This window comes from Podarcis filfolensis (genome assembly GCF_964270895.1).
Source record: "Podarcis filfolensis genome assembly, chromosome: 17".
NCBI lineage: Eukaryota > Metazoa > Chordata > Lepidosauria > Squamata > Lacertidae > Podarcis > Podarcis filfolensis.
In genome coordinates this window covers 19881582-20458297 of record NC_139621.1, presented here as the reverse complement: position 1 = coordinate 20458297, position 576716 = coordinate 19881582, and the positions used below count along the sequence as shown (strand labels likewise).

The following is a 576716-nucleotide window of genomic DNA, read 5'->3' as shown; positions in this document are numbered from 1 at the left end:
CGTGCTCTACCAACTAAGTTATCCCAGGTTGTTGTCATGCATTCAATAGTAGACACAATGCTTTTTTTGTGCAAGATTGGGCACTTTCAGCTTTGCTATGAATCCTGCCCATCCTCTTGCTGAAACCTGAAAAGGCATTATTGGGACTAAAGGCACGGCTTGGCTTCATTTTCTATAAGTACCACGTTGCAATTAAATGCATTACCACCAGTGCTTTTCTTCTAGAAAAAAAGGGTGCCAGTAGTCACCATGAAGTTGTTCAGGAACGTGCCACACTTTTAACCAGTACTTTTCTACTAGAAAAAAAAAATTATGCCGGTACTGCAGAAAAAAGCACAGATTACCACAAAATGTCCATGGATGGAGACCTAGTGTGAAGCCACAGTGTGGAAAGGGGAATTCAAAACTTGGGGCTATAATAGTTTGTGCAGGGGGGAGGGAACAGAAAGAAAAAGAAATACCAACGAAATAAATATTGCCGAATAAATTGACAGAATATACAGAATTAGCAGTTGTGACCGCAAAAATAAGAAAGAAAGATGAAACACAGATAAGAGAGGAGTGGAAGGTGTGTGTGGTTTTTTTATAGAATATCTCAGGAGATATAATACTCAATTAAACTTGCAAGTAGGGGTAACCATATGAGCAGCAGTCAGTATTAAATAAGGAGAACACGTGAGATAAAATTGGAGGGTATAACAGGATGTGCAGCAGAATAAGGGTTGCATAGAATGCCATGGAGAGATGAACTAGGAAGTCCTAAAGGAAGTGATAAGTGATGGACAATGTATGATGTATGTAAAAAAAAATTTTGTGGGAAATGCACAAAAAAGGGAATGAAGAACTTGGAGTCTGAGGCTGGAGGATGTGGACTACACATGGAAGTGTGGCACAATTGGACAAAAAAACCCCCCTTGTTCTACTGTTGTTACATGGCTATGGTTTCCACATGTTGTGTCACCTGGAAAAATGATTTTTTTGAAGGTATGTGCAGGTCTCAGCTAATAAAAGCTTCCTCTGGAGATCACATAGAAGCCAGAAGCCAGAAGTTTCCCATTTCTGATGAACATGGCTGTCCAGTTGATGCGAAGGGTGTGTTTTATGATGCCTGGAATTGTCGGGCTTCCTAGTACAAACTCTTCAATGAAATACTATCCTATTGTGATCCAGTAATTACTTGCAGTCACAGGGTATCATCAGCCACAAAGATTTTCTCATTCACTTTAATGAATTCAAAAACCTGTGCATTCACAAGGACACTGGAATATATATGAAGTCCGGGGGGATGGGGTGGGGAATTGAATAAATGATTGCAGCTTCAAGCAAGGATAAACTCTAAAATAAATATGTTCTTAATCCTATTAATTAATGCTTACCAACCGAGGATAGCTCCATAATAAGTATATAATTTTATTACATCAGTCTCGTCTTAATATTTGGTTTAGATTCCAGTGAATTTCACCCCTTAGCAAGCGTTTATTCCTATTAGATTTGGCACATGCCTGAAATGAACTGTGAAGGCCACTCATACAACTGAATATGAGGGGCAATGAGAACATCCGGGAATGTGTGTGCCTTTTCCTTTCACCTAAAAGGAAACATTTATTTTAATTTGAAAACGATTTACCAACCACTGAATTATGAAATGAATTCATTAATAGAGCACTAATAATTGAGTTGAATTAAGTGGTAGTGGCTCCCACAAACGTTGTACACCAGATGAACATCATTTAATTCAATTAATTGGAGATGCTTCTGATTTGCACCACTGTGGGAGCTAAATGTAGACCAAGCATATAGTGTGCCTTTTGGGTTTCTCATCTGCAAGTACCATATGTATTTGTAAAGCCTGGGGGTTGGGGAGACTTCTGTGTAAAATACAGATTTGCAAGAATTTGAATCAAGGGGAAATTAGGCCCCACATCCTTACCAAATGTGAACTCTGCGGGACTTCTAGAAGCCTTGAAGGGCTTTTCTGCTTAGTTAGCCATTTAATTCAAGCACTTTCCTACACTGGGTCATTTGAAGGAGCCGCACTCCAAGGGCAGGAGGGACACAGGTAGTGCTGTGGTCTAAACCACCGAGCCTCTTGGGCTTGCCAATCGCAAGGTTGGCTGTTCAAACCCACACCACGGGATGAGCTCCTGTTGCTCTGTCCCAGCTCCTGCCAACGTAGCAGTTCGAAAGCACACCAGTGCAAGTAGATGAATAGGTACCGCTGTGGCAGGAAGGTATAGGGTTTTTCCATGTGCTCTGGCACTCATCATGGTGTCAGAAGTGGTTTAGTCATGCTGGCCATATGACCTGGAAAGCTGTCTGCGGGCAAACGCTGGCTTCCTCAGCCTTGAGCGCCACAACCCAAAGTCAAATTTGACTGGACTTAACCATCCAGGGGTCCTTTACTTTACCAAAGGCACATTTCTGAGAGGCAGCAAGCAACAGAGAATAATTTATGCCTCACCTTTCTGTGGTCAAAATCCTTATCTCTTACATGGAGGACCATGACCTAAAGCAAAAAGTCATTCGCAATCTTCAGCATGAAGAGGAAAGATTATGGACTCCATGTTCTACCTTTTACTGGCTTGGGTCACTCCTGGACTGGGAAAACTGGACCACAATAGCCCAGGCAATGTATTCTATGTGGAGTTTCCCTTGTGGTTGGCCCAGAAACTGCAGTTAATGCAGAATGCTGCAGCATGATTTCTTGCCAGGAGTGAGAGAACCTGTTAACCAAGAAGTGCCTATGTCATTGTATGTTGCTAGTGTCCTGTGGTCTGTCAGAAAGAGCATACAGCTGATGAACTAAAATAAATATTCTTACATTGTAAGTTTTGCTTGTAGGTTCGTTGCTTGAAAACTCAATTATCTCCTTCAGCTCAATATGTATGTGCAAGTTTGTGCATATAGATAGAATGCTGGGACTAATAAAAGCAAATTCAGATACTCAACAGAGTTTTCAGAAAGGCCTTTTAGTAAAACAAATCATACTTTGTTAGTCTCGTTCTCATATTCATATTTCAGGATTTCTGAATACCGCTACACAGTAATTAAGTATGGGTATGATTTTCTTGAGCAGAACACTATAATTAGAAAAGTCTTCACATACCCCAACTGTGCCAAAATATACCATCAATGGGCGGTATAATAATTCCACTTACCCCATTCCCCCGCTAAAGGCTTGTTTTCAGAAGGTCAGAATGCAGCGAAGCACTGCCAGTAGAAATTAGAAACATCTATTCAAATGTCCTTTACGAGCGCAGACCAACTGTTGGTGTTCCATAATACTGCACAAATCAGCAAGGATGTGGAATAAAGCAGCTGTGGCTTATTGGGCTGCTCTATTCAGCTAACATTGTTCCTGGCTGTAATGCAGACAAAAATCCAAGTACAGGCAATTTGCATATTTCTTGTGTTATTCACACATTTCCTCTTCTTTGTGCATGTGCGTGTGTTTGTGATTGGGAGGGAGAGAAAGAGAGATTATCGCTGTTTATTTTTATGCTGCTTTGTAAACCACGCTTAAAAGTGGCTCGCAGCATTGAAAGGTTTACATGATAATTCCATTAACTATTGCAAGACATTAAAAAAAAAAAAACAGTCCTATAAGCAACAGGGTGATGAAAACATCTCAGTAGGTTTGCGTTAAAATTATCCAATCGACAGATAACCATCTTGGGCTGGGATATTGCTTAGGGTGTTTGGGGTTTTTTTTGGGGGGGAGTTGTTGTTATTGATATTAATTTTTGTATCTTTCTAAAGATTTTATTATAATTTATGTGGAAATGGTTCGATTTGGTTGTGCGTTTTGGACGCTTTGTTTATGACAACTTTGGCTGTGTTGTAATTATGCATTTTTTTTCATGTCGTAAGCCACCATGACCATGGTTTGAACTGTGGAAAAGCAGTATACAAGTAAAATCTCCATATGATCCTATCCAGACTCATCCTCTGAGGGAAATTGCCAGATTCAGCTGCCCTACACTTCAGTATTTAAATTTAATCCAATAATAATAATAATAATAATAATAATAATTTTTTATTTATACCCCGCCCATCTGGCTGGGCCTCCCCAGCCACTCTGGGCGGCTTCCATAGAAACCAAAAATACAGTAAAATATCACACGTTAAAAACTTCCCTGAACAGGGCTGCCTTAAGATGTCTTCTGAATGTCAGGTAGTTGTTTATCGCTTTGACATCTGCTGGAAGGGCGTTCCACAGGGAGGGCGCCACTACCGAGAAGGCCCTCTGCCTGGTTCCCTGTAGCTTTGCTTCTCGCAATGAGGGAACCGCCAGAAGGCCCTCGGCGCTGGACCTCAGCGTCCGGGCAGAATGATGGGGGTGGAGACGCTCCTTCAGGTCTACTGGACCGAGGCCGTTTAGGGCTTTAAAGGTCAGCACCAACACTTTGAATTGTGCTCGGAAACGTACTGGGAGCCAATGTAGGTCTTTCAATGTTATATGGTCTTGGCGGCCGCCCCCAGTCACCAGTCCAGCTGCCAATTAAATTAATCCAATTTTTCAACGGTACTGTGACTCTTGCTCAGGTTGGGGGCTGATAGTTTTAGGGTGGGTGGGTGTTGCTGGTTCTTTCATTGCTGCCCAAGAAGGTGGCCTGGAAATATTTCCCAAAAAAACAAATAAGCCAGTTGCTCTTCTCCAGTGAATTGTATCAGATATCTCATGGACTGGCTTGGTTTTGAAGAGGTCTGCGCTATCAGACTCCTGTTTGCTTCGTGTCCCAGTGAAACATCCGATTAAAATGGGGTGCTAAAATGAGGGGAGTTTCATACTCTACAAATCCATTGGAGGCCAAGCAAAACAGAAGGGAACAATAAAAAAACCAGTAAACAGAGACCTGAATCTTAAGGTGTCTGGTGAGCCTCTTCAGAAATACATTCCCTGTGTACAAAGTGTCACTGGAGAGAACCACTCAGGCAAAGCTGGCCTTGCACCATCCCAGCTGTTAATGAGAGAGAGAGAGAGAGAGAGAGAGAGAGAGAGAGAGAGAGAGAGAGATTGCTGATCATGTTGCACAGAGGGAAGTCCTGAAATTCAGAATTAAACACATTTCCCCTTCCTTGCTGCTGACAGTCTTCCAGCTATAAGACCTTATTACACACTAATTTCTGCCCAGCGGCAAATGCTTTACGTAGCATCTTGAAATTAAAATTAGGGTGCCTAACAAACCAAGAAATGCACTGGCATAGCAATGACCTGCTGGAAAGCATGACGGGGCATTAACTGCTTCCTTGCTGAGAGATTCGTAGGCAGCTCTCCTTGTGTTGAAAAGGCTGTGCAGAGAGCAGCAAACAGATTGCACAGCTGGACGGAGACCTTTCAGGCGACATTGACAGTGACTGCACCCTTTTGGGAACCAACAAATACTGTTGACCAGCGCTTAAGGGGGAAGTACCACCCCTGGGGAGTGGTAGGTTCAAGTTTATTGCTTTGTTGAACTTATTAAATGGTTTTAATTGGATTTTGGATGAATGTGCTATTAATCGTTACATAAAAGAATTGTTTTTTATGTTATTACCTTTCTTAGAGAGTCATGCAAACCGCCATTTGGAATAATGCTTTTTATAGGGTAGGAGGAACTTGGGGTGCTTTCATGGACTCAAGGGGGGTGGCTCCCTAAAGTTTGGGAGGCACTGACATGCAAACAAGCCACACTGCAGTTAACTGAACACAACCAACCAAGCTCTGGAACCCCTAACCTCTCACAATGTCAATAAAAATAAAGATATAACTATATAACACTGGTCTTGAAAGACATACATTGGCTCCCAGTATGTTTCTGAGCACAATTCAAAGTGTTGGTGCTGAGCTTTAAAGCCCTAAATGGTCTCGGCCCAGTAGACCTGAAGGAGCATCTCCACCCCCATCGTTCTGCCCGGACACTGAGGTCCAGCGCCGAGGGCCTTCTGGTGGTTCCCTCACTACGAGAAGCCAAGTTACAGGGAACCAGGCAGGGGGCCTTCTCAGTAGTGGCTCCCTCCCTGTGGAATGCCCTCCCATCAGATGTCAAAGAAATAAACAACTATCTGACTTTTAGAACACATCTGAAGGCAACCCTGTTTAGGGAAGCTTTTAATATTTGATGAATTATTGTATTTTAATTCTTCTTCTTCTTCTTTGGCGACTACTCGTAGCCGAGTGAGATTGTCTTCCATAAACACGGTTTTAACAATGAGTCCATAAATGATTGGGAGGGCGAATTCTGGATCCACACAGGGGACAAAGCCGCCCAGAGTGGCTGGGGAAACCCAGTCAGATGGGCGGAGTATAAATAATAAATTAGTAGTAGTAGTAGTACAAAAAAGCAATGGTGTGATCTAGGGCTGGCAAGGGGTGTGGCCTAAGGAGAAAGATTGGGGAGCAGTTGTGATGGGGAGAGAGGCTCAGGGGGCCACATTTTGCATGTGGGTCTGAAGTTGCCCACTTACAGCGAAATAGCTAATGAGAATCAGACTCTAGAATGGACTTTACTTTTCCAGCAAGCTCTTCAGTATCGAGAGTAATGGACAAGAAGGTCACATATAAACACTCAATCCAATCTGTCTATTAGGTCAAAGATTAGGGAGGAAATCACCTCTTGTAACTGTAGGTATATTTTAGCCTTATTGGTTTCACCAAGACCGCAGTGGAATAAATCTCGTTACTCTTGAGTTCTCTGATTGCCTTCACTGGACATTTGAATCGATATGAAGTTAATGTAACGTAATGTACCCGAGTCCTATTAGTGCGCTAATTTGAAGGTATATTTTTATTCCAAACCCTCTTAACCTCTGCCGTATACAAATGGTTTCATTTGTCCCAGAGCAGCCCTTGTCACATAGCAAGCATGTCGGCATTTTTTATGTAAATGGAAATTATTTTAAAACGAAAAACAATACAAAAACCAACCTGTATCCCTGCTGATAGCTGAAAGAAATGGATGCTGTCAAGGGGCTCAGATCCATTAGCAAGTCCATCACAAGCTCCAATGCAGATCACCAAAGTTCAAGTTCATGGCTATGCAGAGTTTTATTTTGTGGTCTCGGTAGCAATTTAAGTTCAGTGGTACAGTGGTACCTCTGGTTACAAACTTAATTCGTTCCGGAGATCCGTTCTTAACCTGAAACCGTTTTTAACCTGAGGTACCACTTTAGCTAATGGGGCCTCCCGCTGCCACCGTGCCACCACTGCGCAATTTCTATTCTCATCCTGGGACAAAGTTCTTAACCCGAGGTACTACTTCTGGATTAGCGGAGTCTGTAACCTGAAGTGTTTATAACCCAAGGTGTTTGTAACCCAAGGTACCACTGGACTTTATTAACATATTATCACAAAAGTTGGGTGCCACCCCTACTCTCTGCTGAGCTGCAGCAAGATTCCATGGGGTTCCAGGATCACCCAAGGTCTGTGTTCCTTTGGAGACACGGCAGAGAATGTCATGGCTTTAAGAAATGTGGTTTATTCGCCTATTTACACCTTCAGTGTGCATGGAGGGAGTCCAGATCTTACAGCATGAGGGGTTTGTCCCCCACAACAGTGCAGCCCTGGAGTCCAAGGCATCTCTCCCAGCCAGCCTTCAGCCAACCTGCCCAAGATGGAGACCAGTTTTTCTTCTTCCTCCTTCTTCTTCCCAGAACACCTTCTCTTTTCCTGTCACTTCACACATACACACACCACCCCCTTGGCTGTATCTGTCTCCCCAGGCCAAAATATTCCTCTCAGGTGGCCCATCAGCCCCTTTTGCCATGTTAACAGATCTGTTCTACATTAGGCCAGCCAGACTGGTTTGCTAAGCCAGCCCAGGGATTCCTTGTCTGGCGCAGTTCTGCAGCTTGTACTTTCATCCATATCCTAATTACAGTAATCAAAATCCTGCCATTTATTAATTTTGGGGTTTATTAATTTAGGGGTTTGGGGCGGTTCCCCAAATCTATACCAATACAATGGAACCCTCCAATATAACAAGGGGGAAAGAAGCAAAGAAGGGGAGTTGGGTAAGAGTGCTTTTAAAAAAGGTAAAGGACCCCTGACAGTTAAGTCCAGTCATGAACGACTCTGGGGTTGCGGCGCTCATCGTGCTTTACTGGCCGAGGGTGCCAACATTTATCCACAGACAGTTTTTCTGGGTCATGTGGCCAGCATGACTAAGCCGCTTCTGGCGAACCACAGCAGCGCACGGAAACGCCATTTACCTTCCCGCTGGAGTGGTATCTATTTATCTACTTGCACTTTGAAGTTCTTTCAAACTGCTAGGTTGGCAGGAGCTGGGACCAAGCAATGGGATCTCACCCCATCATGGGGATTCGAACCACCAACCTTCCGATTGGCAAGCCCTATGCTCAATGGTTTAGACGACAGCATCACCCGCTGTTATTTCCCCATCCAACCTATCCCCATCCATCCTATCCCAACATTATTTTTTCCTCTGTGATTTCAAATACAGTGGTACCTCGGGTTACATACGCTTCAGGTTACATACACGTCAGGTTACACTCTGCTAACCCAGAAATAGTACCTCGGGTTAAGAACTTTGCTTCAGAATGAGAACAGAGATCGGCGGCGCGACAGCAGCGGGAAGCCCCATTAGCTAAAGTGGTGCTTCAGGTTAGGAACCGTTTCAGGTTAAGAACAGACCTCCAGAATGAATTAAGTACTTAACCCGAGGTACCACTGTACATGTTTCACCTCGAAACAAGCCTCAAGTGGAGGTGGGGGGGGGGGATAAGAAATTTGTAGGGTTATTTAAAGTGGAAGAAATAGTGAGTAAGGAATCACTTAAGTCTGCTGCCACCCAATTGGCTCCACTTGGAAGTGGCTTTTTCCTAGTTTTGAAAGGGACCATTGGGCTACCTTTGCAAGTGTTTGTACACAACATGTGATATAGGCCCTAGAGGAGCTTTTGCAGTTCAGGCTGAAAGCCAGCTCGATTTAACAGAGGTTGCCAATAATTTCAAACTAGACATCTCAAAGCCCGTTAATTATTCCAAGTAAATCAAGCTTGGTTCCTGGGCAATTTGTCGTCCATCCCCACCCCCAACCAGCTTTTAAAGGCTAAATTTTAATGAATTCGATTCATAACGCAGAAAACAGTTTCTATCAGGAGACGCTTACTGGTTGAAATTAACCCCGGTTTCATTACCTTACAGGAATTGCTTTGCCAATATGGCAATTACCGGAGACTTAAACTGAGCCTTCTGGGCTGCTTTTTTTAAAAATAAAGAAAAAAAACAAAAGAAAAACAAAAGAAAACAAAACCTACATTTCTCATATACCATTACCTACGGTATCTTTACTTCGCTGCAGATTTACATTCCCATAAAATTGCAGGATATTTGAAACATGGTAGCCAATTTTTACGAGCGTAATTTTGCGCTTTGCCACTTTAGCACCGGAAACAATAAAACAATACAAAGTGGTGGTAAATTTTATCGGCTGTTGGAAAACTCTGTCTGCATCAGAAAATGGTAAAATTAATGTTCCCCACTCAGGAAGGAAAGTATTATGTCACACACTGTCAAATGCAAGAGTGATACCTGTTTCAATTTATAGGTGTATTTGAGCAAATTGTGCTGCGTGCCCAGTGCAACGTAAATTGTATGCCTAATTCAAAAGAGGTCACTTCCTGCAAATGTTTTCAGTGGCATAAAAAGGCACACACCCTTTAATCGTTTTTTTTCAAAGGCTGCATCAAAAGAGAGTGAAAGGATTTACCCAGGCAAAGTGAGGACTACGAATAATCTGATTGGCTGTGATCACCCCATGTGACCCAGTCCACTCAACTTTGACTTCAGTGATGTCTTCTCATAGCCAAATGTGATGCACTATGTGACGTAATCATTTTCAAGATGTGATTCCTGGTCTTCTGGGATCATTCTAGGAAGGAGAGAGGAACCATAATGAGAAGGGGAAGGACAATGATTCTGAATGAGGGAAAGAGGGAAACGAAGAGCAGAAAATTGCTTAAGAAAATGTGACCTGATCAAGGAGTGTGTTTTAAATGAAATATCCCCCCCAACCATATTTTTGGTCTGAATATCTAAACAGCCAAAGACTCAGCACCACTGTAGTAAATAGTTCTCCAGTTGTTGGATGAAAGGATCTACATCTTACTAATAATGCCTGAAAAAAACATAGCTGAAGCAACAATGCTGAAACAACAATACAAAGGAAATACATGCAATCCTCAGAAAGAACAAGTACCACCCTTAAGGGTCATTCTCACTCTATTTTATCAAGATGTATTCATCCTTGTTGTACTTTATGTAATGGTAAGTAATGGTTGTACTTAACCATTATGCAAATGCAGATAATGGAGTCCTATGATGAAGCTATGCAACTCTGGTCCTATTTGATGCCTGGGGACTATACATAAATCTGAGATCTTTGAAAGATCAGCAGGGTGACAGATGATAGATAGATGATAGATAGATAGATAGATATAGATAGATAGATAGATAGATAGATAGATAGATAGATAGATAGACAGACAGACAGACAGACAGACAGACAGATAGATAGATAGATATATGATAGATATAGACAGACAGACAGACAGACAGACGTGATAGATCTGCCAAAAAAAGGGTGGGTTAAATCACTGAGAAAAAACACCTTAGAAGCCAATACATGCTTTAACAGACTAGGCGGCTTGTTCTCCTGTCCCCCAGTACTTGAGGCTGAACCTTTATCCAGTTGCTTTTCAACCATATCTTGCTCTGGCACCGGCCTTCTTCCAGCGAAGGGCAATTCTCAAGAGATCAGATAGAAAGCTAAATTCCAATCATAATCTTAAACAGCCCAACTGAACTTTGCTTTAGCTGACTTTGGCCGAACTAGACATGCCTATCAACTGGATTAATGCCCTGGCTTTGAGATGTCCTTCGTTCTCAGCATGGAACAAGCAAGGCTATCAACACAACTCCAATCTGTCCCTTACCTTTATTGGATTCCTTACCTCTGAGCTGAACTTCCTGGTTTGCTCATAGCCCTTAATCTTTCTCCTGACATTATCCATCTCCGGGACAACTTAAAACCAGATGGCGTGACACCAGAGTCTGTAGACAGTGGTGCTCTGTGAAACTCACTGGCCAGTTTGACAGAGCATTATGTTTAGCCATTCAAAATATCGTAGGGGAAGAGCTATGCAGCAGTACAAAGACCATTGAGGCTTCCAAGGGGGGGGGGGATTCCGTTTATGCCATCTCCATGGCGTACAGTTAGCAGACGACATTCCAGGCAGCAAATTGCAACCCATTGACACATCTTCAGCAAGCACACCATCAAGAAACCAAAAGAGTGGGGGTGAGGGGGAAAGGCAACATTTGCAGAAAGTTAATGAAGTGAGTTCACTAATCCCCTCTTAGATTAGAAGCTTCTTGGTTTCTGGAGTCTTTGGAGACAACGAAGCAATCGTTATATAGTACACTGAGCCCCAACAAATTTTCAAACCCTGTCCCCATTATAATAACTAGTAAAGCCCCTTCTACAGTCGGCATCTGTTCCAATGTGCAGTTCACTACCACACAGGCTGCCTCAGGAGATCAATCTCATAAGCCGGAAGCAGCTGCTCTTGCTCCTCTCACTCTCCCCATCCAGTTCTTTGGAGCTCTGTCACTAAATTCCAAACAATAAGTTTGCATTATTACTTTATTTTGAGAGACTGGCTTTCAACTGTAATGGCGACGGCGATAGCGCCAAAGCCGGCGATCTTCCCTCAGACCAAAGAATTGTTTCGCTAATAACATTAATTTGCCTGTTTAAAGAATTTCCTTTTCCTCCCCCCCCCCTTTTCCCCAAGGGTGTGAGGAAGAGAGACAAGATCTTTTGATTTTTAAATAAAATGAGCTGGCAGTAAATGAAGGGAAGTTATTTGTATGCTGATGGGGCTGGTGCCAAGCCAAAGAGGAAAATAGTTTGGCAGGAAGCCAAGCTGAGTTTTAGCCTGTGACTTCCCTTTGCTCTCTGAACTAACGGTGGCCTTTCAAGTTCAATATTAAGATGTCGGGGTGACCAGAAGCATCACCAGAAGTCAGGAACAGGGGTGTGGATCTTACCTGCAGTCGGAAAAGGGCAAACGCCTAGAAAATAAATGCAATCAGTGTTGCTTGGCATTTAGTAAATTTTGTGTTGCTCCCAAAACTGTAATAATTTAGCCATTTTATTAACAAGCAACAGTAAACTGTGAGCCAGAAAATACACACTCTCACACAATGTGTGACTTAAAAAGGGTAAAGGGACCCCTGACCATTAGGTCCAGTCGTGGCCGACTCTGGGGTTGCAGCACTCATCTTGCTTTATTGGCCGAGGGAACTGGCGTACAGCTTCCGGGTCATGTGGCCAGCATGACTAAGCCACTTCTGGCGAACCAGAGCAGCACACGGAAATGCTGTTTACCTTCCCACTGGCGTGGTACCTATTTATCTACTTGCACTTTGATGTGCTTTAGAACTGCTAGGTTGGCAGGAGCAGGGACTGAGCAACGGGAGCTCACCCCATCGCGGGGATTTGAACCGCCGACCTTCTGATCGGCAAGTCCTAGGCTCTGTGGTTTAACCCACAGCACCACCCGCGTCCCTTATGTGTGACTTATGTTATAATAATACCTTGAATTATTGTTTTCTCTCTGAGCAGACAGCCCTATCCTCTGCCACATCCAGGGGGAAAGATATAAACCATAAAATTATTTAAAAGGTGGTCTGGCAGCAGGGTAATATTAACACTGTTTGGCCAATAAGAAAACAAAGATGCAGAGTCCATACATACATCATTACAAACACAAACACACAGCTCTGATTGGTGGGATGTTGTGACCGCAAAGTGATCCTGCAGCATACCTTGGATTCCCGATGACCTTGAAGACTGATGAGAAAAACTTGCCTGCTTATCCTGAAGGGTAAAGGGACATTTGCTGTGTGCTCTGTAGAGCTAATGATCCTGGCTGTTGCCAAGACAGAAAGCTTGCTATTAAAATACAGAGGAAGAAGAAGGCATCATCCCTGGTGTGCCAGAGAAGTAGACAGCTTCCTTCGGTGCCAGAGCACACATTGCATTCACCTGCTGCTGTATCCTCAGGAACTGTACTCTCTTGGCTAGCCGACACTACATACCAATGAAAAAGGAAAAGCAGGTGCTTGTGACAGATGGAAGGAAGATGGAGAGGGTGGGGCAAGGCATATCCATGACACATGTACAGGACAGCCCAAATAACATTGCCTGCTTTGTCCTTCATCCTGGGCGCACAATAAAATGGCATGCGGCGTTAGCGCTTGCGTGTCTTCTGCTGAGTCTCCAATTGCTTTATTGCATCTGGGGAAGCTTTTAGTCTGGAAGGACTGTACCACTTTAGATTGTAAGTGGGAGCAATCAGATCTTTGAATACTTTCCTGCATAAACCAGGGCTTTTTTCCCCCACCCAGAACTCAGTTCCAGCACCTCTCTGGTGGGCGCCCTTGCCATTATAAGTGAACAAGGGAGGCGTTCATAGTAAGTTCCAGCACCTCTTTTTCCGCTTAATAATAATAATAATAATAATAATAATAATAATTTATTTATACCCCGCCCATCTGGCCGGGCTTCCCCAGCCACTCTGGGTGGCTTCCAAAAAAAATCAAAATACTGCAATACACCAAACATTAAAAGCTTCCCTAAACAGGGCTGCCTTCAGATGTCTTCTAAAAGTCTGGTAGTTGTTGTTTTCTTTAACATCTGGTGGGAGGGCGTTCCACAGGGAGGGCGCCACTACCGAGAAGGCCCTCTGCCTGGTTCCCTGTAACTTGGCTTCTCGCAGTGAGGGAACTGCCAAAAGGCCCTCGGTGCTGGACCTCAGTGTCTGGGTAGAATGATGGGGGTGGAGACGCTCCTTCAGACATACTGGACCGAGGCCGTTTAGGGCTTTAAAGGTCAGCACCAACACTTTGAATTGTGCTTGGAAACGTACTGGGAGCCAATATAGGTGTTTCAGACCAGTGTTATGTGGTCTCGGCGGCTGCTCCCAATCACCAGTCTAGCTGCCGCATTCTGGATTAGTTGTAGTTTCCGGGTCACCTTCAAAGGTAGCCCCACGTAGAGTGCATTGCAGTAGTCCAAGCGGGAGATAACTAGAGCATGCAGCACTCTGGCGAGACAGTCCGCAGGCAGATGGGGTCTCAGCCTGCGTACCAGATGAAGCTGGTAAACAGCTGACCTGGACACAGATTTGACCTGTGCCTCCATGGACAGCTGCGAGTCTAAAATGACTCCCAGGCTGCACACCTGGTCCTTCAGGGGCATAGTTACCCCTTTCAGGACCAATGAATCCTCCACATCTGCCCGCCTCCTGTCCCCCCAAAACAGTACTTCTGGGTTTTTTTTCCTGTTTTTGTTTTTGTTTAGCACTGCATGAAACACTACCTGTATTGGAATGGTGGCCCATTTCTGGAAGCACCCGTGGTGATTTGTAAAAATGAAGTGTTTATCTAAAATGAAGTGTTTACCTAAACGGAGGCAGTGAAAAGTCAGCAAGCAGAGTGTTGGATCAATCCATCAACCTCTGATGGATGATTTAAAAGGATTGGGTCCGGCATCACTTTTGCTGAACGTGTGTACCAGTATCCATACTCAGCAGAGTTACATCTCAATGCAGCTCCTTCCTTGGAAGCATCCTCGGGGTTGAGGGAACACACAGGAGGCAATAAACACTCATAAAGATTCAGTCAAGTTTAGAAGTTTACTTGACAGGCATGAAAGCATATTGGTAGCAAATACATACAGACATGCACTGCCATGGTCAAGGCATGCTTAGAGTCCAGTCAGAGTTCCAGACTCTCTCTCTGATCTCACCACATGTCATGAATGAGACAGCTCCCCGTGAAGGTTTGCAGCCGGCTCCCATTGAAGAAAGCAGCTGGGAACAGAGAGAGTTAACTGTCATGCAGGATGAACATCTGCTAGTGCCAACTCCCCCGCCCCTTGGAATGCCGGCTGATAAGGGATTAGTGGAGAGCAAGCTAGAACGCAGTCAAAGCTCACTGGAAGCACAAACAGGTGGGAAAGAGTTAAGAGACAGCCTCTCAGAGAATGGGGAAGAGGTGGGAGCTGACCCACTAAGTCCGGGGTCTCGGCGAATGGGAGGTTTGCAAGACAGGATGCAAAACAAAAGACGTAAGAAGCGAAAGTTCAATATCTTCTGTTGACGTCAAAGGGAATCTTCAGAAGGGTCATCTTGATTGATGAGGCTGGGGGCTGTGGTAGAGCCGTCCGGAGCTATCTGTTTGTTTTGACAATAAATCATCCTTCTTAATTAATTACACTTACTGTGTGATCAAGCCGGGAACTAGATGCCTGACACTGCAAGGCACAAGCAGGAGACTTACAAGTTACACAGAACCCTTATCACTTTAAAGACCTTTAATTGAGAGCTAGGTGGATCTCCAAGGACAAGGAATTACACAACCTAGCCAATGTTACAGGTGGGGCCTCGTCTCACATTCTCCTTTAGTGTGGCAAGTACAAAAGAGCATCCCTAACTGGCCTCAAGGGGTGCACAAGATCATAGGGGAGGAGGTGTTCCTATAAACTGTCTGCTTACATACTGCTCTCTGCTTACATACCCTCCAACATTTTTCTGATGAAAATAGGGATGTCCTATTCCATTCTTCTTCTTCTCCTCCTCCTCCTCCTCCTCCTCCTCCTCCTCCTCCTCCTCCTCCTCCTCCCTTCTCCTTCTGCTTCTCCTTCTCCTCCTCCTTCTCCTCCTCATCATTAATACATCACCCATCTGGTTGGGTTCCCCATTCTGGGCAGCTTCCAACATACAGTGGTACCTCAGGTTACAGACGCTTCAGGTTACAGACTCCACTAACCCAGAAATAGTACCTCGGGTTAAGAACTTTGCTTCAGGATGAGAACAGAAATCGTGCTCTGGCGGCGCAGCGGCAGCAGGAGGCCCCACTAGCTCAAGTGGTGCTTCAGGTTAAGAACAGTTTCAGGTTAAGAACGGACCTCCAGAACAAATTAAGTTCTTAACCCGAGGTACCACTGTATATGAAAACATAATAAAACATTAAACGTTAAAAAAGATTTCCCTATACAGGGCTGCCTTCAGATGTTTTCTAAAGATTGTATAGTTGTTTATCTCCTTGGCTCAGGGGTCACAACTGATCCAGAGATCCACTGCATCCTACACTGCTCATCCAGGCAGAGCTTCCCAAAGATTGCCTGCTTAGAGAGTGTCTGTTGATCTCTCATATCCTGCATTTCTTTTCCTTTTCTTTTTTTAAAGAAAAGGTTTACTGAACATTGCAATGTGCAAATACATGTAATAAAACATTGCAAAATCAAAACCTTAAAGCTGCTAGAAACTTAAAATTACAGCACTACAAATTACTTAATATCCATTGAGTAATTGCCACATTTCCAGTAATTTTAATGGCCAAGTCAATGAAGCAACTGTATTTAAAATGAAAGATAATATGTATATGCGTGTGTGCGCATGCTCTATACAGGAGATAAAATGGTATTTAATTACCATCAGTTGCTATAATTTATTCTCTAGTACTAATCAGTGCTACACATTTCTAGTAAGATGGGCAAATTTTTATGCAGCTTTAGATAACCCCAATTGCTAACTATAACCCATAACTTCAATTACTGGCTTTGCACAACTATAACCCATGGAGGAGAAATGCCCCACAATTCATTTATACAACAAGCCCAGGCAATAGCAGAAGTGTAAAATAATGCTAAAATTAATTAATACATGAAGTGACAGCAAAGTTCACATCAAGTAAATTATAATGTGGTTCCTATTGCACCAGCATCAGGACAGTGGGGGGGGGGTGATGGGCTGCGGAACGTAGTTTTGATTTATAATTTCTGTTCTGCTCCCAAAAGTCCATTAAGAAAAGAATCCAGCTATTCTCAAAGCTTCTCTGGGTCTCCTGACATATTTGACCACAGCTCCTTTGAGTTCAAATAACTAAGTCATCTTTCACTTATGACGTACATCTGCTGTGCTGCTGGAAATACTAAATAAGGCCGTCCAGAAGCTACCCTGGGAGAGACAGGAATTGGAAGAAATATTTCGTCCAATTCAGCAAGCTGCCTATTATAAAATTCCCAGCTGGTAATTACTTCATTAGCTAGGGTATTGCATCACTCAGAGAATGATGCGGTTGTACGTGCATCTCTCCAGCATGTGCTCTGCCCGTTATCCATTACACACAGCCAGTGGAAAACAACTGGGACATTCTGCTCAAGGAATCAGATCACATTACTGGAAAAACGACACTATTATAGAGAGAGACTTTGCTGGGAGATATTGCACATGACAGATTGATACAAAGAGTGTGAAAAAACAGGAACTCGCTGGTTAATGAAATTGCAATTGGGATATGAAGCCTTTTCCCTCCAGGTCAAAGGCAGCGGAGGCCATTGTTCATCATAACGACAGATTTAAAAGAAAGAATTGTTCGTGTTGCATATGCTAACCAATAGGTGCCATACAAGAAGTGAGATAGTAGATCCAGAATCTAAACTATGTTAGCACCATCATCTTGTGCAATTACTTTAAAGGCGAATTATCAGACCGAATGCCGTCTCCACTAAGTCATGACAGATTGATAAGGGGAAAGAACTAGGTAGAAATCAACCATTTCATGAGAAACCAAGAGTCATTGCTGCTGTCCATAAAGCTGATTTCTATGCTCAAGTTATGATTGGCTATGGTGATGAACCATACGAGTTTCAACCAATGGAAAACATAAGGCTTCAGTCTTTATTGACTCAGAGTGTTTTGGGATTAGACTGCCGTACATCTGAAGGGGACACAATCCAGGGTGGAAAAAACAGTGCACGGTCTCAGTGAGCTCCGTCTCACTGAGAACAATTTGTATCAAACCCAGTTGGTGTGATAATTTAGGTATATGCAATTGAAGTGCTCTGCATGGCTAGAGCAGGGATGGGGAGCCTTTCCTGGCCAGTATGTCAGATTTTTATCCCCCACCCCTAGCGGGTCAAATTTGGCAGATGATGTCAGGTGATGCTGCGCTTTGAAGCTCCAGTCATTGGGACTTCAAAGTGCACTACTGGACTTTTGCAAAGGACTTCCAAGCAGTCATGCCCTTTTATTTGAAAATCCATTGTTTTATCCCAATTCCAAAGCAAGCCTCTTCCTTTTAGCAGGCATTTCCATGTAAACTTCTTTAGGGAAGTTTTTAATGTCTGATGCTGTACTGTTTTTAATATTCAGTTGGAAGCCGCCCAGAGTGGCTGGGGAAACCCAGCCAGATGGGCGGGGTATAAATAATAAATTATTATTATTATTATTATTATTATTATTATTATTATTATTATTAAACAGCTTCCTGAATCAGAACAGAATCAGCACAGAATCCTGCCAAGCTGAACAGGTTTCAGCCCCTGATCGGTAGCTGAGGAGCAGAGGTTAAACGTTGCTGCCTTGGCTGCATGGAAACACTGCTGACTGTGTGGAACAGGGGATGGGGTGGAAATTGCTACCTGCTAACATCCCTTCTTCTGATCGCCGAAGAATTGATGCTTTTGAATTCTGGTGCTGGAGGAGACTCTTGAGAGTCCCATGGACTGCAAGAAGATCAAACCTATCCATTCTTAAGGAAATCAGCCCTGAGTGCTCACTGGAAGGACAGATCGTGAAGCTGAGGCTCCAATACTTTGGCCACCTCATGAGAAGAGAAGATTCCCTGGAAAAGACCCTGATGTTGGGAAAGATGGAGGGCACAAGGAGAAGGGGGCGATAGACGACGAGATGGTTGGACAGTGTTCTCGAAGCTACGAACATGAGTTTGACCAAACTGCGGGAGGCAGTGGAAGACAGGAGTGCCTGGTGTGCTCTGGTCCATGGGGTCACGAAGAGTCGGACATGACTAAACGACTAAACAACAACAACAACATCCCTTCTTCAGAGTAGATCTTATAGGACTGTCCTGTTAAAGGGATTCCCTCACACACATAGTGTTGCTTGTTCCCTGTAAAAAAAAATATTTTAAAAATTTAATCCTGTAAATGAGTCTTAAATGCAGACAGTACTATATTTGTATCTTGGATTTCATACAAAACTATCACTTGTTCATTGCTTTTTATATAACATAGATTTGCTCTCTGACAATAATTAGGCAGTAATCACATCCTTTGGACTGACATCATAAAAAATAATAAAAACCTTCTAGCAAACCAAGATTCACATTTGCATTTGTAGGTTACCCAGCGGATGCCTCATTATCTAATCAAATGGTAGGAGAGACAGAAAGAAAACATCTCGGTCACAAACACACAGATTCATTCTCAGCCAGAGATTTGAAAAAGGCAAAGGTCGTGTCACCTTTCCCGGCCCTCATCTGCTCCTTGTCACTCGCCACTTGAAAAAGTAGAAGTGGCGGGGGGGGGGGAATGCTCAACTGAATCTACCCTATGCTTCTAGATTCAGGTAGGTAGCCGTGTTGGTCTGACGCAGTCGAAATAAATTAAAAAATCATATTAAAAAATTGTCCAGTAGCCCCTTAGAGACCAACTAAGTTTGTTATTGGTATGAGCTTTCGTGTGCATGCACACCTCTTCAGATACACTGAAACAGAAGTCACCAGACCCTTATATATAGTGGGAGGGTGGGGTGAGCTTTTTCTAAGAAGGGTAGTAGGAGATGGGCGATTGACTCAAAGGGTATGGTAAACCTGTGCTTGCCACAGAATCTGTCATCCTGACAACACAGCTCTTTGCATTATGGGAAGCTCCTGACGCCACACAGATTGTGCTATTTCTCATCTAACCTGGGGGGTGGGAGCTCCAGACTGTCACTGTTTTGTGAGACTAATTCAAGCTCGCACCCGGGCTCATCCATACTTCCTGCTGCTCCCCCACCCCACCCCGCAGGGAAAACCGCTCTGAGTAAACGGCAGTTCAGGTTTTCTCTGATTTAGCACTAAAGAGTGAGTTTTCCCTGGGGAAGGAGTGGGGCAAACAGAAGTGCAGGTGCACCCTTTGTTTCGTACAGCGGAATTAAAGCACTCTGTTTATCTTCATTTATTTATTACATTTATATACCTCCTTTATCTACGTGGTTCTCCTCTCAGGTTCATCCTCACAACAACCCTGTGAGGTAGGTTAAGCGATGGTGACTAAGCAAGGTCACCCGGTGAGCTTCAGTGGGGATTCGAACTCTGCTCCCCCAGGTTCCTAGTCCAACACTCTAACCATTATGCCACACTGGCTCTGTTGTCCTAAGTGCGACAAACCTGAGCCTCAAGTGACAGCAAAGGATCTAGAAGAACCCCAAGCTTACATGCCTCCTCCTTCACAGGGAGTGTAATTCTATCAGAAGCCAAGTTACCTCCCATCCATCTGGTCTAGGGAACTACCCTCAGCCTTATCCTGATTTGAAGTGTAATGTGATGTGAAGTGCAATCTTATGCAAGTCTACTCAGAAGTAAGTCCCACTGAACTCATTGAAACTTCTCACAGGGATGTTGGTGAAGTGATACATTATCAGTGCCCGTGCTTTCCATTCCCCCCGCCCCCCCAATTCACCCCACATATAATACAAACTATTACCAGTATTTCTGTTATGTACTGAGCTAGAACAATAGGATCCAGAATGCAGCAGTCTGATTGGTCCGCAGGAGCTACCCAATCCAGCTCCAGGTGGAAGTGAATCAGCGACCTGATTGGCCTGCAGGAGCAGCCAATCAGGCTTCTGGAGGAGGTTAATCCGCAACCTGATTGGCCCTCAGGAGCAGCCCGGAATTAGCCAATCACGCGGGGCCCATTGTGTAAATAATGTATATATAGCTAGACGTTTTGGGGAAAGTTTCGTTCATTGCTACTATGAGCTGAATAAAGTGCATGAAATTCACACTCGACTCCAAGTATATTTCAGTTTCTGTCCTGACTCTGCCCCTTGCCATGATGATTGGCTGTTTCTCAGCTTCTCCTCAAAAAGAACACACAGCATAAACTCTCAAACTAAATCTTCAGTCGAGACAAGTTTCATTAATTTACTTACTGTCTAGCAAACACAGACTCTCTAATACAAGCAGAATGAATTCCCTAGCTGACCTCGGCAGGCAACCAGATTCTGTAACCAAGAAAGAAAGGAACTAATCCAACAGCTAGTCAGTGTCCCTGGCTGCTAAGTAATCATTTTAGTTTGGCAGGGCCCGCAAGCTGAAGACAGAGGTGAGCCAAGGTTTTGCAAGTGACTTTGGTAACCCTGGAGGCTTACCACTGAGCATTCTGGCTAATGAATAACAGTGCAATGGGTAAACTCACCCCAGTAGTGCTGTCAAGGCAGGACTTTGTGGCTGAAGTACAGGGCTCAACAGTTGCCCCAGCTACTCTGGGAGGCTTCTAGCAAATTAAAACATCAAACACAGTAGAACATCAAACCTTAAAAGCTTCCCTATACAGGGCTGCCTTCAGATGTCTTCTAAAAGTCGGATAGTTGTTTATTTCCTTGACATCTGATGGGAGGGTATTCCACAGGGCGGGTGCCACTACCGAGAAGGCCCTCTGCCTGGTTCCCTGTAACCTCACTTCTTATGGGAGCTGGACCTCAGTGTCTGGGCTAGATGATGTTGAAGTAAGTGGAGTGATATAAAAAAAGGTAAGGACCCCAGGATGGTTAAGTCCAGTCAAAGGTGGCTATGGGGTTGCGGTGCTCATCTCGCTTTCAGGTCGAGGGAGCCGGTGTTTGTCCACAGACAGCTTCCTGGGTCATGTGGCTGGCATCACTAAAGCGCTTCTGGCACAATGGGACACTGTGACGGAAGCTAGAGTGCATGGAAACACCGTTTACCTTCCTGCCACAGTGGTATCTATTTATCTACTTGCACAGGCGTGCTTTTGAACTGCTACATTGGCAGGAGCTGGGACAGAGCAATGGGAGCTCACCCCATCGTGGGGACTCGAACCACCAACCTTCTGATCAGCAAGTCCAAGAGGCTCAGTGGTTTAGACCACAGCGCTACCCACCTCCTGGTGGAGTGATATACATTACCTTCAAAAGAGAGTCCACGAAGAGTTCACGAAATAGCGTCAATAGCAAAGTTTGCAACAACCTTGTCCCCCCCTCCACCACCAAAGCTCAAAAACTTTCCCCAAAAAAAGTTCAACAACCTTTGTGTCCACCAAATATTTGTAACGCCTAATAAAGGTTTGGTGAAGTAAGTAGTTTTGCGTCCAGATTTTCGCTTTTTGAAATGTGGCAACCATAATGAAGAGGAAATTGTGCCTATTTTCCAGTCAATACACATAATCCCAACAAGCCTCTTAATGCAAAGGGAAGGTAAACAGGCAGCTCTCTCCACAGAAGCACACCTAGATATTGACAATACTGTGGACCTCCCTGTTCAGCAGGGACATCAGCATATCCTAAAACTAGCCCAATTCAGTACATGCTATAATTGTCCTCAAAAGCTGCACCCCTGTGCCTGCAGGAACATTTACTGCAAACATTCGTTTCCAGGGAAAACCATTTTAGGTTTACATATCACATCACTGGCAATTTCACAAGGAAATTTGAGCCATCAGAATTTCCATCTTGCAATCCAGACCAGCGAGGTTTGGAGAGCTTTCACTAATTCTCAGAAATGAATCAAGCCTGTGATGTTGTTTACCTCACTGAAACTAGCACTGAAAAGGTCAAAGTCATATTTTTATCGCTTTATCGGAGCTAATTTGAGTATGGGAGCACACAAGCAATTATCTGGGAGATTTTAAGTACACGGATTCATACTGCAGTGCCTTCCTTCTCTAAGCAAAGTCATTTAAAAATCACCTCCAAACCTGGAACTGTACCTAAAGAAGCAAGCATCATTTGTGTGGGGTGATGATTCGGTTATTTCCCACTTTCAGCATTTATACCCAACCTTCATGACAGATGTCTGAATAATAGCAATAAAACCATGTTGAAAATGATAATTAGCAAACTCAAAGAAATAAGTGGGCCTTTGCTTGGTACCATAGAAACACAGGGAGCTGCCTTACACTGAGTCAGACCATTTGTCTATCTAGCCCAGTAATGTCTACTTTGACTGGCAGCTCCTGTAAGTTCTGCCATTTCAGCATAGTCCATTAATTTAGTCTCCCATTCCTCCTTGGTTGGTTGTTGTTGCTGTTGTTTAGTCGTTTAGTCATGTCCGACTCTTCGTGACCCCATGGACCAGAGCACGCCAGGCACTCCTGTCTTCCACTGCCTCCCGCAGTTTGGTCAAACTCATGCTGGTAGCTTCGAGAACACTGTCCAACCATCTCGTCCTCTGTTGTCCCCTTCTCATTGTGCCCTCCATCTTTCCCAACATCAGGGTCTTTTCCAGGGAGTCTTCTCTTCTCATGAGGTGGCCAAAGTATTGGAGCCTCAGCTTCACGATCTGTCCTTCCAGTGAGCACTCAGGGCTGATTTCCTTAAGAATGGATGGGTTTGATCTTCTTGCAGTCCATGGGACTCTCAAGAGTCTCCTCCAGCACCATAATTCAAAAGCATCAATTCTTCGGCAATCAGCCTTCTTTATGGTCCAGCTCTCACTTCCATATATCACTACTGGGAAAACCATAGCTTTAACTGTATGGACCTTTGTCGGCAAGGTGATGTCTCTACTTTTTAAGATGCTGTCTAGGTTTTTCATTGCTTTTCTCCCAAGAAGCAGGCGTCTTTTAATTTCGTGGCTGCTGTCACCATCTGCAGTGATCATGGAGCCCAAGAAAGTAAAATCTCTCACTGCCTCCATTTCTTCCCCTTCTATTTGCCAGGAGGTGATGGGACCTACAAAATCTTATTTCCATTTCTGAGCATAAATCATTCTAGGAAGGGCTTTGTATGCCGGCTTCACTGTTTCCTTCGTTTGGTGCAGGCATTTTATTTTCAGTATAAACAGGACTCCATTTTTGCACCTACACACCTACCCATTTTTAATTGTTCTCCAAGGCATGGCGGGGAGGAAAAATGAAAACAGGGACATTCCAGGATCAAATCAGAAACCGGAACAGCTTCTGTGATTCCGGGACTGTCCCTGGAAGTAGGGAAACTTGGAAGGTATGCACTAAAGTTACCTAAATGAGTGGGAGGTCTCCTAGGAAGTCATCTCTCAGGTACTCTGGGTCCAGGCCATGTTGGGTTTTAGTAACAGCAGGACACTTTGAATTGCACTCAGAAATCCAGAAGCTGTATCTATCAACACTGTCCGTAATAAAGCACAGTAGATTGTTGTGAATATCACTGCTGACAAAAAATGGAAACGTTTAAAAATTAAAGCAGACAATTTGTGTCGCTTGGAAAAAATTAACCGTACATAACATGAAACATTTCCACCATGTAAAGTCTATCTTTGATAGTTTCTGGGGGGAAACAAAGGGGGAAAATGTAGCTTGGGAATTCCGAACCCCTAAGTATATGTCATGTAAACTGACACAATTGTATGACTTTAACCAGAAACCGTTCTCGCACTCTGATTCATACTCAGCTCATTTGCTGATAATGTATATTTGGGTACCTCCATCTTTCTCCTTTCAAGGCATTTGGGACCTCTGCGACGGGAAGCTTTTAAGTTGCAATTTGTGTTAGTCCAACAGTATCTATCTTCTCTAAGCTGCCTCATCCCCGATATTTATTTTACACTAGGCATTTTATGTGAACAGAAACAAAAATAAAGATCTCAATTCCTCAGTGGCATCTGTATGTCTGTTAGAATTTTTCTGATGCTGGAATAATATTGAATGTGCCCATAAGCCTCGTGAGCTTGTGTAAGGAATAATCTACTTTCTCTTGGGGCTGGAGCGAGCGTTACTCATTCCATGTGCACGGAAGCCCACAGTCATGACATGTGGGATTGTAGCATTCAGTGGTATGGTGTGGTCATTTTATGCTCTGAAATTAATTGTCCCTCATGCTCTTTATGCAGTAATATGCATTACTAGTCCAAAATGTTTCAAAGCCCTGGAACAACTCCAGCAGAGTGGGACCCTAGACTTTCCCCCAAAAGTCTTGCTTTTACAGTACAGTGGTACCTCAGGTTACATACACTTCAGGTTACAGACTCCACTAACCCAGAAATAGTGCTTCAGATTAAGAACTTTGCTTCAGGATGAGAACAGAAATCGGGCTCCGGCGGCCTGGTGGCAGCAGGAGACCCCGTTAGCTAAAGTGGTGCTTCAGGTTAAGAACAGTTTCAGGTTAAGAATGGACCTCTGGAATGAATTAGGTTCTTAACCTGAGGTACCACTGTACAATCTATCCTCCTTAACACACAAAGAACTTCCAGAAAATGCAACACCTGAACACCAACACAATAGCCAGGTATTAAGGACACACAAAACTATCAGGCAGTTCCTACATGTTGGTTTTGAGTACATTTGATTTATTAGATTTGTGTACAGTGGTACCTCGGGTTACGTACTTAATTCGTTCCGGAGGTCTGTTCTTAACCTGAAACTGTTCTTAACCTGAAGAACCACTTTAGCTAATGGGGCCTCCCGCTGCTGCCGCACCGCCGCTGCACGGTTTCTGTTCTCATTCTGAAGCAAAGTTCTTAACCCAAGGTACAATTTCTGGGTTAGGGGAGTCTGTAACCTGAAGCGTATGTAACCCGAGGAACCACTGTATCTATATACTTAAAAAAAAAGGTCTCAAACTGATTTACAATAGATAGATGATAGATGGATAGATGATAGATAGATAGATAGATAGATGATAGATAGATAGATAGATAGATAGATGATAGATGATAGATAGATAGATAGATAGATAGATAGATAGATAGATGATAGATAGATAGATAGATAGATAGATAGATAGATAGATGATAGATAGATAGATAGATAGATAGATAGATGATAGATAGATAGATGATAGATGATAGATGATAGATGATAGATGATAGATAGATAGATAGATAGAAGCTTTCCCCTTCTTATCCTTCTTCCTGAAGCCCCTTGTGCACCCTCAAAATCTGCTCCAGGGCCCTGGGGAACCCTTTGGGTCAGATTTTGAGGCTGCACAGGAGAGGACAGACATGGGAAGTTCAATTGCACAAGCAGGAATGGCAGTGTTAGATACAACCTGATAAAAACATATTACACATTGCAATAAAAAACCCCAGTAAAGTCTGGATTGAGTAACTGTAACAATGGATGGATCTATACACAGGGAGGAAAGCACTATAGATAAGTCAGAAAATAAATCGTTATAACAATAGGGGGGACTCTATGTTAAAATCACATAGAATTATTATTATTTTGCTCTCCGCTGCCATCTGGTTTGCAGGTTTATAACACCTCCAAAACGTGGTTTATTGACTAATGTAGCTGAGCCCACAATCACTAAAGCTGCCCATATGTCCAATAGAATTAAAAAAAAAAGTATTTACCTGGCACTCAAATGATAGTTAAGTTGATACCAGGCATGCATCACTGGGGAGTGTTCCAAAGGCAGCAGCTCTGCATTGTTGCATGCAAGAATCAGATGCAACACAAACCAGCCTGATAAGGACTGAGCATGCTCAGTGTCCACATGCTCAGTGTCTGCTGGGCTAGGGAAATGGGAGTGGGGAACAGTGTGGGGGGTAGGGGTGGAATGGAGTATGCTGTAAAAAGGCATGACTGGCTGGAACACAGTACATTGCAACATTCTGTTGCAAGTCCCACTTGAGTTTATTTCATTGGCATCGCCTTGCAGCCAGGGCCAGATTTAGGTTTGATGAGGTCCTAAACTACTGAAGGTAATGCCCAGCTGTCCTTTGTCAACAACAAATTGCCGCTGTCTTTTTGTGTTGAATATATGCTATATGGTAATTTATGGACCTAACAGGTATCTAAAGCCATTTGCGCATGTTGCCATGCAACCAGCCCATGCAGAATGTAGGCACCCTATATATAGAAAGGAGCAAACCAGTGATATTTTAGGGAGCAGGCTAGCAGGCGGGGCCCATTCCTTACATCATAGGAGCCTACACAACACAAAACACTGCTGCTGTATGTAGGTTTTATTTTATTTGTTTTTAATCTTATATTTTGGAAATGTACATCCAGGTTTTTTTCTTTAATTTTTTTGGGGCGCCCCAGGACGGTGAGGCCCTAAGCTATAGCTTGTTTAGCTTATATGTAAATCCAGCACTGCCTGCAGTGTGCATGCACACACACACACACACTTGCAAACCCTTCCCTAATATGAACTAGTTACCCAAAATAACAGGCCTTCCTGTCCGTCATCATATGGCTGGCGCTGTCACTCGAAAATCTGGATTGCCGCCGTCACCCTAGAAGCCCATTCCCGCTTACTCATTAGCTGTGCTCTGTATGGAAAACTACTAAAGATCATTAGCAGAGGAGTCTGAAGCCGATGTGCCAGTATAATGAAAAACAATTCAGCAGTTCCGTATGGTCCACTAGTTGTGTTTGTCATAAATGAGTTGTGGAGATTTGGAATGAATGATCCATATCATATTGAACTGTCCTTTTTATTGCTGACAACTGAAGGTTACTGAGAAGCTGGTTCAGTCTCAGACTGTATCTAATTGGAAACCTTTCCCCATTAATGTCTGGTGTTGACTTGTATAAGTTGATGAAATTACGAGCACAGAGGAATAGATTTTATTACACAGAGTAAACGGGCTAAGCTCTGGCCCACTGCAGTGTTATTTTAACACTACCCTTGCCCTCGTTCTGTCGGTGAAGACTCCCAGCCGTGGGGTTGACGTTGAGTGAAGCCAGATTAAGAGGATTGAGAACGTTGAAAACATCAACATACCTCAGGAAATTGAAACCATCTGCATATTCGTGCCACATTCATTTCAATAAATCTTCTTCTTCTTTTTTTGTGTAGAAAATATTCCTTATAGCTCATTTGGGGTTATTTTGTGGGTTTGGGTTACAAAGGAAGCAAAAACGCTTCCCAGGTTAAAAAAAAAAAAGAATAGTTAAGAGGAAATGGCAGTTCTGCCCTCATCCTGCGTTTCGCAAGTTTGGTGGAAAAGTTGCAACATTTAAAATAATTATACAAATAAGAGGTTAGTTGACATGAAAAGGGAAGGGAAATGGAGACTGAGGGCAGAGAGAAGGAAAAATATTCTCCATGTTCACTCCGTTTTATTGCTTTTACAATTGTTTTCATCTGTTTTAGACCTCAGAAAATCAGATTATCTCACATGTATATAAAAGAGAATGCAATGAAAGGTTGTGGGAATAGCTTCAACAGCAATACCATGGGAGTGAGTTACATACCAAACTACGTACAATGATAAACATAGGGTTTTTTCTGGTGGTGGGCTTAAAAAGGGTTTCTTAAACTTGCCAGTTATATGTTGAAGGGGGGGGGTGAAGTGGCAATGGGCCTTGACCCTGCTGAAATACACCCCCTTGACTGATATTTGCCCTCCGAGACGCCATTTGAGGTAATCAAAGATTGCAGGGGCAAAGAGAAGCTGAGGGGAAAGGTTTTCTGCAAGGAAGTGATGTGGGCATGCAGTCAGGGACCAAGATTCACCTAATAAATCGTGTCGGCAGCAGAAGCCCATTTCTGTTTGTGTAACGAGGCTTTCCCCACTCTCTTCTTCCCTCCACCCCAAAATTGGCTCTGTGGGGCTTGTGAGGACCCTTAGAACAGTGCAGTGGGGAGGAAGAGGAAAATAGTTCCATCTGGCAAGCTGTAATTCCACCCAGAAACAGGGGCACATTTTTAACTGGGCCCCCTTGTGCCTGCTTTTCCTTCAAGTTAGAAGCGGCCATTTTAAGGGAAGGCATACTTATCACGGCCCGAAGTTTGGCCCCAAATAAATATCTCTTGTGTCAGAGGTCAGAAGCCTAATAAATCACATCATCCACTGACTTGGACGTCCTTAAGGATTTAGCAATGGTGGGAGGGAGGTCATAAATCTTGGGACACCAAGAAGCAGCCTCTGAGAAGCTGGGAATCTATGAACAGGATGACACCTCAAGTCATTTCACATTACATCTGTCTCATGTAACTCTTCCATTCCTCTTGCAATATACAGAACAGCGGAAGACTGGCGGCTCACCTGTATGCAGATGGCTCCAGCTGCTTTAATTAGACGAAGAGACATGTGCAGTTAACAGGACTCACAAATATAAATGATAGCGCTTGTGGATGACAGATACCCTGACAAATACAAAGTCTATGATTTATGCTCAACGATACAAGATCTGCTGGTAATTCATATGAGTATATATCTCCCTCGATGATCTGTAACCCATGTTATGTTCCTCTCTAACTACAATATCTGTCTTCCATGCTTTTAAACTACTGGTAATGATGTGTGAGCCACAAAAGATACAGGATCAAGCCTAGGGTCCAAATGCTTACAGGGAATCTCATGCAAACTCTCTGACTCACAAGGAGGCCCTGAAATGTGGGTCACAGAGTTCTTCCTACACAGTTCCAGGGGGATACCTGGACCATCATTGATTCCCCTCACCATCAGCAGCAACAAATTGTACAATGAGGTGGCACAGAAGACGCAGTTTCACTGTGTTCTTCTCCTGATATGTTTTACCCCTCCTGAAAAAGCTGGGAGCTGGCGTACAACTTCCGAGTCATGTGGCCAGCATGACTAAGCCGCTTCTGGCGAACCAGAGCAGCGCACGGAAATGCCGTTTACCTTCCCGCCAGAGTGGTACCTATTTATCTACTTGCACTTTGACGTGCTTTCGAACTGCTAGGTTGGCAGGAGCAGAGACCGAGCAACGGGAGCTCACCCCGTCGCGGGGATTCAAACCGCCAACCTTCTGATCAGCAAGCCCTAGGCTCAGTGGTTTAACCCACAGCGCCACCCGCATCCCAGCCTACAGCACCCGGTATTCCCAGGCGGTCTCCCATCCAAGTACTAACCAGGTCTAACCCTGCTTAGCTTCCGAGATCAGACGAGATCAGCCGTGTTCAGGGTAGTATGGCTGTAGATAAGGGAATAAGGGCAGATTTTTGTTTATTACACAAGCATTGCTTTAAGGAAACAGCTCAGCTTGTCTAGCATGCTAACCACTACCACACCATACTAGAAACATCACAGAAACCATTGTTCCACTGCACCAAACAGAGAGTTATCAGTGTTTGCCCCACAGGAACACAGCTGCTAATCACGAAACATGTACGGCCCATCTCACAATGAGCTTCAAATCAAGTAGCTGAATCCGAGCAGGGGATATTGCTGGTTAAGTACAGCACTGCTTTTATTCCAAGTCGTCATTAGGTGACCTTCGCTGTGCTGTTTCAGCTGCTGCACAAAAAAAGTTGCAGACATTTTGTTGGCACTGGACTTGAGATACATAATGGGCACATTATTTGGCCATGTTATAAAACAGCATCATCCATCTGACAAATGAAAACCTTTTAATGGGTGCTCTCTTAATTATAATAATTTGAAAGAGAACATCAGCTGAAATCATAGCGAGAAGGTCACTCAATGAGATTTTTGCCTTTGTAGTCCCATCTCTTGTTAATAACACTCAGCGCTGCTCAACACCTTTGCAGAAGTTTATATGGTTTAATGCAGTTTTTGCACGTTACCTTAATTTATTAAAATGTACAATCTTACTCTGTCCCAAAGTTTCACGGTTGATTAAATTTTGTATTAGAAAACAAACACCTTTGTGCTATTGCATTAAATTCAAATTAAGCTGCTGGAAAACACAACAGTTCTACCCTCTCTTACCCTGTCGACTAATATAACCATGACCTGGAAATTCTATTTCAAGGAGCAGCCCTTATGAAAAGAATGTGGTAGTCAAGTTTTATCGAGTTACAGAGGCAACAGAGTAGTATGATTGCAACAAAACCACTAATAACACTTCTCTGTATGGTATTGCTTGTCCAGACATGGTACATAGCAAAGACTTACTGACTGCTATCCTATCCATATTTATCTGGGAGTAAGTCCCATTTGAGAGTCCCATGGACTGCAAGAAGATCAAACCCATCCATTCTTAAGGAAATCAGCCCTGAGTGCTCACTGGAAGGACAGATCCTGAAGCTGAGGCTCCAGTACTTTGGCCACTTCATGAGAAGAGAAGACACCCTGGAAAAGACCCTGATGTTAGGAAAGATGGAGGGCACAAGGAGAAGGGGCCAACAGAGGACAAGATGGTTGGACAGTGTTCTCGAAGATACAAACATGAGTTTGACCAAAATGCGGGAGGCAGTGGAAGACAGGAGTGCCTGGCGTGCTCTGGTCCATGGGGTCACGAAGAGTCGGACACGACTAAATGACTAAACAACAACAACAAAGTCCCATTGAACTCAGTAGCACTGATTATGTGAAGGATACAGCAGGTCATTGAGAAGGAGGCAAACTTGCAGGCAGATTGGAAGCAAGGTATTTTAGAATTTAAATGTCTTATTTTGGGGGAGAAAACCTTATTGAAGTTTTCACAATACAATTAAAAGTACAAACTAAACTATAAGAAATAAATAAAAGAAAGAAACTAAAGAAAGAAGAAACAGAAAGTACAAAATCCTCTCTCACCACTATGTCTTAACTTTTATCCTCTTCCGGGGGCATCATAAGAGACAACTCCAGATAAAGTGCATTACAGTGGCCTAGACTAGAACTTAATTACAAACTCATCAGGGGCCAACATTAAGAAGGCATTACAAGAAAGAAGCTGGTGAGCAGAGAATATTTTTCGCCATGTACAATGGTGAAAGGCAATTGTCAAACATAAGAGCTGCAGAATCATATATAGACTGTGGTGTCCATATCTATGTCGCAAAATTAAAAATAAAGGATGTTTTTTGACGTATATGGTGTTCAGGCATCCAATTTCAATGTTGCCTGGATGCTTCCAGGCTCGGCCCAAAAAATACATCCAGTACTGTTGTTTTATTAATGTGGAGATGAGGAACTTGGTTCACCCAGATGCTGGATTCCAGCTCTCAACATTTTTAACCATTGGCCTAACTGGCTGAGTCTGATGGGAGTCAGAATCCAATACCATTTGGGGGTGGAGGGACCTTTTCTGCACCCCTAGCTTACACAAAATTTTCTCCTTTTTGCAGTGGAATATTGGCTGCCTTGCATTTATGCAGCAGTATCACTTGAAACTGTAAGATCTGCTGGTTCCATGCAGTATTCTTCATCCATAGACCTTGAGATCGCAAGCACCATCTGTTTGACAACAACAACAAAAAGATTGAGTAGTTGAAGGTGCTTAAATCAACAGTGGCAAACGTTTTATTTACAAAGCAGCATGTGTAATTGCCACAGGTAAAGAGTTGACCAGCCCCCGCCCCATCCCACCCTCACCTCTAAGGTACATACATCCATAAATACCCTTTTCTTTCATCGGGATATTTCCACTTCAAACTAATGTAGCAGGTATCCGTGCAGATCTTCTTTGATCAGTATGCTTTAGACAGTGATGCTGTTTTAGCAACGGAGTCCTATCGGCTGATAGCTGCTCATGAGCAAAGATAAGAGAAGATAATTGTTCCGCGTGTAAGCAAAGATCTCTTTATCAGGGATTAGTCAATTATATCCACAAAAGGGGATGACCTGAAGATAAAATACAAGGGGAGAGAAATAAAACAAAGACCTTGTGTCATAGGCAGAAGACAGCCTATAAAAGGAGTACCCACTTCATCCTGCAAAAAAACGTTGGCTTGAGTTTTGCCAAAACAAAATAAGATACATGATATCTTTTACTGCTACAAAACTGAGACCACGGCCAAATTACTAGATGGAGAACTGTGGTTTTTTGTTTGTTTGTTTACTGAACCTTTAGAGTTTTAAACAGATTGTTCTTCAAACAGACAGACTAGTGATTTAATAAAATATTTAAAGACAAGCTTTTATTTTCTTTCAGGTTCCGCTCTCACCATGGTTCTCTTTAAGTGGACACTTTGCTGTGTATTTACTATGGTAGCTGCCAGAGGAAATGCCATTCCATCATTCACTCCTCATCTCCTTAGTGGTACAGGCAGCCTGGCTTAAACATGTGTAATGAAAAGGCAAAAACAACCCACCCATTTAGGTTAGGTTAGAGAGGAAATACTACTTATTAGTATTTGATGTAAAAAATAAAAAGCTCCAAAGGATTGTTACGGACCGTTCTGTGATGCAATTGATAAAATACTTGAAATCTCATTTAACTTTTTCCTTATGACCCAGCATGATGGTACCTAGGAGGGCAAACGCCACAGGAAGTTTTTTTTAAAAAAATGTTTTATTATGTTTTTATATATGTTGGCTGGGGCAACCCAGGAAGAAGTGTGGGGTATAAATAGTAAAACTATCAGTATGGAATGGGACTTCCTTCTTTTCATCGGAGAAATGTTGGACGGTATGCAGAGGCAGCAAGACTCATGGATCAATGTGGAACCATTTCATGACTTGACAAAACATTTAGATCTGTAAAACGTGAGTGGGGTGTATGTTTTCCTCAGGTCCGGTTGCCTCAATTCTGCACTTTGCATATTTCCCCGCCTCAGGAACTCAGATCAACCCTTCATTTGCTTTTCACAGGAAGCTGGAGTCTATCTGTAGGGCCCTTTTGCAGCTCATAAAGGCACAGCTGCTATAAATCAAACAAGTGGTGGCATTACTGAAGGGAGAAAGGGCTGCACGTAGCATTTTCCCTGACCTCTTTGAGAAAGAGTCAAGTCTAGAGTTTAATGAAATGAAATCTCTTTCCAAGGGAATATGAATGAGGCTGCCTCCAGAGCACTGTTCTGAGGAAATGATTTCAGCCAGCCCCTGAGAAGATTTACACTTGGGTCTCCTGTGTCAGAGGAGTTAAAGGCAGGCTGCATTCACTACCTAGAGACCTTTGAAGGGAGTTGCACCTTATCTTCAAGCCAATAGCTGCCTGGAAAATTGCTTAAAGCGAGAAGAAAAAAAATTCAGACATAACCCAATAGAAAGAAATGAAACAAATGCCCTGAAAGGCAGAACTTTCCCTGTAAATAAGAAAGTTGTCCCAAATAGACATCTCCTGATGCAAAGGTGGACCGAATGGAGGAGAAAGATATTGGAAATGGTGAATTTCTCTAATATGCTACAGCAGGAGTTAGGGGTGGGGGGGGGGAAGCTATTTACTCCAGGATTTGTTTTTGGGTTTCTTTGTTCTGAATATTGCTACCAGAGCTGGTTATGTGGCACAAAAAGCAGTTCAATTTTTGCAACAGCTATAGTAAATCCATTCAGGAAAAAAATTTAATGAAAAATGTATTCAACACGACGTTCATTCATTCATTCATTCATTCATTTGAACTCAGTTCCACACATCTTGGTAGAAACCAGATAGTCAAGCAGGAAGAAAGAGCGTGGGCTAGGGAAAGATGATGACCACAGTTGGTGGAAGGCTAGGGGAACTTAGTAATAATAATAATAATAATAATAATAATAATAATTTATTATTTGTACCCCGCCCATCTGGCTGGGTTTCCCCAGCCACTCTGGGCGGCTTCCACAAAGACCAAAAATACACTAATATGTCATACATTAAAAACTTCCCTGAACAGGGCTGCCTTAAGATGTCTTCTAAATGTCAGGTAGTTGTTTATCTCTTTGACATCTGATGGGCATCTGAGCAATGACAGGATTTCCTGGGCCCCGTCTTCCATTCGTCTTCCATTATTCCCCCTACTTCTCTTTGGGGCACATTCAGGCATGCTAGCAAGGCATGGCAAGTTGTTAGAGAAATCCAACAACAGCACTAGGGGGGAAACGAAGATGTGGATTATAACAAGCCTTAGATTGAAAGATACAAATTCACCTCAGGCCTCTCTGATTTGAACCTTCAGTTCTGAGTGTATGGATAGTGGTGGATCCAGGCAGTAGCCTTAGCCCTGCTGCTCCCCACATGCAATGGTAGTCATGTAACGTTTTTATAAAACAATTAGGACTGTGTAAGAGAACCAACCTGTGCTTTAATTATGCACATCAGGGTGAGGAACTTCCTTTCAGCCTGAGGGTCCCATTCCCTTCTTGGCAGCAGTCGAAGGGCTTCATGGCGGCGGTAGGTGTAGCCAGAGGCGAAAGAAGGTGGAACAACAGATGCCAATTTTACCTTTGACCAGGAGGCTATATACATCGCCACACATCCCATTCCATCCTCCATCCAGATAAGCAAGTTCAGGGAACTAGTTCAATGACATATGACCTCAGTACTGACCCAGCACACTGAGTCACCAAGGATCTAGGGAAGAAGGTTCCAGAATACAGACTTTGCTCCTTTCAAGCAGATTGGGCTTCTGTGCTTGGTTTAATTGCGATCTTTTGTCTGAAGCCGAGCCAAATTTCAGTGATTTTTCTTATTTCTTTACAACAGTCTAATATCACTTTTCATTAAAACCACAAAGTGATGTACACCATAAAAGCAAAATTACAGTGAAAACTAGCACATATACAATCATAATCGTAAAAAAAATCAAAAGAAATCCAGCAAACCGCTACAAGAAATTAAGAACAAACTGGCATTAACTGCCAGCAAAGGCTTGGGAAAACAAATGAGTTTTCAGCAAGCGCTGAAATACTATCAATTAAATAAGAAAGTTGCTCAATACTGCTCAGTAGGAGAGACTAAAATGGCATAAAGTAAGGCCCTAACTCGATGAAAATACACAAAGGGGGGGGGGGGATTTTGCTGCTATTTGTAGGGCTTGTTTTCACTGTAGTTAAATGGGTGGGCAAATGAGCCAGTAGTAAATTATGTGTAATGCTGTTCAATTTGTGACAAGGGGTTGGACTGGGGATGAACTGAGTTACGGATACAGTAGCTGGGAATGACTGAGAGTGAGGGATGTGTTTTGGAAATGTTACTGTGGAGGGAAGCCATAGGCACCAACTCCTAGGGGCTGAGGCACTTTGGCCTCTGGTAGGACATGTCAATGAGTGTGGGCCCCTGCTAATGCCCCAATATGCCAAGCAGGGGCAGAGGAAGGGGGTGCGGTGGGTGCGGTCTGCCCCAGGTGTCACCACTGAGGGGGGTGACAAAATGCCAGGCAGTACTCACTGCGAGGCTTGCAGTGCGCCCGAGCCACGCGTCTTTCCTGGGAGAGACACAGTGGCTTGGGCGTGCGCAGGCTGCGTACTGCCCAAATGGTCCACCCGCTGCCTCTCCACTCCCCAGCTGTAGGGGGGCTGAGTGGGAGGAGGCAGGCAGACCCTGGAGGTCCTGTGGTGTGCCCTGCCCCTATGGGCGACTCGCCCTGCCCTCACCCTGCCCTTATGGGTGGCTCGCCCCTGGACATGCTGCCCCAGGCGCCTGAGCAGCCTCCTCCATCACTGATGCCAAGCTCCAGGCCCTCCAAGAACACGGCTTCGGTTCTACAGCAGATGACATGCCATAGAAGCATCTCCTCACTAGCTTCCAAGAATCTCATCACCAGTGGTCCAGCAGCTCAGAGATGACTCAGGGGGGGGACTGTGGTTCAGCACTTCTTTCTTGAAAAAACAAAAAAGCCCACTACCTGCACTTTCAAATCCTGGAGTTTTGCCAGAACTGAGTAATTGTTTTCATGTTATCAGGCCACACTAGGAAAACCTGGAGCATGATGGTTTTCACACCTTTGTTGGGGCTCCACACCACAATAATAATATTAATTTATTAATTATACCCCGCCCATCTGGCTGAGTTTCCCCAGCCACTCTGGGTGGCTCCCAATCAAGTGTTAAAAACAATACAGCATTAAATATTAAAAACTTCCCTAAACAGGGCTGCCTTCAGATGTCTTTTAAAGAAAAGATAGCTGCTTATTTCCTTCACATTTGATGGGAGGGCGTTCCACAGGGCGGGCGCCACTACCAAGGAGGCCCTCTGTCTGGTTCCCTGTAACCTCACACCAGCTCCTAAAACTCTGGCACATCACCAGTTCTTCTGTTTCTTTCTAAAAACATCTTACCCCAAGACAACCAATAACTTTGTTCCTGATTTTGACCCGGAAACTCTTCACTGTATGCTCAGCATAGAAAAGAATCCTAGGTCACTTCCAGATGGACACATTCTACTGCAATGGGCAGTGCTATTTTTCTAGAAAAAGAAGTGCCGAAATTCACCATGGATGCCTCTCTTGTTCTCTTATAATGGCAATGGTGCCCGGCTGAGAGGTGCTAGAACGGAGTTTCAGAAAGTTCCAGCTGGGAAAAAAGCCCTGGTTGATGGCCCATATCACAAATGGGGCGTTGACAACAGGTCATTGACAATAGGGAAAATTCAGATTAAATGGGAAAATGTAGGCTGGCATCATGATGCAGAGGCTTTCACAATAAACGCCCATTGGGAAGCACCTCTAGAGTAAGCAGAAGGGATTATATGTCTAAGTAGGGATGCGCATGGCGCTGTGGTTTAAACCACTGAGCCTCTTGGGCTTGCTGATCAGAAGCTCAGCGGTTCGAATCCCTGCGGGGGAGTGAGCTCCTGTTGCTCTGTCCCAGCTCCTGCCAACCTAGCAGTTCAGAAGCATGCCAGTGAAGGAGACAAACTGTGGCAGGAATGTAAACAGTGTTTCTGTGCACTCTGGTTTCCGTCACAGTATTCCATTGCACCTGAAGTGATTAAGTCATGCTGGCCACATGACCAGGAAAAGCTGTCTGTGGACAAACGCTGGCTCCCTTAGCCTGAAAGAGAGATGAGCGCCGCAACCCCATAGTCGCCTTTGACTGGACTTAGACACATAGGTAAAAAAAGGTAAAGGACCCCTGGACGTTTAAGTAAAAAGGTGTAAGCTATCAACACTGTAACAGTCTTATTCACACAAAATAACCATCATTATCTTATTTGTTTACAGTGGTACCTAAGTTTATGAACTTAATCCGTTCCTGAAGTGCGTTCTTAAACCGAAACCGTTCTTAAACCGAGGCGCGCTTTCCCTAATGAGGCCTCCTGCCGCCGGTGCCCTTCCACTGTTCGGCTTCCATTCATAGAGGTAAAGTTTGCAAACTGGAACACTACTTCTGGTTTTGTGGAGATCATAAACCGAATAGTTCATAAACAGGGCTGTTCTTAAACCGAGGTACCACTGTACTTCCAATATTACCGACAACCTTTTTGTGAAATAAAAATTAACGTCCCACAGCAGTTTACACAAAAATTAAATTATAAGACAAATCCAGCTAAAACAGTACGAACCATCAAAACTAAAACTACGTAAAAAGCCACCGTAAAAATCGCCAAATGCTTAGCAAACTTAACATGTTTTCACCAGCGTCCAAAAAGAGACCAAGGCAGATGGGAAGTTTCTTGGGATATTCCATATGTCCCACATGCAATGGGGGAGGGCAACAAGTTTTAAACCTGATATGATCATACATTTTCTACAAATAATGTATCAGATTGATTCCGCCCCTCACACACTAATATTTATTCCTTAACAAATATTTTCATGTCAGCCTGTTCCACAGATGGTCAAATAACAATTAGCAAATACTAGTTAATTAGGTTTAATGTTTAACCACCATTGGCATTAAATAATTCATAAATATTTCCCTCATTATTTGTACAGAGGGAGTCACATGGCAGATGTTTCCCATTACTCCTCCCTCCCTCTAATACGTACCGTACATGGAAGCACAGACAAAACTAGGATTCATCTGAATGGATCTCAGAGTTTTAAAGATTGCTCTGTAACCCAAACATTTTTTTATTTTTTTTAAGGACTAGGCTATGTAAACTTGAGCAGCAGATTGACTGCAAATGAAAAAACACTGGCAAGATTCTGGACCATAACAGAAAATAATGGCATGAGATTACCTATCCTTTTGCAGCGTATTGAGTTTACTGAATTTCTCACTGAAGAGTCCAAGCAGAAAGGTCAGTAATTATGCAAAGTGAATAATGGGTTTAAACCAATCTTTACATCCAGCTGCTGCAAGATATTCTCCATTGATATGCACCAGGTGTCTTCCTGTTTCCCCTGTGGACAGAGTCTAGCTTTTCCAACAAAGAATGCAATAAATAATATTTCTAGCTATCCAGTAGGGTGGGGGTGGGGTGGGCAATAGTTAGCTTCATTGCTGAAACTTGAGTACCTCCAGAAAACACATAAAAGAATATAGATAGCTTTGTTGGTTGGATTTTCATCTAGTTAGTAAGGACAGACAAATCAGTCCATTTCTGGTCCGTGTCATTTTTGTACGTTTCATGCATAAATCAGTCCTGTTTTCCCATTTATATGCACATTTTAAAAATAGTGTACATGAAAATTCACATTTAATTACTACTTTCTAGACATATTTCTTTAGAGTCTCAAATAGAGGGTATTTAACGAAGGTTTACTCAGAGGAGGCTTACTGAAATTAAGGAACATGACTTGGGATCCATTCAGATGTGGGGGTTATTAGATTCATTTTCCTGGTTACAATATTAGCACTTCAGTCCTGGTTTTTAATGTTCCTTTTCCATTGCATTCCTTTTCCATTGCATTATGGTTTTTAATTGTTTACTAGATGTCTAGGTTTGTATTAATTTTGGCCTTAATTTTAGACGAATTTAATCTCTTCCAGGTCAGGAGTTTCCCCTGGGTTAACAACCTAACCATTGACTCCAACTTCAACTAATCATCTTAACTTTGTGCTTCAAAATGTGGAGCAGTATTTTTCCAAGGACAGAGAACAAAGAAAGGATAACGTATTACCTTTATAAAAATAACAAAGCGTGTTTTAAAATCACTACAAATATAACGGAAAACAAGCTTGGAAGTGACATTTTGGCTCTGTGGCTTTTCCTTCTTGCTTCACGACAACGAGAAAACGGCTCGTTCTATTTTTTTCCCCATAGCCAGAAAAAAAGGTCTCCTAGCTAAAATGTCACAACGACTCTTATTTTCAATTTCTACTATGTATTCAAAAGCCGGAGGTGACATTTTGTCCTGAACTCTCATTCTGGTGTGAAACAACAATGACAATGCACAAAGGTATATGGAACCACGGGGACGCAGATTTACCTCATAACTCCCAGATTTTGTTTGGTCATGACTATTACTCTGCCTTGCACCCCTCAGGTCTTTATGACCTTTGTTGCCCCAACAGAATACAGTGTGCTTCTTAGTGTCAGGCCTTGAAAATCTGTTAGCTTAAGTCTCTGCTGAAGTGTGAGGCATGTTTTGCACTCTCCCTGTGGCCCTCCTCTCTGAGTTGTTGTTTTTTTTTTTGCCATTTGGAAGGGGGGGGAATCATTGAAGCAGACCTTTGAGCTCTTTTCTCGCAAGACTTCAGAGCTGTTGGACACCTGTGACCAGAAGAATTGGAAATCATCTAATTCTTGTGTTTCATAGCACTGGCCCAAGCTTTTTGCCATGAAGTAGCATAACCTCAGACGTTCTTTCCCGCTTACACTCTCCGTTATTAACAGTTTGACAGCTTAAAATCTGAATCCTGTTTGTAATTTGGATATTAAATACTCCCAGTCTGTAATTTGTCATGTGGTTTAGAGGTCTGGGTTTCTGGTCGAAATTTGGATGCAATATATTTGCTTTGTGGTTTATGAGAATGAGTACGGTGAGATCACTGTAATGAAACCTTGTTCAAACAGCCAATATTTAAAATATAGCCTTGCACACCCTTTTCATTTCATTTCTAATACCAGAGAATGGCAGTTCTGGAATACATCCAGTTACACCTAGGAAATAATGCTTTTCTTACAGCTCGTGAAAACCAAGCTTGGCTTAGATATAATCTAATTTGGAGGTTCAGGGAAGAAACATTCCACCACAATTTCAGATTCCAACATGGCTTTTCTCCCATGAAAGTCTATGGACAAGAGTTTCAACATTTAAATTTACCAGTGCCTTCCAAGCCTTTTTCAAATTTTCAGATGGTCTCATTAGCCTTGTAGATAGTCACCAACTGCCACCATCTGGTGGATGGAGATACACAGCCACATTTGGGCCCACAACTCATTCATGACAGGTAGAGCTAGCTCATGGTTCAGATGTTTTAATGCAAACTTACTCCTTGGTTAATGTAATTTTAATTATTTTGAGATTTACTAGTTTGAGGGCCAATTAAGATGTGGTGCTCAGAAATGTGTGATTAGGATCTCCTGCAATTTTCGCTTTTCTGATTAGCACCCTCATGGGTCTATTTTGAAGATTCGGACATGATGCTCTAGAAGAGAACGATTTAACACTTTCCTCCCCTATCCATTTCCTAAAGTAAATATCCCCGCCCCCCTGGTGAATTTCAGAAAAGGAAGATGAGAACTTGTCTTGCCTCACATTTTCTCTCCTCTTTTTGTGTAGCTAACAGCAGGTGTGTGTGTGTGTGTGTGTGTGTGTGTGTGTGTGTGTGTGTGTGTGTGTAATCTACACTTGGGGAAAGTGCATGTTGCAGAAAGTGTTAGAAACCCTTCCCCAGAGTAAGACCACATCCCCCATCTTCAAGTTAGGAAAACCAAAACCACAGAAGATGCTAATAATGAATCTTCCATGTGAGATCTTGATTGGCTCTAATATTATCCCAACCTTGGATGTTACTTTCTCCCTTCTGAAAAAAACAGGAGGCAGCCACCCTCTGGCTTCAACTACCAAACACCTTGTCAAACACCTTGTTACCTGAATCTAATAGGAAAGTTGAATGTCAATATTTGTAAGAAGTGGTCAAAACCCATCAGGTTACAATTCTACTACTGTATAATAAAATCTTAGATGCTGTAGACAGCTCTGAATCAAGTGAGCAAGAAAGTAGAATAAAAGAATAGGCATATATACACCCCATCAGCATTAACCAGAATCTATTCTAATATTCTTGGGAGACTGTGGTGTTCAGATTATGTCCAGATTTAGAGCTGTGCCAATCAACCCACCCTTCACTAGGCAATAATGCATCCTGGATTATCAATACATATTGATAATGTCACCAGCCTGTGTCATTTCTTGAGTTTTCAAAGCACTTTCTTGTTTTATAAATTGAATAGCTATGAAATGTTTTATGAAAAAGTGGATTGTGAAATGTTGTCTTTTAGAATGAAGAACAAAATGTTCAAGGTGTTTGTGTATTTGCTCCACAAAATTATTTCTAAAACAGGAAGACTTTTGTAAGACTATGTACAGGTTGGACTGTGTACAGGTTGAGGGACAGCTCAGTCGGTAGATCATGAGATTATTCTTCTCAGGATTGTTGGATTGAGCCACACGTTGAGCGAGAGATTCCTGCATTGTAGAGAGTCCCTTCCAACTCCACAAATCTGTGGTTCTATGTGCAGTATCACATCATTACAATTCCTGTACACTGAGGACAAGGAAGTCCTGGTTTGCACACTGGTTTGTACAACCCTTAAATACATTCCTGCCTCTTGGAGGGCACTGCCCTTGTCACAGGAGAAGAAAGATGGATTCAATGCCTTCTTTGTTTGTGGCCTTCTTGTTTGCATTGTTGTTTCTTGTCCTCTTGGCTACGCCTCCAAGGACTGGGAATGGGAGAAAGAACAGAGGAACACAATTTTATTGCCATCCAATTAATGCTCTGCAAATCTATTGGAACCAAGATTCGACCTGTAACTGATGATAGCACTGCTTCTGCATATGACTGGATTACAAAACAAGCAACACACTTAGGGCTCGATTTTGGAATTGTACTTTCAAATGTTGCAGAGTATAAAACATCTGCAGATATTTTTCCAAGTCTGCCATTTTGTCATGTATATCTCTCCTGCAAAGGCCTTTTTACAACAGGACTCCGATTTCTCTTGCCCCTTACCTTCCACAGATTCCTCCATCTTCTGTAGCATATGAAATAAACTTCTCTACGTTTGGAAATACATCAAATCAAGAAATAAACTGATACGTGAAAAGATAGAGGTTTCTTTTCATCTGGGCATACGTTCAGTCTTTAGAAGTCTATGACAGAAGAAACAGAAACTGATGATTATAATCACTAAGAAGAAGACATTAAATTCCATAGTGTTCACTGTGTTTTGTTTACCCTTCCCTCTTTTCTCAGCTCTTTTTATGTCTGCTTGACACAGTGGAGGACTGGAGAAGACATAATAATTTTCAGAATAAAAAATAATTTGTTTTAGTGTAATGTCAATGCTTCCTATTTTTATTGCGGTTCTTTTGCCTGGCAAAGCCAAGGAGATGCTAGGTTTATTTAAAAAATAAATTCAATTTGTGATTATTGTCTGAATAAACTGTGCTATTAATATACTAGACATAAAACGGTGAACCAAGTTATACATAATGCATTTCATGTCCTAGAGTGGGAAAGTGACTTTCAAAACTTAAGTTTTTTCTGCCTACCCCCTAAAAGTACAGCCCACCACGACCACATGGTTTAAAAATTCCCAGAAATTTCCCATCTTTAGCAAGGACCAAACAATATCTGGCCATCTGTACCACTGCCTATGAACCGCTAGAAAAGCAAGTTTAATGCATATAATCAGTGCTTTTTTCCTGGGGGTACGCAGGGGTACGCATACCCCTAAACATTTTGTGAATCTTTGTACTTTTGTCCATTTACCGTATTTGTTTTTCCTGATTTGAACTCTAAAATGGTGGTTTTCTTGAGTCAAAATGAGAGTACCCCTAAACATTTTTTAAAGAAAAAAAGCATTGCATATAATAATGTACTCTACTTGTTTGTCCTGATGTTGAGCAAACAGTCACATTTAGGCATGAGGTATGGCAAAACCTACACTTAAAAACTGCTTTTTGTCAAGCTCATTTAATGTATCCCAAATGTGCTGCATTTTAGAGATTTTGTCCATGGGAGTAAACTATTGTATTATGAAAAGAATTAAAATATAACAGGCGCATTCCTTAGATTATATCAAGGGAATATGAATAAAGATTCCAGAATCTTGATAGATCCTAGTCAGCCAAAAGCACCCTTAGGAACAATCCTTCCTCAGATATCCATCTTCAGCTAATTCAGCAGAAAATCTCTTATGCACTCCTGTATGATTCGTAGTCACAACAGCTACAGACTTAGATAGCAAACAGCCCCATCTGAAGTAAAAAGCTATCTAGATAATTCTTCCTGTGTGACTGTTCCAGGGTTTGATGTATGGCAGCAGCCTGTTCCACTTTCTCAGCTACAACAGCGCTTGTCTCTGGCACAAATTCACTAGGCCAGCAATGCATTTTAAAAGTAATTGTCTACAGATCTACAACCAGAATAACAAGCTCAACTCCAACAATTCGAAGAGCCGTATATACAAAACAAAAAGGGGAAAACAACAAAGAACAAAATGATATGGGTAGCACCTTGTACAATTTATCAATTTATTTCATAAAAATTTATACACTGCTTGATTGTATGTAGATATAAAAAAGCAGCCTCAAAGCAGTTTGCAAAAGAAGAAACGGCGAAACCAAGAAAAATTTACAACCTTACAAAATACAAAAGTTAAAATACTAGAAAAGATTACTTCAACTTACTAAGAATCTAGGTAGGCTTGTCTAAACAGGGATGGTTTTAACAGGTGCCAAAAAGAGTACAGTGAAGGTGCTTGATTTCAATAAGCAGGGAGTTCCGAAGTGTAGACGCTGCCACACTAAACGACTGAGTTCATACGACTGCTGAACGGGGATTGCTGGGCACCTGTAGTAATGCCAATTCCGCCAACTGAGGCGGCTGAATGGGCACATTTTCTTAAAAAATGTTTAGGGGTACTCTGATTTTCCTACTCATATTGAAATACTGCCCCTCAATGAGCATAGCTGTCAACCGTCCCTTATTTGGCGGAAAAGTCCCTTATCCCAGCGCCGTGTCCCACTGCTGTCCCTTATTGATGATGTCCCTTAAATTTCCCGGGTTTCAAAGGAAGCAGTTACTCTCCCTCCCTCCCTGCTGGCCAGGGAGGAGGGAGGCTCCAACTGTGTTGCTTGGCTGCGTTGCTCACCCAATAAGGAGTCTAAGAACGACTGGGGGGTGGAGCTTGCATGCCTTGTGCCGATCAAATTGGCCGCGTTGCCTGGGGACTTGCCTTTGCTCAGCGCTTCCCAGCGGAGAGGTGACGGTGGTTTTCCTTGCTGCATCCCCTTTGCCGGGTTGCTATGCTGTGGGAACCACCGCTTGAGGCTTCGTTTGGCTGCTGGCTGGGCTTTCTGCCTTTGGCTTGGAGGGGCTCAGAAGTTGCACATACCTGTGCTCGCAAAATCCCTTATTTTGGCTGCTGATCCCTTATTTTCGAGGCTGCTGGTCCCTTATTTTCAAATCTGTAAGTTGACAGCTATGTCAATGAGGCCAAACCTAGATTCACAAAACGTTTAGGGGTCCCCCCCCCAGAAAAAGAGCACTGGGTATGGACTTCTGGTAGCTCCTTGAGCTTCATTCAAGTGGTCCATGGCAAATCTGTGGAGAAGGAGCAATGGCGACTGCAGCAGCTGCTGTGTTGTTCTTAGGATTCACTCATTCATTTATATGCTGCCCAACTGACTGTGTTTCCCCAGCCACTCTGTGCGGCTTCCAACAAATTAAAACACAGTAAAACATCAAACTTTTTTTAAAAAAAAACAAAACAAAAAACCCTCCCTATACGGAGCTGCCTTCAGATGTCTTCTAAAAGTCAGATCATTGTTTATTTCCCTGTGGCGTTCCACAGGGCAGGCACCACTACCAAGAAGGCCCTCTTCCTGGTTCCCTGTGTGCCCATAAGTTGATTTGGATGGATCAGAAGTGATGGCAAGGGGGATGGGGTACCTGAAAAGAGTGAGTAGGCATCATGTCTTATCCAGTAAAGTCTTCTATAAAATACTTCCAATCATTCTCATTATACTTTTTCTATTGTCTTGATTTTATTGCAGAGTTTATTTTATAACTTTTTCCATATATTCCTCTAAGATGTTTATTCAATTTATTTATTGTACACAAGTATCATTCAATTCTGCTAGGATGATATCATTTTTCAAATATAGTCTTATATATTCCTTAAATAATTTCCATTCTCCATGATGTTGTATAAAGATTTGGTTTCTTTTTTTAATTGACATTTTCTTGCTACTGTTAAACTCTTTTTTATCCTTTTTTCTTTTCTTTTCTTTTCTTCTTTCTTATATTTTGTGCTTAATTCTGTTGTACTTACCTTTATTGTATGATTGTATTTTAAATTAATAAAGATGTTATTTAAAAAAATGAAAAGAGTGAGTAGGCTTAGCAGCAAAATCAATGGGAAAACCACAAGATGTAGCAATGGTCGCCAACTTAGATGGCTTTAAAGGGGTTTTTTGACAAAACTATGTAGGATGAGGCTATTGATGTCTGCTACCCACAATGGCTGTGTACTATCCCCAAATATCAGAGGCAATTTGCCTCTAAATACTCATGTCTTGTTTGCAGGCTTCCCATAAGCATCTGGTCGGCCCACATAAGAGCAGGATGGTAGACTGGAAGGGCCTTTGGCCGATTCCAGCATGGATCAACTTATGTTCTTGTTGTTGTTGTTTAGTCATTTAGTCGTGCCCGACTCTTCGTGATCCCATGGACCAGAGCATGCCAGGCACTTCTGTCTTCCACTGCCTCCCGCAGTTTAGTCAAACTCATGCTGGTAGCTTCGAGAACACTGTCCAACCATCTCGTCCTCTGTCGTCCCCTTCTCCTTGTGCCCTCCATCTTTCCCAACATCAGGGTCTTTTCCAGGGAGTCTTCTCTTCTCATGAGGTGGCCAAAGTATTGGAGCCTCAGCTTCATGATCTGTCCTTCCAGTGAGCACTCAGGGCTGATTTCCTTCAGAATGGATAGGTTTGATCTTCTTGCAGTCCATGGGACTCTCAAGAGTCTCCTCCAGCACCATAATTCAAAAGCATCAATTCTTCAGTGATCAGCCTTCTTTATGGTCCAGCTCTCACTTCCATACATCACTACTGGGAAAACCATAGCTTTTACTATATGGACCTTTGTTGGCAAGGTGATGTCTCTGCTTTTTAAGATGCTGTCTATGTTTGTCATTGCTTTTCTCCCAAGAAGCAGGCATCTTATGTTCTTATGCTGCTGCCATGCCTCTCCTTGTATCTGCCTACAGCTCCGTTTAAATGACAGAATTTCCATGCCATCACCATTATCCTTTGCCAAGGACAATCATGACTGGTCAACCATTAGAGAAAGTGACTGTGCAAAGTGGCCATCAGACAAAACAGTTTTATGGGAGACCGAGGTCAGAAGTGGGAAGACAGTGAAACGATTTTCAAATAAACCGTGGTGTTCAACATTGACCTCCCTGCCTCCGGTATTCCCTTTTTGCTCTTCTGATTATGCGTTAAGGCACTGAACAGGGAGAAGGGGAAGCGTCAGCGTGCCCTTAGTTTTGTAAACACTGAACAAAAAGAAGGCAGTTTAACTAGGTCGTTCAAAGGGACTTAATGTGCAATGCAATAGTCTCTTTATCCATCGTGGTTTGGACAGTATATCAAAACTAGAGAAAGGCCGGATGTAAACAGAATTAATTAATGGTTGGTTTTCTGAAACTAAGGTGGTAATTAATTAATTAATTAATTAATTAATTTTATTTTTTAAAGTTTTTACTTATACTTTTCAAATTTATAAGGTAAAGGTAAAGGGACCCCTGACCATTAGGTCCAGTCGTGAGTGACTCTGGGGTTGCAGCACTCATCTCGCTTTATTGGCCGAGGGAGCCGGTGTCCAGCTTCCAGAGCAGCACACGGAGCGATACCTATTTATCTACTTGCACTTTGACGTGCTTTTGAACTGCTAGGTTGGCAGGAGCAGGGACCGAGCAACGGGAGCTCACCCCGTTGCAGGGATTCGAACCGCCGACCTTCTGATCAGCAAGTTCTAGGCTCTGTGGTTTAACCCACAGCGTCACCCACGTCCCTTTCAAATCTATACATTTCATTAATTTTACAATCATTTTAACATAGCAAAGTTTGACTTCCTTCCCCCTTTTTCTGCAATTCCTTAATTTTTTTAATATCTTCTGCATATCCAAATTCATTTAATTTTCTCCTTTAATTATCTACTTTAAGTATAAACTCTTATGAAACTGCAGGTTATTACAATAATCCTGCCAATCCTTTTATCTGTTTACAATTTATCTGGAAATACTCAATAAACTATTTTCATTCTTTTATAAAAAGTTTGTTATCTTGATTTCTTATTCTTCTGGTAAGTTTCACCATTTCTGCATATGCCATAAGTTTTTGCCTCCATTCTTCCTTTACTGGGACTTCTGCTTCTTTCCATTTTGGGGCAAGTAGCATTCTTGCTGCTGTAGTAGCATATATAAATAAATTTCTATACAGTTTAGGTAGTTCTGCCCCTATAATTCCCAAAAGAAAAGCTTTTCTTTCTTTTTTACAAATGTTATTTTGAACATCCTTTTCAATTCATTATATATCATTAATTAAACTTCTATACCACTCTTCAGCCAAGGATCATAGGGCGGTTTACAATATAAACTGTATAAAATACAGTATATATAGCATGGGAGATGGCTTTCAACAGGAAAGGTTGCCTAGAATGTTCATTGAGACTCTTTGGTAGGGTAGGTAGAGAAGTATGAAGGAAGAACTATCAGGAAAAAACAGGTAAGTGATTAACTATACCTTGATCACAAATAAACAAGTCAATCCCATTTGTTCTGTGTGGCCACAGCAGATGAATATTGCTTATTTGAATGGAAAAACAAGCATGATCTTCCCATTTCCCCCATCTTCTTTTTTTGTAATGGATGACACCAGCAAGTTGGTTATCCCATTTGTTTGCCCTTCCTTCTATTATGATTTTAGAACGGGAGTTATTTCGCAAGCAACCGAGTTGTCAGAGAAGATGGCTCCCATTTCCTTGCTTGCCTTCTTACTTCTCCCTGTTTCTCAAAAAAAAAAAAAAAAGGCGGGAGGAGAAGGGATGGAGAAAAACCTAATGAAATCTTTTCTGCAGTCAGCCAAAAAAACTGTTTGAAGAACTGTGAACCAATCCATTCATCTCACTAATGGCAGTTGGCAGCCCGATTTCATAGTCATAGAAAGTGGGTCCTTTCCAGGATATTAAGAAATTTAGATTAATAACCTGGCCTATCTCCAAAACTTTACATTTTAAAAAAGGTTATAGTGAAAAAGATGTAGATCTTTGTCTCTAAAATGCTTATAATCTTATTCAGCATCTACATGAGGGGTGGATTGAGTGAATTTGAATTATCTTAGCAGAAACGGGGTATAGTGAATGAGGCCTACTTGAATCCTACAGCCTTTCTCAACCTTGGGTCCCCAGATGTTATTGGACTACAACTCCCATCATCCCTGACCACTGGTCCTGCTAGGCTGGGATGATGGGAGCTGTAGTCTAACAACATCTGGGGACCCAAGGTTGAGAAAGGCTGAATCTGGTCTAGTTTTCAGGGAACCTGATGTCCTAAATAAAATCTGGACTCGAAAGTATGCTAGAACTACTTTGAAAAATATTCTTATGAGTATGTGGGTGCCAGACCCCTCAGATCCCTGGATCTAGCAAGTGTTGAAATCTAAACAAGGCTTCTAGTAGCCAGGCTAGCCTCCTGCTGAGGTGAAAGGAAAACAAAGAAAGGAACTCTATGGGAGACAGCAAATTCAACTCACAGATAGTGAAAAGGACAAAAGTAAGAGCTGAGAGTTGATGGTGATAAGACCTAGAAGCAAAGCAGTGGAGAAAGAGAGAGAGAGAGAGAGCCATGCCAGATCTCTGCTTGGATCCAAGGCTGTAACTAAGGGAGAAATAAAACCTGCTCTTTAATGATAAATCGGAACAAACAGCAATGTGCAGAAGACTCTATTGCTGTTTGTTCAGATTGAAAAAAGCTGTGAGGCAATTGGAAATTATCCAGGGGCACATTAATATTATTATTATTTTGCTTATATCCCACCCATCTGGCCGGGTCTCCCCAGCCACTCTGGGCGTCATCCAACAGGATATTAAAAACAAAACATCAAACATTAAAAACTTCCCTAAACAGGGCTGCCTTCAGATGTCTTCTAAAAGTCAGATAGTTGTTTATTTCCTTGACATCTGATGGGAGGGCGTTCCACAGGGTGGGCGCCACTACTGAGAAGGCCCTGTGCCTGGTTCCCTGTAACTTGGCTTCTCGCAGTGAGGGAACCGCCAGAAGGCCCTCGGCACTGGACCTCAGTGTCCAGGCAGAATGATGGGGGCAGAGATGCTCCTTCAGGTATACTGAGATATATTCAATTTAGGGTGTAAAAATTTATTTCTAACCAGTACTCCATGCTGCATCATTTTAAGTTATGGAATTTTTGATGTCAAACAGGTACGCCATTGTTTGTTTCTGTATCTCTCAAACATTGTATTGTTATATGTAATATATATGTAATAAAACATATGTAATAAAATTAAATTTAGGGGGTATTGCTGAATGCAAAGATATTAAGGCTTGAAAGAACTATTCTTTCGTTCACTTTGGTTATATATATATATATATATATATATATATATATATATATATGGAGACTGGCATTTGTATAACTCTCCATTTGGCAAATAGACTCATGGCCTTTAGATTCTCTTGTTATGGAAGTGATGTAATGAAATGGGGGTATATTGGAAATGGAAAGGTGTCAGAGTTATATTGTCTAGCGAAATGACCTTTGGGTTTATAACTCTCCATCAGGAGTAGTTGAAGAGCCAAACCCTGCTCTTTATGAATAAACCACAGTGAAAGAAAATATATGACCCTCTCAGTAGGAAGCCATGCTTCAGTTCTGTTTTGGATCCAATGTGTGTAGGCTGGCCTCACACCTAGAAAATAGAAATTTGAAAACAACCCTGTCTGTAAAGCTGAAATAGTTCAAAAGAATCCTTTGGAGAATATTTATAGGGATGCACATATTTGAAGAACTGGTGTGACATGATTTGTTTTCCTTTCTCAGTAATGAAAAATAAGGTGCAGAAAAGAGCAGCTAAATCAGAATTTCCCAAACTTGGGTCTTCAGCTGTTTTTGCACTATTGTCCCCACCATTCCTGACTAGCTAGGGATGATGGGAGTTGTGATCGAAAAACAGCTGGAGACCCAAGTTTGAGAAACACTGAGCTAAAATGACCAAGGGGTTGGAGCAACTCCCCTTTGAGGAAAGCTTACAATATTTGGGTTTTCTTAATTTAGGAGAAAAGGCAAGGAGAGGCATGAGAGATGTGCATAGAGAGAAGTTTCTCTGATAATACAGTGGTACCTCAGTTTACAAACTTAATCCGTTCCCGAAGTCCGTTCTTAAACCAAGGCACACTTTACCTAATGAGGCCTCCCACCACCGGTGCCCTTCCACCGTTCGGCTTCTGTTCTTAGACCAAGGTAAAGTTTGTAAACCGGGACACTGCTTCCAGTTTTGCGGTGTTCGTAAACTGAATCATTCATAAACAGGGCTGTTCTTAAACCGAGGTACCACTGTACTAGAACCTTCAAAGAACCTGGATGTTGGACAATTCGGGGCAGACAAAAATAAGTACTTATTCACACAGCTCATACTTAAACTATGGGATTTGCTACCCGAAAAGGTAGTGGTTGCCCCAAACATGGAAGGGTTAAAAGGGGATTAGCCAAATGATGGAGGAAGAGGCCACCAATAGCTAGCAGCAATGATGGCTGCATCCTTTTTCCATTATTGAAGGTGGTATGCATCTGAATACTAGTTGCTAGGGAGTACAAGTGGGGAGACTGCTGCTCTGCTCATGCCCTGTTTATAGGCTTCACACAGGTATCTTGGTCGCTACAGTGATAACAGGATATTGTACTAAGTGGCTCACACCCAGAAGGGCTGGGTGGAGAATATAGAGGTGCCATTTAAATATAGCTCTTCAACCTATCATCGCAGGTGCTTTATTTTCAAGCTATAATTACCAGCTATGATGATTTTATGAAGCACTAATAAACTTTAAGCACTCTGACAGGAAAGCAAAGGCTGCAGAGGGGAGAAGCTGGGAAATATTGGGGGAGCAGCAGGAAGAAGAAGCACCAGGGGAGAGATAGCTGACAGGCTCAGTGTCTCTTGAAAGCATTCCTGACACACACACCACTCCCAGGACCGGGTGTGCCTTGAGAATAGTAGAACAGTAAGCTCAGAAGCAGAAAGCACAGATCAGCCGGCACAGGGATGACATAGAATAGGAGGGACTGAGCAGGTGGGACTTTCCTTGGAGCAAACTCCAGTATCTAAGAGAGATCACATTCCCTTGTCTCTCTGTGTGAATATTGAATAAACTACAGTGGTACCTCGGGTTACGAACTTAATTCGTTCCGGTGGTCCATTCTTAACCCAAAACTGTTCTTAACCTGAGGCGCGCTTTCGCTAATGGGGCCTCCCGCTGCCACCGGCGTGCAATTTCTATTCTCATCCTGGGGCAAAGTTCGTAAGCTCAGGTACTACTTCCAGGTTAGCGGAGTTTGTAACCCGAAGCGTTTGTAACCAGGGGTACCACTGTACTTCGTAAGAACTCTTCCTGCTTCTTGGCATCCCACCGTGGGGGGGTTAGGCTTCTGCCATCAACACCCACTCGTCTGTTGGAAAGGCTCCTGTGGGGCTTTTTTGGAGCACCTGCCCCATCCCTGTACTTCCCTTTCCTAGGAACAGAGCTTTTCCTCGGAGCAAGGCCCTTGCAAGCAACTTTGCTAGAAATTCTGTTTAAAATGAGTTAAAAGGTTAACGTTGCCATTTTAAAACAAAACGTCCAGCCACTGCAACAAAGTAGAGGCAGTGCCATCACTTTTCGGGCCTCCTCATCCGCAGTGTCTCACTCTGAGGAAGGACCTCTGTTGTCAGAGAAGGACCTCTCCAGAGCCTGAGAAAGCATCACTGCTAGGCTGCAGTTCTGACGTGTGGGGCAACTGCACTCATAACCACAAGTTCCTGGTAGTTCCCGACAGTTCCAAGCCATCTCTTAAAAAATTAAAACCAGAAGTTGAGAGAAACAAAGGGGGGAAAGATATCTAAAACCATGGGTAGGCAAACTAAGGTCTGGGGTCCGGATCCAGCCCAATCTCCTTCTAAATCTGGTCCATGGACGGTCCAGGAATCAGCGTGTTTTTACATGAGTGGAATGTGTCCTTTTATTTAAAATGCATCTCTGGGTTATTTATGGGACCTGCCTGGTGTTTTTACACAAGTAGAATGTGTGCTTTTATTTGAAATGCATCTCTGGGTTATTTGTGGGGCATAGGAATTTGTTCATTTTATTATTATTTTTCAGAATATAGTCTGGCCCCCCACAAGGTCTGAGGGACAGTGGACTGGCCCTCTGCTGAAAAAGTTTGCTGACCCCTGCCGAAAATGGAAGGTTGTTGTTGTTGTTGTTGTTTATTAATGGTAATAAAAACCAGAGCTAACAAGAAGCACCATTTATTTAGTATGCAGTTCTCTGTAAAATGCATTCTAATGAGTGCAAAGGTCCTCACATCTACTGACAACAGTGAAAATTATAAAACCATTTTGCATCGTTTCGGCTCTAACGCCACTCCCTCGTGGGCGAATTTTGCAAATTACCGTTCCTCTGCTTTATAACCACATAAACCTCTGCCTTCTTTCCATCTTCTTTCTCATCCGTCACCTCTGATAAATAAGAGTGATGTGGGGCTGTGTTATCAGGTTATAGATGTGTTTGATTTCAAGCCTCCTCTCGGGAAAAGTAGTTACAGCCAAGTTAACAAGCAGAATGTCATTAAGAACTGCAGGAAATGTGAGTGGGTGTGAGCAGATAGGAAAAGCAGGAATGCCTAAAAGCCGAGGTACTTAAGGGCAGAGGTCACTGGGGAGCAACCTGTGCAATTGATCCATTTTCATGATCTTTGCCAGTTTTCTGAGAGTGTCCTGACTTCTTTTTAAGATGGAACTCAAACATTGTTGGATATTTTTAACTAGCAAAATGCATGTCCTCATGATGCAGAAGGGAGTGGCTATGCTGGCACCACTGGCCTTCACCCAACAGCTTTCAGCCATAGAAGTGATGGGCACCCGGACTTCCGCTTGAGGCGCCATGGAAGATGGCCGACAGTACCATCGCTCCAGCTCCCACAAGGTAATTAGAGGCTGAGATGGGAGTAATCACCCTCCCAAATTCTTCCCGGTGTAAGGGAAGATGCAGTCTCATCCGCGGATGCCCAATAAACCACCCCCAAGTTCGTAAAGAAGGAGGGGTGGGGGCACTGGATGGAAAGCCCCCATGGAGTTCGGATCTCCTGGATGCTGTCCCCGCAAGCGCACCAAGTTCCATTTCTTAAGATGAAAAATTGGATTTAAGTTTTGGACATGCTTCAAGTGAGGAGGAGAAAATTAATCTGCCAGTTAAGCCAGCCACTGAGGTGCCAAGAGTGACGGAGAGGAAGAAAGAATAACATCTAAGAATAACATCTAAGTCAGTATGTTGGAACGGAATGGAAAAGGAGGAGGGGTAAAGCTTTTTTTTTTAACTATGATTTATTACAATACCTGACAAACCGCCCCCCCCCCAAGAACCGTTTACATTATTTACAGCAAGTGAGATGGGAAAATATAAACTGTGTGGAAATAATAATACTCTATAACTAAAGCTTTTGTTTTTTGAAGTGCATGGAAGAAGATAAAAGACCCTCCAAATATTGATATTAGAAAGAAGTAGGATCTCGTTAGCCGCTGGAGAGACTTCAAAAAACTTTGGAAAGACCGAGCTGCAGAGATAAATAGTCATAGGGGGAGGTGAGCTCTTAATTTGTTATTATATCTGTACTTCAAGTCCGATTTGGCAAATCTCCCCTGGAAAGGCTAATGTTTGATGCAACCGGTCTGGGAAAATTAATGAGCAAATACCTAGATTTGATTTCATCAGAACTGAGAGAAGATGGCGTCTGCCAGCAGCAAAATGACTTTTGGATTGATTTTGGCATAAACACCAGCGTGTGAGGATATACTGCAACAATAGGCTTATAAGCTGCAACAATAGGAGAGTCAAACATACAAAATTCACACAGAAGCACATCATTGCTTACTCAGTAAGAAAAAAAATGAGTGAAAGTACAGGCATAATGCTTCTATTGAAACAGACTGTGCTGGTCCTGTGGGTTACCTGAGAGGCGAGGTCAAAGTCCGGTCCGTGGTCAAAGGTGCAATGTGGAGGCAGTCCGTAGTAGCTGAAGCTAGGTGCAGGGCAGGGAGTCGGGTGAGGTCAGGAACTCTAGCAGAAGAGCAGGACAGGGTCAGGCAGGAACAGGCTACAAACAATGTTGCTCCAGCAACTTGGGACTGGGGCTGGCTGGCTTTTATCTGCCCCGAGGCATAGGGCGGCCCCGATCCTCTGGTGACTTGCCTCTCCTGGCCTGGAGGCGAGCACTCCTCCTGCAGAAACTTAGTTCCCTCCGCCTCTCTGCCCTGAGCCTCTGTAGCTCAGGAGAGGCTGGAGGGTTACCGGACCCAGAGTCAACCTCAGCTTCCTCTGATGGGGCTGAGAGTGGAGCACCTGCAGGCAATGGGTTCTCGATCACCTCCGGAGCCAGAGTGGATTCAGCTGGTGTCTGCTCCTGAGGATCCGGCACAGGTGAGAACCCTTCAGGCTCATGCCCAAGCCCTGGCTCAGCTGGTTCTGAAGGCGGGGAATCCTTTGCAGGCTGGGATCCCTCAGGTTCAGCATCGGAATCGGAATCCCAGGCCATCACACAGACATAATATCTGGAAACACAAAACTCCCAGGTCTCTGCTGGACAGCTCAGGAGTTTTAGTTCAGTCAAGAGTTCTATATTTTCAAAAAGTCTCAGAACAGAAATTAGTTTTGGATTCAGAGTGTTTTCTGTATTAACTGTGAATATCAGCTGACAGAGTACATATAAACAGAGTTAAGAAGCCTAAGAAGGTACAAATAATAAAATTATTATTATTAAGAAGGAATTGAAACCTACCCCAAATAGGTTTTTCATCTCCTACTGAAAGAGAGAAGAGAAACTTGCCAGTAGACCATTCAAACATTCTTTCCTCAATTTTAAGTCCTACGTTTTATTTTCTGGCATATAACGATCTTGGTAACAGTTGCATCCTTGCCAACTAATAAAGAAAACATAACTTCATAATACCCATGATAGCTACTGCAGGGGGATTTTACTGGGCCTGACTTGAAAAGTTGAAGAAGTCCAGCTGGAGGCGAACGGGCAAATACCGAAAATCAGGCAGGAATGGGAACCCGAAAGTTTGCACAGCTGTGGCTTCTCTAGTAGCTTATAACATGTCTGCTAAATTTTAAGATCCAACATATGGGCCTTATTTGAAAGTTTCAATTAGGACATGACACATGAAATGAATGGCTAAGGAACCAAAAGGGTGGGCACCCAGAGCTGCCCTTCTGAAATCCAAAATGTATCTTTTAGATTTCTCTCAGACCAATGCAACATCATTTAACCACTTCCTCTCTCTCTCTCTCTCTCACTCTCACACACACACACACACAAAGAGAGAGAGAGAGCCCATGAGTTTTTGTGGGGAGGGGGTTGCTATTATTGATGTTAATTTTGTGGAAATTGTTCAATTTGGTTCCCTAATTTTAAAGTTTTATTTATTGTTTTTGACTACATTGGTTATGTTTGTAATTATGTGATATTTTTTTTCATGTTTAAAGCCGCACTGAGCATGGTTTTGGCTATGGAAAGGTGGGATACTGACAAAAATTTTTATATATATGCATGTGTGTGTGTGTGTGTGTGTGGACACAGAGCTATGCACAGCTATAGACGTGGGTGGCGCTGTGGGTTAAACCATAGAGCCTAGGACTTGCTGATCGGAAGGTCGGCGGTTCGAAGCCCCTCGACGGGGTGAGCTCCCGTTGCTCAGTCCCTGCTCCTGCCAACCTAGCAGTTCGAAAGCACGTCAAAGTGCAAGTAGATAAATAGGTACCACTCTGGCGGGAAGGTAAACAGTGTTTCCGTGCGCTGCTGTGGTTCGCCAGAAGGGGCTTAGTCATGCTGGCCACATGACCCGGAAAAACTGTCTGCGGGAGCGGACAATCGCCAGCTCCCTTGGCCAGTAAAGCGAGATGAGCACCGCAACTCCAGAGTCGGTCACGGCTGAACCTAACGGTCAGTGTTCCCTTTACCTTTTATAGACGTGGTATATTTGTTCTCATCTTCCCCCTTGAAATTCTGTGTTGCCATTTCTTTTTAGGTATCACTCTTTCTAACACCAAGATCACCAGGAGTGTCAACAAGATTGGAACTAAGGAAACAAGAGGGAGGTACCAGGGTGCATGGGAGGTTTGCAGAAGCACAAAATATTTTTTACACAAAGACCCAAGGGAGCAGCCACTTCCCAGAAGACCCCATAAAGGCTGAACATCTTGGCAGCCACACAGTGTTGAGTGCTGGGCAGAGAAAACAGAAAACCGTTGGAGGGGAGGAACAACGAAAATGCACCACCCAGTGTCATTGTGACGTCAGGTGATTGGTACATGGGCGACACCACTCATGGGTCAACCTTAGCCCATGGACTGTGTGGCAGAGATTGGGATCCATTTTTAAATCACTTTCTTCGCCCTTGAAGTAGGAGGGATGACAGCCTTTCAAAACAGAGGACTGTGTTATGAAGATGGCATGCAGTGCGAAGAAGGAAGGAAGGAAGGAAGGAAGGAAGGTGTGTCTCCTATATGTGGAAAGGTGGTAAATAGTTCTTTATAAATAAAATAAAAAATAGTTTCAGCAATTTGTTGCAGCTATAGGTAATTGAGAATGATGACAGTACAGTTTCCTAAGGTTCCCTAGGGTTTTTCTCTTGTCCCTCCCCACTTTTTCTCCCTGTTCTCTTACGCCTCTTCTCCATGGGTTATTTGTAGTTTTGTTGGGAAAGGAACCTTCATTACAGCATGCAGGATGATTTTTCAAGATGTCTGTGCAAAGTCTGTGCTCTCCCTTTGCTTTTCTCCCCTCTTCTACACACAGCACCATCTCCTGAATGATAAATGTGCTTGTGATCATCTTGGGCTAACTAGCAACGGCTTTCTCTTTATTGCAATATTTATGAAAGCTTTTAAAAACATGATTAAGTGAAAGCCTTCCAGTGGTTGTGGTCATTATTTCTTCAGATATTAAAAAGCTACCTAATATTTTGTCTACATAACTTGCCATTTCCTCTCTTTCTTTCCTTTTGCTGTGCTGTGCTGAGTCTGATCCATTCCTAATTCTGGAAAAGCCACCGTTGCATTACTTATTCTATCAATTGTCTTTTGAGTATGTTGCTCACTTCATGCACACCGGACCAGTTGTACGTGTTAGAATTCCTGCTCCATGATTGCAGTCATGGGTTTGTTGTCTAGCACATGACCGTATATGTTTTGACTCGACAGAGTGGGAAGTGACAAAGACAGGATGTTTGTGTTACTGTGTTCCATGAAGTGGGACTATTGTCCTTTGTTCTTTTTCTCTTTGCTGTCTGATGCCATGTTGCAGTGCTCTGTGTATGTTTATATGAAAATAAAGTAGATTAGCCAAAATGCTGAGTTGCTGAGGTCTGTTATGCAAGATGTGCAAACTCTGCGGATCCCCAAGTGTGCCAGTGTCGGTTGGCATCGGTCGCTGTGCTGTTCGGGCTGACGAAAGCTTTTGAAGCTCCCAAACAATTGACCAGGAGGGAGAGAACCTGCCAGTTGGGCATGTGTCTCTACCAGGGTCCTACCCGAGTGTAAGCTGAGCTCCTGACAGTACGTCCATTGAGTCTTCTTGTCCTCTTCTGTCGGTTCTGGATTGTGGAACCTCTTCACCAATGAATTTTCCAGGGATGTTTTGCTAGCTCTGGAGGCTTATGCAGGTCCTGCCACTGTTTCATAGAGGTCTTCTGCATTGATGTGGCCTGATGTCTCACTTCAAGACATGTGAACGCCACAGAATTACCAGACCTGTGGCAGAATGACAACATATCTCAATATGTTCCCATTCTACTCACACCAGAAGCATAGATTTGCCACCAAATTCACAAGCAATGCAGAATGGTGACTGCCAACCACAGATGAAACAATCTATCTTTTTGCCACAACCTTGGTGATGAATCCTTCATGAAAACATGAGAAGAACTCTTCTGGATCAGGCCACAGGTCCATCTAGGCCAGAATCAACCAGATACCTATGGGATGTTCACAAGCTCTAGGATGCTCCTCCCAGCTTGGGACTCCCTGTAAGTGGAACACCGAACATTTTTACACATCACATGGGAAGACAGGCGAACTAATGCCAGTGCACTGGAAGAAGCAAAAATCACCAGTGTCGAAGTGATGATTTTTCAACATCAACTTCGTTGGACTGGTCATGTTGTGTGGATGCCTGATGCTCGTCTTCCAAAGCAACTACTCTATTCCAAACTTTAAAGTTGGAAGCGTAATGCTGGTGGTCAACAAAAGAGGTTCAAAGACTCTCTCAAAGCAAATCTTTAAAAATGTACTATAAACACCAACAACTGGGAAACATTGGCCTGAGAGCGCTCCAGTTGGAGAACAGCCTTTACCAAAGGTTTCTTGGGTTCAGAGCCATAGCTATGTGATCTTGCACCCCCGGCAGAACCGTCCAGATTGCACCGCCTAGCCACAAATTGGCTCTTCTTTCCACCTCTCCTCCAAACGTCCCCATTCAATTCACCCTCTATTTTTTAAAATAATTTTTATTACATTTTACACTTTGATATTCAACACATTTTGATATTCAACACATTTATCATATACTAAAAAATAAGGGGGGGAATTAAAACAACACACACCCCACCTCAAGTTGACTTCCCTCAACTTCCACTTCTGGTTTTTTAATAATTTGCTACTTCTGCTTAATTTTTTATCTTACTTTTCATCTTTTCGCTAAATGCTCTTATATTCTTATCATTTTTATACCAGATTTTCTTCATATCACATCTTACATTTCATTAATTTTAATATTGTTATCTCTTAACCTTTACTCTTGTTCCCCTAGTTATAAGTGTTCCCTCAAACCCTGCTAGTGAGTCCATTTCTTTACAGTGTTTCTGTAAATTCACCCTCTATTTAAAACCATTTCTTATGAGGCAATAATCAATATTTATATTTATGGACATATTTTTTTATCCGATTTTGCACCCTTCCCCCATCATCTGTGCCCCTGGCGGCGCACCCCCTAGCTACAGTCCTGCTTGGGTTTTGAAGATACTCGAGCTCAGGACAAAAGGGAGAAACGTACTAAGAGGAAGTCATGCTTGGCAAACCCTCACCGTGATCAACTCCCTCCCAGAAACCAATGTCCCCACTGTGGAAGGACGTGTGGATCCAGAATTGGCCTCCACAGTCACTTATGGACACACTTTTAAAACCGAGTTTGTGGAAGACAATCTTACTCGGCTACGAGTGATCACCAAAGAAGAAGAAGAAGTGGAACACCTATAATGTTTGGCCAATACCTGAGGCTTATCCTATCTGCATTTGCCATCGCTTTCACCTCTATAAAAGAATCCCTAGCTGTAGGGAAAGGGGGCATAGGAGCTATGCTTGCTCTCTTTTTATGTGTTTTGCATTTGACTGTAAAAGATAAACAATCAGGCAAAGGAGCAGGGCCAAGAAACCTGAGTCACAACAATAATTATCATTTCCAGACTGCTGTTATGTGTTTCCCATTAAATCTGTATAGCAGTTATTAGGAGTGTTTTACAATGGCTGCGAGAATTGCTATTTGACCCTGTCTAATTGCCATTCTGACTCTTTTAAAAACTAGTTTGTAAACATTTTCAGTCATGAAAAATTGGTTTGTGGTTGCCGTAGGAGGACTATTTTGAAAGGCTTTATTCTCTTGACAGAAAGTGGCCGTGGGAAATATGCCTTCTCATGGAGGGCGTGAGGAGGACAGCAGGGGGTTGAAAAAATTACTGAAACGGCAACAATGCCTATTTTAAAATAATGATTTAAATATATATTTTTAAAGTTAAATGGTTGAATTTCTGGTTAAATGTCAAGCGCTCTACAAAGGCTAGTTTAATAAATGCTCTCAGTACTAGGATGAAGTTAATTGAGTCTCAGTCTTAATGCTGACTCTGATTGATCTCCTTTGGTGCTGGATTCACACATTCTGGAACAGCTGCAGAACATGCTCTGAAAGTTCACAATTAATATAATTTTAATTAAATTTTCTGTTTTACAATTTCAAATAAACATTTTACATGCTTAAGCTATCAATGACTTCCCTTCTTCCCTTTCCATGGTTTGTTTTACATATCCCTGCACATTTTACCAAAAAACACCTATATCAATCGGTTTTCCATTATTGCATCCATCAAAACTTATTTTCACTGTTAAATTTATCTTAAAACTGCCAGCATTTTCAGCTGTAAACAATTATTTTCCAAATATTCAGTAAACTTTTTCCAATCTTCTTTTAAACGTATGTTCTTCTTGTTCTCTTATTCCAGGCACAACCAACTCCCAAGAGACTGGGATCTACTCCCAGTATTAAAAAAGCAGGCAGTTATCTACCCACAGTCAGAGTGGTTGAGCTTTCCTTGGGGAGGATTGCCCAAAGTTATTGAGCTTTTTTGAGGGGAATTGCCAGAAATGTTGAGCTTTATTTAGGGGGGGGGGCTGGCAGAAGTAATTGAGCTTTGGGGGGGAGAATGGCAAGAGTTGTTGAGTTTTTCTGGGGGACGGTTGCCAAAAAACACACATCAGTCCAGCTGTGCTGGTCCCGAGGGTTAACCATGCGGCAAGGTCCGAGTCCAGTCCAGTCAAGGGTGCAGTATGGAGGCTGTCCGTCAAAGCTGAAGCTGGGTCCAAGGCAGGGAGTCGGATGAGGTCAGGAACTCTAGCAGAAGAGCAAGACAGGGTCAGGCAGGAACAGGCTACAAACAATGTTGCTCCCGTAACTTGGGACTGGGGCTGGCTGGCTTTTATCTGCCCCAAGGCATAGGGCGGCCCCGGTCCACAGGTGACTCGCCTCTCCTGGCCTGGAGGTGAGCACTCCTCCTGCAGGAACTTAGTTCCCTCCGCCTCTCTGCCCTGAGCCTCTGCAGGTCAGGAGAGGCTGGAGGGTTACCGGACCCAGAGGCAACCTCAGCTTCCCCTGACGGGGCTGAGAGTGGAGCACCTGCAGGCAATGGGTTCTCGATCACCTCAGGAGCCAGAGCAGACTCAGCTGATGCCTGCAGCTGAGGACCCAGCACAGGTGAGGACCCTTCAGGCTCAAGCCCCAGCCCCGGCTCAGCTGGTTCTGGAGGCGGGGACTCCTGTGCAGGCTGGGATTCCTCAGGTTCAGCCTCCAAGTCTGAATCCCAGGCCATCACACCAGCGCTGACAATAGCACTCAGTGATAAAGCAAACGAACATGTGCAGAATCACTAACAACATCCGTCTAACAACTGCCCACTTGACGCTGCAGGAAAATAAGGGTCTGGCAACATTAATTGTGCTTACCGCCAGCTGGAACTTTCAATGCAGCGACGGCAATAAAGGAAGGACACAGCACTGGGGAAGGGGGGCAACAACTAGCATGCGATCAACCACGAACCCCCCCCCCCCAGCGATCTACTTGTAGACCTGAAGGAGCGTCTCCACCCCCATCATTCTGCCCAGACACTGAGCTCCAGCGCCGAGGGCCTTCTGGCAGTTCCCTCACTGCGAGAAGCAAAGCTACAGGGAACCAGACAGAGGGCCTTCTTGGTAGTGGCACCCGCCCTGTGGAACACCTTCCCATCAGATGTCAAAGAGATAAACAACTACCTGACATTCAGAAGACATCTGAAGGCAGCCCTGTTTAGGGAATTTTTTAATGTGTGACATTTTAATGTATTTTTAATCTTTGTTGGAAGCTGCCCAGAGTGGCTGGGGAAACCCAGCCAGATAGGCGGGGTACAAATAAGAAATTATTATTATTATTATTATTATTATTATTATTATTATTATTAGATCCAGCGGTTGGGCATGTCTGTCTTATTTTATGTGTTAAGTCTGCAAGTTATGCATATTCTGTCAACTTAAGTTGCCAATTAAGTCATACAGGACGGCCATGGGCATGAGAAGACACTTCAGCATCATTTATGGTGCATCTCTGAGACAGCTTTCCTCATGATATTAATTAATTACTCAGTTGATATCCTGCCCTTAGTCCTGAAGGAACTCAGGGCGGCATGCAAACTGTATGCCCTCCCATATGTATTTCTCCTAATACATATACTTTTTGTACACAAATTTACCTAATAGTCAGGTTTTGCGAGCAATTTCCCCACGTATGATGTATTTTTGGACATGGTTTTCGCTACTATGTCCATTTTTGTGCAGGTCTTTGGGTTGTGGAACCACATCGCACAATTCGGAGAAGTGTGAATTTTAAAGGATGGCTGCATTTTGTTTCACTTACCCATTCGGGAATTATGAATAAGGATAGGTTCTCATTAGAATGCAAAGTGAGCGCATTTCTCTCCCATCCCTGAATGTAGGTTCTCTGCTTGCATGCACAACATTGCAGCACGCTTGGAAAATGGCATGAAAGTAGTAGTAAAAAGTATGTTGTGGATTACGATGAAATAAAAAGATATGCAGTTGGGGAAGATGGATCTATTTTAATGCCCAATGAAATCATTGAAAATGCAAGTGATAATTCAAATATTATATTACTGATATGAGTAAAGAATGAGATAACTGGACTGCTGAAAAAGATAGGAACTAGCTCATATTCTGAGGATATTACAAAGCCGACCTCTCTCTCTCTCTCTCTCTCTCTCTCTCTCTCTCTCTCTCTCTCTCTCCCTCTCCCTCTTTCCCAAAGGGATGTAGAAAGTGAAACCAACCAACCAACTCATGAGGTTAAGAACCTCAGAAAAGTAACTCAAATGGCCGTTCATAACATCTCCCTGGTGTGGTGATTAAAATGGCTTTGTTTCTCTTGGCAATAGACGTAGGGGATTTCTAAATGCAACCCTAACAGAAATAGCTGTCGGCCATTATCGATCACCCCTGATCAGGTACTTTAACCCTGTCGTAAGGACCTGCCATTTTAAGGAAGGCTGTCTTAGCATCAAAGGCTATGCTTTAACTACAGCATCTCATCAGTCCCCTGAGTGCCCTTCCCATCCACAGTTCCCATCCACTTAATTAATATAAATAAAAGGCGGGAGGCAAGGTAAGTCTGAAAGAATCAAACACCTTGTTAGTAAAACAGCGATTTCCAGAACCAGTGGCTTCAGGCTGCTTGTTGAATTACATTACGTTGCGTTACAGCACACTGGAGCCCACTTAAGCAGCACCTGTTGAAGAAACAGTCCCAGTTAAAGAATTAATTTCTCCAATTCGCACCAAAGAGCAATGAAAACCACAGTCAGGCCTTTTCTTGTGACTGAATGGCTATCAAAGGAATAACCATGTTGAAAGAGCCGACGGCCAATGGATCAAAAGCTAAAAGCAAGAGAGGAAACCAAGTCGCTGAACGAGTGCACCTTTGTTTGTTGCCCAGACACCAGGCTGCATAATTCATCGCCAAAACACATCCAGTTCTGCTAAATATTTTATAGGGAAACATAATTGTCAGAACATGCTTTTTTAATGGGCATTAAGGTTAGGCATTTAACATTTGCGCATAATGCTGGAATGCAGAGCAAACAGCTTTGGTTCAGGTCATTGCACATGGAGTTCTACAGAAAAGACCAATAAAAGACAACAGAGGATATGGTTGCAATTATTGGAATTATGAGTAAGATTTAGACTCCAGGGCAATGGAGGTTGTTTGTCTCTAGCCTGATAGCGATGTTGGGAGATATTTTATATGTTGTATTATTTCTGCACTGAATTGCATCACCGGGCTATGGGAAAGAGACTCGTAGCAGTTACCCTTTCTGTCCTATCCTTCCATCATTGTACATGGGAGGTGTGAAGACATCACTGCCAGATGTGATTTCATAAGGCAAAAGAAACATGGCTCTTTCCCTCAGTAGACCCATCTCATCTGTGCAGGAACCTGGGCAATACGTGATTTATACATTATTTTGAATTTGCTTGTGAGCTACTTTGAATTTATTTTTGGAGAAAAGTGTCAGGAGCTCACCCTACACTCAAGTAGGACCCTGGCAGAGACACATGCCGGACTGGCATGTTCTCTCCCTCCTGGTCGATCATTCAGAAGCTTCAAAAGCTTTCTTCAGTCCGAACATCACAGCGACCGATGCCAACAGACATCAGCACACTTAGGGATCCGCAGAGTTTTCGCAGATTGCGTAACAGACCTCAGCAACTCAGCATTTTGGCTAATCTACTTTATTTACATATAAACACACTCAGAGCACTGCAACACGGCTCCCTCTCTCTCTAGCATCAGACAGCAAAAAGAGAAAGAACAAAGGACAATAGTCCCACTTCACGGAACACAGTAACACAAACATCCTGTCTCCATCACTTCCCACTCTGTGGAGTCAAAACATACACCGTCATGTGATAGACAACAATCCCATGACTGCAATCATGGAGTAGGAATTCTAACATTATTTACTGAAAATAAAACAAAAAGCAAAATACATGGAGCAAGCCTCCCTTGCAAGGATAGCTTTCTCCACTTAAATGTGTGCATCCCTTCCCATAACTAACACTGCCCTTCCCAGGCTGAAGTGAATGAGGAGATTCACTGATGAAGAAGCTCAGTATGTGCATCAGAGTGAACCCAGATCATTGTGTTGTAGCCCAGTAAGACAGGTATGTGGCTCTAAGTGCACATAAAGGTTGTTGGCATCCTTGCGTCTCAAGAGACAATGGCGTGCACCTCCGAGGGTGTAGTCCAGTTGCTGCGTTTAGTGGCACTAAAGTGGCCTTCCATGGTGAGCAAGTCTGGGCAGTGTGTATGGGGGTCCTGGGCTTCCCAGATAGCATCACTCCCCTGTTGACCTCACTGAGGTGGTCCAAAGGAAAGCAGAGCAAGACTTTTGGCACCACGTTTGCTGCAGGAGTTTCTGGATGCAGGCATACAAGGCACCACCCAACTGTCTTGGGGACTCCGGATTTGGGTTTACTGCTTAATCTTTTCTTCTCCCAAAGATATCCCACAAGGCAGCGGAGGTTTAGGATCAGAGGTTTCCTAGATGGGCTACCTTCCCAGGTTGGCAAGTCCCATCTGCCCCTACGGCACATGAAGAAATCACCTTCTTGACTATTGGATCTTGGGTCTCATCTGCTCAACCTATATGATAAAGAAAACATGAAGAACTGAAGAAATGTCTTGGCTACAGCAGAAGGAAGAACATCTGAGCCTTTTTATCATCATAGTCCTTTTCTGAAAAAACAAAAAATAGCATTTTAGAATAAAATAGCATTATTCCAGTCAGACATTGTAATGTTTAAATTATACTAGAGGCTAGTCATTTTAGGACAAACAGCTTTGATCATAATATGTACTTATTCATGGCCTGCCATGTCGTATTGATAAAGTAGGTTATTTCCCCCTTGTTAGAATGAAATTGTAGTTCAAAGATTGGGAGGGGGGATCTATTGTAGGAAAGCGGAAACACCCAGTGCGCAGTGCATTTCAACATCTAGACAGTGATCCCTCTTTCATGTTCCAGAAGAGGAACGGTGTTATGAAAATGAATGCAAAATTGCTTGGAGTCTTGTAGAACATGCACAAATATCTGGGAGGAAACACATAACTGGGGACCAAATGGGAGTCTATGATTCTCACCCAATATCTCACAGCAATGGCACAGACTTGGCTCCTCACTCCTGTATCACATTACTGTAGAAGACCAGCCAGGGCTTGGAAACCTGTGGCCCTCCAGACATTGAAGGTGTATAATTCCCATCATCCATGAGGCTGATGGAGACAAACAACATTGGGAGGCCTGCATGTTTCCTCACCCCTGCTGTAAATAGTTGGTACCGAGTTTATCCAAAAGAATGAGAGAAAGTTGAGACTCTGTTTCCAGGGCCATCTCCAACTTTGTGTAGAGGTGAGCTATGAAATCATTTAAGGTACAGTATCCTTTCATACAGGAATGTGGGTGGTGCTGTGGTCTAAACCACAGAGCCTAGGACTTGCCGATCAGAAGGTCGGCAGTTCGAATCCCCACGACGGGGTGAGTTCAAAAACACGTCAAAGTGCAAGTAGATAAATAGGTACCGCTCCGGCGGGAAGGTAAACGGCATTTCCGTGCGCTGCTCTGGTTCGCCAGAAGTGGCTTAGGCCACATGACTCGGAAGCTGTACGCCGGCTCCCTCAGCCAATAAAGCGAGTTGAGTGCTGCAACCTCAGAGTCGGTCACAACTGGACCTAATGGTCAGGGGTCCCTTTACCTTTACCTTATCCTTTCATACGGCAAACTAGAGAGATGGCGCAAGTCCAACTGATAGTGTCTCATAGTGTCTGTGGTCTGAGCTGCCATGAAGGAAGGGGAGAGAATGAAGATTTCCCCACCCAATGTCCCATAGCTGTGAAGGATCCATTACAAGCTCAGGAAAGAATATACTGTTATAGACTTGAGCTGTGTCAGGCACTTCTGATTTAGTTTGGAGCCTGGTTCAGTGCTCTTGATTTCTCACCTTCATCATTTCCTCCCCACCCCTCCCCCTACACTTTTAATCATAGTTTTAAAACCTAATTAAATATGTGGTCGGCAATGGGAGGGGGAAGGAGGAGAAATGTAGGCAGAGACTCTTGCCTGCATCATCTTCTTTTCCCCTTATCCTGCTCACCACCAGACTGCTCCCCTTTCGACTGCTCTGGATTACCCCATGTGGGCCCTTTCACATGTCCCACTAGTGAGCCAGATGTCCCCCCCATCTGATATTTGTGCATCTGGTTAGCTTGGAACCAGTTATCCAATCTGTTAAGGTCATTCTGAATTCCATCTTCTGCAGCATCAGCTACCCTTCCCAGGTTGGTGTCATCTGCAAATTTGATGAGCATCCCCTCAATTCCTTCATCCAATTCATTTACATATATACAGACATATATACAGGTATGATCACCTGGTGCAGAATACCAAGAGAGGGAGTAGAAAAACGCCTAAGTGCAGCTGTTGTATATAAAGATAGCCAGTCTGGGTTGATGTTGTTGCTCTGCATTTGTTGCTGTTGATTTTTCCATCTGTCTTTTGTCCTGGAAGCATAACGCAGTCTTTTCTTGCTCCAGCTCACAGCAGAGAAAGCTTTTTGAGAAGGTGAGTGGTACTCAGTCCCTGACATCCATTGCAGTCCCTGACATCCACTGATAAACCTCATGCAAATTATTTTGCTCAAAAAAATAGAGTTCCCATGCTTGTTTTTACGAATAAAGGGAAGTTAAAACTCCTTCTTGGCCTGCGTAAAAGATGGATAGTGGATGTTTTATACAAAAGACTACTGTATATTTTTAACGACTGCTTTCATCCAAAAGATCTAGAGAGAGCAATTGAGATTGTGCTAGGTGTTAAAATAGTAATGTCAGCTGCACATTCCAAAGAAAAGATCTCACCACCTACTGAAAATATGAATACTCTATTCTTAGACTGCCAAGCTCATAACAAAACTTTTCCAGTTCACAAGAAGTGGTCCCAATGTGAGCTCTGCTCCTTGACCACATAGTTAATAGCCCATCCTTCTGCAACACACAGCAGATTTCAAGGACAATTGTCTTGTGCATAGCCTTTCCATACTTTCAGGTATTGCATGAAGGGGAACATGCACAAGTCTGCCGCTCAGAGGTGTGTGGGTTTTGTATGATGTGAGTGCGCCTACAGGGAGGAAACAAAAGCAACTCATGTGCTTGATACCTGTAAATGTGGAACAAGGGTGCATGAGTCATGCACGCATCTGGGATCACTGCTTTTCCCCAAAGTGCAACGTGCTGTGGTTCTTCAGTTTCTCATAGCAGCCAGCAGGGCTGAACTTAGAAATAAGAGAATACGAATCACTGGTTGTTACTGGCTTAACTTCAAACCACATTTTCACCTGTGCACCCCAAGACAGCTCATGTGTTAATCATGTGCTGCTAGGGGGCCTGATATGTGCCAATGCACATGTGTGTGTTGGTAATGTAGACCCCGGGGCGGCAGGTGCTCTTCCTTCCTACCAAGTGATGGATTGATTCCCTTTACTTATATGCCACTTTCCCACAATGAGCTGTACCCAAAGCAGCTTACAGCGAACACCCAAAAATAAAAAAATAAAAAAATAAAATATTGTAATTGCAAATGTACAAGATGCAGAGCATGTCAGTACATTCAAAATGACAATAATCAACCATTTAGAAAACACAGAATAAATTCAATATTTTTTAAAAAAAATACCAACCTTGGCTTATGTGCATAAATGCAAAGCAAAAATGAAAGTTAACCGACAATAACATTTCTGGTACTGGTCAGTGAGCTTCTGGAGGAAGGATGGGTAGTTCTTGCCAGAAATCTGAACCAATTGCTTGCAGAGGGCTTTCCTCCATGCCCCCACATCGTCTTGTCAGAAAAAGACAAAAATGAACCCCACCCCATTACACTGCAGTCTCTGTAAAACAGGGAAAGGATTCTGAATGAATCACTTCCATTTCAGAAATAGGTCCAGGTAACTGAGAACTACAACATTCAGAGGAGAATTTTCAGAAGAATCCATTCTCTCTCTCTCTCTCTCTCTCTCTCTCTCTCCTCTCTCTCTCACCCAACAGACATATAATATTTCAGTCAAGTGTGCTACATGATTGATTGAAAACAGACTCACAGTCATGAAAGAGAAGCTCGGAAGAGATGAGCTATGCTGACATTTTATAGCAGGAGCTGAAGAGTGACTGTTAAACTGTCTCATATTCAAATCAAAATGAATCCCTTCACTCCAATGATGAAATGATGTTGGTATTGAAAATAGTAAAGTATCATTTCCTCCATACTTACTTTCATGCATACCGGAAAAGGAAGAACTAAAACCAATTTGTAGAAGAAGATAAGCTATCAAGTGCCTAATTTGGAGTTATGAGTTTGCTTAATATTCAGACTGACTTAGGTCTTTCAGTTGCAAATGCAGAATCCAAACTGGGCAAACTGACATTTAATTGTTGGGGGGCGGGGACCTGTTTTCGTTGGGTGGATGCTGCATGTTTAGACACAACCTTGAGTTTCACTAAGATCTCGAAATTAGGAAATCTCTTCAGTCTTCCATTCCAAGCCTCTTTGGCCCTAACCCTAGGCATACCTAGGAGATATTCTGGGTTTGATTCCAGACCACCACAATAAAGTGAATAATTCAATAAAGCAAGTCAAACAATTATTTTGGTTTACCAGTGTGTATAAAAGTAATGTTTACACTATTCCTTCCCCTGGAAGTGGCTGGGTTGTCTGCAGCGGTAAAGGTAAAGGGACCCCTGACCATTACGTCCAGGCGCTCATCTCGCTTTACTGATTGAGGGAGCCGGCATACAGCTTCCGGGTCATGTGGCCAGCATGACTAAGCCGCTTCTGGAAAGCACACGGAAATGCAGTTTACCTTCCCGCTGGAGCGGTACCTATTTATCTACTTGCACTTTGACGTGCTTTCGAACTGCTTGGTTGGCAGGAGCAGGGACCGAACAATGGGAGATCACCCCGTCACAGGGATTCAAACTGCTGACCTTCTGATCAGCAAGCCCTAGGCTCTGTGGTTTAGACCACAGCGCCACCTGCATCCGTACCTGTGTCCTATTAAGGAGCAATATCTATGAATCGCAAAAAAAAGAGAGGTAGGCCTGTAGTTAGTTGGGTTTCCAATGCAATACAAATTGAGTTAATACTCCTGATTAACTTGTCAGTTTCAATGGGGCTTAGGCCAAAAATACATGTTAAGCGCAGTTCCGTGATTCTTGCTAGGGCCCTTCAGATATCTCATTGCATTTTCACCAGCAAAGAGAGGTACACGTAACAGTGAGCATTCTGTCAGAAGTGAGCCAGCAGTAAATCACACTAAGCAAGTTGGAGTTACTATAACTCTTTATTAGCAAAAACATGGTGGGCACAGCCTAAGAGCACAGCAGCTCATCTCTCGTAGGTCTTGCCCCACATGAAGGCATTGCTGAGACTGAAGGCCTTCCCAATTAATGAACTTTGAAAGATGCTGGATTGAATGTATGTGGTCTCTAGCTGTTATGATAAAAAGAACTGGGATAAATATTGTTTAAGTTATAAAATTTAAAAAGTTGATTGGAAAATAAGGTGTTAGTTAAAAGGAATGTTAAGAGATTAGGATTTGCTGGATAATCAATTTGAACTAGAAAACAAGAAGGGGAGGTATGAGGAAGTCAAAGAAACATGTTATTGAAAATTGATACTGAAATTGATTTGTTTTTAATTTTTTTTCTTTTTCTTTTTTGTCTGTATAAAATTGAAAACTCGAATAAATATTTATATAATAAAAAAAGAGACTGAAGGCCTTCCCACAGCTGCCTAAGCCCCTCCTCTCTGGGGCTTTTTCTAAGCAATTGGAGAATCTATCTGCATGTCTGTCTTTGTTCCTTCTGCTGGGTTGCCATACGTCCAGAATTTCCTGGACATAACCGTAAACGGTGTCTGTGCAGAAATCACTGAAATGTCTGTGGAGCCCATCAGAAGTGTAGTCTTGGCAAATTTCATTAAAAATAGCTAAAAACTCATTTATTTGTCTCCGCCAACCCTCCTACTTCAGCTTCTGCCTCCGATTCTGGACTTCTCTCTGCTATAGACTCTCCCAGCTCACTAAGCCCTGTCCCCCCTTCACCTTCTCCCTCTAGCCACTCATCATTGTCCCACCACCACTCCCCTGGCTCTGAGGCTTTTCCCCTTGCTGGTTCCCCTGCTGGTTCTTCCCACCGTTCCTCGGCATCCAACCAGTCCAAGACACATTCCCCCACAGGACGGTGGATGTGTGACCTGGTGATCATGCCCAAGGTAGTTGTTGTGCCAGACTGTGCCTCTCTACAAATCTCACAGCCAAGACCTTCATTCTGATGGTTGCATCGCAATTCTATGTCCTATATAAGACATGTCACATCAGAGAGCTATGTTTGCTTCCTGGATTAGTATCATTATTCCCCAAGCGCTGGCAACTACAAATGCCACAGGAAGCACATAATATACAATTGTTTTAAAGACAGGATACAGGTAGTCAGATATGCACATTAGTGTATCATAATGAGACCACCAAAAAGCAGATTTTAATTTTTGCTTTCAAGCACAGAAGCACACACAAAGAGAAACACACACACACACAGAGAGAGAGAGAGTTATGTATTTTTGTCACTAATTGAAAGGCAAGGAAATCAAAAGATGTTTGGAAGAAAGGAAGATAGCAGCTAATTCAAGGATCTGATCGGGATTGTTCTACAACAATCCCTCTTGTTTTTATCATAATAGAATGTATTATTCTCTCCATCTCCAGCCTGAACTACAACATGCCAGGAGATTCTTGTCCCTCTCAGCCCTGCTTAGAGGTAAGAGTGCCACCTACAGTGTCCCTAGAACCATTCATCATTCTCTAGCGAAGCTTAGGGACACGGGGGAAATTTCCTTATGAAAAGTACCACAGACGGCAACATTTCTAGAAAACCAAAAATGGCTAAGTAAATAGAGGCAAAGAGGAACCCAAAATGCTCTCTGGCTTGGCAATAAACGGTTTGCTTTTGTAAAAGGTCAAACTCCCACGAAGAGCCAGCCCTGCAATTCAAACAGCATTTGTTTAAGACAAAATGAGAAATCAGTTCACTTAGAGTTCAGTATATGTGGAGGGTTTTTTTTAACCCCCCCCCTTTCCCTGACCTGACCCATAAAGAGGTTTCTTTTCTTTCATTCATTCTTTTCCCCTCTCCCCTTTCCACCCATCATCTTGGCTGCCCATTAGACTAATTAAAGACTTTGCTGTGCCAGGGTGTGCTGGATGTCACCTTGGAACCACTTCAGACAGCGCGAAGGAATGTGAAAGCAAAATATAAGGCAGCCACATTATGGGGTCATATTACTGAGTGAACCAGCTTTTCAATTTTTGGCAGGGAAATTGCGACGACGGTGCATATTTTTATGAAACGCTGGAGTCTCTCGAAAGGAAAAAGAAACAAAAAAAGAGAGAGGAGCTGTTATAAAAAGTAATGATGCTTTCTCCCATTTTTATTACACTTGGGTAAAGAGTGCATCTCCCCCCCTGTCATCCGAAGCAATGGCAACCTATTAGATGTAGGAAAATTCTTTTAGTACCAGCAGTATGATTGTTGATCTGCGGCATATACCATTTAATAATCTGAAGTCCAGCCCAGGATCTATAGCTCAACAACACATATTTGCTAGGCAAACAGTCATTTCCTGAAATGTGCAGTAAAAGAATTGGACAAGAGAATTATCCGACATTCCATCCTAGTGCATATAAACGATTTCCTCACCCCAGGGAATGAATGAGCTCGTGTCCCATTTTATATTGCTCTGTATTTGCTCTTGTGTTTTTTCCCCCTCTTTTCTGAGCCACAACATTGTTTTATTTACAGTTGCCCCTCTCTGGTGATGATGTATGCTGCTTGAGCTAGTGCTTGTGCCAAAATCTGTCCTGCTATTTGCCTCCACACCCGGAATGGAGACTCGAGAGACCGAGTTGGTATAGTGTTTATGTTTGCTAAATATAGCTTAAGTATCTGTGTCAATAGCACAACTTAACAAGTGTGTGCAGGCAGGTATGAGCAATACAGATGCAGTGCGGGGAAATCTCTTCCCCGCCGCCCAAGGGCAAAGCCTTCCTAGGTGTTTTCCATCATGCAAAATGGCATATTCAGGGCTGTCTTAAGCATATGCGGCGCTGGGGTGCAAAGAACCGCCTGGCGGCTCCCCCCTCCAGGTTGCCCAGAATTGTCAACCTTTTTTTAGGGGGGAACCCCAAAGTTGTCGACCTTTTTTAAGGAAAGGTTCCCTAGAGTTGTTGGCTGCCTGATTGACAAAAAGAGGTGAAGCCGCTGGCTTTGTTTCTCTCAGGGAGCTGCCGCCGGGAAGCTTTGAGTCCCAAAGTTGAACTGAAGTGGAGAAACGCGTGGGAAAGGCGAGCAGTGGCAACTATTTGGCCCACCTGTCCCTTCCGCCTGTTTCTGTTCTTATCACTGTGCAGCTGCTTGGAGTCACAGGACTGTGTTTACTTTACAGAGACAGTCCATATGGGAGTCAAAGACGTCCGGGGGTCCGGCACACTTCCCTTGCGCAGCTCTGGTCTTCCCCCCTGGGACCTTTGACTCAGCAGAGCGTAAAACACAGCGGAACAGAAGCAGGAACGTTCTTCGTGCGAAGGCAATAATTCAGGCTGAATGCAGCAGACTCTTTATCTTAAAGTCTTTATTCCTTAGCAAAACACAATAGCAATAAATCTCCTGCCTGGCGACAGTTCGCACATGGCTGCTGCTCTCTCAGAGCAAACACGCACACAGTGTGTCTCTCTCTCTCTCAGAGATACTGGCCACTCCCACTTCCGTGTTCTAAACACACCTCTCGGAATGTGAAGCGTCACTCAGAACTTCTTAACCCTGTAAGTTCTGACTCTCTCAACAGTCCAGGCTATTGGAAGTCTCACAGGAGACTAGAGACGGATGTGACGGTACTGGTTTCCTGTTTCCTTTGTTCCTTTGTTCTGTTGCTCTCTGCTTCCATAGAGAGAGGATGTCTTTTCTGTTCTGCGTAGCTAGAAAATAAAACTCTTTTACAATGTAGCTCATACGGTCTCATCCTTCCCTGTGCTGGGAACTCTGCTGATTGAAGAATGTGCCTTCGAGCCTTATCAAAGGCTCGAGGTCATTAAATACGTCGGAGGCTATTTCAAAGGCTTTGTCGAATGGAGATCCCGACACCGCCACCCTGGGCAGCATGAGGAGGGGCTGCTTGCCTGCTGCTGCCGCTGCTGCTGCTGCTGCTTCCACCATCAGAGAAGGAGCAAAGGGACACTGCCGAAGCCAAAGGAGAGGCAGGGAAGGTGCGCAGAGGAGGCAGCTTGCTTGTGGCCCTGCCGCGCTCTGAGAGGACGCCGCTCGCTGCCTTTTCTGCTCGCTGCTGTTGCCACCGCCTCTTGTCCTCCTCCTCCTCACTGGGCGCGTGTCTGTCTGTCTGCCCACCCACACGCTCGCTTGCTCTCCGGCTCCAGCAATTCCTTACTTCCAAGGGGGGCACCGGCTGCTGCTCTTTGCCACCGCTGCACTGCATGGGGCATGAGCCATTGGCGCTTTCCAGATATGCTCAAGGCGGCGACAGAGGTGGAGGTGGTGCTGCCGGCTGTGGCAGGCTGTCTGTAATCACTGGCACCCGAGGAGGGGGGCCCAGTGGCCTTCCCCGGGCTCAATGCGCAGGCCCCAGACTCTCGGCCTGGCGCCCCTGAGAGCCTGGGTGCCCTGCACCCCTAGCGCCTATGGGTAAGACGGCCCTGGGAATAATTGAAAGACAAAAATTCAGTATTCCCCTTGTGATGGACGCCTTCCAACCACGAGGTTTGAGGAAAAGGAGTTCCCACCTAACACAGAGTCTACTCCTCTGCTATCCCGCCCTTCCAAGCAGATTGGCTGAAGCAGATAGTATGAATTTCTCCCCTTGCCTTCAAAAGGGAGTACCTTGAAAATTCTTCCCTCATGAGATGAGGTACTTTTCCCGTGTCAGAGTGCCAAACATGACATTCTCAAACAATAATAATAAAAAATTCTCCCCTGTGAAAGAAGCTTCCACTTGTCTGCTCCATTCTATCCTTCTTTTTTTGAAATAATTTTTATATGATGTTAAAAGTATAACATTACAACCATACAACCATACACATTAGGAGATTCCTCTGAATCTCTGGACTTCCCATCTTCCCTCCATAGGTCCTATTATTAAACCTTTTCTACTGCATCTTTTCCAATAGTCTATATTTTATATAAATCCATTGTCTCCATAGTACTTGCTACATTACGAGTTCTATTGCAATCCTGTTAATATTTTCATCTGCTTAACGTGGTCTCCAAGATAAATTATAAATTTCCCCCATTCTTTGTTAAAGTTTTGGTCTTCTTGGTTCCTGAGCTTTCCGGTCAGTTTTGCCATTTCCAACAATTTTATTTGCCATTCTTCTCTGGTAGGGACTTTATCTTCTTTCCATCTCTGGGCCAAAAGCATCCGTGCAGCTGTCGTCACATACATAAAAAGTATTTTCTGCTCCTTTGGAATAGCAGTACCTACAATTCCTAAAAGAAAAGCTTTTGTGTTGTGATATATATATATATATATATATATATATATATATATATATATATACATACATACATACACACACACACACACACACACACACACACACACATTTTTTTAATTCATTATGTATCATTTCCCATAATGTTTTTATTACCTTACACATCCACCACATATGATAAATGGTACCTTCTTTTTCTTTACATTTCCAGCAGATATTTGTACCTTTCTTATACAGTTTTGCTAATTTACTGGGGGTCAAATACCACCGGTGCATCATTTTCATATAATTTTCTTTCAGCGTACAGCATGCCGTGAATTTCCAATCGGTTTTCCATAACCTTTTCCAATCTGCTTCATTCTCAGAGCACTTCAGAACGTCTTTCTGAGCTTATTCTGAGGTGGCGGCAGGTGGTGTCCCCGTGTGTGTTTTCATCCCACTAAACATTTCTTCAGTATTCTGCAGCCTCCCCAGTTGTCTATACTACCTGATCTAAAGAGTCCCATGGAAGGACTTACCTCATGATGTCTTCCCCTGGGCTTTAACCAAAGCACAGGAAGCCTGGAAGGCTGCAGAGGGCAGATGACGGGTGAGATGATTTGCAAAATGAAGGAAAGCACACTTACAAACATCCCACAGCCACATCATAAGTAAGGTAAGGGTTTTTAAAAAATAAAAATTAAAAAAATCATGCACGTGCTTAAGAAAGTTTTGTATTTCTCTCTCCTCTTTGATAATTTTGGAATGTGATTTCTGATCTCATTAATTGATGGAGAACAGGGTTTTTTTTAACGCAGTCGACATTTTTAATAATAGTGCTAGTCTCAGTACATCCAAAATGAAGCAGGAATATCATGCCAGATACACCACCAGGAGAAGCAGTCAAATTCTTGACTTCTCTTTTCAGGATCCCTCTCTCTGTGCGTTTATGGATAGTTAATAGTCTTTACAGCTGAAAAATAAACATGAAATCCAGCAAGCACTGTGGTAACTACACAATAAACAGATACTGGAGAGGAAAGCTTTCGAGGGAGCAGGAAGAGGCTGGGATAGTTGTACATCTAATTACTGCACCCAAATGACTGCAGCATTGATTTGATTGCTCTGCAGTAAGCAAGCGAAATATAATGGCTGTCGTGGAATTCCAAGCCTGAAATATCAGGATGGAGATGCACATTTTCTCTTACATCTACAAGAGGGGGTGGGGAGGAATGCTTGTTTGTTTTCATACTTAGTACCTAACCCCAGCCTCGTATTTGCCCCGGATTGAGTTAAAGCAGCTTAAGACTTGTGGTAATTGAAATCATGGGCCAGAATGTTTTAAACAGATATATACAAAGCACAAAAAGACAGTGTGTTGTGAGAAATGATTGTAAGGAAAGAGGGGGGAATGGGGGTGTTATATCGTTAGGGTTTTCAGACACCTATTAATATACCCAAGTTTATTATTTGCAGATTGTAAAGCTGGAATTTCTAAGATGACACAGATGTGCCAGCAATATACCCAAATGCACAGACCCCATCCATCACCACCTTCCAGAATCCTTATACATTATCAGCAGAAAACCAGACTGGACACCCCAATGTTTGTGTTGCTGTTGATTCTTTCAGTGAGGAACAAAGGGAAAAATCAGTGCCACTAATACTACTACTATTAGTACTTTGATGATACAAACTTTCTGCTTCATCTGATTGTAAATTTAAAGTGAGCTCTGTCCCGGCTTAGCCCCTATTTCATCTCCCATCTATTATTACAGGCTGGGGACCACTTTGTCCATTGCAAGCATAAACAAACAAAACCAAACAAATATATATATATATATAACAATAAATGCTAGTGGGAGCCAGATCAAGACTGTGGTGTGACTGGAATGACCACTCCCACATTAAATGGGGGGCGCCCTTTGCGTGCTCATACACAGCCCCCTGGACCCTATGCGGTGCCATTAGCACAAGCTTGGCTTCACCTCCCCCCAGGTGGGATACCTGGAGGTCTCCGCCTACCTCAGTCAGCTACCCAATCCCACCTGGGGAGGCATTGCCAAGGTGGTCAGGCCAGGTGGGGGGGGGACTACCTGCCCACACAAAAGAGGGAGGATCTTACCATCAGTTGGCTCCAGAGCTTATCCCACTCTGCCCTCCCTTAGTTAAGCCTTCTTTTGCAGGTTAACCTTTTCTCCACAGGTACGCGGGCGCTGCTACGTCAAGGTCGCTGTTGAAGGGCTGGAAAGGAATTCTCCTGTATTGGCAGGTTTGCCTTTCCCATAGCAAAACATCACAACTTTGGCGGTATCAGGCCTTGGGCGGATTCCTTTAGTCTGTCTTCCCTAAATGGGGGGGGCATGCAGTGGTGACCCACGCCCCCCTCCTCTTTGCGGCAGCGATACCAGGGTTCCCTGTTAAAGGGGTTGTTTGAGGGGAGGTGTTGGCTGTATGCCTAGAGGTCGTCATTGCTCTCTCCTGCGACAACAGCGTAACAGGGATGGGCTCTCTCTGCTTGAACATATGTTCTCCAGAGCCAGTCCATTCCCCCCCCACACACACACACTGGATAACCCTGATGTTCCCCAGATCCCTGGCAGGGGACTGGGAGGGATAAACGCCCAATGCCTGAGCCAAGGTCTACCCACATCTGAAACATAATAAAGTTGTGGCCAATTTTAATCCCATAGCATGTTGTCTTGAGTCATTATTCCACACGGGGGCCGCCCAGGGTTTGGGGGACTCTGCCTGTCCATGCAAATAACAGGTATGTATGCGTTTATAGCTCCTTTCCTGCCATGCTATTGTCCTGATCTAACTCGAGAACACACGTGCACGAGGAATTTTTTAATTTTTAAACAGCTAGGAGAAATCATGCAACGAATGTCACATATAGTTTGGCCCTAAATTTTCTTTAAAAACCAGATGGATAGTTTTGCAAGATGATGGGAAAAGAAATCCAGTCTATTCAACTTGTATTGGACCAAAGCAAACACCATGTATCCCAGCTTCCCAAGTGTTTGGCAACCCCCTCTGCTTTTGCAGTCACAGTGAAAAGAGAAACAAGGTGTGTCAGTGCTGAGCTGCCATATGTGGCTGGTGGGATGCATGTGATTTGGTGCATCATAAGTTATGTAGGCCTGAAACAAATATTACCTAGGTAGGAAATGGGTGAGGGGGTCACAAATGGGACCAAAAGACAGAAGTAAAAGGTGCAAATATATATAGAATAAATCATTTTAAATGCTGGTTTAGTATTGAGAGTAAAATCATGGGGTTGTTGTTGTTTGTTTTTAAAAAAGGGTTTTTTGTTTTCCTTACTGCCGCTGATGTTAGCAATGTCCTCATAGGCAAGGCCAGTCTCAGGATGTTGCAAGTGTTGGTTCTGACTCTCTCTGTCACTATCAATTTCCACAATCATTAATAGCCCTTGTAAAGATGTAGAGGGATAGCCACAGCGTCCATATCATTAGCCCCGTTCAGAGAGGAAATTGATTCTCCCAGTTCCTTCGAATATAGTATCTGAAGAGATGGAGAGAAGCGAAACCTACAATGGCACTGTTCAGGGGACATTTATTGCTGCTTCTTTACAAGAAAAAAAAGTGGTATTTCGTACAGGCTGCAGGCATTCATATAATATTCTCTTCAGTGCATGGGGTGGCCAAGGCGATTCCTTCCAGATGTTGTTGGACTACAGCTCCCATCATCCTTGACCATTGGCCAAACTGACTGAGTCTGATGGGAGTTGTGGTTCACAACTTTTGAAAGGCACCACATTGACTATCCCTGCTTTAGCCTACTGTCTTTCTGGAACCACTATCCTCATCCCAAGGCAGAGCTGAACTTTTCCCTTACAGAAATCCAGGGAAGCTTGTAGAGAAACAGAAGGGAGTCTAAGAAGGGCAACGCCAACTCCAATTTACCTACTTGCATGACTATGACCAGGCTCCTTGCTGCCCCAGAGATTGGTGGAGCCCATACAGCACACACTTGGGGGTACCCTGGTCATCAGCTTCCTCACAGCTTCCTCCCAGCTCCAGAAGGAGCTGTTTCCAAGACCAGTGGAAGGGAAGTTTCAGCTGGGAAGAGGAAGTATGACCACAGAAGAGTCCCAAGATCCAAATGCAGCAGACCAGAAGTCCACATTTGTCCTGCGGACTGAAGGCTTCCCATTCCTGATTTAAGGGGACAGCTTATCACAAAACTGGGGAGGGAAGAGTGTGACAAATCGAAAAAGGGGCTGCTGTTCTAGGAATTGTCTGTAAAGAGCATGGCAGCAGAAATCTAAGTCCGGTAAGGGAGCAAATATGAATGTTTGTTACTGGATACAGTGGTACCTCAGGTTACATACGCTTCAGGTTACATACGCTTCGGGTTACAGACTCCACTAACCCAGAAATAGTGCTTCAGGTTAAGAACTTTGCTTCAGGACGAGAACAGAAATCGTGCTCCGGCGGCACAGCGGCAGCAGGAGGCCCCATTAGCTAAAGTGGTGCTTCAGGTTAAAAACAGTTTCAGGTTAAGTACGGACCTCCGGAACGAATTAAGTACTTCACCTGAGGTACCACTGTATTTGAGCACGGTTTTCCGGTTATCCAAAAGATTATGTTATGATAGCAGGCTTTGCAGGTTTTCTAACATAATGTCCTGTACAACCCCTATTTCTGTCAATCAACATCATTACAGTGTGCTGAGGATTTGGAGGGGAGAGCATTAATGGGGCCAGAATGACCGCCTATGCTCTTTGATAGTCCATGGCAAAGTAGCAAGGTGCATTTCTTGTTAAGGAAACTACAGTCAATGTGTCTCCATGGGAACTAATTGCTATATGATCTTCTTTAACTCTTCTGAATAGGGCAACGGTTCTCACACCCAACTAAAGATGATGCCATTGAGGTGACTATGAAGGGAACGAAGGGAACAGACTCAGAGAAACTGAACTTAGGCTCTGTAAACTAACAGCATTTGGGGGGCTCTGGCTGCCCCTTTTTGGAGATCCAACATGGGAGCAATGAACTTTGGCTATCCATTGGAATGGGCTGCCACCTAGTCTTAACCTGTATATTTGTAAATAAGCTCAGATATAACAAGACCTGGAGAAGCATCGCACCCCTCCAGGACAGAGAAGCGGGTTGAGCTAAACAGGGCTTCTAATAGGACCATCATATCCTGTACACCTGGGATGTCGAATAGGCCTATCGCGATCTACCAGTTGATCGTGAGTCATCCCTGATCGATTGTGTTATCTTTACCGATTGGCCAAAAGCAAAAAAAAAAAAAAAAAACCAGCAAGCTCAACAACTTTGGGACTCCCTTCCCAAAAAAAGCACAACTTGACTGCAATTATTAGAGGCCACTCAAATCAGAGAATAATTAGAGGGTGGGATGGAATGAAGGAATACATGAAAAAATATGGTTCCGGAATTGAAACATTAATAGAGAATGCAGGGGTAAGCAAGAAAATAATAATAGAATCACTTGAATAATTATTAAATTATAACAACAACACAACAAGATGGAAGAAGTAAAATATTGAGATCGCACATGGGTGAAGGGGAGTGGGGGGTATATGTGAACCTATAATATCATTTATAATATAATTTGTTAATTGCGTTGTATTTACATATAGCAAAGAGAAGCCAAGAGCAATTAGATATATTTTAATTTAGGTCATAGATCTAATAGGCTTATGTTAGAAAATGAATATGGATTTTGAATTTGATGTTTGTAATTTTTTTTTTTTTTTTTGGTTTTGAAATAATTTTTTTAAAAAAAACACACAACTTTGGGTCTTCCTGCCCCCCAAAAGCTCAAGAACTTGGTCAATACAATGGGTAGATCACTGCCAGGTTTTTTTTAGTGGGAGTAGATCGCAGTCTGTTGGACATCCCTGCTGTACACCATGTATCATAGGGATTGCTCTTTTTTCCAAAGGGAGAAGATCGGAGTTCCATACATGGTTAACAACTTGCTTTGAAATAAAATGCAGTTGGGTTAAGAAAATGAAACGGGGGGGGGGGGGTTGGCCTTGCTGGAGGTGACTGAGGACCGGCAGATGCTCCTCAAAATGTCCCCTACAGCTGAGCATCTGGCTTCAACATAGAGTCCTCTTCCAATAAACAAGCAAATGTTCCCAAATCTGAAGCATATGTTCAAGCAGACCTCGGGCTACTTCAAATTAAGCTGCCCTAATGTAACAAATACTATATGTAGCTGGAAGCTTTCCTTGTTTGGTGACCGAAAGTCGGCAGACCATCCATGAGTCTTGCACATCCATCTACTCGTTTTATCTTACATGTTTATGCCCTTAGCAGTGACACGGGAAATACTAAGTTATGTTAAAACGACAGCCAAGAAGAATCTGATGTGCCACGAGATGAACGCATCTTGTAGTAACAGTTACCTCTGAGCTCTCGTTCTGAGGTGTAGGGAGAACTTTTCAGCATGGTTAATAACAGGACGAATCGATTGTACTGTGATGGCAGCAGCACTGTGTGTTTAAATATAGAACTAAGTCGATCACATAGAAAGAGGGGACTGGCAGTGAGTGAATTAAAGGGGGCAGCCCCTTAACAATTGTTTGAGAAGGTTAAGGGACAGAAGAAGAGAAGAAGAAGAAGAAGAAGAAGAAGAAGAGGAGTTTGGATTTGATATCCCACCTTTCACTCCCTTTAAGGAGTCTCAAAGCGGCTAACATTCTCCTTTCCCTTCCTCCCCCACAACAAACACTCTGTGAGGTGAGTGGGGCTGAGAGACTTCAGAGAAGTGTGACTGGCCCAAGGTCACCCAGCAGCTGCATGTGGAGGAGCGGGGACGCGAACCTGGTTCCCCAGATTACAAGACTACCGCTCTTAACCACTACACCACACTGGCTCACACTGACTCACACTGACAGCATGGTTTGGCTTAAATGGGAGGATTAGAGGGATGGGCTTCTAGGCTTCGTCGCCAGCAGGATGAATGTCAGACTAATATTGGGAAACTCAGATTCAAAAAACTCTGCTTAGCCACAAGACTCAATAGGTAACCTTGGCTCTCTCTCAGCCTGACCCACCTCAGAAGGTTGTTGTGTAGATAAAATAGGAGGGGAAGACACTATGTATGGTGTCCTGAGTTCCTTGGAGCAAAGGCAGGCATTTATATCCCCAGAGAGGCTCCTTTGACCACCATGTTGATGTCTTCCAGGCATCAGGCAAGCACATAAAAAAAAATTAGAAATCCCCAGGCTTCTAGGCTGCAACCCACTTACCTGGAACTAAGTCCTATTGGACTTAACGGGACTTATTTTTGAGCTGATGTGTCTAGGGTTGCATTATTAATCTCTGCTTTTGAGAAGATTAACGTCTGCCACGGTTGTTTCTAGCACTTCCTTTTGCAAGCTGCTTTTATTGTTTGTGCGTGTGTGTTTATTAGCCGTTGCAGAACTGCATTAAATAAGTAAAATAAATATGAGGGGGTGTGGCGAGAGTTGCCTATTCATATAATTTCGAAAGCCCCAAGCCAACCTTCGTGCCAATGCTTTAGCCATTGGAAACTTGCCACTATCTTCAAAGTACCAGGGCAAGAAACCCTATTCTGAAAGCAATCCTGTGCCTTTCAGGCAGCCTTCTGTGGTTTGATTTCAGGCTCATTTTACTGAGAGAGAGAAAATACGGAGGGTGGTGGCAGAGAGAGAGAGAGAGAGAGAGAGAGAGAGAGAGAGAACATTTGAATGAGTTTGGTGACATTTGCTGCACACGCACATCGGAGCGTTTCCAGCCACTGATTCAGTGCTCTAAATATCTGCCCAACCTTGTTAGCTCCCCTTTCCCTCGCTGCAGTATCCCTGATGCTCAGTAAAAATGACTGCCTTCCGTCGCTCGCCTTGACAACTGAGCCCTATAAGCCGGCTGCCAGCAAAACTCAAGTTGAATCAAGGGGCTGCTTGAATAATTTATACGATTGTTACTTTTACAACTTCAACACATTTAGGTCTAAATACAAGACACGGGGAGCTGCTGCGCCAACCGTCGAGTCTCCACGAATAGGACCCCCCAAAAGGAACCTTACACATTTCTGGGAGGATATTATATCCAGAAAGGGCAGCGATTCAATTACATTGGGGCTTGTTCTACAATACATGCTGGAGTGCCTTGCAGGTGGGAAATAATAGAAAAGTCTTGTCAGTACAGCATAGGCTCTGCCTAAATCAAGGAGGTCATGTTCAAGCCTTCCTAGATTTGGAGATCTGGCTCTTTAAAAAAAAAGAGCAGAGGCTGGCAAGGAGTGAACTTCCAGCCCCCACTGCTTGCCCTAAGCAATGCCCTTCCAGGCTCCACCCTTTACCAGCCCAGTCCAGTGCCCTCCAATTCTTTTGCCTGGCATATGACTTTCTGCTGTAATGATGATGATGATGTTGATGAATTAAATGTCTAACTTGGCCTTCATCCGAGAATCACAGTGCAGCTTATAATACATGTAACTCCCCATTTGTGCTCGTTCAAGGCGCACGTGACCGTGCGCATTGCCGCGAACCCAGAAGTGGCATGGAAAGGGGCGGAAATGGCCCTAAAAGCAAGCGAAAAGTGTCAAAAATGGCATGAAAACAGTGCCTAGGAATCCCAGGAGCCTTTGCAGGTGCAATCCCAGGAGCCCTTGCACCGACCTTCAAAGCCTGTGGAGAGTTGGAGTTTGAGCAAAGAGGTTTGGAGGGAGCGATTGTGGTGGAGTTTGGTGGATTTTTGTTTTTTTAAAAAAAGAGTTTATCAAGGGTTTCCACAGGTTTAGAGGGCATTTGCAGGCTTTTCCATTGGCATTCCCATTATATGCAATTTCACTTAAACACGCGGCGTCTCAGATTGTAACACCCACGTAAATTGAGAGTTGTCTGTATAAAAACACAAAATATGTAACATAGTTGCAAATAAAAAGAACAATGCAATCCCTCCCCCCACCATTTAAAAAGCCATAGATAAATAATAATAATAATAAATAAATAAATGGCACGTTTCCCTGTGTGTCGCAGTGCCTCTTGCTTGCCCGGCTGAAAAGACGTGTTTCCGGAAACCTCTGACTTATGCATGGCTGAAATCTAGTCTATTTGACAAATAATAAAAGAGGCACATCTGTTGCTCCGCCCACTTTTGTATCAGGCTCCACCCACCATCGGAATGTGGCCCCTGGAAAGTTTCCTAGGAAGCAATGTGGACCCCACTGCTGCTCTGCAAGGAAGGATTCCTGTTTGGAATTCAGCAGTTTACCATTTTCAAAACTGGGCCAGAAAGAGGCCCATAACTCTCATAACTCTCTCTCTCTAACATTTAAAATTCTTAATATCCAAAATATAAGAAAAAATAGGAACGAGGGATGCTCTTTTATTAGAACAGCCCTTGTCAGTCCTCCTCTTCCTTTTTTTGCTGCTGCTTCTCCTCCCACCCCAAGCCAGCACCAACCCTGTTGGCGCACAGCTGCTGCCATCACAGCTCCCAAGAAAGCCTCCAGCTGCCCCGCTGCTCCCTGCTGGAAACAAAAAGAAGAGCAAAATAAAATTTGAGAATCACAGATGCCCACACACGCAGCAGGAATCCTGGATTTTTTAGCAGGCAGTGCTGTGGGGTGGATGTGATCTGCAGACGACGAGCCTCCTACCCCAGATCTACCTTGAGCAAGAGTGGATCTCCAAGCAGGTCCTATTCATCACCACCATCGTTTTTAATTTGTATACCGTCTTTCTATCTTACAATACTCAAGGCGGTTCACAAGCTGAAGAAACAAAAAATGTACATCTTATAGCAATCTAACGCAATACAAAAATGTGAAAATAAAACATAACTTTAAAATAGGAAACCTACATCAAAAAGTAACATTCAACAATCATTAGTAAAGGTAAAGGGACCCCTAACCATTAGATCCAGTTGTGACTGGCTCTAGGATTGCGGCGCTCATCTCGCTTTATTGGCCGAGGGAGCCAGCGTGCAGCTTCTGGGTCATGTCGCCAGCATGACAAAGCCGCTTCTGGCGAACCAGAGCAGCACACAGAAACGCCATTTACCTTCCTGCCGGAGCGGTACCTATTTATCTACTTGCACTTTGACGTGCTTTCAAACTGCTAGGTTGTTGTCTCCCATTAGATGTCAAGGAGATAAACAACTATCTGATGTTTAGAAGACATCTGAAGGCAGCCCTGTTTAGGGAAGTTTTTAATGTTTGATGTTTTATCATGCTGTTAATATTCTGCCCAGAGTGGCTGGGCGGCAGACGCAGAGCTAGCTGCTCTGGTACCCGAAGCAGTGACCATGTTGTGCACCCAGGGGTGGGGGCAGGGCGATCCATCCATGGGGTGGGGCGAGCATCCCCAGGGGTGCTGTGGCGAGCATCCCAGGGGGGATGACACCTGGGGCAGACCTCACACCCCCTTCCTACGCCACTGCTGGGCGGAGTATAAATAATAAATTATTATAAATTATCATTATGTTGTAGGGTTGAGCCCTGCCATGGGCAAGGAGGGTGGGAATATGCCAGGGCTTCACAGCATACAGAATGTCAAGCAACCGGATCCCAAATATCCCGTAAATTGTTATTCTCAGCAACCTTACTTACCTACTGTCGCCTGGAGTTGAATAAGAAATGAGAAGGGATGCTAACTTCCCATATTGCATCAAAATCCTGGCATTTCAGACTTGCCTTTCCACAGCTGCTGTCACACAGCAGGAAGAGGGAAGACTGTAACTTTCTGTAGTGCTTATGATAGATATGGATACCCGATTAGATGCAGGCAGGTCCATCTGAAGTCTTGCAATGGGCTAGAATACAAGGGCACGTTGGGAAGGAGGACAAGGAACTAGAAATATATAGAGATGATAAGAGTGAATAAACGCTCCAGCCTGTGTCAGCTTCCTTAAAGCGTCGAGACTCTGCGACAGTTATTTCGAAGGTTCCTAGCATACAGGGACACAGCACATTAGACACAAATCTTGCGGTTGCTTTTATTTCTCTCCCGCTGCCCCTCAAACAATTCCTCCGGCTAATTCTGCAACATGGTGGCCGAATAGCGAATTCTTCCCCCTAAATGATTCTATTCCCTACATAACCAACCTCATTTCTGTACTTGCTATTGTTATTGTTCAACGGGAGGGAGACACCGCTATTCCGTAATGAGACCATTCAGCAAACACAGTAGCCTCTTTCTGTCGTAGCTGGTTGCATGCCAGCCATCCATCACCAGTCACGAGTTTCCATTGTGCACTCTCCGTTGCGGCGTTGTGGGAATAGAAGAGCAAAACAGTTTGGGGGCTAATGTGATACAATATTCATGGCTGTGTAGCGAACAAGCAGCATTCTGGTTTATCACTTGGCTATAAAATGTCCGGCATTCAATTCTTCCACATGCATTCATTCCGCTTGAAAAGGTGCACTCTGTAGCATCACTCCAGAAAGGTGTGGAGTCTAAGAGCAGAGCAAGCCCTCTGCCACACAGCTAGGCAAGAGACTCCAAAGGGGAAAAGAAAAAACAAGCTAGTCTGTGCTCCAGCACCCCAGAAGCATTGGTTTGTTCTCAGAATGGTCGAAGATACAATTGTTTAATAAATAATAATAATAATAATAATAATAATAATAATAATAATAATAATAATATATTTATATCCCACCCATCTGGCTGGGTTTCCCAGCCACTCTGGGCGGCTTCCAACCAAAACAATACAGCGTCAGACATTAAAAACTTCCCTAAACCTTCAGTTGCCTTTTAAAAGTAAAATAGTTGTTTATTGCCTTGACATCTGCTGGGAGGGCATTCCACAGGGCAGGCACCACTACCGAGAAGGCCCTCTGCCTGGTTCCCTGTAAGCTCACTTCTCACAGCGAGGAAACTGCCAGAAGGCCCTTGGTGCTGGACTTCAGTGTCCGGGCTGGATGATGGAGGTAGACACGCTCCTTCAGGTATACAAGACCGAGTATTAAGTACTACTGTACTTACGAGAACCTAATGCACCATCGAGTCTAATGCGCACCTCAATTTTCAAAACCTTGAAACCCAAAAAAGTATTTGCTATGTCAGCGGTGTTTTTCAAGCTTGCAATCGAATCGAACGCACCATCGAATCATTTTTGCAACATAATTTGGCCAAAAAAGGTGTGCATTACATCTGAGTAAATATGGTACATATGTGAGTTGAAAAACAGCAAGGCAGTTACCGATGTGTAAATGAGCAACATCTAGTAACCACTTACATTTAGAATTCCACTGTCCGCAAGCTATCATATCATGTTGGTATTTTTAAAGAAATGGCACCAAGTATTTTGCCTGGTTGATATATTACAAATCAGCATGCTATTGCAGATGGAGCGAAGGAACTATGCTTACCAAGGGCAGTTCTGCACATTGCCCATTTCTGCTGGAAACACTATTGTTTCTTCATTAGAAATGCAAAATGAGGGCTTTACGATTGTATGGACGACATCCTTTTACATCTGGGGACACATGCCCAATCAGAAATCTTAATGTATAGAGTGATCCTAATGTCCCATGAATCGAACAGTAATGAAAAATATCCATGGCATGCACTTTGGTAGTGTAAAAGGTAAAAAGGTAAAGGAGCCCTGGAAGGTTACGGTAAGTCCAGTCATCTCACTTTCAGGCTGAGGGAGCCGGTGTTTGTCTACAGACTAGTCACTCAAAGGCAGTCAAATGTTGTAGTGGAATAATACTGTATCCCCATTAGGGAAAGGGAAGAAAAGTCCCACCCATTTGCCTCTATCGCAACAGAGCTCTCTGTTTAAGATGCTGATGATGGATACTTAGCTGAACTGCTAAGCAAAGGAACTGATTTGATTGGTTCAGCGGGTTTTCTCTTATAGTTTCTAACCAGAGGCAGATTTAAGGGAGCATAACAGTCACACTGTTCTATGAGCCCGAGGAATGTCATAATGATGTTATAGACTGGAAGGTGAGAGGTGGAGGGGGACAATGAATTTTGGTGTTGCACAGGGCGCTGCATAAATTTGAGACCCCCAAGGTGGGCTACTGTTCTAACTTCACAGATGCAGGACCACAGGCATGGAAAAGACCCACGGGTATCATCTAGGGCAGGGGTTGTCACCCTGGTCCCTACCACCCACTAGTGGGCGTTTCAGGATTCTAGGTGGGCGGTAGGGGGTTCTACGGCACAAGCTGAATGCTCCTTTCATTGAGCTCTGGTGGGCGGTAAGGAAATTTTACCATCAAGAAAGATGCATTAGTGAGCAGTAGGTATAAAAAGGTTGACCACCCCTGATCTAGAGTGACCCTGCAAATCTATAACAATACAAACTACTGGCTGGGTTTCCCTAGTCACTCAAAGGCAGTCAAATGTTGTAGCAGAATAATACTGTATCCCCATTAGGGAAAGGGAAGAAATTCAATTTGGTTCCGATTTAAAGGTGACTTTCACTTTCCAAAACAATACATTGACCAAAACATAGTTATCCTTTGAAACCTGCACTTCTCTGAATTTGGAAATGCAATTAGTTCACCAGCCAAATAATGTGGACAAATACAAATGCACTAAGGGGGAAATATGCACCAGACATGTTTAATGGCCATTCAGAATACAATTCAAGGTATATTCTGAACCCTCTATGAATCTACTTCAAAACATTCTTATAGCTCAGAATATGGTGACTAAATATGGATCTCGAGAGAGTGTTCGATCAAGCACTGAACAAGATGGCAGGTAGTTGGCTGAAGTCAAGCTAGATATTTCTGGAGCAAACAGCCATCATCCCCACGATTAGTGCTCAGTGATTTTACACATCATAAAATTGGTCCTGCAGAAAACGTCCAGATGGACTGATTCCATTTGACCTTCTTAAATGATCATAGTTTCTTTTAAAGGCAAAGTGTGCATTTAGTCTAGCTGGCAGCACTCACTGGCATCAGGTGCAATTTGGCCAGTGTAGTATATATTTTACTATAATAGGTGTATGTCAATTTAACCTGGTCTTTTGCTTTCAGACATGCTTGCCAACCTGTTATCTGCTTGCGGCTGGCGGTAATTGGAAGTACACACTGACCTAGTTAGAGCTAGCTGGCATTAAAATTGTACCTGTGGATTGGCTGCAAGGCATCCTTCTATTCCCAGTGCCCCAGGGCCTCAGAGGTTTGTCTAAGGTAGAGAACAGATATTGCGAAATGGATGAGTTATTATCATGAGGGTGGCAAACTTGTGGCCCTTCCGATGTTTTATTTTCATTTCTTTATTCAAAAACAACAACTTGTCCACCACAATTTTCATAGAAAATAGCAAAGTGGTTCCCAACAATTATACATATACAATAAAAACCAGAGAATTTTTTTATATTAAAAAAAAAAATCGGAACTAGTACAGATGTCTTCTTGATTTTCTGCATAAGCCTGGTGGCATAGAAACACTTTCAGCAAATGTTCAGAGGTTAAAATAGAAGTCTGGAATCTCCATTGGAAGAGCACTCCATAAGACCTATGGCGCTAATGGACCAATGGTGCTAAAGGCTTAGAATCACAGAATTGTAAAGTTGGAAGGGACCACAAGGGCAGGGGCGGAGGAAGGGGGTACGGTGGGGGCGGACCGCCCCAGGTGTCACCACTGAGGGGGGTGACAAAATGCTGGGCGGCACTCACCGTGGGGCCTGCAGCGTGCCTGAGGCACAAGTATCTCATGGGAGTGATGCGGTGGCTTGGATGCCTGCAGGCTCCACGCTGCCCCAAACGGTCCGCCGCCGCCTCCCCCTCAGCTGTAGGGCAGCTGAGTGGGAGGAGGCAGGCAGACTCCTCGGAGGTCCGGTGCAGCATCCTTCCCCAGCTCATCCTGCCCCACGGGCAGCTGGCCCCACCCCTGGGCATGGCCGTCTTAAGCATATGCGGCACTGGCGTGCAAAGATCTGCCCAGCGCTCCTAGGTTGCCCAGAGTTGTCAGCCTTTTGGGGGGGACCCCAAAGCTGTTGACCTTTTCGTAAGGAAATAGTTGTTTACCTTTAGAACGGTTATGGGATGCAGGGACTCACAGCGCCAACCAACGGGGGTGCCAGCGCCCGCACACACAGGGGCATATGAAGGTGGGTGCGGGTTCCATGCTGGGGGAGGAATAAAATGTTGGGCAGCACAGTCGCCACCCAACGTAGGGTGCCAGCGCAGAATGACAAAATGCAAGCAGCAGCGGAGGGAAGATTTCCGGATGGGATCCGTGCGCTCCTATTCATCAGGATTTGTTGCTGCCGTCGGTGCACAGTGGATCCCGTCCAGAGATGTTTCCTCCGCTGCCGCTTGCATTCCCCGTCGTTCTGCACTGGCACCCCACATTGGGCGGCACTGGGAGCATGCGCCCACAGCAGAAAAGCCAGCAAAGGAACCTGCAGCTCGGCGCATGCAACAGGATGTGTCGCGCAGCACCCACAACATTACACAGTGCTCTGGGCATGGTTCCAAAACAGCCACCATGCAGCTGGGGCAAGAGCCAACAGTCAAGTGGAGCAGAGCCCATCGGAGTGCTGCAGGCTCTTCTGCTGTGGGCAGCTCTTCCCCGGACTCCAACGCTCCCCCCGAACTCACGTCGAGCTGCCCACAGCGCTCTGATGGGCACTGCTCCGCTCAGCTGTCAGCGGCTCTTCCATGGACTCCAACGTTCAGCCCCAGACTCTTGGCCTGGCGCCCCTGAGAGCCTGGCGCCCAGGTGCCGTGCACCCCTAGCGCCAACAGTTAAGGCGGCCCTGCCCCAGGGCACGTGCCCCACCCCAGGCACCCGATCAGCTTGCTCCGCCACTGCCCAAGGGTCATTTAATCCAATCCCCTGCAATGTAAGAGTTTTAAAGCATTGTTGACAGATGGCCACTCAACCTTGAAACTTCTTAAAGATCAGACTTCACATACCTTTCCAAAGAGAAACTTGGACACTAAGGAGCTAAATGGCATGAGTCGGCTTTTCTGGCATATTGCTGGGCTTCAGTACCACCTGAGCCATCAGCAAGGCTGGCGGTACGTACGCAGCAGTAGAGCATATGGGGATAGCAGATGTTCTTCCCTGAGCTGCAGCTGCGGAAACCATGGAGGTTGACAAGCAGCGCATCAGGTTTCAAAAGCCACAGCTGCATTTTAGCAGAAAAGGGGGCGCTTCCCTGTACTTAGATGTTTATGAGAGAGAGAAAGAAAGAAAGAGAATGGGTGAAGGAATGAATAAACAAATAACATAGAAAACATGAGAAAAGAAAAGCTTGTATAACCCTCATTTCTAAACAAACTAATGAGGTTTGGATCTTGTCTATAACAAAAGAAGCACTGATCCTGAGTCTAGAATGCAGTGTTTCTCTTCTGTGCTGGGGGGGTAGGGAGTGGGGGAATCAAACAGCCCTGCATTGTTAAAAAGGCAACTAGATAACTGGGATTTTGGGGAGGGGAGGCGCTTCCTTTTAAATCCATGGGGGGGGGATGCGAACTAGGAAGGCTGGACAGTAAACTTACTAGCTCTGTCGAGTTGACTGGCACTCTCGTTCTAAATATGTACACAGCCAGATCTGTCTGGGATGGCAGCATAATATAATGTTTAGAGATGTGCTGAAGCAGCAGACAGGTGGTTGAAATGTTTATCTACTAGGATAGCACATCTGAAAATTAAGGTTGCCAGTATTTATTATTATTTTGTATTGCCTGTCTTTAATTCCACCAGCTATTTTCCAAAGGCAGACCTATTCCCAAGAAGAGCCCAGAGGAATCTGCGTATTGCTTTTGTCTTCTTCTTTGTCTCACAGCATTTCAGTAGCCTGTGCCCCGAAGTCCTGACATCAACATCTTCATTTATGGGGACTTGGAGCGGGAGGAGTGTTTAGCCACCCTCTTCTCCCCAGATGTTCAAGCGTGACAGCCATGCTGATCTCAAAACATAGGAGAGGCTGGCTGTGGTGTGGCCCATTGCGACACGCTTGCTGAGGCAAATTAAACAGACTTAGCTTTGTTACAGACATTTGTCGTATGAATTATCCGTAGGCATGACCTATGCAGCAGTTATTCAAATTACTCAAACATGAAATGTAATATCCCAGCTGGAGTTTTGTTTCTGTCTGAAGAAACCATTTGTTCGAAGAAGTGGAAGGTGTTTATTTTCTTTAGGAGGAATACACACACATACACACACATATTTCTACTCTAGACATTTTGTATTATGTTCAAATTAACCAGACAACATGACCTAGCATGTCAGTAATTTGGGAGAAAATAAAATCTGCTCAATTGGACACCCGGTAGCAATTCAGAACGTACAGATCTCATCCAGATTTATTGCCATTGCCGTGTAAAAGAGCTGATGACTGAGCACAGTCAGGATACACCTAGGGCAGCGTTTTAATATGTGCCTGGGCAATTTAATTTGCCACTGCTTAAGAAAATACCAGTCTACAGGCAGAGATGTATTTGCACAAAGAAAGACATGGGCATTTTAAAAGCAATTAATTAAGTATGCAATTTATATGAAAACAATTTACCCTTGGACATTATCTCAGCACCCAAAATGCACACACAATTTTCCACGCCTTCCAATTTGTGGCCATAATTTATTTTGATTGTGCAATTAGAGAAGAAGTGTCTTATTAATTTCAATCTCCTAAAGAGAAGCAGGACGAATTCAGCCGCCAAGATGTCAAGCCGGTAGGAAAACAGAAGAGTGGATCTTTCTGCATTGGAGGGGAAAAAAGCAACAGACAATGCTTACCTCAGGCTAACCATAAAAAAATAAAGATTGTGAGCTAATCTAGCTAGCGCTAAACCAGGAAATGCTGCTCAGAGCCTTCCTTAGTAGCAGAAAATACACAAAGTGACAAACACCTTGGAGACTCAACAATGACACTTTTGGTTTCCTCTGGAAATTCCTGAGGTGTTTTGCCTGAGGAGAATCTTCCGCATTTGCTCCCTAATCTACTGAATAAGTATTCTCAGAATTCCCCATACATTTTCCCTATGGGGAAGAAAACTCTCAACATTCACTTCAAATTTTGTTTTAAGCAAAATTTGGCAGTAATTCTGGAGGGCATGGCACCTGGTCCTATGAAAGCTGCGTAGATGGTGTGAAATTGGTGTTTCCTGCCTTCTAGCACAGCCCATGTTTCAAGGCTTTTGGGATATCGTGTGCTTTGGATGTGCTTTCATGGTGTCATTCTACCCAGAGTTTCTGGGAATAGCTTGCTGTGTGGAAGCCATTTTGCCCATATGGCCCATTCCTGAGAAGTGGAAAGAAGGGCCCCTGGTTGCATGGAGACTTTTACATGCGGTCAAGTGAATGTAGTTAAAAGCCCACTTCAGAACTTCCTCACTCAACATGGGGAGATCAGAAGCCTTGGGAGCAGAGCCATTATCTGCGATCTCATGCCTTCTGCATGGGAGATTTCCTATGCAGGGGTAAGAAGAGCTGCTTTTTAATATAACGTTGTTGTTGTTGTTTGTTGTTTAGTCATTTAGTCATGTCCGACTCTTCGTGACCCCATGGACCAGAGCACGCCAGGCACTCCTGTCTTCCACTGCCTCCCGCAGTTTGGTCAGACTCATGCTGGTATCTTCGAGAACACTATCCAACCATCTCATCCTCTGTCGTCCCCTTCTTGTGCCCTCCATCTTTCCCAACATCAGGGTCTTTTCCAGGGAGTCTTCTCTTATCATGAGGTAGCCAAAGTATTGGAGTCTCAGCTTCAGGATCTGTCCTTCCATGAGCACTCAGGGCTGATTTCCTTAAGAATGGATAGGTTTGTTCTTCTTGCAGTCCATGGGACTCTCAAGAGTCTCCTCCTGCACCATAATTCAAAAGCATCAATTCTTCATCGATCAGCCTTCTTTATGGTCCAGCTCTCACTTCCATACATCACTACTGGGAAAACCATAGCTTTTACTATTCGGACCTTTGTTGGCAAGGTGATGTCTCTACTTTTTAAGATTAAAGCAGATTATTTCCTTTCAAGGGAAGATCTAATAGTGTTGCAACCCCAGTAATATAGTGGCAGTTCAATTGATTTCTGCTGACCCCCTTATTTAAAGCCAATAGTCGAGAGCCCAGCCCCTATATATTATTGTTGTATATTACTCTATAGCAAGCATTCTATACTGTGCTTCAGGTTTCTCTCTGTGCATAAAGGGAAGCTGATTTCCATCCAGGTACTGACCACCATTTTAATTTCTATCCAATAGTTCAAAAAAATTAGCATAGTGGTTTTGATAATTTAATTGAATGACATTGAAAAACGGTAACTCAAAATTCGAATATCATTTATTAAGAAGAAAAAAGAAAGGTCTCTTTCACAGTTTTACTATGGCTAAATGAATTTTTTTCCAATTGTTGGGTGCCTTTTGAAATGAATGGCCTCTTAGAGGGGAGAAATCACATACTAAGAATAAAATTGCTCGCCTTGAGGCCACTGCATTTTGAATCAAAACACATTCCGGAGATAATGCAAAAGAGAAAATGTAATCTGGTAAGTGCCTGAGCTGGAGAATCTTCTGACAAAAATGCAGCATTCCAAAAGGCAGAACTGGGTGTGTTCTCCGATTCTGCAGAGCCGTGACAAAAGCCATCATTTGTATCAGGCACAATATTGAGGAGTCTGAGAATTCCAGCCTTTGTGTTTGAATGAAAGATGTGTTTCCATAAACCACAAGACTGCACAGATAGGCATGATAGGCGTGTGAGCAGTATCTTCTGAAATCTAAATGCCAAAGCAGACACGAAAACAGGAGGTCCACAAATAGAACTGTCAGCCTTTGTTGTTTAAGCGTTAATAGCAGTTTGGATGGGCATCATAGTGCTGGGACAACAATTAACCTTTCCCCTTAACTATTTCCCCCGATTAAAATCACAACCCCCCCAAGTTGATGTTTGTTCTGCAAAATTAACTTCGCCTCCCTCAGCACTGCATAGGAACTCTTACATATTCGGACCTTCAGCCTATCTAGGCCACTATTGTCCATACAGACAGGCAATTTTTCCAGGATTTGAAACAGGTACTTCCTCTCAGCCCCACCTGGAGATGCTGGCGGTCGAACCTGACACTTCCTGCATGGAAAACAGGTGCTCTACCGCTGACCTTGTGGGATGTAATCCACTGGGAGCAGTCAAATACAACATTCCTTGTTTTCCTAGAGTGGACATGCAAGGGAATGTATGGTCCAGCCAGTAGAAACTTCCTGCTCCTCCTGGCCTGGAGCATCCTTCCTTGCATGTGACTAGTGGGTGGACGTGACCTTTCCAGACCTGGTAAAAGGACAAGGCACGCTGCCACTCTCCCTCTTTCTTCCATCTTCCTTTCATCCTGCGAACTTCCCAGACTGCTAACTGCAGTCACTAGGTCAGCCCACATGTGGGGTAAACCTGTTTGTAAATGCTTGTACAGTGATACCTCTGGTTAAGAACTTAATTCTTTCTGGAGGTCCATTCTTAACCTGAAACTGTTCTTAACCTGAGGTACCATTTTAGCTAATGGGGCCTCCCACTGCCACTGCGCCTTCGCCACACAATTTCTGTTCTCAACCTGAAGCAAAGTTCTTAACCCGAGGTACTATTTCTGGGTTAGTGGAGTCTGTAACCTGAAGCGTTTGTAACCTGAAGCATCTGTAACCCAAGGTACCACTGTAACTTTAAGCCTGAAGCCTGCCTTCAGGGATCACACTGTGCTCTCTGCCTGATCATGAGTAAACCTTCTTTTTATTGCTTATGAATAAGACTGTGGTGACTTTATTCTTTTAGTAGGGGTTTAAAAAGAGGATCTTACCAGGAACATACAATTCAATCTGAGGAAGATTGAACATTCCCACAGACCTATGGTCCAACTCAAACTGGGGGGAGGGCACAACTGCCATTAAAAGCCACCAAAGGAGGCCCCTTGAACAGCTTTCCCTACATCTCATCAAGGTTTGGGCCTCAGAAGCCAAGGGAAGGATTGAGCTTCATGGCTTTAAGCACTTAGGTGGCACACCCTTCTGCTCTTCCTGGCAGAAATAGGAGCATGTAATTCAGAACTACAAAATTCAGGAAGATATTCCTTTCAGGAGATCTGAAAGCGGCCCTAGATGTAATATTTCATCCCTGGAAGACACGTCTCATGTGCAAGGTAAATTTGAAACATGCAGGAAGATTTCAAAGCAGGCTATCTTTCCTGGGATGCTGGATGAAACATGATTCATGTTGTGCCTGCACATCTAGATTAAAGTGGATAACCTGTGAATAAACCAGAAAATAATAATCTCCTGAGGTTTAGCCTTTTGTGATTATATCACTGGGACTTTCAGAGAATGATGTCATTTTTCTGCTCCCCACTATTGCAAGTAGTGGGCACTTCCATGGACATTTTCCTTGGGAGAGGAGAGCAATGAAGATGCAGAGTGCCTTTTGTATTAAAATGCATAGAATGATCAGGTGCAGAACAAGCACTCACACCAAAGCAGCATCAGCTGAATGTTCCACAATCACAGGAAATCTCCAGGTAAGCTTCTCGTAGTGAGCTCCAGACTGAGCCTCTCTTCCACCCATAGTCACAGCGTGAAAATGGTTTCCTTCAATTCTCTTTGCCACATTGATCGCAGTTCAAGCCTGTTGTGCATTACAGAGCCTCCAAACATCAATGGACTATTAGTGCCCATTAAGTATACTTCTTAAGGCATACAGAAGTCTAAAGCAGGGATGAGTAACTGTAGACCTCCAGATCTTGATGGACTGCAGCTCTGATCATCCCTGGCCATTGGGCATGCTGGCTGAGGCTGATGAAAGATGGAGCCCATCAACATCTGGAGGGCCACTGGTTCTCCATCCCTGGACCAAACTCAACCATCTGCTCGCTTTCTGGAACCAGCTCTTGCTCCACGGCTGTACTTATGGAAGGAAGAGAAGGGAATCGATGCCTATGGATAATAGAATCCATGCTTGTATGAAACAGAAGAGAACTTGTCTAAAGAGGAAAATTCCATTTTAGTGCATTAAAAAAAATGAAAAGTCTTTTACTGCAGCAGCGGGAAAAGAGGGAGGAGTGAAGGTGAATAAGCACAGGAAGCAGAAAACATGGCATAGCACAGCCATGAAATCAGTGCTGGAGGCAAAGATAGGAACAAAGAGGATCTGAAGAAGTGCTGATAAGAGTTGAGCAGAGGAGCTATAATAAAATGGTGGGGGAGGAGGGGGCAAAGGAAATTGCACCAATGCAGGAATGAGAGGATACAGAAACTGGGACAAGCCACTGAGCGGCATTTTGTAGCAGTGAGAAATGGTCAAATGTAGGGTGGGTTGCATCATGTTCACATATTAAAGTTTTCCAGATCCCGGGTGTAGAATGCAGCAATGGGGGGTGAAAATCACACACGTGCATAACTAGGTAAAAGTTGTTGTAGTTTAGTCGTTTAGCTGTGTCCGACTCTTCGTGACCCCATGGACCAAAGCACTCCAGGCACTCCTGTTTTCCCCTGCCTCCCACAGTTTGGTCAAACTCATGTTGGTAGCTTCGAGAACACTGTCCAACCATCTTGTCCTCTGTTGTCCCCAGGGAGTCTTCTCTTCTCATGAGGTGGCCAAAGTATTGGAGCCTCAGCTTCAGGATCTGTCCTTCCAGTGAGCACTCAGGGGTGATTTCCTGAAAACTCCATGGACAAAAACTACAGATAAAAGTGTTGTTGTTGTTTAGTCATTTAGTCGTGTCCGACTCTTTGTGACCCCATGGACCAGAGCACGCCAGGCACTCCTGTCTTCCACTGCTCCCACAGTTTGGTCAGACTCATGTTTATAGCTTTGAGAACACCGTCCAACCATCTCGTCCTCTGTCGTCCCCTTCTCCTTGTGCCCTCAATCTTTCCCAACATCAGGGCCTTTTCCAGGGAGTCTTCTCTTCTCATGAGGTGGCCAAAGTACTGGAGTCTCAGCTTCAGGATCTGTCCTTCCAGTGAGCACTCAGAGCTGATTTCCTTAAGAATGGATAGGTTTGATCTTCTCACAGTCCATGGGTCTCTCAAGAGTCTCCTCCAGCACCATAATTCAAAAGCATCAATTCTTTGGCGATCAGCCTTCTTTATGGTCCAGCTCTCACTTCCATACATCACTACTGGGAAAACCATAGCTTTAACAGATAAAAGTAGCAAGCCCTAAAAACACTGTAGAGATGCAGGTGGTCAGGCAATTGGAATGTGCAGCGACGATTGAGATGCAACACTGCAGTTTTTATTGCCATTCTCCCCTTTCGTATAGATGAGGCCCTGATGAAAATAGGCCCAGAAAGGAATAGGTTGTAAATTATTTTGCCTTCTGTGCATTAGCCTATTACCCTTAATATCATTTATGTTAAATGAGGAACAAAGGCTAGCCTAAGTGTGGAACAAAAAGTAATCAAGAATATTATTATGGCCTATTTTTCTCTGCAGAAAGAAATCAAAAGAAATTAAAGCCTTTGCATGAGCTAGGGCAGTCTCACTATACAAATGTTATATCCTAATATTTCTAATAATATTTCTAATATTTCTAGTAGTAGTCGGTTCACCTTTCTTGCTGAAGTAAAAAAATAAAAGACAGCCCAAAACAAGCTTCTTTTAGAAGGCTTGCAATACTCTAAAGACTTACATGAACTTCTGGAATTCTAGCTGGCGAATAATTTTGCCCCAAGGTAATGAGAATATGAGATGCATAAAATGCAGGATATCTTATAAGTTAGCCTGGATAGCTCAGCTGGAGGGTTGCAGGTTCGATACCCATACGGGAAAGCTGCATATTCCTGTATTGCAAGGGGTTTGACTAGATGCTGTATTGTTTTTAACACTCAATTGTGAGCCGCCCGGAGTGGCTGGGGAAACTCAGCCAGGTGGGCAGGGTATAAATAATAAATTATTATTATTATAGATGTTTCTCAGGGTCCCTTCTAACTCTATGATTCTCTGAAAATAAAATTCATTTTGGTTTATGCCCAGCTAAACTTGCTTAGATAGGGTTGCCATATCCCCAAAGATGAAAATCTGGACAAAGTTGTTGAGCTCGAATCCTCCTCTAAATGTTTCAGAGCCAAAGACCCATTACTAAGCTCACGATACTTATTGCTCACTCTTTCAATAATGAACACCCTCTAAGTGTCCCTATTTTCCAGGGATAGTCTAGAATTTACAGAAGCTGTCTCGGTTTCTGATTTGATCCCGCAATGTCCCACTTTTTCTTAGGATGTCCCTATTTTCATTGGATAAATGTTGGAGGGTATGGAGTTATGTGACCCTTGAGTCAAGAAGATAAGTGACTATACAACCATTAGCAGACATCTGAAGGCAGCCCTGTATAGGGAAGCTTTTTTAATGTTTAATTTTTTACATATGTTGGAAGCCGCCAAGAGTGGCTGGTGCAAACCAATCAGATGGGTGAGGTATGATGGTGATGATGGGAATAAGAATAAGAAATGTTGGAGCGTATGCATAATGGCTTGAAATCACAGGCAACAAACTTCTCTTCCAGTTAGGTACCAATTCCAATCTGACCAGACCAGAATAAATGATAAAGATTGAGGATCTACTTTCTAACTGGATGAGGTGCTGAAGTGCAATTGTCTTCCAAACATCAAGGATTTATGAAATACTATGCTTCATTATTTCAAGGCTTAATGTTGACACCTGATCAGCCTTTTGCCTGCTGTGTATTGATCCCTCCCTCAGTTTTTATGTAATATATTTATTGTTCTCAAATCTTACTAAGAAAATAAATTATTTTGCCTAATCAATAGCCAGTTAATAGCTACAGTCTCATACTTAAGAAACTGATACTGTTGTCTGTAACTGATAATTGATGCTGCCTTTAAGTAGTATACTGTGCACCCAGCATTTTAGGGTTTTCTCTTTTTACTTGTTCAATTATTTATCATACAAAATACAATATATTGTGCATGTCAATTAGAAACAATTTCAGCCATTTGAGATGCTCTTAAACTGAACAGCTACAAATATCCATATTGGAAAATGTAAATGCTAATGTACAAAGGCAACCATTTATGTAGTTCTCTGATAAATGCTTTTTTATATTTTGTTTTTGGGGGCTGCTATTCTGCTAAAGTATCAGTCTTCACAATACACCATAGTAATCTGGAGATCAGAGGAGCTGGCAACCTAGTTTTAATAAAGGACAAATTGTATAACATAATCAAATTTTACAGATGAGACACTGATGTACAACATCAGATTAAGGGACTTGCTGTAAACCAAGCAGAAGTCTTCTGCTAGCGCAATAGAAAATTGTGATTTGGGGTATGTGAAATTTAAGGTCAAACCGTTCCCAAAAACTGGGATACGGATTGACTGGTGTTCACATTGCTTTCACCAGGTTCTGGCTGAACCCTTGAAAATACTACCACGTGGGTTTCCTTGGGCACGTGATTTAGAGGCCTTAGATACTTTTGTGCACGGACCACTTATAAACGCCATCTCCAACTCCTCAAAAGATTCCATCAACAGTGTCTCCCAAAATGTTTACACATCACTTGGGAAGGCAGGCGAACTAATGTCAGTGTACTAGAAGAAGCAAAGATCACCAGTGTGAAAGCAATGATTCTTCAACATCAGCTTCGTTGGACTGGTCATGTTGTACGGATGCCTGATTATCGTCTTCCATAGCAACTACTCTATTTTGAATTTAAAAATGGAAAGCATAAAAGAGGTTTAAAGACTCTCTCAAGGCAAATCTTAAAAAATGTAGTATAAACACCAACAACTGGGAAACACTGGCCTGTGAGCACTCCAACTAGAGAACAGCCTTTGCCAAAGGTGTCATGGGCTTTGAAGACACTCGAACTCAGGACGAAAGGAAGAAATGTGCTAAGAGGAAGGCACATTTGGCAAACCCTCACCTTCATCAACTCCCGCCCGGAAACCTATGTCCCCACTGTGGAAGGACGTGTGGATCCAGAATTGGCCTCCACAGTCACTTACGGACCCACTGTTAAAACTGTGTTTATGGAAGACAATCTTACTCGGCTATGAGTGATGGTCAAAGAAGAAAAAGACTTTCCTCACTGTGACACTGCATCATGGGTTATGTAGTGTACAGCTAATGCATAAGAACAGTTTGTTCAGCAACTGCAGACTACAAGACATGATGCAGTGTACACTGAACCATGTTCTTGTGCACAGAAAATTCTAGGACCTGTGCATTGCAATATTAAATGTAGACGGTATGGCACCGCAAAAGAGACCAGATGGAATCCAGCAGGCCAGATGGATTTTCTGCAGAAATATGTGCCACTGGCAAAAAGTGAGTGGACTTCAGAGCAGATGACTGCCTGGGGACGCTACACATCTCTATTTATTATTGCTACTCCATCTTTTCAGTATTTTTTGTCATTCATCATACCTCTTTCTGGATTAAGAATTCATGCAGAGTTTTGACATCATATAAAACCATTGTCATCATGCATTTTCTTTCAGGGATACGGGCCACTTAAGATCAGTTAGAATTCCTTTGTTTTTCCTTGTTATTATTACGCCTTTGCACTCACAAATCTGTAACATGGTCACACGCTCACCTTATGGTCAATTAATCCCTGCTCTCTTTTAAAAAAAATAAATAAATAAATCTTGGTGAGGTGGCTAAGATCAATTATGTATAGAATATACCTATTTTGGGCAATGAGAGGCATTAAAGCTTTTCTAAACAACATGTAAAATTAAATTCCCAAAGGCACATAGCCTGGTGAAGTCAAAACTAAATGTCACCAAATCACTTAAATGATGCTTTGCCAAATGTCATGTTCCAACCTCTTTCCACTTAGCTTGAAAAGCGGCTCAAAATGTTTTGCGATGAATTGTATATGATGAAGCTGGCCGTTGTTTAGGCTTTCCGTTAATATACTGAAACACTTTCACTCACGTTTTTGAAATGAAAGCCGCATATAAGCCATGGACAAACAGACATTTAAAGTCAATATTTATTACTTGGAATACTATGCTAATGAGCAATTTCTTTCGTATATACCTGTAGGCTTAACTACCTGTTTTAACTTACCACATTTGTTTCCACCCTACCCAGAGCTGCTTCTTTCTGTAGCGTGATTTTTTAAAAATCCCACTTGAGATGCCCACCGTGCAGAAAGCCAGGACAACCATCCTGGGAAGTGAGGGGCAGTAACTGAGGGATGCGGGTGGCGCTGTGGTCTAAACCACAGAGCCTAGGGCTTGCCAATCAGGAAGTCACGGTTCGAATCCCTGTGACGGGGTGAGCTCCGTTGCTCAGTCCCAGCTCCTGCCAACCTAGCAGTTCGAAAGCACGTCAAAGTGCAAGTAGATAAATAGGTACCACTCCGGCAGGAAGGTAAACGGCATTTCTGTGCACTGCTCTGGTTCACCAGAAGCGGCTTAGTCATGCTGGCCACATGACCCGGAAGCTGTCGCCGGACAAACGCCAGCTCCCTCGATCTATAGAGTGAGATGAGCGCCGCAACCCCAGAATCGTCCGTGACTGGACCTAATGGTCAGGGGCCCCTTTACCTTTACCTTTTAACTGAGGGGCAGGGGTACCATCTAGGGGAGGGATGAGCCCTTTCACCCACTCACCCCCCAGTAATTATTTGGCCAGGGCAGAGCCCCCGTCCCCTGTCCCCGCCAATGTTCAGGGGTCAAAGGCATCCAAACGGGAGCTGCAATTTCTGCAATTGTCTTCTATTCCTCCTGTAGCTGCTGGGAAAGAGGTCCTGGCCAGTGGCGGAGCTTCATGCTCCAGCACCGGGGGGGGGGGGAGAGAGCAGGCGGGGGTGTGGCTGGCACCCATCCCAGGGGCGTGGCACACATCTGGGGGCATGACACGCTGCCTGCGGAGGCGTGGTGCGCGTCCTAGGGGCGTGGTGCACTGCCTGCGGGGTGTGATGCCCAGCGCTGGGGGGCAGCCGCGATGGCACCCCACCAGGATTGTGGTGCTGGGGGCTGTGTGCTCCCCCCGCCCCCTCTTCCTCCGCCAGTGGTCCTGGCTCCTCTCAACATTGCACAAAGGAGACAGACATCTCTCCACTTGCTTCAGCATCGGGCGCATGTGTGAAGATGTTTTTGCTGTAAACACAAGTATTTTACCTGCATTTATTTTTACTAATGTTGCTGCTAAGGATGAATGGCTTGACTATGAGTAAACCGTAAGTTTTCAGCTTACTTTACTGTCTGTAGCCTGTCTCTTTGAAAACCGGGGTAACAAAGGAGGAGATCAGCCTAATGGCTAATTCTCATGCTTAAGACGGGATTTAAACTCTGCTCAGCCCCACACTTTTAAACGCAAGCAGCAAGCTGATCCTTTTGCCCGTTAACCCGCAAACATGGGTCTGTAAAGGTAAAGGTAAAGGGACCCCTGACCATTAGGTCCAGTCGTGACCGACTCTGGGGTTGCGGTGCTCATCTCGCTTTACTGGCTGAGGGAGCTGGCATTTGTCCACAGACAGCTTCTGGGTCATGTGGCCAGCATGACTAAGCCGCTTATGGCGAACCAGAGCAGCACATGGAAACGTCATTTACCTTCCCGCCGGAGTGGTACCTATTTATCTATTTGCACATTGACGTGCTTTCGAACTGCTAGGTTGGCAGGAGCAGGGACCGAACAATGGGAGCTCACCCCGTCACGGGGATTCGAACCGCCGACCTTCTGATTGGCAAGTCCTAGGCTCTGTGGTTTAACCCACAGCGCCACCCGCGTCCTCAAGATGGGATTTTAACTCTGCTCATTCCCACACTTTTAAACGCAAGCAGCAAGCTGATCCTTTTGTCCGTTAACCCACAAAAATGGGTCTGTAGGGGGATAAAATATAGTCAATTATATTCCCTCGCCCACATAATAAAACCCATCAAAAACAGGCACTCATAATGCATCAAATTTGCTTTAAATCATATGTACACAGCCCTGGAGGGGCATAGGATTTCCATTCTAGTGCTAGAACCATAAGCTGTGTTCAGGTATCCACCTGAACATTCAAACTTTAATCCTTGCCTGAACACAGCTACAGTGAATACCAATAGTTCCTAAAGGCGGAAGGGGTGCCTTTATTGAAGGTTTCAAAGGGTTATTTCGAATCCCTAAGAGTGATTTGCTGAAAGCCAGGTGTTCTGTGCTTTAGGCACTTATGTGACCTGTTTTATTTTGAGACACAGGGAGTTGTCTGAATATCACGGCTGTTCGTTAAACTTATCTTGACAGACAACAGTAGCTGAAGATAGATTTATTTATTTGTTTGAAAGTCTGTTTGCTATGTATAGCAAACTTTATCGCCAAATGAGCTATAAAAGATCTTCCTCAATTAAAATAATTAACATGGTCTCTGTTGCCTTTATGGGAGCTGTGTAATAAAGAACAGATTGCAAATGGGCATAAGCAGGCGTTTGGGACTGGGATATGAAATCTGAAATCTAGAAAGTTGGCCATCCTTAGTATACCAGTGGAAACTTCACATTGTAAGGCAGAAGAACGACTAGTGCTAATGCAGCCTTTTAGTTTCCATACCGCATCAGCTACAGTCAATTCTAAAGTAGAAAAAAGGAAGGATGAGCTATTTGCCTCTACAGACATGCAGTTTACATTCTTAGCCAATAAGAAGATAAGGAAAGAGCCATCAAATATTTATGTGCTGACTCACTTAGGTGGAAATAAGCAGGAATAAAGGAATTTCTCAATGGACCCATCAAGGTCAGTCAAGATCACTTGCTCAAGGAGGTAAATGCTACTCTACATTGAAAATTAGGTTGTTGTTTTTTTAGGTTCCTCCCTTTAACCCACCACTATTAGTAAGTGGTGACAGGCGAACTAATACCAGTATACAGGAATAAGCAAAGATCACCAGTGTCAAAGCAATGATTCTTCAGCATCAACTTCGTTGGACTGGTCACATTGTGCAGATGCCCGATTATCCTCTTCCAAAGCAACTACTCTACTCCAAACTTAAAAATGGTAAGCATAATGCTGGTGATCGACAAAAGAGGGTCAGAGACTCTCTCAAGGCAAATCTTTAAAAAATGTAGTATAAACACCAACAACTGGGAAACACTGGCCTGCGAGAGCTCCAGCTGGAGAACAGCCTTTGCCAAAGGTGTCATGGGCCCTGAAGACACTCCAACTCAGGACGCAAGGGAGAAACGTGCTAAGAGGAAGGCACACTTGGCAAATCCACACCGTGATCAACTTCTGCCCGGAAACCAATGTCCCCACTGTGAAAGGATGTGTGGATCCAGAATTGGCCTCCACAGTTACTTACAGACCCACTGTTAAAACCGTGCTTATGGAAGACAATCTTACTCGACTATGAGTGATCACCAAAGAAGAAAGAAGAAGGTTAGTAAGGAGGAAGGTCAGAGTTTTTCCTGGACCATTGCCATGCAATGTGCATTCAGAACAAGAAAAGTGATAACATTCAATATCCATATCAATGCACTGAGAATGGGGTCCCAAGGGATCACCCAGTTTGATAGGCATGAATGCATTTCCCGGGACTGCCAGATCAATTCATGTGCACAGGAAATGTAAGAAGTGAATCTACATTTTGCAACTGCAGTCAGCTCCCATTCACACCATATATTTCTAAACCCACTAGTGCTTTAAGAAGGGTAGGGTTGCCATATGTCCTCTTTTTCCAGGGCACATCCTCTTTTTCATGGCTATACATAATGATAGTTGTCATTGCGATACATAGTTAAAAGTAGAAGTCAGCAAATGTGTCCTCTTTTTTGCTCTTCAGAATATGGCAACCCTAGTTAAGGATTCTGAATTGATACTTCGGGAGAAGCCATGACCGCAGGGTCATGTAGTAATCTTCAGGTGTTATTGGACTACAATACCTATCATCCCTGACTGTTGGTCTGAAGTTGATGAAGTCGGAGACAAACAATGTCTGAAGAAAACCCTGTTGGTTAGCCTTGCAGCATAGAAATATAAACTGGCCATCCAATAGTTCTTAAATTGTCGCTTTTTTTCCTTTCTTTTAATGTGTGCTATACTATGTAAATAAAAGTAGAAAATAGGACAATGAACTCGTGCCCAAATGTATTTTCAAGACAGTCGGGTTTTTGTTTGAGGGGAAGGTTAAAGAAAAGCTTGATCACAACATTAAGACAGCCTCAGGCATTAGATCTATGCCTCTGGCTAAAAGGAAACATCAACCTGCCTCTTGTGTTTGGCAACTTGCATTCAAAACTAGCCTCTCTCTTGGTCTTATTGTTCTGCACAACTGTAACCCAATGCAGCTTGCGCAAGACAAAAGGATAGGTCTGCATGGGAATTTCACTTTGACAATGATAACAGAGGCGGCCATCAGTAGTGGAGTGAAAGAGAGCAGCATTGCAAACCAGATGCAGTATTGTGTCGACTGAGAGCTTTCTACCTCAGAAATATGTTAATATGCTCTTGTATTAGGGCTGTAATGCTCAGTGTAATGTCATGCTCACCAGGCCGGATGGCAGATGTCTACAAAAGTGACATGACAGCTGGCCGCATCAACCCCGCCATGTGGGAATCCCTTGCAGATGACCGCAGTGCCTGGAGACAGACAAACAGGTCATGCATCTATAGCAGTGACCAGAGGAGGAATGACTGCTGGGAGGAGCAGAGAGGAGGAGCCCCATGGTACATCTGCAGCAGCACAACCAGATGCCTTCATCTGCCCTAGCTGCAACAAAACATCTCTCCCATATCAGTCTCTACAGCCACAGCAGGCGCTGTAACCTTCCGACAGTTTGACTTCACCCCCAAAGGCACATTCCTCCATTGTCTTCCGAGGCAGACAGATGCATATTTTTAATCCCCCCATTTTCTTAAATTGGAGTCCCCAAAAACAGGGGATGTCTTATGCATGGGGGTGTACATATTTGGTATGGATGGCCTACATTTGTATAATTGAATAAGCAAAATATGTGGACTTTCTCATTCCTAATTTTTTTATTTTAAAAAATCCTCGCATTTGGTCAATGGATGGTTTATTTCTTTTTTAGTTTGGATATGTTGCTTTGAGGTTTACAGGTAAAAATAATCACAAATTAATTAGAATGCCTTATTTGTTTGAGGTGATTAATAATACACAAGGAAATCGGGTTTTACATCATTCATCAATCTGACACAAGCCAGCACTCTCTAGTTCCACTGAATAGAAACCTAGTTATTTCATGACACTTGAAAAACAACCAGCATTCATCCAGTGAATTCTCTGAAAAGTGGCCTCAGAGTCACACTAATTCGGTTTGCAATTTGCTAGCCACGTTTCCAGGAGAAAAGAAGTAACAATCTAAACAAATATAGGCTTATAAATCATTAATTTAGAAGAGAGTCTCTGATGTGCCTAGCAATGAAATATGCATCAGATCTAATATAATGGACTAGCTTGCAATGCATGCAATATGTTAATTTAAGTATATTATTATTATTATTATTAGGTAAATCCCACTTTTCTCCAGAAGGAACTAAAAAGCAGATTACAAGGTTTATTTACAGTGCAATCCTAATAGTGTCTACTTAGAAGCAAGTCCTGTTGAATTCAATGGGACTTGCTCTCAGATACGTGGGGTTAGGATTCTAGCTTCAGTTATTCTGTTAACCACTCCTTTTTCAAAGGAGCCTAGGGTAGAGCGCATGAGTTATCCCCACCCCCCAGCAACCTCACAACAATTGTTTTATTGTATTTTAATATAATATTATTATATGGCTGTAAAGGTAAAGGAGGGACGCGGGTGGCACTGTGGTCTAAATCACATAGCCTATGGCTTGCCGATCAGAAGGTTGGGGGTTTGAATCCCCGTGATGGAGTGAGCTCCCGTTGTTCGGTCCCTGCTCCTGCCCACCTAGCAGTTCGAAAGCACGTCAAAGTACAAGGGTGTTATGTACTGAGTTGAACAGGATCCAAACTGCAGCAGTCTGATTGGTCCTAGAACAATAGGATCCAAATTGCAGCAGTCTGATTGGTCCTAGAACAATAGGATTCAGAATGCAGCAGTCTAATTGGTCCTAGAACAATGCAGCGGTATGATTGGTTGGCAGGAACCACCCAATCATGCTCCAGATAGAAGTGAATCCACAACCTGATTGGCTTACAGTAGAATTCCGGAATTAGCCAATCATGTGCAGCCCATTGTGTAAATAATGTATATAAAGCGGATACCTTGAGGGGACTTTCATTCATTCCTCCTCACCACTATGAGCTGAATAAAGAGCATGAAATCACTTTGCGACTCTGAGTATATTTCAAAGTAGATAAATAGGTACCACTCCGGCAGGAAGGTAAACAGCGTTTCCGTGCGCTGCTCTGGTTCACCAGAAGTGGCTTAGTCATGCTGGCCACATGACCCGGAAGCTGTCTGCGGGACAAACGCCGGCTCCCTCAGCCTACAGAGGGAGATGAGCACCGCAACCCCAGAGTCGTACGCGACTGGACCTAACAGTCAGGGGTACCTTTACCCTTTACTTTAAAGGTAAAGGACCCCTGGATGGTTAAGTCCAGTCGAGTTCGACTATGGGATTGTGGCACTCATTTCTGCTTTCAGGCTGAGGGACCTGCAATTGTCTGCAGACAGCTTTCCGGGTCATGTGGCCAGCAGGACTAAACAGCTTCTGGCGCAACGGAACACTGTGATGGAAGCCAGAGCTCACGGAAATGCCATTTACCTTCCCGCCCCAGCGGAACCTATTTATCTACTTGCACTGGTGTGCTTTCGAACTGCTAGGTTGGCAGGAGCTGGGACAGAGCAACAGGAGCTCACTCTGTCGCGGGGATTTGAACTGTCAACCTTCTGATCGGCAAGCCCAAGAGGCCCAGTGGTTTAGACCACAAGGCCACCCACGTGTTGTATGTTATATGGCTGTAACTTGCCCTGAGACCTTGTGAAAATGGGTGGATGAGGAATTTCATGAATAAATAAATGAAACATTTTTAAAATGCTTTCTCTGAACTGTGTAGTTCACCACATACACACATAAATTGTCCCCCAGCAAATTTCTTTGGGGCATTTATTCTCACCAAATCTAGGGCTCTCTGTCTCCTGACCTTTGTTAGTTGTTTTGGCTCCTGGTAAAATGTTCTCAATTTGCTGCTGTTGTTTTGCCTATTCAGATCTTCCCGTAGCTGAATCCGCAAAAACCAAGCAAACTCGCAATCTTTTGGCTAGTAATCAGTAGGGATTGTTGCTGTGGCAAAGCATAGTTTGTTTCTAGATTGCTTTTAATTCTAGTGCTTAGGTCTTTTGCACAGAGCTTTTTCTAATTCCCCTATCGAATCCTAACTTCTGAAGGTAAGTTGTCAGTCTTCATTTAAGTCTTTACATAGCAAATGATCAATATTTGCCCTGAGGAAAACCTGAGGCAGTTCAGAGGGAGAGAGAGGAGAGAGAGAGAGAGAGAGAGAGAGAGAGAGAGAGAGAGAGAGAGAGAAGTAGCCGTTCTCATAAATCTCACATTTTCAGGAAAAACAAATGCTCAGTCGGGGCAGCTTCAGATGTTCAATTACCACACCTTAGTCTGTTGATTTGGTAGAGCTACAATTTGCAGAGTTCCTTAGGAAAAAGTATTGTTTGATATATGATCAAACCAGTCTGGGCATTCTAGCTCTTTAAGGGAAATAGGTGTCTCCCAACAACTCCCAGCAACATTAACAAACTGTAGTTCTGTTATGTACTGAGTTGAAAAGGCAGCAGTCTGATTGGTCCTAGAACAATAGGATCCAAAAGGCAGCAGTCTGATTGGTCCTAGAACAATAGGATCCAAAAGGCAGCAGTCTGATTGGTCCTAGAACAATAGGATCCAAAAGGCAGCAGTCTGATTGGTCCTAGAACAATAGGATCCAAAAGGCAGAAGTCTGATTGGTCCTAGAACAATAGGATCCAAAAGGCAGCAGTCTGATTGGTCCTAGAACAATAGGATCCAAAAGGCAGAAGTCTGATTGGTCCTAGAACAATAGGATCCAAAAGGCAGAAGTCTGATTGGTCCTAGAACAATGCAGCAGTATGATTGGTTGGCAGGAACCACCCAATCATGCTCCAGATAGAAGTGAATCCACAACCTGATTGGCTTACAGTAGAATTCCGGAATTAGCCAATCATGTGCAGCCCATTGTGTAAATAATGTATATAAAGCAGATGCTTTGAGGGGACTTTCATTCATTCCTCCTCACCACTATGAGCTGAATAAAGAGCATGAAATCACTTTGCGACTCTGAGTATATTTCAAGTTCCCAGGATTATTTACAGGAAGCTGTGTCTGTTTTAAGTGGTATGGTTTTCTTTAAATGTGTAGTACATTTAAATATCTAGTACATAAAATGTATAGTACTGTTATTCTCAATGCAGACTGCACACATTACCCTCTGAACATTTGCAGTTTCTGTAACTCATATTCCAATCTCTTTCCTCAAGCCCCGTCTTGGTTTTGTTTCTAAGCAGAACTTCTGCACAAAGTATTTTGCAAGAAAAGGAAAAAAACAGGAAGGAGGTGGCTTGTATTCTTTTCTCCCTTATTTTCAGGGGAAGAAGTGGGGGGGGTCACCGAAGCCCTTTAACTGGGACCTTTAAAGCCCTATACGGCCTAGGACCCTCGTAGCTACAGGACCGCCTCTCCTGGTATGTCCCACGGAGGACCTTACGGTCTTCAAACAAAAACATATTGGAGGTTAGGCTGGCCTCAACCAGAGCCAGGGCTTTTTCGACTGTGGCCCCGATCTGGTGGAACGCACTGTCACAAGAGTCTAGGGCCCTGCGGGACTTGACATCTTTCCACAGGGCCTGCAAGACAGAGCTGTTCCACCAGGCCTTTGGCCAGGGCACAGTCCTTTGGTAATCCTCACAGAACACTAGCCCAATAGTTGCCATTAATTTGATTTTAGAATGCTGTGTTACTTTTATTGTTGTTAGCCGCTCTGAGCCCGGCTTCGGCTGGGGAGGGCGGGATATTAAATATATATATATTATTATTATTATCAGAGCCTCCACTGGTACCTTCACTGGTCCCCTGCTCCTATGCAAATTTTCTGATGTTGCCGTCATATGAATGTAAAGGAGAGAGTGCTGAATCAGGCCAGTGGTCCATTTCATCCAGTATCTTGTTCTCACCGTGACCACCCAGTTGTCTGTGGGAAACTCAGAAGTGGGATTTGAGAGCACAATAACATTTTCCTCTTTGTTCGTCTCCAACAACTGGCATTCATAAGCACTACAGCCTCAACAAAGGATCTCTTGTGTGCAATCCAGACTCCATATTTTGTCCATTGTCAACCTTCCTAGCCATTGCCTTCCTTCTCTTCTTTGGCTGGGCCAACCCTGTTAATCTTCTCCCCATTTCTTTGCCATAACTGCTTGGAAGCCTTTCTTGAAATTAACCTCCCCAAGTTCACCCCCATCCCATTCCTTGCTTGGAAAGATGCCTGCAAGCTCCATCACCTATCCAGCAGCCTGCTCAGCTGATACTTAGGGAAAGTGCTGGCCCCCTCCATAGAGTGCCGATGGATCCACCATATTATGCCAACCTAGCTCATTTTATATATTTCAAAGTTAATATAAATCGGGACTCAATTAAAGTTTTATGGTTCAGATTTCACTCCTCAGCTTTTTCCTTTGGTACAAGGATCCTGCTTCTGATATCCTAAAAATTCATGGGGTGTGTTTTTTGGTGTATTTTTTTTTAAGTTAAAAGACCACCCAGAGCAAAGGAACAGCCTGTTATAAAAATGCTTCAGTAACTTCATCTGACACTTACTAATAGCTTGCTTTCTTGCTCTCCCTTTTTGATCCAGCTCCTGCAGTATAGTTGCAGACTGTCTTGGAATACAGAGTGGGGAGCTCAGTTCTTTTCTTAGGTTAGAGTGGCAGAAACTACCTCTAATCCTCCATCATCCTCAAATTGACTCATGTCTGACACTGTCAGACTTGAGAACCAAAGGTACTTGCCAACACCACAAGCTGAAAACTATTTCATTCTAATCCTAAATAAATGTAACTGCAGCATTACACACACTGACTATCTTTTTTTTTTTCTTGCTAGGAAATGGGGTGGGTGCAGGGGGGAGAAAGAATGTTATCAGAAGATGTGTACATGATTGAAAATGGAAGAAGTTTGCAGACTTTATTGATGTGCTGTGCATTTTACAGCTTAACTTTCAGGCACTGAGAAGGATTCCATTGACTCTGCAATAGTGTAGAGTTCACTCACTCCAGGAATTAGCAAAAATATATATATTCATTCACAGGTATGTCCAGTGGAACCGTAAGAGATGATTAATATTACAAGGGCCAGATTTAACCCCTGCCAGTTCTGGTGAAAGCATCCAAGCGAACAGTGGGGTCCTTTATGTGAGATCGTACAACTAATTGTCAAAGAAGGTTATAAAGGATGGGTAAGTCCAGTCAAAGGTGACTATGGGGTTGAGGCATTCATTTCGCTTCAGGCCAAGGGAGACAGCGTTTGTCCACAGATAGCTTTCTGGGTCATGTGGCCAGCAGGACTAAAGCACTTCTGGTGCAACGGAACACCGTAATGGAAACCAGAGCGCACAGAAACATTGTTTACCTTCCCATCACAGCAATACCTATTTATCTACTCACGCTGGTGTGCTTTTGAACTCCTAGGTTGGCAGGAGCTGGGACAGGGGTGTGGCCTGAAGAGGACACTAAGGGCCAGGTAGAGAGGTTTGATGGGCCACATTCAGACACCAAACCTGAGGTTCCCCATTGGTGCCTTGGCATGTGAGCTCTTGCTAAACAGCTGCATGGCTCCACCTTCTTGTTTCAATGACAAGGTTTGAAATAAAGCCATGGGGCACCACACATGTTTGTTTTTAGAACGATACGCAGTGTGCTGTATATTGCCAAGGAGCTAGGACATCTACTTGCATGTGACTTTTCTTTTTGCCTATGCCCAGTGGAAAGGTGAATGAGAAATAAGAAGAAATGCAGGTTAGAGTAGTTCAGTGTTGTTCATAAATCACCTGGCACTACACTGACGTAACTTAAAATGGAATCCTAAAGTGAAACAAGGAAAGAAAGTGCCACCACCCATCTTCAGCCTAACAGGTTTGTATGTGCAGCACTCTGCTACTATAACAGAGCCTATAATCACAGCAATGCTTTCAGGAAGCCATGTCTTGAATCCACCCTTTCCCAAATGGCCACACTCTTTAGTTTCTGTATTTCGTCTCCTAGTTGCCTTTATATTTGGCCCTTTCGCATTTGAGGAGTTCGTCTTCCCATGCTTGAATTTTCTCCCCCTGCAGTTGTAAGGCTAATCCAGCTTTCATTTCTGAGCAGAAAACATCTCCAAATGCTTCTATTGCAATTTTGTCCAGGTCAAACTGTATTTTTCTAGACTGCTTCATTACAAAGGGACGGAGTAATGTTTTATGATTGTACCAGCAGCTAGCTAAATGCCACTTATGCTATAATGGAATAAAACACTTTGACATCCTTGGAAGGAAGAGTCTCAATTTCTATAATAGGTATTGAACTCACCCTTGAACCCAGCACTAAAATCACAATGAGACAGATTCAATATCGAATGAAACAATCTTACAAAATGGACCAAAATGCTTTAAAACTTTTTTTTAAAAAAAATCACACTTACATTCTGTTCTAGGAAGCATTCTATCACTGCTTGAGCCGATAGGTCAAGGAAGGAAGGAAGTTTAAAGGCAGGTAGGCACCAGGTTTGAATTTGACCTTGCATCTCTCTATACACACAAAAACACACAGAGAGAGCTAGTCCACTTCCGCTAAACATAAGATGTTAATACACACAGCAAGGCTTCTATGACTGTAGAAGATTAGCAGTGCTCCATTAGCTTAGATTTAAGAATGGCATTTTTTACAACAAAGGTCTGTATAGTAAAAGCTATGGTTTTCCCAGTAGTGATGTATGGAAGTGAAAGTTGGACCATAAAGAAGGCTGAGTGCCGAAGAATTGATGCTTTTGAATTATGGTGCTGGAGGAGACTCTTGAGAGTCCCACGGACTGCAAGAAGATCAAACCTATCCATTCTTAAGGAAATCAGCCCTGAATGCTCACTGGAAGGACAGATCTCAAGCTGAGGCTCCAGTACTTTGGCCACCTCATGAGAAGAGAAGACTCCCTGGAAAAGACCCTGATGTTGGGAAAGATTGAGGGGACAGGGAGAAGGGGACGACAGAGGACGAGATGGTTGGATAGTGTTCTTGAAGCTACCAGCATGAGTTTGACTAAACTGCGGGAGGCAGTGGAAGACAGGAGTGCCTGGCGTGCTCTGGTCCATGGGGTCATGAAGAGTCGGACATGACTAAACGACTAAACAACAACAAGAATGGCATCCTAAACTCATTTTCAAAGAAGTGCAAAACTCTGGAGATGCCTAGAAAATGGGGGGGTGGGGGGGCCAGATCAGAGGCAGAGCAAGGTGGGTGCGGTGGGTACAAAAAGCTACATGATACAAAATACCACTCCAATTACAATGTGTGGTAAGCCATAAAAATTAGAAAATATCAGTCTCATACTATATCTTACCCAATCATACAAAATGATTTGCTCAGGATAAAGAAGGTATTCACAGGCACAGCGAGTGTTCAGACTCATAACAAGCAGTTAAATACAATACAGGTGTATAGAATCACTGTCACCAGATTAGATACGTTGTGTGTATATATTACACAAGATATCACAGCCACAGAGATAAGAAAAAAAGAATCATTCCGTTGTCTGGAAAGGTCACTTCCTGGTTCGCATGGAGAAGCCGTTTTCAACAGAGCCCAGCAATGGAAGAGTGCAGCTGTACTGAGGCAGCACCAGGTGTTGAAATTTTGCACCCCCTAATAATTTTGCATTTGGGGCAACCATCCCTGTGGTCCTCTCCACAATGATACATGACTAAACGGCCTCTGCAGTCCCAATATACCTGAAGGCCCAGTATACCTGAAGGAGCATCTCCACCCCTGCTGTTCAGCCCAGACACTGAGGTCCAGCTCCGAGGGCCTTCTGATGTTTGATGTTTTATCGCTTTTTATTATTATTGAGAATAATAATAATATTCTGTTGGGAGTCACCCAGAGTGGCTGGGGAAACCCAGCCAGATGGACGGGGTATAAATACATTATTATTATTATTATTATTATTATTATTATTATTATTATTATTATCACACCTGAAGCAGGTGCTTCATCCTGCCTCATCAGTAGGGGGGGGGGCCTCTGGCAACTCTAGTTCCACATTCACTGCTCCTCTCTACCCACCACTCTAAGTCTGTAGCCTTATCCAGCAATTTTATATTCACTGGGAAGCATTGGGTCATCCCTTCAGAGGTCAGAGAGACAGCTCTGAACTTGGAGAGGGAGATCCTATGTCAGAGCCCCCTTCTCTTTGGCCACAGAAATCTCCACAATCCTTGTCCCACGATCATCAGGAAATGCCTGGCTGCTTTCACCTCCGTGGCACTCAGAAATGGCACATTGGAACTGATCACAGAATGAAAACAACAACAAGAAAAGCATTGCAAAAATATGAAAAAAGAATAATACATGTGCTTGCAACAAAAGCCTTGAAAAAGAATCCACAATACTACAAATCCAGCCAGCCGGCATCGTTGTTGTTTTCACAAGTGCAAGCAAGAACCGTCATCGAATACCTTGCTGCTTTGGTATTAATTCACACACTGGCTGCACAATATTCACATGCTAGCTCTTTCATATCTTTCTTTGCCTAGCAATTGCCCAGGGACTAGCCCCTCGGAAAATGCAGGTTTGTCGAGCATCTGAAGGTTACAAGCAGCCCGAGTAAGCCTTGAGTTTGCTACCAGAGTCACATGAAATCAAGCTGTCCAAATGTTCACTAAGTAAACAGAAGAGATATTGTAGCCTGATAAGCAGTGTTTCTGCTCTAGTCCTTCCGTCAATATATCTGTACTTCACTGAAAGCCCATGGAGGCTTTTCATCGAGGATCAGCCAGCCCTTATTGATCAGCCAGGAAAAGCAATTAAGCAAGGGATGAGTTAGTTCCACAGCTCTCTCTCCCAAAAGCTTTTAACTGTTTGAAAGCTTCCAGGAACACCATTCCTACTTGTCTACACTACGGGCTTAAACCGGTTTAACAATTATCCCGCTTCCCTGGAAACTAGGAGCCAGAAGATTCTCCACAGCCTCATGGAACTAGATGTTCCTGGGATTGTTGTGGGAGGAAGGGGAGTTAAGAATGGCATATTATATGGCAACCTGCTGCCCACAGACCACATTCTGCTTGCCAGTATGGTGCCCATGTAACTATCTCCTCAAAGATTCACAATGCACAAGGCTTTTTGCCCTTCTTGCTAAGATCCTGTTTGCACTGGTAAGTATCTCTTACGCTGCCATTAAACATGCCCACATTTCACTGGATACCAGGATTAGATACCCATCCTGCCATCCATTCTGAGCAGAGGAGAGTTGCATGGACTGGTGACTGGTGTATGTATGTATGTATGTATGTATGTATGTATTTATACATACATACATACATACCCCACCCATCTGGCTGGGTTTTCCCAGACACTCTGGGCGGCTCCCAACAGAATATTAAAAACACGATAAAAGATCAAACATTAAAAACTTCCCTAAACAGGACTGCCTTCAGGTGTCTTCTAAAAGTCAGATAGTTGTTTATTTCCTTGACATCTGATGTGCGGGCGTTCCACAGGGCAGGCACCACTACCAAGAAGGTCCTCTGCCTGGTTCCCTGTAACCTCACTTCTCGCAGTGAGGGAACCGTCAGAAGGCCCTCGGAGCTGGACCTCAGTGTCCGGGCTGAATGGTGGGGGTGGAAATGCTCCTTCAGGTATACTGGGCCTTTTAAAAGCCACCCCTTTATCTTCCTACCTCAAGATATTGTCATTCTGGGGCATTGTGGGAAATCCAAAGGGTGGCTTGCAACTCTTCCTCCACAGCCAGAGAAGCCCACTAGGGCCCAGTGACAGAAGAGGAGAAGAAGAAGAAGCATTTGGATTTGATATCCCGCTTTATCACTACCCCAAGGAGTCTCAAAGCAGCTAACATTCTCCTTTCCCTTCCTCTCCCAAAACAAACACTCTGTGAGGTGAGTGGGGCTGAGAGACTTCAGAGAAGTGTGACTAGCCCAAGGTCACCCAGCAGCTGCATGTGGAGGAATGGAGACCCGAACCCTGTTCACCAGATTACGAGTCTACCGCTCTTAACCACTACACCACACTGACTCTCCAGTGGAGGCCTACCCAAGGACACACTGCCCAGCAAGTCCCCTTCAGGAAGTAAGAGCCGCTGAGATCTGTGAAGCTTACTGTCAAGGAAGTGTCCTTGGGATCATCAAGATCAAGAGAGCCCAAATGCAGCTGACAATGGAGGGCTTTAGGTTCGGAATTTACTAGTCAGGTGTTGGCCTGCAGGCCTTTAGTAGGTTCATAGTCCAGATGTGGATTTTCTTAGGCAACCTTGGATGCTTTCCAGTATCTAGCAGCTGGTAAGACATTTCAGAAATCAATAGAATGTTATAGCTCCAGCTAACCCACCATGATTCTCACAACACATTTTCCGAGGAGAGCACAGAACAAGGACTTCTTGAACTAGCACCGCTGTTCCCAGAGGCACACTGCGGAGTAGAAAGAGGAAAATAACTTTTAAGAACAAATTGCCTCGTAAAAATCTATAGTAATAGTATAGCGCCGTATGATTACAGTTAGAAGATTGGGAAAGATTGTGGAAAGACGGAATAAATTTTACTGCATGGAGTTTGCTTAAAGAGAATGTAATGAAAATGATGTATAGATGGTATATAACACCAGTGAACTAGCAAAAATGTATAGAACAAATAATCAATGTTGGAAATGTAGAGAAAAATATGGTACCTTTTCTCATATGTGGTGGGTATGCAAGGAGGTGAATGCTTTTTGGGAAATGATATATAATGAACTTTTAAAAATTTTGAAATACACATTCATTAAAAAAAACCAGAAGCCTTCTTATTGGGTATTGTAGATAGAGAAATACATAAGCAAGATAAAACATTCTTTTTATATGCAATAACTGCAGCAAGAATATTATTAGCCCAAAGATAGAAACAAGAAGAAATACCAACGAAAGAAGAGTGGCAGATGAAACGATTGGATGATGCTGAACTGGCGAAATTGACAGGGGAAATTCGGAACCAGCAGGACCAGACATTCCTGAAAGATTGGAATAAATTCATTTTATATTTGAAAGATAACTGTAAACAATTGACATCGCTTGTAGGGTTACAAGAAGTTTTGTAAGGTTAAGATGAATATTTATTATTTGATAAAGCATTGATAAAAATTAGGATTTAAATAAAAATTTAAGAAAATGCAATATTTGAGATGAGGTTGGAAAACCATTAGCCGGGGAGGAGGGAAGTCTCAGGCTTCTGTAGCCAAATGTATATATAAAAATGATGTTATGTTTGAAAATATTTGTAAAAACCAATACAAATTATCGGGGGGATAAAGGTATAGTGCCCAGTGGCATAGCGTGGGGGGTGCAGGGGGGGCGGCCGCACCGGGTGCAACATCTGGGGGGGCGCGCTCGCCGCCTCCAGAGTCGCTGAAGAGCCTCGGGCGCAGGCTGTAGCAGAGCCCCATGTCTCGCAGAACCGATGAGCTGTGCGCGCGTCCGGGCTGAAGGCGTCCAGTAGGCAGCGGCTCTCAGCGCTCGCCGCGGTCCCCGCACGACAGGGTCGTGGAGGGCACGCCAGGCAGCCCCTCCTCACAGCCCCCGCCGCCACTGCTGCAGCTGCTGGGCCATGTTGCATTTTCCTCACCTCTCTGCCCTCCTCCTCCTCTGGGCAAGCGGCGTCGTTTGGGCGGCAGCGCCAGCGGCAAGTCGCCTCAGATCACCTGACACGGACCCGCCGCCGTGGCTACCTTACCGTAAATACCCCAGCCCAGGCAGCAGCAAGAAGAAGCTGGCAGCGGCGGCAGGTTAGGGGTTATGGGGCGCAAATTACTTGCCTTGCCCCGGGTTAGGGGGCGCAAATTACTTGCCTTGCCCCGGGTTAGGGGGCGCAAATTACTTGCCTTGCCCCGGGTTAGGGGGCACAAATTACTTGCCTTGCCCCGGGTGCTGACAACCCACGCTACGCCGCTGATAGTGCCATATGAGATCCTGCACTGTAGGGTAGATATAGCACTTCCATTCCAAGCACCACTTTTCAGAGGCTCATTATTTCCTGGGGAGGCAATTACCATTCGAGCTGAAATTTCTGGATGAGTCCAACCCTCAAAACATATTCAGTTGCATGAGTTTTCCTTTGGTTGATGAAGGGAAACCATCTGCGGTCAAATACAGTAAACACAGTGGTATATTTCAAAGCATGCCACGTAATAAAAGATTGTGGCTCAATTGCTACGACAAATACTTTCAGTATCCCGCTCACTTCCTGGGGTTCCTTGCTAATCCTGTCCCTTCTAAGCAGGATCCGATCCATCAAGGGGATCCGGTCATGAGCATTGTATAAGACAACTCTATCGGCATCATGCTTTCCATCCTTTGGAAGACGCACTTGTCCGAATTTTGCAATGCACTTCTCCATCCAAACAATGCTTACAAAAAGACAGATACTAAAGTGTGCATTGATTGGTGAAAAATTAACGTAGAAAAATCAATTATATAAGGGAGCATTGTTGCAAAACGAGATCGTTAATCAAATCTGCAAACGAAAATGTGTCTATTGGGAGAATTTCACACTAAAATGGTGGGTTTTCAGGAGGAACTTTTTGAAAATCAAAAATTGCTGCAAAAATGTGGAGAACTGAATTTAAGACTGGCGGAAAATAGAAACAGAGAGAACTGGAATTGACGGATTCCTCCATCCCATCCTGGTCTCAAACTGTGCAGGGCACTGTCCACCAGTATTCTCACCTTAAAGTTGGCACAGGAGGTAATTTGCAGCCGGGGGGGGGTATTGTTGGACAAAAAGCTCTCTTGGAGGGATGAGTTCCTCCCCTCTCTTCTTCTCCTTTGAAACAGAAATCTACTTCCACAGGGACGAAGTTTTCCCAAGAGTACAGCCATGATTTTCAAAGCTGTTCTCCTCAGCCAAGCGTGACTATAGAAATTAAGGATTGGTGTCTCAGAGATTCCCCTCCAGTTAACCAGAGTTGTACCTTTAGTCCCAAGTCTCTCTTTTATTCTTCCTACTGCTTTTATTGTAAAAGCTCACGGGCCTCCCTTTCCTTCTACAGCAATGTTTTCTAATTAGATCACTGAACTCCTATTGAGACACATGAAAATAAATTTTAAGAAGGCCTTTTGCAGGTACGGCAAATCTGCCAAGGAAGAACAGACGGCCATAAACAATTGAATATACCTCATCGTGCCTTGGGTTGTATATGCCATCTTAGCCCAAATTGGGAGTATCAATGCTATTCTTTCTAAGTGCACATTTAGCACAATTGCATACCAATGTTGACTCTGCCTAAGATCATCTTAACAATTTGTCACCTTCTTTTATTCAGAGCCAAAATGCAACCCTCTGCAGCACAGCCAATAATGGAGAAAGAAATAAGATTATCCTGGATGATTTAATCACCCTGTTTTGGGTTGGGGGTGGGGGAGAGAGCGTAGTAACTGAACTCTTTATCCCCACCCCCCAAGGACCGCTCAGAATGTTTGTTTTCATTTTCTTGACATTTTGTCAGTGTAAAATAACTGAATGTGCTGCTCCGCTTGTTATTTTCCCCGATGAAAGTGACTGGCTCTGCTGAGGCATCTAAAGAAGCAATGAAAAGGCATTAGAGCAACCAAGTCAAATCGCACAATCTCTGCCAGAAAATCACAACATCACGTGCCCATTTACCATCAAAGTTGCCATCAAAGAGAGACTCCCGTAATCAGAAAATGTGTGCAGTAGGAACTGCAATGTTTTTGATTCAATACTTGTGGGATTTCCAGTATTTTATTCCCCTCAGGGGCAGGAAATCAATTCCCATGGCTGTTAACTAATTTTCACCTTATTTGTATTTTGCTTGAAAATATCTTTCTTTTCCAACATTAGGCATTTTGAAAGGGTCACTAATCAACAGGGCAGAGGCAGAACATGCAACGCGCTACATTGTACCAGCTCTGAGATACTGCCAACAGATTGATATATTCAAGGCCTAGACCTTACGTTGTCCAAAAATGAAAGCAGAACTACTGATTTAAGGAACAAGTGAAAAGAAGTTCTAGCTCCTCGGTTTAGCCTCTAGAAAGTCCTACAGTCCAACTCTAGCCTCTAGTGGACATTCGTTCACATCGCAAAACTCCATCAGAGCCCATGCTCAAACAAGAACTTATCAGAGTAAGTAGCTGTACTGGAAAACCAGGCACTTCTTTGAGTAATTTAGCATGACATATTTTTCCTCAGTCATTTGCATCTTACTTCAATCTCAGTATTTCACGAGAAAGCTAAATTATTTCAAGATCTGATGGACAAGTCCTAAATACAGGCATTTTTTAGATGGTCGTACATACAGTCTATCCCTCAAAACCTCTGTATGATTAAAACCAACCAACCAATAGTTTCTTTCCTCCTTAATAAATGCTTTGACTCCAGCTTTCCATGGGAAAGGTTCGACACAATGAATAATAAAATATATGCTTATATAAAATATGCAAAAATGAAATATATACAAAGGTTTTTAAAAAATGGTAGAGAAAACAATTCAGATTAAAATGCCAGAAATAATGTTTTAAAACTTGCAGATGGGCAGATCAAATGCTTGCAATAAGGGAAAAGACCAAAATGTGGGAGACAGTGGGAGACAGGAGTGCCTGGTGTGCTCTGGTCCATGGGGTCACGAAGAGTCAGACACGACTAAACAACAACAACAAGAGAAAAGACTGCACAGAGAAACAGAAGGCCCTCGAAGTGTCAGAGCTCTGTAGGAAGAGAGTTCAACAGTCATGGCATGTTACAGATAGGTAGCCGTGTTGGTCTGCCATAGTCAAAAAAAAATTTTTTTATTTTTTTTTTTTCTTTCCAGTAGCACCTTAAAGACCAACTAAGTTAGTTCTTGGTATGAGCTTTCGTGTGCAATCTGACGAAGTGTGCATGCACACGAAAGCTCATACCAAGAACTAACTTAGTTGGTCTTTAAGGTGCTACTGGAAAGAAAAAAAAATAAAAAATAAAAAAATAAAAAAAAATTTTTGTTTAGTCATGGCATGGTCACAGTAAAGGCCCTCTCCTGTATCCTGCTGTTGATGGAATGCAAAGGAGAACCTTTCCAAAAGATCTTCATGAGCAAGCAGGTTCATAAGGTTCTTTAAGGCCCTAGAAGGTTTGGCAGTTAGATCTCCCAGAATAGTGCCTGAAGGGAGAAAAGGGGGAATCCTTTCCTGCTCTTCCATCTGGCAAGCTGAAATGATTTCACTGATGGAACGATTGCCACAGTGCTACGTTGAATTCTTCCCTTTGTCTTCAGCCTAAGAAGTCTCCCATGCAAACACTTCTAGGAGTCCCATACTGCTTTTCATCTTGTTAGAGCTGTTGGAGGGGTAGGTGGAGCCCCACTGTACCAGAGGAAGTCTTTGCATGAGCAGGACCATATGGAATGAATCCTGAAAAATGGGGTATATACCCCTTAAATCAGCAGTTCTCAACCTGTGAGTCCCCAGATGTTGTTGGACTACAACTCCCATCATCCCTGAGCTCTGGCCTTGCTAGCTAGGGATGATAGGAGTCGTAGTCCAACAACATCTGGGGACCCACAGGTTGAGAACTGCTGCCTTAAATAAATAAATGAAGTAATATTACTGGAAGAATGGGTTCTAGTATATCCCAACAATGCAAAATGTCCACACTAATGCAATGAACAGCTGCACAATGACATAAATGACAGAAACCTAATACAGTGGTACCTCTGGTTACGTACTTAATTCGTTCCGGAGGTCCGTTCTTAACCTGAAACTGTTCTTAACCTGAAGCACCACTTTAGCTAATGGGGCCTCCTGCTGCTGTCACCGCGCCGCCGCCGCGCAATTTCTGTTCTCATCCTGAAGCAAAGTTCTTAACCCGAGGTACTATTTCTAGGTTAGCGGGGTCTGTAACCTGAAGCGTATGTAACCCGAGGTACCACTGTACATGTAGAAAAAGATACAGGGGGGAAAAAGAGTTTTAAGTTTTGGGGGGAGGCAGGGTTCATGTATTCTGCAATCCAAAACAAATCTACTCAGAAGAAATTTCCACTGAATTCAGTGGGGCTTTTCCTCAACTGTTTCTAGGACTGCAGTATTAGATATATAAGAATTAATATGGGACAATGAAAACAGATCGTTCTGGGTCATATTTTACGTGGAAAGAAAGTGTTTTAAACTGAGCTTTGCTGATCCAGGAACACAAAGAGTTCTGCTTCCAGAAAGGGAACAGAAGGCTGAGCTTTATTTAGAACTTTGCTCAGAAATGACACGACAATGGTGGAGAGTAACAGAAAGAAGCAGACGTTCCACTTTCCTTGGGGATTTTCGAGAAGGGTACTAATAAAAGCAAACAATACTAGGGAGCTTTGTCATTTCAGGCAAATGGATCAATGAAGAATAAGTTAGCTCTAATGTCTGCCAGGTCATTTCGGAAGAAGTCTCGGTGTTGCGTAGACGTCATCATCAGCATTACCCTTGGGTCCTACAAACGTTAAGGCTGCTGCAAAGAGGTATATATAGGAACAGGAACACAGAAAGAGAGTTAGTGGCTTTAGGCAAGGGATTTAAGGCAGATAACCCCTAAGGTGCAATAGTAGGGATGGCAATCATGTAAAGATTTAATTGTCCACAAGTTTTTAACTGATTAGTGCATTGCTTTAAAAAAAAAATCAGGTTGCTAAAGGGTGTCTGAAATAACAATGCAATTTAAATTTGATTGTTATTCTTGAGAGGGGGGAATAAAATTTAATACCTTCTTGTTCATTCCCAATTCCACGTAATGCCAACATAGCAGAGGTGTAACATGGGGGGGCCTACAGGGGCGGCTACCCCAAGCGTGAAATTGTTAGGGGCACAAAATTTCAACACCCAGTGCTGCTGCACGTTTCCTTCGCTGGGCTCCACTGACGACGGCTTTCCATGCAAACCAGGAAGTGACCTCTCCCAACAACGGAACGACTCTTTGTATATTATCTGTGTGGCTGCGATCTCTTGGGCTACACAGACGCCATTAGGCAATTGAATGTGTATGTGTACTCCGTCCATTTCCCTCCCTCCCATCTCACCCCGCTGCATGGCCCCAGGCACTGGAAACCTACACTATGCCACTGCAACATAGAGAGACAGTGGGTTTGCATGTTTCCAGTGCCAGAATAAGGCTAGGGAGACTCGGATACTCCTGATTCGAGAAGCCAGCAACACCACGTATGGTGCATGTAAATAAATTTGAAATATCTGCCCATGGAATAGGCTAGGGTGGAAGCAGACAGAGAGAACAAAATTTAAAATTCTAGCCCATGCTGAAGGCTCAGACTAATACTCTAGCAAATTTGAAGACTGCTGCTAAACTCTCCTTAACTGTTTGGCCAAAGTAGTGGTTTGGCCAGTGGCATACAAAGCAATTAGATATTATGATGTTGATTATTCTACATCCATATAAATGTCTCCAGAAAAGGCAATTAAATGCTCCAGCTCAAAAATGATTACATTTCTGCCATCTACCCAGTAAAAGATAGAAAACTAGCAAAGCCCAAGCAAAAGAGAAACATGCTTGATTGTTTTGTATAATGAATGTCTTTGGTTTTGCTCAGTGCTTAAGAAAAACAGTTGTGTTAATGCATATAATCTATCTAGCCTGCTAACAAGTTTAATCTACTATGTGTGTGGTGATGGTGGAGGGGGCAATCTACTAGTGACAGAGGGAGGGTTATACCATAAAACAGAAACACACACAAAAGCCACACTTGATTGATGATCTGAACCATTCAGCTCCAGTATGGATGGAGTCTGTCTAAATTTATTTAGTGGCCAATCAAAGCAGAACAAATTAAGTAATTTGAAGTACTAAAGAGGATCTGAAGTGCTGCCCACAGTGATAAAAGCCGGAGAACATACTGCCTCCTTTCAGAGAATAAATCGAAAGTTTTGTTTTATATTGAAAATCAAACATTGATTTCTACTAATATTTTATAAATTTCACTGGTTTCCCCTTTTAAAGCTATATTTTATTCTTTGTTGTTGTCATTTAGTCATGTCCGACTCTTCATGACCCCATGGACCAGAGCACGCCAGGAACTCCTGTCTTCCACTGCCTCCCACAGTTTGGTCAAACTCATGCTGGTAGCTTCGAGAACACTGTCCAACCATCTCGTCCTCTGTCGCCCCCTTCTCCTTGTGCCCTCAATCTTTCCCAACATCAGGGTCTTTTCCAGGGAGTCTTCTCTTCTCATGAGGTGGCCAAAGTATTGGAGCCTCAGCTTCACGATCTGTCCTTCCAGTGAGCCCTCAGGGCTGATTTCCTTTAAAATGGATAGGTTTGTTCTTCTTGCAGTCCATGGGACTCTCAAGAGTCTCCTCCAGCACCATAATTCAAAAGCATCCATTCTTCGGCGATCAGCCTTCTTTATGGTCCAGCTCTCACTTCCATACATCACTACTGGGAAAACCATAGCTTTAACTATACGGACCTTTGTTGGCAAGGTGATGTCTCTGCTTTGCTTTTTTTCTTTTTTTCTTTTCTTTTATTCTTTATCTCCCCTTTTTATGATCATTAGCACAATCATGTTCAAGCTCTTTATGGGAACAGAGCCAAAACACAACAAAAATGCAGAAAATATGTCACTGTGTCGATGTAATAAATCTTGTTTCTGTTGTAAGATACACACTCTTTGGACTCTGCCTCCAGAACCTGAAAGCGCACAGTTTCATATTCCTTATCTATGCATTAACTTTCTGCATTTTCGGGATAAATCCCAATAGTATAGCATCTAGTGTATAAATCAGCTTTAGACAAATTCCCAGAAATTACTAACGGACTCCTTTGCTTCAATGCCAGTAAACTATATCCAGAGATTCATAGCCAGTCAGGTGCTAATTGACTTCGATAATAATGGCGTATCGGGAGTGCCCACTGTCCAAGAGCAAATGCCAAATTGCTGCACACAGATCAAGTAACGGAGAAGAAATTCATATCTGAAATGGGATATAAAAGCTATTATAGAATATAACCTAGTACAGTGGAATATAAGATTTGCCATGCTGGATTATATTGCTGATGTGTCAGAAATGATATTCTGCCTCAAGCGGTTCTTTCTGTCTGACAAACTTTCATCATGTAGCACCAATAATCATGAGTGGTGGGATGTGTGTTGCTGTTTCTCACTCGTGCCAAGGGGAAGCGTAACTCTTGGGTGTGTTATAGTCTAGAGAAGGCATTGGTATTTCATGGAAAAGCTAGAAACTGGGTCCAAGGACTGGTCCACACACTAAGCTCCCCTGTTCTCTTCTTCAGCCTCTCTCCTCTTTCTGAAGGACTTGTGTTGATGGCACACAACATATTAAGCATTTTTATGCTGGTCTTCAGTGCGCTTCCATTTAAAAGGCATCATATATCTTCATTTAGATGCTTCTGTTAAACTTTCCAATTAGAACATAATTAGGTGAGCTGACGTCTAATTGCTTTCTCTTATGGCTGTAAATCAAGAATGGCTTTGGAATGTGGTTGGCCTTCAAAACGAAAGCTTCCTCAAAAAGGACAGCTGCCTGCACACATCCGTATTTTGCTGAGGATAATCCCTTTAAGGTAAAAACAAAACAAAACCAAGCAATTAAAATACACGTGTGGCATGCCTTGCACAGCTGATGCGAGATGCATGTGTTTTATAGCAGGCGTGGGGAACTTTTTCATGTCCAGATCCACATTGCCTTCTGGGAAACCTGGGTTATGTACTGAGCTGAATCCTAGAACAATAGGTTCCAGAATGCAGCAGTCTGATTGGTCCGCAGGAGCCACCCAATCCAGCTCCAGGTGGAAGTGAATCAGCGACCTGATTAGCCTGCAGGAGCAGCCAATCAGGCTCCTGGATGAAGTGAATCAGCAACCTGATTGGTCTGCAGGAGCAGCCAATCAGGCTTCTGGAGGAGGTGAATCTGCATCCTGATTGGCCTGCAGGAGCAGCCCGGAATTAGCCAATCACGCGGGGGCCATTGTGTAAATAATGTCTATATAGCTAGACATTTTGGGGGAAGTCTCATTCATTGCTACTGTGAGCTGAATAAAGAGCATGAAATTCACACTCGACTCAGTATATTTCACTGGGAGACGTGTGCTTATGGGAGGGTGGGGTCAGAGGCAAAAGTAGAATCATAGAATCACAGAATTGTAGAGTTGGAAGGGACCCCAAGGGTCATCTAGTCCAACCTCCTGAAATGCAGGAATCTCAACTAAAGCATCCATGGCAGATGGCCATCCAACCTCTGCTTAAAAACCTCCAAGGAAGGGTAGTCCACAACCTCCAGAGGGAGACCATTCCGATGTTAAGCAGCTCTCACTGTCAGAAAGTTCTTCCTCAAATTTAGCTGGAATCTCCTTTCTTGTAACTTTAAGTCATTGGTTCAAGTCCTACCCTCCAGAGCAGAAGAAAACAACCTTGTTTCCTCTTTCGTGTGACAGCCCTTGAGATATTTGAAGATGGCTATCCTATCTCCTCTCAGTGTCCTCATCCCCAGTCTAAACATACTGTCTCAAATGTTCCTCATAAGGCTCGGTTTCCAGACCCTTGATCATCTTGGCTGCTCTCCTCTGTACATGTTCCAGCTTGTCAACATCCTTCTTAAATTGTGCTGCCCGGAACTGGAGACAGTATTCCAGGTGTGGTCTGACCAAGGCAGAATAGACTGGTACTATTTCTTCCCTTGATCTGGAGACTGCAGCCTGGTGGAGCAAGGAATGTAAATGATGTGCTAGGCAAGTTTTAGACACACACACACACATGCCAAATCTGAGGACCCAAAGGAGCTTACAAAGGAATACAGAAAGAAATATATCCACTAAAAGCCAGCACAATAATACAAACACATTGTAAAAGCAATCTAAAAAAAAAACCAACCACCATACATGACCACATAATCAAAACCTTCAGAAGCTCTGTTCAAGCCATCAGGGCCATAAACAAATGAAGCTGTCATTCCATTTCAAAAACTAACAGAAACGAATTTCTCCTAAAATTCTGGGCAATGTGCTCTGCTTTTATAAAGGAGATGCACACTATGCTGCACTTCAGGGTGATTTAACTTAGATCATATTTTCCGTTTTGTAATTCGAACATCTCTGGAAGAAGCCTGCTTGCTAACTGGTGGCTAAAACAAGTAAAACACATGGACTGGCAACTATACAGAGCCTTTATAACTATCTTGGGGCATATCTACGTACCTGTCATGCATGCCTTTTGCATTACAGAATTCTACTCTCCTTAAAGGGAAAGGGTCTCTCTCACTCTCTCTCTCTCTCTCCATATGCAAGAAAAAGACCAGGGTTCAAAAAATAGGTGTGGTGATGAGGATGAGCAGACTTGTCGCTCAAGCTTATGTTCTCTCCTCCTTTGTGCACAAAGCAGGGAAACCTAAAAGTTTATAGTCACAGATCTGAACAAACCACATTTTTTTAGTTCTATCCAGCTACGTGAAACTAGTTTGTTCTAAACCCATTCAGTTCACAAACCAGAATATGAAATCACATTTGATCGTATATGTTTGACCAAACTGCTTAGATCAGACCATAGTTTCCCATATTATGATAAGAAGGGAAACTGTAGCTCCCCCCCACACACACACACACAAAGATGTGGTCATAGGCAACTGTATCCTTGTGCATGTAGACTGGAGTTCTGCTCATGCAGCCGGACTTGCTCCTACTTCCTTTTCTCTCCACCCCCCCCCCCAATCCCAACCCTTTCCCCAAAATTTCTTCTGGAAGGTTGGGGAGGGTAGATTTGGTGAGGGGGGGAGTGTGTTTGTGCAACATTGGATTCAATTCAATGTGTAGAGTTTCTTTGCTTGTTTGTTCATAGTTACTTCCAGCAGTGGTGTCATGAACACACCAGCTCCAAGTGTAATCTCGCAGCTGGCTGCAGAATGCAGTCAGGAACAGGGAGGCTGGGCTTTCACGCCAGTGCAGGAGAGCCCGCAGCTGCCAGCATCAACTTCTCCTGACCTTGGATGGCCAGCTGATAAGGGAGGAATGGAGAGCAAGCTGGAACACAGCCAAAGCTCCCCGGAAACCCAAACAGGTACGGAAAGCCACAGAGACAGCTTTTTGGAACTCGAAGGGGCTGCAGCTGACCAAATAAGTCTAATTGGTAGCCAGTGCAGTCAGACCAGGATTGGTGTAATATGTTCAAGCCATCTTGCTCCAGTGAGCAACCTGGCAGCTGAATTCTGCACTAGCTAAAGTTTCCGAACCGTCTTCAGAGGCAGCCCTACATATAATGCAAATGTGCTCACAGGCTCCATAACTACCCCTTGCCTAGGACAACTTCCTATGTTGCTTTCAAGGCTTTTGCTGCATTGGTTGATTTTGGAGACCACATATGCAGTTACTTCGAATTATCTCCCGACCTATTTATCTGAGGCAAGCCCTACTGAACTCGAGAGGACTACCTTATGGGTAAAAAATAAACCAGATAAACATAACGCAGGTTGCTTTTTAAAAAAAACAATCTTTGGCTGCCTCAAATTTAGAAGTGCAAAGCTTGTCCTTTCAGCAGTCTCTGAGATGCAGCGAAGCTTATGGAAAGATTGGCAAGTCTGTTTAAAAGGAAAAAAAACCACCCCAATGCATTTAGGCATGGACCAACAAATCCATCTCTCCTTGACAGTTGCAGAATGTTTATAACTTTGGCTAGTTTTCCTTCCCACCCCACCATCAGCTCAAGCCTTGGGGCTTGGGGTTACACGATAGTTACTGAGATCGTAAAAATATTCCCACGATGCAGCTGCCTTGCACCTTCACATGCAAACATTATACAGTCAGAAAGAGGAGGGTGCAAATGAGCAATCACTGTTTGTTTCCCCTCTCACTCCTGCCCTTTGGCTTTTTAGTACAACGCCTCCATTTAAAAAAGAATCGGGGAACTTTGGATTGCAATGGTAGTGTACAATAAGCATATAAGGAAAGGAAACAACAGTACTCTGCACTCAGCGTGGGGCGAGTACTCGTTTCAGAATAGAACCTCCGAGTGCATTCTCCATGGTCGCTGCTGGAAACTTCCTCCGTACAACAGGCAAGCAAAGTAATTGGAAAAACGTGGCTGCACACGAAAGGCTTTTCGTTTTCATGGCAGATTTGCATCAGATTGCCTTTATCTGGGAGACCCTTGATCACCAGTTGGAAAAGCAGCTGGCGCACTCTGCTTGAGCTGAGTTTGGACACCGGGGAATGCCGCATCATCAATGCGTTTTAAGTGCGCCCATCAGCGCTGACATAAACAGCCGCATCAGCCACACAAGGCAGCCAGTTTCACTGCACAGTGTGAAAATGGAACCAAATAAGAGGAATGGTTCTGGTTCATCCTTTTTCCTTTCCTTCCCCCCCCCCCCCCGCCCTTGCTTGCTTCCTTCCACTCCCTCCCCTCCCTCCCCAGTTATATTGTTCAATTTAGTCCTGAGCATTATAGCCTGCCAGTGCCAGTCTTGGGATTTACAATGTTTAATATTCAACAGTCGGTTAAGCTGTGAAATTAGTTAAAACGCCTTTATGAGGTCCTAGGCCCTCTGGTTCCCTTTCTCTATTTTTCACGTGCAAGTCAAAATAAACAGAACATCCTTCTGGGTGGCTGGGGAGGGAAGATTGCGTGTGCTCAATGGGGTGATGAAATGAACTCGCCTGCCAGTGTTCTCGTGGTCTCTGTCGGATTGCAAGAGCTTTATGCAACGTGTTAGATTTTTTTTAAAAAAAAAAATCTTATTGACCAAAAGTTGCAGCCGAATCACAGCAGTGACCTTTCATTCAAAAGACAAAGCTTTCCCACCCCAACAGCTACTTCATCCCACATGCTGTATGCTAGCCACATACAACGTATTAACAGCTTTAATACCTTCCAAACACGTTTCCCCCCAGAGTAAGTCTCCATTGCCTTCTCCATAATATCCAAATGGATAGTATTGTTTTATGACACCTTGACACGTTTGCGGTAAATAAACAATGTACATCACCCAACAGCTTACAGTGCAAAGGATTTGCAACGCATGAAAAGGTTCCTTCCAGAGCAGATATCTAGTCTGTATCACATAGGCAGAGCAATCCTGTTTTTCATGTTACACTGGAGGAGAAGGGATGCTGCCACTGCCCTGGTGGAAGAGCCACACAATCCACAGTGTGATCAAACCCAGCAGGGAAGAGGACAAAACACAGGCGACAAGCATGGCGGGAGCTGGTATTAATGATGTGGCATCCCTGGGGACACAGTCAGTGCCCACCAATCAAAGACTGTGGTGCCAGTGAAACTCACATGCCATCCACACACTGAGGGAGCCAGTGAACTCATCACTGTGGGAACATGCCGCTGCCACAACATGCTAGTATCTCCATACACAAAATGCGGTAAGGATAAGGTAAAGACATGGGAAGCGGGTGGCGATGTGGTCTAAACTACTGGGCCTCTTGGGCTTGCCGATCGGAAGGTCGGTGGTTCAAATCCTCGCAACAGGGTGAGCTCCCATTGCTTTGTCCCAGCTCCTGCCAACCTAGCAGTTCGAAAGCACACCAGTGCAAGTAGATAAATAGGTACCGCTGTGGCGGGAAGGTAAACGGCATTTCTGTGTGCTCTGTGTTATATACTGAAGTTCTCACCCTGGGCCAGCAGGGGGATACTGTAGATAGTTATGCAAATAAGGGATCAAAAGTGACGTTCAGTGATTGGATAGTTTTAGAAAATTGTTACAGTTACGTTGTACTGGAGCTCTATATAAGCAGGCTGACTGAACCCTTCAGTTCAGTTCTGTTCTGGCCTGTGAATAAACAAGAGCTGGTTGAAGAATTGCTGTGTCATCTGGTATGTTCACCCACAACTTAACACTCTGGTTTGCATCACGGTGTTTCGTTGTGCCAGAAGCAGCTTAGTCATGCTGGCCACATGACATGGAAAGCTGTCTGCAGACAAATGCCGGCTCCCTCGGCCTGAAAGCAAGATGAGCGCCGCAACCCCATGGTCACCTTTGACTGGACTTAACCATCCAGGGGTCCTTTACCTTTACACAAAATGCACAAGATGGCATGACAGCGCCGCCACCTTGGCAGCCCCGGCACCACAGCTAATCCTCCTGGAAAGGATTTAAATTCCCTTCTTCTGCTCACAGTCAAGAGTTTTGGAGCACAACACGCAACAGGGAGGAAGGAGCAGATGTACAACACAGCACAACATCTACTGGACATATTTTCCTGGGCAGGATCCCTGAATGGAGGACACATAACTCCTCCAGAGGCAAGATGTTTGAGACCCACCCTGGGAGAGAAAATAACCCTTTTGACAAGCAGCTAAGGGAAGAGGCCAGGAAATGGAGGAAGAGCCGTGTTGTGGGTGTTTGTGTGCACCTATAGCTTGACAGCGAGGGGACGCGGGTGGCGCTGTGGGTAAAACCTCAGTGCCTAGGGCTTGCCGATCGCATGGTCGGCGGTTCGAATCCCCGTGGTGGGGTGAGCTCCTGTCTTTCGGTCCCAGCTCCTGCCCACCTAGCAGTTCGAAAGCACGCTTAAGTGCAAGTAGATAAATAGGTACCGCTTTATAGCGGGAAGGTAAACGGCGTTTCTGTGTGCTGCGCTGGTGCTGGCTCGCCAGAGCAGCTTCGTCACGCTGGCCATGTGACCTGGAAGTGTCTCCGGACAGCGCTGGCCCCCGGCCTCTTAAGTGAGATGGGCGCACAACCCTAGAGTCGGACACGACTGGCCCGTACGGGCAGGGGTACCTTTACCTATAGCTTGACAGCAGAGGCCTGTGGGGGCTCACGGCATTTGGCACACGTTTGGGAAGCAAGAGGGAGGGCACTCCATGCAATGCAATTTAAAAACCAAGTATTAAGAACCAGGAAGAACACTTGTAAATGCTCTGTCTGCAAAGTTGTTTTTCAACATGTGTGTCTTTAACCATGTTATAAACAGGCCGTTGCCATTCCAAGGGAACAAGGGATGCGTTCATGGCGAGTTCCGGCACCTCTTTTTCTAGAGAAATAGCACTGGTTATAAACTGTATTTACCTGTACAGAGAGGATGATCATCCACACAGTGCAAAACGCATAAGGATTAATTGTGCACGATACAAGTTTATATGCAGATTCTTAATCCTGTCTACATAGCAACCACACAAGTCTCTTGTGCCACAAGCAGAATTTTGCAGTGGAGGAGACGGCTAGAGAAAGAACTCTCCTTTTTGCTCGAGAATGCAGCTGAGATTGAATAAATCTGAAATCTGCATTGGAATTAGAAAGTGACAGTGTCTCAAAATGAGAAAAAATGTGTGGCAGCTCAAGTTACCCCCCCTCCCCTTTTCCCCTTCTTTGGGAAAAAAATGATAATTATATGGCAGTGTTTCTTTGCCTTAATCTGTTTACAGAAATATTGAGAATGCATTACACAAACTGAATAACTCCCCCATATCTTTGTACTCCAAAATTTGCAGTTAATTAAACTAATTTGTCTGTTTTTGTGGGTTGGAAACTCTTGCTGTCATCCTTTCCAATCACTACTTATTTAAATTTCATCCTTGGCCAGTTTCATGATAATGTTTATCTGCTCCAGAGGATTTGAAATGAGAGCAATACACAGCCTTCCCATTTAATTTCTTTCTTAAAGCTGAGAAACCCAAGCATCAACTGGCCAGTTAGATAACACAATTTCGCTTGTAGGTTATTTGCTTAAGATAGCTGTGGGCTAATTTAATTCCTGAGTTACTTATTTACTGGTTCTGTTAGGGATTCCCTGCAGTTAAGAATGAACTGTGCACAGACTTTTGTAGAAAAAGGGGGGGAAAGAACACAATCTGGAAGTTTTGTCCTAGAGGATCAGGTAAAACAAAAAGAGAAAAGAAAGAGAGGCAAAGAGACAGTTTTGAGGGGAATAAATTGCTTATTTTCCTATTAGCATGCATCTAAACTTCTTCCACTTACCTGAACAGAAAATTAATTCTGAATTGCTTTGCATATTTAGTGTTTGGAAATATGTACTTTGCATAATGGAGACATAAAGAAAAGGGCACTTTTATGCCAAAGTGATACCTCAGAAAAATAAGGGTGCCAGACTAATGCTTTTCTGCTTTCAAACTGCATATTTTCCTCTCCTGCTAGCCAGAAACACCAACAGATAAGAGAAACAGGAAACCAAGGTATGTGCTGTTCTGGATTTTGTTTATTTCAGGAAGCTTTATAGATGGTGATAAATTAATTTTCATTTTGTTACATTAATCTGCAAGGTGGGTAATTAACCTCAACTGTTGAACAAAAACAATGGAATGGGGCCCAGATATTGATTTGTGCCATATTTGATTGTTAACGGCACAGTAAATAAATAGCAGCAATATCTGGCGCACAAAAAGTCAAGAAAGCCAGGCTGATCCATGGCAGTGGGGAATCAAAATCACTCAGATCATACCTTCATTCAGTACCCCATGCCGGCATTTTTTACTCCTCCTCCCCTTTTCAAATACAGTCTGACGGAAACCAGAGCGCACAGAAACGCTGTTTACCTTCCCACTGCAGCGGTACCTAATTATCTACTTGCGCTGGCTTGCTTTTGAACTGCTAGGTGGGCAGGAGCTGGGACAGAGCAATGGGAGCTCACCGCATCACGGGGATTCAAACTGCTGACCTTCCGATTGGCAAGCCCAAGAGGCTCAGTGGTTTAGATCACAGCGCCACCCGCGTCCCCACCAGACTCAGTATTTTGCGGGCCCTTCAGTCTCATGCCAGCAAATTTAGGATTCCACAAACACTCTGGTTCTCTGACACAACAAGAAGTTTTTGGAGATAGGAAAATGATTGGAGAATTAGAGTGTAAAACAGAAATCACATAACAGGAAGCTGAGTAACCTACACACAAACAAATCAGGATGAATGCTCAATAAACAGTGGATATCATCTAACCTCCAGGCAAACACCTTGTTGTTGTTGTTTAGTCATTTAGTCATGTCCGACTCTTTGTGACCCCATGGACCAAAGCACGCCAGGCACTCCTGTCTTCCACTGCCTCCCGCAGTTTTGTCAAACTCATGTTCGTAGCTTCAAGAACACTGTCCAACCATCTCATCCTCTGTCGCCCCCTACTCCTTGTGCCCTCAATCTTTCCCAACATCAGGGTCTTTTCCAGGGAGTCTTCTCTTCTCATGAGGTGGCCAAAGTACTGGAGCCTCAGCTTCAGAATCTGTCCTTCCAGTGAGCACTCAGGGCTGATTTCCTTCAGAATGGATAGGTTTGATCTTCTTGCAGTCCATGGGACTCTCAAGAGTCTCCCTCCAGCACCATAATTCAAAAGCATCAATTCTTCGGCGGTCAGCCTTCTTTATGGTCTAGCTCTTTCTGGACAACCTCCAGGCAAACACATATGAAACAGCAAGTTTCATATAACTTCCATGCAAGCTTTGTGCAAACAGGTCAGGATGAATTCTCAATAAACAGGTCAATTGGAGGCACTCCTTGTGAATTCCTGACTGAGGCAAATTGGGGGTTTCCCAGTCTACTGCGGAAAGTGTACCAGCTTTCGATACACAGTAAATCATCAACGCAACACAGTGCTTGTTTGGTAAGGGATATAGGACGCCTAATCTATGCAGATGTGAAATGACTACTTGAGCCAGATTTTTTTTTTAAAAAAGGTCTGTTCTTTCAGAGGGTGCTAGCCCCTGCTCAATGCAAATAATAATCTGACAACTGTCATTCCTTGAGGCTGGGAGGTTGTTTTTTCGAAACACAAAGGGGCTTTTAAAGTGATGGTGTTTGTCTCAAACTGACCAAGATATCTCAAATAATAATTGCTACCATGACTGAGGTGAGAAGTCTGGAAATCCTGTCCTGAGAGGATTCTGCTGTTTCTCAGATTAAGGGATCTGGATAAACTGTATAAACATCCCTAGTGTTTGGGGTATCTTTGCACAGAGCTTTGATACAAATGCCCCCAAACCTGGGAATGCATGAAATCTGAAAAGCGATTTTGTGGCTTTGATGTACCTACTTTAAACCTTTTGTACTCAGTGCCTTTTGGTATTCACGATATGCAGCGGAAGCTGGTTCTCCTCAAATACTAACATATGCTATAGGCCAAGATTACCTAAAGTCACCAGTGATTTTAAGAATACTAATAAATCATAGAGCCTTCTCCCAACCATAGCTCCCAAAGAACTGGTTCTTACAAGTCTAATCTGAGATGGCTCAGTCAGTAGAGCATGAGACTTTTCATGTCAGGACTGTGATTCTGAGCCCCATATCGGGTGAAAGATTACTGCATTGCAGGGGGTTGGACTAGATCAGGGTTTTCCCCCAACTTGGGTCTCCAGCTATCATTGGACTACAACTCCCATCACCCCTAACTAGCAGGACCAGTGGTCAGGGATGATGGGAATTGCTGTCCAAAAACAGCTGGAGATTCAAGTTTGGGAAACACCAGACTAGATAGTTCATAACTTTGAGAAGATCACTGCCAGTCTTTTTACGACAATTGGTAGATCACTGCCAGTTTTTCTATACTGTGAGTAGATCGCAGACTGTTGGGAGTTGGGTGTCCCTGCCTTACACTGTTCTCTGCTGGCTTTTCTTGGCTTGGTCCATGCTGATTGCAGACCCTCGAAGTATCCCTATTTTCCAGGGATGTCCCTGATTTAGAGAAGCCGCCTCAGTTTCTGATTTGATCCCAGAATGTCCCACTTTTCCTTAGGATGTCCCTATTTTTGTTGGAGAAATGTTGGGTGGTATGGAGTTATCCGACCCCTGAGCTGTCTGAAGGCAATCCTGTATAGGGAAGTTTTTATTTTAATGGTTAATGTTTTGTTGTGTTTTTATATATGTTGGAAGCTGCCCAGAGTGGCTGGGGCAACCCAATAAGATGTGTGGGGTACAAATAGAAAAATTATCATTCAGGAATGGGACGTCCCTATTTTCATCAGAGAATTGTTGGAGGGTATGTGATTGCATGACGATGCCCTGCTCTTTTGGAAGATATAAACCACCCTAACATCTACTTTAAAAAAGAAAAAATGCTACATGGCTCAGGAGATTAAAACAGCCCTTTTGAATGAGTTTCCTTAAGTTGTTTTAACATCACCTTCCAATATAGAGTTGGCTGCGAGAAGAGCACCCAAGGACAGAGCTTCTCTGACATGTGGCTTTCAGAGCCCCAAGTAATCTTTATTCACCTCCCATATGTATGCTGCAAAGCAATCTGTCCCATGAACAGCCAGGGGGAATCTATGAACTCCATGTCCTCCTCCTTTTTTAAAAAAATAATAACACATTTATTTCCATTTATCCCCACCCTCTACTAACAAGTATATTGATGTACTACCGACAGAGGCATTGGATTCTTAGGAGGTAACCCAAAGTAGAACAGGGATGACTATCAAATGCAGAATTTATCATCAGCTTAACCTCGATGTGTGGAGCACCTCCTACTGTAGGAGGAAGTTCAGAGAGTCCGACATGGAATGCATGTACAGTGATACCTCAGGTTACCGACGCTTCAGGTTACAGACTCCGCTAACCCAGAAATAGTACCTCAGGTTAAGAACTTTGCTTCAGGATGAGAACAGAAATCATGTGGCAGCAGTGCTGCGGCAGTGGGAGGCCCCATTAGCTAAAGTGGTGCTTCAGGTTAAGAACAGTTTCAGGTTAAGAACGGACCTGGTGAAAACCAGAGCAGCACATGGAAACACCATTCACCTTCCCGCCGGAGTGGTACCTGTTTATCTACTTGTACTTTTTGACGTGCTTTCGAACTGCTAGTTATTGCATAGCTACCTTAAAAATCCAGCCCCCTGACTTTGCCTTATTTACTTCACTTTTGCTGCTTTAAGGCACAGTTTCTCTGTTCCTTCCCCAATGGAGAGGTTTTGTTTACCCTTGACGCTTGTGGGATTATTGATAATTGAACTCTTTTTTTAGGCAATTGTGTTGTGATAAGTTCCCAGGTGAGCAGTCTCGGGATGACTCAGGCAGGCTCCCCATCCGATGGCACCATGGCGTTTTCACCTGCCTGATTACACGGCACATCAGAGAAAGGCGTTGATGCTACCTAATTGGCAGGATTTATGGCACTTTTGCCCTTTGAAGATTGTAGCCCTCGCAGACATCGATTGAAGTGGAATCTTAAAAAAGAAAACAGGAGAACAACCCAACATCTTATCCTAATTTTAGGATCCAGAAGCACAACGTGTATTCCTGGTGGATTAGCCAGGAGCTTCTTCCAGCAGTTTCAGTGGCTTATTAAGAGAGAAAACTCGATACACCATTCTCTGGCCTCTGCTACTCTCCCAACATTTGGTATCTGTAGGTACACCTCCAGCTACACACTTAAAAGTGTTTCACTCGGACTGCACTTTATAATTTAGTTGAACAACTTTTCCAGGCCAGTTGAGCTCACTTTTTTTTCTACAATTTTTATTAAATTTTCTGTTTTACATTTTAGAATATTCATTTAAACAAACTTAAAATATCAGTGACTTCCCTTCTTCTCTTTCCATGGTTCTTTTTGCATAACATAAATCCCTGCATATCTTACATAAACTAAACCATTCAGTATTCTATTATTACATCCATCAAAATTTATTTACACTGTTGAATTTATCTTAACGCTGCCCATGTTTTCATATATACACAATTTCCCCCCATATAATCAATAAACATTTCCCAATCTTCTTTAAATGTATGTTCTTCTTGTTCTCTTCTTGTATATGTTAGGTCTGCAAGCTGCTCATATTCCATCAGTTTAAGTTGCCATTCTTCTTTAGTTCACTCATTTTCCACTTTGGGGCTAACAAAACAGGCCACAGCACTGGCGTACATAAATAACCTTTTTTTGACACTGGGGAATTTCCATCTGAATTATCCCCAACAAAAAGGACTCTGTGGGGAGGGGTTGGGGGGGAGTACTTTTAAACAATTTTTTCAATTCATTATGAATTATTTCCCAATATTCTTTTGCCATTTTACAGGTCCACCACATATGATAGAATGTACCCTCAGCCTCATTGAGACACTTTTGCTCACTAATCTGGTAGATAAAAACAGGGCATGGCAGTTATATATGGATATATTTAGCACATTCCCATCCTGCATTTCCTCCAAGGTGTCTTTGCCCCTCTGAGGTAGGTTAGACTGAGAGATGGTGACTGGCCTAAGGTTACCCACTGAGCCCCATAGTTGAGTGAGGATTTGAACCCAGCTCTCCCAGGTCCTAATCTGACACTCTAACCTCTATGTCACCCTGGCTCCCTTCACACAGGCTCTTCAACAAAACTAGAAATGAAAACAGAATGAATAAATCGAAACTCCATTTGTATTTTTTGACTTATCTACCATCCCATCCCTCAGGACAACCTTGGAATTTCCCCTAGCATTAACCCAGAATTCAGTAGAGACTTAAAGGGGAGGGAGCAGAAAGAATAAAGAAAGACAAGAACTAATCTAATGGCCCAGGAGAAAATAATAATAATTCAATATTCTTCGCCAGTCCCACCATCCCTGGAGAGCACAATGCTGGTGTAAAGGTAGTAGTTGGTGTGTTGGAGGTTAAATAAAATGTCAGTATATGAAACCTGGTTTGTCTTGGAAAGAAAACACATAAATGGCAAGGGTGCAAACATATGCACACTTATGCTGGAGCAAGCTCCACTCAACTCTTTGGAACTTTATGAGTAAATATAAAAGGTATAAAGGTAAAGGACCCTTGGATGGTTAAGTCCAGTCAAAGACAACTATGGGGTGTGGCGCTCATCTCGCTTCAGGCCGAGGGAGCCAGCATTTGTCCACAAACAGCTTCCAGATCATGTGGCCAACATGACTAAACCACTTCTGGCACAACGGAACACTGTGACAGAAACCAGAGTGCACGGAAACGCCGTTTCCCTTCCCACCGCAGTGGTACCTATTTATCTACTTGCACTGGCATGCTTTCGAACTGCTAGGTTAGCAGGAGCTGGGACAGAGCAAAGGGAGCTCACTCCGTCGCGGGGATTCGAACCGCCAACCTTCTGAATGGCAAGCCCAAGAGGCCCAGTGGTTTAGACCACAGCGCCACCCACATCCCATGAGTAAATATGCATAGGGTTGCAATGCAAGACACAAACTGGTCACAAGTCTAGCCTTTTAATTGTTCATACTGAGCACAAAACAGCATGAAAGCAATGGTGCCAGTTATTTAGGGACTATCACACAGGATTACTACTGTTTCACAAAGCACACACTCCACCTGCACAGACACACACACACACACACACACACATGAGCACTAGAGGTGTCACATTCTCCATTCATATCCCAGTGATTGCTCAGAAGCCCAAAACATCTCACAGAAACAGCCATTTTACAGGGAGGAAGGCAGTAAACCCATTTTACTTGTCACCAAAGATGCAGATTTATTCTTCTTTTGACATGTAACCTCCAGGATCAATGCTTTCCTTTCCCCCCAGGTAAATAAACAACATGCCAGTGTACTCCTTCCTGAAACTACGAATGATCAATGTCCACTCAGTGTTGTGTTGACCCACTGCTGCTAAATTGACCTAAACAACCGTCTATTGAGCAGAAACATCTTTTCCAGACCTGGCCAAATGGTCTGATTAAGAATCCATTGAGTCGCTTCCTCTCTTTATACACCCTACTGCGAAAAGAAAAACCACTTTAAAATTACCTTTGTCAAGCGGGAGATCTAGCTGGAATCGCCACTTTGTTAGTTCCTGATTGAGCTTAATGCTCCTAGAGGCAGGGCTGTCCTTCAACTTAGCCAAGTTCCCTTTTTTTTTTTTTTTTTTTTTTGTCTTGTAAGGAAGACACATCCTGAACCCTGAGGAATCTTAGCAGGGAGATGCTCCTAACATCTGCCTAGTGGGCAGGCTTCGTTCCATATAGCCAGAAGGATCCATATCTGTTTGCATAATGGAGGGCTAGGATGGTCGTTTGCTTTAGCAAGAAATGTGTAATCCTGTTTTGTACAAGAGCTGTTGCTAGTACAAACTGCAGTAAGCTATAAGAGCACAGAGCACACTTACTACTAATGATAGTTATAATAATAATTCCAGTTTGTTGGAAACTAATTGCATAAATATCTGCAAACAATATACAGCAGTAAAATAACTAGGAAGTTCTGAACCACAAGAACAAGCCATATGCAAAGCATCATAAAACATCAAGATACATAAAAATGCAACCTAATTAGAGTATAGAAGCATAAAAATACCACAAAAATATCGCAGCATGCACACAGTTGCCAAACTCGTTTTCCTACACATTCAAACTACACAAAACTAATCAAAACTCACAATCTCCAAACATACTATGTACCGTATTTTTCGCTCTATAGGACACACCCGACCATAGGGTGCACCTTGTTTTAGAGGGAGAGAACAAGAAAAAAAAAATTCTCCCCCTCTCTGCTCAGCGCCCCTTCAGCGAAGCAGCAGGAAAAATGGAGCACCTTCCATTTCTCCTCCCACTTAGCTGAAGGGGCGCTGCACAGCTCTCCCTCTCTGCTGAAGCCAGGAGAGTCTTGCTCCCCTGGCTTCAGCAAAAGGAACCTGAAGCCTCCGGAGTGCAGCGGGACTTCCCGCTGCGCTCTGGAGACTTCAGATGGCTATCCCTGAAGCCTGGAGAGCGAGAGGGGTTGGTGCGCACCGACCCCTCTCGCTCTCCAGGCTTCAGCGAAAGCAACACGTAGCCTCCAGAGCGCGGAGGGAGCACTCCCTCTGCGCTTTGGAGGCTTTGCGTTGCTATCGCTGAAGCCAAGGAGCCTGCATTCGCTCCATAGGACGCACACACATTTCCCCTTAATTTTGGGGGGGGGTGTCCTATAGAGCGAAAAAATTGGGGTGTGTCCTATAGAGCGAAAAATACAGTAGTACTGGCACCTCTTTCTGTTGTTGCGAAAAAGTGTGGCACTTACTATAACAACTATATGGTGAGTTTCTAGGAAAAGAGCACCCTGCAAGTAACTAATAATCAACCAATATGTATGTACTGTATGTACTCGAGTATAAGCCGACCTGAATATAAGCCGAGGCACCTAATTTTACCACAAAAAACTGGGAAATCTTATTGACTCGAGTATAAGCCGGTTCACCACACCACAAACCTCCTGGTGGGCCAGAGTGTATGTGCGTGCGCATGCGCACACAGCAGAGGGGGCTTCTCTCTCCCCCCATCCCCTCCCATCCCCCTGCCTACTTAGGGTGCTGCCAAGAGGCAGCGGCTGGTGGCGGCAGCGGCAGCGGCAGAGGAAGAACAAGCAGCCTAAAAGGGCTGCTTTCGGGCTGCTCGTTCCTCTGCCACCGCCAGCTTCTGCCCCTTGCAAGGGCAGGCACAGGAGCCATGCTTGGCAGAGCAGCAGCGGCATGAGCGGCAGCAGCAAACAGCTTGCTCCAATGAGGGGCTGCTGGAAATGAACTCGAGTGGGACCCTCACTCGAGTATAAGCTAAGGGGGGCCTTTTTCAGCATAAAAAATGTGCTGAAAAAGTCTGCTTATACACGAGTATATACGGTACATAAAAACAAGTCAAGAACAAGGCATAGGATTTGACTGCAAATATCTATAGCTGGCAGTTTGATCTGAACAAATTGGACAACAGAGCAAGTTTAGGAGTTGCCATCTCTTGTAACTGTGTAAATAAGTTCTTATTCACACATATCAGGGGGACTAAACCATGGTCCTCCAGATGTTCTGGGACTTCAGCTCCCTTCACCTGCAGCCAGCATGGTAATGGTCAGGGATGAGGAGAGTTACAGTCCAGCAGTCCAACTTTAAGCTTTGTTTCCCTCTGTTTTAAAAAAAGCAGCTAGCCTCAGCTTAAATAGTCACAGAATCCATAGTATGCGCAAGTCCACCTCTTCACAATCTTGTTCCTTCATTGCTGTTCTGAAGACACAGTAGAGAGACTGTCTACACTGGCTGGCAGTGACTCTCAGGGGTTTCAGACTGAGGTCTCTCCCAGCCCTTCTTGGAGATGCTGGGAATTGGACCAAGGGCCTTCTGAATGCAAAGCAGATGGTCTACCAATGAGCTACGACCCTTGGACTACTGCAATGCCCTCTACGCAGGGCTACCTTTGAAGGTGACCCAGAAACTACAGCTAATCCAGAATGCGGCAGCTAGACTGGTGACTGGGAGTGGCTGCCGAGACCATGTAACACCGGTCCCGAAAGACCTACGTTGGCACCCAGTGCGTTTCCGAGCACAATTCAAAGTGTTGGTGCTGACCTTTAAGGCCCTAAACAGCCTCGGCCCAGTAGACCTGAAGGAACATCTCCACGCCCATCGTTCCCTCACTGTGAGAAGCCAAGTTACAGGGAACCAGGCAGAGGGCCTTCTCGGTAGTGACACCCGCCCTGTGGAACACCCTCCCACCAGATGTCAAAGAGATAAACAACTATCAGCCATTTAGAAGACATCTGAAGGCAGCCCTGTTCAGGGAAGTTTTTAACGTGTGACATTTTAATGTATTTTTAATCTTTGTTGGAAGCCTCTCAGAGTGGCTGGGGAAACCCAGCCAGATGGGCAGGGTACAAATAAATTATTATTATTATTATTATTATTATTATTATTATTATTATTATTATATATTCAACACAAGAAAACAGTTACAATTTGTTGTTGACAAAGGACAGCTGGACATATAAAGGGCCCCATTACCTTCAGTAGCTTAGGGCCTAATCAAACCTAAATCCGGCCCTGGTAAAGAGAATATGTTTCAGAACAGGATCCTACAGACGTTGGTTTTCTTGCCTCAGTTCAGCTGTTGTCTTCAAGTTTCTTTAGAGTTTGCCCGCTGCTTGTACTAATAAAACGGAATCAAGGTGCTTGTAAGGGAATGAGGCAAGCCTTTAATTCAGCAGGTTATAGGCCATAGTGAACTATGATGTGGACTTCGTTTCCAAGACACACATGATGGAAAACTGGGAAATATCGATGAACATGTCGTGAACCCAAGCAATGTTGACGTCCTGCATCAAAGGGATCCCACAGAAGAAACAGTTTGAACTGCGGTATTCATGACGAAGACAGTTTTTGGGAAGCAGAATTGCACAGCCATTGGAAGATAACTAGTCGCTATTGTAGAAACCAAGGCAGTAAATCCATTTTCCATTTCCTTTCTGGACCTACTAAAGCCGTCACTGACTTATCAGGTCACCAGGCTGGTCAAAAAAGGCATAACAGGTGCAGGAAGGCAGACATAAGTCAAGGTCTCTGGTAGCAGCATCACATAAGACCCTGACAGTCAGAGATTTGACAGAGCCCATCAACTTGTACTGGAAATAAGTGCAGTCCATCACAACCCCCAATTCAGCTGCAAAAAGTTTGCCTTTTCCCAAAGCCAGGCTAAAAAACATAACTGCAGCGTTCCAAGTATGTGGTTCTGACAAACACTTCCTTGATTTGAAGAACTTTGAGGACTGGCCTGCCTAATATCTCTCCTTTCTTTTTTTTGGGAGGTGTCTGGTTTTTCTCCTCCTTTAGAAAACACTGAAGACGCAATATGCGAAATGAGGAGCCCAGAAGAAAAGACTGCCTTCATCCTGGCGAAAACCTCACATGAATATGTACTGCCCGAGCCGTCGAGTTCAACACTAATGTTAAGATAAAAGGGAGAAAGAAAGAAGAAGCCATTTACCTGTCATTTAGACTGCTACATTTCCAGATCCTGTTAAACACAATAATTACACTGCAAATTGGCATTGAGCAACAAATGTAGCAAAATTGCAGAGCCCGACTTTTTATGGTCCTTCTCTTTTTTCCCCCCGCAGATTTTGTCTTCCTTACAATCGGTTTCCAGGATAATTGTGCCTCCCTTTGTTGAAAATGATGACTGTACTTACGTAGTGCCCTCAAGAAGGCGAAACTGCATGCCTCAGTGAATTCTATCATCATTTCACCCCCTAATGAGAGAGATTGTTTGCAGGCAGATGAAATTAAATTGTAAGCTCTATTGACTTCAACAACAGGTGCCATTTGTGAAGACCCAAAGGGAACTATTGAATTGTCAAAAAAGATTTAACTCTTCCCAGCACAGAGGCATCAGATAATATTTCCTTGGTGTTTGCACATCACAAGGCATTAGCTCACGTAAACATCCACCACTAATAGTGGAGGCAATCGCATCACTGGGAAAATGGCCAAAAAGGATTGAACCAACCGGGAACAGATTGTCTTCAGTTTCCTGATTTTCAAGTTGCAGCCATCAAGGAAGAACAGAATGAAACCGAGGAAGAAACAAGCTTAAAGCTTTTAACTTACCTAGGTCTAAGCCCCACTGAATTCAGCAGGACTTACTTCTGAGTAGGTCTGGTTAGGATTGTGCTGCAATTCATTCTTTCCAACTGTTTGAAAAGAAAACAGAAACTTGTGTGTCGAGGTCCCCAGGGCCACCCCAAATAACTCACACATCACACAGAAATTTTGTTTAAGGTTTTTGGCATAATTTTGGCCACAACTTTATTAAAATACAAAAATGTGAGTGGTTGCTTAGGCATTGGTTGCAACTATCTGTCCCCCCAGTGGGGGACAGACTGACATTCCGCACGCCTGCGAAAGTCAGAAAAGGGGAATACACTTGGGGGTAGCGACGGAGCAGGGAACCTGCCCTCAGCCCTCCCCAAATGCAACCAGGGGCTCTTGTATGGCCCTAGCCCCTTGACAGGGTTGGACGAATGCAATAGTGAGCCCCTGTATTCCTTTAACGGAATCCCTTGCAGCAGCAGCATTAGAGGGGCAGGCACAGCCAATCCATGTCCCTCAACCAACCAAACCATAAACCAATGCCTAACCACAACCTTACAAGTTGTGATGATTTGCTACGCAGTAGGCAAAAACCAAATGGCCCCAGCCAATCACCCAGATGGACAAAATTCCTACCGGGCCCCTGCCCCAAAAGCAGACGACCCCATGACAGGCACAGCGAGGTCAAAGCGAACAACCCTAAATATAGGGGGGGCGGGCAATCCGATGCACGGGCGAAAAGAGGAAGTTCTATGCCTCATGCAGGGAGTTTTAGCATTTCTGGCTGTCAATCATCAAATGGCAACGTTAACTTCTTCCCAACAAGGGAAGCCCAATCACAACAGTGGCCACGATCAATTAGCCCACCCCACAACTTTGGAGTGTCCTGTCTGCCTCCACCGCAACACGTGCTCTCCATGAAGGAGAACACACTTTAACTGTTGCTTTGGGCTGAGGAGGAGAGAAGGGGAAGGGATTTTCATTCAGGAAGAAAATGTAAGGAAATTCTTTTTAAAGGTTGACTCCAGGTATTGCCCATGTCAGATTTTTTTTTCTTGCAGAGAAGTTAAAGAGCATTGAAGACACTGTACAATCCCATCAATTGGTCAGGGACATTGAGAACTGTAGTCTAGCAACTTCTCGACAGCCACAGGCTCCCCATCTCTGACCTAGATACTGTATTCACTTCCAACCCACAATGCTTGAGATCATCCCATGAGATCTACGCGTTCTCAATTTGAGTTCCTGACAAAGTTTTTCCTCAACAGTCATTGACATATCAACCTTCCAACTACGATTTTCTAAAGTGTTCTTGGACTGTATCATCGTTCTTCAAAACTAATCAAACATGTACAGTACACAACCTTGCTTTCTTCATCCAACCCAAAGTCCAAGAAGAAACAAACTAGTCCTCTGAATGTTTTTCACTTCTTGTTAATTCCTGCCCTCGTCAGAGCATTGCAATCTTCCTGGAGAATCCTCCCCATTTTGGACATAATTTGATATTTGAGTGATGTGAAGAACAATTAAATACTTATGCATTACGTAACATCAAACGTCTCCTTTGAGATGAAGTATATGCAAATGATAATGTCTTATGGTCATGGTTAAAATTATTTAATTTCAACTTGAAAGTGGAGAGATTTTGCAACAGCATGATATATTTGATCCAATGAAATAATCAAACCAGTCTTGTATCACATTAGCAGCAATTTATCTCTCCTGCCAGAAGGGGAAAATATATTCCAGCTGCAATAAATGGATTTATGTCTCCCATAACTATTTCTTTCTGCTGAAATATTCCACATTCATTTATTTATGGAAAGTATTTTTACCCTGTTCTTCAGCCAAAAGGGCTTCCACAGTTGCTTAGGTATGATCAATAAAGACAAGACAGTCCTTGCCCATAGGCATGCCATCTAAAATACATGACACAAAAGGAAGAGGGGATGGCAAGGGGAGAAGAAAAAAGAAAACTCACACACCAATCCTTTAAAAATATTTCTTCTAATGACCATCTTGAAATACAGAGATGGTAGCTCTAAACATCAAACAGAAAGTGACAGCTGTAGCATCTCTGTGGGAGATGATTGTAGGGAATGTTTTCCTGTTCAAGTGTGACAACTCAAACTTTGGCTCCTCCTTCCCTCCCTCCCCCAATTTTACTCATTGGTAGTTATTACAGGCAAAATAGCTCACCTGCCTGCAGCTGAAGCTGGAAGAAAGCTCTTGAAGGAGCCATGATCACATGTCACATAGGACTCCTGCGACATATATCCAAAGATGTATGCCCGCAATACAAAAGCAGAGTCCAAGCAGAAGCTAGGCATTGGAGGTGTGGGTTTCTAAGCTACTTTATTATGTACAAAACAGAACAAAAGAAAACATGGCTCCTCTCTCCTTCTTCATCTCCGAGAGAACAGAAAAGCAATAGTACAACATAATGGAACAATGTAGCTCATGGGTAGGCAAACTAAGGCCCAGGGGCCGGATCCGGCCCAATCGCCTTCAAAATCTGGCCCGTGGACGGTCCAGGAATCAGCATGTTTTTACATGAGTAGAATGTGTGCATTTATTTAAAATGCATCTCTGGGTTATTTGTGGGGCCTGCCTGGTGTTTTTACATGAGTAGAATGTGTCCTTTTATTTAAAATGCATCTCTGGGTTATTTGTGGGGCATAGGAATTCGTTCATTTCCCCGCCCACACACAATATAGTCCGGCCCCCCTGCAAGGTCTGAGGGACAGTGGACCGGACCCCTGCTGAAAAAGTTTGCTGACCCCTGGTGTAACTGAACTTCCGTTCTCATGACTCCAACAGTATGGAATGTCAACACAGACATGTGATGAAAACAATCACACATCCTGCAACGGAGAGGAATGAAATCCCAACACTTTTTATGGTGCATTCATGATTACTTCTGCTCATGATACTGTCATGACATAGCCAATCCCCTTTCAAAACACTGTTTGTGCCTCCAAAAGTTTTGGGCTTTGTTTCCAATTAGGGCACTGCTGTGGATACACAAACTGATGGTCCGTCTCCAGGCACTGTGTTCAGGGTTCAGGCAAGGGATTCCCACACGGTGGGGTTAATAATAATAATAATTTATTACTTATACCCCGCCCATCTGGCTGGGTTTCTCCAGCCACTCTACAGAATATTAAAAACACAATAAAACATCAAACATTAAAAACTTCCCTAAACAGGGCTGCCTTCTGATGTCTTCTAAAAGTAAGATAGTTGTTTATTTCCTTGACATCTGATGGGAGGGCATTCCACAGGGTGGGTGCCACCACCGAGAAGGCCCTCTGCCTGGTTCCCTGTAACCTCACTTCTTGCAGTGAGGGAACCGCCAGAAGTCCCTTGGAGTTGGACCTTAGTGTCTGAGCTGAATGATGGGGGTGGAGACGCTCCTTCAGGTCTACTGGGCCAAGGTCAACTGAGTTGATGTTGCCAGCCTTCATGTCATGCTTGCAGACATCTTTGTGAATGAGACCCTGAGATGGAACTAATACAGAGCGGCCGAGAGTCTCCCACTACCTGCAGCTGGGCATCGAGCCAGCACTTGCAACACAGAAGAACCCAAGAAACTCCCGACAGGTATGTGAAACACCAGAATCAAACTGGGGACGTTAAAGGGAAAGGGACATGCCACCTAACTCCTCAAAATACAATTGTCTTCTGCATTTCCACTACATGGTGTGGTTCAACTTAGACCCTTATGGTTTTTTCTGCCCAAGCAACTGGGAAAGACCAGTTTCTTTCCACCCAGGCCCAAGCAGCTGGCCAAGTATAACTCACTCCTGGAAAGTAGTAAAAAGCTTTGTGCTTGCTGGTAACTAACAAAAGCCCTTTCTCCAGTAGCTGATCCTCAGATTCACTCCATTATTCACTGGCAGAAGGGTAGGGGGGATAGAATGGGGGGGAAATTTATGGCCTGCATTTGCACAAAAATCATGGTTTCCTAATGCAGGTTTAAATAGACTACCAGCGGGTTTTCTGCATAACAAGTTTTTTTTTTTTTTTTGCCATTTTTGTGTAGCAATGGTTGAGTATGTATGAGCACACACAGGAAGACAGAGCCTGGAGAGGCATGCCGGCATAGCTATTACAGGCATTGTCTCCTGCCTCCTGGGGACAGCCCAACCACCAAGTCACGCTCCTTGCAAATAGCAAGTAGGTTGCCTGCTACCTGGTGAGATAATGCCTGTTTCATTCGGGTAAGAAGAAGGAAAATGTGTTAATAACATCTCTGACATTTAATGATGTTTCTTTCGTTTCTTAACACATCATTGCACAGATATTGAATCCATTCATTTCGGTAATGGACTCGACTTCTGCAAAGTGTTCCTCCCCTTAAAATAAATAAATAGATGCAAACAACAAGGGGAGGGGGGAGCGGGTGCGAATTGCAACACAGGGCTCTTCTCTTGCCCTTCCACCCCACTGTACATGGCATTTGGCATTTGGCAAGCTGGGCTCTATTCCATTTGGTTCCCTCAGTCTCTGTGAAATATTGATTTCGCACCCCCTATATTGCTATCGTCTGGTTTTCAAATGGAACTGCGTGTATGTCAGACCCTTTCAGTTCAAAATAAACTATTTTCAATTGTACTGATGTAGCTGAAGTCCAGGAAAGAGGGGGGGGGGGAATCTTCAACGTGACACTTTCGCCACCCCCAGGCAAAATCATTCATCTTAGGGCAATGCAGGAACATGGGAATCTGCCTTATAATGAGCCAGACCATAATGAACCAGTTCATCTGGCTCCATGTTATTGTTATAAGAATTCTAAGGTCCCAAATATAAAACAAACGTTCATAAATGTACAAGGCAAACACAAACATAAGTATATAAACCACATGTCTGAAAAAATACAGGAGAGCAATCCTGAAGCCATTTTGACTCTCCCAGATTGACCTCAAATATTTCTCTGCAAGGAGGAAGGAAATGGGAAAGCCTCTTCATTGTCTTTTGCTTACCTGTTTTAAGAGCATATTTGTGTATGAATGGGCTGAGCTTGTGACCTGGAATCAGGAACTAAAGTATTTACCATCACAAAAGAATGGCCAGGCTGCCCAGGTAAAGCAATCAGTGACCATTAACAGATATCCTGGCAAACAGGATTTGGGCTGCAGACCACCTCCTGTGATGTAGACTGCCCCCTTCTGTGATGTATGTATGATGTTTTGGGGGTGGTCTTGGGCTACAGGGTGGGCAATTCAAAAGTCTATATAGGGCTGAAGATAGGAGTGCCTGGCGTGCTCTGGTTCATGGGGTCAGGAAGAGTCGAACACGACTAAACGACTAAACAACAACAATATAGGGGCTTGTGCACCATTGCTCTGGGTTCCTCCTCCCTCCTGCATATGGTGAGTGAGGACCCTGTTGTAACAGTTTAATAAAGATCAGGCTTACCAGCTGCTTTGCTTCTCAATATTCTGGTTGGCCTATGTTATTTTCTCCTACCGATAGGGAACCCACTTAAGGACTCTATATGGGCTCTTGGATACCCCATAAGGGAAAAAGAGCAGGTTTTTCTATAACATTATCTACACTGACTAGTGTCTGCCTAGTGTCAGAGGATGATCCCAGTCCTGGAGATGCCAAGAATTCGACCTTCTACATGCAAAAAAGATGCTTCACCTCACCCACAATTGTTTTGTTTGCAAAATCCTTTTTCCACCCTTGTGTGTATTGCAGATATTAACATTGTGCAGTTTGAAGTGACTGGGAGCGTAAGAACTGACTCTTTTTGGGAGAAATCATTGTCCAAATCATTGTCCGGACGCATAAAAATATTATTCAAACTGTTACCTGCAGAACTCTTCAAAAAAGTATCAAAGACGCATCCAAAATATCCATACAATGTCTTGTGCTGTCCAGCGCAGGCTCAGCATCTTAGAAATAAAAGAACTAAAAAAAAAAAAAACCCAACCTGTGTCTCTCTCCCCTATTCCAGGCTGTCTTAGTCTCCCCGAGGCTATGTAGCTTCTTTGACAGCTTTGTTCTCTGTTGCGTTCCAACAAAAACTAACAGCCCGCCACCCTTTCAATATGGCAAATTTGCAACTCAGTACCTTTGTCACCTGATCTAAGGTTACAACGCTCACATGTTAGCTAGTAGAAAACAATTGCTAATTAATTTTCAACTCAGCAAGAGCTCAGAGTCCACTTAGAAAACACTGTGGGGAAAACCCCAATGTTAGCAATACATATTTAGCCATTTTCCATTTTAAACCTTCATTAATACACACATTTTCCATTTCTATGTCAATGAAACCAATTATACTTAGCACTGTGAGTACAGCTTCACAGTCTGTGTGACATAAGGACCTGGTCTCCATTGTGAAGTCATGTTGCCATGTGCTTCCTCCATTGGCACCAAGGAGTTAAATACTGGAGCATTGTCTCTCTCCATGTTCTATGAGCTCAGAGATGTGTTTTATTAAGAAACAAGCTAACCAAAAACCTCTAAGGGGGGGCGTTATCCTGCAGTTCTTACCTGACCTTTAAGATTTTAAGTAAGCAATCATCTCTGGGAATGCTGATGTAATCCATATTTTATCTGCACATTAATCCTTGATTATACCTTATCAGATACCAGTTTAGGTCTTACACCTTTTCCTTCACATTCCTCCTCTCATTGTTGACCACCTCCAACCCAGGCAATAGACCAGATGTTATCTTCAACAGAGCTAAGCATCCTGAGGACCTTCAGTGAGCAATAAGAGGAAACATGAGAGAGTTCTGATCATATGGCACATGGTCCCATCCATTGTGCCTGAACATGTTCAGTATAGTTCTAGCACATTTTGTCAGATCCTGAGAGGTTTGCGCCAGAATACCTAGCCCCCCTTGCTACCAGTTGGTCCCAAATTCAGGTAGGTAGCCGTGTTGGTCTGACGCAGTCGAAATAAAAGAAGCTTATACCTAGAACAAACTTAGTTGGTCTCTAAGGTGCTACTGGACTACTTTTTTAATTTTTTATTTCGAGTTGGTGGCCAAAGGCGGCATAATTTTGGAGAAAATTTGGCCAGTGTAGAGCATCCGTATATAAGGAATAAATAGAACTAATTGATACAAAGGACGTACAAACAGAAGTAATAGCTAGAACTGAGAGTGCTCAGACAGAAGTAAAACATACCCAGAAGTGGCATATTTGGGGCAAAATTTGACCAATCTAATTATAATAAAAGACATTAAGACATAGATCTGATCATAGGAAGTGCAAGAAAACCTTTTCATTTGAGTGAAAATGGTAATGTGATCTTATATTCAATGGCTAACTGACAAAAAATAAATATTGAAAGAGATCAGTGGTGCTTATTTCCCTTTGCTGATGCACCCCCCAAAAAGGGCGCTTAATCACATTTTGAAACAAAAACGGAAACCCCACACCAAATATTTTGCATTTCCATCAGTGCAAGATTTGCCACTTATAAACTAGCTAGGAAATATATCCCAGAAATTCTGGCCAGATTCTGGTCCCTCAGATGATCACGCCAGCTGCCTTCAGAAGAATCCGACAATGAATATTGGCAGGTTGGGGAAGGAATGGTCTGTGGAATTTAAAAGCAATCTAATTTGGTCTAATGGTGAAAGCATCACCGATCTTATTTTAAAAGCCTGAATATAATGTGATGGGAGTGGGATTCCCAGAACCACTCCCTGTACAGTCTCCATGTAAACTAGAATAAAGATTAAACCTAACCATTTGGAGTGGGGTTGTGGAAATGAACCTGGATTCCCTGTTGCATCTATGAAACATCTGCATACTCACTGAAGAAACCAGGGAAGACTGTGTGCATATGGAACACCATATGTTCATCAGAGGCAGCTGACCACAGCCTTGAATAATATTTCAAATCCCACAGTCACCCCAACACAGCAAAGTACACCTGGGTACCAATGAAGCACCTCATCTATATCACAATGTCCATCAGACCCTGCTGAACATTTTGCTTGCACCTTTTAATTAGGGTTGCCTGTGGTCTAAACCACTGAGCTTGCTGATTGGAAGGTCGGCGGTTCGAATCCCTGCGATGGGGTGAGCTCCCATTGTTTGGTCCCAGCTCCTGCCAACCTGGCAGTTCAAAAGCACGTCAAAGTGCAAGTAGATAAATAGGTACCGCTCTGGCGGGAAGGTAAACGGTGTTTCCGTGCGCTGCTCTGGTTTCACCAGAAGCGGCTTAGTCATGCTGGCCACATGACCCGGAAAAACCGTCTGCGGACAAACGTCGGCTCCCTCGGCCAGTAAAGCGAGATGAGCACTGCAACCCTAGAGTCGTTCGCGACTGGACTTAACTGTCAGGTCTCCTTTACCTTTTTATACATCTGGGAATTCCTGGACATGTCCTCTTTTGGGGGTCCTACATGCCCATTCGGTGGGGGGGTATTTTACATTTTAAAGCAAATATCCTGCATGTTGAGGTTTGGGGTTTTAAAAAAAAAAGTGTGTAAAAAAGCTCAACAACTTTTTGGGTCTGGATTTTTACCTCTTAAAATATGGCAACCCTATTGTCAGGGGCTGGACTGAGGAGGAATGGTGGAGGCTGCCTCCCTTCTCCTGAACCAAATGGAGTTCGATCCTAGACCGCATGGCACAGATATCTAGCCACTTCCAGTTCCTCAGAATTTGCCGCCTGAGGCAGCTGCCTGACTCTGCCTCATGGAAGGGTCGGTCCTGCACTTCGCATTCCAGGCTGTGGAACGAGCCTGTATTGGAGTTACCAGCTCAAGGTCTTCATGGACCAAATATCCCTGACAACGGAAGCATAAACCAAGCTAAGAAAAGTGACAACTAGTTGTATGCACCAGAAATAACATTGCCACCATTGGTGAAGTGATAAAGGGAGGGTTTGTTTGTTTTTGTTTTTTTGGTGGTAAGGCATAGCTGGAGAGTCGCTGTTTCTATTTTGCTACCCTGGCTGGTGCACTGCTAGAGCTCAAGTCTTCTAAATGGCGCATCCCTGTTCCACCCTCACATTCATCTCAGAGGGAGAGGTGCTTCTCAGCACTTGCCCTCAATTTGGTTTTATCATCCTCATGCTGTCATCTTTGCACTATCAATAATTGATCTTACAGTATCAGATCATTTAGTGATTGCATTTTAACTTAGATTGCTAATCCAAAATACCTCCAAGCATTTAATTAAATTTTTCCCTTTTAAAGCAGTTGCTACATGGTGAGTTTTAATGATAGGCTCCTGCTCCTGATGAATGCATATTACTCTGGTTAGTGTTAATGAGGGTTGCCTGTACGGAACAAGAAAAAGCTATTCCCATTGGATGTTGCAGTTAAATAAACAATACTCAGGATATTTTCTCCTCGATTGTGCCTCGTCGGCTGGTTTTTCATTTCTGTTACCCATCCAGACATTCTCAGGGAAGGAAGAAGTGTTGCAGGAGGTCACAACACTTTGCTCACAGGACATCTGGGGGGAAGGGGAATACTGTTACAAAAGTTGGGTTCCTCCCCATCTATGTAGTGTGGTGGCAAAAGCCCATGGGATTCCAGACACTCACCCAGGGTCTGTGTTCCTTTGCAAAACTGAAGCGTGGTTGAGACTGTCATACCTGTAAGAAATATGGTTTATTCCCCTATTTACACCTTCAATCTGCATGGAGTCCAGATCTTACAGCATAGTTATTTTACGAGGGGCTTCTCTCCCACAGCAGTGTAGCCCTGGAGTCCAAGGCATCTGTCCCAACCAGCCTTCAGCCAGCCTGCCCAAGATGGATCCCAGTCTCTCTTCCTTCCCTTCTTCTTCCCAGAAACCCTTGTTCAGGACTCTCTTCCTATCACTTCCCACTCAGTTACCCTGACAACCTTCCAAACCCTCTCTCTGTTCACACCTCGGGGCAGGGAGAAAGGACAGTTCTCTTGCATTGCCAATGGCCCTCAAAGGCCCTGTATTGTTCCTTAATAGCCCTAGCTTGGCCAGGTCATTTTCCATAGGCCAGCTCAGGAATTCCTCTGCAGCTTGTATTTTTCCCTTCACATCCCAAATAATCAAAATCCTACATTTGTTGATTTCTAGGATTTAGGGGGAGTGGCGCTGTGGGTTAAACCACAGAGCCTAGGACTTGCCAATCAGAAGGTCAGAGGTTCGAATCCCCGCGACAGAGTGAGCTCCCGTTGTTTGGTCCCAGCTCCTGCCAACCTAGCAGTTCGAAAGCATGAAGTGTAAGTAGATAAATAGGTACCACTCCGGTGGGAAGGTAAACGTCGTTTCCGTGCACTGCTCTGGTTCGCCAGAAGCGGCTTAGTCATGCTGGCCACATGACCTGGAAGCTGTCTGCGGACAAACGCCGGCTCCCTTGGCCAATAAAGTGAGATGATCGCTGCAACCCCAGAGTCAGTCATAACTGGACCTAATGGTCAGGGGTCCCTTTACCTACCTCTCCCAAAGCTTTAACAATACCATGGTGAACATCCCGATGCATTTACACTTACTGTTTTCTTACTATTTAGTCACACGGTAAAAACGAGTCCACCTTGTGTAGAGAACACAAGACACCCATGGCTCCTTGCTCTTTGAACACAGATCCTCCTGCTGACATGAACTTTGAAAATGCACCTGTCCTGTACAAGTAAAAGTGAAGCAAGCCCCTACCCGCCGCAAAATCTATAACAATACACTGCATCTCTCTCAAACAGTACACACCCACCTTTTGTTTCTACGATCTTCCCCTGTGACTAAATTCCAGGGAACAATCAGAAGACGGAGATATTGAGACTTGGGACTCAGCTATATTAGTAAAAAAAACCAGCATTTTGAGTGTGTTATAAATATGCAAGACCGATGGCGCTGTAGAGCAGAAAACTTTTCCATGCGATTTTACATAGTTGTTTTTTCTTTTGTTATAGCGATTAAATTTCTGTCATTTATAGCATTGTCCCCCCCTCCCCCGGTGTGTAGATCCACCCTTAGGTGTGTCTGACTCTGAGGGCTTATCCACACTGTGCTTTCTAGGCAGAAGTCTGCATTTTCCTAGTCTCTCCCCCCCCCCTCTCTCTCTATATATATATATATTCAAAATTTCAAAAAGAAAAAAAACATTTTTACACACACACACACACACACACACTTGTTTACATTAAACCATAGTCCATATCAATATGTTTATGGGGTTCCCTGAACCCCTGGACTCCCCCCCCCAGCCCTCCCTTGGCTTCCAAAATTTATCTTCCATTTTTAACTGCATCTAATTGCATTTATCCAAATTATTGTACTTCATTTTTACCCTTTGTTATTTTAAATTACAAGTGCTACCTCAATCCCGCTAACGTTTTTAGATTTTTAGTGTTCTTTATATATTCTATAAAGTTATGTCATTCTCTATTAAATTTGTTACCTTCTTGGTGCCTGATCTTCCCGGTCAGCCTTGCCATCTCTGCATAGTCCATCATCTTCGTTATCCATTCTTCTTTCAATGGGGCTCTTTCTTCTTTTCATCCCTGGGCAAATAATATTCTTGCCGCTGTTGTCGCATACATAAACAGTACTTTCTTATCCTTTGGTAATTCGTCTCCTATTATATCTAATAAAAAGGCCTCTAGTTTTTTAACAAAAGTTATTTTAAACATTTTTTTTCAGTTCATTATAAATCATTTCCCATAAGGCCTTAGCTATTTTACAGGTCCACCACGTATGATGAAATGTACGCTCTTTAACTTTACACTTCCAACATATGTTGGTCGTGTTCTTATTGCATTTTCCCAGTCCATGTCCCAGCATTTCCCCTTCTCCCAGAAAAACCTTTTATTTATCATTGGATAATTGGATCATTGGATTTATTTATCATTGGATAAATAAAACGCAGATTGTCGTTTGATTCAGCAGTAAAGCATGCATTTTCGTGGACAACAGGAGGGCAGGAAGTACTCAGGCACAGAATGTCACTGTCCGGTTCACGGGCAATCGAAGTCCCGGCAGGGGACGTCAGGACCGGGGCCAAGATGGCGGGGTGGGAGAAGGAACAGGGGTCCAGAAGCCAGGAGTCAGGAAGCCAAGCGTCCAAGGGTCAGGAAGCAAAGAGTCACAAAGCCAGGGGTCCGAGAATCAAGAAGCAAGGAGTCAAGAAATCAAGAGCCTGAGGATCAAGAAGCAGGAAGTCAAGAAGTCAAGGTTCAAAGATCAGGAAGAAAGAAGCCAAACACAGCAAGGCAGGAAACGTGTTGCTGTGGCAAAGAGCCAAAGGGAAATGCTGACCTTATATCCCTTCCTGGCTCTTGCCACCAGGTGCCGTGAGTTACCAACTGGCCTCACCTGTGTGGCCACGCCTTGTCTCTTCAGAACAAACTTAGGAAGGCCCCAGTCCTGCAAAGTCCTGTTGGTCACAGGGCCTGGCTTCTACACGCATACCTGACAAGGAAAGCCTGAACCTGTTCCTTGAAATGCAGAGCGAAGGCTAAGTGTGGATGAGCTGAAACACATTCAAAGGTCATTTCATTGCTCAAAGAATTAAGGGCACTGAAGTTTGTGAAGGGTTTCTGGGAATTGGATGTCTGTGGAGGGCAAACGACAATGCCCAGAACTCTTGGAGAGGAGAGATGCACTTTGAATGTGCTTTAGGCAGTGGCGTAGCTATCCGCTTGGGTGCCCGGGGCGGCACATGCATCCTGCAGCTGGGGGTGGGGCAAGCTGCCCATGGGGGTGGGGGGCGCTGCATGGAGCCTCTCCGGTGCCTCCCCCTCAGCTGTAAGGCAGCTGAGGGAGAGGCAGTGGGCAGACACAAGCCCCACACTGCCATTTCAGGCAGTGCGGAGCCTGCAGGCGCCCAAGCCACCACGTCACTCCCAGGAGAGACGTGTGGCTCGGGCACACTGCAGGCCCTGTGGTAAGTGCTGGCCCCTGCAGTATGGCACCCAGTGCCAGCCATGTTTCATTACGTTTGTTGACTGAACTAAAAAGTTCTGTGAGCCCCATATTTTTTTAACTCGTATTTTTGTCATCCCCCTCAGTGATGACACCCGGGGCGCATTGCCTGCTCCCGCACCTCCTTTCCTCCACCACTGGCTTTAGGTACAGCATATGCACAGCTTAAGGAGGGAGGGAAGAGGGTAAAGAGAGAGAGGAGCAAGGAAAAGAAAGGAGCTTAGAGGGAATTGCATTTTTTTAATTCATCCTTGGTTCAGGGGTTATTGTAGAGCCAGAACAGTGAACCTAGAGCCCTCCAGATGTTGCTAGCCTCCCATTCTCATCCACCCTGGTCCCTGGCCATTCTGGCTTGGACAGGTAGGAGTTAGGTGGGGGGACAACATCTAGACAGCATCATGTTGGCTACAGGATTGCACATTCCACTGTATGGTAGAAGTGAGAGAGCGGAGGAAGAGGTTGACAGTTTTCTTGCAGATTTCTGCTGCAGCAAGAAAGCTTTCGCAGACACCTCCCCCCCCAATTCCTCTACATTTTAACGTGCATGAAGATCATTTGGAGGCATGAGTTCTGCTCTGCCTCCATTCATAATGGCCTGTCACTGCCTTCAGAATGCTAACTGTGATGATTGGACGCAAGAGGTGGGCGATTGAAAGGTTTGAGCGGGGGAATATGCAGAAAATGTTATATGTCAGAGAATGTATTAAGAAAGCCCAAGTTTTTTAAGGAAAGGCAAAAGATGAACGGGTTGCGGACGCTTCCTGGTTATGTGCTTTCCTGGAAAAGAAGCCAAAGTATACAAGTACACATCTGTACACATAAAGCACATTTAAAGAGCACACACACACCCTTCACAAACCCTGGGAACTGTAGTTGTTAAAGGTACGGGGAACTGTAAGTCTGTGAGCAGTAAGACTATAGCTTCCAGGATATTGTGGGGCATAGCTGTCAACCATCCCTTATTTGGCGGGAAAGTCCCTTATCCCAGCGCCGTGTCCCGCTGCTGTCCCTTATTGATGATGTCCCTTAAATTTCCCGGGTTTCAAAGGAAGCAGCTCCTCTCCCTCCCTCCCTGCTGGCCAGGGAGGAGGGAGGCTCCAACTGTGTTGCTTGGCTGCGTTGCTCACCCTATAAGGAGTCTAAGAACGACTGGGGGGTGGAGCTTGCATGCCTTGTGCCGATCAAATCGGCCGTGTTGCCTTTGCTCAGCACTTCCCAGCGGAGAGGTGACAGTAGTTTTCCTTTGCATCCCCTTTGCCGGGTTGCTGTGCTGTGGGAACCACCGCTTGAGGCTTCTTTGGCTGCTGGCTGGGCTTTCTGCCTTTGGCTCGGAGGGGCTCAGAAGTTGAACATACCTGTGTTCGGAAAATCCCGTATTTTGGCAGCTGATCCCTTATTTTTGAGGCTGCTGGTCCCTTATTTTCAAATCTGTAAGTTGACAGCCATGTTGTGGGGATGGGGTGTGCTTTAACTGTACGGTCAAAGTTGAATGGGTTGCTGGGAATTGTGAGCTTGGAGTGTTGCAGAGTGGGCCACAGCAGCGAGAGGATGGCAGCATCTCTAGCTGTTTAGAATCATAGAATCACAGAATCGTAGAGTTGGAAGGGACCCTGAGGAGCATCTAGTCCAACCCCCTGCAAAGCAGGAATATGCAGCTGTCCCATGTGGGCATCAAACTTGCAACCTTGCTGTTATCAACACCATGCTGTAAACAACTGAGCTATCCTTCAGGGAGAGACTAGGGCAGGGGTTCTCAAACTTTTTCAGCAGGGGGCCGGTCCACTCTCCCTTAGACCTTGTGGGGGGCCGGAATATTTTTTTGGGGGGGGGAATGAATGAATTCCTATGTCCCACAAATAACCCAAAGATGCATTTTAAATAAAAGCACACATTCTACTCATGTAAAAACACCAGGCAGCCCCCACAAATAACCCAGAGATGTATTTTAAATAAAAGCACACATTCTACTCGTGTAAAAACACGCTGATTCCCAGACCGTCCATGGGCCGGATTGAGAAGGCGATTGGGCCAAATCGAGCCCCTGGGCCTTAGTTTGCGTACCCATGGACTAGGGCATGGGTGGCTTTCCAGATGTTGCTGAACTCTCATCAGCCCCAGCCAGCATGACCAATGGTCAGGGAATAGAGGAGGTGGCGTCCTGTTACCTCTGGAGACCTACAGGCTCCCTAGCCCTGGGTTAGTGCAAAAGAAACACATCCTGTTTTGCATCTTGGGTCTTTGTAATCCAGCACACTTTCAGTTGAGATCATCTTTGTGAGATGAACTGCGATAATGTGATTCATGTTTTCAGGACCACGTAGGCTGGGAGCTACTTTCACCAGGAGGGCAAATATCTGAACATTTTGGGTTATTGTATCTCATAAAGGATATTGTAGAGCAGGAGGGGAAAGGTCCTGAAAAGGGCAACCAAATTATCAGGGTCTGGAGTGACTCCTCAGTGAGGAAAGACTACCATGTTGGCGCGTTTTTAATTTAGAAAAGAATGCAAGGATGAGGAAGGATGGGCATGCAAGGACCGTTATAAAAATATGGTGCATGAAAAGTGGTCAGAGAGAATGTTTTTGAACCCTGGATAAGAGATTCAGGACAGCCAAAGAAGGGGTATATACTACTTACTCATTATTACTCTCTTATATTTAGGGGCGTAGGAAGGGAGAGCGGTGGGGGCGTTGTGCCCTGGGTGTCATCCCTGAGGGGGGTGACAAAATCCCCCCTGGGCGGATCACCACCTGGCCCCCCTGGGCACCAATTGCTACACCAATTGCCCCCTGGATGCAGATTGCTGCACCGATTGCCCCCCTGGGACTCTCATCCCGTCCCCGGGTGCACAGTATGTGCGACACTCTGGGTCCCAGAGCAGCTAGCTCTGCCTCTGCTTATATAATAATAATAATAATAATAATAATAATAATAATAATAATAATAATAATTTATTATTTGTACCCCACCCATCTGGCTGGGTTTCCCCAGCCACTCAGGGCAGCTTCCAACAAAGATCAAAAATACATCAAAATGTCACACATTAAAAACTTCCCTGAACAGGGCTGCCTTCAGATGTCTTCTAAATGTCAGGTTATCTCTTTGACATCTGATGGGAGAGCGTTCCACAGGGCAGGCGCCACTACCGAAAAGGCCCTCTGCCTGCTTCCCTGTAGCTTTGCTTCTCGCAATGAGGGAACCGCCAGAAGGCCCTCGGCGCTGGACCTCAGCATCCGGGCAGAACAATGGGGGTGGAGACGCTCCTTCAGGTATACAGGTATATTATGTTATTAATCACATTTGTCCATCACCTCCTGAGACAAGTTCTCTAGGTGACCGTTGTCCAGTTATGAAGTCCTCTTATCACAAAACGCAAGGTTAAATAATGCAATTTGCTACTTACTGCAAGATGTGACAGCCGCCAACTCTGATGGCTTTAAAAGAGTATTGGGAAATTCCTGAGAATGAGGCTATTGGAGACTCACCATTATCTTGGGTATATGCTACCTCCAGCTTTCAAGGCAGTGTGGGTTGCTGAGTAGCACAGGAGAGGACCAATGTTCTCAGGTCTTGCTTGTGGTCTTCCCAGAGGCATCTAGTTGGTCCCTTATCTGGGAATTAAAGCCCTGGCTATTATTTATTTTCACTCAGTTATTGTGCAAGGCTTTGCAGCCAACTGAGAACCTCAGGAGATACCAGCCGGATGAGGCCAAAATGCCTACCTATGATGAGGTTTAATTAGAGGAGAGGAGGATGTGAGCTCAAGCCCTCCTCTCTTTCCCCCTCCCGCTGCCCATATACCTCATGCATTTAATTGAAGGATTCACTCAAAAGGTTTTCATTTTATTTCTAAAGTGGAGTAATTCATCACAGCTACTCACGCTCCTCCCTTCTGGTGACAGAAGATGGTTTTGTTAGAAAAGAAAATAACCCTGGAAGGCTTGGTGTGGAAACTAAATTCCTCATGCAAGTCCCGGACAAATAAGTTCAGTGAATCAAAAATACCCCAAGTTTTGGAAATATTGGCCAATTTTTGCTGCAGAGAAGCCCACAGGAGCCAAATCAATGCATGTCTGATCTGCATTGAGTTTGTACAAGTGACACCTGCAACAAAATACTGCAGCATGGAATGCTATTGTTCAGGGTTCATGTGCTCTTCCAGAATGGTCCATTCCATTCTTTTTTTGCATAGCTCCTCCTCCAACAGGGCACTCAGCATATTGTGCCCACTGAGCATGCGGGTGGCACTGTGGTCTAAACCACTGAGCCTCTTGGGCTTGCCCATCAGAAGGTCGGCGGTTCAAATCTCAATGACGGGGTGAGCTCCTGTTGCTCTGTCCCAGCTCCTGCCAACCTAGCAGTTCGAAAGCACATCAGTGCAAGTAGATAAATAGGTACCACTGCGGTGGGAAAGTAAATGGTGTTTCCATGCGCTCTGGTTTCCGTCATGGTGTTCCAATGCATCAGAAGTGGTTTAGTCCTGCTGGCCACATGACCTCGAAAGCTGTCTGTGGACAAACGCCAACTTCCTTGATCTGAAAGAGAGATGAGTGCTGCAACCCCATAGTCGCCTTTGAATGGACTCAGCCGTCCAGGGGTCCTTTACCTTTACCTGCTCAGGTTTCAAAGGGCTTTGAGTGCTGTATCTTGCTCCTTGTCAAGGACAGGCTGGGTGAAGAGGAGTGATGGGAGCCTGCCTCCCGAGAGCCCCCCAGGGAGGGCTCCGAAGATGACACCTTAGAGCCTAGAGCTTGGTGGTGGGACACTGGGGAGCAGTTAGCAGAAGGGATGAGCTGGGAGCTGATAGAAACAGGAGACTCAAACGATTAAGGGGGCTCAGGAGACAGAGGGCCTTCCAGGACAGAATTAGTAGCTGAGAGTCACAGCGTGTTCACAGGCAATCTCAGTCTTGCTGACTCTCCTCCCCCTCTGACGCCCCCACTCTAGGAAGGTCCTGCACATTGCTGAGCAACGCATCAGACAGGCCCAGAGGAGGAGCCCACCCCCCTTGACACAGCCTTCACCTGCTTGGGAAGGATCCAGAGTGAAAGGCTTGAAGGCTATGCCTAGAGCTAAGTTTTAGCAACACCTTCGTCGAATTGAAATGAACCAGGGACATTGTTGTGTTGTTGTTGTTGTTGTTTTCTGCTAATGAAAAGCTAATTGCATTTCTTGTCTTCTGTGTGTGTGCCTGCCTTGTGCATGACCCAGCTCGCTGACAGCTCCTTGACACTCCTGTATGCAGATATTGCCATTTTGGCTCCATAACAATCCACACTTAAGAAGAATGAGCTTGTTATTCGTATATATAAAAAATAGAGGGCTTGTCTTCCAACTCAAGGGGTCCATAAAGGTCAGACTTCCCCTACCTGGGGCCCTCTAGATATTGAAGACTATCCCATCAGCCCCAGCCACCATGACCCTGCAGTCAGAAGACAATGAGTCCCCAGTAGGACCTTTGGCACCCGTGCTCATCCTGCCCCGGTCATTTAGGACTTCAAGGGGAGGAAAGAATTGGTATTGGACTGATGCGGACAGTCAGACATGGAGATTATTGTGTGCATTTTCCTGGGTGTGATGCTAGTGCGTCTGTCCTGGTTTCTAATGTTCCAGCTACACCACATTACCTGTTGTATTATGGAACTGTGGATTTTTGATGGATCTACTCAGGGCTATTTTTTTTAAACTTTTTTTATTCAAAATTAAAACTGTTACGAAAAAGGACCAATGCTGCTGAGTGCTCCAGATGGCTGGAAAGCCAAACAGGATGTTGATGTTATGGGACTGTACCGTGGGAACAAGGGACAGTCTATTATGTGCACTGAGCACCGGATGTTAGCTCAGAGTGTCACATGACCCTGTACCAGAAGTACATGGGTGGAGTTTTTTCACTCTGCTATTGCTGTAAAGAGAGTGCAGACATGATTTCTCTGTACTGCTGGAAAGACAGAAATAAAGGCATGTAAATACATTTCTGTCTGTCTCTCTCCCCTCCCTGGGGATAGCAGGGAAGAGGGAGGAGGGATGGTTGTGTTCTTCTCACGTTGGGAAGGATCGGCCGATAGAGATCTCGCCTTGTCTTGCCGGGAGTCGCTGACGGGGGAGATCAACAAGGAATCCAAGCCGGGCACCTGGAGAGTGGCCAAATTCCTCTGACTGATATGGCTTTAGATTCCAACAAAAACAACACATATTATCCAGAAACATATCATCCTTATTTTTTTCCCCATTTTTCCTCCCTCCCCCCACCCTCCCACACAACCCCCACCCACCCACCCCCAACCCCCGGCTTCCTTCAGTTCCAGTCTTTGATTTCTCTAAGAATGCTGTTTTCTGCATGTTACACAGTTGTATAGATCCTCAAACTATTTAGCTGATTATCATCAATAAAAAAGTTTGTGAATGTTTGTTCAAAGCCAGCCAAGGAGTCCAGTTTGCTTTGTTGCATCTTCAAATACTTTGTAATGGGTTCCCATTCATCTTTGTCACAGTTATCCTTGTCCCGTAGCTTATATGTCAATTTGGCCAGTTCTGCATAGTCCATCAATTTTTCTTGCCATGATTCTTTAGTTGGGGTTTCTTCAGTCTTCCATCCTTGTGCTATTAGAACTCTCGCGGCCGTTGTCGCATACATTTTCAGCCGGAACTCACCGGACCTCAATTGCTTTTTTTTTTTTTAATAAATTTTTATTGATTTTCCAACATATATTAAAACACAATACAACTAACAACTAACAACACATAAACAAACAAACATATAAACACGTATAATTTCTTAACCTCTTTTTCTTAAACCTTGTTTCAACGACTTCCCCATACCTCCCTTTTCTGCATCCCTGTTTTAAACTTTTCCAGCAACCCCTAATTTCAAGCACCGGACCTCAATTGCTGCACCTCTCAGGTGGGTGCTATTGCCACTATCAGAGAACAAGGGAGGCATTCATGGTGAGTTCTGGCACCTTTCTCTAGAAAAATAGCACTGTGCTAAATTTCATTCACACCAGTGGCCATGGTGTAGCCTATCGGTAGTTTATATTCCATTTGGGGGCATGTTTGGGACCTCAGAAGGTTTGGATCCCAACCTTCCAGTGGTCCACCCTTGGCATACATCCTTTTCAGCCCTGCCAACACCAGAACTCTGACATCATCATCAGGGCAAACATCACAGATGTTTTTGTGGCAATGGGAGGGAAGATCTGGCACCAGTTTTCCCTCTGCCCTTGGAGATGAAGGTTTGAGGCTTCCTGTGACTTCCAAAGGCTCAGAGCTTGCAGGGCCCAGAGATGGATTCCTTCTCACTTTTGTTTATCAGTAGACTGCCAGTAAAAAATAAAAATTTAAGCAAACGATGCTTTTGCTGCTTTTCTTCCCAATACCGTAAGTCATTTCCTCCCTGTAAAATGCAAGATGACAGAGAAGGTTTGCTCCCTTGCTCATTATGGGAGAGGATTAGGGATAAGGCAACAATGAGCATCCTACGTAAATGGAAGCATTTGATCAGTAGGCTGCCCTTGAACAGTTCTAAGGATCTGTTCCAAAGAGCTGCTGGGCTATTTGTAGATTCCTTTTGAGATAGAAAAAAAGACTTGGGTTTTTTCCCCTCAATCTAACTGAGCCACAAGACAGTCTATTAGAGGATTTCAAGTTACAAAGCTGGCATAAACATCTGCAGGCGTGGATGTGAATTGTACTGCAAATCTCTCTCCCTCTCTCTCTCCTTCCCTCCCTCTCTCCTTTTCCTCTCCTATTGCTAGGATCATGTCTCATGGTGGTGACGGTGCCTAACGATGTCCAAAAACCTGGTTCTCTCATTGCTTTCTGCATCACCTTCAAGTTCCCCAGGCCTTCCTACTACTTGAAACTGCTTTGTCCTAATCCCACACTTGCTTTTCTCTTTCATCTTCTGGTCAGGGTAACAGCAACAGGCTTCTTCTTCTTTGGCGATCACTCGTAGCTGAGTAAGATTGTATTTCATAAACATGGTTTGAACAATGAGTCCGTAAGTGACTGTGAAGGCCAATTCTGGACCCACACGTCCTTCCACAGTGGGGACATTGGTTTCCGGGCAGGAGTTGATCACGGTGTGGATTTGCCAAGCGTGCCACCTTCTTAGTACGTTTCTCCCTTGCATCCTGAGTTTGAGTGTCTTCAAAGCCCATGACACCTTTGGTAAAGGCTGTTCTCCAACTGGGACAATTGGAGGGTCCATGGCTGCCTTTAAGTCATTCTAACATCTGAATTAAAAGAATCGAGATTGTGATGGAAGGGTCATAGCTTAGTGGCAGAGCATGTGTTTTGCATGCAGAAGATCCTAGGTTCACTTGTCAGCATCTCCACATATGACTAGGAGAGACTCCCAAACGGAACCCCAGAAAGACTATGTCAATCAGTGTAAAGGTAAAGGTAAAGGACCCCTGGGCAGTTAAGTCCAGTCAACGGTGACTATGGGGTGTGGTGCTCATCTCACTTTTCAGGCCAAGGGAACCAGCGTTTGTTCACAGACAGCTTTCCGGGTCATGTGGTCAGCATGACTAAACCGCTTCTGGCACAACAGGACACCGTGACGGAAACCAGAGCTCATGGAAACACAATTTCCCTTCCCGCCGCAGTTGTACCTGTTTATCTACTTGCACTGGTGTGCTTTCAAACTGCTAGGTTGGCAGGAGCTGGGACAGAGCAATGGGAGCTCATCCTGTTGCAGGGATTCAAACCGCCAACCTTCCGATCGGCAAGCTCAAGAGGCTCAGTGGTTTAGACCACAGCGCCACCCGTGTACCTTTACTTTAACCTTTACCAGTCAGAGTAGATGATTCTGAGCAAGACAGACTAGTGGTCTGACTTGGTGTAAGGCAGATTCCTAGCTGTAGGGAGGGCACTGTAGATCACAACCGTGCAAAACTCCTTGCAAGATGAGCATTGCTCTTTCTCTCAAATCTGTCCTAGGTAGTGTTCCATTTGATGCATTTACCAGAGAACAGAAGACATTGGAGTAAATTAATTAATGCCCATCCTTTGCTCACACCCCCTCAGGGCCATAATGACATTGCAATGATGCAGCAAAGCAAACAACATGATTTTTTAGCATACCAGCAACTGATTTGACTTCCTGAAAAATTAAATTGGGAAAACAGCAACTTTCTGGTGGGTGACCACAACCCTCTGGCCTCTTGCATCCTCCTACAAAGCATCAGCAAAGAAAGCTAATGATGTGTGCTCATGGTCTGGGGAACAACTGAGGGAAACATCTGATAAACCCTTTAGCTTCCAGCAAATAGTATATCAAAAGCACAGTCTAATTGAGATACAGAGGAGACAGTTAAAGTATGTATATGCTATTGCTTCTGCTCAGGCCCTGTTTATACAGTTCCCCTGGAGTGATGTTGTGCTTTTAGTCATCTCTCCCATCTTCCATTAGGGTGGCCATTTAAGCACCATAAAAAGGGACAAAATTTAAAAAGTCAAAAAGCGCTAGCTTATACGTACTGTTGCGTGCACCCCAATCTATGAGCAGCAAGAAGTTCCCGGGGTGATTTCACAGGGTTCAGTTTCCCTAGAATGGAGGTCAACGAGGACTGTATTCTGTGATTTATAGTTTTATTTACACATATATACAACCTAAAAAAATTTTTTTCCTTCCAGTAGCACCTTAAAGACCAACTAAGTTAGTTCTTGGTATGAGCTTTCGTGTGCATGCACACTTCTTCAGATACGAAGATATATACAACCTGCGCATAGCACCAACTCTCCAACATGTCTTGTCTCCTCATTAGATGCCCAAGGGAGATCTCCAAGTCATAGCCTGGGGTCCAGCACAGAGCAAGACAAGCCCCCGTGACCTCAGTTTCCAGCATCAACCAAACTCACATGCACACAACGCTCACCTACACAGTCTTGCCCCATGGCCTGTTGTTCTTCATCCTAGGATGACATGGCCACCAGCCAGTTGAGGTGGGGAAAGCCCCGCTCATTTATCTCTTTGGTAACTTCTTTGGACCTGGGCAGGGCTTTTTTTTTCCCCAGCTGGAGCTCACTAGAGCTCAGCTCCAGCACTTCTCATTCTAAGACAACAGGGGAGAAGTTCATGGTGAGTTCCAGCACCTCTTTGTCTAGAAAAATGGCACTGGGTAAATGGCAGTACTTAAACTTGGAGGCTAAGGCAACAACCTTAGCAAAGGAACTGGTTTGACTGGATTTCAACAACAACAACAACAACAACTTATTTGTATCACAACCATCTGACTGGGTTGCCCCAGCCACTCTGGGCAACTTCCAACATAAACAACAACAAAACGAGAATGGGCCTTCTCTGCAGTGGCAAATGATGTTCAAATGATGGGCTGATGGGAATGAGAGACATCTATCTGGCTAGGATGGCCTGGTGAGGGGCCCATTGCAGAGAAGGTTGTCTGTAGCATGCAGTGAAGATGCCCTTAAGGGGTCATCCAGGTGTGTCTGTGGCTCCAGCAACTCCCTGCCCTCCGCCCATCTGGAAAGAGAAAGCAGTAATGGATATTCTAGCTATGGATTGATCAAGTCATCTGCAATTACGATGACTTTCATTTTCTAACCCACTTAAGTAAGACCCTAATAGCACAAAACAATTAATTTTGTTCTTCAGCGCTCAATTAAATTCCTCAGAAATCTAGGATAATAGCATTGTTGTAGTAGAGCCTTACAAAAGATGAAATATAATCTCTTCCAGCTCCTCATATTTCCCCCCTCCCTTTCAACAGAAATGAGGTTTTGTCTCCAACAAGCTGAGACACAAAGCATCTTTTAGAACAGGGCAACAAAGGTTGCAGATTTATCAACAGCAGGAGGAGTTCTGTTGTAGTTGCTGTCACAGAGTATTCTAAATAGACGCTTTCTTTGTTGGCCAAAGAAAAGAGCTTCACAATGAATTCTCTGCATTAGAGAAAATAGCTTCCTAATCATATCACAGTGGCATTTTTCACAGATGGGTAACAGGAGGAGGTGGAGAGACTTATTCCAGCTTTCATTTCGACAGATATAATTTTTGTTGGAAAGCGGTCTGGCAGAACTGCTTTTTCAAGAGCAGGAAATGTCCACTTGTATTCTCTTTTTGGTCCATTTCTCCAGCCACTTTAGGCCTAGAAAACAGACATATAAGGCTTGAGGAGGCGAGAGAGTGGTCTATAAAATTATGCATGGTGTAGGAGAGAGCAAACACACTCTCTCTTGAGAGCCAGTGTGGTGTAGTGGTTAAGAGCGGTAGTTTCGTAATCTGGGGAACCGGGTTCGCGTCTCCGCTCCTCCACATGCAGCTGCTGGGTGACCTTGGGCCAGTCACACTTCTTTGAAGTCTCTCAGCCCCACTCACCTCACAGAGTGTTTGTTGTGGGGGAGGAAGGGAAAGGAGATTGTTAGCCGCTTTGAGACTCCTTAAAGGGAGTGAAAGGCTTGATATCAAATCCAAACTCCTCCTCCTTCTTCTTCTTCTTCTTCTTCTTCTTCTTCTTCTTCTTCTTCTTCTTCTTCTCTCATATATATATAATACTACCCTACAGTCATCCATCCAATGAAAATGGATGTTCAGAGATTCAGAACAGACAAAAGAAGCGCTTCTTCACACAGTCCATGTTATGTACTGAGTTGAATAGGATCCAAAATGCAGCAGTCTGATTGGTCCTGGAACAATAGGATCCAGAATGCAGCAGTCTGATTGGTCCACAGGAACCACCCAATCCAGCTCCAGGTGGAAGTGAATCTGCAACCTGATTAGCCTACAGGAGAATCCCGGAATTAGCCAATCACGTGGGGCCCATTGTGTAAATAATGTATATAAAGCAGACATTCTGGGGGAACTTCCATTCCACCTCACCACTATGAGCTGAATAAAGAGCATGAAATCCACTCTCGACTCTGAGTATATTTCAGTGCATAATAATTAAACTATGGAATTGGCTGCTACAGCACAGCTTCCACCCAAATGGAAATCTTCAGCAACGTTCACTTCGCAGCTAAGCTGAGGTGTGTCCATTTGAGACAGCCATTGCATCTGTCCAGAGGACATTGTGTGCAGGTAGGAGAGCATCATGAACAGTTTTTTGGGGGGCAGGTGCAGCAAAACCAATCAGGTGATGCACACAAGGGGAAGACTCTTCTCTGTCTCTGGTGTATACAGCAATTGCAACTTGAAGCGCAGCATGGGGGCTGGGGACACACAACCTCACTATGTTTCAAGCTGGTAATGTGTACATGGACTGTAAGCAACAACACGATTTCAGTGTCAGCATGGATAAGAGGAAACAAGAAACAGCCAGAAAGGTGGACTCATGTATTAAGCTATCTCCACTTTTGGCTAATCCACATTCATGCTGGAAACAAACCCAAACAGCCAGGTAGCCTACATTGTCAATGGCCCATCTTTTTGATGACTCAGAAGTCCTCTTGAATTCATTGATGCTGACTCCCAGGTAAGTAGGGTTGGGGTTGCAGCCTTAGTCACCTTTAAGCGGGGGCAGAGTAGGAGGGTGAGTTTATTTAGAGGCATTTTTTGTACCATATCCGTGGATCTCCCCCCCCCCCCTTTTTGCCTTTCTATTTCTGCTGGCATTAGCACTCTCTAGAGTGTCAGCTTCTAGGAAATGTCCCATTAACTAAAATGCATTCTGTCTTCTGATTTTCCTATTATATTCAGTCATTTCCACAGCAGTCAGTGTCTTATTATATAAGGCTCTTGCACGCATGCTAGCTGAGCTAGACTTTCAGGCATTGCATCTATTAAAAAAACACCACCAGCAGCAGCACACCCAACAATATCCCGAGCCTCTGCGCAGGACGCAGCTAGAGGAAATGTGGGTGACGTTACAGAAAATTCATTATTGTAAAATGTGACTCCAGAGTCACAGATCAAACTTTTAAAGGTAATTTGCCATATTTCATGCTTGAAACTATATAAAAAATGGAGAAAATGGGAAATTAGAGCAGAATTACTGCCCATATTTTTCAAGAAGAGAGAGTGTTTTAGGCTAAATGAAGCTCATTACCCTGAAAGAATCCGCTGACTACTACTAAAAAAAAACACCACCCTCACAAATGGAATATATTGGCCGTCCTTGGGAAAGTTGGAAGGGGAGCTCAGGTGTTTGACTTGCTTGCATTATCAATTCAGCAAGAATTGTAAATAGCCCAGCAGGTAACCAGGTTCCTGGTCAACAGCAAAATTTGGAGCCGTGCCACACCCCAAGCCTAAATTGGAACTGGGAGCATGCTATCGCTCCCCTGTCTGGAATGGTTGGGGTGATGTTGGGGAGGAGAATGAAATCAGACACCAAGTGGAGGAAATGCAGTAACTGGTGAGTTGTACTACCTTCACAAAGGCTGTGTCTAAACTAACTTTCTCCAGAAGGGAGTCTGAGGGACTGAGGCAAATAGCAGTGGTACAAGATGAAGTTCTGGGTCTTGTTGACAAATTAAAAATGAACAAATCTCCAGGCCTGGACAGCATCCAGTGAGGTATTATTAAATGTAAAATGGCTAATCTTCTAACAAAAAACCCTATATCAGGTTGCATACTGGAAAGTGGTCAATTTAATACCTTGTTTTAAAGGGGGATGGTTATTCCAGGAGGACCTCAGAAGTTATAGACTGGTTAGCTTCTGTTCCACGAAAAGTGGTGGTAAATATTAAATTATTAAATTAAACATATAGAGTCATAGAATTGTAGAGTTGGAAGGGACCCCAAGGGTCATCTAGACCAACCTCCTACAAGGCAGGAATCTCAGCTAAAGCATCCATGACAGATGGCCATCCAACCTCTGCTTAAAAATCTCCAAGGAAGGAGAGTCCACAATCTCCAGAGGGAGACCGTTTGGCTGCCAAACAGCTCTTACTGTCAGAAAGTTCTTCCTGATGTTTAGTCGTAAACTCCTTTCTTGTAACTTTAAGTCATTGGTTCGAGTCCTACCCTCCAGAGCAGGAGAAAACAAGCTTGTTCCATCTTCCATGTGACAGCCCTTGAGATATTTGAAGATGGCTATCATATCTCCTCTCAGTCTCCTTTTTCCAGGCTAAACATACCCAGCTCCTTCAACTATTCCTCATAAGGCTTGGTTTCCAGACCCTTGATCATCTTGGTTGCCTTCCTCTGCACACGTTCCAGCTTGTCAACATCCTTCTTAAATTGTGGTGCCCAGTTCTGGCACAGTATTCTAGGTGTTGTCTGACCAAGGCAGAATAGAGTGATACTATTTCTTCCCTTGATCTGGAGACTATACTTCTGAACAGGGCTCCCCCCCCCCCCCAAATGGAACTCAGTGAATGTGAATGAAGTCTGGTGAATGTGCACAATGTCCAGTCTCGATGCACATTAACCACTCAATCTATATAGACACACACAGAGAGACATACACTCAAAATAAACATGAATCTGAGCAGTCCCCGTCCTGTCCCGTCCCGTCCCCTGAACTTGCAGTGTGCATAAGACAAGTCAAGTTGTGTGTATCATTTAGACTGTTGTAGGCTAAATTCAGTGTAGGGGACAGGCTGTCAGATAAAGAGATCTGAGGGCAGAAATTATACCAGCTAACATGACCATCTGAAAGGTATAAAGCATGAAATTCTGATACAAAGAAATGCTGTGGTGGCAAATGATGTTCTTACTATAACTGACAGCAGCCAAATTCACTGGGGAGAATGGATTACATGGTTTGACAAAAGCAAGGGCAATGTGGAGCAGAACCAAGGCAAAATATCTAAGCCTCAGTCCTTACCCTGTCTGAGCACTCAGTAGCCCAACCCTTGACTTCTGTTACCCCAGAGTCCCATTCATTCTAAGTACATCAAATCTAGGAATTGGTTGAAAAGTTACGTAGCCTTCATTTTACTTGCAGAGTGTTGTCTTGTTTCGTATGTGCAGAATAGGAAGGCAGCATTCCCCCCCCCCCGCTCTATGCTATTTTTTATTAATATATTCATTTTTATGTATACTATACCCATTTTTGTAAATCCTGTTTGGGTGAAGAACTACATTACAAAATTCAGATATGTGAATTTTTTGAAGGATAGCTGTGTTTTGGTTCTCATTTTGTTTTGGGAAGTGCCAACATGGTAGATTCTGCTTTAAATGTGATCCGAATCAAATTTCTCCCCCAATTCCTAGTCTCGACCATTCAAGAGGTTACAAAGTAGCTGTCAATAAGGTACACCCCTAATTCCTAAGGAAGGCTCTAAGAGAATATACACAGCCTACACAGCTACCTGGGAGTGCACCCCAGCTTCAGGCTATGTGGTTTCTATTGAATCTCTGACACCTTTTCTGTTTAAGAAAAGAGTACAAAATTCTGCAGGTACAATAAGGAGGGGCTATTTCCCCCCAGCAATTGCAAACATCAGGGATCAGGATATAAGAGATGAATAGGGACACTGAATATACCATCTTTGTTTATCGCTGGCTACATCTCTGGCTTTATGAGAGCAAATTGTAGTCCTCAAATAGCAATGTCATTGTCACCTACTCCATCGTAAGAACCACAAATAAGTCAGTTCCTGGTTCTTTTCTTTACATATATACATACATACGCTACGTTTTTGGAAGAAAAGACCCCAGTCTGCACATGCAGAAAGGGGACGGCAGCCATCTACAGTTAAAAAAGCATTTTAGTCTACGGTGGAGCAAAATTTTGATCAAAACTGTAACTTTCAATGGGTGGTGGATTAATCAACTATCAGCAGCACCCTAGTCATGTCTACTTAGAAGTACACCCCATTGTTTTCAATGAGGCTTACTCCCTGGAAAGTGTTATGTGCTTACAACCTAATTCATCACTGGATTCATTAGTGGAAGCCAAATCCTATACATATCTATTTAGAAGCAAAGTTCAGTGGGGCTTACTCCTAGGTAATTGGGTATAGGATTGAAGCCTTAATCACTGAGGGAAAATTTTAAATCTGTAAGGATGTGAATTACGGGTACCTGGAGCTATCTTGGTTCTAGTGTTTGTAACAGTAAATGTCTCAAAGTTAGAGTTTGAATGATAGAAGGTAGGGGATTTTCCCCCCAATAAATGCTAGTGTTTGTACATTACATGCTTAAATTAAGCCACACCCTCTTCAATATATCAAAAAGGTACAAGACTGGATTTGTTTGCTTTTTGTAATGCGGAGAATTATTTAATACATGCATTGAAGGGCAGACAATCAACTAAAATGTCCAATCAATGGAGAGCCCTAGATATTACTAATTTAAAAGTAGTCTGGATCTTGTTCATAAGTGACAATCAGTAATCAGGTCTGCATTTACTCTCCCCCGCCGCCACCACTTTGTAGTTGAGCGTCAGCCTAGAAACCAGACAGACTACTTCATTTTCCAATTTAAATAAAATAAAATAAATAAGAATGCCTGTGTAGATGACATATGATCAATCACAGAGGAAACCCATGGGCTCGTGGGTTTCTAATCTTCTCCTGGGGGCTACTAGGCCCATTCCCTTAACATTCATGAAGAAGTTAATAGCTCATTTAGCTAATAATTACCCTTCTGTGGTTCCTCACAATTGCTTTCTGCGGAGATTTTTTTTTTTTAAAAAAAAAAAAACCTTTAATAATAGCCATCAATTCCTTTCTACAGGAGGCGATCCATTCTTTTCACCATTTCAACAACAAAAACCACCTATTTGGGGAGAGAAAATTGACTCCCCAGTGGTTTACATCTATTTTCCAGAGAATGTTGATTGGTAAAGCATTTTCCAGGGGGCAGACGTGTCACAGAACCTATCTGCTTAGTATTAGTTCACGTGCCCTGGGTGTACATTGCCTTCAGTTAGAAGCCAGTTATTCAATTACATCAGTTGTACAAATAACAGCCAAAAAGCCAACTGTCTTGATTCATAATCTTCACAGTGTATGCCTGCACTTTCATTTTGGTGATTTCCAAAGTGGAAGGAAGTGGGGATGTCTGTGTGGTGCCTTGTAAGCTAGTGATAATGTAAAGTGAGATGACTGATAGTATTATCATTCCCCCTATTCTCCAGAGAGTAATGATGCTATTGGACAGTGTATTGAAGATGGAGGACCGCCTGGGTCCTGGTTAGTGAATGGATCAGAAGATCATTAAGATGTGGGTAACTGTAGCTGTTGAAGCAGATGTGGGCCACCAAAGCAAGCTTTATCTTTGTGAAGACTCTTGGAGATGTGGCCAAGTCAATCTGAATTGATGATATTGACCAATGGCTGATACTTCCTGAAGGTCTATAGACATCATGAAGTCATTGAGATGGAGAGAATGCTTGATGGAGGTGAGAGACTCCATGCCGCAAATTGAGAAGCATCCAGCTGTAAATGATGCTACTCAGGAGATCTTAAGTAGGCGAGACTGTGCAGGATCCTGTTCTGGATTTGTAAGGAGATCCTACACGGGAAGAGAGGGCTGCTGCTTTTTGGACAAACCTGAGAGCAAAATATAGGTGCCTATCAGTGGTATATTTTAACTGTGCATCTTCATCCTTTGGTAACAAATATTTTGATGAAAGAGAATAAACTGGTTTGTCCACTGATGAGGTCTTAAGGTGGTCCACAAATTCTGTATCCAGCATGTTAATATTTATTAGAAAGAGCCCTGCATTCTACTTTGGTCACTTTCTTGATAACTGCCGGAGTGGGTACGATTTTGGGAGATGACTGGGCATAGGCCACAGGAAGAGGTTGTGCGGTGCCTGCAGCTTGTTCTGTTGATTTGGGAGCCAATCCCAGAGTGGCATGGGCATGGCATGGCATATCAAAGGCATCCTGGCCGATGGGGGTTCTTTAGTTACTGATCCTTCACTCCATTTATCATCATCAGATTCTGCCAAAGGAAATGGATGAAACCCCGAAAACTGAGAGGTTTGAGAGTGAATGGAACCATCCCCGTGTAGATGGGTGGGGGAAAGGATTAGGTGAGGATGGAGCTGGAGGTTCTCTAGATGATGTGTGATACAAGCCGCAATTCTGACATTGTCAAGGATTAGCAGCTCAAATTACAGAGGCTGGTGCAGATTTTGGCTGCAAAGGCTGCTACTGCTCTGGAAGGATAATACCCATTTCCTTTGATAATGCTTCCTTAATTTGCCTTAAAACAATCCTCAGAAGGATTGTGGTGGGGAGAGGGTGATCCCTGGACCCTGGTGGAAGATGGGCAGAATTCATGATCCTCAAAACCCAGGAATTCGTCTTTCTCAGAGGATGGCAGGGAATGAAAGGCCTGTACTACAGCCAGCGCTGGGCTAGCTTCTTCTGGGGCATTGAGCTGGGCAGGCAGTAGCCAGGAAATAGCAGGGAGAACAAGGTAGCTGGCCTTCCTTTGTCTCTAGATTGATGGACCCGCTTATCCTACCTAAAGGTGCGGCTTCACTGCACTGGCAAGTACCGTATTTTTCGCCCTATAGGACGCACTTTTTCCCCTCCAAAAATGAAGGGGAAATGTGTGTGCGTCCTATGGGGCGAATGCAGGCTTTCGCTGAAGCCTGGAGAGTGAGAGGGGAGACCTGCCTGCCCCACAAGCTCCGGGGACAGCTGGGAGGCGCAGTGCGTCTCCCCGCTGTCCCCGGACCTGGTCTGAAGGCGGGCGGTGGGGAGAAGAGCGCTTCTCCCCGCTGCCTGCCCCGCAAGCTCCGGGGACAGCGGGGAGGTGCAGTGCGTCTCCCCGCTGTCCCCGGACCTGGTCTGAAGGCGGGCGGCGGGGAGAAGAGTGCTTCTCCCCGCTGCCGGCACCACAAGCGCCTGGGGTGGAAATAAAATTTTTTTCCTTTATTTCCCCCCAAAAAAACTTGATGCGTCCTATGGGCCAGTGCGTCTTATGGGGCGAAAAATACGGTAGGTCCCTGGAGATGTTTGGGTCTTATCCAAGGCCTTGCAGGGTTGCTGATTCTCAACAGCACCCATTGGGGCTCGTTGTGGGGCCATCTCACCCTATGAGCAGAGAATATGAGGGAATTAAGGGTTGCCACACGCAACCGTTGTGAGGAAGTGGTGGACCCCAAGGCCTGGTCTGCTCATGAACCTTGGGCCTATCTGAGCCTTGGAAGAATCTCATCTGTTGTGGACTGGAGCAGGGGGAAGCCCTGTATGGAACCCCCATCACCAAGAAATGGCGCCTGTAGCCACTGCTGTAAAATAAATCATCATCATCATCATCATCATCATCATGCTCCAATTCCTTGGCAGGGGGTGATGGTTAAAGGAAATGTGACTGCTTTGTCGAGGCAGGAGCAAAACAGTAAAAGTAAAAGCAACTCCTGCTTTCATACACTAGAAACACAAGTAAGCCCAATGCAGTGATGCTAACATTCCTACTACAGTGGTACCTCGGGTTAAGTACTTAATTCGTTCCGGAGGTCCGTTCTTAACCTGAAACTGTTCTTAACCTGAGGTACCACTTTAGCTAATGGGGCCTCCTGCTGCCGCCGCGCCACCAGAGCACGATTTCTGTTCTTATCCTGAAGCACCATTTCTGGGTTAGCAGAGTTTGTAACCTGAAGTGTATGTAACCCGAGGTACCACTGTACTGTTCATTCTAACCCACCTCACAGGGTTGTTTCATGAAAGAAAAATAGGAAGGGCAGGATATAAATTTAATCAATCAAATAACTTAATATTTATACAGTAATAAAGTAAATAAAGTAACTTAACATTTAAGATTCCTTGAGGACTCTGCTAGTTTTGTTGCAGCAGAGCATTACTGCTCATCTGGAATTCATACAATACTGAATTCGGAGAGTTTTATCCCTGTTGCAGCTGGCTGGAGATCTGTTGCTGGACTGACACCCATGAAAAAGATAATGTTCTGCAAAAGCTAAAGCTCGTTTAGGCTTTTTGCAATCCCAAAGCATATCTTGCAACGAGACTGCGAAAACACACAAGCACATTCTGCTGTCTCTTGTGCAACCTGACAAGATTAACGCCATAAGGCAAAGGAAAAACGAAAGGAAGGTTCTGCTTCGGTTATTAGTAATGACTATGTGTGAACTAAAGTCTGATCTAAATGCTATGCTGGGTGTGCTAAAAATTAAAAGTCTTACTGGTGTGCAGTTCTGCACAGCCAAACCATGTTTAAACTGGCTCACTAGTGACTATGTGGCAGAGTTATGCACTGCACTGGTGTGCTAATTGTAGACACAGATGTGTACAACTGGTTTCTTATCTTATAAATAAAAAAAAACCCAGAGAAGGCACCAGTCACTTGCAATCCTCACTAGTAAGGTGTTTTTTTAAGTGTCATGTTTAAACTGGGCCTTATTTTGAACAAAGATGTATATTGACCAAGGGGTGTGTGTGTGTGTGAGAGAGAGAGAGAGAGAGAGAGAGATCGATCCCTACAGATGACATTGCCGCAACCCAACATTAGTAGACAAAGGGACATCATTTTTTTTTAATTTCCAACACTATTACATTTGCAGACTATTATTTAAAAAGGGAAGACCATATTATATTACTATATTACATTAGTTCAAATCTAGCCTGCCAAGCGAAGATATGTAAACTCTAATTTTACAAACACAATAAAAGACATTTCATTGTACAAATTGCTGTCGTCCCCACAGAGTATCGTGGAAAAAAACCCTTTAAAAATAGATGCCAAAAATCTCTCTCTTTAAATATACACCCACAATTCATTTCCTGAAGGTCTCCCTCTTTAGAAGCACCTTTCTCTTCTCTAGTAATACCTCCCCAACATCACATTTAAACAACTGAGTCCTGGCCAGAGAGCACTGAAAGCACAGGAGGCATAAACAGTGTGGGAAACGCTGTACAAAATTATGACAGTACAGCAGTATTTGCAGATCTCAGTGCTGTTTATACTTTTTTTTTTTTTAGAAAAGCTTTGAATATATATATATATATGGTTGAACTCCCTTTTCCTTTTGTGGACAATGTACAGATTGCAAATCTGGAACTTTGGAGGCTGAAGAAAGTTCCTCACCTAGATTGGTATAACTTCTCTTGTAACTGTCAGTGCAAGGCAAGACTAAAAGTTCTCCAGTCGGTGGTACTGTGGGTTCTTAGGCATGTTCTTGGACAGGGCCAATGTGACATGGATCGATCCCTTGATGTGAATCAGACAGTCCTTGTTTCGCACATTAGCCCACAAATCGCGGCCCTTCAGTTAAGAAACACTGTCTGTGCCTGAGATGTTTTTAGATCAAACTCTCAGTATGTGTTTGAACCACAAGCTGCATGTCAGACAAAAAGATGATTACCTGTCCTTTTTAAAAACCCCACATTTAGTAACTGCATCCCCTCTGCACACAAAGGAAAAGAGAGCAGGTGATAAGTTCACTTCTTATTTTATAATCCCTTCTGGCACTTCTTCTGGAACGAGGTTTTCAGGAAACTGCGGTATCCGGGGTCATCCACATACTCGTTCTTAAATCTGGAGCTCAATACCCTCTGCCTCTTTTTTTCTCCTTGTATAATATCGGCTCCATAGAATGTGTCTTCAAACCTCATATCAGAAGCTGTAGACTAAAAAGAGACATTCACTGTAGGGTATATTTCATACATAACGAAACACCACATAAAATAGTTTTCCTACTCCGGTAGATTCTCTTCAAATAAACATAAATCTCAACAACCTCTTCAAGAGCACGAAAGTCTTTCTATTTAATGGTCACAGACCATCGTCAGTTCAAGTTATATACATTCATAAATCAATGCAGGCACTGAGTGGAGATTAATCTTCAAAGTTAGTCAAGAGAAAGCATGTAAATCTCTAATGTGGATCAGCTTCCTGGTGTGTTTACAAACCATGGATGGAATGGACCTTCCAAGGGGCTGGATGCTTGAAAACAGATTGAATCATATGGGCTGGTTACACATAATTTGATAGATCGGCAAGGGCAGAGGGAGAAACATCCATGGTGAGAAAGGTATGCATAAACCAAAATGAATGAGCTCGGATTGTATTGACCTCTGCCAGAGAAGACATTGTTATTCAAACAGTGATTGGCCTTCTCCTTTCATCTGCCTGGCTCTCTTCACTTGTCTTGTTTGCAAGTAAGCCTTTACTCATGTACAGTCGTACCTTGGTTCTCAAACGTAATCCGTTCTGGATGTCTGTTCAACTTCTGAAACGTTCAAAAACCAAGGCACGGCTTCCGAATGGTGCAGGTGCCCCGGAAACAATAGCCGACAGCCACATCAGATGTTAGGGCTTCCAAAAAATGTTTGAAAACTGGAACACTTACTTCCGGGTTTTCGCCATTCGGGAGCCAATTTGTTCATCAACTAAGCCGTTTGAGAACCAAGGTTCCACTGTATAGGCTTCTTTCATCATGGTCAGTCGAGCTGGTATGAATTTAGGAGGAGGTAACTTTGATGTTGCCATTCTTAAACAATCCTAGCCAATCTACTTCCAAGTGCAGCTGCCATCACGCTGCACATACTTTATAGTCTTGGGATAGCAATGAAGGTGGAAACAGCCATCTGGCCGGTGTACTCAAGATCCAGGGTTTCAGTCCCTTGCTCTGAGTACAGTCAGGAAACAGATCTCCAGAATAGCATACTTTGCTAGGCTGAGCTAGAAGAGAGTCTTACTGACTTATCGTCAAAAGATTTTCCTGATGAATGGGGCATTACCAAAACCAGATGCAAAGAGATTTCTGGATACTAGGGTATTCCCGGATTTCAGGGAGCATTATAACAATATCATTAACTCCCCTGAAAAGTTAACATTATTACAGACAGAAGTAAAAATGATCTATAAAACTATCACGATTTCTAATAAATGGCAGAAATCTACTATATCTGCAGTGCAATTCTAAGTTAAATGCAACAATAAAACAGATTTATGGAACATCTAGTTAATTATAAAGCCCATTATGAATACTCTATAAAACAATAAGTAATAATGGGTCATTTTCCTCAACATAATTTTTGCTTTTTAAAAAAATAATCAATCCGCTGTTCTTACCAATTAAGTTATTTATTGTACTATTCAAGAACCATCTTTCCCATGTATGCTGCTAGGTACGTGTTGAAGCTACAAACTCTGTTTCATGATTCTGAAACTTGTAGACTAGAAATATCTCAAGTTAATGCATGATAGAGACCTTTCTGGTCTACCAGGGCATCTTCCAAAGTGCCTACAGGTGGACAATATGTTTGGGAAGAGTCTTAGAGCTCATTGATTGGAAAGAAGCAAGCCACGACCCTGGGCTCAGATGTAACTCTAAGCCAGACCATGGCTTGTTTCCTGGGATCAGCAGTGGAGGAGCGAAGCATGATGCATCAGCATGCTGCATATTCACATTTAAACCAAAACGTAGTTTTAACAATAGTTTCAAGTGACATGACAAGTCAATGAAAAGAAGGTAGCTTGTAGTTTGAATGTAGACAAATAGAGAGATAGAGAAGAGAGTTTAGCTGTGATTTTGGGGTGGAACCGTAGAGAGGCTACAGCAGGTATCATCTGGGAATCTGACTCAGGGGTAAGGAAATTTGCAGCTGCCTGATACAGAATGCTTTCACTCTATTTAACTCCGAGTAGGCTTGCTATGTACAAGGCTAAATCAGATAAGTGCTGGAGATGCAATGAGGTTGAGGGTACGTTCTTTCATATGTGGTGGACCTGTAAAGGGGTAAAAGAGTATTGGGAAATAATTAATAATGAATTGAAAAAAATGTTTTAAAGTACTTTTCCTAAAAAACACAACAGAGTCCATTTTTGTTGGGGGATAATTTTGTTGGGGATAATTTAGATGGAAATTCGCAGGTGTCAAAAAAAGGTTATTTATCTATGCCACTACTGCGGCCCGTGTTTTGTTAGCCCAAAAATGGAAAACAAGCGAAGTCCCAACTAAAGAAGAATGGCAACTTAAACTTATGGAATATGCACAGCTTGCGGACCTAACATATAGAATAAGAGAACAAGAAGAACGTACGTTTAAAGAAGATTGGAAAATATTTATTGAATATATGGGGGGGAATTGTGTACACTTGAAAATGTTGGCAGCATTAAGATAAACTCAACAGTGTAAACAAGTTTTGATGGATGTAATAATGGAATACTGAACAGTATAGTTTATGTAAAATGTGTGGGGATTTATGATATGCAAAGTGAACCATGGAAAGAGAAGAAGGGAAGTCACTGACATTTTAAGGTTGTTTAAATGAATATTCTAAATTGTACAACAGAAAATTTAATAAAAGTTATACACGACAGAGTGCTTCCACCCTGCTCATATATTTGCAAATAAAGTGAACATTAGAAAGACACTGTAAGTCTCCAGTGCTCTCATAGTCAAAAGAAACTAAACCCTGTAGTTCTACAACTGGAACTTCTAAGAAGAAGAAGAGTTTGGATTTGATATCCCGCTTTATCACTACCCGAAGGAGTCTCAAAGCGGCTAACATTCTCCTTTCCCTTCCTCCCCCACAACAAACACTCTGTGAGGTGAGTGAGGCTGAGAGACTTCAGAGAAGTGTGACTAGCCCAAGGTCACCCAGCAGCTGCATGTGGAGGAGCGGAGACGCGAACCCGGTTCACCAGATTACGAGTCCACTGCTCTTAACCACTACGCCACACTGGCTCCCAGTGTGGAGCATAAGAATGAAGAAAGGGTGTGATGGATTGGATCAGTGGATTTGGTCCAGCATTCTGTTTTCACAGTGCCCACCCAAGATGTCTGTTGAAAGCCTTCGAGCATGATTTGAGAACAAGGGCACTTGCTCCTCCTGCAGTTTCCAGGAAATGGTATTCAGAAGCACTACTGCCTCTGACCAGGCAAGTAGGGAGCACACATGAATAATGTGGAAGAGGGAAGCAACATCAAGGTTGTTTTCTGGGGTGGGTGAGTTCTTCCTGCTTTCACCGGAATGACCGGCTTGTGACAAGCTGCCATATAATAGCATCCAGGGATCTAGGGAAATGATGTTTGCAGGCTGGATAAGGCTTGATCTTCAACATCTGACAAGACGCCATGGGGCAATTGTAAAAGAAACGCATAAGCACTAAATCTTTATAAAAGCGGTGAGGATGATACAGAAATCCAATCATCAACTTGTGGCATTTTGCCCCAATTTCAATGTGTTTGTCGGTACTTACAAATCGAGCCCGCACTCTTTTGGGCAGTTCTTCATCCAGAGTGTAGATTTCTTCCCTTTTCGTTGCTATCTGAGAACCATCTTCAAACTCCACCTATTTATATATAAAAAAAAAAATACGGAAATTCTTCAGATTACAATTATCTGCATTATTTGAGATTCTGTTACTGATATGGGATAGCACAGGCAACAAAATATTTTAGCTGTTCAATGCTCATCTGCATGAAATTCATACACAGCCACTCCCTCAATAAAATGACTTACTTTACAAGGTCGCCCAAGGACTGACTTCTAACCTTCTTCTTCTTTCTTTAGTTAACAGCTGCTCAGAGCAGCTGCTGCTGCACTTTAAAGCTTCCCCCCTGATTTCCTTAAAGAGTTAATAGCTCCTGGTAAGTGTGACTGCTTCTGCTCACATTGGAAAGTGGGGCTACAAATGCCCCTGGGTCAGGCAATGGGGCTGATGATGTGCCTTGCCTTTTTTTTTTTTAATCTGTATAATGCCACACTGTGCTTTTTCTACACTACTCTGTACTATTTTTATACACTGCCTGGGTATTTCTTTTTAATGTAGAGTGGTTTACAAATTTGGAGATAAATAAATGCAAGGCAGCCAGTCATCCCTCCCATCACATGACCTAGGGCCCAACGTACCCAAATGGTTAATCTAATTCCCCAAGTGATAAGAATTAATCTTTCTGTTTTCAAGGTTGTGGAAGACTTATGTCAAAAGGAGGAAGGTATGAGTGATACTAAAGGAAATGCCAGTTAGCAGAATTATATTGAATCTGATGGAACTTCTTTTAAAATAGTCTGTTCAGAAGATGAAAAGCTTTATCATGCTTAGGTTTAGATCTAATCCAGTATGAACCCCTTTAGCAGAAAATGAGAAAGGGAATGCAGCAAGGTGTGGGGAATGCTAAACGACTCGGCTGCTGCAGTCAGTTGTGCCTTTCAGAAGATCCAAGTTACTTTTTTTGACACCACTTTTCCAATGCCAAGACATGGACGTCTGGTACTTCTATAGCTTTGTTCTTTGTGCTCTTGACCAAATGTGGTTGTTTATTTTTAAAGTTCAAAGTGCCCATTGAAACAAATGCATTAATAATGATAATCATAATCATAAATTCAGAGATAAAAAACTGCATACAGTGGTGCCTCGCAAGACGAAATTAATCCGTTCCGCGAGTCTCTTCATCTTGCGGTTTTTTCGTCTTGCGAAGCACGGCTATTAGCAGCTTAGCGGCTATTAACGGCTTAGCGGCTTTAAGAAAAAGGAAACAAACTCGCAAGAACTCGCAAGACGTTTCATCTTGCGAAGCAAGCCCATAGGGAAATTCGTCTTGCGGAATGACTCAAAAAATGAAAAACTCTTTCGTCTTGCGCGTTTTTCGTCTTGCGAGGCATTCGTCTTGCGAGGTACCACTGTATGTACAGTAGGGATCCATACACCTTACTCAAATATGTCTAAAGCCTTCCTGACAGTATCAAAAGATTTTTGTTAGCCCAAATATTTTCAGGGTAGTGATATTAGTTCTGTGTGTGTGTGTGTGTGTGTGTGTGTGTGTGTGTATAACCACCCACTGCCTGACAGTCAGAGATGAGATGAATTGTAGTCCAACATCAGTATGTGCATGTGTGTGTGTGTGTGTGTGTGTACAGGCTCCCCATAACTGATAATCTCCTCTAAATCTAGGCATAATATACCACACAAAAGCAGCCAATGTTGTCCAGATAAAACTACCATACTATGCGGTTTCAGCTCTTCCAGAAGATTCGGCCGTGTGTCTGCCGCACCAGTTAATTAGAAACCAAATTCTATTCTGTGCTGGGAAAATATTTCCAAATTGTAGAGATCTAATGACAAGTAATGGCTCCTTTAAGTTATTCAATAGGGTTTTATGGCAGAGAGTGTCAATAGATCATCTCTAATGAGTCCAAATCTGAACTAGGCTTGAGTTGGCATAATGTAGACCACTCAGTTTGTCAATCACTGTCCATATTAATTTATATCAGCCCCAAGAGACAGACACACATAATAATAAAAACCACTACTGCAATAATATGTCAGTAACATTTGCTACTTAGTTCTCTCTATGTGCTTTTCTTGCATCAGGACATCATAAATTAGCAGTTTAATTGGAATTGCTGGAAAGCATTTGATTAGGTACATGGGTAATTTAGTCATCTTCATAAGCTCACACATGCATATTAAAAAGGGACACACAAGCAAAATCGTAAGACAATGTTTAAGGCTCAGGTTTCCACTTAAAAAATCCTGGCCTTTTTTATTATTACTGATCTTCACAGATTTGCAACACTAAAACAGTGACCATGTTTTGATTTCCTATCACACTTCAGCGTCTGTAAAAAGTGACATGGAAGTGCTGCCTAAACCCAACTAGTTCAGACCGAAGCTCTATGCATGATTAAAATGAGCAGGAAGCAACACTGTGCCAAACAGCTCTTCTCCCTAGTGCCATTGATAGAATGCACACGTCTGAAAGGTTGAGATTTTGTGCAATCACAGTTCTGTGCAATCTGGAACCCCAAATGTTCCAGAAGCCGAGACGTGCAAAGGCTCCTTCCTTCAGACCTTTGCATTCTGTGTGCAGACACCAGGGGAAGGGGTTATTTAGTATGGCGCCACTTCCTGCTCATAAAGGTAAAGGTACCCCTGACCGTTAGGTCCAGTCACGGACGACTCTGGGGTTGTACGCTCATCTCACTCTATAGGCCGAGGGAGCTGGCGTTTGTCCACAGACAGCTTCCGGGTCATGTGGCCAGCATGACTAAGCCGCTTCTGGCGGACCAGAGCAGTGCATGGAAACGCCGTTTACCTTCCCGCCGGAGCGGTACGTATTTATCTACTTGCACTCTGACGTGCTTTCGAACTGCTAGGTGGGCAGGAGCAGGGACCGAACAACGGGAGCTCACCCCATCACAGGGATTTTAACCGCCAACCTTCTGATCGGCAAGCCCTAGGCTCTGTGGTTTAGACCACAGCGCCACCCACTCGTATGTTGGTGTTAATCACTAAGTAGTGTAATAGATCTGTGGTGCTAAATGTTTAGGTTTAGTACATATTAAGATTTAAACCTGTATGTTATTCTGGTACGTGTTATAAGACAGTATGAAAGTGTCTAAGAAAGGGGTTTATGCAAGGGGTTTGTGGTGTTAAATTAGTCTTTATGTATAAAGACTATGTGTTAGACTTTGAGAATGTAATCAAGATCAATAAACATTTTTGGGAAAAAAAGAGAATGTAATCAAGATCCATGTGCATTGGAATGTGTGTACCTACTTCTGAACATCAGCAATTAGCACGTGAAGAGTTAATTAACCTATGTAAACGGTCTAAGTGTGTACGTCTTTAATCCTAGTCAATTAACAAGTGTTGGTGAAGTCTGGGGAATTCCTTTGTTGATTAACCATAAGTATTTCAAAGCACCAAAAGAACTGACCATTAGAATGAGGAAGCTCGGTTTTTTTCAGAACAGCAGAATGAGGAGAGATGCCTAGGCTTAGACTCGAGTGTGGCACTGCTGTGAGGAACAAATCCCTCTTGAGATGATCATGCTGCCTCTCACAGAAGCAGGCCTGGAACACTGGTGGGGTAAAAGCAGCTGACGGCAAGCTTCACAAAGAACACATCTGGCAGGGAAAGGTTTCAGCAGTTTCTTTACTGCTGCCAAAGAAAATGGCATTAGGCCTGAAGGACATAAGTATTTTCTGGCGTGGGAACTGTAATGCATAAAGGTGTCCTAAGCAACATAAAGGTTTCCCCCACTCTTTCATTTCTCCTTTTCTCACCCTCCATACAGAAATGTTTCCACAACCCTACAAGAATGTTATGGTTTCTTAATTGGAACTGCTTTGTTTTAAAATGCCACCTGTCATATCATCTTTCTGCTTTTTTTAGCACTTCTTTTTTGCCTGATCTTATTGTTAGACGATAGGACACATGGTCCCAAGAAATGGGCAATTAGGGCTCTCATGTGACCTTGGAAAGGGCACTTAAATCCGACTAACAGGAAATAATTCTACTTCTAATAAGGCACATGTGCTTACCCTGAGTAACTGTTTTTAATGGCCACAGTTGTCAAGAACAATGGTTCATCTTACATCATCTAATTTTATGTATCTTAAAATGACTCTGCACCAACATTTCAAGTTATTTTCATTTCCCATCTGTTGAGGTATTCATACTAGTGCTTCATAGCATTTCTAATACAAGGTATCTGAAGTACACAATTCAGGAGTTCTTGCCACAGCCTATTGCAAGGCTGCCAATACCACTGTGAGGAATTCACCCCACCTGCTGCAGTTACGACTCGGCCTGGGGGTCAGCTGTAAGAGGCCAGGCACCACAAAAGACCAGGATAGGCGGCTTAAGTTTCAAATGTCATGATGCCCTTCTGAGCCTTGATTAATCCACAGCTGTTGAAGGGTATCTTAAGAAGTTTGAAACGAGGTGCTCTTATTGTGAGCTGTAACTAAACGATGATCCTGACAAGGTTTCTCTGGAGATCTGAGTTCACTTTTATGAACACAGAATTGGGTTGAAACAAGTGATTCAGGCTTACTGACCTTAGACATTTTCTGTATGACTAAGTCATCCCTCCCACCCTCCGACCACTGTAAGCAAGGCTACCAGTTGTCCAAGCAGAGGTGAAGCTAGGGAACACTCTCATCTGGAGAGACACAAATTGAACCACAGGTACTGGGCCAAAACATATTGCAGACTGTCAGTTGGCTATCCCTGTTAAATAAGTTTTCATCTAGCACAACCAACATAATACTGGCCATATAATGAGCACCAGAATCCGACAACCGAATGAAGGTTTTCAATTTACAGATCACTAAATGCAACTTACATTATGCATGTAAGCTACATTGGTTCCTAGATATTTTGCACCATAAAGTTTTCCATCTGGCCATTTCACTTGAACGACTTCTCCCTCTGCAGGTGGGCCCAGCTTCAGGCAATCTCGGCTCTGGATCAAAACAAAACAAAGAGATATCCGGTTATTAAACAGGGAGGTAGAAAGACTATGTATGCGTATGGCTCAGTCACGAAGGGAGTCTTCTTGCTATCCTGTTAGCACACATACAAAACACGCTCCTCCTCTACGAACCAAAGAGTGTTCCAAGCCCCCACTCATAACAATACATAAGAGCAATGTCAACGTAACACAGTGACTTGAATGGCACAAGCGGATTCTGGTGATGATATGTATCCCAAAGAAAAGCCTTGCAATACTCTTTAGCAACACTCTCCCATCACTGCAGAGAGCTCAAAAGGTTAATGTTGTTAAGATAAAATATTTTTCTATTTTCTCACTACCCAGAAGTCTATGTAGAAGAGTTTGAAGAAGAGTTTGGATTTGATATCCCGCTTTATCACTACCCAGAGGAGTCTCAAAGCAGCTAACATTGTCCTTTCCCTTCCTCCCCCACAACAAACACTCTGTGAGGTGAGTGGGGCTGAGAGACTTCAGAGAAGTGTGACTGGCCCAAGGTCACCCAGCAGCTGCATGTTGAGGAGTGGAGACGCGAACCCGGTTCACCAGATTACGAGTCTACCACTCTTAACCACTACACCACACTGGCTCTCAGTGTAGCACTCACTGAGCTCTACAAAGGTGGTGGATGGGGGGAATAATAATAATAATAATAATAATAATAATAATAATACCCCGCCCATCTGGCTGAGTCTCCCAGATGGGCGGGGTATTCTCTACTCTTATCCTTGCATGGTACTCAACTGTCAGAATCCGAAGGCAGAATCCTAGCCTTGTTGGTAAATTAATGCAGCTATTAAATGCAGAAATACAGCATGAGATAAACACTTAGTATAGCAGCTTTCATTTGTGGAAATCAAAAGCAAATATAAGCCAATACCACCCCCACCCCCCGAAAAAACCCTTAAAAATTATTTGAGTATTAGAAAGCAATAATAGCACAGATGTTCAGTTTGTTGGCAATCGGTGTAGAATTGAGAATGCCTTTCCCAATTAAAACATTGGAAGACCATGGTCACTAACCCATTGTTTTCCATAACAATGGCGCATTTTATTTTGCATTCTTCTAATACAAAGCGAAGACTCACACTTGCAAGAGGGCAATGAAACAGGAGAGGAGCGAAATTATTTACATTTAAGTGCTTCAGGATGATATACAAGTGTTGCCAGAAAATGATCTCAATCTCGATGGGAAAAATGCCACCCCTAGCTTTATTCAAACTGCCGGAGAACAGCTTTTACAGAAAAAAAAGCATTTGTTAATGGCTCTTAAAGCTTTTGTAATCAGCGAGCATTCTTTCTCTTTGTGTGTGTTAAGTGTTGTAAACTCAGCTCCCTCTGGTGGTAGATTCAAGCAAGGCTAAAAACGAGTGCACGACTTATTTGGGCAATAAGGATCCTAGATGCCAACGACAACATTGCCTTGTATATGGACGCAGCCACAGGTTTCCCAGCCTAATAATCTTGCCTGAACAGCTGTACTTTCCATCCCACTGATACTATTGCATGTGCACGCTGTGAAGCTCCTTATATCAAGATGAAGAAAATCAATTCCCATCTTGATAAGATTAGAACTCTTTTCTGCAGATGATTGCTAAGCTCATTTCTACAAGCTGCTCTGCTACAGTGGGGCTTTGAAATAGATGGGAAGGTTGACATGTTACTTTGCAAGAGAGCTACCTAGGGTTTGTCATTCCAGTGGGGCTGAACTACCAGCATGTTGATTAGCAAGGAAATGTGTGTGTGTGTGTGTGTGTGTGTGTGTGTGTGTGTGTCGGTGTCGGTTCCGGTCCTCAGTATACACACACACACACATACATTCAGGTAACTACTGCTGTAAATATAATATAACAAGTGTTTTTCCTGCTGATTCTGAGAGGGAAAATGAGCATTTCTGCCATTGATATGATAAAATATATCATTTGAGGCACTAGACAAACATTTTGCATTATGTTTCAGTTCACAACCCTGTATCCCGTCCTTTCAACATGAACAGGATATCTTCCCAGTAAATGAGGTGTGGATTTCAGGCCGAGTGTTTAATTTGGCACGGCATGATGCACCCCATGGCTGTAGACTTCCTCTGATGTTCCCTCCAGCTGCCAGAATCCTGCTGCAGAAACAAGTGATCTCAGAACTGCTTTTTCACTGCAGGGCCATGCAGAACTTGCTATTGGTAGTGACCCAGTGTTTGGCCAGGGTGAGGAAATTGGTACAGATGATGCAACAGAGGGTGCATAAAAAAAACAACTAAGGTAGCGATGTAGTAAGACCCTGTGGCTGAAAATGCAAGGATAGGAATGCACACAGCAGCTTTCCCTGGTCTCTCATGTTTGGATGCCCAGGTTGAGGAAGTGATGCTTATTTTCATTTTGCAAGAAGACTGCCATCTGCTCTGTTTGACGGTGCCTAATAACCACCAGCCATTTCTCCATTATTCAAAGCAAAATGGCTCATGCATTCTATGTTGAAGTCTTATTGATAAAGACTTCCTGGAAACTTCCTTGGCTGCAAAACACACCTGACAAACCAAGAAATGAAGGGGGGGGGGATTACACCAATTTTGCCAGAGTCTCCACGGGTTTCTTATGATATTCAGGGCACAAGAATAGGTGTTGGGTTTTTTTTACTTATTAAGCCCCAGATAGTAAAGGAACACAGAATACCTTCTCCTTAATATGCTACATTGGTCTTTAAGTTCAACCTGGAGAATTTTCTTGATTACCAGTGTGCCAGTTTCACAGCTAGAGATACTAAGAAGGCTTCTCAGTGGCTTCCCCAGTTGTAGATTTTCCTTCCAATGGTGGAGGGGTGGGAAGCCTGTGTCCCGCCATTTATTGTTGGACTTCAGCTCTCATCAACCCCAGGCAACAGGGCTCCATGCTCAGGGATGATAGAAGCGACTTCTGAAGGGCCACGGGTTCCTCAACCCTGCCTTAGTGGTTTACCAAACGTTGGATACAAAGTCTTTTCTAGAAGTGCTGTTTAAACATATTTACAGGGCAAAGAAAAAAATCTTAACGTGGGATAATGGCTCTGTAAGGGAAATTATGTTAGAAACTGGTATTAACACTCTCCAGAGTTGAGAAGATACATGAAGTGGGCCAAAGGAACCTCATAACAGATATACACCAAGGATGGTTAAAAACAAGTCTAAGCAGATTCAGGCTGCAGCCTAGGGATTCCCCTATAAAGAACGGTCCTAAATGAGTGTGGGTTGTATGAACATAGAGAGGAAATGCAGATCAGTGAAAAGAATGTAGAGCTGGTGAGTTTTGCCTCTAGAAAGATTTTGGAGTGTTAGCTGCAATTTAGAGTGTCCACTGACGACAATATTTCCATTCTAATAATGTCATGGCCTTTATAATCAGTCTCTCTTACCAGCAAAAGTAACTGGATGGCTAATTACATTATTAAATCACGTAAGCATGATAGTTATCTATTCAACATTATATTTATGCTTTTATTATTTATCATCATTATATGAATCTCCTAACTGGCAACTGGGTGAAGGCAATACCGCCCCGCCTTCAATATGACCCACCTCTGGTTTGGATTTTAATCCCATCCAGAGAAGAACTCCTGCTCTCTTGAATGTCTGATCTGCTCTGCTCATCTGTGGTCTGGCAACAACAGCAGTGGCAACGAATCTTTCTAGGCATAACATGCAAGCTGCCGGCCCAATATGCATAGCTGCTTTATTTTAATGTACACCAGGCTCTCCAATTGTCTTTGGTTGAATGTTTCTAAGATGTACCACTTTTTCTACCTTTTGATTAAAAAAAAGTACCGTATTTTTCGCACCATAGGACGCACTTTTTCCCCTCCAAAAATGAAGGGGAAATGTGTGTGCGTCCTATGGTGCGAATGCAGGCTTTCGCTGAAGCCTGGAGAGTGAGAGAGGTCGGTGCGCACCGACCCCTCACGCTCTCCAGGCTTCGCACACCTCTCTGCAAGCAGTGGGAGCCCAGCGCTGGGCTCCCGCTGCTTGCGGAGACTTGCCTGCATGCCGAAGCCTGCGCGCGCTGAACTCAGCGCGTCCAGGCTTCGCGGACCTCTCCGCAAACAGCGGGAGCGCTCCCGCTGCTTGCGGAGAGTTGCCAGCATGCCGAAGCCTGCGCGCGCTGAGATCAGCGCGCCCAGGCTTCGCGGACCTCTCCGCAAACAGCGGGAGCGCTCCCGCTGCTTGCGGAGACTTGCCAGCATGCCGAAGCCTGCGCGCGCTGAGATCAGCGCGCCCAGGCTTCGCGGACCTCTCCGCAAACAGCGGGAGCGCTCCCGCTGCTTGCGGAGACTTGCCAGCATGCCGAAGCCTGCGCGCGCTGAGATCAGCGCGCCCAGGCTTCGCGGACCTCTCCGCAAACAGCGGGAGCGCTCCCGCTGCTTGCGGAGAGTTGCCAGCATGCCTAAGCCTGCGCGCGCTGAGATCAGCGCGCCCAGGTTTCGCGGACCTCTCCGCAAACAGCGGGAGCGCTCCCGCTGCTTGCGGAGAGTTGCCAGCATGCCGAAGCCTGCGCGTGCTGAGATCAGCGCGCTCAGGCTTCGCGGACCTCTCCGCAAGCAGTGGGAGCGCTCCCACGGCTTGCAGAGAGCTGCCTGTTTGGGGGCTGGGGTCGGGGGAAGCTCGAGCTTCCCCCGCCCCAGCCCCGCGCCTGGGGGAAAAATAATTTTTCCCCTTTATTTTCCCCAAAAAAAACTGGGTGCGCCCTATGGTCCGGTGCGCCCTATGGTGCGAAAAATACGGTAGGTGCATGAAGAAATCAAAGCTCCTACCAACTTTATAATGGGCTATTCACTGTAGTAATAGAAAATTTAATGATTGTTTCAGCAAGGGTTTAGAGTGGCAATATATATTTAAAAAGATTGCAAGAGAAGGAGTACGGGAACTGTCACAAAGAGTGAGCGCACACTGTTTAAAATCTAGGGGGAAAAGAAGGGTTCCTGTAGCAAAGTTGTAAAGGTGACTGAATTGGGGTTCCCTGAGATGGGAAGCGTATCCCTCAGGACTGAACTGAAATGTCAACAAGCCCATTCAGTTAATACACTAAATGCAAGCTGTCCATTCTGCTTAAGCCATTTCTGTGTGCATTAGCTTGAAATTTGGGTGTGAGTGATTAAGCTTTCACAATTGTGCTTACAAAGTGATAGTTTTCATAAAGAACATGACCACTGTAATTAGTATTAACAGCTCAGCAATAGACAAGCTTATCATAGAAATATATATGATGACAGAGATGAAAGCAACTAATAAAATTTATCTACTCAAGCTATTAAAACTAATGGAAAGAAGAACTCTGAAAATTGGTTGCAAGCATCTCAAAAGCCTCTTTGACCATATTTAGCTTGGGAGAACTGTACATGCATGACTGTATGTGCTAGTTCAAACTGTTTGAGTGAAAGAGCCTGGTTTCTGAAATGTGTAATTGTCAGAATTCTGCAGGGATCTAAGATGGAGCCTTGTTTTCCAATCTACTGTGGGACCCCAAACAGATTCACCAGCCCTCTTCATTGCCCACCCCCAAAGCTTTGTCTTCTTTGATAAAAGCACAACAAAAAGTACTCCTCCCACAATGAAACTCAGAGGCTTCCCCCCCCCCAACCGCCTTCCCCCACTTTCCAACTATTGTGCTCTATCTCTATATATCTGCAGTGGTCGAACGGAATCTGTTCTGGAAGTCTGTTCAACTTCCAAAACGTTCGGGAACCAAGGTGCGGCTTCCGATTGGCTGCAGGAGTTTCCTGCAGCCAATTGGAAGCCGTGGAAGCCACAGACATTCAGGTTCCAAAGAACGTTCGCAAACCGGAACACTCATAGAATCATAGAATCATAGAATCATAGAGTTGGAAGAGACCACAAGGGCCATCGGGTCCAACCCCCTGCCAAGCAGGAAACACCATCAGAGCACTCCTGACATATGGTTGTCAAGCCTCTGCTTAAAGACCTCCAAAGAAGGAGACTCCACCACACTCCTTCTGGATTTGCAGGGTTCGGGAGCCACAACGTTCAACTCACAAAGGCGTTCAGGATCCAAGGTATGACTGTACGTATATGCACAATAATGTTGGAGCAATGAGAAAACATTTAGTCCATCAAGAATGTTTAAACTGCCCCTAATGAGAGCCTGAGAAGCAACAATAATTCTGTGGGATATTTTATTCTTATAAAAAGAGCAGACTGCATCCTTTTCTTTGAGCTGATGGAAGCAAAATGGAATTAGGTGTTGTAGTGTTAGATGGAACCTAATGAAACCTATACAAACCCTGCTCTCACAATGCACTTCATCGCATTCACAGTTGGGTAACACGTGCTTTAATTTTGCAAATACTTCCCTTATCAGGTTATCCATGGATTGGGGGGGGGGAATGGATTGGGGGTGGGTAGTGAAGGCTGCCACTCGGATGAGAGCATCATGTGGATGCGACAAAAAAAGGGGGAGGTGGGTAAGACTGAAGCAGCTTCAAATCCACTTTAAACTCTTGTGTGGATGAGCTCAAAAACTGGAAGCAGACAGAGAGCTGAGTTTCTCTCTGGAAGAATCTGAGGGTACTAGTTGCACTTCGGGGTGTTTGTGGAGTATTAAGCGGTGAATCTCTACCTATGCTCACCCGATATAACTGTAAAGAAATGCAAATGTTACAGAATGCCACAAGCCTCCTGCAGCTTCCTTCTAAAGGAAGCTGAATCTTGGAAGTACATAATAGGAATGATATACAGCACAGCCTAATCAGCAGATTACACAAGTTAACCTCTCTTAATAATTGCTGGCATGTTTCTGTTGGCATGACATCAATCGTTGCTGAAGGGAAAGCCGCTGCATAACGTTATGAGATAGAAAATGCCATTCTAAAATCATGTTTCCTTACCAGTTCAAATGCAGGATCGGTAACTTATTTATTTATTTTAAAGAGAACGAATAAAGTAAACACTGCAAGTAACAAAGCTACTTGATACACACCCTTCCCTATTGTTCTAATGTGGGTTTTCCTGGCTGGATCTAGACACATCAAATAAAGTGTTTCAAGAAAACACGCCTTAAACCTCCAAGTGGGAAATCACATTGGCGGAAGACGTAACTCCACAGCACCATCTGGTGTCACAGTGTTATAACGCATATAACATGCTTTTTCTTTACTAAAGTAGCTGAGTCTCCAGTCTTCTGACAGCTGAAGCATACTTGGTTTCTGAATTAAATTTTGAGGCATGCCTCACTCTTGTATCGGAAAAGTTTACCTTTCATGCCAGGCCAGAAGGACAGTGGATTATGCAGAGACTCAGTGGATAGCTCCCTCTGTGTGTTGGTACACTGGAATCACAAGGGTCCTTGTTTCATTAATTTATTTTTAGTAGCACACTGACGGGATGCGGGTGGCGCTGTGGGTTAAACCACAGAGCCTAGGACTTGCCGATCAGATGGTCAGCGGTTCGAATCCACGCAAAGGGGTGAGCTCCCGTTGCTCGGTCCCTGCTCCTGCCAACCTAGCAGTTCGAAAGCACGTCAAAGTGCAAGTAGATAAATAGGGACCGCTCCGGTGGGAAGGTAAACGGCATTTCCGTGCACTGCTCTGGTTCGCCAGAAGCGGCTTTGTCATGCTGGCCACATGACCCGGAAGCTGTACGCTGGCTCCCTCAGCCAATAAAGCGAGATGAGCGCCGCAACCCCAGAGTCGGCCATGACTGGACCTAATAGTCAGGGGTCCCTTTACTGGAGTCTAAACTAGGGTCCCCTAGCACACTGACAGCTCTTTTGTGGGACACTAATTGGCTATAACGTACAGCCATTGGGCGCTCATGCACATGTTCAGTTATGGAAATCTGTGGCTAAGACATCCATGTGGGTGGAAGAACTCTTATTTTTAAATAGCATTCCATTTGTCATGTTATTATGCTGACGTTTTTGTTCAAATGCATGATCACGAAAATGTGCCCAATTCCATTACAAAGGAAGCCAAAGATGGTAATTTGATGTTTTGTGAAATTTAGGTGTATTTGGAAATGCAGAAGTAGTCTTTAGAAAATTTCTGTGATGTACTTTTGCTGTCACATTTCTAAATGGCTCTCTTCCTTTTTTCATAGCTGGAGATGAATTTGAAGCACAGACTGATGGGGCTTAATCGTCACCATTCTCATCTCAGTGAAGGCTCTCTCGGGTCCTCTGTTTGAAAGGATGCAGTTACATTAGTGTCAGCATAATTCTGTTAAGGGCTCCGTGTATCAATGTTGGCTTTTTAAAAAAAAAATGAGGAAAAATCCTCAAATTTCTATTCATGTTTGTCTCTTTCGGGTGAGGAAACATCCATTTTGGAAAAGGCTGGTAGACCAATAATAATAATAATCTGTAAATTGTGTCACATTTACTTGGATTGACAGCCTGAGTCATGTAGTAATATGTCTTTTATTACTGTTTTTGACTGCTGTGACTTGCAGGCTGAGTTTAACTGCACAGTGCTATATACCCCACAGAATACACATATTTGGGCATTTTTAATACTGAACAGAACAAGAACACATGGGCATTTGGAATATCCTCTGAGAGTCTTGAAAATGCAGCACAGTCCAAAGACTGAGATACATTTCAGCATTGGTGTTTTATAAACTGAAATGGAATATCTTCTTTTCTTTCTCTCTGATGGCTTTAGACTCCAGTTCTATAAACATGTATGTTTCTAACATACATGTGGCTCAAGGGTCCTGAGAAATCTGGATACAAACCGTACCTTGACTATGAATGCAATGGAGTGTCCATGGCCAGGCCACTAGCTCCCAACCGCAATTTTCTCACTAACGGTTTAGACTCCAGTTCTAAACACACTTAAATGACCAACAATGTAGATCAGTGAACAGTGCTACAGTGTGGACTTTGGAAACTGGGACTCAAATGTCACTTTTGACTATGAAAGCACTGTGGTTGGTATCAACCCAAAGTCATTTTCTCAATATGAGTTAAAATAAGGGTCATGATATAAACCAGAGTTTCCCAAACTTGGGTCTCCAGCTGTTTTTGGACTACAGTTCCCATTATCCCTGGCTGCTGGTCCTGCTAGCCAAGGATGATGGGAGTTGTAGTCCAAAAACAGCTGGAGACCCAAGTTCGGGAAACTAGGGTTGCCATACGCCCGGAATTTCCCAGACATATCTGGAATATTTCACTTTTTGTAATATGGCAACACAACTATTATTAGCTTCCTGAATATTTATTTGGTGCTTATATGCTAAATACACAAAGCAGCCCCCTGTGGGGGAAAATAGGTATTTTCTGTGAACCTCAGGGTGGCTCCTATCTCCAGAATTCATGATCCATTGCTGGTCCTTACAGAATGCTGCCAGGACCTGTGTTCAGTCCTAGCATGGGGCGGGGGGAGAGTTTCTGGAGGAAGTGGGTCAGGCAGCATTCTGAAGCAGGCAACCAGAGCAGATGACTGGCAAGCAGGGGCAGTATTTACTCAGAGATTATGAGTTAGGACTAAAAAGCCAAAGCTGTCAGAGACATGTCCTAGGGAAGAGACTACATGTTGCAACAGGCATTGAGTTCAAACTGATCCCCTTTATAGCTACTGGGCCTACCTCTCCTAGGACCTTTCCTTTTGATGGACAATGGAGATTCTTAAAGTAGCAGCCCTCAAGTTCGACACTCCTTGATATTTCATTATTTCTGGCTCTTGGAATAGGGGGTATTGGTTCCATGGGGTGGGGGAGGGATCTGGTTCAGGAGATGCAATCTCTGGGAGTCCAGGTTGGGGGACCCATATTCAGATGGCTCCAGGCTGCTCAACTCAGGCTGTGTCAGGGCTGGTGCTATTGGCACAGCTGACCCCTCTCTCTGTGTAATGACATACATGTGAGGACAGACTACAGGATAACGTTATTGCTACATGCTTCTCTTCCAAAAATATTAGGGAGTAATGTTCAGAACTGTATGTACAGAATTTAGGATCTAATCTACAAGGACAAACTATTCTGGTCTTAGATATAGTGGCTGAGAACTAAAGGAATTCACACACACAATCCACATCTGATTTATTTATTTTTTTGGTCAAGTTTCTTCCTCTGCAGGGATGACTAGAAAACCACCAAAATGCTCTTCATACTTCCTCAAGTTAAAAATAACTTGAGTAAGCTGGAGACGCATTCATTTTCATTGATTTGAATAGGTATGCTTAACATAGTTGGACTGTTGGATTTGGTAAACATTGCTGTAAATTTCAAAACATGCAGTAGAAACAAAGACAGTGTCTTCCCTGACCTGTATGAACCAAGGAACTGAAAATCTGGGGGGGAAGGCTGCAATTTCCCCCAAACCCCTTCTTTCTCCTTGCAAGCAATCTTACCAAAGGCTGTACAGACACGAAATGGTGGCTTGTCTCCCATAAATGCAATTGTGAACCGAACGGAAATTGTGCAGTGGCTTGAACACGTAAAGCAGAAAGCTTTTGCTATCTTTGTGAGCTAGCTGAACAGGGAAACAGATTAGAGAAATAGCTTCTTCAATAGGCAGCAACATTGCCGCCGCACAAAATTTGATGAATAAGTCCTCCCAGTGGCACTAACACCTGATATGCACATTGCACGGATTAGGAAGGCAGGGTTTTTTGGGGGGAGGAATCCTTCCTGTTACTGATGCTACAGGTATATTATCTAATGAAAACACACAAAGATTTCTCTACGGAATCTGAAAGTTCTTTGGCATTTGCTTCAAACAATTATATGTTGTTCCTCTACTATCTGAGAAGCACTGAGGCATATCCAGGCCTGATTACATTTCCTCTTAGCACCAAATCAAACCACCCCACTTGGGTGGTAAGCAGTTTTCCTCTCTCCCACAGCTCAAGCTTTGATGCAGGTGGAAAGAAAACGGTGGCTTCCACTAAGGAACACAGCCTCATATATCTCAGTGTTCCTTAAATCAAGGCATCCCCAATCATTAATGATGCTTTTTATAACATTCCAAACAAAGAAGTAGCTTTTCAAAGGGCCGTAGCAGGAATTTAGCTGCACGGCTTCCTTTATCACCAGTGAGAGGTGAACAGCTAAATCCATCACACACTGCTTTGAAACTGCCCCACTTTGAGTGTTATACTTCCAAAAAAGGTATAAGACCTTTTTATAAGTAAGGACTTAGCAAGGAAAACAGTATAATCTCTGCTAATAATGTTTGAAGGACAGCTTTCCTTCCTGAAATCAAAGTAAGACAACAGCAGAGATCAGCATGCATACCTACAGGCGAGCGAAGATGGACATTTGTGATAGCAGGCTTGCAGCATACTGACCTAGCCTGAAGATCGTAACACCTTGGCCAACTTCATTGTGCTCTATCCAGCAACACTACAGGGAACAAAATGTGTTGTGATTCTCCCTGCCCACAGCATAGAATCATAGTATCATAGAGCTGGAAGGGAACCTGAGGATCATCTAGTCCAACCCCCTGCAATAGAGGAATATTCAGCTGTCCCTTATGGGGATTGAACCTGCAACTTTGGCATTGTCAGCACCGTGCTCTAACCAACTGAGCTATCCAGCTCCAGCTATCCATGTTCTATGCTTTATATTTGCAATTCGCAAAGGAAAATACATGACCAATGCTTTTTTTTTTAATCCCATAGTACTATCTGTCTGCCAAATTAGTGGAGCCAAACTAACACTTTCATTCTTTGTTGCGTCTCATCAATCTTCCTGCCTCCAATAGTTAATTCTCTTTATAGTTCTTCAATGTCAATAGCACTCATTTTTCCTACAGTTGTTATCTACAAACTGAACGCCACATGTGAAGTTCTTTGCTGTCAATCCCACCATGTGAGCACAATTCTGCAGCCTTTTTCATTTATTAGGTAGGCACTAGACTCACAACTCAAATCCCGAGTTGACCATATAAAACCTGTGTGATCCTTATTCCTTGTAGTTGAAGCTCATAGGCCTCTTATACAAGAATGTGTACAAACATCTGACAGAAGTTCCTGTTTCTCTAGAAGATACCTATTTAAATGCAGTAGGAGAGATTCCCCGGATAATATGTCACATGGACATAGAGATTAGCAAAACAGGACAGAGAGGTAGACATCTTTACTGGCTAGTCTTCTAACACCTCATGAAGACTTCACAAGCAAACCAAAATGTGGGCCTGAAATCACAGCAGATATTTGAAAAAAGCATTGTTTAAATACAAATCCATCCAAAAGACCCCAACTGTCAGATAATGTACAAGATTCAAGATGATGACTCATCAATCATGGATATCACAAAAACAACGGTCCAAAATCACATACTCTGCACTGGCTAAAGAGTTCAACAGTTGGCTCTCAGGACTGTTATACCTTAGGAGTTTGAAGTCCATACTTTAATAATAATAATAATAATAATAATAATAATAATAATAATAATAATAATAATTGTTTGTTTGTTTATACCCCGCCCATCTGGCTGGGTTTCCCCAGCCACTCTGGGAGGCTTCCAACGAAAGATTAAAATACAGTAATCCATCAAATATTAAAAGCTTCCCTAAACAGGGCTGCCTTCAGGTGTCTTCTAAAAGTCTGGTGGTTGTTTATTTCTTTGACATCTGGTGGGAGGGCATTCCACAAGGCGGGTGCCACTACCGAGAAGGCTTCCTGCTTGGTTCCCTGTAACTTCACTTCTCGCAGTGAGGGAACCACCAGAAGGCCCTCAGCGCTGAACCTCAGTGTTCGGGCTGAACAATGGGGGTAGAGACGCCCCTTCAGGTATACTGGGCCAAGGCCGTTTAGGGCTTTGAAGTTCAGGACCAACACTTTGAATTGTGCCCAGAAACCCTTTCAGTATTTTTAAACATCTAAAACCGGATGCTGAGCCAGCTTTGCAACTTTTTTTTCTTTTCCGAAGCACAAGGGACAGAAAGGGAGAGGGCCTGCCTGAGGAATAAATGTATTGCTGCCATATCCTGGCAACGTCTGACTGATGTAATGGAGCCTGAAGAATTTTGACAGGAGGCCAGACATCAGCCCAAGATGCAGCACTCCCAGGATGAGAAAAGTGCAAAGGGACTAACCACAATACCAGAGTGCATGCAAGTTGTGTTACATGCAAGGCAAGACAGAATCACCCTGAATCTACTGCACCATATAAGAACATGAAGCACTGATTAATTGCTATAATAAAATGTTGGTTTAAACATGCACTGAAATGCATGTTGTGAAATGTTGCAAACAATGCCATTTCCCTTCGGATTTAGTATCATTAGGCAATGGAATCTTACAAACACATCCAAGATGTAAACAAGTCATCATACTAGATTCATGAGAACCATTCTGCCTATTACATATTTGAACATGGGCTTTTTCTCAATTCATCAAGGAATTTTGTAATATTATCTCTCAGAGACACATTACAATATGTGGAATTCCCACTCTAATATCTTTTATTAAAAACATACTTCTTATTTAATTAAAAGACTTTGGAAGATTAGTTTTGATTCATTTGACGAAATGGTGGATACTAATTAGAACAAACAAGGTTGGGAAGCCCCTGAGAAAGTAATAATTCTCTGCAGCAAGAAATAGCAAACACAAGCAGAATATTAAGTTAATTATCCCTGTTGAAAGGTCAGAAGAAATTGTTCAATTTTCCTTATTTAACTTTCAAAAATAAAAATAAAAATCAGTTTCTTAAAATAAATACTTACCACAATGTCTTCAGGGAAGGTGTCCCGGCTGAAGGAACCGTCATCAAACATGACTTCGTAGAAAACTTGAGATGTAACTTCTTTTACTCTGCAGCTATAGTACCGTGTGTTCCTGTGTTTCGCTATGACAGTTTGGCCGGCTGAGACCGTTTTCTCGAAGGCTTTGGTTTTCTAGAAAGCAAAAATTAAGCACACATAGTTATATCAGCCACAAAATTTGTCTCACTCGTTTCAATCCACTGGGTCCTGTACATCTAAGGATTCTTTGTGTCTGATGACCAGGATTCATGAAAGACCTGTGCTCAGAGATCTGAACTGATTGCTGATTTGCTATCAGACCAAGTTTGAGGTATTACTATTGATATATAAATCCCTTTAAAAATTGAGACCAGCTTACAACTACGAGATCACCTTACCCTACATGTGACCACATGACCACTTCAATTGGCACTGCTGTAAGGTAAAGGTAAAGGGACCCCTGACTGTTAGGTCCAGTCGTGGCCGACTAGGGGGTTGTGGCGCTCATCTCGCTTTATTGGCCGATGGAGCCGGCGTACAGCTTCCGGGTCATGTGGCCAGCATGACTAAGCCACTTCTGGCGAACCAGAGCAGTGCACGGAAACGCCGTTTACCTTCCCGCCGGAGCGGTACCTATTTATCTACTTGCACTTTGACGTGCTTTCGAACTGCTAGGTTGGCAGGAGCAGGGACCGAGCAACGGGAGCTCACCCCTTTGAGGCGATTCGAACCGCCGACCTTTTGATCGGCAAGTCCTAGGCTCTGTAATTTAACCCACAGCACCACCCGCGTCCCTTTGGCACTGCTGTAGGTGCCACATAATACCCGTTCCACATTTATGAAATCGTTCAGTATGGCAGCACTTACAACTTTGGAACTCCCTGCCTAATGAGATCAAGAACCTTCACTGTACTCTTTTTGGTGCCTGCTAAAAACATTTCTGTTTAGACAAGCCTACCCAGGTGCTTAGAAAGTTGAGGTAATATTCATCTCTTTTAGTATTTTAACTTTTTGATACAGTGGTACCTCGGGTTACATACGCTTCAGGATAAGAACAGAAATCGGGCTCCAGCAGCGCGGCAGCAGCAGGAGGCCGCATTAGCTAAAGTGGTGCTTCAGGTTAAGAACAGTTTCAGGTTAAGAACGGACCTCCAGAACGAATTAAGTACTTAACCCGAGGTACCACTGTACTTTAAAGTAGGGTTGCAATTTTTTCTTGATTTTACTGTTTTATCTTTTCTAAACTGCTTTGAGGGTTGTTGTTTTTTAACAATCAAGCGATGTATAAATTTTATGAAATAAACAGATGAATGAAGGCCTTCTTTGCCACAGCCACAACTGTCAGAAAGCAACTGTTTAGAAACATCTCCCTTAGCCCAAGCCGCTTGCTTCTAGAGTCAAGAACTTGCACAGAAAACGTGATGCATTGTAGGTGAGCTTTTAACTGAAATTGATAAAATATAATTTGTCTTGTTTCAAGTGTTTTATTGAGGGCTAGTAAACAGACCATCAATTTATCAGGTCTCATATGAAATGTACATGGGGTGAGAGAGAGTTGTGGCTTTGCTGTTCCATCTTGCTTGTTTTTCACTCTCTTCCCACTTCCTAATAATCTGCAGCTGCTTCCAGGTCTGTGCAGAGGTTGCAGCGACTTCTGAAGCCTGGGCCGGCAGTCTTGTTAGAATAAAGTTATAAACTCAAACAAAAAAAGCAGCTGGTCCCTGGCTTAGCCCCACCGTGGCCCAGGGCAAATGTGCCCACCTTCCCCCCACCCCTCTGCATGGGCCTGGCTGCTTCCTTTCTCTTGCCAAATCCCAGCTACCACTCCACTGCTTTCCTCCACATCTACCTAGCATCCATTCCATCTGGCTGTCAATGCCACCTTCATGGCTGAAAGGAGACAATACAGCATTGACAACGCAAGAGGCTTTGCTTGGCGAGTCCTTCTTACCAGTCACACATTCAGCAATGCCTCTTGCATTCCCTAAAGAGCTCCTGAGAACAGTATTGCCGACACCTTTACCACCAACACTAAATAGAGAAATGGTTGCAGCTGCAGCAGCATCCTATTGAAGTGACAGACTGTCAAAATGCTATAGTCATTCTGCTTAAGGTGTCTCTGAAAGCCACATACAACTCCAAAGATCTTTTGACTGATGCTAAAATCCTATGCGCAGATATACATTTGTTTGCTTGCAGAACTGGAGATGAAAATCATGGCTTACAGCGGTCCTGAGGATGCATGCAGGTACCTGCTTTGCCTGCAGTTTCAGAAGCATGGAATCATTAGCATGTGTCACACTGCCACACAGGCTTCTGCAATCGCCACTTGCAATCAAAATGAGTGTATCAGCTTCCAGTAGATAAAGCGTAGATTAAAGAAAGCTCGCATCTATTACAAAAATGTCCAAGGGTTCATCACATTTTCAAACCAGTTGCTACATTTGGGTAGGGCCTTATGATATATATATGGTGAGAAACAACGGCTTTAGGATTGCTTCATTCTCCGTTGCTCTGGGGCACAGGGTAGCAGTGTGACAGGCCAAGGAGATCTCTGTCTCATGCATTCTCATGAGCCACTGGTTTCCATCACCCAGCAGGCTGCTAATCGGTGCATGGAATGTCTGAGAAAGGAAATAAATGGAGAGAGCGTCTTCCCTCTCTCTCTGCTGCTTGCACTGCAGCACTTATAACCTATTGAAAGGTAAGACGAAGGAGAGGGGATGTGTTTCAGGTAACTACAAATCAACCCACTCACCAATCTGTACCACACACTGCATGTAGCACATTTCACTTTGTGTACAGTGGTACCTCAGGTTACATACGCTTCAGGTTACAGACTCCGCTAACCCAGAAATAGTGCTTCAGGTTAAGAACTTTGTTTCAGGATAAGAACAGAAATCGTGTTCTGGCGGCGCGGCAGCAGCAGGAGGCGCCATTAGCTAAAGTGGTGCTTCAGGTTAAGAAGAGTTTCAGCTTAAGTACAGACCTCCGGAACGAATTAAGTACTTAACCTGAGGTACCACTGTATATGCCAACATTAATAAAGCCTATGGCTATAGCCAGGTAATAAAATGTAGAGAAAACAGGAAATGTTCAAATGTATAACTGATTTAGAGAGGAAGATGTTTCAAAATTAGAAATCTACTTAGCTGGAAAAAAAAATGTGACATATGCAGACTGATTACCTGCCCTTTATTACCTAATGATTGTAACCTTTGAGAGCAGCAAACTATTCAATACATTCAGAGAACTAAATTGTGAGTACCTACAAGATGAATATATCAAAATACTTTGAAACACCTCAGTAAACGTTTTGGATTAAACCATGTCTCATTGCTTTAACACTGCAATACATAGTGGATTTGATTTTTAAAAGATGGGCCTTTATCAATATTCCATTGTTGATTGTGGAATTATGGTTGTATATATAGGTGTGTCCTTGAAGAAATTCATATTACCTACACCTTGCCCTGTACTACTTAAATGCAAAGACCCCATTCTCTTCCTGCCAGCATGAAACCATGGTAGCTAGGCATTGTATCTGCAGTGGTTAACCAGGGGTTACACCTAACCAGGTTTGGAACCAGAATGGCTCTTGCTGTACGGGTGAAAAATGGAGCAAGCAGTCCAAGAAGAGTCCAGGGCCCCTGATGTCCACAGATCCCGAGTTCCCCTCTCACTTCTCAGCCCTGTGCATTGAAAGGGGTAAGTTATAATGAACTATATTATTAGGAAATAAGAGCAGAAGTGGTGCAGAATTAACCAGTGGTCAGTAGCACTTGTAGCCAGGGCATCCTTGGGCAGCTGCTAGGGCCTCAACACATATGTAGATACTCTGCCCTGCCCCACCCCATCTTGGCATTCTCAGTAGCCCCAGTCAACTGGTTCTAGCCACCATTACATTTCCACAATGTCCCTAGCATAGCATTGCTCTGTGACATGGTATGAAATTAAAACTAAAGCTAGACCCAGCTGCCCACTGCTGTTTGGAACACTACCACCACCAGGTAAGCCTGACAAGGCCCAATGGTGAAGGAGAGGGACTCCCAAAGGACGCTTTGCCAAGGGACTCCTCAAACCTGAATCTAATATGTTTCAATGTTGAATGTGTAAGTTTATGTCTAGAGTCCACGGATAAAACAAACACCGTCAGATGTACTGCTGGGTAAGTGTTTAATGGTTCTTGTATTTGTATAAAACCTAATAAAAATGTGTGTGTGTTTTTAATAACCTAAATCTAGAACTTCTCATGGGTGAAATGTTCACTTACTCCAATTCATCGTGAATATAATTTGATTGTTTTGGTATGAGCCACTCCCGATGCTGAGCTGCCTTCAGCCTCACTGCAGCTTTTGCAAACCTGGTGCCCTCCCACTGTGCTGGCTGGAAGCTGTAGTCCAGAACAGCTGAAAGGCACCAGATTAGTAACTGTCCCTTCTATATATCTGCCTGCACACTTGACTCTTGGTGAGTCATTTAAGGATTTGTGGATCTGCTCCCATTTTTCCTGGACCTATGTTTGCCCTACATTTCACCTGGAAAGTCTGTGCTGCCCTACCTCTGGTGGCAACAGTTGCTGTGTGCAGTCCTCTGCTGGTGGATTGTGTTTGGGTTTTTTTGTTTTTTAAAAAAATGCAATTAAAAGTTCAAAAAACAGTAATTTACCCCAACGTGGAGAGTGCGTTAAGAGTTTTCGATTTCCCATTCCTGGAAAAATGTATCTCACAGAAAGTGTTATTGATAAACATGTTCCAAAAAAAGATTTTCTACCACAGAAGCCTAAGAATTTATAGATGCAAAGAATGCAATTTTTGATCAGAGGGACAGCTGTTATGCAAAGAACTGAATTAGATTAGATAAACATCTGTGGCATTTTCTGGATTACTGTGCAGGCTGCGGTTTGGACAGCACGATTTCTTTTGTGTAACATGAGCGATGAATGAACTAAGGTAGTCATATAAAAATATGAGCCACAGCAAATCACAATGAAGAAGAAAGGTAATCTTGGACTTATGTGTGGAAATGAAATACTATGAATAAGTATTATAAAGTTTTATCTTGCCTCCTATGTATGAGGACAGAAAGCTAACCTTTTCTGTTATTTTTATAGTGATTATATAGGTCCTGGAAGACCTATGATAAATAACACATGTTATGGCACTTCAGCCCTTGGAAAGAAGGTCAACTTCACAGTCCTTAGAAAAACTGGCTTTGAAATAGTTCCCTTTTGACATGATAAAGTCTCGTCAAACCCACTGACTTTTATCCCTTGCTGCTGAAACATGTGGGAACAAGTAACAATGGCAGGCATGGCACTAAACCTACTGCAAATCGCTATGAGACTCTGAGTAGAAAGGTGAAGGACACTGGGACACAGGTGGTGTTTTCACCACTCCTTCCTTGTTGAAGGTCATGGCCTCAGAAGAGACAGAAGTACAGAGCAAGTGAATGACTGGCTACACAGAAGGTGTCATCAGGAAGTCTGTGATTTGTATATATCAGGCATGTCCAACTCCCAAGAGCCTGCAATCTACTCCCACTATTAAAAAATGGCAGTTATCTACCCACTGGATTGACCAAAGTTTTTGAGTTTTTTGGGGGGAGGATTGTTCAGAGTTGTTGAGCTTTTTTGGGGGGGGGCTCCATCAGGATCATGCAATCGACCAGGGACGCCCCACGGTTGACAAGTAGATCGCAATCGACCGGTTGGACATGCCTGGTATATATGAAATGATCAATGGGGGGGGGCTGCAGAGTTCTGGTCTGTGCCCAGTCTTGTTTAACTTCTTTATAAATGACTTGGCAGAAAGTGGGGGGGAGGGTGCTCATCAAATCTGCAGATGACACCAAACTGGGTGGGGTAGCTAATACCTGCAAACACAGAAACCAGATTAAAAAATAATTTTGACAGGATGGAGAATGGGGCGCTAACAACATGAATTTCAACAGAGATAAATGTGAAGTTCTGCATTTAGGCAGGAAGAATCAGATGAGACTACAGTATGGGAGAGGCTTGACTTGATGGCAGTACATGTAAAAAGGAATCTAGGGGGTTTAGCAGACCACAAGCTATGAATGTGGTTCTACACTGTATGTAGTGTCCAGATCACAAGGAGAAATGGTAGAATCCTACAGCTTAATTTTATCCTACCTCAGAGCAAGACTGCATCCATCAGTTTAAAGTGATATAGTGTGGATTTAATTTGAGCCAAGCCTTTCTCATACTCAGGACTTGCTTTGAATGCCAGAGCTCAGCTCCGGATAATGAGATAATGAAACAATGAAGAGAGTTTCTCAAACTACATGCATTTGCTTAGAACCAAGCAAAAAGCCCTGACTTGTCTGGGCTTAGTATTTAAAAGAGTAACTCTCCTTCTATGAAATTAATTTACCACTGCACACAACTATCATTCATTGCCTTTCAAACCCAGTCCATACATTCTTGGCATTTTTTCATTGTTCCGTGACAGCCAGGAACTAGCAAGCTTTTTAACCTGGTTCAGCCTAGTAGCAGTGTTCTTGTTTTTGAAAACAAAGAAACAACAACATGGAATAAAATGGGGGGAAATAATACGGGAATTAAATTATGCAAATCCTTACCACATTTTGACTGATTTTGTGCCTGAAACATGTGATATAGACAACATAAGGCCAGTCATCTGGTTCCATCAGCACTCCTGCGGCATGAGCACATGTAACATGGAAAGAAGCTGGGCAACGACCGTAGGAACACTGGATGCAGGCGCCAGATATTTTCTTAATTCTTTGTCTGCAGAAGATACATTTCTGTAGGCACAAAAGGAGAATTTCCAATTAACTTCATTTTAGCTGCCAAGCAGGTACTTCTGTTTAATCAGCTATGCCTAAATTCACACATCTGTGTTCTTAAGACTGCACACATCTCTCACACGCATTTTCGGATGCCTTTCCAAAGGAAGTTAAGCTTGGATGTGCTCTAAGACGTCATGTATATTGAATCAGCTGTGTGAATTAGTATACAGTTAAATGCTTATGTTCAGTGGCAATTTTATCTATGTAGACTGAACTCATCAGAAAGAGAGATGAGACAATAATGTAGCAGTGGGGCCTGGTTTTTTAATTAACATTTTCAAATTAGTGCTTACATTGTAAATATTGCTATTGATACCATTTTTAAAAAACAACAACAACAACTGTATGTAAACCATCTTATGAGGGCAGTGTGTTTTATCTCCCCCCACTAAATGTAAGTAAACATAAATAGGATTGCACTGTTATTCTGGCACTTAGAAGACAGCAAGGTAGATACAAGGTGGATATGTTTCGGGTACGTATTCTGTCCTAAACTTTGAGGACAAAAGACATGGAGCTGATATCTCAAAACAAATGGGTAGAAGGTTAGTTATATGGTAGAAGGCACCCCCAACCCCCAACCTTTGCCACGATGCTGATTGGTTAAAGGCCAGTGGCATAACTGTGGCACCACCGGCTTGGAACGGGGCAAGCCTCACCCACAATCCAGTTGGGGAAGAGTTTCAGGGGCCGAGCACAACATGGACCCTCTGTTAGCAGGATCCAACTTCTCAAGATAATCTATACTGTAAAGCCCCTGTTAGTATTTCACACCTCCGATGATGCAGATGAGATTGGTGTAAATCACATGCCTGTCTGGGAAGAGTGTGGGAACAGAAGACAGCCTTATCTCTTCCGAGTATGTACTTATTGTACTGTACTTTTGCTTTTACTTGTGACCTGTTCTCTCAGAGCTGGAGAGAGAGAAGACACTATGCTTCCTTTGTCTGTACATAGTGTGTAAATAAATAAGTAGACTAGCTCTACGATGTCTCCCGCCTCTTGCTGTGTTATGCTAGAAGATTAGCGTGCATATATCATTTGATACATGTCACTATATGCCTTTTCCAGAGCTGTGTATACCGGAAGACGCTTGGAGTTCGGGGGCTGAAGGGGTACCTCAGGGCATTTCCCAACAGCTCCAAGTGGTCTGCTAACAGGGTAACTCAAGAAATTCGAATTGTGTTTGGAAACAAACTGGGAGTCGGTTATGGTCTTTACTCATTGGCAAAATTTATTTCAGATGGCAGATTCCAGTTAGCAGCCTGGCCATCACATTCTGAACCAGTTGCTATTTCAGAAGCAACCCCACATATAACATGCCACTATATTCTAACCCGGGTGTCAGGGTCAGCCACGTGAGGCAACTGTCTCAAGCAGCAGGGTCCCTGGGGGCAGCAGATCCCTATGTTACTCTTTCTCCCCTGCCTTGTTCCTAAATTCAATCTTCACTCGCCCTGTCCTCCCTGGTGGGAAGGAGGTGTGTCCAGTTTTGGGGTTCTCTGATGCCAAAATGTCTTGGACAGGTCATGGCAGATGTTATCAGGGAATGGATCACTCTGGAAAGATTGTTTTTGGAGAAGAGACTGCAGACTTGTGCACCAATCACACTGTTCTGAACCACGGACTCCACTTCAGTATCCATGTAGTGCCAGGTCTAATAACACCCGCAAGCTGCAAACCTATTTCTTAAGGACTGCAATCCCAACCAGAACAAACTAAATACCACCACTTTCATCATTGTCAACTGAACCATCTACTGGAAGTAACTCTGTCTTGTCTTAATTAAGTTTCAAATCAATTGCGTTTCAACTTATTATCCTCATTTTTGGGCTCCCCAGTAGAAAAGGAAAAATAGACCAAGCAACAAACAAATCTACCAATTTACTAATTATCTTTTCTAACATTATGGAATGAGGGAGGTTGAGGGATTTTGCAAAACTGTAAATGCAGAAATTGCATTTGTTTTGCCATACTGCCACAGAAAAAAAATGAAATGTAATAGCATTCTGTAATTATATACTTAAATTAAACCTATTTAAACCATTCTTAGGGGAAATGCAGTTAGCATGTCAAATTGATATGGATTTACATTTGATTCTATAAACTTTACATTTCCTGTTTGACACAAAAGGCAAAATGTTTCTTACTACAATGTATTCTTGCTGACTTCATACGCCTTTGAAAGCTGCAGTATCTCTGTAGCCTGCTGTTACTTTAAAAGGTAAGTGAATTTCTTCATGTCAGAGAATTAAAATACAGCATCCAATATGTTATATTATTTAATGTTTTCTAGATTATTTATTCACAGCAAACAATCACTCACCAGAATTCCTTAAAATAAATTACTACCAATTAAAGGTAGGCCCCACTGTCCCCTTAGCCCAGGAATAGAGAACCTGTAGCCCACCAGGTGTTGTAGGACTCCAATTCCCATCAGCCCCAGCAAGCATAGCCAATGATCAGGAATGATGAGAGTTGTAGTCTAACTACATATGGAGGGTTGCAGGTTCCCCATCCCTGCCTTAATCACAGTCATCATATATTTATCCAGGGCTTTTTTTAGCTGAAACTCTCCAAAACTCAGTTACAGCACCTCTTAGGTGGGTGCCATAGCATTATAAGAGAACGAACAAGGGATGCGTTCATGATGAGTTACAGCACTTCTTTTTCTAGAAAAACATCACTGCATTTATATCCTGCCTTTTTCCCTGAGAGGGGCTCAATGCAGCTTACAAATTAAATAAGAAAAGCTAAAAACATTTTTTAAATCATTAAAAAACGGTTAAACATCAATAGAATTAAAAACTTTTAAGATCCAGTAAAAAGCTACACAAAATTACAATAAAAAGAGCACAGCACCGGCCCTTTCATTAAAAGCAGTCAGTTCCCAAAGTCTGTTGGAATAAGTCCTCACTTCTTTATTAAATAATTTGCTATTTTCTTTTTTAATAGGATCTACAAGTTGCACCTGACCTGCAGAGAGGCCCATGAGTAGAGAAACACTTTCTGCTGTGGTTGTTACATGACTGAAGTCATGACATGTTGGTTGTGTTCCTTTGCGTATCCTTTTATCCATTGGTTTACTCAAATCAGCACCCACAAGGCAGTGGCTCATGCTCTCGTCCAGTATAACTGCTTCCTAGTAACCAGGTTAGGTGTGTAAGTAGCCACTTCCTCCCACCAGAGTATTTCAACATAAATGTATTCATTTCTCTTCTTTTCTTTTCTTTTCTTTTCTTTTCTTTTCTTTTTTGCTTAAAACTTTTAATATGAAAATTCACTGGTGTACAAAAATACTATAATGTGACAAAATGTTCAAAATACTGGACTCAACTCTCCTGTTACGTGGCTGTAGAAAAACAAAAGCCAAAAGCCAAACTTGGTTAAGAAGCGGTGAAATGTGCATACTTCACACGCCACTGTCTACTCAGACCAAAAGGCATCTCCAGCTGGCCTCCCTGGGTTGCAGGCTACTCTTGATGATGCACTAGAACAAACAAGTCCAATAAAAAGAGGACAATGTACTTAAATTTAAAGATGGTCACTATTCCAATGCATGGCACAAATCCTCTTGCTCGTCCTACTACATCTTTCTTCTCCGGCCAGTGCTGACCTTGCATGTACGAGCCTTGGTCATCAACAGCGTTATTGTCACCCTTTGTCAAGAACTTGATGTCTCCGTTTTGTTTTTCATGAATTTTCAAAACCCAATGCGCTCTTGGGATTCCCCTTCTTTCAATCCTAAAGACCATGATTTCGCCCACTCCAATTGGCTCCTCAATGCGATTGGTTAAGAATAGAAGACCTCCTTTGTGATATGCAGGCTTCATACTGCACTAAGCATGGCCACGATGAGGCTTTCACTGCCCGTTGGATGGTAGCATAAATGTATTCTGAACTCACAGGAACAGGTTGACAGTGTTAGAATTTCTGCTCCATGATTGCAGTCATGAGATTTTTGTCTATCACATGACAGTGTATGTTTTGACTCCACAAGGTGGGAAGTGACGGAGACAGGATGCTTGTGTTACTGTGTTCTGTGAAGTGGGACTATTGTCCTTTGTTCTCTCTCTTTGCTATCTGATGCTAGAGAGAGACAGAGCCATATTGCAATGCTCCATGTGTGTTTATATGTAAATAAAGCAGATTAGCCAAAATGCTGAGTTGCTGAGGACTATTACGCAAGCTGCAAAGACTCTGCGGATCCCTAAGTGTGCTGATGTCTGTTGGCATTGGTCGGTGTAATGTTCGGGTTGAAGAAAGCTTTTGAAGCTCCCAAACGATCAACCAGGAGGGAGAGAACATGCCAGTCGGGCATGTGTCTCTGCCAGGGTCCTACTCAAGTGTAAGACGAGCTCCTGACAGACAGGTGATCTTTCAAGCGGTAGCAAAAGGATGCCAGAATTTGCAAACCAAAGCAATGCTGCTAATTTACGTAATGATTACAGTGAACTTATATAAACAAATTGAAATAGCCTCTTTCAAACGAATTATTATTAAAAATATGACCCTACTGTGCAAGAGGCTTTTAAGAATTAAATATGGCACCTATTGTTTTCTAAGGCATTAATGTGGATAAGTGAAGGTTTTAAAAATGCAATTGTGATTATCCATAGTCTTCTTTCCTAAACTCACTATGTTGCCTGGGCAATCTCTTTACCAGAAAAACAAAACTCTCTCCTCCAAAGTTTCTTCCTACTTCCAGAGTTGTTCAAAGTATTATGAGGCAAACATATGTCAGACCCTCCAAGTGTCCCTATTTTCTAGGGACTGCCCCAGATTTACAGAATCTGTCTCGGTTTCTGATTTGATTCCAGAATATCCCACTTTTCCTTAGGACATCCCTATTTTCATCAGAGAAATGTTGAAGGGTATGGAGTTATATGAACCCCAACCCCCAAGCCAAGGAGATAAGTAACTGAACTATCTTTAGAAGACATCTGAAGGAAGTCCTTTACAGGGAAGTTTTAAAATGTTTAATGTTTTATTATGTTTTTATATATGCTGAAAGTCGCCCACCATGACAGGGGCAACCCAATCAGCTGGAAAGTGTATAAATAATAAAATTATTATTATTATTATATTATGATGATGATGGAATAGAACATCCCTATTTTCATTGGAGAAATGTTGGAGGGTATGGCATGTGACAAGCAGCCACACCAGCTTTCTCTGTATACCATGGAAAGAGAAGGATCACAATAGCATAGTTTTAATAGTGTGGGGATATGGAATTTTTATACTATTAAGCTGAAAACTCCCCCCTTGAGATGCTACCATGGACCTTCTACCAGCTGCAATTTTCATTGAATAGAACCAGCAACTGGCATGAAAAAATAATATTCTGGACAGCAATCTAATGTGAGGAAGCACGAAGCAGGTCCACTCATGCATGCTATGATGAGTTCTGGATCGATAGTCAGGTGGCCCAGTGATATGAAAATGCATAGCAAACACCCCCAAAAGTAGCAAGATAATTATGATTCCTATCTATCCATCCCATTTCTGATATGTTCCTTCAAATATATAAAATTTACTCAGGGCCACAAACGTGTCTGTGTAGAAGTGAGCCTATTTAGAAGGGACGGAGATCCTGCATGCAGTTCTGAACTGTTTCCCAGGAAGTTTCTTTATGGAATTCAGTTTCATCTCTGTATTTAACATACATGTGTATACATACACAACATTAACTATTTAATAGCAGACAGCATTTTAAAACAGATTTACTGAGATGCAGCTCTGAAAGGATTAAGTTCTGTGCAATATCCTACAAGCAATTTACTTTGCTGAGGAAAAATGCAAAGAATTCCTTTATCACAAACTGGGTGCCTGCATCTCTTAACCAATAAACCTTCCATCCTTCTGAGACTAGCTAGCTTGCCTGCTGATATCAATAAGCTAAAAGATAAATATTTTCTTTTCCCCTACAAACCTCAAAAGAGATAATTTAAATTAAAAACACACACACTCCTCCCCACCAAGAGAGATGGAAAGAGTCTTGAGACAGCCAGTCACATTTAAGACTTGCATGTTCAAATATTTAGAAACAGGAATCTTGTCAAACTTAAGACAGGGAACTCTGACGGTGATACAAATATTCATATCAAAATTTCATCTACCTTGAGGCTGGCCTAGTGGCATTTCAACTATGTGCTTCAATGTGTCTTAAAGATCTGAAATAGGAACCGACCAGAGTCCCTATGCTCTGGGCAGCAGGAGGCCATGGCAAATTATATAGGTGAATGCTCTCTGCTGCTGGGTAGGAGAAGGTTAAATTTCTGAAGTACACGGGTAATGGCAGGGGACACTTCCATTTGTCTTATCTGCTGAAGTGGAACACATTGCAGATGTAAATATCTTATGAGTGATGTGGACAATGTGGTTTAGGAAGCCCGTGCCACTAGGCAGCATTTCTACATAATTCTCTAGTGAACCACAAAAAGTCACCCGTATGTTAGGCTTAAAGAAAGATGCCTTTATGAATTGCTAGAGGTGAATAATTCATGGATCATCAACTATTTTCACAAGAACAAGCCATAGTCCAGAAGGGGAGCCTGTCACATAGCAGCTTCCTTACTCCCCCGTGATGCTCCCTAGGGAGCAATCATAAATGGGCTTTGGTCGTCCTTTCATACCCAGTTCCCCCCTGCCCATGAAGAGAAGCTACTGCATTATTTGAAGTGAGCTTAATCTTCCAGTTCATAGGAGACCCCACATTCAGATAACCATGTTATCTCCGAATCTGATCATACTCTATGATCAAAACAGCAAGGAAGGGTGAAAAGTCTCACTGAGATCTAAATGTAAAGTCAAATAGTAATAATAAATATTACTGGATTACCTTCTAAAAAGGTATGTGGCAATGCTGTTTGGAATTTTAAAGTATGCAAGCCTCACTTCCTGATTTACTCATATTTCTCTCCAAACTCACACGTAAGAAGTCACATCTGAAGTGAATTTGCACTTGTACATGGACCATAAAGAAGGCTGATCGCTGAAGAATTGATGCTTTTGAATTATGGTGCTGGAGGAGACTCTTGAGAGTCCCATGGACTGCAAGAAGATCAAACCTATCCATTCTTAAGGAAATCAGCCCTGAGTGCTCATGGAAGGACAGATCCTGAAGCTGAGACTCCAATACTTTGGCTACCTCATGATAAGAGAAGACTCCCTGGAAAAGACCCTGATGCTGGGAAAGATAGAGGGCACAAGGAGAAGGGGACAACAGAGGACAAGATGGTTGGACAGTGTTCTCGAAGCTACCAGCATGAGTTTGACCAAACTGCAGGAGGCAATGGAAGACAGGAGTGACTGGCGTGCTCTGGTCCATGAGGTCACGAAGAGTTGAACACGACTAAACGACTAAACAACAACATAGTTAACCCGACAGTATTCATCTCCTCTATTAGTCTCCCTTCTGGGGCCTACAGCAACCAAAGAAATGAATGGAATCCCTTGCAGCCATATACCTAATCTGTCTTCACATTACCCTATTGGAGAACAACTGTGTTTATGAACCTAACAATCCATAGTAATTAAGAATCTTAGTATTATTTAGATCATAGCTCAACGTTTTTGTTTTTATTTTTTAAAAAACTCCAAGATAGCTGGGAAACAAGCATATAATGATTTTTGTTATCTGTGCAGCATCTTGTCTTTTGGAGAGTATATGGGATGTTAAGAGAGGGGTAGTACTTCTGACAGGGGACACATCATGCTCCTTCTGGCATAGTTTGTCCACCCTTCATCCTCATCTTGCACTCAGCTCTCACCTGTGGCTGCTAGAAGCTGTCAGCATGCAACAGCGGCCGTACCTCAGGAACAGCTTCAACGGGCTGCTAAAACCAGGTGAGGGTAGCCGATGGGTCTCAAACCCTCATTGAGTTAGGGCTAATCTGGCTTCTGTTTTCTTACAACTTAGCTAGGGCTGCCATATGTCCGGGTTTTCCCCAGACATATCTGGGATTCGTCTGTCAGAAATAGCGTCCAGGAGGAATTTCCGAAAATCACTAAATGTCTGGGGAAACCTAGACGTATAGCAAGCCAAGTGTTGATTTTTTGGTGAATTTCCTTAAAAATTGCTCAAAAACCTCAACACAAAAACAAAACTCAACAACCTTTGTGTCCGGATTTTCACTTTTTTGAAATATGGATCAATGGTGGAGGAAAAGGCAGTTAAGAGGCAGGACCAAGGAAATGTAGAGGACATGTCTACTGCAGTAACATACTGGTGCACAATCGCCTCAAGTAAAGATTCGAATAGTTCCATGACTATACTTGTAAGATATGTATTCACATAGACGTGGGTACAGACACATGAACAGATCTGGTAAAAGTTCTGAGGTTACCATGGAAGCAATATTCTTATTTTTATATATTTTAAAATACAGTTTGCTTGCTATGGACTTCTAGCATGAGCTCACTGACAGCTTGGGGAGTAGACAGATGAGGCATGGAAAATATTCTGAATTTGTTCATTTATCTTATTGAGACACGGGAAGAAGCAACAAATGGCCTGTATTTATAAAGGGGTGGGGAATAGGATGGGAAAACAAAGAATTTGAGCAGAAGAAAATTAGTTTTTAAATAATAGCTGTTATAGTTATTTTGAATATTTAGTCTACTACATAAATTGCAGTTGATTTTATAGTGCATTCCTGTACATGTCCACTGAGTTCCAAGGGCCTTACTAACAGGTGTGTATAAAATTAAATCTTTACTCACATCATGTAATATGAAAAACTACCAGTAGCTTTTGCTTTGGTTTTGTTACTTTTGATATCTTGTTATTTCAACGTCGCTTTTATATGGAGGTGATGGGTACATAGGATCCATTAATTAATTCAGATGGTTTATTGAAATTAGAAGGCCTCAAATAACCAGGATAGTGAAATTCTTGAATGATCTCCTGGCAGTATCATCACACAAACAACCTCATTGATTGTCACTGGATGATTATTATTATTATTAACTTATTTTTAAAAAACAGGATGGAAAGTTTTAATGCAGTTAATGGAAATTTGGGAACAGACTCCACAACTGGAAATGGCATACTGGACAGAATTGATTGGTTACATTCTAAAAAGGTTTCTGTTGGACGGCTTGATAGAAGACATTTATTGCAGATCACAAAATGTAGTGATGAAACAGAAACATTCTACAGATTAATACTGGCTAGTGACATTGGTGTCTTTTCCATTTTCCTGAAGCAATATGACATGGGTTATTTGCTTCAGCTATCTGTTTTTTATTGAACTGTTTCTTATCCCATATATCTTGTACATATCTTACATCCATCATGTTTTTGCTCTTAGATTTTAGGATGCAGTATCCTAGTTGACCAGACTGTGTTCTTTCAATAAAGAGGAGGAGGAAGAAGTCGAAAAATAATAGCAGTAGTAATTATTATAATGACTTTTTCTTGTTCTTCCAAAGGAGCCCAGGGCAGCTGGAAGGGGCTAATTACAACTTAGGCTTAGAAAAATGGTTGCCACCAGTTTCACCTAAAAAGGAAATCAAGAGGAAATCCTCAAGATTCCTGCTCAGTTGACACCTCTATGGAACACTGAAGGAAGACTTTAGATAAGACTAGTAATATTTCTTAAGGGGTTTCTCACATCCCTAAATTTGCTTCAATGTGAGGAGATAACTGACCTTTCGGTCCTCTGAATTTTGCAATATATAATAAAATATTGGATGTAAGTATAAAAGTGGGCAAAATTATATGCATAATGATGTAAGCAGCACAGTAAAATAGTCTTCTAATTGCAAAGCTATGCCTTCCTTTTTGCAGGTTATATAAACAGATGTTGAAGTATCCTAGTTAACAGATATTCACTATCAGGTGAGGCTCTGTATGATAAAGTGAGACACCTGCAACTAACCAGAACTGAAAGTGTAACACATAGTGGCACAGTGTAAGGAACCACGTATGCTGTGTTTTTTTAGCTGTTTTAAGAACAGAAGCAGAAATGTCCAAACAATATAGCTAGTAGGGAGAAACAGAAGCCCTTTTCTTTGGAGAAGAAGTAGACTTAGAAGTTGAGTCTTATTTGGGGGGTTTATAAATTTTCCTCAGCACAAGAAGAAATAGATATTTGCAAGCAACGCTAAGCAAAGGCTACAAGCAACTTCAGAACCATTACGATCTTTCAGGATAGTCAATTAATTTATGCTTCTTGATATATTTTCCAGCCTGTTATTTAGTGTTCTTTCGCCACCCAGCAACCCGCTTCTTTTCTGGGTGTTATTTAATTGACAGATAGAAAATCCTATTCATGCTAATTCCCAGCCTTAATCATAGTTAAAAGGAGGTTTGCAGACCTGAAACCCTAATTCAAGGGTGATTATGCAGTGTGTGGACTGGTGGCGTTTCCCTGCTTTCGACGCCTCTCCACTCCCAAAGGCTTCTGTACCACGGTTTGATGAGTATCAATTTCTGAGCTTTTGGGGCTTTACCCCTCCCCCCCTCTCATTCAGAAGGGAGTTTGGCAATCAAGATTTATGTCTTGATTACCTCGTCACTGCATAATTATCTCTGCTGGCAGGAGTGCCAGCAGCAGATATCTAGTCTGCCATGATTCCTCCCCGGAAGTCAGTAGGATCAATAAAGAAATTTCAACAGTGCCAATTTTCGGGTTAATGGTCCCAGGATGTGTCAAAGTCAGTGTTGTACAGGACACCAGTTAATTTGCTTGCATTTTCTCAGATTTACTGGATGTATGTGACAAGCCCCTCCTATACACTGTTTGTATGCCTCTCTTGCTGTCGACTTAAAGCATATTCAATACTACAAATGGGATATGGGTTAATCTTTTAGAAATATTCTGTTTCTAATAAGATGGTTTGTATATCCTGGATGGAAGGAGAGAATTGTGTAGTTCCCTCATGTTTGAGATACTTGGGAACCTCGTGTGGGGAAATTCTGAAATGCACAACTTCCACTTTCTATTTCAATGCTTCTGTGTAATGTGCAAAGCCTGTAGAGGAGGGTTCATACAAAGTAACTTTACTTATTGTAAATATATATTTGCCCTCTATGTTTATATGGATGAAAATGCTTCAAGGATAAACAAAATGTTCAGCGTTGGGGATGTGTTCAGCTATTTCTGACTACAGGAATTTTGGCACTTGATTCAGTGTAGCTCGGTCCTCATTCTTTTTAAAGCAACAACAGTGACTTCAGATTTGTTGGCTGTGTGGTCTGCTGCAAGTGTTTGACAGAGTTGCCAGCTTTAAGACTATTCCCTAAAGGTTCTCCTGCCCTGGAGGTATTTGGAACTAAAGCTTTGAGTAATCTGGAGCTAAGAATGACAACTGAATAATGAGCTGAGCTGTAAGTAATCAGGCAAATGTCTGCATTGGATGTGGCTTTTTACTTACAAATCTTTCAGCGACCCCAGAAGGTGTATTCTGGAATCATTTTAATGAACCAGATGCAAGGCACTGAAGGAAAGAGACTTGCAAGCTATACGTGACTTTTATAATTTTATTTTTTAATCCATCCTCTCAACTCCTGCTGCCGTCAGTGCCATTTTTAGTGTCAAGAACTATGATTGACTGGACTGCAGCAAGAGATATTTCAGGACTATTTCAATTTGATTAGCTATGTTTGCTTCTTCCCATGATGGAAAGAATAAATAGGCACTTCTGGAGATTGTCAATGACCAGAATATACAGCCTGTGATACATCTAGGCTCCATTGAGATAAAGTAAGCAACAGTAACTGTTTGCATTATTGATCTTCAGTTTAAGATCCCGGTTGGTATCATATCTTGCTTTGGTGTGGGTCTGTTCCTCACAATCCCTTTTGCACTGAGGTAAAGATATATGAGAAGGACACGAAAGGCACAAACATTTCCTCCTCCTTGTTTAAAAGAAGAAAGTCATAAACTAATCTTACTCTAATTAATCTTTCTTTCATCAAATTTCCCCCCGCCCCCACCGCCAGATAGTATGGTTCCACATTATACTTTCATATGAGAATCTGATGTATGTATGTACATATACCAGTACACACATAAACAAACACACTCTTGTACTACTATATCCAAAACACTGCAATCCACCCCCCTTTCCAGTGTCCCTCCTCTTCATTGACAGGACACAAGCCGGCCTGCAACATCTACAATGAGAATGCTGCCCAAAGCCATGAGCCAATATGTCTCCAGTTTTCTTACCGTGATCAGAGCCAAATCCTATCTCAGTCCCTGGTGCATTTCCCAGCAAATAGGCAAAGCTATAAAGCTGTTATGTATGCACATTCACAAATTTATTGAAAATCTACTTATCTTTATGATTCGTATGTTGTGCATTTTGATATGAGAAGGGGAAAAAATATTTTACAGAGCAATTAAAGCTATTGTGATATCTACATTTACCGACAAATTATAATTACTCACAAGGACAAAAGTTGCCCCAAGGCACTAAAGTTGGCTTCTGATAGATCTCTAAGTAGGCTGCCTTTGATCTTCCAACCTCATACTAAAGACGCTTATAATCAAAATCTTTGAGGGCTGTCGGGAACAACAAAATCTCAGGATCTCACATAGTATTTGGACTGGGAAACCAAACGCTTAACTACTTGAAGGCAATAGTGTTGTATATTACACCATCTTTGAAGTCCTCTTTAATGTGCTTAAATACAGATGTAGCAACTTAATCATAGAAATAGTGGTTTATAATTATTATTTTGCTTTGAGTCTCTCTTTTCTATAACATTAACTTTCTTTTGAGTCTAAATCTGAGAGCCAGAGTGGTCTAAGAGTCTTGGACTGAGACCCAGGAGACCAGGGTTCTAGTCTCTACTCAGCCATGAAACTCACTGAGTGAACTTGCACCAATCACTATCTCTCAGCCTAACCTACGTCATGCAGCTGTTGTGATGATAAACCAGGGACATTAAGAACCATGTACACCACCTTTGAGCGCCTTATGGAAAGGTGGGATATAAATGTAATAAATAAGAGAGAGAGAGAGAGAGAGAGAGAGAGAGAGAGAAAGGGATTTAAAAACCTTTGGCCAACTGGAAGTCAAGCTTTGTCATGAGCTCTAGCTATCAGAACAATCATAGTTGTCCAAAAACAGCCTTGCTATTTATTTGCTAATGAAAAAGATGCATATCACAAATATATTTTACCAATGGGACAAAAATACTTTGACATTCCACATTATTTCCAAAAAAAGCCCTCATCTATAGAACATAATCTGTTTATCCAGCTCAAGGAATTATGAACTCACCCAAGCTGTCTCAACTCCCCATATTAATTTAAAATGCAGTTTATGTCCTATATTTTAATAGGCTTTTTGTAGAGTCTTGCTGTCCCCAGGGTACAGCAATAAGTTCACAATCTTTTTCAGATTTGCTCTGCACTTCCTTCTCACTCAGGTATCCTGTTAGACAACCTTGACCAGGGTTTTCCCCATGCAGACTCTTCAGCAGGGGTAGGTCTTGAACAGCTGCTTTGCCTAACAGTGTTGATTTGATTTTTGGTCAGCTGGATGCCTAGGGATGCGATTTCATTTCAGCATCTTCCCACGGGAAGTGCTGTTCACAGGAAGGCCTGCTCACCTCCATCTTATGCTTTGGGCCCAGTTCATCATCACCCACCTGGAACCAATTAGAAAGCCTGGTTGGTCATCTTCTAGCTCACTGTTTCCACCCCAAGGACAGGCTCATCCCATCATGCTACAATTTTAATAACTGTAAATACTCTACAGTATTTCAGGTATGTGAAAAGGTCAGAAGGGACTACCGTAATTGCCTAATGATTCTAATTTCCTGCACAACACAAGTGATTTCCTGCAGTAATTTTTGCAGTAGGACAGAGCTCTTCCCTGTTTTGCATGTAATACACAAACACATTTTGAGCATTTGAATACTCATTCAGTAAAATTTATATGCATCTAGTACTTAATATAAACAAACTATGGAGACAGCCACTGTGCTACTTCATATTTCACACATTCTATATAATTCTTTTTGACCAAACTGCGGGAGGCAGTGGAAGACAGAAGTGCCGGGCGTGCTCTGGTCCATGGGGTAACGAAGAGTCGGACACGACTAAACGACTAAACAACAACAACAATATAATTCTTAGTTGCAGATTTCCAACAGAAAGTACAGTCACATCTCCCACCTCCGGAATCCTAGGGACCATTCCAACCAACTTTGCTGAGGGCATTCAAAAGCTGAAGCCAATCACTGCCACTTAATGAGGGTGCCTGTAGGATCCACATGTTTGCCACTGTGTTTGTTGTGCCCATGCTTCACATTTCTAGGCAAAAAAGTCTTATGAACAGCTATACAACTAAACATGTCATGTGCTCCCAAGGCAACTTCTGTTCAAATATATGTCTTTAAATATTAGAAATTGCTACTATTACATAAAGGATGTGAAGATCTTGCTAAGGTGGTGTTTTTACGCATTGTGTTTTATTGCATTCCTAAGTAGGATAGCGATGATCAGTAAGAGCCCACACACTAAAAGTAAATAAAAGCAAGCCATATTCTTTATCTGTAATGCTTCTTCAAAGGCTGTTAGATTTGATGGCCTGAAAACTAGCACCCATTTAAGGTTGTTGTTGTTTTTCAAATTGCCCAAGTCATCCAACAAAGAGGTTGGGCTTGTCATAATAAACTAGACCTCTCAGCACCAACTACTTTTTAATGACAACTCAGTGGTATCACTTGGCAACAGCAGCAAAATGGGAATTACTGTGCCCTAAGTGCATCACACCAGTGTTTCAAAATGCAGAACTCTTGTATATTTCAGTAAAGTGCAGCAGTTGTATCGATACAAAAAGAACAAAATGGACAGGTATGGATAAGAAGGTAAGATAAGCAAATATGAGGATGGAAACCTAACGCTATATGGGAAGAAGACAACATAGATAAGAAAGTGGAGAAAACATAAATAGAAATAAAGTACTGGTAGTGATAAGAATTTAAATAATTAACCATAGCATCTTCACAAGTAGGGTAATTCTGGATTCTTGTCTCAACCGTTTCATTTTTATCTCCAAAATGGCAATATTCGCACATTTATAGCCCAGGGTTTTGAAATGATAGCCTAAGCACATTGGGGGATGGGCAGGCAACTACATTTTCATACATTGGCAGAGAGACTTTCTTAATTTTGAGTCTTTCATCTTGCAACTCATGGAAGTTTATTTTCTGAACTAAATGCATGACAGGTGTAATCACACAACCTTAAAAAGCTGCCATTTTTTTAAAGCACATAGCTGCTGACCTGTTTAGTGCTAATCACAATATAAATGTTTCAAATCAGTTTAGGGCAGGCTTCCTCAAACTCGGCCCTCCAGATGTTTTGAGACTACAATTCCCATCATCCCTGACCACTGGTCTTGCTAGCGAGGGATCATGGGAGTTGTAGGCCAAAAACATCTGGAGGGCCGAGTTTGAGGAAGCCTGGTTTAGGGTAATGTAAGAACGGCAAGAGTGAATTATGAAGTTATGACTTTAAAAGACAAATAATTTTCTAACTATGATAAAAAGCAAATCATAAATGTAAGGAGTACCTTTCCTAAGCTCCCATAGTTCTTCCCATCTTCCCAATCACTCATAACCACCTTCAAAGTGCACAGTGATATATCTAGGATTGGAGTGCAAGAGTATTTTTGCTATGAAGATGGTTGAAAACACCGTATTTTTCGGCCCATAGGGCGCACCTAGTTTTTTGGGGGGGAAATAAAGAGGAAATAAAAAGCCCAAGCTTCCCCCAACCCCAGCCCCCAGGACAGGCAGCCCTCCGCAAGCCATGCAGGCAGCTCTTCACAAGCCGTGGAAGAGCTGCACAACTTCGCGCAGCCCTCCCAAGGCTTGCAGAGAGCTGCCCGAAGCCTGGGGGGCGCTGAGCTCAGTGTGCTCCCAGGCTTCGGGGTGCAGGCAGCTCTTCACAAGCCGTGGGAGAGCTGCGCGACTTCGCACAGCCCTCCCACGGCTTGCGGAGAGCTGCGCGAAGCCCAAAGCCTGGGGGCGCTGAGCTCAGCGCGCCCCCAGGCTTCGGGGTGCAGGCAGCTCTCCACAAGTCGCGCAGCTCTCCCATGGCTTGCGGATGGCTTCCTGAAGCCTGGAGAGCAAGAGGGGTCGGTGCGCACCGACCCCTCTTGCTCTCCAGGCTTCAGCGAAAGCCTGCATTCGCCCCATAGGACACACACACATTTCCCCTTCATTTTTGGAGGGGGAAAAGTGTGTACTATAGGGCAAAAAATACGGTAATTTCTACGGTTGCTTGGCTTCATCAGAGAGCAAGCCTGTGAGACTGTACAGCAGAGCAAAACCTACATCCAAAGCTCTGTCAGATAGCTATAGCAGGGGTGGAAAGTGAAGTAGCTTTCTCTCTCTTTTTCCTTCCCTTTTAAACAAAATCCTCCCCATTGACTTCAATGGGAGAAAGGTTTGAGGCCCTTTGAAGGTGAGGTGACTAATATGCCTTAGGCTTCTGCAAAGTGGCCTTCCCAGTTTCCTTCCCACCAGGAGCAGGAAAGCTCCATGGATGCACAAGGAGAACCTCAGAGGTACCTAAGTTGGTTAGAGCGTGGTGCTGATAACACCAAGGTTTGATCCTTGTATAGGACAGCTGCATATTCCTGATCCTCAGGGTCCTTTCCAACTCGCTGGTTCTATGGTATGAGTGCCATACCAGTTTTTAGATGATCCTATGATTGCTTTGCCGGCATTGCAACAGGACTGGATCATGTGTGTTACCAAAAGGCAAAGCCAAAACAGTATAAAGATGCTTTTTGATTAATTAGAATCTTCATGCAGAAGCAAGTTCCTCTGAGTTCAGTTGGACTTCAGCCAACCTTCTCAGGATTGCAGTGTGGTATTTTGCTAACAATTAAATACATATATATATTTAATAAAGACAAGGGTGACCTTTGAAAGATATATAAAATCAGCCGAGACAATATCTGCCTGATGGAAAGCTGTGATATAAGCACAACTTTCTAAGAGGAAAGCAACTTACAAAGATATGTGGTTTGTTGATTTTCATAAAGATATCAGGGCTGATTTATTACATTTCAGAACACTTAAGAGTTTTGAGCATTAAATATGGGTCAAGAATCTCTAAACATGTCAAGAACTGACATTCATTAAAATAAATCACGCAAAATGGCACTTGTATTATAAGTTATGACACTACCATGGCTCTAATAAATAAAGAATGAGAAACTTTCACAGGAAAAATATCTCCCTGTACTATGCCGCATATTTTGACATCGTCAATTCATCATTGTAGAAGTCAGGCAGAGCACAGTCTGCTGTAGTCAGGAAGCTCATTACCTCATTAAAAATTATAGCAGGTCTAGAACTCGACTTTTTTGTTTAGTTACTTATTTTTGTTGAAATAAGAGAACAGAATAATAATTGTTTTGCTTCTCTGTACCATCTGAACATGACTATTAGGCTGCAGTTGAAGAGCAGATGGATAGGTTTTATAGCTGATCTAAAGTGAAGTATATATACTTCTATAACTAATATGACAGGTGGTACATAGATCTACCTTATGACTGCGTGGAAACTTGAGATCAATTCAATCAATAGCATCCACCCCCCATACACAGAATTATCATAATGGGAGGCAGAGAATGGGGAGAAGCCTGTTGTTCCACTCCATCCTGCATGTCCTTGTTACTGTCCCTGCAGCCTCCCACACATTGGGAGCTGAACTTCTGCCTGTTGAACTCAAGCTGAACCCACACAATTTAGAAACCTGGTCATCTGTAGTTCCAAATCACACAGGAGCCTATTTGCGCAGAAAAGGCTGAAGTGCTGCTGAAATTCCCTAAATATATACCCAGCATCAATTCCTATATCGTACATGGCTTCTGCAAAAGTGGTAGTCAATTGCATTCATACTGTTCATTTCATTTGTCGCAACAATGCAAATTGAATTTTTCAACATGAGATGTTTCCAGTGTATATATTTAGAAACAAATTTCAGAAGCCTAGGGAAATAGTGCTGCTTTTAGAGATACTGTGGCAAGCCATACAGTACAGCTGTAAGTCTAGAGCACCTTTCAAATGCCTAAGAATGCTCTTGCCATGTGCAAACTGACTTTGACAAATGACTAATGTTCTACCTTTTTCTGAAGCCTTTCATGCTCTGCCTCCCCTCTGTCCTTATACATTGTCCTTGCACCTGTTCATATCTTCTCCACTACTGTGCATTTTTACTCTGAAGCTTTATTATTTTGCTTACCAGGAAACTATACAGTTCCTGCAATGCAAATTGTCTTCTGGTTAGGATCTGTGCATGGTAAACCCTTATTCAATTGCTTTTGTGTAATTCTCCAACCTTAAAACACACATCCATAACGGTTCGCATAATTTACATAGGTGGAGCTTGTGGAAGAATAATTCTACTTTACATTCTTGTTGCTATTGGTGAATTATTCTAAGATGTTCGTTCAGTCTCTCTCTCTCTGTAAAACACATCATCTTGTAGAATGAGTATCACATTTCTGACTAATTTTAAGAGATGTGTACAGTATTTTAAACGAAATCCATTTGAGGGAAGGTGGGCAAGTGTAACATAACTGTTCAGGAGTATTTATTTAGTACATATTTGTTATGGAAAGGAACTTCAAAACAGCATAAAACGGTATTTGTAAAAATGTGCAGTCAGCAGCAGCTTCTGCTGCTATCTAATAATATGTTAGTCACAGTTTTCCAGCAACAAAGGTGTGGAACCAATCTGTTAGCAAACTAATTCACTCTGGATATCACTCAGCAATATTATCTGTAGCAAGTGGGGGCAATATAGGCAATGCTGTGATGAGAGGAGCACTTGGCTATTCCGACTGAGCTGAGCTGGAACTGGATTTAAGAAATTAAGACTATTTTTGCTGCATTACGTTATAATGCTGAATTATTGTAAGTTTATTAAGTAAGTCATGTAATAAACAGCAGGTTACTATTGATCACTGAGACAATAGCCAAGTTGTTCCAACGGTAACTTCACTTTATTCTGATTTTGAAATAAACGGTCAAATAAATCCTCCTCTAGCTTTCCAACAGCTGTGCATATGCTGCACAATCCTTGGAAATAAGTTCCATCACATTTAATGGGCCAACCATCAGCAAAGAGTGCAAAGAATTGCAGCCTTAGGCTGTGATCCTAACCCTAATTTCGTGGAAGTAAACACCACTGAATTCAATAGGACTTCCTTCTAAACTGGCATAGTTAGGATTGTGCTGTTTATCTTCTTAATAATAATAATAATAATAATAATAATAATAATAATAATAATTTATTATTTATACCCTGCCCATCTGGCTGGGCCTCCCCAGCCACTCTGGGCGGCTTCCATAAAAACCAAAAATACAATAAAATATCACACGTTAAAAACTTCCCTAACAAATGATTGTAAGTTTCTAATAAATTAATTGTTTAATAATAATCAGAATGAATGCTACACATTAAGTACTCACATCTATTGATTTTTTTATTACAAATATATTATAAGTGGCCTTAACACCAGCCAAAGTATCCATGCCTATGAACAAAGCTGGGATGTAACTCTGAGCAAGCAGCTCATTAGAAACTAATCATACAAAACTGAGTGACATAGAAAGCGGGGGGGGGGGGGACTTTAGTTATTCTGTGTAGACTCCTTAATTAATGTAAGTTCATTTGATATACATTTGATATACATAGATAGATGGGGCTCCATACACCAGAATACTGAAAAAGCAAAGTGATGAAATTTGTTTTGAACTGGTATTTTCTGTACCTTTATTTCATTCTTTTGATCATTTGAAACCTAGAATAGGTTTAATGGAATACACGAAAGCTCATACCAATGCAGTGGTACCTCGGGTTAAGAACTTAATTCATTCTGGAGGTCTGTTCTTAACCTGAAACTGTTCTTAACCTGAAGCACCACTTTAGCTAATGGGAACTCCCGCTGCCGCTGCGCCGTCACTGTGCGATTTCTGTTCTCATCCTGAAGCAAAGTTCTTAACCCGAGGTACTATTTCTGGGTTAGCGGAGTCTGTAACCTGAAGTGTCTGTAACCCAAGGTACTACTGTAACAAACTTAGTTGGTCTCTAAGGTGTTACTGGAAGGATTTTTTTATTTTGTTTCAACTACGGCAGACCAACACGGCTACCTACCTGTAACTAATTCTTTTGCATTTACTTTTACAGATTCAGTTTCCAAAAGGTATTTATAGTTATAGCAAGAACAAAACTCAGCTACCTCTCATGAGTAGTTGGTAGGGAATTTATCCACAGGTCCCAGTTTGGACATGCTAAGCCACAGTGCAATAGTAAAAAGGACTGGGGGGGGGGGAGCAAAGAGTCTCGGTAAGACATGGTTTGGCTCACCATGTTGCGCAAATCAGACCATTCAGTAGATATAGCCTGTAATGCACATAATTTAGACAACCACTTATTACAACTCTATAGGGATAGTAGTATAAGCACATAAAATTGGGAAACACTGGCCTGCAAATACTCCAATTGGAGAACAGCCTTTAACAAAGGTGTCTTGGACTCTGAAGAAGCACAAACTCAGGACGAAACTCAGGAGAAGCGAGCTAAAAGTAAGGCACATTTGGCAAATCCTCACCGTGATCAACTCCTGCCCAGAAACCTATGTCCCCACTGTGGAAGGACGTGTGGATCCAAAACTGGCCTCCACAGTCACTCATGGGCACACTGCTAAGACTGCCTTCATGGAAGACAATCTTACTCGGCTACGAATGATCGCCAAAAAGATAGGGATAGTGGCAAAAGGCTGTATGATAACATATATTTTGTGTGGTTTAACGGATCCATATATATTTAACTAACATAATAAATAGTGGTTGGTTAGTCGGCTATAGGATCTTCTGTATTTTAGCAAATCTCTAATTGAAAAAAAGAAGAAGCGTTTATTCCTCATCAAACTATTTTAATATAATTTTAAAAACATTTTAGAAATATGGTTAAACACGCCTGAGTGCTCTCCCCTAAAACAGAAAATGTGTGAAAGTCAGCTAGTTAATGTGTAAGTTAATGTTCAGTATAATGACTTTCCTTGATTTTACCGCCTGCAGCAATATTTTTTAAAATTGCTGAAAGTTAATCAATACTTGCTTATATTTCAAGAATTGCATGACAACAGTGGTATGCATCACTGTCAAGCATTTTTCTACAACTAGAAACAAGGGTCTCTATAAACCTTCTAATTTTTATACAAAATTAGATCAAAGAGAATGGGCAAGATTTTAGTTCTACTTTAAATAATAGTAATATTTAAAATATTTCAGAAGATGAAATGCCTGTGCTTTTAAGTCATATTTGTCCAGTGTGAAGATTCCATTCTTTATACAGGCATGCCACCGTGAAATCTCTATTTTTTGAACTGATTTCCCCTTTCAAGGGTCAAGACTATAATCTTTGGCTTTCAAGCTTACTGTTATCTGCCTTCAGGTGTGAATTTTCAAGCAAATACGTTTCTGCATATAACACTTTAGCCTTAGCCAGATACTGAAAGGCTTGTAGATCAGTCATCATCACTGTGTAATTCTATTTTCAAAATAATATTTCTCACTCAGGATATACTCATGCTTGTATTGGATTCACTTCTCAAATACAAATTTGAGGTAATCAAAAGCCCAAGGGCAACTTCAGTCTTTCTAAAACTCATTTTCTACCTCTGTTTGAAGAAATAGATCTGAAATGTAAAAATAATAGGAAACTATGTGGCAGGGGGGGCCACCATTGGTCAAGGTACAGACAGATGTACAAATTCCTGTGCCATTTACTCTGCTGAAAACCAAGAGGAATTTAAAAACAGAAATAAACCAATGCTGACATAGTGGCAGAATCAGACCTAGAGGTTTGTATCGAATTATTGTTTTAGCCACAGCTATCAGACCTATTCATACATATACACATATACTTTTCAACATTCTGTGGAGCGCTGAGTTACATTTTATAACAGACATCAATCCAGTACGATCTCACAATCGTGGTGGCCTGTGCTAAGCAACCATAAAATTGGAGAAGTAATGTGCAAATTCTCACAAGGTTGCGGAGAAAGTTAGATTGCTCAACAGAGCTTTTATAGACATTTGGTCTGTACATGATTTAGTGTGTAAAACGGTGGTCACTGTCCTTTCAGTGTGGATGAACTGTAAACTGTATTGTAACAAAATGCTAATGCATATTGTAATGGTTCTAGGGGTTGCTCGTGCATAAATCGACGCCACACCTGGCTAGGTTACCTGGGTGAACCCTTTCTGTCCGGACAGCCACTCACCCGTGGCTGTCTCAATCGCTGGCAGAATCCGTCAGTGGGCATTTCTTGAACTTCTTCCAGCAAAGGAGCTCTTTGACGCCTAGTCTCCTCCTACTCTCCCTGCGCGGAAGTCTTCTGCGCAGGGAGGGTGTGGGCAGCGGAGGACCCGTGCTCTCCCCGCTGGTCTCCAGCGAGGAGTCATGGAGCCACCTCGCTGATTCCCCCATCTGCCCCCCTTCTCCACTGGTGCTACGCTGAATTCCTTCCCCAGAAGATGGGCTGCTTCTCTCCCTCCCGGGACGCTCTCCGAAACCCCTCTGGAGCCCTCCCTCTCCCTCGGGCTCCAATGGCAGTTCCCTGACACATACATATAGAGAGAGAGAGAGAGAGAGAGAGAGCAGGTCCTTTCCTCTGCCCCTCTCCTCCTTCAGTTTCTCACCTGGAATTCCTTCCAGGGCTGACTCCTTCTCTATAATCTGTCTCTTCTTTCCCCCAAACTCAACTGATAACTATTGCCTGTACAACCCACAAGCCATAGGATTAAAAAGGAATAATGTTGAAGAACTATCCCTGCCCTAACCTCCCAATACGTATCATAGTTTATCCCCACAAAACTGAAGAAATTCAGAAACATGATAAAGATACTGGGTTGTATCCAACTAAGTTCAACTCCAACAAGACCCAACATGGGGATACAACCCTATGGAACTTTACATCAAGCTGAACTCAGCAAATGCCCACTTCGTTATACTCATCCTTTGCGACGTAATTCGTTAAGAGATAATCATGTGTTAAGTTTCTTGCCCTTTCTTGCTAATTGTATATTAGAGAGGAATGTTACTTGACACTTTGCAGGCGCATGAAAATGGAAACGTTCACAATTACGTTTTGCAGAATTATTTTTTGTTCCAGACACTTGAAAAGAGTTCAACGGAAGGGGAACCCGTGCTGAACTGGCACCACTAAATTATAGTTTAGCAGTATTTTGTTATTATTTTACATGTGCTTTTTCCATGCACATCAAAGCTTCACTCACCTGGGATTTTAAAGGTTTATGAGGATGCTTGCTTGCAATGTAAGAGAGTCTGAAGCATATGAAATCTGGAAGGTTGTATTCCTTCATACAAACCTGCCCAGGTTTTGAGATAGTCGGGAGAGGCTCTTCTCTCAGTCTCACCACCCTCATAGGAATTCTTGGTGGGGATGCGGGAGACTCAGTGGCTGCTCCCAGACTTTGGTACTCCCTCCCTATAGAAGCTGCCTCCTTGTTGCGCTGCTGTCAGCAGGTTGTAGACCTTCTTCTTCCAATAGACTTTTGGGAACTGACAACTTTTAATAAAACGGCTGGCTGTTTTTATTATAATTATTTGTATTGTTTTAAGAGATTTTAAAACTCTTTATTCATACCATATAACGTGTTACATTTGTTAAAACAACAACAGGAATAATTCTAATACATGATGGCTCAGATCCAACTACTTTAGGCATGTCAATGTTTGGTGGTACCCAGCAACATCTTTTCCTTTTTCTGTTTGATCAGATGCCACGTTACAAAATCCTTCTGAATCTCCCTGCAGTTTCAAAATATGTTTGCCATATACATAGGGTGGATTTGATTTAAATCAAATCCATTTAAATCACGATATAAATTTACAGTGGACCCTTGGGTTACGTTACCTTCGGGTAATGTATCTTTCGGGTTGTGAATGTGGCAAACCCAGAAGTGTATGCTTCCAAGTTTTGCCACACGCGCATGCGAAGAAGGGCACCTCTGGTTACGAAGATTTCGGTATACGGCCAGGCCTCCGGAACGGATCCCGTTCACAAGAGGTGCCATTGTACTTCTAACGTGTTTAATTGTTTTAATTATTTTAGCTACTCCAGCTACTGTGGAACAATCTCCAGAATGTCTTTCATTCATAAACAGTAACAGCAGCCTGTCCTCACGTGGCTAGGATTAACAAACAGGGATTCCAGTGAACATGGTGTATTTTTTTTAAGAAAAGGAAATCACTGCCTAAATCTAATCAGCAGTGACAAGGGAAGCTAAATTGTGATGTCATAAACCTGCCAACATGTCATAAACGGAAGGTGTTTTCAGTCTCTGCTATTTCTAGGAAAATCTTAGATTATGTTTTCTTAAAGACTATTATGGTAATGAGGTTTTTGTTCCACTAGTTCAGGTGTGGGGAACCTAAGGCCCTCCAGATGTTACTACCCTAAAACCCCAATCATCCCTGGCCGTGCTTGCTGGGAATGATGGGAGTTGTAGTTCAGCAGCTCCTAGAGGGCTCAAGGTTCCCCACAGCTATTCCCCACAGGTACTTAGTATGAAAATGAAGGCAATTTTGAACAGGAAGTACAAAACAACAGTTCTCACACATTTTGACTGGCGTTTTAAAACAGAAATTGAGCACTCTGTGACAATTGTACAACATGAACATCATCAAGGAGGTTTACTACACATTCTTAGAACCATAAAATATATGTCAGAATAGAAATTTGGATCATTACTGCTCACCAGTTTTAACCTCTGCAAAGGTATCCTGCTTGTGTCTATTGGTGTCCTCTCTATGACATTCACAAATCTCACTTCGGGAATAGCAATTGCACACATGACGTGAGCCCACCTGTAAATAACAATACAAAAAAAAAAAGAGATATGCAAACACTTTAAGTATATATATAGAGAGAGAAAGAGAAATAGATTTTCCCACTGCATTTCTCAAACTTTATTCTTTGCATAATGGCGTTTTTTTCACAAGGAATGCAATGAGAAACCATAAATTCCTCCCCAAATTGATATGCCTACACAGTATTCATACCATATAACGTGTTACATTTGTTAAAACGACAACAGTAATAATAATGGCTCAGATCCAATTACTTTAGGCATGTCAATGTTTGGTGGTACCCAGCAACATCTTTTCCTTTTTCTGTTTGATCAGATGCCACGTCACAAAATCCTTCTGAATCTTCCTGCAATTTCAAAATATGTTTGCCATATAAAACTGGGCTGCTGTTTTTAAAGAAACGTAGGTGAAAGGCTCCCTTGGCTTGTAAAATCAGACAAACATTTCTTTTGATTCCATCCTCATTCATACATGCCCAGTAATTTCGAAAAAGTTTGTTGAAAATATTCTAGTCCGTTACTGGAAAAACTTGTTACATATTCGCTGAGCTCTAAAGAACCACATACAGAGCACTGTGCGAGCAGGGTTCCCCAATCCTTTTGGCTCTGGAAGCACCGGTGGAAATTTAAGAAACCACAGAATATCCATCTCAGCAATGAAAAGAATGGTGTTGCTAAGACAACAGATAAGGCACAAAACAGAAACGCAAACAATAGCCTCCGCATCCAAAAATAAAAAGCATCCCCAGAACTAAACAACCCTGCAAATGTCAGAAAAGTGCCAAGGGAAGCACCTGAGGGTGTTGGGACCCCAAGAAGGCATATTGATGACCTCATCTCGAGAACAAGATTCACAATGGAAAGAGGGCTTTCCCTTGTGAGCTGTTATTTGTTCTCCCTTAGCTTCCCTATCCTTGTTATGTTTATATATATATATTTAAAAAAACTTAACGAAAGCACAATAAATAAATATAAACACACACATATAATGGTGTGAGATGCAGCTAAACAGAAACTGACACACATATAATGGAAGTTGGAAACACTTTTTGTCCACACATGGGAGGACTGGATCTCGGCCACTGGTGAGAAATAAATACCATAAATATTTATTCTGAGGTCCTTTACAAGTATTGTTTGAAAATAGTTCCAGTTCTATTAGAAAACGCAGTATGAAGAGTCCTGGGGCTGCGTTCCTCGTGGCATTGAGATAATCATGCATACTGAAGAAACAGCAGAAGCTGCTTAATCCTGACGACATGTATAACTTGCCTAGCTCCCTGATGGTTGTGTTTGATGTACCCAGCTGGCCAGCCAAGGTGTGCAGGGGAAAAACAGACCCTTGTTTAGTGGTGTAGCGTTATCCTTATGTGCAGGCACTTTTCATTATACCCTGCATTGCCATGCCTGCATAGCCTGGATATAAAAGAAAAATGAATTTTGGCCAATGCAATGAAGCCAGCATTTTTCTCAGCCCTCTTACCACCTTATATAACAATCAAGCTTACGAAGACTTCGGAGGAACTCAAGTTTCCTCACTATATTGTGACATTTTTGTTGATTTATAATAAAGGGGCTTAAACAGAAGTCAAAATAAAAATGCAGTTTATACCTTAACCTTGCAGGCTAATGCAATCTTTCTTATCTCAGCTTAGTGAGGATTTGGTGGGTTTCTCAGGTGACAAAAACCTGGCATGCACCCCAGGAGAATGGAAAATAGGACCCCAGGACATCATTGTTCCAGCTGTGAAAAGAGTGGGTGGCCTTTTGTCCCCGTCTCACTACACCACAGCTCTTGTGTATTAAGAGCCTCTACCCAGGGTTGTGATTCTGTATCTGCGAATGTCTAGAACAGGGTTTTATGGGCATGGTCCCGTGACTCTGGAAATCCATTTTTTCTGAAAATGCTCTGACCATCCTTCACTGCCCACTATGTTTTCCTGTTTCTCTACATTCCGAAAAAAATATCTTTATAAATAACTTACTATGCATTGGTAGATATTACTCATAGGAAATGTATTAAAAGAGGAAACCAGTGAGGTGATTATAGGAAATTACGGACTCCTGTGGAAAGCGATTGTTTTACTATTTAAAACTGCCAGTCGAGTCAAAACACAAAAATAGCAAAACACAGTGTTGTGAAAAGACACGAAACACGTGTGAAACATGTGTGGAAGTAGGATTCCTCTGTAAACAGAAACCACTCCCACATTTTTCATTCATGATTTTTCTTTTAAGATACAATACGCACAGAAAGGATTTTGATTTTCATACATGCCCTTTGTGGGCTCTCATCGGTAGATATCAAAGAAAAGTGTTGCATTCAATTTAGCTGACATTTCCTGGATCTATATTTTGAAATCTGTTTATTTCCGTCAGCACTCTATTATGAGATACTTGATGCTTAATTAACATTTAGCTAAAAAGCTGACTGCAAAGAGATTATAATAACTATTTGCAGCTAATTTAAAATACTGGGCAGATGTATTATAAATTTATCTGTATGGCAATACCGCATTTAAGAAATAAAGACATCGATCAATATTAAGATAGAGTCCCTTGGTTCAGACATAACTGCCGCAAAGATTCCGATTTGTATTAAAGCCAGGAGATGAGGTGTGCGGTACCAGGGCCCAACACTCATGCACAACTTCATAAACCACAGTTTTTGAAGCCCAGAATGCCCATCTAAACCAAGCCATGAATCATTTATACATGCCATATGACCACCTATAGAACACTGCTCAAAAATGTGTTACCAGTTCCACTAGTGCACACATTCACATACAGACACATCTTACATGCGTACTCGCGTAATTTGAGGGAATTAGCAATATTACTCTCAAGATCTTTACATAGACAGGATGGCATTGGCTCTGATAACTTTGCTTAATTTGGGGAATTTAGCTTAGTGCGCTTGCTCCAAACAGAAAGCAATAAACACACGGCAGCTGTAATTAGAATATTCATTTATAAATCAATAGAAACTTAAAGGTGATAACAAGACAATATAAGACAATTTAAGAGCAAGGGAAGTAGTATCGTGGCTTGAAACACCATTGCAGAAAAAATAAAGAAAAGAGTGGGCTAATAATGGATGCACAGACTACCCATGCCTTGCCTGGACCATCTACTTTTGTAACCAGAGATAGAGAGAAAAGACTAAAGTAGGAAAATTGCCTAATAGGGAACTCTGAAGGTGAGTCTTCAAAAAACCTAGTTTTCTTAGAGAGAAGAGGAAAGAACCAGGAAAGGGGAAATGTTATATGTTAAGTAGTAGTTTAAAGTAGTTATCTATGATTATTTTAGTTTTGCAAGTTTTATCAGTTTTTTAAATTGATGATGATCTTATACTTGTTTTTTGAACAGCTTGGTGGATTTTATTGATAATTTTATTATGTTAATGATTCTTATGATCTATCAATCTTTCTAAATAAAATAAAAATTAAAGGCCTTTTCCTGACTTTCAAGAGCCAGATACAGCAAGAACAGAACAATACAAGAGACCTAAGAAATTGGAAAACTTGGAGTGTGAATATTTCCTGTCCAAATGGGGAAGGAATAGGATGGTGTTGTCAGTTTAAAACTTTCAGAGCCATCGCTGTGGCAAGCAGGGATTCTGTCAGAGAAGCGGAGCCAAAAAAACCTCACTGGATAGAAATAATGAATTTCAAGTGGGATTCCTTTGCATGCACTTTGTGAGGGATACTTCCTATCCCTGCTAAGGCTCCAGCAGCGGCAGAGTGGCCAATTATGTCGCCGTTGAGCCCAAGCCCAGTTCCATCCTCTTGGTTTCTCTGAACTCTTCTCAGTTAAGTTCAAAGCTAGAAGTATCTCTTCCCTTCAGAATATTCCAGCTGGTATTTCTGCAAAGGGTCCTAACTAGCCCTGAAAACAAAATCACAAACACAGCTTTAAGGAATGGTGGAGGCAAGGAAGGGATGCAAGCTACAGCGTAAGCAAACTGAAAGAAAGAAAAAATAGCAAAGATCAGTCTCCTCGCAACATTCCGAAGTGATGAATCAGAACTTGTGTGAAGCAGTCCTGATAAATGAACCAGAGAGGTGTGGAACAACCTTCCGGATAGAAGGCTAAACGAAGTGGGGGAGCCCTGTCCATAATAATAATAATAATAATAATAATAATAATAATAATAATAAAATAATAATATTTATACCCCGCTCATCTGGCTGGGTTTCCCCAGCCACTCTGGGCAGCTTCCAACAAAAGATTAAAAGTACATTAAAACATCAGTCATTAAAAACTTCCCTAAACAGGGCTGCCTTCAGATGTCTTCTAAACGCCATATAGTTATTTTATGTCCTTGACATCTGATGGGAGGGCGTTCCACAGGGCGGGCGCCACTACCAAGAAGGCCCTCTGCCTGGTTCCCTGTAACTTCGCTTCTCGCAATGAGGGAACCGCCAGAAGGCCCTCGGAGCTGGACCTCAGTGTCCAGGTTGAACGATGGGGGTGGAGACACTCCTGTCCACCCAGTCATGGGGAAAGTTATTGCTTAACCTCGCTCTTAATCTGAACTGCTGTCCTTTCATAAAAATCCAAACATGTACCTGATTGATGTTTCAAAACAAAAGGCAAGAGTGGGAAGTTCCTGGAATATCCAGAGCATAAATTGTTAAGAGTTATTCAACAGGGTGAAAGTCAACCAAGAGGAGGTTTCTGCCCATCCAGACTGTCTTTAACACTGCTAATAATGAAAGGGCTTGAATTAGAGAGCTTTTAAATGAAAGTCTTTTTTGGAAATACGCACATTTCCTGGAGGAAATGACTGAAGGATACACAAAAATAGCACTGAATTAGTGGTACAGATTTTTCTACAACTGAACAAAAAGGTTCAGGGATCACCAGCCTTTGGGGAACCATGGCCACATTTGCAAACCGGGGAAAACTTTTTTGGGGATCACAAACAACAACAATAGCTGGTTACAAACAAATGCTTCTTTCGAGTCTAATTTCAAAAAGGGGAGGAAAGACCTGTGGTTACCTGGGAAAGTCTGTGCAGGTACCATGTTGGTAAAGCTTCCTTTAGTTCCATCATTTGCTAAGCTAAAACATTGCTCTATTTGACTACAGAATATTGGTCTTACAAACAGTATGGTGTCAACTGCAGAGCTATTTTCTGAGTCTATTGTAAGTAATAGTAAGAAAACCAACCAGCTTGAGTTCCAGAGTTATTCTAAATTGATTCAGATTGATTATTTTGTTAATAAATGCTCATTTCTATCAAAAGTTTAGTGGTACCACATTAACTACCATAATCACAGAATTCCAGAGCTAAAGAAAAATAAGTTGAACATGAGATAAAACTGTAAGACTTTCCCATGCAAACAATGACAAATGAGCTTTCATTTCCTTCCTTTATATTGTCATCAACAAAAGCTGAGTGTGGAATATTTAAGCATGAGAGGATGATAAAACAAAACTTGCACATTAGCTCACAAAATGCATTTAAAAAGCAGCAGCAACCTAACTTAGCAAGTTAATTGGAAGCTACCTGTACCTTTCAGTTGGAGAAGAGAGGTCCATATGTTAGCTCATTTTTGTAGAGATAAAAGAATACTGTACGTAAATTACATTTTGAAGCTGCCTTTGTCTAAGCCTGCTAACTGAAATTTAAAACCCGGCACTAAAAGTGGAGTTTGCAAGGAAAGGTATGTAACACAGCAGTAATCTTTTCTTTAAGTTTCCACAGGCATTTCTAAAACCCAGTTAAAACCCACTTCTCTTTGACAGAAAGGCTAATCAAAATAATACAAAATTGCACCAATAGGTTTTTGAAAAAATGTGTTACAACCATTCTTCAGAGGTGCCAAACCATACACAAAGCATGGTGGCAACAAAATTATGAGATTTTTTTTAAAATTTAAGGGTGGGTGCACATGTAGCTGGTACATAACAACCACATATTGATATTGAAGCACAGAAAGGACAAGAGTTCCCTGAGTTCTCATCTGGGAGCTTCAAAATACAGCTGATCCATGCAGAAAGTTGGGCTTGAAGTTAGCACTGCAGCACTAACTGAAAGCCATAGTTTCATCTGAGAATTTTCTTTGCAGCCGGGCTGCAAAGGAAGAACAACCAGGAAGGCATTTAAGAGTGTGCCCGCCCCCCCCATTCTTTAATTTGAAGATGGGTAACCTGACATCATGGTGACATCAGGTAATTGAGAGGAGTCATCCACCTGTCAAAATGGTCCACCAGGATGGGGGAACACAAAATTTGGTTCCCAAGCCCAATCCTGCTCCACCCCCCGTGCTTTGCTGTAGAATTCACTTACTTTCTGTTGGTAGTCTGCTTGAGCGCTCCACCTCTCAAATTACACAGACAGCATTCCTACAAAAGAAATTTTTAAAAAGAGAGAATTAATCTAAATTAGCTAAAACTATTGTTACACACCTGGATGTAAGGTATAGAAAAATAGGAGTGTAATTGACTGATGCTTTTGGGGGGGAGGTTGGTTGAATTTTGTCATATTAAGCTCCCTGGTGCTAAGGTATTCAAAATGTTTTAAAATAAGGTCTCTGCAGAAAGATGGTGAGTGTTGTTGTTTTTTGTTTTTGAGAACTTAGCAAGTCAGAGGCTTTCTTCTAAAGGCAGAAAACCGCATTTTTGCCAGATTTGACTGAAGGTATAGTAAATGAAAGGTAAAGCCTAAGTGAAGCCAAAGCTTACAAGGGAGGATACTAGTCAATTTCCAAAGAAATCTATACAGAAGAAGAGATGACTATAGTGCATCTCTAGTACTATGCTACAAAGGAAGGGAGAAGTGATATAGGTTGGGAGGGTAGGTAGAAGATTAAGTTACTTAGCAGGTTTTGACGGAGAGAGGTGATTTTTATTTTTTATTTTTGCAGGGGGAGAAAGAATGGATGACACAAGTACTGAATAAGGGGCAGGCAAAGGGTTATGGAAGAGAAGTGAAATATGGACACACGTCTAAGGGCTTTGATCTGTTTCACAATGAATGAGCAAAAAAGTTTGGTAATGTGGCATATTAGACACGAAGCAAATGATTAGGATCTCTCATGATTTTTTTTTTAAAAAAAACATAGGCGCCAGAGGTTGAAAGGTCAAATCAAGTAAAGACAATGTTATTTTGGGAAGAATATTTATTCTACCCCATGTTCTCCTGATAATACTCCCCCTGCAGTAGTTACCTGGATTTTCCCCTCCCTGGCAGTTTTTTGGATTTAACTTCTCCCTTCCACTAGTTCTACATAGTCATTCTGATTTATCTGCCAGCAAGTACTATTAATTTTTGAGCAAACAGCAGGCAATTCCTATCAGAGATTTCTTACATCACATCTAGTTCTATCAAATGGCTACAGAATGAAGTTTTTCCATGTTGGACAACCATATAGGTGCAATATTTACATCTTTCTTAGAGCTGGCAGACAAAAGGAGTTCAAGGGTTCTATTAACAGAGCCAGAGTTGCACATCAGATAAGCACAGCTGATTTCTCTTTTTTTAGTATTAATTGTTTAGCGGTTGGTGCTTTTCCTTATGGGTGCCAGCTGCAGGAGCTGGAGATTTATTCCACTTGTGTTTTCTAGAGTATCACATTCTTACAGCCTACCTCTTAATTTTATCCAGTTGGGTGCCATTACCTCCTTACCTAAATTTTGCTTTGGGCTTCAGCCTTGTCTTATACACTTGGCCACAGGGAAAGCAGCAGTAGTAACTAAGCGTAAAAGAACTGATCTAATGAAAGGGCTTTCTCCAAATCATATGTGAAAATAGGAAATTTAGTTTTCATGCAGCCTTGTGCACCCAATAGCCCTTCGCTATATCTAAAAACAAACAAACCAACAACCTGTATACAAATGAAATATATAAAAACTGCAATCCTATACCCACTTTCTTGGAAGTAAGATCCATTAAACTCAGTGGGATTTATTTTCAAATAGGATTGTGCTGTAAGTGTAGATACATTGCTCAGCAGAGGAAAAAGAGCTGGATTTTCTTCCCACTTCCTGTAACTTCTGAGAGATACTGAAAACCATATAAGGCATTAACAAACCTGTGACTTGAACCAATACTATCATTCCATGTTTAAGCCACATGGTAAACATAATTATTCTAGATTATGCTTTTCATGTTGCTAACTTTAAAACACCAATTCTTCTTACGTTGCTTCAGCCGCTGTAAGTCATCCCGCATTCCTCTGTTAGTCCCTCTCAAATATTTGCAGGTTCTTATCACATTCTCTTGTTATCTCCTTTCCTCCAAGCTGTATGCAGTTAAACTCCCCTAGCTATCCATGAACAGAGCCATTTTTAATCCTTCCTTAATATTTGTTGCTCTTCTATGTATTCTGTCTCTTCTATCTAAGTCGTTATCATAATGAGGTGCTGTAATCCATATACAGGTGTAAGCTCTAGTGTAGCCATACTGAAACTCTGCTGAGAAGCATTATGCTTTATCACTGCTGCATCAGCATTATGATTCATACACTAGTGGAGAAGCTTCTGAGCAAGACAACAGGAAAGGAGCTAGTTTCTCAACTAGTTGTCTCTTACAGGCATTATTAAAGATGTGCAATTCTCAGGGTTAGTTTAGATGCTTGAAATCCCACTATGCAAAAGTCACCAAATGAAAGAATATTATTTTTGCAGTTACAGGCCTCGCTTCCCTGTGGCAATACATGTAATAACAATCTACATTCTGCCCTCTATATTACTTTGAAATTGCTCTCACTAAAATGACCATAGATCTCCTCACCACTAAACCACGAGGCCTTTACCACATCCACCAGACCCTCTAAGTGTCCCTATTTTCCGAGGGACATCCCTGATTCAGAGAAGCCATCCCAGTTTCTGATTTGATCCTGAAATGTCCCTTAGGATGTTCCTTAGTAAAGGTAAAGGGACCCCTGACCATTAGATCCAGTCGTGACTGACTCTGGGGTTGCGGCGCTCATCTCGCTTTATTGGCCGAGGGAGCCGGCGTTTGTCCGCAGACAGTTCTTCCGGGTCAAGTGGCATGACTAAGCCACTTCTGGCGAACCAGAGCAGTGCATGGAAACGCTGTTTACCTTCCCGCCGGAGTGGTACCTATTTATCTACTTGCACTTTGACGTGCTTTCAAACTGCTAGGTTGGCAGGAGCAGGGACCGAGCAATGGGAGCTCAACCTGTCACGGGGATTCGAACTGCCGACCTTCTGATCGGCAAGTCCTAGGCTCTGTGGTTTAACCCACAGCGCCACCCACGTCCCTAGGATGTTCCTTAGGATGTCCCTATTTTCACTAGAGAAATGTTGCATGGTATGGATTTATCCAACCCCTGATTCATCTGAAAGCAATCCTGTATAGGGAAGGTTTTTAAATGTTTAATGTTTTATTATGTTTTTATATATGTTGGAAGCCGCCCAGAGTGGCTGGGGCACTGTGTCTGTGTGTGTGTGTCGGGCAAATGTATTTTGTATGCTTGGAAGACGAGAAGTGACAGATTACGTATCCAGTTAATTGTGTATTAAGGCAACCTACCTCTGCCACCCATGACAAAAAGCCCTGACCTTCGTAATTGCTATCATTGTCAGATAAGTGCTCCTAAAAGGTGCATCCTTTTCAAGTGCTGCAGAATAGATTCAGTTTTCTCTACAAGCATATCTTATCAGATCAGGTCAGAAGGTCATCTCCTCATCAAGCACATGCTATAGTGATTATATCTGAGCATAATCTTCAACTTAAATAGCCTCATTAAAAGCTATGAAGTTTATGGAGTGTAAATGTGCAGAGAGTCTATTAAAATGAACACACGCAAAAAAAAAAACAAGTAAGCATGATTCTCACAGCAAATTGATTTTTTTTTGTCAATTGTTTTTCTGGCAGCTGCACGAGAAGAAAAATTCAGAAACCATCCTAGTGATGAAATATTTTCTGTGTCTTACTATATTCCATTAAATAAATAAGCAGTCTTTGGAGCTTTCTTTGAGGGGGGGGGCCTCCTACAGCCTACCAATTGTGTGTATTTGCCTACAGCATGGAATGAAACTTTATGGATCCGTTATCACTTTCTGTAAACAGGTTTGCAGTGGAAAAGCTGACATAACCTTAAATATAGTAGACAGAATGACATTTTCACAAGGTTGTCCCCACTGACTTCATTCTGCTAGAAATGGTGGTAATTCCATTGGTATTTTCAGAAGGGGGGGTCCCGTGTGTTTAAGAAAGATTACATAATAATTGTCTTAAACTCTTTGTTTAAAATGTACAATTTCTTGTTTTAACCCATATTCTATGTGGGCTGAAAGTCTCATCTTCTGCAAGTGCAGCAAGAAACAGAGTAGTTTCAAACAGTTTGTCCTGACACATGTCAATTGGGTCCCTTTAATAGCATTATTATTATGCCTTTCAAAAAAAATCAATACATTTGAAGCATTTCTGTTAGAATAAGCAGGAAGTAATGCCATACTAGAGAAAGGTAGTGTACGATCTGTTCTTAACAATATATGGCCATCTGTCTAAAAAGTTAACCCGATACCATTCTCATAGCTTAGAATTCTTTAGGAGATTTGTTGTACATCAGTGTTTCTTTGACGACGACACTGTATGCCCTTATCAGAAACTTACATTTTAGCAGTAAAGTAAAAAACGAAAAAACCCTCTGCCTACAAATCATGTTCATTTATACATTATCAGCATTTCTGATGATGAAAATATAATTAAAAGGAGAGCAGGATTGCATGGGTAAGCAGTTTGGAAAGCATTCTGTATGTATTTTCCTCGGATTCTCACTGCATCTGCATCATACCACAATTCTGATAATTCTTATTAATTATATTTCTACTCTGCCCTTCATTCCTTCATCACAGGGTGGTTTAAAACATAAAAACACAAAATGAATAATGAATAAGAATAATATCCCACACGCATTTAAAAGGCCACTGATTGTTTGACAGCCAAGGCCTGGTTTCACCTGGCACCTTAAGATACGACATGATGGTGCCAGGTGAGCCACGCTGGGGAGAACATTCCACAAAGAGGAAGCCACTGCAGAAAAGGCCTATTCTTGTGTTGCCCTGAGCTGCTTGACCAGGGGTCAGCAAACTTTTTCATCAGGGGGCCGGTCCACCGTCCCTCAGACCTTGTGGGGGGCCGGACTATATTCTGAAAAATATAAATACCCTGCAAGCCAGTCCCACAGCTGTCTCCAGACCTGGAGGAGGAACGCACTCTGCGCGCGCTCAGGAGCACGTCTCGGCGCCAGCGTCACCGCCTGCCCAGAGCTGTCTGCGGCTTCAGATTGGCTGCAGGACCTTCCTGCAGCCAATCCGAAATTGTGCCAGTGTTGCCGCCCACCAAGAAGCTGTGCCAGCGTCGCGGAAGTCAGTCCCCGCACGGCGAGGCGACTTCAGCACACGGGGACTGACCGAGCGGGAGGCAGGGTCTATAGGCCAGATTTACGAGCCTGGGGGGGCATCTCACCCCCGGGTCTTAGTTTGACAGCCCCTGTACTTGACTGTCCTAACTGGGATTCCTGCCAGTTTACCTATTTTCCCTTCCCACATGGAGTAAAAGCCAAGATTCTCCTTCTTTAGTCAGTGGAAAAGGTGAGACTCTTCTGTATGAAAAGCCATTTTTGCAAAAATTTCTTCTGTCCCTCCACCATACTGCTAAAAAGCCAGTTGATGCATACAGTTGTTTGCCCCAATACCAAATTAGGAGCCATCTGAGGATCTTTTGAGAATGACTGGAAGCCGATAGGCTGAAGTCTTTTTTTTATACTCTTCTCAAAATTAGAATGGGGATTTTATTTTTAGAATTCTGTTTTATTATAGGCATTGTTCCCTTACTATTTTAAGGAGCTGAAGATGTTTTGTTTATATTCACCATTTCGTACCTTCTGCTCGGTATTATGAAGAGCAAATGATTTTTTTTGAAAATAGCTAAGGACATTAAAGGTAGTGGTTCTTTCCTTTAACCATGTGGCTGATTTTCAGTCACTTGGTTATATTTAGCATAATTAGCTTCTTATATTTTTATTTTCCTCTAAGCATTTTAGCTTTGTGAAATAAAACTAAGGCGCTCGCTGTTTGAGCAGTGTGCCAGAAGGACACTTTCAATCCTACATGTTGTACAGTATGCAACATTCCCTCAAATGTCAGTCATTATTCTTCCTGACTTTACTAGCAGTTTCTGCTCAAAATGTTTTAAGATTAATGAGGCATTTATTCTCAATCAAGAAGCTATGTGAGGATATAGTTTCGCATTCAAGTGCAAGACAGATGAATTATTAAACCTCTTTGGGTCTTTTCATTTCTTGGGATGATGCATCCACCTTTTCTGTTGTTGTTTAAGCAGCGCCATAACAAAGATGGATTCAATGTCACTCTTCTTCTGTCTCAACTATTATTATTAGTCACACAGCAAATAGTGCAGAGTTAACATAAAAATGTGCATAATCTTATGAGTGGGTGTGACACATCCTGAATGATGCAGGAGTTGAAATGAGGTGTTGCAAGCTTTGCCGAAGGGAATGCCTGGGGTGATGGCTATAGGAAGTCAAAGTACTCAATCATAGGTAACTTTGGCATTCTGCTTATCTGCAGCTGTCACTTCTAAAATGAACATGAACAGGAAGAGGAGTAAGGGTTAGAAAGCAATGCTTCTGTAATTGTGTTTGATGCTACATATCACGAGTGGTGCTACACACTTGTCTACTGTGATCTCAAGATTTACCTCCTGCCTTTCCAGTCTGCATCTGCGCGATGCAAATTCAAAACTAGCACTCATTGAGCTAATTATAGCCTCTAATCAAGTCATTGTTCTTTGTCCAACAGAAGGATAAATATTTCCTTGAAAGCAGGAGCTGATTGCACCAATTCAGATCTCCCTGTTCTTCCTGATGCTACGTTTGCTGGAGGAAAAATTTCGAATGCAATATAAATCTACAGATTTATGTGATTCCAAGGACTGAGTTTAAATCTCTTGAAGTTCACTTTGTCAGCCCTTTCGAATTGTGTAGTAGAGTTTTAGACTATAAAAGCAGGTCTTAAAGCGACTTTGGTATCTTCGCTGGCAAAGCTGAGTATTTTGACTGACCAGAAGGTCATTGATCTGCATGCATTGCTAGTGTGATCAGAAAGCTTTGCTATGGCTTGAACTAATAAGTCTGTTTATAAAACTAGCTTGCATGTGCTACCAGCAGCAAGGGGGGGAAATAGTTGTTTGCTTCTAGAGCCGAGGATACTTTTTTTTTCTACCTGTTTTCAACATCTGTGCTTTTTGTTGCTGTTAGTTTGTGGCTTTTTTACTTCCTTGTTCTTCCCCTTAAATATGTCTTGGCTACAAATATTAAGGTTACACTTTCTTCACACTGATGATTCATATGTGTAATTCCTGAAATAGCCTGTGCCATTGTGGTAAAGGTACCACTGCCCGTACGGGCCAGTCGTGTCCGACTCTAGGGTTGCGCGCTCATCTCACTCAAGAGGCCGGGAGCCAGCGCTGTCCGGAGACACTTCCAGGTCACGTGGCCAGCGTGACTAAGCGGCATCTGGCGAGCCAGCACCAGCGCCGCACACGGAAATGCCGTTTACCTTCCCACTATAAAGCGGTACCTATTTATCTACTTGCACTTAGGGGTGCTTTCTGAACTGCTAGGTGGGCAGGAGCTGGGACCGAACGACGGGAGCTCACCCCGCCGCGGGGATTCGAACCACCGACCTTGCGATCAGCAAGTCCTAGGCACTGAGGTTTTACCCACAGTGCCACCCGCGTCCCCCGTGCCATTGTGGTACTATAAACTAAAGAGATACAGGGTCACAGTGCCTGGACAACTTTCTTTTGTTAAACAGATGACTAGCTAGTGGGAAAGGATGAGTGATTTGTGTTTTCTCAATGGCAGGTTATCCTTTGGAGATCTTTCAAATCTGAACATTGAGGGTTTTGAGACACCTCACCTCTTACTTAAGTGAGGAGTGTATGAACGTACAGTGGTACCTCGGGTTAAGAACTTAATTCATTCTGGAGGTCTGTTCTTAACCTGAAACTGTTCTTAACCTGAAGCACCACTTTAGATAATGGGGCCTCCTGCTGCCGCTGCGCCGCACGATTTCTGTTCTCATCCTGAAGCAAAGTTCTTAACCTGAGGCAATATTTCTGGGTTAGTGGAGTCTGTAACCTGAAGCATATGTAACCTGAAGCATACGTAACCCGAGGTACCACTGTAGATAGGTGCATTGCGTGTGTGTGTGTGTGTGTGTGAGAGAGAGAGAGAGAGAGAGAGAGAGAGAGAGAAGCAACAGAAGCTCTTTTGACACTGTAAGAGAGAGGCGCAATATTCACTGAAAGCACCTTGGGGCATATGATGTCTCTCTCTAGGGATCTGATGAGAGGTGGTAGGCCTGCTGTCTGGTAGGAACATTGTGCTGCTTGCCTCAACCTATGCTCCACCTATATTTGTTTTTTTAAATATACAGATAGATGATAGATGATAGATGATAGATAGATAGATAGATAGATAGATAGATAGATAGATAGATTTCAAATAGCAAATTTAACTAAGAAGAAAAACATATATTCTTTCTTTTGCTAAATTTACACATGTGTACCCCATATTTATATATTAACAAACAATGGAGCACAAGATAAGTTTCCAATTATCTCTCTCTCCAAAGGAAGCCATACACTGGTACTGCTGCCCTCCAGAACTTCTCTCTGCTTGGACATGAAGTGGAAGAAGCATGAAACAATGGCTTCCACAAGTAAGCTGGAGAGGGTAGGCAACCGTGCACTAATGAGAAAGGGTCCCTATGTTTATTGGTTCCGGATCCAGACTAACAAACAATAGATAGTAGCATAGATCACCCTTGAATTTGAGGTTCCAGCATTAAAAGAAATGACCCTAAACCCAGATTACCGGTAAGTATATGACATATCTCCAGGACTGCGTTCTAATTTGAGAAGGCAAAGACCTTGTTAGTCAAGACAGATCTGGGTTCATTGACAGCCCTTACCACGCTGAACATATTCAGGCTGCCCACACAATGAAACTCATTTTAATTGTCGTTGCTAATGCTGAGGCGCCACACCTGTCCCTTCGCTGAAAGAAAACCGGCAAACTTGTTGCTAAAGCAGCCGTGCTGTCTAACTCTGTTCACTGAACTGAACTGATAATTACGTTCTGACTTAAAAGACACCCTGTCAGTTCCCGGGATTGACTTTTGCCATTCCCCCTCCCCTTTACACCCACCCGCAACTCTGCAGGAGCTGCAACAAAAGCAGTTTTATAAGTCCTGAAACTTCTGATTGCCTGATAAGGAACCTTTCACAATTTTCTCTGGTGGCCAGCAAGAGAGGAAAAATTCAATTTTGCCTGGAAAGAATGCCAACCCTGCTAAAATGAAAACATATTACAGATACAGAAATTGACTCTGGGCACATTTTAATAGCAATTCACCGAGCAAACACTGAACTACCTATATATGTGAATCACTATTTTTGTAATAATCTGTTCCAAATTGGTATTTGCCATTTTATTTCCCTGCCTTGGTTAATATGCACACCATATCTGCTACCTGCTGTTTTGTTCTTTACCAACAGCTACAAGGAATCTAAAAAAATAGGGGGAGAAACCTGCTTACATCATCTACTCCTCCAACCTGTTCACTCTACCTTTCTCTTTTATTTTTCATAAAATAGTAAGAAATTGCACTGGTGTGAGAAGCAACAATATATTCTAGTATAGTGAGGCTGATCGGAGGTGAGAGGAAGTCAAATGGTATGTACTTTGAAAAGCTTCTCTATAGTCTTTTTTGCTGATGTTTGGCAATGTTCCCAATTCAAGTAGGAGACAGGATGGCCATCAAAAAGTCTCAGAGAGTTTGGGATGGGGAGTCCCGGTTAAGGAAAGCCATGGGAACACAAGATTATTATTACAAAATAGGAAATGCTAAAACTGGAAAAAGAGCAAACCCTTTAATTTCTGAGCTGTCATCAGGAATTGCCCTTATCCTCTCATTACTCTTGGGGCTAGGAATTTGTTTGTTACAAGCTGAATGAAAGCTGAATTCAGTGCCCATCTTGCAAAGAATCTCTGAAAATTGTACATACGCAGACTTGTACATGATTGATTCTCTTATAATTTATCAAGTTAAGAAAAAAATTCACTCAACATATACACAGGGAGAGTTTTGTGCCACCAGCCCCTCAGGGAATAGGGAGATGTCTCATTTAGACTGGAGATAGATTAGAGCGTCTATCTCCCCCTGAGAGCAGAAAGTGGTATGGTAGAAGTAATGTTGACTGCAGTGTGCACACTCATCCTATTTATGCCTACAGTCAAGTGGTTTTATAGGGTTTTGTGGTAGTTGGACCACCTGTTCATTCATTCATTGCCACGCACCAGAGTCTGAATAAGATTTACAATATAAATAGGCAACATACTTCAATCAATTAAATATAAAAAATATGAAACAGATAATCAGCTGTACCACTACCAAGGTAATCAATGAAAGGTCAAACTTGCCATTCCCCACAACTACACACACACACACTTTTTATTAAGCCTCCAAAGATATTCCAAAACTCATCATCATAAAAAGATTTTTTTAAAAACAAAACAAATTCTTCTTGCTTTTTGTTACTCCTTTTTATTAGCTGCTTTAGAACACATTATTATTATCTAAGCCCCGATCTCATTAATTATTTCAGCAATCCACTGCTTATATTTCAAATCCTGCCTGCGACTGCATGTATGGATGATAGTTTGATAGATAATCTATCAATGGTATATGATGTATATAATAATATAATTTATTATTTATGCTCTGCCCATCTGGCTGGGTTTCCCCAGCCACTCTGGGCAGCTTCCAGCAAAATATTAAAATACAATAATTCATAAAATATTAAAAGTTTCCCTAAACAGGGCTGCCTTCAGATATCTTCTAAAAGTCAGATAGCTGTTTATTTCTTTGGCATCTGGTGGGAGGGCGTTTCACAGGACGGGTGCCACTACCGAGAAGGCCCTCTGCCTGGTTCCCTGTAACTTGGCTTCTCACAGTGAGGGAACCGCCAGAAGGCCTTCGGAGCTGGACCTCAGTAGAACGATGGGGGTGGAGATGCTCCTTCAGGTACACTGGGCCGAGGCCATTTAGGGCTTTAAAGGTCAGCACCAACACTTTGATTTGTGCCCGGAAACATACTGGGAGCCAATGTAGGTCTATCAAGACCGGTGTTATGTGGTCTCAGCGGCCACTCCCAGGCACCATGTATATGATGCATATTTTGCTCTAGGAGGCTTAGTTTGGTCAAAATTGACTATAGAGTTAATGTTAAATACATTACTTCTGGTAAATAAGCCACCATAGCCACTGGAGGGGCTGTGACAGGTTTCACAACATTTTTTAAAACAATAGCAGATGGGCACTCATTTCCATTAAAAAATAAAAGAAAAAAATGTGATGAAATCAGTAAGTATTAAAGCTTTCCCATTAGCTGCAGGAAGAGAAACTGAGGTTGAAAACATGGTTCACTCTATATCCAGTCTGCTCCCACCACTGGTTTGGGAAGTAGTGTACACATGTTAATCACATTCCACATGTGTCCTGTAATTTCTTATGAAATATTGCCATTTCTCCCAGCTTCCATCCAAATTGAGAAAACAAATGACCTGGCTGCATTTTAAAGTGTTAATGTCTGCACAGCCTGACACTGTGACAATTAGAAAAGGCTGTTTAAGGGACAATTAAGAGCCTATTCATTGAAAGCTTCTATTAAGAAGCCATTTCCTCAGCATGTATGTACTTGATCAGCCCTCTGCTGCCGACAATATCTGTCTGTATGGCACACTGTGGTCAGAACAGGGCGAGATTATGTCTAGGAAGATTGTTGGATGAATGGCCCTGCAAGAGTAGATTACCTGCAGCGTTAACACAGCAATGGTCTTTAGTCTGGTACTCTGGTATCTGTACATTTGGCATCCACTCTGATCAAGTACGGGACGCGGGTGGCGCTGTGGGTTAAACCACAGAGCCTAGGACTTGCCGATCAGAAGGTCGGCGGTTCGAATCCCCGTGATGGGGTGAGGTCCCGTTGCTCAGTCCCAGCTCCTGCCAACCTAGCAGTTCGAAAGCACATCAAAGTGCAAGTAGATAAATAGGTACCGCTCCAGCAGGAAGGTAAACGGTGTTTCCGTGCACTGCTCTGGTTCGCCAGAAGTGGCTTAGTCATGCTGGCCACATGACCCGGAAGCTGTCTGTGGACAAACGCCGGCTCCTTCAGCCAATAAAGCGAGATGAGCGCACAACCCCAGAGTCGGTCACGACTGGACCTAATGGTCAGGGGTCCCTTTACCTTTACCTGATCAAGTACATGCATGCTGATCATCCCTAAAATTTCAATCAAACCCCGTAGATACAAGGGCAGATATTATCAGTAGTCCCACTTTTCAGGGTGACATGCCTCTGCAATATTGAAAGAAGTTGTGCAGTGTTCAGCAATTAGACAATGATGTCCCATGCCAAGGGGGATGAGAAGCACCAGGAAGTTCTGCACCTTCTTTGTCCGTCTGGCAGTGGCAGCATTACAGCTGACAGAAAAGCCTGAAGGGGCAAATGATTCGTTTCTGATTTTTTCTCTCCAGATAATAGATTAATTGTTGGTTGTTTTCTCCATTGACATTATACCACATATCTTGTTTACCACGTACCGGTATGCAATCAGAAATTCAATTTGAACCATAACAAGATAGTTAAAACAGAAATAAGAATTCTTCTCTCGGCTATGGTTGGCAGAATGCACTTTTATGTCCCTTTCACATACGATCAGGAGGTTTAGTTGGGTCTTCACTGTGAACAACAACTAAATAAAATGCATAACTTACTGCTGTCCAGGCTCCTCTTTTGCATCGAGAACATAGCCATCTATCATTGATTTCATGGGAAGGAACACCATAGCAACCTATAATAAGAGAGAGCTAAGATGATAAACAGATTCTGTACTTCATTATCTTTCTAGCTAAACAGACAAGCTAGCTATTAAAAAAATATACTACATTTGCATAGTGTGTGATTAAAAAAAAGTAAAGAACGAGCATTTCTCCAACAGTAAGCTTAGCAGTTATACTGGCTGCTGGAAGGTCACCTATGCTACCAACAGTTCTCATTCCTAAAACCAGCATTGTTATCTTTAACAATCTTTTCACTATGCTAGACTGTCAGCTTTGAAATCCCAATTACTTTTCCAGGTGGTAAAATACAATCTGAACACTGCAGCAATAACTCTCCATAACAGAGAGCTGGTGCAGCATGGTGATTAACACTGTCGTCTATGCGCTGTGTCGTCTGATATGTTCGCCCACAACTTAACAGTCTATACACCCTTATTTGTGAAAGTATCTTAGGAGTTTGATTGTGTAGGTGCCCTATATCAAAAAACCAGGAAAGGGGTTGCTATCATTTTGGGGTCAGTGGGCATATTTGGAATTTTGAGGCAGTACTGTGGGCACCAGTCATTGGAGGCTCCCTTGTGCCCTTGGTAAGGAGTCGTATTGGTGCCCCGCATCCCTTGCACCCTTCTAATCGGTGCCCCCTTCCCTCGCTGCCGACCAACTAGGGAGGGTTGTCCCCCTGCAGGGCAGGTGGGAATTTTGCACCGCCCCGGGTCTGCACCCTTGGTGGGGGTCAACCTAACCAACCCCTGCCAGTCATATAATAGCAGTCATGGGAAAACACAAAATGGCTGCTGTGGGCGAGTGGCATAATGCCTGTCCCATCTAAAAAAAAAGAGATGTGACCACAAATTGGTGCAGCCAAGCCCCCATCAGCCACTACATCAAAGGCACTGGAACAGCTGCCATGCTTGCTCACAGAGATCTGAGTTCAAAACAGATGGGAGGGTGGGCACCCAATAAAATGTGGACATGTTGAAGGAGAGGCTGAGTCAGTGCAAACAGAACTATCTCTTATGCATTGGATTTTTAAGGCAATATCTCCTGAGACCTTTTGCAGGTGCTACTGAAGCTAAGATTGATCACAGTGGCGCCCATGGGTACCACATTGGTGGCCCCTATGCACAATTGAGGAGGTCCTCCTCGGTTTCTTTGAGTAGACTTGGAGCGTGTTGCACAGCCTACCATGAACTGGCTGCTCACCCCAATGCTGCTTGCATAAGGAGCATGACTGCCTCCATGCCTCTCCAGCTGCATGAGGCTGTCTGTCATTCCAGGAGGAGAAGCCCCAGCCCCAGGTGACCAACAGCCTCGTGTGCGTGAGGTTGCCTGTCAGCCAGACACAGGGAGTGAGGCAGGCAGTCACAACCTGTGAGAGCAGAACTGAGGTAGGTAGCCAGCTCGAGGTGGGTTGTGCAACTCGCCCCAATTGTACTCAGAAACTGAGGAGGCTACAGTGATACCTCAGGTTAAGAACTTAATTCGTTCTGGAGGTCCGTTCTTAACCTGAAACTGTTCTTAACCTCAGGTACCACTTTAGCTAATGGGGCCTCCCGCCACCATCTCATCCTGAAGCAAAATTCTTAACCCGAGGTACTATTTCTGGGTTTGCGGAGTCTGTAACCTGAAGCGTCTGTAACCCGAGGTACCACTGTATTTGCTTGTGAGCAGAGCCATCTTTCCTATTGGGCTTACTGGTGCATTGCGCCAGGGCGCTGGTCTCTCAGGGGCGCCCCAGCAAGTGGGGGAGCTGCGCAGTTTGCCAGCAGCCTCCCCTTTCTCTGCATGCCCACCAGCTGTGCCCCGTTAACCATATGGCTGGCGGGCATGCAGATTGCCTCCCAAGCCTCCACAAGAGGACAGCGATCCCCACAGAGGCTTAGGATGGAAGCTGCGCCCCGCCAACCATATGGCTGGCGGGCTGCAGCTTCCTTCCCAAGCCTCTGTGGGAGGAGAGTGATCCCTGCAGAGGATATGCTTAAGACGGCCCTGCTTGTGAGAGCACTCATTCAATATTTGAAGTCAAGAAATTATATTTACTTGCATGGACCTGTACACAACACTTCGCACACGAAATCAGCAGACTTGTTCCATCTTCTTCAAGAAAGCCATTGGACGGATAGTTTTCAGTGTTCTCCTCACTATAAATAAAACATATCTCTGGAATGAGTGGTTTTGTCTTTTCTCTGGCCACAAAAGCTTCTCTTTGTTTTGTTGCCGAGCAACTATAGTGTTCTTCATTAGGGTTGTCAGCCTGAAAAACATATTTGAAAAAGAAGAAATTTGCTCTTTTTCTTTTACTTGGTAAGTTTATTTAAATAATAATAAAACCAAGTCGCATTGCTTCTAAAATATCCGTCCCGTGTTTCAGATATTTCAGTATTTTGACAGTTGTAAAATTAAGTGTCAAGCTTAAGCAACCTAAATTTATTACTCATTTGAATCTTTCGTTGCATTCATTTCTTATTACTAAATTTTACAGTTTTACAGGCCTTACACACACATACTGGCCTGGTCCGCATGTCACATTAAACCATAGTCTAATGGCTTAATATGATGAGGAAACCATTCCAATCACAGCAGCTCCAGAAACTGGGAAACTCATCTTTGGAGCTGCAACTACTGCTGCCACATAAGGAGGAATTGTTCCTCATTGTACTCTGCAACAGTAAATGGTATCTGCTCTTGTCAGAGCTTAGTTAGGAGAAGGTATTGGACCTTTGCCTCATCACACTGCACAACAAACTCTTGATGCATGGTTTTCCCCCTCTCCTGCTGATCATGGATTAAGGTAAGAAGCACTTCACATCAGGTTACTGGATGGTGTGTTACACCTGCCTGCGTAGCAGCTATCTAGGGATGGGAGACTACACCTCCAGTATTGTTGAGATGCTGTGGTAGGAATGGAGGAAAGGGGGAGAAAGACAGTTTGAGCATTTTGCAACATCTACCAGCTGGGCAGGGACTTCAGTTCCATAAAGGGAGTTTTCTATTGGGCACCTATAAGGGATTGAGCGTGGCAAGAGTGTAATTGGGCAAGATTTGGGAAAAGATTTTAGAGGGGCAAAAATGTCACCACTACCAGCCTGATCTAGTACAGCATTTTTCTCATTATTATTTTTTTGCATGAATTCCAGTGGGGAGGGGATAGCCATTTATATGTGCTTGTCTATCACTAGTATATGGCATGCCAAAAGTGCAGTGAAATGCAGTGGCAAACACTCTACAGCCAAGCCATAGGAAAATGGCAATTTAAGCGCCAGAAGTCAAGAAAATGCAAAATTAATCATTACAGCCTTCCATAGTGAACAGGAGAGCCCCTGGATATAAAATGAGGTAGCAAAACGAAGAGACACTGCCCCATGAAAACTGTACTTAAATCAATGCAATTATTCAATGAGGGGACCTTTATGAAATAAATTGTACTCTTTAAAAATAAATATAGTGCAATTTAACCACTCCTCTGCATGCTTGCATAGGAAGGGAGTGTGATATGGGAACCAGCTTTGCATGAACTCCACAGGGTGGGTCCAGAGGAGCCGAATCATACCCTCAAATACGTATAATGAATTTGTACGTCTCAAATATCTGAGTTAATGGAAATCTCCATTCCCTTGCTATCTTTGTTGTGCTTATCCAATGCTAAAGCTACCAAGCCTACCACTGAGAGCAGAAATTGCTCCGTTTCCATTTCCTTGCTTTTTGGCAGTTGGACTCTACCCCTTGGAATCACGGTATCTATTTTGACAAGCTAAGTGATGGACCGTTTACCATTCAATCCTTTACTTGCTAAAAAAAGGGGGGGGATAGAGGATAAAGAGAAAATCGGCAGTTTTGTCACAAAGCAGCACTCTACAAATATTTGGGTTTCTTTTGTTTATAAATACCTCTCCAACTGTGAAAAGCTTCCTTACCTTGTAGTAAGGCTTGAGGAGTGTGCATATGGCGCAGCAGGGTTCCAAATTGGCAACAGCTGCATTGTATTCCTTTTCAGCAGTGAAATTTGGTGCTCTGTTCTGCCAAAGGTAGACAAGAGGCTTGGCCCAGGACTCCGTTTCTTGTATGTCTTCTTCAGTTAAGAGAGACTCGGGCAGTTCTTAAATGAAAATGACATTTGAAAAGGCTGCGTTCTGAGAGTGACGATGGCAAACAACAATTTAAGCTGCATATAAAAGGGAAGTGGATGGCAAGTCCACACATGAAAACAAGCCCACCAGAACAGACGCATTCAGACTGAAGAGGAAGCCTGCACTGCAAAAGTACAAAAGGAGAATCCTCCCTCCCCACGTTTCTTACAGATGCCCGTTCCTGCTGAAAACAATACAAAACACCATGTCAACATGGTTGCCAACAATGGACAAAACTGTATACTGATTGGGGAATAACAGCTCTCATGATCATTTGTTGCTGTGGGATATATTTTAAAAGGGGAAAGGGTACTTATGATTTACTTATTTCTGATTAACACCTCCATTATACAGAAGAATTTGATGCTGGTAAAAACGCTGAAGCATCAGATTCCTTCAGACCGTGACGACATGCATCTAAGTTGACAAAATACTTTTATAGATCGTTAATGATGAGTTATCTTTAATTCCTGCAGAAAAGCAGTAAGCCAATTATAAAATGGCATGTTTCTTTAGTTTAAGGAAACGTTGCATAGACAAGTTTTCAAAAAGGTTTCTCTCTCATTTGCTTACTGAACAGTTTCTCCATAATGATGCAGTACTTCCCTGCAGCTACCCTTCTTTATTCCTCCATGTCTTTGTGAAAACAGGGAAAGTCTCACAGGATACAGAGTCTGAAGACATCTGCAGAATAGGGGCAGGGGGTGGAACACTGTGCTGAATGGCTTTGAAGCCTCAGCCACTACAAAGAATTTTTGTAATCTTTGTGTTGGGTATCCGTACTGTACGTATCACTTAACAATTTTTCCAAACTTCTAAGCACTAAGAGGCCCACATTTCATGCATGTGCCCATGCAAGGATTTGGAAATTGTAGACCAAATAAGCTTGACTCCTGCATTCCCCTTCTGAGCTTCGTGTTCAGTAGAGTATAAAATAAGCAATCCCGAAGACAAGACAACATGCTATCTTTATCTTTGAGCTCTGCATGGGGTTTAGATAATTAAATTTTTCTTACCAGCACAAATTATTTTATATTTAAACTGAACTTCATCAATGCTTTCACAGCCATTTAATGTGATGCTTTATTTTAAGATACAGATTGAGAAACAGGCAAAAAGAAGCCAAAACAAACACATTTCAGTAGGAAAATGTTGACACAATATTGTGTCCAATTATGGAGCCATGGTAATGCTAAATCTCTATGTAAACCATATAAGTGTGTGTATAATTACTTATCAATGCAAGCAGCCACTATTCTTGCATATGCGAGAATATGCTCTGTTATCCTTCTCTCTCCCTGAGATGTGGCCATTGGTAGTTGTTGTTTTCCTTACAGCATTTATCAACTTGATCTGCTTTAGAAAGTTCATTGCATAGGAAAGTTTAATGAAATACTCTTTTTCTCAGAAAGCTTGTGATGAGTAACAAATATATATATATATATATATATATATATATATATATATATATGAATGAGAGATATATGAGACTGGGTCAGGAGAAGAAGAATAACCATTCACTCACACCCTGTCGAAGCAGATACTGTTGATTAGTAACTTTGGGAGAAGTGAGCTTGTATACCTAGAGTGGACCCCTGTATGCGATTACTCAGAAGTAAGTCCCATTAAGCTTTGAAATGCTTAGCCCGAAGTAAGGGGGATAGGATTATAGTTCAAGGCTGTAATCCTAGCCCCATTTATCTGGGAGTAAGCCACCACTTAATTCAACAGGACGTACATATAAGTAGATATGGTTAGGATCAGGGGTCAGAAACCTTTTTCAGCCGTGGGCCAGTCCACTGTCCCTCACACCATGTGGTAGGCCGGACTATATTTTGGGGGGGAAATGAATGAATTCCTATGCCCCACAAATAACCCAGAGATGCATTTTAAATAAAAGCACACATTCTACTCATGTAAAAACACACTGATTCCCGGACCATCCGCAGGCCGGATTGAGAAGGTGATTGGGCCACATCTGGCCCATGGGCCTTAGGTTGCCTATCCCTGTTAGTCTTCTAAGGTAGAGAGAAATTCATTGTTTTCTATACTATAAGGCAATCCAAGAATGCTATTGAATTGGGATATCTATTTTTAAAGTTCTACACAGGGTGAGAATCTAAAACAGAATCATAGAGTTGAAAAGCTGGATGGGTCCACAATGGTCAGCGAGTCCAAAAAGGCTTAAGAGGCAAATGAGGATGCTCCTTTGTGATACACCCCCCTGCTAACATCAGAATTGTAGAATCGCCATTGCCAACCCACAGGCATGTCAAATGTGCACACCTGGGCTTCACCAGAAATTGAGTATAGCTACCACCCTCAAGTTGGGTTGAGGCTGGCTTGGTCTAAATTGCATGAAACTCCAGGATTTCCATCGGTTAAAGAAGGGTTAACTGGGTTGGGTAACGATCACGCTCTATGACAAAGGCAGGATTTTACAGACTTGCAACATGTATCCTAATACAGTTCCGTTCAACTAAACTACAGTACTGCATTTCACAAGAAATTGCAAGATAGTTCTAGATTGTCTCTAAGGTCACGTGCACAGGGCTTCAAAATCCAGGGGTGGATTTTTGCACTAGAGCCGGAGTGAACAGTAATGTGGGACATAGGTGTCCAACTGAGTGAACTTTGATATATCCAGTGACTTTCAAGCTAGGAAAATTTCACCCAAATGTAGCAGAAGTGCATCAAGAATGTATAGACCTTAATGAAATCTTCTGAAAAAACTAACACAATTTTGCAGGATGTCAGCATTTGAATTCTTAGTTTGTTTCTTCTTGTATACAGAATGTGCTTAAAATTACCCAAAGCTATGTAGAACTCTTCACCTGTTTTCTGGTGCCAGATCAAAATGATGAAAAACCTACTAATTTCAGTTTTGCAAATTATCTCATCAATATAAATGAATTCTATTTTAAACCTTGTCTGTCTGTATGCCTGTGCCTCATTTTCCTGAAAAGAATGCACAAGCATGCAAAGCAAAATATGACTCAAAATGCAAATTAAGATCGTCTAATCAAACAACAGTGCCTACGCACAACTTTTTATCTCCAGCGTGGTTGCAAGGTTCCATCCTTATTTTTTTTTTAAAAAAATAAAAATTGACAAACAGGGATCAGCCACAAAAGAAACCTAAAAGGGACAAGAATACTCACAAAGGATTTCTATAAACAAAACATCCAACTGTAGATAAGAATAGCACTGAAATAAGTATGAGCCTTATACAGAGGTTATACCAGTACTTAGCAGGGCCTCTGATCTTGCACACTGACTAGTCCCACTCCCAAGCATTCACTGCGGAGCCAGAGTGTGTGGCTAGTCAGAGAGTTTGATGCCAAGGGTGTGGCAAAGGGTTACGCTTTTATCAGGCTACAGCAGGGGTTCTAATACTAAGGTATGTTGCATTCTCTATAAAAGAATGCATAATTATTTCTCCTATCGCTATGAAATTTCGTATAATTTTGAGTGAGGGATACACAGCCCAAGCCGTTTTGCCACCTGAGGCAGGAACCCTTGCTGCTGCCACCCTCAGCTGCCACTTACTGCATGCAGCGCAGAGAAGACACCCGAAGTTTTGCAAGGCATCACCAAAATCTTCCATACTCTTGCTGAGCCTGTGGCAGGCTAAGGCTTAGGGAGGCCTGTATTAAGGCCCCTCTCCACTTTGTTTGGCCTGTGGGCAAGTCCCACCCGGTCTGGTGTCCAAGTGCCACTTGGCCTAGCCTGCTGATGGTTTGGTGGCTGATGCGCTCCATCCAGGCAGCTACCGACAACGGGAGTTTGAGAAGCACAGCCGCCGTCGCCACTGGAGCTGATGAGAGTGTGCTTCTTCTAGAAGGAGCACTTCCTCACTAAGCTTGGCAACAGTCTCCTTTCCCTGCCCAACTCCTCCCTGAGAACTCCTCACTCTCAGGGCCAGCAGATCTAACTTCGCTGCTGCTTTGTGAAAAGAGGAAAATTAAAAAGTGACTTTTTTGAAACAGTGGGTCCAGAGCGGCACCAAGTGTTCCAAGAGGAACGGCTAAGGGAGCTGGGCATGTTTAGCCTGGAGAAGAGGAGGTTAAGGGGTGATATGATAGCCATGATAGCCATGTTCGAATATATAAAAGGATGTCACATAGAGGAGGGAGAAAGGTTGTTTTCTGCTGCTCCAGAGAAGCGGACACGGAGCAATGGATCCAAACTACAAGAAAGAAGATTCCACCTAAACATTAGGAAGAACTTCCTGACAGTAAGAGCTGTTCGACAGTGGAATTTGCTGCCAAGGAGTGTGGTGGAGTCTCCTTCTTTGGAGGTCTTTAAGCAGAGGCTTGACAACCATATGTCAGGAGTGTTCTGATGGTGTTTCCTGCTTGGCAGGGGGTTGGACTCGATGGCCCTTATGGTCTCTTCCAACTCTATGATTCTATGATTCTAAGTCCTCTGCCTCCCCCACTGCCCTGATCCCCGGAATGGTGGCGGCGATCAAGCAGGAAAACGTGCTGGCAGACATGCTCTCCAGCGTTGGGGTGCCTGAGAAGGCAGCCCAGGAAGGCTGCGCGCCGCATTTCGCCAGGAAGCAGGAGGAGGACAACGATTGGGAGCAGGGCCGTCTTTAGCAGATGCAGAGGCTTGGGAGGGAAGCTGCGTGCCTCTGCGGGGATTGCTCTCCTCCTGCGGAGGCTTGGGAAGGAAACGGCACGCCCGCCAGCCATATAGTTGGTGGGGCACAGCTGGTGGGCGTGCAGGGAAAGGGGGGGCTGCGGCAAAGCCGCACAGCTCCCCCACTCACTAGGGCGCTCCTGAAAGGCCGGTGCCCTGGTGCAACGAACCACTAACACCAGTGGGAAAAACGGCTCTGACAGGGCATTTATTACCTAAAGCTAAACTAGTGCAACATGTTCTACCTGCAGGGAGAAAATAAATCTATCTAGTACTGTAGTTCAAAAAGTTTACGAATAATTGCATTACTATGAAGGGATGCATTCTAAAAATTCCTTTCACTCCAGTACCTCTCACCTGGCAATATTCTAAGAAGAATGACTCACAATGAGCTGGGTAATCATAATTTTCAAACATTTTATTTTAGCTATAACCAAGGTTAACAGCCATCCCTAGTCACAAAACTGTATAATCTCTAATTAAAAATGCAGCAATTTCACTTAACCCTTCCATATTTAAATCTTTTAATTACTTTACCAGATGGATTCTAATGTTAATGTAGCCTTTTTTGTGTAAATTACTGGAACATTCTGAAATCCACTCAATCTTGTCCCCTCAAGACATGCAAATATTACATAGATATAGATCATGGCTCAAAGCTGTCTCTAATTTAAGGCGAGATGCTTAACAGCTAATTGAAGAACTGTAGCTGGTGAATTTGTGGGCCAACCTCCCCCCTCCTGCAAAAAAAGAAAGAACCACAAACCCAACTATAGATCTATTCAATTATTCACATAGCTGAAAAGAGGGGGAAATAAGGAACTTCCTTGACTGGGAAATATAAGTTTTGTGCAATAAGTGACCAAACCTTCAGCAGGTTGGTTTTGTGTTTGTTTTTAAATAGCTAACACTATAAATGTAACATAGTTTGGCTCAGAAACTCAACTGGGTGCTGTTTGGAATTTACTACTCCAAAATGCAGCTGTGACAGGGAACCATTACACATTATCCTATGGGATTTGGGGCTCTTAACCATTACAGTAGGCTAGTGCAATTATATGTCAACTTCCAGTATTAACATGGGGTAGTTTGCATGGTTAGCTGAGCAGAGCCAAGCAGAGGCAAATTACTGCTTCAGATAAAGGAGCTTCAATAGAACCAAAGCTTTAAAAAAGAGGATATGTAGAACTTTTGTTTAAAAGGGGATGGCTGAAAAAGCCAATTACCAATACTGCAATAAAATACAAGAGTAAATTTAGATATACTCTGCAGGAGAGATAATTTAAAAGCTTGTTGCCATTTTACTGAGATATATTCTCTGTGGAGAAACTCAGATATGTTTCAACAGCTCTCCAGCAAGAAATGGTCGCTTCCTAAACTCGGAACTGCTCAAATACATTTTTGAATTTACACTTAATCAAATACATTGGAGGGTTTTATGTGTATCTGCATCCAAGAAACACTGTAAGAGGATTTAAAGGGTGGTATTCAACTAAGTTTTATTCAGAACAGATCCACTGAATTATATGAATATGATTATGTTAAGTCCATTCATTGCAATAGGTCTACTCGGATCAAAATTTTGAATACCACACATTGTGAGTCTGGCCAGAGGTTTGCTCATCTATGTCTTCTAAAAAGAATGGGGTAAGCAACCTTTGGAGTTGAAACATGCAAGATTTCAGCTGACTAGGCTGGAAGCATGGCAAAGCAAGGTATAATACAGACCGCCAAAAAGTCAAAGTTTTCTGTGGATTGGAAAAAAGGGCTAAGCCAGGCATAGGCAAGTTCGGCCCTCCAAATGTTTTGGGACTTCAACTCCCATGATCCCTAGCTAACAGGACCAGTAGTCAGGGATGGTGGGAATTGTAGTCCCAAAGCATCTGGAGGGCCGAGTTTGTCCATGCCTGGGCTAAACTATTTTAGATTTGGTTTTGACTATAGTGCAGTTCTATGCACATCTACTTGGAAGTCAGTCCCATTATGTTCAAAGGTGCTTATTCCCAGGCAAGTGAGTACAGGATTGCAGCCTAAAACTGGTATAGAATGCAAAAATGGAAGATGAGATAAGGTGATAATAAAGTTACAGATTCTGAGATGTCATGAAGTGGAAAGAAGAAAACAGCAAAATTAAGGCACTGGATTTTAGAGAAGCATTTTCTTTTTAAAATATGGCAACCCTACAATAGAAAGCAAAGCATCATGCTACTGATATGCGGACTAGAGTCAGATAAAGGAACCCATGACCCTATGAGGACCTTCCACAACTTTTCTACTTAACATTCACAGAATCCTATTATATGAAAAAGACTTACTAAAACTTGGGGGGGGGGATTAGTATCAGCACAATCAGCACTTGGAATGAACTAGTTCAGCTGAACAAAAATATCTGAACTACACCCGAAGGTAGTTTCCATAAATGCTGATTTAACTAACAAGAATTAAGTTCTTTTGGGGTATAAATCTGATTTATTTCTAGTTTACCTTCAGGTTTTATTCCCTTCTCCACTCCCCAGCAGTAGGACCAGAGTCCTCCTTTTTGTTAAACTACCTCAATCAGACATCTATAGAAATAGAAAGCAAAATGTGGAAGCAACATTCTAAGGCTTATTAGGCAGATACAGAGGCACTGCTGTTGCTACGGATGTTTGTCACTTAATCACTTTTGCTAAAAACCAGGAGAAAAAAATTAAGTTATTTCTTGCATCTTCCCTGGTGAAGAGATCTGCTCTATTCCAACAGGAGCAACTTGCAGAAAGAACAGGTACAAGAACAAAGTGAATGATGTCTTGTGCCTTTAACAGCTTTAAGGCTGGCATAAATTAAACAGGGTAAGCCTTTTCAAGTAGGGAAGTAGAAGTATGGGGGAAAGCTTCACCAACTGACATTCTATTCTGTCTGTCAAGATATCTCATTTTTTGAGTGTGGCCCTTGATTTACTTTTAGACGCGATACTTCAGCACAGCAGCTTGTCAGATTCTGAATGCTGTAAAAAAAATAATGCTGAGGATTAACTGTTTAGTTCATGCTGGAAGTGAACACAAACCAAACTATGGCTTCGCATGAACAAATAAGAAAGGAGATCTGCTGCTGGGCTGGGCTGAGCTAAGCCATGGTTTGGCTTAGTATATTATCTGAACAGGAACTCATGGTTTAGCTCTTTTGGAGCAAACCACAAACAATAACCAGGGCTTATGGAAGAAACTATTATTGGCAGAGACCATCAGCAGAACTATTCTAGAAAGGAAAAAGAAAATGGTTTTTCTTTTAGAAGAAAAAAAAAGGCAAGGGGAGCTTTTATTGGTAAAGCTATCATTTGTTGTGCTATGTAACAGAAATGCATGACCACACTGGCCTAATGATCTAGAAAGCTGCTATATAGATTTTACAAACATGTTTACATTTCCATCCTGAAAATACATTCAGGAAGCACTACCATACTTTAATAATGTATTCCAATTGAATTGATATAACACATATGATTATGTTATACAATGGAATAGCAAAATTTGCAGTAACCAAATAAATTTGCAGTAAACATGTTTTTGACAATATGAAAACACCATGCTTATTTTCATCCGTTTAAGCTTTAATGTAATTGTCATAGATTGTAGTTTTTGCATTTCGTTTCAATCTGACCTCACTGCTTATGAGATCAGACTTCTCCATACGTATGTTTATATAGACCTGTCAGCATTTCTATGCACAAAACATTGAGGCTTTTCTCAACAACTCTGGCGAAGGGGGAGCAATACTTCTCTCTTCTTTTACGTTACTGAACTTGCAACACAGAATTCAAAGATTAAATGATGGTAGTAACCCTTCTGACATTGTTCAGAAGAAAAACAGTGGGATAGATGCAAAACCTCACATGCCAGTGTGGAACAACCAAAGTGAAACAAAACGCAAGTATGTTATTCCACTCGTAAATGAGCTTACATAACCTCTGGCACAATCAGAACCGTGAGACACAAGTACAGAATCTATCTACTATAGAGAACACTTGCACAATCTCTTTTGCAAATCTTTGTGAAAGAGCACTGGCAGATACTTTCCTGCTTCTCCTGTTTCCTTGCATCCAACACAGTGTCTCTTTCATGAGCCTGGGCGATAAACAAAATCTACCAGAGAATCAGATTATTTTCGAGATCCAGCTAGATATTTATAAAAGAGAACAAAACAGCAAATTTGTTCTCTGTTGGTTCCGAAGATCTAGAAGTGTCCTGTTTAGCTCTGCTTGCCTTCATACAAAAAAGTGTAATGTTCTGTGCCAAAGCTAATTGCTGAGAAATCCAACAAAGACTATCTGGTTGCCGAATGAGCTTTTATCATCCATGTAGTATTTAAGCGACTTCATACTGTTCTGAGCTTCTTACAAGTCCCTTCTAATGCGTTTAGAAGGATTTAAGAGAAAGGAAGGGTGGGAAAGTACAAAAAACCGACATCATGTATTCAGGAAGCATGCTGAAAGCTTTTAATGCAGCTCATTCTGCAGCAGTTGAGTTTCTGGCACACGGTCAAATATCCTTTCGTCTTCAGTACTGTGCAACAGTAAGTGTATGCAGATGCATTTATATTGGCTGAAAGATATATTATTAGAGGGGATTTTAAAAAGCATGCTCACCTTCATCACTTACTGCCTGCTGTTTAACCAGCGTCATAGGAGATCTGGCGGGGGGTTTACTTAGCGGATGACGCCAACTTTTAGATGTTTTTGTTCTCTCTCCTTCAGTTACCTGAAAGAGACAACATACATTATTTTTTTTTCATTTAAGGCAGACCAAAATTATCCTAAAGGGATGGAAGAAAGAAAACATATATTAACTAAAGGTCACATTCACACTATACATTTAAAGCACATTTAAAGGACATGGTTTTTTGGGGGGAACCCATGTCTTTTAAATGTGCTTTTGCTGGTATTAAAGCATTTTGGGTAGATTTTAGATGGTGTTTTAAGGGGGCAGTAGTAAGATAACAGGCAAAAAAATACATATCTATAAATGCTTGCAGGTCAATGCAACTAGGTTGTTGGAAAAAAGTAGAAATGGTAGCAGCATTGTTGTTTTTCAACTAAAAGTCCCCTTTTGCCTATTAGTGTTGATAGTGCATGTCCACATTTAGTTTTCTCAATAGAAAAATCAGGATTTCAGATTTAATGGGGTTTTTTCCTTTGAGATATAGTTTTTTTTTCCCATCACAGAAGGAGTGGAAAATAAAAGAATGTCCCTTTTGCAGTCTTTGATAAAAATAATTCAAATCCCGTGGGATAGCTTCGCAGCCTCTCCTTTGAGGGTATACCTTCCCCCAAAGCTTGGAAATTAGACATTTTCAAGAAGGCGGGACTTCAGCTTCATTGGGAACAAAAATGCCTGTACCTACAAAACACCATTTATTGTAGTGTTTCCTAAACTCTGGCTTTAAGTTTCTAGAGACGCTTCCACAGATCTGTGTGAAGATGCCGGCCTCTGCAACTGCCCTCGCATAATGGGTTGGAGTAGCAGCCTGAGATCAAGGCAATTCCACTCTGCTACGTCCAGGAAGGAGCAGCCTACTCTGTCAAGATTAAAAGTTAGAGAAGCAAGGGTTTGTATCCAATTTTAGTCAGAGTAGACCCTTTAAAATTAATGAGTCTGTTGATTTTAATGGCTCTCCTCTGAGTAGAGCCTGGCTGAATACAACTTGGGGGCTTTTCTCTGAAGTTGTATCTTCAAGATGACAGTCTCATTATTGAGGGTCAAAGCTACAGTTCTTCGGTTAAATAAGTGCTGAGACTTTAATGGTTGTCGCAAATGTCTTCACCAACATTCAGTTTACTAGGATCTTGCAAGCCTATCCAAATTCTGTTATATAGAGCTATATATATGTAGAGCTCTATAAAGCAGCTATCCTCAAGGTGGTGCCATCCAGTCGTTCATTTCCCATCAGCCCCAGATAGCACGGCCACTGATGAGGGATGATGGTAGGTACTGTCCAAAACATCTGGAAAGAACCAGGTTGGGAATGGATGCTAGAGAAGGTGGTTGAATACCAACAAATATTAGGTAGCAATTCAACTATTCTATTCCAGCTACAAGGTTACTCATAAAAACTTGGAAATTCAAGAGGCTGGCAGTGCTTGGTGGGAAATAGAAGGCTCAATTAGTACCCTGCAGCTGTCATACAGAGCCCTCGGCAGCCTGGTCTGGCCACTCAAGGAAACAGGACACTGACCTGGAAGGATCATTAGCCTAATGCAGTACAGCTGCTCTTATGATTAAAGAACGTGGCAGATTCATTAAACAAAGCAAGGTAGCTGTGCAGAAAGGCTAAGAGACAGCTTTTTCAGCAGCAACCCTATAAAATGTTTGTGTGTCACTACAAGATGGACACAGCATGCAAACATATTGGAAAATACTTGAAACCCCACTAAGGAATAGCTAAAAAGTACCCAACCAAATGAATTAAACATGAGCTGTAATGCAGAATCTCACCACTGAGAAGATGTTTATTAGCACTTTATATTAAAACAGAAGGACTGGCTTTGGGACTGCTAAATCTCATTCTGTAAAACAATGATGAGTTTGCTATTTATGTCGGTAAAAGGGCAAGTGCTGTTTTATTCTTAGCTTTAAAGTGTCTTTTCCACTCTCTTAGGAACATCTGGCAATTCAAAAAGGGCTGCTCTCTGCAGGTGCCAGAAGCAGATCTAGCCTCCAAGTTAGTTAATGCAGCTCTGCTATTATCTCATTGGAGTCTCATTCACATGGACATTTGCTACCAATCAAAATGGGATGTCTTATAAAATGTGGTAAGATATGAACAACAACTTTGTTTAGTACAGTGAGTTGCACCAGTTCAAAATTTCACCTCAACCACTAGGTGGATTTTTGGGCATTCCACTACACGTTCAGCCTAACGCATACCACATAACTGTAGTACAGGGATTATAAAACTGATACACCTTTCAGGGCTGTGGCAAAGATCATTGAGATAATTTATAATAAATGAACTGTCAAATGTTAAGTATTATTATTATTAGCTAATTTCATTCCTATAACATACTGTAGACAATATGGGATCTCACAACAATGTATGGGGAGGTATTATCTACACCAGGGTTTTCCGAACTTTGGGTCTCTAACTATTTTGGACTACAGTTCCCATCAACTCTGACCACCGGTCGTGCTAGCTAGGGATGATGCAAGTTGTAGTCCAACAACAGCTAGAAACCCAAGTTTGGGAAACCCTGATCTACACCATAACACTGGGAAGATTTTATTAAATAGTCAATAGTTTTTTTCTTGTATTAGCTTGCAAAATATGAGGCTTTCCTCTCAGTCGTATCCAAAACCACAAATAATCCAAGACAGAGGCTTGTTGAAAAGCTGGAATGAGATGAAAGTATAAAGCACATTACACATACAACTGTTAAGCCGGAGGATAAAATATTTATAGATAATAGTGAAATGATCTCAGAACTCTAATACCATGCCAAACACTTGAGAAATCCAGGACTCATTTCAAGCAATTCTGAATTTATCAAATATGCTCAAATTGTTTTAACCATAACACCCTTTCTTACCAGTGGTGATATTTCTCCAGGCTCCAAACCATTTTCACTGCTTTCAGTATCGCTGATATCATCCTCTTCTGTAGACAAGCTGCTAGTTTCTTCTTTCTCCAGGCTCTCAGCTTCGGAAGAAGCATACTCAAGAGCCTGGCTTGAAGTAGTTGAAATTTTCAAATTGTCTTCCCGGTTACAGCTAGCAGATGAAAGTAAGTCCAGTGCCGATTCCTCAGAACAAAAATACACAGAGCCAGAGTCTCCTTTCTCTTCCGCTTCAGAGTGTGTTTTTTTGATTAGAGGATCATGGCTATGAGGAGAGTTATGACCTAGGGACAAAATTTCAGCATGAAGGCAATACAGTTTGTTTGCTTTAACAACAACAGCATTTTGATCACAATGTAAAAAATAACCTTGGCAGATAATTAAACATGTTAATTGCTCATATTTTTTGCAGAAGCAGGGGAAATGTGGCTCACTTTTCATCAAGATTAATGAATGAGATGGAGATTAGAATAAAAAATCTGTGCTGGTAAGATCAACGTTGATAACTTCAAAAAATGTCTACACTACACATGGAAATCATGTGTTTGCGCCAATAGTCATTGGCTACTCAAATCCTCAAACTATCAAGTCAATCAGTTTCAGCCTGGATGTTGTGCAGTAGATCATTTTTATTATTTATTTTGTTAAGAATGCTATCTCTGCACAGCTATGTTTATCTCGGTACATGTCAATTATTTTTGTATAGAAATGTTGACATTAGCTGAAACTTGTCTCATTAAATGGAAAAAATTATGATATTGCCCTTTAGATTAAAAATCAGATAATTATTCTTGGCTAAAAATCCAGATGCATAGCCATGTTATTCCCCTGCAGCAAAAATAACAGCTATCTTATTTAGGATTCCACTAGACTCTGTTTTGATCATTCATAGTTTGGTGCAACAATCCAGCCCTAAATCACTGTTATGGAAAGAGCAAGAGTGGAACATTGCTGGAATAGTAGTAATATCCTATTATAAGTGAGGAGGAGCCTGCTACTTGTAGAAGTCACTGTGAGGGCTACATGCTTCAATACAGCTGTAAAGCTTGTATGGGAGAAGGTGGTGTTGAGGGGGCCATAGCTGTGAAAGAACGACTAGTGTGATATCTGTAGCTATTTTTTTTTAATGGCTCTTTAGAGGTTGACTTATTTCTAAAGGTGCTTTATATTTCAGTACTTCATTATTTGTTTAGCACACTGTTACGCACCCTGAGCCTTTAGGAAAACAGAAGATAAAAATCTAAATCCAAAAGCAAATAGATACATGCTTAGGAAATGAGCTTGCCAACAGTTGTGCCTTCACCATTACACCTGTCCTGGAGTAATGCTGAAGCTATGCTATGGAGAAATATTAGGAGACAGCTAGTCCTGCCCCAATCTGCTTTGCAATTCAAGATGCTCTAAATGTCCATGGCTGTGAAAGAAGCACTGTGCAGACTAAAATGTGTCATTTTGCAACACAGAGCAAAGCAACGTACGGCTTCTCACCTGCAGATTTATGGGATCACAATATCAACTGCCTAGAATTCTATGGGAAATAAACACCATTCGTCTCACCTGAGACCTTTTTGTTATCCAATAAATTGTGATCCATCTGCATCCTGCTTGCATCTTGTTCTTCCCCAGAAGGCACTCCTGTGTTTATTGCCTTTAGTTTTTCTGGTGGCTCTTCTTTGACCTTGAAGCTCTCTGGAGCTGCTCCAACGACGGTGATTTCTGTACCAACCACTATGGTTGATACCTTCTTGTCCTCTGGAGTTTTCAGCCTTTTTGATCGTGATCGGTTGTGCTGGGAGCTGTTATAAGACATATTGCTGTCAAAACAGAATGTCTGGCTAGGATAAGATAAAACATTTACCAATATAAATATCCCTTTCACCTGCTTTTAGGAATACAAAAAAGACTAAGCAAAACCCCACCCTGACAATTTTTCATATCTGTGTGTAAGGGTAATGTTTACAATTTATTAAGCAATAGATTAACAGGTTAATTTAAATCAGTTGTTAATGTTGTTATAGCTCTTTAAAGTTACTTATTAAATGAAATAATCTCAGGTAATGCTGAAGCTAGTTCTAAAACCAGTTACTTGGTGAAGCATTCTGTAGAACATGACAAAGACTAACTTAAGTTAATTACAGCAATCTCCCAGATACATTAAACTTCGACAATGATGCTCAAATCCCAAAATGTCTAAGACATTTTGATTGATTATTCTTCTGTAATCTCATTTACAAAAATAAAAAAATAAATCATCAATTTAAACCAGTTGCAAATGCAGCTTTAGCAATAGCTACCAGAATTTGAATTCGGAAAAATTCAAGAAGTTCCAATTACCATGGGTAGCAATGTTTCTGGAAATAATACAGGGTGATACATAACGAAGTATACCAATGGAAATTGTATACTTCATTATTATGAATCACCCTGTATTTAATACCTAAATATCAAAATTTAAACATCACATGCCCTGCTCAGACCATGACAACAAGGTTCTTCCTTGAAAGTAAGGCACAGTGGAGATACAAGCTCAGCAACAGGCAATGAGCACAGCACCTTTTATGCTCAACCTATGTGACAGGAAAAGTGAGAGTAGCAGGTCAAGCTCACAGACTCCAATATTTAGACAAGGAGTTCCAAACTGCACAGGAGCAACGGGTTGGCATGCCACCCACTAAGCTGTTAAGAATGGAGCAACGTAAGCTTCTCTCACACCTTGCGGGACTGCTGAGTGTGCAGGCGATTGCTGTGTCGGTGAGATGCTAGGACTTGGGCACACATGAAATGTCAAGTACCTCTGTTCTCAGTACCAGCTGCTTTGTGATCTGGCTGTGCCAACCATCTATCTGGTAGTAGCACATACAAATATATTTTTAAAATTGTGATTTCCTGCTGTGATTTCTGTGTCGGTACAAGTTTCTCATACCACGGCAGCCCTGGCACAACCTGTCGCCCAGAACACAAACATTATCACCTCACTATTTTCCTCGAGTTGCTGTTCCTATACTTATGGGACCCTATTTGGAAGGCATATTATTCCCAGAATCAGAATTATCATATTTTCTTTCCTTGACATATTACAGCAGAGGTGAAACTGAACAAACATTTTATCTTCATTTGGGGGACGTGCATCTCCTGCTGTGTTTGCACTTGTGCCAAGTCTACTAATTAAATAGCACAGAAATGCATCCACAAGCTTAGCACAGTGAATAAATTCAGCACATGCACACATCTGATAAAACTTTCAACATAATTACTATAATGTCTCCACTTTTAATTTTAACTTTTAAATTGGCTATCCAGATAAATAAGGGTTGTACTGACAAGGAAATAATTTCTCTGCCAAGTGCAAATGGCAGTTGTATAATAAAGTTGCCAGTTCTCTGCAGCAATACAAGAGCATCAGGTTCTCAACATGTAAATGTAAGACTATATGTGGGTTGATGATTAAACAGTGCACATTTGTTAAAAATATAACATTCTTACGGTGGCTGGTTTTTTGGGGGTGATGGTGGTTCAGAATCAGAATGACAAAGGTCAGGAAGGGTAACAGATAATGTCCAGATTACTTTGTATCAAGATCATTAAATGTGTGTGTGTGTGTGAGAGAGAGAGAGAGAGAGAGAGAGAGAGAGAGAGAGAGAGAGAACTAATGCAAAGTGAAAAAAAGTTCTAAGAGAGACATATCATTCTATGTTGCTATCAGTATTTACAAAGCATTTTATATTATAAGGTTAGGAGACTCTGATTCGACAGAATAATATGTCACAGGACGCAGTGCAAAATTACAAGAATATCTGGGGGGGAAACTGCCAATAAGAAAATTCAAATCCACTATTGAGCTGTAGCATAAATAACCAGTTATTGGCAATACCTTTTGATCATTCTGCCAACTATGTATCTGCCTCTGGATAGACTCTTTCCGGAGGCTACAGCACACTCGAGGATACATAAATAAGTAAGGATTTTGTTTGGAAATTTTCATTGCAATATCTAAGCGATTGTGTTTCACTCAGTTCTCCTCAATAATGCTTTTCTGGACTGGGATTCAGCAAAAAAAAAAAAAATGCATATTTTCATACAGAACAAATACTATATTAATGCTCAGAGCTCCACATATATAAATTTCAGTAATGCATTCTCATTAAACTTTTAAAAATGAATATATTTCTTCAATGAGTATTATCATTGTGAAATATGACTCTTTTGCCCTCAAGCTCACTGCTAGGTTTTAAGGAGACACAAATTAACTGTGACTAAAATAAATGAACAACTTAAAAGGAAATGGCAGAGAGAAGTGGAAGAGAGGGGGAGAGAAGCACTGAAAATGAACAGAAATTATATCATATTTAAACTTCAACTTTATGGAGTGCAAAACATTCATTACCACCTGGAAGATCTCTTTGTTTTCCTTCTTCTCTGCAACCAGGCCTTTACCTCGGGTGTCATTTCAGGGGTGGGCTTTGTATGATCAATGGTGTATAAATCTTTCCCTTGTTTCCACAGATGGTATCTGTCTGGCTGAAACTTCCTCACAAAGATATCCATTGATATTGTCACCATGTCTTTCCTGCAGGTACACTGGGAAGAAAGAAAATAGATATTTTTAAGAAGTTCAAATGCAAAGAAATGAAACCATTAAAGAAATCCACCAAATTGTCATTGTTAGTAGTACATGGATTTTTTTTTTCTTATGGAGGAACTCCAGCAAATTTATAACCGATGGAACTATCACAGTAACAAGTCTGCATAAACAATAGAAAATAGTCCCCTCATGTTAACATACGTGTTAGAATGTCAGTATTCTAATTAGCCTTGAAGTTATTACAGTTGAATTTATGATGTAATTTGGGATCAATTTATATGCCACAACTACATGGACCATAGCTGTCAAGTGTCCCTTATTTGAAGGGACAGTCCCTTATTCCAGCACCATGTCCCGCTGCTGTCCCTTATTGATAGATGTCCCTTAAATGATGTCCCTTAAATTTCAAAGGAAGCAGCTCCTCTCCCTCCCTCCCTGCTGGCCAGGGAGGAGGGAGGCTCCAACTGTGTTGCTTGTCTGTGTTGCTCACCCAATAAGAAGTCTAAGAATGACTGGGGTTGGAGCTTGCATGCCTTGTGTGTGGCTAGTTAATGCAAGCTGAGGGGTTTTTTGAATGCTGTACACCATTTTGTTGCACGTGCTGCTGCAAACTTTGCAGTGCAAAGCCAGGCCAGGGAGCCATCTTAAGTTGAGGCTGCATAGGCCTTGTGGTGCATGTGATTCAGATTTTATTCAGTTGAACCTCTGGTTACAAAGTTGGTTGGACAGTGTTCTCGAAGCTACTAGCATGAGTTTGACCAGACTGCAGGAGGACAGGAAGACTGGAGTGCCTGGAACAGGTGAGGCTGCAGGTCCCTTATTTTGGCTGCTGGTCCCTTATTTTCAAGGCTGCTGGTCCCTTATTTTCAAATCTGTAAGTTGACAGCTATGACATGGACTACTGTAAGACTGTAGTCATTCACTTTTTGCTCTTACATGAAGCCTCTACAGAAGAGACAAAGGGCTATTTCAAATAAATATTGTAATTATTCAGTCTTTTACCCAGTAATTTACTGCTGAAGGAGCAAACTGCCTCTACTGAAGTTAGATGGTATGAAAACTTTGTGGGATTTGGTCTGTGCTGGCTAAGACATCCTTGAGATTGCCTTCACCGAATAATGCATGTTTGAATTGTCTGCAGGAGATCACATGGTGCACATTTTTCAAGGATCTCAACTATTTTTCATGGCAGTATAAGCAAGAAAGAGTGAGAAAGCTATTGGCACAGAAATGGAAGCAAGAAGAATTACCGACAAAAGAAGAGTGGCAGATTAAATTAATGGACCATGCAGAATTAGATAAAATGACAGGAAGAATTCGAAACCGGCGGGATCAGAGGTTCTTAGAAGATTGGAGTAAATATACAAACTATTTGAAAATCAACTGTAATCAACTGAATACGCTAATAGGACTGCAAGAAGTTTTGTAAAGAGGAGTATATGAAATATTGCAGGTAAAATTTATGAAAAGGACTATTAGTTATGGATTTTTAAAAGTAATAGTGAAAATAATGAAATGCAAGACTAAGTGATGAAGAATGAAAATCATTAGGTGTAGCTGATGGAAGTCCTAAAAATATTGTATAAGATATGATGTTATGTGGTATTTGGAAAATGTATTTGCAAAAACTAATTAACAGAGAGAGAGGGAGAGAGAGAAAGACTTAGAAGCTAACTAAAAATGACAAAATATTATTAACATTTCTAGATCCATTTCAATCAGGGTTTAGGCCCGGTTTTGGCACAGAAACTGCTTTGGTCGTCCTGTATCATGACCGCTGTCAGGAGAGAGACAGGGGAAATGTGTCCCTGTTAATTCTCCTTGACCTCTCAGCAGCTTTCGATTGACAATGGTATCCTTCGGGAGCAGCTGTCTAGAGTTAGGGGTGGGTGGCACTGCTTTGCGGTGGTTCTGATCCTACTTAGATGGTCATTCCCAGAGGGTGTTGCTTGGGGAGTGTTTTTCAGCCCTGTAGAGCCTTCAATGTGGGGTTCTGCAGGGTTCAAGCCCATCCCCTATGCTGTTCAACATCTACATGAAAACACTGGGGTAATCTGGAGGTTTGGTGTACGTTGTCAGCAATATGCTGCTGACACTCAGCTCTACATCTCCTTTACATCTGCAGGTGAGGCAGTGGAAGTGCTGGACCAGTGTCTTGCCTCAATAATGGACTGGATGAGAGCCAACAAACAAACTCAATCCAGATGAGACTGAGGAACTGTTAGTTGGTGGTTTCTTAGACTGGATGGCTGGGAGGTTGCCTGCTCTTGATGGAGTTACACTTCCTCTGAAGCTACTGGTATGTAGTTTGGGAGTACTCCTGTGCTGTCACTTGAGGCTCGGATGGTCTCAGTGGCATTGAGTGCCTTCTATCAGCTTTGGTTGGTGGCCCAGCTGTGCCCTTATCTGGACAAGGATAGCCTACAGTCTATGCTCTGGTAACCTCAAGGTTAGATAATTGCATTCTACGTAGGGTTGCCTCTGAAAACGGTTTGGAAACTTCAGTCAGTGCAGAATTCAGCGGCCAGGATGCTCACCAGGGTTTGAGCATATTACACCAATCCTGGTCCAACTGCACTGGCTACTAGTTAGTTTCCAGGCCCAATTCAAAGTGTTGGTTTTGACCAATAAAGCCTTAAACAACTCAGGACTGCGATACCTCTAAGGCTGCCTCTTTCTATATGAACCTAACCTGACCCTGAGATCATCTTCTGAGGTCGTTCTTTGTGGGCCTCTTCCATGAGAGGTCTGGAAGGTGGCAACACGAGAACGGGCCCCTTTTTGGTTTTATTATAAATTTTGTGATTTTATACTGTGATTTCATGTCGTAACCACCCTGAGACCTGAGAGTATAGGGATGTATACAAATCAAGTAAGTAAGTACCGTATTTTTCGCTCTATAAGACGCACCAGACCACAAGACGCACCTAGTTTTTGGAGGAGGAAAACAAGAAAAAAAATATGCTGAATCTCAGAAGCCAGAACAGCAAGAGGGATCGCTGCACAGTGAAAGCAGCAATCCCTCTTGCTGTTCTAGCTTCTGGGATAGCTGTGCAGCCTGCATTCGCTCCATAAGACGCACACACATTTCCCCTTACTTTTTAGGAGGGAAAAAGTGAGTCTTATAGAGCAAAAAATACGGTAAGTTTCAGAGTTAAAATATACTCTGCAAATAAGAACAGTTTTCACTAGCATTTCCACTTCTGCAACAAGTTATTTAAAAGGTATCTCTGTCCTTGCTCTTTTTAAAAGTAAGCTTTCAGTGCAATCCTCTTATGTTTACTCAAAAGCAAATCCTGCTGACTTGGAACTTACTCCCAGTTACGTATGTATCTAATGTATTAAACAGTGTATTTTCTCAATGGCCATCACAATACATCTAATTCATGCTTCAGACTTATGCATTTTGCTTACTTGCAAGAGAACATCAGAAATAAAACTTCAAATGTCATAACAACCATCAATTAGAATCAAATGATGGATTGAAGAGTCATTGTAGTAATTGCTGCTATATGATTAAATTGATGTATTTCAGAACTAATCATATTATTTTTATACCTCTTTTTACCTGACCAGGTTAAGCACTCTCATTCATTTTAAAGAAAGATGATACTCATTGCTATTAGACCAGCACACTCGTTTTGTCTCCCATTGACATCAGTGATGGGGGTTCACAAAGGAAGAATTGCATTGAATTCCCCCCCATGCAATCAAATTCTCTCTAAATTCAAGGTACAATGAACGTCAAGCATGAACAACAATTGCATAAAAGATAGCTTATGAGATTACAGCATTTGCTGTGAGACTTCACATCTTCCTGCAGTTTGAGAAGGGATTAATATATAAGCCACTGTTAATTTATTGATGAAATACATCCCTCGTGGAATAACATTCAGATGTGAAACAATTCTTTAAAAAGAAAAAATAAATAAACTTTCCCCAAAAATTACAACTATTCACAATATTTTTTACAAGAATATTTTCTGATGTGACAACATTGTAGAACACTAAGAAGGGTTGCAGTTTAAAATGTAAAGCCTGAAAATGTAATAAATATATATATCGTTTTTCAGAAGACAGAGATCCCTATTTCAAACACCATGTTTTAAGACTATTCAGAGATTTTCATATACACCAATTGAAAACATCACTTGTTGAAAAATACATATTTGAGCTTCTATTCACTGGAGACTGGAAATATAAAAGCTGCACATCAGACAATGAAAACAGAGGCATTTTGTAGAACTTTTTCTTTTTCATTTTCCATTTATTCCCCCCACTCCAAATGTGCAAAAAATGAAATATGATGCATCCATAAGCAATTCAAAGGGGGATTTTAATAGATGTGTGTTCCCAGTCAAATTCAGAGTTATTCAGATTTTGAGGGTGGTTGTATGGGAATAAGGCATATTGATGGGGACATATTGATGTTTCATAGATCATTAATCCGTTGAAGCAGAGTGAAATCCAGATGAGGCCAGGCCTATCAGTCATGTGAGAAAGTACTGTGAACTCATCCTACAAGTAGAACGCAGATGTAATCGACAAGGTCAGACCATAGATACTAGAGGTGCAACTGATATGCCTGTGCATGCCACCCCAGTCCAGGCCTTCAATCAAATAATGGACTAGCTCTAACATCTAATTAGGGTTCTAAACGCTAATGATACATGAAGTCTGGGAGAGGGCAGGGGGAGAAGGAAGCCCTGCTGAGTACTGCTTCGCCAGTGTGTTCCCTGCAGAAGCTGTTTGCCTCTTCTTCGAGTTGCGGTGGGCAGATCCGCGCTGATGGATAGCTGATGAAGGACCCTGTTTGAGAGGCAGGGAAAGGAAGATCTTTCAGGATGGGAGGTTGGGAGAAGAAAGGGAAGTTCCTGGGTGAGAGCTGGGAGGGTTCAGCTTTCTCTATGTGGATCAAGTTAAGATTTACTTGTGAAAAAGGACTTAGTATGCTTTTTTGTTTGTTTGGTTTGGTTTGGTTTGGTTTAGATTACATTGGTTTTTTTATTGTGACGGATTAATAAAATCTTATAAATAATAGTAATTTTAAAACAACAGGCAACTAAAAGAGTTATTAGATATGTTCTTCCAAATTAACTAATGAATCCAAGCTTTTACTACCATAGATTACTAGGTCGGATTCAGAAATGGCATTCAATAATTGCTAAACCTGCAGGGCCGAACTGTTACTCCTTTCACTTAGAGTCACTAGTTTTCAGAATTAAAGCAAAAACAAGATACACCCTGATAAAGCTTGTTACAGGGCCAGTAACGGAGATGATTACACTTCCCATATAACCTACAGAACAAACATTTGTCAGGCACCACTTAGATGTGAAAAGGATTTAGAGAACGTTGCAACAATAGCCATTCTTCCCTAGCAGAATCAGAGTGATATATTTTTACACTGACCTTCCAGCAACTTGTAGGCAGTGCCGCAGAAACCTTTGATATCAGCTATCATTTGTTCAGGCTTCAATAAAACAAGTGTTCTCTTGGTAAAAAGCCTTGAAAAGTACACTATGTTCACAAGTCACACACAAAAATAAATAAAAATGCTAGGCTTCCCACTTATTTCCAGGGTTTTTTCCTCCCAAATTTTAAACTCAGGGTGGGGGGGAAACCTAATATCCTAGGGACAATTTAAAAATAGCTTCTCGGTGTGAACCAGGAAATGACTTCTGCAACCAGTAAGATGGTTCTCTCTACAGTACTCGCATTGTATCTTGGGGTAGAATTCAATGTGGTTATGGATGCATGGAATGAACTCTGTTCATGCAGCAGAGACTTTCTTTGTTTTCTTCCCACTGCATGTCTCTCAGTCTGTACTGGGGTTTTCCCTAACCCTCCTAAACAGATTTAGAGGTTACAGGGGGTGCTGGACGTGGAGTGGGGAAATCTCATTGCATGAGTGGTCTTTGTTCTCTGCACAAAGCAACTTAGTTGAATCGCAGTGGATATTGGCTGTAGCCAATGCTAGTCTTACTTAGAGTAGACCCACTGAAATTAATAGTCATGACAAACATGAGACTAACGTGACCGGCACTGGAAACAAGCCTAAGTGTTTCTTCCCCCATCCTTTTCTGCTTGTCCCTCTAAGAAGGGGAGAGATAAGTCAAGAAAAGGAGCAAAGGACAACAGAGGAGGGAAACAAGGAAATATAAATGCCCATCCAACATCCTCCTTCTTACTGCCTCCACGCTCCTTGGCTTGTGAGTGAACCTCTGTCAATATCTGATCATTGAAACCTCTGGGGCTGCTGTGTGCCTTCCTCTTCAGCTGCCTCTTTTGACCAGCCAGTCAACCAACCAGCCATTCCCCATCTCCCTGGTCTTCTTTTCCAAATGAAATGACTCAACTCCTGTTTAGGGTTCCAGTCAGTCAGTCCTGCCCTTTCTCAGACTACTCCATGACTTACCTCACAGTTTTTGGTTCCCCACAGCATTCTGTGCCCACTGAACATGTTCAGTCCTCATTGTGTGTTTTGGTTCCTTCCCCCCCCCCCCATCCCAGACCCTAAAGTTATTTTGTATTTTTACAAGCCTTTGGTTGCCCCAAGTTTGCCAATACCTGCCTCTTGTCTATAGATGCACAATTTGGAGTGCAGAAGGACCTACAGTCAGGGAATGAATGCCTCATTAGGGTAAAGGATGGATGGTGAAAGTGTTTAAAGTGACACATTGCAAAATGAGATGGCAGCAGGATTCTCTGCTTAAACATGTTAACAAGAGTTTCCACTACTGTACTCTCATCACCACTTCCCAGGTGGATAAAATTTGAAAGACTTATGACAACTGTTCGCCAAAATGAAGTGATTTTGTAAAAACAATTGTAGAAAGATCTGCACTGCATGTCAATTTCAGCTTTTATTGAAGTCAAAATGTGCCCAAATCAGGCCACATGTGGTTGATTAAATAAATAGCATTTCAGCTTAGAAACATGAAATATTGTATTTAATGATAGATGATAGATAGATAGCTGGATAGCTGGACAGATAGATAGCAAAACTGTCTGAAAAACAACTCTGTATGGAATCATTGCTCTAGAATCACAACCATTAACTTCCCCTTTAGGCTTCCATTGGTATTCACAGGTAACAAAATCTGGTGATAATTTAATATTGAAGGGTGGGGATCAGCCTTATTAAGTAGCAGAACTAGAATACAACAGCTTCCAATAATAATAAAAACCCGAGAATTCAAATTTTATAGTTCTAAATGGAAAAGAGAGGAAACATTCCCTCCATTTCTGAAGTTCAGATTCAAGTACTGTAGTTTATGTAGAGAAAACAGCACCATCCACACATAACCGTGCGTGTGTGCTATCAGCTGTAGTACACACACAAATCTTGAGCAGACATCTAAAGGGGGCAATCCCAAAAATAGCCAGGGAGGACTGACCATGCTCAGTAGCCACAGAAACCTAGATGACTGGTATGGGGAGTGGGGAATGGAAAACGGAGTGGGAGAGAAAATAGAAAGCACAAAATATCCTGGAAGACAGCCTAGCTGACTGACTAGAACAGTGACTAGTAGCACTACACACAGCAGCATTATTTGCCCCCCCAGTAGATTCTACAGATTGATAAGCTTCCTATGTATGAGGAAGGTTCTCCCCCCCCCCCTTGAAGAAAAGCTTTTATTCTTGGTTACAACTTGTGCTTAAAAACTGGACTGACTTCATTTGGCCTTTTCCTTGAAAAATCCTTTGTCTCGATACACACTAGGAAGCGAACATGCTCACTCCACAGCAACAGAGAGAATACATGTATCCTGAGAACTTGTGTTTATAGTTTTCTCACATTAAATAGGAAGCTTAAAGTTGCAAGGGGGTTTAAAGAGTGCAGGTGCTTTACTGGGATAGGTATCTGGCTCCCACTCATACCGATGAACAGGGCCGTCTTAAGCATATGCGGCACCAGGGTGCAAAGATCCGCCCTGCGCACACACATGCACCCAGGTTACCCAGAGTTATCAACCTTTTGGGGGGGACCCCAAAGTTGTTGACCTTGGCCGGCCACCTCAGCAACAAAAGAGGAGCTCAAGGTGGCGGCGGCAGCAGAGCAAGGCCGGGGCCGGGCGCGCAAGCAGAGCCCAGTGCAACAACAGTTGAGCCCGAGGCTCGTGTGAGCAGTGTGTGCTGGGCGGGCCTCTCGACCGACCACCAATCCCAGGCACGCAGGAGGACGGAGCCAGCTGGCTGCCTCAGCACCTCACTCACCCACAGCAGAAGAGCTGTGGCGCTCCGATGGGCTCTGCTCCACTCGGCAGCGGCTGTCGGCTCTTCCCAATCCCCAGACTCTCAGCCTGGCCGGGTGCCCCACACCCCTAGCACCTATGGGTAAGACGGCCCTGCTGATGAACTATGGAACAATCTCTGGGATTCAAACATCTAGCAGGGAGTGAAATACATGTGCTACTCTTTTATATAATATGTTTGCATGTTTCTACAGACATTGATGAAGCTACCAGCATGAGTTTGACCAAACTGTGGGAGGCAGTGGAAGACAGGAGTGCCTGGCGTGCTCTGGTCCATGGGGTCATGAAGTGTCGGACACGACTAAACGACTAAACAACAAACAACAACAATAGAGATTGATTGGAGTAATTTGTGGGTGTCCTTTTGTGCCTTTCAGAGGTAGTATGAAAGAACATTGGCCAATGCATAGGAGTACAGAGAATAAGAAGGAACTAAAATCCTCTTACTTTTACAAATGCTTTGCTGTGTTGATGTAGGAGGAAATTTTAAGATAACTTTACTATTGTCATCTGATTTCTATGGTGAGGGCTATCACTGTGGGTTTGCCTTCGAAGTTGATTAGAATACGGACATCATCATAGAATATTAGTCATCCTGATTCTTTTCCTACACATCTACCTCTCTTCTCTCCAGGTGGACATATATCTAGTTTAAACACCCTGCTTCCTTTTTTTCTCCCACTTCTGGTGCTGCTGTCTTGAAGCAGTGCTGGATCAGAGACTAGGGTTTGAATAAAAGTGTGTTATGGGCCAGAGAGAAGCCATTTTTTCTAAGAATAAACCATCCTGACTCTAACATCCTCAATTTTAAATTAGAAGCCAGTCCAAGTAGATATCTAATGACTTGTTTAAGGAACAATGGCTTCCTTATGGATTTGCTTTGTATTGCTAACAATAGCTAAAAATAAAAGTCTCAAATAGCATGTACATGTTCTCATATATAAGTTAAAGGGAAAATGTAAATACAGTTTCTGAACGTAGTGAAAAAACTCATCTAGGAACTGATCAAACATTAAATATTGCATTGCTATGCTATGCATCCGCTTTTCAATAAAGGCAGGTATGAATACTGCATTTTTAAGAAGTGAAAAGTATTTTTCCTTACACACTTCGACAAGCTTCAACAATTAAAACAATTTTGAATCGTAACTGTTGAAACTGGATGCTGTCTTATTAACTCAAACCCTTGCCATTTGAAATTCTCTGAACAACGTTACCCAAACACAAAACAAGCTACAGATTTCATTAAAGTTAACTACATATAAATGCCTTCAGGTAGAAAAGTATAATTTATTACAAGGCTTCCTGTTGTTTGGCATATGGAATTCTGAATGCAAAAACTAAATAATAAAAAGAATATTAATGAAGCAAACAATAAGTCTATTGCAACGCATAGCCTTCCCTGCCCCCAACACTTCCCTTCAAATTCTAACATGGTTCAGCACAGAACCACGGCTATACACATTACTGTTTACTCTGGCTCTGGCACACTGCTCGTGTTTGAAGCTGTGTACACATGGCATTAGCCACAATCCATATCTATCCTGTAGTTTCTTGAGAAATACTGCTGTCTAGTGTGTTTTCTTTCAAACCAGCTTCCATCTGATCTGAAAACACAAGCCACATCCACTATGCAGTTAAGCTGAGTTGTGGAGATCTGAGACAACCATTGTGCATCAGATGACAGTACATACACAATGACAACTTCATGAACAGGAGTTTGGGGGGGGGGACACTGCAAGCATGGGGAAACCAAACAGTTAATGCACAAGGAGTCACCCGCCCACCCTCCCTCAGGTGTGTATAAAGGTAAAGGGACCCCTGACCACTAGGTCCAGTCGTGACCGACTCTGGGGTTGTGGAGCTCATCTCGCTTTATTGGCCGAGGGAGCTGGCGTACAGCTTCCGGGTCATGTGGCCAGCATGACTAAGCATGACTTGAAACACTTAAACACAAACACACACACACAACAAAAAACCACCCTCCTTTTGCTATGATCTACCCAAAAAAACATCCTGTTTAACAAAACAATTTGCACATAGTTGTTTTCCCGAGAAAAAATCAGTTAGAAGGCTTTTTCTCTATTATCACATCTACAATAAAACTCTTCTTAGCAAAGGTTTTCTAAAGTCCTGCATTAATTTATTCATCACATTGTTCACAGAACTTGGATGTGTATACACAAAAACCGTGAGAGTTGTTATAACTGCATTTTTCAATCTACAAAATATGCGATGCTCCATTCTTGCAGAAACTAGATAAATTCAACTTATACCGAATTCAAGATAATATGCAAGTTCACTATAAAATTATGTCTCTGTCTCAATGCCAGCTTTCAGAGTCTCACCGTATATCTAGGATGAAGGTAACTGATAAGATTGGGCAAAATGTTTTGTACAGCATGCAAGCTGTTTTTTAGTCTTTAAATGCCCATTAATCACCCCTTTCTTTTTAAAAAGTGTTCTTTAAAAATGGCAGTTCCACAATACACATCCCTTTTCAACTATACTGTATAATCATCTCTCAGGCTCACAGATTTCCAAGGGAACGTTTTAGAACATATTGCTGTTATCCGGAAATCAAGCATAAATAAAACAGCTGATATTAGTTCAGTACTTTGGCAGGCAGTAAAGACCATTCTAAGACAATTCTACCTCTCTATGTCCAATTGGATTTCTGGTGCCAGAATAGACATCTGTACACCCTATACAGTAACGATAAGAAAGTAAGGCTATTAATATAAATGTGTAAAAAGGAAATCACGACACGACAGCCCTTTTATGAGTGTCGGGGAAAGTGGCTGCCTATTGTGGTCCATTCACTGTCAAGAAAGGAAAGTGCAGAAATATATTCTACGTTCAGAATATGAATTGTGAACAAGTATCCATTAGAAAATGTGCAAGTCATTCTCTTGGCCATTTGACAGATTAAATTAGAGTGCAAAACTTAGTTTGGAAGTAGAGAGCAAAAATCAATATGAAACAGACTTTTCCGCTGTAATTCTGGATAAAATAGATTTGGCATAAAGTCAGCGTTGGAAGGTAAGACATTGTAAGCCCTCGGCTCCTACCTCTACTTTCCAACTCCTGATTTCAAAAGAACTAATAAAATATCTTCCCTATGCCACCAGTATATAGGCACCCCCAATTTCCCCAACATGCTACCATTTCTATTGTGACAAGAGAAGACCTTTTCATATGTATTTCCAAATGCAAACAAAAATCCAGTGACTATTATTTTCCAGAAGCTGCTCATGCTCATTTATTCAATACCACAGGACTGGGGGTACAGTTAGGATGGGAGGAACGGCTCAAAGCAAGATACCAGTAGTGGGTTCTTCAAAGCAAATCTTACTTCTCTCTCTCTTTTGAGGGCAACAGTACTTGCACCCCTTCTGCAGAATACTTTGAAGAATCCAGTGGCAGTAGAAGTGTTTGGTTTCCCCTTCTAATAACCCAACCAAGCACCCAGCACACACTTCTTAGATACTATATCCAGCAGAAAAGAGGGGTCCTTCTTTACCACTCTGCTTGTTCAAGAAGATGGAAGAACGAGATCCTATGAGCTCCTGGTGTCCTTTGATCCTTGCTAGGCTGGTAGCTGCAGCATCCCTCTCTGGCCATCTGGAGTGCTGGCACTTCAGTGCAGCTCAGTCAGGGGTTCTTGCTGCCTGAAAGCTACCACAGTGGAATAGGGTCTAAATCAGGCATAGGCAAACTCCGCCCTCCAGATGTTTTGGGACTACAACTCCCATGATCCCTAGCTGACAAGACCAGTGGTCAGGGATGATGGGAATTGTAGTCCCAAAACATCTGGAGGGGCAAGTTTGCCTGTGCCTGGTCTAAATAGTTTGATCTAATTTTAAAAAAACCATTTCATAATCAATCTTCTTTTGCTGCTGCTTCTACAGGTGCTGGTTTGGCCAGAAAGAAAAGAGGGTGCACAACCTGGATGATCTATTAATTCTTGTAAAGGTAGGCTTCTTGATATCATCCTACAGCACAAGAGGATTTTTAAAACCCACAGAGTTATTCCACATTTGAGCTTTACTTTGCTGTTAATCCACATTTCCCCTATTCAAATTTTCCTGGACTTATTTGAACATGTCTATGAGAAGCAACTTCAGTCTTTCTTGTTCATACCATTAGACATACCCTTTTTCGTTTGCCCTGCCTTCTAACTTGTTGATTCTATTATACTTGTACCAACAGGGTATGCATGCAGTGTGGAAGCCTTGTTTTTTGGGGGGGTTTAAGTCGCCACACAAGAGGTGTGCAAAAGCACACAATTAGGCAATTGTAAATTTGCTTGTGCAGTTTTTGGGATCCTTCAAGCAAAAGTGCACCAGAAATACCTACAAGCATAGGCGGAAAATAAATGAAAGCATTAAGGAAATAGTGAGCCTGGAAAAGGGAGTAGCAGAAAGTGACAACTGATCCAACCACACCAAAGCAAATTGTCTGCAACTCCAAGTGGATTGGTTTAGAGCCTGTCCCCCCCCCCTCAATTTATCAGATTATTCCTGAATTTACAGGGGGGAAGCATCAAGACAGGTGGTGTTTAGAGGATAGCATCATATGGAAATACGCAAATTAAATGGAAACACAAACAACTGCAAACACACAGTAACTCCAGTGCAGAGAAGCCCTTAGATACATATGTTGATACTTTTAATATATTCATAACACATTCAATTTAAAATCAAATCAGATTTTACTTTATTGGCCAATATTTCCCATCAGAATGCGAAAAGGGAGGAATGTTGATTTGCTCACAGAGGAATCCTAAGAGAGTGTAAGAAGTCTAAAATGTAATAAATATCAGTCTATCTAATGGTGTCTACCAATAAGCAGAATGCACTTCCACTTTTGCAACAAGACTCTTCCTTTCCTCCCCTTTTCAGTCCCTCACATGCCCCCCCCATCTGCTTTGAAGACCTGGGGAATTCTCAGGACTACATGAGGGTGGGCACAGGACTTCAGAGAGTGATGGAGAGGATGGGAAATTATGTTTGTGCAATGCTTCTTTGTGGAAATTTCTCTCCAAATGAAGAATCCTCTAACTGAGAAGTCCCTTTGGAAGTTCATTCTCTGTTCTCATTTCTCAATCGTAATTTCAAGGGACACCCAAATAAATATATAAAATCCTGTATGTTTGCTGAAATCTGTATGGTAGGAAGCAGCGATGCAAACCCGACCTACAAGCATGTTGCAGGATTAATCAAAGATAATATTCATTTTGTGTGAGAAATGTTCTTATGCAAACAAAGAAGAAAATGATCTAAGCATGTTTCAGAGGTTTCTCCCCACCGCCCTTTACAACAGTGTTTTGGTGTTTAAATACCATTTTGAAGTACAGTACTTAAAAGATTGCGTGGCAAGAATTTTGAATAGTTAATAGGGTTATTTTTTATTTACACTACACATGATATGGCTAAATTAGATCATTAAATTTTAACATTCCACAGAGGAATGATAACGGCTTTCTGATGATGTCAAAACAGTGGGAATAAAACTTTTGCATTCACTGTTCCAGTGTAATCAGCACATTATTTTATGTGCAGATGCTACTTCACCAAATTATTACCACATTGTTCCATCTTTAAATAGACAATTCAGCAGCATATGCTTAGTTAGGAATTAAGTTTTTTGCAGTAGGGTATAATGTACTGTTATTTCCTACTAAAATATATTTAAAGGGAATAATGCTTGATATAAAAGATGATGTGAATAATAAATGAGCTCTCTCCTGGAACGGTAGCTTATCCTTAACATGGAGGGGGCTATCTGTCATGGATCCTTTAGCTGAGATTCCTGATTGCAGGGGGTTGGACTAGATGACCCTTGGGTCCCTTCCAACTCCATGATTTTATGATTCCATGATATATGTATTTAATGTACTGAGCTACACACAGGATCAAAAACATTAATGGAAGCAACATCTTAAAACAACAGGAGAAAAGAGAAATACGTGTGTAGAGAACAGGAACTTCGAAGAATGTTTGTTTTATGTTTTTAGATATGCTGTAAGCCGCCCAGAGTGGCTGGGGAAACCCAGCCAGATGGGCGGGGTATAAATAATAAAATTATTATAATTGTTATTATTACTTCGTGATAGAAGTTACACCGAACCTTTCTGAAAACTGACTCCCAAGATGAAATGAGATTCAGATTGGGAAGTTTAATAATACAACCGCACATACTTTGTTCCTAATTGCTTGCTTGTTTTAATAATCACATATTTCCTCAGAGCAATGGATTTTACATATATAATAGTTATTGGAAAGTAGGTACATTTTGTTCAGCTTAATCTCAAAGCCTCTAATTAGAAGCTTTGGAAAGGTTCTCAGTTTTACAGGCCTCAAACCAGTGATCCTTGTAGTCAACCAAATATTATAACTGCAATGGAAGCCAAGGATCGAGAGTGCAAGGCATGCAAGATCTAACCACAAGAAAGTTTCTAGTGCCACTTACACAATAACTCTTGGATTACCCAGCTGTTGGTTTTAGGGCTGTTGGTGGTATAATGCCTTGGGACCTTCCTACTGCTCAGCTGCTTTTTGCTTAAAAAATAAATGAGAAACTGCCCAAGCTAAACATTTGACCTACAAGTGATTTTCAGCAAAGCTTTCCAGCTGAGCTACAGTGTTTGCAATCACAATTACAATGGTCTCGTTTTCAAAGAATAAACATGGTCACAGAGCATAAGGCTGTCTCCTGAGGTAGACATTCAGCCACTATCCAGCCAGACCCCATCTAAAATCGACTCTAATTACCCTACTGTGTGGCAATGCTAGGTCTTGCTCTCTGCACTGGGGACATGGCATATTTTCTGTAGAGAAAATAAGAGGCACATTTAAAAGACTGAGAGAAAATCCCTCCTCAGTGATCCCATTATCAATTGCTGGTATGTACCATTTGTGAATGTAGGTTGGGAATCAACTGTCTGATGGCCTCCCTTTTAAAAAATACATTTCAAAAAGCCATTTCAAAATCCCATGCCATTGCTGTACATTCAAAATTAGCATGTAAGGAAAATATTATACTAGTATCTTATCAATGTGCCTAAGTTTTACATTGATATAGAGCTTATCAAAATATCAAAGTTACCTTTGTTTGTACTCAGGTGAACTAAATTTTACTATAAATATGCATAAAGGGTACAATCTAGCCAACATTAGCCATTAGTTAAGTTGCACTGATTTAATATAGAACATGCTTAATTTTGCCATTGATATTTGTGGATCTTAGACATAATAAACTTTGGCTGGATAGGCTCTATGTACAGTACATAAATATTTATATATCTAGATATTAAATTTTAGTGATTTAATTGAATGGATCTCAAGATACCCAATAGCTAACTATATGTTTCAAGGCAAGATATCATGGTTGCAAGTTAGAGCTTCACATTTAGCTAGACTTGTACATAAGCCAAAACAATAAATAGAGCAACTTTCATCAAATACATAACAGCCATTTTACATTCAGTCCTGTTTTTTTAAGAGCAATCGGAGAAATTCAATGTGTCATTCACCAGATTGCTCAATTAATGTAAGTATTTTTGCTTTCCTGATGGAACTATCTCCCATCTCTTTCCTTGGCATGCTGTTCCAGGGGTCTCCAAATACCTCCCTGAATCAGTTGGGGGTGGGGGGACATGCAAAGCGAGGAGAAAGGCAAAGCCCCATTGCACTAGCAAAAGTTGTTGCACTGGCTTCTATGGAGGGGGACTACTTGATTGAATCTGGCCCAATATATTGTAGCTTTCCCCCTACCACTTCTTTTTTAAAAGTGCATTTTTAAGGAAATTAGTGTTTTCTGCAAAAACCACCAATTCAAATGCTACTTAGTTGTTTTGAATCCTACCATAATCTAGAAAATAATGCTCGTAAAACAAAACTGAATACAAATGAAATACCAAATAAAACATAGATTTGTTTACAGATTTGTTTACCTATTCACTGAATACTAAACTTAGAAAGAAGGTCTGGGAACTACCGTACTTTTCCGTCTATAAGGCGCCCCCATGTATAAGACACCCCCTATTTGGGGGGACTCAGATTTAAGAAAATGGGGAGAGATGTATCCGTGTATAAGACGCCCCCTAATTTTTGACATTATTTTTTAAGGGGGGAAATTAGTCTTATACATGGGGAAAATACGGTATATTAGACCACAGGAATGAGGGTAACAATCAAGGTTGACTGCAGTTGTGAACTTAGATCTCCAGTAGTCATTGCTGTTACACAGCAAGTCATCTTCTCCACTAGTCATCCTCTCCACTACATTTACCGTATTTTTCGCTCTATAAGATGCACCAGACCATAAGATGCACCTAGTTTTTGGAGAAGGAAAACAAGAAAAAAAATATTCTGAATCTCAGAAGCCAGAACAACAAGAGGGATCGCTGCGCAGCGAAAGCAGCAATCCCTCTTGCTGTTCTGGCTTCTGGGATAGCTGCGCAGCCTGCATTCGCTCTATAAGACGCACACACATTTCCCCTTACTTTTTAGGAGGGAAAAAGTGAGTCTTATAGAGCAAAAAATACGGTAAGTTTTGGTATTCCGCTGCAAAAAAAAATAAAAAGGAATAAAGTCCATATTCCATTTAGAAAATTCTGGCATTGCCTTAATAGAAGTATGAGAAAAATATTATTCTACCTCATAAAAAATGTGCAATGTTCCACATCAGAGAACAACATTATTGACAAAAAGTCTTAGATATATAACGAAGCCTCATTTGAGGTATGTTAAGAAAGTCTAGATAACTGAGTGGAGTGCACCATGCTGTAACAACAATCCACTGAGCAATGAGAAAAGGTTTAATTTTCCATATTACTGATATTCATAGTTTCTAAAGATGACATTGTTACTCGGAATAGTTCTGATACACAACAGTGGCACCAACCACCATGTATTACCCAACAATTGTGCTACTTCTGTGCACTGGAGTCATTCCCAGGTGTTAGGCCAAGGTCCAGCGCTGGTTGTAGGGCGTCACAAACAATTCTTCAGGCCATAAGCCCTAAGACTCTTAAAACACTAGTGGCAGAGACTGAATTAGGTTTGTTTAACCTCATGCCATAATTCTTATCAGAGCACTGTGTACTGCAATATCTTTACATTTCAGTAATAATAATAGTAATAATAATAATTCTATTAACCCAAGTCTAAATCGCTACATTTTCAGTGGACTTATCATCACACTCAATATAACACCCAGAACTGCCACAGCGACTTCGTCTTGTGTCTTCCACGTCAATATGCAATTCAAACCAGCTTCTTTCCCCTCGTCCTTCTCCTGTCAACATAACCACAGCCACTAGGAATGCATGGAGAAGGCAGATTCCCCGAGGTGAGTGAGCACTGAAGTTTCAAAAAGGAGAGCTGCCAATCATAGTCAGCCATCTAACAGATGGCTCAATATACCCTTCTTCCACTATCCAGACACAAAGCACAAGCATTTGTTTGGCACTCTAAGGGTTTTTCATAAAGGCAGTGGGAACTGCATCTGTATCTCTGCACTCATGCGCTGGCATCAGATCTACCCTAAGGTAAAGGTAAAGGGACCCCTGACCATTAGGTCCAGTCGTGGCCGACTCTGGGGTTGCGGCACTCATCTCACTTTACTGGCCGAGGGAGCCGGCGTACAGCTTCCAGGTCATGTGGCCAACATGACTAAACTGCTTCTGGCGAACCAGAGCAGCGCACGGAAACACCGTTTACCTTCCCAACGGAGCAGTACCTATTTATCTACTTGGACTTTGACGTGCTTTCGAACTGCTAGATTGGCAGGAGCAGGGACTGAACAACGGGAGCTCACCCCGTCACAGGGATCTGAACCGCCGACCTTCTGATCGGCAAGCCCTAGGCTCTGTGATTTAACCCACAGCGCCACCCGCGTCCCTCAGATCTACCCTAGCAGCCTTGAATTCAATTGATTTAACTGTGCTTTTCCTTTTAGCCAGCAAGGGCACCTACAAATTGTCACTATTTTGAGGATATGATTCGAGTACATTCTGCAACTTTAGGTTTGCACAATTAAAGTGGATTAACATGCTCCATCACCTTAGCACAACAACAACACCTCAGACTGTTTGCAATTAGGAAAGTGAAGGGGAAACACATGGAAAAGTGAGGGATGAATGATTAATTGGAAACTTTGTAAGCACCATGCCAGCAAATAGGGATGAATGTTAAAATGCCAAATGAGGAAAAAACAGAGCAAATGACTATCATGCAAGTACCCCTCCGTGAGAAACACTGTAGTGCAACAAGTAATTTATTTCTAAATCATAGAATCTTAGAGCTGGAAGGGATCCAAGTGTCATCTAGTCCAACCCCCTGAAATGCAGGAATCTCAGCTGAAGCATTTATGACAGATGGCTATCAAACCTTTGCTTAAAAAGCTCCAAGGAAAACCTCCAATAAGATTGGTCTCAAATAAAATCATCATCTTTGTAACACCTGGAAAGAAAAACTAAACAGGGAGAAAAAGGTCACTAGAGGATATGCATAGCATAAAAAGGAACAAGTGATCTACATGTACAGGAAATTAGTAAGTATATTTGCTGGACATTTGTCTTGCAATGACCTGTGAACACTGACTTTCAGAGAACCTTTCTTATATGGGTCTGGAGGGAGAGGGGCTATTGTTTCTTTTGTTTTTGTTTTTGTTTTATTATGTATTTTGTGTTTTCATTTTGTATTTTTATGTTGTGAACAGCCCTGTGCTCTTCAGCTGAAGGGTGATGCAGTACAGTATACATATTTAATAAATAACGTAAAAAGTACTTTGTTATCATTAACCTCCTCCAGGAGGATGACTATGGGCATTAGTGCCAATGCTGGGGGGGGGGGGATTTCAAAATTTCTTCCAATATGAGATTTTGTGTGCATGCACACTTCTTCAGTGTGTATCTGAAGAAGTGTACATGCACACAAAAGCTCATTCCAATAACAAACTTAGTTGGTCTCTAAGGTGCTACTGGAAGTGTTATGTAGTGAAGTTCTCACCCTGGGCCAGCAGGGGGATACTGTAGATACTTATGCAAATAAGGGATCGAAAGTGACGTTCAGTGATTGGATAGTTTTAGAAAGTTGTTACAATTATGTGTACTGGAGCTCTATATAAGCAGGCTGAATGAACCCTTCAGTTCAGTTCTGTTCTGGCCTCTGAATAAACAAGAGCTGTTTGAAGAATCGCTGTGTCGTCTGATATGTTCACCCACAACTTAACAGGAAGGAATTTTCTTATTTTGTTTCAACTACAGCAGACCAACACAGCTACCTACCTGTAACTGATGCTAGGAAAAACCTAGAGCCTCAAAACTATATGGTGCCCAAATGAAGCAGCAAGCAGCTGTGGTGACTTTACACTGCAATTCCTACTAAATGAACTGGCACAAATAGTTGTAGAACTCTATTTTAACTATCTGCATTCTGACACTACGGCCTCATTCGCATGTAACGGAAAGCCATGGTGAGAAAGCAGTGTGATTGTAAAATGTGCTCAGCCACACCCTGTCCACCTGCCTCTGGGAGAAACAGATCACATGGCTTAGCTTAGCATTATGTGTGAACTAGTGCTCCTGGTTTGTTTCTTCCAAACAAACCATAAGCAGTAAGCCAGGAACAACCCTTGGCTTCTCCTGCTCATTATTTGTTTGAAAAGAAACAAGCCATGAGAAACTGGTTCACACATAATGCTAAGCCAAGCCTCATGGTTGCAGATTTGGTGAGTCTATAGCAGAATTTGCAAACAACAGATTCCTCAAGCATTCCCAAATTGGCTGCATCTAATTTGTTCCACTTTCAGGCTACTTGTATAATGAGTAATACTTGGGTAGCTTTCATTGAAGCAATAATTGGTCCCGTATACTTTCGCAGATACATTTAATCATTAATATAACAAGAAACGACAGCATTAGAAAGAGCAGAAGCACTAGTAAGAGTAGAAGGTCATCTCTTTATGACAATAAACAAAATGCTTCAGACACTTTCAGCTATGCAACTTGGAACTGAGAAAAATACAACACCACCACTTGTCAGGCTTGACATATATTTCTAATCTTACAAAAACTGTGGAGAGAAAGGAATAGAGATATTTAGCCAAATGGACATTTTGTTGTTGTTGTGCTTGCTACCCAGAAAGATGTGAGAAAGATGTTCAGGTGTAGCAGAATATTTAAATTAACCCCTCCATTCCAAAAAGGCTAGCTCTCTTAAACTGCACTGGAGATTGCTCCTGAAACAAATAGGAGTATCTGCCTAAAATAACTACTATGACTGCAACAACAACTAGTACTTTTTAAGCTCTGCTATATGCACAGTTCTTACATATGTACATCTGAATTAAAGACACCTAATAAGAACTAACCGGAAATGGGCCACTGTCTTAAACAGACTTTTAAATGCCACTATAATAGCTGTTCAGTTCCCAGCAGTGGAAGCTGCTGTGGCTAAAAAAAAAGAAACTACTTTAGAAAAAATATCCACCTACGTATGACTCGTGCCTGTGTGTGTGTGTGTGTGTGTGTGTGTGTACAAACACATAAGATATATCTGCTCTGTTTAGATGTTGACTCCACCTAATCATTATAGTCAAATAAGCAAAATGTTCATTATGCAAAATTATGATGGAGAGAATTGCAATATATGTCTGCACACATAATCACTTTTTTTCATGCTGTGATATCATTCATGTCCTGGACTACCATGTCAAATCACTGTAAGCAGTAAAGACACCGAAGGGAGACACATCCATAAATGTTGGATTGATATACATGACAGAAACTAGTATTTATCCTATAATAAATACCCAAAAGTATTTTACTTTGCATTGTACCTCTCTTGGTAGGCTGTTCCATATCTTGGGTGCTTATGTGGATAACTCTGGTTTTAAAATGGGACTGGGGTTGGGACAAAATGCACCAAAACTCCTAATGCAATACTATTTATTCTGAATTATGAAGTGTTAAGTTGTGGGTGAACATATCAGACGACACAGCAATTCTTCAAACAGCTCTTGTTTATTCAGAGGCCAGAACAGAACTGAACTGAAGGGCTCAGTCAGCCTGCTTATATAGAGCTCCAGTACAACGTTACTGTAGCAACTTTCTAAAACTATCCAATCACTGAATGTCACTTTCGATCCTTCATTTGCATAACTATCTACAGTATCCCCCTGCTGGCCCAGGGTGAGAACTTCAGAACATAACATGAAGTATGCTTAACCTAATAAGTATAAGGTACTTACAAGTTTTGTGAAACAGATACAACATGGAGAAATATCTCATGCAACTAAATTTGCAAATTATTAGGTCACTGTAAGATGATTAATCAGATAATGCTGTTTGACAAAAATATATAAGAACTTATTTTTAAAAAAACAGTATCTGGTATCTATTTCGTAACAGATATTCAGCAATCTCTTAGCAGTTCTATTGAAGTAAGTCAGCAACCAAAGGCAGAATGCAAATAGTGGTGCTGAGTCTAAGACACTTATACTAAATGGTCCTCCCAAAATGAAAACTAGTCAATCAGAAATATTACTTAATTTGTTTGCCCTTTAAATACCATTAAATACTGTGATACTTCATTTACAGTCTGCATTTATTCCACTGCCACAACATGCTTTTTATCTACATTAAACTGAAGCTATTTGTCTTTTAAAACAAAAACAGAATATACTACAAGAAACTATGACTTCAGGTGTGTCAGGGTTTAAACACATTTTTATTATACAACAGACTAAAACTTGCAAGAAGGGGGTTCGCATTTTGGTCTCTATACATTCTTGTAACAGAAGGCTGTCCATTTTCTTCCAACTATCTGCTTCCTCAGTGAGGGCAATGGTTTGATTCAAATATGTCAAGGAACCCAGCAGAGTTGAGATTACTTCCATTAAGACAGCAAAAGAAGGGGGGAAAGGAATGACATCTGACTATAGCCTCAGAGAACGTTATCAAATAATATTTCCTTAACATGCTCTAATAGATTTGGGAAGTGAAAAGAATTTGAATTGCAAATTAATTCTTTATCAGTTGTCACAAATTCCCCACGTCTTTAAAATTAAGAACCATGATATAAACGACACAACCTTTTCTAATCCCTTTCTATATAGACTTCAATAAGAAATAATAATAAATATTTAAATGACATAGAGGTAAAGTTTTTATAAAGCCCGTTATATTATTACAAGAGTCATAAACCAGGATAAGTACAAATCAGGATACATACAATACCATCACCTATATTTCTCAGTGATTTACAAAATAAAGAAGAAGGCGGTAGATGACTCTACAGAATATGTTGCAATGTACTTTTACAGGTCTGGTTATCATTGGATTGTCCTGCAGGCATCTCAGGCCTGTAAGGTGCTGGGAGACTTAAATCGAAGACTTTGGCAAAAGGGCTTAGGTGCTTTACACTAAGGCAATTTGCTGGCCTAATCTCTGTTGTTCAGTAGGGCCGCTGTGCTAGAAATTTGTTGCCAAGGAAGCACACTCCTCTTCTCATTTTAAGTATGCCACTAGTTTTCAAAGGATGGTTACTCCTCCTATGCAAGTGGGGTGAGACCTCCCAGAACATGCAGGTGCCTTTCTCCATGCTCTGCTTCTAATGCAATCAAGTCATTTGGACAACCTGTTGATTGGCAACCTGGATCCCTGGAGAGGGATAGCTCTGTGCCTGGGCCCTACAGAACCCACTGTTAAACATATTAGCACCCATAAAAGTCTGTAATGTCTATTATAGTGCAAACAGGGGAAATCTACTAGGGATCCAAATACCCTTCTAAGTATTCAGGAAAACCCCACCCTGGCATAATGACGTACAGGGTTACATACGCTTCAGGTTACAGACTCCGCTAACCCAGAAACAGTGCTTCAGGTTAAGAACTTTGCTTCGGGATGAGAACAGAAATCATGCTCCGGTGGCGTGGCAGCAGCAGGAGGCCCCATTACCTAAAATGGTGCTTCAGGTTAAGAACAGTTTCAGGCTAAGAACGGACCTCCGGAACAAATTAAATACTTAAACCGAGGTACCACTGTATTTAAGTCTAGGAGTTTGATTCAGTCTTGCTCAGCTTTGCATGCAACCTTGCCCCTGTACCACTACAGTTTCTTCCTCTCCCCATTTTAACCATCCCCACGTCAATTTTTATAGCTCATTTGTTAGGGCTCCATGACAGCCTCCATCCCCTCTTCATAGCCTTTCCCCTAAGGCTTTCCCATACCACATGGGGCTTAAGGAAAACTATAGGGGCTTAACCCCTGGTCCCCTTTCATCACAACATTTTCCCTGGATGTTGAAAGAAAAGAAAATAATGGGAGAGAACAGGTTCTCAAAGTGCCACAATGTTTTATCTTGGCCAACATGCTTCAAGATTCATTCATGTGCGGCAACACATCTTACCAGTCTATTTGCTTTCTGTACCTTTCTCCTTTGGCCTCGGTCCAGTATACCTGAAGGAGCGTCTCCACCCCCATCATTCTGCCCGGATGCTGAGGTCCAGCGCCGAGGGCCTTCTGGCGGTTCCCTCATTGCGAGAAGCAAAGCTACAGGGAACCAGGCAGAGGGCCTTCTCGGTAGTGGCGCCCGCCCTGTGGAACGCCCTTCCAGCAGATGTCAAAGCGATAAACAACTACCTGACATTCAGAAGACATCTTAAGGCAGCCCTGTTCAGGGAAGTTTTTAACGTGTGATATTTTATTGTATTTTTGGTTTTTATGGAAGCAGCCCAGAGTGGCTGGGGAGGCCCAGCCAGATGGGCGGGGTATAAATAATAAATTATTATTATTATTATTATTATTATTATTATTATTATTATTATTTGCCAAATCCTCAAAAACGAATGAGGAACAAACCTAAGCAACCCCCGTGTTCTGGTGCCAAGGGAATCCTCCTGATTTAAGCAGAATCCTGAAAAGTCTTCTACTATCCCCCCTTTGCATTTAAAAAAGTAGGATCTGAACTCAGGGTTCCCCCTGCCCTCTAGTTCGGTCTCTTTTCTTGCTTCTCTAACTTCTCTCTTGGCCACACAATGCCAAGTTGTAAGCATGACTGACGGGTAGGGTGGGCAAGAACCCAAACCACAGGCTTCTTCTCTTGTACAGTGGCCCTGTTTTAGACATGACTAGGACAGACGCACTATTATTGGTAATTAGTGAAGATAATCACTATACATTTAACATGATCTGCTAATCCAGGCCTTCGTTCATGAGCATCTGCAAGTTAAATTGAACTGCACAGAAAGAATCAGAACATGCTAGGAACGAAACTGACATTTTAGCAGTTTGCAGGAAATGAATGAATGAATGAATGAATGAATGAATGAAAATACTGAAATATTTAAACTCATTTTATTGGCTTTATTTTGAGTATGGGATAAAGGAAATGACTGTGATAAGCTAAGAGAAGAGCTGGAATCTGAATATTGGATTTTCAAATAAACACAGATGTTAAGAATCCGTTGCCAACCATGCTTTGGTATAGCCTCTGGACAAATGCCAATTCAATCAGCTTTCACTCTAAAGAGACTGAACAAACCCTTTGTGAAATATAAAATTCTGTCTAAACTTGAATATCGCAGATAAGAACACTGATAATTATCTTTGTCCCACCAGACTGAAAAAACAGAATAGGCAAAATGACACTTTAAAAAACAGTCAGTTTAAAATAGTGAAAATAACCTTTCAAACTACACCCCTGCCCAATTAAATATTGCGCTTTGAAATATTGCAGACAAATTTTCAAATGACTAGTTTTTCCAATTAAAGGCTGTGGGCTGGATCCAAAGACCCCTGTGGGGAAGAAACCCAATCCCCCACAAACATACAGCATTACCCCGTGCCACATAATGAGCCTCTGAAGGACCACCAGCCCCTGCCATTTTTAGAAGAAGCTTTTCAGGAGTATGGGGACTCCAGGAGGAAGAGGACCCATAACAACCCCAGAGTGCACAGCCCACTGGGATCTGAGCTGTTTCCTTTTCACTATGCTTTTTATGGGATAAACACAGCAACAACAACAAATTGCACAGCAACTTCTAACTGAAAATGGACAAACTGTACACGGTTTGTAACACACTTCCACAATCAATCTGAAATGAATTTTAAACTATAACTCAAGTCAGAAGAGCTACTTTTCTGCGTACCCAGAAAGATGGCATTCTCTTTCAACAACAATACATGCATGTTATTATTTCCTTCACCAACAGAAAATCTATTTTTTATGATTCGGGCAGACTTAAATACTGCACATCCCATATACTATTTGGTGGAAATGCAATAGCTGACAGCAGCTATATAAAAGTGGCATCCAGCGTTAATCATAATCATAGGTAAGCATTTCTCGCCTCCCTTTCTAGAGCCATTTCCAGGTCATCTAAAACAAGGAACAAAGGGGAAGGATGAAACCACTTTGTATGCCACATAGGCTCTCCGGTAAAATGTATAAAGGATCTATGTTACAGTAAAAACAGATATCTTGTCACCCTGCACAATTTGCAAGAATTTATAGAAGCACTCCTATCTGACAACCAGACACCTCTTCCCTACCTCAATGGCATATAGAAAGAAAGAACTAGAGATGGAGTTTGACCAGGAGAAAATGAAATTCTGCTGGTAAGTTTGCATGAACGTGTGAAACTGCATATTGCTGTCATTTCTGATTAATTCCAATAGCTAACCAAGTTCCACACTGTGTCCAATTGCTGTATTTCTTCTATCTTATATTCCTCCTTGGATCCAAACATAAATGGACCTTCATTTGAGATTTTTTTAAAATGGGCAAAAGAAATCCTGCTCTATTTTGTAGATAACAAAACTAAATGTGACCACGAGTATCTTTAGAAATAAGAACCACGACCCCAAGGAGATTCCAATGTTTTTTCAACAAAGGAATGGCAAGCATGGGGAGCCACTTCACTCGTACCCCTCTGGATGTTTTTCTGCTCAAAATGCACCCCCAACTTTCCTGCCCCATGTGGGGACTGGAAAATATTGATAAGGCATGGGGAAGTCCAACTCCCTTGCAGCCCCAGCCTGCATGGCCAATGGTTGGGAATGATGGGCATTGTAGTCCAGGAGCATCTGGCAACCCACACATTCCCCAGGCCTGATATAAATGCTCATGTTTTGTCCCCCATGGGACAAAAAGCAGCTTGAAGGGTTAATTCTGAAAGGGAAACGGATGGGAGAGAAAAGGTTAATCATCTCCCTCCTCCAAGCCAGTCCTCAAATACTGATTTCGGTCTCTCATGCTGGCTTTTCATTAAAACAAAACAAACATGTTGAGAGGATTTTTAAACTGCCTGTAATTGAACGTATTTCACCACAAACTAATGATGCAGACTAACCCTGGGACAGCACTGCACAGTTAACTTGGGCAGGAAATCGAAATAATCTCTTCCAAAAATCAAAATTTTGCAAAAGAAAAAGCATGTAAGTAGAAAGAAGGAAGAAAAGATTGACAATGGCTTGCAACGCAAGTAACTAAATAAGCATAGGCCAATTCTGCAGACTGACTATGCCATTTCTGAAGCATGAGTCTCTCTCTATAGTGTGTGTGTGTGTGTGTGTGTGTGTGTGTGTGTGTGTGTTAACACTACAATCCCAGAGGAGTTAACTACAGCATAACAAATACTCCAACAGCATCTGACTGTATGATTAACATAAAAATAATGTAAAATACATGGAAGAGTTTGTTGCAACTTTCAGCAAATAAATTGTGATAAAGTTCTTTATTTATAGCATTAAAATCTGGACTGGTCACCAGTTTCTCACTGAACTTAAGGCACCACTCCTACAGATAACAACTTCATAAAGCTTCATTGTGCTGTTAAGGAGTAGTAATTATGTTCACCTGAATGCTCACTGCTTTTTCATCATCAGGTTTGTACACAATATTCTGTTCTTATTTTTACGCAACATCCTTATAGCACAAGGTGCGCCCAATATTAGATAAAACAAATTAAAGTGATTGCCTGCAAATGCATGAAGTTCTATTGCCCTCTGCTGATGAATGGGTAAAACTGGATATGAAAGCAGAGCATAGACACTAATAGACATGTTCTGAATATCTCTCCTCATATATGGCATTGTAAGAAAATTCAAGTATCATAATTCTAGTGATATCCAAGTGTCAGCTCTGTTTTATAAGGGATTATCACAAAATACAATACTACAAAGGAGATATGAATAAAGAGTAAATATGCAATTTTAGATTTTTCTGCTCTGTGGGTTAGAAAATATACTGATCAAATTTAATTCTAAACCAAAATGTAGCTGCTCTGCAGAAGCCTCCTTTGACATAACAAAAAACTGTTGAGCTATTACACCAGGATTTCCCCCTTTAAGGTATATTTTCACACACCCCTACCTAAAGAGATTGGGGGGGTCAGCTGAAAGATATGAGATAGCAAAATATGTTATTTAAATTGTGGGCTTGGAAAAGATTTAGGACAAGTTAGGAAGATATTCAGTAAATTGCACCATTTATTACAATGCAGAACACAACTTTAGCAGCTCTCTCTCTCTCTCTCTCTCTCTCTCTCTCACACACACACACACACACACACACGAGAATCTCCAGCCTTATTTTGATTGTATATCAGACTGTAACCTACATAGCCCTTATGTTTAAATAATATTCAGCCCCTTTTTCGTATGGGGTTTTTGTGCTCATTTACAGTTTTGTATAATAAATGCAAACTTGGTTCTCATTTACAGTGGTACCTCGGGTTACATACACTTCAGGTTACAGACGCTTCAGGTTACAGACTCCGCTAACCCAGAAATAGTAGCTTGGGTTAAGAACTTTGCTTCAGGATGAGAACAGAAATCGTGCTCCGGCAGCACGGCAGCAGCAGGAGGCCCTATTAGCTAAAGTGGTGCTTCAGGTTAAGAACAGTTTCAGGTTAAGAACGGACCTCCGGAACGAATTAAGTACTTAACCCGAGGTACCACTGTATAAGACATAAGTACCACTGTATGACATAAGCTACATGTCATCTTTCATAGATACTATGTTTTCCCAAGACTCAAATGTTTGTTTTTCGATTGGGACAAACCCACTTTTCTTCTGATAGTGTATCCATTGTTATTACTGTGAGAGATATTGTTATCAAGTATTGCTACTATTGCTGCTACTAACTTACAATAACTCCCACTATAACAAGTGCCATTTCAAACACAGTACATAAAAGCTCTTTGGATCCTTTGTGATCTCCACTGTAAAGTACCCAGCACATTAGTGCTTGGCTAGGACCTTATTTTGAGGATGTAAACATCAGAAAGTGAATTCCTTCTCCCACTCATCACATGAAACAATGTCTTGCCTGGAGAAGGTAGGCTTGCTGCACCTACAGCAGGCACGTCCAAAGTCCGGCCCGGGGGCCTGATTCTAAAACAAGGTCAACAACTTAAATCTCAAACAAAGCTCAACAACTTAAATCCTAAAAAAAGGTCAACAACTTTGGTCGGCCCTCATGCATGTTCACATCATCAGGTCTGGCCCTCTTTGAAAAAAGTTTGGACACCCCTGACCTACAGCAACAGCTTTTAGTGATCAAGATTGTAAAGCAAGTGGTTATTGCTTTGTCACTTTTATAGGAATTTCCCTTATAATAAAGAAGAGGAAATGTTTAAGCACAAGAAAAGATTATAGCTAAGTATTATTACTTGTCAGGTAAGAGGACCCCCATAAATACACGTTTTGTCCACATAAGCATTCCTGACCTCCCTCATGTGGACATTCATAATGTGTGAACTGGAAATCAAGGATGCAAACAGCAGCAGCTCCAATGATTGTATGTTTCGTTCCAATGGTAAGATGCTGAGACAGGCTATAAGGGTGGATGTCAGGGAACTGATGTTGTCTAGCAGCAGAAAGCAGGTTCTGTGATCTTCGGGACATGGGAGAACTCTCAAGAGAGCTCTGATGTACAAAACAGTTATATCCATAATGACTGGAGTAAAAGGTAAAGGGGACCACTGACCATTAGGTCCAGTCGTGACCGACTCTGGGGTTGCGGCACTCATCTCGCTTTATTGGCCGAGGGAGCTGGCGTACAGCTTCCGGGTCATGTGGCCAGCATGACTAAGCCGCTTCTGGCGAACCAGAGCAGCGCACGGAAACGCCGTTTGCCTTCCCACTGGAGCGGTACCTATTTATCTACTTCCACTTTGATATGCTTTCGAACTGTTAGGTTGGCAGAAGCAGGGACCGAGCAACGGGCGCTCACCCCGTCGCGGGGATTCGAACCGCCGACCTTCTGATCGGCAAGTCCTAGGCTCTGTGGTTTAACCCACAGCGCCACCCACGTCCCTAATGACTAGAGTACAGATCTTTGAATTAGTGGTGCTGGTCTGCTAACTATTCAACATCATGAACACCACCACATGAATTAGAAGAGGCTAAGCCATAGCTTGAAGCATCACCTCTGATGTCACTTGGAGGGCTTCCCAGAGCACACTCTGTATTTGCAGTCAGGAGCATTCAGAGGAGGGGGAGACCTGGGCAGTTGGCAAGGTGGCAGAGCTTTCAAAATCTGTTTCCTTGCATACGTATTATAAGTTTCCACTTTCAGGCAGGCATGAAGACCTCTGTCTGAGAGTGCTTAGTAGAATGTAGAGTCCCTGGGGTAAATTCCTGCTGTTCTGTATCTGTTTTAGTCCCAGTTCCAGAACCACTAACTGAGCTTTCCTTGGATTGAGATATAAAAGATGCTTGCTTTTTTTCATTAAATGTTGGGGTTCTGAAATACATTGTCTTGCTTGCAGAATTATTATTATTATTATTATTATTATTATTATTATTATTATTATTATCACTTCTTTAATGAGCCTTTATATATTATAGGGCTGGAGAATTGCCAGCCTGTGGGCCAGTCTTGCCAGTACTGAGACAGATGGGGGAAAAGCATATTTTAGCACAATTTGTATGTTATGTTCATTGCACTAGGTCACAGAAATAAAAGACAGGTCAAATATTTGTAGTCCTGCTTCCTTCAGTATCCCCCAACCACATTATAAAAAACTCAGTTTTAAAAATCTGATTAAAATACACAAACAGTATTTGGCAGATAATCTACAAGGCAATCTGTATTATGTGGAATATAATCCAGAATGAATAAGTAAACTGGGGGGGGGAAGCCCACAGATGTAATAATCATGTGCTTAACTGAGACCAAACATTTATGTTGGTGAAGAAATAAAATAAGACTATTTTGCCAAAAATAGTGTGTTTCTAAGAGACAAATTTGAACAGTGAGCATTGTCACATAGCAGCAGTGAATATAAATGAAGAGTGACAATTAAATCTTACAATGATTAATTCTATTCTTAGGTCTCTTAGCACATACCGGAGATGCAATTAAATAATTTAAAAATTTATAAGCAACCTTTGTCTATTTTATCTAGCACAGGATGAAGTAACTGCACAGATTTAAATGCATTTTTCAACATTCTCCCCCTTGCCCCCCCAAATGGTCTACAGATTTCATTTCCAAGGAAATTTCATACCATAACGGTTATCACCATTCTAGCCAGGTCCAAAACAAGCTGTTCAAAGTGGGGATGGGGAACCTTCAGCCCTCTAGACATGCAGTTACCATCAGCGCCAGCCGGCAAGGCCAATGTTCAGAGGTGGTTGGAGTTGGAGTTCAGCAACAAGCTTAAAAGTAAGCCCCACTTAAAACAGTGAAACTTACTTTGGAGTAAATATGCATATGTTTGCACTATAAAATGCTATACCTGTGTACGTAGGTCCATAGGTCTGGTTAAGTACATTTATCTAGGGATAGAGGTCCCAGAGAAAGGTTGCAACAAACCACGGTCTGGATACGGAGAGACATGCCCAATGGAATCCTTTCTTTCTTTTTCCTTTAAGTGTCAGAACTTCATCAGCCACATCACAAACTACTTCTACCTCTCAGTTTCAACTGACCAATCTCATCATGCAGCATGAGGGAGGCTGGTAATTGAGAAATAACTCTGAAGGGTCCGTGGAAATACAGTGGTACCTCGGGTTAAGTATTTAATTCGTTCTGGAGGTCCGTTCTTAACCTGAAACTGTTCTTAACCTGAAGCACCAGTTTAGCTAATGGGGCCTCCTGCTGCTGCCACGCCGCCGGAGCCCAATTTCTGTTCTCATCCTGAAGCAAAGTTCTTAACCTGAAGCACTATTTCTTGGTTAGCGGAGTCTGTAACCTGAAGCGTATGTAACCCAAAGCGTATGTAACCTGAGGTACCACTGTATGTAACTAGTTGTATGTATCTTTGAATCCAGGCCCATGAAAGTTAAGTGCACAAGGGTGTATCAAAGCGGCAGTGTACCCACCGTATAAACTCAGTACACAGAAAGCACACCTGATGTTAAAAGTCTGTTTTGTACCATGAAAAGTTCATTAGTGCAGTTACAGAAACGGCACACAAGACCAAGAAAAAGCTCAACAAAAGTACAAGCCTGAACAAGAGGATTCACACAAAGCACAGGAGAGTTGAAAGAGAGTTCCACATTGATGAAGACAGGTTGAAAACTAAGTCCAGTGGTGGTGGTGATGCAAAAAAGGATTGCGGAGTAATTTGCCTTCATCTACAAAGTGGAGCCTAAGTTCCCAACCTGTGGTCATTGATATATCATTATTATTATTATTATTATTATTATTATTATTATTATTATTATTAAATTTGTATACCACCCTATATTGTGTAGATTTCAAAGCAGTTCACAACACAAAGTCACAGTATAAAAAATACAAAATACATAAGAAAAACAACCCAATAATCCACAGAGAATGCAGGTTCTCCAAGTCTAATAAAAGAAGATTATGGGGATTCACATTTTAAATGTCACACATTCTAAATTCTGAGAATCACAGTTTCTCATTTCACATTCCAAGAAAAGAGTTGCAAACTATGAATACAAACATGTCTATGGCTCCATCTGGCGAGTCTACAATAATTCCAAACTTGTTTGTCTGTCTGGAAATTAAGCTAAATGGCAGACTGAACAAAATATGCACTTAAAATTACAGTACATTACAGGAGAGGGAGAAATGATAAATCCCAAATGTGTATATTTCTGCAAGAGATTCTGTTTATATTCTTGCTTAATAATAATAATGGAAATAGACAGAAGGCTACCAAACCACATTTTGGATACTGTACAAAAAATATAGTTCTCAAAGGCAAATAGTAATGGCTCCCTACCACGTTAGTGAGTTAGAGAGCTATTGTAATTTCAGTATGACTACTTAACATTTAGCATTACAAGAGATCCAAATTTGTAAGAATGCTTCAAATCACAAAAGATATGAAAATATGTTACCTTTTTATTTATTTATTTTTATTTTATTGAGACCAGATTGAGAAGTAGCACTCTAGCTTTCTTCTAAAAGTATCAGTTACAAGTCCTTCCAGCTGAAAATTGTGCAGATTTGGCTCTTTACTGCAACATATGGTTGTAGTGTTGTGGTATCTTTCTTTGCAGAACTCAACTATTACAGGATATATTGACAGATAAGAAACAACTGTTTGGATTTCTCCTTTTCAGCAATCTGGCCAAACGAAATTGCTGAATGCACTGAACTGACTTCTCTCTTTTCTATTCTTAATGTCCCTCTTCGTGTTGGCATTAAGGATGAATGGATGTTAGGGATTAGGGGAAATATGTAAAGCCATCCATCTGCCTATTCTGCTGTGAGCACCGTTAAAAAAAAAAACCCTTTTGCAGTTACAAGCTGTTTCTGCCAGAAAGTTGCACGTGAAGGTAGAAGCATTACTACTTCTCCCCAAAGGGTTTTTTAAAAGTACATCTGGTGTGAGGATATTCATGTTATCATACGTAAAACTGGCTTGTCTTTGACCAAATTGCTACCATGTGATTTGCAGCTATATGTTTGCAGGCAGCATTTAAGTATACGACACACAGAATGAAAGTTTTCTTTTGCATTATACTAGTGTCATATTCCATCTGCCACTTTACATGTCATACTTGATAAAAAGTATAGGCACAAACATTACAGGATTTGACCTGCTTTCAATAGGCGCTTATCACCAGGAGCACATTTATGCAGGGTTATTGTTGATGAATTAGCAGCCACCTCATCCCTTCCTGCCTAGCAGCCCCACTCCTAATGATTATTACAATCATGCATGGTGTTTAATTTTCATTAAACAGACGAGTGAAGTCTCTGGTGATAAGTGACAAACAAGATCCTGAAGGATTGGCACTATGAAAATTTCCACTAGAGACAAACATCATTTTTTCTTGAGGGGATAGAATTAAAAATATTCATTGTGCTACATAAAATAAAAATGCAAGGGGGAACTTTAAAATTATTATCAGCCAAACCTTTGTTTGTATTTATAAATACACACATGCCACATATTCTTGTTCATTATTAGAATTAAGAAAAACATAGTCATGTGGCAAGGTGAACACAACACCCAATGACAACCTTAGGCAATAATGCTTTCTTTGTTTTAATTTCAAGAAAAATATAAACATGAACATCGTCATTATCAATATAATAGCTTCCCCCCCCCCTTTCCCTCTCTCCCCAAACTGAAGACCAATGCATCAAATTTTCCCATAAATCTATATGCATCGTTGGTGGGTGCTAGTCATTAGGACATTCACTCTGATATTTTGCAAAGGGGTGAATATTTCAACAAAAAATTCCATATTGGATATGTCATTCAGGGTGCATTACTCTCTTAAGTTAGTTTATCTGAAAAAGTGATTGTCCGTACATTCTGTTTACATTGTGCGAAGTGTAGGTAATCAAGTCCTTTCCAATTTTTTTGCTATAAGTAATTGTGCCACAACCCAAAGAAAAGTGATAAGTTCCTTGTGTAATAATTTGGGTATCTCTAAAGATTGTTAAGAAACCTTGGCATGGATTACGCTATACATCCTGGTTTGTGATTTTGCTTATTTCTTTAAATGCCCTTTCCCCAAATGGCTACACTAATTCACATGTCCACCACATATGAAAAGTCATGTCAAGTATCTTGCACCCTCTCCAACATGCTGAACAGGATGCTTTATCTATGTAGCTGAGTTTTACAGGTGTCATATATTAACTTAAAATAATTTTCTTTTAGTGGATACATGCTAGTTGATGTTGATTTTAGAAAGTTTTTTGTCCATAGGTTCTTCCAATCTGCTTCCTCATTTTTTATGCCTAGGTCCCTTTCCCAATTTTGTTTAATAGCTGAGCATTGTCCAACGGCGAGATCAGTGAGTATTTTACATAAAATAGATAAATTTTGTTGGATGTTCAGTCATGTTCATAATCAACCTTTCTAGTGGTGTCTGTACTCTAATCGCTTGAGATATAACTGTTGGATTTGAGATAAAATGTATCACCAGATAAATTAATAGCCAGTTCACCCCACATCCCTCCATTCTTCCCATGACTTGCCCTGCTGTGAGAGAAATGTCATTTTCATATCTGTACAAACCTTTTTCTTTCTATTCCATATTAATCAGTTTTCCATCTGGTGTGCAAAAGGAAGAGTGCAACATGAAGGCAATCAGCGGTGGCTATAGGTGGTGTTAATTTCAATATCCAGGACCACCAGATCTTTAATTCTGCTTTTGCAAATGCATTTGTTATCATATCTAAGAGATGGAAGTATAACTATTCCTGTTCTGCAGCTGCGCAACTGACTGGCTCTTACAGAGTTTTCATTAATTGCTCAGAGGAAAGAAGTGAATGAATAGAGTTTTCTTTGTAGTGCAACCGTATGTGGTCATTCACAAGGGTGTAAAAGTGGTAACTATGCAATACTGGGAATCTATGAAGGCCAAACCTAACTGTTGATTCAAAACACAAATAAGCAAGCTCTGTGCTTGTGATTAGCACCAATCTTACGCATATTTTTTCATTACCAAAGCAGATAATTTATCTAGGCTATCCTGGAAGAGAGCACGTAAGCAGATTTGCTGGGAGTGATCATGAAAAAGCAATGAAGGGTGATAGACCTCTCTTATGGGTTGCAACCATGTAGATGGCATAGACATGCACATGGGATTTTCTGTCTGTATGCTAATAAGCAGATTGTGGCATGCACATTGAGGACTGGCCATGAGGGAAAGGGGAGAAATATGCTGATTTCTGCCTGCACAGGGAAGGGTCGTGTCCCATGCAATCATAAAGCACGTTTTCAGCGTTCAACGCACTTGACATACATTATTTAGAGAGAGCTTTCACAAACAGGCAGCATTAGAGATTTGAATTCGAAAGGCATAATATCATACCAGATGCAATCACTACGGAAGCCAAGAAACATTTAGAAATCTATACCATTTCAAAGATTTATTACAAAGATATTTTTAACTCACGTTGCCTTTATATTTATCATAACTATAGTTAGAACTGCAACAAGACAACCAAATAACTGGAATGCACAAATGACAAAAGACATCAGTGCTGCAGTATTTTTTCCCTATCACTTCCCCTAATATGCTCTAATGTACAGCACCCAGAAGACATTAGATTGGCTCTTGTAGACTTTCAACAGTAAGGTTTTAGGAATGTAGCTTATTTCAGGTATGTATCTGTTTAATTGAACATCAAAGGTTAGAATGCTATTGTGTATCAAATAAAACTTATATTTAATTAAACCATTTATTGCTATAAAAATCAGCAGCAGCTTGAACATTTGTTGCTGCTAGTATCACTCCTTTTAGTCTGCCAAATTTTCAGGCACAGCTATTCGTTTTACCTATTCAAATGTTAATGTAGATGGTACTACAAATACCATCTTTTCTTTGGATAACACAGCAAGATGTATTCCTTTTAAAACCTCAAGACAACATATTCTTTTTAAAGTCAGAGAAATTAGCATAGCAAATAATTTTCTTCCCTTTAGAGATAGTCCTAGGTGCTTGAGGCTGCAGTAGCAACAGAAAATATCTTCACAAATGTCTCCAAACAGTCAAGCTGAAAATCTAAGCCAAAGTTTCATTTAACAGTCTGTCAGTTTTTTGATGTGAAGCTAATGAATGCAGTGGCAAACAAATCCATCAAACCTAACATCAAAACAACTGCACTTCATCGCACTAAAGGGGGGGAAATGAAATACAACCTGCAGGCCAGCACTTTGATCTAACCTACCCACACAACAAAGGTCTCTAAGCAGCTCCTGCTGCAAAATATGCATGAGTGATTATGGACTACATCTCACAAAAGAAGCTAATCATTTTTAGTTACCGTGATTTCAGAAGAAAAGACTGCCAAACATCTTGCTTTAGGTACTAGTCAGTTCAATATGGGATCATCATGAGAGGGAAGGGTGGAGGGGACTTTTGAGGTACCCTCAAAACCTGCTATAATCTATACCAATGTTTATGGACTCCTCCCTTTGGAATATATAAACATAATCAAAAGACAAGGATATGTGATTTGGGGGAAAAGCACAGGATTTTTAAATTCTCTAGTTTACAATGAACTACAAACACCAACGATGCAGTCTTGTAAACGGGTATCTGCATTTCTACCCAACTGCAATATGTGATTAATTATGTGCACATAACTGCAACACATATGAACTGTCTCCTTTTAGATACGTTAAAATGATCGTAACAGATGTGACATATATTGTTCTCTGTTTCGGTCCTTTCCATTAAAGGTCACCACCTTTTGGTTCACTCAGTTCATCGGTATATCTTGTATAGTCTATAGATTTACGGCTAGAGACCAGAGCAAGTATTCCTCACACAGTGCAGAGACATAGGGGCAACCCAGCCAGATGGGCGGGGTATAAATAATAAAATTACTATTACAGTGGTACCTCGGGTTACATACGCTTCAGGTTACATACGCTTCAAGTTACACACTCCGCTAACCCAGAAATAGTGCTTCAGGTTAAGAAGAGAAATCGTGCTCCGGCGGCACGGAGGCAGCAGGAGGCCCCATTAGCTAAAGTGGTGCTTCAGATTAAGATGAGTTTCAGGTTAAGTACAGACCTCCGGAACGAATTAAGTACTTAACCCGAGGTACCACTGTATTTGCATTAATGTTAAGACTGGACCAGCACCACATTATCACCATGCAGCTTTATCTGTAAGCTGTAAGCCTTCTGGCGGTTCCCTCACTGGAAGAAGTAAGGTTACAGGGAACCAGGCAGAGGGCCTTCTCGGTAGTGGCACCTGCCCTGTGGAACGCCCTCCCATCAGATATCAAGGAAATAAGCAACTATCCTACTTTTAAAAGACATCTGAAGGCAGCCCTGTTTAGGGTAGTTTTTAAAGTTTATTGCTGTATTGTGTTTTTAATATTTGATTGGGAGCCACCCAGAGCGGCTGGGGAAACCCAGCCAGATGGGCGGGATATAAATAATAAATTTATTATTATTATTATTATTATTATTACTACTACTACTACTACTACTACTACTACTACTACTACTACGTACCTTGCTCTACACCTAAAAAAAATTTGAACATCCATTTCTTTCTGTGGTTTTTAATTTCTCATCCTTTTTCATGCTGCTTGCCAATGGCTAAGACAGGAAATGGACTAAAGAGAACTGGAAGAGATGATGCTATCCCCAACTTTGTCACTATTCCAGTATTCAGACACTAGGTGGCAGTGTTAACCATTCTGAAGGACAGGTGCCCATGGAAATCTGCTGCCTCAAAAAGTGAAAGCAAAGCTCCTGCTGTGCACATGGCTCTCTCTTCCCTGCTTTGATGCCCAGGTTATTTTGGGCACTGAACTGTTCAGTGGGCACTGTTGTACATCTTTTGCTGGTGTGTTGTGCAGTAAAAAAACAAGTGAAAGTAATTTAGGTTTGCCTCTTTTTTCCAGGACACGCCCTATTTTTCAAGGGTTAAATTTCTATCCGGGTGGATTTTTCAAATCTGCCAAAATGTCTTTGGCTATACAGTACTTTCTGGATGAGACAAAAGACATAACTGGTGGGTGAAGACTTGCTTTCCTCTTCTCCTGCCCCCCACCCCCAGCAATATATCACAGCTTTGATAGCCTACATATAGTGGGGGTATTTAAAATGAGAGTCGTCGTACCATCCTCTTTTTTTGCTCTACAAATATGGCCACCCTAATGACTAATTCCAAGTATATTCTGATGCTTGCATAAGAGCTTGTGCGATATTCTACCTATTATAGTGAATTCTTGCAGAAGCTTTTGTGGAACAGTGCTATTTTTCCTTTTGTTCCCGGTTCTTTGGGTCATTTTACTGTACAAAGACAAAAAGCCACCCTGTTACAAAGGACAATTTCGATATTAGGAAGTACCATACAACAACAACAACAACAACAACAACAACAACAACAACAACAACAACAACAACTTATCAGTTGTGCATCCCAATTTTTATTTTATTTGCCTTTCTTAAAATATGTAATGAAATCGAGATGGGGGTTATTACTTTGTGGGGGGTTTGTTCTTGTTTTTATTAGGTCATTTGTGTTCTTGTCTTGTATTTTTATATTGTGAACTGCTCTGAAATCTACAGATGAAGGGCAGTATACAAATGTAATAAATTACTGTTGTTGTTGTTGTTGCTGCTGCTGCTGTTATTTTAGAACACCTTGCTAAAAAGTCCTAAATATACTATGGGATTATTGTGGTATCAAAAATTAAAAATATTACACTTCTTCTTGAAAAGGAAAATCAGGTGCACTGGAAGACTATCATGTGTTCACTGTATGTAATAGTGTAGAAGAATTCAATTGCAAGGTAAGGAGTTTAAATTTTCAACCATCTGATAATTCCGTCTTGAAAATAAGATCTACATGGTGCATCTCTTAGGACAGAATTTGTATTTTTGCTCTAAAGCATATCAGCTCCTCCCTCCACAAATGTTTCTAATGGCTTCAGCCAAAATTGACCAGGAGGAGAAATTCTATTATATTTTACTTTATTTATTCCTTCTAGGACTGGCACGGGCTAAGATTTATCTTAATATTTAGCAATTATAAGAAAAATATTGGGGGGGTCCTGATGTTCTATCACACACTTTCTGACCCCAATTATTGGCATTTGGGAGGAAGACAAATCATGATTCATTATCAAGCTTCTAAGCATATCACCTATTGACCTTTCAATTGCAATAGGAAATGGATCATTCACTTCTCTAGAAAGGTTTTACATAAATTTCATGAAAGTGTATTCACACAATGCTAAGAATTATATCCTCCACCTCCTTCTTTTACCCTGCAAATCAACAGCACTTGAGAAATTCCACTTTTTAATTAATTAACTAATAAATAATGAAGACTACAGGAATGGCAACAGTATAGCTTACATTATAAAATCTTTCAGTGACCTTATCTGCAACATTTGAAGCGCCTAATAATCTCGAGTGAAACAGACAAAGTAGTTTAAAGAGTGGGATATACTGGGCAGTGGGTTAAAAAGCCTCATTCTCAGGAAAGAATGATCACAGGGGGAGGGAAGAAGAGCCTAATGACTACCTTACATAAGGCCTAGGGGCAAGAAGGATTATGTATCTGGCGGAAAGGAAGCAAAGAATACAGTTTTGAAGGCTGGGAGCTCTGGGTCAGGAAACTTATGGGGCACAGAATGTAGGAAGCAGCCAATTTGTCCATCTAGCCTGGACTGACAGCAGCTCTCCAGGGTCTCAGGCAAATGTTTTTCCTATCACTTCCCACCTGCGTATTTCCAATTGCAGGTGGCAGGGAATTAATCTGCATGCACTTGTCACTGAGCTTTGTTCCCTCTCTGGAAAGGCTGTGGGGTTGCTAGGTATAGTTAAAGACCATGAAAGGTCTGCCTTACCTTTCACAGTTCACAGAAGGGAGATTCTGCTGGTTGTGGCTTCCCATTCTTGCAGAACTGTGATTTGCTAACCCTAAGGAAGCCTCAGTGGGGCGTACCAGGAGAGGCGGTCCCATAGGTACGAGGGTCCTAGGCCGTATAGGGCTTTAAAGGTTAAAACGAGGACCTTAAACCTGATCCTGTACTCCACAGGGAGCCAGTGCAGCTAGTATTGCACTGGATTAATGTGATCCCGCGGTGAAGATCCCATAAGGAGTCTTGCTGCGGCATTCTGCACCCGCTGGAGTTTTTGGGTCAGTTTTAAGGGCAGCAATATCATGATGTTTAGCTGGGGATATATCGCGATGTTGAAAACCATATATCGCCCAGACCTAATCAATGTTAGAGTTGAGAAAAGAGCTAGTTCTGACACAGGCAGGTGACTGTGGTAGAAACATACAGATTCTCAAACTAGACCACTGACATTCTCAAACTCCTGAGTACAGAAGTTGGTATATATGCTCAGCAAACGGATAAACAAAATATTGTATGAACTTCCAGGCTGAGATTCTACCGAATGGCTCTTCGAAGAGCAGAAACAGATGCTTTGCCAGGGATCTCCCCATGCTCCTTAGCTGCTCATACTCAACTGTCAAAGGCAAACAGAATCAGGAAGCCAAAAGGTGCCTGAAAGAAAAGCTCCACCAAAGTCACTGAACAGCCCTTTGCCTGTCTCTCAGTTTGCCTGCGAATAAGTCAGTGGGTAGTGCCAATTTTGCTGGCATTCTAATGCTTGAATAATTCAGGTGGCCCATGTTAGAATCCAGTTGCTGACCATGGATATACATCAAGCAAACAGATGACAGCTTAAAGTTGTGAATGGGTTTTACAACACTGAATACCCAGAATGTTTCTTTTTCTACTGATGCAGTAGGGAATCTTGCCCAGGGAGAAACATACAAGCTTACTTCCAGCTTAAAGTAATGCTTTTTAATGGAATCACTTCTAAAGAAATCTTTATTTTCTAAGAACGGGGCGGGGGGTAATCAAAGCAGTATGTAAACATTTATGTTCAGCAGTTTTAATGTCTGCATATAGCTCCTAGTTCAGCAAAAATATTGCAGGCTCAGCACAAATTAAAAGAGACCCCAGCAAAACACATAAAGTAATTGTCACTGGTTCATCTGTTTTACCAACATTCACAAAATGCACTCGAGTAAAATGACTCCAAAATGTTGTCCACGGAAAGACACAACTCTAGCCAACCAAGATGGATATAAGCTCCATTAGGTAAATAATAAAATCCACAGAAGTCTGAGAAAATGTCCCATCTGCCCTTCTTTCACATCTTAAAATGTGATCTCATCAGTATGTTTATTGGCCTCTAACATAAAGCTCAGAAACAGAAGCTTTGTAACATGGATTCGTGGTGCAGACTGGAGTAGGATGAGTTAGTGGCACAGGGCAAATGATAGAATCATGGGGTTGGAAGGGACAACAAGGATCATTTAGTCCAACCCCAGCACTGCCAAATGTGCAACTGCAGGCGGATGGGTGTGAATGGGGGAAAGCAAACAGAAGAGATGCCCACCTTCCAGTTCCACAGCTTTCAAACTGTGTTCTAGGGAACCCTGAGGTTCAGCAATAAAATCTATAATAGTGATTAAGCTTCCTTGAAAGAAAGGTTACATACCACTGCTGCTCTTTCCTGCAATGCAAGGCTCCAGGGAAACAGTGGGGGTTGTCTAGAATTCATTATCTGCTTATGGGAGGCAATGGGTAGCCCCATCGACACCCTGCCTGAAGCAAGTAGAATACTTCTAGAATATGGGTGACTGAAATTATCAGATATTTATACAAGTGCCCAAACCTCTTGGTCTCACATAGCAACATGGATTCGTTCTCTTTCAATATCTTACAAATTTCCTTTTTTTAAAAAATCTGTTTACAGTGGTACCTTGGTTCTCAAACGCCTTGGTACTCAAACGCCCTGGTTCCCAAACTCCGAAAACATGGAAGTTAAGTGTTCTGGTTTGCAAACGTTTTTCGGAAGCTGAACATCCGGTGCAGCTGTCGGCTATTGTTTCCGGGGCGCCTGCACCAATCAGAAGCTGCGCCTTGCTTTTTGAACATTTCGTAAGTCAAACTGACTTCCAGAATGGATTAAGTTTGGTGCTTTTAGTTTTGCTATTTATTTTGCATTTTTGTTTTTGAGGCTTTTTCGGTTAATTTGTTTTTGTGACTGTGTCGAACCCAGTTCAGCTACTGATTGATTGATTGATTGTGTGACTGTGGAAATGGATAAAAGCCCCCCATCCAAACAATCAGTGCAGGTAAGAAAAAAACATAATTTTAATTTTTATCATCTACAATACTGTCTTATTTATTTTATAGTACAGTACATTGATTATTGCTTTCATTTTATGGATCAGTGGTCTTGTTAGATAGTAAAATTCATGTTAAATTGCTGTTTTTAAAAGTCTAGAACGGATTAATCCATTTTGCATTATTTTCTATGGGAAAGGGCGCCTTGGTTTTGGAACGCTTTGGTTTTGGAACAGACTTTGGAATGGATTAAGTTTGAGAACCAAGGTACCACTGTGCTTTCAAGTGTAGTACAGGAAAAAAGAAGTAGTAAACATTTACTTGAAAACAAAGCAAAACAACACATCTAACACTGTCTGGTAGATGACAGCCACACAAAACACTGCACCAGAGCAATAAAAGAGGAATGGCAAATAAGGAATGGAATACTCAAGGATATGCAGTCATCAAAGCTGTGACATGCAATTTCCTTGCACCTCCATATCAGGTCCCACCAGAATGCTAAGTGCAACACCACCCCCACCACCCCAGTCTACTGTGCCACTCTGCTCTGTTCACATATGTAAGGAACAGCCACCACGTATGTCAACAGTTGGGTTATTATCACAGCTCTCAGCAGCACATCCCCAATAAGTGTTGCTTTGTTTCATCATTGCATTGTTTTTGGTTTTTCCAAGTAGCAAAACTAGCAATGGGAGGAGAGCAAAGGTAGTTCATAACCTGTTGCTATTGTTGTTTAGAAACATGTCAACGTATCAGCCCCCAATTACTCTAATTCACTGTTAAGGGAATGCTCCTGACAGGCACCATCTGACAAAGTAGATTGAGGGTGTGGAAATATCCAAGATACAGAGTATACCTCTCTGCTCTATGCAGATAACAGGATATTGACATTAATGAAAGAATAATCATGTAAACAAACTTCCACAATCACACACACACCAAGTAGGAATTGGGTTAAAGATATACAGAGGCCACCAGATTTTATTATGGGGCTGACTGACCAGGACTCAGTAGCGAGACCTCCCATGAGGGATGGAAGTGGTGAAGAAAAGCAGCAATCAAAACCAAGTTTAAATCAAACAGGAGAGTAGACTAGGTGCTGCAAGTAAGGAGAAGGAAAATGTACAGGCCTCAATACAAGGAAAGCAGACCGAACCTCCAACTAGCTTTAAGCTAGTTGCAAGAACTTTAAACCAAAGCCACTTCTGGGAACAGCACCTATTAAAAGTTTCTGTAAGGAGACTAAATTCCTGCCTCAAGCACTAGGTGGCACTAATCCTACCTGGGTCTAGCAGGCCAGCATGGAAGATGTGAGGTTCTCACAACCGGGAAATTTAGTATAACAAAGCATAAAGAAAAGAATGACAAAGAGAAACACCGAAGTACCTGACTATTATTTGTTCACAGTCGGTGGTAATGAAACCATGAATTTTGTGATCATAAAGTCTTCGTAAGAGCGTAACATCCTGGTATTTATAATTGACAAGTCCATTTTTAAAAAACACATTCTAATGGATAGCTTTGGTATTAATAATGTAATCTGACTTACCAACTTGGCTACTTTTCCATAGTCAATCCACCTGATCGTTGCAAAGTTCGTTGACTCGGCACAGTTGAAACCATGATTAAATCCCGCGTGGTATCCATATGGGAAAGTGATCATAAACTCTCCTGCCTCCTGTGTTATCTAAAAAGAAAAAGAAAAGAAAATGAATAAAAATTGTCCAGGTGCTTCTTCCCCTAGATTTTCCATTTCACCTGTGGTCTTGAATGACCACATCTGCATGGGCCACATGGACTGATTATGTCGACTCAATGTTTCCTTAAAAAAAACAACCCGCCAGCCTCTACCCAAAGGTTTTCACGAGAGCTTTTTGGTTCATAGGAAAGAAATTAGCCATTTTCACTTGTCCCGAAGAAGTACATACTCATACTCTGCATAAATGAATGAAATTGGCACAAATAAGTAACAGTGGGAAATTGGGGGGGGGGTCAATAGCAGACAGGGTGGCCATGTGTCCTACTTTATGGAGATCAGCTCTCTACTTGAGGGTTGTTCAGTCCAATCTCTCATGCTCACCATTCTAAAAAAAGAAACCTCATAGGACAACTGGAAGAAAACATAGAATTCCACAACATTGATGGAAGTTGGTAAAGTTTTCCATCCAATATTTGCTTGGCCCCCTGTACCAAGAAACATCTGGCAATTTTTCCCCTGCCACACCTTGTGTTCTAAAGACTGTCAATTTTGCCATCAGGTAGTAAGATGTTACTGTTATAGAAAGCCATTAACCATTTGGTTGTTTTCTGAAGAGGACAACTAATAAAAGGCTGTGAGATGTTTTACTGACCTTCTTAAAGAAAGCACCATTATACGTATAAATAAAACTAACATGGTGAGAACCGATTAAATAATCTCCCTCCCTGAGCAAGAACCAGGAATCAGGGAGAAAACAGTATTGCAGCAATGCATAGCGACATAAAAAGTCAGTAAGTACAGGGTGGAACTACATCAGCCATCAAATAAGACGTGCCATGGTGAAATTCACAAAACTAGCACAGAGACGCCAAGTAGCCCCCAAGATTGAGGTGACGTCACACAAGCACATGGCTGGCTCAAGATTGAGGGGGCCTAGCCCCCTTAAGTCAAATATTGAGGGGGCTGATGTACCTTTGGCCCCTGAAAGCTGGTGCTCCTGCTTTAGCACACATTTAAGCAGCAGGCAAATTTCTCAACATTTGTCCATTTGTATTCACCTGTCAGTGCAAGCTGGATTTCGAAGGGGCAGAGGAACCAGAGACCAAATTACAAACATGCGCTGGATTATGGAGAAAGCTGGAGAGTTCCAGAAAGATATCTACTTCTGCTTCATTGACTGTGCAAAAGCCTTTGACTGTGTCGACCACAGCAAACTATGGCAAGTTCTTAAAGAAATGGGAGTCCCTGATCACCTCATCTGTCTCCTGAGAAATCTCTACATGGGACAAGAAGCTACAGTTAGAACTGGATATGGAACAACTGATTGGTTCAAAATTGGGAAAGGAGTACGACAAGGCTGTATATTGTCTCCCTGCTTATTTAACTTATATGCAGAATTCATCATGCGAAAGGCTGGGCTGGATGAATCCCTAGCAGGAATTAAGATTGCCAGAAGAAATATCAACAACCTCAGATATGCAGATGACACAACCTTGATGGCAGAAAGTGAGGAGGAATTAAAGAACCTTTTATTGAGGGTGAAAGAGGGGAGCGCAAAATATGGTCTGAAGCTCAACATCAAAAAAACGAAGATCATGGCCACTGGGCCCATCACCTCCTGGCAAATAGAAGGGAAAGAAATGGAGGCAGTGAGAGATTTTACTTTCTTGGGCTCCATGATCACTGCAGATGGTGAGAGCAGCCACGAAATTAAAAGACGCCTGATTCTTGGGAGAAAAGCAATGACAAACCTAGACAGCATCTTAAAAAGTAGAGACATCACCTTGCCAACAAAGGTCCGTATAGTAAAAGCTATGGTTTTCCCAGTAGTGATGTATGGAAGTGAGAGCTGGACCATAAAGAAGGCTGATCGCCGAAGAATTGATGCTTTTGAATTATGGTGCTGGAGGGAGACTCTTGAGAGTCCCGTGGACTGCAAGAAGATCAAACCTATCCATTCTGAAGGATATCAGCCCTGAGTGCTCACTGGAAGGACAGATCCTGAAGCTGAGGCTCCAATACTTTGGCCACCTCATGAGAAGAGAAGACTCCCTGGAAAAGACCCTGATGTTGGGAAAGATTGAGGGCACAAGGAGAAGGGGACAACAGAGGACGAGATAGTTGGACAGTGTTCTCGAAGCTACCAGCATGAGTTTGACCAAACTGCGGGAGGCAGTGGAAGACAGGAGTTCCTGGCGTGCTCTGGTCCATGGGATCACGAAGAGCTGGACACGACTAGACGACTAAACAACAACAACAAATTCATCTGTCATCTCTCATGTGTGTCTGACTTCTCTTTCTCCTTCCATTCCCCTCTCAAGCAACTTTTCCTTATGACTTTTCCATCTTCCCCCTGCCTGAGTTATCACTTGCTACACCTCAAGATGATCTTACTATAGCAAGCCAATTTTGCACGGCATTATGGCTCTCTGATAAGTTTTCTGCCTGGTTTCCTAAAAAAACAACCCAGTAGGTCCTGAGGAACCGTTTCTGAGCTCCAGGCTTAACCAATAAAGCACAATCCATCTGAGCTGTCTAGACAATATTCTTCCAGGACAAATACTTAGGCACTCTTACAGTAAAACTGTCTTAAGAATTAACTTTTGCATTTACCAGTATTACCATTGCAAAACATGCTTTTGCCTGAAGGCATCTATTTGAGACCCTACTAATGATATAACTGCCATGCCAGTGGCTGAAATTAGAAACTACAAAAGAATCATTTCACAGCATTGTAGCTCCAAACAAAAGTATGTTATAGTTTCAGAAATGTTTTATTTAATGGAAGACTTAACTTTTCCTAAAGGAGTACAATTTTTGCAGTCAGCAGAAGGGTACAAGGAGTGGAAGTGTAAGATATGGAGAATGTGGAACTTTATGTAATGAATTCTTGCTCACCACTGCATTGAAATTCCTTTTACTTTGATATATATTTTTTGTCACAAGACAATGGAAAGACACAGAAGTTGGAAGAATTAACAGGAGATCACCTAGGCACTCAAACTATGGAGTTTTTCAACAAAGCACATAGCGCAGTAAAAAAAGAAAAAGGCTGTAGGACAACTCAGGCACTGCTCCAAATACTAAATACAAGTTCTTGGAGAGACACAATTTCATTGACATAATAGCATTTGTGTTGGAAGGAAGCAAATGCCCCTTGGGGGCAGCTGTCTGAAAGGCCAGGATTCCATAAAATACCCATAAGCTAAACTGATTTAATCTCATGAAGTGTCCAGAGGAAAAAAAAAGATTTAGCAACTTCATTTCAGCAGCTCCTCTTATACTCAGGAATTATTTGTTTTCTCGATATCCAATCCAGATCTGCTTTGCCACAGCTTGAAGCCACTGCTTCTTCCCCCAATTTCTCCATAGTAACTTTTTCTTTAAAACCAAGCAGTTCAGTTTTCACTGCTTTTTCCTGGGTGAGGGCAGGGGTGACATACTGAGCTGGATCAAAAGAGGCCATTACTTAATTGCTTACCTAGAGCTTTCAAGAATTTGGTGTAAATAGACAATGCTGCTTCTAGCAGAGGAACCCAACTCGGTCTACCTGTACCTGCTGGGTAAACTGAAATGGTTAAGTGGTCTAAGGCAGCTGATAGCACAAGCTGTTTATGCTGCCTCTAGCCACCATCCTGAAGGTGCATCTGGTAACCAGCCCCCACAGCTTGTGTGGCTGAATCCTCAATAAAATAGGTCCCCTATGTAGCCCAGTCACTTACCTCCTTCAAGTTACGTCCTTTGCCCAATTCCTAAGCACCAACTTTCACATTATACATAACAAAACAACACAGTCACTTGAAAAACAACAACTGCTATATAGATTAGATAAAACTCATGCTCCCCATTTGTTAATCTTGAGATCTGGTGCAATTAAGTCCTAACTCCTTGAACCAGCAACCAACCAAAGTCCTCAGCAAATTCAAAAAGCTTTTATTATAGAAGTGTTAAATTTCTTTACAGAGCTACCATAAACATGCAATAGCATAGTTCATATTAAAATGTATGTACGGGGGAACTTACGATCTTCAAACAAAAACATCTTGGAGGTTCCAGGCCACAGAGAGGTTAGGGTGGCCTCAACCAGAGCCAGGGCTTTTTCGGCTGTGGCTCCGATCTGGTGGAACGCTCTGCCACAAGAGACTAGGGCCCTGCGGGACTTGACATCTTTCCGCAGGGCCTGCAAGACAGAGCTGTTCCACCAAGCCTTTGGCCAGGGCACAGCCTGACTCCCTCCTTTGGCAATCTTCACAGAACTCTAGCCCAATGGTTGCCATCAATTTGATTTGAATTAATTTTATAATTAAATGATTTTAGAATGTTGTATTATTTTATTGTTGTTACTTTTCGTTAGCTCCTGAGAGACTGGAGAGGCAAAAAAAAAAAAAACAACCCAAGATCAGCAAGTTTCTGAACTTGCAGATTATGTACACAAGATGCGAGATTTGTGAATGTTTAGATATAATCAGAGGGGAAGTACTATAATTCTAGGGTTGTACTCTATGTGATGCATTTGTGTGTGCACACAAAAATATGGGCACAAGGCAATTAAATAGCCTATTACTCTATCTTTTCCATAGACATATGTAATGCTACCTTATAGTTCCATTACAAATTGGTAGCAATTGTGTACTGTATCGAAGCATAAGCACATAAATATGGGAGTATGCACACAGGTGCACATGCTGAGATTGTGATTGGAGTTTTTTAAGAGTCTGGTGTGAGTGCATATAAGTATGAACATTTTCTGTGCCAGCAATTCCCAAATTTATCTTGTCACTCACCCCCACTGATGACAGTTTAGCAGGTGTGCTATTGCAACAACCAGCAGTTCAGCTGTCACCTGGTAGGCGTAGGCTGGCTTATCAGTGTTTAGCACGTTTCCAGTTCTATCACTCCAAGCCACAAGAGATCACAGCCTGATTCTCTCTATTCACATTCTCACAGAAGCCTATTAATTAGAACTACAGTAGGGTATAGACTGCTCTCTGGTGGTACAAGGTGACATAATATTTAGCTATCCAAAATGTTTAAATGGAAACTGAAAAGTTCCTAGCCCTAGGATACAGCTGTATGAAGGACAATATACAAATGCCTTAAGCGCATGAAAGTAGAAGCGAAATGAAACTTTGTGTGCTGAAAACCCATTGTCTCCTGCAAAAATGAGTCTGAAGAGGTTAAACAGAAATCCTCCTGCCTACACTACTTGAGAGCCTTGCTGTATTCCCATGCTAGAAGATGCCCTGCTCTGACTTTGTGAAATACAAAATGAAAGCTATAAACTGCAGGATTTTATTTCATATGTGCAGTATGGAGAAATTTAGTAGTTGACACATATAATACAAATAAAGCAACTGCCTGTTCCTAAGATGAGATGCCATTACAAAGAATAAAAGGATGTGCACATTTATACTTTAGTCACTTTCCTCGGCTATGTGCATAATGTGCTAGACGTAGCATAACCAAGGATCCTTTCTGACACACTCCCATTTGTCAATTAAAGTCCTTCATGAACTAAATGGGGTGGTTTAAGAATGTCTTTGTCTCCATTTATCCTGAACATTGCTGCCTGTGTACTTCAGCCTGCGGAAGACTCCCACATAACTTATTCACATAGAGGATTCTGTTATTCTGTGAAGCTGTTCTTTCTGCAACTGCTGTCCTTATTTAGAAAGTATATCTGTGCAGTTAGACAGGCATCACTGTTTAACTTGAATCTTTCTAGCTTCCTTCGACTTGAATTAGAAGCCTAGAGTTGAGCAATGAACTTCACTTGAAGAGGATGTTACTCACAGGCTTAGGTCCTCAAGCTATGTGGTTTTTTGAAGGTATCCTACTTTGAGGTCTGACCTGCTCAGGAATATTGCAGATCTGGATTCCATGTTCCAGAAGATGCCACCACATGTCTAATGGGATGATGTGGTGGTTGCAGTCATTGATCACTTAAGAGGCAAACACCTCTCAGCCTGTTCTATGTCGTAAGAAAGCTGGAGCAAGTGGTCCTTTGCTACACACATACTATAGCCTTTAAAATCCAGTGAGAGTTCACCCATACTCCTTTCCATGTCTGAAATGTTCATTGTTCATATTAAGAATGTACTATAATAAGTTTAGAGGCAAGAAAAATATTTACACAATCGGAACACCATCATCCTTTTTAGTTTTTTAACACTACTGAACAACATTGGAACTGTTTTTGTAGACGAGACACAGTCTTCCTCCTACCCTCTCACATCAACCGCCAAGTAGGGAAAACTTAAAAGCGGATATTTTAGAAATGTGGGGGAGAGATCTGGAGAAGGCATTAATTCTTTAGAGATTCCAGATCTCTGCATAGCACACAGATATTCCACATAAGGTGGAGTTGAGCAAAATCTGTACCAAGCTAAAATTTGAGCCAACTTGCTGAAAGCTTTCTTGGCGTATCATGATCCTACTGTGAAAAGGCTGCAGCTTTCTAGCAACTACAACAGCTTATCAAGTGGGCAGCAAAACATCAAGAGAACAGGAACATTTGACTTAGCTTTTGGAAGCAGCTACATATTTAATCCTCCTCATGACTTTTTTTTTTTAAAAAAAAAGATCAAAAGTCATCTCCCTCTTTTCACCTATTTTATATTGAGATGGAATTTGTCTTCTGAGAGCACACTACAGTTTGTATATCCAGCAAGAGCTGAAATCTGGATAGAAAAAGTTTGTGGCAATGGTCTGCCACAGCCAAGGCAACAGTCAAGCAGGCCATTTGGAGAGAATTCTTTGGAGAGAATGCAAGATATAAACGTAAGTAATGTAATGAAATATAAAGTGTGGAATTCTCACTAAACACTCAGAAGCATGTATAGTCATCCATGGAGGAATACAGCGATGAAGGGACACATCCCTTCTTTCTTTCATGCTTCTCTCATCTCACTCAATACTTGTCTGTCATGGTTTCTGCAGTGAGACTTAACTTTCTTGCTTAACTTGTGCACCTTAGCTGAAGTTTATGTCCAAATAAATTACCTATATATAACTATTCCAACTTTGATGCAATAGCTTAAAGACCCCAAGGTTTAAAAAAAAACTCACTTTGTCAAATGGAATTCCGTATTTTTTCAGTATCGATGGAGAAATTAACGTCATCTTATGGCGCAGGAAAGCATCACATCCTTGAGAGCTGCTTGGGAAGAATCCTAGAAAAGCACAAATAAACAGAATTGTACCAATCACAGTGAGAACATTTTAATTACGTGCTGTATTCACCATATATGGTTCAATTCCACTGTCGCCAGGTTCTGTGTTTCCCTGCCCCACCTTCCCTACAGTTAAAAAGGCAGAACAGCAAGTTAGATAATCTGGTGACATTCTGACACAGGTTAAGTGATGCTACAGTTTACAGGGGTGAAGAGGAGAACTGAACATGGGGATTCCATTTTCAGAAGCAGCCCTGGGTCCCATATAATATACATTTCTTCCCTGAACTAGACCTAGCATTTAAATAGTAAGTCAGATATGCTAAATGACCAAGCCCTTCTGTCCATCTGAGAAATACTTTAACAGACCAAACTCTGGCCCAGGAGCCTTGCAGTCCACTGTCTTCTCTGACAGGAGCCTGCGGTACAATGAAGGGTCTTGCGCAGTTGGTGAGGTAGCAGAGCTAAGGATTCTGGTCCTCCATAAAAGGAATCTGAATCCCAAGTTTCAGACATCAAGTCCTCTTTCCTCTGTCAGAGTTTCCCAGTGGAAGGAACTTGTGAACAGCTTTGTGTCTGCAGGATCCCTGAGGCAGAATCTTGCAAACTGGGGAACAGCTAGCCATGACAACTAGGGACTGGGACATGACAGATGCAGGACACTCTACCAGATAGTCTTTTATATTCATAACACTGATCCACATGCAGACTGATTTATCTGCATCAGGGCATTCAGTTGGGTAATCCAGTGCTTTTATCCAGAATGTTCTCCAAGGTAGCACTTACTGTAACAACTTCACGGTGAATACTGGCACCTATTTTTCTAGAAAAAAAGTACTGTGCCCAATTATTGTCTTTTCAGCTGAACTGTGAAGGTTCTAGATGTGTAAATGGGTGCCGGGTTGTAGTCCTATAATACAAGCATTTAAGACAGCCAAACCATTGCTTCGTTTGCCTAGTAGTCTCCTGTACAGTGCTACTTGTTTTAGGAAACAATACCATTAAAAATTCTATCTTTAAATGCAGGAATGTGAAAGCTATCCCTTAGCAATATACGTCAGATGAACTCATCACACTTTTTTTAAAAAATCTGTACATTTGTGCTGCATTAAATAAATTAAATTTTAAATTAAAATCAATGAAGAAAGAAGAGTCTATTTAAATCTCCTTCTATATGGATTTGTAATCAGGGCCTGAACAAATGTGGTGACTGGTCATAAGTTAATTTAAATTGGAAACCCACTGGAGTAAGGTAATGCACAGTATATTAAGCCCAGCATATCAGTTTAGAATGTATATTTACAATGACCCTGGAAAATTATGCTCTATATCATCTCAGCAGGAGGGGGGCAGGAACACGCGCACACAATGCAAGAGACATGCTTTGAAAGCCAATCTTCTATGAATATGTTGAACAGGTTTTACTATTAAATCCAGTACTATTTTTGCACAAAATCCATACCCCCAACGTTTAACAGATGAACATAAGAATATGCTCGTGCATAAATAACTGGGTGGGCAGGTCCATATATGAGCAATAGCAGGCAGAAGGCACACTCAGAGAAGGTATTCAAGACCAGAGGAAGGTGGAATCAACCATTAACCACCTTGACAAGATAAATAGTGTAATTATTCCACATTAAAGTGATCTCAGCTACATAGCCTATGGTTGCAGCCTCTGCCTGATCCTCCAAAAGCTGGGCTATCCTATTAAAGGGATCCGAGGGGAATTGCCTATGTCGTTATGCCCGGATGGGAGCCAGGGCTGATGGGACGCCCCCAGACAGTGATCCCTGCAGGGGTCACCCTATCTAAGTCTTAGGAACCCATGCTTATGGACTGACCTATGGCATCACTTCTAGCAGGTGGGCTGGAATAATTTGATTGCCCCGTGCTCAACCCTAACCTCTGTCATCTGTAATCAATAAAGCTGTGGCCTGTTTCAATCCAAATCAGTCTACATTGTCCTTCCATTCTTTTGAGGGTTGGAGACAGAGGTGCATGACACCTGGGCCGGCAACCTATATTTCAGATTGTTCAATATTCCAGTTCATCACAGATCTCAGTCTTGCAGGATCCATGATAAGAAAAATAAAGCTTTGTTATAAGCTTATATTCTTAGAACCACCCTCATTGTTCCAATTCACTGTTCAGACCTAGGAACAAATGGTTTGTTAAAAAGGAACATCAGAATTACGAATTATAATGGTATTGTTAAGGACTGCCTGATTCCTTATGCTCCTACCCGATCGCCGAGATCTTCAGGAGTTCAGGCTTTAACAGGGACCAAGGCTTTAGCTTGCCATGCCTTACCCAGTTAAAAGAAATCCAGCAGTCATTATTCCTGCTTTATTTTAGACATCTTTGGGACAGGCCTTTGGAAACTGATTTTTCTTTTACCAAACCGTTTTATCAACATGTTACTGATTCTCTTACCAATGTAACTGTTGCTATATTATGTTTTTATGTTGTATGCTATCTTGTTATATATCCTGTGAGTGTGTGGCTTCATTTATGCCCTTAAATCTTAAAGGAGGCTTTAAAATGGCTCAGGGGGGACCACTGTTCTATACAAGGAAAAAGAAATCAATTGCCTGTACAAAAAGGACTCTCTGAACCATAAGTAGTTCTGTGTGTGCACGCATCCAATTCAATCTGTCCCCAAGATCAATACAGGAAGCAGAGGGTTAACTGCCACTGCAAAAAAAAAAAAACCAACCTGGCTCGAATCTTCTCCTGCTTTCCATGTCCCATCCCTACAAATTTCAGTTTAAACACTACAGCTAACAGCTTGTTTTTCTTTCATTCTGATGCTTTTGGCTCTGAGCTCCCTTATAGAGAAGGGCAGGAAACAAATGTTCACCTGCACTGGCCTAAGGAATGAAAGGAGAGCATGCACCCAGTTCAAACCTTACCTCTTCCACTGGCTGCATTCACAAGTTCAAATCCTGATTTATTAGTTAGGATATGCATGAACTTAACGCATTTGCATGCAGCCCCTTCCCAGCTCTACTCCCCAATTCACACAGATTGAAACAAATCAGAAAGCCACAGTGCTATTATATCCTAGTATCCTGTTTTGCACATATTGAGCCTTTAATTTCAATATGGAGGGGGGACTCATATTCACCCTTTACAGGACCTGAGGAGCACAGAAGCATTATTTAGCACATATGAACTAGGCATATATTGTAACCAACTCTACAACCTCAGCACTGAAATATTTCTGAGAAAATGGTGGGTTGAGATAACAGGAGAGATGTCATCACAACAATGATGAGAGAACAATGAAGTCTGATCAAATTCTCTGGAGCCTGTGAGGACTAATTATTGTGTCAAATTTTATTAAAATTCAGAGCTAATTAATTTTCCACACACTTCTTTAATCTTTGGAATCATCAAATCAAAAGGTCCTCTTTAAAAATAATCAAAAGCAGCTCCCCAAATGCAGAGTTTTGTTTCTCAACTGCTGGAGAAACTGTTGGTGCACAATTTAGATAAATAATCATCGGCCTCAGGACATATATTTCATTTCTCCCAGTAGTATCATTACAACATAATAAAAATCGCCATCATGATTTATAAAGCCTCAATTCCTCTTGCTATATATACCTTATTAAGTCATTTAAAGTGTATAAAACATGTTTTCCGAAAGAGGCAATTTAAGAGACAGAAATAAATTAGTACTAGGAACAAACTGAAACCTCTTTAGAGTAAATCAGTATAGATTTAAAGAAGAAATAAATTGGCACATAAGAAATTTGATTTCTTGGATGAGTCAGTTCAGCACCCAGACCCACTATAGCAAAGTCAGAACATTTCAATCCACGTAATGGGAAGCAATGGGCAGCGACTGCACACAAAACACCCCAAAGCATGGAGATCATAGCCTGAAGATGTTGAAAAATTATTCTGTCACTTCATAGGCAGCTAAAGCCAAGAAGTAAATTTACTGCTGTACTCCCAAAGAGCTTGGCACATTATAAAACATCCATGCATTTTCAAATATGTACAATAAAATCCTGCATCCACCCTAACTTTACCCCAAATATTCTGATGCAGCTTTTAATATCCATTCTGAAGCTTGAAAAAGTGACTCACAAGGCAAGTTCAGTTGTTCAAAGATATGACAGACACAGAGAGACCACAATAAGCAAATTTAATTTTCACTGAAATAAATAGGCCATCTTTACATTTTAATCTCTCAGCACCTTACCTCTGCCACAGCATCTTATTCTTGACAAACTGAGCAAATCTATATGGCCATGCCAGGGAAAACCACTGTCCTGAGTAGGACCTGACCATGACCATGAGTGGACCTGTCAATTTTGGTTTCTCTCTCTGTCTACTTTTTCCAATATTAATTTCAGTTCTCCACATCTCTGTGTCAATTTGTGATTTATTTATTTTTAAATCACATTTACATTTTTTGGCATTTTAGTGCTGATCTCTCCAAATATACATTTTGTATGCAATTATAACTAATATACACATTTTCGAGGTGCCGTTTCCCTCAGTATACAGGATTTTTTAATTTTCATCAAAGTATGCGTTTTATGTACACTTTACCCCAGTACATGCATTTTTATGTACATGCCTTGGCTCAAGAACTCTCTTGCAAAACGTGAAGAAGTATGAATTTCGAATGAAGATTGTGTCTCAGTTCAGGTATTATTGAAATGCATATTTAAATATGTTCCATTTTATTTTAAATGCTGTCTGAATCAAATTTCTCCCTGTCTCTAATCCCAGCCCCTTTCTACTAACTAGGACAACTATGTATGGTTGTGCTGGATTTGCTAAACTTACCTCAGCAGATATTTTGGCTTCACTTTTTTCCAGCCTAAATGTGCACAGTGCAGTATGTGGATTGCACTGACCTTAAGAGCTAAGCCACATCCACAGGTCATGAAATTAATACCTATCTTAATTTCCCCCTAAAAGTACATCAGGTAACTATATAGAAACACACACACATGCACACACAAACACTGGTATCTAGACTTATGAGTGGGCAACCTATAGCCCTTGGCTAATTTCATGCAGGTGACAAAAGAAGAAGACAAAAATAAAAAGGAGGTGGCAGAAAGAAAGGAAAGGTAACGCATCCCTGATTTGTGGACCCCAACAGGTTACCCCCGAAAGAATGTGTCCCTCAACAGACAAAAGGTTGCCCCTACCTTAATACAAACACAATTGTATGACATAAATTGGTAGATCTACATATTGGAGTTCCATTTCTCAACTATCATTCACTGACTATATATCATAACATATATAATATGAACTTTGCTTCAGTTTCAACTCTGTTGAACACAACTGAACAACATAAACAAATGCCACTCATAAACACATGAATGAGATTACAGGATACAGTATACGAATCTAGATTCAGGTAGGTAGTTGTGTTGGTCTGACGCAGTCGAAGTATATAAAAAAATAAAATTGTCCAGTAGCACCTTAGAAACCAACTAAGTTTGTTCTGGGTATAACCTTTCGTGTGCGTGCACACTTCTTCAGATACACTGAAACAGAAGAAACCAGACCCTTATATATAGTGGGAGGGTGGGGTGGGGTTTTTCTCAGGAGGGTAGTAGGAGATGGGTGATTGATATGAATGCAAGTCATTTATAATTTGTTGCTGTTACTTTTATTTTCCTCTGTATTTTCAAGCCAACATTGTCAAATACCTTAAGAATTCTGTGATGTTATAGAGCAACATAACTAGTTTCAAAATTGCAATAACAGCTCACTTGAGATTTTTATTACATTTGTGTCTGCGTAAAATTGAAAGAACTACATAAATGAGAAAGCACCTGAAGGGCAAAATCAAACTGCTGCCTTTATTAGATGCAAGTCTAATGTCTTTCAGATAAAATATTTGTAGGTGCCATAGTCAATCAAGTTTTCAATGGATTCCAAAGATGAAAGCATTCATGCATAAAAGGCAATGTGATAATTATGATAGGCAGACAAGATAATGGAAAAAATCCTAGCCTTCCTTTAATTTTATGTATCAAGTACAGACTTGACCTAGATAACCTGCAATGCTTCACCACATTTACTGCATTATTTTAGCATTTTAATTATTTAGGAAAATTCAATTAATTCAGTAGGCATCTGGTAAGCAGGACCAACCTTCCTGCATCTCACAGCTTTTTTTAGATGCTGCAATTCTGCACAACACTTTTAATATAAATATGTAATTAAGCCTGAAATCTATTCACTCTGCAAGTTTATTAACCTTTGCTGATTATGCAAATTGTAGCTGTGAGGCTGTCGTGACATTTTCATCATTTTAAAACAGCTTGTTTTAAAAATTCCATTGTAATCTTTATGGACAGTGAGTACAGTATGAAGATCACATACACCTCATCCCCAAATCCTGGTAGTGACAAAACAAACTTGCCAAAAAAGATAAATAAATGAAAGAAAGATGAAATGAACAATGCAGCTGGAAGAACATTAAGGTTTTTGCTTATGCACTAGTAAAACCACCTTCTGTGTTTTAATTCACTGTTCAGGCCTAGGAACACACAACTTATTTTAAAAAGAACATCAAAATTATACTATTTGTTAAGATGACCGGCATTTTTACAAACACACTGGCAGGGGCATGAAGAACGGCACACAGCAGACTCTGGGTGGGGAGCACAGCTCAAGGGAGCCCCCAAATCTCAAGGGAGGCTTAACAATGGCTCAAGGGACTACTGCTCTGTACAAGAAAAAGAATCAATTGTGCATGTATAAAAAGAGCTTTCTGAACCAAAGCCCCAATAATCAAAGATGCATGTTGGAGTCGCAAGTGTACCCCTAAATTTTAAGCGTCCCTCTCATTAGGCAATAGCGCATATCACATGTGAAGACTTCTATATATGCAATGAAACTTCCCCTTTCCCACCCCAAAACTGCTCTGGGGGGGTCCTCAAATATTTTGGGGGGGTGCACACAGAGGAGAGGAGAAGAAAAGAAAGTCTGATTGCACAAATGGAAGCCAATTCCACCCACTGGCAGACATCACTGGATGTCGCCCATCAGCCAAGATTGTGAAGATGAGAATTTGGTTTGGTGTTACTCGTTTTAATAAATTAGATATATTTTTATGATATATGAATTCATATACAGTATGTTCATATATGTTCTTTCTTCACAAGAGGCCTGTAGGTCTCCAGTAAAGCTTCTCATAATAACCTCAATTTCTTTTCTTTAAAAGCACCTTTATATTTCTACAATACTGCACTGTCCTCAAATGTATACCAGTGATTGCCCCCACTGTAATGGCTGTTCAGTAGTGGAAGGAATGATCGTTTAGCTTAGAAAAGAACAGACACTGATAAATTTATTACTGTGTGAAGGTGCATGGATAAGAGCTCTTTGATTTTCTATATTTAATTAACATGGTGTTCTTACCTTTCCTCCGTATTACTGTCTCACTAGTTTTTGGGGACTGGACTTTATGCTAACAGTAGCCATATTTATTGCTTAACTTTCAGGAAATGAATGCATAAAGTTATTTCTGCTGTATATGTCTCCTCTAATGCTCTTCAACTTTTTGTATTTTTATGCTATAGCGGTATATAACTGTTTAAATGGACAAATAAGAATTACTTCTCATATCACCATTTCCATACTAAGTTGAGCAGCAGGGAGGGGCAGTTTCTAGGGGATATTACTCTTAGCGGAAGAGCACAGGACTTTATTTCCTCCCCCACCAACCCTGTCCCGTCTCCAGTGCAAAATACTCCCTTTACCCAAAAGCAATTGCAGCAAAAAGGGGTCACTGACACTTTATCGTGTAATGTCACATATAAGGTATTGCTTTGCCCCAAAACGTTAGTCGTGGTATTATTTCCAGCTAAGTATTCTACTGGCAAGCGTAATATAGATACAATAAGAATTGCAAAGAAGTATACATCCAATTTTAAACTGCTCCTAAACTTTATATTAAATATGTATTTAGACAGAAATGACAATATATTGCAAAAATAAGGATATAAACATGATTTCTTCAAAATCATATGATTTCCAAAGACAACAGTCTTTATTTTTAAAAGCAATTAAAGTGGCAACCACAACTATTAGATGCCTTTCTAAAAATAAGGTACTTCTGAACGGAATGTCTTTGATATATGTATCTTACCTTGAGCTAGTCGTTCAAGTCGTTTTCCATGTTCTGGAGGGATAGCATACCTAAAATTTACATAAAAAGAAAATAGAGAAGAGTTCATAATCACTGTCTACCTACAAAACCACCTTTTTTTTTTTTACAAAATAGAATTTGAAACAGCTAACATCAAGTTTTTTAAAAAAGTAACAAAAATTTCTCTGGGTGGCCTACAATAAGTAAAAAAAAACCTGAAAGGCAAAGACAAAATCATTAGGAAGTGGAGAAACCTACAATAATCAACTCAAACAGAATTCATTGCATTCCCCAAAACTAAAAACAGTTGTTGTTTTTTTTAAAAAAAGCTTACTCAACATAAGTTGTTTGAAACAACTGGTACCAAAAGGACCAGATAAGACTCAATTGGAAGGCCTTTCTGTAACCAGGGTGCTACTACTGAAAAGGCCTGGTCCCCGGGTTACACCCACAGCCCTCTGGGAAACATGCTTTTCCTGACTGTTAATGTGGGCTTGACATATAGGTGCTTCTTTTTACTTTTTCTCAGAATTGTTAAAAACTACATGTTGCCATTGACAGGCTAGATGCCACATGTCAGTTTATAGGCAATGCATAATGAGTCCTAAAATATCACCAGTGAAAATGTCATTCTTTTCTTGCTTGATATTATTTGAGCTGCTTTTAGTTTCAAATGTTAAGTACCTGCTGAGTGCTAAGCACATCAATAATAATGTTGACACTTAAGATATTTTGCTGTCAGTGGATACCCTTTCAGTGTGGATACACTTTTAGTGGATACACTTTGGATTTATGCTCCCCCCCTTCTAAATTTTGATATTTAGTTACCAGAACCTGGCTTTCTTTATTATTATTAAAACTTTCGTTTGAGAAACCAAACCCAGATAGGCAAGTGATAGGTGATTCATGTTATCAAAAACTTCTCAACAAAGGTTTTTCCATCAAATCTATGGAATCCATTATTTTATAGTGGAAGAATATGAATCAAACTCACAGGCAAGATAAATTCACATGGTCTCTGTTAAATTATGCTAAAAATGCAAGAATTTCCAGTGGAGTAGTTGCCTTTCTTGAAGCAAAAACAGTAAGAGATTTGTGGCACCATAAAGACTAACAACTGTATTATGGCACACAACTTTACAGTCAGTTCCATCAGATTCATGCTAGAAATGTAGTTTAAATTGTACAGCATAGCTGTTGAAACTGTGTATATGTCTATTAAAACTATAATATAAAGTATTTAAAAAGAGAGAGAACAAAGGGGAATGCCATTATCCAAGGATTATTTAAATAACTGAAATAAGAGGGTGTGGTTATTGGTCTTTATATAAATAACACTGAATACAACCTATTCAAGCACCCTATTTCCTCAATACTTCTTTTCAATTTGCCCCCTTTCAAAGTGCTATTTCCATACAGAAAACATGGGCTATTAAGATTTAAGTTCACTTATTTGCATATATTATGTACTGTTTGAATATTAAAGGTCCACTCATTTTAACTGAATTGGATTGCACCCAGAAATGATTATGTAAGGAAACCACTGTTCCAGATGATTGGAAGCATTGATTGTCTGTATGCGTATATGTCTACTCCAGAACACTGTTCACCCTAAATTAATGGTAAGGTAATTTACAGAATATAAAATATATGTCCAAATGGCTCTTTAAAACATTTTTCTTTTTGAACAATATTTTTCATCAAACTTACTTTGGGACTAATGGAACCCATACTTGACCATAAGCTGAAGTAGCAGCTCTCACTGGGTGACAAACAGATTGAACGTATTGTCCTTCATAAGTAACTAATGGACTTTTAGAAAAGCTCAACCAAAAAAACAAAAAAAAACCTCTTCCAGCTTTAGTACAATATATGATTTTTCAGATGAAGCATGAAGCCCCAAAGACCATTTCTGTATGTGTGTTCATAAACTGCTTGAGCAAATAACTTGGCTCTTTGGGGTGTTGTTGTTGGAATATACCTTGCATACTATGATTTCTGTAATTTTGTGAACTATTGCAACATAATTTTACAAAGTTCATTTACTCTCTGCTCTGCTACAGCTGGGTATAAAGTCTGTTGAAAGTAAGCTCATTTCAGTAAACATGTATCTGACTTTGAGGTGTCACTACCATTTATTAAAAGGATCCCTGTATCTCCAAGAATAAAAGTGAGTCAACACCAAAATTAGATGCGGCAGTCAGTGAGGCAAGATGAACTTGCATTTCTGTTCCAACTGATATCAAGAAGCCAATGCAACAGGGATGCCGAGGGAGAATGGTATAAAGCACAATCATAACCATGTCTAATCAGAAATCAGCCCCATTGAATTCAATGGGACTTACTCCAAGGTAAGTAAAGTCAGGATCGCAGTCTTAATCTTTTTTATTGTATGATCAAAGCAATCAGCTTCTAGAAGAAAAGGGGGTATAAATAAAAGGAGGCTACTTCCTGTTCTCATGTGGTTTAAGGCTACTCCAGCTTTTCAAAATGGGTTTCCAAGATCTCTGGTAGGAAAAGGTGCCTTAGAGTGTCTGATGTGTATTTATAGGAGTCCTCTGGGTATGTTTAGCCTCCAATTTTTATTGCTGCAAAACTATGGGAAATAAACAACCCCTAAGTGACCTCTAGGACCATTCAAGCATAGTATTTCTTTACCAAATATTCAGGATTGCAATCCTAAACCATTTAGGCACTTTTCAAATGTTATAGTACAACTGCAGGGATGCATCCACAGCAAAGTGTTTCCTACATTTCCAACGTAACATTTAAATTGCATTTTTATTCTTAGATATTAGTTTAATGCACTGGAATAAAATAAATCTGAAATCTGTTTTAGCAATGTGATAATAAAACATATCGTTTCCACTTTAAATTATATGAATATTGTATTTATTGTATCATATTTTGACTATCATTGAATAAACTTGATGTTTAAATTTGAGCTACCTACTTTTAAAATGTTCAGCTGCATTATCTGAAAAGGGTGCTTTTCTTTACTGGAGTCACAATACAATTCAGTTTATAAAAATCAATCATTTCAAATCAATGCATACAATTAAAAATGAAAACCCCAAACATATTTTACACCAATGATGTGAACCTAGAGTGCTGTACATCATTACTGTCAGGAAAATAATAGCTTTTTTGCCCATTTAAATGAAAGCAATTAGCCTTGAAATAGAAACTGGTCAACACACTAGTAGTTCTGCAAGGAAGAAGTGCTACATATTTGTTTAGTGCTTGGTGCTTCATTCTCATCTAAATGCAACTGAAAGGGAAGTATTGGTAGGGCAAGGTCACACAACTTTGGCACTGATACAATTTCAAAAAAGAATCTAAAGCACGATGCCATTAATATCAGTACCACTGCATTACAATATTCAGCTTCCTTTACACAGAATGCAGAAACTATTTTTATTCCCAGATTCAAATATTTGACCTTGGAAATAAACCCCATGCTTTTGACTGTAACTTGCTTCCCAGAAAGCTTACTGTGGTGCCTTTAGCGATACAGTGGTACCTCGGGTTAAGTACTTAATTCGTTCCGGAGGTCCGTACTTAACCTGAAACTGTTCTTAACCTGAAGCACCACTTTAGCTAATGCGGCCTCCCGCTGTTGCCGCGCCGCCGGAGCCCGATTTCTGTTCTTATCCTGAAGCAAAGTTCTTAACCTGAAGCACTATTTCTGGCTTAGTGGAGTGTGTAACCTGAAGCATATGTAACCTGAAGCGTATGTAACCTGAGGTACCACTGTACTAGATATATACTTAAATTAAAATGTACAGGGTGCTATTGAAGTAAGTTTTATGCAGATCCACTGAAATTAATGGACCTAACTTAGCCATGTTTATTAATTTTAGTGGGGTTGCATGGAGTAAGACAGTGGAATATCATCTGCAGCTCTCTGAGTTTCACTGGCGAAACATGGCCAAACATGTGTAACCATGTTGCGTACTTGTAACGTCATTTTAGTTCTCATGCGTTCATTTATATGTGCTCTCTGGCACACACAGCCTCACAGCTGATTACTGTTGTGATACTGCAGCTTCCTAATTTATCTGTATCCCCTTCTACCATCTGATTGCCCATTGTGTCCCTAGACCTTTGTTACCAACAACTTAATGCCTTGGCAGGAGCTAAGCATTCTGTGATATCACAGGAACCAGCCAATGACAGCAGGTGGAGCAGCTTTTTTAAAAAAAAAAAATCGGTAAGGCCTATAGCCTGCATTCAGGCCTTTTAATTTGCATATCACTGATCTATTGGATTCTGCCTTTAAAAAGAAGTTATTCTGATGTTTAAGGGAAGGATTGGAAGCCATTGGGGAAGAGCTGCAGTTCAATGGTAGAGCATCTTCTTTGTGTGCAGAGCTCCCAGGTTCAAACTTTGATATCTCCAGGTAGAGTTAAGAGAGACTCCCACCTGAAACCCTGAGAGGCACTACCAGTGCTGAGCCAGATGACCTAATAGTATAAGGCAGCTCACTATGTTACTATGGCTCTGCAGACATTACTAGTCTGAAATTCCCATCATCCCTGACTACTGACTACGCTGGCTAGGACTTATGGGAGGTGGAGTCCAACAACATCTGGAGGGCCACAGGTTGCCCAGCTCTACTTTAATGTATTCTTCTTTCCTCGCAAATCTCAAACTCCAGATGTTTTACACATTTCCCACTGGGCTGGATCCTTCTGTTATTCACATACAGTGCCCTGAAACAAATGCCTGCTCTTCTCCTTTAACCTTCAGAAACCAATAAACATTTTGGAAAATTGATTTTCCTAAAGAGTTAACTTGCCAGGATTTCGGTTCCCCAAAGTGGAGGTAATTAATGCTGTAGAGATCCATATCTTCAGTATGCCATGCAAACGTTGTCTTCCACATGCCAAAATACAGATATGGGGTGTTGACTCCCTCAATTGAGATTCCGCAGTCTTCTTCTACGACATCCAGTATAGTATTAAGATGAGCGATATTCCATTCGTTAACATTCTGAAAGGAATATACGAGGACACAACTGATCAATGTCAAAAAAGATAAAAAGGGGGGGAAGATATGAACAAAAGCAAACTTGCACCATCAGCTTTTCACTGAGAGGGCAAAATTCAAGACAAAAGAGAGCTGTCCCACAGGACTTGAGGATGACTGTTTCTTTGTATATAGGACAAAGGATGGCTTCAGATACATGTTAAAAACAAAATCAGTCTCTTAGCAGCAGTTACTATTTCAACATTAGTAGGAACTACTCTTTGCTCAAGCACTGTCATTTCAGTATTGTATCTCTTGAACTAGGTATACTTTTAAACAAAAAACATAACAGGAATAGAGTTAAGTACTGTCCTATAGTGGCCAATTATGAAATAAGGTGCAAATGCAATAGCTCCTTAAACTTTCTACCTTTTTTGTAGCAGAAAACACACACAAATCTGTTGCACTAGACTAGACAAAACCTAAGAAAAATATGTCTGTTATTAAGAACTCCATAGTTCAGCTTTCTTTGTAGAACTCCACAATTTGTTCTAAATGACAGCTACTACCTTAGGATATTTCCAAGTGTACAGAAGAAGACTTCATCAGTAAACAAAACAGACAGTTATATCCATGAAATACAATGCTATCAGTGCTTTCAAGAAGTGCAGTTATTACCACAGTAAATCATGAAAGAAATGTTTGCTTTGATTTTGCAGCTTTCTAGAAATAAAAGCATGAGTTTATACCCCATCTTTAATCCTCTGTTTAAGATTTTACTACTACACTTTTCCCCATTCCTTACCCACCCCCGTAAAATACTAGATAACTATTGATAAACCTATTTTCTATAAATATGTTAACTCTGATATCAAAATATCACTAAATTTAGGGGTCGTATACCTCTGACTACCAGACACCGAAGGCAATTACTGGGACGGACAATCTTCATCATGCCCTGTGAACTACCTTGGTGGTTGTTGAGGAGCTTAATAATAATAATAATTCAGGAGGCACGCTTTTAGCTTTGCTCTGCAGGTAACTTGCAACAATTACATGCTCTTTGCAAGCAGTGCAGAGGAAGCAAGACTTAGCATAGACTTGTTGCAGTCATTGGGTTGTACCCAGTGCCAGTCATACTCAGAGTGGCCACAATGAAATGAATGGAACTATGATCCATTAATTTCACTGGGTCTATTCAGAGAACAGCTTAATTGGATACATGCCATTGAGATATCTTACTTGATGGGACTGAGAAGTGCAAAAACTTTACATGTATTCTAAATGAAACTTTAAATGAAAGCACGAGCCTCAGTTCAGTTTGATTTACCTTGGCAAACAAAAATTGCCTTCCGACTTGCACTCCCTCCACCCTCATTTCTCATATGAGGCACCTCTGAAACTCAAGTCCAAAACAGTATGAACTTAGAATCCCTTAACTTGATTGGAACATGAGATTCACTGTTGCCCCAAGACTGTCCTCGTAAAACTGTTGCAGGAAACTTGGGAATATTGAAACCTGTTGGTTAGCATGCTACCTGTTCTGAAGCTTCTTTCCCACCCAACCCAGTCTCAGATGCCTGTCCCCTGAAGCAAAGTCCACCTCCCCACCCACCCTGAGGCCATGTTGTTCAATTTCTCTCCAACAGGCTGTTCTACAGTTCAGTCTCTGTGGTTCTCCTCAAAGGCCTGCTAACATTTGTTCAGTCTTGTGGTACATCCATATGAGTAGACTGCTGCAGCCCATCTAGACCCTAAGCCTTGCCTCCTCCTCTAGGCTGTTTCTTTGCCTCCTTTCAATCTTTGTTATTTTATTCAGGTGAGTTAGGAACCTTGAGTTCCCTTAAATAAATTAATCAATTTTTGGACCTATATTGAGAGGCCTCTAAGGAATCAAATTTGCTTGCTTCAACAACCCATGACAATCATAGTATTTTCCCTGCAGGGAGGAGCAGCAACCCAAAATCCATTCCCCGTTGAGCTGGGAACTTTGGTCTAATGACAACTGCACACCCTCAGGTCACGGTGAAAGTTAGGAATCCTGCACCCAACCTTCTCCTCTCATTAGAACAGGCTATTACTGGCATTTCAATATCTCCACTTCTCCCTAACTCCTCCATTTATTAAATCTCATTATCCTTCTGTCCTTGCATGGCTCAAATATATCTAATTTCATTCAAGCATTCCCCTGGAGCATCTAGCCCTCCAGTTCTGCCTTCTGGATCGCTAGTGCCAGTCCCTGCTCTTTATACAGAAACAATTAGATCCTCTGCTTTCACCTACCTTTGTTTCCATCATATCAACAAGTGTGAACTATTTACCCAAACATGAGTTTGGGTAGTCTAGGTACAATCATACTCTAACCAACCATTTTACTCTTCAGTGATTCAAGCCACAAAGCTATTTTACTCTTAAATGCCATTTTAGTGCTGCAATTAACCAAACATTTTTTTTTCTCTTTGGAGCCAAAATTGGGACCCAGCGGTTCTTCCTAATTCCGCCAATTAATTAAAATGACTAATGATGCGGTGCAATGGGTGTGCAACGACTCTGGATAAAAGATCCCAAAATATCAACCCTCCAAGATTACACATGTAGACATGGATGTTCATGTACAACGTGTGATTTAGAAACACGTGACGCCTTGGTTACAGTGCACTGTTGAAACTGGAGTACTAGACAAGACAGATCTTTTCTGTACAAACGTTCAAACTAGGAAATACTATATGTTTCCTGGACACTAGTGGCTAACAACTGGTGCAAGCTTCCATAAATCCAAATGGGCTTTGAAGTTGTGTTACTCGAACAGCAGTTTCCTATGCCACCTGGGAAACCATTTTAAAAAGCAGAATCCTGTATTATATATGGCACAGGGCTCGGCTCTCCAAAGCAAAATGTAAAAAAAATCCTCTGGATGATTCCAAATAGCTCCTTGACTCACTGACTTTATTAACAGAGGGGTTGTTTTCTACAGATTTTGCACTGATTTTAATGCCACTTGAGTTTAAAGAATTCAGACATTTTTATCATGCATAATATGCTGCATCACAATGGAATGACTGGTTGGAATATTGGAATATTCTGGTTGGATTTTTTTTAAAGGAAGCATTATGGAATAAAAGCCATAATATAATGTTGAAACTACATTGCTTCCATTAAGTCTTCTGCATTGTTTTTACTTTTGATAACACAATTCAAATATTTCATTTATCACATATGGCTTCTCATGAGGAAATAATTACACCAAGCACTTTTGCTCCTTCCACTGCCTCATTTCTAGACAGATTGTATTTTATCCATCCTTATTGAATACATGAAAATCCCTAATTTGAATAAATATGAGAGATTTATATTCTAAATTGAGAGATTTCACTAACAGCACAACACATATGAAAATGTTTTCTTGTGCAAGGCCGCCACCTGGTGGCTGAAGAAAATATACATACTGTATATCAATTGTTCCCTCCTAAAGATGCAAGACTTCTCTAACAACTTTTCACTTTGCATTCCTTGGCATGTTAGAAATGTTTCTAACCTCCATTTAACCCAGCACCACTTCTGTGTTTTATTTTTATACCCTTCCAGACGTTTCCTTCAACTTCTTTTGCTTTCTGTCACCATTTTCCCTGCCTAACTTTTCATTATGTACAGCCATACCTCATGTTACGTTTGCTTCAGGTTGAGCGTTTTCAGGTTGCATGCCGCGGCGACCCGGAAGTACCAGAATGGGTTACTTCCGGGTTTTGCCGCTTGCGCATGCACAGATGTGCAAAATAATGTCACGTGCATGAGCAGAAGCGGCGAATTGCGACCCACGCATGCGCAGACACGGGTTGCGTTCTTTTCAGGTTGCGAATGGGCCTCCGGAACGGATCCCATTTGCAACCAGAGGTACCACTGCATTATTCTTGGGGGTGTCTCCTGCTTCCTTTGCAACATGTTATATTGATGCTTATTAAGTGTGGAAACAGGAAATAAATTATGTAGCTCCTTCAGAGATGCAGAAGAGGAGACATAAAGATAATTGTACTCCACGAAATTCCCAAAGGCTTACAACTTTATAGTATCAGCAGTTGCCAAATCAATATACCTCTATTAAAAGCTTTTCTCCACCATTTGGGATAGCTATCCCAATTGCATTATTGGCCTTCTTGCATTAAAATGCCCAAATACAGGGCACAGGACAAGAGTTCAAATGCTGCCGTTTCCCTTCCCTCTGGCTGTGAGTTGCATCACGTGTCTTCTTTCTAAGCCGACAGAAGAGGAAGAGAGCTTGGTATTCAAACAACTTGTAACCCAAACACTGCAAACCTGGAAGTAAGTGTTCTGATCTGCGAACTTTTTTCAGAAGCCAAACGTGCTCCGTTTTGAGTGTTACGCTTCCGATTTGAGTGCCACACTTCCATTTTGACTGTTATGCTGAGGTCTGTCTGTTCTTGCTATTTATTTTTTGTTTCTGTGGCTTTCTTTTTTTGTTTTTGTGACTGTGTGGAACCCAGTTCAGCTACTGATCAATTGGTTGTGTGACTGCAGTACATTGTTTATTGCTTTCATTTTATGGATCAATGGTCTCGTTAGATAGCAAAATTCATGTTAAATTGCTGTTTTAGGGGTTGTTCTTAAAAGTCTGGAATGGGTTAATCTGTTTTGCATTACTTTCCATGGGAAAGCACGCCTTGGTTTTGGAACCGACTTCCGGAACAGATTAGGTTTGAGAACCAAGGTACAACTGTAAACTACTATTGGGACAATTCTATGTATGCCTACTCATACATAGAAAAAAGCTCTAATTTTTTTTTACTTATTAAATTTGCACACTGCCCGTCATCTCAAGATCTCAGGGCAGTTTCACAACATAAAAATATTGTGTGCAGTGGGCCATACTCTCATGTGGTGTGTAGACTGCAGCCTTTGCATGTCACGCCCACCTTCATCAAACATTCATAAGAATGGGGAAACTGCAAACTCATCATACAATGAGCACATGCACTGAAATAAATGGAAATCAGATAATAGTCAAACTATGGGCTTTTTTTTTTAATGATGCAACTTCAGCTAATTTATAAGGATGACTGAACAGAGAGCTTACTTCATTATATATGCTTCCGTTAATATCAGCTCCATAGATCGGTGCCACAAAAGTTAGATTTTTCCAGTATTTGCGCTCCAAGTCTTCATAGTCTAAATGTCTTGGGGTACAATATCTGAAAAGGGAGGAGAAGAAAGAAATTAGTTACAAAAGGTCAGCAGTTATAAATTCGTTGTGTGTCTTGTAAGACTTATGTGATTATTATTATCGGGGTGACATGTTATCACACCTGAAGTGAACAAGGAACTTTAGATATTATTTACGGGGAGGGGAGTCTTCCTGCAAAGTTTATCTACTGTACTGAAAGTCCCAAGAATCTGGCTCTATTACCAACTAATATCAACAACTGGCTGATCTCTCCAAGCCAACGAATTGTGCTAGGTGACTTGGTGTTTTCCTTCTCCTATCCCTCAACCGCACTATGCCAATGCAGACAGATAATTTTGAAGCACCTCTAGCTAAAGTACATGAATATAAACCAGAGTGTGAAAAAATAGCATAGAAACGGTTTGTATGCATTCATCTATTTGTCTCATTCCAGTTACACTGCGTTGTACCATAGGCCTTTTGAGCAAATTCATTTTTCCAAGCCTATCTCGAATGCATATGCCATTTCCTAATCTATGCAGTCTCGTTTAATACCATAGTTCTTCTCTGACTGTTTTTAGTGGGCTTATCTTGCATATCACAAATGTAGAAAACCAAATACAAGAGTTAGATATGAGATACTATATATGAACCATAACCAAATATTGGAATTTTTGAAATAAAAGTAATTCTTGTAACACTCTTAAAAGTAGCATTAATATAATGCATATTTCACTTGACTTAACTAGAGCTGCTAGCTTTGCTTTGCTGAAAGGTCTTTTGCCTGGCAACTCAACAGTCCTCCAGCAAATGCAGTAGGAGTTTCCTTTCCTTCTGCAGCCCGCTGCAGCCCTCCACCTGCTCCAAGAGATTTCCCCAACCATCCAGGTTAGATTTTGGGGAAACACCAGGCACTGCAAGTAGGAGGAGAGGAAGTCCAATTGTGCAAGCAGGCTGACAACATTCATTGCTTCTAAATTGAAATCAAAATACTGCTATCAGCTTATTTTCTAATAGTTTTAGGCAGCCTCCTACCAAAGAACCAATAATATAAAAGCTATATCAATATAGTTTCTAAAGTGAAACATTCCCTATCTCCAAAAGCTGTGTGACCTTGAGAATAGAAACTGTCTGCAGAACAGCCTGTGTGGAGGGTTTGCAGAAAATGTGGAAGTGTAAAAATGTGAGGAATGTGTTTTTATTAGCCCTTAGAAGCAATGTATTAAGGAATTTTATTGAATTCTATTGGGGGGAAATGCATACATGAGCCTAAGTATGCATTTGTATGCATTCTTAAACTATAGCTTTTATTTAGAAACCATAAACTGCAATCTATAGATTATCCTACAGTATACATGACTTAATTACTCTAAAGTAAAACTGTAACTTAAGCGTGCAGCCACATAATCTCCACCTTGTGGTGGCACTGAATGACTATACCTACTTGTCACTGTTGGCAAGTTGCCGAAACTCCTTCACAGTCATTGGCTTTTTCTGAATGTTGTACTGAGTGAAGAGCCCTGATTGTCCAGTAACCATCTGTTGAATTGGAGCTGGTATAATCAGAGAATCAATGTCATCATAGCATTTTCTTGGCTTCCACTCCTTGGGGGGAATCACCTAGAAATTTAGGGGAACAGCATATTAACAGCAGCCAGTGTAACTTAAAAGAAGGTTTAAAAGGATGAAAACAAAGAGTTACATTTAATGAAATTCTATATAAGGAAAGCCAGCAGTATTATCTGGAAAACTCAACATTCATGTAAAGCCAGTAGATTTGGTGGCCTAATGGCAGATATTAGTTGCCAGAATGCTGCTTACCAGTGGAATTTTCTATTTGTTTTCTTTGAACAGCAGCCTCCTGCTCTATAGTATCAGTGCCAAAGCTTCTTGCTATATCTCAAGGGGGAGTCAAAAGCTTTGCTAAATGTGCATTATTTGATCCATAATAAGGGCAGATAATCTCTGCCAAATATTGCTGGACTATAACTTCCGTGATCCCTGACTATTGGCCATGGGATTGATGGGAGTTGGGAGTCCAACAAGATATGGAGGGACACAGGTTAGATACCCCTGGCGTGCAGCCATACTGCCCAATGTTTTAACAGAGAGAATATTTGATCCTGGATTTTAATTTCTGAAAAATGTGTTACATTGTGTTAAATATTACCTTATGCATGATAGAAAAAGAAGGTGAAAATAACAGTGGCGTAATAGCCACAGGCTAATATTTGTGTTAACTCCAAATTATGAATAAAGGCCAACCTATGCTAACTCTGAAGGGTTGGGGGAGCACTGTGGGTTAAACCACAGAGCCTAGGACTTGCCAATCAGAAGGTCGGCGGTTCAAATCCCTGCGACGGGGTGAGCTCCTGTTGCTCGGTCCCTGCTCCTGCCAACCTAGCAGTTCGAAAGCACGTCAAAGTGCAAGTAGATAAATAGGTACCGCTCCGGCGGGAAGGTAAACGGCATTTCCGTGTGCTGCTCTGTTTTGCCAGAAGCGGCTTAGTCATGCTGGCCACATGACCCAGAAGCTGTACGCCGGTTCCCTCGGCCAATAAAGCGAGATGAGCGCCGCACCCCAGAGTCGGTCATGACTGGACCTAATGGTCAGGGGTCCCTTTACCTTTATGCTAACTGTTTTATAAAAGAACTGTCAGGCATTCTATATTGCATTTTGTTTGCGGCAGTGAATATTAAATTAATTGGCTGAGATGCCATAATGGCACAAAACATTCACAAGTGTTCCAAGTACTCTGGGGACAAAAGCACTTGGAACACTTGCAGATCAATTTCTGTAAAGGAAGGAAAAGTTGTCAGTTCGCAAGGAATTAAAAACTTCACATGGGGCTCTGGGGACAAAAATAGCTTTTCTGACAGCCAGAGGATTGGAAAGCGATCCTAGGACAAATTAAAGGGCAGGAATTCAGGGACGAGGTAAAGGAGGTGTGAGAATATTTTTAGGTAAAGAACTGCATTACTTAAGCGAAAAGCTGGCAGGGACTACTTTCTAGTAGTGGACAGGTCCAGACCCACACACAATCACAATTCATGTGAATTGTATTGTGTTTTACAAGAGTTTTGAATTATCTTCCATGTATCAGCTAATTGTCATTTGGACTAGAAGCTGTTGGCCTCAGTGCTTCTCTTCACCAAAATGAGTGATTTACCAGAACAATTTATGGCTTAATTCTTTAGTAATACGTTGGCTTTTACTTTTTTCTGGTTTAATTTATCTGCCTTGCTTTTATACATGGATGCAGTCAGCACAGGGATTTGTATTTTAATTGTAACTTGCTCAGGAATATTTTAAAGAAATAAACTGTGTGTTTTATACATGTGACTTAACTTTGCAAATTACAATGGCTCTCAACTAGTGGAACTTTAATTTCTTCTTGCGACACAACTGTAGTCTGGATTGTGTAAGGATTGTGTTTGTTGGCCTAGGTTCACGGACAGATACACTGCTTGACAGAAGGATACTTGTAAGCATGTGGACAAATTGTATACTTTAAGAGCGTTTTTCCCCCTGCTAGCCCAACCCTCCACATGCACAGGCCTGCACTCTTGGAAGTTTGTACCCTGTGCCAAGTGAGTCCTGACTCTTGACATGCTGAAGACCACTGGTCTACAAAATTTAGATAAGGTTTTCCATATTCTGGGGCTCTGGACCAAGACCAAAGTAGTCTACACCACGGAACTAAGCTTGAATACACTTGATCAGTGCCTTGAGGGATGCTGGCATATGGTCACAAGTTTTTCTTTTGTTGACAAAAAGCCTGAATTTCTTCAGGGGTGGACTTTGGTAATATGGTGCTCTGAGCAAAGGCAAAATTTGGTGCCCCTGCCCAAGTATTTCTTATTTTCACAATAATTCCTTTAGGTACAGTTTACCCATATTTTTACCTGTACATTATCTGTACAAATAAAGGTATGGTGATGATGATGCACCCCATTGGCTCAGCACCCGGGGCAGGGACTGCTCGCACCACCCTAAATCCATCATTGATTTGTTTTCCAGATAAACATTAATACACTGAAGGTCTTTTTTAAGTGCTTTCGGACTGAATTGTCTTTACATTAAACTGCACAAGTCTAAAATACATGACAAAATCAATTTCAGCAAAAGATGTTGCCACTTAAAAGAAATTGTGAAAATGTAGGCAAGTAAAATCCTGAAATTAGTACATGTCTCTTCATTTATGTACATCAGGTAAAAACATATGACAGAAGCTTTAGCCAGTAAGATGCTCTGCACAAGTATTTATTCCACAAATTTTCAGAAAATGTATGCACACTTGAAAAGGAACTAAATATTGCTTAGGGAGGTAGAGAAACCGTGCATTTAAGATGTATGCATAAAAATCAAATATGTGCATAGCAATTCTCATTTTCATGACTATTAAGCATGCACTTGTGATTTGGGCTACACGGTGTGAATATTCTAAGAACATTTGCATGCTTTTCTTTAACTCAAGGTCAATGATGATTTTTTTAAGGCCACAAAGCTCAAACTATTTGAATTCTCACAGTATCTTCTCTTGGAGCCAACATGAATAAATTTCTGAGAATTTATATTTAACAACATACCACTGTACTCTACTACCTATGAAAACATATTGAGTCAGTTTCCACCCCAAAGAATTTCAGCATTATATGTCATACATTATATGGTAAAAAAAACTGGTTCTGAATGGAAAAACAACACAGAGATAACTAATCCAAGGTCACCAAGCAGATGGCTTCAACAAAAACAGCACCAGAAGCCCAGGGAGCAGCAGTTGAGCAAGCCCGAAGACATGGAGATGGAAGCATTCCCACTTCCACACTCTCCAGCTCCTCAAGCCCACCCCTACCTCTCATCTTCCATTCTCACCAGCTGATGCCCTGTGCTTCATGCCTTCCATAGGCCTGGACGCAAAGAACGAGGTGCAGCTTCAAGTCAACAGCTGTGAGCCACCAGGATCCTGCTGAGGTTCTCTCAGCATCTTTATCATGGCATCTCCCTACCACTTGGTGGATTCAGCTAGCTGCCCCATTCCCTCCCTCTACCGGCAACCTCATCTTCTCCTACCATATAGGCCAAGGTTCAGCTGAAGAAGCTGGAGATGCAGCTGGCAGATGAACCATCGTGCAACGAGAGCATCCCGAGCATGGAGGCACTGCTGGACCTCCTTGTCAGGAGTACGTGCAGGAGCCAGGCCCTGTGACCTGGGGCTTTCCTAAGTTTGTTCTCAAGAGGGAAGGCGTGGCCACACAGGTGAGGCCGATTGGTAACTCACAGCACCTGATGACAAGAGCCGGGAAGGGATATAAGATCAGCATTTCCCTTTGGCTCTTTGCCACAGCAACATGCTTCTTGCCTTGCTACGTTTGACTTCTTGACTCCTTGCTTCCTGACCCTCGACTCCTGGTTTCCTGACCCTCGGACCCTTGGCTTCCTGGCTCCTGGCTTCCAGACTCCCGTTCCTGCTCCCATCCCGCCATCTTGCCCCCAGTCCCGATGTCCTCCACCAGGACTCTGACCACCTGTAAACCAGACTGTGACACTCCTGGTCAACCTCTACACAGAGTGCAGCCATGACTTGCCACTCCAGAAGGACAGGGTTGAGTGGGGATGGATCTCCTGATTATTGAGAGGGATGTGTGCAAGCTCCTCATCAATGGCAACTGGGCAGGCTACCCAGAGTCAACCTTACCATTGGCGGTAAGCCCAACAGCCCCTTCATCTCCACCATGGCCCACTTCCTGAGGATACCAGCCAGTGCAGCATCTGGCTGCCCTGGCTTAACAAGCACTATGTGTATTTTATGTATGTTTTAATGAAATGAAAAGAGTCACTGGGGTGTGTAGAGTGTGTGTCTGAACTTAACTGTGTTTAGCTTTTTTTTTTAGTTGCTATTTTATTAATGTTAGTATTTTATAGATTATGAAAGCTGTATTGTAATACGTAATTCGACTTTTGTTGTAATTATTTTTAGTTGCTTTTCGGCTAAGTGTTTTCTAGATCATAACTGTTTTATTGAGGATTTGTTAATTATCTCATAAGATTTATGTTGTATTTGTGATGTTCTATTATGCTTTATTATGTTATTGTGGTGTTTATTGTTTGTAAGCTGCTATGAGACTCATTTGAATGAAAAGCGGCACAAATACAATAAATCAAATCAAAATGTTGATTGCACAACACAGGTGGCCACTTAATCTGCTTGATAAGTAGATGACCCTCTACAGGTTATCGTTTAAAATTATGTTGTATGCTTGAAATTCTACTCTATACTGCTGATATTTCACCGTCAACGTTAAAAGAGGCCCCTAGGACAAAAAACCATGTATCCTTACTTCATCAACTTTGGATCACAAAATGCACCTTTATTTGTTTCAGTGTTCTTGTAGTACTTGATTAATCATTGTTCTCTTCTTTTTAACATGACTGCTGGCCTGTTGCCTACTTTTATTGTCCTATTATTGTTCAGTATTATTTACCTTATTTTACTGTTTTGCTGCATTTGTAAGTCACTTTATGAATACTTGATATCATTTAAAACCATAGTATTAACAATAATATTAAGACTCAGCCTCTAACAATGCAATCCAATGCCTCTCTTCTCAGAAGTGATTCCCGTTTAACTCAATGGGACTTTCTCCCAGGTAAATGTGTATAGGATTGCAGCCTAAAGCGTGACTTTTAAGATCCTTTCTCTGTGAATAATGGACTAGGGTTTCCAGTAGAATACAGTCATTACTAAAAATGCATACTATATTAAAAAACTAACACCATATGCAGCCTTTTAACAAAGTCACTTCTCACTGATGAAATGCAGACCAGATAAATAGGACATTTTAAAAGAAAAAATAATTCTGGTTTTAATTTTCAAACTGCATACTATATAGCGGCTAGGACAAATTACAAGTTTTAATAATCAATATTCAAATACAAATGCCAACATGTTAATAAAATGTTGTTTTGCATCATGCATTACACATCAGATAGAAAAGATTACATGGTAGCTGTGTTTACCTTAGAAATAGGCCTGGAGGAATTGAGGACAAATAAGTTCAGCACTACTGGGGAGAAAAACCACCCATCCCTATTATTACAACATACTTTACCCTGACCAAAGATTCTAACTGTTGTATTATAATGGAAGAATCCAAACGCATCCATTACTAATTCCAATACAGTGGTACCTCTGGTTACAAACTTAATTCGTTCCGGGGGTCCGTTCTTAAGCTGAAACCATTCTTCTCCTGAGCGCTTTCACTAATGGGGCCTCCCGTTGCGTGCACGCCTCCGGCACGCAATTTCCAATCGCATCCTGGGGCAAAGTTCGCAACCAGGAGCAGCTACTTCTGGGTTAGCGGAGTTTGTAACCTGAGGTGTTCATAACCAGAGGTACCACTGTATAATATTGGACAAAAGATGGATATTACCGCAATGAAGGAAATCGAGGTTATTCTTTGTTTTGGTATCATGTTTCTTGGCTTTGGACATTTTAGTGCAACAAGAAAAGAGAGAGAGTTTGTTTGTTTGTATATGTTATATCAAATAATGTATAGTCAGTCCATTGATTTCTTTTAGCTGCCACAGAAAAGCCAAGGTGAATATTACATCTGCAGTCTCTTACAATTATTATAATAAAATTAAATGCCATAATCACTGAAGACATACTACATGATTTTTAGGTTGCAACTATGAAGCAATACAATCTCAGGAGGCCAGTTTTGTTTGGTTCCTTCTCTAGCTTTAGTCAAGATCTCATTAGCAGTATTGTGTTGCACCCCTTCAGAAAACACCTGCATACTTCACAACACAGGTCTCCAGTGTGCAAAACAATAACCCAAGAGAGTTGTTCCTTTATATTTATCTAATGCGTAACATTATATATGAAACCAAGGTATCGAACAAGGTATTAATATAAATCTACAAAGCATGTCACTTTGTAGAAAAACTCCCCTGAGAAGGTGCACGTGAAACCCTCAGTATGCAGAGATCTGTCTTTTCTACAGAAGAGAATGGAGAACGCTTGCTAGCAAAGGATGTTCCATGTGTACTTCTGAGGCCCCAGAATGTAACAGGGAATGTAACAGAATGTAAATATGTAAGAACAAGTGAAAACAAATACATTTTAATTTGCTTCCTATAGAAAGAGACATACTAAAAGAAACAAAACTGAAAAAGCACTTGGCTTTGGAGGAAAATTACCATCAGATAAAAATGTCTTGGGAAATTTGTAAATAAATTAAAAAACAAAAAACAATAGCTATTCATTCATTATTCTTTTACTGCAGGATACATCAGTGAGTAGCTTATAAATTGTAGTAATAGAATATGAGTACCAACTTTGTCCCCAACAAATACAGAATTTTATATACATTGTTGTGTGACCTTTTCAGGCAGTCATTGGTAAAGCCAAACCCATGCAACATTTCTCTGATATTTGGCAGTATTTTTCCCCCAGCTATATTTCATTCACATTGTGACATTTGATATATTGTTTGTTACGTCATTTGCGTATTAGTATTATCTAGCTATCTGATAGATCTTTATAATGATATGTATAATCTTTATGAGAACTTTATACAGAGTGTACGTATTAAAATTGGTGGTTGGTTGCTCTACACAGCATTTTAAAGGATTTACCTTTGCCAGCCCAGCACGATGAGCACCTTTTGATTCCATGTAAGCCAAGTACTTATTAAAGTCCCTGAACTCATCCATTGTAGGCCGAAAAGTCATGATTTTACAGCTTGGGTTTGGAGGAGGGTCCAAGGATTGAGCAGCCATGGCTGCTCAGATTTACGCCTGGTAAAACACAAACACTGTTAGTCATGCAGCAGTGTATTTGAGTAAAAAAAATATTGTAATGCTTTATACATTATATCAATGCAACTGCATCCAACTGCTGATCATGTTGTGCCTCTTTTCTCCTGCATTGATTGCTTGTGCCTAATACAAATATGTGGTTATGAAGACAAGGTTAGGAACAAAAATGGACAGGAGACAATGTTGGGAACACAACACAAGTTGAAGACACATCCCAAGGAGAAATTTATAAAAGAAGTTATTCATTGTTTCAATCAAGAGCCTCAAAGACTCTAGTTTTTGTTTAAAGAATGATCCACTTTGTCTTATATGTGTCTTTGCTATCGACTGATAAGTGTTAGCAAAACAGTCTGGCTGGTTTCAGTGCTTATGTCTGGCATTTATCATAACCCAGGCAGTTTCTGTGTAAAAGGTAAGGAGGTCAGCCTTAGGGGTTTTTAATTTGGTTTAGAGTCCTACAGTATTGTTAACTGCATGAAGGAAAGCTGTATGTTTTCAAGTGCCTTATCCATTATTGCTAAATGGACAAATTAAACAGAATTTAGTTCTGAAATGCATAATTCCATTCATCATCATCAGCTGCAGCCCATTATTGTTTTTCATTGAAGAAGAAGAGGAGTTTGGATTTGATATCCCGCTTTATCACTACCCGAAGGAGTCTCAAAGCGGCTAACATTCTCCTTTCCCTTCCTCCTCCACAACAAACACTCTGTGAGGTGAGTGGGGCTGAGAGACTTCAAAGAAGTGTGACTAGCCCAAGGTCACCCAGCAGCTGCATGTGGAGGAGCGGAGACGCGAACCCGGTTCCCCCAGATTACGAGCCTATCGCTCTTAACCACAACACCACACACTGGCTCTTGTTGCTTTGCTTTGGCACCATATAATGATGCATGGGGTTCAGTCATATGAAAACAATAAATATTCAAATAAATATCCTGTAATTACAAGTAGCAGACCTCCCTCCTCCTCAAAGTAATAAATTATTTACTCAGATACCCATAGGCTGGCCCTGTCTTCAGTGTACAGGCATTCAACAAACCAGGCCATTATATGGAATGCAAATTCCTCTGTGCAACTTCATGCCCAATTCAGCCCTTCACTGAATGAAGGAATGCAAGTTCTGAAAACTGCACAAGACTCCAATTCCCTGGCATGTTTCTGCCCATGTGCTGGGGATAGGGATTTATGTAGATCCCACCATATGTAGGCAACTTCCTCGTTTTTTAAAAAAGCATTAGCAGTAATATCATTCTTTGCTCATATAGGATGACCTCCTGCTTTATGAAATACCAGTAAGTAATTTAGGATTTAGCAGAGCACAAGAGTCCAACAATAAATACACAGCCTTTTATGTATTTGCTGTTCAAAAGTGAAAAGGTTAGGAGAAAATACATTACTTGGCATTCTAACAAACTCCTAATAAGCGTATGAGGCTGTGAACAGATTAAACATTGTTTTTACCTGCTGATTTGACACCTGTCTTCTACATCAACCGGAACAAACAGGTCACTGTCCACTTATGTACCAGGAGACTGCAGGAGAGAGATAACTTGTATTAATGCAAGTGTATAAATAATAAACTTTTATATATTTGCAAACATAGCAATACATTTTATCAATTTAATAAAATATGCAATCTAAGTTTATAACTATTTTATTCTGAAAGTTTTTAGCGAACAGAATATAACTGACAGATGAAACATGCAGCTCCAGACAAATAACTAATGAAAACTGGTGTTAAGAACTCAATAGTGCTTGTAAAAAGATCCTGTAATATGAATACAAATTAAACTTATTCCAACAGACATCATGCAGCTGAAACCTGACAGAAGTTTCACTGTTACAATATTGGGGGGAAGCTCCTGATTAGAATAAATTTTTTTTTATTTTTAATGTGCAGGTAGCAAAAGAGTTCCTTGTTCTGTATTTCTCAACAGAAAACTGTAGCAAAGGGCAGAAGCTTCATCCGCCAAAGCTGCTCTGGAAGACTGTTAGAGGACTGAAATAGCACTGTTTGCAAAAACGTGTGATGTTTATGTTATCTGTATCCCTGTCTTTTGATAGTAAAGTCATTATTATTAAATCCAAAATCATCATAGGGATGGAAAGGCTTCTGCAGCCTTATTCCATACAATCCCATTGTTGCATCAGCAAAATTAAGTTCCTAAAGAAGGAAGAAGTACATTTGAACTTCTGTTCTTATAACCAAGCATCTGCTCATGAATTTAATGTATTTTTTCCTTGCCAGAGCATGGTCATTTCAAGCCTTCCTTTTATGTTCTTGTTAACATACCAAAATACACAGATACAGGACGGATTTGATTTAAATCAAATAGATTTAAACCATTATTTAAATCGTGGTTTAAATCACTAGTCAGTAAGACTTGATAAAAAAATTTTTTTTTTTTTACATAAAGACTCATTCTTGATGCTATGATCTTAATATTTACAACCAGAGAAAGGTTTCATTTTTGGAATAATAAATTTTCAGAGTAGTTTTTACAGTTACAGTATATCAAAAATTACCGATTTGGTTATACTATCAGAAATACAAAGAAAGATAATTATGAAATTACTGTGAGGTTTAATAAGTTAACTGTTTATATTTGGACAACTTTTCTGCTGTACTTTATTGGAAGGAGAAAAATAATCATTTCCTTAATAACAATTTATTTAACTAAAGCAATAACATTATAGCATATGTATCCATGTTTGTTAACTGATGTGGTTAAACGCTTTTTTTAAAAAAAAAAGACTGAGTTTTAGCACACATGAAAAACTTAAAATAAATCCTTATTTCCTGATTAATAGCCTTTGGACTATAATGTAACTTAAATAGAAAACTATCTTTAGAAAGACTTTTCCTCCAAAAGCATTTTATTTTAAAAATCTGATTAAAATAAAAAAATCCTAATTTTACTTATTTATTTTTTAATCTTTGATTTTTATCCACCCTGCATAGATACGGCAGAACAATCAGCTCTACCCACCAAATATGCAAACATATATTTATAGGTAGTAGCAGCGCTGTTATCACCCCAGTTCAAACTCAGACTTTAAAAATGGGAGGAAGTTACCTGTTGCCCCTCTCAGGGTTAGATGCAATTATTTCCCAGTTTGCAGGAGATTGAACTGGTGGCAAAAGCTAGCTGTACCAAACTTAAAATAACTTGTCAGAAAGAATAGCAAGCCACACGCCCTCCAGTATAAATGCCTGGCTAGATAAATAAATATAATAGCCACTTAGGTTTAACAAACCAAAAAGCATATGCCATACACTATGTTTAATTACATGCTCTAGTTTCAAGCTAGGCAAAGCAGAATATAATGTTACATACTACTTCTCCATCTCATAACAAAGAAAAATGGGCTCCAACTCAGCTACATTTAGTGAAATCTCACGTGTCCAAATTAGATTATGCCAGCTGTGACTTTCTTCTGAACAAGGGAAGGCAAGATCATCACCTTTTGTTGAGCACAAACCTTTGCAACAAAGCTGTCAAGTTACCACAAGCTAACTTTCATTTTCATAGCACAAAAAAATGAGACAAAAACTTAAGTTTCACTGATTTGACAGCAGATTGACAGTTGCCTGAACATATATTGCATAATGCATTTAGCATACTGTAATATGCACTGGCACATTGCAGCCTAACAGAATGAACAAAAATGTTTTGACAAGTGAAAAATGTCCTCTATTTGTGAAAAACATATTCTAAACATTAGGATCACTGAGCTGTACTGCCAATTGAATAAATTAAACTGTGGGAAATAAAGCAAGTATTAACCTTATCCATGGTGCTAAATGCTTTAGTTACATCTTGACTGGAACACTGGAACATGCTGTAGGTGGGCCTGTCCCTGAAAACCACTTGGAAATTAAAATCGCTGAAGAATGCTGCCAGTAAAATCTTGACTGGGCTGAGTGTTAGGACCATGCAACCATTTTAGTCTAACAGCTGCACTGGCTGCTGGTTTCTTTCCAAGTATAATTCAAGGTCTTATTATCTTTTAAGGTCTAAACTACTTGGGATCAGCCACTTCAAGGCCCATCTCCTGCAGTAGGCTTGTTATGTGGCAATGCCCCATATGTGAAATTCCCTGCTCCAAGAGACTAAATCAACTCCTCCTTTATCAAGATGCTGCTGGCATCTGAAAACTTTTCTTTTTAAACAAGTTTCTGATTCTGATGCTGTTTAAACTAATCAACTGCAAGCTCTAGCTCTCCGGGTTCCCCCTTTTTACATACAGCTTTTGGTAAAAGACTTGATATTTAGCTGTTTTAGTATGGGGTTGTTGTTATTTTTGTGTTTGCTTCTATATTTCGTTAGCTACTTTGAACACCTCCTTTGGAAGGGGAAAAAGGAGCATATTTTTTTAAAAATAAATATTGGATTGGATAAAAGTCCTGTGTATAAAGAATTTAAAGCACGTATAGGGCAGGCATAGGCAAACTCGGCCCTCCAGATGTTTTTGGCCTACAACTCCCATGATCCCTAGCTAACAGGACCAGTGGTCAGGGATGCTGGGAATTGTAGTTTCAAAACATCTGGAGGGCCGAGTTTGCCTATGCCTGATATAAGCGAACTCTGGATCTCCAGATAGTGGACTACAGCTTCTATTAATGTGGATCACTGGCCATGCTGGCTGGTGCTGATGGAAGGTGGAGTCAAACAATATCAGGAAAGCCTACAGTTCCCTACCTGTGACTTAAAGCATTTGATCTACAGGTTTGCACATCAAACTTTGCATTTTTCAGCAGGAAAGATGACAGAAGCAGAAGTTGCTTATAAACTGAAACAGTGAAATCAATCCCATATGACTGAATTTGTACAGATGCAAGTAAAAGAAGAAAAACTGAATTAGATCTAGATCACACACACAAAAATGAACACATATATGCATAGCATGCTGTACACAGACAAGCAATATTCCACTGGTGCAAGAAGAGATCATTGGTTCTGATGACAGAGAGGGCTTGGACATGTGATTGTATCCAACCAAGTTATAGTCAAGAATAGACCCACTAAGTGAATCATGTATATTAATTTCAATAGGTCTGTTAGAATATGATCAACACTGCATAGAATCCATGTAGTTTGCATGGTAATGGGGGCTAGCCCTCCACCACAGAACAATATGTCCCATTTGGGACTAAGCTGCAGAGGCTGCAAAGCAGTCTTTGAGAAGAATTCAGATTATAAGCCTGAAAATTGCACCATGGTGCAGGTCATCTTGGGGTGGGATATATTTTTAGATCTTATTATCATTTATGTGGAAATTGTTAAATTTGGCTATGTACTTCTTGATGTGTTATTTATTGTTTACAACTACTTTTGATATATTTGCAACTATGTACCGTATTTTTTGCACCATAACACTCACTTTTTTCCTCCTAGAAAGTAAGGGGAAATGTCTGTGCGTGTTATGGAGGGAATGCCTACGGGTGGCATGCCTACGGATTTTCCTCCTCTAAAAACTACGTGCGTGTTATGGTCGGGTGCGTGTTATAGAGCGAAAAATACAGGTATTTTTTTATGTTGCAAGCTGCCTTGAGCATGGTTTTAAATAAAGAAAGGCTGCATACAAATAAAATGATGTATGTATGTATGTATCTCCAACTACTTGTTTATAATTATTGTGCTCAGAGAAGGCATTTCAACTTCAGCAACAAATGTATCTCCACTTCAATAATACAAAGTTCATTTGCTACTTTTTTTATAAATAGTAGCTGCTTTGAAAGCTCTTGAATGAGAGGCTAAGACACTTCATTCATTCCCAATATAACTAATGTCCCTGAGGTACTCTATAAGCATTTCTTTATTTACATCAGCAGTTTGTAAAATACAAGTGTAAAATGCATCCTGATTATTCCTACCAGGTGCCTCACTGGCATGCCACAAAAGCAAAACACAGAAGAAAAGTGAAAATTCTAAGAAAAGTGTTGTGATTATTACTTATTAGAAATAACAGCACATTTAAAATAGAATTTAAAGAATCTCAGGTTAATTTATTACAATTCTACCAGGGTCAGACTTTAGTCTTTCAAATTTCAGAGGTGCTCTGTGAGAGGCAAAAATCCCCCACCACCACCTTTTGCTTTCTCTCTAGTTCAATTCACTACGTCAAAGTTGTAAAACCCTGTGGTGCCCCCTAGGCTTGGCACCCAGTGCAGCAGAACCAGTCACCCTGCCCAAAATCCACCTTTGTTTCTACAATGCACTTATTAAGACACATGTGCATCATCACACAGCTCAGACAAAGAACCAAAACCTGTATATGTATATGACATTTTAGAAATAATGCTAAAAATACATCTGAGTGCAAACTCTCACACACAAGTTCCCATATGGGAATTCATAAATGGGGCTCTCTGTTTAGTAAATCCTCAGTCAAGGTGTGGGAAATTTTGACCTCCAATTTATTCCAGCTCCAAATTTCAAGTTTATACAACAGTCCTTTGGGTACCTCAAAAAGATTTTAAAGTTTAATTTTTACAATTTTACTGACCACATCCCTTTAAAAAGTTACTGCTCTGCTTTGATCAAATATTCACATTTTAAAAATTCAAACACAGTACTTTAAAAGCATTAGCAACTCTCACAATAATAGACACCATTACTACATTGATTAGAGAAAGGATGATAAAGAACCCACTCAAAGAGGTCAGCTTGGAATTTGTTGTGCATTTCAGACATTGCTTTGTTACATTTGACAATTTCTGCAATTCTTTCCCTTGCAAATGTGCCCCATGCTTCTAAAATCATACTATTTTCTAAAACATTTAGGTAACAGAATGATAATAGAGACATTGACTGGCATAACTGTGACTTCATATGCAAGGTTTCAGATCTACATGACCCACATAAAGCAAGCAAAGAAAGAGCATTTCACCACTCCCAGGGGCCCACCGGTGGATGGATTAGCAAAAGGAAAACACATTGCCTTCGTCCTTGTAAAAAGCAATACACCAAAACCCTCGCCCTGCAGAAAGAGAGTGATGCTCAATTCACACCAGCTCGGTTTTCATAAATAAGTAGAAACACTGTTTCTGACTGAGCTTGTACATTATCTGAAGGGTTGAACCTGGATTTTATCAGGGCTGACCCATGCCTGAGGCAGAAGATCCAAACAACACTCCCAAGCACACTCATGAACATACTGCTGCACACCTTTCTCCATTTCATCAAGACTTGTCTCCCTCTCATTCTGCCACCCTTAATGGCACCAAAAATAAGCTACCTAAGGTGACTGCCTCAGCCTTCTTAATGATAAAACTGCATCTAGATTTCATTCTTGGCACCTGCCAGTCGCATGATAGCATGATACAATACACGGGAACTAGACTTGCAGAGGAAGAAAAAAATGTAGCAGTTAGCTCACAATTTTCTTTAAAATTTGAGTTTAGCATTTTTTTTGGAAAATGCAAGCTCCAAAGAACCATATAAATATATATATCTATTTTAACGGAAGTTTTTTTAAAAAAAAAACTTTTGCTGGAGTTTTTGACTTTTGTCAGTCTTATATGCACTCCACTGTTTGAGTGGGAGAGTTCTCAGACTATTAAATTGCAGTCCAGGCATGGGTGGAATAGGGGTGGAGCTACACAATTCTGCAGAAGCAAAGTACTGCATCTTGAGAACTGAGAATACACCTGGACAAGGGATTATTTGCATCAGTCAGGTGACAACGTGTATAAAGAAAGTTTGGAAATGTCCTAACAAACAAGTCTCGTGACACTTTTAAGTTTAATAGATTGTGGCATCAAATATTGTGGATTATAAAGTACAAAACTTTGTACATTCACAAACTAAAAAGGCTCACTGAAAGTTCAATGGTTAGCCATTATGTGGCTTATGTTGATTATGCCATGACTGCTGTTTCAATAATATACCAACAGACCAGATTCTGGTTACACAACATGAGCTTCAGCTACTGTTGGGGGACATCACTAGATAACAATCAATTATTATACTCTGATACAGCTACACAGGAGATGCCACGCTACTAGTTTAGCATACGATAACTTTCAAGCAAGGAGTGGGGAACAAAAGGTGGGGTTTTTTGGTTTTTTTACATCTCTCAGTTTCTGAGAATTACAATACGAGATTTTACAACACCAAACATTTCAAAACCAAGAAGGAACCCGCAAACATTTCGCATGAGAGACACATCTGGAAACTTCTTGCAAAGTCAAGTGTAACAGCAGCTGTGGTCACCCAGTTCTGGCAGCTTACACATGACCCTTGGAGGAAGCCTATAGATGACTCAGTACTTTCATTATTCCAGGAATGCAATCTAAAAGTAAACACCGTGATTTGTTTCTTTTTGTTGTTGTTGTTTTTCTTTTAAACCCAGGGCGAAAGAGCCAGCTGCACCTCAAAAGGGTTGGCTTTCCTGTGCGTGGCGGCCATAGACTCTGAAGGATCTGGAAACGAAACCTGCTGTTTGCTGCTGTCCCTTCCTACCCAAGCGGGCATTTCCCAGCATTTTATTCGGTGTTATTTTTATTCTTATTTTCCCTCCCCCATCCACAGGGACACCAAGCGCCTCAACCCTGCCAGAGCCAACTTTGGCCATGGAAGAAGGGCCCGTCGTCCCCCTCCTGGCCAGCCATTCTCCCCACTCCCTGGAGCAGCACCTTTCCCTCAGAGGCCCCCCTCAGGCCGGCCCACCCTCCTGCCAGGTCCCACGGCGACCTCCACCCAACCCCCAAATATCCCGCCCCCCTCACAACACCGGCCCTCGGCGCTGCTCTGCCCACCTTTCCCTGCCCCTCAAGGCGCTCAGCTGCCACAGCAAAGCCTCCTTCCCTCAGGGCCTCCGGAGCCACCTTCTTCCTCCCAGGGCCCCACCCCCGGCAGCCCATCCTCCGGAGACCCCCCTCTCCCCACCTGTTACTCCCCTCACGAGACGCACGGCAAACCCATCCCCCGCCCGTCCCTCCTATCCACCACCACCCGCCATGCCCGGATATACCTTTTCCCTCCGCCTCAGGCGCCGACGCCGCCTCGCCGAGCCGCTCCGCCTTGGTTCGCCGGGCACGAGGGGGTTAACAGCGCGGGAGAGGGAAGGGAGGGGGGTTGGAAGCGAGGAGCCCTCCTGCTGCTGCTGCTGCTGCTAAGACCTCACCGCACTTCCTCGGAAAGCTTCCGACCGCGGCGGCAACTATTTGCGCGCGCGCGCTGGCTCGCGCTCGTTTCCCCCCTCCCTTCCCCTCTTTCCTCGTTTTGGTGGGGACTTGTTGTTCTAATGTACGCGGAATGACAGCTACGGGCCGCGCACGCGCACCTCTGTCGGCGAAGGGCTTCCTCCTCCTCCCACACCTTCCCACCCACTTTTTTCTTCTTCTTCTCTCTCTCAGTCCGCCGCGAGCAAACGCTGTGGCGTCACGTGACGCCAGAACGCGGCGGCGGCGGCGGCGGGGTTTCCTGCCTCGGAGGCCACGTGACCGAAGGAGGCTCGCGACTTGAGGAGGATGAGGCGGGGGGGTGGGGTGGAGTGCGGAAGAGAAAGCCAGTGGTGGTGGTGGACGACGTCGTGGGGTCGCCACGTGGGGTGGGTGTGTTTCCCTCACAACAAGAGCTCTTTGCTGAGCGCATGTCGTCGTCGTTGTTTCCCTCTCCCACCTCAGAGATTTCCCCCCCCCCCGCGATGGTTTCCTCCTCCCCTCAGCCCGCCCTCCTCCTCATTCCCCCGCAGCCGCGAGAGGGTTAACAGCGCGGCAGACCTTCAAGACTCCGAGGCAAGGGAGCAGGAGGCCCGGCTGCGCGCATGCGTGCGGGTTTCGAGAGGTGCCGCTGTAGCCGCCAGTTCGGTTTGGCTGAGGCGGCCGGTGGCGGGGAGAAGAAGGGGCCCTCGCCCGGTTAGCTGGAGGTGAGAGGCCCTCCTTTGTGGCGCCAGATGCCTTGACAAATCACCACACGGGCAGAGCTGTAGGGGAGGCTAGAGGGCAGGCAGGTAAGAAAGAAGCACGAAACTCACCTGGCCCAGTCGCTCTGGGCCGGCTTCCAACACACACACGATATATACGATACATATACGATATCTTTATTGTCATTGTCCCATGCAGAACAATGAAATTGAAAAACTACATAAAACATTCAAAATATTATACACACATATTATATACAGGGTGAGTCATAATAAAGTATACAGTTTCCATTCACTATAAATGGAAACTCTATACTTCATTATGAATCACCTTGTATATAAACCACTCAATAAATAAATAATCCGCAGGGCAGAGTTGGAGGTAAACCATATTCCCACGTGCTTTGAAGAAAGTTGAAACTGTTACTCCTGCCCTGTCAATATTGTCATTACTATGAGGACATAACATTCGCTGTTTTCCGCTCCAGGCATGCAACGGACCCTAAGCAGATCTGGTGACAGCTCCTTAAAATGTCTAATAGAAGGGACAGGGAGCCAGAGATTCCCTTAAAAGTGGCCACATTCTGCGCTGCTGCTAAAAACTAAGGAGACAAGCTCAGAATGACTCTAATGGCCAATGCCTTAACACACATATTTTAAATTAGCAGTTAAGGTCGTCAGTTGCATATTTTAATTGTTTCGTATCTGTGTTATTTACCGTGCTCTAGCTCTAATATAATTTATAGAGCTTACGGTTTTAACTTATGTATATTTACATGTTCTCTATCGCTGTATATCTCCATATTACTGGTCTGTGACTCTTAATAAATAAATAAATTCATTCATTCAACACCAAATATTAAAAACTTCCTGATACAGGTGTTTCCTAAAAGTTGTATAGCTATTTATCTCCTTGACATTTGATGGGAGGGTGCCACCACAGAGTAGGCCCTCTGCCTGGTTCCCTGTAACTTCTGGCACTGAGGGAACTGCCAGAAGGCCTTCGGTCCTAAACAGCAGTGGGTGACCCTTAATTGCAATTAATCCGCCCTCCTTGCACAGCCTCCACACTTCTTAAACTGCCATACCAGGCTGTTCCTGAGGTACGTAAAACAGGGCTGTGTTTTCTCCAGGAAGTTAGCAAATCATTTTAATTAGGGCTTCCTAATTCATTGTTATTAGCACCAGAACATGTGAGAAAATAAGAGAAATGATTGTGCTTTTAAGCATATGCTGAATGATTAACCATAATGACCATCTTCCCCCATATATTGGGAATCTAGCTTCTAGGCGACAGGGCGCCATTTTGGGGGTACATGAATTCATAAAAAATTATACGCCGCTTGTTTTTTTACAAAGCGGTTTACAAAGGGTTACAGTTGCAGGCTGTTTTATTCCCTGGAGATTCCAGGCATCGCTGTCCACATGCATACACACACACACACACCAGTAAGCTAAAGTTTACTGTTATTTGTTATTATTTAACAGAATTGTATCTCACTTGATTGTAAAAACTTCTAAGCAGTTTACATAAAATATGCATTGAAATTATGGATAAAAGTAAGTTTTTTAAAAAGAAGGTGGCCTAAACAAGTCACAGTATCAATAATATCAGTAGTTTAAAATATAATTATAAAATAAGAATACATATTAAAATACACATCAGCTTTACATTTCTGGATAGGCTTACCTAAACAAAAAAGTTTTTAACAAAAATCCAAAACAGTACAGCTAAGAAAAGAGCACTGCTGGTAACAGCGACTGCACCGTACAGGGCTGTTGTTTACCACCTCATCCCTCCTGCTAGCAAGTGAGTGTGAGTGATTAAGGTGGCTGCAGGGAGCAACCATTGCCTCTGCTTACTCCCAGTGTTCTGCTTGGGCAATACAGTGGTAACTTAAGAATGCTCTCTTTCAGCACTCTGCCCACACTCCTTCTTTTGGTGGCACAACACAAAGAAAACGCATGAAAAATCCTAAATACATTGGATTCCAATGTGGCATGATTTCTAATTATGTTCGTTATTTCTAGCTTCTCGGCTGAATATGTCGTTAAGCTCAAAATATCTTACTTGCTACTCTTATATAAAAAAATTTAAATGCTGAGCTGTGACATGATGTTAATGCCCAAAAACAGCCAAGTGTTTAGAAATCACATTTTTTGATGGTAATAATCCTACCTAACCTTGAACTTCTGTGCCATAACTCCTTTTACAGGTTAGTTTGCAACTGGCACATAGTAAAATTTAGTAGTTCTTCGGGAATACCTTTGAAACTAGTTCTTTAAAGTGTGGGATGTTATTAAGTCTGCTAGCCTGTAATCGAGACAAAAGTGTTTGCCAAATGATGGGTGCATTTGAAAGTGTTACTCTGCAAAAGAAAACTTTCATACTATAAAGTTGCCATTCTCCCTTCCCCCGAAGAATATGTGCCCTTAACAGTTAGTTGCACAAGATGCCTATAATAAACTTTTGCTATCCAGCCTGGAAAGAGTACACCTGTTGACTTTCTACCTGTCATGTAGTTATTAAAGGCACATATCTAAAGGCCTTGCCCACTATATCCATGCTATGGCAACTACGCTCCTCAGGTGGGGCATTGTTGTGGGTACCATATACCTGAGAGGTGTGCCTAACCTGTACAAGAAACTAGTGTGGCAGCTCCATCTCAAAGTCAGCCTGGCACCTAGCATGGTGATGTTTAGGTACCTCCCAAAAACATTTTTATTTAAGAAGGCTTTCCCTGAATTGTAGCACAGTTATTTATGGAAGGTCAATTTTATATTTGATGAAATGGTTTTGTTGTTTTGAGAGTTTGTATGGGTAGTTTTATTGTTCTTGGAGTTGTGTTTTTGTGTTTCATTCTGTTTTTACCCCATACTTCTTTGATAGCTTTATGCGGTCTATAAATTTGTTTAAGAAATAAATAAAATTGTGTTTCGGGGAAAATTGGTATACCTTGAGTTTGTAGGAATTAGTCTTTTATCACATCCCACATTTTTTAGTTTGGACATATCAGGATGAGCACAAAAGGGTCAGCAATCAATGAAATAACAATCTCAACAATTTTTATGTTTTTGATAACTTACTTCATTTGTGGATTACTTGATATGTTCTCTTTTGACTTTGGGGGTCAGTTCTGCTACGTGAACTATTGAATTTTTTGCTTATAAATTATTTACATGCATTACCGGTAAATCATAACATTGCTCCCTGTACAATTTTTTCAGCCTATTCCAGTTTTATGAGCTTGCCATGATCAGACTCTCTTAACTATAGGATAGTAGAACATGTTCCAGCTAATGTAAAGCACAATGCAGTGTGATATTTAAGCCTTTTTACGTCTTACATGACTGGGACTTAGTTATGAAAAAAATAGTTGTTGTTTATTCAATTTATATCCTGCCCTTCCTCCCAAAGAAGTCCAAGGTGTCACTGCTAACAAGGTGTGTGTTTTTCTGTCTTGTGTGCTAACACAAGATGGCAGTGATGAGACAACAATGGCTACTCTCTATGCAGAAATCGTGATTTAACTTTCAACAGAAAGTAGTTAGTGCCCAGTCATATTCTTACCTTGATTTAAACATGTTAAAAAAAATGATTTGTAAATTATATCATACATGCAAGCATTTTAATTCTCCGCTCCAGACATGATTATTGTGGATAGTTGCTGAAACTGAACAAAACCTGGTAAGGTTCCATTCTAATGTCAACTGCTAGTTAATGGGCATGAACATTATATATATATAAAGTTATAGCTGATGTATATACCACTTTCCTCTTCTAACTCAGTGCCTCCAAAACTGGGATATGTTATATCTCAAGTCATTGGTAACAACTTCTGACTACTGCATAAAAATCAGCAATTAGTTTCAAAGAAAAAGTTTTAAAAAAGAAGCGTGATTTTAAACCTCTTTTCTGTTGAATAATTAGCTTAGCACAATAATATTCATCTTCATCCCCTGAGCTGGGCTAACAGAAATGAACTTTTAATTAAAAAATTCAAGTTAATCGATATTGGAAGTAGCAGTGCATCCGAACTAAGTTTGCTGCTAATTTATGCTATCAACTGTAATTTTATGGATTGGGCTTAGGCAGTATTGCATCGCAATTAAATCCGACCTTTAGAGCTGAACTTTTGTTAGAAATAGGTGTCTGATTATAGCTTGGAGTATAAACAAATATGCAGGGCGCTCTTTGAATAGTGTGTTAGCTAAAATCACCATGGAGCTGTGCCCTTAGCTCTTAAATAGTTTTCCTGAATGTAATTTGCTGGAACTTCATATCTGGCTGAAAAGGCAGAACATTTTGTCCATACTCAGAGATGTATCATTGTCATCTTCAGATGCAAAGTGTTGCCTCCATCTTCAAGTGACTATTCAAAAATGATGCACACTAACAATGGTGTAAAGAGTAAAGAATTTGCCTAGTACAAGTGTCTCTCGTGCTGTGACTGCATTGAGTCTGCATAATTTTACCTGCGTATAATTTCCATGGACTTGACAGGTGCCAAGCCATGTTTAGTAGAACTGTACTTTTTTCAGTGGGATGTATCGGTGATTGGGAAGGGCTAGTACCTCTGATGGGGGACATATTGTGCTCCTTCTGTGGTAGTTTGTCTGCCTTTGGTCCCTACCCTGCACTCAGCGCTCTCACCTGTGGCTGCTAGAAGCTGTCAGCATGCAACAGCAGGCCCACCCCAGGAAACTGCTTCAACTGGCTGGCTAAACCAGTTGAGGGTAGTCAACAGGTCTCATCCCTCAGCGAGTTAAGGTATTCCTCTGCCTGTGTTTTTAAAAATTCTCTTGATTATAGTGGTAGCAGGGAACTTGGCAGTGCCTATAATAGGCTTTTGAGAGAGAGAGAGCGCTCTTATGTTGGTCATAAGGAAAAGCTTATGAAGAAAGGATAAATTCGTAACACTTTATTGAACCAAGTTTTCTGATGAAAAAGTGCAGTCTTTCAAGCTTCTGGTTTTGTTGCTTGTGAATGTCTACAAACAGCTTGCTGACCTTCTTGCAGAATGTCCTGCACAAATGATTGCACAAAAACTAAATACCCTTTCAGTCATAGCTTCCTCTTCTGTAAAAACTGTGAATACCCTTTCAGTCAGTTAGTGTTACGCCTTTCCTTTTATAAATGATGAGCGCTTCCACTCCTACAAATGTTACACCCAGATCCAAAATGTAGAAGTAATTGTGTTTAGAGTTGAAATTTCTATTAAAGTTCAGTAATATCTCTATTTTCCACCCTGATAAATGGACTATTTTAATTTTGCAGAGCCTGACTGTGAGAAAATTTGTTTCTTAAATGTTTGGCAATTAGAGATTCCCAATTAGGCTTTTGTTAATCAGTGAAAGAGGACATATACAATGTTGTGGTGTAAAGGAATTGGTTATCTAGGTTTCTTCTGCACCACAGTTTTTCAGTGCTGCTGAGGCATTGCATTTTCAAAATTAAGTAGAATCTGAGCTAAACTGGAGCTCTTAATATAGCACAAAATAACTGTATTATGTAGCAACGCTCTTCTTCATGACAAAGATCTCATAATGTAAGTTATTAACAGTTCTCAGTTAGGTTCATTAACTTTGTAGGTTCAGTTTATTGTTTCTATAAAAGTAGTGATGAATAGCCTCTTTGACTGCAATCATATTACACACCTAGGAGTCAATCCCATTCAACTCACTGGGGAGTTTGTCCAAGTAGACACTTAATTGCCTTAATGTCGGTTTATGTTCTCATGAAGGGGCATGCTTTAATTACTTGTTTCTCTAATTACAATTGTTATTGCTTTGCTTCTCTTCTGCCTCTGCTCTGCAGTAATTCACTGTTCTGCTAAGATCAAATTCAGGAGAACAAGTGAGAAGAAAGTGATTCCTAGCTATACCCCTTTGTATATAAATCTTCCAACTACTACTACTACTTCCAACTACGACAACAACTACTACTACTACTTATTCTTATTAAATTTATATTTTGCCCTTTTCCCCAAATGGACAAACACACAGATGGTAAAACATCTAAAAACATTTCCAATGCAGATGCAGACTAAGAAATAGCTCTACTTGAAAGGGTTGTTGGAAGTGGAAAACTTTCAGTAGGCACCAAAAGACAACAGAAATAGTTCCTAATATTTAATGGGAAGGAATTGCAGAAGGAAGATGCCACGACACTAAGGGCTCTATTCTTATAAAATGGTACCTATGGGAGGTCCCCACCGGTAGTTTGTAATTATTGATAGGGATGAGATTATTTATGTTTACTCACATCTACAATATTGAAACTTTCTGCGCCAGTCATCATTAGCAGTTTTACTGGCGCTATGGTCTAAACTACGGTTTCTCTTGGGCTTGCTGATCGTAAGGTCGACAGTTCGAATTTGCATGATGGGGTGAGCTCCCATTGCTTTGTCCCAGCTCCTGCCAACCTAGCATCAAAAGCATACCAGTGCAAGTAGATAAATGGGTACTCCTGTGACGGGAAGGTAAATGGCATTTCTGTGCACTCCAGCACTCGTCACAGTGTCCTGTCCACATTCTGTCCACATGACCCAGAAAGCTCTCTGGGCAAACGCCGGCTCCCTCAGCCTGAAAACAAGATGAGCACCACATCCCATAGTCACCTTTGACTGGACTTAACCATCTAGGGGTCATTTTTTTCTACTAGTTGTGGTATAAAATACAAAGGATACCCAATGATACCTGTTGTTCGACTGCTTCTAGCCATATGATGATTCGTAACATGGTGCAAAAAATTTTTCCCTTCCTCTTTTCTCTCTTGCAGCCCCACCCCTACTAAAAATCTACTCCAGATGGTTCCCCAACCCTCCCAAGGAGATTTGGTGGATGTGCAGAAGGCGGCAGGGAGGAGGAAAGGAACCTGAAGTCCTGTTATGCAAGTAGAAGTTCATTCCACTAGCAACTGGACACAATTGCATATCTTCATTTTTACATAGGTTTGCATCTCCAGCAAATATGTAAAAATCTAGTATTATTTTATAACATGTCAAACATTTCCATAGGTTATACTATACATCTGATAAATTCATGGCAGAGTGTAGTATCATTGTGCAAACTTAAAAAAATTAAAATATTTATTGCTTCTTGCTTTAAGAACTTGTGATTGAGCTTGCTTTTCCCTCCTCCCTGCCATTTCTTTCCCCCCGTATGTTGTGTCTTTTTAGATTGTGAGCCTGAGACTATCTTTCTGTAAACCACTCTTATAGCCTTTTTGGCTAAAGGAATGAGTATAAATGCCCAATGTATTTATTCATGCATATATTAATAAAATTCAACAAAATTGTGTTGCTTATCTGCAGCCATCGTCTTATCTGATGATGTTTATTCTCTATACACAGAATTTTGTCTTAATTGGATTACAACATGCTTTAAAATATGTTTCCTCATTTCACCAAAGCTCTAACCCAACTTCCGCTTCAAAGCCATTTGCATTTTAATTGTTTGTGCTATTAAGCTGGTATATCTTATCTTGAGATTGAACTTTACCTCAACTTTCAGCTTTTCTTTACCTTTTACATGTAAAAGGTAACTCTAGATTGAATATGTTCAGAGGACTGTTACAGATGTAATTCTAAACAAAAAAGTGAGTCTTGAGACTTCACTTAAGGCTAGTGGGTACCACCAATTGGTGGTTGAGATGTATGAAATTTAGGTTCAGATCCCTTTCTGGGCATGAAGCTCATTGAATGCCCTTGAGGATGTCCCTGTCTCAGAGTCCTGTTCAGCAGTGGCTGATTTCTTAAAGCTGAGGAAATTGTGGGTTTTGATGGTTGGATCTCACTGAGCTGGTCATTGTCCTTTGTCCTAGCCCCAGGCTCTAAAGCCAAGACAGTACCCCTCCCAGATGGTCCAGGAAGTGAATGTTCAGTTCCTTATGCATATTAGACTTGGTGCTTGATTTAGAGAGTGCACACTAAGACTCTTTTTCCCTTGCGGAAAGCAGAGCACACAGCTTACAACTCAGCATATTATGGACTCAGGACCGTTGGAGCAATCTTAAGGTTACTGCGATAAGAGCAAAGGTGAACAACTGAAATTTGAGTATGGAGAATGAAATGACTTGTAAGCAAAAGCTATGAATCTGCAATGGTGGATTTTGGGGTCTCAAATTTCATTGGCACCCTGTGCGACTCCAAAATCTGGCTCACACACACACCCTTGCCTTTCATTCTACATCATGGCTGTGGCACCTCCCAGGCTCTGCACCCAGTACAGCTGAACTGCCCTATATCCACCTGTGGAATCTGTGTCATTTTGTTCGCATCTGTTTTTCTTAGACTTTTGATAAGTGGGACCAGCAACAATGCAACATGGAGATCTCCTTTTCAGGGTTCCAGGCAGTCAGACCCTTTTTGTTAGTACTTTACTCCATTTACCACCACCACCTCCCCATTTTTCTGTTTTCTCTCCTCCAGTAGTCACTCAGCATTCTGTGCCCACTGAGCATGCTCAGTTCTCCTTGTGCTATTTTGTTCCCTTGTAGATCCCACCTCCAAGATTATTTGCATTTCTGAAAACCTTGCTGTTTCCCCAGACTTGCTGACCCTTCCCTCTTGTGTATGGATGGTGCCTTTTATATACGTTTTGGCACTTGGAGAGCTGTGTTCACTATTAGGATATATAATGATGATTTTAACAAATGCCCCTTCTCAAAAAGTTGCTTAAATGCTAAGGAAATGCTTTTCTCGATGTATTTTCTCAGGGAACATTTTTAAAACAAAAATAAGTAGATATATTTTACCTCTGGGTAAGAAAAGCAGAACTACGGATCTGCACATTGAGTTTCTCAACCTTCTACTGGCACAAAGCTAGAAATAAGTAAATCTGGCCAAAAGCCCCATTTTATTTCCCAGTAATTCAGGATTGGGCAAGGGGAGTCCTTGTACTTATTGCATAATTGCCTGCAGTAGATAACAAAATTGATAGTAGGCACTGTTAATAGGCAGTGGGTTTTTTTTTATCAGGTGAGCATATTCCTAGCCCATATTTAGCATTAGGTGAGTACTATTTAATTAGATAACACTAAGCACAGAGTATTCATAATGCTTTAATTTAGTGTTATACTGTGTGATCTTTTGCCCATAGAAGAGAAGGAGATTAGAAAACTCCCTAATTTCACTCCCGTCTCACCATTTCTGATTTTCTTAAATTCTCATTTTGCAATACCTGTTGAGAAAGGCTATCATTTTTTGAGATTCTTAAGTGATGTTCAAGTAACAAAAGCAACTCCATAAAGATAATGGTGAAGCCAGAAAAGCTATGTATTTTGTAATAGATAAGGCAGAAATTCTGTCATTGTAGGCAGGACAGGCTGAGGTCATGGCGAGTACAATCCAATAAATTAATAGACTTTTGGATAAAGAAGGCCAACTTCTAACTTTACTTGTATACATAAGAACAAATTTTGCCTCCCACTTCTTTTCTGGACATGAAAGGCAAATACACTGCCAATGGATATCCCTGTCAGCATAGCAAGTGCAGATGTCATTACAGTACATGATGTAATTCCATTAGCTTTTTTGCAATTCTTTATCAGCTCGCTATTGCGTAGGCAACCCTAAGTACATGTCATCAGCTTGTCTGGATATACGGGCTCACGATCACTTAAGCATTTGTTTGAATAATACTTTTCAACGTATAAAATGTTTTACAATTATTTTCCAAACCTTATGGTACAATTCTACTCCCTTGTAAAACAGGGATTGAAAGTGATCTGTCCAGCACAATTCAGTTAGCTTCATGGCTATAGGCACTTTAGTGTGACATCTTCCATTCTTTCAAGACTTGGATTCAAAATATCTGCTAAAACCTATCTTGACTCCCTTGGAATATGATCCCTCACAAGTATTGAGGCTGCTACGGCTGTTCAGTAATTTGTTTCCAAAGCAAGAGAGAGAGAAGTCAAAATAGAAGGGGAATGGTTTCTGAAAACATAAAACTCAAAAATTCATATGTAGAGGAGATGAGCGTAGACAGATGCACGACAGTCTTACACTAAAGCTCAGTGGAACTTGGGAAGTCAAAGAAAGTGTTGGTAAATTATGACAACTTGTAGTACGTAATAAATGGGACGCGGGTGGCGCTGTGGGTTAAACCACAGAGCCTAGGGCTTGCCGATGAGAAGGTCGGCAGTTCGAATCCCCGCGACGGGGTGAGCTCCCGTTGCTCGGTCCCTGCTCCTGCCAACCTAGCAGTTCGAAAGCACGTCAAGTGCAAGTAGATAAATAGGTACCGCTCTGGCAGGAAGGTAAACGGTGTTTCCGTGCGCTGCTCTGGTTCGCCAGAAGCGGCTTAGTCATGCTGGCTACATGACCTCGAAGCTGTACGCCAACTCCCTCGGCCAATAAAGCGAGATGAGCGCCGCAACCCCAGAGTCGGCCACAACTGGACCTAGTGGTCAGAGGTCCCTTTACCTTTAGTACGTAATAAAAAGGATGAAAGTAAATGAGGAAGTTGTTATATAGCAATAATAGCCAAAATAGTGCAACAGGATCATATGCTTTTTTTGAGTATCATGCAATGTGTGAAATGCCCCCTTCTTAAGTATTTTTATTGATTTACTTGCTCTAGCGGGGGCAGCTACCCCCCCTTGGCTATGCCCAGGGTACCCATACAATCCTGTTGGCACCCCATAGCCCACAGTAAACCATAGTAGGTAAGAGTCAGAGTTTGCTGCAGTTCACTCTTTTCTGAAAGTCAACCTGGTAACTATTCCTGTGAATTAGCATATACAAATTTGTGTTACAGGTCTGTACCTCTAGCCCCACCCCAGAGCCGTAGCTACTGGGGGGCCGGGTGAAGCCTTCAGAAGAGCTCCACTGAGGCTCCCAGCCCAGTAATTCTCATGGAGGAGTGCCAAACTGGGTCTTTGACCCGGGTGCAATAAAGCCTAGTTTTACCCTTGCGTAGCAGTTCTAAGTAAGAGGGAAAAGTAGGCAAGTGCTTCTTTAAACACAAAACGCTGTCACTCTTCTCAGCTGCTGCTTTTCCCATTTTTTATCTGACCTAAGGGACCACTATGGAAGCGCTTGGTGTTTGCAGGAAGAGATAACGCCGCAGAACAGATTAGGCCGGCAGCAGTCAGGTGGGATTCCAGCCGGGGGGAAAGCTGCTGAAATTGAAGTTAAACTTCACGTAGGGGAAGGAGGTGAAAAGGGGATTGCAGCTAAGAATTCGGAAAGTAAAGAAGGTCGGGCCATTACCGCAGGCCATCCAATTTTATTGTAGTAGGGGGAGGGCAGGGGAACGCTAGGGTCCAAACCCCCCGCTGTCAACTTTTCCCTTTTCTTGCGAGGAATCCTATTCGGAATAAGGGAATTTCCCTTTAAAAAACGTTGACAGCTATGCTAGGGGCAGGCACTGAAAACACTGCCTGATGATAAAAGCCCGAGAGCAGCAAAGGCTGATGAGAGAAAGAGGGGGACCCCCCCGGGGGGTGGTGTGTCGCCAGTGAAACCCGTGAGCGCAGCAGCGGCACTTTGTCCTCCTTGCAGCAGCGGAAAATACGGATGATGCGCTGCTGGGCGAGAACGTGGCTGCAAGCCAGTACCTCGGGTCATTTGTCCTCTGCGCGCTGCTCGGCCATCCTGGGGTGGGTGGGTGAGCTGGAGGGAGCGCTGGCTGGCTCTCGCAGGCGGGGGGGGGGGACCAGCCCTCTCAGCAGGTGGCTTCTGCGGGGCGGGGCGAGCGAGCGAGCCCCTCCTCCTCGCCTCGCCATTGGCTATAAGGAGGGCCGGGGGGCGCCTGGCCGCCAGAAAGTGAGTCGCAGGTGGTGCCGTCGGGGGAAGCAGCAGCAGCAGCAGGCGCGCAGTGCGAGGGCGCGGCAGGCGAGCGAGGTCACCAATGCAGTCTTGCGTCCAGTGGTGGGGGCGGCTGGTGGGCCGGGGGGCCAGCCTGCACGGACCCCACGGCGGAGCCTTGGGGGGCAAGAAGGCGCCCGGCCGATGGGGAGGACGCCGGGAGCAGCAGAGGCTGGCTGGGGTGAGGAGGAGCAGCAGTGCCGTCGGGGAAAGCGCCGCCGCCGCCGCCGCAGCCTCTCCAAACACCTCGAGGCGCATCGAGAGACTCCTGCCCAGGCACGATGACTTCTCCGAGAGGCACATCGGCCCGGGGGACAAAGAGAAGCGAGAGATGCTGCAGACGGTGGGGCTGTCGGTGAGCCAAATCCGGGGGTTCCCTCCTCTCCCTCTCCCCGCTGATGCGCTTTGCGCCCCCGTCCCGTACCCCAACCTGACCCTCGCCTCCCCTCTTTCTGTGCGCTCCGGGCAGCGCTCGCTTTGTCTGCCCGCTCTCCTTTCTCCTTCGCATCGCCCCACATCAATATCTTTCCCACCATGTCACGCCATCTGGCCTCATTTCACTTCAGAGTAAAGAGCTTTTCGAAAGTGGGGGAGGAGAGGTCTAAATCGCGTTTCATAAAACCTCGGCTGCATGAGCCCGAGCTCTTCAGCAAAGATTCCTCGTGAGTTTTTCCTCCCTTCATCCGTTCCTCTTGTTTGGACCCTTTGTCTGAATAATGCCCCCTTTTTGGTGCGCGGCTTAGGTGTTGCAGAACTTCAAACTTGCAGTCAGTTCATGTGATGCTTTTCACCCTATCCCTTGCCTTTTTAGAGTATTGACGAGTTGATCGATAAAACAATTCCTGGCAATATCCGCTTGCAACGGCCTCTGAAGATGGATGACCACATTTGTAAGTGTCCCTTTCAGCCTAGGTGCAAATAAAAAGCCACATATGAAATCTTCCCCTCTCTGCTTTTCATTGCTTCTGATTTAATTAGTATAGCTGGGTAGGAGAATTTCATTCTGCCTATCAGCAGTTGATTTAGTTGTGGGATAGAGAGTTGTCTTAAAAGGTTGGTGCAAAAACTAGATGACTATTGTGAAGACCAGAATACAGTCTGCATAAACATACAGGGGACACCCATGTTAGTCTTTTACCCATAATTTCTCAAAATCATCTTTAAAATATACCATGTGAATGAATAAGCTAGTCTAATATACATGTTTTTAAAAAGTTGTTTGCTGCCTTATTTGTATTTATTTTGCTAATTTTCTTTAGTTATTTTTTATTTACTTACTTTTAGGATAGATCTTTTTTTAAAAAAATAGAAATAAAATGTCCAATGTGATCTATATGGTCATATGCATAAATGTTGTTCAAAATGTCTCTGGAGCACCTATCAAGAATGCTTATCATGCTGCTTTACAATCTAAAACATTTAACATTTCCCTGCCATTATGAAGCATATGCAGTTTTAGATAACATTACAGTACATTGCCATGCCTCTAGTGGCTTTCATTATTCAAGAAATAGTTTAGGAGATCAGATTCTAACACCTTCATCCACACTGTTTCTTCTAGGTATGTCAGTTTGCAATGCCAATCAAATGTTACGTGTGATGATGTCACATTGTGTAGATGCTGATTCACAAGTACAAAAAAGGATTTTAAAATAAGTTTCCTTTTGTACTTTGTCACCAAATTGCCCCTCTGTGCAAAATTTCCATACTCATAATTTTCCTTGTTTAGAGGTTCTTGGAGAAACTTCCAGGGTTTGGGAGGCGGAAGGTACATCTTTAAAACAAAATAAAACAAATTATATCTAGCAGCATCAAGATTTCCTTAAGTGCTTAACATAAAAGTGCTCTCTAAACAAAATACCAGGAAAATGTGCTAGTGACATATAGATGGTTTAATCAAACTTTGTTAAACAGTTGCACTATTATAATCTTTTAGCTTCCTTCCCTTAGGGATAATCTCTTCTTTTTCATCTGTGAGAGCATTTAAAGATCTAGAACACACTGAATTGTCTTGCTCTCATTTTGGTGTTGTTCATCAGCCAGCTGCAGTTTGAGTGTAAACTTTAGGCCTAGCAGCCCTTTGTAAGGTTCTGGCCAGTTCAATCTGGTTACTTTGTGATGACATCACAGAACAGAAGCAGCAGGCGGAATGAAAAACCCCGAGGAACAATAGTCTGCAAAGATAGATTCTATATAGAGGTAATAGAAAATGATGGAAAACTTATTAGTCTGTTTTTTCAGCTTTTATATTTTTATAGCTTAGCTTGTTTAATTAACTGTCTTCTCCCAGTTTGTGGTTGAATATGAATATATATATATATATATATATATATATATATATATATATAATTCTGGATTATATTAATCCCTATTTGATATAATATTTGTGACTTGTAATTTTTGGAATGTTGCCAATATTAATCATACTTAGAGGAGACCCATTGAAATTAATGGACGGAGTTAATTTAGAGCCATTCATTTCAATAGCTGTGCTGTCGGTCAAATTTAGCTGGATACAACCCTTTCCTAATAAGATAACTCAAGAGTTACTATTGAAGGGGTGGTGGTTTCTTACAGCCAATTTATAATGGGTTTTTTTTTTTACCTAGATATAATGTTTCAGTATAAAAGAAAGCATTGTGTGTCAGATGTGAAATGGTATACAGTACATGCATATTTTGCTCATTCTTTTAAAATGTACATTTTGCATTTGATGTGCAACATTATATCAGTGTCATAACCAAACAAGCCACGTGACGTGTCTCTTAGTTGTTGGAAGTAATCTGCCCTGAGACCTCCAGGTATAGGGTGGTTTATATAATTCAGTAAGTGTTCCATCCTCACAATTAACATTTTTAAGGGGAAACTGCATTTTCCGAAGACTCAGAATATAGACTGAAATTGGCAATGTTCATGTGCCACTTGAAACCATAATTAACCATAACACAGTGGGATTAGTGCACAGAACAAAATTAGTTGCTTTTCCCCTCCCCCATTCTTAATAGGAGCTGAGCAATAGTTTGACTAAGCACTGCCTCCCAATCTGGGTTTATGATTTGTGTTCCAGAGGCAAACAGTGGGCAGTTTGCCAAGAACAAACCTTGATTACAGCTCATGGTTTGTCTAAAGAGAGACAAATCACAAGCTGAGGTTTGGGCATAATACTAAGCCAAACCATTGTTTAGCTTTTAGCATTACAACTGGAAAACAGGGGAGGGGGAAAGTGGCCATAATTTTCATCCTATGCACCAACATGCTATATGTTCCCCTTTAAACTGTAGATGAGATGTGGTTTCCCTACTGCCCCCAGCTAATGCTTTCATTTTAGTACTTAGCACAGTGTAGCATGCAGCTGTCTAGGTATCATAGGAACCTGTTAAATTCTACTTATGACATCTCGATTCCTTAGATGCTGTATTGTTTTTAATACTCAATTGGGAGCCGCCCAGAGTGGCTGGGGAAACTCAGCCAGCTGGGTGGGGTATAAATAATAAATTAATAATAATAAGTCAAAATATTCACAGACATCTTGCTACTTTAAAACTGAATACACTACAGGAACATAATACATTGGCAATCATCTGTCCATTTCTTTCCCTTTAAGTAAAAACTATGAACTATGCTCTCATTTTGCAGCTTTTCTTTACATTTTATGTTCAGAACGTGTACGGAGCGGAAATGCAGTCTGATTTTTAAAAATGATGGTGGTGAGCTCTTCCTTCCCACTCTTCAGCAAGGATCTCTTCTCCCTGCAGCAAGATTTCATACCCAGTCCATTATTTATGTACCTATATATAGCAGGATAATTAAGCAAGGGCCAAAATGCAGTTGGGACCTGACCAAACTTTATTTAAGATTTTGCAGGACGGCGACAATAAAACTCCTGCAGCAAAAGCGAAGGAGTTGAGTTAGTAATACTAAACTCTTCATAATACAGTATTTTGTGTAGTGAACATGACACTAATTTCAGCTTATACTTAATGCAATATTGCTCTTTTTGTGCTTGAGCGCTTCCTTGCTGACTTTTAAATAAATGAGCATTATTTGGGTCCACTGGTCCCTTAGTATGTCTTAGTATCATTCTGTAACAGGCTGCCATCTACTTGGTAATTCTCTGATAACATAATAGTAGTAGTTGGCTGCATTTCTGTTCATGAGTACAGCAAGCTCCTTTGACAGTGGTTTTAGTCTACTGAAGCCTGTTACAGAACGCTGCAACTCAAATTTAAACATACCCTAGGGGTTCGTGACAACTGGGTGCCTCAAAACTTTGGCATGTAAACTGGATTATTCCAGTATTCCAAAAGGCTGAGGGAGAAATACAACATTGCACAATCTGGTTGGTAACTTGTGCCATATTCTAATTTGGTGGCAACTGCATATGATAAATTCATGTCAACAAGTTTATAACACAAAAAGTCCCTTACTGGATCTTGTTTTTGAACACTTTGTACTTGTGCCACCTGATGAGTTTATAACTGATGAGAGTTAACAGTAACATAGGAGAGCTTGAGGCAAACAAGTATATACTCTGACTGGCCATTATATACTCTGGCCATTTATGGCCAAAGGGCTGTGATACACAAATGAAAGTGAATGTACAAAGGTTTTCCCATATTTATTTCCCACCCTTACTGCCCACAGTTTAAAACAACTATGCAAGCACCGTTTGCACATTTTAAGTATTCACCAATATTTATTTATGCAATATACTTTTATACCATCGTCATTTTTAAAAATCCATGTTGGTCTACAACAGAGAACAATAAAACAGCCCATTAAAATCCAACAAATCTAGAAATAATAGCAACCACAGTAGCTGGACAATGACCAGCAAAGGCCTGGGTGAACAAATGTTTTCAGTAGGCATCAAAATCTCAAGAGTAGGCACCTACCCTGTTGGAAACAATGGGGATAGTCTGGGCTCATGTGTGCAATAGCCAGGGCTGGGGAGATTAATAATAACAGTAACAACAATAATAAATAACAATAATTTTATTTCTTGAACTAGGAATCACGCCACTCAGCTGTTGGGCACCTTGTTTCTGAATTATAAAAGCTAAGATGGAGCTGTATGTGCTTTGTTCCCCTTCCCCCATTCTGAGATAACGGTGCCAAAAGATCAATGAACTCGATGCTTGGTACATTAAGATCATTGCCTCCGATAATGTCATGCAATGCTCCCAGTGGGAGAAATAAACAAGGTCAGCAGCAGGTGTTTATTCAGCAAAAAGAATTGCCAGCTAAAGTTCTTGAAGGATTACTCAACTATTTTCAGTGTAGTGGGTCTGGTGTAATGCATTTCATCTTTGCTACTGCCCTAGAAAACTGGAAGCAGTAGGCTGACTAGAATGGCTGATTTCCAAGTGTTTCTTAATGGGTGTTTACCGTCCTCTCGTATTTCCAGCTCCCCCTTCATTGAGTCCTTTGCTTTATAGCTTTTTCATTGCACAATGAGGAGGGGACAGCCTCAGATTAGCCAAGTAGATTCATAATCAGAGGCCAATGTCTGTATTCTATAAAGATAAATACTCCATACAAAAGAGTTGGACCTGTTTTGTACCTTTAGACTAGGCTAACTGTCAGGTAGAGGAAAATAGTGCAGTGGAGTAAAAAAATGTTGAGTTGTCCTTGGTTTTTTTAAAGGCATCTCCTAAATGTTTCCTGAAGTTAAAGCACATCATTAAAAAAACTCATATCCGTTTTTGCTGTATTCTGGACTTTAAGCTTTTTATGCTTCATTTTCTGTTGAGTATGAAAAGGACAGGAAGGAAACTGAAAATGAGACAGGAGTAACTTTATTAGTGTCCTGATCATTAGGCACACAAGTGAGTAGAACTGAGCAGACGAAGTATCATAGCAATATGGCAAACATGATTCTCATAGTACAGGACAACAGGAAAGATTTCCATGCAGATATGCAAGACAAATGTTTAGAACATTTAGAATCATATGCACAAATCACTTAAAGATAATGCTTATGATGCAGATTAAGTGAACTCTGCTTAACGAGGTCCATATGGAGATCACTTGTTCCTGGACAGTGTTCCCCTAATGGATTGTATCTTCCATCTATAGGTACCTATTAGGTAGGCCGATATATTAATATATCGCCCAGGACCGGTATGAGGAGCAGACCACAATATCAGCTTCACTCAGCAGTATATCACTGGTGAAACTGCCACTGCTCCTGAGCCCCTCTGCTACCAACTTCCTCCAGTGAGTGTTGCTAGCAGAGGGACTCAGGAGTAGTGGCGGTTTCACCAGCGATATATTGCTGAGTAAAATTGGCATCCCACTCTGCCCTCGTACTGTGCAGAGGGTGAAAAAAGCTGCATTGGCGAGGCACCGATACAGCTCGTTCCTCCCCCTGCATCTTTTAACTGCTCACCTGAGGAGTGTGCAGTTGCCGCTCCCCTCAGCCACAGGGGCGTAGGAAGCCGGGGCGGTCCACCCTGGGTGCCAACCATGAGGGGGGTGACAAAAAGGCACACCGCAGTGGCCTCGCTCTGCCACCACCGCACATGGCAGATCACACACACCCTGCACAGCTTGCCCCCCCCCCGGGTGCACGGCATGGTCACTGTTCCAGGCACTCATGCAGCAAACTCCGTCACTGCTCAGCCGAGCAGTTAAAGGATCCCCCAGCCGGTGCTGGCTCCTGTTCAAGCGGATGGCTCTGCTGGGAATGGGGAGCGCTTAGTGATATACAGTGGTACCTCAGGTTACATATGCTTCAGGTTACAGACTCAGCTAACCCAGAAATAGTGCTTCAGGTTAAGAACTTTGCTTCAGGATGAGAACAGAAATCGTGCTCCAGCAGCGCGGCGGCAGCAGGAGGCCCCATTAGCTAAAGTGGTGCCTCAGGTTAAGAACAGTTTCAGGTTAAGACCGGACCTCCGGAACAAATTAAGTAACGGTACTTAACCCGAAGTACCACTGTATTGCTGAATGAAGCCGACATCGCAGTCTGCTGCTCATACCGGTCCTGGGCGACATATGATATTTCGCCCAGGTCTAGTTTGCATTATTATTTTCTTTTCAGGACATAGTACTATAAAGGTAGATAAAGTGCTTAAATGACTAGAGGTCAGGTTTCAAATAGTCTTGATTGCCTGTGGGATGAATTCGCAATTTTTTATTTGATTTATTTATTGCTCTCAGTTGCCAGTTTTCACTATTAAGTGATATTTTCAAGCGTAGGTTCCTTGACACTGTATATCCCCTTTCAGCAAAAGGTATATAAAGGCTGTTCAATTGACACCAGCAGGTTGTCAATCAGAAACCTTTGGTGAACTTACGTAACTCTTGCTGTGTAATTTAGGAAAAGTTTTCTCCATTGCCCCATAGCCACCAAAGGTGGTCTGAGTCTTGCTAAATTCATTATGATATCATAGCATAGGCCATATTGGAGCAGCTGAATCATGACCCTTCAGGCATTAACTAGTTTACATGAGTTTAAAAGTCCCGGTATGATGCTGCAGAGTTGTACGTGTCTCTGGCGAAATTAACAATCTGGACTACCTTCCAGTAGTTTTAGGTAAGGGTGGCTACTGATGGGCGGCAACTCCCATCAGCCCCTGCAACTTGGTGAATGTTCAGGGCTCCTGGGGACTGTAGCTTAGCATCATCTGGAGGGACACCCCTGTTTTAAGGAAACTCACTTGGCATTCAAAAGAATGCAAAGAAGGAAATACAATTCCTTTTGCAAGTGACTTGAAATAGGTTTCAAGCTTTTAAAAACCCGCTGAGTAGGCATGCTACAATACGCTACTAATCAGAAAGAACTAAATATCATCACTCAAAAGTGGGCAGTTGGAATGTAGTGATTGTGAGTGATGGTAGCAAATCTTTATTTGCCTCACTTCTGTGATTTTCAGCACTAAAGATGAGCAGGCCAATTAAATTGGGGAGTAGAAGGGGAGGTGAATTTGAGGTGCTAGCAGACCTGCACTAGATTATAAGGAGCAGCAGGTTCCAAATGTACCACATTAATCAATCCTTTTACAAGACTTCTATCATAACTTTTTTTTTAATTAGGTGAGAATGAAATTCTTGAAACTTTACACAGTATTGCCAGCAAGAACAAGATCTGGAGATCATATATTGGCATGGGTTATTACAACTGTTCAGTCCCTCAGGCCATTGTGAGGAATATGCTGGAGAACGCAGGATGGTAATGTACCATATTTTATCATTAAACACACACCTGTACTGTATATTTCATATTGTTCATGTTGTTAATGTGCTGGGATGCATAGAAGCTCCTACATTATTGTACTGCCTGCAGGGATTCAAGACTCCGATGAAAGAAAACATGCTCAGAATTATCTGAGGAACAGAACGAACAGTCATTAGCAAATTTATCAATAAAGCAGAAATGTTTATTCTAATACATAAATGTGGTTGTAGGTGCAGGTTGCTTCCATCATTTGTAATTACTTTTTAAGATCAATTCCCATTCCCCACAAGGAGCCAGACAACTGACAAACCTGAGCTACATAATAGATAAAAACATGCACAAATAATAGATCTGTTACCAGCCAGTGATGCCTTGGGCTGTAATCCTAACCTCACCTACTTGAGAGTAAGCCCCATTGACTTTAATAGGAATTACTTCTAATCAAAATGGTTAGGATTGCACTGCTGCTAGTCAATTAATTGCATGAGATTTAGTTGACTTCATTCATTTCAGCACAATCCTATGCAAGTCTACTGAGAAGTAAGACTCATTAGGTTCAATAAGGCCATTTCTTCCTGGTAAGTGGGTGTAGGATTGCAGCCCTACTGCATTTGTATACATTTACCTATGAGTAAAGGCTAGTTTTAATGCAAAAAGCATACTTTCCCAAAAGCAGGTGTTAGGTCATCCTACATCTAAAAATATACTGACAGATTAATTGGTGGCACTTCCTACTCAATAAAAAAGTCTCTAACAAATTAATTTGATTGTTGTTGCCCTAATAAATAATAAGTGGCCTATAAATTACAGAAAAGAATTTTTTGAAATTAACCATCAAATATAGTTCCTATAATTAAGTTGACCAACTGAGTTAGCTATAAATAAATTTGTGAAGCTTCTGATTTTTTTCTGGTAAAACATCAAACTTCTGAATTTGCAAGATTTTTTTTTCAACTTCCACTGTCAGTTTACGCAAAAGTCCTGTGAGGCTATGCATACAGCAAAATATTCAAAATGGTTCAAGGACATGCTACTAACTGCTATTAAGTTTTAAAAGCTATACTTCAACTATTGAAATATATCAAAGTCTTAGAAGAGGGTAGAATGCAAATCCCCCAATGTACATTCATGTAACTGTTAAATATGGAAAACTTTTATGGGTGTGTAAAATTAGTCCTTGAAGAAGATGAAAACTGAAAGATGGGAGATACAAATAGAAAAGCCCGGAGGTTGTTTTTGTGTGTTATTGTTTTGAATATTATAAAAGACTAACAGGAAAGCACAGTATGAGGCAAATACCATTCATTGACAGATTTGGCAAGCAAACGTTTGAATTCTTCTAGCAAGAATGCAACTCAGTAGGAGTCTTTTTGTAAACAATTCCTGCTACTCTGCACAGATAGTTGCATACAATTGCTCAGTTTATTTGATAGTTGCATACAATTGCTCAGTTTATTTGTAGGTAATACTGTGCATAAAAAATACAGTGAGCTTTTTCTCTCTTAAGGCCAAGTCTAGCTATTTAGCCCAGGTAAATACTGGCTGCAATCCATCTGCCCAATTATAGTATGCAGGAATTCTTTGCCTGGCCAGACATTTCCCCACATTTCTGCACAGAAATTATGCTTTGTAAAATTATTCCTAAGCAAAGAGGGTCATAGGCAATTGCTTCAAATCCCCCAGTTCTGGCAGCGGTCCTTAGCTATCATTATCACGGGTAAGCAGTGCTCAAACATTATTTCTCTAGGCTCAGTACAGACTTACAACATCCTCACATGTTCTGCAGCTTATAGATCTTATCTGCACCTCTGGCTTTCACCACCACCCCTGGAATATCACTATCCCTCCTTATGGTGCTGATTCCTCGGTCCTGCTACTGGTCAGCTGCCACACCCTGTTCCTCCTGCCTGTGCACAGGAAATATTGTCCAGGGAGTAAGGAACTCTGGGACTTGTACTTTAGAGAAACAAATTCACATCTCTGTTTGACTCATCCTCAAGCATTTGGCTTCATTTCCCACCCCCACCCCCTTCCTGGTAATATGCTTGCAGTGTAGATCAGACCTCCCTAGACAATTGGGACATAGTAAAGTGTACCAGGATTCCTTAGATTGCGTGGCATTTCTAGTTTTCTTAATCAAAGTACTGAGAATAGGATGCGTTTAAATAAATAAATAGTGTGGCTCACTAACCCACAATCGGCTGTTAGCAGTGTAATGTTGTGGGACAGCGTTAAGCTGCACACATTTTTGTGCTGATTCTTCCGGACTGTCTTCATGCTATCTGTCCGCTGTGGTGTTGCCCTGGAAACAGAACTAATTAATTCCAGTAACGTGACATGAACATAAATGAACGGACAAAGAATAGAAAGTATGTTTGGCTTCTTGGATGCGTTGACAATAAGTCTAGACTTAACCCTAGAAATCCACTTTATTTTCGTAATGACTGCGTGCCTAATTTGTGCTTTATTTATTTTCATACTGATAACAGTATTCTGAAATACTTATAAAATGCGTGCAATTTCATGTACTTTGGTTCAATGTCTGGCAAGATGTGAATGATGCCAGAACTGGAGACTAGCAATAACAGCCAACTATCATGGTAATGAATAGATAATCCTGAAGAGTGATTTGTGTGTGTTCAATAAGCATATGCAATTAAAACAATGCAAATTCTGGGCATGGGAGAGGGACCAATTTGCATGGTCAGTAATTACTAATGTGCCGGATTGCTACTGTGCATGTTAGGGGGTTGAATTTCTCTCTCGGGGTTAGAAAAGTTTGTTTAAATATAGCCTGAACAATATACAGTGATCAGTTTTCATGATGTTGAATAGGGGTGTTTTGTCTACCTGTTTTCATACTTTACTTGTGAGTAATACGATGCTGTTGTTATAGGAAGGTAGTATGTTGGTCAGGATCCAAAGTACTGCGCAACTAACTCCATGGAGGCTTGTTCCTGAGGAACCAGTTGCCTTGGTGCATGGTAAACTTAAGGGATTTTCCATAGTCACATAGTAGTCTACCATTTAAAGGTTTCTCAAAGGTAGCTGAGGCTTTGGGGTTTTTTAGATGTTTAATCAAGGTTTGCAAACATATCCATTTATAGCTTCGGTCCAGGCTACCTGAAAGATCATATCTCCCTATATGAAACTGCCCAGGTGTTAAGATTCGCAGGTGAGCACCTTCTCTTGGTCCCATCAACACCAGAAGCTCAGCTGGTGGCGACACAAGACAGAGCCTTTTCTGTGGCTGCTCGCATATGGTATAATCCCTTCCCAAGAGAGTTAGATTGGCTCCCTCTTGGTTATCCTTCTGCCAGTAGGCTAAGACCTTCCTCTTCAGACCAGCCTTTGAAAATTAAGATGCAGACAATGCTGACTGCTAGACTGCTGTTAGGGAAAACGGTGTTTTAATGGCTTCCTCTAACTGTGCTTTATATATTTAAATCATTGTTTTTAACTAGTTTGTTTTTATTACTTCGTATTTTATCATGTTATTTTTAAATGCTGTAAGCCACCTTGAATCCCAGCTTGAGAGAGAGAGATGGGATATAAATGCATATAGTGATATTAATTATATTAAATGAATAAATAAATAAATAAATAAAACAGCTAGCACAAAAAAAGCTTCCTGGCACACCTGTCCGCACATCCCTGTGATCGTCCTTTGTGGCTTAATGGGGAACAAACCGCCACCCTGCCTGGTTGCATGCAGGAGATTCTAACTCACTGCAAGTGCCTTGGTGAATTGTTTAACCGTAGTTTAGATAATAGAAGTTTTCATTTGGCTTACTCATGCCTTAAAATGAATTCAGAAGCTTATCCACATACTGGACTGAATGGGAACAGCTTCAGAGCCTGTAAATTTCTCACGGATCTTTGACTTCTCTTCTTTGAAGTCGAAACTTCACTGTGTACTTATCAGAGGCTGAGCAGAGTAAAAACAAAAACAAAACTGTCCCTCCCTCAAAAAAGTTGTTATATAACTTATCAAAGCTAAAAACAAACACTCCTCCTTGCTGGAAAAATAAGAATCTGTAGCAGGGCTGCGGGAGGCAGTGGAAGACAGAAGTGCCTGGCGTGCTCTGGTCCATGGGGTCACGAAGAGTCGGACACGACTAAACGACTAAACAACAAAGCAGGGCTAGCCAAGGCCATGGCCTCTAGATGTTGTTGGACTTGTACTATAAGCATCCTTGACCATTGGCTATGCTGGCAGGGACTGAAGGGAGTGCCAGCAATATTCTTTTCTTCCTGTTGCTTCTTAGCAAACTGGAGGGCAGCATGTTGGCTACTCCTTATCTTTGAACTACATTTAGCCTATCATAGCTAAAGTCACTACTTCATAAGTCACTCCTTTTGGGTTATAACCTGGCCTTTGACTTGACAACAGTGTTCCCTACGATTCAAGTAAGGTTCCCTGCCTTGCTTTAGACACAACCATTTTTTTTCTATATGGACTCAGCTACATTAGGCAAAAAACAATGTTTTGAATGCATTATAAACACGCAACAGCAGATGGTGGCAGAGAGCGAAAGAAGTTTTCTATGCGATTTTTAAATAGTCTTCTTCCTTTTATTATAACAATTTAATTTCTGACTTATTTATAGCGTGTTTTTTCCTGTGTGTAGATCTACCCTTTATCACTTGCAAGAAATATTTTACTTCATACGTTTTAGCACAGGAGTGGGGAACCTTTTTGGCTCCACGGGCCAGACCTTTATCAGGATCAAACTTGACTGGTGCACAGGGCCACTTCCCTGTCAATTAAATGATGTCATTATGACATCGCTAGATCAGTAGGTGGCTTGTCCCACCCATCAGTCAAAATTCCTAGCGCTGGATTCCCAGGCCCCAACAGCCAGTGGGCTGGCTGGTTTTTGGGGACTGTTAAGTTGTGGGTGAACATATCAGACGACACAGCGATTATTCAAACAGCTCTTCTTTATTCAGATGCCAGAACAGAACTGAACTGAAGGGCTCAGTCAGCCTGCTTATATAGAGCTCCAGTACCTTGTTACTGTAACAACTTTCTAAAACTATCCAATCACTGAACGTCACTTTCGATCCCTTATTTGCATAACTATCTACAGTATCCCCCTGCTGGCCCAGGGTGAGAACTTCAGTACATAACAGGGACCATAGCACAAGCAAAGTTGTTGGCCTTGGAAGTGGTGCGGGGAGAATGAAACTGGCCTATAAAAGGCTTTCTTTGTGTGTGCCTGTTCTCTACATCCCAAGCAGGGCTTAATTTCTAAATTAAGTTCTCAGCAGGAAACAGGCATACACAGTCAAAAGCAGGTTTCTTTGTCTCTGTCTCTGTCTCTGTTCTCCCCCTCCCCGCCTACACCCTGCAAGAACCGCATCTAAAGTTTAGCATGTAATTAAACACACAAAATGAAGATTTTACTCAGTGTTACAGTAGCAGATAGCAACACCAGCTGTGATCATTCATTCTGTGTCATGGTTTCTGAAACCAGAATCTTTTACAACACTCAGTATTTTAGTATTAGCTGATCAGTTAGTGAAGAGTAACTGAAGTTACAGCATAATCAAGTTAACAGATTAAGTGCAGCTTGACTCTGAATTTTGATACCTCTAGACTATCATATTTGGGGTGGTAGATAACTGTTTGATAATTGACGAGAATGCTTTCTATTCAGCAGCAAATAGTCACATTCTAAAAGTTAAGCCCGATTTATTTGTTTTTCTTATGGTGCATGCTCTGTTTGCAACATAAATAGCCAGATTCAAATGGTATTAAAATAGACAGTTAAAATATATTTGAGATAATGACCTTTTTGGAAACATGGTTCAGAAGGGTCAGAAGCTTGATATCTGAAATATTTTCTTTTTAATAGGGTTACCCAGTACACCCCTTACCAGCCAGAGGTATCTCAAGGAAGGCTGGAGAGTCTGTTAAATTATCAAACAATGGTGTGTGACCTCACAGGAATGGACGTGTCGAATGCATCTTTGCTAGATGAAGGAACTGCTGCAGCCGAAGCTATGCAGTTGTGCCACAGGTAACAGACGGAAACAAAAATAATTGCAATAGCATTTTTGTTTTATAAAGGGCCCCGCAGTTATGTTCAATACAGTAGTTATATTAAACAGAATGAACGCTGCCCCCTGGCCTGTAATCGGAAATGTTACGCCATGAAGAAAGGAAAAGGGATACTAAAAGAGAAAATACATACCGAACTTGAATAAATCACAATTGGGTGATTAGGAGGGTACTTAACGATGAGGCCAAGGGACCATAAAGTCAGTGATCCTGTTTTCACAGTGACCAACCAAGGTGGTTTAGGAAAACCCACAAAAAGGGTGATAACCTTCCATTGCTTTTCCAAGCAACTAACAAAAAACGGGAAGCAACATTTAGTTATCAGGGCTCATGGCTCTCTGTGAATCTACCTAATAATCTTCTAACAATAACCGAGTGTTTTGCCTCACAATTTTCTTATGTGGATCTTGGTAACTAAGTGGCAGGCTTGAGTTTTTATTTGTTTCGTAATTGATGGATATTTCCTGCCAGCCCTTCCTGAACTATTGGCCAGATACCCAAGCCAATCAGGCGTAATGGTGTAGGCTGTAGAAACTTGTTGGCCTGCAATAAAAATGGTATGAAACATATTTTAAATGCTTACATTGTGTGTTTGTGTGTCTCTCCCCCCCCCCCCCCAAACAGGCATAATAAGCGGAGGAAGTTTTATGTCGACATCCGATGCCATCCTCAGACGATAGCAGTGGTGCAAACCAGAGCAAAGTAATGTTGACTTCTGTTGCATTATTTCCTTCAAATCAATATGTAGGTATCTCATTGGATCCAGACTTTGCTCCCAGCGGGAACATCCCTTGAATCAAGTTACATTCTTCCTGTGCAGGAGAGGGAGAGGAGATTTGCCAATTTCCGCTCCCGCCTTAGCTCCCAGCACCTCCTCTCACCCTGTTCCAGGGGACTGAGGGGCCATCAACCATCGTGAGTGGTATTCCTGGGTTCTGCAGGGGGAGCGAGGACTCAGCAAAAGTCAACTCCCCCCCCCCTTCACCAGCAGGATCCCTCCGCTGGATTAAAACCTTTCTGTGGATAGGAGTCTTCCCATTTGTGGAAGGGTAAAGTCAGGATCCAATCCGTAAATGATGTTGAAAACCCATTTACAAGCAGGAATTGGCTTACTCTTTTCCTGTATATTTCTCTTGCTTTCCAGTTACACCGGCATTATTGTTGAGTTGAAGTTGCCTCATGAAATGGACTTCAGTGGCAAAGATGTCAGCGGTGTTTTGTTCCAGTACCCAGATACCGAGGGGAAGGTGGAAGACTTCACTGCATTTGTTGATCAAGCCCATCAGAACGGGGTAAAACGAAGCAGTGATAACCTTTTCCTGACATATTTTGTATGTTTAACCATTTAGATTTATTATAACTGTAGTTGCAGAACACTCTTCGGAAATGAACCTCTCTGTGCAGACGTAGGTCTCCCTTGCCTTATTTGACTTCAATAGAGGCCAAAGATCCGCATGCAGAGTTTGTAGGAGTAAATCTGCTTCTCTCAACAAATAAATGGTTGAGCTGTTTCAGAATGAACCAATGATCTGATTTGATACAAGGTTTCTTCCTAATGCTGCATATAGTGATTAAATCTACATCACAATACTCTTTATTGTAGATGAGGTACCGGGAACAGGTAATTTATATACCCCAGCACAGTTGCATTAAACATGAAATTAAGGCATTACTGGTTCTTTCATTGTTGTTTTCTTTGAGACGTACTAGAATCACTTTGATTAAACCTTAGTTAATTGTCATTGGTGTTACATAACATAGGCCATGGTTCATTTGTTCTGACAATGATGCTGATCTCTTTTCTTGTTTCAGACTCTAGTCTGCTGTGCTACTGACCTGCTAGCTCTGTGCATCTTGAGACCTCCAGGAGAGTTTGGTGTTGATGTCGCTCTGGGCAACTCCCAGAGGTTTGGGGTGCCACTTTGTTATGGCGGGCCACACGCAGCCTTTTTTGCTGTCAAGGAGAACCTGGTGCGAATGATGCCTGGAAGAATGGTAGGAGTTACAAGGTAGGCTAACTTGAAGCCGAAAGCTTCATTCCTAGTCATGGGACTTGTGCTGAAGACATCTCGGGCGATTGTGCAAAACTCCATCCTTCTGATAACACATTTCCTTTGCCATGAAGTGATTTGAGCTTTTTGTCAAATATGAGACACACATCTTCTTGGGTAGAATATGATTTATTTATTTATTTTACTTACATATGCACTAATATATAAACATAATTTCCTCCCCTCAAATCACTTTCCACACTTACTGCGCATAGAGCTTCACTGTCCACATGGAGCTTCCATGCTTTCAAAGGATTCCTTATTAAATTTTCTGTATACATCCCTTTACATATGCAAAGACGCCATCTCTGTTCAGCTGGAACTTTACTTCCACAGTTGTGTGTCCCCACTGGAACACCTTCAAAAGCCTAAATTGGAGGAGTGTGCCCAAGAAACTAGTATATAAGGTTTAGGTCAAGGGCACACAACATAGATTTCATAGCGTGTATCAGTCAAGCTTGTGGTTCCCCTTGCTCACAGTCTGTCAGGCTTTGTGAAACTGGTCCTTACATCTTGTTTTGCGGAATTGTCATTTGCACTATTGGGCTTTGCACTCAATTGTTCCATGTGATTTCAAGTGAATAAGAGGGTGCCTTGACCGACAGATTGGTTCAGGAACAGTTTGGCATTTTTTAAATGCCTTTTTAATTATTTTGCTCAAGCATCTTAGCCTTGCCTTACCTTCTTGAGTATACCGGTCACCTTTTATTAAGAAAAGCAGAGCTGTTCTTTGTTGAGAGAGTAACCATTTTTCTTTTTATGGCTCAAGGGATGCTAATGGGAAAGAAGTGTATCGACTTGCATTGCAAACCAGAGAACAGCATATAAGAAGGGATAAAGCTACAAGCAACATATGCACTGCGCAGGTGAGCTTTTCTTCAGTCGTTCAGTCATTTAAAAAAAGTAGTAGATTTATAAACATTTTAAATTTTGTGTTCACACTATTTGAATATGGGGATAGTAAAATATGTGGGTATTTTGGGGCAGTATGCAGCTGCTTCTGCTGGCAAAGGTGTGAATGAACGGGAGGGGAAGGAAATCGTTTTTTTTGTAAACACTGCACCTGCTTTCATCTGAAACCCCTTGTGCCATATCCCACAATTTTCCAAAGGATACCAGAATCCTTCGGAGCACATTTGGAAATGCACAAGGAGAAGCGACAGATACCACCCCTCCACTCCCTTTTGCAGAAACCTCATTGGGATCAAATAACTTTTCCAGTGAAGAGGAACACAGTTAGATACAACTTTCTCTTCAATGTGGCCTTTCTTGCAAATTTACATTCAAGAGATCTGAATGATTCTTTTATTGTTTTAAAATGTCAGGAATGTAATTGTAACTTTTCATCGTGTGGGTTGATTTGAACTCGATTACAAATAGAATGTTTTAAATATTAGTGGATTATTTTTTCCTAATATACTTCAAGCCCCCCCCCCTGGAAAAAAACCTTACACTAACCTGCTAGTGAACTGACTTATTCCACCACCCCTCCCCAATTTTGTGCCTTTTAGGCACTTCTGGCTAATATGGCTGCTATGTTCGGAGTCTACCATGGCGCTAATGGACTAAAGCACATTGCCAGGAGGGTGCATAATGCCACTCTCATCTTAGCTGAAGGTGAGTTAAAATTAATCTAATGGCTGCATGATGGAGACTCTTCAAAGATTTGAATATTCTGTGCAACAACTGAAATCTATTTTATGTACCTATTTGTATACTGGTCTTCATTCCAGGGTAGTGAACAACAAGTGCAAATAAAACATTTTATGTAATAAAACTTGTATAATAAAACTTGATTATTAACTAGAAAAAATGTAGACATGATAAGGGAGACCCTTTCACTTTGAAACAGCTCTATGGTAAATATCTGATAAAATAGGCACTCAAGGAAGAGCTTTAGCAGAAGAAACTGAAACTCTGAACTAGGATTAAGATAAATTGTAAGATTGCATATCTGAGGAACCAGACGACGTGGGGAAATAGGCAACAGTGCAGTTTATAGTGATTCATAAGACAGATTTGGCTACCAGTCTCTCCCCCCACCTGCCAACTCTGAACAAATTTAGGCAAGTCTGTTATAACACCTGTAGAAATCCATAATCCCAGCATATTGTTGTTGAAAACCGTTATCAACCAAAATACTGCATATTATGTGCAGAACCTTATAGAAATGTGAGCAGCCAGTGGAGCGAAGAGTTCACATGTTATTTCTGCTAGGTCTGAAGAGAGCTGGTCATAAACTGCAACATGACCTATTTTTTGATACCTTGAAAATCCAGTGTGGATGTGGCGTCCAAGAAGTCTTGCTCCGAGCAGCCCAGAGGCAGATAAACCTCCGGATTTACAATGATGGTACAGTAAGTGATGGCTAAATTTATTCTTGGATGTGTTCCTTTCAATGTCACATTGGGGCTGGTTGTCTAAAAGCTTTCCTATGATATCATTAAGCACTAGTGTGATGGAGAAAAATCGAGGCTGCACTTTGGTGGTATCTAACTTTGCACAGACTGACTAAAACATACAATCAGATATGCATTGTTGGAGATGTAAAAGATCAAAGGCAGATTTGATGCAAATCTTCTGGGATTCGCATAAAAATGTAAACAATTTTGAGCATGATACGTGAAAGGACTGGCTGTGCTTTACCCAGGAAGCCCCAAACAATCCTGTCTACGTTGTGTGTCACTCTGAAGTTGGTCTTGATCTTACTGCCAAAGTGAAACTTTGCATAGCTCACCTCTGGAAAACAAGAACCCTCTGATAGTCACAGAAGAACTGGGTGTTATGTACTGAAGTTCTCACCCTGGGTCAGCAGGGGGATACTGTAGATAGTTATGCAAATAAGGGATCGAAAGTGACGTTCAGTGATTGGATAGTTTTAAAAAATTGTTACAGTTACATTGTACTGGAGCTCTATATAAGCAAGCTGACTGAACCCTTCAGTTCAGTTCTGTTCTGGCCTGTGAATAAACAAGAGCTGTTTGAAGAATCGCTGTGTCGTCTGATATGTTCACCCACAACCTAACACTGGGGAAAACTGGGAGCCTGCCTAGGTTAGAAAGTCAACATACAATAGTAACACTATACAGTGGAACCTTGGGTTGCAGACGTAATCCGTGATGGAGGCACGTCCACAACCCGCAGCGTTCGCATCCTGAAGCGCCTCCTCTGCGTAGGCGCCAGTGCGAACGGCAAAACCCGGAAGTAACCTGTTCCGGTACTTCCGGGTTTCCCACTATCCGCATCCTGAAAACACGTAACCTGAAGCTTCCGTAACATGATGTATTAGAATTATCCAGACAGATTTATTGAGAGATAAATCAATTGTAGAGAGAGGGGGTGCTGCATACCCTTTTCTTTTTGGGTCTGAATTTTTAAATTCTGCTTCACATCTTCTGAGTTCACTTTCATTAGAGGGAAAAAATGTAAGGGGCAGATTCCATTTACCGGTCCCACTAGCAGAAGCCTATGCAAGGACTTCCACTAACACAGGGGGATTTTCTTCCTTCCCTTCCCCATCCTCCAGATTGGCTTGCGGAGGTCAAGATAACCCCATAGTACATGGGCTGAGGAGAAGGTCAGTCATTTCATTAGGCAATCAGAAATGCTAATATTGATAACACCTTCTCCTTAGCACTACATTGAATTCCTCCCCTAAATTTTAAATAACTGAGCAGATACATAGTGGAAGTTTGCTGAAATTGCTAAGCACAGTTTTATAACACATGTTGCTCTTCTACAGTTAAGGCTAGAAGAATTGCATATACAATATTAAACCTATGGAGCAACTGAAAATGCAAAAAGTTTATTGTAAGCTTCTACCAGTATAATTTGAACCTGATGAGAAAATTTGTTACTTTTTCCCTCCTGTTGTAGTAATAGGGACCTTCACATTGGTGAAATGTCAACAGTTGTTACACTACTTTAATGTTTTGTTTTGCGATCTTTGAAAGTACACTGTTTTTTCAGTACTAAACTTTCCTTCCTCCCTTCCAACTGTCAATAGCTTGGAGTATCTCTAGATGAAACTGTAACTGAGAAAGACCTGGATGACTTGTTATGGATCTTTGGTTGTGAATCTTCCGCTGTAAGTAGATCGCAGTTCAGAGTGCTTAACGTTTAATTGGTAGACTCTGTCATGTATTCTACTCAATGTTGATCCAGAGCAGAACTCCAGCGTATAGTTAGCAGAGTAAAAACTTAAGCACGTTGCAGGATTCCTAAATAATAGACCAGAGGCAATTGTGTTTCATCCAGCAGAGCTTTACTGCTACTGAAGGCAAATGAGCATAATGGTCACAAATCCAATACATTCTGGATTGGCCCTGTCCATAAAAAATCCAGTTGCAGCAGACTTAGCTTAAACTTACAATAATTTATAATAAGACTGAACCTTGACACTAAGCATACTATGTGCAGAACATCACACCAGAGGGAAGAGAAAGTGAAACCCAGGCTCCTCCTGGCCTTACTATTATAGTCAGCATGACTCTTGACAGAAAGAGATCACAGAACCAGCTTAAGCCAGCTGTACTCAGCTTCTCTAAAGGAATAACCCAAACATCATGAACCTTCTGCTTATTTCTGTCACACAGAGAAGCTTCCAGAACCCTCTTGAATTAATTAGAATAGGAAAGATCTCTTCACATCAGATCAATACTTTCTGTACTAAGAAATGCAAAATGCCAATATTAAATTTTGAGTCCTTAAATGGACAGCTGCCTTGGTGATTTAATTCTCCACTTCCACCTCTTGCTAAGGTGGTTTGAGTATTGTTTTGTGAGATAATGAGGGATCTGAGTTCAATTTAATCAACTTGTACTGCACCAAAATTCTGCATTACACAAGATAAGGTAGGAAATATTAGCTTTCAGCAATGAGAAGGGTGGACCAGTAAAGAAAATTATTCTACCTCCCCCAATTATTATTTAAAAAAAACTCCTCTAGTGACTTTGATTTATGGGAACTAAATGTTATTTCCACCTTCTGAAAGACTAGAAGTGTATACCCAGATATTTCTAATTCTTACGTTGTGTACATACTTCAGATTAAAAGAAAACTTTTTAAAGAAAATATCCTTGCAGACAAAATGCTCATGGCAGTCTTCTTTTAAGAGCAAATTGCCTTGCTTTTGAATTAGGCACAACAGGGTTTGCCTGTATCCAGGGAGCTGGAGAAAGATTTGCCTTTACATAAATACCATGAAAGCAGAAGTGCTGAAACAAGGACAATTTTTTCCCTACTATCTGACAGAATAAATTTTTGAGGGATAACGAGTAACGTCTTAAGAGCCCCCCTGTCTGTCTTGTTTTGAAAGGAACTGGTTGCTGAGAGCATGGACGGAGAAACGAGAGGTATTTTTGGCACTGCGTTTAAGAGAACATCGAAATTCCTAACACATCAGGTATTCAACAGGTTTGTGAAATTAATTAATTTCCCCTTGATATCATCTGAGAAAAGAAGTCTACGAGATTATAATTGTGAGAGAGAAATTTGGTTTAGTATTTCAAAACATTGCTGTGATATAAGCAATGGGGCAGTGGCGGCAGCTTGTCCCCGCAACTGTGGATGCCTAGGATTGCCGCCGTCACCAGGGGGCGCTCTACGTCATCATGCCCGCCCGCCCCCCCCCAGCATGCTGAGATTACTCGCACACATAGTGGGGTTTGGTGACTTAGCGTGTTCACGCTGGGAGGGGGCCATGTTGACATAGAGACTTGTGGGATCCAGGATTTGACGCTTATGACACGGGGCAAGTTAAGGATTGAGTTACCTAGCTTACGTTTTTATCATTCATATTTACAATGCAGCCTAAATAACTGTGGGCAGAAATGCCTCAATCTAGCAATCCCATATCTATCTGTTATGGCTATCGGGTGGTTACTCGAGAGCAATCAGGCAAGGTGCCTCACTGATCTGTTCTAAAGCTTAATTATTGATGCTAAAAACCTTTACAATGCAGAGCGCCTCTATTCCACATCTTGCTCATTCACTAGCAGAATCTGAGAGTGGGCGGTCCTTAAATCTTCTCCAGCAGAGTAGTCTCTTGACCCCCAGCCTACGCCTCCCCTCTCTGCGCAAAAGCCTTCTGCGCAAGGAAAGCGTGGGTAAAGGGGGACCTCCCTCCTCCCCGCTTTGCTCAGGCAAGGTGTCCTGGCACCGCCTTGTCTCCTCCGAGCCCTGCATCTCCTCCCCACTAGAGGCATGGCTTCCTTCATCCGCTGAGGAGGTGCTGCTTCCCACGATCTTTGGGGGCTCTCTGTAATCCATCCGCCTCGCCCCTGAGCCAATGGCAGTTCCTTGACACTATCACTTGATAGCATTGGCATACTGTTCATGGGACGGTCATGGTTCTACTAAGTAGCACACTATGACCTGGTCCAAGTCCAAGTTTGGTTTACTGTTACCGTGTGAACAGGCTGGCTCCCATTTTGCACCCACTTGGGTTTCTCCAGGCTAAACCAAGGTTTGGTTTAATATATCCAAATCCAGGATCAATGTGGAAGTCTCTCCTGCTTAACCAAAATATACAGCCATAGGGCAAACCTTAGCTATAGACCATGATTATGGAGGAGAGACCTTAACCACAATTCTGGGTTTGGACAACACACTAAACCAAACTTTTTAACTAATTAGTGCTTATTATATTTGCACTGTTTGCATTATGTAGAGAAAGTAAATTTAACTTCAGTTTTCAAGATAAATAGGAAAGTTGAAGAGGGGCTGGGAAAGGTCCAGTGGTTTTCATTGTTTTATGTATTTCATGGCTTGTGTGGTTAACTGGTTTGCTAACGTAAGTTTTTGTGTCTCCAGCTATCACTCTGAAACAAATATTGTCCGGTATATGAAGAGATTAGAAAACAAAGATATTTCCCTAGTTCACAGCATGATTCCTTTGGTAGGTATTAATTTTAAAAGGGAAAAAATAGGCAGTTGCTGGTGTCCTTGGTTGAAATATACTGACTACGTTTTCTTTTCTTCTGCATGATTCTTGTTTTGGTTTTTATGTTTTTACTTACTGACTACATTTTCTGCTCCTCAGGGATCCTGTACAATGAAGTTGAATAGTTCATCAGAACTTACAGTAAGCTTTTTCATTTTTATTTTCTGAGAGATGTGTAGCTAATCAAGCAATAATAGCCCTTCCCCCAGAATTCCATGTGAACATTAAGTAAAATTAAAGATTGGGGGGTAGATTTAAATAAGCTTTCTTCTCCTAGGAGTATTTTGTGTCTTGGTGAAATCCTTGTGGAAGTGCTCTTGTGAATGGTCCCAGCAACCTTGGGCATATGGTAGTTTTTGAAATAAAAATTGAAATCACAGGACCCACTTGCTATGATGCGCCCACTATGCATCATTGTAGATAAACAAGAAAGTTGTGGAATCCACTTTAAGATAACTTGGACACAGAATCCTATTTAAATTCAAAAGGGTGGAGACGTATTTGATAATATTTGCCTTAAATATTTGCTCTATTGGTGCATGACACAAGTTTCCTCAACCTCGGCCCTCCAGATGTTTTTTTGGCCTACAACTCCCATGATCCCTAGCTAGCAGGACCAGTGGTCAGGGATGATGGGAATTGTAGTCTCAAAACATCTGGAGGGCCAAGGTTGAGGAAGCCTGCTCTATTTCATAAAGCTTTCTAGATTATTTATATTCAAAACTGTTCAGCAAAATGAATCAGTTCTGTAATGCAGAGAAGAAATAGTATACTGATGACTTTTAATAATGACTTTTTTAATGTCATTTGATTTGTATTTTTTAAAAATGTGGGTTTTTTCAAGTTTATAATCATGTTTTCTAGCTAGTAATAATGAGCAACCTATTTTTACGGTGTGGAAACCTAAAAGTCATATATATCATAAGTATCCTATATAATTGGTGTTCAAAAATTCTTCAACCCAAAAGTATTCACTTTCCCTTCTGTGTTTGTGTTTTTCTTTTCTGCAGCCAATTACATGGAAAGAATTTGCCAATATCCACCCCTTTGTACCTCTAGATCAGGCTCAAGGATACCAGCAGCTTTTCAGGGAGCTTGAGAAGGATCTGTGTGAGATAACAGGCTATGACAGAATTTCTTTTCAACCGAACAGGTAGGAACAATCTTGCTTGAACCAGTGTATTTCAGGCACACTTGCCGTACTTCCTGCTTTTCCTAAGGGCTGTTTCACACATCCATTTCCCTACCCAGATATTCCTCCTAGCACATCTACTGCATGTTGCTCCATCACATGTGACAAATGGCACGTGTGCATGTGGTACAATAGACAGCTCAGGAATGAAAGGTTTGAGCTGATGTAGTGAAAATGATTATATTTTGGGTGTCTACATGGATAGACAGAGCTTTTGGTTCCAGTAGCAACTATCTGATTTCTGAAGGTGCATGTGATTTGGAGAACTTCTGTAAAATGACAGCAGTTTGGTCACTTGCCCTCAATGACAGAGTTTTCCCCACTGCAGAAGCCCTGAGACAGAAGAAGCCCTACTAGCAAATTTGCTCACCTGTTGTTAAATATGTTAAAGGCCAGGTCAGGAATGGCTAACTGTAATAAACAGCATTGCTACAATATGCTGGTTAACTGAATATCCTTTCTTTTCTTTTTCTTTTTTGCATCTGTGTTTGTTGTTTTTTTAAAAACTTTTTAAATTCAAAGTTAAAACAAAACATACTATCCAGAAACATATCATCCTTATTTTTTTCCCCATTTTTCCTCCCTCCCCCCACCCTCCCACACAAAACCCACCCACCCACCCCCACCCCCAGGCTTCCCTCAGTTCCAGTCTTTGATTTCTCTAAGAATGCTGTTTTCTGCATGTTACACAGTTGTATAGATCCTCAAACTATTTAGCTGATTATTATCAATTAAAAGTTTGTGAATGTTTATTCAAAACCAGCCAAGGAGTCCAGTTCGCTTTGTTGCGTCTTCAAATACTTTGTAAAGGGTTCCCATTCATCTTTAAAGTCACAGTTATCCTTGTCCCGTGGCTTATATGTCAGTTTTGCCAGTTCTGCATAGTCCATCAATTTTTCTTGCCATGATTCTTTAGTTGGGGCTTCTTCAGTCTTCCATCCTTATGATATTAGAACTCTTGCAGCCGTTGTCACATACATGAAGATGTTTTTCAGCTTTTTTGGCAGATCTTTCCCTACAATCCCTAACAAAAATGCTTCAGGTTTTTTAACAAATGTTAAATATGTTAAAGGCCAGGTCAGGAATGGCCAACTGTAATGAACAGCATTGCTACAATACGCTGGTTAACTGAATATCCTGACGTCTTTCCCTTTCCTTGACTTCTTCAGGGAAGCAAAAAGGCTATACTGTAGCATGAACCGCTTAGAGATGAGAATCTGTTCATCTTGAATGACTTAACTTGTGTCATGCACCAATAAGAGATTATATTTCACATCTATTTTCTGTGTGTATATATTTCAGCTAGACAGGATATGTGTGCGCAGCCCAAATTGTAGACATGAACGATACTTGTTCCTGGTGAATGATTAAACTGACTTGATTAACTAAATTTTCAAAAACTGGATGCTGAGCCAAACTGCTCAGACGCGTATACTGTATTATAATAAGCTTTGTGTTCTTGCAGTGGAGCTCAAGGCGAATATGCTGGACTTGCTGCAATCAAGTCTTATTTAAATTCAAAAGGAGAATGGCACAGAAGTGTAAGTGAAAAAGATGAACTTTGTTTAACTCCTGAACTGACAATCCTGCATGCTACTACTCATGCTTAGGGGGTGGCACTTGTTTATCAATGCATGGCTGTACTGAATGTATGATTTGGGGCCTGTTTGCATGGGCAAGACCTCCTCTGTTTACCTTTGCATCCACTCTCCTTTTTATTGAGAGACTAACAACATTGCAAACGTCTTTCCCTTTTGTGCACAAGTAGCCATTCTGTCAAGATTCCATAAATACCACCGGTAAGTGCCACAGTTCACTGTTGAACCACATGACTTTTAATCAGTAGTTGTATTATGCAGAACTGTATAATAATTGGTAAACTTACCGTTTTCACTTTACAAGGGAACAGAGAGAGGGAAGGGACCGTAATAAACCATATTTTGTGTTCCACGTTGAAGCAGTTCCGTAAACACGTGGGATACCTAAATCCCTTATTGTTAGAGTAGAGACATTACTTACCAGGCGTCCATAAATATTCTGGTCAGTTGTGAGTGGGTATCTTTTATTTTAGGAAGAACGTTTGTGGTGCCTACCTCTGCTGAGCTCATTCTGGTTTTTGCAGTTTATTTATTATTTATTTAATAAAATTAATTCACTGCTTGATTGTAAAAAAAGCAAAACCCTCAAAGCAGCTTATAAAAAGATAAAACAAGAAAAAACGCAACCCTACTTTAAAGCCTACAAATGTTAAAATACTAAAACAGAATAAAATTACATTGACTTCCTAAGCATCTGGGTTTAGGGACCTCTCTGCATTTGATTTCTCTCCCCCAGCTCACTATGACTATGGGAACTATTTTCTCCTCGCTGGGACAGGAACAGGGGTTCAGTACAGCAATACTTCTGGGCTTCAGAATCCTCTCTGTTTCTGAAGTTCGGTCCTGCGCCAAAGTCAGCCAAAATTCATGTACCCCAACCAACAACTCGCAGTATAGCAGCAAAGAGTGAAACATAATCCATACCAAAGCATTTCACAGGTTTATTGAAAGTGGTTGTTGGTCTGTTTTTGTTCCTCAGTTATCTGCCCATCAATGAAAGTTGCTGCTGAAGTATAGTATATTCTGTTGTATCTGGAGTGCAGCTAGGCACACATTGTGCAGTTTTGCTGCAGAAATCCAGGAGCTAGCTCATTAGTGGCATGAAAGCAGAGTTGAGATTAGAAGAAAGGGCATGCCAGGGGCTGGCTCTGGGTACTGAGATTTTTCAAAACCTCACTGGGGCAGCCAGAAGGCTTTTGTGCTGGGATTAGAGCAGTGTTGTTAATTGAAATTCATAGCTAGGATACTTTGAACATGCAGAGGTATTAGCATCAATATCCTTGCTTTTCAACAAACAATCTATTATTAGGGCTTCATTTAAAAATTCCACCTCTTGCTTCCCCACCCAGCCCAATGCACCCAATATAAAAAACTAAATAGCAGATAAACATTTGCTGTTTACTCTGTATAGTTGACTCAGAACCATGAAGCAAGGAATAAGTTTTAAAATAAAAAAATTGTCCAGTAGCACCTTAGAGTCCAACTTAGTTCTGGGTATAAGCTTTTGTGTTCATGCACACCTCTTCAGCATGCACAAGAAAGCTTATACCCAGAACTAACTTAGTTGGTCTCTTAGGTGCTCCTGGTCAATTTTTTAATTATTATTTTTTGGTCTGCATCAGACCAACACGGCTACCTACCTGAATCTATGAAGGAAGGAGACGTCTGTTTTCTTCTTCCCACAGTCAATGAATTAGCGACATACTATTTGATTCAGCTTTTGCTGCAGAATAGGCATCTTTTTAGATCTGATGACTCCCCCATTCAGAAATATTTATCATCCATAATTTATTGCAGTTTCTTTTCCTCTCGCTTTCTGTGGGGTTGCGAAGCACCACTGTCTAAAGTTCCACCATTTTTCATTTACTAACTTGCACGTAGTAATAAAGCAGCCCCTGCCAGACTAACTCAGATGGCATTTCCGGGGGGGGGGGGTGCCCCTGGCACGCACAGCTTCCTGGAGGGGCAGAATTCTCCCACATTCAGAATTCTCCCTCTTTTCCCTTCATGTGATCAAACTGAACATCTGAAGAGAGTTCAGAGGGCTGCAAAATGTACCTTTAGTTGGCTTTTGCAAGGCTGACACTCTCTTAACTTTTTCCCCTGTTAAGGTTTGTCTCATTCCTAAATCTGCCCATGGCACTAACCCAGCCAGTGCTCAGATGGCAGGAATGAAGATCCAGCCAGTAGAAGTGGATAAAAACGGAAGCATCGATATCATTCATCTTAAGGCTATGGTGAGTTGGTCACCCTTCTTTTGAATGCATTATGGTATTATAAGCTCCGGCTAAAAACTCTTTAATTTTCAATGGGCATATAAAAGTACATAGAAGAGGAAGCTGTGCCTATCTTCTGCTTTTGGCAAAATATTATGCAAATCTTAAATGTGTAGCTTCAGTTGTTAACATGCGCGATAGCCTATCTTATTTTGAGAGTCAGTTCTGTAGTGTGTCTGTTTTTCATGGTTATTTTCCCTCTTATTTGCTACAATTTGGGTGGAAACCAGATAACATGAAAGAGCAGATGATAAGCAACTGCAGCAATGAAGTGTTTGCTGCAATAGAGCATTGTCTGAAGGGAAGACTGTAAATCGAGGTCACCAACCTGTTGCTTCTGGAGGTAGCCCAGGTTCTGAGTTCTCATTTTTCAATGAAAGTGAGTCTCTAGCCTGCTTGCCTGCATAGAAATAAAGTTATGGAACAAAATGTCCAAGTACCTTCTAAGCAATTTCTGTGGCTACCCCTGCTATAAATGCTCTGATTTCCTTGATCTCTCCCTGACAATTTTTTGGTCTATTTTTCCTCCTTTCTGAAGGTGGATAAACACAAGGAAAACCTGGCAGCTATCATGATCACATACCCATCGACCAATGGTGTCTTTGAAGAGGATATCAGTGATGTCTGTGACTTGATTCACAAACATGGAGCCCAGGTTTACCTGGATGGCGCAAACATGAATGCTCAGGTGGGAAATCCGGTTTATAGACTCCTTCTGTTAATGCAGACCCCTGACTGAATTTGTGAATCGTGCTTAAAAATAAATGTTAAAAGTGAAATTTTGTACTACTTTAATAATGAATAATAATTGACTGGACATAATTAACCACACTATGAATCTTGTTATTTAAAAAAATCAAGAATCTTGTCTCTGACCTTTCCATAAAATCTAAAACTACATTTTACAAGTTTTGTTTTAGGTAAAATAAATACTGAAATTTAGTTACAGCTTCACATATAGAAGGTAGAGCTATATGCTAATCTTTGTTTTGTTGATTTTTTTTTTAGCAACAGCAAACTTCTGTTTTTAAAAGAATCTTAATTCTTTTCATCAGCAGACTTGATTCTGAAAAACTAAATAATCTCATTTGTTTAGCCCTCTAATCCCTTCTCTTTTGTTTTTGAAACTTTATGTTCTCCTTCCTTTGATAGGTTGGTCTGTGCCGTCCTGGAGACTATGGCTCAGATGTCTCTCATTTAAATCTCCACAAAACCTTCTGCATTCCTCATGGGGGAGGAGGACCTGGAATGGGACCAATTGGAGTGTACGTATCTAGCTCTCATAGCAAGAGAATTCCCCCCACTAATTTATATTTTAAGTAGTCCAGTGCTATAGATATGGAATATGGCAGTACATAGCCTCACTAATGATGACTGTCTATGGATAGAAAGATGGAAAGCTTGATTCCTTATGAGCCTTTGATGTTTTATTTAAGGATTATTTTGTTGATTTAAAGAACCTTTATTTTATGGAGGGATTACATTAAGTGGAACATTGCCACTGTATATTGGACTAACGTTAAGATGACTTCATAAAAGTCTTAAGCTAGTTTTAACACGATGGCAATGGTGCAGTGGGAGAGAGTTTTATTTCTAAATCCTTTTCTCTTTTTTTGGTTCCATTTTAGGAAGAAGCATTTGGCTCCTTTCCTGCCTAGCCACCCTGTCATTGCATTGCAGCATGATAAGGATTCCAGCCCACTGGGAACCATCAGTGCTGCTCCTTGGGGGTCCAGTGCTATATTGCCTATTTCCTGGGCTTATATCAAGGTATAACTGGGACGCAGGTGGCGCTGTGGTCTAAACCACTGAGCCTCTCAGGTTTGCCGATCAGAAGGTCAGCAGTTTGAATCCCCATGACGGGGTGAGCTCCTGTTGCTCTGCCCCAGCTCCTGCCAACCTAGCAGTTCGAAAGCAAGTGCAAGTAGATAAATAGGTACCGCTGCATTGAATGGCATTTCCATGCACTCTGGCAGAGGTTCCCTTTATTTTTCTAGAATCTGATACATCTGAGGAAGTGTGCATAGCAGCCTCTGTGAATAATTGCTTAACCTACATGTTCTTATTGTTGGCTCTTTGTCCCTTCAGATGATGGGAGGAAAAGGTCTCAAGCATGCATCAGAGATTGCAATATTAAATGCTAACTACATGGCAAAGAGACTAGAGAAGCACTACAAAGTCCTTTTTAAAGGAGCCAGAGGCAAGTATTTCAGCCTAACATGAAGTTGTCCACAGTCCCAGGAGACAGTGGTACACACCAAAAATGAGGAGTGGAGGGTTATTGGTTTGCTTTGTTTTTGTTTTCATTATGTAATTTGTGTTTTTATTTGTATTTTTATGCCCTGAGATCTTTGGATGAAGGGCGGCATACAAAATAAATAAATTTAAATCGCAGTTCGACCAGGAGGCAAAATAAATAGTGTTGCAGAAGTAACTTTTCTCTTTGGGAAAATCCATCCAAGCAAATAAGGTGAATAATTCCAGGGCGCAGACTAATTAATCCATAACACAGAAAGTGCAATAAAAATAGGAAACCCCGAAAATATGGAATGGTCTATCAAATATAAATCTCAAAATAAACAAGGCATACAAAGCTATTAGACTTAAAAAAGAGTTGATAATTGATTGTATTTCTCTGATGAAGGATCAGTTGGGTCCAAAATGTGTTGGAATAGCAAGCATCCTTTTTTATGCTACTCTGATGGGTCTTTGCTCCTGCTTTCAGACTGATCCATGGCAACAGTGGAGACCATCCCCTCCCTCCAGTTGAAAGAATTGCATAATTCTGTCCCTTCATTTCAGGAAAGATCCGTCCAGCAGGCTAGCTGATCATATTGGCGCTTACACAACCTTGTGCTGTACTAAGCTTTTGTGTTAGCTCCTCTCCGTCCTTTCCATTGTCACTGGCCTTGTTTGAAGGTCACGATAAACTGTTTTGTCATTATGAAGAGAGCCTGGACAAGTCTCAGGCTCATGTAATCCTTCCCTACTCCCTTCCTGCAGAGTGACCGCAAGGAATTTGGAAGTAAAATAATCTGATCTCCTTCAGCACACATGGGGGCGGGGGCGGGCAGGAAGCTCAATCCGCTAAAAGCTTGTGAATATAACTACAAACAAATGTTTATTTGTGGGAGGTTGCTGGATTAGTCTGTTGCAACAAGAACAACCAAGTCTTATGGTGCCTTAAAGGCTGACAATTCTGGGACCGTCTTTTGTGAATGAGAGTCCGCTACATCAAATGTGTGGAGCATGAACCTTGGTTGTTAAGTGTAATAAAGCCTGGAGTTCAGCAGCAGTGAAATGCAAAACTATCGTTTTGAGTTGCCGCAACTAATCTTATGCAAAATAGCCATCATTGCATCTAAACCAGACTGGGGAGTCATCCTGTTGCACCCACTATCCCAGCCTCCTGAGTATTGGCCCACTAGCAATCTAAATAATATGGGCTGAAAGGCGTTTGTGGATGAATTCATCCTCCTAAGAGGATATTCTCCAAAGCTGTAGGAGCAGCTGTGGACTTGTCTGCTTCTCCTCAATAATATATGTGCGTGCCCCCTCCCTACAAATGGTTAGAGCTGTGTCATGTACTCTCTCACTGCACTGTGCTTTAATCAGGGGTGCTTTTTCCCTGTCAAGGATCAAATTCAGTCAGGGTAATCTGTTGGAGAGGGCACATGCCAGCAGTGGGTGTAGCTAAAAATGAAGTGTTCTGGATTAACTAATTCAGAATTTTTAAAACCCCTACTCTGCTTCAGTTTTCAGTTCAGAATTCCCAGTCTTATGCTCAAAGGTAACCCCCACTGGGTACTCTCAATCAGACAGCATTTATTTTCTGGGGTGCCACAGAGCACTATTTGGTACCCAGCACTCCTAAGCGTCCTTAGGAAGCTGTTGGGGGTGGTCATTATGGGATATGGAGCAAACTGTCATCAGTATGCTGGTGACACACAGCGGTTCCTCCAAAATAAACTTATTTTAAACCCTGGCAAGACAAAGAGCTTGGAAGTTGATGTACAGGAATAACGCACCTGGGTTATAGACACTGAAAGCTACTTTGTGGTCACATTTTATTTTTCTACAAATATAAATCTTAGAATAAAATTTTCACACGCAGGTTATGTAGCTCATGAATTTATTTTGGACACCCGACCTTTCAAGAAGACAGCAAATATTGACGCTGTGGATGTTGCTAAACGGCTTCAGGATTATGGTGAGTTGTCAAATGGGCAACGTTCCCTCCCTCCTTTTATCACAATTAAAATGTGGGATTGAATCCTGTGGTGGTAAGAATTAACCAGCTCATGCAGCACCATGCGAGCTCCTGCCATCAGGCAAAATTGAGAGCCACTTGTTTTTTACCATTTACCCTGCCATTGGACATATCTGAATTCTCTCCTGGTTTGGTGGGGAGTCAGGCGATCGGGAGAACATGATTATGGATGTCCACAAATTTGACATTTGGGTTTATGCAACTGCTGCAAGCTGAGAAGAGACGACTGTGCTTCAAATAACTGGTCCCCACCCCCAGTTGGTCAGTAACTGGGCTTTGTAAATGACCTTGCTGTTACGTAGCGAGGAAGAATATGTAATACCGAAGAGTGTTCCTTGAACTCTGAAAACATATTGTTTAGACTTTGCTTAGGGTCCTGGTCTGTTGGAAAGGCAGTACAATAAAAGAGTGTTGTGTTTGCTAGGATTCCACGCTCCAACGATGTCCTGGCCAGTGGCAGGTACTCTGATGATTGAACCAACAGAGTCTGAAGACAAGGCAGAGCTAGACAGATTTTGTGATGCAATGATCAACATTCGACAAGAAATTGCTGATATAGAGGAAGGAAGAATGGATTCTCGAGTTAACCCATTAAAGGTGAGAGCAGGGTTTATTTAATTATTTGTAGTAGTTGCTCTTCATCAAGATTGTTTTGAAGTAAATTGTCTACGATTGATGCTGTAGTCCCCAGGACTCTGCAGTTTAGCACAGAAAAAGGCATAAAGCCAGCATTTATTCTATTTCTAGCTGTTGTGTCTCATGGTATAGACCCTGTACTCCTCCTATTGCAATATATCATAGGCATGTGGCTCTGCTTGATTTCTAACAGTATCTACTAGAAAACCTCTCAGATTCACTGTTCCCCATTCAGAGAGCTAGTCTTGGTCACATCTTATTGAAACCAATAGGACTCAGATTTGTTGGTTTTTGTTGGTTATTGATTTCAGTGGAACTTAGCAGATCTTTCTCTTAGCTGAGGCTATTACTACTGTTTTGAGTATTTATATTACTACTCAATTGAATTATATTATTATTTTGTATATTTTAACTTAGATGTCACCACATACCTTGACCTGCATTGCTGCTCCTAACTGGGACCGTCCTTACTCCAGAGAAGTAGCTGTTTTTCCATTGGTAAGTAATGAGTTAACACGGGAAGCTTTCTTCGTTCTTATTTGAGCAGCCAGTTTTATTAGACAGCATTAGTACTGGAAAACATTAGGAACCTTGCAAGCCAACCTTAAAAAGAAAGGTACATCAGATTTGCCAAAAAGAGATGGCATTAAGGCAAGGATTAAGCTGCCTCTTCCTTCCTGCTATAGCCTTTGTAATTATCAGCCGTCTCAGCTGATGCTGCTTTGAAAGAAGTCCTGTAAGTTAAATGCAGAGGCAGCTTGGAGCCAGAAAACGTTATCCCCTAACTGGAATTTGGTGGGTAACATAAGTAAGTTAAAACAGAGTGGCTCATAACATTCTGACAAAAAAAAACCATAAAAAGACAAGATAAAGCGTAAAGACCTTGAACTATTGGTTGTTTATGGCTAATGTTATGATGGAGCCCTGAACTTGTGAGGTGGTTATCCATTAACTGCCACATATTTTATAATGCTTAAATTATTCTGAGGGATCTTTCTATTGGTCCCAGAAAGAAATCATTCCTTACAGCAGGCAGCAGAACCCTGATCCCAAACACATTAGTTACGTTGAATTCACAAAGTGTATCCTTTGTCACTTCTGCCATTTGGCATTTTGAAACTTGGGGACATCAAAGCAGTTTGAGATACTCCACGGGGCTAAAATTAGCAACCGACTCAAACTCCTTTCTTGAGCCGAAACGTGGAACTAATTTCGCCCGACTTCTAAAACTTCAGGCTTTGAAGGATAAACCAGTGCACCACAACTCCTATACTACCTAATGAAGCTGGCTATTGTCTCTTGTACATGCTGCAGTATGCCCGTTACTCTTTCATGTACCATAGAATATTGTCTGCCAATTGTCGGTAATTTAAAAATTACCCACTGGATATGTTTCTCCTACTTCAGCCATTTGTAAGACCTGAAAATAAATTCTGGCCCACAATTGCTCGAATCGACGACATCTACGGAGATCAACATCTGGTTTGTACCTGCCCACCGATGGAAGTCTACGAGTCTCCTTTTGCTGAACAGAAGAGAGCATCATCTTAGGGTCAGTCTCCCCTCACCTTACCCTGTTCCTTTTTAGGTGACCAGGCTCGACCTCCCTTGCTACGCTTCAGGAAGGATGGGCTCTTCTGCCCAGTGAACCATTTTTTTTATACGGTGTATATTTTTGTAATCTCCATACTGTTGATTAAATTTCTGTGCAGCTATGTAAATATACTTTAGGTGGAAAGAAACTGACTTGATGCAGTGCCTCAGTTTCCACAGCAGTTCATGCTGAAGTGGCCTTGATTTAACACTCTTTGATCAATTCAGGACCAAGGCTGCTTTCCTGTGTTGAGGAGCGCTAAACATAGAACGGTATGTGTAAAAATAGAACCCTTTTTGTTGTTGTTAAACTGGGCCCTGATAATACTTCTGTGATAGAGAGCAATCCCAGTTTATTTTGAATAACGCCTATACTGTGGGATTCTTTTTTGGGCTCAGGCTGTTTGGTGGCTAAAATTATAGTCATTCACTTTGTATGAACTGAAAGACAGAGACCACAATATGCTGAAACAAAGGAAAGTAAGCTCCTCTGTACCTCACTTTGTATTAGATTGTGGCTATATACTTTTGTAGATTGTATTAATTAAATTTATATATTGCTTCTAGTGTTGATAATGTCATTTAAGGAACTTGTTTTTTCTTTTTTAAACTCCCTGTGGTAGCATTCCAATAAAATCTAGAGGTTGTAATAGCTTTTGAAACCTGATTTCAAAGTCTGATTAAAAACAAGATTTTCTGAAAGTGTGTGGTATTTTGTTATGTGCTTTTGTGAACTATTTATAGTGTATTCTATGCTTGCATTAACTGGAAGGGGTGCTTCTACAATGCATTGTGTTCTGCCCAAGATACCAGGTGAGGCTTGGGGTAGTATATTTGTGAATTTCCCCGCCTTGAGATAGCATTCTGCAAAAACCCAGTGAGTTTGGCTTTGTGCCAACAAACAAAAAAATGCAGAAGGCCAATTTCTCCACAACTAAGGTCTTTTAAAATGTTTTGTATAATATAGCTTTCTAATGCAAATTGCCCAAAGATATTAAACCCGAGACCAAACACCTTGTTATCAAAAGTTTTCAAATATACATTCAGCCATCTTCCAGGAAACACTGTCTTATGGCTGCAAAATACAAACTAACACTTTATGAATCATAAAATATTTAATAAGGTATATTGGGGAAGAGGAATATACTGTATATAAAATTTCAGATCACAATATGAAGCGATTTGAGCCCTCTCCAAGCTAGCACTGCTCTCAATGCTGTGTAAGATGTATTGCCACTGATACAAGACCTACTAAAAGCATACAGTTTTACCTAATACAAAAGTGGCTTGTTTCATATGAAATAGTTTTTACACAACTAGAGTGTTTTGAATACCCTCTTTAAGTGCAAAAAACACAAATCACTTTACATTAACAGCAACAATGCATTCATATTGTTCTCAGTCATTAGTAGTCAACTTGCATAAGATACAAGAGCACAATGACGCTCACAAAAATAGACTAAAAGCCTGTTCTTGCAAAAGAAATTAAGAAAAACAGCATAATGGCAGGAAATGCACACGCACAAAAAGATTATGCACACCACAGAATTTGATGTTCTGTAATTAAAAACTGGCTTAAGTGCTGTTTTCTTGTTGTAAAATCAAACTGCATGGACCAGGCAAACTAATATTCAGGAGGCAGTGTGTAGCTGAACTTCATCTGATGCGCTCTTAAAATTCCCCACAATTTGTTTTCCTCCATCTGAGGTAGTTACAAAAAACAATCTGAAGCATCCACTGTTGTGGCCAGTCAGAGCCAAGGCTTGTATTCCCCGCCCCCCTTGTTGTCATCTGTCCAAAACTACCTTCAGTGTTGAAAGTCAGCTGAGAATGTGAAGTTCTCACTACACAAAAAAGATTGCAAAATGGGAAAGAAGGTTGAGTTAGCCGCTCCACAATGTGACAGTCATATGAAGTGCGCTCAAGCCAGCTGGTCCACTTTTGAATTTTCCTGGTTTCTTCTCTTTGTACAGTCTGTAAGTCATTAAGAGAAGTATACTGAGAACTGAACTCGTATCATCGTCCTTTGCTGTAACCAGGGAAGAACTGGTCAAGTAGTGTCTGCAGTATTTTGTTGGGAACCATGGTGTAGCCCTTTCCAAGGTCGTGTCGGCAAGCAGGGCAGGTGAAGACTTCAGCTCTAAAGGAGCGCTGTAAACAGCTCTGTTACAGAATGATAAGGAATATGTTTAGGACACAACTTAAAATATGGTTCACAAAAAAATGAAATATCAGCTAAGTGCCAAAAATAGACTTTTGGGCTTTCTGTGTTTACAGAAAGCCTTTTCCTGAGATCACATCAACTGACAAAAACATAACAGGGCTACCGGAATATGCTAAATAAATATACCAGTTATGTTATGAGGGATTGGTACTGTGCTATTTTTCTGCATAAAGGTAGTCCATTATTTTTCTAGCAGTAGTCTGTCATATGTTATAAATGAATTCTGTTTAAACATTTGCAAAATCAGTAGCACTACTGTATGTTGAGCCCTAATTTGTTGTGCAGCCTGCTTCAGACAGAATAGTCGATCACAGTTTTATACAACCAAGGAGAGTATTGGAAGTATTCACCTGGAAGTTTTTAAACTAACCATAGTTCCCTGTGCCATCATACACAAAAGTGTCTTGTGCAAAGAACGATCTAGATCACAACTTTCAGTAAAACTAAACTAACTTGTACACAAATGCTGGTGAATGGCTCTACATTTGTTACAGGCAAAGCTATGTTCTCTCATGATTTTTTTAAAAAGCCTACAAGTACTTTCTAAGCAGCCAGGAGGTATGGCACATGGAATAACGTTCCCAGGTGCCCTATCCTTGGCAGACAAAAATCTTGGCTACTACAAGCACTCAAATACCTGGTGCTCAGTAGCGGTCTTTTTGCAAATATTTAACAATGAAATCTAGGTTAGTGAGTGGGGTCAGGATGTGGAATTGTGTGGTCTCCCCGCCTTCCCGTAATGTGTGAAAATTCTCTTTCACCTGCTTTGGGGCTTAAAATGAATCCCAGTACTCTCCTAAACTCACTTTGGCAGCCCTAATTAACAATGGAGTTTTAACATTAGTTTAGGCCAGGCATAGGCAAACTCAGCCCTCCAGATGTTTTGGGACTACAACTCCCATCATCCCTGACCACTGGCCCTATTGGCTAGAGATGATGGGAGTTGTACTCCCAAAACATCTGGAGGGCCAAGTTTGCCTATGCCTGGTTTAGGCAACTGGATGGGAAGGAGAACTAGTCCATCAGGAGACAGGGCACAGGTACTGGGAGTACATTTCCCTTACGCACTGGTTCATTGGGAAGTGTGATCTGGGCCTGTTTACATATACAATTGTTTTATATTTGTTTTCATTGTATTGTGAAATCACTTTGAGAAGCGAAATTGGAAGCAATTCATAAATGATGTTGGTGGTTTTGTCATCTTCCCATAGAGCTCAAAGATGAGGGAAATGTACCCTCTGTTGGATCAAAAAGGCACTTCTCTTTGTTCCTTCTAGCATTCTATAGTTTAAACGGATTTTGTGAATGTGACCACTACCAACATTTAAGAGTTGTTTATATGATCCCAAAAAAAAACAAGTCAAAACTATGAACATTAGGACAAATATTACAAGGCACAATTCTGCCAAAGGCATCTTGATTTCAATGTAAGAGATAAGAATGTGCTTAAATCTCTGCCCATAGGGACTCTGAAATAGATCCAGCCTATGTACGGGAAAAGTAACTGATATCCTTTACCTACTTCGTTCAGTCAAGATGAAAAATAACTCATCTCGTTTTTAGTTGCAATGTAAAACTGTGCCAGTTCTAGAGTGGGCAGACTTCGGACTTGTGTGGTCTACTTTGTCCTCCTTTCTCTAAGCTACCACTTTTCAGGGCTGCAGCTGGTGAACTTGGAAATTATAAGTATCTTAGTCCAGGAATTTGTTTTCTGTATCCCAACCCCCAACATTACTTCAGTAGCCAATATGCAGAAAAAAGGTGCTGCTACTGTTAAAGAGCTGAGAGTCAGAAGTCATTGATGATCTAATGCTAATTACTCAAGGATCTACCAGTATACCCCAATCTACTTTCTGCCAACCCCTGGTCTTGTACCTCTTTCAAGGAAGGAACAGAGTGAGTTCAAAATGCTGGTGACTTGCTTCCAATAGAACCAGGACCAATGGTTCCAAGATTAAGAGGAAGAAACATCACTATGGTACTACTTACTTTACAGACATTGTGGAGGCACTCTGTGGTCACCGGTTGGTATACCAGCTCCTGGCAGCAGACACACATAAAAGATTGTTCCAGTTTCTTCAAAAAGTTCTATGGCAAGAGAAAAATAAGTTACACTGACATTGAAATTCTAGGCTGCATGCACCAAGCAAATCCTTCATCTTAGTTGTTTAAAATAAATCACCTCTTCATAAAAAGGTCTTATTCCTGTAAAGTAACTCCCACATTCTACAAAGAGCAGAATGTTATGTGGTTAAACTAAGCACAAACATACCTTCTACTTCAATAAATGTGTTATACATATTGATCCCTTCTTGTCACTGCAAGAAAGGTTAAAATGCAGAATGTGAGTTACTCTAAGAAAACATACTGGTCCTTCCTTAAGAGAAGCGAGAACTTCATCCCACAGCTTCTGGTTCGGTGAATCTTCCTGAATCAACCACTGCTGTTGCTGAGTGAGCTGGAAAGCTTCTCCTTTGCCGCCGTCTCCTTTCCCTCCATCTTCCATCTTCATGACTTTGGCCACGTTTGTAGGTTCCTCAATTCCTTCTGAAAAATAATGAAAAAGCATTATAATCCTGGGGTGGCCTAGTGAGGAAATGATAAAAATTTTTCCCATTCAGCTGTATTCTGGAAAATGCAATGATATATATATGTCTATCAAAGCAAACTAGATTTATTTTAGACTGTACAATGTTCACTTTATTTTTTTCTTCAGCTTCATATTTGGCACCTACATTCTGGCAAAATATCTACCCTATTCCCCCCCCCTACAATGTACTTTTTCTGAGGCCAAACTCAAGCAGGTCCCATTAAGACAAATTTTGGCTGCTATGAACCATTGTGTTAGGCAGTGAACACCAGCTGTCCCAATTTGAAGTCAATGTGTCTGAAAGATGGGGCTGCAGCAAGCAGCTTTTCTTTCAGAGGCTGCATGGTTTCATGTGGGACTGCTTTCAAGGTGCACCACATAAAAACCAAAGCGAGACTACAGCACTCCCTGTCACACAAACATAGATCATAGACCTATAGGAACCCAGGTGTGGATCCTTATGTTGCCAAAATGGTAGCATCCACATACAGGACGGACGCATCTGCAGGTTTGGGGGAGCCCCAGGTTCTATAGGGGGGAAATCTTTAGAAAAAACTCTGAACTCCTACATCGTCCAACAAGGAATGGGTCTTCTCAGAGGGAACAGAATGCTGACTGATTATTTGAAGGCGGTGGGGAGAGAGACAGAAAACCAGCTGGAGTATTATGGAGAGGGAGTGGCTGTCTGGGCACCTTACAGTAGAACACTACAACATTTTTTTCCAGCTTCTAGCTTTTATTATAATTAATTAAGATTTATACACTGCCCTTCATATCTCAGGGTGGTTCACAGACTAAAATACAAGATAAAAACACAGGTAAATAATTAAAACAAAACAGCAAAACAGTAACACACACACACACACACACACCCTTGCCACAGACACATTTAAAAGGCTGTAGGATAATCAGCCAAAGGCCTGACGGAAGAGGAACGTTTTTCCTGTCACCTAAAAATATATAATGAAGATGCCAGGCAAACCTCCCCTGGGGAGAGCATTCCACAAATGGGGAGCCACCACAGAGAAGGCCCGTTCTCATGTTGCAACCCTCTGGATCCTTGACCTGGTGTTCCATCTAGTGTTAACTTGCAGCATGAGATGTTCAGACTGCTGACATGACCACTCCTAAATGTCCTCTTTCTCTGAACAGAGCTCAGCCACTTCCTTGGCTCACCAATAAACTGATGCCAATGAAGTAGATGGGAGAACAAGCAATGATGCTTAGCCACTAGCCCTTACTCCTTTGAAAACAGAGAGCCTAGTAAGTTAATTCCCCTTCCTCCTGCTACCATACCATCATCGATCAGTCTTTTCTGATTTCCGTTGCTCTGTTCTGTTGGCTCCTGTTTCGTAGGTTGCTTTTTTACTTTATCCTTCTTTTCTTTACTCGCCATAGCTTCCAAATAGCCTTCCGGGTACTGCAAAAAAAAGAGCATCAGGTCTGAAAAGTCTCTTAAACAGCATTCACATTAAAACAACGATGTCCAGAATGACATCATTTTTAAAACCAAACTAACTTAAAATTATGGGACGCGGGTGGTGCTGTGGGTAAAACCTCAGTGCCTAGGACTTGCTGATCCTAAGGTCGGCGGTTCGAATCCCCGCGGCAGGGTGAGCTCCCGTCGTTCAGTCCCAGCTCCTGCCCACCTAGCTGTTCGAAAGCACCCCTAAGTGCAAGTAGATAAATAGGTACCGCTTTATAGCGGGAAGGTAAACGGCGTTTCCGTGTGCTGCGCTGGTGCTGGCTCGCCAGCTGCAGCTTCGTCACGCTGGCCACGTGACCCGGAAGTGTCTTCGGACAGCGCCGGCTCACGGCCTCTTGAGCGAGATGAGCGCGCAACCCTAGAGTCGGTCACGACTGGCCCGTACGGGCAGGGGTACCTTTACCTTTACTTTAACTTAAAATTAGGGCACAGAACATAAGGAGCAGGCAGCTGCGCAAATGACTCACAAAAAAGATCTGTCACAAGGGCATAAGCTGGACCTTGCTCTTTGATTCCTACCCTGGGACAAAAAACAGACTGATAGACCTCTGGGCTGTAGCTAACTCTTTTGCTTTTGACTTTCATTAGGGGAATGTTTACCATACCATTTCTTAAATTTTTTCAACCTGTCTAGGAATCCAAATGTGAACAAATGATATGAAAATGACTACACACTTGATCACATGCAATATGAAATAAGGTATGGGCCTATTTCAGGCTTCTAGCTGCCTTAACATCTTCAAAGCTGATCTTAATGAAGCCTGGCTCCCGGAGATTTTCAGCAGAGTTTGGAGCTTCTCTAACATAGATGTTAGAACAGTTATGTTTCAATAAAACTTTTTAGAACTACGGTAACTTTACATTCTAACCTGTAAACTCAAGCCCAATTTCTTTGACCTTTCCATTCCTTCTGAAGTCCATGGGGCAGGTTCAGCATCATCTCTTCTCAGAAGATAGCGCCAAACTAAGAATCCACATTTTCCAATTTCAGGCCAGTATTTCACCACCTAAATGATAAAAGTTCCTATCACTCTTATGTTTTATCTTCCACAGTCTGAAGGCCTGTCCGATTAAATCCCTCCACTCCCCCCCCATTTATTATAATAAGCTTAATAAATTTCACCTCTATGTATTCATCAGTTTTAAGATAAAATAGTGCTTTCTGAAAATGCAAGTTGATGCATAATCTGCACTATCCTGTATGAGACTTCCTGAGACAGCAATGGAGTTGTAAAGATAAAACATGCCTAATGTGCAAAAACAGCTTAACTGCTGTATGTGCCGTGAGCCAATAAGAGGACAAATTTTTCAGGAAGATTTCCTGAGTCCCTGGAGAGGCTTTCCAGGGAATACAAGGAGGTGCAGAAGTAGAGGCAGGGGGAAGAGACAGGAAAGCCAGTTGTGCAACCCACAGTCGTCTTTAGTCGTCTTAGTTGTGTTCAACTCTCCATGACCCCGTCAACCAGAGCATAGCTTGGAAACTCCCACTTTCTTCTCAAAGCTTCTCCTTTTTTATGTCCATGGAGTTTTCTTGGCAAAATACTGGAGTGGTTTGCCAGTTCCTTCTCCAGGTGGATCACATTTAGTCTAAACTCTCAGCTATGGCCTGTTCGGTGGCCCTGCACAGCATAGTTCATAGCTTCTTGGGGTTATTCAAGCCCCTACACCATGACAGTTACAACATAAGGCATGCAACAGGCTGAATGGTAATGCTTGCAATAAATTTCTTTACTGGTTACTTCCTAATATACGAATCAAGTCCAGGATGTACACCATATACAATCCTTAAGCAAGGTAGTGTTCCATGAAGGGGCAACCCAAGATCATTTCCCCTAAAACTCAAAATGCTTTGCTCTTTTTAAATGCAAGAAATGTTAAATTAGGAAAATACACACTTTATAAATGCCATCGTATCTGTTGCCTTCTTCAGGGGCATATTTGCTGATCCTTCGGCCCTTTGAGCTACGAACCACTCGGACTGGCTTGCCAGCTCTCCAGTTTTTAGACTCGGCTCCATTTTTATCATCCAAGGGGGCATCACAATTTAGCGCCAGTGCCCTGAAAATAAAAACAAAAAAAACCATAAGAGATAATGCTTCCTCAAATATTAAGAGCACAACCAAATATCTTACTCAGCTATTTGAATTTAATTTTCCATGGTAGGCAGAAGATAAAGCGTTTTATTCAACCTGAAGTTAAGAATTATTGATATAATGCTGACACAACAGGATTTCCCCCTGCATGCAGCCAGAGGGTTTGGGGTGCGTGCAAAACAGATATAAGGGACACACCAGGGCGAGGAGAACATTCCATTGCACAAGAAAAAAAATCGTTGTGCTGATGGAACTGCTTAATGCTACACTGAATATAATCCAAAAGCAGATACAAGTAACATATACAGACTAAGTTAAATTACCCTCTAGGGCAGGGGTTGTCAACCTGGTCTCTATCGCCCACTAGTGGGTGTTTCAGGATTCTAGGTGGGCGGTAGGGGGTTCTACGGCACAAGTAGAATCCTCCTTCCACCGAGCACTGTTGGGCGGTAAGGAAATTTTACCATCAAGAAAGATGCATTAGTGGCGGTAAGTATAAAAAAGTTGACTACCCCTCTAAGGCATAAGAAAACATTCCCATGCAAACCAAATACTTTCCCCGTGTAAATTTCACTATTATTAGTCAATGAACATTTTTAAAAAATCTAGAATCTGCTTGCTCCCCTCACTGCTTGCTCCAAGTAAATATGCTTAGGATTTGATTCTGATTTGTTTTAGTATTTATATGCCACTTTGTCAACAATAAAGCTGAGCTCATAGTGGCTCACAAATGTAACTAAGAATTAAAAAGTAACATTTAAACCAACAAAACCATATTAAAATAGCATACAGGCGGTGAGCATTTTGTGCATGCTCAATTGACGCATGATCCATTGACACATGGGTCCTTTTTGGACCCGGAAGAGGGCAAAATGGGGGTGGAACAGAATGGGGCACAACAGGGTGGCCTTATGAGTGCTCCATCGATGCACACTAGGGCCAGAAACGCAACCCCTGCACCAAATTGGGAGTTGCCTGTATTAGTAAAGAAAAATAAATAAGCAATTAATGCAATCCAATTTTAAAAAGATGGAGGAATCTGTCTGTCTCAAAAAACAATGGAGTGCATTTCTGGGGGTGGAGTCAAACCACTGGAGAATCACAGAATATCTAGATTCATAATAATCAAATTTCAGCAAAAAACCCAGGTTCACTGGAGTGTTTTCTCTATTCTAGAGGAGGAAAAATGTATGAATAAGTTCATGACAACATTCAGCGCATAGTTGCGGGAGAGTCAACTTATTTTCTCCTTTTAATGTAAGAATGTGGCACAGCTTACCTGTTCATGTGTGTCAAAGTTTGATCAAATGAATGTTCTCCAATCCTTTTATTGCCAGACAGATCTCTTCCACCGCTCCCAGTGTAAGTAAATTCATCACCTCGATCCTATATGAGGAGATTAATTACTCTTTAAAATGTCAGGACTGCAAAAACACAAATATACTAGTAAAAAATTAATTGTGTTAACAAAGTTAACAATTGCCTCACATATAAAAACAGGTCAGCACTTGATCTGCTGATGCCACAGATTTTTAGGTCATATCTTTATCAGTATATGAGTATGGGAAGTATACATATATATTACAACACATAAGAATATTGGCTGCTATAAACCTTTTTAGTAGCACAGATTTAAGTTTGTTTGTCTGGAAAAGAGGTTGACGAGGTACACAGATGAGGAGATTGTTCTCCATAAAGTGTTTTCCCCAACCCAAAGTTAGAGTCTGTCAATGATTTTATTGTTCTAAAAAGTATTATTCAATTACGATACATTGTAAGACAGTTTAGCACATTCATTTGTCTTCGCCAACCTGGCTCTTGCTGGGCTTGCTGGGAATTGTAGCTCAATACATCTGGAGGGCACTAAGTTGGCAAATGCTGCCTTCTATCATCTCCTCTCCAAAACAGAAATCAACAGATCACGAGGGTCTGTTGGACTCACCCTGAATGATGTTTGGCAAGTTATTCTGACATACCCTGTTCAACTACAGTCGTACCTTGGAAGCCTAACACCTTGGCACTCATACGTTTTGGCTCCCAAACGCCGCAAACCCAGAAGTGAGTATTCTGATTATGAACGTTCTTTGGAACCCAGCCGTTTGGCGCGGCTTCCACAGCTCCCGATTGGCTGCAGGAGCTTCCTGCAGCCAATTGGAAACTGCGTCATTGTTTCCAAACGTTTTGGAAGTGGAACAGACTTGTACTCCCTCAATGGTTTGCTACCTTTCCTCAGACATTTTAAGGAATCTGTAACCACATAAGGTAATAATATCCCATTGGTGTTTCTCCGCTGGGGAGGAAGACAATTTTCAGACATTCTTCCCCTGCCCCCATAGCTCTCCAATCTGCTCTCAAGGGTCACTCAACCCTCCAGATCAGATTTTGGAGAAGGGGGAATTACTGAAAATAGTCTCCTTCCCCATTCCACTGAAGGATGCCTCCTATCAGTGGAAGACCCCCTAATGGATACCACACATAAACTTGGGGGGGGGGAAATCTAAGCACAATACAAATTCGTTCAGCAACTGGGATGAATACAGCAGTTTGCCAAGTATTAATGGGCTAAACAAAGTTGCTATCAATTGTTCAGGAAAAAATGTAATTTTTCATGAATAAAGAGCATTCCCACATTCTCCTGGTAAAAGCATACACTAACAAAATACTAAGGTTTTCTCTCACCACAATAGAATAACTGCAAATGAACTGGAACAAACCTACTGCAACAGAATTTCAAGTACAGTGGTACCTCGCAAGACGAAAAACACGCAAGACGAAAGCATTTTCCGTTTTTTGAGTCATTCCGCAAGACGAATTTCCCTATGGGCTTGCTTCGCAAGACGAAACGTCTTGCGAGTTCTTGCGAGTTTGTTTCCTTTGTCTTAAAGCCGCTAAGCCGTTAATAGCCGCTAAGCCATTAATAGCCGCTAAGCTGCTAATAGCCGTGCTTCGCAAGACGAAAAAACCGCAAGACGAAGAGACTCGCGGAACGGATTAATTTCGTCTTGCGAGGCACCACTGTACACTCTATTAACATTACAAAAATTTTGGGAACTGAAAAGCAAAGCAAGGGAGGAGGATCTATCTTTTCCTTTTCTCTTGAGTTGTCAAGAATGTGAGCATGCAAAACAGACTATAAAAATTATTAAAGAAAGGTTGAAATGTGTTGGCTAATACAATTTTAAAATGCAGTCAGCAGCAAGAAAGTAAGTCAGGCTGTGAGTGGACCTCCTGACCCTTTTGTGCCCCCCAAATTGGGCTGATTTGCCCTGTGCCACCCTGGAAGCAACACATCCACCCCAAAGCAAATCCTATGTGGATATAAAGTTAGAACAGGGTTTTTAAAAGGTCAGGGGATGAGTGCACCAGCACTGCACAGGATCGCATCTTTAAGGGGACAGAACTGGAAGGAGAGGCCTGCCGGTGACAGGAAAAGCGAGACCTGGCAAGGGCACCCCTGCCATATACCTTCTCTAGCAAAGATGCCTCCTTTTCACAGTGCTGTGGCCTCCTTCTTGTTGATGCCTGTCTCTCCTTCCTGCCTGACCCTCTACCCCTCAACCTGACCTATAGAGATCAGGAGCTGAATCCATTGCAGCAACCTACATCTTTAGTTCACATCTTATGAACTAAAAAATGATTAATGATGATAAATCTTTCGCCTTTTACTAAAAAATGATTAATGAATTATGAAGCATACATGAATGATTTATAATGTTTTATAAGCAATCGATAAGAACATTAAGGGCTATTAATTATTATTATGCTACTAGATACATCAATTTAATCCACCTCATAATGAAGATGAAGTGGAACGATAACAGATCACTAGAGAAAGGTGAGAAACTTAGGTGAGGAAGGGTTTTTTCAAGTGCAATCTTAGGCTTGTCTACTCAGAAGAAAGTCATCTTGAGTTCAAGGGGACTCAGCTTCATCTTTAATATTTGTTGCATATTCATTTGTCTGTGCCACATTCATTCATCCATTCATTCATCCATTCATTCACATATGGTATTTGTTTGTGGGTGTGTTACAGTATTCACAGCAGACCCAGCAAATTCAAGGTACTTTAGTTACCCCAATTGACTTCATAATTTTTAACAGACCTATTCTAAGTATGGAAGACAGGAGTGCATGGCGTGCTCTGGTCCATGGGGTCACGAAGAGTCGGACACGACTAAACGACTAAACAACATTCCAAGTATGACATAGCTGATCATCACCCATATAGGTTTGGTCTTCTAAGGCTACTTTACTTATCTAAGAATAAGTCCTACTGAACTCAATAGGACTTTTTCTGAGTAGAAATACGAAGAACACTACAAAACCCATTTATCATATTATCATAAGATAAAGTCTGTAAGTTTAACAAATTTCCAAGTACTTACAAATTCCTATAACAAGCCATAGTAAAGTAAGGGGAAAAGAGAGAGGATAGAAATAATATTTAAGACCAATATAGATGCAATGCTAGCATGGCCATGTACTTGTGCTTAAGGGTGGAGATGAAACCACAGAATTGACCAGCAGCCCCTTCTCTCACATGCAAATTCCCTTTGATCTCTCTTTCCTTGGTTTAGGATTATGGGTGTTGCCTGGCTAATGTTAACCTATCTGTGCTTGGAATCTAACTTCAGAACCTACTGCAGGGAAGGAGAACTTGTGAAGTAGGAGAAGAGGATTCCGAGAAAGGGGATTTCAACCTCTTAAACTTGGTTAATAGTGCTGGTTCTACTATGCCGGTATAAGTCCAAGTGAAAAAGATTATTCCACAGTTATTCATCTTTAGGTTTCTACCATCTTTTCCTGAGGCACTGCCAAGATCTACTGTTCACTCAACCAAATCAGGTCACTTGTCAGATACAGAAACGATACAGGACTGCAACTCTGGCACAGAAGTTTCTGGATCACAAATATGTATTTGGCAAACCTGACTTATAGGCAGTGTAGTGAAAAGGGAGGCTTAAACACTTCTATAATAAAATCTAACTGTAAGATAAAAATATCAGTGCACAAAAGTGTACATAATTTGAGTGGTACTTTAGCCCATTGAGCTTCTCAAACACATCACTTGCTAACCCATCATCATCATCACCAAGAAAAAAGAAAAGAAAAGAAAAGAAAAGTCAACAGACTCAGAAGTCATGGTATGCTACCAAGCTATGCTTATGCAGCTAGCTTTGTTAGGATATTAGGACCACATGCCTTGACCTTCGCAGTTCTTTCCAGTGATGATAATTTATCAGCACCAAGTATGTTCTCATGGGATTTCTTCAACCAAACGCCCTTGATATCTTATATATCGCAGCAGTAAAAAGAACTGAATAAGTGTTTGGCAAAGAATACATAATATTATGATGCTACTGAGAAGGTTCATTTCATTTTCTTTACTAATGGCTCTTAAAAACAACTCTTAACACATTGCTTACTGCTTTATCGTTCACCTGAAGCATGCTTCAGAATTCCTCCTGATGGTACAGAGCTGAAGAAGAGGGTGTAAACATTACTCTGATTGTAGAAAACAGCTTATGCCTAAACAAACCATAGCTAGATTCATGAAATCAAAAAGAGACAAATATTGTTTCATCACACAGAACAGCTTGCAGCTTAATTTCCCAATATCTGCTTCCAGGGGCTAGACACTGGCCTGGTTGCAGGAACAGTAAACCATAGTTAAAAACAAACTATGGTTTAATGTGAATGGGTCCCCATGGTGTTCCACCCCTTTGCTATGGTGCGGCAGACAGAATAAGCCAGTCTGGCTTGTTGTGTCGTCTGAAGGCAGGCTTGTGATTTGTCGGTGGCAGAAGTGGAGGAACACTGCTAATTCACATAAAATAGTTTGTTTTAAGATATACTATGCCACAAATATCTTACTCTTTACAGGTAAATATTGCTATTTATGTTTTTTAATCTGCAGCCTCCTAAACCTAATTCTCACTGAGGCATCAATCTGTGTCTTGTCTGAAACATTGTATGTTTCTCTGTACAAAAAACTATCCACATGTAACATGGGTACCGTATCAGTTAGAAGTGATTTCTCGGATGTGCTAGTTTTCTACATGTTTTCTACAGGTTTTGGTTTTTGTACAGAGCAACATTATATCATGTGAAACCCATCTTGGAGTCTGAAGTGGTATGAACCAGGCATAGGTTATCATCTCTGTCAGATTAGGCCTAAAAGGAATACTTTTCTGGGTCCCAGAATATGGGCAGAATGCAGTCAGCTTGCTGAAGCCAAGCAAGTCTAGTTCTGGACAATACCTGAATGGCAGACTGCCTCAGAACCCCATGTACAAGCACCACCTTGATTTCCATCTCGGAAGTAAGGCACAATATAGATGTAATAAATAAAACAATGCTGGGGAAAACTAGGATTGCCACCAGTGGAAAAATGTAATATAATAAAAACATGGATATAAATGTCAGTAAGCTTCATCTGAAACAGAATACACTCCACATGCAACCTTTTTCCTAAGTGCATGTGTCATTGTGTTACCAGATGCAACCGAGGCAAAATCACAATTTTCTATGACTGAATTTTTGTAAAAAATAAATCCCAACATTATGAATAGCTAAACACTATATAGTAGCAAACATTAAATCAAAGTGTATGTTGTTGTGGGAGAGGAGGGTCAACAATTTCAATGGAGTTTGAGTCTAACTATCTGTGCTTGGAATCTGCTAGTGAAATACTAAAATAATTCTAAAGCAAAGAGACCCTCATTCTGAAGATTCTAAAGAACAGCATCTGTATTTTTGGCCTGAGCATTATGGAAAGAAACCTGAGCTGAGCTAGTATTTGCAGCTTTGATCTTCACGTGTGCAGGGTCAGGAAGACATCAATGGACATTGCTTCCCAGTAGATTCTGAAGTTTTACTATTAGGAGGAGACCCTCTGGGAAACTAAATAAACCTGCTGGACCTCGACCTGAGTGTGGATAGTACAGTTGAAATGGGACCTAGCTGTGGGCAGCCTAAGGAAGGTACCATTCACCTTTGGTTGGTCTGTCCATAAAAAGCAAACCTAGAGTGAGAGAATAGGATCCACTGTTTCCAGGATCTCTTCTCATTGTTAGAAGTTTGTGAGTGAGCTGTGTTTCTTTGCACCCTGGGTGAGAACCCAGAGGCTGGGAGGGAAACTGTATCCAAAGGAAAATAAACTGATATTGAGATAAATTAGTAACTATGCATTAATATAATAAATTTTATATGTATGTAACTGTGTATTTTGGTAATATTTTGTTTTAAGTTGTCTGTTGTTGCTTCGGGTTTTTTTGTACTCTGCTTAGAGAATTTTTTTAATAGATTAAGCAATATAGTAATTAAAAAATCAGATCAAAACAAAAAATACACAAATAATTAAAACACACAATTAATGGCGGAGTTTGGATATGAATTCTGTGAGTTGTTTATGGCTGCAGCTCATATGCTAGTTGGTAAACTGTGGAAGAAATGGAATGTGACCTTGTACCATCCAGATAAACACTGCAAAGAACTGAATAATGGAAGATAGTAATGAACTCTCCCAGCACACCAGGTCTGGAACAACAATGTACATGAAGGACTACACCCGTGAAATGGATTACTTAATGAAGGTGCTGTTTGTATGGTGGAAAAATGGCCAGCTGGAAGAATGGTTTAACGGCAAGTGAAGGATGTCGACTGGGCTTTAAAAAAGAAATAATGTGCCTATGCGAGGATGATGATCTTATGTTCAGAACCGGAGCGGGAAATTTTATTTTAAGAAACTGTATTAAATTAATTTGGTTTGATTTGTAATAATTTGGAAAATTAATAAAAAAATAATTGGGGGGGGATTTTCATTTCTGATGAGGCCCCCAAAATAGGTAGCTATTAGAGGTAAAACCCTCTATTTTGAAAACATGTTTATTTATTTTTTCAATTTACATCCCATTCTTTGTTACAAGACGCAATGGCAGACTGTATCAAACATATGACGTTCAATTATCAGTGAGTTTGCACTATACAGATCATTATGACTACTAAAGAAAACTGAATAAAAAAGCAGTTTTTCAGCTGCTACGAGAAGTTATACACTGTTTGCATCAGTCTAAGTAACCCACGTATTTATTTTCCATTTGGAACCACCAGAATGGCCTCTCCAGCAGATCATCTTGGGCAGAGGAATTTCCGTACATAAACAAGTCCCAAACTGTTAAGGGCTTTTATAGGTTAAAAATGATACACTTAATCTGACTTACTGGCAAATAGCCTTGAAATCAAGGCTGCCTATTTGATGCAAGTATAGACCTGCACAGAATCCTGTAGGGGAGAAGGTGGGGTGAATTTTAGATGGAGAGAAAGGGAAACAAAGGAATGAAGCAAGTCATTTGAGCACATAATTCCTAAATAACTGTTGCCAATGACTGCTTTGAGCCCTTCTTCCGTCCCCCAAGACTAGGTTAGGGGTGGGGGAGAGAGAAGGATTTGAGTGTTTCTCCTTTTATCCCCCCACCCAACCAATTAGGCTCCCAGGATGCTCACAAACTGGGTCTCTACTAACACATATATAAATGATAGACAAGTCGGTACATACACAACCAGAAATACACCTATTTTAAAATGTTTGTTGCAATATTACAAGTGCCGTTAAATATTGTCAAGTTTTCTCTAGATATGGTATTTAATAAAGAAATTAAATCAACTCTCAGTGCACATAAACAAATCTGGATATAAAACTTACTACTTCATCTTCAAATCCTCCAGCCAGCACAAGGGAATAAGCTCCATCATTGCTCCGTCCATGAATTCCACCAACATGAGGTCTATGAACACCTGCTTCACTCACCTTGGTGATAGAACAAGTGAAAGTAGTTTGAAACAAGTTCTTAAAGTGATGGAACAATGTAGTTTGCATTCAACTTTTTCTCTGAACTGCAGCTTTCCATAACAGATAAGCCGCTTTTGTAAATAGTTTCAAAATCCTCAGGTTGAAATTTGGAAACTGCCTCCAATACAGTGTGAACCACCACTGGCTTATAGCAGACTCTTTAGATAATGGCTGATGGCATCACAAACTGTTTTAAGTATTGAAAATGTAATTGGGATGAAGTTGTATAATTTGCTTACTAGTGCAGATGACAGAAGGAAAGAAGAAAGCTTAAGGTTACAAAAGTAAGAGCATGTAACCTACATCAGGAAAAGACAAAAGATAGACTGAGACTTACTGGTAGGTTTTTGGATGCTTTCTAGAAAGAGTCTTGACTCCCAATTATTTAACAATGGTAATGACAAGTCTTTCCCCACCTCTTACAGTGTTATTCTTAACATCTTTTTTCAGAAGTAGCCTGTTCCATGGCTCCAGTTGGCGGTCCTCAGGTATTTATTCAAAGAACAAAATAGACTGCACAAGCCTGATCTGCCCATCCCTGATTTATTTAATACCTGAACTCTGAACTTCCAGGTTGCTCCAACAGGAACTCCAGGTATGGGTCCATAGTGGTTAGAAGGAACAATAGTGCATTCCTTAGTACGACCAACACAAGCCATACCCTACAAACACAAGAGACAAGGAGGTGATGTATTCCAGTCTGTAAATGTATTGCAATTGAAACTGCTTTTACATACAGAACATTTTTTTAAGTGTTTTTATTATAAAATTACTTCAATATATTTTACAGGAAGCAATTTTAAAAATGCAACCAACCAACCAACCAACCAAATAAATAAATAAGTGATTTAGCAAAGTGATTGTGGAGCTTTCTGATGAGATGCCCATTTTAGCTGTGATCAACCCTAGCCTATCACTTGAATCAAAAAGGACAATGGTGTGCATACATTATTCTGGTGTGAACAAAACCTACATTATCACTTTGAAATAGGGGAAGGGGCATATTTGAAAGATCTCATGGTTACGATCTTAAAGAATAGTCAGATTCACAAGGGAATAGACAATCCTTCAGGTATCACATTTCCAAGTCATATAGGGTGATTTACAGGTCAACTGAATTATGTCCCAATACAGACTTAAAGAAAGAGGTGGCTTGAAAAACTGACATTTTCTGTTGTTTTCCCTGTTCCGTGGAATGCCTTACACTCTGCCATACGTGAAGCAGCATTCATTGGTTGCTTCAGATGTCTTTTGAAGACTTACATTTTTGCACACATTTTCCCAGAACCATAAGACTGGATCCTGTTTTGCATGTTAAAGTTCTCTGAATTTTTCTTTTATTGGCTTTTATGTGTTTTTATACTACTGATTTCTTGGTTTTAGGTTGTATTGTTGTTGTTTCTTAATGATATACTGCTTTTTAGACTGCATACTGTTTTAGAGATTTCTGAAATATTACGTGATTTATAAATTATTTTAAATAAATAAATGCAACTGTTTCTAAATACGCTTTACCTTGCCCCAATCTCGCTGGCTGTCTGTGTAGGCAGATGGCATCTTTGCCTTCTTTTTACTCTGCTTGAGCTTTTCCCCAGCTTTTACAACTTCATTAGAATCAATTTTACAGGAAGGACAGTACCTAAAAACAATGGAATGGTTTAAAATTAACACCACTGCCTGAAAAATAAACCAAAGGTATTTTTTTTGTATTATAACCAGCATATTAAAATGATGAGTGGACTAAAAAAATCCCACATCTTCATCATTGCCCCTTGCTGCTGCCTTTTTGAGTATTTGAAGTATGGATATAGGCTGCAATTATTCAAAAATCAGTACAGAAATAACCACAATTGTATATTCCCCAATATTTTGTCATTCCAAGGCCAAGTCACTCTCACAAGAGGTTCCTGAGCTCACCGCTATAAAGCACAGCACAAAGTTAGGGACAAACCTATACTCTTATAAAACTGAAATTCTATTCTTCATACAATCTCACATACTGAACATTTAAAAATGAAATAGTGCTGCATTATTTACCAGTCTTCATCTTCTGGTATCTTGCTTAAAGGTGGGTTCAGGCAGTATATATGGTAGGCCATATTGCACTCATCACAAAGAAGTTGCATGTGGGCATCTTGTTTCCCTCCACACAAATAGCAAGAGCAAAATCGGCATTCTTTATCAGGGTCCGCTCTGCAATGCTTGCATTCTGGACCACTCTTTCCTGCAATGAAAAATGGCATAAAACGAGCTGTCCTTTTAGTGAGGGGCCTTAAAGTATATTCCACAGAAAACTGATTAAAACAAGCAGCTATACTTATGATCAACTGAGTGGTGACTATGGATAGCATTTGGGGACTGAGTTATGAACACGTTAAACAAGAGCAACACTGCAGGAAGTGTTGAACTTCTTATGGTAGATGCATCCTCAGACAGGTAAAAATGGGCAAGCCATTAGCCCAAGAAGCCTCTAGGTCTGGACAGCTGGGGGGTCAGGTTTGATTGCCCTGCAGAAAACCAATCTGATAAGGGTCTGAGCTATGCCACAAGACATATAAGCATGATTGTCTACAAAGTGGAGAGTACAGATGAACTTGAGGCACCACATTGGTAAGAAGTAAGATTTCACCACATTAACAGTGTCCCAAAGTGTTGTGGAGGCAAAAAATAAATGCAACTTGGGTTGGCTCATTGTGATTGTCTACTCACCATATCCCCCATATGACATCTATGTATGGGAAGACAGAAATCCTCCACTGACAAAACTGTGCAATAATGACAGCCATACATTCTATGAATTCTCTGGAGACTGTGGCTAACTCAAAAGGGGCAACTCTGAAGCAGAATAGGAAATGGTGATGCTTGGGCTTGGTAGTTAGGTGAAAGTAAACTTAAGTTACTCCTGTGCATTCATTTCAATGGCTCTGTTCCAAATAGAACCAACACTGAATGCAAGCCTTGGTCTTTAATTGTTTTAAGGGACTCTAGAATATATATTTGATTACTTTTGCTTTTACTGGGTCATACTATAAATAAAGAACCTTGCACTTAATCAGATGAATCAAAGTTTCAGCTCAAGAACTACTTGCAAAATGGCAATTTTTATTTGCTACTTGTATCCCTTTTAACTATGGATGTAGATTCGGCATATAGAGGCTTCAGTAAAAGGGAACTGGCTAACAGTTGAGTCATTAGTAAAGGAAGTTGGCCGATTAGTCAGGGTTGAATTATACTCCTGAATTGAATAAAAGCTATTTCCTCTCAATTTGATTTCAAGGTTAGCTAGGTGTGGGCATTCATCCAATAACTGAGACAGGTGTTTTTGTCTAATAAACAACAACAACTAAGATAACCACAACATAAATCTATTTCCATGAACTGACACAGTCTGCATATCTACCCACATAACGATTCTGGAAACAAAGTGTTATTACTTCCACAATTTGAAAAAGCTCTTTGACAACTTTTATAAGTGACAATTTTGAAAATACTGTATTAAGAGCAGAAAATCGTATAAATAATAGAATATGCCTACTTTTGAACTCTCCATCTGCAAATGTCAGTGGATACGCTCCTGGCTTTTCAATCTTGTATATTTCCTCTATAAAAAGGAGTTTGCAATCATTTATGACATCTTCAGGACCGCTGAAAATTAAAGCATAAAAGTTTTGAGCTCAGTTTCTCCAATTCCAGTTATAGCATTGGCCAATTGAAAACAGTTAACTGCTACTTCAAACCACCCATGTCAGTTGAAATTTTATAAATATACTCTGAGTTTTATTATCATTTATCATGATCTTCTATTTAGCACTATTTTCATTTGAATCACCATTTATTAAATGCTATTTATTAGAGCTTTGGCTTTGAGACAACACCAGGAAAAAAAAGAAAATCTCTCACTGAAGACTGTTAGAAGAACTTGAGAAGACTACGTACGGAATGTAGGACTTCCGGAGGCGGCGCGACCGGTAATGGCTGCCTTCTCCGAGTAAGGAGAAGGGAGCTCCGCTGTAAACGGGTCGTCCGCTACGGCGAAGCGGAGACCCATCTAGGAAAACCACAGGTGGCAGAAGCCTGTGGTCTCGGGACCCGGCGGGCGCCAGAAGCAGCCCCCAAAACGTTGAAGGGACCCCGTAAGGGGCTCCGGATCGCGGAGGGGGTAGCGGCGCTGTGGGTCGTTGCGCAAACAGCGAAGTGAAGCCGCATTGCTGTTGCCGGTCAGCGCTGTCCTTTCTTCCTGCAACTTTTCTGAACTTTGGAAACTACAACCCGTGAGTAAATTTGGACATTGAAAACTTTCTGAAACTTTCGTCAACTTTCTGAAACTTTTTGAGAACTTTATGGAACTTTTAAAACTTTTTAAAAAAAAAGTTGAAATTTGGCTGAAAACGGAGTGAGAATAAGCAGGAAGCCCATCTCCCGCGATACTGAACTTTAAGCAAAGAGCAGGAGGAGTGGAGACAAAAAGTTATGCTTTAACTAAATGCTGGCACCCTGTTAAAGCAGTTTTCTGAGAGAAAGACTTTGAGCTATTGACTTTTGCTGGTCATATGTGGGATGCACTGATATTCTTCTTCTGTGGTACCAGTGGATTATAAAATAAATAAGAATCTCTGGTGCTGGAGCTGCCTGAATGAGCACCAGTTTGCAACTTTGGATATATTGAATTCAGGTTTTGAAACATTCTGAGCTGGAACTGGATACTTTGAAACTGTTGCAGTCAAGGCACTGTAAGAAACACTGTTTTGCTTTAAGTTTTACTCTGCTAAAAATAACACACTGTGGAGGCGATAGACATGGATTTAAATTTATAAGTTTAACTTGGATTTGATCTTTTCCCTGAAGACGTATTAAGCTCCCTCTAGAGGATTTTGGGCTTACAGCAGTGACTTTGTTTTACTTTCCCTTTCCCGGCCTCTGTTTGACTATTGCATCTGGGACTCTGCTTTCTCATGGGAACAACTTGGATTGACCTTGGATTACAGATAACTTTGGAATGAGTGGCGCAAGGAGAAGAGGAAGGACTAAACAAACAACTTTAACTTTATCTGCAGCCTCACAGCGTAGATCTTCTGTGCCGGCCTTGCCTTCCACTTTGCCTCCAGACATAGAGGCGGCCTCCCTAATACAGGCAGGGGAGGGTGAGACAGAGGAGCTGCACCTGGGAGATATGGCTTCAGGGACAAGTAGCTCTGTCTTGGAGAAAATTTTGGAGAAACTGGAGGCTCTGGACAAGAAGGCTGATTTGCATACAGCTAAAATTGAACAGAACACAGAAAGTTTGAATAAGCTGACTGGACAAGTTGCACAGAATGCCCAATCCATTGGAGAATTAAAGGAGGCTGTAGGTGAAAATCGTAAACTGGCTGAAGATACTAGTCAAAGATTGGAAGAACTTGAGAAAGAAGTAAGACCACTCAGCAAACAAGTTGGAGAACATCAGATTTACTTTTTGATGACAGAACTGCGAAACAGGGAGACCAACTTGAGGATACGGTCAATACCAGAGGTGGAAGAAGATAATCTTATTGAATTTCTAACTAAGGAATTTGCCAAGTTTTGGGAGTTAGAGGAAAAAGACTTTAAAATTGCATCTGCTTTCAGGCTTGGCAGAGTCAGAAGGACAGAGAAGCCCAGAGATTGTTTGATAACATTGAGATCAAAGGAGGAAAGGGACAAGATTTTGGGCCTGCACTACGAAAAGTCACTAGACATCTTGGGCAAGAGAATTGAAATCTACAAGGACATTCCTAAGCAGTTGCTGGACCTTAGATCTAATTACACGGAATTGGCAAGACTGTTGAGAAGCAACGCAATTATCTTCAGGTGGGAGTTTCCACAAGGATTATCCTTTACCTACAGAGGGAGAAAGATCAAAATCAAAACAGTGGAAGATAGAGACAAGTTTTTGGGAGCACACGGAGAAGACCTCCACAAAGGACTTGGATTGCCAGCGCCAGAACCTCCAGGGGAGCCCGCCCCCTCGGATCCTCAAGGACCGGAGAACAAGGTACCACCCCAGAAAGAATAACCAGATCTATCCAGGATGTCTCTGCAGCTTTTGAGTTGGAACATAAATGGCTGTAACAGTCCCGAAAAAAGGTCTAAAATTTTTCATATTTTAAAAAAGGAACAATTGGACATTATATGCTTACAAGAAACGCATGTGATTAGGCTCCATAGAAAGGTGTTAATAAATAAAAGGCTTGGTCAAGAATTTATATCATCGGATACAGTTAAAAAGAGAGGTGTAGTGATCTATGCAAAAGAGAGCCTTTCACCAAAATTTCTCTTTAAAGACGAAAGTGGAAGAATCCTCGCAATAGAAATACAGTATCAAGGAGAAAAAATTTTGATATTAGGAATTTATGCTCCAAATGAAGGAAAATCGGATTTTTATAAGAAGTTGCACGAGATCATGCTGGACTATCTGGATTACAACAACGTCATCATGATGGGGGACATGAATGGGGTCGTATCAACAAATATGGATAAGTCACAGAACCAGAACATTACTAAAGAGGGAAGACTACCTAAGACCTTTTTTGAAATGACTGACAATATGGACTGGGTTGACATCTGGAGAGTTAGAAACCCCTTGGGAAGAGAAGGAACATTCTTTTCTGAAGCTCAACTGACTTGGACACGAATCGACCAAATATGGATAACTAGAAGTCTGGCACCTAAGGTGAGGAAGGTGGAAATCTGCCCCAAAACATGCTCCGACCATAACGCCTTGAGAATGGATATGACATTGATCCCAATCGGCTCCTTTAGATGGAAGATGAATGATGGCCTGTTTAGAGATCAAAGAATTGTAAAGAAGGCCCAAAAAACCTTAAAGGACTATTTTGAGATTAATTTGAACACTACGGTGGAAAAAAGAACTATCTGGGATGCAAGTAAAGCTGTGATGAGAGGGTTCTTGATCCAACAGAATTCCTTAAAGAAAAGACTGCAAAATGAAAAGAAAGATAAAATTCTGGAAAGTATCAAAGAGTTGGAGAAGAAGTTAAGATCTAACCCGAAGTCCCAACCGATTCTGAGAGAAATTAAACTTTATCAGGCGCAATATTCCAAGCTGATAAATCAGGAAATAGAATGGAAGATTAAAACAATGAAACAAAAAACTTTTGAATCGGCAAATAAATGTGGGAAACTGCTAGCTTGGCAGTTGAAAAGGAGACAAAGATTAAATACAGTAACAAACTTAGAGGTTGAAGGAAGGAACATTCAGAACCCGGGAGAGATTAGAAAGTGCTTCCAGAGGTATTTTAAAAAGTTATATACTCAAGGGCCACAAGATGAAATAGAGATTACACAATTTTTGGAGAGAAATGGATTAGCAAAGCTGTCAGAAGAAAACAGAACAATTTTAAATGGCAAAATAACACAACAAGAGATTGAACAGGCCATCCTGAGTCTGAAACAGGGCAAATCACCAGGGCCAGATGGACTGACCTCTAACTACTATAAGACATTGAAGGATTATTTGATACAACCTTTGTTGGAGGTCAGTAATGAAATAATGGAGGGGAAGAAGGCGCCTGAATCGTGGAAAGAAGCATTTATCACATTGATTCCAAAGTCAGAAACTGAAAAGACACAACTTAAGAATTACCGTCCCATCTCCCTTTTAAATGTGGATTACAAAATATTTGCAGATGTTTTGGCACGAAGATTTAAGAAAGTTTTAAGTGAGATAATCCATAAAGACCAGGCAGGCTTTCTCCCGGGCAGACATATGTTTACTAACACAAGGAACATTATAGACATATTGGAACTTTTACAAACAAACATAAACACCAAAGCAGCTTTAATTTTTATAGACGCGGAGAAAGCCTTTGACAACATTTCTTGGAAATTTATGAAGGGGAACTTAAAAGAAATGGGAGTGGGACGGGGGTTTGAGAACGGGATTGAGGCAATATATTCAGAACAAAAGGCTAAACTGATAGTTAACAATGTGGTTACAGAAGAGTTTAAAATTGAAAAAGGTACACGACAAGGCTGCCCGATTTCCCCATTACTGTTTATTTCGGTTCTGGAAGTGCTCCTGAATATGATTAGGGGGGACCGGTTGGTGGAAGGGATTCAGGTCGGAGCGAAACAATATAAACTTAAAGCTTTTGCAGATGACCTAGTTCTGACATTACAGGAGCCGGAGTCTAGTTTGAAAAGAGTACTACAACTGATTCAAAACTTTGGTCGAGTGGCAGGATTTAAGTTAAATAAGCAAAAAACTAAAGTTCTGGGGAAAAACATGACAGATATTGAGTTGGAACAGCTTCAGAAAGAGACAGAACTAAATGTGGTTAAAAAAGTTAAATACCTAGGGGTAAACATAACAGCAAAAAATCTGAGTTTATTTAAAGATAATTATGAAAAATGTTGGTCAGAGATTAAGAGAGACTTGGATAGTTGGTCAAGATTAAAACTTTCATTGCTAGGCCGAATAGCTGCCATCAAGATGAATGTATTGCCAAAAATGTTATTTTTGTTTCAGACACTGCAGATTGTAGACAAGACAGAGTGCTTCCGGAAGTGGCAGAAAGATATCTCTAAATTTGTCTGGCAGGGCAAAAAGCCCAGAATCAAATTTAAAATATTAACAGATGCGAAAGAAAGAGGGGGCTTTGCCCTGCCAGACTTAAAGTTGTATTATGAAGCTGCAGCTTTCTGCTGGTTAAAAGATTGGTTACTTCTTGAAGATACGGATGTCTTGGATTTGGAAGGTTTTAATAATGCGTTTGGATGGCATGCATATTTATGGTATGATAAAGCTAAGATAAATAAGGCCTTCAAGAACCATATTGTCAGAAAATCAGTTTTTAATGTCTGGACAAAATATAAAGACTTACTGGAGAATAAAACTCCGAGGTGGCTGTCACCCCTGGAGGCTAAGGCTCGGAAAAGAGCCAATATGGAGGCCAATTGGCCAAAATATTGGGAGATAATAGAAAAGGATGGTGACAACTGGAAATTGCAGAGTTTAGAAAAGATGAGAGACAAAGTGCGAGACTGGTTACACTATGCTCAGATTAAAGAAGTGTTTAAAAACGACAAAAAGTTAGGATTCCAAGTGGAAAAGTCAAAGTTAGAAACTGAACTGTTAGAACCTAAGACTAAGGTACTTTCAAGAATGTATAACTTGCTGCTGAAATGGAACACACATGACGAAATGGTAAAATCAACAATGATAAAATGGGCGCAGGATATTGGGTATAATATTATGTTTGAAGATTGGGAAAGGTTGTGGACCTCTGGGCTGAACTTCACTGCATGTAATGCGTTGAAGGAAAATGTGATGAAAATGATGTATAGATGGTACATGACCCCTGTCAAACTGGCTAAAATATACCATTCGTCTGATAGCAAATGTTGGAAGTGTAAGGAAAATGAAGGAACATTTTTTCACCTCTGGTGGACCTGCCCTAGAGTGAAGGCCTTTTGGGAGAAAATATATAATGAATTAAAAAAGGTGTTTAAATACACCTTTACTAAGAAAGCAGAGGCCTTTCTCCTGGGTATTGTCGGCCAGAGTGTGTTAAAAGAGGACAGAACATTCTTTTTGTACGCAACAACAGCAGCAAGAATATTAATTGCCAAGAATTGGAAAACTCAGGAGCTACCCACTGTGGAAGAATGGCAGATGCAACTGATGGACTATATGCAACTAGCCGAGATGACCGGCAGAATTCGAGACCAGGGAGAAGAAAGGATGGAAGAAGACTGGAGGAAATTTAAGACTTATTTACAAAAATATTGTAATCTGGCTGAGTGCTGAATAGGATGCCAGTGCAGACAATTGTCTACCATTAAAATAGATTTAAAGTCGAATTATATGTCAAACCAAATTAAGATTATTAATTAAGATGAGTTAAATGATAATTTGCTTGAAAATAATTTAATAATGATGTAAGTGTATGCGGGAGGTGTGGGGGAGTCCCATGTAACAATTGAAAGATGTTAAATGGACAACGATAAGTGCTTATTTGATATATGTTTTATTTGAAAACTTTAATAAATATATTATAAAAAAAAAAAAAAAAAAAAAAAAAAAAAAAAGAGAAGACTACGTACGTCTTTATTACACTGAGGGTTATGTTCTGGGGATAACGCCGAAAGCTGAAATTGCATGTAGTCAAAACACATTGGGTTCAATGGCAGGTGAAACTGCCAAAGTCTTTTCCCCTGGATGCCCACCCCCTTTTTTATTTTTAATTGCCAAGCTGAATGCACACAAGTTAAATGTGCCTACGTTGTGGGCTTGTTATGTTCAAAAAGATGCTCAGCTTGTCTATTAATGCACGAATGGAAAGAGAGTGCTTAAAGACTACTGCTTTTCAGTGTCGTCAGTTTTTGTGCTTGTTCTCACTCCTCCATCTGGTAATAGGGCAGACTCCTTGATTTTCAGTTTACTGGCATTTGTTTAAGTTTCCCCTGCCACCATTGTGAGGATGGAAAATCTGCCAAAATGTTTCATACCACAGGCTTATTGAGCACTGCTGCAATAAGCAGAACGGGAGGGGAAGAAAAACCAAAGAAGCAATGATTTGCCTTGGCTCTGGAAACAGTCTTGTTACAGGGGAAAAGAACTGTTCAATCGTCAAGGAGAAAAGGAGGAGGGGCGTCTACGCTGGCAGCCATCCACACTGAACACAACACTGCCATGTTTCAAAATCCAGCAAATTCTTGTGCGATGGGGCAGTTTCTCTTTCTTGGCTGCAATTTTGTCTTGCTCATTTCAGAAGCCAAGCCTGCTTTACGCTTCGGGAAGGCAGACATACTAAACAAAAAGAAAATGGCTTACATTTGAGAGGGAAATGTACAAGAGTGAAAAAGTCCTTCTGCGCACTTTCTTTGTATCCTCGTAGAGCAAGGCTGGGCAATACAGTAAAAGCGCAACCCAGCAGACATTTTACTTGTGGTTAACTATGCTTGAAGCACAGAAAACAGACTTGAGACAGTCTAATACAACCACCCTTTATTTCTTACGTCTTTGCATTTCCTCCTCCTTTCACCATTTTTGAAAAAATAAAAATCTGAAATAAAGTTTATTCTACACACAGATGTGCTCAAAATTAAATTACTGAATCAAGGAACAGGTGGTAAGTACCATTAAACCTATCAAATAAAGATGACAACAAGTATTCTGAACAGCAGTCAGAAATAATAAAAAGACTGAATCTAAGACAGTCAAGAGAATTACGAGTTTTTAATCCTCTGGCAGGAGATCCATATTTAGACCAATTCTCACTACAAGAAACTAATTAATTTGGCAGTTGCCATAGTTACTGTGAAAGAGCCTTCTCAAGGTCAGCAAAAAAACATCAGAGGCCAGAAGGTTGAAGATTTAAGGGCAGAAAGTTGAAATACAGGGAATGTAAGATCAGTCCCTCTTGAAAGAATATTTCTGTCAGTATTATGACAGATATGAAATTAATTTCAGTTATATTTAACTTTGCAGTAAAGGGAAACACATTATTAAGTAAAATAGACTATCTTCACACCAAAATTATGTAGGTGGGTGCTGGTATTTGGCAAAATATGATTGAATAATAGGAACAGTCTAACATTCTAGTTATTTTATCCCTATTGTTCCTTATTTTTTCCTTATTTACTAAATATTCATTATCACAGTTCTTTGATTTAACACAGAATTAACTAGAAATGGACCAAAAGCACATAAGTGCTAATTCTAACTTCTGGGGGTACTCAAGTGTATGCAGTACTGGCACCTTTTCTTTCTAGAAAAAAAAGCAGTGGTTAAAAGTGTGACACTTACTGCAACAACTTCATGGTCAGTACAACACCTTTTTTCTAGAAAAAAAGCACTTTTCAGAACTAAAGTGTATTCTGCTGAGTTCTCTGAAATTAGTTGTTCATTGAGAGGCAGGTTACACAAAGTCCCAACCAACCCATTTTTATACACAGGGTAGAAGATGCAAGTTGAAGATATACACCAAGCAACATTATTAAGTAAATCTGAAAAAATAAAATCCTGTGACTGGAATGGCACCTTCCAGATCACTTTATTAGAAGTGTGTTATTTTGAAATACAGTTATGCAAATATAACTGCAACATGCAAATAAAATATTGTATTTCATCATCATAATTTCAAGTATGTGGCAAATTTTAATTTTCAAAAGATCCCTGCTGAAATATATGAAACATACAAATTTTCAGTATGTCTAAGATGAATCTCCATTTAAAAGGTTCCTCAAAGACAAAATTAACCAATAAAATCTTACCCCAGCAAAATTTTGGCATAAACTTCTTTGTTAGTCCTTGAAATCTCTCTCAGAGAGGTTATTTCTGCATCAAACCAGAATCCCCTCTCTTCTGGACTCTCTACATTGTAGTTAACCATCACCAAATCACCCACACATAATTCATTCCACTTCAAAATAGTTCTTGCTCGTGGTCGTAGATTACGGACGGACATTTCTACAATGCCACTCTCTGGATACCTTAAAGAAATAAACAAACCAAAAGTTAGGAGAGAATCAGCCACATCACAGATTAAAGGAAATACACCAGCTACAGTTGAAGTTGGATCTAATTGTGCCATTTCATTTGCTGAAAGGTTTTGGACCCAGCAGATACCTCTGCCAATGGAAGAAGAGGAGGTTCCCATTTCAAGCTTCTATGTCATCTTCAGTACTGTTCTGGAGGTATTCCCAACCCACCAGAGGAAATGGAAGGGCGGGTACATGCCTGGCATGGGTCCCAATTTGGCCTACCAGGCATTTATCCCAAACCATACCCATTCACCCCATACCTAACACCTCAGGAGAGGTGTGGATGGAGACATGGCTGCTAATACACAATTGGGAGCCTTCAAGTACATTCCCAGTTATGCACTGACAAGGCAAGAATGCTCTTGCCACCAATCAGCTAGGACTGGCTGCACTACCAAGGGGACTCCCCTTGGGAAATGCCTTGAGTTGCCTTGGGGAAATCCATGGCCAGCCAACCAATGCAGAAAGCAGAGCTTGAAGTGTTTATCAGCTGATAGGAACTCACTTCAAGCGCCCTAGAATTGACTGCACTACTGAATTCCCCATGGGGAACTCTGAAGCCAGTCAATCCTCGAAGGGACTTGCCAAGAGTCCTGCTTAGAGCTTTGAAGCACTAACAATCAACTGATTGGTGGCACTTCGAAGCACTGTGCAGGGCTCTTTGCAAGCCCTGTGCACTGACCATTTTCAGGACTTCAAAGCACCCCATCACCTGATGTCATTGTGATGCCCACTTGACAAATGTGGTGTGTGAAAGTTATAGAAGATAAAGATCTGGCCCACCAAGCAGACTCAGTTCCACACCCCTAGTATAAAAGATGTGTCTCCAAAAAAACTATGTATCTATCACATTTCAAGTGGTTAAAGTGGAAGTTATTTAAAACATAAACTAGCCTCATTTCCTTAGTATTGCAGTTAGACAGGAAGACAAGATCCAGCAATCGGGAGTGCAAAATTATATGGGGAGCACCAAGCTCTTATGACAATTTAAGAAACTGTAGCAGTAGTAATGTAAGACCAAAAGGCAGGATCAAACCCAAAAAATCACCTTCACCCACCAACCCAGCAGTGAGATTCAGCAAGGGCTTCTTGCAAAGCCTCAGTGCGGGGAGGGGAGACCTCACCCCTTACTCTCACTTGAGGGGAAGCCCTTGCAGAGCCTCACGACTCCTATCCTATTGCGGGGGTGGCAGTGCATTTTGCCTCAGGCGCCAAAATATCTAGGGCTGCCCCATGACACTGGCAATGAAGTTCACCATAAAAATCACAAACGTAAAATAGAAAGAAAAAAGAGTTCCTTAGTTCTGCAAAGAAGATTTTCACTGTTCTACTAGCATGGTGAAAGGTATGCAACACATCATTTACACAGTCATATCTTAAAAGTACAGTAAGCCCACAACTTACGTGCATTTAACTTATGCACATGGCCAAAAAATAATAAAATAATTAAAAAGGGGCATGCATTTTTTTTGGGGGGGGGGTGAAGACATGCAGTCCCGATTGCCATTGAACACAATGCGTTTCAACATGATTTTGGCTTTAGGCATGATCCCAAGTATGTAACTCCCCATGCTGCAGGTTTACTACACAAATTATTATTTGTAAAGAATCCACAAAAATGCTTGTTTTAAAAACTCAAAGAAGTGCTGATCAGCATCTACAGCCACACAATAAATGAAACTAATTTACAAAGGGGGAAAATTGTGTAAACTTGGTTTGGCATATACCGCAAATCTCAGGGAGGGGTAGTGGGAGGATAGTACAAATGTAAACATTTTCAATAGTCTGAAGCCTTATTTGAAGTTAAAGAACAAGCAATATGTTTGTGTGCACCTTCCTAACCACTCCACCTCCACACACTTAGGTTAATGAATAATAGCTTGGGTTTTGGTAAACCATTATTTTTGCCATTATAGTCAATTCCACAAACTATGTTTGAACCATAGAATCATGGAATTGTAGAGTTGGAAGGAACCCTGAGGATCATCGAGTCTAAACACCTGCAGTACAGGAATCATTTCTCCCTCCAAACCAGGACTGGAAAACAAACATAAAAACACAAGTCTGCAATCTTGTCTTGTAGGGCACGCACAAACCATAGTTTTTGGTATGCCTGTAAGATACCCAAGCCAGGAATTTATTCATGAAGCCAAAAGTGCAAGGAAAAGGAGGCACACAAGCACAGGACTCATTTTCAATCCATGGTTTGAAGAATGAAAAATGGTACATTTTAACCAAGCCAGTAAGTTATGAAACTTCCTGGAATTGAGACTGCAGTAATTGGAGAGAATAGTATATTCACTGGAGTCTTCAGAATGAGAAATGAAGATTCAAAAATGGGAAAGCTGGAGTGATTGTACTAGAGAAGACATGGCTGGTGTGAGAGCCAGGGATTCATGAGGGTGTGTACTAGGGCACAAGTAGCTAGGTTATGTTGGCACTAGAGTTGATGAGTGTGGTATGAAGTTGGAAGGTTAATGGAAGTTGGGTGAAAGATGTGATGGCTGGTATATATGAGAACTGAAGTGATCTGAAGAGTAAAGGACCACCAGGGAGAGAGGCAAGAATAGGAACCAGTTATCAGGTCTGTGAAGTGCCACCACTACTGTTTTATGCCTGTTTTGTAGACATGATCCTCTTGCTTTACTTTAACAGAGGACATCTGACTATGAGAGTGAATCTAAGCTTTCTCTGACTATCAGAAAAACGAGAAAACGGCCTCGGCCCAGTATACCTGAAGGAGCGTCTCCACCCCCATTGTTCTGCCCGAACGCTGAGGTCCAGCGCCGAGGGCCTTCTGGTGGTTCCTTCATTGCGAGAAGCAAAGCTACAGGGAACCAGGCAGAGGGCCTTCTCGGTAGTGGCGCCCGCCCTGTGGAACGCCCTCCCATCAGATGTCAAAGCAATAAACAACTACCTGACATTCGGAAGACATCCTAAGGCAGGGAGGTTTTTAATGTGTGACATTTTAGTGTATTTTTGTTCTCTGTGGAAGCCACCCAGAGTGGCTGGGGAAACCCAGCCAGATGGGCGGGGTACAAATAATAAATTATTATTATTATTATTATTATTATTATTATTATTATTATTATTAAAAGAAATTATGCAAAATTATGCATTTACCATTCAACTTAATTCAAGAACAAATACGGGGTTTTGTACAATTTGAAAATTTTAGTAAGGGGAAAGAGATACACAGAGATTTGCACAGCAAAAGATATAAGAGATCTAAGGAAACAGCGACTGTGGCCAGGAGCAAAAAAACATGGTACCCCCCCCAGATGTTGTTGGACTCCCAGCCCCACTCAGATGCAGTCAGAATGGCCAATGGTCAGGGACAACAGAAGCTGTGGTCCAGTAACATCTGACAGGGGTCACATTTGTGACCCCTCCTATAGCTATGGGGAAGGTCACGGAGTTGTGCAGATTACAGACCTCTAGACACCCTAGCTTCAGCCCTATTATCTCTGGTTTCTAAGAGGAATAATCTACTATATCACTCCTCTATTGTTCCAATTCTCTACAGCTCTGAAGATAGGAAATTCATTTCTTTGTCTGTTAGGAAGAGATTCAGAAAATAAAAAGCCACCTGCACACCTTCAACGCAAACAGTATTACACATTCAGTTTCAAATATTTCCAGAACATTTGCCTATAAACAATGGGTGATATCCAACTAAGTCACCCTCAGAGTGGACCCACTGAAGTCAAATCCCTTTATTTCAATAGGTTTACTAATCCACCACTAAATGGAGCATTTTAACTATAGCAGAGCAGTGCAGCATTCACAGCTATATGATTTAAACTGTAGCAGTATAATACAGCATTGCAGTACACGAAATAGAGCAAAATCAGACAAAGAAACAAAAGGAGATTCTCATTTCATTTTCACCAAAGATGAAGCAATTTTCTTAAAAACAGAGAGCCAAAAATGAAGCAAGCCCATTATTTTCTAATCAGTATATTGCCCTTATATAGTTTAATCGTTACAATCTTAGCATAATCTTAAACTAACAATGCGCTTTTCAGTTACATATATATTGTAGACCTATACATATACCAGCTTTGCAATGTTAACTTAAGTAATAGCTGCAATTCACATTCTATTGAAAATAATATGGTCTTTCTCATTTATTTTGATAGACTGTGAGTGCACCTGATGCATTTGAAATAATAACTCGTGTTTTTAATAACTTTAGTTTCTACAAGAATCAAGATTTTACTATATAAGTATCTCTAATAAAATATTAATATGGGGGGGGGATCCAACAAATGTAAGAGCAAGTCTTTAAAAAATAAAATGCTCAATAGATGATTGACTCTGTGAAAGCTTAACCCTACCAAACCTGCTTCTAATTTTAAATATTAATGCTAGCATAGCAGAACTCTCACGTGATCTTCCATCTCTATGGAAACCTTTCTTAGCAATTGGTTGCCCATGAAGAAAGACTCCCAGTTTTCCTTGACCACAGGCTGTATTTATACATTACTAGAATGTGGCTCAGATAAAAGTATTAACCCTATGTGAACATACAACAAATCTATCCTAAATTTAAGGTCTATTAGAAAATCATTTCATCTTTTCCTGACCCCCTTCTAATTTACACCTAAAACAAGTACATTTAATTGATTCATGGAATCCACAACTGACTCATATCTGTTCACAGTTCACTTTATTTCCCTTTCCTCAAGCTAGACTGATCATTTTGGACCACAATATTAAACAAGGACAGTCTTATCAAGCAAGCACAATCTGACAAGAGAAGTTTGTGCTTTGAAACAGGCTTGCATGTTCAAGCTTCCCATCTGGAAGTGCTCCTACATAGGCAATAGGGTTATTCAAAGGGAGGAGGGAGAGAAATAACACCTCTAACACACAGGTTGTTGTAAGTCCCATTGAAAAGATGGTGGGTGTTGTCAGTTTTAACAATGAAGCTCATGTGTCAGAGAAGGGGAAGTCCTAATTCACAGCACACACAAATACGGTTGATTAGCAATGTCAAAGCTGAAAGTGCAAACCATCTGCCTTGTGCACCATTTCATTCAGGAAGCCCACTGCTGTGCATGAGGATCTTTCCCCAGATGGCAATGCCTCCAAATGCAAACTCTTACCACAACACAACAATTTAAAGATGAATAATATTTCTGCATTTCTTAAAATTTGAATAGCATCTAACAGATAATAAAACTTTATATCTATATTCACATACACACAATATAGGTTACTATCACAACCACTGCCTATTAAAAGCAAATAACTAGAAAAAAACTATTCCATGAAAGAAAATATGGCCTACCATATATACTGCCTGAACCCCCATTTACGCAAGATACCAGAAGAAGTTCCTTTGATTTCTCTTACCACCTGACCTTCTAGGGGTGAGAGCTATATCTTTCAAGCAGGTCTAGTGGCTGAAGGAGGTTTGTGTGCTGTGTGCTGTGTGGTGTGTGTTGTTGTGTGTTGTGTGTTGTGTTGGTGTGGTGTGGTGTGGTGTGGTGATGTTCTGTATGAGCTATGTGCTATAAGAAAGGCAAAAGGACAGAGCTAGCAGAACATTACTGGCAGAGGAAGCCTTTCCCCCCTACCACCACAATGATGGACTCATTTCTGAGGGTGAGGGGCTGTAGCTCCCTTTGGGGTGACATTGCTTGCAGGAAGGCACAAGGGCACCTCCTTAACATTTGGTGAACAGGAGGCTGTGGGGTTTGCTTCATACGGGCTAGTGACTTAATGGGGATTGGCTGGGTTTCTGTTTTGTCTATGCCTATAAGAATGCTGTATCACGTTCCTGGGAAGAGAAAGAGGTCGTTTGGGAGAGTAGGGAGGACTCCAAGAATGCAGAATGTGACAGCTAGACTATTTACAAAGGACTTAATGGTCTAAACCAGGCACCCCCAACCTGCGGCCCTCCAATATGTTTTGGCCTGCAACTCTCATGATTCCTAGCTAACAGGACCAGTGGTCAGGGATGATGGGAATTGTAGTCCAAAACATTTGGAGGGCCGAAGGTTGGGGGTCCTGGTCTAAACAGCAAACTTCAGCTCCAGCCCACTTGCATAGACTGCCAGTCCCACCCCCCAGCAGAATTCTAAGTGCTGGTTTTGACCCATAAAACACTGCATGGTTTAGGATTCTGAAACCTCATAACTACCTTCCTTCATGTGAACCTACCCCGATGTTGAACAACATACAAGGCCCTTCTCTGTGTGTCCCCTCCAGATGTTGAAAGGGGAGAGCCTGCCTTTACTGTGGTAGCCCTGACTGTGAAAAGCCTCACTGATACTTACTTTGTCATCTTTCTAACATTAGGAAAATAGAGTTTTATTCTCTTGGGCACCGAATGATCGGGCCTTTGGTGGCTGTAGATGTTCATCGTGTGTTCAGGGAGTGAGTGTTTTCTGTGGTTTCAGTGATTTTTAAATTTTTCTTTCAGATGAACAATTTTCGCATTGTTTTATTGACTTTATTTTGTATATTATATTATCATTATTTAAAATCACATAAGTGATTTATGATATCTGCCTTACACCACTGAATCTGAAATTTCACTGTAGATTCTTTGAGTAATCACCACGTATATTTACAGAAATGCCTCTAAGTAAAACGGCAGCCTTCATGAATGTAAAAAAAGTGATTTGATATGAATGATACCTTTCCCCCTATGTTAACAAAGTGACTATGGAATGTAGTTCCTCATTGTTGCACAATTTCCTACTGGAAGCCAGTTGCTCACAGAAATCAAGACCATAATCCACCCACACTCACAGTAAGCTACAATGAGGGTGATAAATTAGGATATACCCTTGATTTGGTGGAAAAGCTGAAATCTAAAACTCAGTATTGAAAAGGAGCCGATCTGTTTGCAAACTGGAGCTGTGTTGCTGTTCAACAGAAATACAGAAATTTAGATCTATACACGAAATCCAAACTATCTGTGAGGCAGGGAAAAATATATGCAAAGATGGATCATCCGGAATTTCTTGGGACTTTCTTATAAAGAAGTTGACACCACAAAATTCAAGGTTCTCTCGAAGTCTTCTGTTCTTCTCTGGCATGTTAAAGTATAGAAAAGTAGAGCTTAGATGACTCTGAGATACTTGAACCTTAATTGCTCCACTTTCCTGTGTATCAACTTCTTCCTAAAGAGGGAGGATACGGGGAGAGTACAGACAATCTCTGTTGGGGGTTTACTGAAGGCTGAACAAGATGGTGAGGTGAAGAGAAACAGCAGCCAAAGGGTTCATTTATACAGTCATCCAATTGTCCTTGCACTAGCTGAAAACTCTAGTTGAGAGCACCAATAATTCTGATGCAGTGCATCAGTGCAGAATTTCCTGGATGCATATTCTCCAGTAGAAGATATAGAAGACGATAGTTTCCAGAGAGCAATGCCATGAATGGTATTAGATGAATAGGTAGACTGGGGTGAGATTTCAAGAAACCAAGCTGTAATTTTGGCCCCCTTGAGTCCTTCTAAGCTACCATCCTTCTAGATACTAAAACAAACTTCACTAAGGGACAGGTGCTCTGTGCTGGCCATACTCTATGGAAGCAGTGAAGTAGAGTAAGACTTGGCTTATTGGCAAACAGCAATAGTACTCACCACATCCTTTGAATCCCAATCATCATTGTAACATGTAGTGTTTGTTCCTTAGTAAAGTGAAGTGCATCAGCCTGAAACACATGAGCCAGATTTTTCTTGTCATCTGGAGTGTGATCAAGATAAAGTATGGGTTTGTCCCATTGAAAGCATTGGTACCTAGCCTTCACAAAGATAAGAAAATTATAGACTATAATTTTCTATCCAGAAAACCTAGCTTCCCTCCATGTTGGTATGCCTCAGCAAGTGAGTCAACAGCCAAGTGGTTAAAACGAAAGAAGCAGCCCCTTCACTAAAACTGCTTTCCAAGTACTAGGAAATGAACAAGAGCTTGTTTCAGGAATTTTTAGCTATTAAAAGTATAGCTAGTAACATTCACCTGAGGAAGTGCGTATTTCAATCCCAGATATTGGGCCATTTTCTGCACTTATTTCATATGAAAGTGATCTTCATACAAAGAGGTAGGATTGGGATCCCCTACAACATGCTCCACTGAAGGCTCCAAAGTTCAGTCTGACAATGTTGAGTATGAGTTATCAAGATGCTAGTATGACCAAGAGTTGTGGCTCATGAAAGTGAGCAAGTCTGTGCCCAGAAAGATCATGGAAATATGGCCAGAAAGAGGTTGTCAAGGATCCTTCAACAGAGATAAGGATAGCTGTAACTATCAGCATTGCATCACAGGAACCAAAACAGCTTCTTAGTCTAGTCTCTCTGTCATTCTTATCAGAAATATGGCTCTGCTTAGCAATTACAGTGGCTGCTGAAAAATACAACCTGTGCCGTTAATTATGATTGTCCAACCCGTATAGCACATAGGCGACAATTATTCACACAATTAATATTCTTGTCCAAAAACAATTTTTCACCATTTATCAGATTTGTGAGAATAAGACAACTACTTACAAAGTGCCATGAAAACTTAGAAGCTATCTAAAATAAAGTGAACTTGCAGTGTCAGATTTTACTAAGTTCTTACAACTTCTTGACTCAATTTTTGTTTTTCCTTGTTTTTTAGGTAAGTTCAAGAAGACGGTAGGTAAGCAATTACAGTTGAGCTGTGTTTATTCTGGCTTTTGACACTGCTAATGGAAAGCTGCGTATTGTCCAACCCAATCCACCCTGTCTAATAGAGTCTGCTAGTAACAGCACACATGCAATCACACACAAAACTTAAACCAACACTGAAGCCAGTTAAGAAGCACTTAGCACAGGAATGCTAGAAACGAAGGCTCAATCCCTGATCATTAGGTGAAGACAATGAATCAGCATGGTGCTACTTCCTTTTCTTGGAGGCACGGGGGATCAGAGGCTGGCAAACCTAAGAGTGTTTTCAGTACCTGTTTCCAAACAACTTGGAAGCCACTTATGAGGAACACTTCAAAACTGAACCCTTCAAAACAGTGCAAAACACAGTACAATGGAGGAGTCTGATCTGGGTCCACGGTTCCTAGCATGGAAATAGGGACCAATCTTGGTCCACAGATCCATAGGGTTATCAGCTAAAGTAGGTGCCAGCACTACCCCCCATACCCAAAGCCCTAATGAAGTACAAGCAAGACAAGCATCCCCTCAGTGCTCCTCAAAGAGGCGAATCAAGCAATATGCCAAACCAGTACAAGGACTTTCACTCTACAAGTGTGGCATTTTAAATAAGACATATGTTATGTTATAGGCTCAGTGAAAACTGAAGCAAAAGAGCCCCAAGCAACAAAAATAAGATACCTACACTATGCTTGCATCTGCACATCAAGCCAAATCACAGTTTATGGAACTATACATGAACAGGAATGAGCTGCAGTCTGAGATTGATTAGCTCCCCTCTTTCCACACAGTCAAGATTTCACTTCCACTTTTGATTAAGAACTTATTTCATCATCCAGATGCATAACCAAGATTAATCTTAACAATGATGGGTTAAAACAAGCCATCAGGGAGACAGGAACTTGTTCCTGTATGAGCAGATCTTACTAAACTAAGGTTTGACATGATGTGCAAAAGCAGCCCATTCAGTCTATGCAAAATGTACCATCTGAAGATGAACTTCACAGGCAAGACCTGAAAAAAATAGTTTATTAACCAGCTTAAGAAAGTGGCACCTGAATAGACCCTTTGTCCACACAAAGGGTTTATTCCGATGCTACTTCCTTAATTGATTAAGAAATATGAATTAGACTCAAGTTACACACATGCATCTTGGCCTACTCCCTTACAAAACAGAAAGTACTGTACTAAAGCCGATGTTCATTATCAAATGAAGAGCCCAGTATTTCATTTTCAATTATAAATGTACAAATAGCTGATATTGTTAGTTACCTTATAACATCTGTATTAGGTTAACTGCAGAAAGATAACACTGGCCATATAAGATTAAAAACAACAGAATTGAGATCTCAGCACAGGCAGGAGGTCCCCTACCTACTGCTAATACTAGAATACAGTGGTACCTTGGGTTAAGTACTTAATTCGTTCTGGAGGTCCATACTTTACCTGAAACTGTTCTTAACCTGAAGTACCACTTTAGCTAATGGGGCTTCCTGCTGCCGCTGCGCTGCCGGAGCCCAATTTCTGTTCTTATCCTGAAGCAAAGTTCTTAACCTGAAGCACTATTTCTAGGTTAGCGGAGTGTGTAACCTGAAGCGTATGTAACCCGAGGTACCACAATACTAGCAACCGTAACACATTGTAATTTTATGTTGTGAACCACCCTGAGATCTACGGATAAAGGGCAGTATACAAACTTTAATAATAACAACAATAATAATATATTAAATATTTCTTTCTCCCTCTTGACAACACAAAACATGCCTTCATGCAAAATATGTAAAAGAAACAAATTAATCATCTCACAACAATATCCTTTTATCTACAGGAGTCAGATCCTGCTCAGGCTGAAGATATGCATTGGATTTTGACAGAAACATGACCAAGGCCACACAGTTACTGAGTCATTTTGAATCAGGATAACCAGGGATCAAGGAGTGGAAGCAAAATATCCCCACCACTCTCTCTGTCACTTTCACTTTCACTTTCACTTTCTCTCTCTCTCTCTCTCTCTCTCTCTCTCTCTCTCACACACACACACACACACACACACACAGAGTACCAATTAAAACACATACTTCCAGTCGGCCAAAGGTTTCTGAGTGTATATTTAGTGACAGTTGTGGCTAAGGGATTTGGTGTTTGTCCTACTCTGGAAGATGGGTTGAGACCCCATTACTATGCTCTTCACATCAATAAGCAGTTAACAGTGAGCTCATCTGTCTCTCCAAAATACTTCCTACAGGAAAAGCTAACAGGGTTTAAGTAAATAATGTACTGACAAAACTGTATTCCTATATATTTCTTCACTTATTAATAGTAAACCCATTCAGTTTTGTTTAGTAATTCCAGATAATTTTTTAAGCGTTATGCTCTGATTGTATATACAAAGTACTATAAAACACTACTGCAAGGCTAATTTATGGATTCACATCCTGCGAAAGTCTGGGTTTCTCAAAGGAACTACAGTTAGTATTTCAGCCAAGCTCCCAAAATAAATCATGCTGCTCCCAGGAAATGCATTATATCAAACAGAAATGTTTTATGGTTTGTAAAATCCTGTTTCTTTTGAACTTGGAATGTGAACTTGTTTTCTTAAGGATTTCAATTTCTTGTGAAAATTCTTAGCTTATACCAACCATATAAACGCACATGGTGTCCTCATAATAATATCAGCAGCACTTACTCATCATACTTGATATGATAAACAGTATCTTCACCAGTGTCCATATAATCTGAGTAAGATGTAGAAGGTGCATTGTCCAAATTATTTGCATTTTCTCTAGAGTGATCTTGGTTTAAGTTTCCATTAGTCCTTTTGTAATTACTGCCACTCTTTCCTTGTGCTTTTCCATTTTTATGTCCTTTTGTTGCTTGAGTTACATTTTGTATATGAGCTTCAAACCAGGATCCAATAGTAACATCTCGGGCATCCACAAGTTCATTTATCTAAAAATAAATGTGACATTTAGTGAATGTTATGCCGAAAAAGTACAGAATTAATAATGCTGTGGATCCCCAACTACAATGCAACTGCATTAGTTAAATTCACTCTACCTTCACATTCTTAAAACTAAACAGAATATTCTACATTTTGTCAGAAAATCATTTCAACACAAATAAACTACAGATGTGAACAGAGCAGCTCTTGTTTTAAATTACTATTCTCTCCTTCACATAACTATTCACAATCACTAAGGTTACAGAAGCTTTCTAACCTTTGGTTATTCCAGCTTTTTGCCTGATTTTCCTGTATTTTACTGCTTTCTTCATTTTCTCTAGACATTTCCTTCTCCACAATAATAATGAAATCCTTGTAACTCTGAAAACTGTTCCTTGCTCATCCACTTACAAACCATCCTCCAATGAAATAATTCAGCTTTGCCAATGAAAAGGTGATTTTGTGCTTATTATTTTTGCATATACTCTCTCTAACAGTACACAACTTAACCTTTCCAAATTATCTCTTATGACACAATAAATGCAGTTATTCATTTGTTGTGCAGAATTCAAATGTATTGTTCCTAGGAAGCACTTTTGAGGAGTGAAAATCACACCACAGAACTCAATGTGTTGGCACTTGGAAATGTGTTTTTTCTCCAAACTAGCACCTTTACTACAACACTTTGGGCATTGGGTTAGCAATGGTTGCAAGAAAAAGGCCACAGAAATTATCAATCAGTAACTCTGTGGTCACTGCTGATGCATAAAACAACTCCCTCCTATTCTGTGATTTATTTGTTGTTTAAATGCTTGATGTAATGCACCTACAATTCTTTAGGGCTGCGTTTCCCACTAACATGCTTTTTAAAGCTACCACCAACCCTCCTGCCCTTAACAACAAAACCCAGCACTTTATGGACTAATTCACTTCTTCCTTTTTTCACTAAAAACAAAAACCCAACATACTTTCCTTGATGGCCAAGAACTTCTCCTCTCTCCAATGAAAAAGAACACATCACCTACATTCTTTAAGATACATTTTATTTCATCTACTAAAACACCTAAACTTTTCCTAATGTCAATGCTCACAACCCACTGCACATTTGCATGTATTTATATCTAACTGCTTATTTACATATTTATATCCAATTATATTTCTATACAATTCAGCAAACAGAACTGAATATAGAATAGTGCCCAGCGTCACCTTAGTGCAACCAATAGAAAGTCAAAAAGCACTCTCTCAGTGCTACTCTCTGGACTCTTTCCCATAGGTAGAGCTGTAACCGCTGTAGAACTGTAAGCACAGGAATACAGTGCCCCTAATTCCCAATTGGTTCAGGAGGACACCGTGGAGGAGTGCAGATGGCGGCTTGCCTCTGCCTTACATAAGGGAACCTGCCAAAATCAGGAGTAGCCAACATGGCATCCTTTCAGATGTTTTGGAATACAACTACCTAGCCAGTATGCTCAATGGTCAGGGATGATGGGAGCGCTTACCCCTTGACTAAAGTATTTTTAGTTTTCTCACTCCTTTGGCAAATAAAATCTACTGCAACTACAGACTGGCCAATTATAATACACCTTGTAGCACACAGTAGCATTATTCTTTTCATATTAACTGGAATGCTACATTAGCTGTGCACATCAAACAGACTATAACTACAGTTTAAACGGCCAACCCATATTTATTTATATGATCCTTCACTACACTGAAAGCCACCAACGCTGATGACAGTTTTGCTTCACTATTCTAAAGAGAAAAGTAGGAAAGTCATTTTGAATACTGAGTAGTCTAAACCTTTAGTCTAAATCCCCATCTTGATGCTCACAGGTACCATGGCACCCGCAGACAACCCTCTTGGTGCCCAGCAAGACTCCCTTCTTTTGGAAGCGAGGAACAACAGCAACACTTTTTATTGTTTGGTTGGGGCATACCTGCTTTTCCGGGGCAGAGGGTTGCTTGATTGCTTTTTTGTCTGATTTGTTTTGGGTGTCTGCACATCACTAGTTTTTCTTCTGTGAAATGGGTTCTTTTGGTGCTCACAAAGCTTTATTAGTTTTCCAAATGAACCTATGGGCCCATAAAGTACCCATGATTTAAGCTTAGCCTCACTTCAACAAAAGGCCTACAGAAAAAACCAGTGAGGAACCAAGTTGATGAAAGGAGATGATTGGAGGAAAACCTGAGGGATGCAGTACTGCTAGAAAGGAGGAAGCTGACAGACAGGATAACTGAACTACTGATCCAAGGGACAGAGAAGGCATCAAGACCATGAAAGGTCTTAATGACTCAAACCCAGCAGAATAATACTTAACTACACATAGCTAAACTATGTTTTCATTAGCAGTCTTGTGGCTTCCTGTTAAAGCCACACTACCACCAAGAACTGAATCTCCGTGTCTGTATGCTGCTGTAACATGTTCCTTCTGAGTATGGTTACAGCTGTGCCAGTGTCCAGTTTCCTTAACCCCACTGTGGCAGGGACAGAAAAACAGGTAAGTGAGCAAGTTGGGATCTTAAGGGGTGGCTCTAGCCCACAAGCCAGAAACTAGATCACGGAACCTCAAATTAAAGGAGAAAACAGGGCTATTTTGGCATAGCTCTCAGTATATTTATGGCCTTAGGTGAGCCATTACGTTCAACGTGTGAGCCCTGGTAACAGGCGCCCAGGAACTGAACGATTAACAAAGCCTGAATTCCAGCTGCAGCAGTATGTAGTTCAGTATCAGCAAATTTCTATGGTAACTGAATATTAAATGAGGCATGTGAAAAGGCTTGTACATTTTCAGCCCAATCAAACCAGTACATAGGCTCACTTGTAGTACAGTCTGTAAAATTGTGCAAGAAAACTCAATTTGCATGCTTCTGAAACAGAAGAGAAATGATATAACATTATCAAAAATAAGGTGCAGTCATAATATAAAAAGAATGTTACATTATAAAGCACCTTTGTTGTGTTCCACATTGCTTCCAGGAGTGTGGTACCAAGAAAACAAAATAAATGCTAAATATGCTAATCCCTGGTCTGTGGGGTACATGTAATGTATACAACTAATGCTGTTCAGAATTAAAAAAGAAGAAGAAAAATATTTAAAATGGACAGAATCTGAACCCAGACCAAGAATATAGTCACAAATGACTGGCAAAGCTTTTCACCCAAAAATAAGACTATGATTCTGCCAGTAAAGTTCACTAAATTATCACCAAAAAAATCAATCAAAAATGTTAAAGAGGGGTATTGGCCTGTCAGAATAACACAGAAGTCCATGATATATATGAAGAAACAGAAACTGATATTGATAACTCAGAAAATAAGACTGATTAAATTTCATGCAGTATTCATTGAGTCTTGGTTTACTTACCTCTTTTTTACAGCTTGCTTATGAAAATACCATATTTTTTTCATCAATAATATGCCCCCATGTATAAGATGTATAATATTTGGGGGGACTCAGATTTAAGAAAATGAGGGAAGATGGCCCTGAGTATAAGACACCCCCCTAATTTTTTACATTATTTTTAAGGAAAAAAACCTAGCCTTATACATGGAAAAATACAGTAAGTATTTTATATCTACTTGACACTTTGGGAGCACTTAAGGAGACATAGGGTACCATTCAAGAGTCATTCTGCACAGAGTAGCCCCACTGATATTAATACATATGAATAACTTAGATTCATTAATGTCAATGAGTCTGCCCTGAGTGCTGAACACAACTCAGGATAATTTTCAGAATACACAGTAATTTTCTTACTATAATGTTGGTGGTTTCTCCTGTTTTTATTGTTTTCTGCCTGCTCCTCATAAACTGGAAAAATGAAAGAGATGCTAAATTCCTTACGGTTCAGTAGCTTACAGCTTCATTTGTAATAAAACATTTAAAAAGTAGATATTCAATTTGGAATTGACTGAATAAGCACTATTTTAAGGTATCAAACATGATAATTTAACGACAAACCAAGATATACATAATACGTTTTATGTTTCTAAAAATGAAAAGACTAAAAAAGGTACTGCATGTTTTTCCATTTTCCCAAAAATTCATTTTGCCTGAAAAAAAAAACCTAGAAAAAGGAACATTTCCCATGGCTTCAAAATTCCTAGATACCAGCTTTTTCATGACATTAAGGGAAGAGGGCTCTTCCAAGTTTTATCCCATCAAATAACTTGAAAATACATTCTAGATTCAATGAATCCATTGAGTTTTAGGCTTTATTACACCTGAAATTTCCTAAAACCATTACAGTGCATTTGTGCCTATGGCAGAGGAGTTTCTTGTAGACCAGTGGCAGGAAAGCTATGGTGCACATCAGGCTCATGAAGCCATTTGAACTGTCAAACCAGCCCCTGGAAATTGGAGATAAAGGGTTCAACTCCAAAAGTGGGGAGGAAATCTTATTCCTCCAGCAAGGATACTGTTGCTCCTAGAGTCCCAGGGGCAGTATTATCCCACCACCAGCTATTTTCAGGGCTACAGTCTCTTTTTCACTCTCACCATTAACTTGTATGGAGTAGAGGAGTGATGGACAAACTTGGCCCTCCAGCTGTTTTGGGACTACAATTCCCATCATCCCTGACCGCTGGTCCTGTTAGCTGGGGATGATGGGAGTTGTAGTCCCAAAACAGCTGGAGGGCCAAGTTTGGCCATCACTGGAGGAAGATCCCTTCAAATGGCTTGGGGTGGGTGGGAATTTATCCCCCTGGAAAGAGGGGCAACTAGGACTTCCAGGTTCAGCGCGATCGACTAATGGCGGATTACCTCCGAGCTCCGGAGGGAATCTGCTCAGTAGGGGTCAGGTCCTGCCGCGGCGGCGACACGGGGACCCTCAGAAACCACAGGCGCTGAAGCCTGTGGACCTGGTGACTCGGCGGGCACCATTTGCGCCCCCCCGACCCGCGAGGGAGACTTTTTAAAGGCTTCGGAACGGGGGACAGGGAGAGGCGCGGTGCTGTGAGTCGACTGCTTCCCCTACGGAGTGAAGCCGCATGCCATGGTCGGAGAGCGCTGACTTCTTCCTTTGAACATTTGGACTAAAAGTAACAACCCGTGAGTAATACGGAAATTGGATTTAAAATTTCTTTTTTGGATTTGGCACGAGCGGGGAAGGCGCAAAGAGGAAGTCCGTCTCCCCGTCTTGTAAACATCTTAAAGCAAGGACTAGATAACTAAGGTTGAGAGAACACCTTCTTCTTGAGAGGATAAAAGTAATTAATTTCACTTTTTGGCAGTATAAGTGACTTTGCTGGAGGATAAGAGCTAATTTTGAGAGGGGAACTGCCACTCCCCCCCCAGGACCCGGGAGCGATCTGTGAGAGAGCCTGCTGAAGAGACATAGAAGATTTTGACAGCTGTCAAACTAGCTGTCAAAGCTGGGGGGAGGGAAGAGAACTTTGTTTTTGTTGCCTCGGCTGGTTATATTTGTCACATTCAGGTAACAAATTGTTGAAAATAAAGAGAAAAGGTTATTTTGACCTTTGGATTGGAACTGGAAGGAATACTAAGTAACCAGAACTCCTCTAGAGGGGGCTCTGGGACATTATAAGAATGGCTGTAAGTGGAAAAATACAGATTGAACTGGAAAAGACTTTTCTTCTTCTGGGAAAATTTCAAGAACAAAGCAATGTTTTGGCTATAAATGTTACAACATTGAATGAAACAGTAAATAAACTTGCTGAAACTGGAAGGGACTTGACTCAAGTCTTTGTATCAGAACAAAAAGATTTTGTATCTGAGCTAAAAAATTTTGCAGCTGAACAAGAAAAGAAATCCGAGAAATTTGAGAAAGTGGGGAAAGAGATACATGATAATTTAGAGGGAAAGGAAGGAGGAGCTATAATGCCGCAGATGATTAAGGAGAGCCAGAGGCCTGCTAAGATGGATATAAAGGAAAAGAAGAATGAGATTATGAAAATCTGGTTTGAATGGAAGAATGAGGAATGGAGAGATCTCCTCATGTGGAGATCTGAAGACTTATGGATTACAAATCTGACTAAAGTGGAAGCTGGAGTTTCTGGGACATTTGGACTTAAAAGAAGTAAGAAACAAGATTTGGACTACAATTTTAAATATGGAGGTCTGGCTGGAAGAAGCATGGACCTAATTGGGACAGAGTTTCTCCGAGATTTGGTGTTTAATATTAAGGACTACCAAAAAAACCGGCAGAGAGGACTTGAGAGAGACTTAAGAGCCTCGGATGTGAGGTCACCAGGCTGACAGCAGATAGACTGATGGACATTTGTTGGAGCTTGAAACCGGGAAAGGCGGGGAGTGGGGTTTTGGGTATCCAAAGGCTGTACAATTATACTTTGTTTTTATATACTTTGTTTTGTTACTTATATTAAAATGGGGAACTCATGAAAGGGAATTGGGGTCGATCTTAGAAAAAGATATTAAGAATAAGTACTGATGTATAAAGACTGAGGTTTAGGTTAAAATTGGTTAACCAAAAGGATTTAAATATAATAAGGTAAAATTTGGGGATAAGAACTTGCTGAACTAAAAATTGAATTGGAATACAAGAAGGGGAGGTGTGGGGAAGTCAAGGAAATATGTTATTGAAAGAAAGGAATGTAATTACATGTGTGTTTTTTATTTTTATTTTTATTTTATTTTTTGTTTTCTCTTTATTTTTTGAAAATTTCAATAAATATCTTTAAAAAAAAAAAGTAAAGAGGGGCAACTAAATTTAGACAGAAATCCAATATACAAACCTCAAGCTTTACTTAATATTTTTTACTTCACAATAGTCACGAGAGTAAAATTTATATGTACAATTATACAGTCCAAAATTTACAAAAATACAAATACCTTGTATCGTCCAATGCCAGGATCAATAAGAAACGAACGTGCTGATGTAGATGGCTGATTAGATGATCCACTGTTTGCTCCTTGCTTGGCTTTGTTCTTACAGTTCACAACTCCACAGGAACTGGGATTTCCATCTTCATTTGTTGATGGAGAAGCAGGAGCATCAGAATCTGAGCGTATCAAAAGCTGAACTATATCATTCAGTCCAACATTATAATCAAATAAGGTGTGTCCATCTTCAAGCTATCCAAAACAAAATCCAGGGAGGAAAGCAATCAGCAGATGTTAGTTCAAAAGTTTGTATCTTAAAATATAAGGAATTGCATCAATATAACCTGGAGATAGATATAGATTGATATAAAATAAATATAAATAAATAAATACTTCACACTAGCTAAATCAAACTATACTGATAATTGGTTCAGGACCAGTTGATACTGAGAAGTTACAGATTGAAACCATACTATTCATTTGGTCTTAACTACTTTGAACAAAAAGCTATACATATAAATATGTCAAGATCTGCTACCTTCTGTTTCATGACAAATGAATGTTGTGTAATAAAAATATTACGTTAAGAACAGAAACTCATTATATACCCCTACATCTATGACCAGAAGAATATATTAAAAGTGTTTTCATTGTTTAGTTTTATCATTCACATTTCCTAACGTCATTGTAGTTTTTAAATCTAAAAAAGCAATGTTTTTCAAATTTAAACTTGATGGTTTGTATTCAAATTTATATTTTCTTCCTACAGTCCCTCCATTTTAATAATAATAATAATAAATTTTATTTATATCCCGCTCTCCCCAGCTGAAGGTGGGCTCAGGGCGGCTAACAACAATCAAAATAATCCAACATTCTAAAAACATTCATTATAAAATTAATTAAAATCAAATTAAAATCAAAGTGATGGCAACCATTAAGCAAAATTCATTGCAGATTGCCAGAGGAGGGGGTCAGGCTGCGCCCTGACCAAAGGCCTGGTGGAACAGCTCTGTCTTGCAGGCCCTGTGGAAAGATGTCAGGTCCCGCAGGGCCCTAGTCTCTTGTGACAGAGCATTCCACCAGATTGGAGCCGCGGCCGAGAAAGCCCTGGCTCTAGTTGAGGCCAGCCTAACCTCTCTGTGGCCTGGGATCTTCAGGATGTTTTTATTTGCAGACCGTAAATTTCTCTGTGGGACATACCAGGAGAGGCGGTCCCGTAGGTACGAGGGTCCTAGGCCGTATAGGGCTTTAAAGGTTAAAACCAGCACCTTAAACCTGATCCTGTACTCCACCGGGAGCCAGTGCAGCTGGTATAGTACCGGATGAATATGATCTCGCAGCAAAGACCCCATAAGGAGTCTCGCCGCGGCATTCTGCACCCGCTGGAGTTTCTGGGTCAGTCTCAAGGGCAGCCCCACGTAGAGCGAGTTACAATAATCCAGTCTGGAGGTGACCGTCGCGTGGATCACAGTGGCTAGGTCAGGGCGAGAGAGATAAGGAGCCAACTGCTTAGCTTGGCAGAGATGAAAAAATGCCGCCTTTGTTATAGCTGTAATCTGCCCCTCCATAGAGAGGGAGGTATCGAAGATTACACCCAAACTCTTAACGGACGATGCTGGCACTAATTGCACCCCCGCAAGAGATGGGAGTTGCCCCCTCAATCCCATATCGCTCCGTCCCAGCCAGAGGATCTCTGTCTTCGAAGGATTTAACTTCAACCGGCTCCCACGTAACCATCCTGCCACAGCTTCCAGACATCTGGTCAGTGTGTCTGGGGCCGAGTCAGGATGGCCATCCATCAACAGATACAAGTTGGGTGTCATCAACTGATGGCAACCCAGCCCAAAACTCTGGACAAGCTGGGCGAGGGGGCGCATAAAGATGTTAAAAAGCATAGGGGAGAGAATTGCACCCTGAGGCACTCCACACACCAAGGAGTGGCGCGATGACAATTCCCCCCCAAGCGCCACCCTCTGTCCCCGACCAGAGAGAAACGAGCGCAGCCATTGGAGGACTGTGCCCTGGATCCCCACATCGGCAAGGCGGTGGTCTAGGAGTTCGTGATCGACCATGTCGAAGGCTGCTGACAGGTCTAGAAGAATCAGCAGCCCCGACCCGCCTCGATCCAGCTGCCTGCGGAGATCATCTGTTAGGGCGACCAGAGCCGTCTCGGTCCCATGACCAGCATGGAAGCCGGACTGGAATGGATCGAGAGCCGATGTTTCATCCAGAAACCTACCAAGCTGTTCAGCAACCGCTCTCTCAATCACCTTACCCAGGAATGGAAGATTCGAAACCGGGCGGTAATTGGATAGATCTAAGGGATCTAATGATGTTTTCTTTAAGAGCGGACGCACCACTGCCTCCTTCAGTTCCCCTGGGAATATCCCGGTGCCAAGGGACAAATTGATGATATCACCCAGGGGGGCCCGCACCTCGTCTGGACACGCTCTAATCAGCCAAGACGGGCACGGGTCAAGAGGACAGGTGGTGGGCTTTCCAGCTCGGAGGAGTCTGTCCACATCGGCTGGGGATATCCAGTCAAAGTGGTCCAATACTGGACCCGAGGACAGTCGAGGGGCCTCCAGTTCCTTTATTGTATCCAAATTGGCAGGGAGGTCATGGCGGAGCAACAGGACCTTCTCCGCAAAAAAGCTCGCAAATGCCTCACAGCTGTGTGTCAAATTGTTATTTAAATTTGGCTGTCCTTCAAGGGACGTTAAAGACCTAATTATACTAAATAATTGTGCCGGGCGAGAGCTAACGGAGGCAATGGAGGCCGAGAAGTAGGACTTCTTAGCGGCCTTCACTGCCATCTCGTAGGTTTTTATAAAAACCCTATAAGATGTTCTTGAGGCTCCGTCACGGGCACCCCGCCATACTCGCTCTAGCCGTCTGAGGTCCCACTTCATTTTCCAAAGCTCCTCGGTAAACCAGGGAGCCCGGTTTCTGCAGGGTCGCAGAGGGCGCCTAGGTGCGATCTCATCGATGGCTGCTAGGAGCTGGATATTCTAGCCCTCAACAAGCTCAGTCAATGAGTCGCCAGGGGGAGCAAGGTCTCGCAAGGCCTGACGGAATCTATCAGGGTCCATCAGCCTCTGCGGGCGAGCCCAAATTGGCTTGCCACCTAAGCAGGGTGGGGGTGGAAAATCAATCCTGGCTTTCAGAGCGTAGTGATCAGACCATGGCACCTTCATCGAAGGAGACATGATCACATCTATACCGGCGCCAAAGATCAAATGCAGCGTGTGGCCTGCTTGATGTGTGGGGCCCGAAACAAACTGGGAGAGCCCTAGTGTCGCCATGGAAGACACCAGGTCCAGAGCCTGTGAGGAGGGAATGGCATCAGCATGGATGTTGAAGTCCCCCAATACCAATAGGTTAGGGAACTCCAAGGCCCAGCCGGCCACCGCCTCCAGCAGGCCTGACAGGGTGGCTGCTGGTGCGCTAGGTGGCCGGTACACCAGCCAGACAGCCAAGCTCACCTCGGAGCCCCACACTAGGCCAACACATTCAATGCCGGGAATCGATGGCGATGGTAGAGCCCTGAAAGAACAATCTTCCCGGATTAATAATGCCACCCCTCCCCCCCGGCCCACAGCCCGCGACTGGTGGAGGACGGAGAAACCCGGGGGCGCCATCTGTCGTAAGGTAACAGTTTCCCCTTCGCGCACCCAGGTCTCCGTCACACAAGCCAGGTCAACCCCCTGCGAGGTGAAGAAGTCTTGCAGGGTGGCAGTTTTGTTGCCTATAGACCTGGCATTGCACAACACCAGTGACGGAGGTGAGTAATCCTTGCTCACCCTACCTTCGTCCCTCGGGATGGGGCGCAGATTGGAAGGGGTACGAGCATATCCGTATCTCGATCCCCTTCGCCTATGACATCTCCCCCCACCGCCATACCTCCCTCGCCCCACTACGGTAGCAATCCCAAGCCTCAAACCAACCTCCATTTACAAAATAAAAAAACAAATCAAACCAAAAACAATTGTACCAACAAAACAAATCCCCACCCCACTCACTATCCAACCCCAAACCAACATAAAACGGAACAAAATAAAAATACATGTATACACGGTGGTACAACAAAGTAAAAAGTAAAAAACCCTTTAAAACACTTTAAAATATATAAAAACATTTTTAACATTTGCTGCAGCAACACCAGTGTCCTTAAAACTGTAGCGGTGGCGAGTGTGGGCCCCGCCCCCTAGGCCTGGTGGAATGGGCCTACAGGAGGGAGCGGCCTTCCTCAACCCCCACGGTGCAGCAGCCTGCAGATATAGATATATTTAAGTGCAGTTATGTCTTGTTCATGGTGTAAATACCAGGTCCACTAATTCTGGCCATCATAATTGTTGGTTTGGAGGAATACACAGATTTCCTAGAGAACATGTAACAAATTAATATGAAAAATAAAACCATGTATCGCTACTGGACAATGTATCGCTACTGGAAGGGTTTCCTTACACAAAAACATAGGCCAGGATTCAAAGCACTTTGTGTACAAATATAGTTCCCTTTGCCCATCTTCTTTTGCTCACCCAAACTCAGTCTCAAGTCTTTCAACTCCTTTTACAACTGTAGCTCAGAGTCTGTGGACCACCAACACCTTTATTTATAAAGGTAGGTATATACTGCTTTCTCAAAAATAACAGGGTGATTTACAGCAATATAAAAGCATTAGAAACATTAAAAGTAGTCCAAAACAATCATTAAAATAATGGGTTACTCAAGAAAATTGTAAACAATAGAATAGGCATGTTGCCATAAAAAAGTATTCAAGAGATGCCTATTATATGCACTTCCTCTTCTCTACCAAAATACCAGTTGGACCAGACTCTTTTAAATGTGACAAGAAGTTTTGTTTTGTTTTTTATTTTACTGGAGGAAAGAAGTGACTAAACAAAGCAAAAATATTTTCCATAGGGATCAATTAACATTAAAACAAATCAGGTTAAGAGATCTCTGAAGTTTAGGAATTTCTGCTAATCTGGCTTTTCTAGAAATTTACTAAATTAGGACACTAGGAATAGAGGCTCTACTACAATTAGGAATCACTTTCTTTTAGTTTCTCTTTTAAAGTTCTTTCCTGCAATGGAGCACTATGACCGTAAAAAAACAACAATAATTTGCATCTCTCAAAAAATGTTGAAGCAACTTGTTTCCTGGGCAATAAAAGAATGTTTTCAATTAGAAAAACGGGGAGGGGGGTTTAAAAATGAAGAGACAATCAGAGGATGAAATGTTACTGCAAAACATTCTAAAATAGTAAAAATCAAACTGACTATAAAAGTTAGTGATTTAAAATTCAGGCCCATGAGCTTCTTTCAGTTGGTCAATTGGGAGGGAGGGAGGAGAGAGAGGGAGAGGAAGGGAGAGGGTAGGCGATAAGTGGTTTTCAATATTGTGATATATCACCAGCTTAGTCTCTTGTACAGTGTCACTACAAACTATCCAAAGTTTCATATTCACAATGATGGGTGACACTGTACAAGAGACTAAGAACCCACAGGCACATGTGCAGAGGACTATGTTTTTTGAACATATAATACAATCTGGTATACTACAATATCTAGTAATATTGGTGAAACAAAATAAAAACTTATGATCAGTATTAATTATAGGCATTTGTTTCAGGAGTGAGGAGGCATAACATATGTGAAGTGGGGGAAGGAGCAGTGGAAATAGTACAATGATTATTAGGTACAATCCTAGGGAAATTACTTGCCAAGGATTTCGTAAACATAATGTTTAGTTATTGTCAGCAGTCAGAAAAATCCTAGTTAGTCGGAAGCCAGCAAAAGACCAAGATGCTTTAAGGGATTCATCTAGATTTCTGTAAATGCACCCTCCTCTTGCCTGGAAGGCTGCACACCCACAGGACAAGATCCATGCTGCATCAAAGAAGCCCAAATAGGCAGATGAGGAGGCAAGGTGAGGGGTAGCCGTCCTGTCCCCAGCAAAGTCTGACCTATATCTTCACTACCACCAGGGAGACAAATAAAAAAAGAGGTAGAGTGTAAGTCTGTTGAACTGAGACATATGTTGCCTCCCATCTGCTGGGCTTGTGCTTCTAGAATGCCACATGTTCTAAGGTGGATTGAACCTGAATCTGAGAATTATCCAGTGTGGCGCCTGACATCTCCACTATCAGGAGGTGCATGCCTAAGGATCCTTGGGTCTTGACTGTTTTCACACACTAATACCAGATCCTGTGGAATTCTATCAGTTATATTTTATCTGCATAGTCGGAATGAATTATGTAACCAAAATTCTTTTGCTGTGCAACCTGAGCAGGAGCAGTCACCATTATGAAAAAAGCCCCATATATAAGTGGACTGTCCGTAGATCAAATGACTTTTCTTCTTTAAGTTCTCAAAGTTCATAGCCTAGCTCAAGGTTGTCATCTGAACTAGCCAGATGTTTAACTGAGAATCAGGCAGTCCATCATTTGAAAAATAAGACTTTAGGGCCATCTTACCCCAAAATGGCAACAAGACTTTCCATTTTGGTGACTGTAATCTCAGTTTAAGGAGCCATTTGGCACCAACCTTATATATCTGAGTTTCTAACACTGAGGAATATTGTTTTGTTGTTTTTGTTTTAATTGTTTACTTTTATTTTGTATTTTATTTGTGAACCTCCCTGAGATTTTGAGAAGGACAGTATATTAAATAAATAAATAAATAAATAAATAAATAAATAAATAAAGCCTTGAGCCTGCACAGCAGCAGCCTCTACAAGGCTACCAAAGTCCTGGGGTCCTCCCAAAATACCAACTGGTCTCCCAACAGACCAGCAGCATCTCCAATCTATCTCTCTGACCCAACTTCAATTGCAGACTCTTTAAAGCCCGTCCAAAAACCAAGATGTTTTCTGGTAAAGGAGGACAATAGCAGTTTTACTGGTGTAGTTAATGGCACCCTGACCCACATGCAGCAGGTTCAAATACATTATGTACCAGGTTCTATACATTATGCACCAGATTTTATACTCTCGTGCAGTATATATTCAATGGCAATTCCTGGTTCTAGGTTCCTATACGACTCACAGCCTTGTTTCATTCATACTTCACATTTTTTATGTGTATAGCTAAACATTGTTTCAATTTTAACAACCACATCATTTGAGTAACACTTGAGTAACTCATGAGTCACATCCTGGTATTCCATGTAAAAAAGTAATGGTTCTCTTCCACACTAGTCCTCATTTTAACAGCAGTGGGAACCAAGTACACAAAACAGCATATGCTCATATTCAGCCCTTGCATGTTCTCGTTCCAGAAGTCTAAGTTGTAATTACCTTGGGGCACACAGCATTTTATACTCTAAAACACCATGCAACCCCTTCCCTTTTTTTTAGCGCAGTGCTGGAATTTGTTATGGTTTTGTATCAAGCACTGTGCTACAGAAAAATACCTGAAGCTCAATCATGGCTTCATATCAAAATTTCAAGAAACCATTTTTTCATCCCCTAAATAACATGTTGGCCCTTTAAAGAAAACCCTCTCAACACCTCTCAGCATGCTAGATGTGGAAAGATACCCCTGCATATTCAGTCTGGAAGAAGCAAATGATCTCTCACCCAACATGTGTGCAGAGGAAAGACTAAGAATGGTCCTCTGAAATAGCATACATTCAAGATTACCAGGAACCCTAAGAGCGAAGGGCACTTCCAGTTCAATTAGAAGAACGAGAGGACAGAAAGGAAGATAATTCATAACAAACAGCAGCATGCCTCCCCTTCATTGACAAGTCTAATCTTTCTGAATAGTGCAGAAAAGAAGCAAGTATATTAAACAAGAGAGAAATGTGCAGCCGCACAGCTATGGGAGCACAAAGATTTCCTGATCACTACAGATCAGGGGCAGCTTACAAATAAGATGGACCTATCATTATGGAGAATACAGCAGATATTCACTGGGCCCGACGTACTTTGTAGAAATTTTTGTAGCAAAATATTTGGGAGGCATGCTTCCTTTCCTCAACATTCCTGAAAGGAGGATAGAAAGCCATTCATTATCCATCAGTTGATGGAAGGGTGGGAAGAACAAGGGTGGGACAAGGGTGGGAAGAACAATCTCCCAACAGTACCTTGTTTATTTAAGAAAGGCTTGCATTTCAATTAACCAGCAATGGAGTCTCCACACATATGTGGAACCCTATGTAAACTAGTAAAGTGCAGTTTTTTCACCACTCAAGTGATCTCCTAGAGCAGGGATGGGAAGCCAGCAGCACAAAAACCACATTTGGCCTTCCAACCTCAATTATGCCTACCTGCTCACTGATACAGTCTCACCCCCTCCTACTATTGCCTGCCACTGCTTGTTTGCCAGTGCTCAACACAACATATGCACCACCTTTGTGCATTCCAGAGAGAACTCATGTTCCTCTTCAGTCATCTGTGGAGTCTGGAAGCACTGGGGAGTGTACTGCAGCGCTCAAGAAATTCCAGTGAGAAGCAGAGGGATAATAAGATGAACTATGTGAACAGGGAGGTTGCAGGTGTTACAGAGCCAAAATGCTTGTAGTAAGGGGTGGCCTAGAGGAGGGGTAGGCAACCTACGGCCCGGGGGCCGGATGCGGCCCAATCGCCTTCTCAATCCAGCCCGCAGTCTGTTTTTACATGAGTAGAATGTGCCCTTTTATTTAAAATGCATCTCTGGGTTATTTGTGGGGCATAGGAATTCGTTCATTATTTTTTTTCAAAATATAGTCTGGCCCACCACATGGTCTGAGGGATGGTGGACCGGCCCATTGCTGAAAAAGGTTGCCGACCCCTGGCCTAGAGAGAAAGCGATAGCATGGTGAGTGGGGGGAATCCTAATTTTTTACAGTAGCATGCTCCCAGATGCAAGTGACTTAAGTCAGTGTGTCTTATCCTTGTGCACACTGCAAGCTCTGTTGTTGTTATTAACATGTGTTCGACCCACCACCAGTATGCAACTCCGAAAGATGTACCAATACGAAAATGTAGCTCTCAGGTTAAGCGTTTGCCCATGTCTTATGAAAATATATTGAACTAAGAAAGAAAAACACTTTCCGTCACCTAGAAATTCCTCCTTCCCTACATGATTTTAAGCTTTAGGATCAGTAGCACAGTCATTTGGCATATTGACTGAGCAAGCATACTAAAAAGCTCCAAGTTTCAAATGTGATCTTTCACACATTTCTCAAAAATTATGTTATGGCAAACCTGCAAATACCAATTTTAAGGCTCTCCAATGCCACTTGAAAGACAATTTACTTGTTTTCACTTCAGCAGTGCCATATCACTACATGCTTTATGTATCTAAGTTATTTCCAGACCAGTATCAGCAGCATTCTATAGTATCCTGCATTAGTTTTGTTATGAGGCATCCAGTGTGCTCCTACATTTCTTATTCATTGTTATCTGTTTGTTTTGAATCCTCTGCTGCATCTTGCACAACACTCTTTGAATCTCTGATCTCATTGGTCCTTTGAGGTCCGTTAGATCGGCCATAACATGTTCTAAGACAGAGAGGCAATTACACTCTTGTTTTACAGAATTTATGACAAACCAAATCCCAGCACAATATATTCACAGAAACACAGAGCTACCTAGCCATAACCAGAAAACATTAAAGGTACAATGGCTAGAAAGCACAGTAACTGTAGTCTGAAAGGGCTAAGGGAAAAGAAAAACATGCAGTTATAAGAATGAATTACAACAATAAATGGCACCGTAAACACTAACCCGTTTATCACAGCAAAAGCCATGAAAGTTTATGCCATAACAAAAAGGTGCCAAAAGACTAACGTAACAACTTCTCTAGAAGAGGGAGTGTAGTTGTATGACCTGATTGCATACTCAATCTCTGTTATGCAGATGAGCTGTGCTTTACAGCATTTATCCACACTGGATCCAACGAGGTAAAACGATGTATACAGTATTCCAGAATGTTTCAACCACTTTTGCATTTCCCATCATGGTAGCCCAGGCTTGTCTACCTTTGTTAATTTCCTGTATATTTAAAGAGAGTCAGCTTCCAATGAAAGCCTTAAGTGCCTAGAGAGTACGAGGAACTCAAGCACTTCCTCAGAACTGTCTGCCCCTACACTGACAAAAACAAACTCCCAAAACAAAGGAAATGTATCACTCTAAGGATGCAGCCTGCGCCTACTTAACCGAAACAAGTCCCACTGAACTCGATGGGCCTTCCTTCCGATTAGATGATGCCTATGGAACTAAATCTCGTTAACAGTTGGCACATCGGTTCCATACTCGTGGCTTTCGACTAAAGGGGGTGTGCAGCTAGTGCCCCTATACAAAAAAGGATGGGAAGAAGGGGGTGGGGAGAAGAGGAAGTGGAAAGGGAGGGAGTGGGAGAAGAGATGGCACCGAGCATAACTTTCCTCGACCAGGTGCCACTTCCCTGGGCATAGCAGCGGAGCGGGAGCCAACGAGCGTTTCTGGAGGCTGTTGAAGCGCCGGAAGTCGTGCAGCAGAGGCAACCGGCCTCATCCTTCCCCTTCCCCCGTGGCATCCCGGGCCCCCTGCGCGCACCCCTTGAGAGCAGAGACTCCGCTAGCGAAGCAGAGAGAGAGAGAGGCGGAGCCTGGCGAGCAGCGCCGTTGGAAACCGAGGAGGAGGAGGAGGAGGAGGGGATGGTGGATGAAATTGCCGCCGCCGCCGCCCTTCGCACAAAGGCATCCTCGGGCTGCTTCCTGCATTTACCCCCTCAGGTGTGAGGAAGATGGTAAACAATAAGCCCAGAGGAGAGGATGCAACAGCTGCTGGGGTTCAAAATAATAATAATGCGAAGCACCACCCATCGCGCCTCCGAGAACCCAGGGAAGGGGGGAGTGTCCCGCCCGGCCGCCTCACCTGCTTGCCCCGGTAGAAGAGGCGCTGCCTGTCCGGGCTCACGCGGAAGCTCTCCTCGATCTTCTCGCGCAGGCTCTCGATCTTGGTGAGGCGGCTGAGGTCGTCGATGGTCTGGGTCTGCGCGCCGTCGATGGTGCGCACCTGGATCCACATGGCGCGCACCCAGAGGAGGACGAAAGAGGGGCGGGGGGCGGGAGGCGCTTTTCCCGCCGGCTCGGAGCACCGGAGAGAGAAGCGGGAGGCGGCAGCGGGGGTGGGAAGCTCCTTCCCTCAGACCCCGAGGACCACCGCCAGCCTCCTCAGCTGCCGGCCGCCGGCCTTCCTCGCTGCCTCCTTCCTCGCCCCGCCAGCCGCCCTCGCGGCCCCTTCCTTTCTCCCTTTCCGCAGCCGCACTCGGAATGGCGGCAAAAGCCCCTGTCAGGAGCTGCCCTGAGGGACCAGCAAAGGAAGGCTTCCCCCACCGTGTGGAACTAACGGGCGCCGGCGGCGGCGGGAGCCATGTCCTAACCCCGAGGACTGTTTACCAGGCGCCGCTGCTCTCACATGGAGGTCACGGCGCGCCAACGCGGATCTCGCGAGACGAGCGCGCGCGGACCACCAGCAACCGCCGCTTTCCAACCGCCCGCCCGCCCTCACACACACACATACACACACAAAACAACCCCCGCTCCTCCTCCCGGCCTTAAAGAGACAACAACGGCAGCAGCGGAGAGGCGGGGCTTGAGACGGGCTCCGTCCGTGTTCGCGCCACTCCGAGGGCTCGCGAGGCGAGGCCACGCCCCCTTTTCGCCTTCACCTCAGGGCGCTGAGGGGCGCGACGGTTTGGGGTCGCCTTCGCAAGCGGCGCTCGAGATTTTCCTCCTTTTGCCGTCTTTTTTTTCGGATTTGGGAGAGGGAAACGGCAGCCGCGCCCGTGTTTTTGTTTGGAAGCGGGTCCCGCCGAACTGATGGGTTCGGTCAGGGCTGGTTCCCGAAGCTGAGGGAGCGGCCTCTTCTTGCCTCCCTAGGTAGACGGAACCCGGCAGCCTCCTCGTTTCTGTGAGGAGAAACGCTCGAAAACGGATCGTGGTGAATCCGCATGTTGTTTTGCAGAGAATCAGTCTCACGCAGTGCCGAATTTACGTATAAGCTAAACAAGCTACAGCTTAGGGCCCAACTTTCTTGAGCCCCCCCCAAAAAATTTTAAAGGGAAAAAAAAACCAGGATGTACATTTCCAAAATATAAGATAAATAGCAAATAAAATAAAACAGCAACAGTGGCAAATGGCTTTAGATACCTATTAGGTCCAGAAATTACCATATAGCATATATTCAACACACAAAAAACAGCGACAGTATGTTGTTGACAAAGAACAGCTGGACTTATAAAGGGCCCCCTTACCTTCAGTAGCTTAGGGCCTCATCAAACCTAAATCCAGCCCTGGTCTCGTGTGCCCAAGGCTGCACAGTTTAAAAATAATAATAGTTCATACCTCTGGTATTTAACATTTCTGCTGTCATGGCGCACAGAAAATGGATCTTGTGGATCTTGACACCACATAGCGCACCAAAACCACCACCAAATCACCTCAGTGCCTGCAAGTCTGCATTAGAATAATCACGAACCCAGAGCTTCATGCCCATAGAGCAAAAACATACCTCCGGCTTTTTCGATAGAACCCACTGGCACATCATGTTCATGGTTTGAACTATAAAAACTATTTTATTTTTTTACTCAGTTGGGGTCACCCATGTTCCCTCAAAACCAAGCAATCTATAGCTTGAATGCATCTACACAGCCTCATCTGTATAAAATACATGGTTGGGGGGGGGGAATTGATCCTCTGAATTTTCACATGGATCCGCAGAATCCATGTCGCATGACCTCTGCACAGTTTGCACTACAAATATCACTTTCGAAGGTGCAGCGAAAGTGCTCCAAGGAACACATCTCCAGAGATCCTTTGCATGTTTAAATAGGCTTACTCCCAAGCCTTGGATGTCAATGCAATGAATAGGTAAGATTTTTAATAATTCATCCCACCTACATATTAATTACATGAACCCAAGGGCGTAGCCAAATCAAGTAAATCAATAAAATACTTAACTAACTGAGGTTCTGCCCGCTCCCACCAACATAAATCCTGGCTATGCCCATGCATCCATGCATGCACCTTGTGCTTGCCAATTCATAGATCTGTCAGTTTTTCACATTGCACCATTAATATGCCTACTAGTGTAACACAAAATGAATGCAATTTAACCAAAGCAATTGCTATAAGTCCATTCTAGCTCCCCAGGATTGCAAAACTGGTGCATGGATCACCAGTAGTCTGCAAGTTTCATTCAGGTGGCCTGTGGGTTTGCTGAAGATGGGAAATGGTTCCTACAACACATTAAATACTTGCACTGATTTTTATTTTTATTGCTTCATTTATTTCTAATACTGTATTTTTATATTTCAATTAAAATAGTAATAAATATGTATATAAATACAATGCAATATATACACAATAAAATACAAGGTATACTAAAATAAACTACAATATATAAATAAAATGCAATATACAGAATGCCATATGCAATATATACCGGTAGTCAGTTGTGAGATGCAACATATTGTAGATACAGTACTCTTGTTCAGCCTCTTGCCCCAGGATAGAAACTGAGCTGTTCTCACCGCTGCCATGCTAGTGTTGCTCAGCCCACTAGTAAGCATATGCACGTATATTTTTCCCCTCTTTAGGAAGTTTAGGAGGATCAGGGATGGGAAATAACTTATGTAAAGCTAAAATGTGTTGTGAATCAAATCCTTCATTAGTTTTACTGGAACATTTCCACCAAATCCTAAATTAAGTCGAAGGTGATAGTAATCTTCCATTAGTCTCAGCTGAGAATTAGTATTACATCTGTATCAAGATTTGTTGGGAAAGCTCATTTAAAATCAGTGGAGCATTTTCAAAGCATCCGACTTGACTAGGGATTTGATATATTTCTGAAAAACTTATTTAGAAGCAGCAGAGCATTTCCTCTCAATCCTGAGTTCCAGCAAATCTACAGGTCATCTTCTTTCCTTTCCATGGTTGGTTTTTTTTACTCTAGAGTCTTGCAGCTATTTTCATTATTTATCAAGTCTATAACTTTTTCTTTTACCTTTTAAGATTGAATAACATCAACTTATTGTTTATTACAGGCTACACTCTTATCCAGTGTGAAGCAAGTTTCAGCTTCACTAGAGCTAATAAGCTTGAAAAGTTTTCTTGAACTGGTCTTTGACTGTAATAATAAAATATTATTATTAATAATAATAATTCCATGAGTATTTGTTAGGAACCTACCTAAAAGGGTTCTTGCAAGGATAAAATGTAGGGCAGAAAAAAGCCCATCATCTCCTTGAGCTCCTTGGAAGGCAAGGCAGGATAGAATTGTAATAAAAAATATTTTGTGGATCTTTATGCTATACAGTGGTACCTCGGGTTAAGTACTTAATTTGTTCCGGAGGTCCGTTCTTAACCTTAAACTGTTCTTAACCTGAAGCACCACTTTAGCTAATGGGGCCTCTAGCTGCTGCTGCACTGCCGGAGCACAATTTCTGTTCTCATCCTGAAGCAAAGTTCTTAACCCGAGGTACTATTTCTGGGTTAGTGGAGTCTGTAACCTGAAGCGTATGTAACCTGAGGTACCACTGTACTGCTTTCCATATTCACACAGATACACAAAACCAGTTACTCAAAAAGGAGACATATTCCCCAGACCATCAAGCCTACACAGTATATAGTATATAGGATAATATGAATGTTTTGGTCTAGAAAATATTACTACTGCTTAGGCATTTCCATCTTTTTTGTTGCCTGGTAGAGCAACTCCATGCATGGCAGACATTCTGCAAGCAAAGTCCAAACAATACAAGAAAACAGATGTTGCTACTCTGTAATATGATATTTCTTTCCCCCAATTACCCATCCATCCACAAAAGGTGGCAAAATGAGCCTCCGGTAAAAGTTAGTAGCAATGCACTTCAATCTGAAACCATGGGAAGAGGTCATCTGGATGGAGAGCTGGTCTGAGGTTTCCCACTATGCAAATCATGCCAAGCAGATGCAGGTAGGGCTGCAATGTTCTAAATCAGTGAGGTGCAGAAACAGGCTACATGAGGGTGAATAAACTCAGTCCAGAAGTCATGTTGTGGTGGGTGCTCTCAGTACCTAGACTAATGCCTCCAACTTGCCTTGATGGGGAGATGTGTGTGTGTGTGTGTGTGTGTGTGTGTGTGCATGTGTGTGTCCATACATATGTAGATACCTTTGACTTTTGTGTCACACTACTTGGCGTAATCTTTGGCCCTGTGTACCATGGCATGCAGCCCTCGGAAGGTACCCCATGAGGGACTGAAAAAGATTCCCCACCTCTGAACAAAGGAGAGAGCTCTTGCCCAGCGGTTGTGCTTCCATTATGAAACAGGCTAGAGATGCTCACATACTGTAACACCATCCCTATATTTATTTATTTTTGGCACAAGGTGAAGACCAAATGTTTTGAACAACTTTTTCTTTTTGCATATCTGACAGAAGAAAAATGTTTCAATGCTGCTTGTATTGTTTAGCATTGTGTTTTTAATACTGTATTTTATTCTTACAGTTTTAGTGAGTTGTCCAGAAAACAGGTGACTGGGTGGCCATGCAAATGTATTAATTCATTAATAAAGAAAGTTTTAAGGATCATTGTAGTTCTGCAGCTACTGTAACCAAAACTATCCTGCTATAATGCTCCTCCCTCTAGAAAACCAACCTGATTCCATTAATTAGTTCATTTGCTTATGTGACCCAGTAGAGTAGAAGTGCATGGGGGGGGGGGGAATTGAACTACAGTAGCAGTTCCTTCTATTTATGAATGCTTCAGCTTTTATGCCTGAACATATTTGATGTGTCTAAATCCAGATTCAGTGGTATGCTACTTCTTACCTAGGAGGTGTAGTATATAGCTGTAATAACTAGTGGTAATTTAATTTGCCAAATGATTTAAAGCTATCTTAAGTTTGTTCCAAGGTTCCATAGTTTAACTAAGAGTTGCTTGAAGTACTGCTGTTTGTCTGTCCTGAATCTCAGCTTCATTCGCTGCCCCAGGTTCTAATATTCTGAGGGAAGGAGGCAAACTTCTCTCTAACTTCTTCACACCATTTTTAATGTTATACACCTCTATCATGTCCCCCTCTTACTTAGCTTCATTCTAAATGAAATATAGCCAAATGTTCTAACCTTTTTTCCATCAACAGGGGTATTTCTCCAACCCTCTGATAATTTTGATTGTCTTTTTTGTATCTTTTCCATTTCTGCATTATACGTTTTGAGGTGCAGCAAACAAAACTTAATACAGTATTCCAAACGCAGTCTACCATAGAGTTGTGTTTACGCATTTCTGTACTGGGAATTTTGTTTTTGATCCCTTTCCTAATGATCCCGAACATGAAAATTGCCTTTTTTCTTCTTCTTCTTTGCAGAAAGAGCAGTAGATATAAATTGGTGGGTTTTGAACCTGTGCTGTTCCACAGGTCTGTGCTCAGAGATCTCTGAAAAGGCTCCATTTATTATTATTATTATTATTATTATTATTATTATTATTATTATTATTATTTGGTGCCTGCTCCATGACAGCCCTTGCAGTAGAGGGTGCTGTGTTATCCCTGTAGCTGGCAGGCTGTGTGTTGTGAATGTTCTGCAACAGGGTGAAGAATCTCCATTGCTGTAGGTGCAGTAGCTCAGACCATGTGTGGCTAACACAGGACCGTTGTCAGAATGCTGCTCCATGATGGATACGCGTGCCGGTGGTATTGCCACTGATGCTGGGGAAGTGGCTGGCAGCGTTGCTGCATTCTCTGTTCTTTGTCCTATTGTGATTTTCTCCTCAACTGGCTCTATCCATGCTGAGCTGATGTGGGGGAATTGGTGTGCTGTTCTTCGATTGGCGGGAGTTGGCAGTGTTGCCATGGATGCTGGTGGAATGGCTAGTAGGATTGATGTATTCCCTGGTGTTTGTGCTACAGTCCCCCCCCCCCCCCCGCTTTTCTGCTGGGAGGGAATAGAACTTCGACTAAGCTATGCTGATATTACACAAGCATAAGCCGATTGCAGGCATGGCAAGGCTATAGGATTATGCAGCAAGTGAACCTTTGGCATGATATAACTTCACTTAATGAAAATTCTAAAGACATGCTTGTGTGCACACCATATGATTAAAGCAACCCCTGGGAACTGTAGTTTACCCTTTACAGAGCTACAATTCCCAGCACCCTTAACAGTTTGCAGGATCCTTTGTGGGGAGGGTGCTTTAAATGTATGGTGTGCATGCAGCCACATACACAGACAGTGGATTTTCATTGATGTACCTTTTTAATCTTTTGAAATGAATGTAGAAAAAGCACACGCATGTAGTTCGCAAATGCAGGATAATAATAGCAATTCTTTAAATTCCTGTAGAAGAAAAGCAATTCAGGGTTTGGAAGGCATTGAGATTCTTAGGATGTAACATATATAAAGTGAAAGTTACACAGTGTGCAAATACTGCTCACAACACCCTGGCAACTAACAGTTGTCAACTCACCAAAATATTTTGTGATATACAGGTGTTGGTGGCACATCCGCCCATTATCATCCAGTTTATAAAAAGCTTCCCTACCATCCCTACCTGCTTGTCTGCCGGCAGTTCTTTGCCTTGTAGGTGTGTAGACTAGAGACTATTGACAAGTCAGTGGAAAATTTATTCTGGCACATTTTTCATAGAGAAAACTCACACAGGGAAGGATTGTTTTCTGTTCACTCATTTGTGGTGCTATTCTTTCCCAAACCAAGTCACTTTGTATGTTGCATGGAACAGAAGAACAACAGATTGTCTTTCATTAGCCGTTAACATGTGTGAAGAAGTCCCATATGTCAGCTATTTGACATAAATCTGTTATTTTGTGATAGCAAAGTTGTCTGTGTGGAAAGTTTTCTGTGTGGAATATCTATAACTAAACTGTATTAATTTTTATCGTGATGTCAAAAAGTAAAACATTTGAAAACAATTGAATAATTTCATTTCCATTTTTGAAATACAGCATTTCTAACAAGTTTTACAGTATCAGCTTCATTACGTTTCTTCAGACAGTTCCTTTAAAACATGTTTAAATGTTTTAGGGGTGTTTGTGTCCTAACTGGAAATGTGAAGCTAAATTCTTTCCTTTGACATTTTCTCTCGTGTGTGTATCAAATATGACACAATTCCTACATGGCAAATGTGAGGTATTCAGGAGGAGTTTTCCAGCCCATGAGCAGGCAACAAAATATGTGTGTCTGAGCACATGTGATAACCTACATATGGGTTGCTTACTATTCCCTATATTTAAGTTCACACTGTTAGAAATACTGTGGGCTGGGCTGTATACAGTATAAGAACTGCATATACTACTTAAATATATATATATATATATATATATATATATATATATATATATATATATAATGTTTATATTTGAGGAGCTCAGCATACATGGCTCCCCACCCTCTCTCTTTTTAATCCTCAACAACCCTGTGAGGTAGGTTAGCCTAAGAGGTAATCACTGCCCCAAGGTCACCCACTGAGCTTCATGGTTAAGTGGGATTTAGAACCAAACTCTCCCAGGCCTTTGTTCAACCCTCTGACCACTACAGCAAACAGTTAGATCAGATCAGATCAGGTCAGTCTTATGAAGGTGTCAAGTGGCCCATCTGGTCCTAAACTGGTGGATATACTTCAGTAATTAGGCCCGAGGATGACAAGGGATTTGGACAAGTGCAGCCCACCACCTGCATTCTCAACCACTTAGTCTCCTGTCTTATTTTATTTTATTGAGAAGGGAAGGACTGATCAGTTCAGGAATTGATAAATTCAGGACTTCCTGGGGTGTGGTGGTGGACTGGATAAGAAGGACTAAGGCAGCTGTGTATTGTCCAGGGATGTGTCCTATATAGCAACATTGTGAAGGCTACTACATGATGTCTTCCTGCTGATCTCTATGAGAACAAATGATACTACCAGCTCTGAAGTGATACTAAAGAAATACGATCATAGAACCATAAAAACACAGAATCACGGAGTTGGAAGGGACTCCAAGTGTCATCTAGTCCAACCCCCTGCAATGCCATCCAACTTCTGCTTTAAAACCTCCAAGAAAAGAGAGTCCACCACTTCCCAAGAGAGATCATTCCACTGTTGAACAGCTCTTACTGCCAGAAAGCTCTTCCTGATGTTTAGTCGGAATCTCTTTTCTTGTAACTTGAAGCCATTGAGTTCAGTCCTACCCTCCAGAGTAGAAGAAAACAAGCTTGTTCCATCTTCCATGTTACAGCCCTTGAGATATTTGAAGACGGCTATCATATCTCCTCTCAGTCTTTTCTTATCCAGGCTAAACAGACCCAGCTCCTTCAACTGTTCCTCATAAGGCTTGGTTTCCAGACTTTTGATCATCTTGATGATTGGGAAATATTCTGATATCATAGTTCATGCTTCTATGATAAAGGACTTCTGGTGGTAGATGGGTTGTGCCTCACAGAGACTAAAAATAATGTGTTTGACATGAGTCTCACAAACCTGATCTGGCAGACTTTAAAATAAATTTTGCAGTACAGATGATGAAATTCTAGGTAGCATTATGTCTTTTGAAAATTCTTGGAGAACAGGTGAACACTGTGAGCCTATGTCCCTGCTTCAACAGGGAGAAAGAGAGGAACCCAGATACTTCTCAACCAATCAACCTATCATTGATAGCTGAAAATTTATAGAACAAGTCATTAAGTATCCAGTCTACTTTTGACAATGCTTTTTACTCTTTTAACCAAAGAGTGCTAATCAGTGAATCATTATCAATGTGGAGAGATTAGATAACATTGTGTCATACTTACAAGCCATAAACTACTATTGAAGACCATTCTGGGTGAAAAACAGTCTAGACTAGGATTTAAACCTGGGGCTAACTGGTTAGCAACTTGCTAAACTGAATCTGTGACTTCTCCACCATTTGATGACCACAAAAACCTACCATACCTATAGAAGGGATTATTTGTTCACAGCAGCTATGACTAAAAGTGAATTTTATTTTTTTGAAAAGAGCAATTTATACCAGGCACATTTTAAGACATTACATTTATTTCTGTTCTTGTGTCTCTTCTTCACATCTTCTCACTAATATACCCCATTTGGTTGTTAATTTTGATTTTACAGTATGCCCCTTTTCCATGACCTCATGTTCCCAATTTCTATTTAAATAGATTATTTTTTGTTCTCTCCTCTCATTCTTTTACTTATTCATTTTTTGTGTGTGTCACTTTCTTACTGTTTTAGGTATTTGCAAAGGCAAACTATGTCCATTCTCAGAGCTTGCAGAATCAGTAACCAGCATTCTAATATGTTTTCCTCTGCCGTTATTCACTGTGGTTTTACTGAAATTGCTTTGAGAACAGAATTTGTTTCAAGACACACAAATTAACTGAATCTGATTAGGACACTGAAATGCTTAGATCTTTCACTTTGTAGTTATGGCTGTTGCTTGTGGGCTGAAGTATAGAATAATAATAAAGCAATTTAATAGGATACAACTCTAGAATAGGTTATGAATCTGACTTTTAAAGGCCATGATCCAGCCAAGTTGAAAAAGTGAAAAAGGAAATGTTTTTTATCTCTACCACTGAAGTCAGTGCGACTAAAAAGTGCTTAACTTTGGCTAGCTTGTGTTCTTAATTATTGTAAAAGGTGCCATTCTGAATGGTGAAGAAATGATATTGTGTTTTCCATTGACTTGGAAGTGTCATGGGTTCAGAGGAAGCTTCACTATTTTCTAAAATCATATTTAAGAAGGTTTAGGTTTTTCACTTTTTCTATAGCATGTACGTGGCTTGGTCTGCTGGTTTGATAAATAGAGGTATGTTTTGTCCTCCAGTCCCTTCTTCAGGAATCCCTGCTTGAAATAATTGTGTAAAATAAGTCTTGGACCTGCATGATCTTGCCTTGTTCATAGACTATGTAAATTAAGGTTGATACTCTAATTCCAGTCACTGAACTTCAGAACAAATACCACAGTACAAATATCGGCTCGCTTGGCCACTAAAGTGAGATGAGTGCCACAACCTCAGAGTCGTTCGCGACTGGACTTAACTGTCAGGGGTCCTTTACCTTTACCTTTTTACAGTGTAAGGTGGGGGTAGAGGAGGGGTGGGGTGGTGAGGCTTATATTCTTTTGCATCGTGTATGTGGGGGGGGGTTGTGCCTCAGTTTCTGAACTTAATCCATTCCGGAAGTCCATTCTTAAACCAAAACCATTCTTACACTGAGGCGCGCTTTCCCTAATGAGGCCTCCCACTGCCAGTGCCCTTCCACTGTTCGGATTCTGTTCTTAGACCGAGGTAAAGTTCTCAAACCGGAACACTATTTCGGTTTTGCGGAGTTTGTAAACCAAATCGTTCTTAAACCGGACTGTTCTTAAATCAAGGTACCACTGTACATTGATTATTGCCTTCATTTTATGGATCAATGGTCTCATTAGATAGTAAAATTCATGTTAAATTGCTGTTTTAGGGGTTGTTTTTCACCAACTGGAACGGATCCGTTTTCCTTTTCTTTCTATGGTTTAAGAACAGACTTCCGGAACGGATTAAGTTCATAAACTGAGGTACCACTGTATTTGTTCTTTTCAAACAATGAACACCTATCCTGAAACCTCACATCCATTCAGACACCAGTAGTCTACCTTGATCCTTGTGATGTTTGCAGCACAACCTCTGTGCAAGTTTCCCACTCTTTAATGAGACATACTGTCAGATCAATGTCTATAAAACTGCAAATTTAGCATTTTTTTAGTTTTTTAGCTGGAGCCTCCTAGTTCTAAAGGGAAAGGTAATGCACTTGATAGCATTTCCCTGCATTGCTCCTTTCTTTGTCCACTAGATGGCAAAAAAGAACATAATTAGCACACCAACAATTGAAAGTTCCGCTGTAGAATGTGTTTCATTTGCAAATCAAACAGTGCGGGGGCGGGGGGTTCAGCTGGAGCTCACTTGTGCTCAGCTTTCGCACCTCTCAGGTGGGTGCCATTGCCATTCTAAGAGAACAAGGGAGAATGTCATGGTGAGCTTCAGCACCTCTTTTTCTAGAAAAATAGCACTGAAACAGCGTATTTTAATAGCCAACCCTGAAATGAATGTGTAAGGGTGGACTTCCAGCGCAGTGGTTTGATTTGACCTGGACTTCACAAAAAGTTATTAAATTGGAGCACCGATGGCTGTGTGCCTCTCCTCCTCACTTGTAATATTGATTGGCAGTTCTGGGTGAACCTTGGAGCTTCTAGTTATAGCTCTCCCATATTAAAAGATTTGGGTGGATGACAACTGGATTAACATATTAAAAAGAAGCAGCAAAATATCACATTTAAATTCAACTAAACTTAGTGTTTATATCACCCAGTCTTCTGCTACTTTAACACTGGCTCCCAAGAACCACTACAAAAAGTGAAGACTTAGAAGTCTGCTGAAAGGGGTTCAATCTCAGACTTGTTCACCATTGGGTGATGTCCAACTGAGCAGTACCCGGAGTAGACCCATTGAAATCAACAGACTTTTCACAACCACATTGCTTTAAACAGACCTACTCTGAATACAAGTAACACTATATATTACACACTGAGTGTTTTTTTCCATAGAGTTATGGACTCAGAGTGTTGGGAAATAACTGACAATAAACATTGCTTTAAGATACTTTTATTGAAAATATGCACATTCAACCTTTCCATTAAGAGATCTACAACTATAATACAGGTTGTATAAAAATATAAAAATAAAAACAGTTAAATTTAAGAAGGCAAAAAAAATCAGTAGCCAGCAAAAATTAAGACAAATCTTTCATCAAATTTTATGCAGCTTTCAAATAGCATCCAGAGAAAGTTAGTGTTGCAGTCATTTCAGAGGGCCATAATGGAAGAGCTATTTCTGATCTCCTTAGGGAGGTTGTTACAAAGCCTTGGGACCATTACAAAGGCTCCTAGCTGTTACCAGATTCTATCTTGCACAGCAAAGGAAAACAATAAGAGGATTTTAATCAGCATAAAGAGATAAGATATACTAGTCCCAGTTCTTTAAATGTATTAGAAAGTAATTAAGTGCACAGTACAACAAATTGTCATTCTACATCAAATTGAATAAATACTATACTTGGTTATTTCAAACACAGAGTTACAAAAACAGGTGGTGTAATGTGGGATCTTTCCTTCTCTTACTTGAACATATGCAGTTGCAAACTTTCATGGCTGGACAGCTTTTCTGAGCTGTTAAAATACAGAAAGAGTCATAAATACAGGTTCTGTGCATGAAGACTACTACGATACCAAATTTGAAATTCTAAACATAAATAGGGAAAACACTGGAACTTACTTCTGAGTAACCATAGCTGGAACTGGAAAGCAAATTGAATAACAACAAGGCGCTCATCATATGTTTATAAAATGCAACTATGAATTATGCATCTAGCAAGCAGTAACACACATACCCCAAATAAAACCAACTTCAGGTGCCCTAGTTTAATCCCACCCTCCTCCAATACACTATCTCCACATCTACCTCTTATGTTCTGCAATGGCAGTAAGCCATTCACTTGAAACCAAGGACTTAATTCTCCTCACCCTTCAAGAACCTATCTAGCAGCCTGCTCTTGCCTTCCTATTCCACCTGTGAGTTTACTGCATGCAGAGACTTGACGGAAGGAGTCGGTGCTAGAATCTCTTAAGGCAGCCTTCAACTAGGTCCCCATCCACTCCAGCCAGCATGGCTAATTGTCAGGGATGTTGGGAGTTATCATCTAAAATATCACAGTGCACAAGTGACAGCAGTAGGAGTGTATGAACAGAGGCAGCATAGTTGGAGTGGGGAGAATTAAACTAGAGCATTTTACATACAGGATTTGAGCCATCGGCTTCAATCATCTAGATCAAAGGCAGGGAACTAGATCTGTTATGCTATGTTACTTTTTATTCCTATGCTGTGTTTCAGTCAAAAGAATGAAGGTAAGGATCTGATAGGTGAAACAGACCATTATCTTCCCTACTCCTTGTTGGGAAAATTCAACCAGTAGGAAGGGCCACTCACCTGTCAAATCCCTGACAACAGATGATGGGATGCTTTGAAGTCCCCATGAATGCTTGAGACTTCAAAGCACCACACAGGGGCTGGAGGACCTGGTATGGGGAAAACTGCATTATGGCAAAAGTGGAACCCATGGCAGGCCAAATTAGGTCCACGGAGGTTCCTTATCCCAGACATAAAGTGACAGACTATGTCCCCTCTATGACATCAGATAGCCAGGTTGTTTCTAGAAAAAGTCAATACTGAGGAATTAACCTTTAAAAAGTTTACACAAAGGAAAGAAGTTGGAAGTCACCAGCTGAAGGGGAAACGAAGAAACAAGGATACTCCCAGATGCAGAGGGAGTGGGGGCGCACATAAACACACACACACAGAATTTCACCTGCAGCGCTCCTGGCCTTCCTCAAAAAGCACAAATGTGTATACTTCTCCAAAAGATGCACACAAGCAAGATTCTCTTCTAAACTGCTTTCCTGGGATTAATATTGTTTGTATTAATATTATTTATTCCTCAAACAGATAAAATAACAGGGAGCTAGGGGTGCAAAATTCACCCAGTCCTGGCTTTGTTGCAATCCGCACTATTTCTGATCTGCTACAGTTCAGATTCCGCCAAAACCTACATTCCTACGCTATCCTCCTCGCTATCTGCTATAGCTAAAATTTGCACAACTGATTTCAATGGAAGGTAAACATGCTTGCAGACAAAAAGAACAGAATTTTGGTCATATTTGCTCGTGTGACTTCCGTTCCTGACCTCTAACAAACATGCAGATTGTGGGGATTTCTGCTCCCTTTTCTGTTTCCAATGGAATTCTCCTACAGGCACCCCTACAGGAAGCCCACTTGATGCTTTAGCTGGGATTCCTGCATTGAAGAGAGTTGGACTAGATGACGCTTGGGTCCCTTCCAACTCTAAAATTCTATGATTCTATGGCACTTGGCTAAGAGGTTGCACAGACATTCCAGAATCAGCACCCAATGAACTATGGCAACTTTGTTGCTTGGGTGTAACTGAGCAAGAGCAGTTGGCCCATCCCAATGTTTGCACACAGTATCAGTGGGCACAGTTTATGCTGTGGATGTGGTAAGGCAGACTGATAGCAGTGCAGGATATCAATACAGGATATTTGCATAAATTTGTTCACATGCTCCCTCATTTTTGGCCCATTTCTCTGCCCTGATGTCACTGCTGACATCCTTACAGTGTTGTTTTTATTTTTATGTTGCCCCCCATGGTCCTAGCCAGGCTTCATGTGGTGGTGGTGGTGGGGCAGAACCTCAGTTATTGAAGTATTTTTATTGTTTGGGGGGAAGCTGCCTCTCCCCCAGCTATGCCCATGGTTGCCCTAATGCTATTCTTCCCTCAATCCTCAGCTTTCAAAGACAGGGCGATCTGATGCCTCCCCACATCATAAGCTGCCAATTATAGGGAAAGATTTGGAAATAAACTAAGATAAAGGTAAAGTAGAGGAACCCTGGACAGTCCAATCAAATTTGACTATGGGGTGCAGCACTCATCTCTGCTTTCGAGCCAGTGTTTGTCCGCAGGCAGCTTTTCCAGGGTCATGTGGCCAGCATGACTAAACCACTTCTGGTGCAATGGACGGTACCTATTTATCTACTCACACTGGTATGCTTTTGAACTGCTAGGTTAGCAGGAGCTGGGACAGAGCAACGGGAGCTCACCCTGCCATGCGAATTCAAACTGCTGACCTTATATCAGCAAACCCAAGAAGCTCAGTGGTATAGACCACAGTGCCACCCATGACCCTGTCAGTCAGCACAGGTTAATGGCTCTAGATATTATGGATGGGAGGGGGAGATCTAACTTGTACATCTGGTCTGTCGTTGCAAAGCCCTAAAAGAAGGGTGGCAATAAATTGCCAACCATTGCAACATATGATGCTACCTTGCACCAAGGCAGACACTTGGTACATCTACAATGGCTAGTAGCAGCTCTTCAGGGTGTGAGTCTTTTCTAGCCCTACCTGGCAATGCTGGGGATTGAACCTGGGACCTTCTGCGTGCAAGGCAGATGTTCTACCACTAAGCCACAACCCCTCCCCATGGCTTCTGCCCTTCTGCTACACTTGCGTGTCAAAACAGTGCAAGATCTTGGGAGTGCCTTTATTTATCAGTTTCTCACCCTGAAGCGGAATATTGATCCATCCGTCACATCTGTGTCTCTGTACTTTAGAAACAGTGTCCGACTCGCATGAATATAGTGTGTTGTATCTTCAGGGCACTTAAGCTGTACCACTTCTCCATTTTTTTCTTTATCCATGAAGAAAAGATGACATTTTAGATCATCTGCACATAGCTATGGAAATACCAAAATATAGATTATTAAGATTATTAAAGAAAAGAAAAGGACAAATATTAGCAGGGTACCGTTATATGTTCAACTAAAATGAGTTTTTTAAAAACACCATGTCCTGGGGAATTTTCTCAAGTACCACTTTCAATGGCACTGCAATTCCTTCCTTATACCAGAGTAAGAAGGTTCACTGTCTCCCTTGCACTTTAGATATGCATTTTGTTGCATGTGCACTCTGGAAAAACATACGCCACTGGCCAATCTGTTGCCTCTGGAATTTTTTTATGGAAGCACATACATTTCTCAGCACCACTCCAACTTCCCATACAAATTGGTGATTACTGACCACTCTTTAACCAGTTTCCTAGCTTTTTGTTCAGCTAGGGCTTCACTCGAGGTTCTGTACACTTCTAGAGCCTGAGAGTACACAGTTCTGCCATTTTGTCCTTACGACAGCCCTGTGAGGTAGGTTCGGTTGAAAGACTGACTGGTGCAAGATCACCTACCAAGCTTCATGGCCAAATAGGGATTTGGACCCAGGTCTCCCCAGTCAACTGTTTTATATCTAAGACTTCCACACAGACTAAATAGCACTTTAGCCGAATAGTTAATCCTTTCTCATGTTGACAACACATGAGTCTTCCCTCACAAGCCTCCTGTGCTTCTTCCAAGCAAGACTAAAGCTGCAATCCCAAGCCCGCTTATATTTAAGTAAGCCCCATTGAAGTAGTCATGGGTGCTTTCTACCCTGTGCATTTAAAGCACTCTCATGCCACCTTCTGGCGGTTCCCTCATTGCAAGAAATGAAGTTACAGGGAACCAGGCAGAGGCACCCGCCCTGTGGAACACCTTCCTATCAAATGTCAAGGAAATAAACAGTTATCTGACTAGAAAACATCTGAAGACAACCCGGTATAGGGAAGCTTTTAATGTTAGAGGTTTTATTGTGTTTTTATATATTTTCTTGGAAGCCGCCCAGAGTGGCTGGGGGAACCCAGTCAGATGGGTGGCATAATAATAATGTGTATCTGAATAATGTGTATCTGAAGAAGTGTGCATGCACACGAAAGCTCATACCAAGAACTAACTTAGTGGGTCTTTAAGGTGCTACTGGAAGGAAAAAAAATTTTTTGTTATAATAATAATAAGAATAAGAATAAGAATAATAATAATGATGATGATGAAAAGGGACTATGAGGAGAATGAAACAGTATAGCATATAGCAAGCCTGTACCACTTACGTTTATAAAACTGAATGCAGCTTTTGAGCCATGTAAAGTACCGTATTTTTCGCCCTATAGGGCGCACCGGCCCATAGGGCGCACCTAGTTGGGGGGGGGGAAAATAAAGAAAAAAAATTATTTCCCCCCCAGGTGCCGAGCTGGGGCGGGGGAAGCCTGAGCTTCCCCCGACCCCAGCCCCCAGAACAGGCTGCTATCCACAAGCCTAGGGAGCCCGGCGGGACGTTGTGCTGGTCTCCCCAGGCTTGCGGAGAGCTGCCCGAAGCCCGGGGTGTGCTCCGCTGCATGCCCCAGGCTTCGGGATGCTGGCAGCTCTCTGCAAGCCATGCAGTGGAGCGCACCCCAGGCTTCGGGCAGCTCTTGGGGAACTCCCGCGGGCTCCCAAGGCTTGCGGATAGCTTCCTGAAGCCTGGAGAGCGAGAGGGGTCGGTGCGCACCGACCCCTCTCGCTCTCCAGGCTTCAGTGAAAGCCTGCATTCGCCCCATAGGACACACACACATTTCCTATAGGGCGAAAAATATGGTATGTACCTAGTAGGTAGATACTGATAGTGAATTGTGCTCAGTTTGGTGGGTCACAAATTGTACAGACCTGGCATAAAGCATTTCTAAGTGTTCGTGTTCTTCAGAAAAAAATATTGGTTGATCTCGTACCTTAGTGATATCAAACCTTTTGCCCTTAGTATGTGGCTTATTCGGCATATCGCATGAAAACACCTGCAAAGAAAAGACCTCTTAGTTTCAGAATGCTTTGGGAAAATATGGGATACCAAAATAATGACTAGATTGGACATAGTATAGAAGAGCAAGTAACAAACAAACCAACAGATTTTTAAAATGATGGTCGTTATCAACTACATATTTTGAAAATGTTGTTTGCTTTGGATTTGGACACCTCCAAAGAAATCATAATCAAATTTTGTATGATCAGGAGATCAAGGAGCAGGTTTCCATCTATGTTTGGATACAATTCAACACCATTTAGTATCAAGATGCCAGATTTAACCTTTCAAAACTGCACTGAGTTTTTGGCTTCTTAGAATTCCTGAGCATCGACAGGTACTAGGCTGCTAGTTTCACTACATATGGGAATGATAAATTCCTGGACAATACAGCTCTTTATAATCTTTTTGTACTATAATAATGCTGTTTCATGCACTGCATCATATAGATAGATAGACGATAGATAGATTTGTGCTTTGACTATTTTTATGAATGGTGCCATATTTAGTTTGGTCCTAAATCAACATCAGGGACGCGGGTGGCGCTGTGGGTTAAACCACAGAGCCTAGGACTTGCCATAGGTGTACAGAACGTTGGCAGTTTGAATCCCCACGACGGGGTGAGCTCCAGTTGCTCGGTCCCTGCTCCTGCCCACCTAGCAGTTCAAAAGCATGTCAAAGTGCAAGTAGATAAATAGGTACCACTCCGGCGGGAAGGTAAACGGCGTTTCCGTGCGCTGCTCTGGTTCGCCAGAAGCGGCTTAGTCATGCTGGCCACATGACCCGGAAGCTGTACGCCGGCTCCCTCGGCCAATAAAGCGAGATGAGCGCTGCAACCCCAGAGTTGGTCACGACTGGACCTAATGGTCAGGGGTCCCTTTACCCTTTACCTTTAAATCAACATCACCTGGATTTGTCAAGTTTGGCCAGTGTTAGTGACCAGAAAAGGGTGCAGCTGAAATGGCAAAAGTGTGATTGTCAGGGAACTGCCATCAGCTCAGAGGCGAGAGGCGGAAGGGCAGCTGGGTTACAGGGAGCCTCCAAAGATCGTGAGAAGCAGCACTTCCTCCGCGGCGGAGGGAAGCCCTGCCTCTAGTGGGGAAGGGATGAAGGGCTCAGAGGATGTAAGAGAGAGCCAAGACACCTTGCATGAGCAAAGCGGGGGGGGGGGAGGCAGGTCCCCCTTATCCACGCCCTCTCTGCGCAGTAGGTTTACACGCAGAGAGGGGAGGCATCGGATGGGGGTCAAGAGACTACTCTGCTGGGGAAAGTTTAAGGACCGCCAACTCTCAGATTCTGCTAGTGACTGAGCAAGACATGGAATTGAGACGTTCTGCACTGTATATGTTTTTGCACCAATAATAAAGCCTTTGAAAAGACCAGTGGGGATCTTGCCTGTTTGCTCTTGAGCAACCACGCTGGTAGGCATAACAGTGATCAATAAAGAATCACACAGCTACCATTTAAGGCCTGTGTTGGGCAAACATATTTCAAGTTAAATGCATATTTTAATCAGAACGTGCAGATTACTTTCTACCTTCTGCCTGCATTTCTGTGATGCTCAGTCCCCATCCCATCTCAGACACAAACAGACTTGGGTTACCTTCAGTTGCTTGTGGTCAATGTCTTTGGTCAGCACCAGCAATTTGTTTTGTTCATCGGACAGTTGGCTAAAAGTAACTAGAAACCTGCCACGACCTGGGCCTAAAAAAAGAGGGGCATAAGAAGGAATTGCCGTGCAACGTAATAGATATAACAGGATTTATGTATAAATTTATAATAGAATTTAAAATACTGGAGCTAAGGTAATTATCCATTGGAATATATATATATTCTGTGGAGACACAAGTGAAACAACGTAAGTTCAATGTTCCAAAAATGGTTGGGAGCACAAAGACTGAGTGCAAAACATGCTAAAGCAATGGCAGCAAAGTCCACAGATAATGTGGTGCAGTGGTTAGAGTGTTGGACCAGGGACTAGGATGCTCACTCGGTGACCTGGGGTCAGTGAATGCTTCTCAGCCTAGCTTACCTCACGGGGCTATTGTGGGGATTAAATGAGGAGGGGGAGAACCATATATGCCACTGGGAGCTCCTTGAAGAAAAATGTGGGATAGAAGTACAATAAATAAATAAAAATAATATTCAAAAAAAGGCAGCTTGGGACTAGGGTCTGGTGTATCACTATGTTTGGGACAAATAAAGGACTTTCCTCCAGGTCAAACTGGCAATGACACCAAGAGGGTTTTTGGTTTTTATTTTGTCCCACCTTATACAGTGTATGGTTAGCTCATTGATTTTAATTGTCCCAAGCCAATTGTTTTGTTTTCCCAAACTTTCTTTTTTCTTGTTGTATATCTGGTGTCTGTTTGTGGCCTAGATTGCATGGCTTGATCTGCTGCGTTTGATGGATGTCACACAGGACAAGGGACTTCTCATTTGATAGGCCACAGTACAAGCCTGCCAGACTAATCTTTACAGATTATTTATCCGGAAATGTCTCAGTCTTCAGAGCTGTGAGGCAACCTGCAATATACTTTTATGGCACAATTACTGCTTTGGACATTTAATGTTCTGACTAGGAGCACGGATTGGATAATGGATGTTACTCTTAAAGTTAAGATGATACCTCACTTCTCAAGTGTTGCGGCTGCTTGCATCTTGCTCCCTTATTTCACTGCTTAGAAAATGGACATTTTGCTCTTAAGCCTCTATCACACATTCCTGGTATAAGAGGGGTAAATTGGCTTCACTGTAGGGGATAATTAAGGACTCATGTGGGAGGCAGCCCCACTTTCAAAGAGTCATGGTGCACATTTTTTAATTGACCTTTAAATCAAAAACAGAATTAAACAAAAAAAAAACCTGGATCACTGTCACCCAATTCTTACCTTGAACACGGAAGTAATGGACCCAGGTAGTCATCCATCTGATATCTAAATATAATACACATCAAAGTGTTAACCGTCTAACTTGTCATCTATCATTCCACTATAATATAGCAATGAGTGGTAATATTCTCATGCCCCATCCCTCCATTGATTAGGCTACTTAGCAATGAAGTAGTAAACCTCTGGGCTCTACCATTTCAGAAAGCATGTAAAAGTTCCTATGACTAAAAGCCCCTCCTGCTGTATGGTGGCCAGGGAAGTCATGCTTAGTCATAACAAGGAAATGGTGTGGTCCTTATAGATTAACTCAAAGGACAGATCATTTCTTTTGTATTCTTTCTCTCATAATAACTGCATTTGCTTCCTGTAATAAAATGTTCAGGATGTATTGTCATCATGATTTGCTTGTTTGTTAAAAGGGTTGCTTGTTTGTTAAAAGGGTTGCTTTGCTAAACTTGTATCCAGCCTTTACATCAAATGGTCTAATGGTGGCTAACAAGAAGAATACGACATCATAGCAATAATACATTTAAAAACATAAAAACGAGGCAACTATTTAGAGAATTGCATTTGCTATTGACATTAACCATAACAAGTTTGACCCTTAGCGTTTAATGTTAAGGGTTTGTTTTCAATAGTGTTCTAGGCTTAACCAGAAGAAAGTAGGGAGAGAACTCTCTGGTTTCAGGGGTGGAGAAGGCAAACCCATCCCTTTCGCTCCTGAATGTTCTTTTGTTTGATATACCAAGGGGGTGGGGGGCAGCCGCGATGGCACCCCACCGGGATCATGGTGCCGGCGACAGTGTGCTCTCCCCGCCCCCCTCTTCCTCCGCCAGTGCCTCCATTAAGAATAGAGGATGCCTGCCTGTTGTCTATCATTACTTTCCAAGTGCAAGGGTGAATCTGCCTCTTATTTATGAAATAAAGAAGTGTATAAGCAAACATTACAAAACAGGGAAAAAAATACCAACTTGTCTCATTCTGCATCAATTTTGTATTAGCGAAATGCTTGATATTTTCAGAGGTTCATGTGCTTTTAAATTATATTCCTCTAGTAGGGGAACTAACATCGAAGCAACAAAAGTGAACTTTGCCAGCGTTTGCACTTTGAGCCTTGTAAGCAGCGATTGGAGGACCTCACTGTCGTGGCTGAATTTGTACATATTTACCGTAATACAAACGTCAATTTTGTGTGGATATCAGTCTGAACATTTGGAGGGCTTATATTAACTTAGATGTTTAACTTCAGATGTCTGTACTGATTGTTATTGCGTTCAGATTGTGAACTGATGTTGTTATTCGTATTATGCATGTACTATTTTTTATTCTGTTGTCTTTCATCCCCTCCCTCTTTTCTGTTCAAGTTGCAAATAATAAAAAAAAGACTGCATAGAAACAACATACCATTTTTTTGCTGGAGTCTAGAGAGAGAGATTCCATTCACATCAAACTTCACTACTTCATTGCCCTCTGTTAAGAATAAACATTCTTCTTGGCAGAGAAACTTATACTTCGTTGCTGCCTGAGAAAAACAGAAAAACCTGCCATGAAATACATGTTTTCTGTCATATTAGGCAGATAGTAATAGCTGTCTCCTTACAAAGCAGTGTAATCGTAAAAGCTAGAGGGACACATTCCACAAACAGAGGCAATGTGAGGGGCTCCTTGAGTCATTTTTATGTGTAGAGACATGTTCAGCATACCACAAATCTGCTGAAGTGTGGGAGATATATTTTTTTTAATGCATAATGCAAGTTGAATGTATGATCTAGGAGCTGAATTTATAGGAACATTTCTGCATTATCTAATAAATCTAACTCCTACAACGTTTTGCCTTAGAACCTTATTCTTACAAGTCTTCTTTCAAAACAAAGTGATGTTCTGCTTTATTATCCCCATGTAATGGATGAAGACCCAATCTTTCTATTGGAGGATTGCATTTCTTTCTTAAAAAACAAACAAAAAACAGGCTAGTTATGTATGCCAGTGCTGGAAAGGAAGGAATATAGTTTGTAAATAACCAGATCTCTATCTATATGCATAGATGCATATACACAGAGGCATTTGTCTATATCACAAACAGATTTTGCTGCAGGGAGAAAGAAGAACCCTGTGAGATCTGCTTAAAAAGGATTGCATATACACTCCTGTATTTGATGCTTTGATAATGATAAATAAGGACTGACAGCACTGATGTGTGAATGTCAGTGTTAAATTTTGAACATTCACTGTAACATATGCATATCTTGCTTTATAGTGTAGTGCTACTGTTTTTTTTCTGTTGAGATATGCATTTCCTAAGAAGGTATGGCTGCATAATGGTCACTTTAAAAACACTACCAAATGCATGACAGGCAGCTACAAATCTTGCCAAAACCGAAATGTTTTCATTATTACTAAGCTATTTGCGGGATGCTACATGATAACCTAGTAAATATTTAGTGCCGTATTTGTGCTGTGCAGAAGTGACAATTCATTCTCATTCTTACCTTCTTTCTATATCTGCAGCTTTCTTCCACTTGCTGTTCCTAAAATAAAGTAAAACAAGTAGTTCAGCAAAAAACAACAACAACAAAAAAACAGAATCAGAAAATTATCAGAAAACTTTGTGGTACATAGAAGTGAGAATTTATTCTTGTATTTACGTTACTTGTCGTTCTTCGGCATCGTTTCCTCAGTTCCATCCTTGTGCTGGGCTAAAAGAAATCAAGTAACATTTATTTGCATGCATTTGCCGCTTTACAATTTCCGTGCTGTACTAAAGTGAGAATTCATTCTCTTACTTACGCTATCTGTAGGTCTCTGCCGTTGCTTTCTGCTTCTCATCTTGGTGCTGGCTGACATCGTTGTGCGGCTTACTGGAGCAGCACAACGAATTTATTCACTTGAAATGTGACTCAGAAACAACGTGGCTCAGGGCCAGTGGAATTGTGCAAACAAGGCATGCTGATGCCTGCTGTCCACATAAAATGTCCAGGAAAAAGAATAGCCACAAAGAAATTTCCGGAATTCACTTTCCAATAGCCTTTTCTCCCTCTCTGCACTGGCCACATGGTGTTGGTGGCCTGCCAGGAGGATGTGGGAACTCTCTGGGAATTGACAAAGGGGCTACCATGGTGCTGAATGATCCGGGAAAGAAACATCTCCAGGGAGAATGCGCAGCCAAAGGCAAATCAGCAACCGAGAACAAGAGCATCACACCTTCTGTCAAGTTGTGGGTGAACATATCAGACGACACAGCAATTCTTCAAACAGCTCTTGTTCATTCACAGGCCAGGACAGAACTGAACTGAAGGGTTCAGTCAGCCTGCTTATATAGAGCTCCAGTACAACGCAACAGTAACAATTTTCTAAAACTATCCAATCACTGAACGTCACTTTCAATCCCTTATTTGCGTAACTATCTACAGTATCCCCCTGCTGGCCCAGGGTGAGAACTTCAGTACATAACACCTTCGAATGGCAAACTTGAGAGGTGGGAGTGAGTGCTGATAGAATTGTAGCCAGAGGAGGCACAGTAGAACCATAGCTGTCAACCTTTCCTTTTTTTGGCGAAAATTCCCTTATTCCAGCGCGGTTCCCGCTGCTTCTCACTGCTATCCCGGATTGTTAGATATCCCGTAAACTGTCCCCAGAACAGGTGAGGCTGCTGATCCCTTATTTTCGAGGCTGCTGATCCCTTATTTTCAAATCTGAAAGTTGACAGCTCTGAGTAGAATAGAATACAGTGGTACCTCGGGTTACATACGCTTCAGGTTACAGACGCTTCAGGCTACAGACTCCGCTAACCCAGAAATAGTACCTTGAGTTAAGAACTTTGCTTCAGGGTGAGAACAGAAATCATGCTCCTGCGGCGCAGTGGCAGTGGGAAGCCCCATTAGCTAAAGTGGTGCTTCAGGTTAAGAACAGTTTCAGGTTAAGAATGGACCTCCAGAACGAATTAAGTATGTAACCAGAGGTACCACTGTATTAGCAAGGGAGGCAGATCAAGGACCTTGAATGCTTCCAAGTGACTCTGTGGCCTTTCTTTTCCCCAAAACATTAAATTTGCTACCTCCCCCACAGAGAAATGACTCGGGAAACACCCACTGAGAGGGGAGAGGTGAAAGAGGGGTATATTTTATTTTAACACACAGGTCCAGCTTTCAATCACCGCGACTTGACTTCCCAAGGTCACTTAACTCACAATGATTTATGGGAGAAACATTGATGTAAATAAACAGTAGGCTATTGTTCTTCATGTGGGTCATCATTCTCTGAATTTTGGCTGGGAAGTTGGGCAGAAGTGGCAAAACTAGAATGTTGCGGTTGCTGCCTCCTTTCCCATTATTTTTCCTAAGGAACAAATCATACCTCTTTCCCCCCCTCTTAATTGAGGATGTAGTAGTTCCTGGAAGAGGGGGTGTTCCAAGAAAAAACTAACTTTAGCATTAAAAAGAAGAATGTAAAACCACCTAGCAAAATAGGGATTGGACCTATTCACCAGATCCTTGGCAGGTTTTTAACCCAGGGGCACCTCTCTCGTTTCTCCAGTTTTGAAACTGATTGCCTGTAAAACTCTAGGGACAAGTTTTCTATTTTCCCACCCTAAAACATCAAAGCCTACTGTTGCGGGAGAAACGCAGCACTTACCTTTCTGAAATTTGTCAGGCTTCGTCCCCTCAAAAGGGGTAACCAAGCCTTCAATTTGCTTTCAATTCTGTCAGACAATAAACCCTATTTTTATTGAAAGAACAGAAACCACCTGGATGGATCTGCCTGAAATTTGACGTGTTTAACTCACTCTACTGGGGCTCTTTTATGTGCAAATCTTATGCATTTGTGTGAAACAGAAAAACATTTTGTAGTCATTTTCAGATTTCCCACGATAGTCAATGGGGTGACACAAGATTTGGATCACTGGTCAACAACAATTTTGTTGTCTGTGTTTTTTCAGTTGATTTAGGACGAATCTGATGCACTGAATCCAAAAATCACATTGGTTTTGCTCAATCAGGTCAAGTTTTTGAGCTATGGCCACATGTCGTTTTACGTTTTTGTTCACATGTACGTTTGTGTGGAGCATTTTAGAAGAAGTTGGTGGGGGTAAAATGCCATGTCGAATAATTGTTTTGATTGGAAATGATTATTTTAATGACAAGAAGTATTCAGGTCCGATAGTTCTGGGTGATTATGTCAAAAAGGGATCAGCTTGAAATCATAAAACCTCGAAATCTTCCATAAATTGGTGCGGCTGGGATCAACAGAAAGAACCGGAGCAGCCTCAAGTATCCTGATCTTCAATCAGCACGTCGTCCTGTAGCTCATTGTGATGAAATTCCAGTGCCTATCTTCGGAGAACTTCCTGACATTAGTGACAAAGATGCCTCCAGTGTTGAAGGACATGAAGAAGAAGTGGTTCTTGAAAATGATGCTCCACATCCATTTTCCCAAAAGGAGTTGAATGATCTAGTTCACGACCTCAGCTTGTCAAACAACTCTGCCGAACTGTTGGCATCCAGATTGAAGGAAAAAAACCTCCTCTCTGACAGTGCTCGACACAGCGATTCTTCAGACAGCTCTTGTTTATTCACAGGCCAGAACTGAACTGAACTGAACTGAAGGGTTCAGCCAGCCTGCTTATATAGAGCTCCACTACAACGCAACAGTAACCACTTTCTGTAACTATCCAATCACTGAACGTCACTTTCGATCCCTTATTTGCATATGTGGACCTGAACTATCTACAGTATCCCCCTGGCCGCGTCAGTCCCTTCTCCCTCCTGGGAAAAAGCCCGCAAGAGCCGCGCGGAGCTTGTGTGCAGTTCTTGGGGGCTTTTCCTGCCTGCCTCCCCCCCTGCATTTGCTCCATAAGACGCACACACATTTCCCCTTACTTTTTAGGAGGGGAAAAGTGTGTCTTATGGAGCGAAAAATACGGTAACTGTTAAGAAAAAGTTGGAAGAGGTGAGAAATCAGTATAGAGTACTAATCTGTGTCTGCAGTTTTTAGGAGGAGGTGAAAAATGAAGTTCTTACAGACTTTATGGTAAAATGGTTCCTTGGCACCCTCCCTATGCTGCAGCTCACAACGGATGATCTTGAATGAGGCATTGTGCTGTGGGAAGCAAACAGCAGGAAGGAGTTCCCTCACAGGATTTGGTCCTCTGTTTTGCACATTTGTAAGTTGCGCAAAGTATATTGCATGAAAAGCAGCTACTTGTGGTGCTGTAAGACCGGTTTATTGGAACATAAACAAAAATAAGAGACTTCAAGCCCTATACTTTGGGAGGCAAGAATTATACATTGCTATGGATTTACTTTTTGGCCAATTGTCATGCAAGGCCTGACACAACTGATAGAGGTGGTCACCAGAGATGTGGTAGATCTTTTGATGGCATTAGATTACTCAAACTTCCGCCAGAAGCAGCTCAACCTGGGATGGCTGAAGATGGTGAGGAAGGGGCTAGAGATTTATCAGATAACGGCTGGGACTATATCTTCCCCAATCTACTTTCTTGGACGAGACACATGAACAGCCATGGAAGCCAACCACTTACACTTGGATGTTTTCTCTGACCCAAATCATCCAAGTTTCATTGAGAGAATGTTTACATTCCAGAGACATTCCAGGCTGTTGGAAGTCTCACGGAATACAATAGTAGGGAGCACATGAAAGAAAAAATAATTGCTTTGGCAATAACATCATCTTCCCTGAGATTATTCTTCCAAGAAACATGAGCGTGTTTGTTTTCCAAGTTCCGTTAAATTCTTTACATGTGCCTCTCATTAAAGGGTCACAGTTCAAGTCAATGTGCTTACTTTACTTCCTCAGAATGTGAATTCCTAAGAATTTTATTGCCCAGGGCATATTTTGATATTAGATATTTGTGCTGTGGTGTTCTGCATGTCAGGGCCAATGTTAGAAAACTCTGATCTGTGATAATGAATTGTAAAACCCTAGTATTGTAAAACCCCAGCTTTGTTAAACCCTAGTTATTGACATAACTTCAAGTAGGTGTGAGATAGCATAAGGGCTACATTATCAGAAATGAGGGTCAGTACAAAAACAGACACACACAAATCTTAAGAATATCTTCTGAGGTCTTGTTTCTCTCAGCATTTGCAGTAATGGTTCCAATGAGAGAACAAAGGCGGCTGACAGGGGACATGCCTGCCTTGACTGCTGTAAGGCTATGGTTCTGGGACTACCTCTGTTAACTCTTGGCGGCTCTCTGTGTTCACCACCTGAAGAAAGACAGTTATATAGGACTTCCTGTGAGAGGAAGATGGCAGGCTGTCAACAGAGATAATTAGCTGGTAACTGATTATAACAGAGACATAACTCTTGGCTATTGAATTCACTCCAGAGATAAGAATGAACAGGGAATTAACCTCTGAAAAAGCCGTTTTCCACATCAGGAGACTGAGAAGCTGTCAGTTCCTAGGGACTCTGGGGAGAACAACTTATGAGTGGAGAAATCAACATGTTGCCCCAAAGATACATACAAGCCCTGAAGGGCACAGGGTCTGCTAAAGCCTTCCTTTCTTAATTATCTCCAAGATGGTTATAAATAACAACTGAGAGAGGTTTCTCCGTCTGTCAGTGGACATTTACATTTGCTATGCGAGTTGCTTTCTGGATTTAAAAAGGGAAGAGAAGTTGATCTGCTGAGGGTGGAACAAAAGCCATGCTTTAATTGAGTCAAGAAAGTTTTAAATGGACAAGGGAGTTCTGCGTGCGAATATTTTTAATTTTCTTTATATTTATTTTTTCATTTTCTCAGCCAAAGTTTGCCTAGAAATCGAATTAACTTTGCCACTTCATAATTCTTTTGTGGGAAGGGAATGTCTTTACTTGATAAGAGATCATGCTGTGAAGAGCTTAAGGTAGAGACGGAAGATGTAATGTGACTGAATTGTTACTAAGATCTAAAGCAGGCTTCCTCAACCTCGGCCCTCCAGATGTTTTTGGCCTACAACTCCCATGATCCCTAGCTAGCTAGCAGGACCAGTGGTCAGGGATGATGGGAATTGTAGTCTCAAAACATCTGGAGGGCCGAGGTTGAGGAAGTCTGATCTAAAGCATTCAATACGGCAAGTATATCGTTGGGCAGTCCACTGACTGCTGGCATCCTTCAGCAAGGTTGATGAGATAGGGAATGAAAGTGAACCAGAGATGAGTGAAATGGAAAGTGGAATCAAAGAGGACACAGAGTCTTTGGAGAAGAATATAGATAAAGAATTGGCAGAACAGGAGGCTGGAAATTGGGACACGACAGGGCCAAGAACAGGGTCTTGAGAATCTCCATGAAAGTCTTCCCTCCAGGTTGATGCAGAACTTTTAACAAGCACACACTGAGTGTGGCTGTTCAAACAGCTGTGATACACTTAAAAGAACATACTGTTATTTACTTAGGGGGACCCTCCCTAGCCCTAGAAATTAATAAATGGCAGGATTTTGATTAATTGGTTTATGGATGAAAATACAAGCTGCAGAACTGTGCCAGACAAGGAATCCCTGGGCTGGCTTATGCAAACCAGTCTGGCTGGTCTAGTGAAAAGCAAATCTGTAAACATGACAAAAGGGGCTGATGGACCGTCTGAGGAATCCTTTGGCCTTGGGAAGACAGATGTTGCCAAGATGAGGGTGTGTGTGTTTGAGGTGACAGGCAGAGAGTTTTTAGCAAGGTGTTCTGGGAAGAAGATGGAAGAAAGACAGACTGGGATCCATCTTGGTCAGGTTGGCTGAAGGCTGGCTGGATGAGATGCCTTGGACTCCTTGGCTGCATTGCTGTGGGGGACCAGTCCCTCTTGAAATGACCATGCTGTAAGATCTGGACTCCCTGCATGTAGACTGAAGGTGTAAACAGGTGAATAAACCATATTTCTTAAAGCTACTACAGTCTCCAACGTGTCTCAGTTCTCCAAAGGAACACAGACCCTTTACTTTCTGATGAATAAGGAAAGCATGGGAGACTTTATCAAATGCTTTGCTGAAATCAACATGCACAATGTCCATAGCATACTCACACTCTACCAAACTAGCATTTTTTTAACAGGAGGGAAGGTTGCTCTTGCAACACTCTCTCACAAGAGACCAGGGCCCCTGCGAGATTTGACATCAAGATGGAGCTGTTCCTCCAGGCCAGCCTTTCTCAACCTGTGGGTCCCCAGATGTTGTTGAACTACAACTCCCATCACCCCTAGCTAGCAAGGCCAGAGCTCAGGGATGATGGGAGTTGAAGTCCAACAACATCTGGGGACCCACAGGTTGAGAAGGGCTGGCCTGGAAGAGCAGCTCCATCTTGATGTCAAATCTCGCAGGTTGAGAACCACTGCTCCAGGCCTTTGGCCAGGCTTCAGTCTGACTCATTTTCTCTTTGTTTAAGAACAAGCACGAAGGAGGTTTCCCAGCCCGCTCACAGGTCCTTATAGTATCAGTGGAAACAGTTGGTCCTGGCGAGAATTAGCCGCTTTCAGTTTAACCTGAGGACTGCCATTTGTTTAGTTTAATTTTAATTTATTTGAATTAATTTTGGGATGAATTTTAATCGATTGCTTGTTTTTATGTATATTGTGTTATTAATATGATGTTAGCTGCTCTGAGCCAAACTCCGGCAGGGGAGGGGGGGATACAAATAAAAAAATATTATTATTCCTGATAAACCCCAGGAAGGTTAACCTGGCACCTTCATTACACACCTTTAGGCACCAGGCATAAATGTTCCTCTTTAACCAGGCCTTTGGCTGATTGACATCCAGTGCCCTTTTAAAATGTGTGTATGGGTGTGTGGGGCAGTTACTGGGTAGTTTTTATTTTTTTACTATGTATTTTGTGTTTTTATATTGTGATTTTATGTTGTAACCACCCGGAAACCAGCAGGCATAGGGCGGTATACAAATTTTAAAAATAAAATGAATAAACTCATTTACTCATCTAAATAAACTCATCTAAATGCTCACAAGCATTTAGAAGGCATGTTTAATAACCTTTTCTATAATTTTGCCCAATACTGATGTCAGACAGGCTGATTTATGGTTCATCTGAATGTTTGGGTTTTGGCTAAATGCAAGACAGCAGTCAGTTCATTTAGTTTTTGTTTATTCAATTTGTAAACCATCTTTCATCGCATGGATTATCACAGTTACATTTATCCAAACTAGCAAAAACCACCAAAATAACTTGGCGGCAACAAAAACGCATATAAATAAATTCAAATGCTGGTAAGTGACCCAAGCAACGTACAAAAACAAAAAAGCACTAAACCAAGTATAATAAACAACCAATAAAGAAACTAAAAGAGAATAGACAGATCTTACAGATCCTGTAAGATCCACTAGAGAAGGCCACAAATACCTGAAACCCTTCAAATCAAGGGAGCTGACAATTGTAGTCTTCGGGGGTTGCTATGGAGAGACAGTTCTTGAGGTTCTAAGCTGCTTAAGGCTTCATAGGTCAAAACCAGAACTTTGAATTGATCCCAGAAACTAACTGGTAGTTCATGGAGCCCAGCTGGCCTCTCACTTCTGGCCAGCTGTGGAAAAAGGCCAGCTTCTTTGGAAGCAAAGAGTGCAGATGGCTATGGAACAGGCTGGGTAGACAGCTCCTTTTCTCCAGTGATAGCCTTCACTTGCTTCAGCCTCAGAGAGATTTTAACCATGAACATGCACAATTAAAAGCTAAAGAATTCCAAAACAATTAAATGTTGTTTACCTAGGCCAATAATTCTGAAGCCCTTTTTGAAAAATACCTACCCGTTCACCTAATGCACAAGAGAAGGGGAGGGATTGTGCCAGCTTGCCAGACCAATTGAAATTAATGACTAAATTTGTCGTGCTCATTAATGTCAATGAGTCTGCTCCGAGAAAACGTTAGTTGGATACCACCCAAGATATGAATGGAGCTACTGAGTAACATTATAGGGATGGAGAAAAAAACATATGGAGAGGTAGCGTTATTTCTAAGTTCAGACATCCCCAAATCCTGAAACAGCTTCTCTGCCATGCCCCCAAATAGTTGTCCTGGCATATACTGTGAAACTGGGGTGGGGGAGGAGAACCCAGTTGACCCAAACCCTGGCAGCAATCCCAGATTCTAAATACTTGGACTAGCCCACTAGAATGTCCATTGTTTCCTTATTTTTCAAAAAATTTATTAGTTTTCACAATATTATAAACAAACAAACACACAAGACAAACAAACATAAATCATAGCCTTATTGAAAATTACACTTATTAACTTTGTTAAGTGACTTCCTCGCTTCCCCTTGGTTGAATTTCATTGCATGTCCTTTTAATGGTTTTCCAAATCCCAATTCTTATGAAATTTAACTTAAACATTAACATCCTTAAATCTTCACCTTATGGAATTAACCATATTAATTCATCACTTAACATAAATAAAATCCTAAGCCAATTAAGTATCTGCAAGCTATTTTCAATTAATTTAACTTAACAAATTTAACTAGATAATCATTAAATTTATTCCACTCTTCCCGATACTCCTTCTCCTTCTGGTCGCAGACTCTTCCGGTTAGGTTGGCTGACCTAGAATGTCCATTGTTTCCTGTCAAATAGTCAAGTCATGCAAAGTCTAGAACAGGCTTCCTCAAACTCGGCCCTCCAGGTGTTTTTGGCCTACAAATCCCATGATCCCTAGCTAGCAGGACCAGTAGTCAGGGTTGATGGGAATTGTAGTCTCAAAACATCTGGAGGGCCAAGTTTGAGGAAGCCTGGTCTAGAAAGAGGGCCATTTCTCAGTTTGTGCGACAGAGTAGCAAGGTTCTCACAAATATAATGAAAAAAATAAACGGAAAACGTGTAACCAAAATTCTCCAAAACTCTGATATTGTAATCCACTTCTTATTATGCAGCATCCTATGAAAATATCAATCTACAGGAAAGACCTGATCTTTGCTTGCCATTCAGAAGAGTATCCTCTGGCTGAAGTTTCTACACATGAGCTTCTTGTAATATAGACTTACTGACTCACACTTGCGTAAAAGGGTCAACCTGAGCTCAAGTTGCCTTGGGCTCTCAGCAGCCTCTGCCCCCACCCTTTTTTGTGCTTTCTAGAACAAGCAAAAAGTAATGGGGCCATGGCTTCCTGCAAGTGAGCTGAATCTCTCGAAAAGGAATCTCTGCTAATCCAAAGATTGCAAGATCCTTCTTGTAAGGAAACCAAGTTCTTTTTCTTTTTAAGTCACTTAACGGACCTTTCAACATAACCAGCATCCTATGAGTCAAACTAAGCAGTCAAGGGAAAGCATGGCTGTGTTTTGGTATGAGGAAATTGAGTGGGATGGGGGGACATTAGGTCACACATTTGTATTTTTTGTATTTTTGCAATGTCAAACATAAGTTCAACTTCAAGTCAACCTTTTGGATATGATTATATAGGAGCTGTATTGTTAGGGCTATTCAAATTCCATACATTTAGATCAGGAATCTCCAGCCTGCAGGTAAAATTAGGCCCACCTTGTGTCCTAACTTGGCCTATGAGGTTGTTTTCCCAAAACACCCACCTATTTCAAAGTGCATGTTAATTGCTGTTATGCTTGCCCCCTTCTTCAGCCTTGGTCTTCTGTCCTCATTTATTTTGCTTCTCTTCAAAAGTTATCTTCTGGAGAACAGATGGGAAGTGTGTGTATATTCTGGCAGAAGCATGATTTTCTTGCAAAACTACAGAATCACACAGTGTGTCCATTTCAATCTTCTGGAACAGTGATGTAATTTTCTTTGGAAATAGCATCATTATGCCTATGAGATAGTATCTTGTGATTAAGAGCCCTATGCAAACAGTGTGACGCAAGCAGAGTTTAATCACAGATTTAAGCAGGTTCAGTGCTCACAGTTTGGCTTGCTCGAGTTCTCTGGGCAATTTTCCTTCAACTGTAATTAATCCCACATTTAAGGTCAGCTTTTATTACTTAGACCCTAGCTCAAAGAGTGTCTTCAACTTTGTATAGAGCTGTGTGTGTGTGTGTGTGTGTGTGTGCGCGCACATAAGAGAGTGTGTCCTCCAGTGATACTAGCAAACAATACATCCATTATTTCAAGGAGAGTGCAACCTCACCCAGAACAAATGATAAATCAATTCCTGGATCTGACAACCACTTGCCAACAGGGTCTTTGGGCCTTATCTAGCCTCCCATTTTGGGGGGCCTTATCTAGCCTCCCATTGTAATCTGAAACTGGTCTAGGACCCTCATGACCTTACTTGATTCAGATGTAACAGATAAATAGAACTGAGCATCATCAATATAATGACACCATGCTCCAAGTCTCCCAGTGACTGCCCCAATGGCTTTATATTAGCACACACCTTTGTCTTTTGCAAAGACCAACTAAGTGAGAAAGATCACCCACTTCTCCAAGTCCTCTAGCACATGGGGCAGACATAAGAGTGGTAGGTTCAAGGGCAACCATAAATACTGGCAGACCAGAATGTCAAACATAGGATATTCTAGGTGTATAGGAAACTATTATGGATTCCCCTTTATGGGTGCACCCAACCCTTCAGATATAGCCGATGACAACCATTATGAGATTTTGCTTCCAACTAAAGAACCCCCCCTTTTTTTACAGGCCCCTTTAGTTTGTTATTCTGTCAAGCTTTAATTGTGCTGCTCTTGATTCTCACCCAATTTTAATAAGGGTTTTTTATGCCAAGCTTAGTTGTGAGCATATTTGAACATTCATAATGTTGTTGAAAACTGCGCCGTCCCCTTTTTTGGTGTTTACCATTCTCCACTTCCTTTGGGAGGAGGGGCAGGGTAGAAAATTTTAAAAATAAATATTGATTTGAGGTTTTACTGAAAGCGGGCAAGAATTCAGATAAACAAGTAAAAGTTGTGGAGCAGTTAACATACAATATTATGTATTGTTACATGTAGCAAAGCTAGGATGGAGTGTGTGCTGATACACTTTTATGAAGAGAGTTTATGTTTTATGATTTTTTGCAGCCTACTACCCAGGGCATTTCTTCAGCAGGAGCTCACTGCAACTCAGTTCCAGCACCTCTCAGGCGGGCAACACTGCCATTCTAAGTGAACGAGGAAGGTGTTCATGGTGAGTACCAGCACCTCCTTTTCTAGAAAAATAGCTGCTATTCGAACCTAGCAGTTCGAAAGCACGTCAAAGTGCAAGTAGATAAATAGGTACCGCTTCGGCGGGAAGGTAAACGCCGTTTCCATGTGCTGCTCTGGTTTCGCCAGAAGTGGCTTAGTCATGCTGACCACATGACCCGGAAAATCTGTTTGTGGACAAAGTCGGCTCCCTCGGCCAGTAAAGCGAGATGAGTGCTGCAACCCCACAGTCGTTCGTGACTGGACTTAACAGTTAGGGGTCCTTTACCTTTTTAAAGGTAAAGTGTAAAGGGACCCCTGACCATTAGGTCCAGTCGTGACCAACTCTGGGGTTGCGGCACTCATCTTGCTTTATTGGCAGAGGGAGCCGGCGTACAGCTTCCGGGTCACGTGGCCAGCATGACTAAGCCGCTTCTGGTGAACCAGAGCAGCACACAGAAACGCCGTTTACCTTTCCGCTGGAGCGGTACCTATTTATCTACTTGCACTCTGACGTGTTTTCGAACTGCTAGGTTGGCAGGAGCAGGGACCGAGCAATGGTAGCTCACCCCGTCGTGGGGATTCGAACCACCGACCTTCTGATCGGTAAGTCCTAGGTTCTGTGGCTTAACCCACACCTTTTTACCTCTAAATAAATAAACATATTCAGCTAAACACTAAATCTGATATGGACTACACTGATACATCTTTCACTTCCCGGCATAAATAACTCTTCCAGTGCCACCACAATCCTAATAGCGTCTACTCTGAAGACATCCTACCGATATCAATCGGGTTTTCTACCAAGAAAGTCTTGAAACATGAGTGAATAATCTGCTGCTGCGTGGCAAAGCTGCACAAAGCTGCGACCACCACCTACTGGACAAGGAGCTAATCGCGCTCCCAAAAACGACACACTTCTGTACATTCCTCAAAACCTTCCCGCAAACGCAACGTGACTCTGCCCCCCATTTCTCCCCATCGCAAGACTGCAATGGATGCGAAAAACCCCAAAATCCCAAGTCGACGGACTTTGATGACAAATGCCGCTCCCTCCCATCCAACCATTGAAGACGGCACACCTCCGAAATTGCAGAGACTATTGGAACTCAAACCCAAAAACAACCAGCCGCATGCAACCCCTGACGAAGAGACCCCTTTGTCGCATTTTCCAACTGAATCTTAATACACGTAAGACGAGCCCAGCCACTTCTCCAAGAGCTCCCTTAAATGACCCAGAGCGGACATGCGCAGTGCTACTCGACCGCCTGCCTGCCCGCCCCCTCCCTCCACTCCGTCGCTCCTTGATGACGAAACCCCGCAGCTGGCGTCCAAAACAAAACGCGCAGCCTGGATCCGCCACGCATGCGCAGTTTCCTCAAGAGGCCACTCTTTTTCCCTTTCCCCCACCCTTTCTGCCTCTTGTCTGTGGCGGGGGGGGAGGGGACAGCTCAGGTCTGGCAGCCGCAGCAGCAGCCGCCCCCCCCTCCCCGCTCCCGCTTAACTGACAGCGCGACCGGCTTCGGCCGCGTCCCTCAGCAAACGCCGCGCGCGCTCGAGCGCCGTGAGGGGAACCAGCAGGCCTCGCCTCCGCCGGCTTCTAGCGGAAGGGGGCAGCCCGGCAGCAGGTCCCGCACGCCGAGCAAGAGGGGGGCGGTGTCGGCGGCGGCTTCCCCGGCCGTCTTCCTTCTCCTTCTCCTCCTCCTCCTCTCCGGGGTCCGAGGCCGGGGAGCGCGGCTGCTGCTGCCGCCACCTGCCGCCACAGGTGGGCAGCCCTGTATATACCCCGCCGTGAGGGGCTTCATGCCGGGCACAGAGTAGCGGCGGCGGCCGGCCTAAGCGAGGAGAAGCGGGGAGCCCGTCGGATGCCCGTCGCCGGCAGCCTCGGCGTCAGGGCCGGCGGCGGCGGGGCATGAACCTGGCGCAGCCTGAGGGCCAAGAGGAGGAGGAAGGCGGCGGCGAGGAGGAAGAAGAAGAGGAAGGCGGCATGGAGCCTCCGGAGGACGCGGCTGCAGCGGACCCGGCGCCGGTTGGGTGCCCGCTCCAAGAAGCGGCCGGAGGAGAAGGGGCCGGCGGCGGCTGGGAGCAGAGCCTGAGCCCGGAGCTGCAGCAGGCGCGCCGGATCCTGAGCGAGTTCCTGCTGGAAAAGCACCGGCCCCTGACAGCTCCTTTCCTGAGACCTTTCGGAGGAGGAGGAAGCCAGCAGGAGGCTGAAGGGGGGCTGCAAAGTGGATCGGCCGGCCCCACCTCCTCCTCCTCCTCTTCTTCTTCCTCCCAGGATCCGTCCAGCCAAGATCCTCCTCCCCCGCCGCCGCTCTCTGGGATGTGGTTGCTGAAGATGGAAGAGAAGTTTTCCTCCGGCCAGTACAAAGGGATCGCGGATTTCGTGGCCGATTTCCGGCTGATGCTAGAGACGTGCTACCGGCTGCACGGGGTGGATCACTGGCTCTCCAAGCAGGCCCAGAAGTTGGAGATGATGCTGGAGCAGAAGCTGGCGCTGCTGTCTCGGTAAGGTGTGATGGTGATGGGCAGAGCTTCTTCCTGCTGGGTTGTTGTCATCAGCTTCGCTCCTGAGAAGCTCAGCCTTCTCCCCATTTTATCCTCACAACAACCCCGTGAGGTAGGCTAGTGTTGGGAGTACTTTAGCCACTGAGGGAGGGTTTGAACCCAGGTCTCTCAAGTCCTAGCCCAGCACTCTAACCGCTGACTGTATACCACACTGACTCTTAAAGAATACCGAAAAGGAAAACGTAGAGTTGTCCTCCTTGTGAAATGTTATGTATTGGCACAGTTCACATAGAAATCTATTCTTTAATGTATTACCTATATTTCTGTGGCTACAGTCCTAAGGATGTTTTGTAGGAAGTAAGTACCATTGCACTCGGTGGGCTTCCTTAGCAGTAAACATGTTTAAGATGGTGCTGCAAATCTTTGGCACAAACTCATTCGAGGTGATAATCCACTTGTAGTGCAGACTTGGGGATGAATGCTTAGTAGTAACTTATATTGAATTCAGTGAGATTGCTCCAGGGCTAGTATGTATAGGATCATACCTAACATGTGCACAGTTACCTGGAAGTAAGTTCCATTGGAATAAAGAGAAACTTCTTAGTAAACATGTATGTGTTTGGTTGTTAACATGTGGTATTGAAAGCATTTGTTTTCCTTTTTAGCAGCAGGTCACCTTTTTTGTAGCATGTGTACTTAGAGTAAATGACAATAATACTTCCGAAGAGACAATATCTGTTAATTGTTTTAATTTCTAAAAAGAGAGGTTATAGGATTTAGGGTTCTTTAAACCCAATTCCCTGAGTCTGTATGTAGGGGACCTGTTGTCCTGACATTGAAAACTGGATTTAGGGGCTGAATTTAATCATTAAAATGAAATCCTAGTCCTGATGAGGTAATGCCTTGGGTTTTGTGGATGTTAGCATTAGGCTGAAGACATAATGCACACTTATCTCAGAATACGTCCCACTGAAAACAATGACACATGCTTCTGAGGAAACATGCTTAGGATGAAGCGAAAATTTGTTTATGTGGCTTTAAAAATATAGCAACAGACTATGAATGAATTGAGAATGTCCATCGGCTTAGGAATGTAGAACAAGAGCTCAGAAGCTACACCTGAGTAAAAGGGTATGATTGATTGTGTGTGTGGTGGGCTCATAATGGAAGACAAAATGTTCTTGAAGTTCATTACAACAATGTTTAACTACTAAAATTTTAATTTACTTCCTCTTATGTTAAGAAAGCATTTTTTTTATTAGTAACTTCTTCCCTTTAAAATTAGCTTGTTGCTATAAGAAGGGTGGGGGTGATGCTTGCTGCTGACAAAAGTGAAATCTCTGAAGGTAAAATATGCAGTGATGCAAATAATTAGGAGATTGTGGCCTGGCTTTCACATAACACTAAACCATGGTTTGTTTAATCTGTATTAATTTACAAAGCTCTAAATAACATAGGTTTAGGGTACCTTAGGGATCGCATGAACCCTTATACCCCAGCTTAACTCTAAGGTGAGGCACATTGAGCAGCAACAAGAAATCGAGCCTTTAGTGCCATTGGCACAGTTCTGTGGAATATCCTGCCAATACAGCTTCAGCAGGTGTATTCTGTTTCAACCTTTAAACCCCTTCTGAAAACTTTTCTTTTCCACCAGGCCTATGCAGGCAACTCTGAAGACATCTTTCCATAATAGTTATGGGATGGTCTCTGATTTCATTTTTTAAATGTAGCTTTTACTGTATCATTGTAAGCCATTTTATGGATATTGGTATATACAAATATTCTTTATAAATAAATAAACAAACAATCCAGGAGTTGCCCCACAGACAATCAAATAATGTCCTCTTTCTTGCCTTGTGGGTTTTTTTAGCCTTGTGTGGATCTGGAGTGGAGTGATCAAATAAACCATGGTTAAGGAAGGATGCTGGATCCACATGTAACTCCAAGCTAGATCCACATGTAGCACCAAACAAACTATGATTCATTAGCAGGTGGCAAACTACAGCTTCAGATTGTGGTTTGATGGCAGTAAACAAACTACAGTTTATCTGCTGGGCAGTTTCACACCTAACACTAAGTTTTGTATTGATAAACCATAGTTTAATAAACTATGGCTTAGTGTTAGGGGCAAACTATGCCAGTGTAGGAGAAGAGGTAACTACAACTGAAAAATTTAACATTGTTCAGGTGTAAATATTTGGGATATGTTAGTTTATAATTGCACATAGTTTTTTTTTGTGTAGGACAGTATCCATTGTAGGTTTCTCTTGCAATCCTTATATGATTCCCCTGCACACCTCCAGCTACTCTGCAACTCTCCATACCTGAGTAGAAATAGCCTGCTAACCCCCACATTAGCTCAATTTTCTATGGGAAGAGCCTCTTTCCTCTGTATCAAACTTGATAACTGTGATCAAAGGGCCAAATGTTTGCTCTTGCATCCACAACCTGCCTGTCTTGATGTTGCTGAGAAGGGTTGGCTCAATAATAATAATAATAATAATTTATTATTTGTACCCCGCCCATCTGGCTGGGTTTCCCCAGCCACTCTGGGCGGCTTCCATAGAAACCAAAAATACACTAAAATATCACAGATTAAAAACTTCCCTGAACAGGGCTGCCTTAAGATGTCTTCTGAATGTCAGGTAGTTATTTATCGCTTTGACATCTGATGGGAGGGCGTTCCACAGGGCAGGCGCCACTACCGAGAAGGCCCTCTGCCTGGTTCCCTGTAGCTTTGCTTCTCGCAATGAGGGAACCGCCAGAAGGCCCTTGGCGCTGGACCTCAGTGTCCGGGCAGAACGATGGGGGTGGAGACGCTCCTTCAGATATACTGGGCCGAGGCCGTTTAGGGCTTTAAAGGTCAACACCAGCACTTTGAATTGTGCTCGGAAACGTACTGGGAGCCAATGTAGGTCTTTCAAGACCGGTGTTATGTGGTCTCGGCGGCCGCCCCCAGTCACCAGTCTAGCTGCCGCATTCTGGATTAGTTGTAGTTTCCGAGTCACCTTCAAAGGTAGCCCCATGTAGAGCGCATTGCAGTAGTCCAAGCGGGAGATAACCAGAGCATGCACCACTCTGGCGAGACAGTCCGCGGGCAGGTAGGGTCTCAGCCTGCGTACCAGGTGGAGTTGGAGTTGGTAGACAGCTGCCCTGGATACAGAATTGACCTGCGCCTCCATGGACAGCTGTGAGTCCAAAATGACTCCCAGGCTGCGCACCTGGTCCTTCAGGGGCACAGTTACCCTATTCAGGACCAGGGAGTCCTCCACACCAGCCCGCCCCTGTCCCCCAAAAACAGTACTCAAATAAATTCTTCTCATAATTGTGCTCTTTTTTCCTTCTGAAACTTTGGGAAACTGCATCATGAATGTGTCTTTAAATAAGCACACAAACCCTCTTAAAATTCTTGGGCGTAGACCAGGCATAGGCAAACTCGGCCCTCCAGATGTTTTGGGACTACAATTCCCATCATCTCTGAGCAGTGGTCCTGTTAGTTAGGTTTCATGGGAGTTGTAGTCCCAAAACATCTGGAGGGCCGAGTTTGCCTATGCCTGGTGTAGACCTCCAGCACAGAACTGGTGAAGTTGGAGAAAGTTGAACTGACAGCATTTTATAGGATAGCTGGACGTTGGGCAGTTTGGCTCTTTGGAATCGTGGTGGCTGCTTGAAATTGCTATGCATGTTTGATTACTTGTTGAGTTGTTTGGATGGAGGTATTACAACACACAATATATTTCTAGCATGATCCCACTAACCCACATTTACAGTACTGCAGGAGTATTTGTTCACCATATCCAGTCTGGAGGCCACAGGTATCAAATAATGCCGCTTTCATTCTGGACAGATTTGAGCACACCAATTGCGCTTGTTTAGAGACCACCTGTTTCACGTAGATTGCACAAATACTGTATTTTTCGTCCTATAGGGCGCACCGGCCCATAGGACGCACCTCTTTTTGGGGGGGGGGAATGAATAAAAAAAATTTATTCCCCCCCCCCAGCCGCGGCTGCCGCCCCAAGCCTTGCGCACACTCGCCCGAAGCACGGGGAGCTCTCTGGAGGGCTCCGCGTGCTTCGGGCAGCAGGCTGCCGCCCCAAGCCTCGCACGCCCTGCGGGACCTCCCGCCGGGCTTGCAAGGCTTGCGGATAGCTTCCTGAAGCCCGGAGAGCGAGAGGGGTCGGTGCGCACCGATGCCTCTCGGTCTCCAGGCTTCAGCGAAAGCCTGCATTCGCCCCATAGGACGCACACACATTTCCCCTTCATTTTTGGAGGTGGAAAAGTGCGTCCTATGGGGCGAAAAATACGGTACATAATTCTGCTCTGGATTCTACAGTCAAGCAGTATATAAATTATGTTAAATAAAATAAAATAATAATAAAAAATAAAATTTGTTACAATAGTTAATAGGCCTCCCTCTGATCTCAGCAGGGCTTCTGGTGTTTTAGTATAGTGCTAGAATTCTCTTTTAAAAATCTTTCTGGGGTTCTTTTAGTGAAGCTATTTTATCCTCACCCAAGTTCTGCCAGTGCAAAAAGCTAGGTATATACATTTAGGCTGTGAGTGTTTCCCTTGCCACGACAAGAATAGTGCTGCCCTCAGGGAACCGCAATAGCGATCAGCATTTCTCCCACCTTTGAAACTACTGAAGATGGGATGGGGGACTGCGACCCCCAACTCTGCACAACCACTGTTTCCTTCTCCAATGGGGATTCATTCACCACTGCTGGGTGGTAGTGCTCTGAGTGCTGCCATTCAGTATCAGCCAAACTGGTGCACACTCCACTTGTTTTCCCCGCAGAAATTTTGCGTATGTGATGTGGTAGTGGGGCTTCAGTTGCTGGGAAGTGGAAATCCCTTGTAAAAAACCAGAATCTACTTCAAATCAGTGTTTTTGCACAATGAGAGAATCGGCAAGCACCAGTTCTCTTATTTTTACTGTGTAAGCTATGGAGGCTAATATAAGCTTTAATTTTTGGGTGATTGTTGGGGGGGGGGGGACCCATGTAAAAATCATGCTAATTCAAGAGGGTCCATTTTAATTATGTGGGATCCTACATTACCAAAACCCAGGATATGGAGAAGCAAAATTTGCTTTCAGCTTCCCTGTGTGCTTTGTGTGTATTGGTGGCAGGAAGTGTGTGCTTTCTATGTTTTGGGGTGTGTGTGTATTTTGTCTCTTTTATTAAAGAGGTGTTTTTTGTTTGTTTCTGTTTTGCAATTCTTGGAGGTCTAAGAGGTATCTCTCTTAACCAAACAGTTTTTAATTGCAACCCAGGATTTCCCCTTCCTTGCTGTTGCAGCCTCACACAGGACCAAAAAAACAACCAAAACAAAAAACCAACCCTCAAAGAAATGAGGATGGGGAGAGGCAGTACTAATGGGTGGATAAATTTGGGAAGATAAGAAAGAATTTACAGAACCACAACCCACATCTAGCCTGTCCCCAACCCCTGGTTGGTTACGGGGTACAGTTTAGCTTGTGTTCATGCTGCAGCTGGTGCTGCTTCGTGGAGTTGGGCAGTGGGATAGCAGCAGTAAGTTAAAAGGACCCCTGGACAGCTAAGTCAAAGGCAACTATGGGGTTGCAGCGCTCATCTCGCTTTTCAGGCCAAGGGAGCCAGCGTATGTCTGCAGACAGCTTTCTGGGTCATGTGGCCAGCATGACTAAACCGTTTATGGCGCAACGGACACTGTGATGGAAGCCAGAGTGCACGGAAACGCCGTTTACCTTCCCACCTCAGCGGTACCTATTTATCTGCTTTTGAACTGCTAGGTTGGCAGGAGCTGGGACAGAGCAATGGGAGCTCGCCCTGTCGTGGGGATTCAAACCACCGACCTTCTGATCGTCAAGCCCAAGAGGCTCAGTAGTTTAGACCACATTCCCTAGCAAGCAGTTACCCCAAGGCAGGACTGCTTACAACCTGGCTTCCGGCAGACTTATGAGGAAAAGGATGATAGCCATTTCTTGTATGCTTGAGGGAAACCTGGACTGTGGAGAGCAAAGTACTATACAATCTAAACCAATTCACTTTAGACCTTTGGCTACAGTTTTAATAATTCTAAACTTTTATGTCATGATGTCAAGTAAACTTAATTTAATGTTTGATTAACAAGAATATTAGGTTCTATTAAATTAATTTAAGGAAGCTTATCCTGAATATTGGGTTCTAGCCTACTACTTCATTTTATCCTTCTTGACTGTACTGTCTCTGCCAAGCTAAGCCTGAATGGCAACTCACTTTAATCGGTTCTATGTAAGAGCCCAAGAACCAGTGGCAAGAGCTCTGGGAATACCAGATGTAGGCTAAGCTTCTTGTATTGAAACCAGTACAGTAGTCGTACCTTGGAAGTCGAACAGAATCCGTTCTGGAAGTCCATTCGACTTCCAAAATGTTTGGAAACCAAAGTGCAGCTTCTGATTGGCTGCAGGAAGCTCCAGTTTTAATTTTAATTTGTTTGAATTAATTGTGGGATGTATCTTAATTTATTGATCGCTTGTTTTTATGCATTGTCTTACTTGTATGATGTTAGCTGCTCTGAGCCTGGCTTTGGCTGGGGAGGGTGGGATATAAATAAATTATTATTATTATTATTATTATTATTATTATTATTATTATTATTATTATTCCTGGATGCTTTGCTCAAAAGATATCATGAGCTCATTACCTTTTTGGCTCAAAAAAACCCATAAGGGGTTTTCAATCATTAATAAATGTCAACAAAGATTTTGCTCTAATTAAACACATCAACTTTGCCAGCTCAGCCAAATCCATTAATTTCAATAACAATTATTCTATAGTAGGTAATAATGTGCTTATAACAATCTCCGCTGTGATCATATATTGCAATAATCTTCTATATTCATTTTCTAGTTGTATATACTGTACATTAGTCCCAGCAGGAAGAGCTTTGGAGGTGCAGATCTTGCCAACAATAAGTTACCCATACTTTGGATATAAGATTCATTTTTTCTTAAAAAGAAAAAAAAATCAAATAGGGCAATAGTGTCCCCCAAAAGAGATATAATGGTCTGTGGTCATAACAAGTTAAACCTGAACAGGCATGCAATAAATAGATCAGAGAGAGTTTTTCTGTGTTACTGAATAAGAAAAAGAAAAAGAGATAAATAATTCTCATAAGGGGGATCGGGAGAGAGAAGATAAGAGAATCTCCCACCTTGGGGGAAAAAAATAAAATCTAGGAAGAAGGGGTTGTATTCAACATTAGGCATACCCAGAGCTGACCCATTTAAATTAAGGGATGTGACTGACATGTCTATTTATTTCAATTGATCTAATCCAATTAAAATTTAGTTTGGAAACACCCCTAGGTTCAAAACTAAAGGAAGATAAAATGTTATAAAGTTTCATTAAAGTCTGCAATCCCATGCACGCTTGCAACTTGCTAAGACTAAAACGGCTAATAAACTATATAGTGTCAGGTCTAAGGGTGACTAGATAAATAAGGGGGAAATTGTTCTTCTTTTTATTGTCCTTTCCCACACAACTGTAGTATTCTGGAAATCCCCAAGATAAGCTTTCTAATATGACTGTCTACCTATTCTGTATTTCCTCTTCTATATTTCTACAGATAACTGATAAAGATTTCAAGTCTACAGATGACGTGTATGTCCCCTTATTTGTGCCAGGGAGTAAGCCACCCTGAACAGAAGGGGACTTTGTCTGAGTAGACATTCATAAGATGGTCGTATAAGTGAGCGTTATTTTAATATGTCGGGCACTATTTGATCAGTGCCCTTTTTGATAGCATATTCCACGCATCCCATTAAAAGCAGAAAGAGATGGTGGTGAGAGCTTATTCACAGGGTGGGTGGAATCCAGGTTTGTGGAATGGAAACTTTTGATTTTTAAGCATCAAGGCTTTGAACTCTTAGTGGTGTTATCTTGGCTTATCAGACCCCTACTAGAAACAAACTAATAAAATGGACTATACACTGCCTGCGGCAACTGGCTGGACACCTCACCCTAACCTCTGTTCTGCTTCAGAAGAGATGTTTCAGCATGGTCCAGCAGACAATGCTAGACGAGCACATCTGTGTGCATGCAAACACACCCATGTACACACAGGGAAAATTGGAGGAGCAAACACATGCATTTACAAGATGGTGCTTCATAGAGCTGGCAGTGGAGGAAGTATGGGCATTGCAGATCTTCATGCTCTAACTTAGATTACATGCAGTAGCCTTGGTCCTTTTTACGTATTGCTGACCGACACATACACCCACCATACCTGGCCACAAAGCATTGTAGCTCTGCCAACACCTCAGAGGTGTCCCTATCTATCTTACACACTTTTCTAAAGTCTTTCACTTGGAATCCTCTTCCAGGAGCATCTGGTTTACCAGAATTTTACTGGATTTATGGTTGATGTCACCTTAGACAGAGATGGTAATAGCTGTCTCATACGAAAAAGAATACCACTCCAGGCTAACGGGATAAGAGAAGGACACCCCACTTTCTAACCTACTTTCAGTGACATGACAAAACTATAAATAGCTTCCGTATAGGAAAGAACTCCATCACTCATTATTTCTGAAAAAATGTACAAAATGTTCATTAGTTTTAGAGGAAATAATAACACTTTGCTAAACTCTACGCAAGTGACAACCATTGCATTAATCCATAAGAAAGGAACCATATTCACCCAAGGACAATTTGGATTCATATAGAACAATATCCATAATCAACTTAGTTGTTGTAAGAACAACAGTTTTATTCTTTATGAAATCTGGCTAGGTTATCCCAGCCACTCTGTGTGCGGCTTCCATCACACACAAAAACACAAAACATCAAATATTAAAAACAATACAAAAGTTCTGGCATTGAAAATAGGAATATTTATTTACGGGGTTCATGTTATATTCCGAATTAAAATTAATATATGATTATCAAAGAGGCCATAATAAAGGAAGGCATTTTGCAGGCAGAAGCCTGATTTAGATGTCACAGCCAAACCATGACTTGGCCAGTGTGAGAGCCAGTGTGGTGTGGTGGTTAAGAGCGGTAGACTCGTAATCTGGTGAACCGGATTCGCGTCTCCGCTCCTCCACATGCAGCTGCTGGGTGACCTTGGGCTAGTCACACTTCTTTGAAGTCTCTCAGCCCCACTCACCTCACAGAGTGTTTGTTGTGGGGAAAGAAAGGAAAGGAGAATGTTAGCCGCTTTGAGACTCCTTAGGGTAGTGATAAAGCGGAATATCAAATCCAAACTCCTCCTCCTCTTCTTCTTGGCCATCGTGAATGAAAATTTCTGCTCCCTTCATGTACTTAACAATTCCATACCTCCCTATAGATTTGGATGTTATGGTGAACTATAGTGTATTGTAACATCCAGATCATAAGGACCGCAGTTACAGCAAACCAAAGTTTGCTTCCAAACGTGTGAACCAGAAACCATGGTTTGAAGTAGCAGTATTACGATGGATGAACAAATGGTCTGACTTGAAAGAAGTTTATTTAAATCATTCTGATTGGTGTATAAGCTTGAACAATAATAATGTGCTGTTGTGTTGTGTAAACCAGGACGTTAAGTTGAATGGTAAGCAAATGTGGGTTCCCATGGGGAGCTCACAGCTGTTTTGCTCCTCTGTCGTTCTTTTCACTCTCATGCTGTTCTGAACGTGCTTTGGCCTAGCATGTCAACTGAACCTGTGCTACTAAAATATGGAAAACATTATCTTAGCAGGATTGCATTGTGTTTCAGAGTATTTTGTGTATTTTTTTGTATACACTTGTCCAAAAAGGATGAATGGAAACTGATTTGAGAAAATCTGATTACTTCCTCAGAAGAACATTGTTCTATTGTAAAGAGAGAATCTACTTTCAAATTCCAAATGATGGCACTAAATCCAGATTATTCTTTTTCTTTTTAAGTAACAAGCATCTTCTACCATGAAGAAAACGTGCAGCCATACTACTTGAAGAGTATTTATTTTACTTGGCCCTTTTCTATAAGTTTTAAAAGTGTAGCTGCTGGATTACTGGTGGTCAGGAAAAATATTCTTGTGCATTGATTTGATTTTTCTTTCAAGGCATTTGAGAGAGAAGACAGCAATAGGAGTAACATCTAAAGGGTTCTGTGGGCTGGAAGATGAGAAGGGAACAGCTTGTACTTCAACAAGGCGGCGTTCAACACCACGCAGTTTAGCAGGCTTGACCACAGGCGTGTTTGAATCCGTAATGGTTCAGGTTCTGAGACAGGAAGAGCAACTGAGAGCAAAAGAAGAAAAGAGGTAAAAGGCAAAAGTGGATTGTTTTTAGCTGTTCTTTCCTCCCCAACCTCAACCCCCCTCCCCAATTTTGCTACTTTGGGAGATCAAACATACCACTCACTTCCCCATCATTTCTGCCTCGAAATTGACTTCTCAGCCTAGGAATTCTATGTAACTGAACATCACATTTAGGCAGTCAAGCATTTGAAAATGTGTCCTGTGAATTAAGTATATTGACAGTCTAGAATAAGAATCACATGGTTCTGTTCTTTATTCTATGTCTTCTCCTTCATATGTTACCTTGCATTTCATTATCACATTTCTGTTGTTTTGTAATGTATTTGTCATGTTGTGTCTATTAAAACTATATTTTATAGCAAAGCACTTCATATTGCAGGGAGAGTATTTACCTTCTCAGTTTCATTAGAATTTTATCATTATTTATCCAGGTATCAGAAAACAATCAAACAATACTTAATTTGCTTTTCTTAATATGGTGAATGGATATCCATGGATAATATTGGTATGTGGGGGAAATTGTATATATTTTGGGAAGGTGGAGAAGGAAAGAGAGACTGAAACATAGGCGAAGTTAGTCATTAGACAGACTGTCTTGCTTTGCTTCCGCAATTAAATAACGTCAATTATTATGAAGGCCTCTTCTCCTAAGTCCACTTCTTTCAGAAGATGGGCTTCACTGCCCTGCTACAGTTCTCATTTGTTCTAATTCTTCATAGTTGGAAAATGCTGTGACTTAATGGCAAATGTTTACTCCTTTCTCATAAATTGTTTTCTTTTTTAATACAAATTTCATTTGAATTTGTATATAATAATACTAAAACATCCTGCCACATGATTGGCATGCAGAAGGGGAAGCAGGAGAAAGGTTTTTAGCAAGGTAAATGTGATTGTGGCCTGTCTGTAACGCCAGTTTTCTGTGTTGTCACTGAATCATGCATCACGTGTGGAGCATGGCAGTCTGACAACACTGTATCCCAGAACTACACACCTGACTAAAAAGACACTTCTGACACATTTTCTCCAAGTCATGGTAACTCCACCCCAACATCCTGAAAGCTGTGTACAGTGGTACCTCAAGTTAAGTACTTCATTCGTTCTGGAGGTCCGTACTTAACCTGAAACTGTTCTTAACCTGAAGCACCACTTTAGCTGATGGGGCCGCCTCCTGCTGCTGCCGCGCCGCCGGAGCACGATTTCTGTTCTCATCCTGAAGCAAAGTTCTTAACCTGAAGCACTATTTCTTGGTTAGCGGAGGCTGTAACCTGAAGCGTATGTAACCCGAGGTACCACTGTACGTGCATTAGCTTGAAACTAAATGGTGTTAGATTTTTTAACAAAACTATGTCTTGATTTTTATTGTTCGTCATGGAATAGTACAAAGACACACACACAGAGAAAAGTACATAATGCAGACATCAATTCTGTCAATACAATTCAACCTCTCCCCCCCCCCCCCAATATATACAGATTGACATTTTTGCTGAAACCCAACTGGTCAAATACTGAGATTAAATTAAATACTCTGTTTTGCTTGGATTATTGATCTTGACAGTTTGGTGGTGATGCATGCTTTGGGTGCTTGGATGTGGTACAAGCAATTATTCATTGTGTGGACTTACCTATGTTTGTAGTAAGAATTGTAAATGTGATGGTGATTGGTTTGTTGTTGCACTGAAGCAGGTGGATGCCTATTGCAATTTTTGAGGCATGTGATTCTTGGCTGGAATTGCAGCCATATATGGAGAATTCAGGTTTTACAAGGGAGGCACATTTCACAAGGCATTATCATGTCAGGACAGAACTTGTCAAATGCATTTGCACATTGCTTTAGTTCTCAAACACTCATTCCCTCCTCACACATAAAAATGTATTTTAACATCTCAGCCATAATTATTTTACAGTAAAGTTGAATATGGTATGCCAAAAGGAATACCTGGGAAAGTGTGCCATGTTGTCTTTAGTGCTACGTGGAAGAGCAACAAATAATTTCTAAGGGATGGCTTGTTAGACTTCTGTTTTGTTTTATTGAAGATTAAAGGTGTTTAATCTTTAGCATGTTGTGGGGGAACAAGTGATCATGTGTCAACAAACCATTTGAACTGCTAAAAGACTTAATATTTTGTTTAAACATCCCATAAATATTGATATGTGAAATTAAGATTCAAACTTGAGAAAAGTCTATATGCATCAGCTTTGTTCTACCTTGCATTTTAGTTTCTGTGTTATTAATAAGTCCCCTTATCTGTATTATACTGGTAAGAATTCAGGCACATCAGCCGCATGCCATGAGGCCTAAACTTTCTCTTCTTGCTGATGGGTGGGTATGTGTTTGGCAGTGATGTTCTTGCAGTATTTTAGAGGGTTACAAGATGGATTCAATTTTTGCTGTAAACGGCTTTATTTTAAAGGGAGTGGTGTTTGGTATGCATTATGAGTCCTTTTCTATCTTGATAATAGTCTATATATTTGTAAGTTAATTTGGTTCTTTTAGTGACTTGTTGAAGGGAAATATCGCCACTGCATTCAGTTGGGCGCATTGTTGGTGTAGCTCTGATGTTCGAGGTCTAAAATACCTTAGTATTAGTCTTTCTGTTTCTTGCTACATGTTCAACTGTGGACAGTTCACATGATCATCCTTTGGCTGCTGGCACAGAAGGCTCTATGCGTTTTGGATTCATTGGGGGCACACAGAAGTGGAACATCAACTTTCAAAAGACATTTGGAATTCACTCTTCAGGCATGAAAGAGCAAACCCTTGTATAGCAGTGTGTGAATGGGTCATGTGATGCCAAATTAGGATGAAAAGTATGTATGTGACCTATTCTAAGTGAATTTGTTAAGCAACAGAGTATCAATCTTTTTAAAATAAATAAATAAAAAGTATTTCAAAATTGCTTTTTGCCCTTCAACGCTGTGATTTATTTGGGCATGATTGGGCTTTTTTTTGTAGTGTTTTCTGACATGGAAAGTTTTCGATGCTGATTTTACATGCTTCACTTTCACTTAGTAAGTATGCATAGTTAACCATAGTTTAATGTTCTAGCATTATGGGAATGAGTCTGTTTGAATCTCAGGTTTGGGCTCCCTTTTCTTCCTGACATATAAGGAATAAGATTGGAAGCATTTAAACTGCAGTTTCATAATTTTAAAACTATTTGCTCTTGACACCTTTCACTAAAACATAGATTAAACCAGGCATAGGCAAACTTCAGCCCTCCAGATGTTTGGAACTACAGTTCCCATCATTCCTAGCTAACAGGACCAGTGGTCAGGGATGATGGGAATTGTAGTCCCAAACATCTGGAGGGCCAAAGTTTGCCTATGCCTGGATTAAATGAACCACAGTTTGTCATTAGCCACATTTAGATCTTAGCAAGCCTTTTGGTTGTGCATGTGGCTTCTTCATGTGAGTGAATAAGCCAGGAAGTTTTCAGTAAGAATAGTTTCAAGTTTTGTACAAACTGGGAAACTGTGGTTACCAGCCTTGGAGCAGGCAGTGATCTTAAGCCTACTTCATAGCATGGCTTCATGTCCTGACTTAGTTTCCCTGTTTGACCCTAGCAGCGTATCGTTAATTAAAGAGTTCTAGTTTGTTTACTGCCCCTGCAAAAGAGGAAGACGAGAGGCTGCATTTGTGCCCACAAGGCTTGCTCATATCTTGGCTTATAATGATAATCAGAACTAGGCCATTGTCTGACATAAAAACAAGCTCCAGTTTGTTATACCTGGAAGCATCCACTTACCATTGACCTCAGTGGAACTGACTTCTGAGTAGGCATGTATAGAATTGTGCTGTTAATTTGGTTCAAACACTCTGTTTAAACAAATTCAAAGTTGTATTTCCTTGAAATACCTGTAACCCTTTGAAAAAATGACAATAGCATGTGATCCGCTTATTTAAATGTTAACGAATAGAGAAGCCAGTGAGAATTTTACATATTAATTCCAGCACATCAAAAGAGCTTTGAAATAGATATATGTATGCTTCCTAGAGATAGTCACTTGAAGAAGTTAATTACAGTATTGAAAGTGATGAATTAGACTGGTACAATAGCTGTTTGTTATATTACATACATACATACATACATACATACATACATACATACATATCACTCTCTCTCTCTCTCTCTCTCTCTATATATATATATATCAGGGAATTTTTCTGTAGAAGTTGTGATTCAGTTCTAAGCCAGGATGAAATTTTCCTGTTTTCTGGCTGTAGAAGAAAAATAAGAACAAGAAGGAGCACCAAACTCATGGTTAGCATTTAGGTCAAATTATATTTGCACCAGCCCTTAGGATCCTTTGACAACATGCCTGGTTTCACAGTACAGATAATGCCAGTCGGTCATATTAAGAAACTGATTGGACATTAGCTTGGAATCGGATCTATTAAAGCTTTTTTTATTTGTTTGCTTTAACATGTTTCACAGCTGTGAAAGCAGCTTTATTTTCCTGTAACATACTCAACCAGCTATTTAGATAGTACCCTGAAGGAGGAAATGTTTATATTCCATTTACTGAAAATAGTAAATGTTTATAGTGTAATATCTGGTTACAAATGAAATTAAAAACAAATCTGAAATATATAAGTGAATACAGTTATGGGGAAAGCGAATGAACATTAAAGTTCTATAATCATAAAAAAGGATGTATTTTGAGTTTAAGATGTGACCAAGTCAGAGTTAAAGCACTATTACTTTCTATTATTTGTAGTTGGAGACTCTTAAGAATGCTGTATTCAGCCTAGCTTATTGATCTGGATATTTTTCTAAACGAGAGCAAAGTAGGATACTGAAATCCAAGTCGTCAAGAAATTCTATCTTTAATCAAGATACAATTGTACATCATAAAATGAAATAAAATTAAAAAAAAAAAAAAATCAAGCCGAAATTGGCAAAATGTAACTCTGGTTGCAAAGCACGGCTATCCTATTCTTTTCCTCATTGCAGCCTGCTGAAAAGCTGCTCCTGATAGTCAAGGGCCCCTTTGGAATGGCATGCAGTGTGACACCAGTGGCTGTAGCAGGAAGAGAGAAGTGGGGAGAGAACACCTTGGATTAGTGGAAGTGCTTTCCTATTGCGCAAAGCATCATCAGCTACAAGCATATCTTTCTAGTTTATGGCATGGTGTGTATGTGGAGGAACAGTCATGCACACTCTTACTTGGAAGCAAGTTGTATCCACTTGAGTGGGAGTTGCTTCTGAGCATGCGAGGCAATTAACAATGCTGTGTGTTCTAACAATTAATTAATATTTCTTTATTGAACAGCAAGAATTGACTTGCCGTATAAGCACTTTTCTCTCTTTGTCTCTACCCGCAGGCTAATGGCCCCATGGCTCCCATCTGTAGATATTGTAGAGTATAATTTAGGATCATAGACAGCTGCTTTATGCCAGACCAGACTTATTGTCGGTCTAGCCCAGTATTATCCACCCTGAGTGGCAACAGCTCTCCAGGGTCTCAGCCAGAAGCCTTTCCCTCACTCTTACCCCAGTACTTTCACCTAGAGGGGCTAGGGATTGAACCGAAGACCTTTTGTTTGCAAAGGACGTGCTCTATAATGACCCCTTCGCTAAAACTCCCCCAATTTCATGCTGGTAATTGTCCAAATTATAGACAGCTGAACATGAATGACTGTTATAAAGGCTTGGTTCCAGAACACAGGATAACTGGACAAATGCTAGAGCCCAGAAAAGCCCACTCTTGCCAGGCTACTGCCAATCTCTGCCCTGGGCTGCCGCTTAGTGATGCTAATAAGTGGCTGCTGTTGCGAGCAGACTGCATGCCTGCCCAGGGTGGCATAAACATGGGGACAGTGGCCTGAAGGTGATGCTCAGCAGTGCTGTGGGCCTTTGAGCCTGAACTCATCTGCATCATCATGTTAATTATGTTGGCTCCACCCCACTGTGTGCATGTTGTGGCCAGTGGCGGAATTAAAATGGCAGCTCTGGCAAGTCCAGGTTTCAGACCTGGCAATCCACTCAGCGCCGCTGTGGCAGCCAGGCATAGCACTTCACTTCCTGTGGAAGTAGACTGCCAATCAGAATTTAGCAAGTGTGCTATGCACAAGTTATAGCCCCCATTTTCTTTCCTTCTCCTAGGCTGATGAGGCAGAGTTAAATGCAGTATAGATTTGAAGATAAATAACCATTTTCTATAACATCGTGCTCTATAAACTTTTTGGCATAATTCTCTCTAATGGCAAACTGTGATGGTGATCACTGCCAAACTTGTAACTATGGCAGGGACACTGAGGAATAATCTGCCTGATCGGAGGAGCTCTGATGTTAGTAGAAGTACAAAAAAGCTCTTTAAAAAAACAACCAGGGGCACAGTGGTTGACATCCATCTGTCTCAGGAGACAATGGAGGAGTGTGCCTTTGGGGGTGAAGTCAACTCTACAGCTGTATACCAATACAGGAGAGACATGTTTTGTTGCAACTGGGGCAGATGAAGATGTCTGGCTGTGCTGCTGTAGATGCAGCATGGTATTTCTTCTCTGTGTGCTCCTTCCAGCTGTCATTCCTCATATGGTCACTGCTTTGGATGCACAACCTGATTGCCTGTCTCCAGATACTGCAGTCATCTTCAAGGGATTCCCACACAGTGGAGTTGATTTGCCAGCCTTCATGTCATGTTTGCAGACATCTTTGTAATGCAGAGCTGGTCTGCCAACAGGCCTGGTGCCTGAAGGCAGCTCCCCATAGAGCACATCTTTGGGAATCCTGCTAGCTTCTATTCTGTGGACATGACCAAGCCAGTATAGACGTCGCTTGAGACAGGAATGCAAGCATGCAGGGCTTGGGAGAGCACATATTTATTTGAGACTCTACTCTGCCATGTGTTGCCCAAAATCTTCCTGAGGCAGTGCATGTGGAAGGCTTTGGGGCATCGTTCCTGGTGGCTGTGAGTTGCCCATGACTCCCTTCCATAAAACAGCATGCTCAACACGCAAGCCTGGTAGACCTTCATCTTGGTATTGGATGTTAGCATCACATTCTCCCATACCCTTTTGGAGAGGTGAGCCATAGACACATCCAAATATCCCAACAAGAATTGAGCATACTTAGTAGCCATGGAGTGCTGTGTCAGTTGTAAAACAAAAAATACAGGAAGAGGCGAGGCTGAATGATGTTCTTGGAGGGAAAGATTGACTGAAACCCTAAGCATCAGCACTGCTGTTAGGAGGAGGAATACACCACAACAATTTGTTGTAGGCTCCGCTTCTTCTTTCTTATTGGTTAATGGTGTGCATGTGGAAGAACTGAAAGGGGGAAAGTCTTCTGCTGCATTTCCATTTTCTGTAGAACTAGGTATGACATGTAGAACTTATATAACAAATATATGAAATGGAGAATAGAATATCAAAACAGTTGAATCTGATTAGGATTTTAAACATGTTAATTGATGAATATCTACCATGACCAGTAGCAACAGGGCCACATAAGTGCCAGTCTCTACCATTTCAGTAGTATCTGGATTTATATATTTCAGCTCTGTGGTGTTACCCAAAGTCAGTAAAAATCTTTATTTCTGCAAGTATGCTTTATTGCTTTTAGATGGACATTTTATTTTTATTTTTTTTCTTGCTGCCTTTAATACTAAACCTGAATTGTTTTGCTTTCTTAGGCTTCGAGAGCAAGAAAGAAAAGAGGCAGAAGAAGCTAGCCAAAAAGAAATTGAAGAATGGGAGAAGTCTCTTCTGTCTCAAGCATCACCTACTCGGATGGAAAACATGTGGGAAATCCCAGCTATTGGTCATTTCCTTTGTTTGGCACAGCATATTTTAAATTTGCCTGAAATAGTCTTTTATGAGCTAGAACGCTGCCTTCTGATGCCTCAGTGTAGCACCTTTTTGTCTAAAATAATGACTTCTTTGTTAAGTCCTCCTCATCGGAGATCTACCTTGCATCGAAGGCCAACTCTTCCTTACAGGACTTGGGAAGCAGCACTTAAGCAGAAAGTACAGCAGTGGTATACAGCTGTAGGGCAAACGGACAACCCTGACAGTTGCGCAGAGAAACTTGGTCTTTGTCCTCAGTTTTTTAAAGTCCTTGGGGAAATTAATCCTTTGGAGGAAAAACCATTTCATGAGCTCCTGTTTTGTCAAAAGGTATGGCTGCTGAAAGGCCTCTGTGACTTTGTGTATGAGACCCAGAAAGATGTGCAAGATGCAGTACTGGGGCAGCCTATCCACGAGTGCAGGGAGGTGATACTTGGCTATGATTACTTAGAGCATGCCTATGTTCACTTCCCACAGTTCTGTGGTGCAGATGTACGGATTTACAAGCAGAAGCCTTTTCATGCCCCTGAGTTTCCCGCTCCTCCCATTAAGGTGAAAAGAGTACCGCGGATTAAACTGGAGAAAGTGAAATGTGAATATGTCTCCAAAAGCAACGGCGAAGTTAGGCTTAGCGCTAAAGAAGAGCTGTCTTGCACAAGGGCAGAATCTGGAAACAATATCGGCTTAGCAAAGATGCACTTGGACTGTTTGGATGTGGCCCCAGAAAATGACACGAATTCCAACTGTGAAGAGAAAATTCGTAGGGACTGTGACTTTACAATAGATTGCTATAAAGAAAATCGAGATAAAGCCATTGTTCCAGGAGATGTTGTTAACTTTGGGGGGCCCCTCAGCCCGGGAGAAATCAGGGTTGTGGAAAATGGGGAGAAATGTGGTGAATCTTCTGTAGTGAAAACCGAGACTACCCCGTTAAAGGAGAACACTCTTAAAACTTGCCAGATGCATGTGAATGGGAATCACAGCGACAATCCAGACATGAATTGCCACAAAGTTGCAAAAGAAGCTACATCAGAGAATTCTGTAGAAAACAAAACACTACAGTTTACTAAAGTGCGAGCAAAGAAGAAGAAAAAGAAGAAAAAGAAATTGAAAGATATTTTGAATGAAAGCCTTCAGAGAAAGCGTGAGATTCACCTCCACTCATTGAAATCGTATAAACCTGAGATCCAGAATAAGTTGCTCATGATGAAGAAGAAAGCCAAACACAAGAAGCACAAATCGGGTAAGGTGATTTGAGCAAATACCCTTATTTCGGTCCTTTGCATGCAGAGCTGTGGAAATTTTTTAAGTGTCTTTGTACTTAAAACATTTGATTTGGGCTTGTTTAAAAAAATGATTCTGATACTTAGGAATTTACATTGCTTTTTCCAGCCCTGTTTTAGTAGCCTGTGGTAAAAAATACCTGACTGCTCACAGAAGATGGAATGAAAATTCCAGATTACAAAAGAAATATTACAGGTGCTTCAACTGGTAGTCAGTCATTGGGGAGTTCTTTAGCATGAAGCTACATAGGTATCAATATAGTTTTCCTCGTAGGGCAAATACGAGTGCAGTTTACATTGGTAAATTGAATTGGGTTGGGGAGTGAGAAGGAGTTATGTGTCTTTCATTGATCCAGTTTGCCACCCCACCCTGTGGCTTTGAATTGAAAAAAAATGGGGGATTATGGGAGCTCCACAATCCAGTTGCAAAGTAACCTTTATTAAGACCAAACAAAATGTCACAAAATTGTGGCAAGTTTTCACGTTCTGTTATTCAGGCAAGATCCACAATGTGTGTGGGTTGTGGGAGGAGCAGGAAAAGTCACCACTCATTATCCACCCTGGTTGGGATTAAAGAAGAAAGAGCAATTAATTTGGGTGTGGACAGTGGGAGAAGGAACAATGAATAAGGTTAAAAAAGAGAGCCTTTTAGTGTGTGAGAGAGAGAAGGGGGGAGGAGAAGGGACAGAGCAGCAGAAATAATTTGCAACAATTTTCATATGCGGACATTGTAATTAAAGGTTGTTTAAAAGTATAAATAATGTTTAGAAAGTGTGTTCTCCCCACCCCCACAAACACCAGAACATCAAGATCATCCACCCAGTGCAATTGGCAGTAGGTTGAAAACAGAAATACTATACTCTTTTTTTCATACAATGCATAATCACAATTAAGGTATGCATTACCATATAATGGGGTGATGGTTGCTAACTTACATGGCTTTGAAAAATAATTAGACAAATGAGTAGATGTTAGACGTATCTTACGTTGATTAGCCATGATGCTAAATCATTCCCAAATATTAAGAGACAATATATCTCTGAAAAATCAAGTGCTATGGATAAAAACAGGTGATGATTGTTGCCCTTACACCCTGCTCCTGTGTTTTCCTGGAAGCATTTGGCTAGTCACTGCTATTTACAAAATTCTTCTTTCAATAATGCTTCTATTTTTCTATGATCCCTGAGGAGTTGAAGTTAGCATCCCTTCTCTCTGGAGTTGTCCCAAGAGAGAGACAATTCTGTACACCTATCTTTTGTCAGGTGGAACAATAAATAGGTAACAATGGGAGTGATATTACCTATCATAGGGATTATTGAATGTCTCTTACAATAGATGCATGCTTGTTAGTATCATTAACATGAAACTCTATGTTGCTACCCTGTTGTACACAACTCCAGAGGGGATATCTTTCATGAATATAAAGTATTTTGTTAAATAGGTGAGATAGGGGGTGTATCCTCTGTTTTTAGTGGTCCCTCTACAGCTGTATGGCTGGTTGACTTCCTTCAGTACTTATTTGCTCTATGCAAAACACATTGATGACTCAAAGTAAGTGATTGGCTTTAGGGCTAAGAAGGATTTCTGCTCTTATCAGTTGTGCAAATGCAGAGGACTGTGGATGTTTGTCTTTTTGAAAGCTTTAGGCGTTGACTCCTGGCAAGTGAGCTGACAAGCTTTTTGCAGGTAGAGAGCAATATAGGTTGTTAAGGTGCAATTGTAATGTACGTATAAGATTTTGGGGAAATTTTGTTTTTTAAGCGTGTTTTCAGAGTCGACAGACTCAACGTTCAGGCCTATGTCTATATAGTTCTCTTGGGAATATGAATATAGAGAGCCTATTGTAAGAGGCAGGTATAGTTTTGATATGGGAGGAGGAGTCACAATATGGAATTTGAGCAGAAGGATTACTAAAAAGTATTAAAATAACTTCTTGTATGTCTAATTTTATGCAAATGTTACTACTCAAATATACCTTCCGGAAGAGAGACTTATCACAGTTTGTTGGTTGTTACACAGTCTTTGTTACCATTTAATTTTCAAGACTTTATGTAATTTGAATATATGGATATATGGATATTGATATCGACAAATTCAATCTTTTTCTCTCCCTTTAAGGAAAGAAATCAATATCTAAAAAAGCAGTTACAAAGAAGAGGAAATCTGTTACGAAGCCTGCTGTTCCAGAATTTCAGGTAAGTGGTTCTTGTTTTTTTAATTAGTTTTGCACTGTTTTAATTCTTGTACTTCATGTAGTAGAAGGCAGAAAGCCAAGAAAAAGCATTTTGTTTTTCTCTACTGGGACAGATGAACTGAATTAAGCTGACTGTATATTCAGTTATGTATATTTTAGTTGATACTGATAGTAAAACATACTAGGATTTGTACTAGAATTACAACAGCTAGAATCCAAAAGGGCTGTGTGCAGTTTCATGCAAAATAACGGGCTTTTATGGGGTGTCTTCCCACCAGATCTATTCATCCCATGAAAAGTCAGGGTTGCCTGACCTTCTGAACACTAGGCAATGCAACATGTAGTGCTGCTTTTTGGATTCAGGGGGAGTGGGGAATGTGTTGTTTATGGATCATAGATGAATAGACAAATAACTTAGAAGGGAATAAATTCACTTGTGATGAACAAGCACTAATATCTAAAGTAAAAATATATTTTCCCAATTGTTTTTTGGGAAATGCTAATTGATACTGACAGTCACTATAAATGCTAGGATTTTTAAAAAGAAAATTATGCCAGTGTTTTCAGTTTTAACAACTCCTGGAACCAATAGATTGGACAATTCCCTCTTGTGTGTGGCGCTGTTTTAGCTACATAGGATCCACACTGAGAGAATGAGTTCCCTATTGTTCTATGGGAAATTCCTCTCCTATGTTGACAAAATTACTAGATTATGAGTCCCATCAGTGGAGCCCTGCACAAGAGCTTCCACTTGTGCAGCAGGGCTTTCCCACTCTCCTTCCACAGCAGGTCCCCCATACTCCCCAGAACTGGCTCTGTGCAGGTTGGGAGCACTCCTGGAACAGTTTGCAGAGGAAGAGAGGGGATTATTCTGTCTGGCAAATATAAATGCTTGCCTTTATGGAATGATCACCGTAGTGTGTATCCTATTAGGTTTAGTCAAAAAGGGTGGGAGGGGACAGAAAAAGTTGTCAACTTTTTTTTTGTAACCTGGCTCCTAGGTCTTTAATGGGGTTGCCAACATTTACTGGCTACTGCTGTTTCCTTGCCTGCAACAACCAGTTCACTGGGTAACATTAGCTATGTTGGTTCCCATGCCCTAAATTCACCCGGGTTTATTTCTGCAGGTTGCATGGTTGTTAAAGGTGCAGGAACAGGCCTAACTAAGATTCTTTTGGCCAAATGGCAGTCCTAGTCTTCAAAAGTTGCAACAGAAAAATATAAATTCAGCAGATAAAGCATGCACAGTTGCTCCTGAATCTCTCCCTTGCTTTTTCTCCCTGAATGTTACAAACTATTAAAGGCTAAAGCCTGACCTTTGAGTACTTTCATCTCTACCTTTCATCTCCTTTGCTACCACAAGACCTTTTCTGTCCCTCAGACAGCCACATTCTGTAATTTTCCAACAGACCCTCCATGCCGGTCATTCACTCTCAACTCCACATTGCATTCCATTCTCACAGCATGTTTATACTGAGCATATGTGCAGGACACCCTTATTAAATTCAGTTTATTAACTTTGGCTATCAAAATGTCTTTTTAATAAAAACTACAAATCATGCTGGACGTTCCCCTTGACCTAACACAACAAACCACTTCCCAAAAGACTCAATACAGATGGGGAAATATTTCTCCCAAAACCACAACAGCAAAGTTTATGGAAGAAAGATGAACTAGCCAAAGTCTCCCGTTAAAACTCATTCTCCCCAAATTTGGCATGGACCATCCTCAAACCTATGTCTCCTACACTTGCAAGTTTCATAAAGTTTCATATCAACCCACTGACTATTTTCTAACTTCGGATGCCATAGAACCGACTGTTGCTCATTATAATAGTGGAATGTGATTTGGTATAACACCTTTAACATAGGGTGGCCCTAAAATACATACATAATTTTATTTGTATGCCACTTTTTCATAGTTCAAACCATGCTCAAGGTGGCTTATAACATGAAAAAATACATAATTCAACACATAACAAAAGTAGCCATAAACAATAAATAAAATATCAAAAATATACAGCCAGATTCAACAATTTCCATATAAAGCATAATAAAGATAAAAAATTAATATAAATAACAGCAATAGCTCCCATAAGCAATACCCCAGCGCAAGAATCTCTTTAGCAGCCTCAGCTTTTGTAGCTAGAGTCAGTCAAGGCTCCCTCCCAGGCCAGGTGCAAAAAAAAGACATGCAAGGCAGGGAGCAGGTCAGACCCATTGACTTCTGAATAAATATGTATCAAATTTTACTGAACGTATTATATATTTTAAAACTCCCTGCTTGATTGTGTTATCTTTCCCCCCTCTTATTTCAGCTTATTTGCACTAATCTCGATGAACTCAGGGAATTAATTAGAAAAATTGAGAATGAACTCAAAGATGTGGAGAATGTTAAAAAGAAATCGGTATGTCTACTTTTTTCTTTTTTTAAAATGCAACATGTTTGGATGGATTATCACTTACAGTTGTTTTTAATTTGTGCCTTCTCCAGGTGAATCATGGAAAACTTTTTAAAAGTTTCCACTGTGGCCTCTTACCAGCTATTAGGAAGAACAATAGTGTTTGAGCAATGCTCTAGGGCTTTTTTAGTCAAACAAAAGTTGGCTTGTGGCTAACTATGAAGACCAGTGGTTCCCGAATAGCCAAGTATTGCAGACCCCCTGTTTGTCAAAAGCCAAGCCATGAACTCCCTACTTTTGAAAAAAATTAATATCTCTATGGTAGCTTTTGTTGTATGAATGGTACCATGGACACCCCCACACCCCTGTCAGTCATTGAGAACTGCTGCTGTAGACAAAGGGCTGTATTCAGTAAAGTTGCCCATTCGTGCAAGGACTTCTGCTTGCACAACGGAACTTTCCCTCCTTCTCGGTGCCCCAGGTAGAAGTTCCTGCACAAACAGGACAACTTCATTGGATATAACCAATAAGGTGTTCCTTTTCTTTACTCTCACTGCTGTTTTGTGAAGTGCTGCCCTTTATCTAATCAGTTGAATTTAGGTTGTTACCTTGCTGGACGTATCACGTTCATATGGTGCCTAGCACACTGTTCCAGTTTTGTTTCCCACCCTGAATCTAAGAGAAAACCATGTGTGAGCCTATATGTCATCTCATGCAGTGGTACCTCGCAAGACGAATGCCTCGCAAGACGAAAAACGCGCAAGACGAAAGAGTTTTCCATTTTTTGAGTCGTTCCGCAAGACGAATTTCCCTATGGGCTTGCTTCGCAAGACGAAACGTCTTGCGAGTTCTTGCGAGTTTGTTTCCTTTTTTCTTAAAGCCGCTAAGCCGTTAATAGCCGCTAAGCTGTTAATAGCCGCTAAGCCGCTAATAGCCGTGCTTCGCAAGACAAAAAAACCGCAAGATGAAGAGACTCGCGGAACGGATTAATTTCGTCTTGCGAGGCACCACTGTATTGTATTAGAGTGAAAGTAAACTTCGTCATGCTCCATGGCTCTAGGGATATGTGGATATAACTTGTATTCTGCTCAGTGAATACTGAGATAACCAACTGGGATATCAGCCAACTGAATTACAAGAATTTTGAAAGAATTGTTAGAATGATAAGACGTCAAAAGGTTGATTCTAAAGGTATGCAACTATTCACGGTTGTAAATGGCTTTTAGAATTGCCAATCATGCAGTCAGGCTCCTGCAACTTTTTCAGTAGTTACAGGTTCAGAGAAATGTTCCTGCTGCTATTTAACAGTAAAGTGCAAGAGATCTGTTGAATGGGGCAAAGGTATGTATTTGAGGCAAAACTGCTGCCCCAACCTGCTTGTTTGATAGATATTAACTTGCTCCTGTGTACTGTATATGTATATTTGTATATGTGTCATGGAGTTGCATGGGTTGGAACTTGAAGAATAAACAATTTAACTGGACAGTGGAACTTACTGAAGTGTAGTTGATACATCTTTCTGTACTTTTGTTTTGTGGTAGAATGTAGATTAACAGGTTAATCATATGCATGTTTACTCAAAAATATGACTTCATTGAGTTTTATGGTACTTGCTTCCAAGTAAGTGTGCCTAGAATAGCATTTCAGGTGTAAAGTCCCGCAGTCTTTTTCCTAAGCACTTGAGAATCCATATGTACAACTTCTGCCTGCTTTGTGTTTACAGTATGATAGAAATTGCAGGGAAGCTCACTCTAGTTAAATATTAATCTACAATAGTTCTATATTGTATTTGTTTTCCATCCCTAATCTTTCATCCAAGCTGCAGTCTATGTTTTTCTTACCTTGCATTGCTGACATCTCAGTTCACAATACTTTTTCTCTAAACACTGCTTTAAAACACACACACACACACACACACACACACACACAGACAGACACATCTTTCAATTCAATTAAGTCACCATTAGGTTTTTGCAGGAACAAGTTGATATTCAGAACTTAAAAGCAGGACAGTCTAATTTGGGCTCAAATCCTGTATCTGTTGAACCAAATGGATTTAAGATTGTGCTGTTAAACACACATGAGTACTTAAACCTAAATTTAGGGTCCTGTCATGTGTCATTGCCACACCCAGGTCTGTGTTGATTTGTTTTTATTAATAAATTTGCTTCAAAATATTTGCCCTCCCTTCGGAGGCTTCATACGCAGTATTAAATTCCATATTCCGTCTGCTTTTTAAATCTATTATCATTAGGGCTGGGCGATATCATCCTATGCCCTTTTAAAATGTGGGGGTTTGAGGGGGAGGGGTTGGGTTGTTTTTATTTTGATTATATATTTTGTGGTTTTATATTTTGATTTTGTTCTGTCAACCGCCCTGAGACCTCCGAGTATAGAGTGGTATATAAATTCTAATAATGATGATAAAGATGATGATGATGATGTCAGCTTTTCAGCATCGCAATGTATCACCAGTGATACATAACAATGTTGAAAAGTGGAGGGGGGAACAAGCTGCATCAGCCCCGCAAGGCGCCAGGGTGAAACTGCCTTAACTCCCTTGGCAGAAGTTGCTGCGGTTTCACCCTGGCTGTTCGCGGGGCCACTGCAGCTTGTTCCTCCCTCCGAGCACCAGGTGCTGGCAGCGGAGGGAGTCAGGTGGAGGCAAACTCCACCCCCAATATACTGCCAATTGAAGGCACCATCACACTCTGGTCCTCAAAGCGGTCCTGGGCAATGTATCAATACATCTCCCAGGCCTAAGTTCCATATTTTTATGTTCACCTTCAGATTTTCTGGACCATTCACTTAGATTTCACTGCATACTCCAAAAGGAATTCAAAGGGCTCCCTGTAACTGCTGATTGGCAGTTAAAGAGACCTCTTTTGAACTTTTGACAAGTGTCAATGGCCTGCCATGGCTAGGCAAAGAATTGGGAATCTGGTAAGAAAGAGGGATGGAGAACAGCAGAGGTAGGTCACAGATATGTTGAGCATATAATTCATTTAAATTTCAGCATATCTGCTTGGTTCAAATTTGTAAGGGAGCCTGCTTGGCCCAGTGGGTCAGTTCACTACCGAGTGGCAAGATGGCTAACAAGTAGTGGCGGCAGGCCAGTTGACATTTCAGTTCAACATCTGAAATTAGTCTTGAGCTGTAATCAAACCGCAATCCGCTGTAATCCGAAGTACTTTCAGAATAATGGCACAGTCCTGTGCATGGCAACCCAGACGTATACTCCATTCATCTTCTTTTGTATAGAATTACAGCCTAAAACATCAGACCTGTAGGTAACTTTGTCCTAGGAATGAGTGGCTGTTTAAAGTTTCAGAAAAAATGGGCATTTCTTAGTTGATTTATTCGCCAACTAAATAAAGATGTTTTCACCTTAGCTTTCTATTCATGACATTTTGAAATATGTATTTTTGCTTAAAAGGACATATCTGCTAGCTCCTGCAGTTTTACACTTGCAAATATGTTTTTGGGAGTAGTCCAGGGCCACTCAATGGAAAGGTTATTTTTTTGGGCATAAAATTTCACAGTAATTTACCTACGAGTTACTTTTCTCCTGTTGTGGTTTTCAGTGGGAGCCATTTTTAATTTAGGTATTTATTTGTATATCGTCTAATGCTGGTCACATCATAAAACAGATTAAAATAATAAAACAGAAACCTCTGGTCTTACCATTGTGAAAATAAATTGGAGGAAAATCTGTTGATATATTGTTGTACTATGAAAAGATTGTACTGTGTATCTTTATCACATCCAAACGCACTACAATAATGTCCTATTTTTATGTATACAGGGAAGGTGGTATCACCGAAAGCAAGCTGTAAAAGAACTACACTGTACTCTGCTGCGACTGCTCAATGAATTGCTACCATGGGAACCAAAACTAATGAAGGCTTTTCAAAGAAATAGGTAATTAGCTGTTTTAAATAACGTGAAATGTAAGGACTCTGCACCAGTTATCTTGTTTTGTGATTACTCTCGTGGTAGACAAAAGAAGCCTGACATTTTAAGGTACTTCCCACCTTAGACAGTGATGGGTCTAGGTAATTATGTCACCAGATCTGTGTCTCTAGCCAGAATTATCCAGTTTGTTTTCCCCCCAATGATTTTGTTATTGCAAATTCATTAAAGAAAAAAGAAAAAGAGAGATTGAGAGAAAACAAAGAAGGGAAGAAGCACAAAAAGAAAACCCCGTCAGCTCACATGAATGATATGTTTAAACATCAATAAACATCTTAATTTACACATATAGATCAATGTGCCATTCATATATTTATACAAGCAAAGTATGCTCAAATGTAGCAGTGACATTAGGGTCATCAGACCATTGTGTAATAAATGGTGGATATTTATCTTTCCAGGCTTGAAGTAACTCGCTTAATGACCATTTAGGCTGTGTAAGATCCTTTATTGTCCTGCCATCACCATACAGCAGGAATATCATGTCAAAGTCGTTCTTTCTTGTGATGTTTTGTTGAAGGTCTCGGTTAAAAAAGGATTATGATGACTTCAAAAAGCAACCAGATCACGATAAATTTACAAGAGAACAGTGGACTAATGAGGATGGTGAAGTAAATACTGGCATGGAGGTTTCCACTAAAGCCACGAGTGAGTCCCCCGAGCACAACGAACTTCTGAAAAGGGATTATACAGATACAGGTAAGTCCTTTGCTAGTCATTGTGAGTGCCTAGGCACATACAGCAGTCCTTGCATGTGGTTCTTATTTTAGTCAGCTAGAGAGTTTGAGTGGTACAACACAGGGCACTTCAGCCCAGTTCCCACCATGAAATTTGTGGGGTGCTTATTTATTAGGGGGCAAAACTCAGCAATTTATCTAGCTTTAGGGTCTCGTGAGGATTTGAGTAGGATTGAGCACAGCTATGCTCACTCATTCCTGTGAACAGTTGCTCCTGCCTCCTTTCCCCTGAAACCCAACAACTTACATTTGGGGAAGAAGAAAACAGAGAAGATATTCCTAGTAAAAGAAGCCATGGCCCTGGGAACACCTGCTGTCTTCCCTTTTCCTTCCTCCAAAGGTGTGTTCTTTGGTTTGGGGAAAAGGGAAATTAGCAGAGGCAGGGTTTTTTGAGTACCTTTTAAGCCTTTGCAAGTGTTCAATGGGCACACTTGCAAAAGCTCAGCCTATTTCAGGGTAAATGGTGGGATGTTCATGAGTCGCCACTATTTTTGATTAAAAGACTTTCCAACTTAAGCAGTGTGGTCTTTTACTAAAGAAGCTTTACTGTCAGTTAAAACGTAGGTCTCTGAATTTAACATCTTGGAAAACCTTCACAATTTTAGTTTGTAATGACATACATACACACACACACATATATATATACATACACCCCCCCCCCGAGAAACTGCTTCCAACACATATACAAACATAATAAAACATCAACCATTAATAGTAACATTGTGATCCAATCTAAAAAGTCACAATAACTTTAAAATAAGCAACTTGTATCAAATAAAGCAATATTCAACAATCCATTAAAAACTAATAGTAAACAGTAAAATTAAACATCAACAAATAGTAATTAAACAGTATTGACTTCCTAATGAGGTCTTATGCTGGTACAGAAAATGTTAGAAAATTAAATTGGATATAGATTAAGTTACTGTCTTCCGAAACTGTGTAATTAGCAAGTTCTTGATGAAATAAATCCTTAAGAATAATCTCAGAACCTCCTCCTATTGGTTGGAATGGTGGTGTAAATATATTTTACATTGACAGAGCCTCCACCAAAATAAAGTTAATAGAAACATTTTAATTTAGCTTTTTAAAACTTTCCTTTCTTTTGCTTTCTTCTCCCTCTAGAGGACATGAAACTGTCAGAAATGGAACTTGCTGCAGGAAAATCCAGACTGTTAAGGAAAGAACTGGCTTGCAAAGAAATACAGAAGATGGTGCCTAAATCTTTTAAACGCCAGTCCAAGCAAAACAGTTACCTAGATGATAGCACAAGAGAGTTTTCACCAAGGAAAAAGCTGAAATTAAGCACAGGTGATACCACAGTCTATGGTATGGAAAATGACTTGTCAATTGATGGTGGCTTGAATAAAGCTAAACAAACAGAATCCTCATCCTCAGAATCATTGGACACGACAGACTCGCCACCATCAATATCAAGCTTAATAAAAGGGACCAAACCCATCCAGGCCTTGCTTGCTAAGAATATTGGGAACAAAGTGACCTTAACAAGTCAGCTTCCACCTGCTGCAGGTAGAAGCATTTCTACGTCTGAAAAACTGATTATGTCACCTATAGGTTCTTCCCCAGTCAAACCAGTGTTGCCCTGCCAGGCCAGTTCCAAGAGCCCATTACAAGTGTTATACAAAATACCTGATGGCCACTGCATGCCAATAGACTTGCATAACAATTCACTGAAAATTCAGGTGCAGCCTGTGGCCGATTGTAAACCAGGAGAAAAAACAACAGGAGAGAAACTCATGCAGCAGGTCCTTATTTTGCCTAAAAATTTCCTTATCCAGCACAGAGAGGGTAAAAGTGTCGCAAAAGAAATTCCGCCGTTGCAGCAGAAGACGAACGAGCAGCACCGTTTTTCTCTTCCACAGTCAACAGCTGTCAACACTACTTTAGCTCCTGCCTTTCCAGCTTCGGTTATAAATGCTGCTACTGCGTTTCTCCCCGGCACAAATTTTAAAAAGAATACTACACATTTGCCGCAAGGAGCTAATGCAGCAAAGGGTCTTTCGGCGTTGCCCTCTGTATCAGCCACAGGCAACGTGTTGGCGTCAGTGGTGAAAATGAGCCAAAGTGAGACTACTAAAACTAAGACTGTTGTTTCAGGTACCTCATTCCCTGTCACTTCATCTACAGTTCAGACGCTGACAACAACACTACCACCAAGTGTTTCTTCTTGCACCAGCGGTTCCTCTCCAAGACTAGCATCCCCGCAGAAAAGTGACGCTGACGAACCTAAACAGGAGCTGAAAACAGTCTGCATCAGAGATTCGCAATCCATCCTTGTTAGGACGCGAGGTGGGAACACAGGAATCGTTAAGGTGCAGACAAATTCAGACCAGATTTCCCCTAGTAACTTATCTCCGGGTTCCGTTTTCACATACGCACCTCAGCTTCAGGCATTTTTAGTGCCAAAATCCACACAATTGTCAACCTCTACCTTTTCGGCTGCGACAACAGTCGTATCTAATATCCCAGCACTTATCCAGTCCTCTCCCACAACTTCTGTTTCCATTCCAGCTGTTCCCAGTGGTGTAAATCAGGGAATAGGGAAAAACATGATGTTTGCATTTGGGCAACCAACGAACAGTTCTACGGTAGGTCATGGAATGCAAAAAACTGTACATTTGTCCTCTCCCACTTTCTTATCTCCAATGTCATCATCTAATATCACCATGCCGGCACATCTTAACAGCTCTGGTAATGCAAATAGCATTTCGCCAGGTAATAGTGGGCAGAATGCCATATGCACTACCCAGGCTTCTTTTATTAATCAGCAAGCTGATGTAAATAGTATGAACTCTCCTGTCACACAGCCTGAGGCCACACCTATAAGCAGTGGAAGTGTTGTGAGTGGCACTCAAATTCAAAAACTTATGTTGGTCACAAATCCCCCCCTTCTTCCCGCTTGTGGAACTGCAGGAGTCAACCTCGTCCCTGCTCCAACATCCACTGGCATTACCGCCCAGAAACTGGTTTTCATTAATAGACCACTTGCCAATATTCAGTCAAATACCGGTTTGACCGCAGAGCCCTTTAAACAGACCTTCTCTCCTTCGATTGGAAAAGCATTTGTTAAAAGCACAGAGCAGCCTCAGTTAGTCCTGATTCCATCTACCGTGGGGGCATCGCTTAAAGTTAATCCATCGCCAACGGTTTCTCAAATAAAAGATGTGAAAATAGGACTTAATATTGGCCAGGCCATCATAAATAGCACAGCCAATGCCCCGAGTGTTCCACCAATTAACATTATGCAGTCGGCAGCTCCCAAAGATGCGGAAGAGAAAAGTAGCCAGGGTGTAATTTTGCCATTGTCAAATGATGGTTTGGTTCCTCTGTGTTCAAGCTTGGCAAAGAGTGTTGCACCAGTCGAAGAGTCTCTGAGTCTTACAACAAGAGCAATTTCTACAGTAACAACAACAACATGTTTAGATGCTGCTTCTGTGGCATTGAGTGGAACCACTTCTGGAACGTGGTCTACTGCCTTGGCTGGTGGAACAGATACTTCAACAAAAGTCACACCCGTTTTAACTACTCGACTGCGTACCTCTAATGTCGGAAATACTGTAGCTATATCAACTGTGAAAACGGGACACCTTGCTTCATCAGTACTAATTTCAACGACTCCACCAGCTCATCCAAGCTTGTCATCTACTTTTCGGTTGCCAGGTACAGTTGCCTTGCCCAGACCTGTGAATAGTGCCCCCAAAATGATACCAACAGCCCCTCAATTGCCAGCAGTTCCCCCTGTTGTACAGTGTACGCCCCTTTCAAAAGGTCAACAGTCCACACTTGTTCAGTTTCAGTCACCCAGAATTCCAGCTGCAGTGCCAACAAATGGAAGTGCTCCCAAACCTCAAACTGTATTGGCCCCCAATCCACCAAATAAAGGTAAAATTGTTAGCTTTTCTAACTTAGTTTCCCTACCTTGTCAGCCGCTGCCTCCTAATTTTGTAAAGCCCACCCCTGCTTTCACTTCTGCTCCTACTGCCGCCACCACTCAGACTGTTCCAGCTTCACCATCTATAGCTGGCAATGTAGGAGGACAGCTGAACGAGTCTTGTGTTCAACAAAAAATAATTATTAACACGTGTACACCTTTGGCACCTGGAACTCAGATAATGATCAGTGGCACTCGGTTCATTGTTCCACCTCAGGGTCTCGGAGCCGGCAGCCACGTCCTTCTCATCTCTACAAATCCAAAACTTGGCCCTCTTTTAACTGTTAATAATGGCCATGGGCTTCAAGGTGTATCCCATGCTTCTCCTTCTCCCCAGAAGACTACACAAGTGTTGAGCAATGCATTAAGCTGGCAGCCGTCAAAACAGCCTTTGAAAAGCTCTACCAAAATTGTGAACGCTCTTGGGACTGCGAACCCCCTGCCAATTGTACATGCAGCGCCACAAGTTGCAAACAGCGCCGCAAAACCAAGCGCCCCATCTTTTGCAGCAACATTGTCTGCGCCTTTGGTAACCACCCAGCCCGGCGGTCTGGCTAAAACGTCTTTGGTTTGTGCCACTCACACTGCTAACTCACAGTTGCAAAGCAGTACACCTGTATTACATCTAGACACATCTATAAAAAAACTGATGGTCAGCCCAGAAGGAGCCATTCTGAATGCTATAAAGACTCCAACATCGAAATCTTCCTCTCTACCGTCATCCTTCTCTCCTGACATCGTTTCCACAACCAGGAGTCCTGCTGTTGTCTTCCCTAATTTTCTGAAACCCAACATAGGCGTGCCTAACACAGCTGCATCTTAAATGTAAAGTAAACGAGCCCTTAAAATGTTGGGGCATTCTTTTGTGTATGAAGTTAATTTATAATTGTTTAAGAAATTCTTCTGATATTTGAAACATACCAGACATGAGGCTGATGTACATGAACCCATGGCATGTGATGGCTACTTTTGAGCACATGGAAGCCACCAGGCAAAGAACTGAGCTGTTGTGCATGTTTGGGAACTCACAGGCTGAATAGATTCAGATTCTGCTCATCAGATGTATCGGCTGCTAGTTTGCCATTAAATTGGGAGCTGCCACATGCTCAGATTTTAAAACGCCTACCGTCTACCCAAGGGTTTATGGCCATAGTTGATTTTCTAAAAATTACTTCATATTAGATTGCAGCTGCTTATAATTTTATTTTTAAATGGTGAGGAACCTCATCATTAAAATACTTTTCAGACTTATACTTTCAAAGGGTTTTTATTAAAGTGGTCAGATAAGGCCGTCTGTTAAGGTGTGTTGTAGAAAGCAACGTTTAATTTTTGGTTAGCACATTTACAGGGATATGTTTCTTCTTCAAATTTAGACTTTTCCATCTTAATTATAAACACAGTACACTTTTTTAAAAAAATTACTTGGTTCTCTCTCTCTCTCTTTTTTTAAAGCATATTTATGCATTGTAAAAATGCAATCTATGGTGTAAAATTGTACATATCCCTGACTCCCTAACAGTATGTACTAAACTATGTGTAAAAAGAACTACTCTGTCTTATTTATGTTTTGTTTACATAATGTATAGTTTTTTAAGTATTTTAGTAATTTTGGACAAGTGTACTGTTTAGCAATAATGCAGAAAAATCTGCATGTAATAAACAAAGTTGCCGTATTTCTTTGATAATGTATCAGTTTCATCTGGAGAAGAAATACTTGATAGCACAGGGTTATGGCATTGTATGGGTATTAAGAAATTATTATGTTGGGGTTAACAGAAAGGTTGTGGTCCTAAGCTCAGATACTTAGACATAAATTCCATTAAAACTAATGGGATTTTTTTGCCAAGTAAAAGTGCCCAAGTTTGTGGTTTCCCAGCTTTTGATTTCTTGCTCTTGCTCTTTTGTGCATCATTTGAACCTCCCTACCCCCCAGCTTATACAGTTATGGACATTTGAGCTTGTTCTATTTTCACCGTTGCGACAGGGAGTGAAAATATTCCTTTTTCCATTATCAGGAAGAAAAAAAGAAAGATTGCTGGATTTGATTGCAGATCTGTTCATTGTGTCAAAGGCATCGAGGGGTTAAATGTTAACGAATACTTCAGCTTTTATATAAGTGACTACAAAGAGAAACTAAGAAAAGGTTTTCTAGCAAATATGGTGGATGGGGTGGGCTACAGATGCTGCAAGCTGGAAGAATTGGGGAATGAATCTTATGTGAGAAATTGCTGAAATTCTGAATGCTCCTTCCTGGTAACAGATAAGCCTGGGACAAGGGCTGCACTTGTTAGAAGGACGGAAGATGAATAAAGAACTGGATTACTTGTTTTAAGGATCTGAACTTAAAGTTGAATTAAGCAGCAAGCTCAGGAACTGTTCTCTACGTAAAACAGTTTGAAATGTGACCTTTCAAAACTGAACCTATCGGAAAGGTAGAAATCTAAGTCATGCTTATTCACACTTTGCTTAACTTAGTTGGGCAGGATTTTATATTTGCAGGGCTAGGCTGTCGTTAGCCAAGTCTAACTGGGAGTATCAGCCAGAACTGGCTAAACATTCTTCCTCCAGGTGTCCTTATTTTACCTCGAACTTCACAGTAGGCAATGAGCAATAGCCAGGTTTTCCTTTTTTTGGTCTAGTGTTAGCACTAGAGTTATCATAGAGATTCATGTTGTGGTAGGTGACTGTCACTAAACAAATGTTTTTTGTTGAACAAAATTAAAGATTACGAATTGTAGAGAATGTTTAGGATTTGATAATGTTTTGTCTCCATAACGATTTCTGTAATATAGATCTTTGAAAATGCTAACATTTAGAGCCTGTCTCCCCTTCACTCAAACCACTAGGACTTCCGAGCCATTTGTAGAAGAGTCTCTTAGATGTACATCAAACTCTGCTTTGGGCTACATCTAGCATACCTTGAGGGGGGGTGTTTGGGGGGGTGCGGGTATATTCTGCAACATATTACTGACACAATAATAGTTTCACTTTTTTACTCTGTGCTGCTTGCCCAATGTTAAGTGTTGTAGATTTATTAGAAGGGAATGAATGTTGCGTGATTGGTTCAACGGCACAAGACACATCATATGGGGACTTCCGGCGAGGTAAAATGGCGGGCGCCACGGCCAGCCAGAGCCAACTGCGCTATCAGGCTAACTCTGGGCTGCTGAGGCTGCCGCTGCTGTCATCACTGCTAAGGGGGAACCGCTGACTCCCCCGCGACCCAAATCGAGCTGGGGGCAAGAGCCCCCAGCCACCCAGTTGACTGCCCAGCGGCACTCTGCAGCCAGGAAAACCCGAGAGCCAACACAGGGAGAAGGAGGAAAGGAGAAGAAGGAAGAGAGAGAAAGAGGAAGGGAAAAAGAGGGGAGCCCCGACCTTGCTGTGCAGCTGCTGCCACCACCGCTGAGAAGGAGAGGTAGGAGAGCACCGGGAGGGCAAGGACACATGTCCAAGCCCAGGCCCGAACCGAGCCTACTCCACAGCGACTAGCGCTCCAAGAGAGCATGCTGGGGCCCAGAGGAAGGCCACGCGACAGAGGAGACCACAGAAGAGAAGATACTACTTTTTTAAAAAAATAATAATAACTGTTTTTCTCTTTTTTAAAAAAAGTGTCCCCAGATTCTTTGGGGGGGGGGAATGGTAACCTTATTTCAGCAGGAAGTTACAGGATGTGCACTGACTGGAACTGAAGCAATATGACTGCCCAAAACGTTGCAGGCACAAACAGTATTAAAAGCAGGATTGTCCATAACTTCCACAATAGCATAATCGGCATAAATCATGAATGCACAATGGAAAGATTCGTTATTGCTTGATATGGAGGGGCATGGTTGTTGAAATTATTGGAGGCAGAGTTGTTTGATTAGAGAAAAACCATTGCTGACATTATGTAATAATAATAGAGAACCCCTTTTGGACTTTTTGTATGAAAAGGAGAATGAATGAATTTGAGACACTTGGGTCTGAAGAATGGAAAAAATATTACTTAACAGAAAGTAGAATGGTTGGGTGTCAATTTAGAGTGAATGTTTTGAATAATTTATTTTATCTACTAACAGACGGAAAATCGGAAGTCCTTTTTATTTGTCTTTCTTTTCTTCCTTCTTTCCTTCTCCCCCCCCCCTTTTTTCTCTTTCTTTTTTCCATTTGGTGTCCTCTGCTCTGGTCCATTATTGAAGGTGATAGATGGTTGGTGGAAGGACCCTGAGTGAGAGGCAGGGAAGGGAAGACCTCCCAGGACGAGAGACTGGGGGAAGAAAGTAAAGCTCCCAGGTGGGACCTGGGAAGGCCCACCACTTTCTGTGGGTGACAAGGATTAAGAGCTACCTTTGAGAGACGACTCCACATTTTCTTTTTCCTTGCTCGTTGTTTTTATTGAGATTAGTTTATTTTATCTTATTATGAAAAATAAAATCTCATGAGGAAAAGTGAACGCACAATTAATGGCATTCAATTAAATTTAACTCAGAATAGATGCATTGAACTAGGAACATGGCTAAATTTGATTCATTAATTTGAATAGATATACTCTTGAGTAAAAGTGAGTTGAATGCCACCTATAAAAATTATGTTTGTAAGTGCCCTTGCTGTCAGCTCTCAACTCGCTACTCCTTGGTTCTTGGAAGTGCCTCTTACTTTGCCTTGATCTTTTGAGTACCTTAATGGTATGGAATTGATGCTTTTGAATTATGGTGCTGGAGGAGACTCTTGAGAGTCCCATGGACTGCAAGAAGATCAAACCTCTCTATTCTGAAGGAAATCAGCCCTGAGTGCTCACTGGAAGGACAGATCCTGAAGCTGAGGCTCCAAGACTTTGGCCACCTCATGAGAAGAGAAGACTCCCTGGAAAAGACCCTGATGTTGGGATAGATTGAGGGCACAAGGAGAAGGGGACGACAGAGGACGAGATGGTTGGACAGTGTTCTTGAAGCTATGAACATGAGTTTGACCAAGCAGTGGAAGACAGGAGTGCCTGGCATGCTGTGGTCCATGGGGTCACGAAGAGTCGGACGCGACTAAACATCTAAACAACAACAATGGTATGGAAGGGAGGTTGTGTAAGAGGGATACTGCAATTGTACACAGACATATTCATGGATATTCGTACCTTCCCTGAAAGTCAATACTGTCCCCTAGCTGCAAAACTGGAGGTCCACAACCAGAGCAATGTGCTGCACCAAAGTATGTTGGCGCTCCATTCTTTCCACGAGTTGCTGTTTGGTCAGTGAAATTGTCTATTGGGAAAAACCCTTACCTTTCACATCCTGGTTTACAGTCCTTGTTCTTGTCTGCTACTTTGGCTATCTTCACTCTTTGTTTGCAATGAAACAGAATGTTATAGTAGACATGGTAACTTCCTGATGCCACACGGTAATGATGCTGAGGGCAAACAAAGCCTTCCCATTACCCCACCAGCATTTCCAACATTAGAGGTACACAGTTGGTTTACTGCCAAGAAATTTAGGCTGACACTCAAAGAGTGTATTGGGTTTTGCTGCGGTCAAAATGTTCACAGAGCACATTATCTTTCACCCCATTTAAGTGCAACACCAGTATTAACTGCACATTAGCTACTCTTAGCTGCTCCTGGTAATGGCTGAGACCAATTACCACTATTAATTTTATCATGTATGTGCTACAATTTGCTTGATTAATGTCTTCTACCTGATTTCACATTTAGTATCATCTCTGTTGGGCTAGACAGTTCCTTTAGAAAAAAGCAAAAGCAAATGTGGACTGTTCAAACGGAGTCCAGTATCTGCAAAGATTTCCCGCTGCGTTGATAATAATAAATACAATATAATTCACTCACAAATGTATCCTGATGACCAATAATTCTCATGTTTCAGTTACAATCAGATTAATTGAATTCGTAAAAATCGTTTTGGACCCTTTCCCCTTTGCTGGTACTTATCCCAAACAACCGTGTTGGCATGCTCAACAGTTGCAAAAATCAAATTGAGAAAATGTATTCGGAATTAATAAGTTTGGTTTATTTGTATACAAAGCTGAAGAGAACTCCAGCTCCAGGAAGTGCATTGGCCACTGGAGGTACATTTAGAAGTCTAAGGCAGGCATGGCTAAACTTGGCCCTCCAGCTGTTTTGGGACTACAATTCCCATCACCCCTGACCACTGGTCCTGTTAGCTAGGGATGATGGGAGTTGTAGTCCCAAAACAGCTAGAGGGCCGAGTTTGGCCATGCCTGGTCTAAGGAACTGCCCTGAGTGTTAGAAACTCAATTTCACTCACCCCCCAAAAAAGCAGACAAAACACCCCCCCCAAAAAAAGTGGGTGCTGAGATAAGTCTCCCAGGGTGCCATGGAGCCCAGGCACAGTCTATATGCCCAGTGCCTACACTATAATGGGCTTGGTACTGGAAGCAAATGCTGAAACAATTGTATAGGATAAGTCTTACTTGGACTGCAACCTCAGTGCTGTGGGATAGGTAGTTTAACACGTTTTCCCATGCACAGTTTCCTTGGTGTAAACCTCTCCAAGCAGCTATTGGCTTTGGAGCAATGCTGGCACACAGATACAACACAGGCAAGTCCAGTGCTTTTTTTTCTATAAAAAAATGTTTAGGGGTACTCTATTATTATTATTATTATTATTATTATTATTATTATTATTATTATTATTATTATTTATTAATACCCCGCCCATCTGGCTGGGTTTCCCCAGCCACTCTGGGCAGCTTCCAGCAGAATATTAAAATACAATAGTCTATTAAACATTAAAAGCTTCCCTAAACAGGGCTGCCTTCAGATGTCTTCTAAAAGTCTGGTAGTTTGACATCTGGTGGGAGGGTGTTCCACGGGGTGGGTGCCACTACCGAGAAGGCCCTCTGCCTGGTTCCCTGTAGCTTGGCTTCTCGCAGTGAGGGAACTGCCAGAAGGCCCTTGGTACTGGACCTCAGTGTCCGGGCAGAATGATGGGGGTGGAGACACTCCTTCAGGTATAGTGAACCGAGGCCGTTTAGAGCTTTAAAGGTCAGCATCAACACTTTGAATTGTGCTCGGAAACGTACTGGGAGCCAGTGTAGGTCTTTCAAGACCGGTGTTATGTGGTCTTGGCGGCCATTCCCAGTCACCAGTCTGGCTGCCGCGTTCTGGATTAGTTGTAGTTTCCGGGTCACCTTCAAAGGTAGCCCCACGTAGAACGCATTGCAGTAATCCAAGCGGGAGATAACCAGAGCATGCACCACTCTGGCGAGGCAGTCTGCGGGCAGGTAGGGTCTCGGTCTGCGTACCAGATGGAGCTGGTAAACAGCTGCCCTGGACACAGAATGGACCTGTGCCTCCATGGACAGCTGTGAGTCCAAAATGACTCCCAGGCTGCGCACCTGGTCCTTCAGGGGCACAGTTACCCCATTCAGGACCAAGGAGTCCTACTCGTATTGAAATACTGCACCTCAATGAGGCCAAACTTAGATTCACAACATGTTTAGGGGTATGCGTACCCCTGCGCCCCCCCAAAAAAGCACTGGGCACGTCCATTCTCCCGCAGGTCATTGCTTCTGGGAGAGTCTGAATTTGCGGAAATGGGAAAAACAGTTAACCTGGTCCCAGAGTAATGGCCCCAGTCCATAATCTCCATGGTAACTATAAAGAGAAAAAAGATGTAGGTAAAACTTGCCATGGAATCTTCCATATCACAACAGGGCTATGTACACATGAAATGCAGCAAGGCTGTTGCTGTTCACCCCAGAGAGGAAACAGGGATGTCTTCACCCACATATATTGCTTCCTAGATTTTCCTGCCCCTGCAACCCATCCCCTGAATGTGGAAATATTCCCTTAAGTTACTCCAGCCAGGATTTCCCCCTGAAATGTCTTGGCACCAGCTTTTCTTTCTCCCCATAGAGTCCCGATGTACAGTGGTACCTCGGGTTACATACGCTTCAGGTTACATACGCTTCAGGTTACAGACTCCGCTAACCCAGAAATAGTGCTTCAGATTAAGAACTTTGCTTCAGGATGAGAACAGAAATCGTGCTCCGGCGGTGCGGCAGCAGCGGGAGGCCCCATTAGCTAAAGTGGTGCTTCAGGTTAAGAACAGTTTCAGGTTAAGAATGGACCTCCGGAACGAATTAAGTGCTTAACCCGAGGTACCACTATAATCTTTAGTGGGAGAGAAAACAACAAGAGAGAAATGGTTTGGCATCAAAATGCAAAGGTGGGTTTCAGGACCCAACAGAATCTCCCCTCCCCGCCACACGCCAGAAATCATTGTGTTGTTATTTGAATTAAGTGGGATCTCATATGGGCTATTCCACCTTCACGTCTAGTTTGCCTTGTAGAGAAATAGCTCCTGAGACGATGGAGGAGGCTTCTGAGAGGCCAACTTGTTCGCTGAGAGCTGAGCAAATGAAGCTAAAAGGGGCTTTATTAATTGGCAAGCTACATAATGAGAAGCATTAAAGAGATAAAATCATTTATTCTTTTAGTAAATCTCAAAAAGAACAAAAGAGTAATAGAATCCATGTGTGAGGGTTATTATCAGTGCTTTTTTCTGGGGATACGCATACCCCTAAACATTTTGTGAATCTTCGTAAGGTAAAGGGACCCCTGACCATTAGGTCCAGTCGTGACCGACTCTGGGGTTGCGGCGCTCATCTCGGTTTATTGGCCGAGGGAGCCGGCATACAGCTTTCGGGTCATGTGGACAGCATGACTAAGCCGCTGCTGGCGAACCAGAGAAGCGCATGGAAACGGCGTTTACCGGTACCTATTTATCTACTTGCACTTTGACATGCTTTCAAACTGCCAGGTGGGCAGGAGCAGGGACTGAGCAATGGGAGCTCAACCTGTCACGGGGATTCGAACTGCCGACCTTCTGATCAGCAAGTCCTAGGCTCTGTAGTTTAACCCACAGCGCCACCCGCGTCTCTGTGAATCTTCGTACTTTTGTCCATTTACTGTATTTATTATTCCCGATTTGAACTATAAAACAGTGATTTTCTTCAGTCAAAATGAAAGTACCCCTAAACTTTTTTTTTTAAAAAAGCACTGGTTCAGGAAGGCTGGTTCTTGCTCTTCATTATTTATTATGCTTGGTATAGCTCTTGGAATAAAATATATCACAGCATCTCTTACACTGAATGACTCCAGGCAACTGGAATGAAGGTACAATGGCATCAGCATTCCAGGTATCTCATACAATTGGGAACAGCTGCATTTTCTTAAGCAATAATGGCTTTTAGAAACATTTGCAATAGCATGCATTATTTTTCAAGAGGTGTAGCTAAAAATCAAAGATGGTGCGTGTAATCGTTCAAGCACTGGATTTAATGGTTCCTGCTTCATGGGGCATATGGCGGTGGCAAAAGGGTGGCAGATATTTTGTCATAGGCCGGTGGAGCATCAGGCACCTGTGAAAATGGAAATCAGGAAAGGGAAAATAATAATAATATAATAATTTATTACTTATACCCCACCCCCCTGGCTGGGTCTCCCCAGCTACTCTGGGCGGCTTCCAACAGGAGATTAAAAATACATGAAAACATCAGTCATTAAAAAACTTCCCTAAACAGGGCTGCCTTCAGATGTCTTCTAAAAGTCAGATAGTTGTTTATTCCTTTGACATCTGATGGGAAGGCGTTCCACAGGGCGGGAGCCACTACTGAGAAGGCCCTCTGCCTGGTTCCCTGTAACTTCTCTCAGTGAGGGAACCGCCAGAAGGCCCTCGGCGCTGGACCTCAGTGTCCAGGCCGAACGATGGGGGTGGAGATGCTCCTTCAGGTATACTGGGCAGAGGCCGTTTAGGGCTTTAAAGGTCAGCACCAACACTTTGAATTGTGCTCGGAAACGTACTGTTATTCATATGCTAAGTTGTAACCTCAGAACAACCCTGTGAGGTAGGCTAGGCTAAGATGCAATGACTGGTCCAAGGTCACCCCATGAGCAACGTGGGATTTGAACCCCAGTCTCTCAGGTCCTAGTCTAAAGCTCTAACACTCCACTGGCCCTCTCACTGCACTCTCTGGTGGTCACAGAAAGGGTTTCCAAATGTTAAGAAAAGGATAATCTTACCACATGGCTACTGTTGCTGTTGTATTCCTGCAAGGGCAATTTGGAGCCCAACAAACCACTTTTGCCTTCCGAGATCCTTCCAGTGGCCCCTCCAAAATTCTTACTCTGTGGCACACAGGGAGAAAAGGGCAGAGAAACGAGACATTTGAATGCAAGGAAAATTAGAAGGTCCATAATATTTTTTAAAAACCAGTAATGAGAATTAAGTCTAAGAGTGTTTTGCACATGAGGCCTAAATCTGTTTGTGGCTTACATCATCTGTCTGTAATGTCAATGTGCTTTCAGTTTCTTTTTTATCCGCATTTAACATTCACATGTGGTCTCGCACAAAATTTGCTCTTTAAGTCCCTGTGAAAGTGGGGTCCTACTTGCTCTCACCCTACAGTGCATGTGTGGTTCTTAACATGCTATAGTCTTGCAATACATCCCTCCACTGTGAGCCAGTGTAGTGTAGTGGTTAAGAGCGGTGGACTCGTAATCTGGTGAACCGGGTTCGCTTCCCCGCTCCTCCACATGCAGCTGCTGGGTGACCTTGGGCTAGTCACACTTCTCTGAAGTCTCTCAGCCCCACTCACCTCACAGAGTGTTTGTTGTGGGGGAGGAAGGGAAAGGAGAATGTTGGCCGCTTTATGACTCCTTCGGGTAATGATAAAGCGGGATATCAAATCCAAACTCCTCCTTCTCCTGCATCAACCTTTGGCAACCCTCTGCGGGCTGCGTCTGATGGGGGTCTCCCAAACCTCTGGAGGGCAACCAGGCTGGCAAGGCTGTCATAGGCTATTGTGCACATTGAGTACACCCAAGGCTTAACTTACGACAGGGCTAGTAACTTACGACAGGGCTAGTATCTGCTCCCTATGTTTAGGTTTAACTCTAGATCATAGGCAGTACGTTGTTGTTGTTGTTTAGTCGTTTAGTCGTGTCCGACTCTTCGTGACCCCATGGACCAGAGCACGCCAGGCACCTCTGTCCTCCACTACCTCCCGCAGTTTAGTCAAACTCATGCTGGTAACCTCGAAAACACTATCCAACCATCTCATCCTCTGTCGCCCCCTTCTCCTTGTGCCCTCCATCTTTCCCAGCATCAGTGTCTTCTCCAGGGAGTCTTCTCTTCTCATGAGGTGGCCAAAGTACTGGAGCCTCAGCTTCACAATCTGTCCTTCCAGTGAGCACTCAGGGCTGATTTCATTAAGAATGGATGCATTTGATCTTCTTGCAGTCCATGGGACTCTCAAGAGTCTTCTCCAGCACCATAATTCAAAAGCATCAATTCTTCGGCGATCAGCCTTCTTTATGGTCCAGCTCTCACTTCCATACATCACTACTGGGAAAACCATGGCTTTAACTATACGGACCTTTGTTGGCAAGGTGACGTCTCTACTTCTCAAGATGCTGTCTAGGCCTGTCATTGCCCTTCTCCCAAGAAGCAGGCGTCTTTTAATTTCGTGGCTGCTGTCACCATCTGCAGTGATCATGGAGCCCAAGAAAGTAAAATCTCTCACTGCCTCCATTTCTTCCCCTTCTATTTGCCAGGAGGTGATGGGACCAGTGGCCATGATCTTCGTTTTTTTGATGTTGAGCTTCAGACCATATTTTGCACTCTCCTCTTTCACCCTCATTAAAAGGTTCTTTAATTCCTCCTCACTTTCTGCCATCAAGGTTGTGTCATCTGCATATCTGAGGTTGTTGATATTTCTTCCGGCAATCTTAATTCCAGCTTGGGATTCATCCAGCCCAGCCTTTCGCATGATGTATTCTGCGTATAAATTAAATAAGCAGGGAGACAAAATACAGCCTTGTCGTACGCCTTTCCCAATTTTGAACCAATCAGTTGTTCCATATCCAGTTCTAACTGTAGCTTCTTGTCCCACATAGAGATTTCTCAGGAGACAGATGAGGTGATCAGGCACTCCCATTTCTTTAAGAACTTGCCATAGTTTGCTGTGGTCGACACAGTCAAAGGCTTTTGCATAGTCAATGAAGCAGAAGTAGATGTCTTTCTGGAACTCTCTAGCTTTCTCCATAATCCAGCGCATGTTTGCAATTTGGTCTCTGGTTCCTCTGCCTCTTCTAAATCCAGCTTGCACTTCTGGGAGTTCTCGATCCACATACTGTTTGAGCCTTCCTTGTAGAATTTTAAGCATAACCTTGCTAGCGTGTGAAATGAGTGCAATTGTGCGGTAGTTGGAGCATTCTTTGGCACTGCCCTTCTTTGGGATTGGGATGTAGACTGATCTTCTCCAATCTTCTGGCCACTGCTGAGTTTTCCAAATTTGCTGGCATATTGAGTGTAGCACCTTAACAGCATCATCTTTTAAAATTTTAAATAGTTCAGCTGGAATACCATCACTTCCACTGGCCTTGTTATTTGCAGTGCTTTCTAAGGCCCATTTGACTTCACTTTCCAGGATGTCTGGCTCAAGGTCAGCAACCACACTACCTGGGGTGTACGAGACATCCATATCTTTCTGGTATAATTCCTCTGTGTATTCTTGCCACCTCTTCTTGATGTCTTCTGCTTCTGTTAGGTCCTTACCACTTTTGTCCTTTATTATGGTAATCTTTGTACGAAATGTTCCTTTCATATCTCCAATTTTCTTGAACAGATCTCTGGTTCTTCCCATTCTGTTGTTTTCCTCTATTTGTTTGCACTGCTCGTTTAAGAAGGCCTTCTTGTCTCTCCTTGCTATTCTTTGGAAATCTGCATTCAATTTCCTGTATCTTTCACTATCTCCCTCGCATTTTGCTTGCCTTCTCTCCTCCGCTATTTGTAAGGCCTCGTTGGACAGCCACTTTGCTTTCTTGCATTTCCTTTTCATTGGGATGGTTTTCGTTGCTGCCTCCTGTACAATGTTACGAGCCTCCATCCATAGTTCTTCAGGCACTCTGTCCAGCAAATCTAAATCCTTAAACCTGTTCCTCACTTCCACTGTGTATTCATAAGGGATTTGACTTAGATTGTATCTTACCGGCCCAGTGGTTTTTCCTACTTTCTTCAGTTTAAGCTTGAATTTTGCTATAAGAAGCTGATGATCTGAGCCACAGTCAGCTCCAGGTCTTGTTTTTGCTGACTGTATAGAGCTTCTCCATCTTTGGCTGCAGAGAATATAATCAATCTGATTTCGATACTGCCCATCTGGTGATGTCCATGTGTAGAGACGTCTCTTGTGTTGTTGGAAAAGCGTGTTTGTGATGACCAGCTTGTTCTCTTGACAGAACTCTATTAGCCTTTGCCCTGCTTCGTTTTGATCTCCAAGGCCAAACTTGCCAGTTGTTCCTTTTATCTCTTGATTCCCTACTTTAGCATTCCAATCCCCTATAATGAGAAGAACATCCTTCTTTGGTGTCACTTCTATAAGGTCTTGTAAGTCTTCATAAAATTGGTCTATTTCAGTTTCTTCAGCGCCAGTGGTTGGTGCATAAACTTGGATTACTGTGATGTTAAAAGGTCTGCCTTGGATTCGTATCGAGATCATTCTATCATTTTTGAGATTGCATCCCAGTACAGCTTTCGCCACTCTTTTGTTGACTATGAGGGCCACTCCATTTCTTTTACGGGTTTCTTGCCCACAGTAGTAGATGTGATGGTCATCCGAACTGAATTCGCCCATTCCCGTCCATTTTAGTTCACTGATGCCCAGGATGTCAATATTTATTCTTGCCATCTCATTTTTGACCACCTCCAACTTACCTAGGTTCATGGTTCTTACATTCCAGGTTCCTATGCAATATTTTTCTTTACAGCATTGGACTTTCCTTTCGCTTCCAGGCATATCCGCAACTGAGCGTCCTTTCGGCTTTGGCCCAGCCGCTTCATCAGCTCTGGATCTACTTGTACTTGCCCTCCGCTCTTCCCCAGTAGCATGTTGGACGCCTTCCGACCTGAGGGGCTCATCTTCCAGCGTCATAACTTTTATATGCCTGTTGTCTTTGTCCATGGAGTTTTCTTGGCAAGGATACTGGAGTGGCTTGCCGGTTCCTCCTCCAGGTGGATCACGTTTGGTCAAAACTCTCCACTATGACCTGTTCATCTTGTGTGCCCTGCTCGGCGTAGTTCATAGCTTCTCTGAGTTCTTCAAGCCCCTTCGCCACGGCAAGGCAGTGATCCATGAAGGGGCATAGGCAGTACAGTACCATACAAATGTACCTAAGAGCAGGGGCAGAGTGTATTTGCCTCACCAGTACTGAGTAACCATGAAGTATATTTGCACATCAGAGTTTAGGGGGAAAGACTACTGGACTGTGGATCCCGGGCAGAACTGAGATGCAGCATTTTTTAATTTTAACTTTATCCTTACCAGAAGGCTTCTATAACCATTGCGCTTTTTGTAATACCAACAGCCAATAATCAGCAAAGCTGTAAGAATCACAACAAGAATTCCAATGCCTGCAGCCCTGTTTGGAAAAGAAGAAGACACCATTACAAAACACGTATGGGAACAAGAAAGATTTTAATATGTCCTGTGCGAAGCACAGTTTTAACACAGGGCCAAGCAAACCAGGAGACGCAACAACCGGTTTTGCTTTTGTAGCTTTGTAGGGAACGCGATAAGCACAGAGGCTAGGACTTGCTGATCAGAAGGTCAGCGGTTTGAATCCCTGCGATGGGGTGAGCTCCCGTTGCTCGGTCCCTGCTCCTGCCAACCTAGCAGTTCGAAAGCACGTCAAAGTGCAAGTAGAAAAATAGGTACCGCTCTGGAGGGAAGGTAAACGGCGTTTCTGTGCGCTGCCCTGGTTCACCAGCAGCGGCTTAGTCATGCTGGCCACATGACCCAGAAGCTGTATGTCGGCTCCCTCGGCCAATAAAGCGAGATGAGCGCCGCAACCCCAGAGTCGGCCACGACTGGACCTAATGGTCAGGGGTCCCTTTACCTTTACCTTTAGGGAACGTGATAAGCATGTTAAATCAACTCTATGAAACTCTGCATATTCAGTACAGAATTTGTACAAAAAGACACACAGGCAGCCAGGAACAAAGAAATAAAATGGGGTTTTGATTATGGGCTGCAATACAACTGGCACACTGCATGATGAGGCTTCCATCTGAATAGATTTTGATATGGAATTGTCTCCTTGTAACGACACTGACACAATAGGATTTAGAGGGGATGAAAGAACTGAGTTCAAAAATATTTCAGTACCAGCTGCATGCTGCAGGTGGAAATGGCAAGCACACAACTGCTTGGCAAGCACACACCCAAGAGACAACCTCTCACACAGCGGAGGGGACAGGTACGTCCCCCTGAGGGTGATGGGACGTAAAAGTGAATGCGCAAGTGATTATTTGTTTATTTGTGGTGTTTATAGTCCACCTCTCACCTGAAAGTCCCAGGGTGGAAAATACATAAATACGCTGAAATTGAACAATGACAATAAAATGGGAACAATGAAAATAAGAAATAAGGCAGGAGAGGCAGTGAAAACAAACTTATCAAAACTCATTGCACCTCTACCAAAGGTCTGGGCAAAGAGGAGCATCTTCACCTGCTATAAAAAGGAAACAGAACTGAAGCAAGATGCCCCTCAGAGAAATTATTCCAAAGGCACAAAGGATCCCTGGACGGTTAAGTCCAGTCAAAGGTGACTATGGGATTGTGGTGCTCATCTCACTTTCAGGCTGAGGAAGCCGGCGTTTGTCCACAGACAGCTTTCCGGGTCGTGTGGCCAGGTTGATTAAACCGCTTCTGGTGCAACGGAACACCATGATGGACACCAGAGCACACGGAAACACCGTTTACCTTCCTGCTGGAGCGGTACCTATTCATCTACTTGCACTGGCGTGCAAGTTGCGGATGACTCTGGGGTTGCGGCGCTCATCTCGCTTTACTGGCCGAGGGAGCTGGCGTACAGCTTCCAGGTCATGTGGCCAGCATGACTAAGCCGCTTCTGCAAACCAGAGCAGTGCACGGAAACACTGTTTACCTTCCCGCCAGAGCAGTACCTATTTACTGTATCTACTTGCTTTCGTTCTGCTAGGTTGGCAGGAGCAGGGACTGAGCAACGGGAGCTCACCGCGTCACGGGGATTCGAACCGCCAACCTTCTGATCGGCAAGCCCTAGGCTCTGTGGTTTAGACCACAGTGCCACCCCGCGTCCCTGAGACTGGCCTCTTTAGGAGTATAATCATATGCAGGTCCTGGCTTTTGCAATGCTTACTGGCCCTCATCCTCACAGTTTTGTGACAGTCTATTTAACTACTGTTGTTAGACGGGTGTGGTACGATTTGGCTTAAATTACTGGGGAAAGTCAGGTTTTGGTTTTCATTAGAAGCCCCCAAGCTTCCCTCCCCCCCCCCAGTAATTTGAGCCCTGGGCCAGGCTGCTATTGCCTCTTATGGTGTAGCTTAGACTGTGCCATACTCAAGTAACCCCGGTCTACTGCATAAACTGAAGAACTGAAGTCAGGGTGGACAATCTTCAAAAGCCTGGATAAATTAGCGATTGGATGCAGCGAACCAGCACATCAGAAACCTAACAAGAACAACACATTCATGCAGAAACACCCTTAGGACAACCACAGTTGGGGATAGTGGTTATAAATATTCTCCATTCATTCCACAAAGTATTAAAGTGTACATTAAAAGCAAAAGGAAAAAAAGGCACTCCCATCTCCCTCCCACCCTGAAATTTGTTCCCCCCGGCTCCGTTTTCAGTCTTGTTTGTGGCCAGTTCCCCCTCCGACAGCAGTAGGGCTGTGGCTGCAGCAGCTCAGCTCTTGCAAAGCTGATCCTGGATGGAAATGAGGTTCTGCAAGGTGGAAGCCCCTGTTTTGCAGTTTAACTTAAAACCCAGCAGCTGCTCTCTGCAAGTTGGGGGAGGGGAGGCAAGGGTGGAAAGCAAGCCTGCCCCGCCCAGAGAGAAAGGGGGGGCAGGGCGAGGGGTGACCCAATGCCCACCGAGGGACCTTGTTAAATCTGCTCAGGGGCAAATCCAGGCAGCCTCAGGCAAGGAGGGGGGCAGCAACAGAGTCTGTGCCATTTGGGATGGGGGACATGAGAGAGGCCCACCCCCAACAGCAGAATCTCGTATCCCTGTGTGGAATCAAGTGTCCATGAGTTCCAACGTCATTCTTTGTTCTTTTTCAAATAAAATCAGTACCCTAGAAATGTTAATCTGAAAGCCCAGAGGAAGCACCCAGGGGTGCCTCCCTGCGTAAGTCTTGTTCAGGCCCTGCCCACAGAGAAGGGCTTTACGGGACCGCCTCTCCTGGTATGCCCCACAGAGGACTTTAAGGTCCATGAATAACCATAGTTTAGAGGTCCCGGGCCCTAAGGAAGTCAGACGATCCTCCACCAGGACCAGGGCCTTTTCAGTGATGGCTCCGACCTGGTGGAATGCTCTGTCCCATGAGACTAGGGCCCTTCAGGATTTAACCTCCTTTCGCCGGGCCTGTAAGACAGAGTTATTCCGCCTGGCCTTTAATTTGAATTCAGCCTGATATTTTATTTCCCTTCCCTTCTCTTCCCTCCCCCTCCCCTTTTATGAAGATTACCCGCTCTGAGACCCCACAGCTAATTCTCCCCTGGCCTCCTCGCTGGCCCAATTAGGACCAATTCAGCCAGCTAGCCCTGGGGATTATCTAATGCTTATTTCCCCTAAATTGATTTTTGAATTTTGAATTTTATTGTTATTCGTGTTTTTATACTGTATTTTGTGCTGCTTTTACAGTTAAATGTTTGTTGTTAGCCGCTCTGAGCCTGGTTTTTGAACCGGGAAGGCCGGGGTATAAATAAATAGATAAATTATAATTATAATTATAATTCTCCTTCCTCCCACCAAGAGACTGGCCACCACCCAATAGCACAGGGCCAAGAAGAAGGAAGCTTTGTACATGGGCAGAGGCTCAGCATACAGGGTGGGAGGGGGAGTAAAACAGGCACACACGCCCCATGAAAGGGGCTATAAATGGATGAGCTGAGAGCTTGACCCTGAACTCAGATGGAGAAAACCACTCTCCCTTTTGTGACTAAAATTGCGTATTTGGAATGGCATTGAAATAGTTTGTCAATAAGTCCGATAGCTCCGCTTACTCTTCCGCTGAAAGAGAGGTGGATCCCTTTCCTCGAGCAAAGTTGCCATCTAGGTAGTGCTGTCCCCTGGGCATCTTGTTTGGTTCAGATCACACCTACAAAATGGACAAAGGGGTGACCATTCTCTATGCGGAATTTTCATTGTATCCTTGATAATCTTGGCAGAAACACAGCCTCATTTGTTGACTGGACAGTTTCTTAAGAAATTAAACAGCTCACTGACAATGTTTCCCAAATACTCATACTCAGCTGAAGTCTTGAGTGGGGACCATCTAGGGCAGGCATAGGCAAACTTGGCCCTCCAGATGTTTTGGGACTACAACTCCCATGATCCCTAGTGGTCAGGAATGGTGGGAATTGTAGTCCCAAAACATCTGGAGGGCCGAGTTTGCCTATACCTGATCTAGGGTTCAGAAAGGTTTTTATTTTTACGTTTTTTAAATTTTTATTTTATTGTCTTTTCTACTCTGTTTTAGATATCGTCTCAGTCCTTCGAAAGAGAAAAAAGGATGCTAGGAAAATGATTATACATTGATCCATTAAAGGCAAGTTTTTGCACTGACCACTAAAAGGAAATCTCAGTGACTGAATGAGCCGGTTGCTCATTAAAGTATTTTAATAAAGTTCCGCATGTGAAAAATCTAAGTGAAATAAATAGTCTCATCGACATTTCCCCACACATTCACTTCTTTGCTTCCATGCCCTCTGGTTTTAGAGGTGGGGGGGCCATTTCAGACTAGTGTAATCTGCAGAATATCTATATACATAGCAGGTTAAGAGCACATGCATTCAGTGGCGTAGCGTGCGGGGTGCGGGGGGGCCGGCCGCACTGGGTGCAACATCTGGGGGGGGCCGCGGAAGAGACTCGAGTGCTAAAATCCACGGGTTAGGGGGCGCAAATTACTTGCCTTGCCTTGGGTGCTGACAACCCACGCTACGCCACTGCATGCATTTTATAGTGTATGGTAGGCCAAAGGCTTTGCATTCAGAATCACCCTATATTTAGACTCTTGCATCCCCAGTTAAAAGGTAGAACAGAGAACAAATTATGTGAAATATGCTGTCTGGGCCCCTGAAGACCTGCTGTCAATCAGAGCAGACATTTCAGAGCTAGCTGGTCAAACATTCTGGTAATGTAGCAAAGAGACAGAAAGTGGACTGCAGGGCAGGTCTGACTTTGAAATGTTACCCTTGAATGCTATCAAATTTAAACATGGTGTGCTAAAAACAAAACCCACACTTTTAATTCATAAAAGAAAGGGGGAAACGATTTAAATAATAAAAAGTGGGCAGAGTGTTCTTACAGCTAGATAGCATCGATTGTTTAATGGCGCCAGATCACTGATTGAAGGGAGCTGGGTCAGTTATTACGCCAAAACGTAATAAACCTATTTTAAAAATGAAATAAACTTCCAGTCCCTGAACCACTGTTTGAAGAACAGAGAGAGATTCCAGGATTTAGAATTCGGTGACCCTTGATTTGGAAAAAGACACACTGGAGCATTGTGTAACTTTAAAAAATCAAAAACGTAATCGGTTTTGCTATTAGGATGTGAATGAACACAACTCTGCAAAGGTAGTAGACCAACGTTGTCTTAAGTTTATATTGCCCTGTGCTTTTCCTAATGTCATAATCTGATGGATTTATCTGCTTGTCATTTGTGTAAATACCCAAGGAAAATTAACCAGCCATATCAAATCAAACTGAATGGCTTCATCCAGAAAAGCACACAGATAAACATTTTGGCCCACAGCTACGCTACTTAAATCTCATTAAATGAAAGGAGATTGAAACAGCCTATCAAGTGCAGGATTGCAATCTCTGATTTCAGCAGTGCACAGAATAGTAAATTGTGCTGTGAACTAAAATTACAGAGCTACCACAGTCAGGTAAGGGGGGGGGACGCATGCTAAAGGTCCCACAATTTAAGAAACTTATTTCTTAACCAAATACATTTTTTTCCCCAAGAGATAAGAAAACTGGTCAAACTGAAATTTAATACAACATGAAAATCTTGTGCAAGAAATAAACAAGGCTTACCTTTCTTACAGACTCTGGCTGAGTGCTAAGGCATAACCAGATTTCCTTCCTCCTCTATCTCTTTTTTACTTTTTTAAATTTCCTCCTTAGGACTACTGAGCTCTCATGACCATCACGAGTCTGAATTCCTGGCGGTGCAGCTTTTTGATCGCTTTAATTAGCGTGAAAGGCTAAGACCAAAGAAATGGTTTCTGTTCTTTCCATTTCTACCCAAACCCCTCCCAGAGGGAAGCCACATTCAGTTCAGTGGGACTTGCTCCCTTGCTAAGTGTGTCTAGGATTGCAGCCTTATGCAAACAATAAAGAGTAGCTGTTCAATTATTGTGTGGAGCAATCCAGACCTCTTTTCTTGAAGCCCTGTAGAGGGGCAGAAGCAAATGCTTAATACAAGTACAGTGGATGCTTGGGTTGTGAACGTGATCTGTGCAGGATGCACGTTCGCGACCTGCAGCGGCGCATCTGCGCATGCACGGGTTGCGATTCGCCGCTTCTGCGCATGTGCGACCCCCGAAACCTAGAAGTAACCCGTCCCGGTACTTCTGGGTTTCGGCAGGTCCGTAACCCGAAAAAACACAACCTGAAGCATCTGTAACCCGAGGTATGACTGTACAGTGGTACCTCGGGTTAAGAACTTAATTCGTTCTGGAGGTCTGTTCTTAACCTGAAACTGTTCTTAACCTGAGGTACCACTTTAGCTAATGGGGTCTCCTGCTGTTGCCACGCCACCGCCACCCAATTTCTGTTCACATTCTGAAGCAAAGTTCTTAACCCGAGGTACTATTTCTGGGTTAGCAGAGGCTGTAACCTGAAGCGTTTGTAACCCGAGGTACCATTGTACAAAGGACAGTTGCAGGTATGATCATCTCAGCTCAAACTGCACCTGAATTCTAATAACCGGTTGGCCGGATGGGCCTCCGAAGTTGTGGGGATGCCAATGAGACAGTCCTATAGAAGCTCCATCGTTTTTGACATCAAAGAGGGTGCTTGCAGCAAGGCCTCTGCTCTTTAAAATATGGCAAGCTTAATATGGAAAGAGACTTCCCTGCAAGCTGGCTAAAGGCTCAGCCTGCAATCTTGTAAAACAAATGTAAAGATTTGTTTAAAAAATAAAGATTTACACAAAAGCTACCTATAGAAATATAGAACCAATAAGAAGGTTTCGGGGACTAGATGGGTTCATCTGAATTAACTGCCCATACAGCAGTAGTGATGTATGGAAGTGAGAGCTGGACCATAAAGGAGGCTGATCACCGAAGAATTGATGCTTTTGAAGTCTGGTGCTGGAGGAGACTCTTGAGAGTCCCATGGACTGCAAGAAGATCAAGCCTATCCATTCTGAAGGAAATCAGCCCTGAGTGCTCACTGGAAGGACAGATCCTGAAGCTGAGGCTCCAATACTTTAGCCACCTCATGAGAAGAGAAGACTCCCTGGAAAAGACCCTGATGTTGGGAAAGATGGAGGGCACAAGGAGAAGGGGACGACAGAGGACAAGATGGTTGGACAGTGTTCTCGAAGCTACCAGCGTGAGTTTGACCAAACTGCGGGAGGCAGTGGAAGACAGGAGTGCCTGGTGTGCTCTGGTCCATGGGGTCATGAAGAGTCGGACATGACTAAATGACTAAACAACAACAGCAGCATTGAACGTGAACTGGTAGCAGGCAATAAATAAAGGGTCTAGTTAGGGATGTGTATAGATGCTAGGGGGATGTGGGTCTAAACCACAGAGCCTAGAGCTTGCCGATCAGAAGGTCAGCGGTTCGAATCCCCGCGATGGGGTGACCTCCCATTGCTCAGTCTCTGCTCCTGCCAACTTAGCAGTTCGAAAGCACATCAAAGTGCAAGTAGATACCTTCTGGCGGGAAGGTAAACGGCGTTTCCGTGCGCTGCTCTGGTTTCGCCAGAAGCGGCTTTGTCATGCTGGCCACATGACCCGGAAGCTGTACGCCGGCTTCCTTGGCCAATAAAGTGAGATGAGCGCCGCAACCCCAGAGTCGTCTGCGACTGGACTTAACCGTCAGGGGTCCCTTTACCTTTATAGATGCTAGGAGAGGATAAATTTATTGATTAATATCCTTCCTTCCTCAGGTCTGTGAGTTCAGCAGAGTGCATCTCTTAAGATGGTGTCTGAGCAATGGACCTACCTACTAGGCACAGATTTTCTGCCTGTATTTTTTACTGTCCTGTCCAGCTTTAATAAATTCAATGGGGGTGGGGCACAATACTTGAGTAAAAGAGTATAATACTCACCACCTGGTTTTCTATAAATGTTTCCAGCATGTGCCTTTTTTTTTTCATGTAAATATTTGCTTCAGGCCACCACACCAGTTGCATGTAGTACCATCAAAATTAGCACCTTTTCCCATCCTACTTTATCCTACGTTGCACAAATGGAAAATAGCCCATGGAAGCAGGGTAGAAAGAGCCATGAGGTGTGGGGGGGGGGGGGAGCGGGGGGGGGGGGAATAGCATGAGACCCAAAGTCAATGAGAGGCTTTCTTGTGCTCCTTATGGCTAAAAACAAATCAGGTATACTTTCTTCCCTCTCAGAGAAGAATTCATCAATAACTGCTTGCAGAGAGCGGGGATCACATAAAGGGGTTCTTTGTCATTGCCAGCGGCCAGGCAGTCACAAATCACCCATGTGATGATAATGCCAGTGCATTTGTGCTTCGCCATGGGCTGATCTTGCATTCAGATGACTCAAGATTCCAGATGTCAAAGGTCTATTATTCTCGAGTGCGATGAAGAGATCCCTGTCCGTGTTAGCTAATCCCTTCGTAGCAGGCTGTTGCAGAAAAAGTAATATTAATAACCGAGAAGTTTATAAGGTGAAAACATGGGCTTGATCCTGGTCGATTTTGCTGGGGTGGTTTATTAGTCTGCTTGTATAAATTCCAAATTTGCTATACTAACCGCCCCCTCCCCGTTTTAACTCCTATGCAGCTGGCAGCAGACCTCTGTTTACAGATCTATTTCTTTTTAAAAATCCATTTTTGTTGTTGTCTGGTAACACACAGCAGAAGTATTTCTGCCAGTAGCATGCTACTCCTAAGTGCTGAGCGAGGTCAATCATTGTGTTGACCCAAAAAGGCGAGCTGGTTTGGAAGCCCTGCTTGCGGCAAATGATGGCCAAGATGACCCTGGGAGCAGCTGTAGCATGGAGCTCATCTGCATTTCACATTATTGGAATATTATTGGATATTTAGCTATGCCCCAGGCATAGCTAAATGGGGAGGTGATGGTTAATACCAGTCACCTGTGTTCCCAGGTGACGTAGCCTACCTGGGTCTATAAAGGTTGTGTGTATCTTAACTTGGGTGCCGACAAGCCATCTTCTTGCTACAGAATCTTTTCCACCGAATGTTTTCCACCTTCGGACCTTTGCTGTAAGTTTGTACCTTTTAAAAAATAGAAAGACCTGATCTCTCATCTTTCTTTGGAATCCCTGTGTATCTGAACTTGTGAGTCCACTACTCGCTCAGTCAGCTCCAGTGCCAGATTTATGTATAAGCTAAACAAGCTATAGCTTAGCCCCCCCCCCCAGTTTAAAAGAAAAAAACCTGGATGTACATTTCCAAAATATAAGATAAAAAAACAAATAAAATAAAACCTACATACAGCAACAGTGTTTTGTGTTGTGTAGGCTCCTATGATGTAGGTAATGGGCCCTGCCATTATCACTGGTTTGCTATTATTATTTCATGTTATAGCAAGTTTCTAGAGACTAGATTATGAGTCTTTGTAAATTGTGTTTCTAAAGGAACTTTTGTTATTGCCAAATGCCAATGTGTTTGCATTATTAAGTTTGTTATGAATAAAAAATCATTTTAAGTTAGAGCTGAATAATTATTTCACTATTAATATACTTCTTAATTGTATTTCACTATTAATATACTTCTTCTTAATTGTATTTCAGTTCAACAATTACTTTGATAAAATACACATTTGTTATGTGCAAGTGGCTTTAGATACCTATTAGGTCCATAAGTTACCTTATAGCATATATTCAACACGAAAAACAGCAACAATTTGTTGTTGACAAAGGACAGCTGGACATATAAAGGGCCTCCTTACCTTCAGTAGCTTAGGGCCTCATCAAACCTAATTCCAGTCCTGTTCATGAAATAGGAGAGGGTTCATTTTGTCCTTCATTTCAATACAGCTTTATATTTTTAAGGAAAAGAAAAATATCAAAAGCAGTTTACAACACATTAAAATGTCGAATGAAACAATCTGGAATAAAAAGTTACTGAAAAAATCAACTATAAACCCAAATAATATCTTAAAGTAGGGTTGCCATACGTCCAGATTTTCTGGGGGGAATTTGAGGAAATCGCCAAAATGTTGTCCTCCCCCCCCCCGCAAAAGTCAACTTTTACTTCTTTAAATATGGCAACCCTATCTTAAAGATTACAAATAACACATTACAAAGGAGGTCAACTACAAAATGCACATTTGACGGAGCAAAGTTAACAACAAAATGAACTTAAACATTTCAAAGGAAAACATTACTAAAGGAAGTAGAATATGAAATGCACATTTAAAACAGCATTTATTCCCTTTCCTTTCAAATAGTTCTTCCCTTTCGTTATATTTGACTGTGAGCCTTCAATCGTTTGTAGTATGGTTAATTTTCAGATGCAACAAAACATGTTATTTTTTTAATTTTCCTCTCTAGAGGGAGCTCTAGTAACATGTCACCTTTACCATCTTGTCTGTGCTAGATGCAGAGATGTTATTTAAACGTGAGGCAATTACTTCCTTAAGGAGTTCATGTCTGATAAATGGTTCCAATGGATGCACATTTGTCCCAAACACATTTTAGCCTTTGCATTATATTACTGCCAAGCTCTTTTCAGTGCTAATAGCGTAATATTCCCTTTGTGAGTCCCAAGAGTGCTAACTTTTGCTTTGGACAAGCAGGAGACTAGATTAAGGAACATTATGAGGGCATAATGGATGTAGGGTAATTCTGTAGTGAGCAATGTAACACTCATAAGCTTCTTTACATATTTTGTGCTTCAGCTAATATTATTTGAACTTCCATTACTAAACCCCAAAACTCTAAAAATTATACTGACATAATCTTCCCTACAAAAATAATCAATGTCACAGGTATGTCACAGGTAGATGATTTTTTTTATTGTGTTTTAAAAGATGTGACCAACCTCAAGAATTTATGTGCAACTTGTTTTCTTTAAAACAATTGTCTTCTCTAAAAGTATAAATTTGTTTTTTTTAAATCCATCTTCAGCAGTATACAGAATGTTTCATGGGCGAGTGTCAAACATATTGTAATGTTTATTGGAAACTGTTGAAAAAAGTTTTCTGGCAGAAGTTTAATGTGACCAACATAACCAATGTGGGAATTCATTAATAGATACCCACAAATTAATGTCTCTGAAACAAGGCCCATATCACTCTTTACTATGGATTCACAATTGCAGATTAGCGTCACGTCTCTGTGCTAAAATGGAAGAAGGTGCAATTTCTTCCCTTCCATTTAAGGACAGCCTTGCTATGTTCTTAATGGGGGGGGGGTGGACTTCCAAACACTGGCGAAAACCTTTAGGGGTCCCCCAATCTTTAAGATTTATGCTAAATCGGGTTTTAAAATGGGGACTTCTCCCATCGCTTCCTTTTTTTTAGTCTGATCTTGCTCTAATGGGTGGGAGAAAGGTAGGGTGTAAATTTAATAAATAAATAAAGGCTTATGCGCCAACTGCCTTTAAATAAATTCCTTAATTCAAATATTTATTTAGCCCTGTGCATGAAAAGCAACATTTATCCATCAAACATTTAAGCAGGGTGGCAGAGGGGCGTGGGGAGAGGATGCTATGTATGAGCTTAGAACTATTATTATTGCTGTAGCAAGGAATTCAAATTCTTTCTTTTAAATACAACCAGTAATCCCTTCTCTATATGTTTTATGATCCAGCTTTTGCCACACATCATGGCAGAGAAATGAGGCATACGAAATAAAACCAACAATATAATGATAGAATTCAGCTGAATATGTGGACTTTGCTTGGTTGGGGCAACCCAGTCAGATGGGCAGGGTAGTAATTATAATAAGAAGAATAAGAAGAGTAAGTTAATTTTAAGTCTTCTGTATGACTAGAAAGGACGCGGGTGGCGCTGTGGGTAAAACCTCAGCGCCTAGGACTTGCCGATCGCATGGTCGGCGGTTCGAATCCCCGCAGCGGGGTGCGCTCCCATCGTTCGGTCCCAGCGCCTGCCAACCTAGCAGTTCGAAAGCACCCCCGGGTGCAAGTAGATAAATAGGGACCGCTTACCAGCGGGAAGGTAAACGGCATTCCGTGTGCTGTGCTGGCTCGCCAGATGCAGCTTGTCACGCTGGCCACGTGACCTGGAAGTGTCTGCGGACAGCACTGGCTCCCGGCCTATAGAGTGAGATGAGCGCACAACCCTAGAGTCTGGCAAGACTGGCCCGAACGGTCAGGGGTACCTTTACCTTTATGACTAGAAAGCAGAGAAACAGTAAGCATAAATTAGGAGTGCCCTTCTAGCACAAAGTCCTGACTTAAAGCATCACCAACGTACTACAGATAAAATTATGCAATATTTACAATGCAATCTTATGCACGTTTACTTAAAAGCAAGTCCTACTATGTTCGGTTGGGTTTACCTCCTGGCAAATGTGCATAGGATTAATGCTTAAAAACTGTCGTTAATAGTATTGCTGCACAAAACCAGTTCTACAAGTTTATTGGTTATGGGGCTCAACATTAGCAGTGACAATAGCACAGCTTCCTCTATATATTTTTTCTTTTTGTGTGTGTCGTCCTATCATCATCTTATAGGAAACCCACAACTGGACCACGCATGTTGATAGAATAATAATGTAATCACAATATTGTTTCCTTTATCTCCCACTGAAGAAAAGCTCTGGTACAAGTAGATGTAGCAGTAACCCTACTTGGGCATTAAAGGAAGGGAAGAGGCTGTGACAGATGAACTTTGAGTGATTGCCCTGGATATCCTGCTGGGATGGGGAGGGAGCAGGGAGTTAAAAGACAGAACACAACAGGTAAACTGACAGGGCTTTGCAATGGCTGAGTGAAGGATTAGCTGGTTGGTTAGAAGTTTGCTAGGCAGGGCAACCCAGATTATTTCCATGAGGTGAAGGGAAAGATCCTAGAAGGGTCTGGAAGAAGGGTCTTAAACTATATACAATATCTGTCTATATCATCTATCTATCTATCTATCTATCTATCTATCTATCTATCTATCATCATCTATCATCTATCTATTTGTTATTGTTTAGTCGTTTAGTCGTATCCGACTCTTCGTGACCCCATGGACCAGAGCACGCCAGGCACTCCTGTCTTCCACTGCCTCCCGCAGTTTGGTCAAACTCATGCTGGTAGCTTCGAGAAAATTGTCCAACCATCTTGTCCTCTGTCGTCCCCTGTCCCCTTCTCCTTGTGCCCTCAATCTTTCCCAACATCAGAGTCTTTTCCAGGGAGTCTTCTCTTCTCATGAGGTGGCCAAAGTATTGGAGCCTCAGCTTCATGATCTGTCCTTCCAGTGAGCACTCAGGGCTGATTTCCTTCAGAATGGAGAGGTTTAATCTTCTTGCAGTCCATGGGACTCTCAAGAGTCTCCTCCAGCACCATAAATCAAAAGCATCAATTCTTCGGTGATCAGCCTTCTATATGGTCCAGCTCTCACTTCCATACATCACTACTGGGAAAACCATGGCTTTAACTATACGGACCTTTGTTGGCAAGGTGATGTCTCTGCTTTTTAAGATGCTGTCTAGGTTTGTCATTGCTTTTTTCCCAAGAAGCATGCGACTTTTAATTTCGTGGCTAGTGTCACCATCTGCAGTGATCATGGAGCCCAAGAAAATAAAATCTCTCACTGCCTCCATTTCTTCCCCTTCTATTTGCCAGGAGGTGATGGGACCAGTGGCCATGATCTTAGTTTTTTTGATGTTGAGTTTCAGACCATATTTTGTGCTCTCCTCTTTCACCCTCATTAAAAAGTTCTTTAATTCCTCCTCACTTTCTGCCATCAAGGTTGTTCATCTGCATATCTGAGGTTGTTGATATTTCTTCCGGCGATCTTAATTCCGGCTTGGGAATAATCCAGCCCAGCCTTTCGCATGATGAATTCTGCATATAAATTAAATAAGCAGGGAGACAATATACAGCCTTGTCGTACTCCTTTCCCAATTTTGAACCAATCAGTTCTTCCATATCCAGTTCTAACTGTAGCTTCTTGTCCCACATAGAGATTTCTCAGGAGACAGATGAGGTGATCAGGCACTCCCATTTCTTTAAGAACTTGCCATAGTTTGCTGTGGTCGACACAGTCAAAGGCTTTTGCATAGTCAATGAAGCAGAAGTAGATGTCTTTCTGGAACTCTCTAGCTTTCTCCATAATCCAGCGCATGTTTGCAATTTGGTCTCTGGTTCCTCTGCCTCTTCTAAATCCAGCTTGCACTTCTGGGAGTTCTCGGTCCACATACTGCTTGAGCCTTCCTTGTGGAATTTTAAGCATAACCTTGCTAGCGTGTGAAATGAGTGCAATTGTGCGGTAGTTGGAGCATTCTTTAGCACTGCCCTTCTTTGGGATTGGGATGTAGACTGATCTTCTCCAATCCTCTGGCCACTGCTGAGTTTTCCAAACTTGCTGGCATATTGAGTGTAGCACCTTAACAGCATCATCTTTTAAAATTTTAAATAGTTCAGCTGGAATACCATCACTTCCACTGGCCTTGTTATTTGCAGTGCTTTCTAAGGCCCATTTGACTTCACTCTCCAGGATGTCTGGCTCAAGCTCAGCAACCCCACTACCTGGGGTGTACGATACATCCATATCTTTCTGGTATAATTCCTCTGTGTATTCTTGCCACCTCTTCTGATGCAGACCAAAAATAATAATTAAAAAATTGACCAGGAGCACCTAAGAGACCAACTAAGTTAGTTCTGGGTATAAGCTTTCTTGTGCATGCTGAAGAGGTGTGCATGAACACGAAAGCTTATACCCAGAACTAAGTTGGACTCTAAGGTGCTACTGGACAATTTTTTAATTTTAAAACTTATTCCTTGCTTCATGGTTCTGAGTCAACTATACAGAGTGAACAGCAAATGTTTATCTGCTATTTAGTTTTTTATATTGGGTGCATTGGGCTGGGTGTGGAAGCAAGAGGTGGAATTTTTAAATGAAGCCCTAATAATAGATTGTTTGTTGAAAAGCAAGGATATTGATGCTAATACCTCTGCATGTTCAAAGTATCCTAGCTATGAACCACACTACCTGGGGTGTACGAGACATCCATATCTTTCTGGTATAATTTCTCTGTGTATTCTTGCTACCTCTTCTTGATGTCTTCTGCTTCTGTTAGGTCCTTACCACTTTTGTCCTTTATTATGGTAATCTTTGTACAAAATGTTCCTTTCATATCTCCAATTTTCTTGAACAGATCTCTGGCTCTTCCTATTCTGTTGTTTCCCTCTATTTCTTTGTATTGCTCATTTAAGAAGGCCTTCTTGTCTCTCCTTGCTATTTTTTGGAAATCTGCATTCAATTTCCTGTATCTTTCGCTATCTACCTCGCATTTTGCTTGCCTTCTCGCCCCCGCTATTTGTAAGGCCTCATCGGACAGCCACTTTGCTTTCTTGCATTTCCTTTTCATTGGGATGGTTTTCATTGCTGCCTCCTGTATAATGTTACAAGCCTCCATCCATAGTTCTTCAGGCACTCTGTCCACCAAATCTAAATCCTTAAACCTGTTCCTCACTTCCACTGTGTATTCGTAAGGGATTTGATTTAGATTGTATCTTACCGGCCCAGTGGTTTTTCCTACTTTCTTCATTTTAAGCTTAAATTTTGCTATAAGAAGCTGATGATCTGAGCCACAGTCAGCTCCAGGTCTTGTTTTTGCTGACTGTATAGATGATGACATCAAAGGTGTCATGGGCTTTGAAGACACTCGAACTCAGGACGCAACGGAGAAACGTGCCAAGAGGAAGGCACGCTTGGCAAATCCTCACCATAATCAACTCCCGCCCGGAAACCAATGTCCCCACTGTGGAAGGACGTGTGGATCCAGAATTGGCCTCCACAGTCACTTACGGACTCATTGTTAAAGCTGTGTTTATGGAAGACAATCTTACTTGGCTATGAGTGATCGCCAAGGAAGACATAATATATGGTGCTTGACAATCGGTCAGTGTAAATGAATTCTCCATGCCCTCATATCTGCAAAAATATTGATACTGCTACATTGGAAGGACAAAATATACTCCCCCTTTGAACAATGGTAGGTGACATGACAACTCTTGCAGCCCATGAAAACAGATCACCTTCAGATGAAGATTATGCATGGACAAATTGAATGAAATTTGAAATGTATTTGTTGAAACCATAGTGGCACATGGATTAACATATGCTTGAGGGAAACAATAAGTTTATCCATCTACATATATACTATATAGCTTTTAGCCTTAATTATATTTTATGGTTATTTTGCTATTGCTGTTTTCCTCCGCTTTTAAAAATATTTTAATGTATTCTCTTCCCCTCCTCTATTCTTTCTTCTTTACTTTAATTTACTATAATAATTTACTATAATTTACTATAGTAATACCAATATATATAAGTTCTTAATTTATTTACAGTGATTTTGACTGAAATAATGTGTTGTGCCATAGGAAAGTAATCACTGAGCTTTAACCTTCATTGAGTGTGTCGAAAGAAAACCCCAGCTTTGTTTCCAAACTGCCTCGCCCTTAATTCGATCTTTGGTTCTTCCTTTCATATATTTATGAATCCTTCCTGATGGATATTGGAAAACATTACCAAATACATGGAATCCCAGCCCTCTTAAGTGTTATTTACAAGTGCTATCTGCAAGGCGTGTCTTAAGTTTTAAAGCTCCCAGAATCAGGTCACATTATCTCCCTCCCATCTTTGTTGAGGCAGTTTCTCACAGAGGCAACACAGGTGTGGTGAGGCTCTGGGAATAGCCTAGCCTGGCCTCTGAGGTCGTGTGACCCTCCCAGCCCCTCCGTTGAGGAGAGTGAACTTCTGTATCTGTGGAGGTCCCCAGCATGACTGAGAGCTGCAAGAGTCACATGCAGAGCCAGATCACCCATGAGGTGAGGCAGTAGCGTAGCATGGGTTGCCAGTGCCCAGGGCCACAGGGATGGGAGGGGGGGGACAGAGTACGCATACGCATTCAACTGCCTAATGGCATCTGTGTTGAGGCATTCTCAAAGTAAAGGAAAGATTGAACTCTGATTAATAAGAATACACACAGAGGCTTGAACCAGCAAGACTCTGGGAAGGGTGCGTATAATCGTCTCTCTCTCTCTCTCTGCCTCTACCCCTCGGCCCAGGTCATTTTATTCACAAAAGAACTTTTTACTAATTAAGCACACATATTTCTGGGGTAACCAAAGAACAGAACTACAAAGGAGAGCATTTGGTAACCTGGAGGTGATAAACAAGCAATATACCGGTACATGATAAGAAGGATGGCCAGGAGGACAGCGATCATTATCACCTTTATGTGAAACCTGTTTCCTGGCCCTAAGATTAACATCCTAAGATTAACATATCAGAAAAGCTACATCAAATGAAGCTGCCCACTATCTTTGATGACCCAGGATGCCTGCCTGGCATTTGATTACACATGAAAAACCAGCCATCTGGTAAGCGCACATGCGCATAATTAAAAATAATCTGCTGAACACGTGAACAATTCCAATTTGGCCTTCCTGTGTCCAGACAGTGAGTTGCTTTCTTACTGCAATTCACAATCTGAGCACAAGAGGTGTCTGGCGGTGCTGCAACTCTAGGTGTGTATAATGATATTGCATCCAGATGTTGTGTCACCTTTCCCCAATCATGGAGATTGGTATAACTTATGTAACCTTCAGGAATCCATTTAGAAAACCACTATCCCATGTGTGTGGCATGTGCCATATGAAAGGCTGTGTACAAACAGGAATCATACAATTTCCTAAGGCAGCGTACATATCATATGTTTCACTCAGACAAAAATGAGAGACAGTAGGAACTTTAGCTAAACACATCCACATTTTATAGCTTTAACTAGAAGAAGTGTCAGGGGGAAGATAGATACATTGAGTACTAGGTATCAAGAAAACAAATAATATACATATTAAAATCAGCATAGAGTTCATATGTAGCTGAGTAATTAGAGCTGCTAAAAAAGTCTCTGATTCCACTGGAACATCATGATGCTGAAATTGTGTCCTGGCATCAGAGTCCAAGGTCTTCAGCATTCCCCATGTCACCTTCGGGCATTCCTCAGCCTTTCAAGGATGAGGATGGACACGATGGACTTTCGCACGGGGCTGCTGAGCCTGTAGAGGCAAAGTCAGGGTCATGGTCCTTGCAAAGTCTGGAAGGGGTCCTGCAGGCCTTGGTGCCAGCACATGTTTTGGCCTATAGGGATGGATACAGCGACCTGGAATCCACACCTGAGGAAGTAAGAACAGTAGGGCACCCTGCCCCAGGTAATTAAAGGACCAGGTCCCTCTCACTGCAGGTTGGGGAGCTGCTAGTATGTCACTAGAGGGTGTTCCAGAGGTCGTTCCAGAGATACCTCTTTCCTACAATGGTATTTCATAGGAGAAAATTTATTGGGAAAGGAAACAGTTAATTAATTTAAGGTAAAGTTAACAGGAGTTAAAGCGCAGGAAAGACATCCACCAATGATATCCTTAGCTTGCGTCAGAGAATGGAAAAAATATTTTATGCATTGTTTATGCAGCTGCTTAGCTCCCTGTGAAAAAATGCACGGCTGTCAATTGCATTAGAAAATAATGGACAGAAAGATTTCAGAGCAAAATCAGGATGTTGATTTCCTTCTGAAATTATATCTTTGAATCCTGTATGGGAGCGAACATGAGAGTAAACACGAGGAGCATGGAAAGGTGCAATTCTATTTGTCAAGAGATTTTTCAGTGTTAAGAACAAAGAGTAGGTTAAAATCTAGCATGGAGAAAGATAGGAATTAGCCAAATGTGATAAAAAGATATCCCACTTCACACAAAATGCAGTGGGAGTGTAGGCTGGTCTCTGTCAGTTTTCTGATTAGCTGCAAAAAAATTATGCCAGTTATTTTCAGAATCCTTATACGTTAAAACACTCTAGAGGTGTTGAATAGGAACCTGTTGTTGTTTTTTGAACAGAAACCAATTTCTAGGGTACCTGTTGAATTAAAACTAAGCACGAATCTTTAGGAGTGTTAAAATAAACTATCCCAAGTTAATCAGTAAATGCAAACTGATAGGAATGAGAAGAACTCATTAAGGACTCGTGCTCCTGTTTTAGAAAAAAGCAAACAACAAACAGCAATATCAAATCCAGTGTTAAGCAATTTAGAGTGTAGTTACTCTAAAATCACTATTCTGTCAGCAGTTTCTGGAGAGAAAAATAGTCCTATAAGTGAAAACATTGTATTAAGGAGAATCACGCATCTGAGTGACTCCAAAACTCTGCAACTGCTGTAAAGTAAATTCATTAGGAATTGTAAGTTCAGGGAGGAAAGGAGAAAAAACAGTCTGCAAAAAGCGATGAAGAATAAATCTCCCTGTCTGAGGTGGAATCAGACCTGTATGCTATGTCTTAATTTTATAAACCACCATAGGGAACTGGAACTGAAAAGTAGCAAGTTCTGCTGTCATTAGATTCAACCCAGCACTGCCCTTAGCGGCATGGCGCAGATCTGTCACAGGAGACTGTGTGTTAAAAGCAACTGTGTTAAAGCAATAGCTGGCTCTGCTGATTTAGCTTCAGTAAAAAACTGACAATCAGCTGGCACAACAGTCTGTGTTCTCCCATTTAGGCCCAGGCTGGAAGGCCACCCATCGTGGCATTGCCTGTCTTTAGCAGGATGAACTGAAGGAGACAAAGCTGCTGCTAGGAGGGCAGATTTGTGAGTCTCAGTGTCAATATTCTGACAAGGCTTAATCATTTGAGCAATCTCTGTTTCTGGCTTCTGGTACATTGCTTTAAGAGCAGTCTTGCAATCAGCATTTGCATTTTCATAAGCCAATTGTTTCACTGAAACTTCAGAGTCCTCAAGGTTTGGAATTAAAGTACTGGCTCCTCTTAGCCCATCAAGAATGCTATGCAAGCCATTTTCTGTCACACTTCGCTTCAATTGTTTAAAAACTGTGAAGGGCAATGATTCATGGGCTCTCTGTTCCTGTGCATTCTGAACAACAGGACAGACTGATAATAATGGTAAGGTGTCAGCTGTTTTTTCTTCACTGCTTCCTTCTGCCATATTTGGAATAGTCAATTTTTGCACTGTGGTCTGAACCCCTTGTGGGCACTGGTCCACCGAAGGTGGCATGGAATTTACATTCGACCCAGGCAAATTTTGGGCAAAGGAAGGTGCCAATGGAATTACCTTTGGCATGACCTCAGAGGAGAGAGGCTGGAAATCTAGAGGCTGAGATGGAGGGAACAATATTATGGTATTTTTAAAGGCAGCTGGGGGTTGCAACAATGTGGGAGCATTCACAGAGACAACTGGTGGCTGCAGTAAAGGGTTAGAAAGCTTTCCAACTGCGCCTCTACACAATTGCCAGGTGTGCAAGATTTGTACAGATGCCTCAGGATGTCTATGGAGTGCATCTCCCAGCTCATTCCATTTCTTAATGTCATACGTACCCCCCTCTGGAAACCAGGGGCACAGTCTAGCAATCTCTAACAACAATTTTTCTACTGGGGTGCTAAATGCTTATCATGCCCTGCCTGAGCTAGCAAAAATAACAAATTTTTCCTATGCTTTTCCTGCCCATGTGAAAGCTTGCTTCCCATGATCTCACCTGAAGGGTAATAGACGCGCGTCTTTGGGGCTCGTTCCGAGCGAATGAGATCCTAAGTCCGGGAATCGTTTTGCAGGAGATGATCCACCACGACCGAGGGATAGCAGGTTGCTAGCTCCGAGGGGAGTCCAATCCTGGGGGTTTCCTTTTGTTGAGGTTTCCTTTTAGCTTTGCCTCACACGCTGAGGTTTTTTTACAAGCCTCACACAGTTTCCTTTTTAAGTTTGCCTCACACAGGGCACCACTTGAGGCGTTCTCAAAGTAAAGGAAGGATTGAACTCTGATTAATAAGAATACACACAGAGGCATACACACAGAGGCTTGAACCAGCAAGACTTTGGGAAGGGTGCGTATAATCGTCTCTCTCTCTCTCTGCCTCTACCCCTCGGCCCAGGTCATTTTATTCACAAAAGAACTTTTTACAGAGTGTTTGTAAGAACCAATCAGATTTCTTCTGAGCATTTCCACAAACCCCAAGTGGGAACAAAGTTAAACTACCAAAACTAATTAAGTACACATATTTCTGGGGTAACCAAAGAACAGAACTACAAAGGAGAGCATTTGGCAACCCCAAAGGTGATAAACAAGTGATATACATGATAAGAAGGATGGCCAGGAGGACAGCGATCATTATCACCTTTATGTGAAACCTGTTTCCTGGCCCTAAGATTAACATCCTAAGATTAACATATCAAAAAAGCTACATCAAAAGAAGCTGCCCACTATCTTTGATGACCCAGGATGCCTGCCTGGGTGTGTATGTGACTTCTGAAGAAAGAGAAATGGAACAGGGATGCAGAGGTATGGATTGATCATATCAAAATAGTTTAAACCCAGTCAATGCAATGCTTTCGTTGCTGACACAGATGGCTTACTCTATATTTATTATAATTCCTCATAGTAATCCCACCTGGATCACTACATGTGTCACCCAGGAGATCGCAGCCACAGAGATAAGAAAAAGTTGTTTTGTTGTCTGGAGAGGTCACTTCCTGGTTTGCTGCATCAAGGCAACACTGGGTGTTGGAATTTTGGGCCCCTAACAATTTCGCGCCCAGGGAAACCCACGCTACGCCACAGAAGCAGGTTGAAGATTTCACCCCATCTCAACAGAACCTGCCACGGTGCAACGTAGGTAAGGGATGCTTTGGTAGGGGCGGCAGCTGGAGGGCACTTCCTGTTTTGCCTCAAGTGGCAACACGGGATGTACCACCGCTGGTCATATGGCCTCAGGAGCAGGGCTAAAAGCAGTCTCCCTGTACCCATGTTGGTTCTGTCCCCCCCCAAAGTCTGAATAGAGCAAATAGTGCATCATACCAAATCCTTATAAATTTTATAATATGGCGTCATATAAGTGGGGAAGATTTAAAGCACAGTCTGGTTGTCACAGTCTGGTTCACGGGCGATCAAAGTCCTGGCAGGGGACGTCGGGACCGGGGGCAAGATGGCGGGGTGGGAGCAGGAACGGGGGTCCAGAAGCCAGGAGTCAGGAAGCCAGGAGTCTGAGGGTCAGGAAGCAAGGAGTCAAGAAGTCAAGGATCAGGAAACAATAAACCAAACGCAGCAAGGCAGGGAACGTGTTGCTGCGGCAAAGAGCCAAAGGGAAATGCTGACCTTATATCCCTTCCCGGCTCTTGCCACCAGGTGCTGTGAGTTACCAATCGGCCTCACCTGTGTGGCCTTGCCTCTTCAGAACAAACTTAGGAAGACCCCAGTCCTGCAAAGTCCTATTGGTCACAGGGCCTGGCTCCTGCAAGCACACCTGGCACTGGTGGATGGAAAACGGGAGATGTGATTTCCCTCTGCTTATGGTTTTCTCTTGAAAACTACTTCTAACCAGCCAGTTTACTTCTACACATGCAGCCCCGACAGGAGAAAAATGACTAGAATGTAGAGATTCTAAGGCACAGAAAGCAGAAGACCCTCCAGCCACACTTCATCCTCCCTGCTGACCATCGCCCTGCAATTTAGGGAGCATCCATGTTGACCCAATTCTGCCCCATGAAGAGTTTTGAAATTCGCAACTGGTGGTGCAATATGAGAAGGGCTACACTATTAAACAACATGCTGTGCACCCATGGGTGGGAAGAGCTGCCCACGCGGGTAGGGCAAGCGTCCCAGGGAAGTGGTGTGGTGATGTCACCCCCCTCAGGGATAACACCCAGGGCGGACCGCACCCACCGCACCCCCTTCCTCCGCCAGTGGACCCTCTGTAACATATTGTCCTGGGAAGATTGGCTCTAGGCCTACTCTCCTTAGAATAATAAATGTTGCTTGGATAGGCCTACCTGCAGTTTCTCTGATCTTAAAAATGTTGCGAAGGGAAGGATTTCATAACACGTCATGTTGCAGACTGCTTTTAGTTTGACCTGACTCCCTGACTAACACTTGGTTGCTAATTATTTTAACTGTTTAGAATGGAGCAATTGTTGTTGTTGTTTAGTCGTGTCTGACTCTTCGTGACCCCATGGACCAGAGCACGCCAGACACTTCTGTCTCCCACTGCCTCCCGCAGTTTAGTCAAACTCATGCTGGTAGCTTCGAGAACACTATCCAACCATCTCGTCCTCTGTCGTCCCCTTCTCCTTGTGCCCTCCATCTTTCCCAACATCAGGGTCTTTTCCAGGGAGTCTTCTCTTCTCATGAGGTGGCCAAAGTATTGGAGTCTCAGCTTCAGGATCTGTCCTTCCAGTGAGCACTCAGGGCTGATTTCCTTCAGAATGGATAGGTTTGATCTTCTTGCAGTCCATGGGACTCTCAAGAGTCTCCTCCAGCACCATAATTCAAACCCCTTCATGGATCACTGCCTTGCCATGGCGAAGGGGCTTGAATAACTCAGAGAAGCTATGACCTATGCCGAGCAGGGCACCCAAGATGGACAGGTCATAGTGGAGAGTTTTGACCAAATGTGATCCACCTGGAGGAGGAACCGGCAAGCCACTCCAGTATCCCTGCCAAGAAAACTCCATGGACAAAGACAACAGGCAATGGAGCAATTAAAATTAGTTTAATTCATTCTCCTGTTCGTTTTAGGAATTTATATGGTGCCCTTTGATTATATTTTTTTCAGGGCAGCTTGCAAATAAAATAGTGTCACACACCGCTCCAATCTCTGAGCAGTCTGAGAATCCAGGGGTTCCATACCTAAGGTCCATGGAAATGAGGCACAGCAGAGACCATGGTGTCTTTATGATATATGGTTTATTTAACATGTATACAACCTGAGCCTACGTTGGAGGGGTTCACAGCATTTAACACCCCAAGAGGGTCTTGCTTCTCACATAGCCACAGAAGCCTTGGATTCAAACATGAATCCACCATTGTTCTCTCTCCCTCTCCAGCTTGCTGCATTTAACAAACTGCAACCTCTTACCCCTAGGTCACATCACCACCACTGCAATCCACAGGGCACAGAAAGCCATCTCTCTGGCTTTCCTTTGTCTTTGGTTAATGACTGATTTACCAGGTGATTTCCTGAATATGGGAAGTTAGTTCAATGGCTTAGCCTGTATCTTAACACTTGGCTAAATCCACCTATTAGACCCAGGAAATTAGGAAAATCTGACACTCGCAAACCCTGGCACCCCCAACTCATAACAATACATAATAAAACAAAGCAGTATAAAAACAGAATAAAAACTGAGGATTTAAACAACTTTTTTTTAAAAAAAAGTAATTTATCCTGCCTGACTGGAAATCCTGTGTACAGTCAAAGTGTGGAAAAAGTGGTAGCTTTTTAGCAGGGAAGAGAAAAATAACTACACATGCTCACTGACATTTCTCTTTACCATCACTTCAGCTGTTCCAGGAGTTTTTTCTGGTGTTTGAGAACAGTAATGGGGCACAGTCACATCAAATTTGTCACGGTAGACCCCTTCCCTGCCTCTATGGGTGATGCAGACACACTGCTGAGCTATGAGCTACTCAGTAGGAAGACTTAAGCACACATTGAGGGCCCTGGAAAACCAAGGGCACAAAAAAGATTTTTTTAAAAAAATTGGAAAGAATTTGACACTTGATCTTTCGAAAGAAGCGCTGAAGGAGGCATCGTGGCAGAAACAAGAACTTGGTTCGACTTCCTCCCCTTCACACGCT

The 576716-nt window shown here is 42.0% G+C and overlaps 6 protein-coding genes and 5 long non-coding RNA genes across 25 annotated transcripts; 4 read left to right on the top strand and 7 right to left on the bottom strand.

Moving 5' to 3' along the window:
• Window positions 1–9627: 9627 nt before the first annotated feature.
• On the bottom strand, window positions 9628–11189 carry LOC310753068. The gene is made up of 2 exons (XR_014543146.1): window positions 10953–11189; window positions 9628–9871 (listed from the first exon to the last, which is right to left on the bottom strand). It is a non-coding gene; the product is annotated as an uncharacterized lncRNA (long non-coding RNA).
• A 123638-nt stretch (window positions 11190–134827) lies between these two features.
• On the top strand, window positions 134828–198245 carry LOC310753132. Of its 2 annotated transcripts, XR_014543215.1 has the most exons (3): window positions 134828–135118; window positions 184445–184521; window positions 197228–198245. It is a non-coding gene; the product is annotated as an uncharacterized lncRNA (long non-coding RNA). The 2 variants fall into 2 exon arrangements; XR_014543216.1 differs by lacking the exon at window positions 197228–198245 and having other exon boundaries at window positions 184445–184614.
• LOC310753102 lies at window positions 144788–151355 on the bottom strand. Its single transcript, XR_014543184.1, has 3 exons — window positions 151189–151355; window positions 146222–146304; window positions 144788–145554 (listed from the first exon to the last, which is right to left on the bottom strand). It is a non-coding gene; the product is annotated as an uncharacterized lncRNA (long non-coding RNA).
• KDM4C (lysine demethylase 4C) lies at window positions 179442–362077 on the bottom strand (the record flags this gene model as incomplete). 10 transcript variants are annotated; one of them, XM_083592980.1, is made up of 23 exons in its annotated part: window positions 179442–180550; window positions 184131–184223; window positions 189007–189126; window positions 202803–202973; window positions 209424–209609; window positions 234436–234544; window positions 240845–240900; window positions 253395–253471; window positions 255501–255714; window positions 257375–257556; window positions 266859–266970; window positions 269796–270106; window positions 271380–271618; window positions 274210–274400; window positions 318304–318441; window positions 325522–325625; window positions 333766–333815; window positions 338567–338760; window positions 343826–343940; window positions 345357–345532; window positions 352557–352718; window positions 354201–354271; window positions 361719–362075. In XM_083592980.1, 21 exons carry the CDS (start codon window positions 352698–352700, stop codon window positions 180374–180376), a joined length of 3159 nt encoding a protein of 1052 aa, XP_083449106.1. In that variant the 3' UTR covers window positions 179442–180373. The 10 variants fall into 10 exon arrangements, 9 of the variants coding, with proteins under 9 accessions (XP_083449106.1, XP_083449102.1, XP_083449107.1 ...); XM_083592976.1 differs by having other exon boundaries at window positions 274207–274400; window positions 361719–362034; XM_083592981.1 differs by lacking the exon at window positions 361719–362075 and adding an exon at window positions 361504–361716.
• Window positions 362078–362561: 484 nt separating this feature from the next.
• LOC310753032 lies at window positions 362562–369927 on the top strand. The gene is made up of 2 exons (XR_014543087.1): window positions 362562–362615; window positions 369394–369927. It is a non-coding gene; the product is annotated as an uncharacterized lncRNA (long non-coding RNA).
• A 3126-nt stretch (window positions 369928–373053) lies between these two features.
• Window positions 373054–409938, top strand: GLDC (glycine decarboxylase). Of its 2 annotated transcripts, none has more exons than XM_083592986.1 (25): window positions 373054–374783; window positions 375240–375318; window positions 382469–382604; window positions 388472–388636; window positions 389302–389379; window positions 389822–389969; window positions 390490–390686; window positions 391498–391594; window positions 392240–392345; window positions 392946–393085; window positions 394735–394815; window positions 396046–396143; window positions 397542–397626; window positions 397771–397812; window positions 398682–398824; window positions 400329–400404; window positions 402573–402698; window positions 403276–403425; window positions 403890–404002; window positions 404366–404507; window positions 404826–404937; window positions 406852–406947; window positions 407432–407604; window positions 408061–408141; window positions 409051–409938. In XM_083592986.1, exons 1-25 carry the CDS (start codon window positions 374472–374474, stop codon window positions 409192–409194), a joined length of 3120 nt encoding a protein of 1039 aa, XP_083449112.1. In that variant the 5' UTR covers window positions 373054–374471; the 3' UTR covers window positions 409195–409938. The 2 variants fall into 2 exon arrangements, with proteins under 2 accessions (XP_083449112.1, XP_083449113.1); XM_083592987.1 differs by having other exon boundaries at window positions 374267–374783; window positions 375240–376627.
• Window positions 409939–410332: 394 nt separating this feature from the next.
• On the bottom strand, window positions 410333–469302 carry UHRF2 (ubiquitin like with PHD and ring finger domains 2). 2 transcript variants are annotated; one of them, XM_083593164.1, is made up of 17 exons: window positions 468245–468820; window positions 457406–457648; window positions 454352–454405; window positions 450336–450598; window positions 438736–438954; window positions 430016–430125; window positions 428518–428704; window positions 427996–428119; window positions 427035–427142; window positions 426334–426438; window positions 418909–419015; window positions 417432–417594; window positions 416406–416543; window positions 415347–415470; window positions 413829–414007; window positions 413450–413548; window positions 410333–411399 (listed from the first exon to the last, which is right to left on the bottom strand). In XM_083593164.1, the coding sequence occupies exons 1-17, from the start codon at window positions 468395–468397 to the stop codon at window positions 411253–411255; spliced, it is 2523 nt and encodes an 840-aa protein (XP_083449290.1). In that variant the 5' UTR covers window positions 468398–468820; the 3' UTR covers window positions 410333–411252. The 2 variants fall into 2 exon arrangements, with proteins under 2 accessions (XP_083449290.1, XP_083449291.1); XM_083593165.1 differs by lacking the exon at window positions 454352–454405 and having other exon boundaries at window positions 468245–469302.
• A 10667-nt stretch (window positions 469303–479969) lies between these two features.
• LOC310752921 (uncharacterized protein) lies at window positions 479970–491678 on the bottom strand. Its single transcript, XM_083594090.1, has 9 exons — window positions 491324–491678; window positions 491182–491232; window positions 491026–491064; window positions 489941–490058; window positions 488537–488581; window positions 487249–487349; window positions 485578–485640; window positions 483512–483685; window positions 479970–480548 (listed from the first exon to the last, which is right to left on the bottom strand). Exons 1-9 carry the CDS (start codon window positions 491378–491380, stop codon window positions 480525–480527), a joined length of 672 nt encoding a protein of 223 aa, XP_083450216.1. The 5' UTR covers window positions 491381–491678; the 3' UTR covers window positions 479970–480524.
• Window positions 491679–498602: 6924 nt separating this feature from the next.
• LOC310753097 lies at window positions 498603–500719 on the bottom strand. Its single transcript, XR_014543179.1, has 2 exons — window positions 500065–500719; window positions 498603–499633 (listed from the first exon to the last, which is right to left on the bottom strand). It is a non-coding gene; the product is annotated as an uncharacterized lncRNA (long non-coding RNA).
• A 3211-nt stretch (window positions 500720–503930) lies between these two features.
• On the top strand, window positions 503931–539344 carry BRD10 (bromodomain containing 10). 2 transcript variants are annotated; one of them, XM_083592677.1, is made up of 8 exons: window positions 503931–505091; window positions 515146–515346; window positions 522979–524375; window positions 526534–526610; window positions 528927–529016; window positions 532816–532931; window positions 533503–533681; window positions 534845–539344. In XM_083592677.1, the coding sequence occupies exons 1-8, from the start codon at window positions 504496–504498 to the stop codon at window positions 538492–538494; spliced, it is 6306 nt and encodes a 2101-aa protein (XP_083448803.1). In that variant the 5' UTR covers window positions 503931–504495; the 3' UTR covers window positions 538495–539344. The 2 variants fall into 2 exon arrangements, with proteins under 2 accessions (XP_083448803.1, XP_083448804.1); XM_083592678.1 differs by lacking the exon at window positions 515146–515346 and having other exon boundaries at window positions 503950–505091.
• Window positions 539345–546679: 7335 nt separating this feature from the next.
• Window positions 546680–560049, bottom strand: MLANA (melan-A). 2 transcript variants are annotated; one of them, XM_083594202.1, is made up of 5 exons: window positions 560026–560049; window positions 555737–555831; window positions 552006–552102; window positions 547708–547812; window positions 546680–547046 (listed from the first exon to the last, which is right to left on the bottom strand). In XM_083594202.1, the coding sequence occupies exons 2-5, from the start codon at window positions 555808–555810 to the stop codon at window positions 546978–546980; spliced, it is 345 nt and encodes a 114-aa protein (XP_083450328.1). In that variant the 5' UTR covers window positions 555811–555831; window positions 560026–560049; the 3' UTR covers window positions 546680–546977. The 2 variants fall into 2 exon arrangements, with proteins under 2 accessions (XP_083450328.1, XP_083450327.1); XM_083594201.1 differs by lacking the exon at window positions 560026–560049 and adding an exon at window positions 557778–557937.
• Between the last annotated feature and the right edge of the window lie 16667 nt (window positions 560050–576716).

Excerpts from the sequence above, each read along its gene's own strand:
- GLDC (XM_083592986.1), top strand. The coding sequence starts at position 374,472 with ATGCAGTCTTGCGTCCAGTGGTGGGGGCGGCTGGTGGGCCGGGGGGCC. Across the intron at positions 404,938-406,851 it reads CCTTTTTAAAGGAGCCAGAG|GTTATGTAGCTCATGAATTT; the intron begins GCAAGTATTTCA and ends TTTCACACGCAG. Across the intron at positions 406,948-407,431 it reads TAAACGGCTTCAGGATTATG|GATTCCACGCTCCAACGATG; the intron begins GTGAGTTGTCAA and ends TGTGTTTGCTAG.
- UHRF2 (XM_083593164.1), bottom strand. The coding sequence starts at position 468,397 with ATGTGGATCCAGGTGCGCACCATCGACGGCGCGCAGACCCAGACCATC. Across the intron at positions 430,126-438,735 it reads TATGCCAAAATTTTGCTGGG|CGGTCCTGAAGATGTCATAA; the intron begins GTAAGATTTTAT and ends TTTAATTTTCAG. Across the intron at positions 411,400-413,449 it reads GCCTCCACAATGTCTGTAAA|AGCTGTTTACAGCGCTCCTT; the intron begins GTAAGTAGTACC and ends ATTCTGTAACAG.
- MLANA (XM_083594202.1), bottom strand. The coding sequence starts at position 555,810 with ATGCCCAGGGGACAGCACTACCTAGATGGCAACTTTGCTCGAGGAAAG. Across the intron at positions 547,813-552,005 it reads ATGGTTATAGAAGCCTTCTG|AGTAAGAATTTTGGAGGGGC; the intron begins GTAAGGATAAAG and ends TGTGTGCCACAG. Across the intron at positions 547,047-547,707 it reads ACAGCAACAGTAGCCATGTG|GTGCCTGATGCTCCACCGGC; the intron begins GTAAGATTATCC and ends CCATTTTCACAG.
- LOC310752921 (XM_083594090.1), bottom strand. The coding sequence starts at position 491,380 with ATGTCAGCCAGCACCAAGATGAGAAGCAGAAAGCAACGGCAGAGACCT. Across the intron at positions 488,582-489,940 it reads TAGACTCCAGCAAAAAAATG|ATATCAGATGGATGACTACC; the intron begins GTATGTTGTTTC and ends TATTATATTTAG. Across the intron at positions 487,350-488,536 it reads CCATTACTTCCGTGTTCAAG|GCCCAGGTCGTGGCAGGTTT; the intron begins GTAAGAATTGGG and ends CTCTTTTTTTAG.
- BRD10 (XM_083592677.1), top strand. The coding sequence starts at position 504,496 with ATGAACCTGGCGCAGCCTGAGGGCCAAGAGGAGGAGGAAGGCGGCGGC. Across the intron at positions 529,017-532,815 it reads AGAATGTTAAAAAGAAATCG|GGAAGGTGGTATCACCGAAA; the intron begins GTATGTCTACTT and ends TTATGTATACAG. Across the intron at positions 532,932-533,502 it reads AAGGCTTTTCAAAGAAATAG|GTCTCGGTTAAAAAAGGATT; the intron begins GTAATTAGCTGT and ends GTTTTGTTGAAG.